This window comes from Rhinolophus ferrumequinum, chromosome 13 (assembly GCF_004115265.2).
Source record: "Rhinolophus ferrumequinum isolate MPI-CBG mRhiFer1 chromosome 13, mRhiFer1_v1.p, whole genome shotgun sequence".
In the NCBI taxonomy this organism is placed as follows: Eukaryota; Metazoa; Chordata; class Mammalia; order Chiroptera; family Rhinolophidae; genus Rhinolophus; species Rhinolophus ferrumequinum.
The window spans coordinates 46,406,087-46,982,802 of record NC_046296.1 but is presented as its reverse complement, the minus strand read 5'-3'; the positions used below and the strand labels follow the sequence as shown (position 1 = coordinate 46,982,802).

The following is a 576,716-nucleotide window of genomic DNA, read 5'->3' as shown; positions in this document are numbered from 1 at the left end:
TTTGAGGGAGTTTTTAGTCAGTAAACAAATAACTGTATTGGAACACTCTCTCTCCTCATCTGAACTGGCCCCCAATGTCTTCTTTCTTTACCCAAAGAGAAAGGAAATATTGAAAGGAAGACATTTTGATGACCTTCAGGACATCAAGGGTAATATGATGACAGCTCTGAAGGCCATTCCAGAGAAAGAGTTCTAAAATTGCTTTGAAGGAAGGACGAGGCACTGGCATTAGTGCATGGCTTCCCAAGGGGAGTACTTCGAAGGTGACTGTGGTGATATTCAGCAATGAGGTATGTAGCACTTTATCTAGGATGTGTTCGCAAATTTAATTGTCAGACCTCATATGCCAAAGTTCAAGACCAAAAATACTTTTTCACACAAGTAGGTCTTGTGGTTATTTCTTTGATGAATGACATCCATGTCAGAGATACTGCACTAGGTCAGTGTTCTAGAGAGATTCACTGCCTTTGTGCCACATATGTTTTAAGATTGGTTACATCTGTACTATAAGCATATTGAGGGAAATTTCTAAGGACCAGATGGTGTGGCCAGCTTCATGGGTGACCATCCTGTGCAGTTGCACAAGACCCTGTGCTTAGAAGCATTCCCCATATGATTCAATGCTCTACTGTCACCATCTTGAAATTCTGAATGCTTTTGGAACAAGAGGGCCAGCAGTTTCATTTTGCACTGGGCCCCACAAGTCATGTAGCCAGTGCTGCCTGTGGCATCTCCAAGACTGGCTTAAGTAGCTTGTGTTAGATCACCAAGTTTCCAAAACTAACAATAGTTAGATGTCTAAGGAATTCACCCCCACAGTCCTCTGCACATGCTCAAGTACTGACTATACCTTCAGATTTAACAAAAATTCACTAAATTGGGCCGGCCCGGTGGCTCAGGCGGTTAGAGCTCCATGCTCCTAACTCCGAAGGCTGCCGGTTCGATTCCCACATGGGCCAGTGGGCTCTCAACCACAAGGTTGCCAGTTCAACTCCTGGAGTCCCGCAAGGGATGGTGGGCTGCGCCCCCTGCAACTAAGATTGAACAAGGCACCTTGAGCTGAGCTGCCACTGAGCTCCCGGATGGCTCAGTTGGTTGGAATGCATACTCTCAGCCACAAGGTTGCTGGTTTCGACTCCCGCCAAGGGATGGTGGGCTGCGCCCCCTGCAACTAGCAACGACCACTGGACCTGGAGCTGAGCGGCACCCTCCACAACTAAGACTGAAAGGACAACAACTTGAAGCTGAACGGCACCCTCCACAACTAAGATTGAAAGGACAACAACTTGACTTGGAAAAAAGGCCTGGAAGTACACACTGTTCCCCAATAAAGTCCTGTTCCCCTTCCCCACTACAAAATCTTTAAAAAAAAAAATTTAAACTCATGATACAAGTCTCATTTGTCTCATTTGTATCACGAGTCACTAAATTATTTGGGGAGGGTGAGGGGGCAATAGTTCTGACCAACATCTCATGGTTGTTATGGCAACTACAAAAAAGCAGTACCTGAATACCACCTGACTCAAACCTTCAGAGCAGCTGAAGAGTCCTGAGTGGTAGACATGTTCTCATACAGTAAATGTCCAGCCCTCCCACTTTTTTGTAGATTTCAGTTTGGGAACGATAAACTTTGGTAGGTACAACCTTATAGCTTGTTTTAACCTGAAAGGATCTATAAATGCATACAAAAATCATGCCTATACATTTAGAAACACATTTTCCTGGGAATAAGATCGATAGCTTCACATTATTATCAAAGACCTCCAGACAAAGAAAAGGTTCTGTGAGAGAATTCAGTTTCTCCTACACACACACAGACACACACACACACATACACACACACCACAAAAGATTTTCTCACCAGAGAGGATATTGTCCCATCCTAAAAGTATAAACTATGAGTAATCACCAATTATCAACGAAGACTATTTGAGTTTAGCATACACTGCATATTGTGTTTTTTATGTCAATATGAAAAAGGATCTACAAACAAATTCTGTTCAAAATGGTCCAACGCTTGTTAACCACGTTTCCTTTCTACTTGCAAAAATCTAAATAATAAAATATTGTTTAAAAATTCGCCCAGTAGTGTGGGACAATGATTAAGGTGACAATTTATTGTGCCAGTTTCATTTATGCTAATTATATTCTGTTGGCGATGTCTATTAGCAAACATTTGGTTAAAGTAAGAAAAGGCTGCTCACTTTCAGTGTTGCTGAATCCACTGCCTCTGCCACTGCTTCTCCCTCTGAGTCACCCCTCCCCCCCCCACAGCCACCACACAGTTCCACCTTGGCACTGGTAAGTCCCTGCTGCTCCAGTTAATTGACCGCTTTCAACAAAGAGAACAATGCAATTCATGGCTCCTATTTTTCTAGTTCACCTTGATAATTACCAGAATTGAAAGTTAGAGATGTACAATGATTGGCGATCTGACACATTCCCTAGCATTAGAGCCAATACAGAGCTTACTAAAAGCTCATAGAAGAAAGAAGAAAGGAACAAATACACACTAGTAACAATAGCTGACATTTATAGTATGTTATTTTCCTGACGGTAAAAGTACTTTACAGATATTTCAAAACAACCCTCTGCCTAAAAAGCAATCGTTACCCCATTTGAGGAAACTGAGGCATAGAAAAATAAAATTTCTTGACCAGAGTCAAATAACTAGTCAGGAGAGGAGCCAGGACTTGACCCAAAAATTTGATGCTAGATGTCAGTGTTTATAACCATTACATGTTATATCTGCTGCTGAAATCAGAGCTACTGGTTGGCAGAAGAACACCAGAGTTGATAGAATTTCAACTAATAGCAAATAAATTAGATCATGTGGTTAGTTCATGCAGATTTATCAAGGGCGAACACGGAGTCTCCTGTAGTATTTTTGAAATAAAGAAAATATCCTTCGGAGCCCTAAGACACCTGCAAGGAGTTCAGGAAATGCCAAGCTGGAGAAGCACAGACCTACCCCTTTTCATATAAGCAATGCCTTCATCTCTATACTCCTGAACTCACAGCCATTGTCCAACTCATAACTGGGATTGAATAAACATTTGCTGAACTAAATTAAACTAAGTGTAACCTCGCACTCGTCACATTTCTAAACAGAGTTTCTTCATCTGTAAAATGAAGAGGTGGGCCCAGATCATTGGACCCATGGTTTTCAACCCAAAGAATCACCTGAGGGGCTTGCAAAAGGCACTGATGTCCCAGCTCTGCCCCAGAGATTTTAGTCTGAGACAGTTCCAGGCTTTCTTACTCTTAAAACAAACAAACAAACAACAAAAAAAAAATAGTGAAGCTGTAGTTGAAAACCATAGACCAATGTTTCTCAAAAGTTTGCCATGGGGACCAGCAGCATCAGCCTATAAACAACTCAGGGTCATACTGAAAATAGCTCTCTTCCATCTGACATAGAGATGCAGATAGATGAGAAATATTTCCCATAGAACAATAACTTGATTCATTAGCATATTTAATTTCTTACAAACCCTTAGACCCTTGTTACAATTGGTTCAAATGCTTCTGCCTAGTGGAAACCCCTGAACTAAATCCCCAACCCCCTTGCCAACTACTTCAACCAAATCTCCTGGGAAGAGAAGTCGATCAATATGCTTAAACTGATTAGTTATACTGCAGCTATTCTCTTTTCCCCTTCTTCATCTACTGGAGGTATTTCTAGCCGCGTTGTAACTGTCATCTTTAAAGACTCTTATGTAAGGAAAACTTAGAAAAGAGAGCTTCTAGTTGAAGTAAATGAAGAAAAGCTTCATTTTCTTCTCATCTGATTAGATACTCCGATTTAGAAATCTATAAATGTTTCCAGGTCTGCGTGCTTTCAAATACTTTTTAAAGGTCATTTACATATCCTGTCAAGAATGCCATATGGGTATTGGAACAAGGTGTTGTCATTACTCCTGGGACTTACATTCTGTCCTGAGATTAGCTTCCTTAACATGTTCTGTGAGCTAATGGACATTTTCCTTTAAACCTAACACATGCTGGTAACATTTTCCTCTGTGGATTTGGAATTTTAATTCGAAAATTATACAACTACACTTTTTAAAGAAGCAATTTATTTTGAGGGCAAACTGCTCTGTCTTAGGTTAAGCAGTTCCCTTTTCAACTATTTTGCTAGCAGAGAGAGATAAAGCTTTCTAAGACCAAAAGTGTGTGCATCTTCCACATCTCTATGCCGTGATGATTTTGACGCAGATTAGACCCTTGTTCTCATTTCTGAAATAGTCCCAAGGAAATTTTTTAAATGTCTCAGAGAACCAACAAGGCTGATGTAATATTCATATTTGTGACATGTTTGCACTTTGTGAGGAAAGAGATAAACAATGACCACAGTGGAGGGAAAGAAGTATTTTAAACCCATAAACATAAGTATAGATACGAACGTGTCTGTGTGTATATTATGTGTCAGGGAGGCAGTGTGGCCTCACCATTGAAATCAGAAAAACCTGGGCACAAGTTCAGGTTCTGTCATCTGTCAGTTGTGTGATCTCAGGTAGGTTATTTATCCTGTCACCATGTTTGCTTCCTTGTTTATAAAAATGATAGTAATAATAATAATTTCATAAGCTGTTGTCAGCGTTAAATAAGTCATATAGAATCCTTATTGTTGTGCTCAATAAGTAACTTCTCGATCAAGTTTGTTAAAAGGATGATACTGGTGGTTGTACATGTGGGTTTTCTATGTACCCCATGTACCATTATGAATCAAAGACATCCTTTGATTTATTTATCTAATAATGGTGACAACACCCATTCACATTTATCTGGTGATGTGCTAGTAAATATTTAACAACTGTCTCTTGGGCAGGGAGCAGGATAAGGGATAAAAGCCCTGATCTGTAGAATTTCCCTGGTGTAAATATTACATCCATGCCCAGTTTCAATCTACCAACACAGTGTGATATGACTGAACAATAAGTTGGAAAGAGGTACTCAGTACTGGCTATCCGTCATCAGCTCCGGCTTACTGCTGCCTTGGTACCAGCAGCATGGGTTTGCTCAGTGTGACACAGATTGCTCTTCCTCAGAAAAGGCTAAATGGTTCATAGGGATTAAATTTGTCCATGTATGCATTATATATGAAGTAACTGAATAGCATATCTGACAGCTATGGCTACGGCTCATTTTAGAGGCTTGTTTGACAAAAGAACTGTATGATATCAGAGCAGAAAGGAGCCAGAGATACCAATGAATATCATCCACCCTCTGGGAGCAATCCCGAATTCTGAAAAGGAAACTTGAGCACCAAGGATTATGATATTAGGTGATTCACCCCCATTCCTACTGCAGTTGTCTAGTAGTGCTAGGATTAGAAACCACATCTCCTCCACTACTGTCCTCTTTCTTACTACACCTACTAGCAAAACTTGTGTGGTCTCAGGCCATTCAGTGACCTGAGAGCACACAAGTTATTGAGGTATTGAGTTCTCAATAACAGAAAAAGAATTGGTATTTGTTTGCTGCGATTGATCTTTCTATTCACTTGAAAGGAACACAATGCAAAATTTTTTTTAAATCAATCAAGATTTTTTTCCCAATGTTCACATATGGACTTGGGTCCAAGACTGACCTTGAGACTGTCTTTATAGTTGGGGTTGGCTTTATGAGATGCTGTGGGTATAATCAGAAAGGAGTCCTCTTTAAAAGTAAGCACACAGGTAAGAGCCTTACAGGGAAGACTAAACTATGATAAGATTCCAATGTATTAATATTCCTTTTTGAAAACAAATTTGTTTTAATTTTACAAATAGTAAAGCACTTTTATGTGCCAGGCATCACTTTTATAGATGTTGCAGATACAGATGAACTACACAGATAAAGACCTTGCCTACTTGAACTTGCTTTCTGGATGGGCGGTGGGGGTGAAGAATGAGAACAGAATCTGATTAATAATATATCTTATAGTTGCAGCATCAAATAAGTGCCCTAAAGAAAAGAGAATCAAAGTACAGAGTAAGAGCAATGGCAGGACATGGGAGGGGCTGCTATTTAGATATAGAGGTCAGAAAAAAAGCCTGTCTGAAAAGATGACCTTTTGGCAAAGACCTGAAAGAAATGAGGATCTGGGGGGAAAGTGTCCCTGTGAGAGGGGAAAAAAGAATGAAGGCCCAAACAAGCTCGTTGTATTTGAGGAACACCAGAGGGGCTGAGGGAGGGATAATAAAAATTGAGGATCGTGAAGGACTAGCATTGTCCTGGATATTTGTTTTGGATTTTAATCTAATTATGATGGGAAGCCTTAAATGGTTTTGAGAACAGGAAGAGACTTGATTAAATTTTTAAAGGATCATTCTAGCTGCTGTATGAATACCAGCCAAGAGCAGAAGCAGGAAAGCAATTTGGCCAGTAGCTGCAGTGGTCCACTGGAGAAATGATGGTATCCTGGACAGTTGTGGAAATGGTGAAAAGTGGTTGAATTCAGTACAGATTTTTGAAACATTGCTAGCAGGACCTTCTGGTAGACCAGATGTATGACATTAGGGAAAAAGAGGAATCAAGGATGACTCCTAGTTCTTTTGGACACTCTTAAGTTTAAGATGAATATTAAAAATTTAAAGATAGATATCAAGGTCAAACTAAGGCTAAAGAAAGAAATAAATGTCTAGAAATATAAATTGTAGTGTCATTAGCACTTAATTGACATTTAATGCTAAAGGATTAATGAGACAACCCAATATAGAATACAGAGAAGAGGTCTGAAGATTGGGGACTGAGTCCTGGGTCTCTCCACAATTTGGAGGTATAGAGAAGAGGAAGATCCCGCAGAGTAACCAGGGAGGGAGAAAAACAATCAGGATACTGCTCTGTGTAACCCAGAAGCCAAGTGAAGAAAGTGATTCCAGAATGGAATAATTACTGGTGTAAATGTCTGTTGGAATTTGAGCAAGTAAAAAACTTAAAACTGACCAATGAATTTTAACAGATATAGGTCACTGGTAATATTGCCAAGAACAGTTTTGGTGTAGGAGTGGGAAAGAAAGCCTGAGAGAATAAGAGGTTAAGAAGTGAAAACAGCAAGTATGGGTTATTTTAGTAAGGAAATGGACATTTCTTTCCTAAAGGTGGGAGATATTTCAACATGTTTGTATGCTGACATAAGCAATCTGGTAAAGGGGGAAATTTCTATGGTGGGGAAAAGTATAACCACAGGAGCAACATCCTTGAGCAGATGAGAGAACATGGATCCAGTGTACCAGGTGGAACAACAATGGCAGTCAGGGTCCTTCATTGTGGCAGGAGGAAGACAGCATACAGGAGCAAAACTGTGGGTGGGTTGGAAAATGAGGTGAGGAAATACGTTGAAGCTCTCCACCAATAGTTTCTATTCTACAAGTGAAATAAGATGCAAGATCACCAGCTAAGAGTAAGAATGAGTCAAGGAGTAGGGAGATTTGATAAGAGGGAATAACTATGGCTATGGTAGTAACTGGGTACAAAGGATGGAAGCCAGAGCCTTGCAGGAGTGTCTGGGATAGAGGATAGTGTATGGAAGTCCATTGTCTATGTGAATATTATGTGATGTTATCAAAAATGATGAGAAAATTAGTGGAAAAATAAAGATAAACCAGGTACTTAAATCCTAAATGAATTAGGGAGAGTATCTGGGAGGGGAATAGTTGATTTCAACATGGAGAGATGGTAGCAGATGGTGCAGTCTAAAGCAGTTATGCCAAAGAGCCTGTATAAACTGAAGGTCAGGGTGAAGATTTGAATAAAGTAATAAAATGGCGCCTAGTACACACACACACACATAAACACACAAGTATGCACACACAAAAATATACAAGTGTACAAACACACATATATACACAACCACAAGTGCACACACTACCCTCCAACTTCCTACTTTCAATATAAAAATAGATTAAGAGCTCTGGCTTCTCTGATGACCTTAAAGGTATTTAATTGCCAATAACCTGACCGCGTATATACATATGAAGAAAGGTGGAGACAACATCAAAGTAAGTAAATTTTCCTTCATGCCTTCTAATCCACTTATCTTTTCCCTTTTCCCTTTTTTCCTTGCCTTTCTTTTTATCATGTATAAAATAAAACCACACTCTGCACATCCCAGATCCCTAAGAATCAGAAGACATCCTTAATTAAGTTCTGTTGATTCATCTCAGTTCAATTTCAAATAGATGGAGAATTCTGGGAGCAGCAAAAACAGGGCCGCTGCTGTTCCCAACACCAGCCTGCTCACAATCCACCCTTCCCTGTAGAGGGCAGGGCATGCCGCAGGGCAGAACACACGGAAGCTGGATCCACAGCCCTGTGGTAGTCAACTGCAGGTGCTGACTGATCTGCAGATTGTGAAATCTAGTAAACTGGTGTTGACCAGCACTTTTTAAAAACAAGAGTTTAAAAATACAATGGAAAATCATCAGAGTATATTAAATGTAATAAAGTTAAAATATGGGGGGAAATGTGCTTATATGAAGATTTTATATATATATATATATATATATATATATATATATATATATATATATATGCATATATATGAGCGCGTGCACACACACACAGCATGTATAAATATTCATACTTAGACATACACATGTAAAGAGTTATGATGTAAAATATATTATGGGTCACAGTCAACAACATTTGAAAACAACTGCCCTAGGGAATTTTATCCACTTTGACAGGTACTGAATACTAATTTCTGTTTATAAAAAAGGGATTCCAGAAACTGTACCTCCCTGTTCTCTCTCCATGTTTCAGCCTGTATGTCCACTTGTTACTGAATATCCCACCCACCCAAATTCAAGTTGCCCAAAAAACTACCACCTCCATTCCCATCCAGAGTCTCTCCCAGACTTGACTATGTCTCTAAAATGATGCATCTAGTTACGCAGATGCAAACTTTCTGAGTTAGCTGGTCAGTTGTCAGGATGTTTAGACGCTCCTCAACTGCTTCTGTTCCCCTTTTGTCCATCTATCTAAATGTCATCACCCTAATTTGCCCCCATATCACCTGATATGATATCCTCATATCAGGTGTCCCAGTCTATGACCCCGTAAGTTGTATGGCATATGCCACCATCAATTCAATTCTCTAAATCATCAGTTGATGGCCCTGATCAAAAACATTCATTAGTCCTCCAAAATTTATCAAATAATATTCAAACATACCTTTCCGGGCTGCTGAATTGCTGCTGCCTGGAGCTCAGAAACCTTCCCTTGTATATCTTAGACCCCTCTTTCCACTTAACAGGGTGATTATATAGTTGGTACATAATAAATGTTTAAAGAATGAGTAAAAACAAAAAACATTGTTATTAAACCATCAGTGTATGAAATGAAAGTAAATTTCTCCTTATGAATTAATAATTATGTTAATCAGAATTTCTTCATGTGATTCAATACCTCAGATTCATAAGAAGGTTAAGAAAAGATGAGATCAGCTGACACTATATTTTGAGCTACCTGGATAAATACCACCTAGTCAATGCAATATACATAGGAGCCTGGCATTAAAAATGAATGAATGGATTTATTTGTATAAACAAATAAAATGACTTTTTGTCCATGACACTAGCATATATAGATTTTCATTAAATTATTTAACATAAACCATGGTCAGGTCTAGCAAAGGGTACAAAATCAGAGTTTTTATATACATAAGTAAATTAGGCTGCTTGAAACAAATGGCTTAAAACTTTCCTTCTCTATTTCTCACATAGGTGTCCAAACTTTAAGGGAATGATTGACAGGATGACCCAAAATTACTTCTACTCCCATAAAAAAGCACATGTTAAACAATAATGGGAAAATAATCTCAATGTACCAACTCTACATGGAAGCTAAGCTGAAATCAAAACTGACAGCTCAGTCCCAAAATGCACATTCAATCTAATAGGAGAGAATGTCAGCAGAAAATAATTACCTATTACTCTCATCCTATTTTCAGTGAAATTAACATGAAAATGTTTCAAGTTGTTGTTGGAGGAAAATTCAATACACAGGTTAATCTTATCTTTAATTATAAAAAAGCAGTGCACACCTTTTTTTTAACATGCAAATTCAATTGTATATTATTAAGCGTAGGAAGGTTGGCCGTCATGGAGAAAATATCTTTCTTTCAGAACAATGGTACCAGGTGCTAACAAATGCATTTCTATTTTTGGTTGTAATTTAATTCTACTCACAAAGAAAAATGCAAGACAGAAACCAAGATAAGAGAAAATTACATTTTAGTTTTCTTTGGTTTTAGCATTAACAAACTATACAGACACTTAAAAAATTGTATGACAATAATGCCAATTTTAAAAATATGTTATAATAGGATGCTTAATATTTATATAGCAGTTTATAGTTTATAAAGCATTTTAAAGATTTGCCACACTCCCTTTCCTGAACTTGCAAAAGTTTTAGGGTCTATCACATTGATATGATGCCCTATGATGTCATCAAACATGATATAGAAAAGTATTTATGACAGAAATTGAAAATAATGTCACTTAAGTGGCAGTTTAGTATAACTAGAGTAGGAATGACACTTTGGAGGGGCAGAGAACTCTCCAGTTTACTCTTTCTTTCATTTCGCTGCTTCTTGCTCTGACATTCTCTCCTCCAAGCAGTCTGACTCAGTCACATAAGACAACTGTAGAAGGGTTTTGTTGTTGCTGTTGTTCCACAACTAATTTCCATAGAATAAGGTATGTGATTTCTCCCCAAACTCCCAATTTATGTAACTGTTCCTTGAGGAAACAGCACAGTACAAAGATCAAATATTCTTGTTGGAGTCAGGCTGCCTTTGTTGAAACTTAGTTCTGCTATTTACTGTGTGTCCTTGGGTGAATTACTTAACCTCTCTCTATGTAGATGTGAGAAATGGGGATGAGAATATTTCCTACCTCCAAAGCAAAGGATTGCTTTGAGGATTAAATGAGTTGATGCACATAAAACATCTAGTGACTGGCAAGTAGTAAATAGTCATTTGGGTTTGTTTTTGGTTTTTTTTTCCTTCAAAGGACCATGTCAACTCTATTGGTGGCATCATAAATCATGGATTATAAAAGAAGACAATGCTTTGTGTTAAAGCAACAGGAACCTCTCCTCATGCTTTTCTTGTTCTGTGGCTGTTAGACGGGCACAGTAATGAAGAGAGTAGAGAACATATGAAAGGTAATGAACATTAAAGCTTATGAAAGTTTCTCTCTTTCACAAGTGGAGTGAGGTTTGGACCAAACCAAGGCCAGGCAGAGCCTGCCTCCCACGATATGGTAGATGTCATTTGTCCAGTACAATCTAAGAATCTGCTGACCACTCACTATCTCTCTTTAAACAGCCAAAGGACCTCTAAGAACCACAATGACTAGAACAAGAGAGCTGTGTCTCTTGGCTCTATCAACGGGATAATGTCCTAATATGCTGACAAGTAAAAAAGCAAGTTGCCAAAATCACAGTTTAACTTCACTTTTATAAAATATGAATAACAATTTTGAGTGATATTATGTAAAAGATATTTTTGGGGAGAGGAGATAATTTCAGATTTACAGAAAAGTTGGAAAGGTAGTAAAGTGAACTACCATTCACCCTTCATCCAGTGTCCCTGAATGTCAACCTCTTATATAACTATGGTGCATTTGTTAAAACTGAGAGATTGATACTTCTTCCGTATGATTAGCTCCAGACTTTATTTAGAATTCACCAGTTTTTTCCAATGATGTCCTTTTTCTATTCAAGGATGTCATTTTGCCCTTCGGAGTCACATCTCCTTAATCTCTCTCCTCTATGACAGTTTCTTAGTCTTTCTTTGTTTATCACAGTCTTGACAGTTTTGAGGAGTGCAGCCCAGGTATTTTGTAAACTGTGCCGCAATTTGGATTTTTCTGACTTTTTTTTTTTTTAATGATTTGACTGAGGTTATAGGTTTTAAAGAACACCACAGAAGTAGTAGAGTGCCTTTCTCATATCAGATCAGGAGGTACATGACAACAATATGACTTATCACTGGTGAAGTGAACGTTGACCGCTGGTTATAGAAGGGTCTGCCAGGTATGTCTACTGTCAAGTTACTATTGTTCCCTTTTCTTACCAAAATCTGAGGGCAGGGATGCCGTTACTGTTGGTATGCCTTTGTCACTAGGCCCGCTCAGAAGACAGAACTAGAAAATAATATGAGGAAGTTTTATTTTCTTCTTTTTTCTTGTCCATATTTTCTAAATTTCCTGCTAATCATGTTGTTTTAGTTTTCTATTGCTGCTGTAACAATTTACCACAAACTGAGTGCCTTAAAACAACAGACATTGGTTATCAGACAGTTCCTTAGTTTACAAATACAAAATGGGTGCCACTGGCCAAATTCAAGGGGTCAAGAGGGCTATGTTCCTTTTCAGAGACTCTAGGAGAGATAGCAAATCCACTTTCTTGCCCTTTTCCAGCTTCTAAAAAATGCGCACATTCCATAGCCCCCTTCCTCCATCTTCAAAGCCAGCAACGGTGGATCAGATCCTCTCAAGTTGCGTCACTCTGACCTCTTGTTCTGCCTCCTTCTGTCACTTTCAAGAACTTTTACAATTACACTGGGCACAGTCGAATAATACAGGGCACTCTCACTGTTCTAAGGTCAGTTGATTAGTAACCTAATTCCATCCATCTGCAACCTTCATTCCCCTTTGCCATGGAAGGTAATTAATACATTCACAGTTTCTGAGGATATGCACGTCTTTGAGGGGTTGAGGGAGCATTAGTCTGCCACTACAAATGTAACTTATTTTGTAACAAGAAAAACACATAGGTAATGATAAACTAGTCATTCATAAAACTAACATATTTTTTAATCTAACCAGTACTTTTGTTTTGCTATGTAAATTTTAAAAAGTACCTTTTCTCTAGAAACTTTACCTCCAGCTGATGAAATGTTACAATATTTCAATTTATTTAAAACAAGAAAATAGTTCATAAAATCTGCAATGTCTATTATATTGCAATAAATATATAAATCCAAAATGACTATTATACAAATGGCATCCCTGAAATGTGGTGTCCTCATACTGTGCAAGACCTGCTCCAGCAACCACAGTAGAAACGGGAGAATTAAGTGTGTCATTGCAAACCAAGCCTCACATTAGGTGCTTTTCACACATTGACCTATTCAATGTTCTCAATACCCTGTTAGGTGAGGATTAATAGACGACTTAATTGAGATGAAACTTCAAGTAATTTACCCAATGCCATACAACTACTATGTGTCAAAATTAGAATTAAAACTCAGTAGGACTAGCACCAAAGTCTTTATTCCACAGCGGCTCTCTCTACAACTATCACCTCATGTCCTTCAAAGACAAAAGAAAGCAAAGACCACTGAGCCTCTGTAGATGCTGAAAATGCAAGTTCAAGAAATTCCCAGTCTTTCTGCTAAACCAGGGGGCACCTCTCTTTCAACATCACCCAACTCTGTTACCACCTCAATCCTGATCTTAGGTAGAAAAGACTAGTTTTTTGTTTTTTTGTTTTCTCTATCAACACCAACAGCACAACTGTTTTAAAAACTGTCCCAGTGCCAAATTTAAGTAAGAAATAGAAACTAAAACTATCGGTAATTGGTAAATAAGCCTTAATAAGGAAAATTTTAATAAACAAACATGAGGGAAAATGTTTACCCTTACTAGTTCAAATAAATATAAAGTAAAGCAACATTTATGAAGTACTTTAGAATAAGAAAAAAGTTGGCATTTTAAATAGTTCTTGGAAATTTCTGGTCAAAATGGCGGAGTAGGTAAACGCTGTGCTCACCTCCTCTCAGACCACATCAATTACAACTAAACCACAGAACAACCATTATTGAGAATTGCCTGAAGTCTAGCTGAACCGAAGCCCTTTAACTACAAACATGCAGAAAAAGCCACTTCAAGACTGGTAGAAGGAGCAGAGAAGCAGAACGGGCTGCTCCCACACCTGCATATGACCATTAAAAATTGGGAGTGATATCTCAGCTGTGAAGGTCCCGCCCAGGAGCGAAGAGTCCCAGCCCTTCCCCAGCCCAGGGGTTCAATGCTAGGAAGTGAAGTTCCCATAACTTCTGGCTGTGAAAACAAGTGGAGACTGTGGCTGAGTGAGACACAGGGTATCAGCACTCCCAGGTGCTCATCTTAAAGGAAACACGCATGGACTTACTCATTGATGGATCATTCACTTTAAGCTCCAGTGCTGGGGCAGCAGCTCAAAAGTCTCCAGGGAAATATGGGGAGGAACTAAATTGTCTAGCTGCAGGATGAGAGTTGGAAGAGCAGCTTTCTCCCGGATGAAGGAGCTGGCAGAAGCCATTGTTTCTTTGTTGAGACCTCCCCTTCCATGCGTGCAGACGCAGGCAGAAGCCAATTTAAGTCTCCATCATACTATCACCTTTCATCTGCCCCGCCCTAGTTATACCCTGAGATCATGCCCCACCCACCTTTCAGGCACGCCCAAGCCACTTCCAGTAGGTTTTGCATATAAACGGCCTGCTTTGGCTCATACTTTGGACTTTCCTAAAATCTCTCAAAGGTTCACAAAACCCAAACAAGCAGCATCTGGCTTCCATGTGTCCTGTATCTCTGGCTGAGCAGCCCAAACTAAGCCCAGCACCAGCAGCAGCTGGCCTTGGTTCACGGCTTGGACTCTCAAGGCTCCTGCAAGCATAGCACAGTGGGTGGCCATCTCTTAGTTGCTTGGTGGCTCATGCCAGGTGGCCCTAGACAGGGCACAGACTGCAGCAGAACTTGGCCTGCAGTGGGTCCCCTCCCAGGAAGCCCTAGCACTGGTACGCCCAGTGACCAACTTTGGACCGAACTGAAGTATCACCCAGCCAACTCCAAGAATGATACACCCAAAGGGCAGACTAGGCAGGCACCAGAGCCCTGCTACAGAAACCCTGCTCTTAGGGTCAGCCCCTGCACAACAGCTCCTCCACTGTAGTTATAGCCAGTCCTCACAACAAATCAGCCTGAGGGTGAATCCCTCCCATTGGTGTACAAATAGCAATCAAGTCACAACTACAACAGGAGGGCACACACAGCCCACACAAGGGACACACCAGGAGCACCTGGCTTGGCTTACCAGGGAGAATGTGCCACTGGGTCCCACAGGATACCTACTATATAAGTCCACTCTACTAAAACCTAGATGCATAGCAGCTCTACATGGAAACAAACACAGGGAGCAGCCAAAATAGGAAGACAAAGAAACATGCCCCCCCAAAAAAAGAAAGAAAGAAAGAAAGAAAGAAAGAAAGAAAGAAAGAAAGAAAGAAAGAAAGAAAGAAAGAAAGAAAGGAGAACTAAACAAAATTGGGACAAGCAATCTACCAGACACAGAGTTCCAAACACTGATTATAAGGATGTTCAAGGAACTTAGTGAGAACTTCAACATAGAGGAAACTTAAAGATGGAGATAGAAAACATTAAAAAGAACCAGTCAGAAATAAAGAATACAATGACTGAAATGAAGAATACATTATAGGGGATCAACAGTAGATTAAATGAAAAAGAGAATAGAATCATTGATTTAGAAGATAGCAGAATACACCCAAACAAAAGAGAAAAAGAAAAAATAATCCCCCAAAAAAGGATACTAAGGGGCCTCTGGGACAAAATCAAGCATACCAACATTTGTATCATAGGGATATCAGAAGTAGAAGAGAGACAGCAAGGAATTGAAAACCTATTTGAAGAAATAATGACTGAAAACTTCCCTAACCTGGTGAAGGAAATAGACACACAAGCCCAGGAAGCACAGAGAGTCCCAAACAAGATGAACCAAAAGAGGCCACACCAAGACATATCGTAATTAAAATGCCAAATTTTAAAGACAAAGAAAATCCTAAAAGCTGCAAGGGAAAGGCAACTAGTAACTTATAAGAGAGCTCCCATACGATTGTCAGCTGATTTCTCAACAGAAACTTTGTAGTTCAGAAGGGAATAGCACAAAATATTTAAAGTAATGAAAAGCAAGGACCTACAACCAAGATTACTCTACCCAGCAAAGCTATCATTTAGAATCAAGTCAGATAAAAAGCTTTCCAGACAAGAAAAAGCTAACAGAGTTCCTCACCACCAAACCAGTAGTACAAGGAATATCAGAGGGACTTTAAGAAAAGAAAAAGCCAAAAAATATGAATAATAAAATGGCAATAACTACATATCTATCAACAATTACTTTAAGTATAAATGGATTAAATGCTCCAATCAAAAGATAGGGTGACTGAATGGGTAAGAAAACAAGACCCTTACATATGCTGCCTACAAGAGACTCACGTTAGATCAAGACACACAGAGGCAGAGACTAAAGTAAAGTGATGGGAAAAAGATATTTCATGAAAATGAAAACAAACAAACAAACAAAATGTGGTAGCAATACTTATACCAGACAAAATAGACTTCAAAACAAATGCTATAACATGTGATAAAGAAGGACCCTGTATTCCGACTTCTGGGTAACTATCCCAAGAAACCCAAAACACTACTTTGAGGGGACGTGTGCATTCATATGTTCAATATGGCATTGTTTACAATGGTCAAGATGTGGAGGCAGCCTGGGTGTTTGTGGATGGATGAATGGATAACAAGGAGGTTGTACATATATACAAAGAAATATTGCTCGGCCATGGAAAGGAACGGGTTCTCACCATCAGTGGCAGCATGGATGGACCTGAAGGGTACTGTGGTAGGTGAAGTATGTCAGACAGCTAGAGACAAATGCAATGTGATTTTGCTTACATGTGGAATCTAAAGAACAAAATAAACAAACAAACAAAACAGAAACAAACTCATAGATACAGAGAACATTTTGTTGGTTGCCAGATGGGAAGGGGTTGGAGTGAATAAAAAGGGGAAGGGATTAAGAAGTACAGATTTATTGTTACAAAGTAGTCATGGGGATTAGGGTATAGCATAAGAAATATAGTCAATAATATTGTAATAACTATGTATGGTGTTAAATGGGTACTAGATTTATTGGGGTGATAGATGGGAGGTGGGTTAGGTGACAGGGTGAAAAAGGTGACAGCATTAAGAAGTGCAAATTGGTAGCTACAAAGTCATGAAGATGTAAAGCAAAGCACAGGGAATATAGTCAATAATATGATAATAACTATGTATAGTGCCAGGTGAGTACTAGACTAGTCAAGGGGATCACTTCTTGAATTATCTAACCTCTATGCTGTACACCTGAAATTAATTTAAAATAATATTGAATGTCAACTGTAACTGAAAATTTGAAAAAGGGGGTAAAATGTGAAGGGTAATAAGAGGTTCAAGTGTCCAGGTGAAAAACAAGTAAGTCGTGAGGATGTAATGTACAACATAGGGAATAGAGTCAATAATATTAGCATGGTACAGTGTCAGATGGTTGCTAGACTTAATGGTGATCACTTCTATAGATACATAAATGTTGAATAACTATGGTGTACACTTGAAACTAATAAAATATTGTATGTTAGCTATATTTTAATAAAAATCTTTTTTAAAAAATGAAGTTACAAATTGGAAAAAAATAAAATAAAGCATTGGCATTGGATGTGTCGCTCCCTTCCTGTTATATGGAAATTCAAGTGGGGAAGGAGGTCATTATAAGAGGAATCTACATTCAGATCTAGAACCAGAGAGCTTTTATTTTTTTAAAATCACCTAGCAAGAGTACTCCAATAAGAGCTTACCTTCTATGCAAAATAGAAAGATAACTATTCTATTGATCAAAACTAGTCAATACTGGGAAGTGTATGAGTAAGTTAATAAGAGCTATTGAGGCAATTAAGTTTTGGCCAAACCATGTCAGAACAATCATCATCAAAAATGCAATTTCACCTGTAAATAAATGTACTTATTAATCCTAGTTTTATACCCTTTGGCTGCACGCACTTAAAATATTTTTAAAGTAGTCATGTCATTTTTCATTTACAACTTTTATTCTAGGTTCTTATGTTAATTTCTAATTCTTTCTCTCTTTTGTTCTTTATTTTAACTCTGAAGACTTATATATGGTGTCAGACGTGGTTTTATACAATTAGTGGATATTTGGTCCTCTCCAAAATGTCCACTGAGACTTTCGGTCCATGCCAAAAGATCCTTGAAATTTGATGCTCTCAAAAACGTTCATGAGCAAATTTGGTCCCGTCAAAAATGTCCATACATAGAAAATGTCCCCAGGTTCAAATAGCCCATACACTTATTTATACTTTTGGTTTACAATGTTAATACATTTTTAAAAATACAATCATGTCTTATTGGTCCAATGACTGTGGACAGGACCAAATATATATAAAGTACCTTTTGGTTTGGGCCAAATGTCTCAGTGGACGTTTTGGACAGATCCAAATGCCCTGCAAGAGTTTCATACATTTATAAAGGAAAAAAAGAAGGAAGGAAATCAGAGAGGGAAAGGATAATAGAATAATTAGGATTCAATTAGGCTATGTGTAACAGAAAATCTAAAATAACAATGATTTAAACAAATATTTTTTCTTATGAAAAATAAGTCCAGAGCTGTCACTTCAAGGCTGTTAGGAAGGGTTATAACTTCATCGATTAATCAGGCTGTTTCTATCTTTCTTTTCTGCTCTCCCCAGCTCATTGTATCCAACCTCAAGGGCATAAAGTATTACTCCAAACATCACATACTCTTTCAAGATATCAAGAAGTATCAAGTGGGAAAAGGGAGGGTAGGGAAAGGGACATTCCTTCCATTTGAATGATTTCTTTTGGTGGAGCTTTCTGGAAAATCCCATGTAAGAGTTCCACTTGCATTACCCTGCCCATTACTTCCTTATATTTTTATTAAAATTCTTCCTTCTGGAGGTGGCCAGTTAGCTCAGTTGGTTAGAGCATGGTGCTGATAAAACCAAGGTTGCCGGTTTGATCCCCACATGGGCCACTGTGAGATGCACCCTCCTTAAAAATAAATAAATAAAATAAAATAAAATAAAATTCTTCCTTCTGGCCAGATAAGTTTCATATATCTGGTTTCATATAAGTTTCATCATCTTAAAATTTTTATAGTCTTAAAGAAAGATCTCTATGTGTAAAATAAAAGGGTATGAGTACTGGAAAAAAAATAGTTCTCAACATTTGGAGTAGTTCCTGTGGCATTGGGATGCTCATTTACTGCTGGTGGCAATGGAAATTGGTACAACATTTTTAAAATGCAATGGAAAAATTGCAGGAATCATATAAATGTACATGAACCTTTTGATCCAGACAATCAAAGAAGTGAAACAAATAAATTACTCAATGGTATAAAAAAAAACCTATATGCATAAGATATTTATTGTCAAAAACCTAGACACACCCTAAATGCAAAACAGTACCAAAATGATTTATAAATTATAGTACATCGACTTGATGGAAAACTATGTAGTTATTAAAATGGTAATTATAAAGTAAATGTAGAAATGTAGGAAATGTTTATGGTTTACAGTTTGAGTGGGAAAAAATAAAGAGAGCCCTGTATTCTATGACTGTAACTGTAAAAGAATGTATTGGTGTAAATCAATGCCAAATTTTCTCAATTCTAAAAGGCATATTTTAGTATGTCAACATCTGTGAAATCAAGATGCATTTTACGGTTAATACCATCTCGTGTTTTAATTATAAGAACTTTTTCTGTCTTAGTGGTATATGAAATAATGATACATCTTAGATGAAATGAAATGTGGTACCATTAGAACCTATGCAAATCTGAAACTGTTGTGTTAAGGTTGTGAGATTCTAGGTGTTTCATTTTGCCTATGTTCAAAATTAAACTTTTTTTAAATAATAACTTTAAAAGAATAACAAATAAATAAAGTCAAATGCCTTTGATGGGCAGTGAAAAATTCTAAAGGTAGATGCACCTATAAGAAATTGTCATGTGCAAAGGATAAAACCTATTTTAAGAAGAGGAATAGTATGAAAGGAATTCTGAAGGAAAGAATCTATTTTTAGCAAGAAAGAATGAAGGGGAAAGGAGTTTCAGAATGTTTTCTATTTTACCTTGTGATCTGTAGGACGCAGTTTTCTTTTATGCCTAACTTCAAATGGGTCAGGAAACTTACCCCACGGAGTAAAATTTAGAAACTAAAAATAACCAAGTATCTGTCTTTCTCAACATCTTTCATTAAAAGTGGTTCTGCATTAAGACATAATTAAATTTGGCATGAAGGAGGTAAGTAGTTTTAATCTTACACAAAAATTCTTGCAAAAAAAAACAAACAGAAAACAATGATACAAATTCATATGGTGTTGGAAAAGGTTCTCAGTTTTCAAAATACAAGTAAATTGGTGAAGATTGTAAATGAAAAAAAAGGGAAGCAATATTAAGAAAGAAATATCAAGATATTTAAAAGTAAAATTTATTATAAGAATTTTGAGAGTTTTTAATCAACTATTGTTAGAGTGAACAAAAGAAAGAGGGTATCAATCAGTACTTTTTCTTTTTTTTTTTCCCACAGGTACATGAGTTTTAAATCTAACTGAGGTTAAAAGTAGATGCAATACAGAAAGAGTAACTTAAGTGAGAAAATTATTTACGTTGGGAAAAAAGTCTTAAATCTGTAATTATCAGAAACTAGAAACCCTAACTATAATAATTTATTCACACCATCTGTGTCATCCCACCTTTCTCTCTCAGTAGCAGAGCCCCTATATTTAGTATAGTACAATGCCTCTAGGAACAGTCTTGATTTACTAGCTCTTCTGCAGCCTGTGGCTAAGCTCTAAGCAATGTGATGTAAATCAAAGCCTTATATGGCCCAAGTGGATCCTTCTTTAAGACCAGTGTTTAAAAAGAGAGGTGCGTAGTCTTCACCCTCCCCAATTTCCCTCTGCTGCTAACCTTCATTGGATCTAATGACTCGAGTTCCCAGAGTCAACTCAGTTCATGGGTTCATAGAGTGACTAGCACCCAGTGCTAAGACTGGTGAAGCAGAAAGAAACCTAGAACCTGATGACACCATATATCTACTCTCCAACTTGGACTTCTTAAGGTTAGAAATGTTCTGCCTACTGAGTCTTCTCCCAAACACTGCTCTTTGTCCAGAATACACTTTTTTGATCATCCCTTCATCTTCATTTTAAAACTTTCTGAAGGCCCACTTCATGGATACAATTCTTAGGACCATTTTCCTGATGGCTTGAAAATTAGGTATTTCATGCTGATGCATTTGATTATAGAAAATTCTGTTTACCTCTGATATATCTTTAGTGCTTATTTAACAGTCAATTTCCAAAGAGATATAAACTTGGCGTCTCTCTCAACTGGCTCCTAGCACAGTTAATTCAACCCATGCTCATTAATCACCAACTATGTGCATATCATGACGGGATTAAGTAGATACTTTCTGATGATGGTGAATTTGGTAGAGGTGGTGATAATAAGAATAATTCAGATATAACATGATGAGGGACAATCAATAATTAATAATGCACCCTCAATTAATAATGAAGAATTATTCATGGGCTCATAAAAATGAAATCATAAGTTCTATGCTTTTCACCTCATATCCAAAGCCTGCTTGAAGGAGATATTTATGGAGGACTTTCTGACTGTCTTTCTATTCTTCCTAGCATTTCAGGTTGTGCCCACAATTCAAGCTAATCCCCGGAGAGGTATACTGTTGCCCTGAATTATATTGGCGCTGGAAATGGGTCCTGTATAGCATTATGCCTTTGCCATTTACTGAGGAGCCATAATAAGCTCAGACAGTTTCATGTGGTGGTGCTGAGCATATCATCCACTGCCCTCAGGGGGCATTCCATGTGAGCAATTGAGCTTAGATTTTAATCTTCTGACGTATTTGTTTCTCACCCAAATTGATATGATTATTATCCTTAGACATTAAAACTATGTCCCAGACTAATTTTTGTTTTTACATCAGTTATCAACATGAGATTTAACAACTATGAGTACACCTATAGTGTAGTTTTCTCCTTCTCATTTCCCATCCCCAGTCTTAACTTTTCTCTGATTCAAACTTATAGTTGCCCTAGTCTTAACATTATTTTCCATCCTGCTTATATTTCACTGTTTTGATATATGTGTTGGTCACAAGCTCCTTAAAGTGAGTTACAGAAGACAAAAAATAAATAAGTAAATTAATAAATAAAATAAGGGTCCATATCATATATAATTCAGGCAAAGAGTGGATGTCCTGAAGTATCCTAAGGATCTGAATCTAAAGGTCATTTTACCCTACACCATACCTGCCTATCTAGACACACCAGTCCTGATGCTCTGTGGTCTTTCCAAGTCACAACACATCAGATCCAGTACAAGAAATACTCTACAAAACATCTCTAACTCCGTGACTTTGAAAACATTGGCAGAAAACAAAATCCTTTTTCTCCTAAAGAAATTGGCAGAATCGCATATCGTCAGAGCTCTTGGAAGTCACTGAACTCTGGCTTCACTGTGTCATTGAAGCTATCTCCACATATGGCAGCAAGAAAATAAGTACAGTTTTGTACCTGAGCCTCTTCCAGGAAAGTTGCCGTATAGAAAGTAGGTCCCAGATTACAAAGTCACTTGCTTAGCTTTTAATTTGCTAAGCCAATTGAAAAGTTGACAATTGAATTCAACTCAGTTAATGACTAACAAGGACAAACTTTTCCATGAACTGTGTAGTCAGTAAAGTAATAATTAATTAAACATTAACTAAGCACCTACTATTTGTAAGGCACAGTGCTAGCTGCTGTAAAGGGCATAAATATAAATAAGTCGTGAGTCCAATGCTTGAGAAGCTTTGAATAAAGTGAGGAAGGCTCAATTAATACTCAAAAGTCCACAAATATTATGCAGATAGCCCATTCTTCAAATGCTATACAAGAAGTACAGAATTAAAAAAGCGCTCATGGAAGCCGTGAATTTTAAGAAAATCATTGTAACTTCTAGAGCATATTGGCAGGAAAAATGAATAGAAATATGACAGGTCAGGAGAAAAGAATGAGCAAAAGGTAAGAAATGTTCAGGAAAGATCCCAAAGCTAAACCACTCGGACTGCCTCAATATAGTTGAAAAACAAACAAACAAACAAAAAAAGCAATCACCAGGACTGACAGACTGTACAATGGTGGGGGAATGACACTAAGAAAGAACATTAGCACAGGTTGGTAAGTTTATTCTTAACTGAGTGGAAAGTGAGGTGTCCTTCACCCTTTTCAGGAAAGCGAGTCATGGCACCAGAAATACCTTGAGAGGTTTAATCTGGAACCAAAATGAGGGATGAATTAGAGCTGGAAGAAGGAGGTCATTGAAAAACAAGAAATTTATCTAGTTTTATATTTGTTTACCACCTCCACACTGAACAGTAAGTGTTGATTCTAAACTGATTATTTACACAGATATAGAATCACACACAGAATTACTGCTAATAACCCTTGGAATAAGATACTAATGAAACTTAGCTTTAATGATGTGTAACAATAACAGGTTTTTGAGATACAGAAATCATTATCACATTATAATTTAACTCTCTCAATCAATTCAGTTTAAAAGAAATCAAAGAGGATTTCTAGCAGTGTCTTTGAATTTTTTTCACTCTGGCAAGCCAAGCAGCAAGGGGTCTGATTTTCTGAACATTATTGAATAGAAATGTTTACTTCTGCAAATCCTACTTTTGCTTTCAAAATTATAAGTGTATCGGTTCCCCTCGAACTAACTAAGTGGTTTTGCTCCACGGCCACTCATCTGAATAGCAGAGAAACCTTCAACATGGCAATTTCCTTCACAATCGGAACCAATCTGAAATTCAGACTTAGTATAAAAAATAATTTCTTTCCTATTTTTCAACTTTTCTTTTCCTAGACGCCAAAGAATAATTCCATTAAAAATTCAATTAGCTGCAATCATCATGCGTACCCAATTCAATAACTGTTTACTTAAAACCTTTTTTGAGCACATTGTTTTTTAAAAAGTTTCCCAGTGCCAAATTTGCAATGTGTTTGCAAAGGGATAATTTCTGGTCTTTGTTATCCATATATAACTTCATGTTATATATACTTGCATGCCATTATCCCAAATTCTGCTGAATCTAACCCTCTGAAACTCTTTTCAACTCAGGCTACCCCTATCACACACAGGAGGGTAGATTCACATTGTTTCAAATTTCTCCAGTTACTCAGAAATGGTGCTCTTCTGCATTAATGATATTTTTTGAGAACTTTTAAAAAAAATGTCAAAGAATAAAATAAAAAACTTGGTCCTACCTTCACACACACACACACACACACACACACACACACACACATTGATCATATGTTGACATTTTTAAAATTTTGTGTTTTTTAAAAAAGAAATAATACATTTAATCAAGTGAAAGAATTCTTAGTCTCCTACCTTTGTCTCAGTTTCTTCCTTCCTTCTCAGAAGCAACATTTACCAGTATTTTGCTATTCAACTTCCCAATCCATTGTGAGAGTTGGATATATATAAAAGTATCCATAAATAATACAGTTATTTTTTTGCTGTTTTTCACATATAAATAAATTATATCATAAAATCATATTGTCCTGCAATATTTCCACTTAATATTATACTATGTTTTGAGATCCATCCATGTTTATGCCCAGTGGTCGTATTCATTCTTTTCTACTACTGGATTATGTTCCATCGTAAGAACAAACCGTATTATATTTATTCTGTTAGGATATTTCATTATATTTTCTTCATTTCGATTGTTTCAAGTATTTTACTTTCACAAATAAAGAATGAGAGGCAGATTTGTGCAGGCTTGCTTGTACAGTTAGACGAGTCACCTCTTTGGAGTATAGTTTTAAAAGTCAAAATGCATGCACTTTTAGTTTTTTTGGAAATTGTTAAATTGTTCTACAAAGTGGCAGTGTCATTTATACACCACGGGCTACTTTAATCTTTTTCATTTTTGCTAATCTGATGGGTGAAAATTGTGACAAGTTGCTGTTTCCATTTGCATCCTCAAGATTACAAGCAAAGAAGACTGAGGGAAATTCTCCCCTCTGTGACATGCTAGGGAACTGGCCTCAAAGTGGTGGTGACAGCATGGTCAGTAGCCCTGTCTTGCCCGGGACTCGTGTTATGTAAGGGTTGCATACCACCACTCACAAGGCTAAGAGAGGTGCCAGAATAAGATCATCAGCCCCCCAAAGAGGCCTGCACGTTCTGGAAAAGCTACTGGGGATGAGGAGGTGCTAAAGTTGACAGAGCTGATGGATATGAGCCCCCAGTCCAAGAATCTGTTTAAAATTCAGATGTTTTTCATGGTGATAAATAAAACCTGTTGGTGATGTTTAAAAAAAACAAAAAGGCCTGCACAATATACCAGGCCCAGCAAGTTTTCCGGTATTGCATAATAATAATGCAAAACAAAAAATCTTGCCTCCTGTGTGAAGCGGCAGAGTGAAGAGCAGCCTATGCATGACTAAGAATGTCTAGCTAAAAGTCACCTTTTTTAAAAATAGAAATTTCTGTTCAAAGCAGCAAGGCACCATCATACCCCACTGAAGAAAAGATTGAAACAGGACTAGTTTATAATTAGGGGTCTTGTAATTCTCCTTTGATTATCGTTCCACATTCCCTTGTGTTCTACCCTCCTCAAAGCATCCTGAAACTTCCCTCCTTAGCTTAGCGATTCATGGTGAAGTGATAAAGCACAAACCAAAAATCATAAGAGGTCAACCCTGGGCTCAGCACTGGTGGTAAACTAACAAGGTAAGGCAATACCTTGGGCAAATCACTTTTCTGCTGAGTTTTGTCTTCCCTATAGGATGATAAAGTGATGCCAAAGGCCATAATCTAAGATTTGAAGGCTCTTCTGTTCTAGCATTTCCTTCCTCACCGTCTAGCTAAGTTTAGGATTTGATCCCCTCTGACCTCCACAACTTTCTCTCTCTCTCTCTCTCTCTCTCTCTCTCTCTCAATCTCTCTCTCTCTCACACACACACACACACACACACACACACAACCTTTGTAGAGACTGAGAGATCACCTGTTCCAAGTTGCTTGTTTCATTTTATTAGCACATCCCAGGTGGGAGCTGACCCTGCTCAGGTAGCAGATCCAGAACTCCATTCCATGCAGTCAGTGCCCTTTCCTGCCCCAAACATGCCTTTTTCTGCATTTATAGCCTGGCTCCTGTTCAGTTTATCCCCACTGTCAGTTTATGCACCTAATCACTTATTCTCTTCTAAGAGAAGCAGGGTAAACTAGAGGAAATCCCCAAGACCCCCCCAGGTCCCCATCACCCACAGCACTTGGTGTTCTGTCATTCATTCCATAAGGAACTAGGCTAGGGGATTTTCCACCGGGGGCATTTTCACTTGCTATTGGGCTTTCATCTTCTTTTCAGGTGACAACCAAACCATGTCCAGGGATCTCTCTGACTCGGTGAGTCAGAGAGAGCACAAAACTCCCCCAGGCTTTACACAGACAGCCCCTGTGTGTGTGCGTGTGAAGTTGGGTCATGACTAGTGCAGCAAAAAGACTTGTTGCATATCTCTGCCTCTCAGTGTTCACGCCCTTGTGTAATCCCTTCTCTTAGACTATGGGTGGCACTTGTGACTTAATTCTAACCAATAGAATATGGCAAAGGTGATGGGATATCATTCCTGTGATTACATTAAGTTATGTAAGACTCCATCTTGGCTAGCCAACTTGCTATAGGGTTTTGTTTTCCTTGCTGGCTTCGATGAGGCAGCAGCTATAATCCTTACAATCACAGGAAAATGAATTCTGCCAACAACCTGACTGAACTTGGAAGTGGTTCTTGACCCAGACAAGCCTCAAGATGAGAATGAAGTCCTGGTGAACACTCTAATTAAAGAGTGTTCAGAGGTAGAAGACCCAACTAATCCACGTGTGGACTCCTGACCCAGAGAATCTGTAAAATAATAAAGGTGTGTCATTTAAGCCGCTATGTGTATGGTTATTTGGTACACAGCATATAAAATTAACACAAACAGGTGCACTTCATATGTAGTACCTTACACATCCAGTGTGTGGGAGAAATGCTTTGAATCCTATACATAGAAAGGAAAAGGTCTACCCTAAGCCTATTCATTCTTCCCACCCCATGACGACAGTCCTCTGTGTGGCTTCCCTCCTCTGCAGAGAGGAAATCAGAACCCTGGACACCTGGGCCTGCAGCCTATGAAACCAGACTCGCCAATGACAAACAAGACCTCAGAGCTTTCCTGACATTCTCAGCATTGGGACTCCAAAGCAGAAATGTGGAGAAAAATCAGAGTGAGTGTTTAATAAAGCAAAGGACCAAAGTAAGGTTCTGCCCTTCAAGCTAAAGAGACTCCCACCACCCGGCCCCAGCGATACCTTCTGATTCTGATACAACCCCATCAAGCGAGGCTAATGCCGGTGAGTCCTGTCTGTAACTCAAATAGAGACAGCATTTTTCATTGTGGGCTACACAAGTCCGACATAATCAGGCCCCTGATCCATTGGTCCTATGTTTCTACTCTTATCACACTTTTTTAGTACTAGTACTTAATTTGTTTCCTCTTGCCAAGGGGCATTTGCACATGCTGGCCCCTGACACACTGTTTGCTCTGACTTTCAAATAGCTAATTCCTTCTTCAGATCTCAGCTCAGGTGACACTGCTCCAAAGAAGCCTGTCCTTACCTCTGTAATTAGATTTAATGCCCGATGACAGGCTTTCAGGGTATAACTCTCACCTATTCAACACTTGTCACAGCCTAACTGTCCATTGGCCTGTGCGATTATTCGCTTAATGCAAGTCTCCCCCACCCGCCTCTTTCTGAGCCATAGGGCAAGAACCACGACATATTTTGGCTTCTTGGCTTGCCATTAACTTGCCAGCACTGAACCTAGAACGGGCACATACGTAGTACAGGTTCAGTAAACATGCATTCAACAAAGAACTGAATAAAACATATTTGTGTAAGATAAGTAAGGAAAAGATGAGCCCTGGCCTGAGAGTCAGGAGGTCTGGGTGTGAACCAGCTTTGCACTCAATTGTAGTGTGACATAGAGGGAGCCAGTTTACCCAGTGCTTGTGAGTCTTTAGATCCCTGATTCACTGATGTCACTGGCATGATTTGCTGCTTGTTACTGACATTGTCACCACTGTTTTTTCCTTCACTTTGCCTCTTCAAGGAAGCATTGTTGGGAAGAGCTTTGAAATCCTGCTCTATTTCCTCCGAGCTCCCCAAATTCTCCAGAAAAACTTCTCAAAGGGACCACAGGCTGCATGTAAACCACAGAGTCCATTGGGGCCGAAAGTTGAAAGGTCATATTATATGTACAATGGTCCTCATAGTCATCTGGGAACAATAACTAAAATATATAAATTACCAAAGCGAGATGGCCGACTGCTGTATCCATGGAAACAGATGTTGGCTTGGCCAAAGTGCTTTATAATGATTATGATTAATCATCCTTGAAATCACTGTTATTTATTGGTGTAGAACTGATGGAACCATGTTGGAAGGGCTATATTATACAGTTTTACAAATTTCCAGTTGCTAGAGCTAGGACCCTGGCCATAAAATAGCGAAACGTTCTTTAAATCGTACTCATTAAATATCAGTCAAAGAGAACAAGAAAATATAAAAGCTATAGCCTGGAATAAGAGTCAATAAAAACAGTTTGCCAACACAAGGCACTAAGGGTCAAAATACATTTTCTTCCATGCTTCATACAAACGGAGTGCTAAAAAAATACTTAAAGAAGTGGGAACCCTTCTTTGTGAGTTTTTTCTAAATCTTATTCACAACGCTGCTTTAACTGTGTTTAAGTCAGAATCGTGTCTGGGGAAAAGTTATGGCTTCATTTACTGTTAGCTCTTCCTTTAGCCAATCTTCCTTGTCACTAATATTTTTCCACCTTTTCTGTTTTATGGATATTCTGAAGTTAGATCACTTTGTACCTTACCGCTTCAGGGTGATTTATTTTAATTTGATCATATGTTTAATTGAAGGATGACAGAGTTTGGGAAAAGTCTTTATTTAAACTTGTTTTGGATGGAACTCAAGGGCACTTTGTGGAGATAGGGGACATCTGGTTCTTTTAGAAACAACTTAGCCTCCTCACTCCCTTTCCCCACATTGACCAATAAGCTCAGTAGGCACTTAACAAAGCATGCACATTACTTTCCCTCGCATGTGTAGTGACTATACCTGAGACAGAAGACCACAAAGGGATGTGCCAGCAGATCCAGAGGCCATTGTAAGCTCATGTGCATTCCTAATGCAAGTTTTCCCAGAACACATCCAACTCCATAGATACATGCAGCATTGTTTTCAGTGACAATAGAAGGCTGAGAGAAGGGGCCAGAGCCTCAGGTGCTGCTGATGGAAGTCTTTCCTAAGCACATCCATAAAGCTACTGCCATTTCATTCTTGATCTAATGCCACAAATGAACAGCAACCACTGGGCCCTGGGCTATGCTCTTCAAACAGCTCTGGGATTGTTCTGCACAATGCTCGGATTGTCTGTGGGGTGGGGCAGATGGAGAGAGTTGGAGTGGGTGCTGGGAGTTTGCTATAGCAGCCATGTAGGATATGTTCCAAGTACCAGGTGTATTAGCCACTGTTGATGTGGAGAGAGGCTCTGAGGTGTGTGTATAGCCATAATGACCGCTAACTTCCGGTCTTCCTATACTCAATAGACCTGAGAAATGACCCAGCATGCTTTGTGCAACTGGAAAGGACACAGCAATAATGGAACCTGATAAACAAATAAAGCAAAAATGTTTCAAAGGAAGCAAGATTTGTGACTATTCTCCAGTCATTTTGACTAGGGAGTTCTTACATTACAGCATAAAAGGGCAAACATGAAGAGCTTACGTTAAGTATTTAAATATGCAGGAGGCAGGGGGTTGACCCAAGGAGGCATGTGGGACTTCTGCATCTTCAATTCAGAGAATTGAGACCTACCTCTAATGGTCAATTACCAAACCTTCTGAACCAATCAGAGCTGAGAATTATCATTCTCTGTTTTTAAATTGCCTCAGAAAGAAGACTCCGTGATATAATTTCAAAGCATATTCCAGAAATTGATTATAAAATGTAATAAAGAAAAGTGACAATTTGATGTAGTCTCTCCTGGTGGTCCTCCACTGGGGATGACTTTGCCCCCTGGGACATGTGTGGGAACATCTGGAGATGTCTTTTTTGTCACAACTGGTGGGGAAGGTGGGTGCTACTGATGTCTAGTGGGTAGCAGCTAGGAATGTTGCTAAACCTCCTACAATGCACAGGGGAGCCCCACACAACAAATAATTATCCATCCCAAAACGGCAATAGTACCAAGGTTGAAACACCCTTATCTAGACAAATAACCCATGTGACTAAATTATTCCTCTATGATATAGCTGAGTAAGGGCAAAAGACTCATAGTTTGAATAATTGGACTAATCATTAAAGGCAGCTATGTGGACAATGCCTTGGTCTCAGAGCACTGTATTAATTTCATTGCAGGATAATATTGATAATTACTTAAGTAAAATTAACAGAAATTGCCCAACATGCAGGCAGACCCTGCCTTTACAAGGGTCACTATTTGAGAGGCGACAAGTGACAGACAGGTAGAATACCATATAGGTGTTTTCGAGAAGAAAACAATCCATTTTACTTGGGCATCAGGAAAAATTCAATTTGGAAAGATGAATTTGAACTCAAGCTAATTATGCTTTACTTTCTAATAATGCAATTTGGCCACACTCTGGAGCTCTTAATTTAAATAATACCAAGCACTCTTCTAAATACTTTACATTCATTATTTCATCATATACCCCAACAATCCTATGAAGTAGGAACTATTCTCATCTTAGAGATGAGACAGCATTCTAGTGGGGACCTGATTTTTTCCAGAGTGTGTGTAATTGCTATGCCACACAACCTCTTCAGTAGGAATGGGGTCAACTGATTTGGGCAAGAGGCATCACCTTCCAACCATTAACCCTTTACTCCACAGGGAGGAGACTTTACGATCCTTACAGCACCAGCATTCATTATTATAACACCAAGAAAAAAACAATTATTGAAAAAAACAATTATTTCACAAGATAATCATCTTGGGGTAAGCTCCACACTGTGGAGGAAAACAGGTCTTCAAATAATCATAGAAATGGTAACATTTAAATAGCTATTTGGGATATTAACTCTAAGCTATTTGGTATATTAACTCTAAAAGGAATCTTAGCCTATAGTCTGCAAATGGGGCAAAAATAAAATCCCCATCACTGCCTCCCCTAGGTCAACTCAATTTTATCCTGATTGTACAGATACAGTCTAAACCTCACATTCATTTCATTCATGCATTCACTCACTCACTCATTCATTCATTCAACAAATATGTACTGATTATCTACTGTGTTCTGGGCAATGGGCTGAATACTTGGAGTATAGCAGTTATCAACTAGACACAAAGCCCTTACTCTCATGGAACTAATCAATGAAAATGGAGCCTGGAGAATAAAAGAGTTCCTTGTAAATAAAGTAGGCATAATGTTTCTTATCTTTGAATTATTGGAATTATTGCCATCACCATTCATCTGAACTTCCAATTTATACCTAATCTTGCTAGAAAATGCTCAGTGTTTTCCCATATTTGTTTTTCAAATAGATATAGACATGGCATCTGGAAGGCATGAATAAAATTGAAAGAATAACATTACCTAACTCTTTCCGAAGTATTTAAATAACATATGAAAATGTATTAAGCTAAAAGATACTAATATGATATTCTTATCTCAATGCCCTTATTTTTCAGAGAACTTCTAGATTTCATTCCAATGTATAGTACCTAAAATATTTTCATAAATGTATTCCTGAAAATATATATCAGGCTGAGCGATTTTAAAAGCAATTTCATTTTATATCATGCATCTTTTTCCATGTTCCAATTTAGAGATCTCAGGTGAATAGCTTTGCTACATCACTTTAGCTGTAATAAGGAAGTTTTTTTTTTATCATATCCCTTGACAAAACCATTTACTCTACCTTTATTTGTTTGTTTATGTTGCTCCCTGCATCTAGAAGACGCTATTTTTTTTCTTCACCAACCAATCTGCAACCCTCCCTTTAAAACCTTAGTTGACATAATTTCATTTATGTATATGTGCTTATTTTCACATTTTGCTCTACTCCTAAAAAGACTTGATGCAGCCTATAGTAAGACACATAGAAGTTGAGCCACTAGCATCAGTTAAAAGTGAGGAAAGAGAAGAAAGTAAAACAAGAGTGGAGGTGAAGTAGAGCCAGGAATGGGTCTAAAATGCATAGTGTAAGAACCTACAAATATGTAGTAGGTGGGCTGTAAATCTGGTCCTACATTTTCTGGCAGCCAACATGAAAAGAAAAATCTTAGTTACACAGTTCACATTGTCCATGAGATAGTAACAATCCATAATTCCCAGGGAAGTCTAATCATTCTCGGTACTCAGACCAGATAGGAACTATCCCTAAGATCCTCATAAATAGGTGATATAACGAACCACCACCACAGCTTCTTTGCAATTCATCCAACGAGAGTCATGGGGGATGCTTATTAAAAAGACTCTGATTTAGGCTAATGCCAAAAGACAGAGAAAAGGTGTTCTTCTGGAGAAGGGGAGAGAGTAGGCGGGTATGGCCAACTCCACAAAAGCAGTGTTTCTGACTCTGCAGATCAGCTTTGACCCAGGAATTTCGTTTAGAGTCTCAGGAGGTGAATGAACTTAGCAATTCTCTCTAAACAGTGTTTCTCCTAGTTTTCAATCGATACTGTATGGTGACAACAAATGCAGTGACTATTCTCTGGGCCATTGAGTTCATCATCCAGTGCCCAAGCAGAGCCCAGAGCAGAGGCTAGGGTTCATCTCCTTTTGCAGAAGCTGGGGATCCATGAAGGTACAAGTCCAGTGGACATCTAGGCCACCTCTACAAGGTGAGCAGAGGAAGCGCTGGCAAGAAAGGCCAGAGTTATTCTTGGAAAATTGTTTGAACTCCAGCGCAGATCCACATGAATAAGGAGTTGAGGCCCCAAAGTTCTACTCCCTTGGTATGAGCCTGAATCAGCCAAAGATAACCAGACACCCATCTCAAACAAAATGAAACATCAACATCGCACTGAAAACATCTTTCGCTTTGAGCAGAATACTCCCCATTGTATATTCCAAGATAAACGATTGTGAAGTACATATCGAGGAAATAGTAACAAGTTGTATGGGATTTTTATGTATTTATAAACCAGCTAAAAGATGAGAATATCTAGCAAAGACAATATCTTGCTTGGAAAAAGAAAAAAGGCAAACAAAAAGACGAAAAAGTTTATCAGTGGCCTTTCTTTTAGACAATAATTGGCCAGCAGGGTCAGAGGCCTGTTCAGACCACTCCATGCATACCATAATATTCATGTAAGAAAGAATGTTTGTGCTACCTTTGTCTATAGCCAGGAGAGGGTCGGGCTGAAGTCAGCTAAACTAGATCATTGAGAGCCTAGTTTTACAGAAAGGAAACCTAAACACAATCCTTTGTCACCCCAAGGCAATGGTCAGCCGTGCCAAAAGATGGTTCCCATTGGCTCTAATCTGAGCAGAGCCATAATAGGCCAGTTTTATGAAAGTATCTATACCAGGGGTTCAGTCTAGAGTGTGCTCATGCTCTTCAAGCAGCCAAATGTACACAAGGACAAAGATGAAGAAATCGTCAATAAATGCAGCAGCAATTGATATCTCTAACATATTTTGCTCAGAGAGAATAAAGCCTAGAGCAGTGGTCTGTAAAGAAATAAGCTTTGCTTGACGTTTTCTGTTCCACATATAAAACATTAACCTATGAAAACTAAACTTGTAATTTGACAATCAAATACCTAACATATAGTTTCGTGCTATTGTCCAATAAAAGAAGGCTATAATTTGGGACATGGAGCATTGTCCTTTTAGAATATGGAATAAATTATGCCATTCATCCAATCAAGGGGGACTGTACCTGTTATATAAATAATGGTGGGAAGGGGTCCTTGAATGGCTTGAGAAAGAAAAAAAGAAAAACCCTCCTTAGAATGTAACTATATTGTCTAACACATTAGCCTAACTCAGATTCTGACAAGAATTCTGTTTTTAGATTAAGTTTTTTGAGGTAGTGATCAATTTGAAATAAGTTTCTAATTATATGAGGTTCTGAGTGGTCATGTGAGATTTTTTGTTTCATGTGATACCTCATTAACCTCACTATGGAGGTTATCAGTTGTTCCACTCTCTAATATGTGGAAATTAGATCCCCTCTTGAGAGTTTAAATAGTTCTCAGCTAATAGGAGTCCACCTCACACACTTGAAAACCACTTTCAACCTGTGTTAGTTTGCTAACGCTGCCATAAGAAAGTAATTTCATTACCTCTCTAAAGACCCTATTTATAAAAAAGGTCATATTCTGAGTTATGAGTTCAGCATATCTTTTGGGGAGAACACAATTCAACCCATAACCTAAACCTAACTGAACTTCTTCTGAAGAGTTGAGGAAGGCTCTTTAGAACTGGCTGCTTTCTTTACCTTGCCCATACAACTGTAAGTGATCCTGAAACTGAAAAACAGTGACTTTTCTGTTCTCCACCATGAGAAAGGGACAGTTGTATCATTCCTTGAGGACCCAAGACATAAACCATGGCACATGTCCCTCTGTTCTTTTCCACAGATGAGAGACCACATGAGGTAGTGATTGATTGTCCAGAACCTAGAGTCACACTGCCCCGGTTCAAATTCCAGCACCACCACGCACCAGCTATGGGAACTCAGACAAGTATTTTACTGTCTCTGATCTGTAGTTAACTAGTTTTTAAAATGGAGATGATAATAATAGAACTTCCTCTCAGGGATGTTTTGAGATTTCAATGAGTCAATAAGTATAAAGCACTTAGAACAGGGCCCGGCACATAGGAGCCCTATGTTAATGTTACATATTTTAAATTATTTTAAAGTTAGATATTTTAAATAAAGGTATTAGTTTTACGTATGAGGAGTAAAATGCTCACCATCTCAAGAGAAAATTGATTAACAAGGAAGCTAGATTTTCTACATGAACCCCCTTAATAACGCTCATTCTATATCCCCTCTAGCTAGTTGTGATTCCTTTTATTTTTAATGCCCTTCTTTAATTAATAATTATAAGAAGCCTCTCAGTCACGTTTCCACTCACTCTGCTCATCACACCATGTTGCTCAATTTCACCAACATAACTCTATTAGAAAGGAATCGTTTCTTGGACTAGTGTCTTCATGTCTAAACAACTTGCTTCCAAGTTGCTATAGGCAGGTATCTCAAAACATAAGCCATGTTTTCCATTTCTTCTACATCCTATAAAACTTAAAACAATATAATGCACATAAGCAGGTGCTGGCTAAATCCCAAATGATTGGAAGGTAAATACAAAGTTAACCTAGGCACTAAGAAGAGAACCCTTTATTACAGACAAGGTTGCATCCGAGGATCATTTTTGTGAATCATTATTGTTCACAAATGTTCAGAAAATTCCAGAAAGGGCATAAAATACAAAACCTATGGAAAGATTGTGGCTGGAAAGACTTGGCTTCAGGCCTAACATTGCTTTATCATGGTTCTGGCAGGTAATCAATAGGAAACTCTGTTGCATAGACACAAATCATAATTGGGTTTGCATCAGTCCTGTGCCAAATCTGTGCCTGCATGAAACCCAGCATCCCAGAGCCAAGATGCCTTATCAGTCCATATGCAAATATGCCTTTTGATGAAATCAAAGAACAGCGGAATTCAGACGAGATTGCAGACTGGCACAGCCAAAGCTAGGTAGATATTTAACTCTTTATATTAGACAATTACTAAAGAATGACTGCAAAAGGATGCATTTCTCATGCAATTCTTCTCCTTCGATACTCAAAGGGATTCAGAAATGGGAATTCAACTTACAAAGGTCATTCGCTCTAAGAGCCCATTCAAAGAATCTTTTCTAAAATCCATGAAAACTTTATCTGAAATGTATTGGAAGACCATTAGCTAATACTAAATAGAAGCTTTATATACATAGTTTCCTCAAGGCAAAAGGGAAAAAATGCTATTAAGTCTATCACCTCTCAATGTTTAAAAACAGGACAAATTATTCAACTTCCGTCTTTCCACAAATATAACACACCTGAAACTCAAGATAGTTTCAATTGAATAAATTTAATTCTATGCTCATTTATTTTGAGGACTGATGATTAGAATAAAATGCATAAGTCAATTTATAGATTTACAAGGATCTATACTTGTGAAATTCTTCTGAACATTGCTTAAAATATTCTTTTTTTTACATCAATCATCAGAACTTTTTTTAAGCCTCTAGAGACTGAATTGCCTGAGAGAAAATGTTATCTAGATATTTGCTCAACAACCCAGACAGCCTCTTCCCCAACCTACAACATACTCACAATACTCACAAAGAAAACATTCTCTATCAGCAATGTCCAACATGGTAGTCCATATCTACACGTATATGTGGCTATTTCAATTTAAATCAATCAATATAACTAAAATAAAAAATTCAGTTCCATACTCATTTTAGCTACATTTTAAGAGCTTGATACCTCATGTGGCTAGAGTACAGTATAATACAGCACAGGTATAGAACATTTCTATTATTACAGAATGTTCCATTGGACAGCTCTATAAGTCTACACAATTCCTTTCGTATCCAGAAAGATTTGAGCTTTTTGTCATCACAGAGAAAGGGGGTCCCTTTTCTTTCTGGTTCTCCCGAGAATCCCATTCTCACTACAGCCAAATCTCTTCCAAATAGTAAAGAATAAACTTTTTTAAAAATGGCACTGAAACAACTGCATAATTACACGCAAAAGAAAGAAATTGGACCACCTTCTTATACGAAACACAAAAATTAACTCATAGTAATTATGAGTTACTAAATGTAAGCCACAGACCTAAATGTAAGGCTAAAACTTCAAAAATCTTAGAAGAACACATAAGGGTAAATCTTCATAACCTTGAGTTAGACAATGGTTTCTTTTTTAAATTACAGTTCAATATTATACTTGTTTCAGGTGCACAACATAGTGATTTGACATTTATATATATACCTTACAATGTGATTGCCACAATAAGTTTTAGACAATGGTTTCTTGGCATGACACCTAAAACACAGGCAACAACAACAACAAAAAGATAAATTTGACTTCATCAAAATTAAAACCTTTTGTGCTTCGAAAGACACCATCAAGAAAATGAAAATACAATCCACAATATGGGGGAAAATATTTGTCAAATCACATATATGAAAAGGGTTATATCTCTAGAATCTATAAAAAACACTCTTATGACTCAGTGGTAAGAAGACCTATAACCTAAATGATAAATGAGCAGCGTTTGAACAGAGGTTTCTCCATAAAAGAGACACAAATAACCAATAACACATGAAGACATGCTTAACATCATTAGCTATAATGAAATCCAAATGAAAAACCACAATGAGATACCACTTCATACTCACTAGGATGTCTATAATCAAAAAGACAAATAATTGTAAGTGTTGACAAGGACATCAGAAATTGGAACTTTTTTACATGGCTGGTGGAATGTAAAATGGTATAGCTGCTTTGGAAAACAGTTTGGCAGTTCCTCAAATTGTCAAACATAGAGTTACTATATGACCCAGCAATTCTTATCCTAGATATACACCTAAGGGGAATGAAAACATATCTACTCAAAAGCTTGTACACAAATGTTTATAGCAATATTATTCATAATATTCCCAAATTGGAAACAACGCAAATGTCCATCAACTTATGGAGATATAAATAAAATGTGGCATATCCATACAATGGAGTATTATTCATTAAAATATAATTAAGTATTGATACAGGCTACAACATGGCTGAATCTTGAAACCATTAAGCTAAATGAAAGAAGCCAGTTAGAAAAGACTACATATTATATGATTCCATTTATATGAAATTTTAGATCATGCATTCTTTATAGAGATATAGAAATAGAATAGATTAGTGGATGGAATCGGGGAAATGAGGAGTGACTGGTGATACATATAGGGTCTCCTTTGGAGATAATGAAAATGTTCTAAAATTGATTGTGGTGATGTTTAAAAAACTGTGAATATACTAAAAACCACTGAATTGTATACTTTGGTGAATTTTATGGTATGTGAATTATATAAAAATAAAGCTGTTCTTTAAGAAAAACAGATTCTAAGATTATTAAAAAAAATTTTTTTCAGAACAACCTGGGGAAGTAAATATTTTTTATACAACTTAAAAATACTTGCTCACAAAAATGGTCAAAATTTTCAGTAATTTTGCAAGAAACCAGAGAAAGGGATATATATTTGGCTCAATCTTTTGCAAACTGACTACAAAAAATAAAACTTTAGTTTTTATTTCTTATATATTTAAGTATATTTCATGCAGTGCATGAAAGAAATTATGTAATTCAAAGAAAACTGTTCCACAATGACACCAGCAAATAGCAGATTTAGAACAGTGTTTGGTTTATGTCAACTTTCTTATAGCTTCCTTAAGCAATCCATCTTGAAAAATGAATCAGTTGGCACCAGGTAATATAAAGAGCTTTCGGCTCATGACTAATATCCTTAGAGGGCCTCAAAATTAGAATTTTGATGTTACTTCCAAATGAATCTATAATATAGTCACAGAGGTACCAAAGCATACTATTAGGATTTAAAAAAAATGTTCATTGTGCATCCTGTGAGGGTTAATTTTATGTGTCAACTTGACTAGGCCATAAGGTGCCCAGACATTTGGCCGAACATTATTCTGGGTGAGTCTGTGGGAGCGTTTCTAGATAAGATTAACATTTGAATGGGTAGACTGGGTAAAGCAGAATGCCTTCCCTAACATTGGTGGGCCTCATCTAATCAATTGAAGATCTGAAAAGAACAAAAAGGCTGAGTAAAAAGGAACTGCTCCTGCCTATTTATGCTGGGACATTGGTCCTTTCCAGACTTCGTGTTCAGACTAAAACATTGGCTCTTCTTGGGACTTGAACCTACTGGCTTTTGAACTAGAACATACGTCATCATCAGCTCTCCTCATTCTCAAGCGTTTGGACTTAGAATGGAACTGTACCATTGGCTCTCCTGGGTCTCCACTTTGCCAGCAGCAGGTCTTGGGACTTCTCAGCCTCTATAGTCATGTGAGCCAATTCCTTAAAATAGGAATGATAGATGATAGATAGATAGATATCCCTAATAAATATCATTAATTTTGTGCTATTCTATCAGACCACAATAGTTACAATAATCTATGAATAAATATTGTCAATAGTTTAGTTATATTGTTGATAGTATAGTTATATCACATTACATAGTGTTGTATGTGCATTAAAAATATTTTTTCATGGGCCGACCCGGTGGCTCAAGCGGTTGGAGCTCCATGCTCCTAACTCCGAAGGCTGCCGGTTCGATTCCCACACGGGCCAGTGGACTCTCAACCACAAGGTTGCTGGTTTGACTCCCACAAGGGATGGTGGGCTGTGCCCCCTGCAACTAGCAACGGCAACTGGACCTGGAGCTGAGCTGCACCTTCCACAACTAAGACTGAAAGGACAACAACTTGAACGGCACCCTCCACAACTAAGATTGAAAGGACAACAACTTGACTTGGAAAAAAAGTCCTGGAAGTACACACTGTTCCCCAATAAAGTCCTGTTCCCCTTCCCCAATAAAAATAAGTAAATAAATGTTTTTCATTAAAATAGCATATATACTAAAATTTTTGTAACCTTATTTTGGCTTTCCTAGAAGTTCTAACCTATAAGAGTCTTATATAATAGTAATGATCCAATTTTTTTCTCAAGCTTTGAGAAACTCTGGTGAAAAAAAAAAAAAAAACCCTGTATAAGTCAGAACACTTATCTAACCACTAATTTGTATGATCTTGGTTGAACCCTGACTCTGTTTGTGCTTCTGAGACACCAGTGGACAATGATGGTGATAATTCCTGCCTTTCTTTATTAATATGGTCCTTATGAAGATCATGTAAGAGATATGAAAAATGCTTTCAAAGATAAAGCAGTATACAGTAGTGATATAATTTTACTGTTTAAGTAGTTTTAATATTATTAATATTTTAGTATTAACTGAAATCTCTCTAATGACAATACAAGGAAAATCTTAATGGTCAAATGAACTAGAATAAAATCTATAAGTTAGAATAAAATTTAAGCATATTAAAATTGTATAATGCAAAAAAAATCACTAGATCATTTTCTGCGTCTTTAGTTTACAGTGGAATGTGGAATGTGGAGTATACTTGTTACATTCATGGAGCAAATGAGCTATTAAATTAATTTCATGTAAACAAACCAGATAAGAGGCAGCATGTTTATTGACATGGAAAGCCGCTCTACTCTTATATAAATAACTACCAAACAGATGCTTATAAATGTAATGTTTTTCATGTAATGCCACCAAGGAAAGCCTGACTCACAGAGAGGAATCACATCATTTGAAATTGCCAAAAACTTTGAAGCTAGTGCCAGGTGGAGCATAAATGCCTAGTTAATATTTGTAGACTGATTAGGCGAAAAAGCGTTAATGTATAAATAAGAATATTGACTATAGGAACATGCAGATAATTCTTTCGCTCAGTATTTCAATACCATGTCCAGTTTGGAGCCTGAAACATAAGTGAATGGAGAACTTGGAGTGGCTCCAGAGAAAAGCAATGAAAATGATTAAAGAATTGGAAATGAGGTCTATAAATCATAGGGCTTATTTAACCTGAAAGAAAAAGCTACATGACTCCTCCAGATTCTGACATCTGAAACTTAGGGATGGTGAGATTTGCCATGACCCATCCATAGAGCTTTGAGAGCAGAAAGAAATCCAGAAGCAACAATAAGATATTTTTAAGTATTACTATTATGTCTTGTGATTTTCAAAACAACCAATAGCAACCCTGGGACAAGGAGGGTATGCACCAATTCAACCCACAAACATGTATCAAGGGCCACTGAGGGTCGGGGACGTTGCTGGGCATTGCAGAGAGAAAGAAGTAGGGTAAGGCATAATCCCTAACCTCCAGCAGTCTCAAGTAGACTAACATGTAAAGAGAGAAGCAGGATGTCCGGAAATATTCTATATCAAAGAATATGCAAAGTCCCTTAGTGACTCTGAGGAAGGCACAATCAAGTTTGCTTAGGAAGATTAGGTGGAGAGGCAGCTGCTTCCTGGGAGTCAATGCTGCAAATGAGTCTGTTGCACAGAAAAAGGCAAGAGGGACTTAAGGCCATTCTATGTGAACACAAGAGCAAGAAAATCGAGGCGAGATCCAGAGAGAACCTGAACCAGTTAAGAAGGCAAGAACAGATATGAGAACTGTTACCACTTCATTTTGCCGATGAAGAAACTGAGGCTCAAAGGTCTCAGTGACTTGTGCAAAGTTAGCATAGCAGAGTTGGGACTTGATTCACTGTTCCTGATTTCGAGTCTGTTAGCGCTCTCTACAAATCCTTGTTATTCATTTAGCAATCTTAACATGACGTGGTTTGTCGGATAAATACGTCTTTCCATTGGAAATGAAGCTGTTAGCAATAGAAATATTCATCTTGTTGGAGAATTTGGTGTGGGGAGGAGGAGATGATGTCATCATAGTCTCATAGTCACATGGTGCAAAGTCACTGAGTTCTATAAATACATACAACAAACACACAGGAGTTACTTATAAATATAGAGTTTAATTCAGCCAGTCATTTAATAAAGAATAAAGCATCTCATCTTTATTTGTTCTGTTAAACCCTACATAGCAACGTCAAGAGATACAAATGAGAATTCAATCATTATCAATTTTTTATTTTAAACCAAAACAAAATGCATCACCGTACTTGCTGTCAGTACAAGTGCTTTCTGTTATTGCTCTTGCTGTAGCCTCAAGGCTTTTTTCTCTCTCGTGTTTTAAATGGAAATGTTTCACATGTCTTCGGTCTAACAATTATAAATATATATATATATATATATATATATATATATATATATTCTGTATCAACATACACAAAATTTGGGTAGACAGGCAGCTTGTTGGATTCCAGGCAAATCACAATATAAAACAGGAGTTAGTGTCTTGGATGGTTGGCAATTTATTTTATTATTATATTCGGTCTCTCTATGCTCCAAGGCTAGCAAAATTACCTCGAGTTTCTGGATTTTAAGAATCTAGAATTGCTTAAACCTGAAGTTTTCTGTCTTACTAATTGACTGAAAATGAAGAAAAATGTATTTCCCATTCCTTTTAGTTTTGTTCTGAAGTTTCAGTGGAATAAATTTCACAGAAAACAAGTATTAGGGAAAATATAACAATTCCACAAGGCATCCTCGTGTTTCTTAGAAGGTTCTCAGGTAACCTCCCAGTTAAATAGGTTGCTCTAGAAAACCTCACACCAATATTCCTACCTGACCACATTTTCAAAATGATCTTCTTTTATCCTGCCATATAACTGAAAATCACCTTTTAATTAGAGAAGGACATTCCTGGTTCAATTTCCCAAGTGTCCTAATTACAATTATATCCAATTTCTAGGTAGCAGCTCAAGGACACGAACGCTGCCCCTTCTATTCTGCTTGTCTTCCTTTCCTTGCAAGGAAGCTCTATAATAAATGAGGAACCCAAAATTGTGCTGGTGTTCACATCTGCTTATGATCACTTCTCCACACTTGCCTGCAGGAAGACACTGGAAAGTCACTGAAAAGCAGGGCAATTTCTTAGCCATTAGTTTGTAAGAATCCCAGGTGCCACAGTATAATTTAAAACATGAACATCATAACCTAGATGTTGTCAGAAGGTATTAGTCTCCCCAGCCCCCTTTCAGTCATTTTCCTTAGAAAGAGTGGATGCATCTAAAAGCGAATAGTTTCGAGTATAAGTTTGAGTACATGTTTGAACTCTTGTCTTCATATCAAGCTAACTTAAATCTAACTTAAAGAATTGAAAAGTTCAATCTCATCCTACTAGTGAACACTGCTCAGGTCTGACACCACTGAGGAGAGTATGTAAGTTGAGAGACTGGCACTGGCTGGTCTCCAAGCACTGGCAGGAATGGGTTTCCCAAGGATGAGGGTTGGAGACAGAAGCCCCTCTCTACTAAAGCTGCAGGTGTTGGAGCCGGAAGAGTAGTATGAGCCTCTGTCCTAAAGAAAATGGCTCGTTTTAAAGGTGGATGTGTCTGAACAACTCATCAAGGTAAGAACATCCTCAGGTAGGAAACAGGACCTGGAGAGAAGAGAGAATAAGACAAGCAGGAGGGTGATTAGGAAACTTGCATAGAAGGGTTTTATAGTGTATTGTGGGGACGGGCTGGACTTATTTAAAGGTCCATGGATGGAGCTGACCTTGCCTCCTGAGAACCCCTCCCTTAGCAGGCTGGATCTGAGTTTGCCCAGATTGGTGCTCGCCCAGGTCAAGGATGCATTCTCATGACTTCTCTGCAAGCTCTATCATTTCCTGCTGCTGGGTGAATGGGAGCTCTTTCAAGCAAATTCAGGCTGTTTCGGGAAAATCAACTCTCTTTCTCGGGCTCTAGTACAGCTGGTATAAGCTGCTATCTGGGATTCTTACAGCTGGGATTCTTCAGCAGAGACACCAGGGCTACTGAAGGACGGTGGGAATGCACGTGAGGAGGACCGATGGAGTTAGCCAGCGCAGGGACATCCCACCCAGTCTCGGCCCCTGGGTCGGAAGAAAGGGCTCACAGAGGTCTTCAAGGTGACCTGCAATTCTCCCAACTGCCAGAATAATGGTGGTGCTAGGAGGTGCAGAAGGTAGTGGAAGGGGCATTCCAGGTAGAGGAAACAGTGGTGTTTTATGTGTAAATTCCACAGGGGCGGCTGAGTAGACCAGACGTGTGGCCTTTACAAGATACAATTATGAAAGTATTTCTCTCAAGATAGGCTCACTCTGGCTATTAATCGGTAAATTTGGGGAAGCCGAATGGGACCATAAGTGAATACCATCTTCCAAACTGTGATTTAAGTGGCCAGGCTGTCTTAGGATCACGAAGATTGCCTACGTAAACAGGGAACGGTGCTTTGGTGGGAAGGATCAGCACAGGGAGTAAACCCTGATCTGGTTTGTTAAGGAGGATGCCAGCGTCAGTCAGGGCTGGTTAGGTTATGCTGCAGGAAAAAGTATCCCGAAATCTGAGTAGCTTAAAAGAACAAAGGTTCATTTCTCACTTGGGCTATCTGTCCATTAGGGTCTGGCCTCTATTGATTCTTACTCAGGAACCCAGACCAAGGGAAATTTCATCTGTGTGCTGCCATGCTTGGTCTGGCAGGGAAATAAGAACATGGAAAATCATCCACCAGCCCTTAAAATTCAGCCTGCGAGAGACATTTGTCAATTCTGTCTTCATTTCACTGGTAGCAAGTCATGTGACCATATCTAAACCTAAGGGAGGCAGGGAAATACAATCCTTCTCCCAAAAGGAGAACTAAAAATGTTTCACCAGTAACACTAATGACTACCAAATGCTCACTTGATACTAGGATGGTATCATGGCCATGGGTGGGGGAGGGGTCTGAAATGATGGTGTATCTGAACAGTTTACAGTTCAGTGGACATGCAGTAATATCTCAACAATGCCATCACCACCACCACCACCACTTCAGTCCTCTCCTTGACCTGGGTATACATTTTAGGTGTCAATTTCAGTGGTAGGCAGGTTAATGGTCCCCCAAAGATTCTAAGCCCTAGAATAAGCATGTTACCTTATATGGCAAAAGCAACTTTGAAGATACGATTAAGTTAAGAATCTTGGGATGGGGACCTACCATGGATTATCCAGGTGGGTCCAATGTAATCATGACAGCCCTTACAAGAGGGAGACAGAAGTGTGAGTCAGAGAAAGAGATTTGAAGATGCTGGCTGTTAAGGGGCCACAAGCCAAGGAACAAAGGTAGTCTCTAGGAACTGGAAAGAGGGAGGAAATAGTCTCTACTAGAGTCTCCAGAAAGAACACAACCCTGTTTATACCTTGAATTTAGTACAGTTAGAGTATTTTAGACCTCTGAACTCCAGAGTGCTGAGATAATAAAATTGTGCTGTTTTAAGCCACTAAGTTTGTGGTGATTTGTTCCAGTAGCAATAGCAAACTAATACAAGTTCCCAGAAAATGGGATGTAATAGGAAAATCCTCAGATGACCGATTTCGAAATGGTAAGGGCTAGATGACAAGAAGCATTGTTGCAAAACTGCAGGGTTCATACATGATGAGTGTAAAATCCATTGCCAACACTCAAACCCATTGACCCATGAGGGCAGGTGGCCCACGTCCAAAGGTATCTTTAGTAGAAGAACTTGGTCATGTCATTTAATTATGTTTGAAATAAATAAAACACAACTCCAAATGTGCAATAAAACAAGAATTCCTTCTTGCTTTTCTTCCTCCTAACTTTCCCCTCTGCAATTCCCTTCTCTCTCTCAGCCTCAACTCCTTTTCATTTCAATGTAACCCCGTAATAAAAGCCAAAACCAATCAAGGTGTGACCATAATTTAAACACTATCATTTGCAGAGCATTGCATAGTTTCAGCATGGGAAGGGATCTTAAAAAGATACTACAAAATAAAGAGGCAACCAACTGAATGGGAGAAGATTTTTGCAAATAGCGCCTCCGATAAGGGGCTAATATCCAAAACATACAAGGAACTCATACAACTCAACAACAGAAAAACAAACAACCCAATTGAAAAATGGGCAGAGGACCTGAAGAGACATTTCTCCAAAGAGGACATACAAATGACAAATAGACATATGAAAAAATGCTCAACATCACTAATCATCAGAGAAATGCAAATAAAAACCACAATGAGATATCACCTCACCCCAGTTAGAATGGCTATCATCAACAAGACAAACAGTAACAAGTGTTAGAGAGGCTGTGGCGAAAAAGGAACCCTCATACACTTTTGGTGGGAATGCAGACTGGTGCAGCCACTATGGAAGGCAGTGTGGAGGTTCCTCAAAAAATTACAAATAGAATTACCATATGACCCAGCAATCCCTCTCCTGGGTATCTACCAAAAAAATCTGAAAACATTTATCCATAAAGACATGTGTGCTCCAATGTTCATTGCAGCTTTATTTACAGTGGCCAAGACATGGAAACAACCAAAATGTCCTTCAATAGATGAATGGATAAAGAAGTTGTGGTATATATACACAATGGAGTACTATTCAGCGGTAAGAAAAGATGAAATAGTACCATTTGTGACAACATGGCTGGATCTTGAGAGTATAATGCTAAGCAAATAAGTCAGACAGAAAAAGTAGAGAACCATATGATTGCACTGATACGTGGTATATAAAATTGAAAACAACAAAAGAACAAGATAAACAAATGAAGGAACAAAACTCATAGACATGGACAATATTTAGGGGTTACCAGAGGGTAAGGGGGAGGGAGGCTCTAGAAGGGGGTACATGGGGTCTAATATATGGTGATGGGAAGAAAACTGACTAGGTGGGGAGAGATATAGATAATGTATTACAGAATTATACACCTGAAATCTATGTAACGTTACTAATAATTGTCACCCCAGTAAACTTTAAATAAAAAAATAAAAAATAATAGGGTCAAAAGCACACCCAAAACTTAACTCTCTTCTACAACTTCCATCCAAGATTAATTGCCAAACACCTCTGGTGAGTGGGGACTCACTGCCTCTCTAGCTAGCTGTCATGCAGGGTGTCATGCAGGGTCTAAGCTCCCACTCCCCACATAAGAATGCAGGACATGGTGAGGCCAAACAGGAACACCCTTGGAGCTATAGATAGGGGAGTCATACCACTGTAGTCTCGCTGGCGGCAGAGACTAGGAGAAACAGGAAACAGGAGCCACACGATCCGCAACCCTCACTCCGCAGCTTGCTGGCTCAGCCACCATCTTCTTGCCAGCCCCCATTTTTCTGCTAGCGTAGCCACAGCAGTTATATCAGTGACCAATGGCTCACTGGTTACAGCTGATGGCCATCCAATCACAGTTGATGGCCATTTACTACCTGAGTGAGTACCTTTGTACATGAGGGCGAGAGCCTAGAAACTGCACTCCTGGCCCTGTCCCCACATTCCACCCCTACAGGGTCTCACCTCACAATCTACACGATAAGCATCTTCCGCAAGGGGCCCTGTGCGAGGAGCCTGGAGAAGAATGCAATATCCTGGACACAGCCAGACTCTCTGGGAACAGCCAGGGTTTCTCAGGGTACCACCAGTCCTTCTGGGCACAGCCAGACTTCCTGGGCTTCTTAGGGTACCACCAGTCTGCCCGGGCACAGCCAGGGCCTCTCAGGGCACTGCCACTCTCTCTGGGCCTCTCAGGGTACCGTGCTGGAACAACAGTGGCTCACAGTCAAGGTGCTTACATATTCTCCATGGCGGCCGGTCAAGACATAGGAAGCAAACATCCACCAGTTCCACTATATGGTGGTACGTTCCCAAGCAAACGGTCAGGCAGTCCATCAAATCAGGGATAGAAGGCAATTCCCCATAGTCCATAGTCATTCGCCAGGGCTGTCCTGGGGGTGAGGAACGACCTTGACCTCACCCTCATCTCCCACAGAGGACTCAGCACGCGCTTCCTCCTGGAACTATAAGTCCTGCATCCGGGCTGCCTCAGCAAGCACTTCCCAGCACACAGGGCCTCAACGACCTTCACTTTCTCCAGCCTCTGCTGGTTGGGGAACCGTCCACGTCTTCCCACCCCTCCATGGGGGTCCAGCTCTCTGGTAGCTGCTCCTCCTGGTCTTCCTGAGACTGAGTGTTCATACGCACAAACTGCTCCACTGCCCTTCGGGGAGCTTTGGCCGGCACCATACCCTGCTCGCTGCGCCATTTGTCATGCAGGGTGTCATGCGGGGTCTCTGGTCCCGCTTCCCACATAAGAACGCAGGACACGGTGAGGCCAAAAAGGAACACCCACGGAGCCATAGGTAGGGGAGTCATACCGCTATACTCTCACTGGCGGCTGGTTTGGAGACACAGGAAGCAGGAGCCACACAATCTGCAACCCTCACTCCGTCGCTTGCAGGCTCAGCCACCACCTTCTTGCCAGCCCCCATTTTTCTGCTAGCCTAGCCCCAGCAGTTATATCAGTGACCAGTGGCTTACTGGTTACAGCTGACGGCCAACTAGCCACAGCTGATGGCCATCCAATCACAGTTGATGGCCATTTACTACCTGAGTGAGCACCTGTGTACATGAGGGTGAGAGCCTGAAAACTGCACTCCTGGATCTGTCCCCACACTAGTCCTTTCCCATCTTTGCACAACTGGAAGGCTTCAGATCAGTATAAGCAAAGATTAGTTTATTCTCTTCATGGTTACTACTCATTGGTCCTTTTCCACCCCTGCAGAAGCCCAGGAATATACGAGGTCTGACAGTTAAGTTTGTGCATTTGCCACCATGCGCTTACATTGATAGCACTGTACAAACAGCTCGGTAAGGTTTCATAACCTTGGTATATCAGTGTCTCACAGCTGTGTTCCTGTCGACGTGTGGTGGTGTCTTGCTGAGTGGCATTCATTATTGTTGTTGAGTGTTTTGCGAAATTGTCTGAGCTTGAATTAGAGCAATGAACAAACATTAAATTTCTTGTTAAACTTGGCAAGAGTGGAAGTAAAATCAGGAACATGTTAGTCCAAGTTTGTGGGGATAATGCCATGAAGAAAAGGGCATAGTACAAATGGATTAAACGTTTTTCTGAAGGGAGAGAACACGTCACGGATGAAGAGAGGTCAGGGTGGCCAGTAAGGAGCAGAACTGATGAAAACATTGCAAAAATTTGTCAAATTGTGTGTCAAAATCATTGGCTGACTGTGACAAGCATAGCAGACCAAGTAAACATCAATAGAGAAACAGTTAGTTAAATCTTAACTGAAAATCTTGGCATGAGAAAGGTGTGTGCAAAAATTGAAAACAACAAAAGAACAAGACAAACAAATGAAGAAACAAAAACTCCTAGACACAGACAATAGTTTAGTGGTTACCAGAGGGTAAGGGGTAGGGGGGCGGTAGATGAGGGTAAAGGGGATCAAATACATGATGATGGAAAGAGAACCAACTCTGGGTGGTGAACACATAATGTGATATATAGATGTTGTTTTACAGAATTATACAACTGAAATCTATGTAACTTTACTTACAATTGTCACCCCAATAAACTTTAATTAAAAATAAAAAATAAATTAAATAAAATGGTCCCAAAGAAGCTCACCAATGAACAAAAAGCAAAGGAGAGTCAAAGTTTGCCAAGACCTTTTGGAGAGGCAAGATGATGTTTTGGGCCGTGTTATCACTGGTGATGAAACATGAGTGTACCAACACAACTCTGAAATAAAGTGTCAGAGTGCACAATGGAAGTCAGCCAAATCTCCACGACCAAAAAAGTCCAAATCAAGAGTCAAAACAATGTTGCTAACCTTTTTTTGATATTAGAGGGATTGCTCATTATGAATATGTACCAACTGGACAAACAGTTAACCAAATTTACTATTTGGAAGTGCTGAAAAGGCTGCGTGAACTTTTCACCAACAATTCGTGGCTGTTGCATCACGACAATGTACCAGCTCACAGGCACTGTCTGTGAAGGAGTTTTTAGCCAGTAAACAAATAACTGTCCCTACTCACCTGATCTGGCCCCCAATGACTTCTTTCTTTACCCGAAGATAAAGGAAACATTGAAAGGAAGGCATTTTGATGACATTCAGGACATCAAGGGTAATACCATGACAGCTCTGATGGCCATTCTAGGAAAAGAGTTCCAAAATTGCTTTGAAGGGTGGACTAGGTGCTGGCATCGGTGCATAGCTTCCCAAGGGGAGTACTTTGAAGGCTACAATGGTGATATTCAGCAATGAGACATGTAGCACTTTTTCTAGAATGAGTTCACAAACTTAACTGTCCGACCTCGAATATACGGTGGGTGGAACATAAAGTGGAAGAGGTGGTGAGTAAGGATGACAAAGTCACCATCTTTATTTTATTCTGTGGAGAAAATCTTAGGTCAGGGAGGAAGATGATGAGAAATAGAGACAGGGAAGACTTTTGTTTTACACTTCATAGCACCATTTCTTCCACCTCAGTTGCATTAGCGTTCCAGTCTATCACGTTTTCAGGACAAATGTGCTTTGAAATCCAATCATTTCCATTTAAGGATCTGTTCCAAAAAAGATTTGATTTCTAGGAGAACAACCTGGATGGCTTCCCAGCTTCTTCTCAATTTCAGCCTTCAATCTCAGTGTGATTTCCTCATTCTCTTTAATATGAATTTTCAGACCACCATTGGGTGTAACTGGCACTCAAACACAAATTCATTCATTCCATCCAAAACCAATTCAAATGTTTCAACAATATTCCTCACTGTAGACTGGCCACGTCTTGATCCGATCCACTCACCAGACTTGAGAGTCCTCTCCTTTTGGCCATCAGAGTTACCACAGTAAAGTTTATAGGCTGGCCCTAAACAAGAGAGCCCAACTAACGGCACAAGTAGGAGCGGAAGTCCATGACCAGCTCTGCTCTTGAAGTTGGGGAGCCCCATAGGAGGTGGCACCCACCCCAAAAGTAAAACATGTGTTTTTTCCATACAAAGGAATTTATTTAAGCCTTTTGGCCTAAGAGAAAAAAACAGGTCTACATGACACATTACTATTTTAGTCAAAAGGAGAGAGAATTTTGTCTAGAAGAAAATGAGTTGAACTCTAGGACAATAACAAAGCATGATTACATACAGAATAATACAATACATGCAAACAAGTGCCTGTAGTGTAGTACGCAGAACAATGATGGCTACTTGTCATTATTGTTAGTAACAATATTTTTACCATTATGTTCAGGGTATTAGTATTTATGTAACTTACTTCAACAGACTTACTAATAAAACCATGGCTATTGTGCTATTATTTCAGTGTAAATCGAATGTAATGATTTTGATCTATAAAAGAAAACAAACTCTATCATGATATCTTTCTTTAAATATGACGCAAATATGGCAATATTTTCAGTTTTGACAGAACTGGGTGGGAAGGTACTCCAGAGGACCTTATTCTTGTTCATTTTCAGGAGGCTCAAAATATTTCATAGTTTTATATAAAAAGTAAATATTCTCATCTCCCCAAATAGGACAGACTGCCTTGATACTGGGAGTAGGAACAAGGGTCTCTTGCACTAAGTCAGGTGCCTGAGATCTGGTCCCATTTGCTTCCTATGTGACTGGTCAATTTACTACCTCTCTGACCAAGCATTTTCTCACCTGTAAAATACAAGAATTGAACTAGATGATCTCACAGGTTCTTTATGCTCAAATTTTATGACCAAGTTTACTTTTTGGCAGCTAAAAAAGATGGGGCTAATTTTAATGCATATTGTCTGTCCCCATATCTGGCATGTAACTGATTGCCAATGCCTAGAAGCTAAAATAAAGGGTCAAGATATGCCATCTGCTTCTATTACCAATTACATTGTGAAGCTGCCTCAAGTTTAAAAAAAAAAAATTCCGTGAAAAACAGCTTGGCAGGAACTATGTTGTAAACAATATTGCCCCCCCACACATTTATTGAATAATTCATAACCAGTATGTGGTAGAAACATAACTTTTTAAACAACATTTTGCCCAAATACCTGGGTGTTCTGACATCAGTAACAAATGATTTAGTTGGCATTCCTTTGAAAATTACAGTGTTTAAAGATTAATGTCTCAGATTTAAATTTATTTTATTCTTATCAATTTTTCTTTGAATCAATTTTGCTTTGTTATAATTGGAATAAAACATTTACCATAGTTGACTATCCCCCCCCCCATTACTTTTCACATATCCTTTTTACATATTCTTTATCCGGTGTTTTTCCTTTGAAACACTTCATTTTTCCTCACTGATAAGACCCTTCACTTTTATTCAAACTGCATAAAATAAAGTCATCTTGCAATTTGATGAATTAATAGAAGGATATTTTACTTTATAGGAGAAATATTACTTTAGTGATTTTCAATCTGATATCATGAAAAGCATACATTTGTTTCATTTAATTTTTTTATTCACCATTATCTTTTATCCTTTCTACTATTTTATGTTGGCCTCCTCAAACCACAGTTTGCTCCAATTTTTAACAAAATTGTGTTGTCCAAAATTCTATCTTAAGTAGAATGAGATGTATTTATCTCTTCTACTGCCCACCACCAAGTTACATCACAAAACATTAATATAAAATAAATTGTATGTGAAATTTTTCGTAGCAGTCCTCCTACACCAGTGACAACTTAGAAGGGGTATTAGTAACAGCTTTGTCTCAGAACTTTCACTCCACATCGTCGGAGTCGTAGCCCTTCCCTTGATTAACTGTAATCCCTTAACTGCCCCCACTTGAGAATTCAAGGTGCTTCCTTGAAAGTTCTCCAATCTGCCAGCACAATCTCCAATCCACTGAGGTCATATACATTTTGTAGAAGAATGCAGTGGCATCTCCAGATATTCTACATAAGAAGGGCTTCTGGACAGCTATCTGATTTTAAGAGGCAGTTGAATTTGAGGCCACTATACATAGAAATTGTGCTAATTTTCTTAGATTGTATGAACATTCAGATTGTGTTGGGGTGTCCATCCTCATAAACCATCCCTTGGTTCCTCGGCTGCAAAAGTGACCAGAAAGCTCTATTACAGTGCAAATCCCAGAGGATAGAAATTGAGTCCACTTCTTCACAGGGGCTTCCAGATGTCAGCTACGCTGTGGGATACTACCTGGCTAGTATAAACCAACAGGTTTGTGTACAAAATGAATGAGTCCTGTTACTCAGCCGGAAACATTTCTGTCTGTTAACAACTGTCATGATTAGCCATCCTAGAAATCTCTTTTTACTGGCTCAAAAGTATAATGTGTTGAATATTTTTATCTTTTATTCATTCTTTCATTGATTCAGCAAATATTTATTGAGAACTTGCTACTATGTGTCAGGTATTATTCTAAGCATTCTGTGAGAACTTGAAAATTGACTTTATCATGATAATAAAGTAACCAAAATTAGTATTTTTTGCTTATTTAAGCCTATGAGTTACAATATTCTTCAATGCTATACCTTAAGAGTAAGTTTAAAAAAAAAACAGACAGACTTATGGATAAACAGACTAAACTAGACTTCTACCTAAAAGTTTTCATTTGAGCCCACCACCCACCCTCATGTCCTTATTGCTTATCTCTCTCTCTCTCTCTCTCCCTCTCCCTCTCTCTCTCCCTCTCCCTCTCCCTCTCCCTCTCCCTCTCCCTCTCCCTCTCCCTCTCTCTCTCCCTCTCTCTCTCTATCTCTCTCTCTCCCCCTCCCCTTTCCCTCTCTCTCTCCCTCGCTCTCGCTCTCGCTCTCCTTCTCTCTCTCACTCCCCCCAGCCCCGTCATATTCCTAGAGCTTCCATTCATATTGCCCACTTCGCGCTTAATGAGCACAAGCCTCCTGGCAATGATAAATGTGTTACCAAAGATGAGTACAACACCAGCCCCCTTAAACTCAGCATCTGCCCTGGATAAAGTACTCATTTAGTTGTAGTACCAGTTGGGTCCTCTGGGGTTAGGAGTGCAAGAAGTTTATTGGGCAGTAATTTGGGGGGTGATGGTAGTGCTTGTGAAAGATCAAAAGGGACAGGAAGCAGGATAGCAGGATGGGCCAGGAAGATCAGACGACCACACTGATCTGACAACATCTCTGCCAACCCAATGGGGAGCTATGGAACAATACTGGGTGGAAATGGTCAGGTCCTAGTATCTCTGTGCTCAGCCTCTGGCTAATCATTGCCCGGGAAGAACATGGTTTCAGCTGGAAAACCGATGTGGACCCTGAACATATTTGCATCTGGAGGCTGTCAGCCAACTGCACTCCCCGTAGATAAACAGCAAGTTCTTTCTTGAAGGGAAACACAAGCCAACTGCAGCTGTATTCTCAAGAACAAAGCCCTGAGGAAATAGAATAAGACACTCCTAAATATTAGTGTATGAATGGGGTCAGAGAAAGAGCTGCCTGAAAGGGATTTAGGAGGATGGAGAAGAGTGACAAAAGGAGAGACCCTTGGATATCTTGGATATCTAAGTCACAGAGGACCCCAAACTCCTGGTGAGGACTACAGGGGGTGGAAGCAGAGGGAGGGTGTGAATCTAGTGTTGCAACCATTTGACCCCAGACCAGGAATCACTCCTGGCCCCACCACTTAAGAGCCTGGTGATGTTATTCATTACCCAGTCTCTCCACGTCGCAGCCTCCTTATCTGTACAATGGATAAACATTGCAAGAGTTTTGAAAATTAGAGCTAAAATAAAGCCCCTACAATATATTAAGTCCTCAATATTTACTAGTCATTATTGTTGTTATTATTGCTGTTGCCAGTTGTTCTTTTATTGAAGATCGGGTGACCTCTTTCAGAGTTGCCCCAGGTCCCCAGGGCAGGGCTGCCGGGGTAGACACCATCTAGCTGAGCAGATAAGGAAGTCTGTGGACAGGAACGGCCTGACTTCAGACCCCAACTCTACTACTTACAAGTTGTGATATCTTGAGTCAATTATTGAACCTCTAAGTTTTCTAATCTGCAAAAGACTGGTAACAACAGTACGTACCTGACTGGGTTTAAAGGAGGAGATGTATTCAGTGCGGGGCTGGTCCACTTAGTAAGTGCTCAATAAATGGTAGCTAGCTATAAGCAGTTAAAATTATTTTTCTTTACTATAAAAGTAATACAAGTTTATTTTAAAACATTTCAAAACTAGGGTTTTTTTAACTAGACGAATACAAAAAATTCAACGTGTTTTACATAAAACAATTAAATGCTTCTCAGTTTGCACAATCCCAAATAAGTAGTCTATACTAGTCAGCCGAAATGCTATGTAGCTTTCTGCTAGCACCTAGTATGTTCCCAGCATACTATTTCAATATTCCTTATGAATTTTTAATGATTATCTTACAGGATATTGTAAGGAGAAAACCTCCGTCATCTCCACAAATTCTGAAGTTACTTTCTGCTTGCTCCAACTCAGGAAGCACAAGTACGTGTGGTAGGCTCCGAGGCAACACTGTGGGAGTGTTTTATTCCTTAGTCTGTGTTTGTAGTTTTGATTCTAGATACATCCACAGGCTGTATAACATCTGGTTAGAAACACTCCCAGTGATCTAGGCCTTTGATAACATGTTGACAAAACTGGATGATTGATTGTTGCTGACATCTTTTTTTTAATACAGATGTTTGGATTTCCTGGAGGCCTGGCCCAAGTGTTGGTTTGTTCTTGGAAAGCTATCATAGTGCAAGCATCTTGAAATACAGAACTTTGTTTGATAAACCTACTCAGCAAAGTGTCCTATACACTTAAGGTGATCAATGCTACTTGATTTTTTTATTCAACTGAATTGTTAATTGAAAAGGCATTAAAGGGGTTCTAGAGATGCTATACTCAGGAAATAGAGCACAAAAAAACAATTATTAAATAACACTTACGCATTTTAGATACAGACTGCAGACTTCCATAGACTCACCTCAAGGCCTGAAAAAGACATGGTAAGTTATTCCACCTTATGGGTGAATTGTGTTCTGAATGCCCTATTGGGAGTTAGAATGAATTTGTGTGTGTATGTGTGTGTGTGTGTGTGTGTGTGTGTGTGTGTGTTACATGTCACTGAGTCAGCTCCAATTCCTGGTGACCCTATGGATGTCCACAGCATCCCGTCCTCAACAGCTCTGCTCAGCTCACAGAAACTCATGCCTGTGGCTGCTTTTATGGACTCAATCCATCTCATATTTGGTCTTCCTCTTTTCCTGCTGCCTTCTATTTTTTCCAGCATTTCTTTTCTAAAGAACCCTGCCTTCTCATCAGGTCCCGAAGTAGGACAGCTTCAGTTTCTTCATATTTGCCTCCAGTGATATTTCAGGCTTACTTTGCTCTAGACCCACTTGTCCATCTTTCTGGTGGTCTACAGTATCTGTAGAGCTCTCCTCCAACACTAGATTTCAAATGAGTCTTTTTTTTTTTTCCTATTAGCCTTTTTCACTGACCAATTTTCCCATCTGCATATAGTAACTGGAAATACAAGAGTGGGGATGATCTTAGTTTCGGTCTCCAATGACACATGTTTGCACTTGGGGATCTTTCCTAATTCTTCCATTGTTGCCCTTCCAAATCTCAGCATTGTCTTGGTTTCTTGGCTGCAGTCTTCCCTTTAAATTGATGACTGAACCAAGATAAGCTAAATATTTAACAATTTACATGTCTTCATCGTCTATGCTAAAGTTGGGTGTTTCTTCTGCAGTCATGATTTTTGTCTTCTTGATGTTCAAATACAGTCCTGCTTTGGCACTTTCTTCTTTCACTTTCATCTGAAGTCGTTTCAAATCATTGCTACTTTCCACCAGTAAGATGGTATCATCTGTATATCTTAAGTTATTGATATTTCTTCCACCAATTTTCACTCCTTCTTCCTCTGAGTCTAGTGCAGTTTTTCATAGTGTTTATACTGTATACAGATTAAACAAATTGGGAAATAAAATGTACCCTTGTCTGACACCTTCGCACATGGGAAACCATTCTGTCCCTCCCTGTTCTGTCCTGACAGTAGCTTCCTGTCCACAATACAGGTTGCACATGAGGATAATCAAGCACTGAGTGACACCCATTTCTTTCAGAGCAACCAGAGCTTTTCATGATCGTCACAGCCAAAGGCTTTACTGTCGTCTCTAAAACACAGACTAACCTCCTTCTGACATTCTTTGGAGCACACTCCAGGATGCAGCAAATTCTCGCAATTAGATCTCGAGTGCCTCTTCCTCTTCGGAGTCCAGCCTGAACATCCGGCATTTCTTGCTCCATGTAGAGTAGAAGTTTTTGTTGCAGCACCTTGAGCATCACTTTACTCGTGTGGGAAATCAGAGCAGTGGTTCTGTAGTGACTGCCTCCTTGGCATCGCCTTTCTTGAAGACTGGAGTGTGTATTAAACTTTTCCAGGCCATCGTTTGGTTTTCCGTATTTGTTGACATGTTAGGATTTTGACAGATCCAATCTCTATGGCTTGAAATAATTCTATCAGTAGTCCCCCACCCCCACCCCCACCCCACTCCCTGCCATCTACTTCTAGTGATTTATTTCTTCCCGGTACTTTCAGGACAGCTTTCACTTTCCTTTTTAAAATTGTATGTTCTTCTTCATAGAAATCTTCCTTAAAGGTACCTGCCATCCTTTTGTCTCTCTGTATAGATTTTCAGTATGTTGTTTCTACCTTCCCTTTCTTTTCTCCTGGTCTGATAATGTGGTTCCTGGTTGGTTGTTTAGCATCCCTAATCCAGGTTTGAATTTCTCTTTTACTTCTTGATTCTTCTGGAAGAGATTTCTTATTTTTCCTTTTTAGTTGTTCTCTTCTCTCTGTTTACATTGACTATCATAATAGTTCTCTTTATCTGAATGTGATAGTCATGAAAAAACTGCATTCAGGATTCTAACCCTGCTTTTGTCACCTTTTGTTTTTGCCTCTCTCCTGTCTCTAATGCTTTTGAGAGACAACTGTCATCCATCTCAATTTTTTCTTTACTTTTGACTTCCGATATTGTCTTTCGCATTCTTCCCTAATAATATTTCTAGTTTCAATAGAACCAGCTCTTCTGGTTCTCAGTCCATTAAGTTTAACAGGACAAATCTGTTTTGGTTTTGTGTGTGTGTGTGTGTGTGTGTGTGGTCTTTTAATTCATCAGGAATATTATTTATATTATATTTTGACACTAGTATTCCTTCAGCGCTCCTCTTCAGCTTTACTCTAACGTTTGATATTAAGAGTTTGTGGTCAGTACCACAGTCTGCTCCTGGTCTTGTTTTGGCAGAGAATACAGCTTCTCCATCTCCTGCCTCCAATTATAGTTTATTTGATTTCCATATTAGCCATCTGGTGACATTCATGTATACAGTTGTCTGTTTGGTTGTTTGAAGCATTTGTTTGTGATGAACAAATTGTTGGCTTCTCATAAATCCATGAAATGATCTTCATTTCTGACCCCTAGTCCAAATTTTCTGATGACATTTCTTTCTGCTTTATTTCCGACTTTTACATTACAATCACCTATAATTATCTGCATGTCTTATTTTGGTGTGTGATCAATTTCTTCTTGACTACTTTTGTAAATGTTTTCAATTTCAACTTCTTCAGCCTCTACAGTTGGAACAGAAATTTGAATGATGGTTTTGTTAACAGGTTTTCCTAAAAGACTAATATATATATATGGAGAGAAAGAGAGAGAGAGCCATAAAAATGTATACACATTTTAAGAAAGGAAAAAACTGTATTAAAATTGTGATACTCAATATATACCCACAACAAAAGATGAATACAAGTCACGTTTGACTTCTGCAGTTACAAGAGGTGCTCAAAGCGGTTACCATCAGCATCCAGACATTTCTGATTACAGTGAACTACTGCTTGAGCAACGTTAACCAAAGTGTCCACTTGTATACATTTTTGGCACCCCCAGTATATATAAAATTGAGTCAGACCTTGTATTGTGGCCCCTAACTGACTATGCTACATCTTGCCTCAGCTTTAAAGCCACTTAGCTTCTGAGCTTGTCATTTCCGGAGTAGAACACTTTGTAGTTGCCTCACTGGTAATGTCCCATTCCAGTCCATTTTAGCTTGCTAACACCAAGCACTGGCATGTTTAGACATTCCATTTCTTGCTTTACAATTTCCAGCTTACCTTAGTCCACGTTTCTGTGTTCCATGTTCAGGTTGTATGTGTGGTGCAGCATCGTCCTTTCCTTTCTCCTTTGCATGCATCAGGGGGCTACACGTCCTTCTGGCTTTGGTCTAGTTGGGTCATTAGCAACCATATTAATACATGTTCTCTGTTCCTCCCCCAGTAACTGTTTGAGTGTTTTCCAACCTGGAAATCTCATCTTTCAGCACTATCTCATGTTTCATTTTGGGTATCATCATAGGGTATTCAAGGTAAAATGAAAACAATAAATAAAAAGAAAATGCAGCAGTGGTCTACCATTGCCTTCTGCTGTACAATAAGCGGGTCCAAACCACATGTGCACAGATCCATGGTGTCACAATCACTAAACACATATGAAATGTAAGTGCCCCTGAAGGGTGAATGAATTTACCCATTAGCAAAAGTTAAAGAAGGGTAAAGTTCCAGGGCCCATCCACGAAAGTCTATTTAACTGGCAACTAACCTGCATGTTATTAACTGACTCCCAGAGCTCTGCTTTGAGTCTTCTGGGTCCTGGATGTCCCAGGACTTTCAGAGATTTAGTATCCTGATCCCTAAACTGTTCTAAGCTGGAACCTTCCTAAGCTAAAATTCCCGATCTCACCAACTGCAGGCCCTAAAAGGCTGAGCAGCTGCAGGGAGTGAGGCCTAATAGAGGCTTCGTTGCTAGTCAGCTTCCACTTCTGCAAAACAAGACTTAAAATATGTGGACACATCAGTAATATTCACTAATTTTCCCTCCAGTATATACTTCTCAGAGTCTAATTTTATAACACCTGATATTTCCCACTTTTAATGTCTTCTAGTCTTATATTTTTCTTCTTCGGCATTTAGTGACCAGTCTTTTAGAGACCATTCTGAGCAATTTTAAAATGCAATTATAAACCCACAGTGGTCCATACATTTGGTTCCTCCTTCCCTATCACCAACATACTAAGTCCTGGAACTACCAATAATTGACCAAATATATGAAAAACATTGGTGATTCAATGTGAATTAAAGAAAAGAAAACTCATATATTTCGTATGTCATATTATCTTGAAAATTTCCACATCATATAACTGTATTCATTGTTTTCTAGCTCCTTCTCAGTTCAGGGCATCTATTCCCATAGCCTTCCTTGATCCCACCTCCATCTCTAGCCTTGTCATGTGTCTCTCCTCTTGCTTCTATACTTCCTTATGCCTCTTCTGTAATTACCCTTACCACATTGCATTAAAAACACTATTTATATACCTGTCTCTTCGATTAGACTAACTTTTTTGAAGGCAAGAACTTTGTCTTATCTGTTCTCTTATCCCGGGCACTAAGCCCACTGCCTGTATATAGCAGAAGCTCAAGAAATTTTTGGAAATAAATTAGCCTCTATGAGGCACCGAACATTATGCTGGATGTTCTATAAATATTTGGATTTATAATGTAATGTTATAAACATAAATATTTTTAAATTATTGGTATTATTACATTTAATTCCAGCAAAAATTTTATGAGTTAGGTATGATTTTGGCCAGTGTAAGGGGGTTAAGTCATACAATCATAAAGGATCAGAACTGGAACTGAAGGCCAGGTGAAATGATCTCCAAAGCCTAGTGTCTACCATTATTTCCTGTTGCTTGTGTGAGGTGTCAGCATTGCAGGATGATGCATTATTCACTTTTTTTGCAAAATAAGCCATCTATTTGTTTTCTTCCATTAATAGGTAATCAAGAATCAGTAAGATTTTCTTGCAATTATCTTGTTTTAGACATTACACTTAAGAAACTAGTCAAGTGCACATTTTTCTATCGATGTCCAAGTGATAGCATTAACCATGTAGCTTCAACAAAATAATTTAGAACTCCATCAGAAATCTCGCAACCTCTTGGGAATGACCTGCATGGGCTTTGTATGGAAAGCTCAACTGTTACTTGTAAAATCTGGATTTTGAACCCTGGAAAGATGTCACAGTAGATAAACACTGTGAAGTGCATCCTTTTGTGAACACATTAAATTTTCAACTAAATTATACAACAGTCAACCTGGAGAACCATCTGAAGTGTAGCTGAACAGAAGTCCTACAACTGAAAATATAAAGAAGACAGATCGAGACTTGTAGGAGGGTAGAAGACACAGAACGGGCCCCAAACCTCCATGTGACATTTGAGAATGAAGAGAGTATCTCAGCCACTGAGTTCCCCCTGGAGGAGAGAGGGACCCCAGCCCCCCACACCAGACTCCCCAGCACAGAGTACTGGTGCTGGGAAACAGATCCCCCGCAACATCTGGCTGTGAAAAACAGTGGGGATTCCGACCATCTGGGTGTGGTGGAAGGCTGCAGGAAACCCAAACATACTCTTAAATGGCCCCTGCACAGACTCGTTCGCTCACAGACACTCTCCTTGGGCTCTGGTGGAGTACAGTTACTCAGGGGGCCTCAGAGACATAAAGGAGGAGGGGCACACTGAGGTGTGTGGCCTCAGAGGGAGGACTGAAGGAAAGTTGACATTTTCCCAGTGAGGGGTCCTCCTCTGTGCAGCCAGCAAGTGAGTGCCATCTTGCCTGTGTTGAGCCCACCCCCACAGGCCAAATCTGAATCTGATTGGCCTGGTAAGCTCCACTGCTCCACCTGACTGACTCAGCTGGGGACTCCCCCGACACCCAACTCAAGCAATGCAGGAGGTACTTTCTGGTGAGCAGTCAGCCCCACCTGCATTGCACTCTTTCTTGGAAAACTTTCTTGGAAAACTGGAAGTCTAGCAGGCCCCAGGTGAGAAGCAACTAGCCTCGGTGTGCTTTAAGACTTTTGCTGAATTGCTCCAGGCTAGGCACTGGCACCAAACCAGAATTTACATTAACCTCGAGACCATAATTCTTCCTACTCTAGTGACTCCCAGAGACCCTGCCTCACCCAACTTGTATACCACATGAGGCTTTATCAATGGCTGAACCTTAAGGGAGATAGCAGGTGGCAGCAGGCTTCCAGGTGTCCTGACTTTTTGCTGAGTTACCCCAGATCTGGTAATGGTGGCAGCTGACCTCAGTTCACAGTGAGGCCTCTCCCACATGCCTCCAGATTTAACTCAGGCAGCGAATAACCATGATTTGCTTTATAGCTCCTACCAGGTAGTCCCTGGCCAGTCACAGGCAGTGGGTGACCTGGGCCTACACTGGAGCCCCTCCCAAGAGGCCCAAGAACCAACATACTTGGAGGTTGGCTTCAGACCACAGCAGGTCATTGCCCAATTACCTCCACAAGCAGCACACACAAAGGGTAGTCTCAACAGGCACCAGAGCCTGCTGGGGCAAATCCCATTCCATGTGGTAAGCCCCTTGCACAATAGCTCATAAGCTGTGGATGTGACCAGACCCCACAGCCAATCAGCCTGAGGGTCAATCCCACCCATTGACATGCCAATAGCAATCAAGGCTCAACTATAACGAGAGGGTACACACAACCCACACAAGGGCACTCCTAGAGCACTCAGAGCAGGTAACCATGGAGACTGGGTCCCACAGGACACCTACTACATAAGGCCACCTGCCAAGACTGGGAGACATAGCAGATCTACCTAATACATAGAAACAAACACAGAAAGGCAGCCAAAAGGAGGAAACAAAGAAAAGCATCTCAAGTAAAAGAACAGGAGAAAAATACAGAAAAAGTACAAACAAAATGGAGACAAGCTACCTACCAGATACAGAGTTCAAAACCATGGTTATAAGGATGCTCACTAAGGATGCTTAGTGAGAACTTCAACAAAGAGATAACAAGTATAAAAAATGGCATAGAAACCATAAAAAAGAATGCATCAGAAGTGAATACTATAGTAACTGAAATGAAGAATGCCCTAGGAGAAACCACCAGAAGAGTAGGTGAAGCAGAGGATCAAAACATGCCATTGGAACAGCAAAAGAAAAAAGGGATCCAAAAAAATGGGGATAGTTTAAGAGATCTCTGGGACAACATCAAGTGTAACAACATTTGTATCATAGTAGGGGTACCAGAAGGACAAGAGAGAAAGCAAGAGATGGAGAACCTATTTGAAGAAATAATTACTGAAAACTTTAAAATGGCAATAGCTACATATGTAGTCCACAATTACCTTCAATGTAAATGGATTAAATGCTCCAATCAAAAGACATAGGAGGGATGAATGGGTAAGAAAACAAAACCCTTACCTATGCTGCCTACAAGAAACTCACTTCTGATTGAAAGATACACAGACAGAAAGTAAAGGGATGGGAAAAAATAATTCATGAAAATGGAAATTTAAAAAAAAATCTGGAATAGCAATACTTATACCAGACAAAACAGACTTTAAAACAAAGCTGTAAGAAGAGACAAAGAAGGACCCAATAATCCCACTTCAAGGTATTTTCTGAAGAAACCTAAAATGCTACTTCGAGGGGATGTGTGCATCCATACGTTCATTGCAGCATTATTTAAAATGTCCAAGATGTGGAGGCAGCCTGGGAGTCCATCAATGAATGGATAAAAGGAAAATGGTACATATATACACTGGAATATTGCTCAGCCATGGAAAAGAATGGTTCTTGCCATCTACAGCGGCATGGATGGACCTGTTGTGTGTTGTGCTGAGTGGAGTATATCAGACAAAGAAAGATGGATGTAATGTGATTTCGCTTATATGTGGAATATAAGAACAAAATTAACAAACAAAACAAAGTCATAGATACAGAAAACATTTTGATTGTTGCCAGATGTGAGGAGTTTTGGGGGTGTGAGTGAAAAAAGAAAAGAGATTAAGAAGTACAAATTGGTTGTTACAAAGCAGTTATGGGGATGTAGGGTATAGCATAAGGAACATAGTCAATAATATGGTAATAACTATGCATGGTGTCATATGCGTACTAGATTTATCAGGGTGATAGATAAGAAGGGGGTGGGGGCAGGATGAAAAAGGGGAAGGGATTAAAAAGTACAAACTGGTAGTTACAAAATAGCCATGGGGATGTAAAGGAAAGCATAGGGAATGTAGTCAATAATATGGTAATAACTATGTATAGTGCCGGTGGGTACTCGACTAGTCAGGGGGATCACTTCTTAAATTATATAAATGTCTAACCACTATGCTGTGTACCTGAAATTAATATAAAATAATATTGAATGTCAACTGTAATTGAAAAATTAAAAAGAGGGGGAAGGTGAGGGGAAAAAGAAGTCCAAACTTCTAGGTAAAAAACAAATAAGTCATGGGGATGTAATGTACAGCATAGGGAATATAGTCAATGATATTGTGATAGCATGGTACAGTGTCAAATGGTTGCTGGGCTTATCATGGTGATCACTTCTTTCGATGTATAAATGTTGAGTAACTATGGTGCCTACCTAAAACTAGTATAATATTATATGTTAGCTGTATATTTAATAAAAATCTTTACAAACAAATTTTTTTAAAATATGTTTTTTTTCAGGTGTTAAAAGGGCCTGGAGATGGTGTGAAGGTCCCTTTGACCTTTGTGGGCACCATCATCCTGAGTTAACAGATGAAATACAGGCTGCACAAACACACTTGGAAAACACCACCAGCTTGTATTCTCCACAGTGTATGTTCCACTCACAGCCCCCAGGATCAGAGAGGAAGTCTGGAATCATTAAAAATGACAGCTGAAAAAAGCAGAAAAGCAGAGCTCACTCATTTCCAAATGGCAGTAAAATGATCAGGAGAACAACTTTCAGGCCCCAAGGACCCTGCTGCAGAGAGTAGCAAGATTAAAAAGCATTTAAGACATGGCTGCCAAGGAGAGGAACCATCTCATAGAACTTGGGAGGTGACGCTAAGAACATATGGTCAGAGCGCGGACTTCCAGTCAATTGCCTAGTCCAGATGCAAGATGAGGCCTGCCCTTGGGGATCAACATGAAGGCTCCAGATTGGCATAAGAGTATGAGACACCTGGAAAAAGTAAGGCAAAAATCAAAGCACATCTCTTAGTGAAGAGGAAATCAACCATGATATTGGCTAGGGAAGGAAGGATATTCTGGATCGCTGCCTAGGACAGAAGTTGCTCTCATGGTGTCTGAGGTGAACTAAGCACTTTCATCCTCAGAGGTTCAAATTTATTCAGTATATTTGGGCTATTAGATAGATCATTGTTAGAAGAGACTTGTCCATGTCTATCTGTTTTAATCCCTATGAATATTTGCCTCCAGGAGTTCCCATGGGATATTATGGTCCATTTTGGGACAACATGGAGAAACCCATGTTCCCAGGTGATCCAGGGACCTCATCCTAATAAAAGATCCTCACCCTCCTTCTCAGCTAATTCAAACTCCAGTGACAATATCTCTGCTGGTCTATGTCCAGATTTAGAGCTCAATCAAGGATGCTGTTTCTGTCTAGTCCCACCAGAGAATAACTGATAATTGGGCTCTTCAGATAAATAAAAACTTTATCTAAAATCTGATTCTTTAGTGAACAGGAAACATTTTCATTTAGTCCAATAGTAATATTTCTCTCTCTCCCTTCTCTTTCTCTCTCTCCCTGCCATTATTTTTTCTAAGTAATATTTCATAAGTAACAACAGGTTGCAGAAGACTACGCTTAGCATTATCAGATATCTACAGCTTAAGACTGTACAAATTCAAACAAGAAAAGAAGCTTTGGGACCACTGAGAAGAAACAGTAAAAAGATTCACCTAAACAACATACCTCTAAAATGCAGATTTTACTAAAATTTTCTGAATGCCTACTATGTTATGCCTACTATGTGCTGTGATAGTGGAAACCTTCTCAGTTGCAAATAATGGCAAGCCAATTTATAGTGATATATGCAAAGTCAAGGGAATTCATTGGAAGACTTCTAAAGGGTTACCTCAAATTCAGAGTGAAGATTTAGCCTACACTCAGGAATGGAGCAGGGACTGGGCTGTCCTCCTGACCCAAAATGGACCAAATAGTCCATTAGACCTTTCATAGGGAAACTGAACAGGTTCTCTCTATATCAGTCTGGGTTTTATTTTTCCATCTGCTTCATTCTTTATTCAAACGGCAGATTTTCCTCTGCTCCTAAGTTCATAGCACAGGCCATGGCCACCAATAGTCACTTAGTTTTATATTCTACCATATCAGTCCTCAGGAGACATTTCCCTGTCTTGTCTGTCTGTCTGTCTGCCTATCTCTATCCCTCTCCCCTAGTTTCTATCTAGGCCTTAAATGATTCACAAAATTAAGTAGTCTGAAATTAGATTTGAAGACAGTATACTGCCTATAATACCATGTTTCCCCAAAACTAAGACCTAACCAAAAAATAAGCACTAGCATGATTTTTCAGGATGCTTATACTATAAAATAAGCCCTAATGCGTCTTTTTTGAGCAAAAACTAATATAAGACCCGGTCTTATTTTCGAGGGAATACGGTAAGGCTTATTTTATATTACGAGCATCCTGAAAAATCATGCTAGGGCTTATTTTCCAGTTAGGTCTTATTTTCGGGAAAACACGGTATAATTTAACTGATATCAATAAAATACCCATGATGTCATTAAGAATAAAACGGTGAAAAAGGAAATGAAGGATATTACATGAAATCCACAAGGTCTACATTATTGAAAAGCACAGTGGTTTGCAAATCTATGACTGGAATAACAAACAGCTACAAAAACACTTACAACCGCAAGAAAAAAATATTATTAAATATATGTAAGGTGTGTGTGTTTGAGAGAGAGAGAGAGAGAGAGAGAGAGTTTGGCACTGGAATGCAGACACAGATGAAGTTAGGAGTACCAGAAGCACTGGGGAGAGTAACACCTGTGAAAGATGAAACAGATCAGGACTGGGCAGGGCTAAGCTCAGATCACGATGTCCATTTGACCAAGACTCAGACAAACTGAAAGGCAGCTCCCCAGCAAAGACTGCCTATTAGAGAAGGCCAGTGTTGGACAGAAATGGCAAGACCCTCTTCTCCCTGCCATGCTTAGCTATGGGCTGGGGGCTGCATAGCCTTGGCTTGAAAGCTGAGGTCAACCCTGGAGGCAATAACAGCAGGAAATGGTTTACTAACTGCCCTCCTTGCAGCTGAATAGCAAATTCTTTCTTGAACAGAGATTTAAGTGGCACAACTCCACTTTCTCCTAGTATGTAAAAGCAGAATGCTATAGGTAGGAAAGTAGATAAAAGCCTGCATTCCCACCAGCAGAGAGAGCATTTTCATTTTCTGAACATTTACCAACATTGAATATTATGATATGTGGTGGGGTTTCTTTAGAATTTCAAGTTTCTGTACACAGTATTTTCTTGTAATTAATTGTTTTTAACTTCCATAAGTATGGTTACTATATATATATATATATATATATATATATATATATATATATATATATATATATATAGTAACCATACTATATATATATATACTAGAATGACATTTCTCATTGTTTAGCTGCCCAGAATCCATTCCTCCTTGTTAGAAAACCCCAGTTTCTATTCTGGGAGAGTCTCTCCTGCACATTGTAAATGGAAGAGAAATGCCAGTGTTACAGGATGAATTGTGTCCCCCCAAAAAAAATTCATATGTTGAAGTTCTAATCCCTAATGTAACCATATTTGGAGATAAGTTCTTTAAAAATGTAATTAAATTAAAATGAGGTAATTAGCATGGGCCCTAATGCCGTATGATTGGTATCTATGTAAAAAGAGGAAATTTGGACACAGATACAAGCAGAGGGAAGACTCTGTGAAGACACAGGGAGAAAATGGCTATCCAAAAGCCAAGGAGAGAGACCTGGAACAGATCCTTCCCTCACAGCTTCAGAAGGAACCAACCCTGCTGACACCTTGATTTCAGACTTCTAGCCTCTAGATCTATAAGAAAATACATTTCTGTTGTTTAAGCCACCTAGTCTGTGGTACGTTGTTACTGCAGGTCTAGAAAATAATGATAGCCAGGCTTTCGCTTCCAACTACAAAGGAAGAGAGGAACAGATCCTTCTCCCAGATATAGTTGGGAGAAAGCTCATGATACAAGTCCAGGAATCAGAAGCCAGCTCTCAAGACACTGAATCCTGAGGAGGGTCAAAAACTGGAGGCACAGTTCAGGTCATTCACAGCTGCTGCAGTGGTAGTAGCAGCGTTCACTCAGGTCATTCTACGTATGGACAGCATGCTATGTACACCCTGTGATTCTTCAGACACCACTCTACGTACCTCCTTCTCATGAGTACTCTCCTCCCCACCGATGTCCTTCCAGTAAATTCCCCAGTCATGGTCTGATTCTGTTGCTTTCAACCAGGAACCTCAACTGATAACGAAAATGTATCCATTACAAAATAAATCAGTTTGGCAGCAAAAGTTAGGGTAGAGAAATTGTTCATTGTTGGGGTAGTGCACATATAAAAATATCATTCACCTTCCTTCAAAAAAAAAATTAACTCCAGAAGATAGGTATAAAATTGCTTTCTTCAGTGGTTCAAGAAACAAATTCTGAGACGTTGCTTCTAAGAGAGATTTTCCTGTGAAAATTGTGTTATAGAGAGCATGCTTGCTTTCTCAAATTTTAACCATTCCTTATAAACAAGAAGTTCAATATATTTGCCCTTTCCTTCTCTTTTATTTGCTGTTAGCAAGTCACAGTTAAAGATTTGTGAAGCTGATTCGACTTTTCACAATTTGTTGTGGCATTTAAGTGACTGGATTTTTGATCTACGTTTTCTATTCTTATTTTAAGAAGGAAGAATACAAATACACTTCTTTCTGCTCTACAGAGCCCAGAGACCAGAAACATAAAATCACATTATCTCAAAAATCTCACTTGATGCAAGTAACTGCATGGTATTTGGATTTGCTGGTCTCTAAATAATTACACATTAATAATGTTAATTAATGCTGGAGTGCTATCTAAAGTAAATCTCTGATAGGGTAACTATCCTTGGTCTAATTCTGCTCAATATTATTTTCAGTGACCCAAACAAAGATGTAGGAAGTGTGCTTCTCAAATTTAACAGGCACAGAACTGAAAGAGATAACCAATGTGTTAGATATCCATGTTAAAATTTAAAATGGTGTTGATTAACACAAAGTAAAAACACAAAAAGAAAACATTTTTAAATTTCTTGAATTCAGTATTAAAATCTTGAATTTAGTACCAAACTCCAATGGCAGTAGATGTGATTCAATATGCTCAAGGCAAACCACCTAACTGAGCAAAGAAACACATAAAGAAATACCTTATTTTTACAAGACTATATGTGTGTGTATGTGTATGTGGGGATATATATATATTTTTTATATTTTGATATATATTTATATAAATTTATATATATATATATATGTATTTATATACATATATATATATTAAACATATAGAATAAGGGCCAGAGAGATAAATATAAAATTACTGAATGCTTATCTCTAGGGATAAGTGTTTCAGGGAAAGGGGTAAGAAGAAAGGGTCTCTCTCGTTTTATTCTCTCTATATTTCCATGGTGTGAAATTTTTACAGAAATCATTGATTCATGTATTAATTGTATAATAAAAAGATCAATTAACTAAGTATAGAAGGTACAGACTGAAATCTTTAAATTTTACCTCAGACTTCAAGATAAAAAATTTTTGCCCAAATTACAAGAAGAATCAGTCCCATGCTTCACTAGTCTAATCAAACTTCATCTAAAAATGTATTTGATCAGAACAATGCCAAAATAATGTGTACACAGGGGAGGAAAACCATGATGGTTAAGAATGCAGAACCCAGTTCATATGTTGGAAAAAAGTGAACTGATTAACACAGAGAAGAACAAATTGAGAGGCGACTGAAGACTACAGATATTCCAAATGACATCCAGAAAGAGGTCAAAAGTTGTACCTAGAGGACACGACTAGAATCATTGGAAGTTCGGGGAGGTAGGCTTTCTGTGACAAACAGAAATTCTCACAATTAGAGCTCCCAACACTGCCGTGCCCTTCACTATGGGGTATTTATCTCCCCATCTCTGGATGGGGCGAGATGACCATTTGACAAAGGTGCTGTGCAAAGAGTGCTTGTACTTTGATATAATACTGACTATATGACGTCTAGGCTCATTACTTTAATAAATTTTATCTGGAGTATACTTTCTTCATAGATTCAAATTATCATGTTCAGTATTAGTTCTAGGTCTCCCATAAGGAATTACTACAAATTGTACAAATTGACTGGCTTATGACAGAAACTTATTGGCTCACAGTTCTAGAGGCTAGAAGCGTGAAATCAAGGCATCCGCAGGACCATGTTCCCTCAGAAGGCTCTAGGGAAGAATGCTTCCTTGAGTCTTCTAACTTCTGGTGGTAGCTGTCAACCCTTAGTATTCCTTGGCTTATAGATACATTGTTCTAATACCTACCTTCGTCTCCAAAGGGCCTCTCCTGTGTGTCTGTGTTTCTATTTACCCATCCTACTAGGACCCCAGTCATTGGATATGAACTCACCCTAATCCAGGATGACTATATCGTAATTTCAGTAATTACATATGCAAAGGCTTTATTTCCAAATAAGGTTACAACCTTGAGGTTCCAGTTGGACATGGGTTTTTTTGGAGGTGGGGAGGGGACATTACTCAATCAAGGACATGTTCAAATTATCATGAATTCTGAAACACTGTACACTGAGTGGGTTTGTTCTATGCTTGAATCCCAAACCTATGTCCATAATTCTGAGGGTAAATGGAAGAACCACACAGATTGGAAATAGAAGGGAAACTGGAAGCACTGCATACAGGCAACGCAGAAGAGTTTGCAGTCTAGAGCAAGACTAAATATAAAAGGAGCTTAGATTTTTCTGAAGCAAAGTACAAAACAAGAGACCTTCTATAAAATTGTCATGACTTTTTTTATATTTGTAGTTTTTATGTTTCTTAGATTTGCACGATATATCTCTGCAAATATGTATATTAACATTAGTTCACTTTCTTTGTAATCAAAGCTAATGTTACCAAGAAAGCAACCTATTTGTGTTTATAGATGTGGACTTTTGGCCATCTTTCTATGAACAGCCACTTCCTGGCATCCCACTGAAGCAGATTATTGAGAGCTGGAATGGTTCCCAGGAAAGTATATTGGAATTTACTTTATTTTCTCATTAAAGTCAGGCAATTGCAGTGTATAGTATAAATTATGCCTCCACTTAAATTACATGTTTTCCTTTAACCAAGGGAGAATTCTTCTCTATTGTTATCTTCTCAAGTCTGTCTATAAATCCATAAGTGAAAGGGAGAATTTTTTTAATATTCTCAAATAAATATCAGCATGAGATTTTGCAATATGCTAGCATTACATTTAATCTTGCCGCACTGAGAAATGATTACTCCACGTAAGTGTTTTTTTCTAGCTAATTGTCAGCAACTCCTGATAGAGTTCTTTTCTCTGAAATGTTGACTATATTGATGAGACTACCTCTTAAATGTAGTACACTTGCCTGCATTGTTGAATAGAGCATAGTAGATTATATTTGACTTTTGTTTTTCTTGATTTCAATTGAATGCTACACATTTGTATTGGGATGAAAGGTGGCCCCAAAAAACATACATTCATATCTGGTATGGATTGTCCCCCCCCCCCGACAAAATTCATATATTGAAGCCCTAACACCCAGTATGTCAGAATGTAAGTGTATGTGGAGATAAGCTCTTTCAGGGGGAAATTAAGTTAAAATGAGGCCTCTAGGGTGGACCAGTCTGATGAGTGTCCTTCCAAAAAGAGGACATTTGGACACACAAAGAAACACCAGGGGCACAGGTGCAGAGAGGAAAGAACATGTGAAGACCCAGCAAGGTAGTGGCCACCTCCAAGACAAAGAGAGAGGAGAAACCAAACCTGCCAACATCTTGACCTTGGGCTTCTAGCCTCCGAGACTGTGAGACAATAAATGTCTGTTGTTTAGGCCTCTGGTATTTTGGTATGACAACTCTGGCAAATTAATACAACATCTTAACCCCTGTAACCTGTGAACATTACCTTACATGGCAAAAGAGTGAATAGTACTTTAGATGGCAAATGATGGGATTATGTTAAGGATCATGGAAAACGGGAGTTTATCCTGGATTATCTGCGTAAGCACCAAATGCCAACACGCATGTCCTTAAAAGAGATAAGCAGATAGGATTTAGAGACAGACACACAGAGATGATGATGTGAAAACATGCAGCCACAAGCCAAGGAATGTCGACCACCAGAAGAGGCAAAAAACAGAATGTCTCCTACAGGCTCTCGAAGGAGTGTGGCCTTGCCAACTTCTGGCATCCAAAACTGTGAGAAAATAAATTTCTGTTCTTTTACACCACCAAGTTTGTGTTTATTTGTTACAGCAGTTCCCAAAAAACTAATACAATAGTATACTTGATTTTTAACACAATAATGCCTCATGACTCTTAGCACGTGGAGTTTCTAATTGACTCCAGACTACTCTGTATTTGGGATTCTACTGGAAGTACTTGCTCTTTTTCTGATAGCATCACTGATAAACATGTTCTTTTCATTGATTCATTCATCTAACACAAACTCATGCAACCACAAATTACTTTTGAGAGTTAAAGTGTATTATGAGCTTTCCTATTCCCCCAGATCTTCCTTTCCTCAATTCTTTCATTTTTTCTAAAATGTATTAAATAACGGTCCATATACTTACAGGTAAGAACTAAATTTGCTTTAAATCAGTATTAGACCATTAGGGGCAACTCCATCTGCAAAGTTCATGGCTTCACAAGTATTATTTTCTTTTTCTGACATCCTCTCCTTTAACTTTCAAATAAGTTTTAAGTTGTTTACCATATTTTGAGGTTTCCAGAAGTCTAATCACCAGCTATGAACACGCTAGTATAAGTTTATCAAAATGACTCTTAAAAAAATTATTTTGTTTTTCCACGAAGGAAATTTTATCCTGTAAGTGTGCTATTTAGTATCTTTGTTGATTCTTGTAGACTCTGTTTAAAATCGTGAAAATCCAACACAATTATTTTAAATCATTTAAAGCCAAAGAATGAAGTTTGGATTGTCAATGTAAAAGAAATTTATTCTCATAAAAATAAATTTGCTTTGATATAATTTTAGCTAAACACAGAAATAAAGTGCTTAACCAAGAAAAACCTCATTTGGAAATATGTTATGATAGCTTAAAATTTTTACTATGATAAATTAGTAACGAAGGTCATAACATAGTCAATAAACTTCAGTATTATAAATATTTAATATGTGGCTACTTGATGACATGTTCTCGGTTAAGAGTTACGTGCTAGAGACTCATATATATCTACATACATAATTCATATAATATATATGATCTCATATACATAACTTTATTTTTTAAATTATATATAGACTCTTTCTGAAAGTAAAGAATTTGTCCATTTTCTGTTTTTTTTCTTTTTGCCTTTCTAAATTTAAAAAATAAAAATAAAATGCATTATCATCATAAACTTCTAAGAATACAGATATTTCCTGCATTTTAGCATCTACAATATAGCTTATCAAATGACAATTCAAATATGCCTTTCCTGATTTTTCATTCTTTTCCTCAATATTATCCATATGTTGATATTCTATTAATTAAAGTGCAAACTGGATCTTTTAAAGCCTACTGCCAAGTCTAATATCAGTTCCATTAAACCAATCATCTTCCAATCTCTTGAAATCTTTTCCAATTTTATGTCTTAAAAAGAGGTCATTACCCAAATTCTGGGTGGTACCTGGAGACAGAAGCATCTGCCAAAATGAAATGAGCCTACCGCAGTAAAAGCCCTTCTTCTCCCTCATGAAAATTTCAAGTTATATATAACACTATTTGAAAAGCATAAATCAAATGGTAAAATTGGACTAAGAGGTTACTATCATAGAAATTTTAATTTTGCCCTCAGTTCTGCTGTTTTGAATTCTATTCTCTCATTAGTAGTCTTAATGACTTAAAAGCTCATCTAAAAGATTTCAATCCCAATTTTCCTGACTTTAACATGCCCCAGAGTGTGAAGTTCTTTCTTTCTTATTCTTACTAGGGTAGTTTAACAATTATATTATTCCTAGTGCGTTTTTCCAATATTAGCATTCAATCTGAGTCAATGCAGATAACAAATCTTTGTGCTACGTCTGCACTCAAACTTGACACTTAATTTTCAGGATACTATATTTTAATCAATCACCAGGGACCTCTTATCTGTCTCCAGTCTGGCTGTTTCAGAGGTGATTGGTATTAACAGAACATTGATGTTATTCCTGCTCTAATCTCAATGTTAGCAAATTACTGTATCTGAAATTGCAGATATAAAATGACCCTGAGTGTCTATCCTGAGAGGTGGTGGGGCCAAGACCCAACTTACAGACACTTATGAAGGGAACACTTTATATGGATGGAAAGCAACACAATGCTTCCACTTTTCATAGGAAAAATAAGAAAAGAGCCAACCATCATCTCTAGATAATCACTGATCTCAAAAATCCACCCTGAATCATTGTCAGGATAACCAATCAAAAAACAGCACCAGACTGGTATTTCTCCGCTTCTTAAAGGTAAGTGTATCTTTATCAGGAGCTGAATCTCTGGGAGGAAATAGAAGAAGGCTCTTCCCTTGCACATCTATAGGACATTTTGCCAACACTCCAAATCCGGAGAGAAAACTCACTAACTTGAGTTGGCTTTGCATTCCATAGGAAAGTGGAGGCAAACCTTACTCTAAAATGTGGTACTGGTTAAATAAGGAAAGCTTCAAACCACCTAATTAATCAAGTTATTAGGAAATGGAAAATATCTTTTGAAAGCAGGATGACAAACACCCAGCACCGACGTTTACATTTATGAAGTGCTCAGTTAACATTTGTTGAATTAAACTGATAGATTAAATTAACCCAATACCAATGAGCTGGTAACAGTTTAACAAGTGGTTTGAAGGAGAGGGAGCAAAAGGAGTCCTGGTTTGTAGTATTGGCCAATTTCTATGATTAAAAAATATTTCCATTATGGTCGATTTCAAGCTTCCACCATGATGTCACTGAACAAGGAGTTGGGCAGAGATGCTAACAGCTGTTATGGCCCATATAAGCTGGTTCCACTACTCCACAGTTATCAAGACACAAAAGAAGATAGTCAAAAATATGTGAGCGCCTGTTAGGTGACAGGCTACATACCCTGACCATACCGGGTAATATAGGGACAAGAGACATGTTTCATTTACTTCTGTTTTCTGCCAGAATATCAACTACAACGTGGATTAAGTAGTAGTTGCTCAAAACACATCTGTGGACAGAACTAGTAAATTCTCTCTTCACTTATAGTGTACGTGCTCGGTGTCTATTCTGTATGGTTCCTTCAAGTTCACCTCAGAGTTCACCCAAATCTCAGCCTACAGGTTTTCATTCCCTTTAATTACTATCATTGATGCCCAATCAACATTTGTGTCCTCCCATTGATCCTGCCAGCCTGTTACTTAATCCAGCTCCTCTCAGCTTCTAATGTGGCTTCCTCTCCTGGCTACATTTACACTTCTGTCCTAATTTCCTAGCCCGCTGTGGCTTCCAGGTTCTTCTCTTCCATATGCTACCCTAGATAGTTCCCACCCCATTATCAATGTAAGCAGAACCCAGATCCTCAGAATACTCTTAATACATCTTTTTCTGATTCTTCTTGACTTTTTTATTAAAAATAGTTAACATACATTATTATATTAGTTTCAGGTTCATATACCTTACATCGGGATCACCGTGGTAAATCTAGTAACCATCTGTCACCATATAAAATTATTATTTTATTATTGACTATATTCCCTGTGGTGTACATTACATCCCCATGACTTATTTATTTTATTAATATAGCTGGAAGTTTCTACCTCTCATTCCCCTTCACCTTTCCACTCATTCTCCCACATCTTTTCCCTCGGGCAACCATCAGTTTGTTGGTTCTTCTTGATTTTTGACCCTGTCTTCCTTGAGCATTGCCCTTTGGGATTAGTAAAATTCATCAACTTTCCTTGATTCTCATTTCTGACTTTGAGCCTCATTCCCCGAGGCTCTTGCTGGTGCTAACCACAGCTTCTTCCTGAAAAATCACTAAGCTTCCCTCATTGCTTGTAGCTCCTCGGGTGCATTTGCTCTTCTTTCATTTGGCATTATGCCTAGTTACTCATGGAAAGTCCTTTTAATTATTCATGTTTGAATCTGATTTTATGTGAATATTCCCTGAGGTGTGATACTGGTTGACTCTCTTTTCAGTTTTCGGAGAAAATGAAGAGGACAAAATGAATAAACCACCTGAACAAGACAAATTATAATTTCCATGACTATCCCTGGACCAAAGAGGAGAATCTGGCACAATAAGTTAGGGACATAACATATTTAATAATGAGATATTGTGTTCATTTTTAAATACTGTATCCACCTCTTTTCCCACAGCCTCTTTTTTGTGAGCCAAATTAATAGAATGCCGACTGATACGATTTGTCTCTGGTACTTAGTGAGTCATCCTTTTTCAAACCAGGCTCCAATCAAGGCCATGTAGCTTTATATCATTAGCTTACATCACAGTGATTTTTCTTTTTCCTAATTTAATTCTATTCCATTCTTTCCCAAAAATGTGAAGAGCAAGAATGTCATTCCATTCCGTGAATTAAAGCCTAGAAGAAAATTAGGAAAGAATCTGAAACTCAGAGTAAATCCAGTAGGAAATATTTAAACGAAAGACTAAGAAAAGATGTAGGTGTTATGAATTATACCAAAATTTTCATTTTAGGATTCCTTGGGAACCTCCCTCCTCTGCTTTCCACAGCTCCTTTCTGAAAGTGCTAGACTGCTCCCATAACGGGGTCAGGCCCAGCTCTCACAGACACCTGACCGGAGCCAAACTCCGAGTTCAGTCAAGTTGAGCAGCAGGGAAAAAAAAATAAATAAATATTACCTGCTGACTCGGTAAACCTGGCCTTCAGGCTCTGAGGGGGTAGCCAATGCAGCAGCTCAAAAACCAGTACAGGAACCCAAAAAGTCTGATTCAGGTCACCACACTTAAGCCAGAAGTTCAGGAACGAAGTCAAGCAGTGAAGGGAAAACCCCAGGTTCAGTATCAGAAAGCGAAGGTCAAATTGAAGAATCAAACCAACGACAGAGGTGTGTGCCTGAGGGTCTGTCTCCAAGACCTGCTGTGGGGGGCAGGGGGGGCGGTGTTCAGCTGTATACTTGCGACTGGCTAACACCTATTACCCTTGCAGAAACATGAAATTTCCTGAGGCCACATGTATTAATAGCATTGAGCTTTAGAAATAAAGGTTTATTTTTATATTTTCATGTATGAATTTACTGTTTAACATTTACGAATCAGTCCGTTGTTTCTGTGTGGTGGAGACTTACATAAAACGGTGAAGATCTGATGGAATCTGGCATTCAAAATAAATTTTATAAACAAGAAAAAGTAGAAAATAATATTAGTAAAACAAACAGTATGATAAGGGATCTGGGATCTCCAACACAGGATGTTTAGGTTGGCTTTTTTGTTAAACAGTTTAATTTTTAGAAAAATCTATCGTGTGAGGAAAAACATTTTATATTTAATGGTGCTTAAATGGTAAATTTTTTAAAGCATTAGCTTTTTTAGTGACTGATACTTTATAGTCAAAATTTGGAACTTATAATCAGGCTCTAAAGTCAGGAGCACGTAATTTTTTAAAAACGTACATTGAAATAACATGTAAGCTAGAGAGCCAAGTTTTGCCAAATACTTAAAATGTAACACAGACATGTACCAGCAAACTAAAGGAACCCCAATAAAAGGGCCTGAGTTTATAAGGTTTCTAAACTATCATTTATAAAATCACAAAGTTCTTGGTTACCTCAATACCTTATTTCTTCATAAGGTTACTATAAATATTGGGTTCTTTAAAACCCTAGTTAGAAAATTATGAATTTGGTTTGTAGCTATCTGTAGGCATCAAAGTATGCTTCTCAGAGGGTTAACATTTTACAAGCAGGTGTAGAACACCAATAAATTAAAACTTAGAGTAAAAACCATTGAGTCCTTTGAGTTATGGAAATTACAAAATAAAATTTTCCCACTCTAGGGATGGCATTGCCAGCATGTAGTTTTAGTCATAAACATGTCACATTTCAGCTTTTCACACAAATCTTCGTAACCACCCTCTTTTTTCATACAAGGGCAGAATTTGTCTGCCTTGCCTTTCATGGGAATTTACTATGAGGTTTACTGCAGTTAGGTGGTGGGAAACTGCATCAGGAAAACAAGTACCACAAGCTCCAGCCATGAACAAAGCAGCAGGAGAGATGGAACCAGGGATCATATGTCAGTGATAATGCCGTCTTCCAACCAAGCCCACTGAAACAGGCGGCAAATCAACCGGTGCCTTGTCCATGCCATGCCGCAAACAACTGCCTCAAGCACAGTCTATCAGGTGATCAGGCTTAGGCCAGACCACCCCCAGAGAAACTAAAGGAGGACAAAATGAATAAACCACCTGGACAAGAGAAATTACAATTTCTATAACCATCCCTGGATCAAAGAGGAGAATCTGGCACAATAAGTTAGGGACATAACATATTTAGTTGTAGGATATTGTGTTCATTTTTAAATACTTGGTCTACCTCTTTTCCTACAGTCCCTTGCTTATCAGCACCCTTTAGCCATAAGTGATAACATTAACAGGGGTAGGTCTGCGGCAAATAGTCTCAAATCTCAGTATCAAAGTATGTTTCCTGGGCAGATATATGGGTGACTGACTGTTCTACTTGTCTCTGACCCTAGCTCTGGTGAGGAAGGTTTCCCTTTTTAAAACAACTTCCAACTGGCCCCATGCTGCCATGCAACAGATGTCAGCTCTGTCTCAGGAATTTTTCTTGTTTTCAGTTTAACTTCTATGAGACATTATTTTTACAGCAATTTACATATTTTGGAGCAGTTTTCATCTTTTGTGAAAATTTTTTCCGTGTTGTGAAAAAGTTAATGGACTTCTATTGCTAAAAATAATTTGGAGTCATTAGGTATCAAAAAAGGACATGATCCAATTACCCCAACTTGAATCTGTGTGTGTCTCATTGACCCTTCCTCTTGTAAGCATTTGCCGTACTAGCCACAGAGCAAACATAATGAACAAGTTTCGATGAGCTGACTTCATTGCAACCTGATCTTAGGTAGGCGGGGAAATGCAGAAAGTATGTCCCAATTCCATTCAGCAGGAATCCACTGAGTACTCAGATTTTCCCTACACTATGCTAAGTAAGCATTTCGATGCAAAAAAAAAAAAAAATTTTAAGATTCTTTGACTTCAAGTTGCTTATAATCTTATTGCAGTAATTTATATGTCAATTGGCAAACAACAAAGGAGGTAGAATATGATTGATATAACCAAGAAATCCCCCTACGCATACACATGCTCCAACTTCTGGAACGTGAAAGAATGCCAAGACTGTGAATTCCATCTGCTGTCTCTTCTTCCAAAAATGGCCCTATACTTTCACAGTATACTGGACCTTCAAACTCTTAAGGAAAAATGCTTAACATTCCAAAGAATTATTCTCACTTTTCCCTCATATCACTGGGTAGTTGGCATTTTTCTTCATATATGGAGGCAAGAAGGTGAAAACTAGAAATGGGGTCAGTATCATGGGGTTCAACTGAAAGGACTTTGAGAAGTCCAAATTGTTCTTCAATTTTGTTGAAGAATTAAGTTCTTCAATGTAACTATAATGCATGATCTTAGTATACATGAAAAAATTATCAAGTTAAATTATTGCATACCTAAGTGTACCAAAGAACATGATATTGAAAGGCATGACATTTGTTAATAGAGAAAGGTATCCAATAGGACCCTCTGCATGAGCTACATAAATACAATAACTGCAACTACTATTAATCCTAGTCAAGGGGAATCAGTCAAAAGACCAATATCTTATAAATCACTCAGAAGCAGAATTTAGTTAATTCAGATCTTATATTCAGCCTAACATACCCAGATAATGTATGTTATGAATCTATTATGACATACTACATATACATGTATCTACCTACCCAGATAACTTTGTATCTATGTGCTAAGTTAATAAGTATTCCATACCAGCTCTGTAACATGATTCAATGGCATAAGGAATACAGATGAGGCAGTGGAAGAGAGGACTGCTAATATGAAGTCAGTGGTTTCCAAAACTTAACTTATTTGTACTCATCCAGGGCCCTCAATCCATCCACACATCACAAGAAATGTGACACACACACACACACACACACACACACACACACACGTATCATTAGATTCACTCTCCAAATATCAAAAATTACCAGGAACTGAACATTCACTGTAAGCCAGCTTAGTTTCTAAACACTAAGCTTAATCTTGCAACAACAACATAACATAGGATTATATAGTTGTACCCACTTTACAGACAAGGAAGTTGAGACTCGGAAAAGTTAAATGAAGTTGCCTGATCACACAGCGAGTAAATGACCAAGACAGGACTGGAAGATAGGTCTGAATATAAAGGCTGTGTACTCCATTCACTATCGCAAGCTGTATGCCAAGTAACAGAAAAGAAAAGGATACGGAAACAATGTTTGTTTCTATCTGGACATTTGTCTTGGATTACAAGTTCCTAGAGGGTAAGACAGCATCTGTTCCTATGTGGTTCTCTTTGTACAACACTGAGCTGTGTAAGCAGATGATATGGGATGTCATTTGGTAATGAGAACAATGAAGAAGCAGGAATGCAGATGATAGTAGGATCTTAACTTCCTGTTTTGCCCCTGAATTTTTTAAAGGTCTTATGAATGATGTACAGGAAACAGAAATCATATAGTCTCTGAGTCTTGTTGACCAGATACAGCTCCTGTTGCATACTGTCAACCCAGCTATATTAATGTAGACAGACATCCAAACAAAGAGAGGCATTCAATCATCACAAGAGAACACTCAGCCCAAATTTCCTAGCATCGTACCAGGATAAAGGAAAGATTTCTGAGAGTCCCACCTTTCTAAAACCCAGTGCACGCTCCTCTATTTCTCCCCCGCAGCTCAGACCTCATCAGTCCTGGAATTTTCTGTGCAGCAAAAACTAAAGGTAAAATAAATGCCGAATAGCTATTGCTGTTATTGCCTTCCCCACAGTCGTTTCGCTATTAGATGTTGGCGGAGCAGACCGCGTAGGTTGACGCGATTTGAGCAAGGATGAAGGATGAGATGTCAAGTCATGGAACGCCGCTGCCTGTGCCAGGCGGCTGTGACATGCGCTGCAGACAGGGCTGATTAGCTCGCTGGGTGGGAGACAAGCAAACCCAACTGCAGCCACGGAGACCGAGCAAAAGAGGACCGCGCGAAAAGATCAGCGTATGCAGCCTGCCAATTACCTCCCTCCCTCTCCACCACCCCCAGCCCCGAACACAAGCTCCTTAGTACTAACAGTGCTGGATATTGCAGCAATCAGTGTGTTGTCAGTCAGGTGGAACACCAGTCTCCAGGTGTAAGCCTGGGTGTGAAAGCAGACCCCTCCCCCCACCCCGCCCCCGCACTCACTCCCCTCGCTGTGTCCTAGGTCAGAAGATTCTGAGGCCAGCAGCCCTGCAGCAGTATCTTACCCTTAAGAAAGGGGATTGGCATTTCTGGCTTCCCAGTAAAGCAACAGGGCTTCCTGAGACTTTTCAAAGTATGGACATGGACACACACACACACACACACACACACACACACACACACGAAACAGAAAACAAGGCCTGGTCTATGGCTTAAATGGCATTCTTATTCCTCCTGAATCCCTAAACCTATTACCTACTTTATGCACTGTGCCCCTCCACGCAAATCCCACAGTTAATCCCACCATCATATCCTTGATATGATTAGGAATGACGTATATCATAGTTAAAGTTTGATGTCAGAGAAATATGTGCCTAAGACCAGCGTCATATATCTTGAAAGAGCCCTGGGGGATTGGAACTCCCCTCTCTGACTGCAGATTGGAGCAAGGCACTGGAGGCAGGGAGATTGACAGAGACCGAGGGCTGGAAAACATTCACAGCAATGTACTGTACAGGAAGAAAAGATTTGCTAGGATGTTCTAGAGAAAGTTTCCTCAGAAATGAGGGCAGCCAAGGCAGACGGAAGCATCCTGTGTGGATGAACACAGAGAATGGAGGCTGAGTCTCAAGAGGTGGGACCCTCACTGCGATCATGATTTTACTCCAGAAGGGCTAGCCTTAAACATAGAAACGGTCTCTTCTATTCCCTACTCTGCTAACAATAAGAGGAGAATCGTGTTTCCGCCACAAAGGACTTTGATAACATTAAAAAAACATGTTTTCTTAGATATTTTGGCTAGAAGTAGCCTTACATATTTTCTATTCCAGGGACTGTCAACTTTAATTTGCATTAGAATCACCTTGTTAAAACACAGCTTGCTTGGCTCTTAAAAGGTCTAGAGTGGGGCTCAACACCTGCATTTCTAACAAATTCCCAAGTGATACTGACGATGCTGAGGTAAGGATTGCAGTCTAAGAGCCACTGATCTAATCCAACCCTAAAATTTTAAAAGGAAACAATCAAATTTAACAAATATTTATTAAGTATCTACTCTAAGTAAGATTTGGGGCCAAATATTAAAGACAAAAAGAATTTTACACTAAATTAAATTCCAGACTGATTTTTTTTTAATGTTATAAACCTACTAGAATGTAATTCCAGAGTGAGGAAGGACTTTTTGGAAATGACACCAAAGGTAGAAACAATAAAAGAGAACAATGAAAGAAAACCACAAGGGAATTTTCTATATAAAATTAGTGAATGTCTAAGCAGCAGAAAAGAAAAAATATGACAAAGTACAAAATTCCAAAAAAGCATTGGCAATCCACGTGACAGATAAAATGTTATGTCCTTAAATGCAAAGAACCCATAAGGAAAAATACCTTCAGAGGAGCATTAACAATGAAATAATTGGGCAATTTACAAAAAGATGTAAATACAAGTGGCCAATTAATATATAGAAACATTGACTTACAGTAATAGAATAAGGAAAATTAAATTAACATTGTTTTTCGAAAATGAATTTGGCAAATAAAAATATTGAATGTTGGCCCACTGACTTTCATGAGCTGATGGAGCTTTCAGAATTGCTGTGAATCATTGTTAGTTTAGGTAACACGAGCTGCTATTACAACAAACCTGAAAGTGAACAATGGCTTAAACATAAATGCATGTCTTTCCTTCCCATATTAAGTCCACGGAAGTGCTCCTGAGTGGCAGTAGGCTCCTCTCCAAGCCGTGATTCAGAAACTCAGGCTCTTTTCCTTTTTTTCTCCCATCCAGTGCCTCCACCGTCTTCAACATGGTGGCTTATAGGTTCACAATCAAACCAAAAATGGACATAGCATGAAAAATAGCACTGCAAGTGTCTACAGAGGAGGAGTCTTGGAATGGCATGCATAACTCTCACTCACATTCTACCGGCTAAAAATCATTCATATGGTATGTGAATTATATCTCAATAAAGCTGTTTGTTTGTTTTTTTTCAAATGTAGCAGGAGAATTTAGAGAGTGTGGTATTATGAAAGCAAAGAGAACTCACTATGAAGAGAGAAGAGATTAACTGTACCATGTATTTCAAGGAAGATGAAGAAAATGAATCCTAAGAAGAACGTGTAGGGCCAATTAAGAGATTGTTGTTAATCCTGAAAAAAATGGTTTGAGTAGAATGATAAGCATCTAAGCCTAATGAATTTCATTAAGGAAAAGTTAGGTTAAAGTTGTAAGGAATAGCAAGCAGTATTCAAAAGCTATTCTACTGAGTTTCGCAATGAAAGGGAAGATATATAAAACTATCAAGGAGGAGAACAAAAGATTATTTTTATAAGAGACCTGATGATACATGCAATGATATAGCACCTGACTCTGTAACAGTATCTTATTGGAGGCTGGGGGAAGAGATTCTGTGCAAAGTAGACAATTAGTCTTGCCAAGGAGAGATATTTCTTCCTCCAGAATCTTACAGAAATAGAAATATTTAGTAAAAATGTGGAGAAATATTGAATAGACATAGTTTATCAGATGGTTGCAATTTAAGTAATATAACATTTAATGGTATCTGCTAAGGGAAAGGGAAGTAAAATAAATTTGAGATCGTGAAGGAAATGGGGCAAGTTTGAGATAACTATCACTGGAAACACAGTCAGAAAAGAAAACAAATTATTAGGAGTTGGTTGCTTTTTTGCTTTTGTTTTTGGTAGCGACCAAATCCCTGGGGTGAGTATCACATAGATGAATGGGCAGCGATAAGAGAATTTGCATGAAATAAACGTTAATTTGATCAAATTTGTATTACCTCTCTTACCTTTAAAGAGAAGAAGTTATCAACAAGTGACCAGAAACTCCTCAAGGAGGGTGAATACATCTTTTTACAAGTTACTCAAATTGCTCAAACATTATAATGTCCTTCTCAGATAAAAAAATTGGCTTTCATTTTTTTGAAATATTTCCCACAGTAGATGTTTGCATTCTATCACAAGTTATCAACCATGTTTCTCAGACGAGTCGAGAGATTTAATAGCTTATACAAAGCCCAATTTTTTTTTCATTTGTTCTTGTTTTGGTGTATTGAACTCCACATAGTTCAATAATTTCTGGGAATGCATTTATTGATTCTAGAGCTGTTTCAATACAATACATGAGATGTACACAATTTGCAGCTTGTATTAAATGTTTACTGCCCAATTTCCCTGACCAATCCAAGCAGTACAGACCATGGTCCTGAGGGGATGAAATAGAGGCTGGTGACTAGTCCAGGGGAGATAATCTAGCCAGTAGGGCACTAACATGTGTGTATATTAGAAGCTCCTTGGCCTCCTGAGAGCAGCATGGGCTGCAAGTTCTTGTTAGAAAGGAAGGGTGGCTGAAAGGAGAACAAAGGGGTGCAAAAGGCTACCCTAGCCCAGGAGGACCCTAGCTTGGAGCAGCTTCAGTGTTATCTCATCTGCCTTTTTGCTTGTGGACCAAAGGAGGAAACAGGGACAAATTATTTTGGAGCCACAGGACTAATTCAAATTAAAAACTAGTCTCCTATGAGCTGAAATTAGTCCCAGCAGTAAATTCCAGTATCCAAAGCAGCAGGAAAGATGGAACTCATTTTTGACTGATAACCATAGTCAAACGTTCTGAGCTGGTTGAGACGGCAGTCGCAAGGATGGGAGCAGGAGCCTCCCTCAGACAATGGTCACACAGAAGGTTTCGCAATGGTTCCCACAAGGCGCACTCAGTGTGAAATGGTTCTGCAACTGAGGACTAGTGGTGAGAATCTATGCTGGCTAGGGGGCTGGCAACCTCTGGAAAGTTACCAGTGCCCCAGCAAACAGGATGCATTTCAGGAGGAAATCCTAATCCCTATTATGAACTCAGCCATCAATCAGAAACTGAGTAATCATATCAGAGGTTAAGGAGGAACCAGCAAGTTCAGGATCACTTGGGTAAATAACTGGGCTCTCACTCCAGGTAAATGAAATACCAGGGTTAAGTTGTAAGACGGGTATGCGGGCTCCTAATAATTATCTATTCATGCATTAAGCCATTATTGTGTGGTTACTATATTCTAGGCTCTGGGAAACGTAGTTGCTGGGAAGGCAAAGATAAATAACGTGTAGTCTTTACAATTTCAGTAGGGAATGCTTCTGAAACGGAGTGAGGGTCTTCCTGAATTTTGGAGGGCCTGGTATCTACAAGAAGCAGAAATTGCTAACTCCTTCTTTCCAAATTTTTCTAAAATCTACTCTATTCCGAATTCTCCGTTTGGAAAAAAAAAAAGTGAGAAAACATTAAAGCAAACGTAAACTAGAGATTGTATTACAAAAGTCAATCCCACAAATAGCCACGTGAAACAAAAACATTTCATAAACACACAAGCCCCTCTGTATTTATTTTGTTTCACTCAATAGCACATCACAACTCTGTTTCCATGACTCCAAAACAGCAAGTTGATTTGGTCAAGTCAGTCAAATAAAAGTCAAATGAATTAAAAAAAAAAAAAAGACACAAACTGAAAAGGCTGATATCTTCCTCCTATATAGGCATAGCCTAAAACTCAATATTTATTTCTATTCATTGGCTATTTGGTTTAATACAGATTCCCAAATCCCTTTTCTCTACTATTTTATAAAATGCACCACTTTGCCTGAGTTAAGTTGAATACAATATCTTAATACATCATCTTTCAATCATTAATTTTCATCAGAGAATGTCTGCAGGGAATTATGTCAGATTACTTGGACCTGATTTTGTCTCATAAATCCATTCTAACCTCTGCATAGCCTTTCATTCTATCAGACATTTTCCATTTCTCTTGGAAGCTTCTTAAATTTTTTTCTTGAAAAGTTGAACTGCTCCAAACTGTTCCTGCCTTTATTTTTAACAAACGTTTATTGAGTTCCAATTATTTGAAAAGCGCTGAATAAAGCGTTGAGAGTCGGGGACAAATATAGTCTCTGATTTATAGGTAAAGTGGGATTTTCTGTGCTGTTCTGAACACAAGGCAAAAGTGACCCCCTATTGACAAGGAGCTGTCCTCAGTGGGAGCTGGAGCCAACATCTCCTTACAGGACTTGTTGAAAGGCACAGTACAGAATTTCCACCAACTGCTCAGTTCCCCACCAATCCCTACATCCTAAAATGAGCAGGAAACTGGATGCGATGAGTACTGCAGTGTTTGGGAAGAAAAGATAATGGAATCAGAGATGATTCCCCTCCCAGGGGCCATAATAATAATTTGTGAAGAATGGAGGTTCCAAAAAGACAGAGTTAATGACATCTAGGTCTCTGGCTGGAGGTGTGCTAAGCTACAGAGCCCTCCGGCCCTTGCTGGCAATGTGCCCTGGGGAAGAGTATGCTAAAGAGATTCTTGAGGGAGAGTTCTGCAGCTTCAAAGGTATATCATGTCATCATTTTTTGATCTGTTTTCCCCACTGTGGAGAGGAGACAGTGGGTGCTTCACAGGTTTCCTTTAAAGTTTAGAGGTCATTCTTGAACATAAAAAATGATGCCTGTTCCTGGATTAGAGATTTATGAAAGAAGGAGATCTCTCATGCCAATGGAGCCTAAAGGGTTTGGTGTTCCTAGGCACCTTATTCCAGCTCTCCACAGCCCTCAGCATGAATAAAAGCATCTCAGCACCACAGAAAAGAGTACAAAAATAAACTGAGAATGCCCAGGCAGTTGCTGGACCAATAGATGGGATGCCCAATCCAAACAAGGATTTGAAGTAGGTCCTGCCGGAGACATGACTACTTCTCTAGAGGATGCCTCTGTGCCAGAGAAAACTGGGGTAAATGTAAATGTCACCCCAACTGGGTGGAAACCTTCATGCCAGCAGATATCACCATCAGACTGAGCCTAAGGGACAACAAGAACCACCCCTGACACATGGGAAGTCACGTAAGAAGACATCTGCCTCTCCATATGCTTCCATGTTGTCCACAGCACCAGAGAACTCAATGCCTAGGAAAGGACTCAGGGGAGGGAAGACTCAGAGCCGAGTATCAGCCTAAATCTCCTCCACATCCAGCTGCCACGGCCACAGCTGAGGAGAAAATGAGACTCAGTCAAGGGTAAGTACAAAGCTTTAAAGTATACACATTTTTAAGTCTCTAATTGGGAGCCATTATTCAATAAAATAAAACAATTTCTTATATAGGTCAATGAGTTGATAAACTATGTCAATGAGTTGACATAGAAACAAAAGTTGCATCAAATGTCTAGTTACTTCTACATATTTAGATAATTGGCATTTTTGTCCTGTTATCAAATTGCTCATCATCCCTCTTTTAACCATTGAATATGACTTATTATAACTCAGAAAAAAGCACATAGCATATATTGGAATTACTAAAAATAAAAATTGATTTTGGTAAATCTGTTTAGATTAAAATACTCAAATGTATTTCATTTTCAGTTTTCCAAAAGTTTATGTTACGAATATAGTTTTAAATTATTCACATTAATAATAAACATTGTATTTTAAAGGAAAAATGTACTTGTTGTAGAAGTAAAATGAAGCAATGAAATAAAGAATGTGAAAAATATTGCTTCTTGAACACATCCTGCAATAATTATTTGTGTGTAGTTTGGCTAGTTTGGCTGCAAAGAGAATAAGCAAAACGGCAAATAAAGTGAAATGCTTTTTAATAATACAATAAGTATCTTGAATTTCAAGATTGGTTGCATACTTGCAAAAGGTTTCAAGAAATAAGACACATAGAAACCTTAAAATCTCTCCCTTTGGGCACCTCAATTTTTCTCTTGATGCTTGTTTCATTCTCAGCTTTACACTAAAGAGAATCTTAGGTCTCCATGGTTTGTTTTGGGTCATAAGCTTGCTACAAGTCTCAGTATCCTGACTTTCTGACTTCAAGTTCTATCACTAGCTGGTAATTTCCCTTCATGTTTCTTAGTTCAAATAAACAAATGAGAGAATTTTATTCGTTCATGTTTTTGTCCTAAGCCTTGCAATGACGGCCAAAGAAGATATGGACTCTGCTTGAGTCTTCATTTACTCGGTATTTTCCAGCAAGGAGGGGACACATAGTACTTGAAGAAATTGAGTTCCCAGCAAACTCCGTTCCTCAGTTCTGCCACAGAGAATCATGTGATATTTACCATGTTTCCCCGAAAATAAGACTTAGCCGGACAATCAGCTCTAATACGTCTTTTGGAGCAAAAATTAATATAAGGCCCGGTCTTATTTTACTATAAGACCAGGTCTTATAATATGATATGATATAATATGATATGATATATGATATATGATATGATATGATATAATATAATGTAATATAATATAATATATACCGGTCTTATATTAATTTTGCTCCAAAATACACATTAGAGCTGATTGTCCGGCTAGGTCTTATTTTGGGGGAAATATGGTAAGAAGAAGGATTCTGAATAACCTTTATGTATATTATTCATAGTTTTATTGTTCACTGAATTTTCTTACCAATAAGTTAGCCTTTTAATGGCTGTTATAATTTCATTTTTAGGCAGAAATGGAAGCCTTTCAAGAAAATATTTTTCAGCCCATTTTGGACCATGTCACCATTTTCCTCAAAGACCTTACAGGTCATCGATCCATCTATTCTCACATGCTATTCCACAGACTTTTACCAGGGTTTTATAATTGAAAGATTGCAAGTGAATTATTTACAGACAGTAGAACCCAAAATACAGACGTTTTCATCTTGTAGATAAAACAGTATTTAGGTTGCCAGAAGAAAGACTGTAGTTGCCTCTATACTGAAAGCCACTTCCCTCATGAGAAAGAAAGCTCCTAACCACAAAAGAAATCCTAGCCAGAAGGCAGCTCTTTCTGGCAGCTTACCTAACCATATCTCTTGGTTCTTTACTTGATGGAGATGAAAAATAATCTCTCTTGAACAAGAAAAAATAAAGCAACATGCCCTTTTATACATAGGTATCACTTATTGAGTAGATAGAGTGAAAACTTCTTTTGTTACAAATTACCAAATTTCACTCAAAATTTGGAGGTCCTCATGAGCTCAGTTCTCCCCCATCTTAAAAAATGTTCAAGACCAACTACTAGAATCCTATCAGTCATATCCCAGTGGTCTTTGCCTTTTGGGTACAAAACCTTGTCTCCTATGGCATTGTTGACTTAACCTCATGAAACAACCGAATAATACGAAGGCAAGAATAGTGGTTTCTACAAATTAAATATAAGTACTTGGTTTCCATGTGATTAGCCTGACTGTAATACACCAAACAAAATACAAGAATGTCTTATTATTCCTTCTGACTTTTGAGGGGAGAATGATCAAATTACCAATTAGATTTCATCAACAATGTCATGTTTATCGCATAACGGTATTTACCAACTGACACAAAATCAGTATGTTTCAGGAGAATATTAAAGACAATCTACTTGCAATTGGTTCCCAATAATGAGACTCCGTAGCAAAGGACTGTGGGAATGAACAATAACAAATATTCTAGAAATTCTCTACAGATAAATAATGGTCTCCAAGGGAAAAGAGATGGATGGGAGAAGGCCATATCAAAGAGCTAAGAGTGAAGTTCTAGGGAAGGACTGAAAACCAATAACTTAAGTGGAGGATCAGTTTTGGTCAATTTGTATGAAATATACTTAGAGGGCAGACCAATCCCAGGAAGAAGTTGATTTAAAAAAAAAAAAAAAAAAGATTCTATCTTTTTTACCTTTATAAGAAAGAGAGATACATTACTTTCAATGACTAAAATAAATATTTTTAAAGAAAATTATCTGAAATCCTTGTTTTCCCTGGAGATACTATATAATTCTAAAAGAATATTCAGACTATGCACCAAAAAGTACTTCTAATACGTTTCCTTCCAAGTTTAAACATCTGTGATTTTTGTGGCCTTTTCACCTGGAGAAATAGTACAGTTGATTCAGCTTTTCCACTTTCTGTGACACTTGGTCATGTCTCAGACTTAAGTCACACTTGGGCTTTAGCTCTTCTCTCTGAGTGATTTCTGGTCTTATATTAAAGTCATTCTGTATTCGGGGATTCTGAAGTTAAAGGTAAAATTCTATAAATATGAGAATCAGGCCAAATTCCAGAAAGTCAAAGTCAAAAAGATACAGGTGAGCACAATATGGAAACATTCTGTCCAGGGGTCAACCAGCTCTGCTCTCCTGCTAATTCCCAGCCATCACCTTCAATTACTTTTATATCTCCTCTTTTGACTAGTACACCCTTTCAATCTTGTTCGGATTACATTGTCACTTATAAAAATAAAAATATGCTCTCTTTTCTGGATAAGAAGAAAATATCATTATTGAGACCTACCTAGTTTTCATTCAGAAACAATTATATCTAGGAAAATATGGGGATCGGGAACTTAGAATGTTACGCGGTTGTCAAATATTATATTGTAACCTAAGGATAAAATGTATTCATGCACTGAGGCAGACTTCTCCGGAGCAGTCGAAACCTAGAAAATCAGGTTACCCAAAGAAGCAGAGTCTGAGGTAGTCCTGAGAAATGATCATATAAATCCAAGAGATAAAACAGCTACGGAAATGAAAAGAGATTGCAAGTCGGGTGGGCAATCTGAAGGCAGTCTGCATGACTGAAAAACACTGGGAAGCTTCTCCAATACTGGGTTTTTACCTGCTCTCAAGGGCGAGATGCCTAGATTATCCAACTGCATTTGGAGGACCAGAAGTGGCTTTAACAGTGCTTCCATTCTCCCCAGGGAGGACAAAGCTGACCTGGTAAAAAAGGTATGTATGGTGATGGAAGGGGAGCTGACTCTGGGTGGTGAACACACAGTGTGATTTATGGATGATGTGATACAGAATTGCACACCTGAAATCTATGTAATTTTACTAACAATTGTCACCCCAATAAATTAAAAATAAATTAAAAAAAAAAAAAAGATAGATACCAAAATGTTATGGTGTGTTCCTGAGGTCTAATGTCTAAGGCAGCCTTCCCAGCCACCTCTCTAGCCTGTTCTCTTCCCAGTGAAGGGTCCTGACCTCAGTCTTTTTCCAGGAAGAGCTGCCTTATCAATAGTTCCCATACATGGCTGGGCACCAAAACCACCAGGAGCAGTTAAAAACACAGAATCCTAGGACCCATCCCAGACTTTTAGAATCACAAACTTGAAGATAGATATTTGCCATGTGGTGTATAAATCAAAAACAGCAAAAGAACAAGACAAGCAAACAAGAAACAAAACTTCATAGACACAGACAATAGTTTAGTGGTTACCAGAGGGTAAGGGGGGAGATGGGTGGGAGATGAGGGTAAAGGGGATCCAATATATGGTGATGGAAGGAGAACTGACTCTGGGTGGTGAACACACAATGTGATTTATAGAGGATGTAATACAGAAATGTATACCTGAAATCTATGTAACTTGACTAACAATTGTCACCCCAATAAACTTTAATTAAAAAAAAAAAAGATAGATATTTATCACCTAGTTCATTCTTAAACAACTAGTCTGGTACCAAACCCAAGACAAGCATTTGGGAGTTGCTATTTGCACATAATACTTTGGTTTCCTTTTTTTAAGTCTGTGTGGCCTTTTGAAAGAGAGTAAGGAATATAGCAGGGTTTCAGAAAGACAATAGAAAAATCGGCAAAAGACATGAACTGACAATTCAGAAAAAGACATACAAATGGCTGTTTAACATATGAAAAGATGTTCCTCATCACATAGTAAGAGAAATAGGTATGAAAACCACACTGAGATACCGTTTCTTACCTGTCAGATTGACAAAAATTGTAAAGTATCACAAAACACTCTGTTCATGAGGCAGTGGAGGCAGATACTCTCATACATTGCTAATTTGGATGCAGACTGCAATAGACTGAATGTTTGTGCCCCCCCCCAAAAAAAAAAATCCATGTATTGAAATCCTAACCCACAATGGGATGAGATTAGGAGGTGAGGCCTTTGGGAGGTGACTCAATCATGAGGGTGGAGCCCTCATAAATGGGATTATAAAGGACACAAGAGAGCTCTCCAGCCCTCTTTCCCTGCGTGAGAATACAGTGAGCACTTGGCAGTCTGCGACCCAGAAGAGGACCCTAACCACACACCAAGTCTGCCAGTGCCTTGATCTTGGACTTCCCAGCCTCAAGAACTGTGAGAAATAAATGTTTGTTGCTTAAGCCACCCAACCTATGGTAATCTGTGATAGCAGCCCAAATGGACTGAGGCACAAACTGTTGCAGTCTTCATGGAGGGGAATTTGGCAATGTCTACCAAAATTCCATATATGTTTATATATTGACACAGCAATCTCTCTTCCAGGAATTTACACTGAAGAAACACTTCCAACGAGATCAAAATACATATGCAAAATTCGTTCCCGAAAATTTCAAAATATTGGAAATAACTTAAATGCCTACAGGTAGAAAGAAGATTGTATGAACAACCTATGACACACAATGAAGTACTAGGCAGCCATGAAAAAGGATGAGGACTATCTCTATGAACTGAGTACTTATTGCCAAGAAATAGTAAATGGAAGAAAAGAAAAAGTTTGAAGAGTATATAGTAGGCTACCTTTTGTGCAAGAAAGAAGAGGACATAATAAAATAAACATGTGTCTTATGATTGTGAAATACAAATACAGAAGTACAGAAATCCAATTGTGTACTTCCAGCTTCATTCTACCTGTTTGAGGTTTAGCATTATTTTTTTAAATAAACACAATGCTTTCTGAAAACAAACAACACGTGACACTACAGGTCAAAATTCCATATTGCTAAAGAGCCAACATTCTGTTTCTGATTTAAAAATGAGCGGAATGGGTAGGAGCTAAGAACTATAAGCAGATAAACAAACAAACAAACAAAGCCTATATTTTTAATTCTATTCACAAATCTAATGCAAACACACACCAAAATTCTCCTTATTTAAAGATATTAATTTAAAGAAACATTGACACCCTTATGAAGAAAATTGCCTCAGACCTTATCCACTGACTATGGCTAACGCAGAGATTATCTGAATAATCTCACTATTAATTTAGACATTGGTACTATAATTGGTCTAATTCTCAAGTAGTAAGAATACATCTACTCCTGCATTTATCCATAAGCTTTTGTGTGACACTGGTAGTTGTCCACCCAATATACTCTCTACCATCTAACTAAACAAACATCCATTTTGTTTAAGGGTGACAATGTGCCCGGATAAAAAGACTCACATCCCTCTGCTCTCCTGCAGCTGTAGGTGGCCATGTGACATAGTTAGGGTTATTGATGTACGAACTTACAGGAAAGGGAAGACTTCCCACCTCCATTCATGTCACATAACACTGTTCCCTTTTCTCATTTCCTGGAACTCTAAAATGATCCCATCAATTTTCTTCACTAAGTGAAGTGAGAGCCACTTAGAGACCATCGACATCCATAAGCATGTTAATAAAGCCTGTACACTAAAGGTGGGTAGGAGAAGAGAAAGAACCAGGATCCCAAAAGCGTCCCTGGGGACCATCTCCAAACTGTCCACCTCTGGACTTCTTGGTATCAGAGACAAATAAATCTCTGTGTGTTTAAGTCAGTGTTTGGAGGATCTCTGTTGCATACAATGGAACACATTCTTAACTCACTGCTTTCCTATAGTGATTACAATATCACTAAGTTTCAGTCATGGCTAAGGACTTTGAAGTTCCAGAAAGTTCCACACTCATTCTCTACCATTCTACCTATACCCGTTAATGGCTAAGAAAACACATTTCATTCAAGAAGAGCTCATGTTCAGATATGACCCTAGTGATACCTAGATTCTTATTACGAGAAAAAAAGCTAGACATTATACTTATGAATAAATATGGCCCCCAAAACCTTCACTAGACAGAGACTGCACCTGTGCTCTCAAGAAACGGATTAGTCACTTGTAGAATTTTCTTTGTCCAATATCAAGTGTCATTATGTCCTGCAAGAATAAAATATGTCTTTTTTTGGGATGGGGAAGAAATCAGTTTAATCAATAGTTAGATTTGCTCTACTGAGTTCCCAGATAGCCTTTTAATCCTTCAGGACAAATCATGACACACAAATTTTTAAACAATCTTCTTTACTGTGGAATCTCTTTTCGAAAGAAGAACACTGTGTAAAAACACTCTGTACTGGTCTTGAAGTAGACTTCAAATGTTCACTTTGGTGCCAATTAATACAGAGGGTTCTATTCATAACCTCCAGAATCTACATGACATCTGTTTTCCTTTACAATTACCCTTAAATGAACAGAAGTAAGAGCTTTCCTTTTTTTCTCTCACACTCTTTATTTTTTATTTTATTATTTGTTATTATTATTTTATTTTTACAAGTATGTTTCTTAATCATAATACCAAAGGGGAAAAGAAGAGAACAGTGCAAAATCAAGAGCAGAATTCAAAAAACTATAGCAAACTGTTCTTGCCTGGCTGAATTCATCCAGGACTCTGGCCCATCTCCCCTGATCTCGTTTCTGTTCTGATGTCTCTGCCAAATCTCATTCCTATTTTAGTTATCTTTGCTCCTGGAAATCCTTGCTACGTCTACATTTCTATCTCTTGCTCTTGACCCTGCTTTTCTTACTGAGGCCTCAACTTTGGAATCTTCTTTCTCTTCACATTCAGTTTTCTAGTTCTTAGCTCGTAACAGTTTCTCTGCCCTCACTCTCTTAAGTCACCTCAGATTCTGCATTGATTTCTTGGCCTTCTAGATTTTGGCTTTACCTCAGGGTTCTGTTTCAGATCCTGCCTCCTCACAGAGCTCTTCAGCCTTGGAGTCTCCCAATTCTGTTTACACACAATCCCATCAAGGGAATTAAAATCCCCCTGTAAACTCCTAATCCGGTTTTTCTTCACATACCTACCCCACTGGTCAAGCAGTAGGCTTTGAATTTACTTTTTGCTAATTAAAAAACAAATGCATTACAAAATTAAGGCAGAGGTTACTGTGTAATTACAACTATGGGAAGTAGAATATAGGGGGCAAGTGACAACCTCTATCCCCATTGCTCGGAATTAAGGTTTTATTTTTTATTGTATTTCAAAAGGCAGATTTAGAGTCCCACAGAAGCTCTCACATAACCGAGTGTTTCATCTCCAAGCAATTTCTTTGAAAATTGTATAGAATTTTATGGCAACTTAGAGGCCTCTGTCTATTTATTCACTGATGAATTAATCAAAGGGGCAAGTGGTCAAAAATTTGGTATCTCCCAATTAGTTTCTTGCATCCCTCCAAAAGTGAGGGTCTAAAACCTTGCAGTAACTTCTGGAGTGGTAGCAATATTTATACTAGATTGTGCTTCCTTGCAAAAGTGATTTTTTTAAAAAGCACCAAGTAGAAAGACTCTGCATCATTTAAGGGTCCCCTGTGTGGAGATTCTGTCCTAGTTTATGCTTGTTGACTTGAAAGGGTATTTGAGAAAAAGTGGGAAAGGAGCCCTGGAGATCAATATTTTGAACAATTAACCTATAAACAAATAAATAACACAGTATATGGGCTACTTAATGTCACATCTCTATAGAGAGACAACAATAAGTTTGTAGGCGAGGTTGACATGATGGATATAACTAGATTAGTGGCACACTTCGTCAGATTCAAAAACAAAAGCACATGTACACTCTTTCATTGTTCCCCATTGTAAAGGAAGCTTTCTGCTTTTCCCACTCTTTAATCCCCTCATCTTGATTTTCATCAATACTTTGGACATTTACATTTATTCTCAAAGCAATGGCCAATAATAGCGATGCAAAACAAAAGACAGGTGAAAACCTAACCGTTGTGGGGCCAGAGTCATCTTTTAGGACTCCAAGGGATATACCCGAAAAAGGACACAAGGTGAGAAGCCATCGTTTACCTAGTGTCATAAATCTGCTCTTGGGCCTGTATGCACACCCATAGCTTATTAATCTGATGATGAATAAGTGGCTCACAATTTCAACTGAACATTAGAATCATCTGAGAGATTTTTTAAAATACTCACTTCTTGCCCCCCTTCCAAGTTGACTGAAATCAAATTTCTGGGAGTTAAGCTCTGGCACCTACTGGTTTGTGTTTTTTTTTGGTGGGATGGGTGGTAACTCTCCAGGTTATTCTGAGGCACAAGGATAGTTGAGATCAACTACAGTAAATAAAGAAATCTCCTTTTACTTCCAGTCTACAAACTATATCAACAAGGCCAAAATCTTACAAGCCACTAATATCACACTTTCCTGCCTGCTAGAACAGTCTCAACAAAATTTCACTGACCAAATTTTGGGGGGAAATTTCACTGACCAAAATTTGCAGGTAACACATTAAAAACATATCTCCTAGACATAACCCTATTTCAGTATATCTATATGTATATATACGTATATATATATATATATATATATATATATATATATATTAGATTTTAGGAGATATAATCTGGTATTATTACTTACTTGTTTAAGTGTTTTGAGTTTCATAAAGTCTAGGAGTCATATTAATCTAGAATTAAGGCATTTATATAAAATTTGAAATATTGCACAGTTGTCCTAAAGGAAAGGAAGAAACACAATAGGCAAATAGGCATTTTTGATCCTTCTCCACTCCTTAAATATTTTGCTTTTCTATGAATAATGAGAATTCACAAGATTCCAACATAGAACAAATCTTTAGAGGAGGATGATACTGCTTTTTTAAATAACAAAGACTAGATTAATTATTAAAGGGAAATACAAAGAAATTTACAAGGGAGACATTTCACGCAAAATAGCTATCTGTGTTTTGAAAGAAAGAAAAGGTGTAGCAGTAGCATATTCTTTATCTAATAGTTTCTCTTCTGGGGTAAAACAGAGGTGAGAGCTTTGACAATATTTATGTGAGCAGGATGAAATAATGGAGACAATGCCAGCTGCCAAAGAGATCAAATCCATGGAAAAGAAAAATAAAAGTAGTAGGTGTGGGATAAAAAAGAAAGGCATTAAATATTAAAAGACAGACAAATTCGGGAGAGAATTTTACATCTGAAAAGACTTTTGAACTACAAGTAGTGCTAACATTGGAAGAGGAAGCTAGGGAAAGTAGGTAAGAAAAAGAGCAATCTAAAAGTGAAATTAAGAGTGGGGGGGGAAGAGCAGAATAAAAATTACCTCATTCAGTTTTATCATTTTAATGAACATAAGCCATCGAGTACGATCACAATAAAAAAAAAGGTTTTTTTATCTCTCCTTCCATCAGTTCCCAAGTCAACAAATATTTGGGCAGAGAATTAAAAAAAAGTTTTAAAGCAAGAAATAGAAGTGGAAAGAAAGCTAAATGCATATGTCGTTGTCAACATTTTTAACCTTTGCTTTCAGATTTATTTTTAAATATTTGCTTCTGGAACTTGGTATCCCAAGCTGTATTTTGATTCAGTAGGTCAGTGAACCAAATTTTTGCCCAGTCTGACCCTCAGCTTCTTCAGTTCCACAGGACAAATGTTGTTGCATTATTGGTTGCCTTGGGATTGGGGATGGGGAATGTCGATGAAAAGAGAGAAGAGACTTCAGTGGGGACATTATTCTGCAAACCTGTACCAAAGCACAGTGCCGCTTTAGATGACATAAAATTGGGTATTGTGGTGGATGCTCATTTCACCACTCTGTGGGTTATTCCCTTCTCTTCATCCCCCTCCATCCTCAATTTTGTACAAAAGGTTTCAGGTTTGTTTTCGTTTTCATTCATTTGATTTTACTTTTGGGAGGTGTGGCTGTTGGTGGCAATTTAGAAAACTGGTGTTGTCTACTTGAATTATCTACATGTTTTGCCATTGATTATTTCTAGTTGGAGAACTGTATTCCTAGATAACACCCCATGGAGCAAAGGGAATAGTTTTAACAGTTGGCATCAAAGAGTACTATTTCACACGTATCTACGCAACTTCACTTTAATGCAATAGTAAAATTGATTATTATTATTATCTGAAATCTTTGCTAAGGTTGTGGTTTTTTTCTTTTTGAGAGTACAGACAAGCCCAATACACTAATGAGAAAGAATGTATTTCGATATTTCTATACATAAAATATTAATGTAAAACTATATTCAATACGTTAAAAAACAAAAATCAACCAAGTAAATTTGAAGATCCAATTGGCTTTATTAAATGACTCATGAATCAGGCAACATCCCATGTAGTAGCGACTAGAAGGACACTCCTAAGTGTTGTTCAACACGGAATGGTTTTATAGGAAGAAGGATAGGTCAAGGGATCTATAACAACAGAAAACAAAGGATCAGTTGGGGTCAGGACATCTTTTCTTTAGGGAAAGAAAAGAGGATGGGTTTTAATCGTGCAGATTGCCCCTTCTTTTTATGGGGGATAGAGACGGCCATATGATAAATTACCTTAATGGTGCTTGACCAGAAAATTCCCTACTGGTTAAGATTATATTTCTCAGAGAGGTTGAAATGGCAATTAGATCAGGTATGAAATCTAGGTTTAGTGTCATGGGCTTCTAGCACTAGTGACGTCATTTTGGGCCTGTGCTTTTTTACTTTAACAGATATTACTCAGTGATTAATAAAGTACATACTCCAAAATTTCCTGCCAAAGTGCTTCAGATTTCACATTAAAGTTATCGATAACCTTTGACATTTCAGTTTCCCCCCAAAATAGCTGGTGGCTCCCAGGGGAAAAATAAGTAGCTCACAAATACAAAAACTGTGAAAACTTATGTACTCACAATAGTACTATTGAATAAATCTCTTTAGGAATTTAATCAACAGATATTTATAAAGCATCTACTGTATGATAGGTATTTTCTAGATTCTAGAAATTGAATTTGATCTGCTTTTAATAAACTCATATACAAGTAGAGGAACAAAAAGTTTAACTATAGCGATACATCCATGGTCCTCAAAGTGTGGTCCTGAACCAGCAGTGCTAACATCATATGGGAACTTGTCAGAAATGGAAATTCTTGGACCCCATCCCAGACCTACTCAGTCAGCAATCTGATGGAAGAACCCATTAATCTGTGGTTGAACAATCCCTCCAGATGATCCTAATGAATGCCAAATTTGAGAATCACTGTAATTATCCACGTGCTATGAGGCAATCCCCACACAATGGATAACTACTCTGTGTTCTTAACTCCCTGGGAACTAGCTCAGAAAGAATGCACTTAGAGAGGGAATTAACTGAGACTTGAAAATTAAGGCCGGTGAGATGGGGAGGAGGTTCCAGGCACAAGCAATGGCATAAATAAAGACCTATAGAAAATTATTTCGTACATCAGTTTTAAATATTTGTTGTATACTGTTTAAATGAGGTTTGGGATTTTTTTTTTAAAATTATGTCTGTGAATAAGTTGGTTTTATATCTCCAAGGCCAAAAACAGTTTATCCGAGGTATGTAGTGGTTGCTAAAGAATTACGGGATGAACCTATATGGCAGAAGGCCAAAGTCCAGGTAAGCTGCCTCCACGTAAGTTTTGCTCACTGGACAGTTTATCTGGGGCTGAGAAAACGTCAAACTAATTAAAAGATTGGCATGAGTCTAACATGCCACTGACATGCGGGCACTATACCTCTGCTATTCCCATCTGTTGGCTCTTGTTTTTGGAGAAAAACAATTGATGGTAAAGGACCTCAGAATATATATTAATATTATGTCATACTAAGTGGTCAAGTGCTAAAAGCACTGTTCAGCCAAAGCCAAGGCCGTTGCCAAATATCCCATCAAGCTCCTTGGATTCAAGAATATATCTTGAATTGTAACCAAAAAAAGGTATTACTACAATTTTATTGTTAACAGTTTAGAAGTCAAATTTTTAAAACTTGATATAATGCAGGAATGATCATTTCTTATCCTTGTCAACTGCTGAAATGCCCCCACGGTCGCTGTACTGCAACTTTATGATACTAAATAGATACTTAATTGAAACTGAGATAAGTGGAAGAACAAGATATCTCTTGGGTATCTCCTTTTTCTCTAGCACTTTCTTCTTTTCTTCAACACTTTTTATATTCTTTACTATTCTGGATCAAAGTGGATTTATTATAGATGTTATTGCACAAGATTTTGAAAATTTTTTTCTTCATAAAATATTGAGATGGCCAAGTTGACATTCTGCTTTAATTCAATCTCAGATGATGTGAAGAATAATCAAATAGAACTTTTGAAAGACTCAGGATTGATGTATGTGGCTACAAAGCTGCAGAGAGCATCAATTTGTTTTGTTCACTGATGCTTCCAAGTCTGTAATAAGTGCTAAGCACATAATAGGAGCTCAAGCAATATGGATGGAATAAATGGATGATTGAATTAAATTAGTTTAAATGGATTTAAATAACTATAAACTAAAAACAATTCCTAAAACTTAGTTTGTTTAATGTCATAAATACAAGTACACCAAGTGATTTCACAAGTATTCAGACTGTGGTATATAGCTACGAAATCTCTGAAAGAGAAGGGAGTGAGAATGGTCCTCATTGTATTAAACGTATTCTAGAGTCACAATCATTAAAGCTGTGGGATAGTAGAACATAATGTAGACTGACCAATAAAGCAGAATAGAAAGTCTAAGCATAGACCCAAATGCATGTGGAAATTTGATGTAGGACAGAAGTAGAATCTCAAATCAGTGAAAGTAAAAATGGACTTTTTAAAAAGTAGAGTTGGGACTTTGGGTTAGCCATCTAGAAAAAGATCAGATTTGGTTCACACCACTCACCAGGCCAAATTCTAATGGGTTAAAAATGTACTACAAGAAAATACGTAAAATCCCTTTATGATCTTGGAATGGGGAAGACATTTGTAACTGACTTAAAATCTACACGCTCTAAAATAAATAAATAAATATATATATATATATATATATATATATATATATATATATATATTCAAATGCATAGTTGTATTTAAAAAAGAAAACTTCTACATGGCAAAAAAATAAATGCAAGCTAGAAGATAAATAACAAAAAATATAGAGAGAGGGTACCAAAAAAATGTATACACATTTTAAGAAAGGAAAAACCTGTTTCAAAATTGTAATACTCAATATATACCAATAACAAAAGACTTGTACACACAAGTCATGTATATACATTTCTTTGGCATCCCCGGTATTTACAACTCATTTCACAGATAAGAGTTCATCTCCCTAATATATGAAAGGCTCCTAAAAACCTAGAAGAAAGCATTAAAAATATAGAAAAGTGAGTGAAAGATATAGTCAGAAGGCTCACAGGGAAAAAAATAACAAAAAATAACAACTAGTCTTTAAACATATACAAATGTGCTCAGCCTCAAGCATAAGAGACACTGTTTTTCACCTATCATACTGGCAAAACTCCAAAATTTGACAACACATTGTGTTGATAAGGCTTCAGGATAACAGGCACTCACATATCTTGGCCAGCAGGAGTGCAAAATAATACAATCCCTAGGGAGATAGATTTGACATTGCATATAAAATTTACAAGAAAAATTTGACCAGGCAATCACACTTCTCGGAATTTATCCTATAGACATACTTGAACTCATGTGAAATGTATAAAGATCATAATATTATCTAATTTTGAAAGACAGGAAAAAATCCAAGTGTCCATCAAAAAATAAAATGTTTACATATACTCCGATGTAACACTGTCCAACCATAAATAATGAGGATATTCTCTTTATGCATGTTGATGTAGAAAAACCTCTAAGTTATATTGTTTAGTAAAGAAAGAAAGTATGACAAAGTCTTTACCATATTTTATCCTTTGAGTAAGAAATTAGGGAAGATAAGTATATATTTGCATTTGTTAATATCCGTGATAAAAGATACTGAAAGTGTGTGCAAAAAGATATAGGGGTAGGGAGATGGGCTCAACAGGGACAGAAGTAAAGTAGCTGAACAAAGCATACCTTAAAATACAGTTTTTAAAATTTGAATCATGGAATTATTCTTTTTATGTAAAGAATTGAAAACAATGGAAAGGAATTGTGACACAATCTAATCTATATTACTTTTCTCTGTATTATTATTTAAATGTTTCTAAAGATCTTTTAGCTCAAAATGGCTGTAGTTTTTTCCAAAAATGATCCTGCTTACACACTCTCTTTAATATTTGTCTTAATCATGAATTTGTCAACTTTAAAATAAAAGTTCTTTCATAATCATTAAGATTGTAGTGTTTACTCTTCTAAAGGTTATGAATTACTGCTCTAATCAGCCACTCAGCCCTTAGCTTACTTGACTTAACAGCATTTGGCAGAGTTGATCTCTCCCTCCTCCTTAAAGCACTTTCTTCACTTGGTTTCCAGGAGGACACACTCCCTTTTTCTTCTTACTTTTCATTCATCATGTTCTTTGCTACCGTGTTTCCCCGAAAATAAGACCTAGCTGGACAATCAGCTCTCATGCGTCTTTTGGAGCAAAAGTTAATGTAAGACCCGGTCTTATTTTACTATAAGACTGGGTATGATATGATATGATATAATACGATACGATACGATACGATATAATACTGGGTCTTACATTAATTTTTGCTCCAAAAGACGCATTAGAGCTGACTGTCCAGCTAAGTCTTATTTTCAGGAAAACAAGGTAGTTCCACCTCTCCTTCCCAACCTCGTAATGTTGGGTCACCTATACTCACTCCTTTTGTGATCTCATCTGGTCTCATGGTTTTAAATACCCACCATATGCCAATGATTCCCAAGTGTAAAATTGCAGTGCAGACCTCCCTTCTAAACTCCAGGTTTATACTCCTAATTGCCTGGCTGAAGTCTCCATTTGACATCTGACATCTCAAATTTAAAATATCTTCCTTCCCAAACTGACCTACCCACAGCCTTCTTTATTTTAATTGATGGGGAACTATGTAAATCCCACATTTACTTTAAGAAAGTTGGGCAGCTCCACTCTCAACCTTATTTACTCGTCACCACCTTCATTAGGACCCTCATTCAGGCCACCACCACCTCTGACCTGCATGACTGCAGTTGTCTTCTAACAAGATTTCCTCCTACAATCTTTTCAACACAGCTCTATTTAACACATAAACCAAACTGGGTCACTCCTCTGCTCAAAGTCTCCAATAGTTCCCCATCTCACTCAGAAGGAAAACAATCCTTCGAATGTTTTACAAAGCTCCATATGATCTGGCTTTCTATTACTCATCTAACTTCATCTCCTGTTATGCCTCTCTCATTCCTCAGTCCAACTACACTGACCTTACACTCTCCAGATATCTGCTTAGCTAACGCCCTCTTCTCTTTTAAATCTTTGCACAAATGTCACCTTCTCAATGAAATTAATTCTAATGATCCTACTTAAAATTGCAGCATGACCCTCATCTCCAGGCTTCCAAACACCTTTGGCCATGTTCATTTTTTTCCAAACCACTTATTGTTGTCCATATAATTTGCTTGTTTAGTATATGTATTGTAAATTTTCTATCTTCCTTCTCTGTAATGTAAACTCTTTGAGAGAAGGAATTTTGTCTGCAAGCATCTCAAGAACAGCTTTCCACATGATAAGTGCTCAATACAATATTTGTTAAGTGAATATATGAATTCATGTTAAGAATAGAGCAGAAAGGTATTCTGTTTGGAAAGAGGAGAGTGAATTAGGTGAAGCCATTATATGTTTTAAAACTTAATTAACCCTCAAAACTAATATTGAAGGGGTAAGATTGAGAAAAATTTAAATTGAGTTTGAAAATAGCCTTTTAAAAGAAAATAGATAGAGATTTTTAGCAGACTTCTATTAGTAGATATTAAGGTTATCTGTAGTTCAACAGTTTCTATTTTCATCTTCATCTATATGTCTTTGCCTATATGTACAACCATGTCTCTAGAAAGAATTACTGGTAATGGAGTCACGGGGTCAAAAAGTAGATACATTGTAAATTTTGAAAGATATCGCCAAATTGCCTTTGATGAGTGTGTATCAACTTATACATACAACATCAGAGTATCTACATGCCTATATAGTATGAATTTTTTATATCATACTTATAATTGCAGTAAAAGAAATACATGCACAGGGAAAACATGTCATTTTAATTATTGGTACTTTTATAAAATATTTCAATAAAGTATAAATAAAATGACCGAGAAGGAAGTGAACATTGAATGATGACTGATAACTGACGTAATTACTTAATAAATGGATGACTGGCTAGAAGGAATAATGGAGAGATGGATGGATGGATAGTGATTGAGTAGTTTTAAATATACCTGGCAAGAGATAGTAAATATATAAGAGCAACAAATAGAAAAACAAGAGTTACCTGGTTATATGGAATGATCAGGCAAAACAGAAAAGTAATTCAGCTTTGACAGGAAAAAAAAACTCATCATGGGAAACAATTGGAAATTTTCTCTCCTAATTGATTTCAAGAGAATAAAATGAATTAGAATATAGGCAGCATCAACAAAGTTTCCCTTCTCACAAAACAAAACACTCATGACTGTTGAATCAAACAAGTGTCTGTGTGAAGCTGACCGGGAATAAGATGGTGAAGTTTCTGAAATTAAATTGTAAACTATGTTCTAACGTCCCACCTCCCAGCAAAGTCATCGCTTCAGAGGTACAGAGTCACTTGGAGGATTTAGATGTGAAAAGCAATGTCTAATCCTGAGCATAGTGAACTCTAAGAGAAGAAAGGTTTCCATAGGTATCAGTGATGTTCATTAATTAATCAGTGATGTTCAAGTACATAAGTTCTTCTAGAACACAAAAGAACCCTATAACGCTACCTGGGCACCTCACCAGCACATCTCAGATTCTTTCTTCTTCATAGAAAATCTAACCCAAGGCCTAGTGTGTTCTGACTGGTAACTACCTTCCTAAGGCTATATGATGATCTAAAATCCTCTTTGCTTCTATTGTCTCTGGAAGAGCCCCAGTTGTTTCTCTTTTATTCAATGTCAATGTTCTAAGGTTATTAAGGAGACTTTCTTGAGTACCTTGAATAACATGTCTCTTTAGAAAATTATGAAAGACTATTTCTTGTGCCTTCACTAGATATTTTTCATGAAACTATGCCTGGCTGGTAAAGCAGGTAGGGATGAAAAGAACATGTGTTTTGAAGTGAGAGACACCTGAGTTTGTATAATGACTCTGCTATTTCTAGCTGAATGAACTTAGCATCCTGAAGTCTCTGATTCTTTATCTTTAAGTGGAGAGAATCATACTTACATTGATGAGTTGTTGACTAAGCGAGTCTATAGCAGCACCAACTATCACACATTATAGCCATTGTTTCTGAACATTGGTCTTCAAGACAAGACATAAAGGGAAAGGCAGATGGGCCTGTGTAATCTGCCATTATATATTGATTATTGATTTGGGGAATTGAACAACTTGTCATTTTTTTATTCCAAGAAATTTAATGGTCAAGAATGCAAGTATTTATATCAAATTTTGTATATTCAGAGAGCATTTACCATGTATCCCCGAAAATATGACCTAGCCCGGACCATCAGCTCTAATGCGTTTTTTAAAGCAAAAATTAATATAAGACTCGGTCTTATATTTTAATATAAGACCCGGTCTAATATAATATTATGTGAGATATGATATGATATGATATGATATGATATGATATGATATGATATGATACCAGGTCTTATATAACATAACATAATATAAGACTGGGTCTTATATTAATGTTTGCTCCAAAAGACACATTAGAGCTGATGGTCTGGCTAGGTCATATTTTCAGGGAAACACGGTAGGTGTTCTTAACTTAATGAAGAAGGGAAGGTCATCTTCTAAATTTATGAAACATCTGTTAAAGCAGTTGATTATTGATTAAATAAAAATAAAAATGTACCACTTTTGTTGGCAGTGCTGATGAGTGAAAACAGGTGATGGTCCCTGATGAGATTATAAATATAAATAAACCTATTGAAATTCATTGGTATTTTTATAGAGGCACCAAAATTGGTATTTTATAGGAGAAGTGAAAAAACAGAGGTCACAGAGCCCCTGAAATACTCTGGGGACCACAGGAGAATGGCTTCCTATCATGCCCCATGCAACTTAGATTCCACAGTCTGAAAGGGAATTCAATAAGATCAAATTGATACTCTTTCTGCAGGACTCCCTAAATCTACTACCTGAAAATGTCCCAGTTATTAGCAACAGAGAAATTTCTAAGACTTAAATTCCAATCATAACTATATATAAAAAAAGGCAACATTCCCTGAAAAAGAGGTCGAACATTCTGCTTTTAACATGTGGGGACCAAGCAATAATTTAGGACATTTTTATCCTCACACATCTCTGAGGTAGGAAAATAGGATCATGCTCGTTCGACAGGTGAGGAAACAGAGATTAATTGACTTTTAACTATACTACGCATGTTGGCACTGACGCTCATATTTGGTTAAAAACCTCCAGCTTTAACTTCCAGCTTTCCATCAGTCAATAGCTTTGTATTAGAAAGGTGCATTCGAAACAAGAAAACAAATCAGGTCACCTGAATTTGGCAATGAAATAACTGGGAGATGACTTCCTGCTTTCCTCCTATTCCTCACCTTACCCAAGTGACCAATGCACACCACTTTTCCAAAGCACACCCCTCTCTCTGAGCTGATTCGCACCATAATCATGGAACTCAAACATCCCAAACCCCCAGAGGGTAAGGCAAGGTCAAGAGAAGTGACAACACTCTCATTGTGGGCCTGACTCAACAGAGTTGCTTTTAGAATTTAGGAGTGAGACAGCCTCAACTCTTATGAGCCGCAGTGATGATGCATAATTAGACGGTGATTTAGCACAGAGCTGAAAAAGAAATGACAGTCATCATGGGGGGGAGGAATAAAATGCCAACGAAAGCAGTGAAATGAGCCGAAGTGCCTGGCATTTTTGTGATGTGTATCTGTTAGTAATTTGTCAGGCTGTAACAATAGAGGTAATTTCACAAATAACAGGGGTTCATGAATTCACAGTAGCACTCGCTGATATTTAAGACTGAGCGAAAGGAATTGTATTTGGCTTATCAACATACCGAAATGGTTATGAAAGCTAGGCCTAGCCTACACATTACAAAGTGAAATGGAGAACTGACTGTTAATCAGGGAAATTCAAAGCTGTACTAATCTGACTTCTGATGAACTTCAAGGTAGACCTTTGCTTTGCGAAAGATTTCACAAAATTAAGAAAAAATTAATAATGGTGTTTCATGGGTAGGCAAGGAAGCCTGTTCCCTATCGCCTTGGAAACAGTCCCTGGCTGTTGCATTTCTCTCCAGTTTCACCTGCCACCCCCCACACGCATCCAAAGTTTTAGCCATGGAAAGCCACACACAATACCCCAGGGAGCTTACCTCGTCCACACCTCTGCACATGTGACACCTTATTGCTGAAATGTCCTTTCTCTTTATTTCACAGAGATCGCAATTTATCTCTTAATGTTAAATTCAAATGACATTTCCCCCAAGATATTCCCCTGACTCACCTCCCCAGTCCCTAAATACGTATACATGGCTGCCCTGTATACTCATTCCATCCGCAGACATTCATCACTCCATATTGTCATAACTGGTTTCCACATCTTTCTTTCACACTAACTGGGAGTTCCACAAGAGCAATGATTGTGATGAGTGAACAAATGTGATGAGTGAACAAGTGAATGAATCGTTGAATTAAAGCATGAGCAGTGAGAAAAATATGAGTTGACTATCTTCTCCTCTCACCACTATCATTCTCTTCTCGGTACCTATGAAAGGCACAAAGTAAGAGAGTCAATAAGTTTCTCCTTATTGTAAACATTGTTTCTAACTCCAGGGATAATTTTTTAAAAAAATGATTTAGGAGAATATTGACTCAAAATGTCCCTACAACTACAGTGAATGAAAAATAGGAAAGAGGGAAACATATGGAATATGGCTTATCTTATTTGAGTCTAGCATTTGAAAAGATTTAGATTATGTTTCACAATGAAATAAGTTTATCAAAGTAATTCTAGCTGGCGGTTTTCCTTTATTTGTTATTCAGCTGTTATTACAATATATCATACATGTCTAATTAGGAGTTGCTACAATTTAGGGAAAAATCTCAAAGGATTTAAAACACATAAAAATGTGAGCCTTCTACTGCTGTAATTTTCTAAACCACAAGACTTTGTTTTTGTTTTGTTTTTTAAAATCTCTCTGTTGTTTCCCAAACCTCAGAAAACTCCTGGGTGAAATCTAAAACTGGTCCCCATACACAGAGGGTCAGAAGAGACCAAGGAAGAGGCAGGCCACCCTAGATTGGTTGGTGGCAGGTTTAATAAGCAAGGGAACTTACATACAAGGCCTGTCTTGGGTGACTGCAAGACAAAGATCTCTGCAACTGCCTGCCAGAATCTTAAAAAAGTTTTTATAGAGGCCTTCACTGGGTTCAGTCACACAGACTGTCTGTGGTCTCAACAGTACGTTGCTCCCCCAAGGCTGCATCTTTGAAAATGACTCTCACGGTGGGAACAGTGGGCAGAACAAACATTCCAAGGACAAGAGAGAACTTGAGGAACCTTCGATTGCCTAGATCCTGCTCACTGGTAAAGCAGCAGTCATGACCTCCAACACTCATTAATTTCAATATTCCTGTATATCAAAACCACCCTGATTTTCTAAAAGAAAACATAATGCAATGGAAACATGAGCAACATATGTAATTAAAAATCAAAGCAAAAATGGTATAAGTAAACTTCTTAACCTTTTAAATAGTCGTAGAGTGTTTACGTGTAAAGAGAAGGACATGTTATTGTGTCACTATTGCAGGAAGTCCGATTTGTAATTTATCAATATGAGCATGGAAAGAGAGGGAAACAATCCTACACTGATGCAAAATGATTATGAGTATAGAAAAGCTTTCATAATTATTGTCTGTACCCTTTCAACGTAGGATAATTGGCTTTTCCTCTTTGCCTAAATCATCTATACTCGGGCAACTGTGTTTCATTTTCTTCCATCTTAGTCATAACCAATTTTATCTTTTCATTTTCTTAAGTATCATCATAATCTTCAACCCCAGTGGAGTGACTGAAAGATTACCCAAGTCAATCAGTCTGGGATACAAAAAAAAAATCACTCAACATTTTCTGAAGTAAAATGAGTAATATTTTAGAGGATGGAGTGAGGGAGGGCACAGAATATTGGAACAAGAAGCTGGAGCACTAGGGGTTGCGATACCCACAGTACGAAGTCCATAAAATCCATACTCTTATAGAACAAATTGATAATTTTTTGGTATGGCATGATGACATTATCACACATTTACTATATCTAAGTTTCATTTCTTTTCTTTTCTTTTTTATACAGTTGGAGAACTACAAGATGTTAATCATAATGTTAGACAATAAAAAGTTTAATCCAGGAAGTACACTTTATAATGCTCAGTTCAAGTACTACGGCAAGTACTTCATAGTACAATATAGGACTAAGGAAAGTACTATGGGTGCTTATGTTCTACCCAAAACAAGATCAAGCAAACATTGCCAAACCAATGTTGGCCTGTGGAGAGTGAATTGTTTATTCTACTTTTCCCAGCAAGAATCCTGTGGAAATCTACTGTAGAATATACCCACAATCTCCTAATTCCATCCTGTTCTGTTCAGATGGTTCCCATAGAAACTGCTATGCTCTTACATAGCCCCACCCATTGGGTCACTATTGAATAGCTCAAGAATAGGCACCTGAGCAAGTTGGACCAATGAGTGCATTCCCTGGATGTTTGGATTTTGAACCAGAGAGAGAGAGCCAAGGCACTCTCTTTTCAGATAGAAACTGTCAGGACCATGTTTTCATCCATGTGTGAATAACTGTCAATGGCAAGAGAGATTAATACACATGAATTATACTTTTCTTAGTTGTCCATTCACTAAAAGAGAAAAACCACAAGACAGGACTTGTCTATGTAGGCCTCTATCTTTCAGATCTAAAGACCCCACTCCTTATATGCTCAAAGTCCCAAAAGTGGCCTCTTTTAGCATTATTCCATTCCTCAGTCAATAGTACCTCTAGTCATCCTTTAGCACTAGTCAGGAATTTGGAAGTTTCTGAAACCTCTTTTTTCCTCATTTCGTGTACCCAATCCAGTTACAAGACCAGTTGATCATAAATCATAATGATCTCTGGAGTCAAATTCCATCTCAATTGCTACCACTCTGATTCAAGATACAGTCTATCTCTCCTTGATTTCAACAATAACCTCCTAACTAGTCAACCTCAACCAAATGAACAATTAAACCCCACACTCATGTCATTCACCACACACAGCAAGAGTGAGCTTTTCAAAGTACACATCTGAAATTATGGGACCTTCTGCTTCCTCCTTATCACTATATCTAAAACTCTCCGGTGGCGAGATCCAAGATGGCAGAGTAGATAAACACCGTGCACGTTTCCTTCCACAAACACACTAAAATCAAAACTAAATTATAGAACAATAAGAACCATCTGGAGAACCATCTGAAGTCTGGATGGACAGAAGTTTTATAACTAATGATATAAAGAAGACATGTCGAGACTGGTAGGAGGGGCAGAGATGTGAAATGGGCTAGCCCCAAACTCCATGTGGTGGCTGAGAATCAGGAGGGATATCTCTGCCTTGGAGGTTTCCACTGGATGAGTGAGGGACACCAGCTCCACACCAGGCTCCCCAGCTCGGAGTACTGGTGCCAGGAAGAGGAGCCCCCACAACTGGCTGTGAAAAACAGTGGTGATTCTGACAATCTGGGTGGGATGGAAGGCTGTGGGAAACACAGACATCCTCTAAAACGGCCCACACACAGATTTTGTCACTCGCAGGTATTTACCCTGGGCTCTGGTAGAGAGACAGTAACTTGGGGTTGTCGGAGGCATATGGAGGGCAGACTGAAGTTTGTGACTTTGAGGTGACAGCTAGAGGACAATTGCCATTTTCCCTGTGTGGGGTTCTTCTCCCGTGCAACCGGCAGGCAGGTGCCATCTATCCTGTGTTGAGCCCTCCTCCACAGGCCAAATCTGAATCTGATTGGTCTGGTAAGCTCAGCTGTTCCACCCTGCGAACTCCCTGAGACCCCACCCAACTCCTCCAATGCCAGAGGCATTTTCTCCACAAGCAGCGAGCTTTGCCCACACTGCACTCATTCTTGGAAAACTATCAGTGTCCACGGGCACCAGGTGGGTGGCGAACGGTCTCAGTGTGCTCTGAGACTTTTGCTGAGTAGCTGCAGGCTCAGGACTAGCACCAAACCAGAGTTTACATTAATGTGGTGACCATGACTCTTCCCACTGTAGTGACTCCCTGAAACCCTTCTTCATCCAACTTGCACACCATATGAGGCTTTCTCAGAGGCCAAACCTTAAGGGAGCTGGCAGGTGGCAGCAAGCCCTAGGGTGTCCTGGCTTTTTGCAGAGCTACCCCAGGCCTGGTACTGGTGGCAGCCATCCTTGGTTCACAGCGTGGCCTCTCCCACATTCATCCAACTATAACACAGACCATGAAAAACCACAGATTGCTTTGTAGCTCCTACCAGGTAGTCTCTGGCCAGTCATAGGCAGTAGGTGACCTGGGCCTGCACTGAAGCCCCTCCCAAGAGGCCTCAGAGCCAACACTCTTGGAGGTTGGCTTCAGACCACCACCTTATTAGCAGAGCAACACCCTATTAGCCCCAGAAGTGGCACACACAAAGAGCTGCTTTGTGAAACAAAGAAATGCGTCCCAAATAAAAGAACAGGAAAAAAACTCCAGAAAAATCACTAAACAAAATACCAGTTACAGAGTTGAAAACAATGGTTATAAAGATGCTCAAGAAACTTAGTGAGAACTTCAACAGAGAGATGGCAAGCATAAAAAAGGACCAAAAACCATTAAAAAGAACCAATCAGAAGTGAAGACTACAATAACTGAAATGAAAAATACACGAGAAGGAATCACCAGCAGACTAAATGAAGCAAAGACTGAATCAGCGATTTGGAAGGCAAGGTAATATAAAACACACAATCAGAACAGGAAAAAAAATGAGGATAGTTTAAGAGACCTCCCGGACAACATCAAGCATAACAACATTCGCAACACAGGGGTACAAGAAGAAGAGAGAAAGCAAGGGATTGAAAACCTATTTGAAGAAATAGTGACTGAAAACTTTCCTAACCTGGTGAAGAATAGACGTACAAGCCCAGGAAGTGCAGAGTCCCAAAGAGGATGAACCCAAAGAGGCCCACACCAAGACACATTATAATTAAAATGACAAAGGTTAAAGACACAGAGAGAATCCTAAAAGCAGTAAGAGAAAGGCAACTAGTAACTTACAAGGGAGCCCCCATTAAGTTGTTAGCTGGTTTCTCAATAGAAACGTTGCAGGCCAAAAGGGATTGGCATGAAATATTCAATGTGATAATAAGCAAGAATCTACAACCAAGGGTATTCTACCCAGGAAGGCTACTATTTAAAATCAAAGGACAGATAACGAGTTTCCCAGACAAGAAAAAGCTAACGGAATTCATTACCACCAAACTAGTATTACAAGGAATATTGGAGAGACTTCATAAATACGGAAAAAAAAAAAAAAAAAAAGATCAAATTACAAATAATAAAATGGCAATGGCTACATAGTTATCAATAAAAACTTTCTATGTAAATGGGTTAAATGCTCCAATCGAAAGACATAGGAGGGCTGAATGGATAGGAAAATAAAACCCTTACATATGCTGCCTACAAAGACTCACTTGAGATTAAAAGAATCACACTGACAGAAAGTGAAGGGATTGAAAAAGTTATTTCATGAAAATGAAGAGGAAAAAAAAGCTGGGTAGCAACATTTATACCAGACAAAATACACTTTCAAACAAAGACTATATATAACAAGAGAAAAAAAGGACCCAGTAATCCCATTTCTGGGTATTTATCTGAAGAAACTCAAAACGCTACTTGAGGGGACCTGTGCATCCATATGTTCATTGCAGCATTGTTTACAATGGCCAAGATGTGGAGGCAGCCTGGGTGTTCATTGATGGGAAAATGGATAAAAAGGAGATGGTACATATACACAAATGAATATTTCTCAGCCATCTGTGGTGGCATGGATGGACCCGGAGGGTATTGTGCGGAGTGGAGTGTCAGACAGGGAAAGACAGATGTAATGTGATTTCGCATGTGGAATCTAAAGAGCAAAATTAACAAACAAAACAGAAACAAGCTATAAATACAGAAAACATTTTGATGGTTGCCAGATGGGAGGGTGTGGGGAGTGTGGGTGAAAAAAGGGAAAGAGCTTAAGAAGTACAAATTGGTTGTAACGAAGTCGTTATTGGGATGTAGGGTATAGCAGAAGGAATATAGTCAATAATATTGTAATAACTGTGTGGTGTCAGATGGGTACTAACTAGATTTGTTGGGATGATAGATGGAAGAGGGTTGGGGGACAAGGTGAAAAATATGAAGGGATTAAGAAATAGAAGTTGGTATTTACAAAGTAGTCATGGGGATGTAAAGTAAAGCATAGAGAATATAGTCAATGATATGATAGTAGACTAGTCAGGGGGATCACTTCTTAAATTATATAAATATCTACACTATGTTGTACACCTGAAAATAATGTAAAATAATATTGAATGTCAAGAAAATAAAAAAATAAAAATAAAAATAATCTGCTGTATCTGAAAAACTAAACAAATAAAACTCTCCAATGGCATCTTAATCCAATCTAGATAAAGACAAAAATCCTAAATCTGACCTACAAAGAATGCTAATTTACTTACCACTGCCTACCTGTTAGGATCACCTTGCATATCAATACCACACTGCCCAAATCTATAGATACAGAGAAAGCATTTATATCAACTTGTCCCTATGAGGTAACTAAGGTTTCAGCTTTTCTAGGTCCCTTTGCTTCAAGGAACTGTTTAGCCTGCCCAGCCTCAGTGACTGTAAAAGATATTCCATCAGTCCTGGTAACCAATGGAGCTGTCACACAGCTAGCTCTTCTGTTGGCACCATCGCCAAAGCACAGAAAATATTATATAACCCTGCTTGACAGCTGCTCTGCTCGGTTTAAATGCAATTTTAAATGCAGGGTTTTTTAAAGTGATATTAGTGCAAGTGATTTCTTTTTTAAAAAAAAAAATAACGTTTATAAAACCTCTAGAAAGCATCACGAATTGAGCAAAGCAAAATCTTTTTGCAGGGGAAGAGACAGTAGAATAAATTCTGAGAAATACCTAATTCCACTCAGAGATGGGTGCTTGTCAAAAATGCAAATTCTTTTGTCTTATTCTTTACCTATTCATCAGAATTTCTTTGGGAACCCACAAAATCTGCATTTTAATAAGTACCACAGGTAATACTTTCCCACGTGAAAAGAGAGAGAGTCCAGTGAGGGAAGAGTTCCCAAGGTCGGCATAAGGAATATCATTTAGGGGCCATGTAAAGAAGATGGAAAGACAAAGGACATTATGAAGAAGGGATCAGAGATTCAGGAGATAAACCACAATAAAAATGTCATGGAAACCAAGAAAGCAAGATTTTCAAGGTGGTAGAAGCCAACTCAACTGAATGACAATGTGTGGCTTCCACGACGAGGACTGAAAAGTGTCCATTCAATTTATCCTCATAAAAATAATAAATGACTTATTGTCACCAGTTTCAGTCCAGACTGGGGATGGAAGTCAAAGTAAAGCGAGCAAAACACTGAATAAAAAAAAAATGGGAGTAACTCAGTATCCATCAAAAGGAGAAAGGATTTATAAATAAATTTACACTGTGGAATGTTACATAGAAGCAAAACTGAATAAATTACAGCTATATGCTGCAATATGGAGAAATCTTAATAACATAACATGAAAATTCAGTGAAAAACTGAGTCCCAGACAGACGGTTATATTTAGGCAACAGTCTTTGTATCATTTCAAAAATAATTAATATTAAATATTACATATTATATATTTTAGGCCTGCATAATTACCTGGTAAAATTATTTTTAAGGTAAAGGAAACAATAAAAATTTCAAAACTGGGTCATTTTGAGGGGTGAGGAAAGCAAGGGAATGGTAAAAATAAAGAGCACAGAGAAAGATTTGAATGAGTATCAGTGATCTAGTTCACATGTGTGTATATTATTTCTATCACATGTGTTTATAATATCATTTAAAAATAAGTACATGGGTTCCATTTCTGGCAGGACAGCATGAGGAGCCCCATGGACTCACCTCCCCCGCCACTCCCAGAGAAAATGGTGAAAAATTATGTAAAAGGAAAAACCATTTAAAGTCTCTGGAAATGGTGTTGGGAGCATACAGCAAATAAAGAAACATTTATCCCATATATCTGATAAGGGTTTAATATCCAAAATATATAAGGAATTCATACAACTCAATATCAAAAAATGAAAATAATAACCCGGTTGAAAAATGAACAGAAGACTTGAGTAGACATCTCTCCAAAGAAGATCCGAGGTCTAACAATTAAGTTCATGAACTTGTTGCAACAATGTTGCTAACCTTTTTTGATATCAGAGAGATTTATTCATTATGAATTTGTACCAACTGAACAAACAGTTCAGTTTACTATTTGGAAGTGTTGAAAAGGCTGTGTGAAAAAGTTAGGTGACCTGAACTTTTCACCAACAATTCATGCCTCTTGCATCACGACAATGTACCAGCTCACACGGCACTTTATGTAAGGAAGTTTCTAGGCAATAAACAAATAACTGTATTAGAATACCCTCCCTACCCACCTGATCTGGTCTCCAATGACTTCTTTCTTTACCCAAAGATAAAGGAAATATTGAAAGGAAGACATTTTGATGACCTTCGGGACATCCAGGGCACTACGACGACAGCTCTGATGGCTATTCCAGGAAAAGAATTCCAAAATTGCTTTGAAGGGTGGACTAGCGCTGGCATTGGTGCATAGCTTCCCAAGGGGAGTACTTCCAACGTGACCGTAGTGATATTCAGCAGTGAGGTAGGTAGCACTTTTTCTAGGATGAGTTCATGAACTTAATTGTCTGACCTCGTATACAAGTAGTTAGCAAAAATGTATTGCAAATTTAAAAAATTGTTGACAGGACAGATCTCATGTTAAGTGTTCTTACCCCAATTTAAAAAGAAAGAAAAGAAAGAAATTTAAGAAAGTGTAAGAATTAGAAAGTGAAAAAACTAAAATAATTAAATTAAATTAAAAGTGAATTGAAGCACCAAGGATATTTGCTGAATTCAGGGGCACTGAGCTTTGATTTTTTTCAAGGCCTTCCAGAGCTAAGGAGCAAGAAGTCCACCAAAAGGAGAGGGAGCCTCTGTATAAAAATTCTGTATAAAGAACTATATCCTCCTACCTCAGAAAAAGAGTGAAGTAGAAATAAGTCTGTCTCCACTCCCAGCTCCAAACAACAGCAAGTTAAACCACCTGTCTTCAATCTTGGCACTGAATGACGAAGAAAAACAATTTTTTTTTCAACCGAAAATCAGCCATTGTATGGATTCCCCACTGAAATCCATTCTTCCTAGATGATCCCAAATCCCTCAAACCAAGAATTAAATTCAAGTGGTCTCAGACGTAAAGTTTTTGTGGACATAGAATACAAAATAATTGTGTTTAATATATCTAAGGAAATTTTTGTTTTGAAAATGTAGGCAACAAAACACAAAAGAAATGAACAATGAGATTTCAAAATAAATAAAATTTCAATAAATATAAACATTCAATCATTGAAACCTGAAACTTAATGAATGAGTTTAATAACGTATCGGACATAGCTGGAGAGAGTCCTTGAGTTAGGAGATGAATAATAATACACAAACACTTAGATAATACTTAAATACTTGCTTACTGTTCTAAACACTTTAAAAACATTAACTTATTTAAAACAATCCTACGGGGTTGGTACTACCAATTTTCTCATTTCCAGATGAGAAAGAATGAGGCATAGATAGATTAAATAAATCGCCTGACTTCAGAAAACTAATATGTGAAGGAGCCACCTCTCAAACAAGCAAAATATTCCAGATAATTTCACATACTCTACAAATTATCACCTTAAATCTTCACAGTAATTGAAAATCATTAGTTTGTTTTTATATTTCAAACCGTATTCTAAAAGAATAGTTTGGGTACAATTGCTCATTGTTTTTATACTTACAACAGTTAATGAGGTTATTTTTCCAGATAAGGGAAAACCTGACTGGCAAGTTCTGAGAGATCTCTGATCATTTAGACCATACACCAGCATCTTCAGATGATTGATATGCACGTATTATATATGCTAAAATGTATTCATACAAAGTGTGAAATGGCTTCCAGGAAATAAAATAAAATAAAAACATCAAGACCCAGAGACTCTAAATTACAGTAATGTAATATCAAGCCTCTGGATAGAAGTAGAAGTTTCTACACTTCTTGGAGCTGTTACTGTGAGCAGAGCCATGGAGGATACATAGACCATCAGTAAGTACATTATCAGAATAAATAAGGGTGCACAATACAAAACCTCACCTTAATCATATATGCCAGTTTGATTTGGGGGTTTGTTTCTAGGAGTTTTATTTGGAGATTTTTTGGAAACTTTTTGAGGCAATTTTTCAGTTGCTTCTTGTTGACTGATAGCTGGATTCACCATTTTAAGCTGCATACTATTTGTATCAAGTTTACTTTTCCGAGATTCTTTTAACGGAACCGGTTATGACAATATTATTTCTCTAATTTAATGTGCTTCTCAGAATATATCTTTTCCTGTATTTTTAGTACACTTTCCCTTTGTTTATTATCATACAGAAACAACTCTGAAGGTCATTTTATACAAAATTGTCAGGTTTCTGGAAGTCAGTACATTTTATAGTGCTTGAAACATTTCATTGTCTGTGCTGGTCATTTTGCTTTCCTCAAAAATAAATTTATATCGATTCATGATGTACCACATTCCTTTTCCATTATTCCAGCTAGGCACATTTTCAGATTATTCCTCCAAAGTTGACTCTTTCCAAAAGCATTAAAAATAGCATGAGATGGAGTTTTGTGATTTCATCTAAAGAGTAACAGTTTTCAGCTAAAGATGTCATTTCAATTTTTATTATAGTACACATTCTGAATATTGTATTTGTAGATTTGTTGTTCAATTTCCCCCATGAATATTTTTTAGAAATGTGTTATGCACAAATGTCAGCAACTTACAAGTCTAAAATTATTTTTTTTAATTTTTTTTCCGACAAAAAGAGGTATATAGTACCTCATGCCATCCTTAAATGGGGACATGATAGAAATATACCAACTAGTGAGTTAAACTTAAAGCTGGAGAACAAGGTGATAGGAATAAGAAAGAAACTACTTTTACCAGGAAATTAAATAACCTGACTTTAGATCAGCCTTTTGGATTGAGTCAGGCAAACCAAAATAAGAAATGAGATGCAACTGGCAGGAAGACAAAAAAAGACAGTAAAAAAGTGGCTCAGTGACTCCAGAATAAACAGAGGATAAAGGAACACATTGCCCCTTCATTACATGGAGAGAAAAGCAATAATAGTGGATACCAAAAAGCCATAGGTTTAAAGTTATTTTGTTGAAGATATTATTTTTCTCCAAACTGAGTCAAACTTCACAGCTGAGAAAAGAGGATTAGAAAAAGGGCTAGCACACCGAAGAAACTATTCAAAATGCTCTTAATATCATGAATTTTATCTAATTGCTTAATATACACATACATAAATTCATCCACTTATCTATTAGTATATCCTAATTAGATTGTAAAATACTTAAACTGCTTTATACGTACTTCACTTACACTAGTTTCTAGCTCAGAACAAAATGCATGGCAGATGCTCTAAAACATATGTATTTGTTAAATTGATTAGGGTTAGTAAAATATTTGATGAAATTTATCACAAGGGCCTTTGAAGTGATTCGATTTTCAAAAAAGTAAAATACAATAATACATTGCAGCAGCTTGGACTTCATCTTGATTATTCAGATTATGCGTTAGATATGTATTTTCATTATGAAGTATGTTTTGGGGCTTTCAGCTTTAACTTTTTATCAATGTGAGGGAACATGCAGAAATATTTAGTAACCAAGACACTTTTAATTGAAAAATTATAGACAACCCAGTTTGGATGGTATACACTTTTTAAAAATCCACGTTCATTGTGTAGCTCACACAATTAGTGGACTCATGATTGAAGCATAGAACCAAGAGGTGCTATGTTCATACAAGGATTTTAGCTGCATTCTACGGAAAGTATGATGGCAACCATTCATTTTCAGCTCTGGTCCAACCTACATAAGAGTGCCTTTCCCTTCAAAACATCATCCCCAGTCCCCCATGCAAAATGCTGACCACTAGGAACCCAGAGAGAGCAAGCGGTATGCTCAGAAACAGAGAGACCTTGAAACCCAAAGAGAAGTTATTCCCAGGGTGTTAAGTACTGGAGGCCAGGAGATGACAGAGTGAAAACATAAGAGAGTTGTATCTTTTCAACAAGTTAGTGAGCAGTATATTTACAATCTGAATTTCAAGCTGTTGTGGACCAACAGACGGATTATTTTTTGCAGTTAGTATTAAGGCCCCTGATTATAGGGAAGGGAGGAGACCTATGAAATACAGCACAGGACAAGAATGGTTGAAGACACACTATAGACCATTCTAGACCAAAGTCAGCTAAACTAAAGACATACATCTCAACCCAACAAGAAAAGAGATGAAAATATGATTGCAAGAATAACTTTGTACATCATCTCTAAGTATTCTGAAGTGGGGGATACTATATACAATAATAGTAGTATAGTAGACTAAGCAGACAGACTCGGCTCAGAACCTGGCTCTGGTATTTTCTGTTTGATCCTGGGAACAGGAAACTAACCATCTGGAGTCTCAGTAGCGCTTACTTCACACGTTGTGAAAATGAAGTGCGGTTGTTTGCAAGTCCCTGCCCTGGCACCTGACAGGTTGTAAGTGAACAGTACATAGTACCTATCTTTATTACGTTCTTGCTTTTCATGCTGTAGCTATTCTTCTTTTAAGAAAAATGAATAGGACACTGTTCCTGGGTCTCATTCTGTAGTGTGACTTCAATTACTTTCCAATAATGGTATGTTTTCCTCATATACCCAGAGTTAAAGAAACTCCTTTAGTCAAGGACATGAAGCAAACTGGGTAAGCAATGCTACTCCAGAAAGGTGACCTAACAAACCAGTGTCTATTTTGGGGTATTATAGAAAATAACAACAGGGGTTTTCACTATTTTTTTCATCTTGTATCTTGATATTTATGAGGTCAGGGGGCAAGAAATGACTGGTTGGAGGGGTAGCAAAGTTACTACTCTTTTACTACAAATTTTCAATTCAGCAACCCTGGGTATCAGAATCTTTAAAATGTCCCTTATATGGAGGGCTCAAGAAAAAATACTTGTACATAGTCAGTACATGCTATTTTTGTCTTTAAAAGGGATGGAAGAAAATGATATAAGTTAATCAAGTTCACCTAGCCACATGTTAATTATAAATGGAACCACACATTTGTTTCTCTTCAGATGATACTAAATGAAGCTAAATTCCAGACTCTACAGCAAACAGTATAGTATAAATTACAGCAAAACATTTATGATTAGGATTTGACACTTCAGGTCTCTCACGTGATACACAAAGTTGCTGAATTCCTGTTAACATTCCTTAACCTGGTTAGAAATGAATACATAATTATCCAGAAACATAATTTAGAAACATAATTATCCAGAACTTTTGATTGTCTCCATCGCTGTCTGAATTATCCACTTTTGAGGAGGAGAGTCTGAGGATTTGGAGCAGAGAGGACAGACAGTCAGCACTGGGGAACCCCTCTGCTGCCTACACTCTGCTGTCACCTGCTTCCATTTCTTAGCATCTCCTTCCAAAAAAGAGTGCTGCTGCTGCAGTGAACCAGTTGGGCTCAGGGCAGCATAACCCTAAGTCCGGGAAGAAAGACGCTTTTCTCTTCTTGAATTGTTTGGCCTAATATGTCCCTCAAGAACAAAACAAAACAAAACAAAAATGGCAGAAAGTCCCAGAATCAATAATAGACCACAGCTATCATACAGAAGAGTTCTGTGTGTGTGTTTGCATGTGTGTGTGTCTTTTTAGTGACATAAGAGCTCTATATTTAAGTATTATTCATTCAGTTATATTAGCACAGAGTGTTCTACTCTAGATTCACATTTATTTACACATAAAAACACAAGTGTTCAGATTTAATTTGTGATTTTTTTTATTAAAGTTTATTGGGGTGACAATTGTTAGTGAAGTTACATAGATTTCAGGTGTACAATTCTGTATTACATCATCTTAAATCCCATTGTGTGTTCACCACCCAGAGTCAGTTCTCCTTCCATCGCCATATATTTGATCCCCTTTACTATCTATCCCCTTTACTATCTATCAACCCCTTCCCCCCTTACCCTCTGGTAACCACTAAGCTATTGTCTGTGTCTATGAGTTTTAGTTCCTTCATTTGTTTGTCTTGTTTTTTTGTTATTTTTGGTTTATACCATATATCAGTGAAATTATACGGTTCTCTACTTTTTCTGTCTGACTTATTTCGCTTAGCATTATAATCTCAAGATCCAGCCACGTTGTCACAAATGGTCCTGTTTCATCTTTTCTTACTGCCGAATAGTATTCCTTTGTGTATATATACCACAACTTCTTTATCCATTCATCTATCGAAGGATATTTTGGTTGTTTCCATGTCTTGACCACCGTAAATAAAGCTGCAATGAACATTGGAGCACACGCGTCTTCTTGGATAAATGTTTTCAGATTTTTGGGGTAGATACCCAGGAGAGGGATTGCTGGGTCATACGGTAATTCTATTTGTAATTTTTTCAGGAACCTCTACCCTGCCTTCCATAGCGGCTGCACCAGTCTGCATTCCCACCAACAGTGTATGAGGTTTTTTTTTCTCCACAGCCTCTCCAACACTTTGTTACTATTTGTCTTGTTGATGATAGCCATTCTGACTTGGGTGAGGTGATATCTCATTGTGGTTTTTATTTGCATTTCTCTGATGATTAGTGATGTTGAGCATTTTTTCATATGTCTATTTGCCATTTGTATGTCCTCTTTGGAGAAATGTCTCTTCAGGTCCTCTGCCCATTTTTCAATTGGGTTGTTTGTTTTTTTGTTGTTGAGTTGCATGAGTTCCTTGTATATTTTGGATAGTAGCTCCTTATCAGAGGCACTGTTTGCGAAAATCTTCTCCCATTCAGTTGGTCGCCTCTTTATTATGTCAATGGTTTAGTTTGCTGCGCAGAAGCTTTTAAGTTTGATAAAGTCCCATTTATTTATTTTAGCTTTTACTTCCCTTGCCTTTTGAGTCAAATTCATAAAATGCTCTTTGAACCCAAGGTCCATAAGTTTAGTACCTATGTTTTCTTCTATGCAGTTTATTGTTTCAGGTCTTATGCTTAAGTCTTTGATCCATTTTGAGTTATTTTGGTACATGGTGACAGATAGCAGTCCAGTTTCATTCTTTTGCATGTGGCTTTCCAATAGCCAAAGCAATCTTAAGAAAAAAGAACAATGCTGGAGGTATCACACTCCCTGACTTTAGTTTGTATTACAGGGCTACAATAATCACAACAGCATGATATTGGCAGAAAAACATACTGTTTTTCTGCCAATATAGACACATAGACCAATGGAATAGAATTGTGATGTATTTTAATAAGCATTATCAAAATGAGCACCCGGTTAAATGCCAGTGAAGTGATCACTGACTGCTCATACTTTCAGATATCCAAGGCAGGACAACCCTTTATGTTCCTCAAAATAGAGCTGGCTACATGATTTTTTTTTTTTTAAATATGCCTATTTACAAAAAAAAAAACAACAACAACAACAAAGTGCATTTTTTTGTTTGACTGTACTAAGATTTGAGAAAATAATACTTAGTTTCAGATTTCCCCAAACCCAGCAGAGATAGCCATAAGACACTCTTGATTGGTTTAAGAACTAAATTTCTACAGTGAGGTAAAAAAATGACTAACTTATTTACACATTGTCCATGGGTTTCTTGCAGAAGTTTGAACTACAAAGCTTTTCCCTAAAAATCGTTAACTTGAGAAAGTTTGAACAATTAGGTGGAAATGATTGACAGAATATTTTTTTCAAAATGAGTGTAGCTCAGTATCATTCATATGCGAAGACCTTAACAAATTCATGTTGATGGATGTACATGTTTTAAGCACATACTTTATTAGAGTCATTGATCCATGTCCTTTGTATCACAATGCTTCAAATAAACATGAAGTGCCAGTGTTTTACAATTGTGGTTTAGGTTTCAGTCAGTCAGCCAGTCAACAAACATTTATTAAGTTCCTACGGTTCATTTATTTATTCTTTCATTCAACAAATATTTATTCAATGCCTACAATATGCCCAATACTGGTTTGAGCTCGGGAAATTCAGCAGTGAATTCAACTGACAATTTTCATTTCCTCCAGAAACTTGTGGACCAGTGAGAAGAGAGAAAATAAACAAGGAAGCAAATAAATATATAACATACTATTCAAGTAGTAGCAAATGTTTAAAACAAGGTAATGGGATAGAGCTTGACTTGAATGAGAGGGAAAACCTATGTTCAACACTAAAGACATGGCTTCTGAAATAAATGTAGTTAGCCCTTCAAATACCCAGAGAAAGAAATTTCCAGGCAAACAGAAGAGTTACGGTACAGGCACAGAAACAAGAATGAGTTTAGTTATTTAGAGGAATAAAGACCACTATGGCTGAAGAATGAGAAGTACTTTGGTTTTATGCTAAGTGCAATGAGAAGACATATGAGCATTCTTTTAAAATCAGATGTATTAAAGAACAATTAGTTTAAATAATTTGTACAAAAATATTCACCCATCCTAAGTGTGTAGGTCAATGAGTTTTGTCAAATGTATACAATCACGTAACCATCACCTTACCACCATAATTAAGATATAGACCATTCACATCACTCCAAAACTTTACCTTATGCCATTTTGCAGTCAATCCTGTCCCCCAACCACAAGCCAATGGGAATCACTACAGTTTTATCATATAAATGGAATCATACAATGTACAGTATGCAGTCTTTTGTTTCTGGCTTCTTCCACTTGGCATAATGCTTTTGAGATTCATTTGTGATATTTCATGTTGATTTGAAATCCCATTTGGTGACATCTAACAAGCAATGCTGACTCAGCAATTACATATACATATCTGGAGCTCCAGGGAAAAAAACAGATCTAGAGACAAAATTCTGGAGTCTCAACATCTAGATGATATTGAAAACCATGGGACTAGATGATATCACCAAAGGGGAGGATGAGGGACTAAGCCTCCCGGCAAATGTTGTAAAGAGGTAAAGGAGACAGTAGATAGAGAAGTGGGTGAAAATAAGAGATACCACAGAGTCCAAACGGAGAAGGCATTCCAAAAAGGAGAGAATGGTCACCTGTATCAAATATCTAGTAGGATAAGGTCTTACTTCTAGGAGGATAAATCTTACCATGTAGCATTTATCAAACAGGAAATCCCGATTACCTTGATGATGGCTATTTTAATGGCTCTATGCCAGACATCACAGTGAACAAAGCGGAAGTGATAGTAATACCCCCACTCTTGGAACATATTGTCTGATGTGTGTGCCTTCCGTTTGGTTATTTTTAACTGAGAATTTAAAGCGTAACTTAATTTTAGAACTTTGGAGAAAACTGGAATTCTTTGCTTCTTCCTCTGTCCCCTCAACAAAATCTTGATATAATTACACTAAAGAAGAATGAAACATTATAATTTTAATGCTAACCATGAAAGGAGGATACCATTTCCTTACCTTATATTTAAGGAAAGAGATTTACTCTTTTATAAATTAATAATTCAGAATATGTTTGAAGACACAACCAATTAGCTGCAGGAATTTGCATTTTTATGTTTTTTTCATTAGTTTCCTAAGTCCTTTTCTGCTGTTTCTGTAATGAAAATGCTATCTTTCATAGGTGAATAGCTTTTTTGTATTTGCTTGGTAATGAGCTTTCTTTAATTATCAATTGGCTAATTTCATAGATTTCACATAAAATGTAGCTGTTGGTGTTAAAAGACTAGCAAACCTATGTGATATTAAGTTTTATTCTTTAACTTAGTGTCAAAATTCTTTTTCAACTAAAATTGTGTTGGGTAGATTTTTTTTTGTTGTTTCTCTATTTTGGTGTAGTTATTATTTACTTTATTGCTTTTGCTAACTTTTTATTTGGACTGGACTCAAACCAATATGCACCAAGCATTAAGTACAATCTCCACAAAATGTTGCATATTTGACTTATTTAATGCAAACCTCAGTGGTATATCCCCCCGCCCATACAATATTAGAGAAAGACAAATGACAAGTGAGCATAAGACACCACACAAGTAAAAACCATGCATCACAAATTATTCCTTCCTCCAAATGCATACAGATTTTTATTCTCAGGCCTGACCCACCAAGGGTGAAGAGGACTGAAAAAGAGATGTATATATTTTAAGTCTAACTGACAAGCTTTAAATACATAAATCCTTTATCATGAATAAATGTGAAGTACACTGGAAACTCCATTAACCATCTGTGATTTAAGTGTTTAATTGTTCAGTAGGCAAACTTCCACTGTGAGTGGTATCTTTAAGCAACTTAGGGGTCTCCTCTAATTACCCGGCTGATTAAAATTGGTGAAGTTTAGTTGTAAATATTTGTAGATTTATTGTCACCAAAATAAATCTCGTGGTACTCTATAGCAGCATAAAAGAAAAGGAAAAAGAGAGAAATTATGGAAAAACTATTTATAACCAAAATAAAAATGGAAAACAATAACACATTTATGGGAGAGAAGATATCTTTGTTCTTTAGATCCCTGAGGAAAATTGTGACATGAGTGAAGTTTGGTTTCTCAGACTCTTCTTATCACATTCCCTACTCCAAAGACCAGATCCTTATTTTGATGAACTCCCAGCATAGGTCTACCAGCAGGAGACTGTATCAGTTAGCATAGATTATGTGATGATGCAGTATCAATCAACACTAAAATCTCAGCAGTTTTAAACACACAAATGTCTGCTGCACAGTTGGGCAAGCTCCAGGACTACAAGTCCTCAGTGACAGCTCAGTGATCTGACTACTTCCAGCGCATGGCATCTCCCTCTCCACATGGTTCCGTGATTACTACAGTAGAGAAAGAGAGCATTGGAGGGTCCTGTACCACCAATTAAATGCTTCAGCACAGAAGGGACAGCCATCTCACCATCCATAGGCCATCACTAGTCATATAAGCCTTCCTTACTACAAGGGACCAGCAAAGTGTAATTCTCCCAGGTGCCCAGAAAAAGAGTATCGGTGAGCACTAGAAGTTCCTAAATACTGGCTCTACCTAAAGAATGTCTAAGTCCTCAGTCTTTCCTACTCTACAAAACTTTCCCAGAATCTGAATTACAAAGTGGACAAAAACCTTACCATACCGTCTTTCCACACTCCCATCCCCTCGTTATACACATGAGCAACGCAAGTTAAGGGGAAAGGCTTTGTCCTGGATTCCCCAACCCAGGAGACAGAACCTGTTGATCATTTCTATGGTTTTTTTCTGTCACTATGTCATGACTTTTCTACTCTACGTTGAACTCATCTCTCCTCAACTTCAGACTCATGTATTAAACAGCTACTAGAATCTCCACTTTTGTGTCTAATAGATATCTCAAACCAACAAGTCCCAAACTTAACTCCTAATCTTTATGCAAAAATTTGCTCCACCCAATCTCAATTAATTGCAATTTTTACAATTGCTCACACCAAATTCTTGGAGGCACCCTTGACTCTTCTCTGTCTATCATATCCCACATCCAATCCATCAGAAAATTCTTTTGCATCTAACTTCAAAATATGTCCATGTCTCAGCTCACCTGGCTGAGTCATCCTATTGGTTGTTTAATGCCCCTTCCATAACACAAACCTTCCGGTATATGTTAATACATGATGCAAATATCTTAACATTCTGCTCATTGTTTCATCCACATGCCTCTTGCCCACACCTCTTTGTCCCCAATCTACTAATCTGGTTCCTTCCAGAACACGATCAATCCACTAAACTATTTTGCTACTGCCCATCAGTCCACATGTATCCTTACCTCATGTAATTTCTCTCTCCACACAAAGTGGACTATCACATACAATGCCCAACAATGTCTCCACTGGAAGAATTTCCCCTCTCCACTGTCTTTCAGGGCCACCCAAAATGGGGTTGTAGTGCAGCAGCAGTTCAATGTCAACATTTACAAACATGCCAAGCCAATCCACTTATGAACTGAGGTTGGGTTTTCCCCTCCTCTGTCAGCCGGGCATAAGGAACCCCTCATGAGAGATAAAGGATCTGGTGCAACTGCGGTGGGTAACATGGGAATTTGGGCTTCTGTTTATGCAATTTACCTGTACCCCCCTGGACCTGCTCCAGCCCAATCCCAGATGTACTACTTCCAGACTCACCAAGCTGTATTATTGATTGACCCAGCTTGCTGGGTCTGGCAGTACCTAGTTTACGATGGGCAGGTAGGGTCATCATTTAATGTCCTCTGCTAGTGTTGTAGCATGACAGGATCTGTTTTTCAAGTGGTACATAGTTCTCTGCTGCAGATGACATGCACTTGCTCTAGGAACTTAGGAGTTACTCTAAGACTCTCCTACTGAGGTTTGACACAGGCTCCATTGCAACGTCCTTTTCTTCCACTGATATCTAGTACTGTGGAGATTATCTGGTCCAAGCAACAGGACTGCTAGTACCACAGTTTAGATGTGCTACAGAGTACTTCCTTGCTCTGGGATGCTACTCAAAATTAGCAGTCTTCCACCACATCACCCAGTAAATTCGCTAAAGAAATGTTTCCAAGTGCAGAATATGTTGCCTCCAAAACCTGGGGAGTTTTACCAAATTTTATTACTTCTACCTTAAACATGCGGCAGGCCCCCGTACCTATAGGTTCATCTTTCACCTTCTGGAGCACACGTGTCTTAATAAGGCTGCCAGAGTACCTACCACTTATAGCGTCTTACATGCAATTTATAGAATGTTATCAACATAAAAGAACAATGTTATATTCTGTGCAATGTCAAAATGGTCCAGGTCCCTTTGATCCACATTATGACAGAGAGAAGAAGAATTCACTAGCCCAAGGGCAAGATGCTGATAGTATAATGTCATTGTGAATAGGAACTGTCCCTGATATTTCTTCCTGATGAGTATGGAAAACATATTTGCTCCATCAATAACCACATACCACATATCTAAGGTTATGTTAATCTTCTCTAACAAAGATAATTGAAACAATTACAATTGGGGTTTACTACTTGGTTACATTTGTAGTAGACCACTCTCATCTACCATAATCCATTGGTTTTCAGAGGGGCCAGATTATTGATTGAAATGGGGAAATGAGGGGCCCACAGCCCCTGCAACTACTGTCAACTGCTAAATATGTCTACTCCAATGCCATGTTTTGGACCTGGGGAATGACTCCTTGGTGGGTCCATGAACCCAGTGGACCCAATGAGGAATGACCCTGGCTAGAATTCCATATATTACCCCACCTATCCTCAAAATGTAATTGTACTGGAATTTGGGGCTCCCCAATAGAAGCATCAATTTGTTCTCTGGATCTAACAACTCTTGAAAGATCTGTGTATTTCTTTATCCCCAGTACACTTATTACCAAAATGAATGACAATAAATCCCTTTCAGGAAGGATTAAGGGAATCAATAGAGCATTCAACTTCTGTGTTTATGCATGGTCCTTCATTATAGGAACTCAACCTCTATTTGTGTTGGTAAATTCTGGATCTGAGGGAAACAGAACAAGGAATTGTGACTTTTTCATTGAGGGGGCTGACCCTAGTCTTCTGCTTATTCTTTCTTGATCTCTCTGATTATATATTAAGCAGTATTTTTCTTTTGTTGTTGTTGTCTGCCCATATATCTTGTTCTATAAATACCAAGATACCAAGTTCTATCAGCCATCTCAATAAATCTCTGTGGGCCAAGTCTCTTGGCTACCATTCCAACTTTGCTACCCAATGTGGTAATTAAGCCCACCTTACAATATGGAGCCTTGGCTCATATGTGGTTCCAAGTCCCCAGTGCTGTCCCCACCTTTGGACAGTTTCTTAACTATGAATTTCTCTGTCCCCATTTAGTGACCAGTGCCACCTTCCACTTCCAGTAGGGGCCTTAGCAGGATGGTTAGGATCAAGCACGTGCACTGCACAAGTATAAGGGTCTACTCTTACCCTGCAAGTATCTTCTGCTCAAGGAATCATACTTTAAATAGCAAAAGAACAAAACAGAAAAATGACAGCTCAAGAAAGAGACCATAGAAGAAAGGAAAAAGCACTTTTTCCTCATTTTTTTCTAGATTGATTGAGACATAATTGACATAATATTGTATAACTTTAGAGTGCATAATGTGATGATTTGATACACTTAAAAATTGCAAAATGATTACCACAATAGGTGTAGTTAACACATCCATCACCTCACATAATTACAATTTTTTTGCTGTTGTGTGGGTGGTGGTGAGTGAGAGCGTTTAAGGTCTACTCTCCTAGCAACTTTCAAGTATACAACACAGTATTTTAACTATAGTTACCATGTTGTAATGAGATCTCCAGTACCCTTTAACCAACATCTCTTCACTTCTGCCACCTCCCAGCCTCTGGCAACCATCATTTTACTGTCTGTTTCTATGAGTTTGGCTTTCTTAGATTCCACATATAAGTTAGATCATACAATATCATTTAGCATCAGGCCCTCAAGGTCTGTCCATGTTGTCACAAATGACAGGGTTTTTCCTTGTTATGACTAAATTATACCTATATCTATATCTATATCTGTATCGGTGTCTATATCTATATCTAATCTATATATCTATCTATATATCTATATCATCTTTTTTATCCATTCATCTGTCAATGGACATTTAAGTTGTTTCCATATCTTGGCTATTGTGAATACGCATATATCTCTTCAAGATTGTGGTGCATATATCTCTTCAAGATTGTGATTTCATTTCCTCTGGATATATACCCAGAGGTAGAATTGCTGGATCATATGGTAGTTCTAGTTTTCATCTTTCCAGGAACCTCCACACTGTTTTCCATAGTGGCTGCATGAATTCACATCCCCACCAACAGTGCAGGAGGGTTCCCTTTTCTCCACATGCTCACCAGCACTTGTCTGTTATCTTTTTGATAATAAGCATTCTAACAGGTATGAGGTGGTATCTCATTGTGGTTCTGATTGGCATTGCTCTGGTGATTAGAGATCCTGAGCACCTTTTCATGTTGTTGAAACCTGTTGGTTCTCTCACGCATCTACATAGGTACCTATCTCAAATCTCGGGGTACATTCTTTCCTTATCAGGCCCTGCCTTTGGTTTAGGGTTAAAAGGTTAAACCATGCAGAATGCAGTCAAATATCTACTTATTATCAGACTGCTTGTCAGAGGATTATCCAACAGAAATTCTAGATGCATAACTATGTACAAAATTAACTTCATTTTCTACTCAAACTTGACTGCCTCTGGATTCCAGAGCTGTGTGGATAACACTCCCACCCTTGCAATAACCCAATCTCAAAACTCAAATATTTCTTTTGACTCCTCTCTTTCTAAGGAAGTAAAACTTATCTCACAAATTTGCACTTCCTTGCCTGCCATTCTTAATTTCTCTCTTCCAAATTTGCAGTTCCACGTTGTCATCCTCATTTCAATCCCTCTACCACTCTAAGCCGCATTCCCTGTTATTGATTATAAACTCCTAACTGGTCCCCCTGCCTCTAGACAGTCTTTGCATCCATCCTCTCTATATGACACCTGCAGCCCACTTACAACACATGATGAGGCTTTGAAAAAGCTGTCAATCATAAGAAGTAAAGCACAACCCCTTTAGATAACTACTTGGTGCTCTCCATAGCCTGACTCTAACCTAACATTATATAACCTTCCCTTTATTTACAAGACGTTATTTACATTACTTTTCTTCATGTGCCCGCCTCCCCATGCTCTCCTTCACTTTTCCTGCTGCTCTCTCTTTACCTGTTCTTTGAGATCTGTGTGAGTAGCCATTCGCTTCCATCCTTCATGGTGCAGACTGGTAAATAGAGCTGCTTGGTTAAATGACCATACTCTAAAGCCAAACTGTTGGTCATTTGCTAGCACTTATTTAAACTCGCTATGCCTTGGTTTTTCTTCCTGGAAAAAATGGGAGGAAATAATTGCATCTACCCCATAGGGTTTTTGTAAGCATTAAATAAGTTAGTATATGTGTAAGGCCCGCTACCTGGTTTGTAATTAAGAGGTTAGTTATTAATATTTATTATCACCTTGTTCATGTAAAAATAACCTGTTCCTCCTCTCAAATATAGTAATTTTTCTGTCCTTCTCTAATGATTTTTATCATTTCTTACCATGGGATATCTTATAAACATCTTATTTTCTCTATAAAATGTAAGCTCCAGTTCATCATTATACATCCCAACTCCATACATTGCACATATTTATCATTAAATTGACTTAATGAACTATTGTTTGTCAGATTGAATATAATTGTGATGAGAAACTGTAGGCTTTCTGTTTTTCACTCTTTCTTAGAGCCTATCATCACTGTCATAACCTGGAGAAAATATCAGTAAAATACAGGAGTGTCTGCATATCCTACCCCTACCTACATCCTCGTTTGCATTGCTTTTTATTTCTCACCAAAAATGAGCTGTTTGTACAAAATGGCGGTGACAACGAACCACTGAAGTGTGACTGACAAACTTTCTCTCTGGTTCCCCCCACCCCACCTCCATAAACACCATAGCAAAAAAGCCAAACCTCAGCCAAGATCCGAAGAGGATCCTGTGGCTGCCTTCTCCTTTTTGTAAACTCCTATCATGGATTATATCTCAATAATGGTACTTTTATTCTGCCTCATATTATATACATTCGTATGCAGGTCTTATCATGCTCATCCTTTACCATTAAAATGGAAGTCCCTAAGGATATAGGCCACGGCTCATTTATTTTTATATCCCCTACAGTGCATTGCACTGTACTACAAATAGTATGGTCAATACTATATATTTGAAATTTAGAAAAAGAAATTTTGATTTGTGCAGAGTGCATGCGGTCTTGTTTTGTACAGAGGTTGAACAATGGTGAAGTAGACTGAGAGCGTAGGAAGGATAACATCGTCTGGCAGGACAGCCAGATAATACGAAAACAGTGTTGGGCTCTATCTGAAATAATCTAGGACTCAAAAGACAAACTTCTTAGTCACGACAGCCTGGTGAAGTGGTGTGGAGTTTAGAGTTGAACTAATGAGTTTTGAATGTGTGCCTACAGCTCAGTAGATATTTAACCTTGAGCACAGTATTTAAACTTTCTGAGTTCCAGAATCTCTGATTGTGAATGAAAGGAATATCTATCTTGCAGCCTTGACACGGGACTTAAATGAGGCCACATGTGTAAGGTACTCTGAATAGGACTCAGCTTACAGAGCTTATATTGTAAGTGCTTGATAATGGTAGTTCTGTGTAATATGACTTGTTCTGTGCCAGTATACAAAAAAGTAACCAAAGCAAGCCTAGCTACCCTTCCAGGAATAGCCAAAAGAGATGACATCAGCAGTTAATGGAACAAAAGGAAACAAGATGAATCATTATAAGGCACAATAAGCATGTGCCTTTGTGAATATGGGGGGAAAACCCAGAATAGTGTTTGGGATGAGATACAATGCTTTTCAGCCTTTCTTCTAGGTTGTGGAAAACATTTAAGATATAAAATGGGAGTCGATTTTATCAAATCAATTCACAGAATAAGTGATCCAGCAAATAATACATTTCACTTTTCCAGAGATGATTTTTGAGACTGTTCCTAGCTTATATAGAGGGAAGCGAGAACCACCAAAGCAAAGGTCTTCATCTATAACCACAGAGGGAGAGATTGGAGTAGGAGTGTGTCCCCGTTTCAATTAGTAATATCAAAGCTGTTTTACGAACTCTAAGTTCTCCTAGCATAGTGGGAGAGCAACAGGGCACAGCGAAGACTCCCTGTTCTACATGTTCCCTTAGCTTAACCCCTTCCTTCCTTACACCCCTACCTGTTGGTTCTTGGACCTCTCTGGTCACGGAAACCGGAGACTACATCAAAGGAAATAGTTGCGGCCAGGAAATCATCAACACTACATTTTCACAGTTTGAGTGGTCCAAGCACCTCTATTTCCACTGACACCACCTCACTTACCTTGCCCGACTTCCTTCCATGCCCACTGTCCCTCCCCACCAAGCTATGACTGCTGCAGCAGAAAGAGCCAGATCACACAAACCACATCCTGGAAGACAGCACTGTTTCCATTTACTGGTTTTCCAATGGCTTATTGGTGCTACTGCCCAAGTCCAAAAATCATAGACTTAGAGGGTTTTTTTAAACAATGAAAGCCTATTAATAAATGTAAAAATAATAAGATTAGGAACACCATTTTTAATGAAGCCACATGAAACTATATTTATTTTTTACTGTTCTCTTTAATGCTTTAGACAATAAGCAAAAATTTATTCTACAATGATGATTTAAAATATAAGAGATCTTTAATTTTATTAAATGTGCCCTTAATGAATTTATTATTGGTATCCAATGACTCCCTAATAAGTGTATGAGATATTATTATTCCAAAATTCAAATATTCATTGGTTAAATTCCATTAGGCAGGCAACATAATCTCTACTTCATTAAATAATTGCAAAATATAATAAAATATAATCAGAGATCCATCCAGGTATAGCTGAGAACAGAGTCTAAATTTTACTTGATTTTGTTCTATTTTCAGCTAATGTTTATTGAGCGTTCACTCTGTGCTGAGCATTTCAAATGCATTACCTCAATGCTGGAGAAATCTCTAAGATACCGGTAATAAAATTGCCTCCATTTGATTAATGAGGAAACTGAGGCACAGAGAACTTGGGTAGCTTGCCCAAGGTCATGATCTAGTAATACTGGTAAATAGAAGATTCAGGACCTGAAGAGAGGCAGTCTGAGTCCAGAGACTTGAATAGATTGGCTTTCCTGGTAAGAAAATGTCGGATACCTTTCAACTGTGATGCTTATTAAACCCTCCAAATTTCTGCTACTCCTGTCTATCACCATAGAGCCAGCATGTGTGGAGAGATGCAAAAGCACAATGCTGGTGGAGCACAAATGCTTAGGAGATGAAATCCTTCCCTTTTCCTTTACCACAGAAAACACCAGAAAATCTTGGCTATCTTTTTTGCAGATGCCTGCTCCTGATTACCAGTATGACGAGGCAAGAGCCTGTGAGTGACATTGACCAAATACATCAGGACTAATGGAAAAACACTCAAAATGCATGCCTATTTAATGGTGGGTGAGTAATAACATTTTTGCACACAAGAAATATACACATTTATTATTTGCCTTTTCATTCATTGATGACTTATTACAGGAAGCCACTGCCTACATAGCCATAACTTGTGAAAGTAAATATTTGTTCTCAGCTAAAGATATTTCTTCTCACTTTTGATTGCATTCTCTTCTAACATCTGTTTCTCAAGCAAGAGTAAGTTTCAGAAATATAATGCAAATACTTAACAGGACTCCATTCCTCAGAGAAAAACAAAAATAAAGCCTGAGGCTTCCGATTAGCTTCATTAGAGTGTCTGGAAATAGGACTGCATTACTGGAAAAACAGTTCAAGTTACTGCTCTTTGAATCAGAAACATTAATATTGAAAGAAGAGAACGACATTGTCCTTCTAAATACTCTCTCCAGAAATTTGTAGAAAGCTGTCAGACCCAGACTCGGCCGTTTTCACAATGATGCTGGGCTCTGAGCATGAATACAGTGCTTCTTCTGGAAATGACCAGACGAAGTGGACAAACTCGTGGATGTTAAACTCTAGCTAAACCTAAGGCTCATGAGATTAATCTTCATTCAATAATTTCATTATCTAGCTCTTTGTTATCACCACTATTGTAGTGAATGATGTCTAAGAACCTCCCGCTCCTTTCAGGAACAATATTCTGAAGCTGACGTATCTTAGGCAGTAAGCTTGCCAAACTTCAGATAGCCCTCTATAGGAGCAATAATGGGATTTTAGAATGAAACACAAATTGTGGTCGTTAACTTGTGCCTGGGAACAGCACTGACACACTGTGTTGTTTACATTTTTCCACATAGCAAAGTCACCAGACCTGCTTGCTGGATGAATTGACACACTGCCTCTCTCTAGGCTTGCTAATGAGTCGTGTCAGGTGCACAAGTTTGGCCAATCTTGGCATTAGCCAAGCAGGATGCTGACGGTGTGTTTTGTGGCCTCCACCTTTTCCCCTTTCTTGACCTGAAATTGTCACTGTTAAAGCATATTAAGAGACTCAGATATGAAAGATGAATGTTCCACTAGGGACACATGGCAATACTAAGCTCCAACAGACTGTAATGTAGTCAACTCTGGGATATGTTAAGGAAACTGGAAGGTCCCAGAGGGGTGTCCCAGTGGAAGGTTCGGACAGGAAGGACCCATCTCAGAGTTGGGAAATCCATTTCAGGAGCCTGAGAGCTAGGCAGTGGAAGGAAGGTATCTTAGGAGACAGCTGAGTCCCCAAGATAGCTACTATGTCATTAGGAAACACAAATATTATACCCTTGAAGTAGAGTTGCTAGACTTAGCAAATAAAAATGCAGGATACACCAACACTAAGATAAATTTGAATTTTAGATTAGCAACAACTGATCATTTAGTATAAGCCTGTCCCATGCAATATTTGGGACATATGTACATGAAAGAATCATTTGTTTATCTAAGATTTACATTGAACTGAATATTCTGTATTTAATCTGGGGACCCCTGCTCCCTTTAAATGACTAATATTTCTGCCTGAACTACATCTTCAGGCCTGGGCTACCAGAGCAGCTGTTCTGGAAGTGTGATCTCTGCACCAGCAGTCTCAAACGCACCTGTGATGTTAAAAATGCAAATTCTCATTCCCACTGCAGACCTACTCCAGGCCTGGGGCCTAGATATTATACTGAGACGTCTGGGAGGTTATACTGCACACTCAAGGCTGAGGGGTTGGTGAGATAATGAATAAAAGAGAATTTGATCTGGGAAGTCTATGAAAAAAGGGACTCGGGGATACATCAACTGGGTTGAAAACCCTGAGATTCTTGTCCCCTTTGCAATGTGACTATCTCCATTCGTTTTACTTTCTACCATTTCCCAGTTCCTTCTAGAGATGATTAATATAAACAGTTATAATGAAGTTTGTGTGCTTATCTTCAGGGACACCGAAAGTGGAAATACCCACCCTTTTTGAAAGGGGAGAGTCACATAATAGACAAAAATGAAGACTTGAGCCCGGGGGCTTCCGAGAAATGGCCTCCAAGACCCGAGAAATGAGGGGGAGGGAGACTCCAAGAAGAACTAACCTTGTGTTTTCTGACAGGAAAGAGTGTGGTGCTAAGCCTGGACACTATGAGTAGTTCCTCTCAGCTCACAGTGATGCATATGGACTAAAGAGAGCACAGATCCAGGGCTTTCTCTGTGATTCCCACAATACTCAGTGATAGGTGTTATACTCACCTACACTTTACTGAGAGAAAACTTAGGCACCACTGTTGAATGCAGAGCAGATCTGGCAGCCTGTGCTCTTAATCACTAAGCTACCTTGCATTTCTCTGGTTATTCAAAGAGAAGATAAATTTGAGAGTGGGTTCCTTCACTCTGCATATCTGAAATAAGAAGGCTTTACCTCTTCAGTTTAAATGAGGCTGGAAAGAGCCTTTTGCTAGTTGGGATGAGGGCGGGAACAGGTCTGGAGCCAGGCCAGCCTTTGGGAAGATGAGTGTGGGGAAGAAAAGGTCTGATTTGGCAAGTGGAGCAGAGCCCCAGAATCTGTATGTATAACAAGCACTTCGGGAGTTTCTGAGTTTTAGGAACCACTGTTCTGGGAGACACCACGCCTCACATCAGAGCTGCCCACAGCTTCAAGGAAGACCTATCCCAAGTGACTTGTTCTTCCATTTGATCAACTGCTTCCTTCTACTTCAAGTAACTCCTTAAAAAATCAGTTGATGGAAAATGTTAAATGATTTATTATGAAACTCTCATAGTAGCTACTATATGTTAAATGTTTACGATATACGATATACCAGGTATTGTGCTAGGCGGTTCTTATATATAACACCTATCCTTTCCAGGAAAATGGTATGATTTTAATTTTACAGATGAGGAAACTGGAACAGAAAGAAGTTAAATATTTGCCCAAGGTCATACTAATACAAATGACAGAGTCAAGATTCAAGTCTGTCAGACACTAAAGCTTAGGCCTTTTTCTCTATTCCAGTAGCTCTAAAACCTTAGTATGTATGGGGAAAAGAAAACAAAAACAAAAACAAAAATCACCTGGAAGTTTTTCTAAAAATTCAGATTCCTGGGCCTCCCCCCAAAAAAATCAAAGATTCTGGTTCAAAAGGCCTGGTTAGGGCCTAAAACCCTGCATTAAGCTCCATACAAGTGGTCTTAACTCACATTTGGGGAAGCACTACTCAGTAGAATTTGTCTAACCTTGATTTTTTTCTTTTCCTTTTTTAAAAATGTTATTTTTTAGAGCAATTTTAGGTTCCCAGCAAAATTGAGAGGAAGGTACAGAGCTTTCCCATCTACCCCTGCCCCTTCCACACACACACACACACCCTCTCCCATTGTCAACATCCTTCACAAGAGCGGTGCACTTGTTGCAACTAACGAACCTATATTGACACATTATAATCACCCAAAGTCCATCATTTCCCTAGGGTTCACTCTTGCTGTTGTGTATTCTCTGGGCTTGGACAAATGTATAATGACATGTATCCATCATTATACTATCACGCAAAGTATTTTCACTGCCCTGAAAGTCCTCAGTACTCCATCACTTTGATTTTAAATCTCTTCAACACCAGTGAATATAAATAGGTTTAAATAGGGCCCAAATATTTTCTAAAATGATAGTTTTGTTTTGAGTTTTAAATGTTTGAATAAAGTTGTGTGATTATCCCTTGCTCCAAGGAAATCTTAACTCTAGTTATTGCCTCAAACGGCAGATAATAAATAACCGAGGTTCTTTGGGGATTACGTCTTCAGTAGAGACACTACTCTGAAGAAGATTAATTGTTTAAAAGGGCTGCTGTTGTTGCCTTTTGTTTTCTAGCCATGCTGCTTGATGAAATATATTTCCTTTCACATTATCTTGAAAGCAGAAATTATATTCAGGTTCATGAATGGAAGACACAGACTTTCCTATTTTTCTTTATCTAAAATACCTACAAAATCCTTTAAATATCTGCAGTCCGGACATAGAAAATTATTAACATTTATGACATAGCATACAATAATATCAATAAAGAAATGTATGCATGGAACCAGAAAAACAATGACTTTATTTAAACTCAAAATTCAAATCTGATCTTGATATGATTCCCCAGTATATGGTACTATTGGACATTTGTTCCAGGGCATCGAACATGAACTCTCTTTCCAGAGAGCTCAGGCCATCTGTGTGGCCCATCACCCCAGGAAGGTAGAAGAGATCCTGGCCACAAATCAGATGAGTGAGAAAAGAACTTGAAGTATGACAGTCAAAATTGCAAGAATGTCAAAATATCCCCATCCTGACATCAGCACCAAGGGAGCCCCTCCTGCAGGTTGCCCCTGCATGGCTTCAAAAATGGGCACTCAGGCCACATAGACGGGAAGAGGCAAGACCTTAGTCAAATCTCTTCATCTTTCTAAGCTCATATAATTTGGGGGGAGAAATTTCCATCCACTAGAATTATTATAAGCATTAAATGAGGTAATTTTTATGGAGCCCTTAACACATTGCCTGGCACAATGGCATGGAGAAAATAGTTTTTTTTTTTAAAAAAATGCCCTTATTATCCCTCCAATAATAAATAAATGACAAAAACACTGAAAAGGCTACAGGGCATAGTAAAACGGAAAGGGGAGCTGTTAAATAGCGTTTTCTGGAAGCCTTTTAACGGTCACTACCTTGCCTACATTATCAAAGTGCCTGGCTTTAAAGTAAATGGATGTACAGTCTGATCACAGAAGTACTCGGATCATTTATGAAATAGGCAACCTGGTGAGTATACCTTGTATTAATGTTTCAGGCAACACATTTTACCTAAATACAAACGAGCTCACATCAGGTTCTTCTCAGGTGGCAACGTACTCTGCCGCAGGAAAGCTAAGGAAATCTGTTTATTCTTTTTGTAACAAACACCCGCTAATCGAAAATAAAAGGCTCTCTCTGGCCCTGCTTCCCAGGTACAAAGCACTATTTCTCTGATTAATGATCCAGGTATCTGCAATACTGCAAAGCCAACATTCTCTGGTTCTAACAGAGTCAGCTACCTCTGCCCAGGTGTTACACTGATGCCCTCATCCTGGGGGGTGTTTGGTAATTAGCAGTGCCAGCAGGTGTTTGTACTCACTGCAGTTTCTGGTAGTTGAGCATATGTGTCAGGTCCCTGTTGTGGGGGAAGGAAGAGGGTGAAATAAATGAGTCACCCCAGCTCCAGCAAGGTCAGCTCCTTAATGAAATGAAAAGCAAACTTCCTGCCTCCACCTTAAGCACCATCCTGTCCATCTGCTACAACCCCCAGCTAATTGTGAAAATGGCTTTGGCACTTTTCTCCAGCTCCCATTCAGCAATACCTCCTGATGGTGGCACTTTCCAAGTACCTGTCTTGGGATTTGCTGTGTTCTCGGCCTTTATGACCTGATTTTCTGCAGCTGCAACCTCCCTATCTTGAGTCTTACCACATTTTCTCAGACCCTACTCCCGGACTTTCAAAGGAATGCTTAGCTAGGTTGATAAAGTAACTGTTGAGCTATAGTGAGTGGCCGAATGGTACCGGAAAAGGGTTTCATCCCACACTGACTCCCTTCCCACAGAATATATTCAGAGATCTGGTAAACTAGCTCACCAGTTTGGGGGGTGGGGAGAGAGAGAACCCAAATTTGGGGCATTTGCCAGTTCCATGGTGCAAAAATTCCCACCGTAGCCAGTTTCAAGTCACCAATGTGGCAGAGCTGTGAAGAGACGCCCAGAATCAGCTGACAGCCAGTGGACTCCTGAATACTCCACGATTCACATGGTTTCTAAAGAAAATGTCATTACTCCCAGGGAATGAGCACGACGGGATTGGGTTGGTTTAAGAAGTATTATGGGGCAAATTCCATCTCATGAAATTCTACAAATTGCATTGAGGACTTTGGCAAAATGAACTTGCACGGTTAAGTCTCCCTCCTCTAAAGAAGCTCTTTAAAAAACACTATAAGACGAAAACAAAAACAAACAAACAAAAAAAACAATGCCGTGACTGCTAGCACAGAGCAGAGGGAGCTGCTCTAGGAATCCCTGCAGAAGGGACTAGGATGGAAACCTGATCTGGCCAGCCCAGCAGACCCCTCCAAAGGTTCAGCATTCTAGAAAGACTAGAACTCTTGGAGGGAGTGAGGAAAAGGGCTGAATGTTCTAAGAAAGAGTGGGAAAGTCAAATAGTTCAGTTATTATAACTACTTGGCCTGCGCTGGCTGACGAATAACTGAGTGAAGATATTATAGAGGGAATCCAGAGAAGTTTGGACTAGGTGACCCTTGAAGAACTCTCTAACTCCAACCAAATCAAAGTCCTCAGAGATCCTCCCCTGGGGATTCAGATCAATCGCAGTGTCAAGGTATCTAGTTATATCCATTCTTGGAGCCCTCCCAGATATCTCTCTGTCAGTGAACAATTCTGTCAGCAGGCCCTTAAGCAAGAGCAGCCTAAGTAAACACTGTGTACTAAGCAAACACAACTCAAACTCCAACGAAAGAGAGTACTGGAGCAGAAGACTGAGACACTTAGGAGCCTACTGAGTATTCTGGGGAAGCACACACTTCAGGTGGCAGGTAATTCTGCCTTCATGTAAAAGGCTGTGGCTCTGAAGAACTTGCTGATTCAACAAATGCTCTCATCTCAGAGTCTATAGAAACACCTGTGCACCCATTAAACAAATATACATACACCTATTAAGGGCCAGTTGTCTGCTACATATTGTGGAGAAAGAGATGAATCAGGTAAGGTTTGACTTGAATGTTCTCAGAGGAGAAGAGATGTGATAAAATCCGTCTCCATGTAAGTGTGATGCCACAGGGAACACTGGTGCCATAAGAGAAGAGAATGGCATGGCAGTTTATAAGAGAGAAGGAATATTTCCGGCTTGGGGGAAGCATTGGGGTGCCAAGGTTGCCAGATAAAAAAAAACAGGACACCCAGTATCATTCCAATTTCAAATAAACAACAAATCCTTTTTATAATCTAAAGTACAATTATAAATCAGACCACTGTTGGGCTGTGTTCTGTAGGGCATATAGGATATGAATTGTCATGGAGATCGGGGGCAATGCAGTCCAGGCAGAATGGGAACTACAGTTGGTTATTCAATTTTTGAGCTTAAATAGCAAGTTCCCAGAAAAGTCTTCCTGACCACCTTTTTTAAAATTGCAATGTTCCATTTCTGCAGGATTTTTCTCCGTCGCACTTATCATTACATGACATAACGTGTGCTTATTTGTTTATTGTGCATCTCCCGCTTCTAGAGCAGCACAGCAGGAAATGTACATTTTGTTCACTGCTATATCCTCATGACTGCAACAATGGATGGCAGAAAGAAGGTATTCAATGTGTATTTGTTGACTGAAAGAATGACGAACAACTAAATAAATGAAGAAAATAGGCAGGACCTGATTCATTTTCTTCCTCTTGTGATTGACATTTGGTAATATGTTTAGTTTGTATTTGTTGAAATGTGAAAACACGAAAACAGTCCCAACCCTGAGTAGCATTCAAACTACATGGGGACAGAAAGACAGTGATAAAAGAAACAGGTGATCATAAAGAAATACAAACTTAACCAAAAATCATAAATAGTGTGTGCAAAACCTACATCACTTCTGCCAAACCAGGGGCTGTGGCAGTGGTTGAAGGGCTCAAGTCAGCAGTGACCACAGCACAGACGGGGCAGATCTGGTCATGGTCTTGCAGGCAGAGGAGGAAGCAGAGACTTTGGGTCTCCAGAGCAGTCGGATTCCTTGCCTTCAGACTACTTTCCTCTGCAGGCCACATTTTCCCAGGTGGTAAACACACAGCCTAGTCTCCTGCTGCTCATCTTCCTCCAAAGCAATCGCCGGCTTTGAGGTCATAAAGGGACCGAGTGACACAAGAGCTTGCATTCTAAGTAGAAATAGATGGCGCATTGGAACTAGAGATCAGGAACCCGCACCCACCGCTGGTAGGCAGGGATTTCTTGGTGGTTTCTCAGAATCAGTCGATGCTGCAAATTGTGGCAATGTCCCTTCCCCCAATCTCAGGAGAGGCCTATGCAAAATCAACATCTCCTATAATTACAGTCAGACCTGCTCCCTGTCAATCCATCTCCACATATAACATGCTCTCTGTCAAGAAAGATGCATGCGACTATATGTTAATTGACAGGTAGATTGAAAGATAGGAGACTCTCAGGAAGGAAGAATCAGATGGCCCTGCCACTTAACAGCTACTGAATCACTGAGACCATTTATCACTTAGCTAATATAGTAAGTGTATCCCTAATGCTTTCTGAATGTACAGGTCACCAAACTGCTAAAAAAAAAAAAAAAAAAAAAAAAAAAAAAAAAAATTAAGAAGTGCAGACAGAACTCTATTTTTCAGATGGTTGTGCATTTATGCCTCTAACTTCCTATTTTTCCACTTCCTAGTGACATCTCAAGGGCTTAATTCTCTTATTAAATTATCAATTACTGCCTTTTATATGATTGTAACACTTAGACTAAGATTGCCACAAAGAAAGAAAAAGAAAGAATGAGGAACAGAAGGATGGAAGAAGGAAGGAGAAAAGCAAAAGAAAGAAAAGGAAAGCAAGGGAAGGGAAAAACCTAAGATATAATTGACTCAGTGTTTCTAGAACACTAACCAATAAGAAAACCAAGCCAAAAACTCCATTACCACATTAAGCCCTGCTATCTTAGAGCCTACACACCTTTAAAGCAACGGAAACTTAACTTCACTGGAATAAACCTGAATTAAAGAACTCTCAACTATTTAGAGATTTTATTGTTGGCGTATTCCCAGGGTCTAGAAGAGGATCTGGCACATAGTAGGCCCTCAGTAAATACGTCTTGACTGGATAAATGAATTAATTGGATTATTTGCTATATCTTGGTCCAGGACAATATTATAAGACAGTATTCTTACTTGAATGCTTTATATAAATAGAACTAAAAATGGAACAAGGAACTTTCCATTTAATTAAACCAAAACACTGTAACACTGAGTATAAGAAAAAAGTCAGTCTTTGTCCAAGCCTTGGCTCAGCACAAAGCGTGACCACCCATAACTTGGGTTGGTACCACGAGCTGAATACTAACATCGCTGGGAAGAAAGTCAAACCAGCTCTCAGTCAATCACTGGTCCTAGTCCACATCTCATGTGGTGTGTTCCTTCTGGAAGGACTGCCCACGTGTGCTCCGTGACCATAGGCTTACAACCCAGATGGTCCTTCCCACGGACCCACCACGTTGGCAGCATGACACCATTACAGTTTTGAAAGCAGGCAGACACATTTCTTATTCTGATACTGTAAGTTGAACTAGGCCAATGAAGCCGCAGGAATTTTGCCTTGTTATGTCAGTCTTTACTCTTTCCAGCAATTATTATCTTAATTATAGAAAACGGTGAAGCATCCATTGGAATCAGACAGTCAGTGATGTCCCAATACTTGCTATTTCTCAGAAAAGCATCACGTTAGCAGGAAATGTAGGCTGGGATGATGTAACGAAGGTAGATGACATTGAGCGAGGGTGGACAGGGTGCAGTTGGTTAGGTGTCATTCCTGCCTCCGAGCCAGGGATTTCTGTCTAAAAATCTCAGTGAGCTTCTCTTACACAATTCAACTTCTTACTACAAGGAACGAAACTTAGAAGAAAAGACACCAAACACGTCTCAGAATGTTCCCTGCCTGGGCTGCATTCCCTGTCGATGCAAACCCAGCTGATAGGTAGCATAGTGTCTTCAAGTCCACAGGTGGTTGCAGACAGAGCAGCAGCTGTTACAGTGGAGAGCAGAGATGTGGGAAAGGAATTAGGGGGAAAAAAGGATTCAGAAACTTTGCATTGTGGAATCTGTTGAGACCCTCACTTGCTCTTCCTTTTTCTTTTTCCATGAAAATAATTATTTCGTTTGAACAGTCAACGTATATGTACTGTGTCCTGTCAGGGTTATGAAGTTACACAAAATATTGTTTAACAAATATTTCCTGAGCATCTCCTCTGTGCCAGATATGGGACTGGGCTCTGGGGACCCAGAAATTAATAAGACCCAAACGCTGCCCTCCTGGGGCATCCCAGTGAGAACAGGAACGCACACCCAGAATCTACAGTCTCCTCGAATATGAATCCAAGGTATTCATGCTCCTTTTAGAACATCCACATGGGGGCGGCTGGTTAGCTCAGTTGGTTAGAGCGCAGTGCTCTTAACAACAAGGTTGCTGGTTCGATCCCCATATGGGCCTCTGTGAGCTGTGCCCTCCACAACTAGATTGAAACAACTACTTGACTTGGAGCTGACGGGTCCTGGAAAAACACACTTAAACACATTAAAAAGTTAAAGAAAAAACAGAACATTCACATGATGAATTAGGAATGGGTTTGCTGTGATTTATGGATTCTCCAACCCAGAACTCTTTTGGACCTGAAGACAATGGAAACAGTTAAACATGTCAGTTGACCACATTCACTAAAGGTTGCCAAGCAATGACCTAGAGAAGTATAAAAAATTTCCTGATGGGAATGTAACCTAAGCTTCCCAAGGCCTCTTGAACCTGTGGAGACAGATGGCAGCACTGAAGGAGAAACAATGCACATCTCCTAGGTTCTTACTCCATTTACTTAAAAAGGGTCCAATCCTCTCCTACTTGTATCTGCCCAAAGTTATCTCTTGGGATCAGGAACCAGTCTGTGAAGAACACATTCTGCCAGGTTCTTCTTTTCCTCTGTCCTCTATCGAAGTCCACTTCACTGAAAGTGTCTCTTCTATCACTGGTCCCACTTCCCTCATGAGAATATTCATGTCTGTGACATCTGTACCCTCCCAAAGATGCCAATCCTTGAGATGCCACAATGGCCCTGGGAGCAATGGGGCGACTGACTCTTACCCACTCATGTCACACACCTTGTGTGTCACATGTCTCACAGAGCCTTCATGGAAACAAATCCTTCGGTTCATGTCCCCTCTTTCATTATAGCGCTCCACACAGAAAGCTTTGCAGCCATATTTTCATTCCTTTTCCTCCTATTTACTTAATTCAATGAAATAGAAGCAGTTTCCTGTGTGCCTCCAACTTGCCAAGAGGACAAGTCCAGATGCATCTGAACCCAGGGGCTAGCATAGCTCAGGTCCAAACTGGAGCCTTTGATGAAAATGAATTCTGGGCTTCTGTGGACATCAGGAAATATAAATGTGCTTCACTTATTCTTCAAAAAATACAGAATACATATTAGGTGTTAGATGCTGGAAATTACTGGTAATTTTTTAAAAGACATAGTCCCTGTACTTATAGAACCAGTCAATTCAACAAACAACTTTCTAATTACTAATTAAGAAACAAGCAAATTTATCATTGTTAATTAAGACAAAATTATAATTACTAATTATGAAGAAAATGAATAGTGATGGAGAGATTTCCATAGGCCTGCTAACACATAGCCAACATCCTGCAGCCAGCTTGAGAGTTTCTGACAATGCTTTATTGTCCATCATGTGTTAGCTAGTGCAAAGCTGTTGAGTTGGAACAAAATGTCATCCAGGTAATTCTTACAATTCAGTGAGTTCTACTGAAGGTAGCACCCTGTACTTTCTCATTTTAACGATAAGCCACAGACTCCTGTCAGGTCATTGAACAGGATTTGGAACGGCTCTCAAGCTTCTTGACTCAAAAGATTACCCTGTGTTCTTTCTGTGTGAGCTTCGGGGTGTTAAGTCCTTCCACCTTGCTGATGTCTGCAGACTTGATAATGCTCATAATTGCATTAACCAGGTTACTCATAAAGTAAAATACTAATCCAGCGTCATCCATTGACAATGTCAACCAGGGAAGACAGATATTAAGTCAGTACTAGTATAAAAAGCACTTCTGGTTGATGTTAATGCCGCGAGGAATGAAATAAAACCCATAAGATCCAAATACGATGTTTGTATTGCTTTCTCTCTCTTGGCACACTGCCCGAAGGAGACTCAAGCTTTCTGATATAATCAGTAATTCACAGAATGACTTGGGTGACCATAAAATATCCTCAGGTCATAACGGTATTTACCAATTAAGTGTTGATTCATTTATGATCTCACATCACAGGCAGATAGTCTTACTGATGACTTTTCTTTTTTTTTTGGTCAAACTCTATATGAATTGAGTTACTAGAGGCTGTTCACATTTAATATCATGTGGCTTTGGTTTTGCATTAGGCATTCAATATTTTCCTGAGACTATGTAAGTCAATTGCTTTAAAAACTAATACCATATCCCAAAGACTTCAATTATAATTTCAGAGAATGGTTCCCGCTGGGATGATGTTGACCACAATGCTTATAACCCTGCCTTTGTCAACACGTGATCTATATGTGCTTAGTAGCCTACTCCACAGCGTGGTAGGCAAATGAACTAAGCAATCACATGCTCGTTAGTCACCACTTGTTAATGCATTTCTTCAAATAGGTGGTTGTTCAATCAGTATTGCATTGGATGTCCTCTCTGATCTGGAAAACCGGAGTGTTTAAGAATTCACAAAGTTCACGCTATTGTTCTAGATTTTTAAACCACCCAATGCTTTTTTTGAGTAAGTGTGCTTTTAAGTAATGTTCAGAGTATGCAACAAGATATTCCTGAGCATTTTAGTGTAATTATTTTTAAGTTGTTAAATATTAATTGACCATTTATTTACTGAGTAGTGAACCCCACAACCAAATTAAAATTTCTAATAAAGTATGTTGATGGTATATATTTCCATTTGGAAACAACCGTTTAACAGTTGAGCAAAAAAATAAATAAACAATGCATTTTCAAGGAGCACACAGCAGATATGTAAGTGAAATATATAAACAAAAATATATAATATCACACACATAGTGTTTTATACTAAGGAAATACTGATTAATTGTGGTAAGAAAATAAGAAATATCCTCAGAAATGTAATTGGAGCTTTAGCAGATTACATATTGTCACAGTGGCTGCTGTCCTCCGTCCTTCAATAGCAGATGAAAAAAAAAGCCCAAAAGGATGACTACACACACACACACACACACACACACACACACATATGTGACTGAGAGAGAGCTACAAGTTCAGGACAGGAAATTCTATAGTAGCCAAGGAAGAAAACTAAGCACCTTCCAATTCCCTCTCCTAGTTCATGTTCATTCCAAGAAAAAATGTATTTCGTGTGCTGGTGGGGAAACTGGCTCTGAAAATTTCAAACTCTTCTCCTTCACATTGATTCTTGAAGCAAATAGAATAGGCAGTGATCTTTTTCATGGTAACAGTCTCTCCTTGATACCACCTAACAAATTCTTACTCATCTTTCACATCCCAGCCTATTCACTACCTCTTCTGTGTTACCTTCAGTGTCCCTGAACCTCCCTTCAGCAAAAAGCAACATTTTATACACTCTTCACTTAAATACTTGGTGCATCCGTTTAAATATCCTACCTCCCTCAATGTCCTTAAGAGACAGCACTGTGATTGTTTATCAATCTGTCTCCACACAGGTTCAAGAGCTCATTAGGACTGTGAATTGTATCCATATATTTTTAACTGTTTCCTCCAGTGTCTAGGTAGCACAATACCTGGCACTGAGCAGACACACCTTCCATGGGTATTTGTTGAATGCATTAAATAACTAAGTTATATTAAAATTGATAAGAGTCTCATTTCTCACCTCTACCGGAGAGAATTGAATGGAATGGATCTGATATTTTCACTCTTGACTTCATTGAGTCGTTCTGTACTTTTATTTCAGTTCTCGATTCTTTTTGAATACTTCCCTTGCCATTACTTTGACCTAATCATGCATAGTTTTATGAAAGTGTGTTCTCTCATTTGTATGGATGAATGGAGTGAAATTAAGGAGGAAAGTATCATTATGCAGCAAAAAGAATGCAAACTGCAGCCTAAAAGCATGGTTCAAACCCTGGCGCCTGAATATTTATGGGTGAGTCGTCTAAGTTCTGTGAACCTCAATTTCCTGATTTGTAAATTGAAGATGAGAATGCCTGCCTCTGGGGGAGGTTGTGGGAATCAGAGCTCTTATCTACAAAGCCCTGACAGAGCACCTGCTACAGAGTAGGTGCTCCATAAATTACAGCGCTATAATGTAGGTGAAAGCACTTTGTAAACTGCAGCGCTCTATACAGATGTTAGTTACAGTGTTACCCCTGATCCCCGTACTTCATTATTATGTTGACTCATCATGATTGTAACATATAGAAGTGTCCAGGAAGAAGCCACAGTAGAACCTGGTCCCACTGCCATAGTCACCAAAGGAGGGAAAACAGAAAAGGAGTACAATACACGCCTGATTGCTTTTTGTTAAATTCATGTGCTTTGTGGATGCTCAAAAGCCTCTCCCCACTTTACCACCTAAATCAGTCTTGGATGATTTAACAAGTCTTTATATCCCTAGCAGTGCCAAGTAAGTGCTTCATTCTACTTATACAATGGCCAGCTCTCCAAGGCAGGGACTTCGCTTTGGGCAGGTTGTCACACCTCCCCACAGCTCCTCTGGGCACACGATGGCCTTGGTGTTGGCCCACTCTCTCCCTTCCTCAGCCCTCCTCAAAGTCAGAAACGGAGCTCCACACAGGACACTTTGAGATGCAAATAACCAAAGCTAATGCCAGCTAGCTCATCAGGAAAGCAGTCAGGGCTCCAGACTGAAGTGGAAATAGAAACTGGGACTACTTTAGGAATTCAGAAGAGGTGTCATCTTTGTTTCGCATCTTTGCTTCCCTCTTCTTGCCTGATTCATTCATTCTTCACTGTCCATGATCTGCTCTCTCTGTTTCTCAATTCACAGTCAACAAACTCACCTCTCCCCTTTCACCTATCCATGTCCATCAGTGCTCAGTTTTCACACGTCCCTAAGTTCTGGCCACACATAGAAATTAACTGGCTTCTCTGAGTCAGCAGTGCACCCTATTATCATCAACATGCTTGGGAAGGGAATGGAGAGCTTCACACGCTGTAAACCTGTAAACGTGGGAGTCAGGCCAGCACCATGCATAGGTGGGCAGTTCTTAGGCATCATGATGACTACAGGGGTAATCAGGTACACCTGGCCAGACTGTTGTTTGCACAGGGTAACGTATCTGAGGGTCCAGAGTATAGGCAATTAAGTAATATCAAAATCACTCAAGTCAAATTAGGTAGATTATAATACTTTAACTACCATCTCCCGTACCAATAACAGCTCGGGTTTTAAACCATCAATAAGTTGTAGCACAGGCACCATTTGTCTTTATTCTTTTTAGACCATCATCTGTGTGCTGCTAAGTCACCTTATTAAATCTATTTCTGATCTTTGGAGGAAGACTGTACACTAGCAAGACCAGGCCGGCTCTGAGTTCTGATTCCATGACCTGGGACAAGTCTCACTACTGCTCAAAGCTTCAGGGTGCACACTTACAGATGGGGATGGTAGCTTCTGCCCTGCCTACTCTTAGGGTTCTTGCACTGTGGCTAAACGTCTGACTCCGGGGTCCCTCTGATTTGCACTTAAATCCTGGCTCTCCTACTTATTAGTGGGTCACTTTGGCCAAGTTATCATACTCCTTTGAGCCTCAGTTTCTTTATCTGTATAATTGGCATAAAATCTGCCTTATAGGTTTGTTATGAGGATTAAATGTAATAATGTAAATAAGGTACTTTGCACAGTGTTTGACATTCAGAAATTCTTCATTATTATAAAACATTGTTAGTGCCTTTTGGGACTACAGATTGAATTTTTGGCTTCTATCCAAAACAAACTTAAATTTTCAGTCATCTCTTTTACTAGAAAATGAGTGAGGCCTTTGCTCTCACCCCAAATTAGCCTATTTTCCTATCTCCACTTGCTTCTTAGGTAGACTTTTTTCCTTAATCTATTAGAGACTTGGTGTTTTTGCTTTTTTTATCTGTCTTATTTTCTCTGGGCTATCGGGCTCTGTCTTTGGCTACTAGGTCCTACTTTCCAGGCTCTTCATCTCGAAATAAGTCATGTTGGTTCTTGCCTGCTGTTTTATTTATCTTCTCTTTAAATTATTCACTTATTCAACAAATACTTAATAGGCACCTTATATACACTGGATACAAGAGAAGATGCTGGTGATACAATGTTGGATGAGAACAGACGTCATCTCTGTTTCCACAAACTGATGTAAAGAGACGCGTATTTGGGTAATAATTTTGTATAATAGCCCGTGTGCTTAGCACCTATTCTGTCCTTTTTCTCCATGACCCTCCTTCATTTGGGCATCTACTACCTCAGGGAAGTGTTATCAAGGAAAAACTGGAGCTCAAAATAGCCAAATTCTCACTCCCATTTGAAAAGTTAAAGCACAGGTGTAGGATTTTTATTATTATTATTAGCCAAATTGATGTCAAGAAAGAAGTACTTTACTCAGCCTTCCGTCCCCTAGCAATCCCATCCCACAAGACAAAATGATAGCAGTTATGATGAGGGAATATCAGGACCCTAGGACCAGGAATCAAACCAAAAGGGAACTTGCAGACAAGAGAGAGGGGTTACCCCCCAAATTCTGCTCATCTCCCTTCTGAGCAAAGCACCATCTGTTATCAGCACCAGAGAGCAAAGTGAGATATGAGTCATTGCCTTGCACTGTCAGCACAGAGCCTGTGACCATCTATAAAAACAAACTTTGATCAGTCTCCTTGCGAACACACTGTGAGGCTAACCCCTTTCTTGTTCACCCCCACCTCCCCCACACACACACACACACACACATACCCACACACATATCAGATACAAGGTGAGATCCTGGAAATACAGAGGGTAGCTGCGGTGTGTAGAGGGGAAAGAATGCCCATGGCTGTTGTCGGTGAGATTTTCCCTCTAGCTGGGACAGTGATGAAACACAAGTCTGTTACACAGATATTAAGACGCACGCCAATATACAATTACAAACTGAGACGAGCACTCTGAAGGAAAGAAATTTTGAGAACACTGAAGAAACAGACCTAACCTAAAATGGACGGTCAGGAATTGTTCCCTGGAGGCAGTGACATTGAAGCTTAATTTTCAATGATAAGTGGCTGTTAATTAGATGAAAAAAAGGGGAGAAGAAACAGCATGACCCCATATTGGGGTGGGGGAAGACCATGATATATTCTACTAACCGGACAAAGGTCAGTTGGCTGCAGAGGTCAAGAGAAAGCAATGCAGGGTGAAGCTGGAAGGATGACCCAGACCATGCGGGAACTCATAAGAACATTGGCCATTGACCCAAGAAAAATGGGAAGCCATTGAAGGAATTAAGTAAAGAGAGAAGATCACTCCAGTTATAGTGTAGAAAATGGAGGAAGGGGAACCAGGGTAAATGCAAGGAGGCTGCTGCAGGGATCCAATCCAGAGAGAATAAGCAGAGATTAAAGGGTTTCTTCTATACTTCCTAACTTTCTTCCGGTCAGTCCTTCAAATGACCTTAGATTTCAAAAGTTCCTCGACCTTGTAAATGACTTCATTCCTACTTTGTACAGATAGTTTCATTATTGTCGTATTGTTTATTAGTGTCTTAGGACCTTAACATTTTAATTCTGCCGTATATCATTTTCCCTTAAAAAAAAAAAAAATCTCTGAATGTCCCGGTTGGTGAACATGTGGAGGTTCTGAGAGGGTGGTGAGCCTGGAGAAAGCAAGGAGCTCCCTGCCTGCTCCCCCACACCTTGCCCTGTGCATCTCTTCCCTTTGGCTGTTCCTGAGTGGTGTCCTTTTATAATAAACTAGTAATCTAGTTTCTTGCTATGAGATTTAATGAAATTTTCAGAAACATAAAGTTTGAAGTTGAATTGTGGATTTCCTCAGTGAGCACCCTGAGCGCTTCTGCCATTCCCGATGCAGCGGGCACTGAATTGAGAAGAGCCGGCACTAACACAGGGAATCATGGAGGGGTGGTTTAATTAATCGTCCTTCCTAAATTTGCCATAGTTATAAAGCAACCCATCCTGAAACAGCTGCCAGTCAGTGGCCCACACCAGCCTGGTGGCACCCAGGTGCCCCACCTGCCTGCCGTGGGAATCTAGTCCTTCCCCAACAGCCAGTCACTCAGGGACCACAAACCTATTCAGCATCGTGATGCCCTCTGCACCCACCTTTCTTACTATTAATGTCAAGTGCCCATCATACAGTTAAACAAGGTTATTGATATTTTAAAAATCTTGTTCTATCTGTATATTTAGAACAAAGATCTCAGATTTTAAAATACACGCTGAAAGGATTTCACACCAAAGGCTTATGCATATATTTACCCACGTGCCCGACCCCATTTTATTCTAGATTTCCCCTTCTTCTCAGTGTCTTAACTTTGAGTATTATGCTTGGTTCTGAGTGCTAAGCTTTGAGGATCATTGCAAAACAAGGTGTCCAGGGAGTAGTGATGAAGATAGGGAGTAAACTTCAAATTATGAAACACAGATTCATAAAAACTAGAAATGTTTTGCTTGTGGGTTTTTTTTTCCTTATAAGGGGAAACCTTTGGGATTAAAGTGACAGATACCTACCAAATATCACCACTGGAAATAACCAGTAACTTTTTCCCCAGTGTCAGCCAAAAGGTCAGAAATAGGACTCATAGGAGAATGACAAGTGGGTGTAGATATCTGCTTGAATAGAGCAAAAGTTAGATCTTTATTGCCTACATGCAGAACAGGCTATTTTGAGATGAAGTGAACTTTTAATCCTTGGGCATATTTAAACAGAATTTGGACAGCCACCATGACACAAACTTGAGGAAAATCAAGCACCAGATGGAGGCCGGAACTGGATAATATTTGAAGTCCTTCTTGAACCTTCCCCTACCTACTGTTCCATCAGCAACACTAACACAGGGGAGGGTGGAGTTGGGCCTTATTTTCAGGTTCCGGAAGACAGGGGAAACCACTCCCCGGAGAGAGTCCCGCTGGTGTTTGCAAAGTGTGAGTATATGTTTAGATGACTTCATTTCAAAAATATGTCCACTTTTTTTTTTAACCATTGGTTTCAGTTATCTAAATCTCAGCCCCTTCTATTAACATGGATTATCACTTAACTATAGCATATGTTCCCTGCTGCTGGTTTGTATAAGACAGTTAGTTACATGTAAATCAGTCATCAAATCGGTAAAAGAGAAATTGCTATATTTCAATACATTTTCAAACAAAATTTGTCAGGAAAAACCTATGTAGGCCTTCATTTTTTTTCAGAAGCCTGCGTTTTATGTGCTTTCAACAAGCAGATTTAGTGATATGTATTTAAACCTGGCACACCTAGCAATTAAAGCATAATATTTGGTGATGAGGAGATTCTGGTTACAAGTTTCTTTTCCAACACCTGGACAATTTAGCTCTACAGGAAAAAATCAAAGAAGAAATTGGTCATGCTGACATGACCCTAATGCTTCTACCTAATGTATTCTACCTTTTCCTCATCTCCCCAAACACACAACAGCACTAATTATTGCTCTTTGGATGCATTAAATCTCCAGTGCTCAGTTCTATATATGGAGATGGTTTAAGCAACCGGATGAAGCAGAAGTTGGTCAGTGATTTCCTTCCTCTCTCATTCCACACATACGTAAATGTTCATATTGAAAATCTCCTTTGTTGTCTCCTGCCCTTATCGCCTTCACTCCCCATCACCGTTAAAGAGAAAACACCTTCCTTTATTATTACACGTCACACTTGTTTCCCTTTTACTTTCATCTCTTAGCCTGTCTTCCTTTCCCCCATTGTGTATACACACAGACACACACCTTCTCCCCTGATACCTCAATACAGTATTGCAAATTCCCCTCTTTCCACATCCCTATTTTTCTTTCATAATCAGGTAAGAAGAGATTGATGGAGAGAACAAACAGTAATGAACCAAAAAAATATTCATATAATGACCTGTTTTATAATTTTGGATACGTTAATGTCTGGAACTTTTGAGTATTTGTATTTTTCATCTTTAAAAACATGTCTTTGAGAGATCCAAGATGGCACAGTAGATAAACACTGTGCCTGCATCTTTCCATGAACACATTAAAATTACAACTAAATTGTAGAACAATCAACCTAGAGAACCATCTGAAGTCTAGCTGAACAGAAGCCTTATAACTAAAAATATAAAGAAGCCATGTCAAGACTGGTAGGAGGGGTGGTGACTCAGAACAGGCCCCAAACCTCTGTGTGGCAATTGAGAATTAGGAGGGATATCTCAGCCAGGAGTGAGGGACCGCAGCCCCACACCAGGCTCCCCACCCCAGATTACTGATGCCGGGAAAAGGAGCTTCTACAACATCTAGTGTGGGGATAGAGCCCCAAAAAGCAGTTTCCAGGCTCTCGGCCTCACATAGAAAGGTGCTGGCTCAGGTAGTAAATGGCCGTCGACTGTGATCAAATGGCCAGCAGCTGTGGCTAGTTGGCCGTCAGCTGTAACCAGTGAGCCATTGGGCACTAATATAACTGCCGTGGCTAGGCTAGCAGAAAAAGGGGGAGCTAGCAAGAAGATGGTGGCTGAGTCTGCAAGCGGCACAGTGAGGGTTGAGAATTGTGTGGCTCCTGTTTCCTGTGTCTCCAACCCAGCCGCCAGCGAGAGTATAGTGGTGTGACTCCCCTACCTATGGCTCCGTGGGTGGTCCTTTTTGGCCTCACCATGTCCTGCGTTCTTATGTGGGGAGCGGGAGCAGAGACGCTGCATGACATCCCGCACGACATCTAGCTATGAAAAACAGTGGGAATTCCGACCATCCGGGTGTGACGAAAGGCTGCGGGAAACCCAAATGTCCTCTTAAACGGCCCAAGCACAGACTCTCTCATTCGCAGGTACTCACCCTGGGCTCCGTTGGGAGGGAAGGTAACTCAGGGGGTGTTGCAGGCATACAGGGGACAGACTGAAGTGTGTGGCTGCAGGATAAGGGCTGGAGGACAGTCATAATTTTCCCTGTGAGAGGTTCCTCTTCCATGAAGCTGGCAGGCAGGCACCATCTTTCTTGTGGTGAGCCCGCCCCTAAACGGCCACATCTGAATCTGATTGGCCTGGTGAGCTCTACTGGGACCCCACCCTACCCAATTCCCCCGAGGCCAGAGGCATTTTTCTCTGTGAACAGCCAGCCCTGCCTGCATTGCACTTTTTCTTGGAAAACTACTAGAGCCTGGCAGGCCCCAGGCAGGCAGTGACTGTCCTTGGTGTGCTCTGAGACTTTTGTTGAGTAGCTCCAGGCTCCGCACTGGCACCAAACCAGAATTTACATTAATCTGGTAACCACAACTTTCCCACTGTGATTCCCTGAAATCTTGCATCTTCCAACTCACATACCACACAAGTCTTTATCAGTGGCTGAACCTTAAGAAAGCCAGCAAATGGCAGCAGGGTGGCCTCTCCCACATGCCTCCAGGTTTGGCATAGGCAACAAACTAGCGCATACCAGGTAGGCCCAGGCTGGTCACAGGCAGTGGGTGACCTGGGCCTGCACCAGAGCTCCTCCCAAGAGTTCGCAAAACCAACATACTTGGAAATTGGCTTCAGACCACAGCACAGCATTGCCCAATTAACCCTACAAGTAGCATATACCAGAGCCTGCTGGGGCAAATCCCATTTAGAGGGCTAAACCCCACACAGCAACCTGTAAGCTGTGGATGTGGCCAAACCCCTCAGCAAATCAGCCTGAGGGCCAATCTCAACTACTGATGCACCAATAGCAATCAAGTCTCAACTATAATAGGAGGGCACACACAAACCTCACAAGGGATACTCCTGGAGCAACCAGAGCAGGTGACCATGGAGACTGTGCCAGAACCCCATGGGGGCACCTACTACATAAGGCCACCTTGCCAAGACTAGGAGACATAACAGATTTATGTAATACATAGAAACAAGCACAGAGAGGCAGCCAAAATGAGAAAACAAAGGAATGCATCCAGAATGAAAGAACAGGAGAAAACTCCAGAAAAGAAACTAAATTAAATGGAGGCAAGCAATCTACCAGAGTTCAAAACGATGTTTATAAGAATGCTCAAGGAACTTAGTGAGAACTTCAACAAAGAGACAGCAAGCATAAAACAAGACATAGAAATCATAAAACAACCAGTCAGAAATGAAGCATATAATAACTGAAATGAAGAATGCACTAGAAGGAATCACCAGCATATTAAATGAAACAGAGGACTGAATCAGCAATTTGGAAGACAAGGTAGTATAAAACACCCAATCAGAACAGAGAAAAAAAAAATTCAAAAAAAATGAGGAAAGTTTAAGAGACCTCCAGGATAACATCAAGTGTAACAACATTTGCATCGCATGGGGTACCAGAAGGAGAAGAGAGAAAGCAAAGGATTGAGAACCTATTTGAAGAAATAATGACTGAAAACTTTCCGAACCTGGTGAAGAATAGACATACAAGCCCAGAAAGTGCAGAGTCCCAAACGGGGTGAACCCAAACAGGCCCACACCAAGACACGTTGTAATTAGAATGACGAAGGTTAAAGACAAAAAGAGAATCTTAAAAGCATCAAGAGAAAGGCAACTAGTAACTTATAAGGGAGTCGCCATAAGATTGTCAGCTGATTTCTCAACAGAAACTTTGCAGGCCAGAAGAGACTGGCACAAAATATTCGATGTGATGAAAAGCAAGGACCTACAACCAAGATTACTCTACCCAGCAAGACTATCATTTAAAATTGAAGAACAGATAAGAGTTTCCCAGAAAAAAAAAACTAAAGAAGTTTACCATCACCAAACCAGTATTACAAGAAATGTTAAAGGGACTTCTTTAAGACAGAAAAAAATAAAAATAAAAATTATGAACAATAAAATGGCAATAGCTACATATCTATTAACAATTACTTTCAGTGTAAATGGATTAAATGTTCCAATCAAAAGACATAGGAGGGCTGAAGGGATAAGAAGACAAAACCATTACATATGCTGCCTACAAGAGACTCACTTCAGATTGAAAGACACACAGAAAGTAAAAAGATGGAAAAAGATATTTCATGAAAATAAAAACAAAATACTGGAGTAGCAATACTTATACCAGACTAAATAGACTTTAATACAAGAGACACTTCTGGGTATTTATCCGAAGAAACCCAAAACACAACTTCAAGGGGACATGTGCATTTATATGTTCATTGCAGCATTGTTTACAATGATCAAGATGTGGAGGCAGCCTGGGAGTCCATCAACGGAAGAATGGATAAAGAGTAGGTGGTACATATATATGATTGAATATTTCTCGGCCATGGAAGCGAATGGGTTCTTGCCATCTGTAGTGGCATGGATGGACCTGGAGGGTGTTGCGCTGAGTGGAGTGTCAGACCAAGAAAGACAGATGCAATATGATTTCGTTTATATGTAGAATCTAAAGAACAAAATTAACAAACAAAACAGGAACAAACTCAGATACAGAAAACATTTTGATGGTTGCCAGATGGGAGGGGGGGTGAGGGGGTAAAAAGCAGTGAAGGGATTAAGGACAAATTGGTTGTAACAAAGCAGTTATGGGGATGTAGGGTACAGCACAAGGAATATAGTCAATAATATTATAATAACTATGTATGATGTCAGATGGGTACTAGATTTGTTCAAGTGATAAATTGAAGCAGATTGGGGGCAGGGTGAAAAAGGTGAAGGGATTAAGAAGTACAAATTGGCAGTTACAAATTAGTCATGGGGATATAAAGTAAAGAATAGGGAATTTAGTCAAAGATATGGTAATAGCTATGTATAGTACCAGATAGGTACTAGACTAGTAGCGGAATCACTTCTTAAATTATATACATGTCTAACCACTATGCTGTACACCCAAAATTAATATAAAATAATATTGAATAAAAAAATGCATCCATAATAAAATTTTTAATCAATTAATTAATTAATTAAAGTATGTTGGGGTGACAATTGTTCGTAAAGTTACATAGATTTCAGGTGTTCAATTCTGTAATGCATCATCTATATATCACATTGTGTGGTGAAAACACAAAAAATTTCTTTACAGAGGAATTTTTATTAATAAAACAAATGGTATTATGAAAAAAACCATCCTTGAACGTCTTCAAAACTTGGAAGACTAGGATATCGTTCATACACAATAAGAACATGAACTTTGGAGAATAAAAAACTTGTATTTTATAGTAATATGATAATTATATAGTCAGATTTTTTTTTTTTAAGTATTGGGGAGGATATGAGAAAACAAAAACCATCCTGCACTGCTGTATGCATGCTATGTGGGACAGCTACTCTAGAAACAAGCTGGCAGTACCTAGTGAAATAGTAACATATTATATGTGGTCCAGCAATCCCACTCCCAGACATATACCCCATGTGCCCACATTCCATAGTGTAACGTATGCAAAGATATTAGCCAAGACGTTGTGTGTGATAGCAAGGAATCAGAGGCAACTTGGGTGTCCATCACCTGTGAAAGGTTATGGAAGGATAGTGGACTCGTATCATAGAAGGGAACTGCACTCATATACGACAATATGAATACATATTATAAACCATATCACATGGGTCTTCTTAACATGGCCATCTACTTCATCAAGCCTGCAAAGAGAATCTCTAGCTCCAGCCTGCTAACAGAGCCTCACATAATGTAACCTAAACAAATCTAATCATATGCATACCATCCAATCATCTTTGCTATAGTCTATTGATTAGAAGGAAGTCCCAGCTCCCAACCAAACTCAAGAGGAAGAGATTACACAAAGATGTGAGTGCCAGAAGGGAGGAATAATCAGGGGGTCACCTTAGGGTCTGTCACACACCAGACAATGTTCTGACAATGAGATTACATCAGTGAGCAAAAGAGAAAAAGAAAAAAAGCCTGCCTTCCTAGAGAGCACAATCTAATATATACACATATTATATTAAATATATTAAATATTTACATACTTTATATACATATTAATATTTATATATTTAAAATATATTTAAATACATACATATTAGATTAAATATATATTTTCCTCTTTTTAAAACCAATAGGATAATACTGTACAAAATCTTTTGCATCGTGTCATTTCATCTTATAACATAGCTTGGAAATTTTTCCTTTAAAGGACTTACAGAATTAGGTTATTCTTTATAACAAGTGCATAAAGTATTCCACCACTACCCTATTCATGAACTCTGAGGTTGTTTCCAGTTTTGCCATTTGACAATGCTGTAACAATGCTCTCGTATATGTATCATTACATTCTTGGGCAGGCTTATCCAAGCAGTTTATCCCCGTAAGTTCATTTATAAAGAGGCTCTAATCTGTTCTAGCCTTGGCTCTGCTTCATATCAGCTATGAGAACTTGGGACTTTGTTTTTGTTTTCCTACTCTGCTACAAAAGGATCACTTGAGTGGATTCATGTTCAAAATGCACAGAATCTAGTGCCTGGAACATGATAGACACTTCACATATTACCCCTCCTTTCTTGTGTCCTTTATCAACTACTTCATTTGGGAAACACATCCCAAACGTTTCTGCATCTTCCAGATTCGCTGAGAGAAAAAGGGTGTCCATAGAAGGGTGATAAAGAGAGATTGAGATAGGTAACTTTGAAACAAGGATAGATAATGTCCCTCTTTGCTCCCTGATCAATGTGGCTTCTCTATTATATTTCCTGCGTCCTAATCCTATCCCATTTAATTGTCTTGATTAAGACTCGTTCTTCCTTTTTTTTCATTATTTGAAACATGTACCCTCAAATCTATCCTCTGTCTTTTTAAGAGGACATATCGATAATATACCTTTAGCTTGATATACTTATATAACTTAATTTAGTGTTAATGTGCTCATGAGGGCACTACGTGACATACACATCTCATTAACAATACTCTTATTTGCATACCATGCCTAACCCAGGGGTTATCCCTTGATGCAAGCTTCACTCCAGGTAGGAAGGACCACTAATGAAGTGAATATTTGAGGTAGAGGAAATGCTACAGATCACACCGTAAAGGAGGCCCCCCTCTTAAAGCTTGCTCTGCCCCAAAAGGTTCAAGAGTCTGAGGAGATGCTAGACTTGCTTATGTGGCCTCCCAAGGAGGAGCTCCACGACGCTCATCAAACACGTGATTCTTTAGCCTTCAACATGTGTTTCTTCATGAAAAAACAGCTTTTCCTTAGCTTTAAACTCAAAACAAAGGACGATTGACATGAGAGAGGGAACTCAAGAAATTTTCTTTCAGATCTAAATAAAAGGCAAGTTGAAAAATTTCCCTGATGAGAAAAGGAAAATTAAGCTCATTGTGTGCAGAATCTTTTCTCTGTCTCCCAAAGAAAAGGAGAACAGCTTTACCGAGGAATCAAGTTCTTTCTTGCCTTTGCATCTCCAAGTGTCGTGATCTGTGCAGAGTGACACCTAGTGGTCTCCAGAACGCCTTAATAGCAAGAGCAATGAGCATTTGTCAAGAAGCCTTTTTTCTTCCTCCGTATTCCTGAACTGTGCCCAAACCGAGTTGTTCATTGGTTTTGATTCCAACACCAAAACTTCTGGGCTACATATCCACTGATTGTCAAATCACAGAGAAAATCAATATTTAATATTTGAGCAGTGGATAGAAGTTGCCAAGTGGAAAGGAACAGTGATTCTGATGTGTGAGAAAAATGATTTGTCCAAATCTGGAATCTGAAAGGCAGAAACAAAGCACAGTATCCGACCCAATAGACTTCAAAAGACCAGTCACTTCTGCAGTTGGATTCTTTTAGGTTCATGACAAAGTTCATTTCCGTGTGATTCCCACTCTGCCTTTAACACCTGGGCGGACCTGTCCGGTTGCCCATCTACATTCCTAATTGAACTGGGGAATTCGGAGTGCTGAGAAGTTTATAATGGAAATTTCAGCATATCTTGGTAATCTGTTGCTATCCAGGAACTATTTAAAACTCCATAGTGCCATAAGAAAGGGATTTCTAGTTCTTCCTTTAATCAATAGATTATCTCTGAAGTAGGCTCTAGAAAATTTTGGATTTGGCCTCCTATGGCTTGAGTTGACAAAGGACTTCTTTTTAGGTAACATGCAAAATGAAAATTGTGGGAAGCCATCTAGACTTTATCGATTTAATTCTTTTTCCCCCTCTTTTTTTTTAAATTAGTTTCAGGTGTACAAAACTGTAATAGTTAGACATTTACACCCCTCACAAAGTGACAAGCCCCCTCCCCCAATATACTACCCCTCTGACATCGCATATAGCTGTTACAATTCCATTGACTCTACTCCCTATGCTGTACCCCACACTCTGTGACTATATATATATATATATATATATATATATATATATATATATATAAATTAAATTATCATTGACTCAAATTTAATTCTTATAAACTATTTTGAGGACTAAAAAAGACAGACATAATAAATATGACTGAATTTGGCCACCAAAACAGATACTGAAAGAAGATCCTGGAAAATAATAACTGGAAGAATTTGATGGGATAATTTATAGTAGCTCAGATTCTAGTGGACACCTGAGATAATTGGTTTTCTCAACTTTATAAACTAAAGGTTAACTGGCCCCAAACATCACAGGTCCCAGCCCATTTGTTTCCTGGGACCTGATAGCATTTCCTTACATTTTACAGTTGATTTTTAAATGCTCATGCCAAAGAGCAGCCAGAGAATATTTCCTATCACAAAATTGAATGGTGGGCCCTGATGACTTGCAAATGTCTTTCTCTTTGTCACCTTCACAGGCATGACTTACCTTACTTAGAATATGTCTCTCCTAATCCATTACTTTATTAATTGTTCAACCCCAAATAGATTAGTTTTCTTCTGGATGAATTTTAAACCCATTCAACTCAACAAGCAAACAAACTTTAGGTACAATTCTTTTCTCTACCGTCTACAGTTGTTATGTTCTTAGTCACCTTAAAATAAAATCTGTTAAAAAACAACATATAATTTTGTTCTCTAGAATACTTTTCACTCTGACCAGTCAATGATAGCCTACACTACATTAGTTCAATAGAGATTTCCCATTTTCTAAAACTAATACAGAACCTGCATTTTATCATATGGTTAGAGATATGGTTGTTAGCAAATTCTTTTTGAAGAAATAACACTTTCAAATAGGGTAAAATAAGGACATGCCCGACTTGCCTTGTTTTTCAATCAATGTCTTAGCAAGCTTTTTTTTTTTTTTAATGACCTGCGTTCATGCAAGCCTTTCCTCCCCATCCTCAAAAAAATAAATAAATAGAAGCATTTTCACACATGTAGATGGCTTCATATTATTGTCATGCATTTAGAGGTCTTAATAAACAGTTAGCCCTACTTTCTATACCAAACAGTGACAGTCAAACAGTTAGAAGACCAGGCATCCTTTTGGAAAGAAGTCCACAAACACCAACGTTCACTGGCTTAAGGTTAAAATCTGACAGAACAACATAATTCATTCCAGTGCTTAGGTGTACATTTTGAAGGTCATTCTTAGATTGCCCAAGGTAATACATTCTATTAGTATTCTACTGAATTATTTTATCTTCCATATGGGCATTTGCTTACACCTTTTATAAAATATTTCTTGACTGATAGTATCGTGGCCGTGATTAGAGATCAAGATTTTAGGATCTGAGCATCCTTCCTCAGTGAACTGGAGTAAACCCAAAACAACGTTTTCAGGAGAGTTTTCGCCCAGACCAGAGGTACTGCCTCTCCTTATCTTTATGTGCAGGATGTCTTTCTCTTTGTCACCTTCACAGGCATGACTTACCTTACTTAGAATATGCCTCTCCTAATCCATTACTTTAGTAATTGTTCAACCCCAAATATATTGAACCTACAGGGAAGATACCAGTGGTCTTTTATTCTGGGCATGTATAGTTCTCTGGTTCTTCAACCTTCCTCAGAGGCTATAAACCCGATGTCAGCTCTGCTGAGGGGAAGAGTTCACAGCTCCAGTATATACAAAAGTTTCCACCTGGTGATTTTCACATCAGAGATGAGTACTTTGAACTCAAAGTCACTCAATATTTATTAAAAATTGAATTGAGGATAAAAATATTTATAGAAAAATCTTTGGTAAACGTATGGGCCACTTTTCAAATCCAAAGATAATTAGGAAAATGAAACAAACTAAATTTAGAAAATAAAACTTTCCAAGAAGAGATATGAATTAAAAATATAAATCAATACAAGAAAATTTTAGATATATTTCTGAAATTTTTTACCAGAAAGATCTGGGATACATTTCTAATCTTTGAGGTAAAATCATGAAATATAAATATATGTATAAGTAGATATCCATGAATATGTTGAATATGTATCTCACATATTCATCTGCCATTGACAGGTAAAGAATCCTTGTGTGCCTGGAAGATGTCAAACACTAGAAGACAAGCGCTTTAACGTCCTCTGTTGACATGCACTAGTCTCTTTAGGAATTCTACACTCAAGGTCCCAACGTAACTGAAAACACACAAGTTCAAACAACCTTTTAGCTTTCTGGACCATTGAGGTAATGTTTCCCTCTTTTATCCATGGATGCTGAAACACAGTTGTCCATGTTAACAGAAAGAGGGATAATTCCATTTTCCACTCCACCTACATCTCTGACCTTTACTCCAACCTGTCTAATTGAAACAGAGAATTGCTTGGTGCTTAGCGGGCAACTTGTTTAACTGTTGCAAACAGTTTCCTAAGTGTTTCTTGAGGACACACAGAAAGCAGTTTCAAGGAAAACATGGCTGTATGCGTGAGTGAGTACACACATACATAGTCTGTGTGAGTGTGTGTGTCTGGGGGAATATACATTTCCTGATGTTCTTTCCCCCTTAAAAAATCCCAAATCATAGGGCCCTAAAACACATGAAATAAAAATCTGACAATTAAAGAGAAAATAGACAATTTAACAAGAATAGTTGAAGATAGCAATACCTTACTTCCAATAACAGAAAGAATAACATAAAAGATCAACAATAGAAGACTTGAATAATATTAAAAACCATTCAGACCTTGCAAACATCTATAGAACACTCCATTCAACAACAGCAAAATACACATTCTTCTCAAGTGGACATGGAACATTCTCCAGGATAGACCATGTATTAGGCCTCGATAATATAACATGAACCTCAATAAATTCAAAAGGAGAGGAATACTACAAAGCACATTCTTCAACTATGATGGAATGAAATTAAAAATCAATAACAGAAGAAAATTTGGGGAATTCACAAATATGTGGAAATTAAACAACACACTTCTAAATAACCGATGGGCCAAAGAAATAAAATCAGAAGAAAAATTAGAAAATATATTGAGATGAATAAGAATGCAAACACAACATACTAAAATTATGGGAAGCAGTAAAAGAAATGCTTACAGGGATATTTATAGCTGTAAGTGTCTATATTTAAAAAGAAGAAAGATCTCAAATCAATAACAATCATCCATATTAAGAAACTAGAAAAAGAAGAACAAAGTAAAGCAAGCAAAAGGAAAGAAGTAAAGACTGAATTGGAAATAATTTAAATAACAAAAAAGCAATAAAGAAAATCAATAAAATTAAAATTTGGTTCCTTGAAAAGATCAACACAACTGACAAGCATTTAGCTAGACTAGGCCAAGAAAAAAGCAAAAAAGACTCAAATTACTAAAATCACAAATGAAAGGGAAAATTACCACCAAACTACAGAAATAAAAAGGATTATAAGGTAATACAAAGAACAATAGTATGCCAATAAATTAGGCAACTTAGATAAAATAGACAAATGTCTAGAAAGACAGAAAATATTAAAACTGATTTAAGAAGTGAATATCTGAATAGACCTATAACGAGTAAAGAAAGTGAATCAGTAATTTTAAAAAAACCTTCCCACAAAGAAATCCCACGATGAGATGGCTTTACTGGAGAATTCTACTAAATGTTTAAACAAGGATGAACACTGATCCTTAAACTCTTCCACAAAAAGGAAGAAGAGGGAATATGCATTTCCTAACATTCTATGAGGCCAGTATTACTGATTCCAAAATAGACCAAGACATCACAAAAAAGGAAAGCTATAGGCCAATATCACTTATGAATATAAAATTTAAAAATCCTCAATAAAATACTAGCGAATTGAACCCAACAACATATGCAAAGTACAGCATGATCAAGAGATTTATCCCAGGAACGTAAGGTTGGTTCAACACATAATAATCAACCATGTAATATAGTATATTAATAGAATATAAGATTAAACCCACATGATAACCTCAATAGAAAGAAAAAGCATTTGACAAAATCCATCACCCTTTCATGAATAGAATTACTCAATAAATTAAGAATAAAAGGAACTTCCTCAACCTGATAAAGAATACCTATGAAAAACCCACAGGTAACATAATGGATAAAAGATTGAAACTTTTCACTTAAATCAAGAATAAGACAAAGATATCCATTCTCTATACTTCTATTCAACATTCTACTTGAGGTTCTAGCCAGGGCAAACAGGCAAGAAAAGAAAATAATAGGCATCAACTTGGAAAGGACGAAGTAAAATTATCTCTATTTTCAGATGTCATGATTTTGTACATAGAAAAATCCTGAAATGTCCACATAAAAACTATTATAACTAATAAACCAGTTGAGCAAGTTTGCAGGATATAAGAGCAACATACAAAAGTGAACTGTATTTTTATACAGTAGCAATGAAATTAAGAAAAAAAATTCCATTTACAATAATATCAAAAAGAATAAAATACCTAGGAATAAATTTAGTAAAATAAATGCAAAACTTGTACTCTAAAAACTACAAAATAGGACATTAAAGAATAAAAAAATTAAAGAATATCTAAATAAATGGAAAGAAAATGATCATGGATTAGAAAGCTTAATATTGCTAAAATGGCAGTACTGACCTACAGATTAAATGGAATCCCTATCAAAATACCAGGTGACTTTTTTATAGAAATTAGCAAGCTGATCCTAAAATTTATACGGAAATACAACAGACCCAGAACAGCCAAAACAATCTGAAACAAACAAAAAACATAACTGAAGGACTCAGATCAAATTTCCTGACTTTAAAATTTGTTATAAAGCTACAGTAATCGAGACAGTGTGGTCTTGATTACTGTAGCTTTATGGTACTGGCAGAAGGGTAGACATAAACATCATTGGAATAGATATCAGAGTCCAGAAATCTTACATTTATGGTCACTTTATTTTGGGGAATCATTGAGAATAGGAAAATCCATAGAGAAAGAAAATAGATTAGCGGTTGTCAGGGGCTAGAAGAAGGGGGAAATGAAGAGTGACTACTAGTGGTTAGTGGGTTTTGTTTTGGGTAATGAAAATATTCTGGAATTACATCATGGTGATGAGTGTACAATTTTATAAATATACTAAATTCCACTGGTTTACACATGAATGAAGAAATGAATTAATATTCTAAATCATTCTCATACTTCTAGGCATTTATCTATGTTTGTTCTATTATATAATTATTTCTGAATTTTCTCTCTCTCTCCCCATATGGACTGTATGATGCTTGAGGGTAGGAATTGCATACTATTCACTTTTGTACCATGCAAAATATTTCTCCAGAGTAAGAAATCAATAAACAATTTTTGAAAATGTTGATATCCCCAACATTTCAAGCTTTCCAACATTTATGTTTCTTTATGGGCCTTCAAGATGGCTTGAGTAGACTCCAAAACCACCAATCCAGCAAATCCAGCCTCTCCCACCTTGGAGATTTACAGCAGTTGTTTGCCAAGTAATTAGGACCAAGAGCTTGTTTCTATCAATGCTGATTCTATTCTATTTCTTCTCAGAAAAGTTACTTTGTTAGAGTGTTTTTCATCAGCAGTTCAGTCATTCAAGTCTCCATTGTGCGAATTTTCCAGGCACCTCCTGACCAGTGAGTAATTCAGGTTTTACTGTTCTCCTGCTCTCTCTACTACCTCTCTCTCCTGTCCTTCTGCATCTCCTACTTCATAAGTTTGGAGCTCTATAGTTGAACAATGAACACTTTCTCCATTTTTTGTAGCCCCCATCTAGTGCCAGGCTGCCAATTATCTCCACCTTCTTCTTTGGCATTCATTCACTCATTCATTCACTCTTTTGTTCAATAGATACTGAGTGCCTAGTATATACCCTTGCACTGTTCTAGTTTCCATTGCTCTGATTACTTTTCATGTTTATTCGTTGATGTGGAAATGGAGTGTTTGCTTATGCAACTAAAGAAATTTATATGGCATAGGTAAGAATGGTTTGTGCTAACGCCTAGTGAAGAACTAGCTGACTCACTGATTAATAATTTCCATATTTGAAGGATCTTGGAAAATGAGTCAACTTTTCATCTACTATAGGCACCAGTATTTTAATCATTTTTAATTTCAAATCCATCTTGCAATTTAAGCAAATTGCCATCTGTTGCTTGAGTTGTGCTGGTTATGGCTTCAGTGCCAGTGTTACCCTCACAGCTTAAGTCAGAAAAGAAAAAAATTTGTTGAGCATTAAATCTTGCTTGTATATGTACTCATGTCATATGATTTCTGGCAGCTCTTCAGAAAATTTGGCCTAATTTCTGGAAGCCTCTTCAGTCTATCATATTAAAAGATGCACCATAATTTAATCAATTCAAGAATTTGATTATCTTCACCTAGTTTTTTGTTTTAATAGTGCAACAAAATCCTTTATTCTCATTTTCGGAGGGCCCCAGAAAAGCTGGTGGCTTCATAATGAGGCTGAGTTCAATCTGCTCAGAGAAGCCCAGATGTTCCCTTTGTGAGTCTGCTGGAGCTGTGAAGGATTGGTTGGGCAGAATCCCCAGCTCCCAGCCTGACAGATCCAGTTTCCGAAGAGACAGTGTCTGCACAGTACTTGCTCGGGCCTGCCTCTTTCTCTCACTTTTCCTCCAACAACCATTAGTCCCGTCCTGTAGCAGCTGCCTGCAGAGAAGAGGAATCAATTTTTTGTTTTTTAATCAAGTCTCCTCTGGTCTCCATGTACAGCTGTCTCTTTTGCTGTAGTGCCTCTAGGATAATATGTTTGATCTTTCAGGAACTGGCCTTTCTCCACCCACCCAGACCTCTCTGCAGTCTGGTAACTACATGTCTACACCTGAAAGTTCAGATGTTTCAAAATCCTGAAACCAATTCGTAATATCAGAGCTGTAAGTTCTCGGAGAGCCTTGCTGCTCAAAATGTAGGCCATGGACCAGTAGTATCAGCATCATGTAGGGACTTGTAGGAATACAGATTATTAGACCCTATTTTTGACCTTTAAGGAATCAGAACCTCTGGAGATGGGGCCTGGGAATCTGTATTGTAACAAGGCGTCCCGGAGATTCTGATGCTCACTACATTTTCAGAAGCACCGGCATGTTTGTTATCCTGTGTCATTCTTATATTCAGACCTCTTGCCTAAAGCTTGTTCACATCTTTCCCAGACCCTCTGGCCTGGATTCTTGTTCCATTGTTTCTTGCCTCCGTCCTTTTTTTGTCTCCAAAATTACGTTTCAGATTCCAGCCTCCACTGACTTCTCTGGACCGGACTCCCTACCTGCATATTGCTTCCTGCATTTACTCACTCAATCTCTGAACTGTTTATTTATGACAGCCACCTGCAGGCTTCCTATCCAACTTACCTACCTGCCTCTGACCTGCCTACAGAGGGTGACACCTACACATGAAAGCCTCCAGGTATGGTGTCCATTAACACAGGTCTCCACACTGTCCTTTCTGCCATCTGTCTTGCACCTTTCTTGCCCATCTTCCTCACAGCCGCCAGTTATTTTCCTAAGGAACAAGATTGATATTACCCTCTGCTTTAAAACTCCTATAGACTTCCAGTTTTCTGCAGAATAAAGTCCAAACTCCTTGGCATGACGTCCAAAACCGTGGGCCCTCCCCATATATCTGACTCTCCCCTCTTTTCCCCTAATCCCTCTTCTCACCCACCACCACCCCCGCACACACACACACAATATCCTCATGGCTCCAAGCTTGTCTCAGCCTGGGGACTGGCACTAGCTCTCCCCGCTGCCAGGAATACTCTTCTGCTTCATACTTGAATGACTCACTTATAATCATTCATATTTTAGTTTATAGATTACTTATTCAAAAAAATCTTCTCTAACTATTCCATCTAAAGCAGCCACTTGGTCCATCTGAGATGACCATCACGTCATCTGTCTTAAGTCTCTGTAAGCATTTATTACCAATAAGGGTTTTTTCTTACTTATTGGTGGTCTGTCTCCATTCATTTCAATATCACACCATAAAAGCAGAGACCTCGTCTGCCTTGTTCATTGAGAAACTGTGCCTGACAACAAAGTTGGTACTGAACAGATATTTGAAAAAGATAGAATACAAAGAAGGAAGGAGGAAAGAAGGAAGGAAGGAAGGAAGGAAGGAAGGAAAGAAGAAAGGAAGAAGGAAGGAAACGAAAAAAGGGAGGAAGGAAGGAAGAAGGAAGGAAAGAAACGAAAGAAGGGAGGGAAGGAAATAGGAAACACATAAAATAAATGTTAATAAAAATGAATTCCCCATATTTTTAAAGGGAATACAGGAGGAATATATGAAAAAAATAAAAGTAATGATGACGGTGTGACAAGCTTTGACTTCCCAGATCCTCCTTAGCAAAAGCTAATCTTTTCACCTTTGCCATGACAGTGATTTTCGAAAGTCCATATAATGGCACTTCTCATCTTGTGTTGTAATTATTTATTGATATAATTGTCTCTCCCCATAACCTGTGATCTTCTTGTGGACAGGAAATGTGTATTTATAGCCTTAGTGCCTGGCGCAGAGCCTGGAACATACTAGAAGCTTACTAAATACTGAAAGAACAAATGGGTAAAAGAGAAATAATGATGATAATATTAGAGATGGAAGTTGTAATAAAATTCCTCTTTTTTTGATGCTGTTTCTTGTCCAAGCCATCGAAAATGAATGCAGTAAATCATACCCTTGTAAGATTCGCACTTATAAGATAGTATAGCATGGAGGTTAAGGACATCATTCTAGAGCCAGTCTATCTGGGTTCACATCCTGGTGCAGCCACTTCCTAGCTAAGTGACTGTGGACAAATTACTTAACCTTCCTGTCCCTCAGTTTCCTCACCTGTAAAATGGAGATGACAAAAATCTACCTCATAGTGTGGAATGAGAAATCAAGGAGTTAACATATGTGTGTCAGTTAGCTTCTGGTGCATAAAAATTTAGTAGTTTAAAACAATTACTAGCTCATGATTCTTTGGGTTGACATTGTGCACTAGGCTCAGCTAAGTTGTTCTTCTGCTGGTCTCGCCTGGGCTCAGTCTTGTGCTGGCAGTCCAGTCCGTGGCAGGTCAGCTGGGGCTGCTTGGGCCCAGGTGGCCTCACTTGCATATCTTGTACTTGGCTTGGGTGACTGAGCGGTGAATCTCCAATATGTAATAGTGTAACCGGAACTTCATGTGATGACTGGGTTCTAATGGCTGGAAACAGGAGATCACACACGAGGACCCAAGCTCTTTTCGAGCCTTTTCTTGTAACACATCTGCTGATACATCACTGGCCAAAGCAAGTCATATGGCCAGGTCCAGAGTCAAGACATGAAGAAACAGACTTTATTTCTTAATGAGAGATACTTCAAAATATTGTGGTCATTTTTGAAAAATATACAAAAACACACAAAAAACAACACTGGGATAGTGGCTAGCACCGTTGTAAGCAGCGTGTAAGTCCTAGCTAATCGTATAGATGGCAATTCTTGTACATATGCTTTATAACCCAGCCTCAATTGCACTTACTCTTAGTAAAAATTAAAGTGAATTATAAAATTAGAAGTAGAGACAGGAAACAGAACATGAGTAAAATGTTCTCACACAGTTTTATTTGATGGAAAAAATGGTAATGCTACAAAATTCCAAAGGCTAACTGCACTATAAGAGGCTGTTCTCATTTCTATGTCTCAGTATGGCTTCGGAGGCAGAATCCTGGGTTCTGGGATCAAACGGACTAGTTTAGAATTCTAGCTCACAACTTACTTGCTGGGTAACCTCAGACAAATTGCCTAAGCAGTTTAAGCCTTAATTTCTGCCTCTGTAGTATTGGAGAAATGATAAATTTTAACTCCTGAGGTCCTTCTAAGTAATAAATGAGGCTTAATACATAAAGTGCTGCTGGCATATAGTAAGCATCCAATAAAAGTTAGTTATTATTTTTCTTAATTTTTAAGAATCAAAAATCATCCAGTACAGTTCAGAGATTCCAGACTTGGAGGCCCGTTGGAATTATCTTGGGAGCATTAAAATACTGACTCCTGTCTGATTCCAGAGATTCTGATGTGAATGGTCTGGAGGGAGACCTTTGCATGCTGGGTTTTGAAAGCTTCCAAAGTAGTTCTAATGTGCAACCAAGATTTAGAACCATGGGTCTATTAAAGAGGATATTAGAGATGATCCAGGGTAAAATCTTCATTTCATAAGTGAGAAAACTGAGATCCAAAGAGGTGATAGGAATTGTTTAATGACAGCCAGGTAGTTGGTGAGAAACCTGGAAACTGGTATCCATAGACTCCCATCCATTGTTCTCTCCATTTTAACCGGCCGCCACTGTGAGGACAGGTTAACCCAGGCCAGCTTGTGTGATCCTCCTCACCAAGAATGGTGACCCAGGAAAGGGGTCTCCTACCTGATGCCAAATTCAATGGACCCTAGATTAATTCCAAGAATGATTTTGCTCTCCCTTGATTTTACAAACTTCTCTCTACACTTTCAGGTTTGATTCATAATAAGATTTATTAGATTCTGCCTATGTTTGTTTGAATTAGGCTTTTATTTCATTTATTCAGTTTTCCTTAGTAATGGAATTCCATCTTGTATACACATTCATGCAAGCTCAGAGTTATATTTCACGGAGGGATAAAAAGCAGACTTTTCTTCATTTCTTCCTTTCATCCCTCCCCTGACTCCACCCCATAAAGGACATTTGTCCGAGATTACCAGTATAATAACTTACTTGTGAATGATCTTTAGTGTAGGGAATTTCCTTCTCCTTTTAAAGTGTTTGTGGAAATAGGAGTGTCCCTCATAATAGTGATTGCAGTGAACTGCCAATAATTCTTAGGATCAGAGGGCCAGCCTCCCCACATGGTCAGGAAGGATAGAGGGAACTGTGAGTGTTCCCTTGGTGAAAAGCTGACCCATGAGGGCTCAGAGAAATGGATGGATAGCTGGTGATGTCAGGAATTTCTGAGGAGCAGGCAGAGTATTCAAAGAAAATTCCTTTTCTCTCTTTTTCTTTTCTCTACAGCTCTAGCCTTTACAAACATTAGCCCTTTGTCATTTTCTCAGGGCTTCTAATTACTAAGATTGAAGGGAACAAATTTAATGAGCAAAAGGAAGGTGCTACAGAGCAAGGTTCTCAGGAACCTGGCCTTTTAAAAAAAGAAGTATTCTTACATGAATAAAGTTGGATACCAAGATGAACATACAATATAATCTCATTTTCTCATTTTTGTATATATATATATATGGTATATATGTGTATGTGTGTGTATATATTATATATATATATATATATATATATATATATATATATATATATATTTGATAATATATCCCACTGAATGATAGGATTATGGAGAATATTTTTTATTGTTGCTGATATATAGCTTGATTCTTTTATAATGAATATGTATTATTTATGTATCCAAAAAGCAAGAAATTCATTATTTTAAAATCAAAAGAAATGTTAAACTATTGATCTTAGAATAAAACTCTGCAGTCATTCTTTCTTAAATATTCATTATTCCTAAACTGTTTTCATATATTTGAGATCTTAAAAAAGTTACGAAATTAACTAATTTCTTTAATCATTTGATTTGTGTATATACGTGTGTACACGCATGCTCAGGTTTGTTGTATTTTTGGCTTTTATTCTAACCTTTACTTATCACTTTAAGCCAATTTGTATCATTTCCCTGGACTTCTCAGCATTTGTGACATTTCCAATTCCATCTGCAGATTTAATTAACGGGCTGCTTATTCGCTCTTCCACATCACTGATAACAAGAGACATAAAACTGGACCCAGTGGCAATTGCCACACCACTTCAATACCTCCCACAACAGGACACATCCTTCTGCTTTACCCGGTTTTTAAGCCAAGCTGATTGAAACTGATTTTGCAAGTAAAATTCACTCAGACATTGCATCAAATGATTTATGAAGTCCACGCAGCCGTGTGGTGTCCCATTAATCACAGACACTACAATAATCTATTTGTGTGCAGCAGTCCTCATAAATCGGAATAAAATAAATTCCACAGACGCATCCTCAGCTTTTGAGACAGGGCACATGGTTTTGTTCAGGGCCCCATCCACACAATGCAATGTTAGCAGACTTGCAGATTCCTGACTTGGTCAAGCAAGTACAGATATGCATTCATTTATAGATGCATGCCAAAGCTAAAGAAATTATAGCTTGTTCATCCACTGGGTGAGAAAATTTCTTCAGGGCTCAGCCTCTCTCGTATTTTTTATGCAAACTGATGTAAATAAACAGAGTATATGAGGCACAACAATGAAAGTGTCGGGATGATTCTGATTATATCTTCAAATAAATGTTGAGCACTTAAATGTCATTACCTTTGGAGACTCTTATTTCAATGATATTATGAAATAATTTTATAAATTCTCTTTTGAGGTTGAGCTCTGTTTCACATAACAAAGCATGTCTTTAGCTATGACAAGCTCACTGCATTTGTGAGTGTGTTTCTTACCTTGAAAACAGTACAAAGTTATTGCAAACCATGTCTGGTAAAGATTGTAATGATCCAGCTAGATAATAGTCACTTTATTCAAAACATAAATATATTAATATTTTCCTAATTATAAAGAGAATATTATAAACATTAAAATTTAACAATATGAGAATACATTTCATGAAATAATAATGGCATGAAAAAATAAATTATAAGAGAATTGCATGAAATCCTAACACAGAAAAATAATCACTCTTAATATATTAGTGAATAGCTTTCCCAAAATACTATCTATAGGTGTGTGTAGAGAGTAAATATGGAGATACAGATAAATAAAATGAGACGAGATTCTACCATAGTTCTTATATATTAGTTACTTTTAAAAATTCAACACTATATTGTGAATATCTCTCCAATACAATACAGAACCACATCATCATTTTAATAACTACAATTTTCCATTACATAGGTTTATTTAATCAGAACTCTATTCATGGGCATTTAGTTTATTTTCAATTTTTCAACTATGAACAAGACTATGATGGACATCCTGGTTGCTAAATATCTGTATACTTGACCTTATCCTCTTCTTCTTAAAAAAAGAATTCGTGGAGTAAGAAATTTTCTTGGAATAAGAATTCTTTTCTTAGAATAAATGTTTTAAATTGTAGTATCTGAATCAGGGATATGTCCAAGAAATCTTTTGATGGGTATTGCTAAACTGTCTTCCAGAAAAATTATACCAAGTTATACTATCACCAATAATTCATGAAAGTGTTTATTGCCCCATCCTTACTAATCCTGGATCTTGCTAATCTTTAAAAATGTTGGTCAATCTGATAGATGAAAAGTGTTTTCTCATTATTTTAATTTGCATGTCTTTGGCTATATTTAATGAACACTTTTTCATATGTTTATTGGTCATTTATATTTCTTCTTTCGGGAGTTACTGGTCCATATATATTTCTATTTGGGGGAGGCAATGTTCATCATTTGTATTGATTTATAGAAATATTTTTATACTATGTTAATGCTGCTTTTAATCAAAACCAAGGTATGAGTCTAACGAGTCTAATTTCCTTGTAGATTTGTAATTAAATCATAGGTCAGTTTCAAAAATATTTTGAGTATTGGCAACATTCTTAAAAAATGATTTTCTCCAGGTGACAATGTTAGCACTTTGAAAACAATACTTATCTGTATATCTGATTCTTATAGATTTGTTTAAATAAAACACAATCCTTACGCTTGAATAAGAGCCTGTGCTCTGGAATCAGATTGCCTATCTTGAAATCCTGATTCTTTCATGTAAACATGGGTGATGACCTGAGACAAGCTACTTAACTATTCTGTAACTTGGTTTTCTCATCTATAAGATAAAGATGATAATAGCACCTACTGCATGGAGTTGTTGGGCATTCAATGAGAAGCTCTACATAAAGTGTCTAGACTAGAACTGAGAATTTTTTAAGTGCTCAATAAATGTTAGCTATTTAAGTACAACGTTATATGGTTTCATGACCTGCTCAAACCTAAACCATCGGGTTTACTTTAAGGAATTTTTTAAGTGTATATTTTATTGCTCTATTTGCAGGTAAGCTGCCGTGAGGTACTTAAAAATAAAAAAAGAGAATTCTAGAGTGAGATACAAATCAGAAACCAAAGGACACTCTCTCCTTAGGCCTCTGGTGACTTTTTGAATATAACAAGAGAATAAAGAAAGATGTTCAAATTCTTGTTCAGGTCTGACAGTGACATATACAGTTTATGCATCACCTAAGTGGGATTTACATAGTTAAGAATCTGGACAAGAATAAGTTGCATGCTGAGGGGTGGGAAAGACCTGGAAGCTCAGTTGGTCAGTAAGGATAAATTCATGGTTCTGAGTAAGTAAACGGCTACTGCCCTAATCTGCAAGTAAGGACATGGAAGCACCAAGCAGCCTAGCCAAGATGCTCTAATTCTGGAATAAGATAAGCAGTCCAGGTTCAATGTATGATGAGTTAGTACTAGATAGAGGGTACTTAGAGTGTCATATTTGAGGCATGAAGTCACCAAATCTGGATCTGGATCCTAACTCAGGCACTTGACCTATGATCTTGGGATATTTATGTGATTTCTCTAAGCCTCAGCTCCTCTTCTATAAAAATATGTCTCATCATATCTCGTGATGAGATTGCTATGAAGATTAAAGGAGGTAAGATATGCAAAGCATTTAGCATATACTCAGTTCTTTGTGCTCAATTAATGGTAGCTAGTAAGCAGAGGAGACATAACAAATATGCAAGAACTAAACTGCATGGATACTGAGTGTGGGGACAGAGCCCCAGAGAGCAGTTTCCAGGCTCTCGGCCTCACGTGGAAAGGTGCTGGCTCAGGTAGTAGATGGCCGTCAGCTGTGGCTAGTTGGCCGTCAACTGTAACCATTGAGCCATTGGCCACTAATATAACTGCCGCAGCTACGTTAGGGAGTGGAGTCGAGGGGAGTCGAGGAGAGTCGGTCGGTTGGCAGAAAAGCAGACAGCAGGTCGCACGTCGTGTGAATCCAGCCTCCAGTGAGACTACAGTGGTATGACTCTACCACCTATGGCTCCGTGGGTGTTCCTTTTTGGCCTAGCCACATCCTGTGTTCTTATGTGGGGAGCGGGAGCAGAGACCCGGCAAGCCGCCCTGTATGACACTGAGTAATTAGAAAAAATGCCTGACTGATGAGGACAATTAGAAGGGATCCCCAAAGAATAGAAAAGTTGGCCTACCCAATAGGAAGGGATACATCCCTACACAGCCTACTGGTGTGTTCTGTTTCTTAGAGGTTAAAAAGTGTTTTCATATTGAATTAATGTTCCAGAATTTAACGAGTGGAGAAAGAAGCAAATGTTCAACACAACTCCATCCGGCAGGCCATATAAACAGTCTGGAATCAAACAGAGGGAACACACAATAATGTATGGAGTTCTGGTTTCTAGAGACTGCTACTCTTGGACCAGGTGAAGTGCCTCAGGGTTGTAGGGTAGTAGCTGGTGCACAGAAGGACAGGTGGTGCCCATCAGAAACTCAGGCAGCAAATGCCCAGACAACAGAGCATAATCCCATGCACCATCACTAGTCAGTCAAGGTCAGAATGCAGACAAGCAGGTTGCTTGGCGAAAGGAGTAAGATTCCAGCTATACAATGAGTCAGAAAAAAAGAGAGGGGAAATAATAACAAATGTATTAACCGTAAATTGTGGCAATTGAAGGCAAAGATCCTTTTGTACTATCTGCTCGGGAGAAGAACTAGAGTCAGAGCTCATCCAGGCCTAGATAAACCTCTAGGAACCTGCTAATACAGAGGAGCACGGAGGAGGGTAGCTTGCTATCCCCTCCAGGTATGAGGCTGCTAAGTGGCAGCCAATTTATGGTAACCAGCACCCCAGGTCCTCGATTTTCTCATCTATAAAATGGAGTTGAACCTGAAGATATCTGAAGCCTCTTCCAATACTTTAAACTTTATTTTTGTAAGCAATTTCAAGGCAAAGAACAGATACCCTTGGGTAGAATACTGAAGGGCATATCAGTCTCCATGGCCTTGTACTTTCCTCACAAAATGTTGATGCCTCCTAGATGCTAAGTAATACTATTTATAATTCTGTTATTCATCTGAGAAAATATGGTTTTAATGAAAAGCTGGATTTTTTTTTAGGTTCTAACAACCACGCAGCAAAGAACAAAATGGAAAACCAAAAGATAAGTTGAACCTGTTAAACTCAGGAGCTCCTAATCTATTTTAGAATTTCAAAAATCTGTTGTGGCATGTTTGGTTTTGTGTCACAACTCACAATCTCACAGACAAGCTATTTTGTACGTCTCCCAAGCAGTTTTCTTGCTTCCATTCCGTGTCCCTCTGATACTCTGCTGCCATAATTTCAACTTTTTATTAAATACAAGATACCATCACATATAAGCAGCAACATTATTTCATATACCACTGGAAAGAAAATAAACTGCCAATTAAACTATGACATGCCAACAAATGTGGGATGCGTATCACTTTCAATGTTAAAATTTATAAAGGTGTCTTAAAATAAATAAAATGTGGTATCTTTATAAAATAGGAATCTGATGAGATCACTTGTCTCCAAAAGCTTCAAACATTTCCCTACAGAATGAAGTCTAAACTCTTTGCTACAGATTTTGGGCCTTCACCATCTAGCCCAACCTTACTGGCTTTGTCTACTAACAGTTGCCACCAGGCATCCAGTTGCCCCAAACTTCATTTTTTCCCCCATTGCAGAAGCACATGTTCTCCTTTCTTTCAACAACACTTATTAAACACCTGCTATTTACCAAGCCCTATTCTAGGTACATCACTGTTTGGGTTTGTTTGTTTGTTGTTTGTTTGCTTGCAATCTCTTCTGCCTCCCTTAATCCCTAAAACTGGTATCTATTCTTCCTTTAAGATCCAATCCAACTGTCTTTTCCTTCATGAAAAGATTTTGTGAAACTTTCTCCAATTTCCTCATGTAAACTTCTATGATACTCTATTGAAACTGTTGATTTACCAGATGCTCCTACTAGACAGTGGACCCCTCCAGCACAAGGAAAGTGACCTTTATTTTTGTAATCAGAGTAGTGATTATTAGGAATGTAGGATCTGGTGTCCTGGCTTCAGAGTTCCTACCCTACCTAATAGGAAGTCATGCACTCCAAGTGGAGAGACGGACCTGAAAAGTGACACTATAGAAGTATACACTGCTAGGGAGTATAAGCACCATGAGGTGATGTTCTTGGATTTGAGCCTCACACAGGCCAGAGGTCCTACTATGTTCCAGAACCAAGACCAGCTAGACCCCATCTCACATGCTTTGAAAGTACCAAACATTTAGTGAATATCTGGACCTATTACAGGTTTAAAATAAAAATCCCATCATTAAAATGTTAGAAGACTTCTTAAGGATCTATTATATGCTCAGAATCCTGCAAGTGCTAACTTCCTGAACGACTGATGAGAAAAGCGAAACTCTTATAACTTATTCAAAGTCACACAGACAGCCATGAACACAGTCAGAATCTGAGCCAGGGTCAATCTGATTCCCTACACCATGTTCTTTCCATTGGAGCACCTTACAGTACCATGCCTCACCATCGCTGAGGACGTTCCCCATTTAGGCAATAATTTGTCAAGGAAAAAAATAGAATAGACATCTTCTTCAAACACCTGCGATTGGCATTGCTGGTTCGCTCTGCTCCCTGGCAAATCTAAATAGGAAACATGACATGATCTTTGGCAATAGTCAACTGCTGATGGAGATACTCTTAGCATATCTTTCCTATATTCCCTTTCTGCATGGTTTCATGCCACATGAGATCAATCTTCCAGTTTTCTTGCTAATCTCAGGCTAGTAGTCATTTACACTGTCAGTCTACTGGCAACTAGAATTTGGTTAATGAACCTGATTTGCTGCATGAGCTTTAGTTTGAGCTTGAGAAAGCTGATGAAGAACCACCAAACTAGCCAATAAGATCATCAGGACACATCAAGCTAGCAAAGAAAATTAAGGATAAAATGATGGATATGATGACCTTAGAATCTAATATCAGAATATTAAAATATTCTTTAAGTTCAAATGACAAATAGAAGGAGGTACTGATTTAAAATCCGTAATAAACCTATGGATGTTGATGAAATGAGGGTGATACCGGTGAGGAAGGCCTCAAAGCAGGGCACACGTGGGCAGTATTACAGAAGAGGCTTGGAGAGGAAGTAATATATTCTGAAAGACTAGGAAAAAAGGGGGAAAAATGAGGGTTTGAAGAGCCTCATTCTCCTGTGAGTGCACCTTGGTAACCCACTACAAGTCACAGACACAGACGGTCTGAGAGAGAGGAGGTTCAGGGAATAAACCTCACTGGATACTATAATGTAGATGGCTAAGCTCTCATTTGAGTAAGCGGAAAGTTTTGATATTTCTTGTTTTAACTGTCACTAATCATTGTTAGCAAAATGCTAAGGTCTTCTTGGAATGTTATAAAATTGAAAATATTTTAAATGCCAGGATTGGTAACCTAATCATCACACACTCGTGACATACTCAACAAACAAATGCAGTTTAGTTATCAGTGCATGGCAAAACTGCATTCTGTCTGAGAACATATAATAATAGCTAGGGCCTGACTACAGAGTTAATGTGATTTCTGTTTAAGCTAAAATAGTTTGTTAGAATAGGCTAACTGCTATAACAAACAAGCTCCAAAGCTCAGTGATTTATCCCAGTAAAGATTCATTCTTCACTCAAATCTCACTGAGATTCAGTGAGGCGTATGTGAATGTGTTGTGCAGTTATTCAGGAACCTAGGGTCTATCTATTTCGTGATTCAAAATTCTTCTAGGGCCTCAGAGTCCTCTGTGGTATGCTCTGCAGCTGGCCAGTAGAGAGACAATAAAAAAATGTGCAGGATTTTGCACAGGTTTTAGAAGACAGCCTATACAAGGTCTCCATCACTTTCATCCACATTCCATGGCACCATCCAACTGCAAGGAAGCTGGTAAGTGTCATCTAGTTGTGTGTCCAGAATGAACAGAAGGAACATAGATATTGGTGATCACTACCATTTCCTCCCAGAAAGTAGGTAATGAATTCTCACTTCAGTGACAAAAGAGCTGTGTGAAATACAGGATAAGAATATAAAAACATCAGAATTCTAATGAACATTACCCTATCTCTGTCCTTTGAGGATCAATTTGAAAGAGATTATAAAAAGTAAGTTAGAGTCAAGTCTGGTGAATGAAGAATATAATCTATTTGAGTTAATACATTCAGTCAGATATGGTGATTAAATAATGAGGCTATTTTCTCATGCGACTACACAAGGCAATTCCAAAATAAACATTATAAGAATGTTTTGAATAATACCATCATTTTTAAAATAAATGTAATTGCATTTCTTAACATAGATGCCATGGAAATTAGGGCGAAAGTGTCTGCAATTTAGATCTATGAATCTTCAGACTATTAAAACCATGCAGTAGAACAGAAAGCTGGGTAGACAGAGAAGATAGAGGGGTGGGTAGCACTGCAGTAAGTGGACATTCCTCCTCCTTGCTTATTGCAGGATTGGGTCCTCTCTTCTCAATTTTTTACACTTGCTTTTCCCAGCAGTCCAGAAGAGTGCCTGCAAGCACAGAATAGCAACTAAAATAGCTTCACCTTTTGAGCAGACTCAATCACTTATTCCCTTTTATTAGTTACAGTTTTATAAAAGCACTACTTCCTCGGGGGATATTTTTAATTGAGGACATAACACTTTTCCTTAAAATCATACTGCATACAATTTGCCAGGTTACATGATTTGGTAATTTGTAAGGTTAAAATGTTTGAGGAGTCATAGCTAAAACCTCCAAATGTTGAACATTTTTAAGAATCTAATGAAATAATGAATACGAACATAATTTCTGAAAGTTACAAAAAAAAAGAAAGCTTTACAATGTAAGGTGCTTTTCAAGCAACAGGAGCATGATTCTCTATCGGAAGGGCGTTCTCACTAGGGAGAAGTGTTTGAGGGAATGTGTGCAGATAAATCCTTCTGGAAGGCAATCTGGCAATGCATGTAAAAAAAAAAAATAGGCAGACTTTTTCACCAACAGCTAACAATTCCACTTTAGAAATTTACAAAAAAAAAATCATTGAACAAGTGTTTAAAACTCTGGCTAAATGGTAATGCATTGCAGCTTTGTTTATAATAGTGAAAATATAAAACAAACAAAAACATGGTAAAGGTGTATTAATATAGCATTAATAAATACAATATGGTATACTCCGTCAACAGAAGAGTATTCAGTGGTATAAAGGATGCAATTATTGATCCTAAAGATAAATATGCCATTTATATAGATAAGTTGAAAAGCAATTATAAACTAGGATGCACATCCCATTTTATATTTTATACTATCCAGGGGACAATAAGCTTTAAAGAATGTACAACAAAAGTCATTAGTGGTTAACATCTCAATGGTGGGATTTTGGGTGATCATTTTTATTTTTCTTTCTTTCTTTAAACTTGTTTGTATTTTTCTCATTTCCCCCCTAATGAGCATGAATTTGCAAAGGATATACAACGTATTAGGAGTAGCATCACATAATGTGGATTCTGGAGCCATACTGCCTGGGTTTGAATCCTTTCTCCTTCCAAAGAACAGTGACATTGGGCACACGACTTACTCTTTCTGTGTCTTTGGTTCTCCCCCTCTAAAATGCAGGTAATTATGTACCTACCTCATCATGTCATAGTAAGGATTAGATGTGGTAATATACCCAGGTAATTAGTATATGCACATAGTAAACTCTACATAAATATTTGTTATTCAGTAATTAAGAAAACATTGGCGCTATTTCCATTTTGAGAAAGTGCTAATCACTATTTTAACTTTTCATATGAAAGTTAGTAAAGAAGGCACGATATTGTCACAGATGTTAACAATTTTAAATTAGGTCCACAAAAAGCAACAAGATTGAGAAGAAAAGCAACTCACCATTACCAAACTTAGTGCATGAGGCTGTGAAATATACAGGTTCTCAAGGCAGAATAGGACTGGTTTTTAAACCTGATCGTCATCCTCATCGCTCTGAGTCCTTGCAAATCACCCAACCTTCTGTGCCTCAGATTTCTCAACTACAAAATGGACATAATACAAGGCATTGGAGATAACATAAGACATTGGCCTTCTAGGGCTATTCTGCAGATTAAAATAACCCATGTGAAGTGTTTATTGGTAAGAAACTCTATAAAGCTTAGCTGCTATTATTATTATTATTATTTTAACAAATACCTTTTAAAATAAGTCTTAGACTGGAATGTTCACAAAGACTACAACCTGAAGACTAGACAGATTGCCAAAGTGAGATCAACAGGAAGATCGTAAAAAGGAAAAAAAAAAAAAAACCAAAAATCCCAAACCCAAATACCTGGCCAGGCAGATCTTTCATAGTAATAGGTGTTGAGATATCACATAGCAGGAATTCCAGCTCAGGCATAAAACTTGAAGAGACACTCAATTAAAAGAACTCTAAAAGTAACAATAGAAAAGGAGAACAACCATTTTAACCACACAATACCCCGCGTGGTTAGTATTCTTGTCTCCATTTTACACATTTTACAAAGGGGGAAACACATTCAGAAAGGATAAACACCTTTTTCAAACTTGTGAGGGGAGGGAAGGAGAAGGGGAAGAGAGGGAGAGAGGAGATGGTGGGGGAGGTAAAGAGAATATCTAGGTCAAACCTTAATAAATGGAAAGAAAATGATCATGGATTGGAAAGCTTAATATTGTTAAAATGGCAGTACTACCCAAACTCACCTACAGATTAAATGGAATCCCTATCAAAATACCAGCTGACTATTCATAGAAATTGACAAGCTGATCCTAAAATGTATACGGGAATGCAAGAGACCCAAAACAGCCAAAACAATCTGACTTACTACTCTTCTAGTAGTTCTGGAGCAGCTGCCATACACAGGCAAGGTAGATAAAACAGGAACTTCCTTAGTAAAATGAGGCAGTAGGTGCTGATAACACAGCCCACGTACCAGATCCACAGCTCAAGACGAGATGGCCGAGCCCCCAAATTAGGTGTCCCCTTACATCACTGAAATGGTCCAAGCCTAGACTAAGTGAGAACCCATGTTTAAGTGATTAGAGCTGAGGAGACCAGAGACATGGGGGGATGAGAACGAAAGGAGCTAGACAAGTTCCCTGCTCTCTTCCTAGATCTTTCTAGTATGCATGCAACATCATTATAAAATAATGAGACTTTTACTCTAGTGCAACTCCACTAAGAGTGTGTACATCAGATGCAAAAGGCAACTTCTAGATTTTTTCTTTTCAGGAAGAGAAAACAAAGAGCATACACATCCCGGAGTGTGACTAGAGTAGTAGAGAGGCTGACTAGACACTGCATCCGGGAGGAGGGCTCTAACACTAGAGTTCTGAATACTGCCCACTCATTTCCACTGTCTGCTAGGCCCCAGCTGGGCACTTTGCTGTTCAGACATTTTCAACAATGTAGCAAAACCCCTCCCATCCAACCCCCCCCAACGGCCAATAGAGGGCAGACTGTCTCTTCTTCCAGACCTCCATCAGAAGCATATTCTAATTCTCTTTCCTTTCCCACCTGTGGGATTCTTTTTTGTTTTGTTTTTGCTTTGTTTTCCAGTTTGGAAGACTCCTTCCTGCCCCAACCATACTGTCAAGTGCTTATTTTAGAGGTATTTACTAAAACCAAAATAGAAGGGCCACAAACAAGGATGTTCAAAATACCTTATGGTCTGTAATTCTTCCCTCTCTCCTTTTACAACTCACTCATGCATGCATGGATTCTTATAGATCATGACTCCTCCAACGAGCTGTCCATGTAATCGAGTTCAGAGCTATTTAGAGAAAGATTTATAACACAACATGATAAATCCTACAAAGGCACTTACAAAATGCTGTGGAATAGATAAGGGAATAAGCTCAAGATCTTTCCTAGAGGAAGAGGCAGTAAACCATGTTCCATGTGTGACAGTCTTACATTTGTACATGCCTTTCAGGGTCTGTGTAATCTCTCCCAGCCCACTTTCTCCTTGACCCCCAATTGTCACCATGTTGGGCCCACCCAATTTCTCTTCTGTAGCCTTAGTCTGGTCTCTAAAGATGAGGGAATCCTTCTGTGTTTGAACATCAATCCCATCCCCTTGGCTTCTGGCCACCTTGTAGTACTATCCCAGGAAGACACCGCTATCTTGTAACTGAGCTCCTGGTTCATACTCTGGTTTCTGAGAAGCTCCCGGACCCTTGCAGATTTCTTATTTGCCACTGGTTACAGGCTTCAACTAACTATTCTTGTTCTCTCCTTTGCCTCTCTGACTATTCTATGACAAAGGACCACTTGTAACTTTTAATTTTCTGAGCTGATACATCCATCTTAAATCTTAAGACTCTGTAGTCCTTTCTAAGTATGGCTTCAATTCCAACAAGAAGTCACCTGTTATCTACCCTCCAGGTGGTTCTACCTCTGGAATCTCAGGAAGGATGGATAGTGATCTCCATATTGCCTCTGGCCTGTGTTCAATCTCTAGCTTTCCCCAACCCTTAATATGTTGCCTTAAAAAATAAACTAAATAAACAAAAAAGCAAGACCTTGACAATGATTATTCCTTTTTTTCAAATGAAAGTAGCTTTCTCACTTCTGCATTTTCTTCCATCACCTCATCTTGGTTTTCCCTGTTTGTCCTACATTTTAATGTCTTTATACTTGCATTTGAACAGAAATATAGATAGCCTCTTCTGCAAGAGTGCAAAGGGCCTTTTATCACACCACAATGATGACAGTTTGTTGGCAAATCCCAGTGAAGTGCTGCTGCCTAGTTGGGGTTGGAGAAACAATCATCTTTAACAATGTTGTGTGTCTTATTTTTCTTGAATTTTCCTAATAGAAAAATCTAACATATTTTAAATGATTTTACCACTTAATACTTAACTTTAGAACCTTAGGGTATGGGGTCCTTTGGAGATCATCTAACTTGACCTACACAATTGCAGGAATTGTCTGTACAACATCTCTAGAAACGAGTCATCCTAACAGCTCTAGAAGGGCTTACCTTCTAGAAAACAGGATGCTCACTCTCCCTTTTCCACTCTTGAACATCTCTATTACCCTGTGATAATCAGTGACCATTAATAAACTCCTCTCCCTCCTCAGGACAAAGAAATGTGATTGGAGAAATGTTTAGATTTCTGCCGCCAGTGACTGGGGAATATTCCACTGGTTAACTTTGGCTTTTCCGTTCAGGATTAGAGTAGTTAAACCAAAATATTTATAATACGTATAAATTTGTTCTGCAAACAGAGGATTTCAAAGGCATCTTTGTTTCCTTTCTCCTTACACTGCCATGTTATTAATTTTTGGTTCATTAGTCATGATTTTCAGGATCCACTTGGCTGCCACCTTTCTGCAGTCGGACCATTTTGGATCAGAAGGTCGGCTGGCCATTCCCACCTCACACCTGCCACAGGACCTGATTGTTTTTTTCCCACACTGATCCAAGTCACTTTTTGTTAATTCACTAATTTTATTGACTCTGGTACACATCCTGTGAATGGTGGGCCACTACAGAGCGGATAGATCATTGCGAGTACCTACAACCACAGAAGAGAAACAATCGCCATATGATGCATTTTGCATCACTTCTTTTGCTTTTTCATTTTTTTAAAACACCTGGTTTATCACAGAGTATTAACCATACATCTTCTTTATTAAGACATTCACAATAAATGGAAAAATTAAAACCCACCACTTTTGTCCATGAGCTTGGGGAAAAAAAGGGCAATGTCAGACGGCATTAAAATGATGCATGAGATATACGGGTCTAGTCATGTCAAGACTTGTGATAATCCAGTATTCAGACTTACTCATGGGAGAAAAATTCAGCTCTGTTACTTTCCCTTCCCCCCTTTTCCCCCTCCCATAATATAGCACCTCAGCACAGACAGCACAGCGACAAAACATTCAGGATGTGGACAGTTAAAATTCAACTCAAGCTACAGCAGCCCCAACAGTGCTCCCCACCCCCCGCGGAATATTTACCTACACCGTTTAAAACACTTAATTAATTCACCAGCAGCTTCGCTGGAGGCGTCTCGAGCTTCCCGAGACTCCATTACATAATATCTTCTACAAAGTCTATTCCCAGCTCGAGTGGAAGATGGATTCTCATCCAGTTTGCGGAGGTTCCATGCATGCTTCCCTTTCCCGGGGTTCGATCCGGCGGATGCCCCAGCCCAGCCTGCAGCAATCCCCTCGGCCCCGAGTTTCGGGGTTCCCCGCCAGTCTCTGAACTTAAAACTGACCCGAGAGGTCTCGCCTTCGGGGCTCCCAGGCCGGCCACGGTGGCCACGGTACTAGCGGGCGCTCGGGACGCTGCGCTCTAGCGGCTCCCCGGGTGCGCCCCAAACCCCGGACCGCAGCACGCCCGCGGAGAGAGGCGCGCAAAGGCTCCGCCGCAAGGCCGGCTCGGTGCGCGGGGCTCCCGGAGGAGGCGGAGGAAGGGGAGGAGGAGGAGGCACGCGAGAGAGGGAGGAAGGGCCCGGCCGCCCGGGAGGGAGGCGGGAGGAGGGGGAGGGGGCCGGCCGGACCGGGAGGGGTGGGGGGGCAGCCAATGAGCGGCGCGCGGTGCGGGGGGGGTGAGGGTTGGGGGGGATGAGGTAGGATGGGGGAGGGCGCAGCCCAAGCGGCGGAGGCTCCAGCCATAAACAAGCGCCCGGAGGAGCCGCGCAGGAGTGAGGCGAGCGGGGCGCGCGGAGCGGACACCGCGGACCTTCTGCTGCGCCACCGCGCCCACTCGACTGCTCCGGAGGCGGGGACCGGCCCGGAGGCTGCGCCGCCGCCGCCAGCGCCGCGGAGGAGGAGAGGAAGGAGGCGCCGCCAGCCAGGGCTGGAGCCGAGCGCCGCCGCCGCCAGAAGTTTGGGTTAAACCGGAGCTGCCGGGAGGAAACTTTTTTTCTTTTTTTCCCTCCCTCCCGGGAGGAGGAGGAGGAAGGGAAGCCACCGCTGGCGCCAACGCTAGTGGGCTCGGGGTCGACGCGGCCCGCACGGGGGGCGGGGGCCTCGCCCCGCGAGGGGAGGCGCGCCCCGGGGGCCCCGAGGGGGGCGGCGAGGACCGCGGGCTGCGGGTGCGGCGGCGGCGGTGCGTGTGCCCCGCACAGGGGAGGGCGCCCGCTCCGCTCCCAGCCCGGCTGCGAGGAGGAGGCGGCGGCGCAGGAGGATGTACTTGGTGGCGGGGGGCAGGGGGCTGGCCGGCTGCGGGCACCTCCTGGTCTCGCTGCTGGGGCTGCTGCTGCTGCTGGCGCGCTCCGGCACCCGGGCGCTGGTCTGCCTGCCCTGCGACGAGTCCAAGTGCGAAGAGCCCAGGAGCTGCCCCGGGAGCATCGTGCAGGGCGTCTGCAGCTGCTGCTACATGTGCGCCCGCCAGAGGAACGAGAGCTGCGGCGGCGCCTACGGGCTCCACGGAGCTTGCGACCGGGGGCTGCGCTGTGTCATCCGCCCCCCGCTCAATGGCGACTCCATCACCGAATATGAAGTGGGCGTCTGCGAAGGTACGGCCGCCCGCCGCGGGCCCCCTCCCACCTGGCCCGCGCCACCCCCTCCGCGCTAGCTGCGCCGAACAAAGTTTGGCGGAGACTATCCCAAGAAGAGAGGGCTCCCCGGGAGAAGGGGCGGTCGTCGCCCCCGGAAGGGAGCCCCGCGTCCCTTCATTGCCGCTTACGGCCTGGGCCCCCCACTCCCCAAGCTTGGCCGGCCCGGGCGAGGTTGGATTTTGTGGGTGGGGGCTGGCGAGTGGGGAGATCACTCCCTGGCCGCGTACAGACTGGCACACGTGTGCCCATTCGGGCTTGGGGTGGGTGGGGTGGGGTGGCCCGGCCCTGCTCCCCGAGGTGCGGGCGCCGCGGGCAGGGCACTGCGAGGGCTGTCGCGAGCCCCTTGGGGAGTCCGACCCCTGCCACCTACCCCACACTAGCGCAGTGTGGAACCAAGTGCCGCACACCGTCCGCGAAATTCTCTGTTGGCGGAGGAGACGTGTCTGCAGCTCCCACTCCCTGTGACTCTTTTATTATTTTTTCCTTGCGCTCTTCACCCCCTTCCTCCTCCTTCGCATATAAATCAGTTTCAGCTCCGGAATATGTCAGCCCAGGGGAAGTTACATACGGTGGTTACTCATTTATTTGCCTATTGAAAACGGTCAAAGGCTTTCTCTCCTGAATGGAGGGGGGAGGGGGCTTGCACCTGGGAGTGAAAAGTTGTTTCTATTATTAGTGGCTGCTTTTTAAGATCAGGTATCCGCCTGTTTCCAATCGCGTTGCCGGTTCCTTCTTTTTTGTTTGTTTGACAGCGAGGATTGTTCTGCTGGTTTCTCCACTAAGCATTGTGCACCGCGGTGTCGAGACTGATGGAGGGAGAGAGAGATTAGATTAGTGGAGCCTCCCCTCGTTGGGAGAACCACTGGGGGAGGGTGTTGGCCTTAAAGCCGGCCCGCCTGCCTCAGCCTCCGATTGCCGCATCTGCTTTGGGGTCTAGACAGAGGCAGTGAGTTCTTTTCATCTGGCTAATAGACAGGACTCGTGAACACCAGTGAAAAAGTGGGATCCCTGTTTGGGCTGACGTTGGGGCGATGATGCGTTCCGGGGCTTCCTGGTATACGTATGTAGTGAGCAGAGGAGCAACAGCCTTACCTCTGGAGTAGAGGCGAGAAGAGGGACAGGCGCCCTCTGCCCTCTTCCCTTCCTTACTGCTCACAGCCAGCGTCTCTAACAGGGAAGGAAGGGTTTATTCTGAAGCATCCTTAAGTATGTATGTGTTTATTGTGCTGGGATGCTGCAGAGAGAGTAGCAGCTTTAAGAGTAAAATGGGTCTATTTTAAAAGGCTTCCATTCTGCGATTTTCTTTAGATACACCTAAGTACATACGTATTTATACCTGTAGTTTCTAGAGTTTGGACAGTCCTGGAAAATCAGGGAGACCTTTCTGGTTTGGAAGCTAGTGGGCAGTAATGAGTGAAGGGAACTCTTCTCAGAGAGAAGAGACCTGTACTGCTGCACCTTAGGACACCGGGTTAGAAGAGCTCATTGGCCGGACATACAAAGCCCATTTTATAACGCTTATTTTTCACGGCAGGAAAAATACCCAGGAGATAAATTCTGCTACAGTTTCATGTGTTTGACTTCAGTAATTCTGAGTGACTTGGACTAAAAGATGCAGCTTTGAACCGTGCCGCTTGGAGTATACAATTTACTTAAACCAGCCTCCCATAAATCTAAAAAGAACAAGCAACCTGAAACAAGGTTAAATGCAGTGGAAAGTGCTGTGCTCTGAGAAGGACTTTTGGAGGTTCTAAAGACTTTAACCCTTGTTCTCTTTCTTCGTGATATATTTCTGGTGAAGGTAATGTGGACCCAGGAAACAGTCACAGTAATCAAGTGTTTTGGCAACAATAGCCCCGTGTCACAGTATAGAGATGTTTTGGCAGTTGGTTGGTGAGCTTTTCATTCCTCTGAAATGATGCGATCCCTCATAGCTTCCTTTCTTCTGATAACACCCCATGCACTTGGTATTAGCCTTAAAAATGCTTGGAAGTATTTGTTGCCACGATTATATCTGAATCAATGTTTCCAGCAACACTTTTCACTTAGCAGGCCTGTTTTCAGCTACCAAAATTGTGTGCTCAGAGCATTTTATTTTATTTTATTTTAGAATTCTAAAAGCAGCAGTCAAGTTGCATTCTGATTCCATGAAACCAAAGTAAGAAGGACAGTGTCACCTGGCATAATATAATGGTTGGATTTAGACAGATATTCTCAATAGTGTGTCTAAATTTTCCAGTATTTTCACTTCACTACAAGATTTATGAAAAACAGCTTAAGTGAGCAACCTTTTTTCTTCCTTTTTAAGAATTAGAGGACTCTTTTCATGTCAGTCATTACCTAGAAGGTGCTGACTTTTCTCTTTTGTTTTTCTGTTGCAAGAAATTTCTCGATGGCCAGTGTTTACCTCAGTTTCCATTTTCATTCAGAGCTTCACGCTGTGAAGCATGATTATCATAACTAACGTGAATAGGAATTAATGTATTTCATACAAGTTGAAGTCTCTTTTGCTGCAATTTTTGCACTAAAATGACCCCTACTGGTTGTATCTGTTAATGAAAACTCTTTAGAAAAACTTATTTAATTGGCTCCACTGAGAAAACATATTGCATAGTATAGAAATATTATCATGACTAATTTACCTGCTTTCGGTGACATAATTTAAATACAAATTACATTGCTCTATTTGCCAACTTGAAGTAATTTTTATTTGTGTTAATTCCGTTACTGACTTTGTGGTGGTGGTGGTGGAGGAAATCATGGTTTTAACTGAAGTTCACAAAGTGAGTTAGAGAAATCAGGGCAGAAATAGACCCCTTCCAACTTGTGGCTCAGATTTGTAAGGCACGCCAGCCCATAGTAGGCTCTCAATAAACGTACGTTGGATAAATGGATGAACAATCCTCTCCATAGAAAGAATACTGAAGAAAAAATATTTTCTGAAAAGTTAAATAATGTGAAGTGCTGGGTCTTGTGAATCATGTGACACATACATTTGAACTTTTTTTCACCATCATTCAGATTGTTATTAAATCCTGACTTTCTTATTTTTAAAAAAATTTTTGGCTAAGTGCTTTTTAAAAAATCACATATAGCCAGAGATACCTAAGGTTTTCTCTGCTTTCTCCCAGTCTTACGTGCTTTCTGTTCCCTGAGAGGTCACAAGTCCCTTTCCTGTTTCCATTCATTTGGTGAGTCTTCCTGTGCCTTTGCAACATCTTAAATGGCCTTTTTCTTGGTTTGGCTGCCTGCCTCCAGGTAAATCACCTAGAAGCCAGAGAAACAAGTTTGGATTCTGAACGCCTGAGAAATAAGACTGGATAGGAGACCTCTTTGGGAGATCAAAGATAGAGTGTTGAAAAACGACTGAAGTGGGATTTTCTAGGAAGAATGTTTTGATTGGGCAGTGAGGGTTATATTTTGAGGTAAGGGGGTGATGACCATTTTTCCTCCTAATGTGGAATCGTAGTACATTGTGCTTCTATAAGGGGTGGGCAAGGTGTGGAGAGTATGATTAGCTTTCTCTAATAAAAGCGTAGATGGTAGCTTGAGTTTGACAGTTTGTGAGGACAGAGTGATTTGGACCGTGGTGGACACTATTGAGTGGCTTTGCTCTGAGAGTTTCCTTGTATTAGCTCCTGATGATCGTTATGGCAGATAAGCACCAATTTTCTTTCCAGTGACTGTTTACTCAGTGGCTTCATCTTCATGGAACTTAACTTGCGTGTTTTCACCACTACCTTCTAAAAACTGCCTCTTTCAAGACACAATCCTTTTATTTCCCCCAGGTATTTTAAACTTTCACTCACTTTCCATGGGACAGTGAGTAGAAGAACCAAGGCTATGTGCTGGGTACTTAACAGCCCAGAACACACTGGTTTTCTAATACCGTTGTCATCAGAAGGTTACAGTTTCTCTTCTAATCACTGTAAGATGGTGGTTCAATAATGTGTTTCATTTTTTACCTAAAAGTCTTTAGGTAGAGTGAGCTTGTTCATGCCAGAGAGAGAAAGGGGGACAAGCAGAGAGCCTATAAAGTTACATTTATAGAGTATGGGAAGAGAAGCTAATGCAAGTAAAGAAGGAAGTAATTAGTTCCTCCCAAAAGTAAGTATTGACAAAACACGGAGAGACCATTCACTGCACATATATAAATGACAGGACTTTGTGACCTTCACTTTGACTGTGAATCTTATAGAATCCTCACTGTTACTGAGGAGTCCAGTCACATGAAACACTTGGCTAAGGGCAAATGAATTGCGTAGGACCAGCAAGGCAAAAATAGCAAGTCTGGAGATATTTGCTACCATTCACACATATTTAACAGTGACAAGGAGAGTCTTACAAGCAGAATGTTGGCAGTGCAGTTGTGAACAGACAGGTTAATTTATGAAGGAAACTGTCTGAATAATTCTTAAACTATGGGCATTCTATCCAACTGTAGGAGCTATTTAATGATTTGGTGCGGGTTTCTGTGTTCCTGTGGGGCTTGATTAAGATGCAGTGATTTAGACAAACACGGGAACAGCTTGGGCATGCAGGGGGCAGGCATTATGGAGTTGGGGGAAATAGATAAAACAGATGACCCTAAAAAGATAGTGGAGTGGGAGGACTAAAGAATGACACATGGGAGAAGGGAAAAATATTGAATTCATCTTAGGGCAACTATGTCATCCTTTGAAGAATAATCCAAAACACATTCCAGACATTAATTGTGAAATTCCTGAAAAATGTGGGTGTGTTTAACATCTTTCAGGCTATGGCACTGACATGAGAGATGGCAGTGCCGCCTTAGCATGTAAATAACATCAGAGAGGTGATAAAGTGAGGGGAAGGTAACTATGTTTGGTGAATCAGGTTCCTGTAACACTGTGTTCCATATGGCACATGCAGTATCAGGATTTCGGAGACGCCCTAGTAAAGCTCAATTAATTATTTGAAGAAGAAACAGTGGACTAGCCAAGTATGCATGAATAACAAACTAAAAACCTTCCTTCTCAGAGGTCGAATTCTCCAAAGCTGTATTTTCAAAGATCTGACTAGACTTTGCATAGAAATCAATTACTCATTCATTGATCTTCTACTCTGTACAAGTTCTTTTTTTCGGGCTGGGGAGCAGCTGGAGAGCCTGGGGACCTCTCAGATCACCAGTTCCCCACTCTTTACACTCTTTTAGTCAAGATCAAGAATAAGGCAGCCAGGGGCTGGCCCGGTAGCTCAGGCGGTTAGAGCTCCAGGCTCCTAACTCCGAAGACTGCCGGTTCGATTCCCAAATGGGCCAGTGGGCTCCCAACCACAAGGTTGCCTGTTCAACTGGAGTCCCGCAAGGGATGGTGGGCTCCGCCCCCTGCAACTAAGATTGAACAAGGCACCTTGAGCTGAGCTGCCGCTGAGCTGCGGGATGGCTCAGTTGGTTGGAGCCTGTCTTCTCAACCACAAGTGTTGCCGGTTCAATTCCTGCAAGGGATGGTGCGCTGCAGCGCCCCCTGCAACTAGAAAACAGCAACTGGACCTGGAGCTGAGCTGCGCTCTCCACAACTAAGATTCAAAGGACAACAACTTGACTTGAAAAAAAGTCCTGGAAGTACACACTGTTCCCCAATAAAGTCCTGTTCCCCTTCCCCAATAAAATCTTTAAAAAAAAGAAAAAGAAAAGAATAAAGCAGCAACGCCTTAAAAAGTCTACATCATAATGTACAGTCAAGCCAAATAGAAGTGATTTCGTGAGTCTAGATGATTAGTTGGTGAGTGAACTATGTGGGGAAAATTTGTCCTAGGAATCACAGGATCTGAAACTATCTTTCCAGGCTCTGGTGGCAAAGCTGAAAAGGAGAATTTGAACTAGATTTAAAAGGATGAATAGGAGCTCTTTTTGGTGGGGGTGAGGACCCTACCTATTCTTCTTAGAGCCTGTGCCACACACACTAGAGCGTTTCCCCACATCTAAGAATGAGGCTGCATTCTTAACACTTTACTAGCTGTGGTTCAAAAATGGCAAGTTGCCTTTTGAGAGTGATTTTCTCTTTGTTCTAGCATGTTCCCCCAGGCAGATGAGCGTGGGCAGTGAACTGAAAGGTGTCCTTTTATCAGCATCTCCCAACTTCACCCACTCTCTGCTGCTCGTCCTGGCCAATTAGCCTGGTCAAATCATGGAAAACCTTCTCCGTCTTATGGACAGAGGAGGTTTGAATATACTTAACTTTAAGAATGCCTTCAAGGTAAACACTGGTAAGTGTTCATTTTGGGCCCACATGAAAAAATAAATAAATAAGAAAAGATCCCGTTTTCTTCTGTTACAAAATGAACAGATCTCAATTCCTCCCTCTACCCTGATGAATTCCCCATGAGAAATATTTTATCCCTTGATAGAAGAGTGTAATGGTTAGAAACTTGGTTTCTGGGGTCTAATCTGGACGCTGCATCTCCGTTTTCTCATCTGTGCAGTGGGTTTAATAATAGGGTGCTCTAAGGACACAGTGAATGAATCCCTTTGAAACCCTTAGAAAAACGACTGGCACGTGTCAACACTTAATGAGGACAAAGCTATTAATCAGTATAAGGAAAACAACTCAATCTGGGCTCATTCGCTTGCTCTGCTTAGTCCTCATCTCCCTGAGTACTTGATGATCAGTAGTTACGGAGTTTGCGCTCTTAGCAAGGGAGTGAGCTATTGCTGAGTTCAGGTTCTCTCTCCTTGTACCCCCAGCAACATACATGCATTGAAATAAACTTATTTAAAGCCTTCTGAAGTCATTTGCTCCCTTTCCTCTTGAGATGCCCGTTTGTTATACTGTGTCTAAATGATTTCTACCACTTTCGTATATTTTGGGTAAAAAAAATGGAGGGATCTGAAATTTTCTGTATCAGGTCATAGGAATCGCAAATTGAACCATTTATCTGTGGGCCAGTAGTTCATTTGGGGAAGGAAGGGAGGCACCTAAACTCGCTATATTCAATGATGTATGTTTTCCTTCACATTGTATTCTGTAAGAAGATTTTGCTCCCAGTTCCTGGGATCACCACCGCATTTGGCCTGGCGTGGGCTAAGGTCACAGCTAGTCTTGCTGCAGCTCACCTGTGTGGGGCCGCAGTCCCATCTGTTGCTATAGTTGGTACAAACTGGGCGAAACAGGAGGTCAGACATTTAACCAGTCCATTCTTCTGTTTTCTTTCTAGCCCTGCCTGCTTCCCTGCCATCCATCCGCCCACAGGTATTTGCAGAGCAGGTGCTATGGATCTGGTTTTTGTGCTGTATGGTAGTGAGACTGCTTCTCTAAGCCTCAGTTTTCTTATTTGTTAATAGTAATAGGTATCACCTATGTTTGTGGCGAGTATGAAATGAGGGGAAAAAAACCTGCTTCTGAAATTTTAAATGTGCACACAAATCACCTAGAGATCTTTTAAAACATGCAGGTTCTGATTCAGTAGGTCTGGTGTGGGCCTGAGATTCTGCATTTTTAATAAACTCCTAGGTGATATCAATGCCGGAATCACACTTTTAAGTAACAAAACTAGTGCCTGTAAAGCATGTGTCACGGAGTGTGACAGGTAATCAGACCTGCTAATGTTACCTGCTATTATAATTATTTTTCAATCAAAATAATGAAGATAGGGGCCCTGCTTTCACAGAGGCCATGGTCTAATGGTAGTTAGCTAAGACAGTTAATCAGTCCAAGACAGTTACAGCTGCTAAGCCCTGAGATAAGGAAGTGCTGAGTGGTTCAGGAGCTCAGAGGCCCTAACTCTGACTCGGACTGTTGAAGAAGGATTTAGTGGAGGATGTAGCACCAAGCAAGCCTCAGGGTATCCTTTCCTCCCTTCTTTCACTCCTCAGTGCAGGATGTTTTAGGAAATCGACAATAGGCCTTGGGGCTAGACAAACCTGTGTTCAAATCTCAGCTCAAGTTGTTATTATGTAACTGTGAACGACCAGCTTGCTTCCTTGTTTGGGGCTGCAGTTGCCTCTCTTGTGAAAATGGAATAGTGATAGCTTTCTATCAAGTAAATATAGTGAGGATTGGAGAGAATTAATACATATGTTAATATACATGGTTATATAGATATGAATGTGTGTATATAATGTCTGGTATTCCTGGTACCAAAGAGGTTTTAAAAAGATAATTAACCTTAATTCTAATTTCCATTCGATTTTCCATCCTCTCTCATTTTGCTAGCTTTCTGTTTACATAACAGTTTTTTTAAAATCTAGTTTGTGGACATACACGTCCTCCACACGTAGCTCTTTGACAGGGGACTCCGCAGAAGGAATTTTGGTCTCAGATGTTTGTTAGAGGGACTGGGTCTGTGAAGTACTTAGAACAAGGGCGGTTAGTCTGGGGTTTCTGGATCAAGAAAGCATTTGTTTATCTGATCCAGGGATGGCTGTAATTCCCAGCCCCGTTGGTGTTTCAGCAGAATATGGACATTTGCTTGATTTTGTGATCTGACTCCTTACTTCCAGAGAGCTATTTCAAATTAATTTCAAATTAATAGTTTTAAAAAGGTGACATATCTTAGTATTCATGGCATATGGTTTCATGAAAGTGAATTAAATTTCCTTTTATGGTTAGGAGTAGTCTGTGTGCTTTCAGACATCACTGGAGATGTTGGAGACCCCAGGAGCATTGCCAGGTTGGGATCACGGGTCACAGAAGGAAGCAGCAGCAGGCCCAGCCAGTTCAAAGACAAGGGCAGGCTTGGGACTGAATAGGGGATGGTATGTGGCCCCGAGTCCATCTGCGTTGCTTTCCTTGATCCCATGCGGACCATCCATCGTTCACGTGGACGAATACTGCAACTTTACTGTGGATTTGCATTGCAGTTTCTCTGGAGAGTCCTTGTGCTACAGTGGAAAGCTAGAAAAGAACTCCTAGAATTAAAATACCTGATGTTCTTTCCTCTTTAGTTCCTAATGTAGGTGTGGTCTCACTTTAAGAAGATAACTGTAACTCTTCCTTGATGTCTGGAAGTATCACTTTTATCCAGTAAATAGGGACTGAAAACTCACAAGGTAGACGCTTTATATTGGCTGTTATAGAACGAGGAGAAAGAACTTGATGAAATACAATTCTTGGAGTCAATAGTTGACATTTTCTTCTTAACAACCAAACCTTAGTATCACACAGGGGAGAGTGATTCCCTCACCTCTTTGAAACTCTTTTAGTGTCTGTCATTATAGTGCCTCTTTCATCAAGGGTGCTGGAATTCCAACGTGAAACCCACAAGCAAGATGAGATAAACTTCCAAATTTTAGGGTTTTATTTAAGTATATGTTCGTCAAATCGAAAAGTAACACCCTAATTCGAAATATCCTGAGCACATTTGTCTTAGGAACATTTAAGAATGGAAAGTAAGTGTTAATTTTAAGGTGTCTTCATTTTACATTTCAGGTTCCTGAGAAGATAATTTGAAGAGTCTACTCTTTAGAAATTTTAGCTCAATCCTTAGCAACCAGCCATTCTGGCTATAGCAAGGTTAAAAAAAAAAAAAGGAAAAAAAAGATATACTGTAGGCTGTAACTAGAGACTGTGCCTGTCTTATTTAGCATTTCAAAACAAAAACCATAAACAAACATCTCAGATTCAAAACAGAAAGGAATTTCTGGCAGGGCAGAATGAAATCTGAGCCTGCAAAGCCCTGGTCTACAAGAGGTAACTTATTTAGCTTCTTATCCAAAGGCCACAGCAAAACGCTTCACAGCTGTGATAAAACAAAAGGCAGCTCAATATGGGAGAGTTGTGATACTTCTTTTTTAAGACTTCAGAAGACCTGCCAAAATAAGGCAAAGCTACCTTGAGGAAGTTTGACCTGAACTAGACTTGTAGTATTTATTAAGAATGTGATGGGACCACTTCAGCCCTGTAATGTGTGAGAAACCATCCATACAGGATGTGTGGGCTTGGTCCCCTTAGAGAGTGTGTTTATAATTCTGCAGGGGAAGAAGTAGATCTTGTCAAAAGTAGATCTTGAAAACCTTCATATTGTTTTGCACTTTCCATAGTTTGGAGCTTTGCTTTTTTAAAGGCATCGGCATTTACATTCTGAGAGAGGAAAAAGGGGTAGATTGTAGACAGGTTTATCTCTGAAAGCCGAAGTAGAGGGATTAAGTGGTTAGAGAAAGATTGGGTATGCTGTGTCTTTTTCAGAACCACTGAAGTTCTCACATTGCAGACAAATTTAAGGAAAATTTATTACCACTATGACAAAAATGAAAGGCCAAATAAATTTCCATATTTTAATCAAAATAATGAATAGGCTTGTGTGTATCCTAGCATGTTGCAGGGAAGATTGAAGGTTTCTCAGAAAGGTACAATATCACAAAATTCTTGCACATGAGAATGGCTTGATAAAGGAGGGAATATAGCCATGGCTTCCCGACCTCCCTTCGTCCTTTAGTAGCTAGCTCAGGAACTTAAATGAAACCTTCTCAACTTCCCTTGACTTGACTTTGCTTTAATTTGTCAAAAGGGAATTAAATAGTTAGCCACCTGAAGGCAGGGGAACGGAACCAGGTATCGTAAGGCCCTTGTGTGGGTCATAAGGTCTATGTTTTTATTACAGAGGAGTGCTGAGCAGGAGTCAAATATTCCTTTGTGTTTGCAGAGCTAGGGGAGGAAAAAGTGGTAGTGTCTACATGATTCTTTGCCAAGCGTTGTAGACAGAAGGACTTGGGAGGAGAGGATCTCGAGTTCTCCTCCCATGGTTCTGTTTAGTGTGGTGGTGGAGACAGCAAAACATTGTTATCAGGAAGTTAGTGACATCTTTTAAGTGCTGGCAACGTTGAAGCCTTATTAACTGTGGCCTAATCTGGATTCAAGGTAGAATTTATGCTTCTCTTTTAGGTCTGTGCTGGCCTGCTGCTTTCACTCTTTCTCCATTTTCTCATTTACTTCATTAATTATTACGACTGTGAGGTACGTAGGTGACAGATAGGCTAAGGGAGAAGCTTGAGCAGACAGGCCCAAACTTGTTGAAATTCACATGCTCATTTCTGCCTCTGACACTAGGAGAGTTGAGTAATTGCTGTTCTTCCTAATACTGCAGGCAGCAGCCAAATTCTCAACATTCTTTTACCTTTGCTGCTGTTTTCACTTGCCAGGGAGTCTCCTGAAGGAGCAGACTGAATTTAAAGAAACATAACAGTCATAGCGCATGGAAGGAGAGGCACTGGCAGAATGTGGCATCTGGTCGCCTCGTTCGGAGGATGAAATGATTAGTCTCTACAGAGGGACGTGCTGCCCTCCACACCAGTTCCCTTACCCTCCGTGTGTGGCCGAGCCACGGGACCAGGAAGCTGTTTTGCGTGCACGTGAGACAGCAAATCTTCACTAAATATGTATCAAGTACAAGCCAACTGTGAAGTTTGGGAAGTTGTCTCTTGGGGTTGAGAAACTTAACCCTTCCTTTTGCATGTTGTCCAATGGCAGGGCATTGAGTGAAGTTAGGTGGTGTGGACCTCTGGCTCTGAAATTTGATGTAATAAGTGTGATTCTAAAGAATGTGACACTCAGCACAGCCCACAGTGTACACCAGCAATCAAATTGCTTTGCCTTGTGGATATTACATTTTTGCCAAGAGCAGCCTTCCAAAATGAGGTGCTAGTTAATTCCAGTTGGGCACTTATTTCGCTAAACAGTCTGCTGAATTCTAAATACTCCATTTGGGAGTATGCTGCATGAGAAAACTCAGCGGCTAATTATTATGGAGATCTCTTCCATGATTCTCACTTTCAATTCAATTACCTCAGCTGCCAATCCCTGGCAATATGAACTTCTCTAACTTTTTAGTTTTCTGTAATATTTTCCTTTGTGCTCCCAAAGATTTTTATTGTTTTTGCTCCAATCTGTAAAACCTCTGTAAGTTTACTAATAACTGGGTAGACAGTTTCATCTTGTTTCACAGAGAACACTTCTAGTGGAGTGGCTTGATCTGTCTTTCTTTTCTTTTTTAAAGATAATATCAAGTTAAATCCTGTTCCGGATCTTATCCTCTCTCTTCCAGGGTAGATTTCTGGATAGCTCACGGTGGTGGCGACTGAACCAACCCTTGAAGAGTGGGTGTTCATTTACTAACCGGAGCTTTTGCCTAAATAGGTTTGCTTTACTCTCCTTTGGTATATCAATAGGTCTTTCTTTGGTCCTCTTCCTGCTCGGCTGGTGCATATTAGCTGAAGAACTTTTAAACTGTGGGACTAATAATGACAGCCTGAATGCCTAGGGCCGAACCTTTCTCTGTTGGAAGCTACTAGAGGGTTCAGGGATGTTCGCTGCTGTCAGAATCAGTGCTACAGGGTCCATTTGGTACCGCCCATGCCCATGCCTTTGGCTGTGGTTTGGCCCACCTTCCTGGTGAATGCCTGCCACGACCCAGTGTGGGCTGGCTCTCCAGTGCCCTGAAAACCATTGGAAAGGCTTGCTTTCCTGCAGTCTTTCCGTTTGCCTCCACATTCTTCCCAGGACGGTTGCACACAGCTCTCCAGCTATCGGTAATCCAAATACTAAGAGACGTTGGTGCCAAGCATCAAATCCTCACGAGGACTCCTTACAATAATGGTGTCTGCCCTAACAGGCTGGCAGAAGAGGAGTCCTGTAGAAATGTTTTGGGGTGGGGGTGGAGGGGGGAGCATTTGCCAGCTCATGAAATTTATTTGACACGGGGTGGGGGGTATGAGACTATGGATCAGAAAGTGATAATACTTCATAAAACAAGGGTCTTGACAAGGTTGTAGTAGATTTGCTGGCCTGCAGAGATGAGCCCAGGAGGGTCCAATATATCTGTACCATCAGCAGGAGGGCCCCTAGTGCAGTTGCAGATGTGACTTTGAGAGACAGGAAGCTATGATAATTCCTCCTTTCAAGATGTAGTTCACTTCGTGCCTTTGGATGTAGAGTGTGTGCGTGTGTGTACGTGCATGTGTTCAGTTGCTGAGGGCTCAACACAGAATGCTTTGCATTGTTTTACGGATGTGCTGAAAACAACCTGCCTGCTTGAAGCAAATTCTGTGTAGATCCCTCTGAAAATGACTTCTTGATAACTAAAGATTGTGCATAGTTTTATCTCATTGGAAAAAAAAAAACAATTCTAATTAAAGTGCTTTGGATTTTAAACTGCCTAGTTAATTGGGATATCTGTATGTCGGCAAATGGAGTTTAGGAAAATTACTGACTTACTTTTTGGTGATTGGGACAAAAGTTTTATTATCTTGAAGGCATTGTGGGATGATTTCATAGTAGGTTATCACTAAACATAATTTTTGGCTTTGTATAGGAATTTTAGATGTGGTAGCAGAAATTTGGGGTAAGAAATGGAATACCTCTCTAGGGCAAAAAGCAAAATAAAAGAAGCCAGAGGTGTTTTTTGTTTGTTTGTTTGGAAGGAGATTAAATTATTTTCAAAGACTATGTTGGGAAAAGGTGAGCTCTCAGAACCACGTTTATTAACTATCAATTCAGGAAATTGTAGTCGATGCTTTGGAGACAGAAAGGAAAAAGACTCTGCCAATAGAGTTCTGGAAAACTGGAGGGAGATAAAGTATTTACATGCTTTAATAACATAAAACATGTCCAAAAGAAATACATAATTACATCTATGTTTGGCACTGAAAATAGTCCATGTATTATATTTTTTAAATTGTGTGTGAATATGTAAGCATATGCCCTTGAGTCAGAATGCTTCGGCAATACTATTTCTTGAGAGAATGGAAAAGTAGAAGGTATTAGATACTACAAAGAGGGAGAAAACATAGGGGATGACTACTACCATGTTTCCCCGAAAATAAAACCCAGCTGGATCATCAGCTCTAATGCATCATTTGGAGCAAAAACTAATATAAGACCCAGTCTCACTTTAAAATAATGTTAAGACCGGGTCTTTATAATATATGATATATAATAACAATATATAATGTAATATAATACCGGGTCTTATATTAATTTTTGCTCCAAAAGACGCATTAGAGCTGATGGTCCGGCTAGGTCTTATTTTCAGGGAAACATGGTAGTAAAGAAGGGACAGTGAACTTTTTTTTCTCTTTAGAAGGGATGTATTTCATATGCATAATGATTCCAACTTAAAAAAAAATAATCTTAGTGTAATAAACATTTTATTTCCCTTGAGTGCCTCAGTAATTTGCATGTTATTACTAAAAGCCCACAGGTAAGGGGAAATTAGACTCCTAAATTCAGTACCTGCTTATTCTCCTCGAGGTTTAGGTTTTCCAACTTTATTTCAAGTTTGTCTTAGCGACTCGTTCAGCACTCAGAAAATTAGGAGGTATTTTCAACACATGCTTCCTAGTATCTATTGCAACCAAAGGTGTGGGGACAAAGCCAGCAACTGGAAAATGGGTGTAGTGTCGGCTTTCAGAGTCCCAAAGTTATCTTAACATCCTTCAAAACGTGTTCTCATCCTTCAAACCTTACCATTTTATGCAGCTTCCTTTGTAAAGCCTTCCTGCCCTGCCCAGGAAAAAATAATGCCACCCCCTACCCCGCTGTGCCCATAAATAGCACTTTCTCCTTCCCTTGTTAAAGCACTTTTCACACTGTGTTAGAGTTCACATTTCTGTCTCCTGCCTCATTGTGATCCACTTGAGTGCCAGGATTGTGTGTTATTCTAGCGCTTGGCACACAGGAAGAACTCAATGAGCATTTGTTGACTAAATCTAGACTCAAGGTTATCCAAGATACTATACAAAAACTTTTTCATCTGAACTGTTTGGTTTGCATTGGGGAAACCAAAACAAATGACAACACCTGTTGAGAGAATCCCAGTGAAAAGTCATATTATTGAAGAAGGAAGCTCAAAACTAGTTAACCAGATCCCATGTTCTCTCTCTCCCCCTACCCTGAATAATTCTTAGAATTTATTTTTTTCAATTTTGCTATGATGGGTTAGCTTCAGCTATATTTATTTTGGCAACTATTTAAAGGCATTTTTTATTTGTGAGGACTTTTCTCCTTTGCTGGTTTGTCATAAAGGTGTCATCTTTCATTCACCAACCCTTCATCAGCTTGTAAGAATTTTCCTCGTGGGTGGCTGCTTATAACATTCTTACCACCCTGGATCTAGTTCACTGAGCAGTTGAGATACTATGGTGATCAGCTGCTTGTAAACAAGTAGTAAACAATTATAAATTGCAGACGCACTTCAGATGATGATACGAATAATTGGTTATAATAAAACAGACTTCTGTATTCTTAGGAAATCCAGAGTTGGGTCTTCACCATGTATGTAGACTAGTCAGGAAGGAGTTTAATTTAACAAACGTGTTGAATTTTCAGTCTGCGAGTGCTATGCCGGTGAATGATACAACCTATTTACTGCTCCAGGTGATCTCCAAATGTCCTCAGGAATTCTGTGGGGAAGGAAATCCTAAGCCCTCAAAGTAAGGGTGGAAATGTGTAACTGAATAAGAAAAGTGCCTCACAATGGTTTGAACAGGAAGTCTGTAGGAATGCAATATGAAGAATTTAGAAAAGCAAAAATCTCATTTGGATTTACTCCAAACCCTATGACTTAAGGGACTGAGGAATTCTTGATGACTAGTAGGTGGAGTCCCAACTTGTTATTGAACTAACGGTGTGGAGTTGTTTTTCCGTCAGCACCAATCATGAACTCTTTGTTTGCTTGTTTACTTTTCTAAAGGTCTTAAGGTGGTTTACAAATTAAGACAGTAAGACATTAGACACTTGAGGATACAACAACAAATTACAACCTTTGGGTGATACATTTGGCTCTAAGCTTTCCAACTGCTAAAGAAGAGAGGTTTGGCCAAGATAAAACATACAGGGTCGCACACACACACACACACACACACACACACGATTATCCTGGTGTGAGCTCAGGCACCCATACCCTCATATCACTCTAGTGACCGTACTCAGAGAGCCCCATTTTCTTAGGGCCCGCTTAATTGTGATGTCTCTCTGCTGCAGCAACTTCATCTTTTCCACGTCAGAGATGCTCACTTGATAATTATTTATAATGTTCTTGTCATGGTTGGTGGCTTTGCAGTAACCTCCTTTAGAGTCTTTCATTAATCGCCACTGTTACAAAAGTTATGGGACGGCAGCAGAGGACAAGCTGGAAATGATGTCCAAGTAAACTTATAGCTGTGGAGTTTATAATGTGAAGCTGTATTCTCCATAAGGCAATGGAAAGTGAAGATTCTAAGCAAGGTCCGTTATAGGAACCGTTGATGTTCCTATAACTCTTTAAAAATATTTTTTAAAACTTTTATGTGGCTTCATTACTACCATGTTTCCCCGAAAATAAGACCAGGTTTTATATTATTTTTTGCTCCAAAAGATGCATTAGGGCTTCTGTTCAGGGGATGTCATCCTTACCAATCATGCTAGGGCTTATTTTCCAGTTAGGTCTTATTTTGGGGGGGAAACACGGTACTGAAAGTTTAAAAGTCAGCTCCCAGACCTGGGGCCAACTATGTTCTCCTTGAAGTGTTGCCCTCTCTAAGGTTCCGTCAGCTGAGGGAGTATTTAACTCGATGGTGGCTACTGCCCAAATCAGAGATATGTGTATCTCAGAACCTGTGATTCCTCAATTGACTTTGAGATAGTAGGTGAAGGACCCAGAGCTGTTCCTGCTGCTGGAATAGCACATTTACCCTCCGTCTCTGAAATGAATGAATGGAGGCAGAGGACTAGGAAACACACTTGGAGGAGGGAGTGCCCCTCAGGTTGTAAGCCAAGGTAAACAGTCCTTGTAACTGAAAAGTAGACTTCCTGGCAGGCGAGAACCAGAGGAGTGGGTGTGAAGTGCAGCCACCAAGTACCATTTTCAGCTATAGAGATAGATAGTTGAGTTGCCCTGACTCTCAAAAAGAACCTCCCAGAGCTATTTGGGGGAAATGGGTTTCTCGAACCGGCCATTGACTGGCCTGTCGTGTCTACAGCTGGACCTAGAGACATTGCTTGGGGAGAAAAGGTCACATTTGTGCTAGAGAAAGCAAGCAGATGGGCTCTCTGAGGGGTAGAAATGAAGTCGTCCGTGGCCTAGGGAAAGCCTTGCAGGGGAGCCAGTGGACTGGCAGAATGCAGTGGGAAGGCGTCCCTGAGTCTGTGTGTGATTTAGAGTTAATGGAAACATAGATGTTTTCTTTCTGTCTTTCATTACAGTGGAAACTGTGTCATTACAGTGGACAGCTGTGCACATTTTGCAAATCATGTGATGTGTGCATATGCACACATCCGTATAAGCAACATGCACACACGTAAAAAGAATTCCCCATAGGGTCACTGTTCATAGTCTCTTTATGTCCATTTTTCTGCAATGATAGCATTTTCTTTTAATTGGAGCTGTTAGGTTCTGTTAATTCCAACAGAAAAAAATTCTGTCTCTGACCATCATTAATTCGTTTATATAAATAAATACGTGTAGACTGTCTCCTAAACGGCTTGTATAAAGTTGTGGGCATCTCGCCCCTGTGTCTTCCCTTCTGCAATTAATAAAGTATTTCCTCGGGTTTATAGTTGCTGATTCCCTGCCCATGCCTTGTGTTGAGAAATGTAGACCATCAGAAAGAACTGATACAGAAATTTCTTAGAACTTTTCATACTCAAAGATTCTTTTTTCCCTTTGGATTTTCTTTTCTTTTTTTTTTTAATTAGTTTCAGGTGTACAAAACAACATAATGATTCCGTCTCAAAGATTCTTGAAGTTTGGTTGTATCTGGGAAAGGTCCCTGCCACGTAAAGAAACCCAAATCCCTTTAATGGTCACTCCAAAAAGGGTTATTATCTAAATTCCCTCTCTGTACTTTTATTTCTTAAACATCTTGTTTCCCATAACTAGCCATGTATACGGGTGCCAAATATTAGGTCCACTGCCTTCCTTTTGAGAAAACTATTATAAAGGCAACATAACTTTACCACAAAGAGAGTTTGGAAAATATAGAGAAGAGAAACAATTATCCAACATGCTCTTGTTCCAAATACAAGAACTAGTTTTGTATTTTTGTATGTATATACTCTGTCTAGTCTTTCTCTGTAGACATGTTTTATACATCGTGCATCTTGCTTCTTTCCACTTAAAACTATATTAAATGCATTTTCCTCTGTTGCTATGTAATCTTCATTGTTATAATTTAAGTTGATTAATGGAGCTATACTGACTGCAGATTTCGACTTTATTTCCTTTCCTCTTTTCATTTCAGGACTATATAAAAAGCAAGAAGTGGGGGAAATGGTCATTCCAGGTGAACTTAAGAGAACATTCTATGTAGCTTGCTTTGTTTTCTTGAGTGCCTAGGCTCTCCAAGCAGGTGACCAGGATTGGCTCCTCCCCCCTTACTAAGGATCTAACCACTCTACCTGTACACCTGGTCCTTTGTGTGTAGGCCTGCGGCATGAGGACTGTGGCGCTTAATTGTTTTGTCTTAAATCCTTGCTACAGCCAGGACTGTGTTGACTCTATGGACATTGGAGGTTTTTTAAAGCTTTTCCTCTATTAAGTAACAATTTGTAGGCTTTGTGCAAATAGCCAGCCCACTGGGTAGGGACGTTTTAATTCTGTTGCCTTTTTTTTTTTTTTTTTTTGAGTGCATTATTGGATTGCAAATACTTATTTAGTATGAAAAATGGATACAATTAACTGGGTCCTAAATAGGGGCTAGCCATTAACTTCAAGATTAATTTGCAACCTTTGTGCTTGTGACATGTGCTCTTGTTACCAAGGATTTTATCGGAGGATTTAAAATAGTTTTCCACTTCTACCATTCTATAAATGAAAACCAGAGGCCTAGAAGTTATCCAGCAGCACATATATAAAATTTGGAAAAACTTGGATCATTTTTGGGATTAAGTTTGTTGAACTTCTTTGAGGAAAACAGACTTTTCCCCCTTGTATTACTGTTGCCTGATATCATACTAATAAATAGCTTTTACAACTCAGATACTGGCTTCACATTCAAAAGGTATAGATCGCTTCTGTTGTAATATTTCATATTCATTTCTGTAATCTTTATTTAAACATACAAGTCACACTCTAAACCAGTTGCATAAACAGTATGCAAAAATCAAATCACCAGACTTCAGATATATTTTAAATAAATTTTAAATGCTTTTTGGTTTATCAAAAAAGACAAAATTTTGATTACCTCTTTAATATTAATTTGTTTCTGAATTATAAATCTTTGAAAATTTGTAAATCATGAGTGATATATACCAATCAAAATATTCAATCCGGAAAACACTGTACCTTTACCTGTTAGCTGGTAGTTGGAGAGAGTGCCCATTTAGACACCTTTAAGCCACAGCATACAGCAAAGGGATTGTGTGTGCACAACTGGAATTTAAAAGATACTTTTTGGATCAGCATACTGATTTAAAATAAAGAAGCATACTTTGTACTGAAAAATTTAAAGGTGAAATCACATGAAATTTAGTAGTTTAACCATGGATGTTTGTGGAACTTTGGTTATACCATGGGACAATAATATTAACTAAGGTCAATAAGTGTATACAATTTTTTAAATAATTAGAGCACAAAGTTTGATTATAATTTATACTTAACAATAATAAGCAAATATTTGACACCCACCACTGCCACCAAAATACGTATGCTGAAATTGTTTCTCTAGGATGAATAAAACGGCCTGGGAAAGCTGACCCCTTTTGACAGAAAGGTTTGTAGAGTGGGAGGGAGCCTGGGACTGTCCTAAACTTTGCCCCAAGATGTGGCCTGTAGCTCTTGTTGTAAGCAGTTGATAAGACTTAGAGGTGGGGAATTAATACATTGTCTCCAATACTACACAGTTCATTGTTAATCTCTTGATCTTTATCATCAACCAAAATGCTGCTTGTGTTTTCATTTCAAAAGCTTGACAGTGTGCTTACTAGATGTTTCAGTCAATGGACAGTGAAGTTGATGTGTATGTTCCTTCTCAAGTGGTAGAGTGAAGCCTCAGGGTTCCGGAGAATGTTCCCGCAGGAGGTGAGGGCTGGTCCAGTGTCCCTGGGCTGCATTTCCTTGCTTACAGAGCCCTGGAGCTTGGCCAACTCCAATGAGAGGGAAGGGGGAAAAGTTCGGGTTTGAGAGCCCTGAGTTTATTTCTGGCTGTTGAGATGTGAGACTGTGGGAGAAGGCATAAATAGAGTTTGAGGGAGGTCGCAGACTCCGAGGTTCTCACCGGGTAAACGCTGGATGGATTTGTTTATGGATGGGTTTGTTTATGGTAGCTTCACACTTTCACCTCACCGAGTGGAGGCTTCCAAGGGGCACCTCTGAGAGCCTGGGTCTCGTTTGGTGGCTGTCTGAAGTCTCCCCCAGTGCACCGACCATGGCCACTTTGGTCCCTTTCTTTCTGAATTTGTAGTCAAATAACTAACTTTCTGATCTGCCAGGAGAGTTGATATTTAAAAAGAAAAAAGAAAACAAAGAAAGAACTGCGAGCATCTTGGGAAAGAAAAAGACAGTTACGTAAATACTAGAACATACAGCACTTGGGGCTGGAGCAGTGGAATGTGGAGGTTTGGGGCTGTGTGGGTACCTCCCCATCTCCCGTGTACTGAGAGGGCAAGGGCAGCTGCTCCCTAACCCCCAGACCCCTCAAATCTTTTGTCTTTCTATGGGTTGCTCACCGACTTCTCCTGGGCAGGTTCCAAATCCTTTTGCCTGAATCCACCACCCCTGTGGGTTCAGGAGGGCCCCCTTCCAGCCGCTGCCCTGGTCAATCCCAGCCCTGCACGCAGGTGCTGTCTGCTCTTAGCCACTCAGGGACACTGGCCAGCCAGCCCAAGCCCAGCCCTCCTCATCCCTTCACTGGTGGTGGCGTTGGCCTCGCTCCCTGTGCTGGCTCTGCCTCCTCGCCCCGCTGCTTGTTCACCAGACCATGAAATCACTCTAGCCTTGGGACATCTCATCCGCCTGTATGGCTAGCACATGTTGCTTCCATTTGCCAGGGAGCTTTAGTGATGCAGCCTCAAGGAAAGCTTCCCAGAGGATGTGACTTCCTCAGGAGGAATTTAGATGATAAGTTCCTTAAGGAGAAATGAAATTTTATTCATGGGAGGCAGTATTGTGTACGAGTGAGAGTTCTGGTTCACAGTCCAGCCTAGCCACTTGCCTGGTGCATTATCCTGGCCAAGCTACTTGACCTCTGTGTGCAGTTTCCATCTGTAAAAATGGGAATAATAATAGTATCTACCTCATTAGGGTTGTTACAAGGAGTAACTAAGTTGACTCATGTAAAGCACTTGAACAGAGGCTTGTATGATACTAAATAAGCACATGGTAAATGTTGTTACTGTATCTTTGTACCTCAGCCTCAAACACTGTGGTTTATACATAATAGGTGCGCACTAAATGTTTCATTGAATAAGTGTAATTTAAAAGGTGAAAAAATGATTTCCTCATCTCTTACCACAAAGGTAATATTTGGTTGCAGTAAAGTGTTACAGGCACGAAGACTTTTATCCCCAGGTTGGGGCAAGATCGTAGGAGGTCCCAAATTCAATATCAATAACTGTGTGCCTAGGATTTCTTCACTGACTAACCAGTGTGTGAGAAGTTTGATTAATGTTCACTGGCTCCCAAGGTAATTTTGAAAGGGCAACACAGCTTAGTCAGGTGATTTATTTCCAGTAAGCATTGTTGTTGGAACATTTCAAACTCCAGCCTATTTGATGGCTCTCTTCACCAGGCTCTGCCCTTTCTGGGTGGGCTCACTCTGCATCCTCACTTATGTTTGCGGCTAAGGTGGGAGATGGATAGAACGGCGCTCTTCAGCTGAGTAGACTCCACCTTCTTTATAGCCCCCTCAGTGCCAAACATGTAAGAAGTTGCTCAGTAAATACTGTCCTAAGACTTAGAGCAATATAAGGGCTGTCCAAACTGTGGCCCGCGATCCATTTTTTTTTTGTTGGCCCGCAGCAAATTCCAAAAATATATTTAGTTTACTTAAACCAGGTGAGGCAATACGTACTTCACCTCGAGTGAGTGGCCCGGCTGTTCGTGTATTTTACCGCATATGGCCCTTGGTGAACAACGTTGAAAAAAGTTTGGATACCCTGGTCTAAGTTAATGAGCTAATCCTGGGACATTTTTCTTAACATTATATCACACTGGTGGCTGGAAGGTGCTTATGAGGAAGTTTTCGTGATTTTCCCCCACCCCCCACGCAGATGCCGCCTGATAAGATCATTTCTCGTTTGCTGTGGGGTATTGAATGTAAGGGCGGCACTCAGAGTCACTGCTCACCTACTATAAGGAGGAACAGATGGTCCCAAGTGGTCCGGAGGCGCTATGGGGATGGGGTGCCGCCAGCTCATTTTGGAGGAGGTGCCTGGGTCCTGCTCTGGATGAAGATCCCGGCTCTCACCGGAGGTAAGCCCTTGTTTTTTAAGTTAAGAAAGTTAGTTTAAAAAGTTTATGCTGATAATATTTTGTTGTGGCAAGGACTGAAGAAGACATATCCTTCTGTTTGCTTGATAGGGATTGTGATCCTAAGGACAAGAGTTTTTGACCCAGTTCGTAGAGATTACAATTTGGAAAAGAAAGTTTTACAGAGGTGATAAGAACATGCACCTGAAGTCCTTTGTAAGGGCTGCTTTTCAGTCTAAAAATACTCACTGATTCAAAAAACAAGGTTGCAATCGTAGTGAGAACCCTTTTTCTATATGGAGAAATTGGAAGAGCTTTACACACGCGCACACACATACTCAAACACAACAGTTTACCCTTTTTTTTAAAATTCCATTTCTGTTGTCTGTTGTCATTTTAATAATATTTTCTTTCTTTTTGTTTTTTTTGGGTTTTTTTTAGGTCTCAATGTATTCCAGAATTCATTTCAACCATTAAATTCTACACTGGTGCCCAACTTGAAAAAAAAATCATCATAATAAATTGATTTCAGTACAAATGCGTGCAGTATGGTTCTTGTGCAGCGAGAGTCACAGGTGGTTTGAAGGACTCATCGTTTTATATATAAAAGAACAGAGGGGTATACAGTTGCCATCTGTCTTGCTCAAGTATCTCTCACCCAAATTGAAGTGGTCCATTGAAAACCTGATCTTCATCAAAGGGAAAGCTGTCGTTGGGCACACTTTAGGGACCATCTCGCCGCTTCTGCTGTAGTTCCCCGCTCTGCTCGTGGGCAGGAGGCAGGGCTGAGCGCGGAGCAGACTGGCGGCCTGGGCACAGCCGCCCGTGGTGCTGATGTGCAGATTCCGCTCAACAGAACGCCGACCCATTTTCTTAGGAAAGGTAGTAGGTACTTGGGGGGAAAAAGTCCAAATCCTAGTTAGTTCCACATGATTCACCCCACAGAAACCGTGTTCTCTCACTAGTGTTTGTGTCTTAGTAAATAAACGGAGTGTTCTGTGTTGATTCCTGGCTTGACAAGAAGGGGGTGAAAATTGATCAGAGATTCTGGGGTTTTGGTTTTTTTTCTCCCTCAGTGAAAGCAATTGTTTTGAATACGATGACTCTCCATCAGGATACCTTTCCGTAGGATCATTTTTGTTTTACCCACAGACCGTCTTTGCTGTCAGACTTGACTCACGGGGATTTACTAAAAGCAATGGTTGGCTTTAAAAAAGGAAAAGATTTAGTGGAAGTACAGTTGGTGGGCTTTGACCACTCAGTGTTTTCTCTATGGAATATCTTATAGGGGCAGAACCTGCCTAACTTTTATGACTTCGTATGACACATGAATGGCAGCCCTAAGTGGGTTCCTCCTCATTTATTTCCCCTCTTTGTCTCCCCAGCACGATTTCTTTTCCTACCTTTCCAGATTCTGTTCCCATCAATCAGGGACCTGATGAGCGGGCTGACTCCTGTCCCAGTTGAGTTGAATGCCTGTCCAGCCATGTTATCCCATTCTCCCATCCCCCAGGAAAGGACAGTCACCTTGACTATGTTGGGAAGGAGCAGGACGTGCCAAGCCCAGACTGAAGTCTGCTTATTCACCTGTTCACATAGTGACTAGTTTGGGCTCCAAACTCCGCATCCCTCCCTAGTTTCTGGCTCCAGTGGAGTGAAACTTCTGTGTTTGAGGGATTTGCCGCCGGGGGCAATGTCACGATTCTCCCAGCACTTCCCTTGGGTCCAGGTGGGGCCTGAGTTGTCAAGTCCCATCATGCTGTGGCCCTTAGATCCAGAGGGTAACCTTGATGGAATGCACTTCCTGGAGCCTGATTTTGTGAGCCTTGGGGCCTTGCAAGCAGGGAGAGTTGGGAGGCTCATGAGAAGCCAGGGCTTGAGGGTTTGAGCCCAGACTCTAGAGTTAAAACCCAAAGGACACAGAGATCACAAGACAGACACCAAGATAGTCTGGGAGACACTGAGTTAGAGGCAGAGGAATCCAGTATTGCAAGAGGAGAAGTTGGCTTTGGAAGGTTAAGGAAGTTTGGTTGCCTTCTGAGTGAAAGTGGCATTCTGTTTCGGCCAAAAATACATCAGACCTTGAAAATGCCTGAGTTCAGAGAACTGTTGCTGCACCAGAAATCAGAGAATTACGGAGTTGCAAAGGCCCTCAGAGAAGTGTCTCTAGGCCAGACCCCTACTTTTACAGGTAAAGGAACTGAGGCCTCCTACAATTTGTTGTGTTCTCTTAGGCTTTTTACAGTTTCTCCTGTGCCTGCAGTGATGGCTTCTTCCTTTGAACCCAAAAAGAGTGAGGGGATTTCTCTTGCCTGCCCCAGAGGGAGCTCTTGGGACCACTGCTGTCCTCCCCATCCTGTGACTTTGGTCCCAGAGTACAGGGCACAGTGGGCCAAATGGACTTGTGCTGAACTTTTCCCTCCCTACCTCCCTGCCTGCCTCCTTGCTCCACCTCACCCCCCATGAAGGAATCCAGAGCCCTCCCCCAGGGCGTGTTAAGCCACTGGAATGTGGCATTCTGACCCCTGGCAGTTGAGTGTCCTGGACAGAGACCTGGCCTGGGAAACAGGAAGGACTCAAAGGAGGGGGGAAAGAGTGGCCCATGGCCTCAGGGTGGGATGGAGGGAAAGGAAGTGCTGGGAAGTGTGACATCCCCAAGTAGGCCCAGCTAACTTCCACAACATGGGTGAGCAGGCAGGCAGGGGCATTGGAGCAGCAAACAGAACAGACAGTTTCTTGGATGGAGGCCTCTGGCAGAGCCAAGCCTCAGGGGGTGAGCTGCCAGAGCAGTTGGGGTGAGGAGGAAAAGGTTTGAGGGAAAGGAGGGAGGAGCGTATCAGAATGCAGAGGAAACTGTTATAGGAGGTAATGAAGGTGAAGGTGGTGGATGGAAGAAGGAATGTCCAGCCACTGTGCAGGCGACCCATCTTGTCACTTTAGAAACCGAATATGTTAGAAGGTAGGAAAGACAGTCCTAAAGAAACTTCCACCCCAATGTGAGACCCCATTGCTTTTGAACATGCTCCTCCTTGGTAAGACAAGAGTTGTGGCGAGACAGGGTTAGTTTAGTAAAAGGAGTGGCTGCACATTCAGGTGCGAGGCTGATTGACACTTGTCTTTTTTGTTTCTGTCAGTGATGGACTTCCCTGGATCGTACTCAGGTTAGGTACCTCCCTCAAAGAAATTTTCAAAAACTGTAAGGCTGAGCTTCAGGGGGATAATGTCCCCATCAGCTTCTTGCCCCTCTCCAGGAAAAGGGAACCATGTGTTTTCACCTTTTTCCCAATTAAAGCCTGTTGTAGAACCAGGATGCAGAGCAAGGGCTTGGATCCGCCTCATGCTGTTGCCAAACTGCACATGGGGTTTGCCAGGAAGGCAAGCCAGCTTGTTGTGGGGGATGTTTAAAATTAAGTTCCGTGCTCATGGGAAAGGAATCGAAACTATAGGTGGCAGGCAGAATGTTTCTGAAACACCTGTTGAAGAGAAATCCTAACTGCCGCCATACCTGTCATACCCGAGGGATTGGGTTTCTTTTGCAGTTAGAATCTCTCCCTGAGTTAGTTGACTCTTCCCATGCCCAGGGTTGTCTTGAAGGATAATTAAATATCATGCCATATCCTCTCTGAAGTGAGGGTGCTAATCTCCTTTCCTCTTTTCTCATATGACATTGTACAAAGCCCTAGGAGTAGTGGCCTTGGTACTAAGCAGAAATGTCTTGATTATCAGACTCATTCACTGGACCTGCAAAGCAGGGTATATGGTACCCCCTCCTCTACCTAACTGATACCAAAAGCCACCAGGTGAGACCCAGTGGGATACTGCAGGCAGTGCAGCAGGTAAGCAGGCCAGTGTCTCACTACTCAAGGTGTATGTCTCAAGGTGTATGGTCCGCCCTGAGAACCTACCGATCTATAAATTTGGATGTTTAAAACAACTGAAATGTTAAAGCACATGTTAAGTGCTTACATGTAAGTTTAAAGCTACATATCTCTGTGTATTCCAATCCTTTAAAAAATTGGTGACCCTTATTGTTAGTTAAATAAGATACGGATTTGATCAGAGCATCCTTTGGGAATTGTCTGCATTTGCTATTTCATTTTATATCATAAAAAACCATTAGTTCTTGAAACATATATTGAACCTAATAAAAGAGACCATTTTTAACCTTTCGGGTAGGAGTTAAGGTAGCTGTAGTTCCACAAATTGTGAGTTTTATCATTCGAATAGTTTGCTGATGATTTCTTTTACACTGTAAAGATGAACTTTAAATAGAATAAAGAATCCTGATCTTAAAAAATCCACCTACCTAACTGCATATGGGAATACATATTGCTGTAGCATGTGGAAAAAGGGACTGGGTGATCACATGGTTTTTATTTATGTTTACTTTTGGACGCAAGTAGTTAATTCTCTATACGTGTATGTGTATGCATGCATGTAGTCTAATGTAAAATGTAGAAATACATCAACTTTCTTATTTAACTTTGATATAGTGGTGTTTTAAAATACCCAAATGTCCCTGTTTCCTGAGTCCCTGCAGGCACGTATTACTATACAGTTTATTTTTCTGCATTTCAAATATTCCAGAAAGATATTAAATATAAATACATAAGTATTGAAGCACGTAAGCAAACCTGAATCTTGGATACCCGCAGAATGTTTTTAAAGATGCTGCCTTTTTCCCCCACACGATGTTATTAATAGAGAATGTCACCTCATAGAGTGGTCGCTTCTTCAGTTTACCATTGATTTTTTCCATTCAGCTAGTGGGGAGGGGGACCCGCCATGCACCGTAACCTCAGCTCGTCCTGCAGTGGCTCTAGAAAGGAGGAAGGCACAGTTTCTGCCCCCAAGATGCTCAGAATTCTGCTGCAAACAAACAACGCAGTGCCTTGGGATAAGGGAAGTGTTGTGGGTGGCAGAAAATCAAGTAAACATCTTTGAGAAGACATTTAAGCTGGGCACAGTACAGTGGTAGCAGATTTCCAGTAAACAGGGAAGAAAGAGCCGTCCTCCCAAGAGGAAATGGAATTGGCAAAAGCCTATTGAAGTGAAAATGCACCGTTTAGTCAGGGACTTGATGGGGTCATTCGGTATTTACGGAGGACCTACTGTGTGTGAGGCCCTGTTCTGTGTGCAGAAGAATGTAGCATGAACAACGCAGACGAAAATCCCTACCAACCTGGAGGGACAGCGGTGTTTGGCTTGCAGTTTAAATACAGTGGTCCCAGGAAGTCTCGCTGAGTTGAGTTTGATCAGACACCTGAAGGAGTACGGGCGTGAACCGTGCCCATACCTGGCAGAGGGCATTCCAGGTGGAGGGGACAGTGCGACCACGGCCCTGAGGCTTCATGGCCTAGAAGGGAAGAGGTGCTGGCTGTGCAGTGGGACATGCCTGCAAAGTGATCTGGGGCTTCCTCATTCTGAGTGGAGGGTCGGATTTGATCCTACAGGCAAGCGGGATCCATTAAGAATGTTTAGATAGAGTTGACGTTGTTAGTGTCGTCACTGAGACACCCAAACCGAGTCCCCAGTGACTCAGGCCTGCGTGTCTATTGGCCATAGAGGTTCCATTACTACACAGAGGAAACTCCAGTTTTGTGAGAAGTGTGCACATGTATTTTTCAAACATGTTCTTAAGATTTCTTAATCTTTCTATGATCTTGTTATATTTACTTGTGTGGTCTATTTCAAAGAAATCTTACAGATTAAATCATTGCTGTGTAAATCAGTCCTCCCAAGATACTAATATTCATTTCTTGACATACCCTGAGGCAAGAGTCCTGCTTTTCATTGTCCCCTGATGTATATTTACTTCTAGGTGGAGAGTTCTAAGATGAATTTCGAGGACTCGATGCCTTTAAAATGAATAACAAGCCCTGTGTGGCATGCGGTTTCTTAATAGACCACGGTTGTCTCTCTAATTTTCATTTCTAATTTATAGCACTACTTCCCACATAAATGTATAGTAGCAATGAGAATTTTAATGATGCTTTAGGAAAAAAAATATCTGGACGTATACATCAAACTTGCACTTACGATGAAATTGTAAACTGTGGGCATGGTAAACTGCGCACATCAAAAAGTATTCGTTGAATATTGCCGGCAAATTGTGCTTTATTGCCGGGACCAGACAGCAGGAGATTGGTGGAGTGTGTAGGAATAAATAAGATCAAAGAGAGAAACACATACTTCACAGAAGAATTTAAAGGCTTGGGTTTTTAGGCATGATGTTTAAGGATGATATTTCTTTATAGAACCGTACTGGAGTTAGTGTTAAGGATAAGCCAGGAATATAATTGTTGGAGTTTAAACTTGAGCACTCTTTGGCTTCTTATCTTCCACTTGGTTTACTTTGAAGAATTCAGATAAATTATTAAGGTAAAGTTCATAGCAGTGGTCAAGTTGATTTGTGAAAACATTCCTTACAAAACAACTGCTAACTGATTTCACCAAATTATCATCCTGAAAAAGATTCCATAATGCTACTTACAGAGAGTTATGCCTTCTAAAATATCATTATTGAGGAATATTGAGGTGAAGGCATTGTTGCCTTAACAAAGAACCTTTGTTTCCTGGATGGTAGTATACTTGAGATTATATTTCAATTGTTGGATTTTTCTGTTCTTCTGATGTTTCCAAATGTGCCCTTGCGACTACATTTGTCTTCGCTCAGGTGTCATAGAGAGGCCTCTACCTGCCCCTGTGGTAATAACCATTGGTAGTGGGTCTCCAGGCCATATTCACTTGAGATGGGCTTCACCACAGTGAGATGGGAAAAAGAGCAGTGTTCCTTCCTTTTCCCTATGCTCAAGTCTTTTGGACTCACTCGAACTTGAAATTTTGCCCAACCCTTTGACCACCTCACTTCCCTGTTCAGTTCCTCCTCCTGCCTGTTTGATGAGAGCCTCTGTGGAATTCAGAGGTAGGTTGCTTAGCTGCTCTCCTCAACCAAATATGTTAATCTGTGGAAAGCACCTAGTATAATTTCTGGCACATAACAATGTGGCTCATTAAATGTGCGTTATCAGAAGGTTCGTCTTGGGGAGTGAAATGTGCTTCATTATCTGCGTTAACTGTTCAGTTATTATAATGAAATATTTCTATCCTTCGAAGTGTTTATTTTCAGAACATCATGTTCATTTTATTGTTCTTGTTTGAAATTTGGGTCACATTCTTTTCACTGTAGTGGTTCATACTTTGTGATGAGTACAACCTAGAAAAAAATGATTCTCATATCTGGTCTTCTGTTTTGCTCCTGGCCATTTAACTAGCAGATTTCAGGTTAGAGCATACTTTAGTATTTATAAAATGGCACTGAGCATTCATTATATTTACAAGTATCTTTATGGCAAGAAGCGTTACCTTGTGTTACATTATCTACTTATGCTCATGACCGACGAAGGTGTCAGAAAAGGATAGAATAGAGTTTATTATTTAAGTTATTTATCTAACATGGTTGAGGAATATGATATTTACGTGGAAGTGTTGGTTAACACAATGTTGAGGTTGAAAGAAAACTGGAGTTAGTGTTAATTTTCACAAGTAGGAAGACTGAGATCCAAAGATTTTTCTGTTATTTCTGAATAATTGGCTTTATTCCTCTTCCACCAAACTCACTTTCCAGGAAAAAATTGGCACTTAACGATTCTGATTGCTTTGTATAAATTCAAGTCCTCTGTCCTCCAACCCCATGTTCCTGTTCATTCCTTCTGCAGGCATTTATTTTGCTAAGCTACTATTTGCTAAGCCCAGTGACACAAAGAAGAGTCAAACTAGATCTCTGGCTTTGAAGGACCTACTTTGTGGTGGAGGAGATTAGATGAGTCATTTCATTATACTGCCAGAAGTGAACTAATTTTAATAGATATATGATAGAAGTCCTACAGAGGAGATAATACTTAATTCAGTCCCTGTAGAGTGGATGAAACCTGGATAAAGAGTATTAAAGACTGAATAGGAATTTTCAAAGCAGCTAAAGAGATGACGCTTTCTAGGCAGAGAGAATAGCTTGTGCAGAGAGCCCCAGAGTTATGAAACAGCTTTTAGGGTGCATAGTCATTAAGTATGACTGGAATAAAGGGAAGGAATGGAAGAGATGAGGTTGAAGAAGTGGTTTGGGATCAAATCTAAATAGGCTTTGTTTTCCATGTCAAAGACTTGAATGGCCAGATGTTGGACTTTATTTTATAGACTTGGTTCCCAGCTCCATATCCTTAAGAAGTTTGACAGGGCTCTTCTTCCATGGGTATTATTTACAATAAGCACCTCGATAGGAGAGTAAAACACTATGATTGAGGTGTAATCACCTGGCTGAATTCAAGGATGGCTTTTAGACTATCTAGATGAAGAGAGAAGATGTGTAACAATTGGACACTTCTCCAAGATAACTTTTCCCTCAACTAAGATAATTTTTAAGCAGCAGTACATTCGATAACTAAAAAGCAATAATCTTGGAAGCTGGTTAAACATGGAGAGTTACATGTTTTAATGGATATTCAAGCTCAGAGAAGACTGTTGCTCAATAATGACATGTGCCTGAATAGAAGGCCAGTTCAGCACTGTACAAACATGGGCCAGGGGAGGAGTCCTGAGATTTTCCTTCAAAAATGTTGCATCTACTCTCAAAGCAGAGGAAATGTAACCATAGGGTACAGAGTAATTGTAGCTCGGGAAAAATGTTCATGAGCAATCTAGTAGCTGTCAATCAAATACCATAAGCATGTGATTCTATCACACTGTGCTCAATAAATTGTTAGCATTGTACAATTTCAACAGATGCCAGAATTGAGGAAACAGGAGGATAAAGTCTAAAGGGACTTCATGGATTATCCATTCCTCCTCCGTTTTAGTTCTGATTTAGAAAAATTGGAACCTAGAGAGCCAAATGCCTTGTTCAAGGTCACTCTGTGAACTAATGACAGAGCTTTGGTTGTGGTCTCCTGGGCCGGAGCCCTCTCCGTCACCTGCCTACTTCTCCTAATGTACTAGGTAGAATTGTGAAGTAGAAGAGTGAGTGGGGTTCTGTAGTCCCAGCCTCTCCTCATCTTCTTGTTGCATAAATTCATTGCTTTTAGAGACACTGCTTGTCTTCTCAAGCTCCTCTCTGTTCCCACGAGGTTCCTATCAAATAGGAAATTATCCTTCTCTTACGTAACCTTTTCCTCTGTTTCAGGATTCCTAGAAACATTTCATCCACATACTTGGTATGATTTTGATTCAAATGGGGGAAAATTGTATTGTAAACTCCTTTTTCCTAGCACCTTGAATCCTTAGCACCTTGCTCAGTTCTTGCTGTTCTTGTGTGCATATTTTAGTATTTCCATTGTTTTAGATTCAGGGTTTGACCATTCTGGTGTATCATTGCATGTGCCTAACAGTTTCACTTTGTGGCAATGCCTGTACAACAGATTTTGGTGACACGAATCATTTCTGATAACCATAATTCTGCCCTTCTTGCTTTGCGCGGATTATTGCACTGGGAAGAAAGGGAGAGGGAAGTGCCGGCTTTCAGAACATCCGCCCTTAAGCTTGGAGTAGAGAGAATGAAAGCTCAGTGTTTTCGATTCCTCCTTGAGCAGAACTGAACGCCTGACAACAGCCAGCCAGGAACTGGGGGAGTTACGAGCAACACTTTTACATTACACTGGAGTGTCTAGGCTGGCAGGGAAGAGATGCCGCTCTTAGCTATTTGCATTTTACTCTAGCCACATGGATATGTGAACAGCTGGAGAATTAATTTCATCTGTATTCCCAGAAGCCTCTCCTCTGCCAACAGAATTCCATTACTGTGAGGTTCTGCGTGTATACCATGAATTTGTTTCTTGCTTTTTAATATCTGCTATAGCATATTTCTGGTAAAGTGGATTACCACATAAAAAGGGTCTTGGTTTGGTGTAAACTCTGTTAACCTAGGCAGTTACCAGGTAGGAAAGGTGAGGCTCTGAGTATACAAATGCATTCTGCCTTCAGGAAGTTGTATTTCAGATGAACACAGTACTTTGTCCAGTAAGTACAGTCATACCTGAAACATTTTATCCCATGTTAGTGGAATTTTAGATACCAGCAAGCAGATGGAAAGATACTGTAAAGGGCAGAGAGGTGGAATCTAGGGCCAGTCAGGCAAGGTTGCTGTAGCTGTTTCCTAGAGCTCCTGGGCACGGGGCGGGGCGGGGGGGGGTGTCCCTTGGAGCTGCTGTTTCCCTGATCAGGGTGTGTGTGTTTGTACATCTTCTAAGATTCCTCTTCCTGCACGTCCTTTTTCTCAGTGCCCCTTTTCCTACCCTCAGGGTTGAAACTCCTTTCTAACTAGACTTTGCATTTAAAATCTTTCGTATCACATAGGGAAGGAAAAAATTTCTGACATTATCAAGAATGCGGGAGAATGCTTTTTGGAGGAGGAAGACCGAGTCCAGGGTAGCACTGAATATGGCTGTTGGAAGGACAGGTGTTTTTGCTTCGGTACCACATGGTGTGCTTTTAAACCAAAACCCAAAATAATTCACCACACTGAAAATACAAGAGCTGTTAAGAAAAATAGGGTTAGGGGCAAGTCACTCAACACCTATGGAACTGAGTGCACAGGGGATAAATATAAATTGTAAGGACCCAAATAAAAATACTGACACAGGTAAGCTACATGTGGCATCTGCACTTGGAGCCTGGGTAACGCTTCATCTGCGGCCTTCCACACTCCTGAGCTCATGCTGCTTCCCTCAGGGCACAGGGCCTGAAGACATTCACTTTCAATGAAGACCAATTTTATCGGAATTACACATAAGATCCAGGGGGATTTTTAAATGCAGGGGAACTGTCTCTAGCTTTTTCATTTGCACTCAGAAATTCCCAGCATAGTTTAATTGTAGTAGAAACTTCAGCCACTAGAGCAGCCATTTCTTTCACTAAAGGAAGCAATTTAAACATGATGATCAGCCTTTGCTTAAGGTGTTCGTTGATTGCTAAGACTTTTTCTTCAGTTGTGAAATCTTGCTCCTTATCTTTTCATAATACTAATGTGCTGGGAAAAATCATGAATGAACCAGCTTCTGCAGTATACTGACTTGATTTTCCTATTTACCAGTTATGTATTAGCTAAATCACATTAGAGAAACATGCGTTTTTATGGTTTAGTGATAGCTGTTCGGGGAAGAGGTACCCGGTGCCCTTCGTTATTTCTCAGCCCTGGATCCTGTGCTGCATTGGCCCAGGTACACCAGCAAGGCGTGCTCTTTGGAATAGCAGTTCTCAAAGTGTGGGCTGCAGACCCTTGGGAGACCCCAAGTACATGAGGTCAAAACTATTTCCTACTCCTGTTAAATGTTACTTGTTTTATTCTGTGGGTTAATTTTTGGGGGGGTACCAATGCAGTGGTGGTAAAACTGCTGGCCTCTTAGTAAGAATAGAAGCTGTGGCACCAAACTGTGCTACTTAGTCCTGGCATTCGTCTCCACCAGTAGAGTAAATACTAATAACAAAATAATGAACAACAGAAAAAGTGCATTTCCCTTAAGCAGGCCCTGGATTGAAGCAGTACAAGTTACTAATTTTATTAACTTTCAGCCATTGATTACACTTCTTATTAATGCTCTATGGGATGAAATGGGAAGGACTCGCAGAGTATTTCTGCTGCTGTAGGCTGAAGCACAGTGGTTGTCTCAAGGAAAAGCATCATATTTCGAGATGTCTTTTAAACCTCCAAGGGGAGATTTCAGGTTAGCAATGAGATATAACTGACGCCTCACTGCAGTACTCACATATTTGGACATAGTGGAGCATGCATGGATTTTAATTTGTACATGAAATGATCAGATTTCTCTCATTTTATGTTTAGAGAAAAGAACATCACATTCTGATCTGGTATCTTGCGGAAGTTACACACTTAAAAATATATCTGCAGAGGTTTCTCAACTGTGTTGACCTTTCAGGCCAGGAGACTTGACCTTTCAGTACCAGGAAAAAAACTGGATATAAATAGTTAAAGGGCAGTACTCCTGCTTTTAACTTTTTCGAGCCCTCCACCCGGACCAGTCCAAGGAGAAACCAGGAACTATGTTAGAGAATCAGAGCCTTGACCCTTGCACTGTATTTATGGATTTACTTAGGGAAAAGGAGATTTTAAAACATCAGATTTCCCAATCACTGTCGGCGGCACAATTGGGCTCAGATTTGATTTCTCTAATCAAACCTCACTGTTTGCTTTCAATCCCTGTTGTTTGGCTGTTAAGTGATTTTAAAATATAATGTTCTGTAATAGAAAACAAAATCATTTGTCTCAGAAGCATGTTATACTTCATCCTAATAACACAGTGACTATAACAATAGTTCCAAGGGAACTATTTTCCAAGAAAAAAGCAAAAATATTGATTATGATAGGGACATAGAGTGGAAAGGATTCTTCTCAAAAAAGAAAATAAAAGCATACAAGACATTTTTGGCTTCAAGGTCAGATGCTTCCTGATTGGTCGCAGTGGCCGTGATGTTTCCTAAGGGGACGGTCAGGCTTACCTATGCATCCCCAAGTGCAGCCTGTCACTGCTGCCAAGAAGCTGCTTCTGAGAAGGACACAGAAAACTGTAAGGAGTCAGCAAGAGCATTAAGGGCTGTTGCCTTTTAATTCTGATTCCACATTCAGGAAAAAACGGTCTTCCTGTGGGGAGGCAGAGAAAGCATCTGGCAGTGAAAACAAATTGGCTCAGAGATGGACTCCTTGGAAGGGCTTTTGATGTCAGCCAGGTGATAAGAACTTTGGGAGTCTTAGAGCCGAACTGGGAAAGAGACTAATGATAGATGATTCCTTGTGAGAAAAGTGCCAAACTATGTCCGAGCATTTCTTTAAAATGTGTGCCTCATTAATGCTTTACTAATTAGTTTTTAAAATAGCATTTTTATTGTGTAAAGATATTCTTTATTATTGAAAAAGTTTTCCTTGTGATATTTTGTGTATGTGTGTGTGTGTGTGTGTGTATACATATTTGGACCTATTGGAAAATATTGGGCATTTGGAAAATATATATATATATACACACACACACACATACTTTTTAGACAAGACACTTTCTGTTAAAAAAAAGAGCATAGACTATAGCATCGACCATACTAGTGACATGAAACTCCAGATAGATAAGTGGACAGATATTGAATACTGTCCTGAGTCCTGGGGTATGGGCTTCAAAGTTGGATAAGACCTGGCTCTGCTCGTGAGAACTCTTTGTCTAATGGGGAAGTTTGATTTAACGTCAGAATCATTACCACGGGGACAAGAGGTCTCTGAAGGTGTTTGCCAGAGCATGGAGGATGGAGCAACTCATAGTTGGAAAAGATTTCTCAAAAGAGCTAACATTTGCACTAGGTCTTGAAGGATGAAAGGGAGTTATCGGAAGGAGAAGAGAAGGAAGTTCTCTGGGTAGATAATAGTCCATGAGCAAAGGCGTGAAAGCAGTTCTTCAGGGTTTGTAGTGAGAATCTCTGTGTGGTTCGAGCATGAGCATGTGTGAAGGAGCCGTCAAAGATGAGTCTGGAGAAGTAGGTCGAAGCTGTATCATGAAGAACCTTATATTTTTATTCTTATATTCAGTAAGAAGTTTGGACTTTTTCTTGTTGGCAAGAGAGAACCACTGAGCAGGTTTGTTTTTTGAGGAAGAATGTTCTGATGACAGTGAGGGGAGTGGTGGGGGAGTGGAAAGATGAGAATAGTGTCCAGGACTCTGGATAGAGGCTATTGTACTTGTTCAGGAGCGTAATGTTTTCAGGGAGTTCCAGTTACAATGAAGGGAAGGGGTGTTCATTGTGGGGAAAAGTCTGCATCACAATCCACTCAGTTTACTGGTACATTAACTGTACATATTTATAAAAATAGTAAAAACATTTCTTCTCGGAATATGATGGGAAAGAGGAGAAATACAGTTTTTCAGTGGTTCACATGTCACTTGAATTTCTTACAGGTTTGTAAGTTCCTAGGGTTGAGCTATATTTGAGTTACAGATTTAAAGATACAGTCACAAAAATTCCTTTATGGCAGATTGCACTGAACTGGATGAGGCCAGTGGTATTAATAGCGTGCCCACAATGAAATACAGAGATAAGAGATCATTTACATGTACCGTTTTGTCATATATTATAACTGACGACTCAGTTACCACCTACTTTTCCATGTTGAATTGGTTCAGTACATTCTTACCTGGTGTTCCTTTCGGAGTGATTTAGTAATCTCACTGTTGTCTTGATGATAGGAGTGCACCTTTGTGTGTGAGTATCATCGTAATTATAGGCTAAATAGGACAACAAATTTTACAGCAGATAAATTGTGTTTTTCTTTAAACTTATAAAGTCATTTTACTAAGATCCGAGACTTGATCAAGTAAGTGAGCTTGAGCTCCTGAAATTAAAACGAGGTTTTCTGTTCTCCCTTTTCAAAGAATCACACTAAAGCTCTTTATATTGTAAATGATATCCTCCCAAAGATCCCTTGACAAGAAAATTATTTATTTCATTGAGGGAAAGCAGTCTTTTGCCAAACTAACTCAGTAAGTCAGTGATGTCACCAGAAGTAAAAGTTAGCCCCATAAAAATCGTAGCCATTCATTTATACCGTCTTCTAGAAAACACATTCTTAAGATGGCTTTATACCTGCCTTTGTTTGAGCAGCAGGTTTAAGGTTTCTTAAATTCAAGCACTTTTAAAAATTCTCTCTAGATACGGTATCAGAAACATGTTTACTATGTAGTAGTCAGTACTCAGTAAAGGTGTGGTAGAGTATCTATTAAAGATAATGTTAAGAGGTGGGGGAAAAACCCACATAACGTCCTGGAGATTCATAGCGAAATAATCCGGGTTTCTGTTTAAGAGGTGTTTCAACTCTGAGGAATATCATTAAGGATTGAGTCTGCCTGTTGTTGTGTCATGTTTGTTTAATGTGACCTGGGTGCCATGAAATATGTTTTTAATAATCTACTTCTTACAGTTTACTCCATTCTGTGACCAGGACACTGATTTGGTCCCAGGCTCAGAATGTGACTGCCTCAGCCTCTCACCAGGTTGTAGACCTTATTTTCGTTGTCGTCTCAGGCTTTGGTTGTGATTATTAACGGATGTCAGCATCTGCGTTGAAATGCACTGGAGAGGATCTCCACCATTGTATTCCATTCTTGACTCTTGCTGGTGTCTGAATTTTTTATGTTTATTAACTGCTTTCATATATTAAATTGCAGAGCCGTTTTAAACCTGAAGCTGGTCTCTGCCATGTGGAATAAACTATTGTGGGTTTTTGGGGAATAATTTTGTAGATTGACAAACATGACCCCTGTAATTTGATTGCACATCAGAAAATCCAGGAATCTTTGTTTAAAATTAAAAAATATAAAGGAATCCCAATTATTGTTTTAATAACACCTAAGAGATTGAGTGGTTTTTGATGACAGACGTTTGTCTACATGTGTGGCTGTATTTCAGTCTTCTCAGTTATTAGGAGGTCGGGTTTCATTCATTTGTAAAATTTGCAGCCAAACTGCCTTTTGTAAATTGAGGTGTCAGAATTGGATGTTAATCTTGACATCCTTGCACATTTTTGCTTTCCAGCAGGCTTTTGAATGAAGCTAACAAGTAAACATTATGTGGTTCTTAATTGTTTTACAGATGAGAACTGGGATGATGACCAACTGCTTGGTGTTGAACCATGTAATGAAAACCTTGTCTCTGGCTGCAATATAATCAATGGGAAATGTGAATGTGGCACCATTCGGACCTGTAACAACCCCTTTGAGTTTCCAAGGAAGGATATGTGCCTTTCAGCTTTGAAGAGGATTGAAGGTAAGTATTATTTTTCACATTTGTAAGCTTTGCATTGTGTGACCCTGCGCAGTGATAGTATTTGAGTTTGAAAAGGCAAAGACAAGCTTAAACAGAGATTGGTAGCTTTTGTAATCCTAAACGAGGTGCGTACAGTTGACGAGGTGGCCATGTGATGGGGTGTGTGCGCACTCGTGGGTGTCTGTACCCTGAAAGTCGTGGAATGGTGGTCATACGGTGGTGGTATGAGCAGGGTACGTTGTGCCAGCTTGCCTCGGTCGCCTCTGCATAATGGATGATGTCCCAAGTGGTGTGCTTGGGATCAGTATCTGTCGTCACCGTGACTATTCCGTGTGATTTCCCATAGGAAGATGCTCCATGAGGAGAGGGCTGATTAGAAAATGCAGCTCATCTGGCTAGAAAGTGTCTCTCTTTAAAAGAGGCAGGAGAATTGTGCATTGATGACTGAAGGCTTAGGTTGGTTTTGCCATGGGGCAAAATCCCAGAGGTGAGGATGGGTCCTTGGGCACTTCCCCTCCAGAATGAAGTCAGAAATCACATTAAAATAACAATTATACTAATATAGCTCAAAACTTTCATACATTCGTGCATGAAATCTAGAGAAAAGATTTGAGGACTTGAAAATCTGATTCATGACTACGGTAATAACGAGTGGTCTTCCCCGAGCTTGGGGCCGTGGCTCGCCCCCAGAATGACCACAAAGGGGAAGGCCCGGGCTTGCATCCCAGCTCTGGTCCTGACCTGCACTGAACTCTCTCGTAGCCCCAGGTTCCCCTTGGGAAAAAAGAGGACTGAAGGGGACATTCTTAAATACAACTTTTATCTCTGCAACAATGCATTCTCAGATAGAAAGGTAGGTAATATAGTTTGGAATTTCAAGGATTTGCGAGATCTAAAATCAAACTCATAAGGCAGTGGAGCAGGGCTGAAGTTTTGGAATCGCCGTTTCCAAGTCATGTTAAATGGTAATAAAGAATAAGAAATTTATTGCAGCCTCTAAAATAACATTTCTCTTTGTACTTACCATTGCTGTGGCATCATTAAAAGAGAATATAGTAGAAAACAATAGATATAATACTTTAGAACCACGAAGTCTTGGATAATACTAAATCTAGTCCTTGAATTTGAAAATTGGAAAGCTGAGATCCACACAGTAGACAACTAACAAGCCTAGGACTAACCATGTGGAGTCTTTTTTTCAAGCAAATCTTGCCGTTAGACAACAGTCAATTACCTTACTCGTTTTTACTGTTTCTTGGCTCTGTGCTCACCCCTGTTCTCAGCCCCATTGCCTGCCAAAAAGGTATTTTGTCAGCTTCATTCAGTATATAACTTTCAGGTATATAGTTATGCAGTGGTCAAATATCATTTAAATAATTAATTTAGTTACTCACACACATTCAAAATCACATTATGCAAAATAATGCAGCAGTTTCCATAATTGCTTTTTGCTGGTCTTATGTTTCATGGAAGTGTGGTGCTCAAATGTTTCAGACGGATCACCGTGGCTCTCATTGTCTCTGCTCATACTCCCTTCCTAGTCATTTATCACCCTGTCTCTGAACATACCCTCCTCCCTACCATAGAACTTGTTTGAAATGCAGCACATTTTGAGTCTGCGTTCACAACTTTTGTTGTAAAACACAGCATCTTTTCACGTAAGACAGGAGACTGTTGCATTTTCAATTAGTTAGGTGTACGTTTATGATCTTTACAACGTGAAGATTAACTGCATTGATTTTAAAAGTGATTCTAAGAAGGCTGTTTATGAAACACTGCATTTCCAATTTTAAGAGCATTCTCTCAGGAATAATTACTGTAGCGGATTAAATTTCTTTCCTTTTTTTTTTTTCTTTTGAACAGGTTCTGTCTGATGGCCTCTATCTAATCCACAAGTAGGATTGGTTGAGGTCACTGAAGGTTAATGTACCTTGTACAAATAGTACTTTGCTTTTCAACATAAAGCACCCTGCAATGTTCAAGGTCTTGTAAGAAGTCAGTATTAGGGGATTTCCCTTTTCTAAGAAACAATTTTGAAGAAAAAGCCCTACTTAACATTGAAGTATATATTGCATATGAAAGAATTAGTGAAGATATAGTACAATGTATAATTAAGTCATTAATAGTGATGAAAACTTCGAATGCTGTAGGAATTTAGGGCCAAAATATGTGACCTGGAATTATATGATAAGGTATCATGGAGGAGGTGGAGTCTGAACAACATGGAATTTGCATGGTGATGGAGTCTAGGAAGGAGAAGGATGTGGACAGAAGAATAAAATGTAGGAGTGAGATTTGCGTGACTTTTGTGTAAGACACTTGGGAAGCTAGTCTGAAAGAGCAAGATTTTATGCTGCTAGGTTATAGGAAATAAAAATGGGAGGCAATGGGTCCAGATTATACAATGTCTTCAACATTGTGCAGGGAGCTCACGCCTGGTCATTGGAGCTAGCAGAAATCATTGTAGGTTTAGGAGCAGAGAGGAGTAGAGCATGGGGAAATCAGTGTTAGGCTGACGGGGGTTGTGGGCGGATGTGGAGTGGATTAGCAAGTGAGAGACTGCAGTCAAGAGGCTCACTGTAGAGCTGTTTCGGTTATTTTGATGCGCTGCCACAAGAGACCAGGCTAGGAGATAGCAGGGAAATAGTGAGGAAGAGGGGGATGCATACCACTCGGATGGAAGAACCTACGGTACCTGCTGACAGATACGGGAAGTATGAAAATGCACAAAGATGATTCTAGGGTCCCTACACTGAAATGATAGAAGAAGAATAGTGCAAGTAACAGAAATGGGGGAACTCTTTTGAGATGTTTGTGGTAAAGTAGAACTGAAAAATGGAGTGGTGGTTTTAGGGGGATATATGGTCAAGAGGAACTTTGAAAATATGGGTGATGTGATAGCATGTTTGAATGATGACAAGAATGATCTAGTAGAAAGGGAGAGACCAGTAAGGGAATGATTGCAGGAACAAAGTCTTTGTTGAGGGAGAGGAGCAAAATTGTTTCTACTTCTCAGAGATGTACAGAACAAGGTCTTGTGCTGACATTGAGGTGGGGAAGAGCTGTGAAAGATTGAGCAAGGAGGTAAATGAAAAACAGACATCCCAGAGAGAGAATGAGTGAATTGACCAGGGCAGTGTATTAGGATGGCCTAATACTGACAGCTGACGTCAGGTTAGTGGTTATAAATTGGAAGCGAAATCAGCCAGCAGAGTTGTCTGCTTTTCTCCACCTCTGGTGCAGGTGCATTATAGGTGGAGACGCGGCTTTAACCAGGATTTGGATTCTTCCAGCAAAACCTGGCTGCCACAGAGTTTTCTGGAGGGGCCACTCTGGGCTTCATAGTTGTAGTTAAAGTTGATGAATAAAGTTGGACTTTTAAGTATGCATGTGACTCCAGGTAGGGGTGAGTAGCTGTTATTTTCTTTAAAAATGACTGTAATTCAGAGCAGTTGTAATAAATTTAGGAAGTAATCAGAAATATGAAACAAAGCCAAGTCCAGGTAAGGACGTAAAACACCCTGGAAAACATTCATCTGTTCAGCCACCCAACAAATGTTTATTGAGTGCCATATGTGTACTACATATCGGTTCTAATTGCTGAGGATGCAGCTCTCATACAGCTTACATCCAGAAGGGGAGGGATGACAATAAACACAAAAATGAACAAGAAAATACAGCATGATAAGAGCTATGAAAAACAACAATCAGGATGATATTAGAGAGAATTACTGGGATTATTGGGGAAATTGCTCTAGATATGGATATCAGGGATGCTTTCCGTGAAGGGAAAGCATTTGAACTGAAATATGAATGTAAGAAGCAGTCAAAAATATGATGACCAGAGGGGAGAGAATTCCATGCAGAGGGAACTGCAAGTGTGAAAGCTGTAAGGCGAAAATGAGCTTGGTGTGTTGAAGGAATAGCAAGAAATAGCAAGGTCCCTGTGACTGGAATGGAGTGAGGGCGGGAGAGGGGTAAGGGCCTTGTAGGTTAAGGTGAGGTGTGTGGATTTGGTGATGAACTTAGGAAAGCTGTTGAAAGGATTGTGATCAAGCGTTTTACACAATTTGATTTGTGTTCTAAACATGAATATGATGAAAGAAGCTTGAGGGGGGGCTGGGGCCACAGGTAGGGGAATCTTAGTAGTTCAGGTAAGAGGTAATGGTGACCCACACCTAAGAACTGGAGATGGGGAGATGGTTTGATTTGAGATACGATTTGGAACTAGAATTAACAGAACTTGTTGATAGACTACATGTAGGGGTAGGTGTGAGGGAAAAAGGAACCAAGAAGTTCTCTTAGATTTGGGGTTTAAGCAAATTGTAGTGCCCTCTACTAGGGAGAGGAGCAGACTTAGGGAAGACTAAGAGTTTTGGACAAATTAAATGAGACACCCAAGTAGAGCTACTTGTCACTGAGGTAATTTTTGATGTGGTTAACTCATTTAGAAGTGTTCATACATGCATAGCTTCATGCTAGGTCTACTGAGGACTACAAAGATACATTCCCAAGCCCTTTCCACAAAGAGGTTGGGAGATTGTAGAGAAATATAAAAATAATCCAATTCATACTGATTTATCACCAGAGACCCACCAAAGGGATATCTGTGTAGGCATCCATAAAATGTGTTCTTTTCTTAAATACACTTGTTAGCCATCATGCATCACACAGCACTTGGGTCACTAGGATAGCATAGCTTATGGGAACTCACTCCTATTTGGAGCTGCACAGTGAACATTTTGAAAAACAAGGGGGGACACTTGGGACTTAAGAAACTCCTCCTCTGTTTTAGCTAAAAGCACTTAGAAGTAGTGTTAAATGGTTTATAATTTGGGGCTGTATTTAATTAGTTTTTCTCTACAAGGTATTTTAGAGAAAAGATAGCTCATCAGAAATTGGCATGTGATTCTTTATATCTGTCTTATGTTGAGTGAACAAAGAAGAGCTGCTATACATTCATAAGATGGGTAAATCACGGAAGGCTTTGTGGAGGCGTTGGGAACTGTGTCCAATTCTGAGAAATGTGGCTCAGCAGATTGGAGAGGAGAATTTAAGAGCAGCCTTAGAGATACAAAAGAGAGGGTGGATGAAGGGGTCGAGATAGGACGGAATTAAGGTGGTCAAGTTGGTGGGCTTTAGTGGCTGATTGACTCTGGACAGTGAGGACCGGAAGACTCCCAGGTTTGGGATGGAGGGGGTGATTGTCAAGATAGATACTTGGTTGGGGGCACAATGGTCAGGATTTATAGTGGTATCATTTACTAGCAGGTGGAACACAGGGAGAGCAGCTTTATAGGAGGTAGGATGAGATGGGTGTTGAGTTTGTTTTATGTTTGAGGTATCAATGGAGAATCAAGAGCAAAGATGAGAGTTAGGGATCTGGAGCTCAGAGGGAGATCTGGGCTGGAGATAAGGATTTGTGAGTCATCCTCCCAGGGAGAACGTGGTCTGTGGTTAATGATTTTGGAGGGTGGGCCTGTTCATGTCACAGTACTGGGCATAATGGAGGGGGAAAGTGGCTGGCAGTGTTAACACACCAGCTGACATGAGAGGACCTGTGTAGTGACGGTGGTGCAGGAAACATTGAGTGCTCTGTCAGCTCAGCGGAAGGAAGCCTAAGGATCTTACTGTCAGCGAACCCAAAGTTAGCCTAAAGCACAATGGTTGGCATCCATGATACTGGGATGTATAAAGCAGAATGTATCATTTTAATTAATCATTAATTGAATGATTGGTTAATTTGTACTCCCTGTGTCAAAAAAGATTTCAGAAGGGTTGGAGCAGATGCGAGCTGGTCACACCCATACCTGAGATGAGAGCCGTTCAGAGTAGCAGCACGACGGTGATTAAATAATTGGATGGGAAGGTGAAGAAACAGCATTATAGCCATATTCTCTTTCAGTCTGGGAGAATCCTCTCCTCAGCATTCGCTTCTACAAGTACCTTCTGAGGCTGCTCCCTTTATTGTACAGCTGCTCTAACTTTTTATCCATTTAGTCATTCGAAAAGTATGTATTGAGCACACGCTATATGCTACCCCACCTCAAATTTCTTGACTTTGACTTTGTTTTGCCTTTCACTGAGGAAACATTTTCCAAATAGCCTTCAAGGTGCAGGTGCATAAATTGAAACACGTTTTAGATACACTCTGGCACCTTGCTTTTGACTTTTTAGAAAGATAATTTTATAAATATCTTAAATTATATTTTTAAGTATTTATGTATCTTGGAAATGTACATTGTATAACATACATGTACACTCAGGCAGAAATGAAAAATTAGAAATAAAATGAGAAAGATTTGTTTCTATGAAATTTTATCTCTGTATGTTTCTGTTGCTTAAAACAAAAAGAAGTTGGATTTTTATGTTGTATGGCAATAGCCTTTGACGCTAAACTAATTTTGACACAGAGGCAAATGGCTCCTGTTTTGTAAACTTTCTTCTTTTAGTTTTTAAAAACCTAAATAACAGTTGCTTCAGAGCCTTAACTATTATTAAGTATTCTGTGCTCTAAATTTACTATTTCAGTCCTACCTGAGGAAATGTTAATATTCTGTGAGGTGTTATTCCATTTTTCGTTCTTTACCTTTAACTTACTTCTTTCACACAAGTAAAGCGTAACTGCTAGATTTTATTCTCGGTTCTTCTCCTTTTCTTGGCCTAAAGCCTACAGTACAACCCGTGCTATGAGTGGCCTGATCAGATATACTAACTCTTGATGCCATCTATAATGTTTTCCAGTAGACAAACATTTAGTTAGTATTTAGAAAGATACATGATACTGTTTGCTTTTATTCATAGAACGTTTTTCCTCAATATTTCTTGGGGTTTTTTTGTGGGAGGTTGAGGACAGTGGGAGGGATGCTCACAAAAAAAAAAAAAAAAACAACCAAGAAAATGTGATTAAATAGAGCTGGCATATTATTTAACATTCCTTCCATCTCTGAGACAGTCTCACAGTATTCCCTCTTGACCCTCTTGCCACTGAAACTGTACAGGATGGAGACACTTTGAGCTGTAGGAAGAGATTTGCTGACATCCCCAAATAAAAGTCCATTGACGACAGAAGCAGCAGCTCCGCCCTGACCTATCATGTTCCCACATGGGGCTCAAGGTCCCTGGTGAGACCAGGGCGTCGTGCATGGAGGGAATCTCCTAGCTTTCTTAAACGTGAGAGAACTTAATGGTCACATAGAGATTTTGATTTACCAGGACTGGGGAACCTGCATTTCCAGCAAGCCCCCAGGAGAAGCTCCTACTGCCGCCTTTTCACCTCATTCGAGTAGCACAGTCAGAGAGAGTTGATGTGAATCTGCCTCGTGGCACAGAGATGGACTTGATGTGCTTCTGCAGGAGAACATCTTGTCTTCAAGTAATCATTGGACTTCCTTTTGATTTTGACTCCTTTCATTTTTCATTGTTTTCAAAAGCAAAGCACTTGTAATACAAATTGCTCTACTTCAAACATTAATACCGAGTAATAGTTTCATTATGCAATTTTTAGAACTTCTCTTCCCAAGTACTTATTAAAAGAAATGAAAACCCAGTGTCAGAGTACAGGGACACGTGGTGAGGAACAAAGCAAATCCTAAGATTGGATGCTGGGGAAATTGTTAGTGAACATGATCCTTTATATAAGCTCACCTATTTGATCTTTGCTAAGCTTTAGAAATATATCCAAGACCTTATGTCTGTGGACTTTTTTTTAAATCAATTATATTGATCTGCATGGTATTAAATGTCATTATCCCTAAATCTTTCCTAATATAGTATCTATCGATTATGGTAAAAATGATCCAGTGTAATCTTTAAGTCACAAGATCAGATATACTGAGAGTCAAATTATATGTTCTCCCCACGTATAACTGCTGTACACTGTAAGACTATGATGCAACAGAGTTAAATGTATAAGATCCTTACAACTCGGCAGTGCTGTACCTATTCTGTTGCAGAGAGGGTAGACAGGGGTGAATATTGTCCATTTTATGAGGTTTATGAAGTTTAGGAGGAAAACAATCTTTGGGAAGCACTTGGCGTTTCAAAACTGCTGTTATGTAATCCTTGATAATAGACTATCTGCACGTAAGTACAAAAAAAAAAAAAAGGGAAGATAAAACCTTTCAAACTCTGATTCTTACTTATTGTGAAGCTGAGCATTCTTTGTTGTGAGGGCTGTGCCTTCTTCTCTGTTTCAGGACTGTCATGTGCACAGATTCATGATTTTTAAGTTAGTCCTTTGCTTCCTTAAGATTACTCATCACAGACTCTTTTCCTTAGGCTCATTACATCTGAAGCCAGTTGTCATGCTTGTGAATGGGTTACTTTAGCTCATATAAATGGTTCAAGAAATAATTGTTGCGGCATTCAGTTAACATTGCTTATCAAGTTGGGAAACATTAACCCTTCCCTTGACCAAATTAAAACCAAACACATTTAACCTTACCTTCCAGATGAGGAAGGGACCTCATTACCATCAAGGTCTCAGTTGATTTTGATTTTTTCTTTAGTTGTCCAAGTGCCGTTTAAGATACTTGCTTAAGGCAGCATGGCTTTCATAAAGCAACTTTAAATCGGTATTGCTGTGCCCCTCTCTTTGTAAAAACAGTTACGCATTGATAATATAGCTTTCCTTTTTCGGAAGATACGTATAAAGTGACTTTGAAATCTAAATATATGTGTTTCATTTTAATTTCCAACAATTTCATGGGGAAAGAAAGTGTAGACAGCGTTATTTATTTTCATAAGTAGTAGATTGTTATTTACATTGACAACTAAATCAGTCTTTTAGAATTGTTATAGTTGCAAATTGTTGTTTTGCTGTCTTGATAACTGGTACGGGGGGAATAAAGGGCTACTAAAAGGCGGAAAGAGTTTCAAATATCTGGGAAATCAAAACAGGAAACTTAAGGAACTTGGCATAAGACCAGTTGGAGAGGAGCTAGAATAATTATATCTGCATTTTAACTGTTGGAAGTCATACAGTGACCTTCTGGTTGTTGTGATTTCTTGTGCCCAGCAAAATAAATAAATTAAATAAATACATAGATAAATAAATAAATAAATAAATAAATCACAGTTAAATATCTTATATCCTAGTGCTAAGAAGGGAGTGTGTGTGTGTGTGTGTGTGTGTGTGTGTGTGCGTGCGTGCGTGTGTGTAGAGGAGCATTTTATTCAGCCACTTTGGGGTTAAATGGTGTAACAAATTTTCAATCTGACCCTTAAAATGATACTTTCTATATAGTTACATGTGAACAGCCCATAACATTCTGTACCATTTGTTGATTCCCCACCCTTTCTTTGCTTCAACTCTTTGTGCTTTCAAGCCATCTCTTCTGTCCCCAGTTGTGTATAGCCCAAATGTCTGCCTGTACCTACTCCCAGCTTAGTATAGGAATACCAGAAGTTGTAGGTGAACAGCTTTTGCTAAAAGTATATGCTTGTTTGAAGATTAAATACCATGTACTTAGTATATGTTTTTTAAAACACACATACTGATATTGTTACCAGGACAAAAAAAACAACCTGGCATCTTCAGCCAGAGAAATGGTGTTCTTTGGGGACCATGCTTAACGCTTTCTGTTTCCACCTACCAGGGATGCTTAAGTGATGCTCGTCTCAGGACTGCCTTTAGAAAGTTCACGTTTTAGCTTCTGGGTAGCCCTGAGCAGCCCCTTGCGTGTTTGTGGTTTCTGACTTGGCTGTAGGCGACCTCTCAGTTATTCCCAGGGCTTGGCGTGTGCTCTCTCACACAGAGCTGCTGAGTTGCTGTTTTGCCCAGCTGTGTCCGGCTAAACCCTTGCCCCCACAAAGGTTCTTCCTGCCATGAGCAAGGAGTCTGGAATCCCAGCCCAGGAGGCCATCGGAGCTGCTGCAGAGAGAGCTAAGTGGGGACCACTCCCCAGAGAAGGGCCCCCTTCCTCTGAGAGGAGTTGGCCTGTTCGGTCTGTGCCCTGCCCCAGGCCAGCTGTCTCCATCCACCATCCAGAGGGTGCAGACCACCAGGAGTTGTCATTCCCAAACTTAGGCCATTAAAACCTCATTAATTCGTGTAATTAGTATTTGAAAAACATAATCTGGGATTTTGGACAACTCAGGGACACTTGTTGGTTTATATTTGTTCTGCTTCTAGAACAAAAACCGTCTGTTAAAAGGGAAGTTCAAGAAACAGTTTGGGAGTATAATCACTTTACCAGGAGTTTACATTCCATCGGAAAGTGATCATTTAAAATGTTTTTCTAAACTCATCAATATAGGTAAGGATTCTCCGGTAGATACTGTGTTTCTTCCATTTCCCAGCCTTGCCAGTATTGTATGTTTACTAGTACCTTGATTAAGACATCCTTCAAGGAACAAAGAAAACTTTTTTGAATAAAGTGGATTTTCATTTTTTAAAAAGCAAGAATAACTTGATTGATAGGAGATGAGGTGAACGCCTACAATTACACATGAAGATGCACCTAGAGACAAAGCTACAACTTCTTCCACTTCTTATTGAAAGTTAATAGAGCAGACCTCAGGTCAAATGGTGAAGATTGACAAATTGGTCTTTTTTTCTCTGGCCACCCCATTCTATTTATTCATTTCCTCCCCACCTCCAACCTCAAACGCTCAACTTACTCTTTTTTTTTTTTTTTAAACCAGCAGCACCTGTAACCAAAGGAAAAAAATGTAAATTGTCTACTCTTGATTACACTCCAGAATGCTCCTTCAGCCAGAATTTGCATTGTAATGCTTTCTGATTGTGAAATTCCTAATGAAGGAATTCAGCTCAGAAGTAGGAGAGCTCTTTTGGATGGAGCAGGGTCCCCTAAAGTTAATCCTGCCCTTTCCTGAGTGTGCCCTGTACCCCTGGGGAGCATGGTCCTGGGGCCGGCCCAGCTGCACAGGGGTTGGACCTCACCCTAAGAAGTCTAGTGGGAGAGGTGAGTTGGGCACACAGGCAATTGTAAAAAGGGCAGAGTAGCCATTCACAGGCTCAATAGTGCTGTGCATGGTAGGCTTTCTAGAAGATACTGATAAAAGTAAATCAAAACTTAAATCAGTTGAAAAGCTCTTTTATGATTTATAGACATACTATGTTTACTTCTAGAACTGGTGCCTTACAATCTTCATTGTAAATGGATAATTTTCTCAAGAAAGGTACTTAAGAGCACTAAAATTCAGTATGTGGGTTTTTGGGTTTTTTTTTTTTTTAAGAAATGTTCTAGTAAAAGTAAAATGTGACTTATTCCCTAGTTCATGTTGACCTGCACTAAGAATGCTGTTCTGTGCATTGGAACAATTTATCTTGAAATCTACGAGAGGATTCTTAGGTAGTCTCTAAGATACAATGTATTCACGTAGTAGGTTGTTGATACATTTAAAGCTGGGAATATACTCTTTGATAGGGTCCCTTCCTGCTTTTGATTTTGTTGCTAAGTGTTTTTTGCATCAGGAGGAAGTAACAGCTGTAAGTAATGCCTATAAACTTGGAAGAGGGAAGGGATTAACACGTGATAAATTAATATTTGTGTGAGTTTTTAAGAAAGTGGAATGTTCCTTTTAAATTGTGGATGTGTTTTTTGTTTCTGGCTGACAACTTCCTAGTTTCACTTCATTATTCTTTTCTCTGTCACTGGGATTTTTTTTTTTACTTTTTTTTGAATTTCCCGAAAAGTAAGTAAAGCGCTTCCTCCTTATCAGTAGCCTTTCTTTTCCCGTTCCAATAACAAAAGAACAATACAGGAATTTAATAATGTTTAAAAAATGGATACTTTTTTTTTCTTAATATATCCATTATTTGTCCATAGATAAAAATCCAAGTTTTATAGACATAGAGGAAAGCTGCATGTGAATAAAATGAGCTCCTATTTTATTGTGTACTTCTTAGGGTTTTTTCCCTTTCACCCAGTTTGAAAAATGACATAAATAATTTTTTTTTTCTCTTCAAAATCTGTTCCCATGTTCTGCTAAAAGTCCTAAAAATTAAAAAGCTAGGTAAGACTCCTGGTTGTTGACTTAACAGAAGGATATTTTAAAGGTGTCTCAAATACATTCCGATCGTGTTTATATATTTATATTACATAAAAGATTGTTGTTTACTGTTCTTGCAGCTTTTGCCAAAAAAAAAAAAAGCCCAGTCTGCCTCACAGAGCTTTTATAAATATCAGGGGTGTGTTTTTGCAACAGTGGACATGAAAGGACACTTGTTTCAGTGTTTTGATGCAGTTGGAGTTCATGGCAGAGGTGCATTTAAAGTGGCTTCTGAAGTATCCTTGAAACCACATGGAGCAAGGACCCTGGGGACCTGTCCTGTGGTGGTCCCGCCATGGCCTCAGAGGCCCTTGCTTGTTTCCTTTGCTTCCTTTCTAAGACGTGAAACAAAACCAAATAGTCTCAGTTGTGTCTGACGCAGATCTTGGCAATGAGTGAAGTTTTTAAACTTCCGAAGTAGCTTACCTATAACATTTTAAAGTTATGATTTATCTCTGTGGTAGTAAAAAAAAATACATATAACATTCTTCCATTTATTTGTTCTCAGTGCCCTTTGGCATTCTGATTGCTAATCATAGTGGAACCTTATGAGTGCTCTCTGATGGAGAGCCAACTTGTTTCTGCTCTGTGAGGAATTTTTCAAATGAAATTAGGCTGTAGTGTCACACTTCAGTGCGACTTGGAATTCCCAAAAATGTTACCTTTGTGTCCTTTCATGCCTCCTGTCCTGGCTTTGTGTTTGCCTACATTCAAGTCTTGTTATGTTTTCCTTGGGGGTCCTTTGGATATGTCAATAACTAAGCAAATATCTTTAATCCTAAGAGTGTATCTATCCCATGTGATCTATAATAGTGTGTATTCAAGTGCATAGGAAACATGTTTTTGTTTCCTGTAAAAAAATCATACACGTCATGTGTATTTGTATATTTTCTATGCCAAGAAATACATTGTATACACAGATTTTCCATGTGCATGTATGAATCTACATAGCTAGATGTGTGGAAGTATATATATATATATATACATATACATACATGGTGACATACAGTATATACATGGAACTAAATGCAACCATGTGATTATTTTTATGTAAATGTCTGCAATGACTTATATGTTATTAAATATGACAGCGCTGATAGTGGAGGTCCTTTCTCTGAGTTAAGAGTTTTCTGAAAGTTTTGCTCTTCTTTGGTGGTAGAAATTAGTCACAGAATCTGACCACTGGCTGTACATTCCAACAATTCTTTTCAAGGATCAGTATAATATTATGCCCTTTGTGAATAGCTTGTGGGGGACAAAGCAAGACTCTTCAAATAAATATTATTCCAACTCCTTCCACTTTCATTTCCCTTATCACTATAACAACCACACCCAACTTTGCTATTAAGCTCTGCGTTGTCTGTCTCTCTGTTTCCCACACGCCCGTGAAGCTGACCCTATTGAGTAGCAAAGGAAATCTGAGAGATAAAGTGGAAAACTGCCTTCCTTGTGTTGACATTTCTATAACAACAAGTCAGAAAGCTTGTCTCCCTCTGGGTGGACAAGAGCTGCTCCGGGTCATGACTAGATGGTATGTCCCTTAGTAACCATGCTGACTCCTGGTAGAATTATTTAAAACATTCCAGTGAATAACCCTGAATTCTGGTAAACAAAAGGGGAGTGGTTGTTAACTTACAAACTGTTTCAATTCTATATATGGAAAAGAGAATACTAAGGAAGAAGGTAAAGATCAACATAGGATGAAAGTCTCCAAATTTCTGAGATTAAGCCACCCTAAGTGAGATAGTATTTTTCAGGAGTCTCCATATTTGGCCCTTCAGGGCTCTGCAGTGGGAATTCTTTGGATTTTACTGCTCTCTTGATTGTGAGATCTTTATTACATCTTTGTCGTGTTTTATAGGTGTATTACTGTTCAGTTCAGAGGGATTTTTAATTAAATCACACACTAACTTGATGCTTCATGGTTTTGTGTCTATTCCTCAGTCATATTAACATTTCCATCAAGATTTTTGCCATCTCTTAAGAGTTCTTTGTTTACATGAGTTTTAAAACCTTTGACTGATATGAGTCGTATCACCAAATGTGGTGGCCCATTAGATACGTGTTTTCTTAGCATAATGTTACATCATTGATTTTGTTGTATCTCCCCCGGGCTAAGGTACTGTTTTCCGTTACCAGAAAACACATTTGAGTTCTTGGTAAATCTTATATCAAGTACCTCCTAAGAAGTGACGTAAAATGATTATATCTCACATTATTTACTATTATCTGTAGCATCAAAAAGAAATGAAATGTCCCCAGGAAAAGAGGTTATAAAACTACAACACATAGGTATGTTGAGGAATTAGGAGGTACAGTAAAGGTGAAATGGGCTTAAGAATGACTTCATTCACTTACTGGCAGTTTGGCAGGACTCAGGCTGTCAGGGAAATGGACCCGTTTGGATTAATATAAAACCCTAGACATTGAAATAAATCATGTTTCAAAGCAATACCAGGATTTTTCTTGAATGCTGCTGAATAAATTCTGCTTTTCAAATGTTAGCTAGATGTATGTCTCTGACATGCATAAGCTGAGCGGACCACAAAAATATCCATTTCAGGTTTTAAAATATTTCAGCTCTTCAATGTTCTTTTGACCTTCAGTTAGAGGACATAGTCACATAGCAGAGGAAATACCTCAAATTCTGGGTTTGTTTTCTTACACTTTTTTGGCACAGTTACAATAGGAGGACTTTCCTTTAATTTTTTTCACAGTACAGTCAACACAGGCTTTTCACACAAGCGGGAAAAGACCGTCATGAGGCCAAAAGCAATATGTTTCTCTCTGCTCGGTGGCAGGACCGAATTGAATGGCTTGTTGTTTCACAGGGAGCCTAGGACGAAAAAGCAAACAAACAGAATCCCTCGTGAACACAAATTTTGTGTAAAATGAGCTACCAACTTATGTATGTATAATATGTGTATATATGCTCAAAACGTAATGCAGTCAATGCCCCGTTATTGTGAACGTGTTGACTATCACTCTCTGCAAGTCATCTCATCTGTATATGTAGTTTTGGGAGTGGCACCTGGATTTTCAGCTGTGTGAAGATGTTTCTTCGGTAGCTAAAGAACAGACCCTCGTTTAATTACTTATAAAGTGTATATATTTTGACATGCGTGCTTATTTCCACTCTGTTAGTGTTTCAGCCATTTTGTCATTTGTCACTAGTGAAAGGTGACTTAAAGCTTGAGGGAATTAAGCAATGGCATCTGATTTCCCATTAATTTAAATGCCCAGATCAAAACAATAAATTGAGGACATCTTCCCATTTTCATATTTTCTCAGCTTTATATACAATAAAGTTTCCGTTATTTGTAAGCTTTTCTTGAGGTGTTGAATAATATCAAACAGCATCCCTTAGATGCTCTTTTTTTTTTTTTTTTGTAGGAGTTGAGTTTGGAAGCATATGCCTTTCTTTACATTGGTCACCTTAGCTACTCACTGCTGGAGACTCTCAGACTTTTGCATGACCAGTTCTTGTGGGCCATTTGTGTAGTTCTAATATGTAAAAGTTAGGACACAATACTGTTATGCACAGATGTTAACAGATTTAAAAGTAGCCTTAAAAGTAGTTTTCAAAAGCCATCTGCTTGTTTTGTCTGAAGTTTGTACATTGAAAATATCGGAGAAAGTCATATTGAAAGGGATACTTATCTGCCCTTAGCAAATGCCTATATAGTTTTCCCAAATTCATTCACTCACTCACTCATTCATTCATTCATTCATGTCACAAATACTTATTGAGCACCTGCTCTGTGTCAGGCACTGCCAGGTACAGGGTGAACAAGACAGACAAGGTCCCAGTCCCCCTGAGCTTCCAGTCTTATGGGGAAAAGAAATAAAAGCCATAAATAAAATAAGTCCAGTTGGATAACAGAATGCTGAGACCAAGAGAGGATGGCTTGAGAAAGTCTCTCTCTGAAGAGATGAGGTTTAAGTTGGACTGAAAGTTAAGAAGGAACTAGCTGTGTAAGGAGCCTGGAGAAGAACTTTCTAGGCACACTGAACCACATATTCAGCAAACCCCAGTGTGAGAAAGAGTTTTGTGTGATGGGGGACTAAAATGTTTAGTGTGGCTGTAGTGTCATGAGTGAGGGGTAGGGAGAACAGCAGGAGAGGAAGTCGGAAAGATAGGGAGGGACTCATACAGATTATAAGGTAAGGAGTTTGGGTTTCATTCTAAGTGTAATTGGATTCCGTTAAAAGGTTTTAAGCTTCAGATGGAGTTGATAGGATGCCCTTTTTAAGATCAACTTTGGCTGCTCTGTGGAAAATGTAGCAAGAAGCTAGAGTCGACCCTGTGGGGGAATTTGATAGAGGAGTCTGAAGGGCAATGAGCAGGATAAGTGGCCAGACAAGGGTGTTGACATAGGGGTTGGAGAACAGGGAGTGGGTTCTTTGTCTCATTGGAGGTTCAGTTCAGAAAGTCCTAAACTAATTGGATTTGGGAGTCAGGTTAGAAAATGGACTCCAGGCTGACCCCAGGCTTCTGGCTTCAGCAGGTGGTACCATTTTCTGAGGTGGGGAAAACTGGGCAAAAACTGGGCAGAGCCTGAATTACCCTTTGACATGCATTAAAAGTGCATCAAGGAAGAGGTTATTTTGAATCCTCCTATAGTGATGATATTTTGAAATTAAGTTATTACAATGTTTTATTGTCTGGAACACGTGAGCCAAGTCCTAGAGCTTCCAGTATGGCGGCTCTTGGTTGCAGTTCCTCAGCTTGGTGTTCTGCTGTCTGATCTCCTCTTCTACAGGCAGTGTTTCTCTCTGACCTTTGGCAAATGCTTCTGCTTCTTCCCCAGGCATGTCAACAAACTCCCTACCCCAATTTGCTTAGCCTCCCTTTAAAATTGTTCGCAGTTCCTTTCTGTTAAGTTTTTGACAACATGCATCCACGGTCTGGGGCGTGACAGTTCTCCCACTAGAATCCCAGGGGGATCCAAGGCCACCTGAGGGAAATGCACAAACATGTGTGTCGTTTCTCAGGTGCACTCCTCAGCTCGCTGGGAATCCCCGTTACTGTTTGAATCATTCTCCCCATCCCCTGTGCTTGAATGTGGTAGGACTTGGGTATACTTTCTGTGGCTGGGAGCTTATACCATATTTTACTCTCCTGTGTGTACCTGCCTGTATTCCCTAAGGCAGAGACAGTACTTGGCACCTAGGGGGAAATGAATGCCTGATGACTGAACAGATGACGGGTTAAAATTTAATTATAAAACATCACTCATGATATACTAAAAAAATTGGACTTTATCTTGTCGTCATTATAGGCTTGTAAATAGAGGCATTACGATAGAATGTTCTGGTTCCTTGATTGCAAGCAGTTAATAAAGAGATACTATAAACAGATGGTTGTCGGGAAGTATCCTTAAGTATAAAACGCATTCAGAATTTGGAATTGCTTCGGGGTCATGATCATGAATATTAATTATCATTGGCCTAATAAGGAGAGACATATGTAATTATTGGAGATTTCCAGCTGATCGATAACAAGACGTTAACTCATACTACAGTACTCGGTAGTCCTCTGGAAGGAATAGACATAGTAGGTTTAGTAGTTTTTGACCTGTCATTTGATTTTGCTTATGCCTCATTTCCTTTCAGTTTACCCTTTTGGCCCTGATCACATTTCTTTTCGCTATCATTGCTGCCAATTTTTCAAATACAAAGACAAAATCATACTTGCTGTATGCACTTGGAAGAAACCTTGGCACAGATCCTCCAGAAACCAGAGAGAAATTATTAGCAATATCCAGACCAGTAGTTGACTGGCTTAGATTCTTCCTCCCATGGCCATTCCTGATTAATGGGAGAATCTGTTCTGTAGTTGAAAAGCCTCTTTCCTGAGCCCAGTCTCTCCTGGCTTCAGAGCGTGACCAGCTGCACGGCTGAAGCCATTGCCAGGTCTCTGCTTCTGATTCTATCCTCAGCGTGTCAAATGTGGTGGACAGGGAACGAGGAGGTAGTAAGAGCATCCCAATCAATGATGACATTTGAACTGATAACAAAGACACAGTACCCTCTAATCAGAAGCCCTTCCCTCACCTGGGACACTGTATCCCCTTCAGAAGTAGGCTGTTCTCCTCTATGTAGATGTTGCAGTTCTTCCTTTGCTCTTTTGTTCTTGACTTCTCTCCAGCCCACTTAGCTCCTATGTCTATGGTGATTAATTTGCTCTGTATCTTTTCCTGACATCCTTTTCTTCACCCAGCTTCTCTTTTCCCTACCTCTTCTCATTTGTTTGCTTTCCATCTCCCTCTGGCTTTGCATTGTCCCCCTTCACACTGACATAGCCTGTATGTTGGCCTATTTCCAGCAACATTAATGCACCTTGACTTTTTACCAACCTAAAGTATATACCGATTTTAACAAAGCTAATACAGTTTGTGGCAGCATTGGTAACCTGAAATAGTAAAATACTCTTTTAGCAGATCATATATTTAACTCTCTCTGTTATCTTGTTTCCTTATTCTGGACTCCATCTATTTTATTTCACAGATCTATTATCTGGGTGTTTGGAGTTTAGGATCCTTATACGGTCTTCCAAAGTAAAGAACTATCTCTACTGTATTTATGATATCTTAAAAAACAGTAATATGAAGATCCAGAATAAATCCATGACAGATCTTGCGCCAGCTTAAGATGCTTCCAATTTTCTTGGAGAGACAGGCATGAAAACAGTTCACTAGGATAAAAAGTATGATGAAATAAGTAATTTCATATTTTAGAGGTTGTTTCAAGAGTTTTCAAGAGTGATGAGAAATAAGCGACATTCTGGCTGGGAATCGGGTAATTTTCCTTCCCAGGGAAGGTGGCATTTTATTTAAACCTTAAAGGATGGACAGACAGGATTTGAGTAGATAGCGGAGCACAAAGAGCCCTCCAAACCAAGGAGACCATGGCGGGGTGAAGTGTCCCATGTGTGCGGGGTTGGAGGCGTGCAGAGCTGGAGGCTCGGAGTGGTGGGCCACGTTGCACGGAGATAGGTACTGAGTCCACGTTGTAAACGGTTGTGGCGAAAAGAACAAGAGTAGGTAAGAGCTGTAGCCTGAGGGTAATATAAGATTTAAAGAAGAGTGTTTTTCACTGTTTAGAATGTGAGCGTGTTTATAAACAGAAGGGAACAAGCCAGCTGAGAAGGAGAAATTCAAAGCACACAGCAAGACGACAAGGCCCCAGATGGAACAACAGACTCTCTTTTGAGTCCTAATTTCTAGGCTTTTCATGCCATATCCTTGTTCTGCCATATCCTGAGGTCTCCATGGATTTGTGACCTCCGGCAAGTCATTTAACCTCTTGAAGTCTTCCTTGCCTTATTTATCTGTTAAAACACGATCCTGGACTTGTGTCAGAGGCCACTCACGGTGTGACCACTCTTTAAAGCTCGATTCAAAGTCAGGCTCTGTCCTTTCTCTCTCCTCTCCTCCCTGCACTTCCCTTCCGCTCTCCTGCTGTAATTATTAACCTGATTTATCCTGACACCATCCCTGTGGTAAAGATAAGTGGATGTTGCTAATTCAACACTATCATATTTAAAGGAATTGTCTAACGATTCAGTAAAGAAGCTGAGTGGTTTATAATCTTCATGTCCAACAGGAGGGTACCCTGAAGTTTAAAACTCCAGTTCTGGTCACACATACGGTTCTTTACTATTAGAACAGCGTGGTGATTTTGTTGAGATAGGACGTAGTGTCTCTTTGCAACATTAAAACGTGGTGATTTTGTTGAGATAGGACGTAGTGTCCCTTTGCAACATTAAAACGTGGTGATTTTGTTGAGATAGGACGTAGTGTCTCTTTGCAACATTAAAACGTACCTATGTTGTAGTCAGTGTCATTCATAGCTTTGTCCTTTTGATTTACACCTTTCGTCGCTTTGGAAAATTGCGGTTGAAGTCAGGATGAGCACATGGTTTAGGAAAAACTGCAGCTCCTTGAAGTACTCGTGTTAATATTTATGGTCTCTTATTTGCATTATTAACAAGTGTACATTTTCGTGCCACTTGACATTGGTGCACTCGCATCGCAGAATAGGTAGCTTTGATGGAGGCAACTTGTTAAGGCTGCACCCAGGCCATTCATATTCCATGTTCTTGGTACACATACCTTATTTATCATGATGAAGAAACCGAATGCACTGATTTTAAGGAGGTCTCGTGACAGGGAGCTATCTCTCTTAATATTACTCTTTTTATTCCTGAAGCTTATGTTAGAATATGAGCATGAAGTTTCATTTTATTTTTCACTGGAGCCAATTATTATTTAAAGATGAGATACGCATGAGTAAATAAATCAGAGAAAGACTTTTGGAAATACTCTGACACGGGTGCTCTGTGCAGCACATCTAAAATACGTGGGATGTAGTCGTATACAGTGGTCCTACTCTGTGGTGAGATTAAGAAATGATGGCAGCTGAGAACATATTTTTAATTTATACCAAATTGATGGCATTGAAGCCCAGTGAGGTGATTGATCTGTTTGTCCTACCGACCCTGCAACTTTAAAATCCCATTCAGTTCTCTGCTTATGTTAACATTCACTTCCGACTTTTATTTCCTCTTGGTCTTATTGTTTTCCCCATCTTGTGTTTGTTTGAAGCCCTTAACTCACATATTTATTCTCTCTCCAACTTCCTGCCCTCTTTCTTCAGTCCGTATCTTGTTTCTCAGGGCCTTCCATGGCTAAACGTTTCTCTCTTGCCCACCAGAAAACCGTCCTTAGTTTGATTTATTTGTTTAAAACAAGTCTCTTATTTCTGTGAATAGGACTATCATGTAATACTAGCTAGACATTTCTAGCACGCTTACCATGTACCAGATGTCACCAGGCATTTTTATAAAGATGATTTGATTTAATAATCACAAGAACCCCATGAAGTAAGTTAAAGGGGTAAAGTATAAACCCTCGTCCAGGGTTACACAGCCAGGTAGAGGTGGAGCCAAGATTGGAACCATGGTGGTCCCATTCCGGACCCTATGTTCTTAATCAGTTATTACTTTTTGTCTCAGCTAGCTATTCAGTCCATCAAAATTAAGTAATTACCAGTGATCATGGCGCCATGCTAGACGCATAGATACTAGAACTGTAGCAAAGAGCCCTTTCCCTGCGTACTGGATGCTAAGTGTCATTTGAGAGGCATGTGCAGGTACTTCCAGATACCTCTGCATGCCGGTGACTGTTCAGAAGTCCGGGAAAGTCGTCACCTTCATGGCGCTGAGATTGAGGGATACTTAAAAGTTTACCAGCTAGGAAAGAAAGAAGGCATAAGACATGAGATGTGCGAGATCATGGGTGCGTCGTTGTACCTGGAGCATGCACGAGTCCCTACAATAGTGGAGAAAAAGGAGGCAGGTGGTGACATTGTGTCATGGGATTGGTAGAGCCCAGATAGCAAGGACTTCAGAGTGCCGTGGTTCAGATTTGGGCTTTATTCTTCAGTCATTAGGAAGCGCTTGCGACCATCCATGTTTCCCTTCTCGAATCCCTTCCGCCCTGCCAGTGTTGCCTCATTCCACGGAAGGCACTGGAGATCCTGGGAGCTCCATGGTGTCTCACATCAGTAGCTGAGAGCTCTGCGTGATCAGCTTAGAGGACGTTTTATTTGACCTAGCCTTGTAAAAACTTGTGTTCTCATAGAATGTTTTGATCCTAGGTCTCTGCATAACTACTATTAATCCAGAGCTGTAAACAGAAATTTAATTTCAGTGCTTATATTCTATTAGTCATTTTTTCTGATCTTACACGATGGAGATAGGGGACACAGTTGCTGTTTTTTTGTTTGTTTTTTCCCCACTCTACCCCCATTCTTTCTTTTCCACTTCCGTCAAAAAATAATCGGAAGGTATTAACAGTTCAATCAGATTGTGAGTATATTTCCCTGTTACTCTGGAAAAGGGAATTACCAACTGGCAAAAAAAAAAGGAGAATCAAATGTAGTAAGTTATACCTCACATTGAGTGTTCTTAGGTGGGGACCATTTCAAACAAATTTAAAATTTATAAGATGGTCTTTTATTACGGTTGTTACATTGGAAGCCCATGTACTTGTCCTAGTGAGGCTACCCTTGCACGAAGGATGAACGTTTTTAATTTCCTCCTTTCCTTCCCTTCATTTCCTTTCCCTCCTCCCTCCCTTTCTCCCTCCTTTTCATTTTTATTTTAGTTGCCTGGAGTGTTTGTAGCACTTTTCTTTTGAATGCCTTTGGTAATGGCAAATTTTCATTTTGAAGTTGGATTTTATTTTGGGAAATAGCCAAAAGGCACATGGAGTCACGTCTGATTAATAAAATAGGTGAGCACTTTAGGGAGTTCTATTTTTGCTGAAACATAACCTAGAACTATTAGGCACTGAGACTGATTTTATTGTATATCTCATGAACTGTCTTTAAAGAAAATGTCAAAAAGAGCATTGAAGTATTGAGAAGTGGAAGAATTGGAGTAACTATAAACTTCCTAAGGTGACTTTGGAGAACAACATAACTTAAATGTATGTGCAAGTCCAATTATTTTGTTTCTTAGACTTTGTCCTTTTATTTACTGCCATATCTTATACTTAAGATATAGTTAATATTTTTTAATTTAATATTTTTTAATTCTAAACTTAAGGATACTTTAATAACTCTGTTTATAATTTGAACTGTAGTTGGTGTGTGACTATCTGTGTGGTGATATGCCTGTACTAGTTACTAGAGGTTCCAGTAAATAGAAGGTGGCTGGGTAAACCTTTTTCCCAGGCATAATTGAACGGTTGTAAGTGCCATTTCAAATTCTGAATAGCCAAAGGATTGTTGGATTCTGGTAACTCAACAGTTTGAGAAGCTTTGCTCACAGTAACTACCAGAGTTTATGCTGTACAAATTATTGCACTATTTTCCTCTCCTCCAGTTCACCCTTAGTGTAAGTAGTAGTTTACTCATGTGGAAAGGGGTAAGCTCTGCTCCAGAGGCTATTATGATACTAAAGATTTGGTTTGTCAGTGGCATTACATACGATGTGATACCTGAGGTAAAAAAATTTTGAATAATGGGGTATAAGTCAGCTTCACGAATTAAATTATCTCCTGCCCCTTCCCTACTTCTTCCCTCCAAATTTAATGATGCCAGTTTTATTCTGCGGTTTTCTCACTGCAACCCCCTAAGTGCTCCATTTAGTGCTTTGGAAGTGGTTGTTCTCGCCAGGATCTGTCCTGTTGCTGCTGAATTAAAGATGGGTCTGGGGCCAACATTTGTTCTCTGGATTCTCGCCTGTTGTCTTTCCTTGTCACATTTTCTCAGCTGCCTCAGACTCAAGGACTAGTTACAGAAATACTGCAATGCATTACCCAATCGAAGCCCTTTTTACTTCCTTTCAGAGGAGCTTTTCAGCATATCAATAGTATATGTAATGGAAACAATCTTTAGAGTGGTGGGTCAGAAAGGACTTAACTTCCATGTAGGAGTGTTCCACAACTTTGACTGTGGGATCTCTTAGTTGTGTAAATCAGAGATACTTGCATACTTCAGAATTCATTTCAGTGCACTACAGCCCTTTAAAAATTACAAACAAATGGAGGTGGTTTGTTTCCAGAACTGATTTGGAGAAATTCCTTGTACTTTTTAAGGTAACTAGTGTCATACGGGGAGGGGGCGCCTTACGCCAGGGGCAGCCAGGACTCACAGAATCACATGCCCACTTAAGGCTTCTGATAGAGCATGTTTTTAACTCTTCAAAATAATTATCATGCTGGATCTGGAGACCTTTGAAAAGTCCATAAAGTTAATTATACCTTGAGACACACCCTCTGCTCAACTGCTTCAGCACTGTATCAATTTTGCAGGGTTTCTTTGTTAAAATCAATGTGGTCGAAGTGCAGCATTATAGCACTAATACGCAGCTCACTGTGCACAGACATTTCTAAAGCAAGATAAAAATTACACACTTATTAGAGTGTCCAGGCCTTTTGCTGTTGTTGTATAGCTAAGACAGGGAGGCTTTGTGAACTTGGTACATTTTTGCTTACATTGGGTTGGTGCTACCTGACTACCTTGCTAAGTTTTCTTTCTTCTTTCTTTCTTTTTCTTTTTTTTTTTTTTTTAAAGTCCTTTGCCCTTGTAGCATTTGATTCTTTGACTTTGACTTTGCGTTGTTGATTTGGTTCCATGATTTATAAAAAGATCCTGGAACAATTTGTAACTATTTTAAGGTCAGCAACTAATGATAATCAAAGTTAACAAGAGCTGCTTACTTGTCTGCCAGGTATTAGTGTAAGCTCTTAACATGTGTTACTTAAATCTCTTAACAAGCCAATGAGGTGGAGACGTTTATTATCCTAATTTTACAGATGAGGAAGCTGAGGCCAGGAGAATTTGCACAGATTCATATGCTAGTAGTAAAGAGTAGAACTAGATAGGTGGTAGGTAGGTAGGTAAGTAGATAGAGACAGGCAAATAGGCAGGAAGAGTTAGAGACACCAAGAGTAATAAGGGGATATTAGTGAGAGATGTAATAGTTAATTGGCTGCATGCTATCATCTCAGCATTATGTTGGGCAGTAGGGAAACGAAGTACAAGACCCAAATCTTGAAATGCCAACATGTAAATATAAGTAAGTAATGATGCAATGTGAACATTTAATAAAATTGATATATGTGCAAAGTCGGTAAAAATGGATTAGAGGAAGGAATCCAACTTGTGGGGGAGACAGAGGTAAAGGCCCATGTCACAGAGAAGATGACTTTTGCTTGAAAATGATCAGAATGCTCTTTGAGATCAGGGATTATGTATTTTCAACTTTGTGTCTCCAAATCCCTGGCAAAGTGCCCAGGATGTAATAAATGCTCAATGAATGTTGGATGGGTCGATGGTGACTGGCTGGCCGGCTGGGCGAGTGTGGGCAAAGAGCATTGGAAGGGATGACCACCCCAGACTGAAAGCACAGAGGCAGGGAATGGCGTGGTGGGCTCTTCAGCAGTAGGACTGTGGGTGTGTCATGGGGAAGTGGGGTGTATGGGAATGTGACTGGTGTACTCCATCACATATCACTCTTACGTGGACCACATCCTCTGCTAGCATCCTCTGCTCCAAACTTCCTCACCACACCTGCTTTACATCCTATGTTAAGGCCTTGATAAAAATGACACTTCCTCCATGAAGCTTTCTCAACAGCTGCCATGCACAGTACTCTCTGTTCTCTAAAGGCACCATCCTTTTTGTCCCTACCACTCAGTTGCCACTAAATAACGTCCTGCCTTGGGGCACGTCTTTGATGACTGTCAATGTGTTGTGTTGCTATATTCCATTTTCTGTATTGTTCTCTGCTTCTTGGAGGGGAAAGAGCCTTAGGAATCAATCACCTTCTAACCTTCCCATTGACAGAGGAGGAAATAGAAGTCCAAAAGATGAAAAGAATTGTACAGGATCACATAGAAGTTAGTGACAGGCTCAGGAGCGAGTCCCTGACAGAGCCTGATTATGCTGGCTGGTGCTCTGCTCTTTCTTCCAAATTCAGTAGTGAGCTTGTAGAACTGGGAAACCATGTGTCACACTTCCTGTGGGCTGCGGAGTTGTGCAGAAACATTTGTAGAAGAAAAGAATGACTACCACTTGGTTCTCTGACTAATGCAGAGATGATGTGGTTTCCACTTTACAAAATGGCATTGAAGGGATGAAACACACAGACAGTAAGATCTCAGCCATCAGGTAGGCTTGTTCAGAAAGTGTCAGAAGAGCAATTGCTGGGCAGTTTTCCTGTTTAAAACTAGGAATAGTGTTAAAGGTGGCTGTTTGATTCATTACTTAAAACTCACTTGAACAACTCAATCAGCTTTATATATTTCTGGCAGTCTAAGCTTAAGTTGCTTCTTTTTAAATTGTGATTGGAAGTCAGTCTAAGTAATTTTCCAACGTAAAAAAAAAAATCATTTTCTTAATAATTTTTACTTCACGGTGACATAACGAAGGGTGGAAATTAGATCCCACAGTGTCCTTGGAATTGCTAAGTGAGAAATCCTTCTCTGACTCAAAAGGGGGCTTTCTGGAGACCCAGTCTTTTATTTCCCCAACATTCTCATCAGAGGCTCAGATGAGGTGGAGCCTTCGGAATGCATTGTTACGTGGGCAGTGGGTGAAAGAGGTAGGTATGTGGTTATTACTAAATACGAGCAACCACGACTGATGCAAAATTCGTTTCACAGAAATCCACACAGTAGACCCGTGCGACTCATTGATTTAACATTCATGAATTCAATTATTCATGAAACAGTGACCCAGAAGATCTGTGACTTGTAGTAATTTGTAATATGAATCAGGTGTGCTGCGAAGTACCAGTGCAGGAGCAAATCACTTAGCTGGTGACAAGCCAACTGCCCAGTTGTTCTTAGCTCATTATCACATATGTAGGAAGTCATGAACTGGTGAAAACTTTTTTCTCTATAAAAGAAATCCAGCTCCTAGGGCTGGTGATAAGAGTGAAGAGGAGTAAAGAGGTCCTGGAAGTAATGGTTCTTGAACAGAAAACAGAAATCTGGGACAAATTAAAAAGCCGGTGTGCTGTATTTGGCAGTAGATTGAATCTCTGAAATACATGACACAAAAATGAGGAAGAGGGATTCCTAGAAATACCTCTATGATTGTACTGGCCAACATGTAAAGTTGCACTTTCTGGGCAACTGTAATATATGGCATGATACACCAATTAGAGAGTTTGCAAAGACTTGGGAAATTCTCTTGTGGAAATCCTTAGTCTACTATATTTCCAGCTTTTTTTTTTTTTAATAGGATGTGCACTAATGATACGGTGACTGAATAGCCCTCTTAAATTATACCATTAATCTTGCAGATCAGTTGAGATGTCTCAGACCTCTTGTTTAAAGCTTTAAGATCAGGTAAAATTCCTAGCATATATCAGCCGCCGCTTACATCAAACACTGTCTATGCTTTTTAAAAGAGTTTCTGGCTCATCAGATCACTTACCTTCCTAGGAAGACATCGTCTTGAATAGGGAGGGCAATGAAACGGTGGTGTCTCCAAGTAGAACAAGAAATTGAGACAATAGTCACCCTAGATTGTGAAGTTTTGAGACAGCACAGTAAGTCAAGAAGTAAGGATGGTTTCTTGATCTGTTGTTAAAAAATACTTAGCATAGAAATTCACATACAGCCAGCCTATAAGCTCCCAGTATCACTAAAGAACAGCTGTGGGATTACCTTTCCCCCTTGTGCGTATCCAGCCCTCTCCCCTATTAGGCTCCCTTACCCCTTCCAACACAAGTTTTTATACTTGCTTTCCTAACATGGACAAAGCCTAGTACTGACGTGAACCCTGAATTTTAAAAAGCGGCTTTCCAATGGGTGAGGATAGCTGTGCCTTCACAACAGGAGAACATGAAGAAGGAAGAAGAAGGCTGGCTCTCTCCTCATTTGCTAGACAAGGGATCCACAGTGCTCTGACAAGACTGCACAGGCAGGAGCGTCGTCTCAGTTCAGGACAGGGTCTAAATTTCAGAGGTTACGCATATCAATAAAATTTCAGCCATCACTAGGTGCAGATGTCCAGATAAATCAAATCCACCATAAAAATCAAGGAGAAGAGCAAAGAAGCTTAAACTGTGAGGAAGCATTGGCAGTATGAAGGGATTGTTCAGAGGTACAGGCTACACCAAGCCAAGGCCCTGGAAGCAGACACTTGGCTTCCACGTGAGGCTTTCCATCATCTTTAATGCTGAAAGACCCTGTTTGGTATGACCAGCTCCTCTCGTCTTGGAGTTTCCACTTTTCTATGGCTGGGTTTCCTCTTCTGAATGGACTAGGAGCAATGCCATCTTCTACTTCCTGGGGATTAAGTTGTTAACAGAGAAACTCTGTGGTGTGAGGCCCGAGGGTGTTCCGCATGGAGCTGTCTCCTTCGGGGTCCCCAGGCCCACGGTCCTTGGTGTGCGCACACAGGGTCCCTGTAGTCGATCGTGGCAGGCCTGCCGTCCTGCCCATTCCCCGTATGTGTGTTCTCCAAGTCTCAGAGGGCAAGGCTTTGCCTGGGTGAGTGTGTAGCCTATCAGCACCTGGGTGGTGGACAGCACCACAGCCACCCTAAGACCAGAGATTGCTCTTCTGACCTTTCTTAGTCACTCCACTTAGAGTGGGTTACTTTGGGTTGGGTTTGGTGTCTCTGTTCAGCTGATTTCATGAGAAAGGAGCTTTGTGATCAAATTTTTAAGCTGAAATCTAAGCAATTTTAACTATTATGAGAGAGGTGAATAACTCTCAGGAAAAGATGCAGACCGCAGACCAAAGGATGAGGACATTGGGATGCTAACTGCGTGGCTTGGTGGAACCAGTGTAGGATTCTGTTCCGTAGGAGACCTGGCTTCTGGCCCTGCCTCCACGTTCATTAGGTGAGTGACCCTTGGGCAAGACATTTGGCTTCTCTAGGCCACCGTTTTCTCTAGTTGTATCTCAGAGAATTTCTGACGAAGAAAACTGTTCTTTTTTGACAAGTCAGTCCTATAAATACACCCATTCTCACACTTAGGCAAGAGCAAGTATATCAATTCCTCTACTCGCTTGTAATTTTCAAATCTCCAATCCATTTTTTTCACACCTTAATTGTCGGAAGGATTAGACTAATTTGTTGAAAATTTTGAGTTATAGAACATTTCAAAAGAAGTCCAGGCTGTCTGCTTAAAGTTCATAAGTATGGAAAAATCTAGGCTCACTGATGGCTAAGGGTTTTATATATACACATGTTCAATTAAAGTGTACAACTTATCACAGTGTCTCATACTTGGTCTTGGATTATTAAATATTTGTGAAGTTTCTAAATGAATAAGAATTTTCCTGGTACTTTTAACATATTGATGTAGGGTGTTTGGTAAGAAGCACATATAGTGCTTATTTAAGTGTTTCTGAAATGATTCTTCATACTGCTTTTTTAATTTTCATTTTTCAAAGGGCAGTATACTTCTATTGTTTATATAGTTTATTTACTTAGGAAATTTATTTAAAGATTTTTTTTGTTGTCCATATGTCTATGCGTCCATTCCCTTCTTCTACCATAGATACAAAATTTTAATTGGTGATACAGTCACCCAGCATAAAAACTACATTTCCTAGAACCCTTTGCAGGTAAACGTGGCCATGTGACTAAGTCCTACCCATAAGAAGGGAGCAGAAACAATAGTGTAACTTTTCACATTATGCCCTTTAGATTTGTGCCCTTCTCTTCCCACTGGTTGGAATACTATATGGACAAGAGCTACACAGTACATATTAAGTCGCAAAAAAAAAATAAAAGGAACTTAAATCTAGCAACTTTGTGCAGCCTGGTCCCCATAATACCTGTCAAGTTGAATTTCATGACGCTCTTTTTCCAAATTACCACAAATTCCCAATTATTGCAGTACAAATTTGTGATAATTTGTTCCTCAGAAACTATTGTGTCCCCTTTAATTCATCTGGTTAGACTTATTTATGGAATGACTATGTCCTTCGTTGTATTTGAAACTATTTGGAAATAAACACCATCCCTGAAATACGGGAGCAGCCCCAACACTAAGCAGTGTTCATTTTTGGCAGCAACCCTACTTCTCCTTGCCACCCAGCATATGGGTCTGAACAATCTGCCTGTTCTCTTCATGAGCTGCACTTAAATTTTATCTCACGCCTGAGATGGTGGCTCCATATGGGTTGCTGTTTGATGTAGAAGAGGGTGAGATTGGCTGGGATCACTGTTGTTCAGGTCCATCAGGTGTATCCAGCATGGCACTGTCCTCTTATGCCCGGAGTCAGCTCTGGTGCCTCTCTAAAGAGACGTACAGAGACAGGGAGAAGCAGCTTTGCCTGGGGAGCAGAGATGGTAGTAGAGCTTACAGGAGACTAAAATATTCAAACAGCTATGGTTTAAAGCAGCGGTTCTCTAGCATGGTGCATGGACAGTAGCATCAGTCAGTAACTGTGAAGTTGTTAGAAATGCACATCTGGAAGCCCCAGCCCAGCTCAACTAAATCAGCAACCCTGGAGGAGAGGTTCAGCAGTCTTAAAAAGTCCTCCAGCACGCTCAAGTGAGAGCCAGTGTTCTAAAGAGTATTGGAAAGCCTGGGAGTGGAATGGAGTTACAGTATTCCTGATGGGAATACTGGCTGGGTCCTGAAAAACTTTGGTTGGAGGGAAAGGACCAGCTGGAGAATGAGGTGAGGAAGTCTTCTGTTGAGAGAGAGGAGTGAAAATGAGCCGGGATTAACATGATACCCTGAGAGGGGTCTAAATATTGTATGTCCTGTGTTTGTTTGGTACCAGGAGCCGCTCTGGCCTCCTGCTTCTGCTTCAGGCATAGCATCAGCCGGATGTGCCGAAGCACCTTTCTGTCACCCCCCACACAAACTGTGATTCTTAAATCACTGGTATTTTTGAAGTGGGACAGAAGCTAAAACCCATGTAGGCTGTGAGGACTAGGCAGGGCTCTTTCGCCACCTACCTCTCAGCTCGGCAGGCTGAACCCCACCTTGTCCTGGAGGAAAGTTTTGAGCCAGGAGCCAAGCCCTTTGATGGCTAGGAAGGCAAAAAAAAAAATTTCCATGTAAGGGCTACCAAGAATGTAAGTGCCTATTTAATTAATTATTTTTTGAAATGCCTTTTCCATTTTGGTAGTTGAAGTTTGAAAAATGTTTGGAGTACTATAATTATCATTTCTGGGGAAAAAATACACATTGCAGTATTTTTGTTTTTGCTGCAGGTCAAGTTGTAGTTCAGGATGGAAAGTAAACACATCCCTTTGCTCAGCTGCAGCTCACATATTTGTAGTCTCCGGGTGCCCTCTTGGCGGTGGTGGTTGACGAGAGTTTGCGCCGTGGGTACACAAAGAGTACAAAGAAGGCATAGAAACCTGGGGCCCTTTCAGGGGCTTGGCCCAGGGCAAGGCTGATTAGGAAGTTAGTGCTGGAGCTGAAGAAACGGTCAGAAGGGTGGAGAGGCCTCAGAGAAAGAGTCCTGAGAAGGGAATGAGGCTGTTCTGAGAGGGGCTGCCCACCAGAAGTGGTGGGCAATGAAGAAGCACTTTTTCACCAGGGAAGGCCTTAACCGGATAGGTAGGAAAGCCAGGAGGCCTTTGTTTGTTTGGGGAGGCACTCCTTACCATTATATGCCATCTTGTTAATGTGATAACTTTGTAAGCAGGGCCCATCAACACATCTTGAATGCAAAAAGAGCTGGGGAAGAATCTCCAGGGAAAACTCCCTGCATAAGGCAGCTTCCTTCCTTCTCTCTGGAAAGAGCAAAGACTGTTCTCTCAAAAAGTAGTGTTCGTTTTTTTAAGGAATTAATCAAGAAAGCAGTAGAAGCTGACAGAGAAACAGTACTTGTAAACTTTTGGCATGCTAAGATGACTATTTTGTATGGGGATATATATCGTGTGTGTGTGTGTGTTTCCCAGTCAACTTCACCTTTATCAACAATAGCAAACATTTAATTATCACATCTGGGTTCTAGGTATTATATTGGGCAGTAGGTTTAAAACAAAATTGGAGGGAGAGTCTAAGACTGCCCTGTATGTGTGTACGTTTGTATGTATGTATATGTGTGTGTGTGTGTGTGTGTATGCATATTATATGTGCATGCATATAAAATATATGAAATATTCTTTTATTTTTATAATGTAATATTTCATATATAAATATCAAATATTTATGTAATATCAAAGAATGTATATACTTTTAATCTCCAAAACAGTCTTGTAGAGTAAATATTTTTATGCCCTGTGTAAAATGAGTGTATGAGTATTCTTAGGTCTGACTCAAAGCCTCAACTTCTAGTAACTAATGCTAGTGATGATCATGAATCTGTTGGACACTTAGATGCATGTGTATCAGCCATAGGGCACCTGCAATATATATTATTTCACTTAACTCTTATAACAACCCTGAGGAAACTGACACAGAGAGGTCAAGAAACTTGCCAAAGATCACACAGCTAGTTGTAAAAAACCCAAGATTTTATCATAGTTCTTTCTGGCTCCTAAACTTTTATAGTAAACCAGTAGCTATACTGAATCCCATTGGAAAAAAAAAAAAAAGATGAAAAACTAGCCAAAAAGTAACCTCTGTTAAATGGCTAGTAAGTGGTACAAATGACTAGTTTATCTCCACTAAAACAGAAATAAAAAAGAAGGAAGAGAAAGAAACAAATAAATGGACAAGCTGTTTTTTAAAAAAATCTGCTTCTATATTTTTATCCATATGGATTTTCTTCAGCACATACAAACCCTCCTGAGAACTACTAGTTGAACAGTTCAGTAGGGGCTCTTCTTTTTTGGGGACCGCTATCCTCAGCAGAGACCCAGCAGTGCAGTGTTTTATCATCTCTCTCCCTGTCCTTTATTCATGCTGTTCCACAACCTCTCCTTATTCTTGATGTTTCGTGTCAGTCACTTAAGTATAGTCACTTTCAGGAACCTCAGAAGACCTCAGATCAACACATAATATTCTTTGGTGTCCTTCTAAAGACTTTTGACTTAAAGACCACCTCTGGGACTGAAGAATCTATTTGACAATATTACCGACAGTACCTTTGGTTTACTGTTCTTTGTTGTTTAAAATCAGATTAAGATCCTACTGAAACTCGACAGCACTAACAAACACTGGAGTTTTAGGAGAAAAGAATTGACTTCTCCTTTAATTCAGAAACCACTGGTTGGTCTTCCTCAGGGGCCTAGGAGTCCCTGGAACCCGATTGCTTAGGAAGGGCTTGAACTTCTGGCTGGAGCATATGCATAGAACACATCCCCAAGTGCCAGCCCCTCATTCTGCAGATGAGGAACACCAGACCCTTCATTCTCACCTCTTTAAAATCTGACATATGTTTTCAAATCACTGTTGTCATTACACAAAGGAAGAACCAAGTTGCAGCACCCCTTCCTCCGGGAGGAAAACTTGAAGTGTGGAAAGTGACCCACCCAGAGGAACAGAGCCACTCAGCAAAAGAGAGGCTTTGTTTGTGTTGTACAATGGATGTTGCCTTCCGTTTAAACACCACCCTGGGGAGTTCTTCATTTCTAGTGTTTATGCCTTTATGACATTTTCAAGCCGTTGTGAAGATTTCCCTTAAGCTGTTGCTGCACTGGCTATACAAATTTCGTTCAAGTTTTCCTCATTAGTCATTTGTCCCATTCTCTAATAATTTTCCTTTTTTGCGAGCTTGTGTTTATGGCAAAAAAAAAAGCAGGGGCAGGTATTCAGAGAAGGCTTATTGGGTGAAAATCATATTTTTGAAATTAATATTCAGTTCTTTGTACATTTATCCAGACTATCCTTCGGCCTTATTTTATTGCCAGATTTTAAAACAGTGTTCCATTTTGAAAATTTGTTACTGTGTATGAATATATAAATGTAATTATTTGAATGGCAAATCCCTCTGGGAGTAAATTGAGCACATGTTCTGGGTGGGAATTAACAGATAATAAAATAAAATGTCTCTGGCTCAAAATTCTAATAAATTTTTGTAAACTGTGATTTGAAATTCAGTAGGATGCATACACACATCTTCGGAATCTGGTTTTCCCACTCCCTCTTTCCTCTACCCCAGCACGTACCACCAGAGGTGGATCCCATAAGCCTCTCTCAGCACTTTCCACTCCTCCCAGGAAGCTCTGACCTTGTCCAAGAAGGTTCCAGAGAACCTGTTGATTCAGGTTTCCTAAGAATTAAAGCAGCTTCCACTCCTCTGGGAGTATGGAGTATTGGGGGTGGGAGGGCAGCTAGAACAGTGAATCAACCTTGGCTGCACGTTGGAGTCATCTGAGGGACTTTTAAAAATACTGATGCTGGGGTCCCACTTCCAGTAATTCTGATTTAATGAGTTTTGGGGTGAACTCTGGATTTTTAAAGCTCTCCAGGGGACTCCAATGTGCTGCCAGGGTTGGGAATCATTATTCTAGCACTGTGGTTCGCAAATCGTCACGTGCATGAGAATCTCTTGGGGCGGGGGGACTTGTTCAAACAGATTATTGGGCATCACCCCAGAGTTTCTGCAGAGGTCTGACTGATGTGGAGCCTTAGAATTTGCGTTTCTAGCAAGTGCCCAGGATATGCTCATGTGCTGGTCCGTGGCCCACTGTTTGAGAACCACCACTCTGGATCAATTTGTCTCAAACAAAGTGTGACACCCACCTGAGAGTCTTGCTAAAATGCAGGTTCTGATGCGGTAGGTCTGGCACCTGGGTCCAAGCCTCTGCAGCTGTAACAAGCTCCCAGGTGATGCCGATGCTGGGGGCACAGGGGCCACCCTTTGGTAGCAGAGCTCTAATCTAAAGCACCATTTTCAACCCAATTCAATACCATCCTGCGTAGAAAAGATGTATGGTCTGGGAGATCCCTAGCGGTGTGATGGGGCTCAGCATACAGCGTGGACCACTTGCTGGTAGGCAGAAAGCCGGAGGCTCAGTGCTGCTTTGGCATTTGGCCAGCTGCCGTTCGAACGTCCTCTTGGCGAAGCTCAGTTGTCAATAGAGAATTTCACTGTACAGATTCCCACTTTGCTTGGAGGAGTAACGCAGTGATTCACAGCCCTATTCACGCAGTAAAATCACCCAGGGAGCGACTGAGCCAAATGTTAATTCCCCGGCTCCTCCCCCAGAAATTCTGATTTAATTGATTTAAGGTGGGATCCAGACAGTGGTATTCTTAAAATCTTTGTAAATGATTCTAATGCACAGCCAGTGTTGAAAACCACTAAACTGTCACGTTGTAGTCTTACAGATCATTTAATTTTTTTTCTTTATATTTGGCTAATTTGTATTCTAGTATGATGCAAACTAACTTTATTAGGTAATTGAAAACAATTTAATATAGTATCTTTAACAAACCACCAAAAAAGGCTCTGTGTAGATTCCATCACTGTTAAATCCTAAAATCTGAGTAGAAGAAAGTGCTGGGAAAGTACAGCTGCTGTTTCTGAACGAGCTGAAATATGAAATATTTCTGGGACTGTATCAACAAGCCTAATTTTTCCCCTCGGGGTTATGATTGTGTGGAACAAGTCCTCACTGCGAAGCTTGCCAAAAAAGGTTATGATAAAATCGTGGAATGTGAATGAAAAGAATTCACAGTGTAATTTTAAAGGAGTCAGTCTCTAAATTTAAAAACAGAGGGATGACATATGCCTTGCATGTGTAATAGAAGTTTTTCAGAACAAAGTAATCCTGGGGACAAGAAGGCTCCTCCCCTTATCATGTGATGTCTTCAAGCCCAGGGAGCAAATGAGATGGGGAGGGTGGCCGACCCAAGAGAGAGGAGGACACACCCAAGACCCTGAACCTCTTTATCTTTGCAAATGAATGTTTCATTCTACATGTGAACAAAAGTGCAGCCATGCAAACACCTGGAAAGCCGACTAGAAAAGTTGATGTTTCTTTTGCTTTCAGCATTGGGAATTAGTGGGAAGATTATGGGCTTTGGAGTCTCTGCCACTTACTTTGTGACCTTAGCCAAGTTTCATAGCCTCTCTATGCCTCCTCTGCCAAGTAGAGATGTCATCTCTTCTTCACATGGGAGTGCAAAGGGGTGTGGCAACGAGTACAGGCATGATGCCTCACACATAGAAGGTACCCAATTAGGAGAGATTGTTTTCATGTCTGTAGCATGGTCATGGGAATTGAACCCTTAAAAAGAAATGCTGTCCATCAAAATATTGTCTTATGTCTGTTGGTATTTTCTACTGGTGAATTATACTAGTTTAGGTATAGTTTAGGTTTCTCTAGTTTAGGTTTCTTCTCAGTAGTCATGAGGCATATTTTTGTACTTGGAGCGTATGCTCATTTTTGCCTTAGCGCCTTTATGCTTGCTGTTCCCCGTGTCTGTGACACTCCTGCCCCCTTATTTGCATGCCTTCTCCTTTCTTTCATTCAGGTCTCTGTGTAGGTGCCATATCCTCAGAGAGACCTACCCTCCCCCACCTGGCTAATGCAACACGCCCACATTGCTGATTCTACTTCAAAGCATTAATCACCACCTGGCATTATGCTGTGCGGCTGTTTGCTCCTCTAGCTCCTCTGGAATTATAAATCCAGGAAGGCAAGGACTTTGTTTTCATTTCCCCCTCTTAAGCCCTGTGCCTGGAACCCCTGACACATGGAAGTCATTCAGTAAATATTTGTTGAGTGAATGAGTGAGAAAAGGATTGGAGAGGACTTCATAGATTGCACCTCAGCTGGTACCATATTTGTCTCCCAGGACCACCAAGTGACCCCTGTGATACCTTCCCTAGGTTGATGCCATAGCTACTCTAGGACTTCAGATTATAAAGGAGGGAGATTACCCAGAATGAGGTAGGGACAGCAGTGACAGCAGACTCTTCCCCTCTTTAGTCTGTGCTTTGCCTACTAAACTCTGTGATATCAGGTCTGATCAAATTTGGGGTCCCTGGAAATATCTATACTTGGAACTCCCAAGAATTAGAATGATCCCCTGCTCCTTGCGTGCATGTGTGAAAATTGGGATGGATTTCAGGAGAGGACTCAGTACTCAGCAGCATTGACTTCTTTGTAGTTAGTTGCCTATAAATTTTACTAGTCCATTCTTTGTTACCTGTTTTCCATTAATAAGTGTGCAGCATATCTTTTTCTTTTTTTTTTTTGAAGTGACCATTTTAAGTGCTGTTGAAAGAGGAGGAAGATTTCAGTGGCAGATGTGTGGGACTACAAAAATTAAGTTAATATAATAAGAATTTGGCAATCTAATTTTTCTCTTCTCTTTTTTTCTCTTCCTATCTAATAGTTTTTCATTTGGCTTTGGTTTTATCTAAATCCATGTTTAAGCAGAAAACTCTTGAATGCATTTGCTACCTGTAGATCATGATGGTACGTTCCCTGTTGACATACAGACCTGGAAAAGGTCTTCAACTGGCCAACATGCAGTTACACAGGCTAAAGTGATACGATTGACACAAACTTTCCATTATTATTGTAGAATCGCTTTAATACTGGGTGACCCTGTCAATATTTTAAGGGCTAACCTCTTATAGGAAGATTATTAAAATGGTGAAACCAACCTATTTTCCCTTAATTACACCTGTTTCGAGTGATAGTGTCACTTTAGTCTTGCTATATATGGGGCAGTTGTTGTTGTTGTTGTTGTTTGTAAGATTCCAGATGCAAAATAGTTGCCAGGGCAAACAGACTGAAAAACTTGTTAATTAAATTAAGTATTATATATAGATTTGTTAGACACCATAGGGAAAGAGTCAGGAAAGGCTTCTTTTCAAATGGATAAAATTAAAAATTCAGAGGTAATGTCAGAAAAGCCTTCTAAATGATGGAAAATGCATGGTGTAGCTGTAGTTTTCCCCTCGTTTTCTCCATGGAAGAGAGATGAAATAGAGACATAGATGGCTGAATGAAATTTACTGGAATACTTATTTAGGAACAGGCTGAGAAAGAAGGTATCAGAAAACAATTCCTGATGCTATGGTAATCATGGTTGGGTTTAAGTGACAGGCTGCTGACTGACAGGGGGAAGGGCAGGACGCTGAGAGAGTGAGGGTTCTGCATAAGCTATTGAAAGGTGAATAGGGGTTGGAAGGAGAGAAGAAGAACGCTAAGGAAGTTAGCAATTACAAAATAAAAAGAAAGATAGAGATCTTAGAAATCTAAAATTCTTTGAAAGCATTATTTTACAATTTGTTAAGTCAGTATAACAGGCTGGAATCTTATGCCTTCTAGTCATGAAGTGAACAACACAGCCTTGCAAGTTTAAAGTAAAAAACAGTTAGAAATACAAAGAGAAGTTACTGGTTCAGAGTGGAAGATTTTTTACAGACCCTTCTTAGAAAGTAGATAAAAAAATATATAAGTGATCTGACTGTCATAATTAAGAAGCTTGATTTAATAGATTTGTAAGTGTGTATCCAATAAACAAAGAACACGTGTTCTTTTCAAATATCAGTATATTTTAAAGTTGGCCGTAGGCCACATTTATACATACACACATGCCAAAAAAACAAAAACGCAAAAATTTAACAGAAGTAGAAATTTGTATAGCCTATATTCTCTGGCAGCAAGACAGTGAAACTATAAATTAAAAATCAAAAGGAAGCCAAAAAAAAAAAAAAACCCACAGAAATTTACTGGCATTCTTCTAAGTCGTTAAAGAGGAAATCAAAGTTGAATTATAGATTATTCAGAAATGAGTTACACTGAGAGAAATGCATATCAAAAATTAGAATGTAACCAAAGCAACATTTGGCTAAAGTATTAAAATCATAATTAAAATTATTAGCCTTTCTAAGAAAATAAAATAGAAGCAAGCTAAGTAAGCATTAATCCTAAAACACTAGAGAAAAACAAAAACAAAATAATTAGAAAGACAAACAAGGAAGAAATTAAAAAGCTTAGAATTGATGAACGTATAAACTACAAAAAAAGAAAGCTTGATCAATTCAGCCTAAAATGAATTTGAAACTCTAAATGAATTAAATAGTATTCTTACTAAAATATGTTAGTACAGATGATTCTAAAATGGTAGAACACCTGAATAATCTAACAACCAAAGAAGAAATCCATCTGTTCCCCCTTTAAAAAAAATACCAAGTTCAGATAATTTAACAGGTAAGTTTCATGAAAGCATCAAAGAATAGATAATTCCTGTGTTATTTGAAAAAGTTCATGTAACTCTGAAACTAATACTGGATGAGGCTACCACATATACACAAAGGACAGAGCAAAAGATTAATATTACTCAAGTTTATATGTTTAACAATCTTAAAATGTTACAAAGTCAAATCCGGCTGGATCTTTTGAAACAGGGTTTATTCTAAGAAAACAAGGATGGTTTAAAAATCTACTAATTGATTATATTAGTAAATTAAAGGGAAAGCCAATAATGATCATTCTGAGAAAAGTAAGAAAAGCATTTAATAAGATTCAACCCTCATTTTTAACATTCTTAAGTCCTTTCTGACAGTGGTTCAGTGTCTGTGGCAGCCTACCTTATCTCACTTTTATTACAAAGGTAGTTCTTAAGAAGTAAATAAATCTCTTAAGGCTCGAACTGCAAAACATACATGCATAGGTGACCATGTTGGGACTGTTGAAAGAAATATAAAGAGAAGAATAACTTGGAAGATCTAATATGCTGGGTTTTAATGAAAACATGTTTTATTATTGAAGCATAGGTTTGAAAAGTCTCATTATACACACCAAGTATTTTGCACAACAAGAAAGAATAGAGTAAGTTAATTACAGACCATTAGCAAGAGTAGAAATTAAGTCCTATTTGCAATTCAAGTCACAGAGCTTGTATTAATTATGAGACCATGTGTTTGTGTTAGCCAGATAAGCCAACTGAGTACACTTTACAAACTCTCTATCTCAATCAGTCCTCATATAGTCAAGAGTCAGCGTCTTCTCCTCAGCTCTTTGCTTTGTTCTCCCAACACTGATAGGGATCCAAGAGTAGAATTCTTCTTTCCTTAATTGTGTTCTCTTCTCAAAGCAGTTGCTTGGGGCTATATATGAAAATAGGATATGTGCATCTTCCATCTGCCCTGCTGGAGCCACACTGGCCCCCTTGCTCGTCCTGGGATATGCCGGGGTACATTAGCTGTGCCCTTTGCTGGATGCCCTTCTCCCAGACATATCCACAGCCCACCCCGTCACTCCTTCAAGTCTTTGTTCAAATGTCAGGTTCTCAGTGATGCTTATTCTGACCAAATTGAAGCTGCCCCTCCACTTTTTCCATGCACTCTTAATTACCCCTTGCTGTTTTTTCCCCATAGCACTTACCACCCTGTACTACCTATATAGTTTGCTGATTCATAAGGCTTATTATTTTCTGTCACCCTCCGCTGCATTATAAGCTTTTTGAGAACAGGGATCTGTGTTTCTTTTTATGTTGTATCTCAAGCCACTGGAGCAGCAGGTGTTCAATAAGTATTTTTTTAAAGAATTGACTAGAACTATGAGTATGAAGTTTCTTCTATACTATGGGTTGATTAGATAAGAAGTAGTTAGACAAGGAAGGTGGACATTGAAATGAAAGATACAGCAATTAAGGCAGAAAACAACCCAAGGAACACTTGGTTTGGGAAATGGATCTACTTTTGTAATACAAAGAGCTAAGTGAACCACAAGTAGGAGACCTGGATCCTTGCTTTAGTTTTCCTACTGACCTTAGGCAGCTCACTTGAACTCTTGGGCTTCAGGTTCTTTGTCTACAAAAGTGACTAAAATTTTTAGTTGAGAAGACTAAACTAGGTGACCTCTTGGGTCTAACCCTGCTATGTGATTCTGTGTGGGTTTTACTTCAGGGAAGACGGAGCTCATGATACTGTACCCCAATACTACACGATGCCATTTTCACCCAACATTTTTTGAACTCCCTTACTTCCCAAAGGTCATGGGGCTCTGAGGATGTGCTTTTGGTTTATATAGTCTCTTCCTCAAGGACCTATTGTTGGTGTAGGTTTCTTAAAAGCTTACGAGACTGAGGGCTCCAGAAACTAGGACTTTGCTTGATTTATTTTTAAAGTTGAGATGCAGCAATAGATCAATACATAATACTAGAGAAAGGAGAATGAGGTACGGTTGATGGATCTCTGCTAGAGATAGAAACACCAGCTGTCATTTAGGGAAATTACATGGGAATTTGGCTCATTATGCATCTTGCTAAGATTCTACCTCATAGAATCATAGAATCTCACTAAGTTCATCTCCTCAAAATTCAGAGCTTGGAGTTTGATTAGTATGTGTGTTGTCTCCAGTCCCTGGAGTGGCCGTAATTTATTTGTGGGTCTATTTTGGTGTTTAAGCATGCACTGTTTTCAAAGACCAGCCCTTGAAACTCCTTGTAAAGTCAAAGATCTCTCACGTAGCCAGTGATTGAGTCCAGTTTTCAGCTTCTCCAGGTCATGGAGGCATCTTCCCTTTGCCTTTCTTCATTTTGGTCCATGCAATGAACAGTGTTGATTGTTCAACACAAGTGAGTGGGAAGATAGAGACAGAGGCAACCTCAGCCTCACATTCTGGTGTCATGAGCAGATCTCAGGAGAGGTCTCCATGGCTGGCTAAGCTGAGCTGGAGGGGTTCCACCAGATCTCTCTTGCCCCTCTCCTCCTTGCATAGTAAACAGATCTTCGGGAGTCCTGCACTTCTGATGACAGTGCCTCACACTGCCCTTGGGCATGTGCTAAATTCTTTCTCTCTCATTTAGAAGAGAAGCCAGATTGCTCCAAGGCCCGATGTGAAGTCCAGTTCTCTCCGCGTTGTCCTGAAGATTCTGTTCTGATCGAGGGCTATGCTCCTCCTGGGGAGTGCTGCCCCTTACCCAGCCGCTGCGTGTGCGACCCTGCGGGCTGTCTGCGCAAAGTCTGCCAGCCTGGATACCTGAACATACTAGTGTCAAAAGCCTCAGGGAAGCCGGGAGAGTGCTGTGACCTGTATGAGTGCAAACCAGGTACGCACGAGCTTTGTCTGAGCATCCTTGCTCCTTTGCATTCGAGGGGAGCACGTCCTCTACAGCTACCCTGGCCTCTCCGAACATTCAAAGATGGGGTGTTCTTGTCCGTACACTGCACGCCTGCCACTTTGGCCTAATGGCAGCCTGACTATTTCTGGCCTCATCAGAGAACCAGGGTGATAATCCACTGGTACAGAAGTGCCTCCAGAGAGGGACCATGTCTTTTTCTCATTTCTTTTTTTTTTCCTTCCTTCCAAGTATGATTAATGGGGGAGGTGGGGTTAAAATTTATGGTACTGTGGCTACCTGCTTCATTCCCCTAGAGAAGGTCATAGCCCTCATTTGCAGATATATCTGTCACTTTAAAGTATTACACTTAAAAACAATCATAAAACAAAGTTATTTTTAGATACATGTATGCATCAAAATGCCAGATGGTTTATACAGAAACAATCAGCCCTAATCTTTCCACGTCTACCCCACACCATCCATCCGTTGGCTTGATAGTATGTGCTAAGTCATCTTTAACTATTTGCCACCTTTGCCACATTGGATTCCTTGTCGTGTCCCAGCTGTTTCTTTAAATGATTTCTAACATCCTCTTCTTGTGGCAGAATTTCTCGTGTGGTCTGTAGTGATTTCCTCTTTACAGGTTTCTAACCATGGGTCAGATATTCTTTTACCTGCCAGATAAATGCTTCAGGCAGAACAATCCCTTGTTCCTCTCTTGAACTGTTTTGTCAGAAATGACTCTGGCTGACTACTACCCTCCACCCACATAACCACCATTGGTTAAACTGTCTGTCTCTCTGAGTTTTCATCTTAATGCTTCAATATCTTGTCCCCTGCTTTCCTTGCACAAAAGACCTGGGATATATCACAGCTCTCTAACGTTGAGTGAAATAAAAATACCAGTGCTAGGACAAGGTTTCTGGGAGCAAGGGCAATACAGAAATTTGTCCAGAGCCAGTGTTTCATTTTGGGACTCCAAATGCCAGTACATGTCACAGTAAATGGTGCCTCTGTCTGCCCCTTCCAGTGTTCAGCGTGGACTGCAGCACTGTGGAGTGCCCGTCCGTTCAGCAGGCCGTGTGCCCCCTGGATAGCTACGAAACTCAAGTCAGACTCACAGCGGATGGCTGCTGCACTCTGCCAACAAGGTCGGTTTGTCATCAGTTTATCAAGTTTCCTCCTCTGTCTTGAGTGTTAGCATCATGGGAGTCACAGTTTCCAGCATGCGGTTTGTTTTCCCCAAGTATTAGGGAAAGCTCATAGTCTCCTGTTTCTGTGGAGAAGTCACTGAACTGTTATTAGGACGTGGTATTTACATGTATGGTTCCTCAGATCCAAACCAGGAGTCGTCAGGTTAAGTCACTACAAGGTCTTCCTGTTAGGGAGCCTCGCACTTTTGCAGGCTGAGGACGATCCAGGCAAATACGGCCCTCGGTATGTAGCCAGGGAGGCAGTGGGGTGTCCATCCATAGTGGGCGTGTCATTGGAGCCTCTGCAGTGAATCTTACAGGTGCTGTACCATTGGGTCCAATGGGATGAAACCCTGCATGTGTCCTAGAAGTACTCCCCAGGGATCCTGGACGTTTGCCATCACACATTTATCCAGACTTATTACTTGGTGAGGCAAAGAAGAGTCTAAGTTTTTATAATGCTCTTTGGTGTAACAAACACATCTCTCTTTGGTTTGATGGGGGGAGAAGTTGCTTTCATTTTAGTCGTAGGAGCAGAACATCCACCTAGCCCTGTAGGACCAGGCTCAGTCCGGAACATGAGAGGTTCCAGGGCCTGTCCCTGACAGTCTTCATAGCACCGCCTTACAGCTGACCCTTCACACTTGGCCTTTGGGAAGACCGTGCTTAGAAACATGGCGTTGACATTCTGTTTCTCCTGCTGAGGTCCTCTTCCTTGCCATGACTTCTCCTCCATCTTTCCTAGGCCACCAAGACATCATTTTGACTAAGTCATCTCATTTCTTTCAACTTTTGCTCTACATTTAATATCCAAAGTTAAAACAGTGCTTTATTTCACGCTATCTCTTTAGTCCCGGTGCCGGGCACTTAGTATATATGTTTGTTGCATGAGTAGTTGTCATTATACAAATGTTAAGACAGGAAAATACATGGTCCTTAGTTAAAGTAAGTATCATTTATTTGTCCCTCATTGGAGTTTGTTCTGATAATTACTTTTTTCTTCTTTCTGTTCTTAAAATACATCAGTTCTTTGACATCTCTTGCCCTTTGTTTTGTCAGAAACCCTAGGGTTCTCGCAGACATGTTTTATAGGACTCGCCCTATTTTTTATAGTGTATCATAAAATAAATTCAAAGGTTTTTGTGAAGATAACGACATAATAGCAGCGGTCGGCACTTTCTTAGACATTACCCACACGGTAATTTATGTGAAGATGCTTGCTTGGAAAAGGGTGAATTATTGTGCAAACATAAGATATCACTAATCAGTAAAGGAAGAAAATGGAGCATTCCTAACAGTAACAGATGTCCCTTCAAGGTCTTCATTGAAAGGGAATGTGGCACATTATATTAGAGAACCTAATTAATCAAAGCTCAGCCAGTTGTTAATTAACAAGTCCTTCAGTGAGGAAAAGGGACAGCCCGCAATTCACTGTTATAAATGTAATATAGTACCATCTGCATGTGGGAGGCACAATAGGTTATTTTTTTCAGTCACTCTAGGGGGTCAAAATGGGTGGAAGCTGCGGGAAGACATATTTATTCTCAGTTGAAGAAAAAAATTTCTCACAACTAATGATGTACAGTAATGAATTGGGCTGCTTCCTGAGATGGACTGAGCTCCCTGGAGCTGGAGAGATTTCTTTCCGTCTGGATGGCCACCTGCCAGGAATGCTGAGCAGAAATGTTACATTGGAAGGGAGGTTCAACGAGATGCCTTCCGTTTTATCTCCAAGCGTCTGTGAGTCCTGTAAACATAAACCTCAGGATGGTCAGTATTGTATGGACGTGATTTTGACTTTGGCGTTCAGAACTAAGAGTGGTCAGTTAAATGAAGACATTGAAAACGTGGAGAAGGAAGTCATTCAAAATCCCACTGTAAATTATTGGCAGGGAAGGGATATGTTCTCACAGCTCTTTAGCTTCCTGTATTTTAGATAGTCGGTGACCCCTGCTCACCCCCTGCCCCTTCTCCACATTTCATCCTGGTTCCCACCTGAATCAGGCCCCCTCCCTTTTCATGCTCTGTGCCTTTGCATTTGCAGTGGACTCTTCCCCATTCTGCAACTTTTAATCCTCTTTCAAGACTACATTTCCTTCTCTTTGAAGTGTTTTCAGCCTTCAGCCCCCCAGGATGACGTAGGCATCCCTCCTGTGATCCCTTGTAATTTAATTCCCATGTATCTCTTTATCATAACACAATGTATTTAGTAATACATTGAAATCATTGCTTTTTTTGGTCAGTGTCTCCTACTCTGTGTGATTCTCAAGGAAAGAGAGTATGTTATAGCCTCCTGTACCTAGATTAGGATTTGATGTAATATGCCAACCTGTATTTATTGGTAGGTGGGTGGATAGATGGATGAATAAATGAACGAATGAACAGACCCACTCTTAGTCATGATGGCTTACATTTTGAAGAGGAGAAAAATTATCTTCCTGCCATTGGGCGGTAATACTACTCCTTGTCTCACTTTAAAACCCTGGTAGTTTCTCCCCAAGCCCCTTTTTTATGGTCCAGTTTTCAATGTTTCAGAAACCCTTCATTCCAAGCACCACGCCTCACCTCTCATCACTTCTCAAAGCACACAATGCCCTTATCTCTCCCTTCCACCTTTTCTAATATTGGTCATCCTGCAGGACTCCAGTTAAATTCCACTTTGTTCACAAGGTCTTCGTGCTTTAACCAACACCCGTCCCCTCCCTAGGAACTCCCCAAATGTCTCTTTCCATGTTACCAGTTAATCATGTACTTCCTTGCATTGTTCTTTGACTGTTACATGCATCAAGTCTTGTCTTACCGACTAAAGGGTGTTTCTTGAAACCAGGAATTATGTTTTCCTTCTTTTTCTCTGTGTATGCATTAATACTGACTGGACTGGTTAAGGACAGAATATGTTCACACTATGGTTTAACCTAGTTTAGCATATTAAGTAGGTTCCCACTTACTAAGGACGTTGATAGACAAGACATACTTTGACAAGAGAATAAAAACCCAAACAACCATGTGAAAATGTAAATAAAAAGAAGGAGCCTAATACATAGTAGTAACAGTGGTAGTATTTTATGAGAAGACAGCGGCATAAAAAAAAAGACACTTTATTCTTGTGTGTGATCCATGTCAAAGGTTTGCTCTTTAAGAGCATAATATTTAGGTGTAAAAAAGAGCATTTTAGAGCATGCAGAATCCTGTTACGATTATTTGACCTTTACTAGCATATTTAGAAAGAGCATTGTTAGGAGGTTAGAGCCATCTGAGAGCAAAACTGATGATGTGGAGAATTCAGGGGGGAAGCCCTTACTGTAGCCAGGACAAAGTAAGGAGAAATATCTTAAACGTTAGCAGTAGAGATTTACCTTAGGTAAAAGCAACTGTCCCTTTTTTGTGAGGATTTATTGTACGGATTAGAAAAGAAGCCTGTGGACCTTCCCCCTTCATCTTAAAGAATAAATTGCTTCCTCCTTCATGCCCATCCAGATGGAATTGCCGTTCCCAGTGAGACTGTTTCACCCATTCAGGCCTGTAACTGCCCTATTGCTGGCTGAGTCCTTGCTCAGTGTGTGAATTTTCTTTTGAGTTGTCTGTTTTCAGTTCATTCATTCAGTTATTCATTCATCAAACATAAATTGAGCTCTCACAGGAGACAGACACTACCCTCTAGATGTTCTTTTCACGCACGGATGTCTCTTTCCATTTCTATCCCTGACAAGTACTAGTTTTCTGACCTCCCTCTGCCCTTTCTCAGTCTAAGTTATTCCTCTCTCTTTGCTGCCTCTCTGCTTTTCCCTAATGTCCCATCCTTCATTTTCCCCCTTTTGCTGTCTGTCCTCCTGATCTACATCCTGTTTAGACATCATTCTTATGTGTGATATAATTAGCTTTTAACCATTTTTAATTCTTCCTTCCCTCAGCTTAGTTTAGGTTTCCAGGCACCCTGCCACTTCTTTTCATCCTTTTCTCTTGGCACTGGAATATGATGGGAGCTGTCCGGCAGCTCCCATCAGGAGATGGTGAAACGGAGCGAGAGTGGCGCTAGGCCTTACACTGGACCTAAGTACTGCATGATGACAGAATAAAACTGGGACTGGGCACGGGCTCATGACACCTTCTGGTCTTTGGCAGTCCCTTTGTGCTCTATGCATGTGTGTATACAAACACCTTCATGAGAAAGGAAACTTACAGCACAGAAAGTTAGGATAGATACCTTGATCCAAACAATGTCTTTGCAGAGAAGGAAAAATAAAAAGCTCTTGGTAAGTAACATGTAGGTAGCAGTCACAATGACAGCTTAACTATGTAATGTGCCTTGCTGTTTACAGAGCATTCATTCACTTTTGTTATTCTAATCTTATCATCATCTAAGGCCATGAGGATTTTATAGATATGAAAACAGAGGTTGAGCGAATAAGTGACTTGTGCAAAATCACAAATGTTCTCTAGTACATGGCAGAGCAAATCCAAGTCGTCAACCCGGTTCTTTGATTCAAAACCCTGTGCTCTCCACTGCTGTTTTTTTTTTGTTGTTTTGTTTTTTTAAATAACAATGTTTTGGTGTTTTTAAGTCCAGAAAATTATCAATGAATATGAATTTAGATCTCACCAACATATTTATTTATATCAGCATTGTACATATTAATAAAATATACATGTTTCAGTTACTCATTGTTATGTAACAAGCCACCCCCAAGTATAGTAGCTTAAAACACAGAGATGTATTATTTCTCATAATCCTGTGTTAAGCTGGTAGGTCATCTGGGGCTGGATGTTCTAAGGTGATGTCACTCACATTTCTGGGAACTTACCTAGGGTGGCTGGAAGGGCCTCTCACCCCTTGTTGGGTCTTTCATCCTGGGTTTCCCTACATGATGTCAGAGGTGAGAGAGGAAGTAGCAAAGCCTTAAGAGACCAAGACATGGAAGTCACACAACATCATTTCTCCCACATCCTATTGGTCAAAGCAAATCAGCGGGTTAGCCCTGATTCAAAGATTAGGGTGAGAGATTCCGTCTCTTGATGGGAGAAGCTGCCAAGAGTTTGTGGCCACTTTTTGATCCACCATAACATCGATCCAAATAGGTGTCCCGTAGATACCATTTTCTGATGGTAGAAAGTTTGTGGAGTACCGCAGCTGTGTGACCTTTATCCAGAGGCTAATGTTCTTCTGGCCGTGAGGCTCTGGTCCTCAGGTGTAATTTAGGCAACCTGGTCATTAAGCTCCTTTCACTTCAGCAGCTACGTTTCTACTTCTCTCTCCACTTACCAGTCAGTCGACACGTGATTTAGGAGCCTCAGAGGCACCATCTCATTAGTTTTAACTCCTCTGCTTAAGGAATGTTGAGACTCCCTAGTGAAACGAGGTGTTCTCTCATCACACAACAGGGACTGCCATTTGGGGATGCCATACGATCTGCCTAATGAAACCAGGTCAATTTTAAAAACAAACACACAAAAAAACCTTTCACAGATGTTGCATAGAAATGCTCCTCTATAAGGGTTGAGTAGATAATGGTTGTCTGAGAAAAGTGGACCCAGCAGGTATGGTTGGACATCTGTGTATCCCACATTCCTGTGTCAGCCAGCCCAGACCTCAGCCCATCTTGGTATTTCTCAAGAAGAGAGCTCCTAGGTCACAATATTTTTTTTCTCTACACTCCTCATTTTTCACTGTCTCCAGTGTGTATGCCAATTTTACAGTCTTCCCTTTGCCTCTGTAATTTTTCACTGGCGTTTTTAGATACAGAATTATAGGGTAGATAGACAGTAACTAGTGAAAAATTTCGACATTAATACCTTTATTCACCTTCACAGTAAGTCACATGAGTTTTTCAATACCCTAGGTCTTTTGATTTGTTATATAACGATTTTTATATTTTTGTTAAGAAGATGGAATGAATGTAATATGTTACTGACAGTCACCCATTCTGAATTTTATTTTAATGAGATTTGGCCCAAACTTTTTGTTCTGAAATGTTCTGTGAAACATGCATTTCTTAAAAGTTATTGTAAAAAATCCAATCTGATTATTTTGTAGTGGAAATAAGTCATTGTTTATAATGTTCAAAAACTTAAAATAGAGTGCCTCCTGGGTTGTGCACAGTGCAGCCAGCCTGGTTCCCAAGCTCCCTCCTGGCTGCAGCCTCTCTCTGACCAAAGGGTCTGATTCTCTTTGAGAACCTATATCCGGAACATTTATGTCTCCTGCTTTCTGAGACACTATACGAAAATACTATTTTATTTTTAAATCAAGATTCAGAAACATTTTAAACTTTTTTCTTCGTCCAAAACAGTTAAGCATTTTAGATTATCTGTTAGCTGAAATGTTGACTAATACGTGACTTTGGTTTTCGTCCAACAGTTTATAGACTGTCTTGAGCACATTAGATTGTAAGTGCAGTTTCACTGGGAATGCAGATGAGCCTGAACCATAGTGCTGCCCCTGGCCCCACCCCCAACCCCCACCCCAAGGAGGCAGGTGTTACGGGTCTCCCGCTTCAGACATGGAGCATCATGAGCCTGAAGGGTCCTTCCCGGTGAGTGTCAGAGCCAGGCTGTGCTGTGTAAGAACAAACCACACCAGGCAGCCCTGTCCCCTGAGCTTGCTCCCGGCCCCATCACTCAGGAGACCTAACATTCCACACCCTACCGTTTCCTTTGTTCTTGTCGTCTGTGAGCAAAGCACGTGTGTGGAAACTGTTCAGCAGCCATAGACTACCCCTCCACACTTCAGCCAGTGCCATGCGGAGAGAACATGCACCCCGAGGGTGTAGAGTGCTAAAAGCCAGGCCCATTTCTGCATGAATTTGGACAAACCTCTCACTTCACCTGGATCTCTTTCCTTATTTGAGAGAGGGGAAGAGAGGAGGAACAATTTGATGATCTCAAAAGTAATTTCTACCTTTACATTTTTGACTTTCCCAAAATCCTTTAGTGGGGAAGGAACCCAAGCTGCTGCTGACAGGACTCCTGGGAAAGAAAGAAGGAAAATTTTAGAAAATTCCAGGACTCAGAAGATAATGGGGGAAATATATTGTTTGCATAGTGGTAGGAAGGGGAGAAAGTCCAAAGGAAGTCATAAAAGAACTACGGTAATTGTTTTGTTTTGTTTTGTTTTTTTCCAAAGAAAACAAAAAACTTAGGAAAAGTAAAATAAACAAACTAGTAGGCTAATGATTTAAACCATGGTAGTCATCATTGGTTGAATTGTGAAAGCTGGGTGATAATTTAATAAAATAGATTGCCTGTTGGTCAGTGTTCAGTTGAATCTTGCAGATACATTTTTTTTTTTTTACATCTATAAATAGGTAGTCCCTTTTATAGCAGGAGCAGCGACTATCTGGCCAAAGGCTGAATGCATAAGATAAGGCTTTTAGAAACTGCTTCCTAATAGAACGTGGCTACCCCCTGCCTATTAGCCCACCTTGTTGGGTGTGTTCTGGGGAGTATGATATGTGCTGTGTCCTTGTATCTCCTCACATTCATTGGCATGAACTACATGCTGTGTGCTATGCTTGCTGGCTCTGGACCCACATTTGTACTTGTTTCTCCCAGCTATTGCCACTTTACTTTCCCTGAGGTTCTGTCTTTGTCTTCTCTGTGACTCCTCTTTATGTAGCTCCTCCATATACTTAACTGCATTTTTCTGGATTTCATGCTAACTTACACACACACACACACACACACACACACACACACACAATTCATGGAATAATTTTAAATTCTTAACTTTGGGCCATCTGTTTCTATGCCTCTTAAAATGAAAAGCAATGCACTGAATTAAGTTTCATTTTGTTGTTGTTGTTTGAGTCTCGATTTCATTTCTCTCTTATAAGACATTGACCTTAGAGGACAATTTCTAACTCATACCCTGTCATATCATGACAGCTCCAAACTCTGTAATTCCAGGAAGGGAAGTAAGATCAAAGGAAGGATGCCAACGCCACTGTATCGGAGATATGTCAGATATACAGGCCATGACCAGAATGAAGGTTATGAGTTCCTTCACTTTCACTATAACCTCTAGATATTCATACTCCGCTGTTTCAAGTTGAAAATCTAGGGTGATTAGTTCCCATTCCTCAATCCTGGCTTCTTTCTGCTCTCAAGAAAATTTGTCTTGTTGGTGCTATATTATGATAACATAATCTTAGCAGATTGCTAGCACACTGTTTTGTGTGAATAGGTGGAAAGGTTTAGGAAAGGAGCTTTCCGGGGTTCCAGAATTCACAGCCTGAAATTGACTCATACTGGATGAGGCCAGCAGAATGGAATCTTTGGCAGGTTGTCCCTTCCCTTCAGAAGTGCTTGAGTTAAATGAAAATGAATCTAACCACAAAGCTACAGTAAGTGAAAACAAGGTGCAGATTTGAAAATTCTCAGTTAACTGGCAAAGACTCATGGGGGACCTCATGGAAGACAGAGAACACTGGCCTTGGGATGGGGCATGGTGGTGAATAAGATATGGCCCAGGCTTGAAGAAACTCAGCACCTTGCCAATGTCACCACTGCCAGTTTCAGAAAAGTTCCAGACTTTTGGAAGGTGACAAGGAGGGCACATACACAAACAGAGTAATCTGCCTTCAAGCAAAGAATCAATGAATAGACTGACTTTCTACCAAATAATGAAAACTGAATTGAAGAAAAAGCTGTAAAGTGATGTGCCAATTCTAAGTCCAAACTAAGAAATGAAGGACTTCAAAAAAGCACGCACCCAGAATAACTGATGATAATTTTTCTTATCACCCCCTATTTATACCTCTAGTTTCAAATCTTGGAATCCTATAGTTTCCATCTTACAGAGAACCCAGCAGATTTTCTTGTTTCTCTGCTCCATTAACGTCTGAGTAATCCATTTGCCTCTGAGTAATAGTCTTGGCCTGACAGTGTCAGGAGTCCTTTTACTTTCTGTTTGGTAATGTACTTATGTTTGAGTGGTTGAGCTTTCCAGAGCTCCTTAGTGGACTCTTATCTCCAGAGTCTCAGCCCATCATTCTGCTGGTTCAAGCCTTTAGGAGGGTGTTGGGGTGGGAGTGTTAGGTGGGAGGATTACACAGGGGTCAGGCACACAGGCACATCCACCCAACAAGACACATACGTCAAAGCCTGAAACTTCCTGAGAGTGGCTTGGGAACCGACAGGTTCCTTCTCATAGCTCAGGGAGCACTCCTCAGGTCTTTGAGACGGTGTTACATTCTTGAAATCATCAAATAATACTTATTGTAGACCCTTATGCTTTTAACATTGTGCTGGGTAATTAAGTTGCTTGTATAATGCCTACTTAAATAGCCAGTGGAAATTGTCCCTGAATATGCATTTTCAAAAGGACATCATCACATAAGAGCCTTGTAAGTAATTATCACGTTCATCTGTTCCCGAGACACTGTCTCGTGGACGACGGCACTTAATAACAGATTTAGCTTTTATTTTTAAAGATTAATCTGTTAGTAGACACATGTCTCTAATTCAGTTCACTTTTTGATTGTCTCCTTTAATTTGGATAATTTATCCAGCTGCTTTTGGGGAATGAATAAAATTAAATTACACAATATGTAAAATATGCATTAGCATAGCACGGATATAAAACATTTCTGAGTCTTGACAGGCTATCATGGTAGCATTCTCTTTGTTTTTAAACACATGCAGAAAAAAATTTGGAAAAGTATTTGAAGCCCTTCTTTCTCAACTAAGAAAAGAACATCTTTCTATTGCCCTCTGTCACAGTGATTTTTGGCCCCAAAGAGCAAGTCAACTCATAACTGAGAAAGCCAGCGTCTATATTAAACTCTGATGTTTTTTTAAAACAAAATAATTGTAGGAATTCCATGTTGTTTTTGGACATATCCCCAGATTGAAGAAAATATGCTTTCCTAGAAGTAAAGCTTTGCCTACTAGACATGAACTATCTCCCCAGTAGAGACTTTAATTTGTCAGTAGCTCACCTCATATGTGGAAGCCCTGCACTTCCTGTACTTGGGCCCTGTGTCTGTCTTTTATGTTTCACCATGAACTTGACCAGTATCTATTCTTATTTGATATTTGTTTGAGTCCTGAAACAAAGCTCAAGGCTCTCACTCAGTGGCTTTCAGTGGCTTAGAATTTGGTCTGAGTGGGCCTGGCCATCATTACCGGACTCTAAATGCATGGCTCTTTGACTGTCACTGAAAGACAGGAACGCAAATGAATTCCTTTAAATGTTCAATAAAGTTCACAAGCAGAGCCGCCCACCACGTGGGTAATATTGAACCTCGGGAGAGGAGGTGCTTTTCCCACCCACCCTCATTGATATTATCATCCTCATGACACTGGCAAACAGAACAGCAGCTCCAGACAGTTCAGCAAAATTGTTTTGTGAAGTTATTTACACCACTAATAAGCAAATCTGAAATGTTAACATCCTGCCTCTTCTGGAAATGCCAAAAGCATCCCCCAATTTCAGGGAATATGGTTTACTCTTCATTTGCACCTTTACATTGTATGTAAGTGACAGGGCTTCTCATTGTTTTGTAGATAACAGTTTGCAGAGGGTTTGGGGTTATATTTGCCCAGTATACATTTAGCTGCTTAACTGACACCCTGGAGGTAGAGACAGCTAGTTTCTCTTAGACTTAATGCTTCGTTAGTCAAAAACACAGACAAATACATTTTAAATGATCCTTTTCTGACTTTGCCTTTGTTTGAAAAGGACATAAGTTGTATGTCATAGGTCTTGTGATGAGATGATCGAGTGCTTTGACTTCCATAGAGACATCTTAGATTCTTGAACGTTGTTATAACACTTCCTAAGACGATAGATTTTGTACTTTTGGGGGACACGGATGCACCTTATATCTCTCTATCTCTCATCAGTGCCTAGGGCAGGTAAGTATTCAATAAATGCTTTTAATAAAATTTATAGTTAATCTGTGGCAAGTCCTAGCATGAGAACCCTGTAGTGTTTTTGGTCTGTTCAGGGAACAAAATATTTGAGTGTTTATCATGTGCCAGGCGTTGTGCTACCCTGGTGAGAATAAAACGTAGTTACTGATGTCAGGGAACTTACATGCTCGAGGGAAGGCAAATGTGTAAATCATTGCCATTGAAAGTGCTACGTACTTGAGTGGAAGTGTGCAAAAAAAAAAAGTAAAGTCACAGAGCAAAGAGATACTAAATTTTGATTTGGGAAATTGCTGGATTTGACTTTTGAACTGAGTTGTTAAGAATGAGTCAGAGTTCACCAGATGGAGAAAGAGGAAAGAGCGTTCTAAGCTATTGTGGTCATTGATTTAAATTTCTAATGTGTCTTGCAACTTAAAACATTAGCAGGAATCCCATCTGTCTTTATTATTCAAGAAAAATAGGATTCATGATAGTAGTGGTTTTCTCCTCAGATAAACACCTCTTTTGCAAGACTATGTTGCTTGTTTAAGATTTTTTTTTATTGTTTTCAATGAAAGATGCTTCTTAGTGTGATACGCATGTAAGATCCCTTTTTACCTGTCCTTAGCCTGCCTCACTTAGCTTCGTCTCCTAAGTCCCCCCACAATGTCTCCTGTCCCCATCCCAACACATAATATGCTCCTGGTGGACTGAACCATTTGCTCCAACCTAAACACGCTGTATTCTTATCTTGCCTCTGTAAATTCCAGTAGGTTCTTCCCATTTCCTGGAATGTCCTTCCCTCCACCTCTACTCCCTCACACTGTGAAGTGGGCACTTCACAATCTGTGTCCACTCACACCGCCCTACACACGTGCATACACACACATCAACTGTTTACCTTTGTGCCTCTAGTCAGAAAAAGCATCATGGAAGAAAAGATCCTTGGAGGTGAATGGAGGTCTCTGTTCATCACATGAGGGACTTCAGTGCTGAGGATGTAGAACAGCTACTGCCAGGAGTGTGCTGTTCCCCAGCAGCCCTCAGCAGCATGGGTATCAGCACAGAGGAAGTGATCTGTTCACATCACAGTTTGCAATTGGCAGCCTTGGGGCTGAATTTGACCCCAAGACAGGTTTTCTTTGATTTGACTTTTTTGTGCGTGTAGGCCATCTTTCAGTTAGTTATCAAGATTTAAAAACTGAGAGGCTTCACCTAAAAATCTGGCTTCTCTGGAGCATTTGGAAGGTACAACAACATTGACGGTTCGTTTCTACACAGAAGGAATAGCGAAACCGCCTCAAAGGGCCGAGACCCTCTTGAGTTGTCTGTAGTATCTCTGTACTCTTCCAGGATTCCTGCCTGACTCCTGAAGACATTCAGGTTTGCCACCTCTGGGTTTGACTAACTTTAGGTTGGGGTCAAGGGACCAGATATGAATGGAGGTTAAAAGGGTAGGAAGTTTAAAGACATCATCAAGGTGTTGCTTCAAACAAAACACCATGGATGGAGGCTGAGTTATTAAGGAGGTGTAATTCAGCCAAGGCCCAGACTGAGGAGAAAAGGGAGAGATCTGGGGAGCAGATGTCTCGGTGAGGTTGAATGAAGGGTCAGTGAGGTAAGAGCATGGGCATGAGAGTACTGGAAGGATGAACGAACCATTGTGATCAGCGAGTCGGATGTTTGACCTGAGACATTTTAGAGAGTTGTGGCCATAGGATTGAGGGCTGAAGTAGAGGGGTCACTGGATTCCAAAAGCTCACGTGAGGTCAGGATGGTGCTTAGTCTGCATAGACACGGAGGCCTTCCCAATTATAATTACATAAAATAGCTAATAGGTGTTGAGTGCTTCTGTGTTCCCGGCACTGTTCTAGGTGCTTTTTATAGATCAGCTAATTTCATCCACATGGCAGTCCTATTAGATACGGATACTTTAACCATCCTCAATTTACGTATGGTACAGTTGACGTTTAGAGAGATGATGTAAGTTGCCCAAGGTCACATCGCTCCTAAGTGGCCAGATGGCAAGCCTGAAAATGATGTTAGAGTGCCTTCTCTGAAACTCTACCCTCTTAGGAAATGGGTGGAAAGCAAAGCCACAGAGGAGGGCTTCCATGAGAGAGGAAAGCAACAGCGTGCAGCTAGCCAAAGGTCACCTTGGAGAATGTTGACACCTCCCTTCCAGCCCAGGCAAATGAGTGAGTGTGGGGCCGTTTGCAGTCTTACTGGAGGTGTTTGCAAGGAAAGAGTGTTTTCAGGGTGAGCCCGTGAAGCATGAGGACAGATGTGAGTGGTGCACGCTGTGATGATGGTCAGGTGGTGTTCCATTTGTCCGCAGAGGAAAGGTTGGGAGAGCAGCGAGGGTGGCGTGGAAGGATGAGTCCCTGGGCAGCAGAGCCAGGCCCTGTGGGGACACGCATTCCCTTGGGGAGAGGAGACCAGAGGAGCTTGCGCTTTGCCCTGATGACAAGGATGAGAGGCCAGGGAATTGACAGCCCCCATGGATCCAAGTGGACACCTGCTTCAAGTCATCTGTTTCAGCGCCCGCGCAGGCCCAGATGGGTCTGGAGGAGGGTTAGCAGCCCAGGCAGCCCAGTGCGCCACTCAAATCTGTTGCTCAGCTTTTCAAATAGAAGGTCCGTCCTGATGGTACTTGTTATTTGCTTTCCGCCAGCCCCAGGGAGCGGATAGAATAACCCACACCCCATTGTGCTCTCATTTGTGATTATATATCAGACACCTTCCTCAACTAAACACCCTAAACTGAGGGCCAGGCTCCTGTGTATTCCCAGCCCCCACTCAGCACTCACTTAGTGCTCTTCTGCATGTACACGCTCAGCAAATAGGTATGAAATAATTGCATGTTCATGCATAAGCTGAAGAGGTTCCAAAGCATGCATTTCTAATGCAGCTGACAATTCTGGCTCTGCAATGGGAATACCTTATGTTGCTATATTAAAACTTACTCTCCGCCTCCGAACCCACTCCTTCTCCTTCCCAGAGTGCAAAGTGCCAGTTTTCTCTTTTGCTCACTTTTCCTAACTGGTTCTCCATGCATCTCTCACTCCTGTCCCCTCTTTACTCTCGAAGGCCATCCTGCCCACCACGAAAGCCAATGCCAGTGGCTTTGATGGAGAGCCTTCCTTTCCTGGGACTTGGTTGTTATTGGAGTGTTGGGCTGAGCTGAGTGAGGTTTGGGAAGCCTGCCAGATCCCAGTTGTGAGATTTTCAGCAGGGCCCTGGGCCCTGGTGTTTCTGTGTCTCCGGTTCTCCTGCTGCCAGGATTGTGTCCCTTCGGAACTTCCCCCGTTCTCTTCACTAGCCCATCGTATCGAGGTGGTGATGTGTGTGCAGTGCCCCTGCTTTCTCCGCACCACACCTACTTCCTGTGGGGGCGTGGTTCTAGAAGATTTTATAAATCATATAGGAACCACGTGGCCTTACAACTTCCATTTCCCTACAATTTATACCACTTTTTATTTTAACTTAACACCTTAAGTTTCCTGAGCCACATGCCAGCCCTGAGGAGGGAGCCGTCATCATCTGCCTCTAGAGAAAGCTAGGAAGAGGAAAGCTGTAATGACCACTTTATTAAGGGCTTACAATGCACTTTATTATTATTACTAATGTTAGGAAATACAAAGGAATATTTTACCTAATAGCCCTTACCATTCTTGTATTGGAGTATATTCTTCAATTGCTCCCCCCGAGGAGGAAAACACAAACAAACACAACAACAGCAACAAAAAAATGCAGAGTGATTTTGCTATTGTCAGGGAAAGTGAAGAATGTGCTGTTTGTGGTTGTACAGGTCACAGCTCACTGTGAAAAGGGGAGCGATGGCTGCTGGAAGGAAGTGTGCAATCCTCAGAGTGGGCTGTGTACTTGCTGTGCTAACACACACGTTTCCCTGCCTGGGGGCGGGGGTGTGGAATGCAAGGAGATCACACAGGAATCAGCCTGAGGAAGGGTGAAAGAAGGTTTGTGACTTAGAGAGTAGTAAATCTCTCATGGTGAGACATGAGAAAAATTAGGACCCTAAGAAACTTCCATAAGGAGGAGTACAGTTTTCTGTAAGGATAGTCAGACCCTTGGGTGGGAAACCCATGTCTTTCTGGATGTTTTATTTCCAGCCTGTTTTTTTAAACTTATACACATCCCTAGAAAGAGTTAAGAAATTTAATTAGTAGAAAGATAGTGCATCAGATTTAATTAAAGTTGAAGGCTGTTTTTTATAGAATAGGAATGTTTTATGTGTCATTGTCATTTCTGTTTCTGTTCCTGACAGTTATTTCATTAATACACTGTGTGGAATCCGAGTAGTACAAGTACTTGGCCCTTTTAATTCCTCATTTATCCTTGTTTCCTGACAAAAGGGAAACCTCCCTCCCACCTATAAAGAGTAGCTTTTGATTTATAGACAGTGACTGTCCCCTTTTGAAGGGCTCAAACACTCAGTTCAAATGTGGAATATATCCACTGTTGGGAGCTATCCTTTGCAGAGGGTCTCACTGAGTTGTTTTCCCACCAGGATATGGGTCTGCTTGGGGAGGATGAGGAGTGTGACAGTGTGCTGCTTCCAGATTTCCTCTTCTGCAGGAGTCTGTTGTCGGGGAATGTTAGGATAACATTTACCCTCAGCTCTGTGTGGCGCCCACCACAGGGGCACATTCTAGGGGTACTGTCTGTGCTTTGCTAAATGGCAAGGGAGTGACAAAGGACTCCTCTCCCCACAGCGTCTTCTAGCAACCTGTGCAGTCCATCCTTTACAGTTTCTCCAGTCATTCTGGCCAAACAATTGACTCTTCCACTTAGTTATGAAGCCATAACTTAATTACGAAGACAAGCCTAGTGATACGGAAACACTGGTATCAGGCATAGTGTTTCTTTTCCTGCATTGCTCAGTCTTCTTTAGTAGGAAAAAAAAATGAGTTGCAGATGTATAAGTATACTCCCCACTTGCAAAAAAACTATCACCCAGAAATCTTCAGAGAGAAAGCCCATCTCGAGCTGGGTCTGAAGTGTAGGTGCTTGGTGAGGAGGAGGAAGGAGGAGGCAGTGGCAAACACCGGGTATGAGACTGTGATATGCCCCAGGGCCAGAGTGCAGGCCACTGAGAAGCAACAGGAAGGGATGAGCCGGGATCAGATCGTGCAGAGACGGGAATGGGAACGGCAGTCATAGCATCATGGGATTTTGATAGTTAGAAGGAAGCTGCTTACGGGCGGGCCCACCATCTCGTTTTCTGGATGGGAAAGTTGACGGTCCCAGAGTTTAAGTGGCTTGCGAGTGTCACACATGTTCTGGTGGATGATTGTATTGGATAGTAAATAAAGTGGTTCATTTCCTTCGTTCCACGTGTCTGTCACTCCTGAGCAGCCATATTCAGGCAGGAAGGAGTCTTTGTAATTGATTGAGGCAAGTGCTAATCATCATTCTCATTAAAATGTTGAAACTAGTTGTACTTGGCTTTTTCTAATGGAAAGTGGAGATTAAACTGGCCACTGAGACCCTGAGCCTCCAGGGGCAAGTTTCTCCGAAAGTGGGTCCCACATTTCCTCTATTGGAATTTCCTGGGAAGCTTATTATACAGGCAGATTCTGGAGCCCTGCCCCAGACATTCAGAAAAACAAGCTTGTAGTTAGCACCCTGGACTCTACATTCTAGACGGCTTCCATAGTCTGTCCCTCCATCCACACACTGATTTTCTAAAGCACCGCGTTTGTTAGCTCTCAGTCGACAATTTATAAAAATAAAAATTTTAAAAACAATGCATGGTCTCGCCTCTGATTTACTAGCCGTGAAAAAAGTTTATTCCGTATTGCAGTTTGGTGCCTTTATCATTCATTGTTTCACTTACAAGACAAATAAGACATGCCCCCTGCACTAGAGGAATTCACAGGAGAAACAGTAGGATTTTGATTTTGTAGGATGAGCAAATACACTCCAAGAGTTTGGTACCCCTGTGTACTATTCAAGGTTAGAGGAGGGAAAATTAATCCTGGTTGCTTTTTGATCAGAGAAGGCCTTGTAGGGTGGGTGGTCTTAAGGCTGTGTGGAATTCACCGAGGGCGAAAGAGAAGCAGGGATTTGAGGTGGAGTGGACATCTGAGCTGTGGCACCGAGTGATAAGGGGTCGGGGTGGGTGGATTTAGTGAACGGCAGAGTGCCATTGGAGCTCATCTGCGGGGCGTATGGAGGAACCAGTAGAATCTGGAAGCTAAAAGATAAGGCGAGGCCAGATTTGAAGCACCTTCTGAGCTGTGCCAGGACTCTCGCCTCTGGCTCGCCTGGGACTGTCTGTGTAGTCCAGGAAGCAATGACATGAAGGGAAAGCTAAGTATGCTCTGCCTTTCCACCAGCAGAGCCAGCCGGCATGGGCCTCCTCAGGAGCCGAGTGCCCTCTAGGGGCTTAGATGATTTCCTTGTGTCTTCGTCATTGTGCTGGGCCACTCAGAGACCCATGAAGCTGAATCCATTACCTACTCGGGAGAAAAAAGTTTAACCAACCCACCGGCTGCAGCTGTGGTTACATTATGCAAACATTTATTAATATGCTGCCTTGATTGATCATTATCTTAATACTGAGGCTATAACATTAGAGGTTTGATTTTTCTGGCAGATTGCAAACACAGGTTGCTTCTTATTTAAAGTTAAAAAGACCTTAGCCCATGTATTGTACGATTCTATTTATGTGAACTGTCCAGAATAGGCAAATCCACAGAGATAGAACATAGATTAGTGGGTGCCAGGGACTGGGGAAGGGGGGCACGGAGAGAGAACAGGATTTCTTTTTGAGGTGATGAAAATGTTCTAAGGTAGTGGTGATGGTTGCACAACCCTGTGAGCATAAAAGCACTGAATTGGATACTTAAAAAGGGTGAATTTTATGGTATGTGAGTTACATCTCAATGAAGCTGTTTTTTTATTATTATTATTTAAAAGAAATTTTAAAAGCCCTCAGCACTACTGTTTCAGGGTATCATGCTAATAGCTCTGCCTTAAGTACTTTTTTCTTTTTTGAGTTAACAATCTAGAAATCTTAGTGCTTCCTTTCTCACCTTTTGTTTCTGTTTTATCTCGTTCAGTTAATAGTATCCCTTTTTTATTCATCTCCAGTCCTGTTTCATTTAAGAAGTATTTATTTAATAACTAACTATACATGATAGATACAAAGAGAGCCTGTGGAAGGATGGGTGAGTATATACGTCCCCACAAAACAATGAGAGAAGGGCCTAAAGAAAATTACGGTATCTGAAGTTTCAGAAAGGGTCTATTATTTGAGGTTGGCCTAGAAAAAACAGATGGTATCTAGACAGACAGCTGGAGATGAGGGCTGGAGAAGGAAGGTCAGGAGGAAATACGGTGAGCAGTGCAAAGACAGCCACATGAGGGCTAGAAGTGTGACTGTAGCATAACGAAAAGGAAGAGAAATACTGCGAGAGAATTGGAAAAATGGTATATGGGCCGGAGAGTGTTGAATGCTAGGCTGAGAAAATGATGAGTTCAGTGAGAAGTAATTGAATATTTCTGATTATGGAAGTACAGGAACTAACCCATAGGATGGATGTGGCATGGGTTGGGAGAAGGAGAGACTTGGGTGAGCGGGGACCATGTTAGAGCCTACAAATGGAGGGACAGAGGGTTTCGGAAGTGAGGGATAAGTGGTGACATCAATTTAATAAGCATCTCTGTCTTCCTCATGTTAGTCTTCTTCCCCTGCCACTAATCCATGTTTTCTCCATTCTTTTACCTGCTCTTTATCCAGGCATTAGGTAAATAGTAGGAGGAAGGTTGGCGGTGGGGAGGGGCAGATAGCAAAAAAATAGAAATGAAGAGAAAAAGGTGGTGAGAACAAGGTATAGTTTGCATGCTTCAGTTCTGTAATTCAGCATTTCCTCTTAGTGACTTCATAGAAGAAAATCCAGTCTCTTCTAGTGAAAAATACAGGACAGAAAATCTTACTTCAGGTCAGTTGATGAAACCATGTGCCTCACTGCTCTCATCTGTAAAAGGGAAGAATACTTACTTCCAGAGAATCTAGAATTATTTTATTAAAGACTTTAAAAAGTATATTGAACTCACCAAATTTGTAGACGTAATGAATTAACTTGGCATATAAAGGTCATGTTGGGGAGAGTTCCCTCATTTGTTGCGTGACAGAGTGAGTGTAGACATATCTGTCAAAAGTTGTATTGTGTTGAACTATATGAAACTGCTATTTGACTATTTTCGACCTGCAAAACAATGGCAGTTTCATAAAGTTTCAACCCAGTAGCTAGTTGCTTGATAAGATATCTGACGTGAGCCCAGATTTACACCTTTTCTGGCGCCTTCAGACGTTCCTTCTTTATTATGTGCTAACAGTCTTTAAAATCTGCTAATCTCAGGTTCAGAGGAAGCAGTGAGAAGTCAAAAGATGGCAACAGGTCATGAGGGCTTGCCAAAGGAGATACAGAGAAGAGGGAAGATGCTGGGAGGAGGACAGCCTGCAAAAACCAGGGCATCCGAATTTTTGGATCTGTAATATACAGTCATTTTGCTTTGAAAGTAAAACTTAAGCATAACACGTTTTTCTTCTCTCCATGGTTGCATAGGCAGTTGTATACAGTTTCAGGTCTTTTGCAACATGCTGGGGCAACCTTTGTGGGCCTCTAGGAAAACAAAATATTTGAATGTTGAGAAATAGGTCAAATGTAAAAGGGGGAAAGAAGGCTTAGGGCGACTTAGTTATGGTTTTCAGGTTGGCATGATCTCTAGCAGAGAGCCTGGCACATAAGGGGGCACGTATGTGTTCAGTTGCTGAAGGGTGGAAGGACAACATCTGAAGAGGTGTTTTTTGGTTGGTTGTGTGTTCTTTGGTGTTTAAATTAGAATGACTCGCTGGAACACATCAGTAGGCAAGAATGTGAATCCCAGAAGCTGTGGAAGAAAAGGTTAGTCAGCTGTTGTTGGAGGATGCGTTCATTGTAATCACATCCAGATATTGGGATCAGCGTGTGGCCTCTGAATACTTAAGAGTGTCAGTTGCAATAAATGAGAACAGTATATTGCCACTGTAATATCACCGTGTTATGATTATTTGCTTCATGCTGCGGTAGCTGGGCACATAGAAAGGAGAGACTATAGGACCACCTTACGAAGGACTAAAAGCCTAGTTCATATTTACTCAGCTCTAGAAGGTGATTGTCCTAGAGGAATACAGATTATGAATTGAGAGCTCCCAGCTCTGCTCATAGAACACAAGCAAACATTTATTTTAAACCACGGGCAGACATAGCACTGCAGCAAAACCTTAATTATCTAACACCCTCTTCTAGGAATCCGATATAACCATCACCCCACACGGAAGAAGCCTGAGAGGGCAGCCTCCGCCTCAGGGGAGGTCATTCACACCTTTTCAGTGGCTTCAGTGATCTTTGGTGCAAATTGTAACTTAAATTGTTTCCTTTTTAGTTCTACAGTTAACAATAAATGTAATTAAACCTCTGGACCTGACTATTGTGGTTCTTGTGGACCACAAGCATATTTTAATTTATGATCTAAAGAACAATACACCAACAAAACAATCGGCTAAATAGGAAGAGGGGATAAAACAGAATTCGTGAATGAGGGACTAGTTCTTCCCTTCTGGGAATGTTACCTTCCCCTGCTTGGGAGCCCCACTGTGCATAACTACCCACATAACTCCTGCAAGGATGTCTCCTTTGAAGACGCCTTCCTTTCACTCCTGTCCACGTGGGGACTCGCTTAGTCATCTTCTCCATCAGTCTCCCTCTAAGGACACTGAGGGACACTTCCATCCCCAGGGGAGTCCCAGAGCAGGAGTCTAGCTGTTCCTTCCTAATACTACGTTTCCATCTTGACACCCTGCTGCCCTGAGCTTCTCATTGCCTGCCTCCTATGTCATTGTAACAGACCAGCCCGGGAGTTAACAGCATTTTTTCCTCCTCTTCTTCTCACCTGCCTCTTATTTTTCTATGTTTAGGCAGGTTTCACAGCAGAATGGAAGTTAAGGGTCAGAGCCAGCAGAGTGAGCTTCCAGTTCCTGGAATACCTCATCCATGCATGGAGAGAGAAATGCACATAGGTAGCTTAGAAGGTCCCCAAATTAAGACTTTCATCTTCCAGAGGCCACTTACTGAAGCTCATGCCCTTTCTTTATAAAGAGCTCCTCAGCCTTCAGTCAGAATCTGTTTCTTCCATATACACAATTATAAATTAATGTGGATCAAGATGAGGGTGCTAGACACAACTTCACACACACACACACACACACACACACACACACACACACACACACACACACACACAGAGAGAGAGAGAGACCAAAAAGCTAGTAACTTAATAGTTGAAAGAAGAGTCGGAAAAAAATCTCTGAAAAACACCTCGAGTTCAGCAACAAAGCAGCAGCCTGGGCCCACGGAACTCAGGAGCAGTCATTCTGTGGCAGCCCACGCAAGCGTCACTGAATTATGGAATAACGTAGTAATGTATGCATACAGAAACAGCCCTGAGTCATCAAGAAAATGTTATGCTCAATACTGGTTTATGAAGTAAGAAATAAAGTAATGCATGTTAGGAATATTTCTGTCAAATGGTTAAAGTTAAAAATCTGGGTGTATATTAAGGAAATGAGCCTTAGTTATGTGGAATATACATTATATTGGGGAACACCCCTACCCCTCCCCCGCCCCATTCCCCAGTGACACCAGAAAAACAGGACAGTGTCATATAGTGGAGTTAGTTTGCCACAGCCACTTTGTGGTCTCCCGACTTCTATGTTGTTGTTTATTCATGGGGTTTTCCTTCCCTTTTCTTTGGTTTCAGATGCGAGTGTCTCTCTGGCTTATGTGGTTTCCCCGTGTGTGAGGTGGGATCCACTCCCCGCATAGTCTCTCGTGGAGATGGGACACCTGGAAAGTGCTGTGATGTCTTTGAATGTGTTAATGGTACGTGGGGTTTCTCTTGTTCTCAGAGAGTGTACATTTGTGCAGGAGGAGGAGGGAGGGTTCAGTCTAGCTGCTTCTGCCTTTTATAAGGCAGGGAATATACTCAGGGACTTGATGAAACTCACTCACAAAGGTTTGCTTATGATCCCACAGTGCAGTAAAGAAAGTTAGGGAATCATCATTCATCCATCAGAAAGAGAATTTTAGAAACATACTAGCAGATTGCATGAAGCCATCATAGTCGGCTGTGTTTCAGTAGTCCAGCAATTTAGGAAGTCAAGTAAAGGGTCGTGGAACCTATAATCATATTCCACCTGTCTTCCACTCCTCATCCCATTGCTGTCACAAGGTAACCTATGGAATTTACACCGCATTGGAGCTGCCGCAATTTGAAATGGAAAAGACACTGTTCCTCTAAGTTTAGCATTTTCCTACTTAGAACACCTTTGGCTAGTGCTTGGGCCTTATTACCATTGGCCTGCCTTCAGCTTGAACCTTGTGGCCTAGCTGGAAAAAGGATTCTCCAGTCACAAGATTCCTTCAAATAGAATCCACCTCTCCCTTTCACCTGTCATAAGAGGTCTTGATGTTTGGTGACAGGGTGTTTATTGAGTTTTGCTGCTAGAAGGGCGGAGAACCTAATACATGCCCGTCTATCAGAATTTTCAGAAGAATAGCACAGAATAAAACTCAAGTGAGGTGCCAGTAATTTTAGAGAGCATTATTTAGTCAGTACCTGGGCTCACTAGGAAAGCAAAGATGGATTTGGACAAATACTACAAAATTATAGATACAGAAACATCCATAGTAACTACTGCCTATAAGAAATTAGAGTTTGGAAGATTTTCTGCCCTCCTGTCAAGCTGCCCCTCCCCCGCAACAGTTGAGTCCTGTTTCATTGTGCCCAGTCCAGGGACCACATGTTGTTCTGTTTTGTTTTGCTTTGAAGTAATACTTGCAGTATGACTTTGTGGTTAAGAGAGAGCATAGACTGGAACCTGGTGACCTCAGTTTGAAAATTGGTTCCTCCCCTTACTAGCTGTGTAATTTGGGCATCTCTTGGTCTCCTTGGGCCTCAGTTTCCACATCTGTAAAATGGAGTGAATAACAGTAAATTAAATGAGGTTTTATATGTGAAGCACTTGGAAGTGTACCTCAAGCGCAAATAGTCTTATTATTTTGTATTCCCACCTCGTGTTCACATCCAAACACACTGTTCTGGATATTCCAGGGGGATCGAGAAAAAGAAGTGCGCTTCCTGACTTAAAGTCCTTATGAATACAAGCACAAGTACCGAAAGGGTTCCATGTGCATAAATAAATGTTTTTTCAATGCTTTTCCCCACCCACATTATCATCCAGCCAGTAGTAATGTCTGTTAAACATCAGCAAATGGCCAAGCAGACCTTTTCTTCCTCTGGTACCACTGCTGTTTAATTAATTGTAGGTGATATTCTGTGAATATTGAACTTGCACCATTTGAGACAGAAAGAGTCTTACCCTGCGCTCCCAGCATCTCAGATGTGCTTCCTTCTAATCCTCATTGCTTGGCAAGTGCTCTCGTGTCTCTCTCATCCTAGAGTCTGAACTGCCAGAGGACTCGAAGTCTATCCTTGTGTCTGTGGATATTAGCATATTGTCTGCCTCCCAGAAGGCACCCAGGTTTTGTGGATTGAGCAATTGAGTGATCCGATTCATACCGTCTTCGTTCCCTCTAGAGGTGGCTATTTAACACTAGTCCCTAGCGGGGTTACTCTGGGAATCCTCCACCTTTTCCTGCCCTACACTTGAAGCTTACGTCATTTGTCCCCTGGAAATACCACCTCTAGTAATACAGTTTGTTGTTGTGTCCTCTGGGTGACAAAAAGGAAAGCCTTCCTTCTTTCCTTACTTCCTGGTTTTAGAAATCCAAGTGCCATGCCTTTCTTATCAGGATGTTGACTCTGCATCTCACTCCAATATGGTGTGACTCAGACAGCTAATGACAGCAACCCGCCCCTCGGTGGCCTTGGAGTAATCTTCAGAGCCTGCCCCTGTTTACAGTCTCACTTTTTGCAGAGATCTGACTGTAGGAACAGGACTTGCCATCTACCGTGGAACATGTTGGGACAACAAACCACAGTCCATGTTTTTGGTGGTGCCTCTTTCTGGCTACCGTAAACTTGGGTGATCTTTGCTTTATCTCTTGTCCTGTTCTGGTGTCTCCATTACTATATTAGTCGGTCAGTTGTAGATGAGACTAGAAACTGTAATACTATAAAGATTTCATAATCCTACAGAATAATATTTAAAGACATCTGTCTCAAAGTCTGTATTTTACTTCTTTTGACATATGCCTACATACATACATGTTTACACACCCGCCTTATACACACACACACGCACACACACTCATATATCATCATCACCTAGAAAAGCAGAGCTTTATTTTGTGTGTGTGTGTGTGTGTGTGTGTGTGTGTGTGTGTGTGTAAAGCCTTGCTTATTCAGAAAGGATTTGATTCAATTTTACAGTAAGAACAGATACAATAATATAGTGGTAAAACATCAGTGATAAAAGAGAATCAGAATCATATAGAGTTGTACATAAAAGTTGAAAGTGAAAAGCAAAAAGAAAGTGCCTGTATGCAGGCCGTAAGTGTCTTATCTGTCTAACTGTGGGAGTTAAACATCAAAGCAGATTCCCAGCTTCCTGGCCATCACAGTGAAAAGAGAGGTTGAGTCAGGTCCACGATTCTTATTTTTAGAGAAAAGAAGCCCACTGGACAGGGCAGCACTTTTCTCATATGGAAACTTCAGAGCCATGAATGATGCAGCAGATAATGCCCTCAGTATCTTTAATACCACAAATGCAGAAACCGGTTTCCTGTGGCTGCTCTCCTCAATAAAAAGCAAACACAAAATATTAAAATGCAACTCAGTGCAAACAGTGTTCAGAGGTCAGCGTGGCACACAGCTAGAACCTAGATGCCTAGAGCATTGTCTCTTGATTTTGATAACTCCTCAACACGTAGGAAGAGCTCTAGAATGCCCAGTTCAGAGGACAGTGGAATGAATGTTAATATAACTAACCCCATATGCAGAAATGGAGACAGCACTCGGTTTCTAAGCTGCCAGGCAGATGATCTGTGTGCTTATGTTATTTTTTTAAAGATTAAAACGTGCACAGAGAATTTAAGAACCCCTGAGTTTTGAAAAACATTCACCTGGATGAACAGATGGAGAGAACATTCTCCATAAATACTATTTTTCTTTGCAGTTTATTTTGTTTTGGTTAGTGTTGGTAGAGCTTCGGGAGAGTTGCAAACCAGGTTGTGACGGTTCATGACTGCATTCTCTGGTGAGGGCTGAAGGCAGGTCTTGTGAGGTGTTGGTTGAACGAGAACCCGGTTGTTTAGAAACTAAAGGAGCAGATGGAATTTTTGAGCTCCATTTATATAAACTTAGAAGTCATCAAAATCACCACCTTAGAAGTATGATCGTCACAGCAATCCCCGACCTCCTTCAAAAAACACTTCTATGTCTGTTCCAGCCCACAAAATTTTTATCATCAATCAGCTGGAGCTGAGTGACTGACGGCCTTTACTTCCTGACGGGCATGTGTCCTCCATTTTGTCCCAATACACCCTGTTGTCCTCCACTGGAGGCATTAGGGTTTGCAGTCTCAGGCACAGAGTCTGCAAATGATCATTTCGTTTCTTAGATATGTCCAATGTATATGCACAAAAATCTAAATAAAATAGACATTTTGATTTAAGTGTCATAGGCAATAACGGACTCTTCTAACAGCAGACACTAACAGGTAAAATGGATCAATCCCAGGAGAGCCGTACCCAAAATGAGCTTGACGCCTGTGTAAAATTTTGGCCCAGAAAACTCACACCTGAAGTCTGCTAACGAGAAAATATGAAGCACAGAAACGTCTATCGTGAACCCATTGTCTTCAGAGCGATAATGTTCAGGAATGTTTCTGGGCACATACTTTCTATTTCTCCAGTAATGGAGAAAATCTGGCACTTTGAAGTACGGCATTTTGAAAGAACTATTCCACTTAATATGCATTTTATTCAGCACCTGTCCTGTTTCTAGGGGTCTTACAAAGCTCATTTTGCTTAAAGGTGACACAGTCCTTTGCAATCCTTTATAAATGTCATTCCCCTTCTCTTATCCTGGGTAGCATTGGTGTACTGCAGTCACACTCCCTTCCCCATCACAGAAAAGGTTTCTATCCATGTACCCTGTCTTTGTGATTATATCGATGGGCTATTGACTTACGGAGAAATTTTCCGACATTTTTCCATCTGCCATACAGTTGTCTCTCTTTTGGTTTATGATGTCTACCCGCTTGGCTTCCTATGCAGCTCACCCCTTAGTGAAATGAGACCAGAGGCAAGATTTTAGCCATTTTTCTACTGGGAGATTGAAGAGAAAAAGCAACAGAATTCTATTTACTTACCTTCACATCTGATGTGAATGAAGTTCTTCATTTCATTATTTTCCTTCATTAAAATTATATACCTATCACTATCTGCCAATCAGTGTAATTGGGCAGCCAGTAGAGGTTATTAACAGTCTATACTATCCAGCTCTTTTTCAGGCGTTGTGGAATATATTAAAGACGGAAGAGAAGATTCCAGAACTTAGAAACATAGAATTTAAATGGGCAGGCACAAAACACATACCAAAAAAAAACACTAAAAGGATACTTTTATGCATCTTTGCACTGTAAAGTGCAAGTTATATAATAAATTATTTCTTCGTAATATTTTTCTTTTCCACATCCATTTAAATTGTCCTCTTGGGGAAGTAGTGATAATCTCCACGCTGTTTGGAGATTCACATCCATTCCCGACAGGTGAAGGAGTAATTGGTTTTTGCTCCTCAGAGACCACTGCCAGCCTTGGTATCATGCACTTTTCTGAAGCCCCTCTATAAATTTCGCTGAGCATCAACAGGAATTTCATTATGTTGTGTGATTTTTTTTTTTCTTTTTTAATCCTAAAGAATTCATGGTGTTTTCTAGGCCGTACTTTTTGGGACTCTCCATCTCTCTGAACTCTACTCCGTTGTGCTCTGTGCCTTAGCTAGTGAAACCTAACTGCCCGGGTCTTCCCATCCGTCCCATCCACTTCATCCTAAGCTTCTGCACACCCCACCATAAAAACAAGTTCATCTGGAGCAGCTTTATCACAACCAGGATCTTCCCTCCTGACTTCTTCAAATCTTGCACCAACATTTGTGTCTTCACCCAGATGGTAGATGTGGTTGATTAATGCAGCTAAATAATTCATGTTGATTGGCTTATAAAATTTTTTTTGTTCAGTTCGAATGGATGCTCAGTGTTTTGTTACAGTACAATATTTCGCCTCACTCCACAGCGTGCACGTTTGATTTGTAAAAGCACCATTTCCTATATTTTGGAACTTGTCATCTAACAGCGCCCAGATTCTTCCAATCTCAGCTCAGATTCGTACAGCTAAATGTATATAAGTAGATTCTGAGCTACAATACAGTGATTTTTTTTTTAACATAACATTAATTTTCCAAAAAAGTATTACATCCAGCGAGCACTGGGGAAGAGGTTCAAACATGCATATTTAACACCTGTGGAAACACATACATGCACAGCTCATCTCATACTAGTTTTGTGACTTTAGGCAAGTCACCTAATCTTAAATTTTATTTTCCTCATTGAAGAAATGGATATTAGTACTTGTTCTGTCTTCTCTACAGGATTTTTACAAAATCAAGTGAGCAGGTCATTGTCCTTAAGTACAATACAAATGTAAACGTTCTCAAATTAAAATGCAGCAAGAGTCTATTTCGAACATGCAAGGTGACATATTAAGAAATGATGTTGGGCAGAGGAGCCCATTCGAGATGTGTGTGTCATAATCCAGTTTTTCCCATTTTATTAAACAGGGTTCATTAGCTCAGGACAATTTTCAGCTTGGGAATATTTTGATCTTACCAGATTTATTGAAATAGATGCCATGTAATTCACTGAGTGAGGCTGTACAATTCAGTGTTTTTAATGTATTCACAGAGTAGTATGATCGTCATCATAATCAATTTTAGAACACCTTCATCAACCCCTCCCTCCCAAAACTCTTAAACTCATTAGCAGCCACTCCCCATTTCCTCCCAAAGCCCCCAGCCCTAGGCAACCAGTGATCTGTTTTTCTGTCTCTGCAGATGTGCCTGTTGTGGGCATTTCAAATAAATAGAATCATACAGTAGGTCTTTTGTGACTCGGTTCTTAACCATTTAGCATAATAGTGAACTTAGGTTCATTCCCGTAGTAGCATGTATCAGAATGTCATTATTTCCTATGGCCGAGAAATATTTGATTGTATGGATGGATGTACCATATTGTGTTTATCCATGCATCAGATGATGGACATTTAGGTTGTTTCCTCTTTGTTTTGCTCTTGCGAATAATGCTTGTATACAAGTTTTTATGTGGGTGTATAATTTTATTTCTATTAGGTATATACCTAGGAGTGGAATTGCTGGATCATACAGTAACTCTGTATTTAATATTTTTAGGAAGTGCTAAACTGTTTTCCAAAGCAGCTGTACTTTTACATCCTCACCAGCAATGTATCAGAGTTGCAATGTCTCCAGTCTTCATCAACACTTGTTATTATTTATATCTTTTTGATTATAGTTATCTAAGCATATGACGTGGTGTCTCATTGTGGCTTTGATTGGTATTCCCTAATAATTAATGATGTTAAGCTTCTTTTCATGTGCTTCTTGGCCATTTCTGTATTATTTGGAAAAAATGTCTATTCAAATGTTTGCTCCTTTTTCAATGGAGCAGTGGGTTATTGTTTACTGTTGAGTTATAAAAGTTCTTTATATATTCTGGACACAACTCCTTTATAGGTTTGAAGTATTTTCTCCCATTCTGTGGGCTACCTTTGTACTTTCTTGATGGTGTTCTCTGAAGCACAAACGTTGATGAAGTCTAGTATGACTGTCTTTTCTTTTGTTGTTTGTGTTTTTGGTGTCAGATCTAAGAAACCGTTGCCTAATCCAAAATCACAAAGATTTACTCCTGTTTTCTTCTGAGAGCTCTACAGTTGTAGCTATTACATTTAAATCATAGCTCTATGATTCATTTTGAGTTAATTTTTGTGTACAATTTGATTACATAGCAGTTCATTCTCATTTTTTTGCATGTGGATATCCGTTGCCCCAGCAGCACTTGTTGATAAGACTATTCTTTCCCTCAATGAATTGTCTTGGCACCTTTGTGAAAAGTCAGTAAATGTGAGAGTGTATTTCTAAACTCAGAACTAATTCCTTTGAACTATATATCTGTTCTTATGCCAGTACTACACTATCTTGATTGCTGTAGCATTGTAGTAGGTCTTGAAATCAGGAAGTGTGAATCCCCCAACTTTATTATTCTTTTCAAGATTGTTTTGGTAATTCTGGGTCCCTTGCATTTCTGTATTAGTTTTAGGTTTGGCTTATCAGTTTCTATAAAGAACCAGCTAGAATTTCAATAGGGATTATATTGAGTATGTAGATCAATTTGGGGAATATTTTCATCTTAACAATGTTATCTTCCAATCCAAGAGCGTGGGATGGCTTTCCATTTATTTAGGCCTTCTTTAATTTTTTTAAACAATATTTTATAGTTTTCAGAGTATATGTTTTGCACTTCATTTAGTAAATATATGACTAAATATTTTTTTTTGATGCTATTGTAAATGGTATTGTTTTCTTAACATCGTTTTTCAGATTGTTTATTGCTAGTGTGTAGGTGTACAATTTATTTGAATTGCAATTGTGCCCTGAAAAATTTGTTGAACTTGTTTATTAGTATTGATAATTTTTTAGTAGATCCTTTAGAATTTTTTTTTATATACAAGATCATGTCATCTGCAACTAGAGATAGTTTTACTGCTTCCTTTCCAATCTGAATATTTTTTCCTTTTTCTTGCCCAATTGCCTTGGCTAGAACCTCCAATACAATGCTAAATTGAAGTGGTGCGCGTGGACGTCATTGTCTTCTTCCTGATCTTAGGAAGGAAGCATTCAGTCTTTTACTACTAAGTGTGATGTTAGCTGTGAGTTTTTCATAAATGCCATTTATCAAGTTGAGGATGTTCCCTTATAGTCCTAGTTAATTGAATTTTTATCCTTAAAGGGTATTGGATTCTGTCAAATGATCTTTCTGTGTCTGTTGAGATGATCATATGGTTTTTTGGTCTTTATTCTGTTGACATGCCATATTACATGAATTGATTTTTGGATATCAAACCAGCTTTGCATTCTTGAAGTAAATCCCACTTGGTCATAGCATATATATATAATCTTTTTTATGTGTTACTGGATTCAGTCTGCTGATATTGTTTTTGAGGATTTATATATTCATAAGAGATATTGATCTGTAGTTTTCTTTTTCTTGTGATATCTTTCTCTGATGGGAGTTCTTTTAAGTCAACCAAAATTAAGGAATGACTTTGGGGAGAGTGTTTCAGGGCAGAGAAAAAATTTTAAATCATTACTCTCATGATGAGAATTCTAAATGCAGGGCTTTTGAATTCTTAGCAGAATATAACCTTCAAACACAATGGAAAGATCACAAGGTTTCAGTTGAAGAGCTACTTTTTTCCCCTCTGTCATTTGCTAAGTGTGTGACTTTGAGCAAATTACCTAGGATCTTCTCACTTCCAAACTCAAAATAATAATACCTACATCAGACCTTTGTTATTGGGATTACATGAACTAATGCATGTAGAAAGAGTTTTGTTAAAGGCCAAATACCTTTATAATTACAAATTTTTAAAGCACTTAGAAAGAAAGAATTTAGGACAGAACACTAGAGGAATAGAAGGATGTCACCTCCAAAAAGCCTTAGATAAATTTTTTGAGGCAGAACAAAATCGAATGTGAAGACAGGATCATTTATTTGAGGTGGAGAATAGCTTAACAAAACAAATGTAATCTCTTTAAAGCACGTATCAGATATGTGAGTTTCATGGTCAAATAGTTCCCTTTATTTGAAGTAGGGGTAAGTCAGTGTAGATTTTGCTAAGGGGATTTCGAATCCTTGGGGCGAAAAGGGTAACATTTTAGTTATGTTTTATTTTGCTTTACATTGTTATATTTCTTTGGTCACAAAAAATTATATCAAGCTTAGTAAATTTCCATCAAATTATATATATAACCCACTGCTATCAGGCAGAATTTTGTGTTTGAAAAGTATAAAAGGACATCACTCAAAAATGACTTTGAATATGCGTTGTTTATTTGAACTCCTTTCAGAAACAAAGCCAGCCTGTGTATTCAACAATGTGGAATATAATGATGGAGATATGTTTCGAATGGACAACTGTCGGTTCTGTCGATGTCAAGCGGGTGTTTCCATTTGCTTCACTGCCCAGTGTGGTGAGCTGAACTGCGAGAGATACTATGTGCCAGAAGGGGAGTGCTGCCCAGTGTGTGAAGGTAAGGAAAGTGCTCATTAAAGATTTTTTTTAATTAAAATTTATTGGGGTGACAATGGTCAACAAAACTACATAGACTTCCGATAATATATCATCTGTATATTGTATTATGTGTTCACCACCCAGAGTCAGTTCTCCTTCCATCACCATATATTTGACCCCTTTTAATGAAAGATTAATAAGAATATTCATGGCTCAGAGTTTTGGAATCAAAACTGACCTAATTCAGTCTCACCTCAAAATAGAGGAATATTGAAGGAGTTTTGGTTTGTTTGTTTCTATGATTATGATTTTATGATTTATGATTTTATGATTATGATCACAGCTAGAAGACCAAAATAGCGGTCTGTCTTTTAGGACTTGGATAATGCCAGGCACACTGTAAAAATACTTTCCAAGGGAAGTTATGCCCTGGTGTCGACAACAGGTCACCTGTTTCCACATGCAATTTCACAGAAGTGCTTTCTGTTCCTCCCCTGAAACTCTAGCAGTTCCTTAGCAAGTCCTGGGGACCTTCTGTTCATCCTGACATTAGAAATTAGAATTCACCTCCTACTCTCCATGGATTGCTTGGCTAGGACAGGCCAGCCCTAGTCACTGACAGTCTCAACCAGTCAGCTTAGAGAAGAACTCACCCTGCCTCCTTTGCAGTCCCCATGGCCCTGTAGGTGAGGGCAGGACCCTGCTGCTCCCCCTGTGAAGATGTGTGGTGTGAGAATGCGGTCGTGTTGTGGCATGGTGGTGACCCTGGCTCAAGGCCAGCCACGTGTCAGGTGTGGCCCTGGGTAGAAGGCTCTCAGGCAACTGCTTTCTCTATTCCCCTCTTCTAAGAAGTAAAAGTTCCATGTTCTTCCAGCAGGCTCTACCCTTCCATGTCTGGTATTCAGAAAGAGTAAACATTTCAGAATGCTACTCTGAATTACATTCACTATAACCCACAGCTTTTAGAGATTAGGATACTAACGTTCAGAAAAATAGTCTGAGTTTACAGTGAAGCCAGGAACAATACTCCCTGCCTGACTGTGTCTCTCATCTGTACACACTACACTGTTTTCCCCCTTGGAAGTCATTGAACCTTCTTCTTGTGACGGGGCCGCGGACCTTCAGTCTGGAGTCAGACATGTCAGTCTCGTGCCTGAAATTCACTGTGCCCTCATCTTCGCACCTGAAAATGCCATGCCATGTGCCATATTTTTTTCTGTTTTTCTAAAATCTTTGTCAATGTGTGAGCTACATTTACCACATCATATTGAAGATCTGAAAAATGTTTCAAGTATACAAACTACATTCTTAACGTTCAACAGTTGTGCATAATAGTGAAGTCCTTTCCTCTGGTAGAAATTATTTTAGCCAACGTAGGAGAAAGTTGGTTCACTTTTTAGGTGTCATTGGAATATTTAAAAACCACATGAAACTTTTCACCTTTCCCATTGATTTGTTCCCTAGCTGCCCCCGGTTTGTAATAATCTCTGAAACTATGTAGCAATGGGTGGTGTAAAAACACAGATATGAACCTCTGCGTAATGATCATATTATGAGTTGTCTGGGCACGGATCCGGTTATGTCTCACTTCCAGGAATTCAGATCCAGGCTCAAAGTAGAAATGAAGTATGCAGTGTAATATTTTTTATAAAGAAATTTATAAAGTCGTATCTAACTCTGGTCTCTTGGCCCCATGCATCTCTGGCACGTTGCCTTTCTAAAGCGGTGACTGCATGATTTTAAATTTTGGCCTCTAATTTTCTTATAACGCCCTATAATTACCTCTTTAGAATAAAGAGGGCCGAACTCAAAACTGCATGGACTTCCTCTCAGCACATCAGCAGTTGATTGTTGAGACCAGATTTTTACTTGTTTCTGAAAAAGAAAAGGGAGCAATTTATCTCGTTGCTCTCATAATGATATTTGGGGACTTTGTATGCAGTATTTATGTCCTGGGCAATATCCGCAGAAAACATTTTATTTTACAGTGGCCTTGGCAATACTTTTGTCCCCCAACCTCAGTTGCCACTTGGCTGCCCAACTCATGGGGAGAAATATAACGTAGGTTTACAGTCTACCCTCCAGGGCACAAGCAGTGACCCATCGCATGTCTAAACCAGCCATGTCCTGACCAAGTGAGAGCGTGCTGTACTTCTTACTGTTGTCCTTTTGGACCTCCAAGCAGCAAGAAAGAGAGTTCTGTTAGTCTTAGAAATGAGAAATAACAGTATCACTCTAAGGTAGATGGCAGCATTATTCTTTCCACTTTACAGGTGGTGAAATTGCGATGTGATTAACATGTAAATCAACAACTCTGAAGACATTGTCAGAGCCTAAAATGGATCTGAGTTTTCTAATTGCCAACCCACAGTTCTGTGCCCAAACTTGTGCAGCTTTATGAAGTGATAACACCTGTATGTTGGTTTTTATGCCACAGATTCCCTGTCCTGTGTGCAGTCTCAGGATGGGTGGACGTAAATTCAGTATGACAGCTGCTTTTGCATGTCCCCCTAGAGACACCTCGTGTAATCCTGAGCTTCTGCTGATCACAGCTAGAAAAGAAGTGCTGATAGCTAGAACCTGGGAAAAAAATGTCTCTAGGTGCAGGCAAAGAGAAGATTTAGAATGCCCTTGATCTTACTGTGAACTCACATTTTAATTTAGATCCAGTGTATCCTTTTAATAATCCTGCTGGCTGCTATGCCAATGGTCAGATCCGTGCCCATGGAGACCGGTGGCGGGAAGATGACTGCACGTTCTGCCAGTGCATCAACGGAGAGCCCCACTGTGTTGCAACAGCCTGCGGACAAAGCTGCATGAATCCGGTCAAAGTGCCTGGGGAGTGTTGCCCTGTGTGTGAAGGTAAAACTTGTAGGTTCTAATGCATCCCTGGCGAATGCCTCGTGTTGAATAAGCTTCTACCAGTATGTTCTTGTTTGTTTTTTTTTATTTCCTCGGGCATAATGTCTGCTTCATGCTGTTACCAGTTGCAGGTAAATTTATCGTGCAGCCGCAACTAATCATTTGGGGGAAATGTTGCAAATTGACAATGAGAATTGTGTGGTCTCTATTTCACCACTGCAGATATGCTTAGCTGAACACTTTATGGTATACGAATATATACATCTTACTTCAGTACACTTCAAATCTAATTAATATCCAAAGATCAATGCGGTAAAATAAAATTGGAAATAAGACCCAAGACTCCAGCATAGCATGTTTGACTTGTAGTACTTCCATAAGCCCAGGAGTCCTGACAGCTGGAAGAAAAACCTGCAACCATCAGAGGCAGTTTTCACTGCTGAGTGCCCTCACTCTGAACATCCATTCTCCTTCTTCTCTCACAATGGCCGTGGCTTTGCAATTCCTCTCAGGCTTTTACTTATGTCTTGGTTACCTACAATCACTGTGTCTCATCCTGTTTAATGGAGAGGAGCCTGAGGCATCCTGAACTAGTCTTTATGTCCCAACCTCTATTTCAGTCCATTTCTCCCATCTTGGGAGGATTCTCAGTACACTTAACTCATGTCAGTCTTAGTCCTCTGTCCATGTCTGTTAGTGCAGAAAAGAGATGGATTATTTATACTGACAGGTCCAATAGAGAGTATTCGTCATTAAGAAGCACATTTGCATAGTAAAGTGAACTAAAGTGGGTCAAAAATTAATCTCTGTTGAACATGGATCCTTCCAGAATATTTAAAAACAACTGTTAAGGAACTGACAGCTCTTTTCAGAATTTCAGTTAAGTAGATTGTCCTATATCAAGAAGTCTTTTGCTTCTATTAAAACCTCAATTTTCATAAACTCAGACTTCGTCGTTTGTCTGATTAACCTCTGAGGGGTTAGCATTATTAAAGACCTTAAAAATCATATAAAAATTGAAGTTGAAGCACTTTCGTTCTGTTGACATCACTGATTCCCTCGCCGTTACTCTACACAGAGCACAGCTGCCACACTGCAAAACTTTATAGCTTCCAGATGACCAGTTTTGTGGAAATCACCCACCCCCTCGCATGTACTCCTCCCACTCCCTAAAGGCAGCGTTTCAGCTGTGGAAAAAGGAGTGTATGGAATTAAGTGTGATGGTGTACGGTTGGCTTTACGAGAAAGGGTGCCTTGCTGAAGCAGATAAAGGTGGGACTAGCCCTACGAACTAGGGACAATCTGTGGTCAACTTGAAATATTTAAGTACTTTTATGTGCATGATAATGTAAGAAAAGTTAAAAGCAGAAATATGTAATCCAGTGAGCACTAACCCTTTAACTTCACAAGTCTTGAATCATAAATGGAAAGACTAAAAAAACTTGCAAAAAAAAAATAGGTCCTTTCCTCTGAAAATAAACGGAGGGAAGGCAAATCCCGTTGCACTCATTTTTTACATCCATTAGCATATTTATCATGGTGAGTAGAGAAGGGAAACTATTGGTAAATAGAATGTGTGTGTGTGTGTGTGTGTGTGTGTGTGTGTGTGTAACTAACTGATTTATTCTTATGTCATATAGATGTTTGGGTAGAAAATGAATGCTAGTTTGGTCACTTAGAGTTTGGTGTCACAACATATGCATAGAGATGTAATCTCATCTTCCACTGTTTGAGACAATGATAGTTTTAGTTAGCCATTAATTCAAAAAAAATTATTAAGAACCATAATCCAAATATAGCATTGGACGGGAAGATAAATAAGGGAGAGCTAGTTAATTTCACAGAAAATATTTAGGCTGTTTTAAACTAAAGCAGAAGACAGGGAATGTCGTCATTCAGGTACTGTGTTTTAAGTGCTTTATATTTGTACCTGATTTCATTTAATCTTCTCAACAACCCTGTGGTGAAGGCCTGATCAGTTCATTTTAGAGATGAAGAAATTAAAGTTTAGAGAGATTTAGATCATTTCCTCCCAGTTCAGTTGCCATTATGTGGCTGAGCTGGGGTAAACTGAAGTCTGTCAGGTTCAGCTACACTTTGTCTGCTAACCCTGCTCCTCAATGTCATGTCCGTTCACTCATGCCCCTACTGCTGTTTCCCTTATTAATCTTCCTTCATCTCTGGCTTTTGGACTTGTGTTGGGAGAGATTGGAGTGGGGTGACCGGGGACGAAATCATTTGCAGTTTGACAGTTACTCCAGGTGTTTTTGATGTGATGTCCCACTTGCCCTCTTGTCCCACTTTGGGGACCTCAGGGAAAGGAAGCCTTTGGAACATATCCTGGGTTTGCTTTTCGAGCCTCGTGTCCCGGCCGAGCCCTCTACCTCGCCAGAAACCAGCATCTTGATTTCATGCTCTGAGGTTCTGCTGGTCCCAGTTCCTTTCTATCACGTTCATGCTCTAGTACTTCTCTCTTCATCAAGCCTTTCAGAAGATTCCATTGTCTAGTTCTCAGAGAACTAATTTATTTTGTGTTTCTTGTTTTTGTTTTTAGCTTAGTTAAGTAATGAGTTTCATAAAAAATTATGTTTGCCCTCCAGTAACCCTCTCATTTTGAGATGTAATAGGAAGACAGACAGATTGCTTTGGTGTGGAATCAAAAAAGTGCACAGCTAAGATAATGATACTAAAAAGTAATGTATTATTAACAAGAAGAAAAAACTTACAAAATAATAAAAGGTGAATGAATCGTATTGCTTAGTTTATAGGCTCCAAGAAAGTCTATGGAACTATTTGAAAATATTTCTCTCAGCTGTTATTCCATAGCACATTTTAAGTGATTTCAGAATAACAGAAAGATCAGATGAAATAAGAAAACAGCAAGGTGTCAATGTGTAATAAGTAAGCAATCAGCCAGAATTGTTTTGAGAAAAACAGAAACACTGGTATTTATGCGGTTTGTACACAAATTCCTCTGTGCACAATTGCGTAACACATTTTGGCCCTCACCCTATTAGTTACAGTCCCAAGGTACATAGTCAGAGCCTGAAATTATATGAAAGGACCCCACACAAGGATTGTGGTTTTAGAGTCTTTTTCTAAATAAATTACTGCATCACCAAATATGGGGTGTTAGGACCTGCAGGGAGGAAGAACCTTGCTGTGGCTGTTGTTGTTATTAAAGATACATACCTTCCAAGTGACAACATAATGTGCTCAGTTACTCCTGCAGAACTGGGGACGTGAGCCTGGGGGCCCTTACAGACCAGGCTGTTACTTGACAGCTAACTTGATTCACAAGTACCTAAGTGCTTTTTAAATTGGCACTTAAGTACTCTCATGATTAAGTTTTACCAAGTTATTGTCAACACCCAATTCAGGTATACAGATAAGCCATCCCGGTCTGTACGTCTGTAACTATAGTCTTAGGTTTTGCTCTACTGGCTTTTCTCTACTTGTTCATCAATCACACATTATCTTTATTTTCTGGCTGTTTTAAAGAGCTAAGACGGAAATGCATGGAATTGCATATGAAGTTTACAGTTTAAGATAGGAAGCTGTGTTCTATCTCCTTTAAGAACTACCAACAAAAAGGGGGGCAGCATCTAGTTCTTAAAAAGTGATGCTCTTGGTGCTTGGCTCTGAAATCCCCAAGGTCATCCAAACCATCATCTCCCCCCAGAGAAGACTCTGCACATAGTAGATGTCTTCCTCAGCATCTAGCACCATTTGCATCATCTTACTTATTGCCTTTAAGGACGGAAGCTAACATTTTTTGCCCACTGACTATGAGCCAGGCCTAAGTGCTACAAGAGCATCAGCTCATTTGAACCTTACAATTTCCCTTTTATGCAGATACTGTATCTTAATTTACCATCACAGAACCCAAAGTTCAGAGGTCATGTAACTTGCCCAAAGTCATGCAGCTCGAAAGGGGCAGAGCAGTGTGTCCCCAGAGCCCAGGCTCTGGACCCTGCAGGTATACTGCCTCTGAGACAAACAGCGTACTGCACCCCCTGTCGGCCAGTACCCTGAAAGAGGCTACACATCTCCCCTGAGCTAGGAATTGACCATATTCTTTTGGATCCCTAAAACAGCACCTGACATGTACATAGGTGCTCAAAAATTGTTAATGAATAAAAGATGAGTGAGTGAGTTAGGTAAAGACTGGAGTAGGAAATCACAACCAGACTCCTCGTACAAATCTCCTTCGCTGAGTCGGGCAGCAGACCCTGACAGGGTTTCTTCACCAGAACCTTAAATGCAGATGGCCGTTTGGACCTCTGATCAGCTGCAAAAAGGAATGATAGATTACTTGTATTTGAAAACACACACTTTGAGAACAGAAAACAGAGTGTCATATGAAGTGTGTTTGGCATACGATGGGTCCAAATGTCTAGAGGCAAATGGCCCAATTAGCTTCAGATTGACTGCTCACTGTCCCGATAAACCGTTCGCTTTCGACTCCCTACCAGGGGTAGCCACGGGGCTTCCAAGACTGATTTGTAAAGTGTGGTTTATTCTCTCTCAGTTTATCCCCTAAAACCGAGAGTCACAGTTTAAGTGGGGCTTCCCCAGACCCTCCAAGGCCAATGCTCACTGGCGCATTTAATGTACAGCTTTGAATACATGCCTTGCAAGTGTGTAGGCGCCACTCATTGTTATTTCACCTACTTGTACAGGCAAGAATTTTTCTTTTAACATCACAATTAGGTATTGAGAATAATCTGCTATTTTTTTTCCCCCAATAACATCAGGTATAAATGCTGCCTAAGCTGATTCTTAATGTCAGAGGGACCCTAAGGACAGAGTGCCATTTTCCATTTAAAAAAATCTGTTTGTTTTATAATTAAAAGTAAGATAAGGTGTTGGCGAGGGAAATTTTGATTGCAAGATGTATGAGACATGCCCATGATGAGTCAATAAGAAAAATGCAAGAGACATGAACAGGTGTGAGGCCAGCTTGGCTGCGCACGACACCTGATGACACAAGAGATAAGAATTTCATCATCACTGAGAAGTTTTGATGTCAGGGTTGATATGCCGTCTCATCTTGGGTTGTGGCTGGATCCCACCCAGGAGGCCACTGTGACCTGAGTGTTCTCCAGGCCTACTATGTGCAGAGTCTCCTGCTGGGGGGAGTTGACGGTTTTGATGACCTGGGGGATTTCAGAGCCGAGCACCAAGAGCATCACTTTTTAAGAACTAGGAAAATAGAGGTAATATTTGACAAGGTAACATTCAGTATTATGATTTGGGTTGCCAGTAAATAAACTCCATACTTGTGGCTGGGTGAATGGGTAATTTCCTGTCTACTGTTTCTATTTCTCTGACACAAAAGCAAAATCCATTTCCCATCTCAGACAGGGAATCAAGAGTTATTTATTTGTAGGTTGTCAATGGTGGGTAATGGGTCCATCATATCTATATGCTTCAGTATTTTTAAAAATTTTTCTATAATAAAAACTGAAAATGAGTGTTTTTTGCAGAGTTGCTGTCTGAAACTGAGCTGAATTTCAGGCAGGCCTAATAATTCTGCTAGACTTAATCAACTCTTGAAGTGTAGGACTAAGAGATTTCCTGTGCCTGGCTTATTTCTAAGTCTCTGGATTAGGATGGAATGTGATTGAACCAGACAATCAACTGTTTTTCTTCCTGCCACCTTGCTTTCTTGGATCCCTTGCCTGAGGAATTCTGGTCCTACTTGGGACAGTGTTCGAGAGAGGGTGTTAGGCATTTCTTGACCTACGTGGATTTAGTAAGCCACTTCAACATCAAGTCACCCAATAGATGGCATGCTGTGTTCCTCTAAAGGGCTGGAAGTCTGTGAGCTGTCAAATACACTGTCCTCCTCCTCCTCGATCCTAATTGTGGAGGAGCTTTATAGTCTTTCCCACAAATACTGATGATACAGTTTGAATCTAGCCTCCCTTCAAATGACGTTTCTACCGGGCTGCCAGAAAAGTCTGTACCAGGCACATATCTGGGTGGGAATTCCTTGAAACAAGAAAAAAATGTTTTCCAGCCCTGCCCATAATACTTCCTCACTGAACAGTATCTCAGATGATTAAGCTACTGCTTCTGTGGCAAGGAGTCAAGCATAGTTTGGCTGACCCTAGAGGCAGTGAAGTCAAAGATGCCACAGGGTCACATGGTATTAACATTCTGGTACATAACAGGGATCAAAACTCAGTTTATGGGTGGTATTGCTTCAGTGCCATATACTATGCTATTATTAGTAGTGCAAAAGTAATAAAAGATTCGTAATATCTCAAAGACTCTTAGGCATGTTGTTCCATCCTTTAACTCTAAGTGTCCTGGAAAGGAGTTCCATAAATGGAAGTTAAAATATAGCACAGTCTGTTTTTTCACTTGTCCAAATAAGGTCATATGTTGGGTAACAGATGCATAGCAGATGACCATGTGTTAACCTAGGTCTTTATCCTAAGCATCAGAGATTTTTCAGGGATGAATTTTGATTTTCTCGGGTAATTGAAAATGTCTTTAGGTATTTCAAATAACATTGGAATGTCATTGTTCAGAGCTGATTCTGAAACACAGGATCAGAGCTGATTCTGAAACACACTTTGCCTCTGATTTTTAACAGCAGTCAGTAGTCCTGGCTGCTACGTATTTCCCGGTGGAAGTGGCCTGCAAGGGAGCAGATTGCTCTTTATGTCCTCTCCTCTCCACTTACCATATCCAAAAGGGCATTATTGCTGGGATTCTCATAATTTCCCTACTAAGATAATAATTGCAGCTAATAGTTCAGACGCGGGCCTGCTAATTTTCATCTAATCAACAGAGGCAGGAAAACATAGTCTGGAATGCCAACTATGTGAATGAAAAATATTTAGTCATTCTTGAAATGATAGGAATGTTTCTCCAACAAACTTAAATAAACACAGTCTCTACTGAGACTGTGTTAAACTTTTTTTGGATAAGAGACAACTCTTAGGCAACCAAACAGAAGTTAATGAAGGTTATTAAGAGACATGCCCTTCAGAAAAGGCTTGTGGGCTTTACAAAGAAAGATCCCATCTTTTTCTGGTACAATCATTGACCAGAAATAGCAGAATTGGTTTCCTATTAGCTTTTGTCAACCTCATAGAATTTAACATTTTAAGCAGTAATCACATTTATCTAGCTTTCAAGACCTGTTCTGCTTTACCTAACCAGGGCTGTATCAGACCATCTTATTTTAAAATCCTCCTCTTTACCTCTTTCCTCCATTTGCCTCAGTTCTAAGGAATGGATCAGTCTCACAACACCTGAATTTAAAGCACCTGACAGCACTTTTCATATGAAGCTCGTTTTATTTCCACCACAAAACGTCGAACTATAAAGTAATGAAATTATTTTTAAACATACCAAGATTTCCATATCCACGTGAAGTGGTCTTCCTTTCAAAATAATTACGTGGGAAAACTACAGTTATTGTAGAAACATAATCATTCAGAATATTTTTGGTAGCACTCTGTTGAATCTGATGTTAGAGCTCACCACACATCCTTGTGAACGTTTTTAGCTTTGTAAACCTCTGTCTTTAAAGGTTTGTCAGAGTCTAGGAACTAGTCAAAGTCATTCTCCTTGTAAGTCTGGTGAAAAAAAGTGAGTGACCGGGGGGGGGGGGGGGGGGGGGGGGGGGGGGGAACGGTTAGCTCAGTTGGTTAGAGCACGAGCTCTAACAGCAAGGTTGCCAGTTCAATCCCCACCTGGGCCACTGTGAGCTGCGCCCTCCACAACTAGATTGAAACAACTACTTGACTTGGAGCTGATGGGTCCTGGAAAAACACACTTAAATAAATAAAGAGTTTAAAAAACAAAACAAAACGAAAAAACGGGAGTGACCTGGCTGGGTGAAATTGTTCAGAGGAAGCAAAAAGTGACAGTAAAATAAAGGCACTTTGTCTTCTGAGACATAGTAATTTGCTCTGAGAGCAACTCTGAAGAGAAGTTTCAAGCAGAATTTTAACATGAACCGCATTTTAGCCCAAGCATATAGCTTCTCAAAGTGAGTGCTTTTAGCAATAACACTTATTTATAATTTCTGGTGTGCTTATTATTTTAAAAATCAGTTTATTACATCATATTTTTTATGATTTTAGGGGCTAGAGGCATGTATTTAAATGGTCATATGTTATATTACAAGTTTTTTGTGAAATTGCAGATGCTCCATTCAAACATATTTTCAAATAAAAGTAATTTCTCTATGGAAATAACTCTTAAAAGAAGTGGTGATTCCAGTATAATAAATTCCTCATATTTTAGTTAATCTAACCCCACTTGTGATTATACCATTTTAAACTGTTTCACTGAATAGCCTTAAATTTCTCTTAGAAGAGCAAAATGATTTCACAGTGATTAATACCCGAGGGTTGGCATTAGCGGTACTAACCCAGTGAATTGTTTTTAAAGGCCCTCTTAGAAGTGTTATTTGTGCTGTGTCCATCTGATTGTTGAAAATCAACTGTCATGCAGGTATATGAAGTGTCTGCCACTATATTATCACTAAATAACAGGACATACAGAAGGAAGGAAAGTGTCCCTTCCTACTAAAGACTGTCCCTTGCCCATTTATGGATCTCCCATCACAGGTGGCTGCTGAGATGGCAGGGACCTGGATCGTACCCACATGTCAGCCTCTCAGTTTGAGATTCCCAAATGCTCACTGTATCTGTCAGCATGCAGATTGGGAAATCTGTTACCAGGAGACTCATCAGTGCCAGATCTGTGTCCAGGAATCGTACCATCATCGATGAGCGATAATCAACATTTAGCACTTTTTGTAATTCGTCAGAAACACAGGACGGCGATGCATTCTGTTTTATACAGTTTTGCGTTTGAGTTGAATTAGCAGTTTGACCAAATTTACTTACCATTTCTATCTACAGGATACCTAGTTACATATCAAGTGAATTTTATGCTCATGTCTGAGAGCTTGGTTTGCCGCGTCTGTTTGAAACACAGAGTCCAATTCAAGTACCCTGACCATTGGAGACCGCAGAGATTCATGGTAGCCGCGAATTGAAAGTAAGATTCACTTCAAGGCTCCAGCTCTTGTTTTGCAGCACCATTGTGAATCAGGACTGAGAATCCCCAGGAAAATTCTAAGGCCAACCAGTGCTTGGTCCTTGGGGATCCTGAGAGTCATATAGTGCTCTGGGTCCCTTGACCTTTGGAACAAACTGATAGTTGGGTCTGTAAACCACCTTCCCGACCAGGCAGAATCTTAAGGCATGCACCCTGGGTACTGACCTCTTCCCTAGCAGCAGTGTATGCTTTTCTACTTAAAATTTACCTTGGTTGCCATTTCATCACTTTAAACAGGTGTACGTACATGGTGCAATTTGAGGCTGCCTTGGATCTGCTTTGGAATCAAACAAGGTAGACTTAATGCCTGTGTATGTGTTTGGTGCCTACCATTTGCCTATGTCTGCGCCTTGCCCTGTGGTCAGGCCACCCTGTAGGTTGGGCATCAGCAGGAAGGCACGAACGAAATGGTGTTCTTTTCCACCTTAATTGGAAAGCTATGGCCCTACATATCAGCTCCCTTTTTGAAATAATTCAAGGACTCTCTATTTTATTAGTGAAGTTAAAAAATAAATGTTCAAAGATAATAAGCTGTCAGTTGGGGATGGCCTCAGGCCGTGGATATTGAGAGGGATAAGCAAGCTCAGCTCTTTTGAGTACCATGGCTGACTCGCTGATGCTTTCTTGGAACCAAGTGTAGAAAAGGTTCCATGGAGATTTTAGGCCAGATGAATTCAGTCTGGGGCGCGTCACAGTCCTGTGACAGACACACTGAGAACGTTATTATCTTAGTGAAATTCTCCCCGTGTTATTGTTAAGAAAGTCCTGCTTGAACTCTCTCTTCTTGTTGACGTAAGTTTTAGATCACTGACGTTCTGAAACTAAGATGTGCTGACCAAAGACAGCTTTCAGAGGTGGGTCTTCCGGATCCTCTTTCACCTTAAGAATGGCAGAACTATTGGTCAATCTACCAAAATAGTATCAATGATACTGTGATGAGTTTGCCCTCAGCCCCAAAGATCCAGCAAGGCCCCCGCCTTGAGAGGAAGAACGGGGTCAGCCAGGCACGCAGAATCATTGTTTCAGCTCACACTGGATAAGCCGATTACGCAGAGATTTCTGTTCTCTGTGAGACACCATGGACGCAGTCGAAATGCGAAACAATGGCATCAGACTGTCACTCAGCAAATGTGAAAGGCGCCAGTGGCTGGTCACTAACACGCTCCAAAGCTTACCAGACCATATGACAGGACGTCACGGACCCACCTACATCCCAGATGGCTTTTCATGTTATCAGTGGAGATAGAAAATGATGCTTCAGTTACAATGGACAGGGGTCAGAATGCTAAAGCAGTTGTCAAGCATTTATCAGCTGAGCATTTGAGGCCTGCAAAAGGACACATAATTCATTTACTCAGCCATCATCTGAGACCAGTTGTAGCTCCAAGAAGGCAGCATCATTGTTACAATAATTACAGCAACAGGTAATATTCCTATAACCCTTATAATTTATAGACTAGTCCCCTGTTTACAATCTTAGTTGAGCCTTACAGTGATACTACAAGGTAGGAATAATGAGTATTGCCATTTCATAGACACCCAGAAAGCTTCAGCATCACATGTAAGATCATGAGAAAAATTGGACTCAAGCTAAATCTTAACGACTCCAAGTCCGTGTCCTTGGCATTGCTTCTGTTTAGATCCCCATCGTGAGAACGGAGAGGGTGAGGAAAATAAAGCCATGAATGTGAATGTACTTGATCACTGTGGGTCAGGTTCAAAAGCCATTTTTGCTCCTGGCTCCATTCTCATTGCTGAGATCCCGTTACTGTTATTCTGACCTTTTGGGGCCTAGCCTTTGATCCAGGTTCTTTTCCTGAGCCTCTGCCTGGAATTCTGACCATACTGTTTGACCTCTGGGAAAGCCTGCTTCCCCTTGTCCATTCTTGTTTCCCCCACGTAAGGAAACTCTCCACCCAGAGCACTGAGCTCCTGTCCCAGCTGCCTCTGCCCTCACACTTGCCTCCTGCCCAGTCTCATTCCCTTCTAGGCCCTGTGCCCTGACCAGTGCCACTCACACCCCCCCTGAGTAAAATGCGTGGGCTCCTCAGTGCCAGGCACTGAGACACTGTCGCCAGCACATGCGCTTTCTGCTCCCGACTCCTCTCTTCTCCCTCTGATTCTTGCCAGTCTTTGCTTCATCCTGAGGTAAATTTGCTGAGCAGTCAGCAAAAGTGCCCATCCTTCATCCAGTACTAGATGAGTTGCTGAATTGAGTGAGTGCCCAGGTATTTTCAGGACCGTTTTAATAAAGCTTTATTCACTTGGCACCATCAAGGTATGAGGTAGTCACAGAAGTGAATTCTCCAGGTAATTGAAATTTGGAGGGTCAGATTTTATGTTAAGAATTTTGGAAGACTCACAGTGCTTTGTGTACTTTTCGTGCCTTCTTCATGCTGAGATACAGATCGTAATTTAACCCATTGTAGGTACCTGACTATCTCATTTTGGATTGCTTGGGTGTGGGGATCTTCACTCCGTTTTCATGAGGAGTATGTCAGGTTCACAATAGCCGGCTGATCTATAATAGCTTGCTGCTTCGATACCTACTATATGCAAGGGACTGGCTCAGTGAGGAGAAGCTTAGGAAGTTACTGTTCTGTCCTCCCAGTTAGGAAATAGAGACTCAGCCTGTTACAGGACAATACTAAGTGGGGGGCCCTTCGTCAAAAACGTGCCCCGACTTTAGCTGCTCAGATGTCTTTTTTTCCCCTTTGTTCATTCATTAAACCTTACTATGGGCTAAGTACTGTGCTAGGTGTTGATGTTATAAACCATGAATAAACTGTTGTCCCTAATGCGAGAACCCTTCCCGCCCTGGTCTTCAGCTGTTTCTCAGAGTGCTGGGTTAAGATACCAGATTCTGACTACCTGACACCCCCAAGTTGATCATAGCTTTTAAAATATACGTATGCACGTATATTTATAAATATGGCACATTATTTCCAGATAAAGGTTACCAAGATACGTTCTGTATGAAAATTAACCAAAAAAAAAAGGAATAAAACATAAGACAAGTATAGAAGTTCCAGATTATTCTTGGAATCCAATCATTTTGTGAGCTCTTCTCAAGCTGAGTTCCTGGAAAAAGATATCCTACTCTATATAAAAAAGTTTTTTTAATTTGTCTTTTGTGGTCTTTTAATAATAATCTCAGAATCATACTACTGTCTCTTCCTATTAAATATGAGATTGGTAAAGGAAGAAAAATATGTCCAACTGCCAAGATTCCTTGGAAAAAACATATAAAGTTAATAAATAGGTCTAAAGTAAATATATGATTGCTTCTCTATCTGACCATAAAATAATACAAATCTTGGGAACATTTTCACACCATTCATTTTAAAATAAAGAAACTGCTCTGAGATAAGTACTTTAGAAGTTACAAGGATGTAGGTGTTGTTATGAGAAATATATACAAAGGAAAAAAGGATAACTAAATGTGTAGTGCCTGAAAGAATTTGAAAACTCCAACTGTAGGAGATATTTTTCCATGACTTAATGAGACCTTCTCAAATACACATTCATATCCCATGGAAATTCCCACTTCCAGATTAGGGAATTTTTGTATCCTCAATTTTTTTTTCTTATTGTCTACATTAATAGAGTTTTTCCTCTAGCTTCATTTGGGAAAATTTCATCTTTACAGTACTTCTCCTCCCAGGCTGCAATTATGTTGACAATATGGTGATTTATTTGAATAGTTTTTGACTAGTTTTGGTCACATTTGAAAACAACTGTGGTAACAGAATGACATATGAAGACATGATAAAAAAGATTAGCTATCTTCCTTGATTCTGTCTTGGCCAACTTTATCTTCAGTTTTATGGCCGTGGACAACCTACCAGGAACTGGTGGGCTGTAGGAGTCCTGATGTATTTAGCCATATAAAGTGAGTGAAGCTTTGGAATTTTCCCTCTCCTTAGATATTTACATGTCTTAACCAAGTCCAGCCTTGACCCCACCCCCACAAACAAGCAAACAAACAAACAAATGTTAAGTAAGGTCCTGAGTTAGGTCTGAAAAGAGAAGATAATTGTTCATCTTTGTCTCTCACAATTGAATGAGCAGGCTTGTGAATTTATAAAGAACAGCTACATAAAGTAGCAAACCATTGTCATGTCCAAAAGGAGAGGTAATAAGAGAAATAAGAGACAGATAGGAATAAGCTTTCATGTATCTTCTACTTGAAATTTTTTTTCACTTATGAAAGAAATGCAAGAATGTATCTGCTTTAAAAAAACTACTTTTTTTTTTAGACATTTGCCTATAGTGACGTTTTTCCCGAAAGACTTTTCTTAGTGAACATGTGTGTGTGTGTGCGTGCATGTGTGTGCGCACGCACAGGTACTGGTATGGGTTTGTAGGAATCAAGGCTGCTGATAGACAGCTGCTAGCCACAGCCAGGCCCTCCAGACCTGCCACTCACCCAGACCCCAGCATTGTGACAGGCACTCCCAGAGGAAATGGAAATCTGGACCCAGACCACCTGACCCTCCTGACAGTGGTAGTTCTGCAGACAGACCCAGGAGGGATGGCTCTGTATGCTTCCACAAGTGTACTTTTCCAGAATTACCGGCTCGGTACTCAAGAGCTACTAATTGGCTATCAGCCTTTCCAGGGTTGCTAATCAGAAAGAGAGCTTCACATATTTCTCAATGGACGTAATAAGTGTTATTTGCAAAAGATAAACAGTTCATAGTAATCAAGGTAGTGAGAAGAACCTTGTATGCATTTACTCAAAACCCGAGAAGTTCAGTGGCGTAATGGAGATGAGTCACCAAGTTAAAAGCATCTACTAACATTTTATTTAAGCTGCATCTACCTGAAATTTAACAAACAGTGATTATATAAATAGTTTCAGAAGCAAGTTAACATTATTACTACACATTTTAAAATAACCGAAGGTCAAAATATATTCTTTTTTGTTCTGTTGTTGTCCCAAACATGTTAAGCTATCCAGTATGATGATAGCACTGATATTAAAACTTGACATTGACATCTTAAAATGTTGCATTTGAGTTTCAACTTCTTATTTCCCTTTCTCCTTTTTGAACACTTTTCCATAAAACAAAATAATAAGCAAGAAAGTAGAGAGCTTAGATTTGCTTAACACATTTATATTTTCTAAATAATCAAATATATGTTATTTTATGGTCAAGAGCTATGGCCTTGATGTTAGAATAATGATTTTTGCTTTCATTTTATACTCTTGACCAAATTAATTGTGATCGCAGTGCCTTAATATCCCCATTGAATAGATAAAATTGCTCCTAGGAAATACTTGTGCGTCATTGTTAAATATCGGTGTGGTTCTAGAAACTTAGTGTCTAACGCTCTCTAAATCCTGAAACAGTATGTTTTCCTGGAAATGTTTTACTGATAAGGGAAATGTTTTTCCTAGGATATGGAAGAAATAGTCTTCCCAAAATGTTAAATAAATGTAAAATAAAGAGCCGATATGTGTATACATATTGCATGTTATAATAGGTTTCCTTCCGGAATTTTGTTCTCTAACACATGGGATAAGAATTGGTGGCTGAACATGTGCACTCCTGACACAATCCTAAGTGTTCTTGTAAAAACAGCTCTTCTGGACAGTGTAAGGTGCTGAGAGAGTCATTAAAAATCATTGCGGAAAACAACAGGTTGAGGAGAGTCATGATTCCCGCTCAGATGCAGAGTAGGAAACAGCATACTGGATGTAGACATAACAAACACCCATTTTTGTTCTTTATTGCTTCTAGGCTCAGAAAATATTTCTAGAATTCTTCTCCACAAAGAAGCTGTTCCAGGGTTCCCTTTAGAAATAGTTGTAGCCAAAGACAATGAATTCCTGCAGTTTCAAGCCTTCTTCCTTTGGAGGACATTAAGGTATTTCTTTAATTCCTCAGCTGATTCAATACAAGATGAGAATTTCAGGGTGATCCTGTAAGCAGTTTGATTTTCCCTTCACCAAATCCCCACCTTTGTGCAAGCATTTTCCTCATTCTCCTGAATGAGGCCATGCAAGACCATATCTCTCCTTTGAAAGCAGCCCACTAACACATCTCTGCCCAACCATTTTAAAGGGGGACAATTTTCTGTGTTCCAAGCAACAGGCATCACAAACAGTGATGCATTGATGTTTCCAAAAGTCTTAGCAGGATCTCTGTTCAAGTGCTAATCACCAAACCTGTCAAGGACACAGCATCATCTTCATCATTCTAGAAAGGCATGCATTCTCTGGCGTATCATTTCAGTACCGTACCCTATGTAATATAAGAGCACGGAATGTAGGATTTAAATGAGAAACTTCTGGCCTTTGGACCAAGACATAGCAGGATATTTTCCATATTCAAAGCACTGTTTCATAGACTAGAGAAAGTGTAGGATAATAACAATTCTGGATCCACAAATTTCAGGATGTTCTTACAAGCAGCATACACATTTCCCATATTTTACTGACACTTCCTCAAGATTATTTATTTGGTTTAGAAACAAGCATATTGTGGTACCATGATTCTGGATTCTTTAAAATGATCTCTTCCCCCACTGAGAACTTCTTCCTTGGATAAAAACTATGTGAAAAATCTAGCTAGCTCTTGGTCATTGTTCTTGAAGGACTGTAAATGTCATGTTGATTTTAAATGTTCTAGTTCAGGATGGTATCAAATATGTCTCACTTTGGAGTTCACTATTTGGCATAGGAAATTGAATTTTAGTATTCTCACAGCACTTCTTTCTCAAAAAAAGTTGCCTTGATGTTAATAATAATAGGACCAGGTCTGAGATAACATATTAATGTATTGAACTGAAAGCAAACTCAGATCTGTTTATAGTAATGTCAAACTTTTTTGCCAGATAATTTATAGTTGCCTATTTCTGTGATAATATTGTTCTTACAGAAATCTAATATAGATATGGCCTAACATGGTAGGAAACCGAGCACTAAAATGTTAAGAGGATGATGAAGGGAATAGAATATAATGTATGACTTAAGATAAAATGTTAGGAGACATCTAATAGCCTGCATATTGTCTGTTACAAATCAACAGTTAACTCCAGTGACATAGGACAACAGCAGTGAGTACCCCCAAAACATGCATCACCCTCAACAGGCTTTTAAAATTTGTTCCAGTCTGTGTTTGAAAAGGAAAACAACATTTGTTTACTAAATATAATAAAATGAGATGACTAGTGTTAAAATGTTTTTGTTTCTTTTTAATTTAGACTTCTATTTATATTTAATAGCTCACAATGAGCGTTGTTGTGTTTAGCCTAAGCTGTTGATGGGGAATTGAATAGTTCCAGAGTAAATTGGTAATTTTCATGAATGAATGTTTGTTGAGTTTTGAGGTTTTCCGTGAGTTCTGTTGAGTTTTTCTGTGTTTTGGTATTAAATAGAGAGGGAGTCAGATTTCAAAATGTATATACTTCCCAATTTCTTCCATCTAATGTACATGCATAAATGAATGGGGAGATAGAATTTTAGAAGCGCCAAGTAATTGTTGGATTCTTGCTTCCTACACATCATCGGAGACCTGGTAGATACCCAGTAGGACTTGTTTTACCTAAAATACTTACAGTGCAGCATTGTAGGACCAGCACCTACTAAACAGCCCTTCTGTGTACTTTGTTTTCATGGTTAAACTGAGCAAAAGCTGTTATCCTGAATGTTATAGGGGAACATAGTGAATGTATATTCTGGAGAAGCATGTGCTGTGTACGTGTGTGACTGTACCTAGCTGTTGCAGCGGTTTGGATGAAGCGTGGGGCTGTTCACATCCTCAAAAGACCCAATTATTTATTGTTCTTTCCAGCCAAAGGTCATAATCCTAATCCCAACCAATAATCATAATATTTACCCAATATAGCATCTACATCACTAATTCTCTTTAAGTCTCTAGAATTCACTGAAAGTAAAATTCCATACTACCCTATGATTATTATGCTTTTTCAGTGTCAGTGTAGTCTGCCTAAATATTTATTTTTCCATAATATGTCTTCTGAAGGCAAAAGTTTCTCTTACACTTAAATATCAGTAAAGAGCACAAGGTTTTGGTCTACGTAGATAAGCTCAGGACATTTCTATACCTGTAAGCCATTCACTAAAGCACCGGACGTTCAGAATCCATTCCTGGTCCTCGCTCTAATAACTCTCTAGGACGTAGTCCTAATTCCTTCCGCGATGGGATAATGTGTAGTGTGGTTCACTTAAACATGTTACAGGCCCTCTGCTCTGTCTTAAGTTTGTGCTTAGAATAATTTTGACAACACATTGGCAGTCTTGTGGCCGAAGATTGAAATAGAATCATTATTTTGGGTGGCTAATAAGTAGTGATAAAAGAAGAATTATACAGGTTTCAAAACAAAAGATGCTTATGGTAAATTTTAAGAGAATGTAGGAAAGCAGCTCTACTGTATTCGATCCACTATGTCTTACTACTTGCCTGAACTTAAGCTGCTTTTTGATGTTTGATCTGTCAGAAAGGGTACTTTAGTCATTGAAGGAAATTAGAAATTTTATAGCGATGAAAATGTATATATAAATTTTAGGGAGATAGTCTCCAGACTGTGTTGTAATAAAAATAGAGAATGTGCTATTATACCCTCTTCATATGTATGTTTACTGGGAGAATGCTGAGCAAAGCATCTCTTTAAAAGTTGTATTGCCTAGTACCTGTGAAGAGTTGAATCACTGGCCCCTTTTAGCAGATGGATAGAAATGTAGAACTCTTGATCTTAGCAGTGGCAGCTAAAACACTTATTTTGGTCTCTCTTCCATGGTAACGGGAGATGAAACTTGAGAAGACAGTGCGGACTAATGGATAGAGTGTTGGACACAGGAACCCTTGTTCTGTTCTATTCCCAGCCTGCTACTGGGTTGCTATGTAAACTTAGATAAGCCAGTTACCCTGTCTGCACCTCATATTTTCCATTTATGAAAACATAGGTAGAGACATTCTGTACTTAGCTCTTCGAAAGATGTTGTCCCCACCAGCTCACTCGGAAGAAGTTCATGGTATCCTTTGGTTGAAAAGAGACTGCAGAAATACTGTGGTGTCTCTGTTCCCTTTGACAGTACCCTAACCACAATCAGACACTATCTACACCATCCCTTACCAGTGCCCTGCAAAACAGGTACCATTGCAATGGGCTTTGTATTGGCATGGAAGCTAAGAGTGTGACCGTGGAGTCAGAATGCCTGGGTTGAAATCTTGGGTCTGCCACTTCCTAACTCAGTGAACTTGGGCAAGGCAATATAGTAGATTCCTCATCTGTAAAATGGAGATAATGATGGCACCTATCTCATTGGAGTGTAACAAAGTTTGAAGGCATAATGAAGAGCACTGAGAACATTATGTATAGACGTGTAAGTGTGTAATTACTCTTACTGCCTAGAACAATTCTTCGTTATGAACCTGGCAGGGAAGGTAAAGCATCACCCCTACCTTGCTTTCTTCTATGTACTTTTTCCCACAATGGCTGTTTGCTCTTCCTCCCAAATGCTTGTATCTCACTCTGCCCCTTTCTTAAGTGCTGGGCCCTGAGTATACGCTACTTGTCAATGTTACCCGTTGTAGATTATCATCTATAATAATTGAAGGACTGTCACGTAAAAGATGAAAGAAATCCAGATGTTTCAAACTAGTCTCCTAAACATCTCTGATTGATTGACTTCATAAAATATGCTTACAGATTTCAGAAGTATGGCAAGATAATTGACAATTGAAAGCGGTGTCTTGATTATTATAAAAAATAAACAGAAAACATGAAGAAGAAATAGAAGAACAGTTAACAATTTAAACGGAGTTCATTTTAACCTCTCTAGTCTGCTTCTGTAGTGGTGACCCTCAGAGAAGTGGTATGTGAGGGTACCAAAAAATGTGTAAGTTGCTCAAACATAAACAAAGAGAGATTTAGGACTGTCAAAAATCTAAATAAAAATATTTCTTTTTCATAAGGTTAAAAACGTTATGAAAGTATAGAGTTTTAGGATTTGTACTTTGAAATTTATTGTTATGAAAATTATTGATTAGTTTTTATAACTTACTGTAGTGTGGGATTTAAAAGATTGAATAGCATCTAAGAGATAATCATGCTTCATTGATTTTTTTTCTCTTTTTATTATTAGAACCAACCTACATCACAATTGATCCACCTGCATGTGGGGAGTTATCAAACTGCACCCTGGTGGAGAAGGACTGCATTTATGGTTTCAAACTTGATCATAATGGTTGTCGAACTTGTCAGTGCAAAAACAGTAAGTATACAGTAGAAGACTTTTGTTTTCCTGAGCTTAATACGATATTATCAAAGCATATTATGTGATTGAATATCTTTTTCATTCCTGTTCATGACATTCGCTTAGCAACCTGAAAGAAGAACAAAAAATTATACTGAACACAAACAAATACATAGTCATTTGGGGAAAAAGACCTGCTTCTTCATTCTGGTTTTCATCTTCGTTTCTTTGATTTCAGATGCTCCTTGATATCCAGCTGCATTGTGGGTACAAGCCCTCGGGGCTTTAAATATATCTTTCCAACCACCCAGTTGGGTCTCTCTAACAGCTGTGACCGGGTCCCATCCAGTGACAAGGAGGGCACCCACCCAGAGGATGTCACATTCCATGTATGGCAGCCATAATCCTTAGAATGTCCTTCCCTTTGTTGATCCTAACTCTCCTCCTTGTACATTGAAATCATGTCCCCAGGCCATGACCTCTGAAACTTGATAGAGTATATTGTATTTCTTACACACACAAACCCCAAATTTGTTCAAAATGGTTTTGAATTCCCCTAGTTCTTTTACCAAAGTAAACATCTTCAGTCCCCTCAGCCATTTCCCAGGTGACATAGTTTCTGGAAGTTTCTTGGTCCTTTCCCTTTTAACACACAGTATATCATTGTCCTTATTTAAAAAAAAAAAAAATGTGGCCTAGAAACAAACAAACTACTCCAGAATTTCATCTGATCAGTGCAGTACTATCGTGTGGCCTAAGTTGAATTAGCTCTTTGAATTACACTCTGTTGGTTCTTACTGCGTTTATAAGCAGCTAGATCCACTAGATGTGGTGTTTTTGTTTTTTATTTTGTTTTTAAATATTAGCTACTGTTAAATGGTTCTCATCCATTCTGTATTTGAACATCTGATTTTTTTTTTCAATGTTAGAAACGCAGGGCCATATTTAATAGAAATTATCCTGAGAGTTTCATGCCATTTTCCAACTAGTTGGGATGTTTTTGAATCTTGATAATGTGATCTCATACTTTATCTATTCCTCCCGCTTATATTAAATAAGCATAACTTACATGTCCCCATCTAAAACACTGAACTAAAATTAAGTTGTGTCGAATGGAGAGCAGATCCCTGTAACTCTAAAGACCCTTCCTGCTAAATAACATTGGACTCTAATCCTCACTCCTTTGGTAGAATTATTTAGCTAACAACATGTCAGCTCCATCTCCACAAGGAAGTCTTGAAACATTGGGCTCGTATCTTATCTGAAATCAAAATATATGATAGTTGCAGCATTCCTTTGCTGGAAACCCCATTTCAAACTTCATATGAAGTTAATGGGGCATGGCTGGTTCTTCATGAATCTGTGCTGGCTCCTGGTGGTTGTTGCTTTCTTTTCTCCGTGTCACAAACCACATGTTTAACCATTCTTTCTCCAGAATTTCCAGTGGTGAATGTCAAGCTTTGTTTCTGTAGTTTTAGAATCTTTTGTCCCTTTAGAATTGACATTTGGCCTCCTTTAGTTTTCTGAACTCTTTTTGCATTCTCTCTGATCTCTCCAAACATAGACAATGCGTCTGTAATAAGCAGGTTCTCTGTGAGCCTCTGGGTATAATTATCCTGGGCTCCGAGACTTGGAATTACTTAATGGAGATAGAGGCTTACTTTGTGATTTATCAGTTATCTTGGGCTTTGTATTCCTCTTAACCTTAATTGGTCAACACTTTCTGTTGTAAGAATGTTTTCACGAAGCAGACAGATACAAAAGAGGAGTCGAGTAAGTCAGTTTTCTCAATTACGTGTTATCATGCTACCTGCCTGATGGAGTTAGTGCTGAAACAGTTTATAAAACTGTTGCTGTGCCTGTGGGTAATTGCCATCTTTCAATTTTTCATTGGCTTCCATCTATCGGGGGCTGTCCTGCCTTCCTGCACTGACTTCTCTGCAGAGGTGGGCCAGTCATTGTCACCCATCTATCTGTCTCTTGTAGCTCCCTTTGGAAACCCCATTTCATTAGGGAGCTGCTTTGGCAGCCACATGTGTTTATTTAAATGGCCAACTTTGGTTTCTTGACAAGATAGTTAGTGAATTGTATCGCGAAGAGTTCATATTTTTAACACTTCTCATCTCTCTTGAGCTTTACATCCTTTCCAAGCAGTGCACCTACATTTTTTTTTCCTGAACTTTTTGAAGTCTAGAAATATAGACTTCACTGTGCTTAATCACTCCACCAGCCACCTTTCACCTGGGCTTTGCTGTTACTAATATTTTGGCCACATGATCATGCTTTCATAAGACCCCCTGAGCTCTTTGTAGTTAAAGTCAAAGAAGCCATTTCCGTCAGTTGTCATCAAAGCATGTCAAAAACATATCACTCGCTTTTGGCAAATTGAGACTGTTAGGAAAAGTCTGCTCTGCCTGCCTTTGTGTTAGAATTGCATCCTATGGCTTTGTAAAAGGTACATTCCCACATTCTACCTGCTTTGCTCCTCCATTGCATTAACATGAAATATGTACAGGAGACTGTTGCATTTTGTGTCAGCAATTTTTTTTTTACATATAAATATTAGCCATTCATTATTTGCAAATTTTAGGGATATCTAGTCTTTCTTTCTTCCCTCCTCCCTCTTTTCTTCCTTTGCCTGCTATATATAAGCACCTGTCAAGTTCAAGGTACTATAGTAGGTGTTAATGCCATAAAGACAAATAAAACACAAGACCTGCCCTAAGAAATAAAAATCTCCTGTACCCAACATGCTAATAAAATATCATTTTAAGCCAAATTCTATAATGTACGCAGGTACATTCTATTAAGAGAACACTTTGGTCCTGTGGGAGAACCCAGGTACTCGTATACACCAGAGTACGGAAGTTACTGATCCATCTCACAGGACTGTGCTCGGTACTCAGCAGATGTTGACTGAGTGAATGAGCAGCCAACTATCAGAATCGGGGATGCCATTGGACATATTCCTTGCCTGAGATCTCCTCCTGACGTCTTGGCATTCTGACCTTGTAACCATTTCATCATACTAAGATTCTTGACCTAGCTTTGTCTCTTGCCATCTCACTCACTGCCACCATATACCTAAAAACGTAATTAAATACTAAATGGAATTTGTTAGTTTCTCCCTATCATCAGACATCTAGTCATAGAGCATTCTACTCTCACCCCCTCCCAGTAGCAATTCGGATTATTTCCCCCGTTTGGAAGCCACACCTTTGGGAGGTGAGTCAGATTAAACCAAACTGCCAGATCTTTGGTTGTCAGATTCTTGTGGCTGTACGTACCTAACTCTCCTCCCAGGCTCTGGCATCAGACTGACCTATGTTTGGGTGATCGCAGATTACTTCTCCAGGTCCCTATGTACTCATCTGTAAAGCACAGATAATAATACCTAATTAATGGGTTATTTTGAAGACTAAATGAACAAATGAATGCAAAACTAGTGTTACCCCTGACATATGGTAATTTTTTACATGATAGCTGTTTTATAACAGATCCATTTCTGAGTCAGCCCAAGCTAGTTGACGTGGAAAGCCCCCAGTTTCCCCTCGTTTATTCCAACACTAACCTGCCTTTGGTTATTCATGTCCTCTGAGGATAGTCACACAGAAACTTTCCATTTACCTTTAATTTTGACTCTTAAATATTCTGGTTCTCTTTTACCCAGTTTTATGAAAAAAGAAAGCTCTTTGTAGCGAAAGATGGCATAAATGTGTTCTTTTTCCCATTGCAGCTACTTGATAAATATTGATTTTTGTCTAAATTTCTCCCTTACATTATTTTTCTGTATTCCACCAAAAGCCTGTTTCACATGCAGTGATCCTAACCATTTATACCTAAGTTTTTTGTTAAACATTAGACCTTGTTTATCTAGACCACTGGCGATTTCTTAAAATAAGACCAGCACCAAGTAAATATTTCTCTTCTGTTCATTGGTTTGTTGCTTGCTCATTCATTTTTTCTCTTTCATTTATCTAGCATTTGAGTACCTACTATGTGTTAAACACTAGGGATACGAAAAAGATAAAAATGGACCTTATCCTTGACTAATGTTGGTGATATTGGTAATATGCTAATATCATTATATTGCAACATAATTAAGCACATTACAGATTGAAAAAATTAAGCACATTTAAGATTGAAAAAAAAAACCTAGTAGAAATAACACCCTTCAAAAGTACATGGAAGGTACATGACAAAAGATTATTTTGTTTAAATATATTGTATTGTTGCTATTTTAACCTATAATAAATACCGTTCTTACAACACTGCTAAGCAAAGTAATGCATCACGGGCTTACAGAGAAATTTAAATTATTTTAAATTTTCTCAGGGACATATTTAAAATTTTAAAAATGTGGTGGAAAATGTTTAAGTAAAATAGCAACAAAAATTAAAACAAGCTACTAGTAACCTAACACTATTGGTACAAACTAATAATAACATTGCTCTTTAACCAAAAATGTTTGTTTCTGTCAAATAGACATAGTACACATTAGCTTACTTTATGAACTATATGTAGTTAATGATATCTATATAAATTAATCTTTTGGCATCTTATTTTTCTACATCTTTAAATCAAGTGGATTTGACTGGATTATTTGTAGCTTCTTTTTCAGTTTTAACATTCTGTAATTCTGGGAATTAATAATGCTTTATCTAGAAACTGATGAAGACATAGAAAATTAATGGTAGCAGGGAGAAGAAGCGTTCGTATTTTTCATGAAATATATATCTGAATCAAGCACCAAAAGAAGGTTGCAGCATCAAATATAGGGAGGCGGGCTCCTCTTTTTCATTTCACTGTAACTCTAACACTTAATCAGGATCACGTTTAAGACCACCATTTGCAGTGTTGCATTTCTTTATTTAATAGTCTCAGGAACTTCATGGTGTTCTTAACTGGTAGCAGATTGGTGGGAATTGCCAGTACCCAAGTGGGAACTATGCGGCAAGGAAGTGTAGCAGGACTCTAGGGGCACCTGTGCGTTGTGTTCTCTACGTAAGTTACATGGTATTCATTTATAATAAAGCGTGAGTGATGCTCCATACAGTTGTGCCACATCTTGGCCCTAGGAGCAAACAATTTTTTTCTCCAGAGTATACAGAGAGTTTATTCATAGCAGTTATTGACCAGCCATAATGTATAGTTCCTTACTTTGCCATTATTTATCACTTTCTCTTCAATGGAAATTTTCCCCCATGGATTAGAAAGCATTTTTAGATCACAGTCAAGTCATAAAGCTGAAAAATTATGAACACAAAGCCACCATTCTTTCTGTGGTTGCCTCAAGTAAGGTACTGAAGCTTTTCAAACAAACTTATAACCCCCCACCCATGTATGAATGAGATTTTTCTAATCTGTCTATTCTGTTCTTTATGTAAATGTTTGCCTTGATGATATATTTATCCTAAAAAAAGTCCATAATTATTACGTGGATCTAGGACTGCCTTACAGTTGGTCTTTAATGTTCTCAATTTCTGAGCCAGGAAGTGGTATGTTTAGATGCTTAGTAAGTACCAGTATTTTTGGAAATTTTCAATACTAGCAGAGTAAGCTTTTTCATCCTATTATTTTTCTGTTAATAGAGCAGCCTTGATTAGAGTGGAGGAATAAATAACAAGAACATTGATTGATTCATTTATTCAGCAAATCTTTATTGAACACTCACTCCATGCTAAACACCAGGATAGCTTCTGGACTGTATAAAGAAAATAGGTCCCCGTCCCCACCAGAGAGCTCCCTTCTTTTGGGGTACACAATGGGGATAGGCCCAGACCACAGCATGCGGATGAGCAATTCCAAGTCAGAGCAGCATGGGAGCACCCCACCCTGGGTGGCATAGCAGGTCTGCTGTCTGTGAATGGCCTTATTTTTGTTTAAATGTAGCAGCCTTTGCTTGAAATTCCCTTCCATTGCAAAGCAGAGGTGGTTAAAGACAAATTTAGTTTTTATCACATTTTTTAAACTTAGTGATGTAACAATTCTTCTTTAAGGTTGAAAACCATGCTAGGTTAAGGTCTATGGAAATGCTCCTTCTTTTTTACAAGACTAGAAAAATTAAGGCACAGAGTTGCTCAGACTCCATAAGTTTCAAGGATGCTGACTCTGGGAAGTTCTTAGAGTGATTTTAATTCATCTATTTCCCAACCTAATATACTCGGTGTTGTGACTTAAAAATTCTTGTAATAGAAAAATGAGCTCACAACTTAGATCTCAGTATCAGAGAAAGAAAGGTGACTATGAAAATCTTTTCCCTTTTTCATCATTCCCTCAAAAATGGTAGAGAGAGAAAAAATAATGACCTTGCAAGTCACATAATTACAAATTTTTAAATGAGCCATTTAGAATTTTGCTTTTAAGGATGCAAATTAGTAATTAGTTGCTTCACAGTGTAATATATAACCTGTGAGGTTATATTAGCTACATGTACTCAAAGGTTTTTGATAATGACAAAATAGAAAATTGTACCATAAATCACATTGTTTTTGAAAATAGTAAATTAAATGTTTGAGTATTACCAGAGAAGAGTCATGAAAGATGCTGTCTTAAAATATTTGCGTAAAACATGAGCCCATTTCACCTGTTAGTGGTAGTTAAGGTTTTATTTCAGATTATAAAATCTGTGTGTGGAAGGGACAAATGTGTTCCTAGTAACTTATGCATCATTTATAATATCTGTGCTTACAGGATGTCCAAATACAATAAAGATTTATTTAGTATTCCAACAAAAATAGTCTCTGCTTCCCATTTTACCAATCCATGCAGAATAGTACTCAAACATTGTCACTCTTTTGCCATCAGAATCTGTCTGTCAAATTCGGCAGTTAATTTAGACAAGTCTCAAATTGCTTTGGTTATGTTACCAAGCGCGCTTTTTTCCCCTTAACATTTTATTCCCTATATTATGCTATTAACCCCTATATCACACCTTTAAAATCTTTTTAGAAGACTTCTATTAAGCTAATATGTCTAGTAGATTCTTTTGCCACTCATCATTGCTTCTTTTCTTTTTTTCCCTTACGAAATAAGAAGTTAAAACTGACCAACGGGACAGTTTAAATATCTCAAACAGTGGATAGTTAAACATTAATGTAGATATTCTTTTGACACATGTGTTAGTCATTTAACTAAGTGTATCCAAATACCTATATATTTGTCAGCAATAGGAAAAAAAAGTCACTAAATGAAACACTGAATATTCCACTTTTTATCATGTTATAAGAAATGTACTTTTTAAAGAAAGGGTAAGACATCTTTTATGCTGTATATAATATGCCGTATTGTATGATAACATCTAAAACTGGTAAGAGTAAACATTTTATGACCATTTAAGAACATGCATTATTATGGGCATGCACTAGAAACAAAATAGATAATGACATTTTAGGTGTAATTTTCTAATTCTCTCATTTTATCAATAAGTGGTTAATCAGTAGTTTGAGGTGACTAATAATAAGAACAAATTTCATGGAAAACTTCACTCAGTCTCATCAGCCTGCTTGCTCTTCAGCACCCAAGTAGAGTACACTTCAGAACTCTGTTTTCCAGAGTTGGTCTTTATTTTGTGTATTAGTATCAAAACATGGAGTTAGTTTGTGATATCCATGAAATAGCATGAACGATGATTTTTAACCATTCCTAAAGCTATAGTAGAGCAGAGAAATTGATATCTGTGGAAGGTTGGAAGACGAGGGGAAGGTATTGAAGCTTCGATGTGTTCTGCTCTGTTCATCTTTGGAAGAAACATGCTGTCCGTGTGTCTTCACAGGGGAGGAACTGTGTACAGGTCTCAAACGAGCCTGCAGCTTGGACTGCCCCTTCGGTTTCCTAACTGATGCCCACAACTGCGAGATCTGTCAGTGCCGTCCACGGCCCAAGAAGTGCAGACCCATAATCTGTGACAAGTATTGTCCATTTGGATACCTGTACGTATTTCTGAATTCAGCAGATCTGTTCTTCGTTGTCTGTAACTTGGTGAAATGGCTGCACCTGCTAGCCGTTTTCTGTGTGTTTGTGAATGAATCAGTGGTGTGCTGAGTCCAGAAGCTCTGTGCATGTTTTGTTGGGTAAATCAGAAAGCAGGGAAAGGGTGGTGTCTCCACAGGTAAGAATCGAGTTTTACTCTTCTCTTTTATGAAGGTGGGTCCTTGTTATGACACTACCCTTGAGGCTTGTTACGTGCAGCTTCCCCATAGCAGGGGCCTTGGGACACTGAGGGGGGAATGGAATCATCGTGAGGCCCCAGTCTTGTGTTACACTTTTCACAACTGCCCCATTGACTATTTTGTGATAACTTATTTAATCCATAGTGAAGATGAGTTGACAGGAACTCACTTGCAATACTGAGCATCCTTACCTGCCGTGCCTTGGTAACTTACCTTAGTGCTAATCTACAGTTCATATTTTTTCTTTATGTAACAGTAGATTTTATGGATTTTCTTGGAGATAAGGACCATAACTTGTATTTTCAAATGTTCTTGATTGAACCAAAACCCATGAAATCATGTTATTCCAGCGGGATAGGGGGAATAGACACTTCACATTTGTTTGTGTCTGTATTACCATCTGTTTCTGCCTTCATATCAAGCTGATCCCTTAAAATAAATTACCTTTCAGAATCTTGCTTTATCATTCTTCCCTTGGTTCCCTTACATTTTAGTCTTTCTGCCTTTTCAATTTGATACTTTTATATAACACTACCAATAACAAGGGACTTAGATCCATCATCTCTTGCCCATCGTGCTAAAGTCATCGTTATTTTTCCACTTGGAAATTCTAGTTTAGCAGGGAGGGGGTAATCTTAATTCTAATTTTCATTGCGTGAGTTGGGAACATTATTCTTAAAAATGTTGCAAGTAAGTTAATAAAGCATCATTGTTCCTAATCCTAAACTATGACTACGATACCAATAATTGTATAGTTATTTCTTAGCTTAACTGCTAAATGTAGAATAAAGCATCATCAGGATAGTATTAAGAGCTACCACCACTTGCTGCAGTATTAAGACAGTTCAGAATCAAAGCAGCATTCAAGTCCAACCTTCGTCTCAGAGAGAAACCTCTTTGAGGAATGTAGGTTTCACTTTGTATGCCTGTCAGTAAGCATATCCGCGGAGGACCGAGTTGACCACAGTAGACAAATGAGTGCTGCATCAGCCAGAACAGTAGCTGTGTTTCAAGGACAGCCTCTGAAGGAGAATTCTTGGCCAGATACCATATGGGAGTGTTAGGATGAAGGCAGCCGTTGGTGCCTCTTGTATATACATGCTGAGTGGATGATTACTGTATGTAAATGCTTGAAGAAGGGAGGAAGGGAGAGGAGGATAGATGGATGAACGAATAAATGGGCGAACAAACAAATCAGTTAAAGCCTTTGTAGGTATTGAAAATGACACAGTGTATGACATGGGTATGAATAAGTCATTTAATTCCTTGCTCTCGTTGTGTTGACATAAACAAGTAGACCATTACACCTAGCAAATTGTAGTTTAATTGTCACGTGGGCAGTGGTATACCAAGGGTTTCCCATAGGGCTATCTTCTTTTAATTTGTCCAAGATGAGAAAGAACAGGGATTTTTTTTTTTTATTATTTTTTTTTTTTTTAGTTGAACAGCCACTTAGGGCTATTTGGGATAAAACCTGAGGGTATAGTAACTGCTCCTATAGATGTTGAGCCTGAAAGAGGACTCAGTCCTGTGGCCAGTGGACAGAAAGCAAAGGAGAGTTTGAGCTCCTTTTATAACAGGCAGTATCATTCTTGTAGAGAAAAAAATGAATTGTTTAATTTTATCTTTATGATCAGCACAACATTTAGGCACTGTAGCTTATTAAAGGAGAAAAAAAAAGTTTATCCAGCCTTTTTCGTTTACCCCATATGCTTTGGTCATACCCCATGGATGGAGCGTTGTTCAATTGATATTCCTTTCTAAGTAGTGAAGTAACTACTGGACGTTGATTCCAGGACCTCTCAAGGCTTTTATTCTTTATCAACATTTGTGTTGCATTCCCAGGTCTATGGGTCCTTAACTTCTATCTTCTGTAAGTTTCTGTAGCCATCTCATTAAAATTTTTACTAGTATCTGAAATTTCTGAGAGATCATGGTCGTGGGAGGAAGCCTATAGCCCTGACGAAAGAAGGACCTTTGCCCCTAAGGCTAGTCTCCAACAATGACCAACAGTATATCCTTCCCCATTCTATTCATGGAATTGCAAATTCATCCTTTTGTATTGTAGTACCACTTCTCCTAATTAAATCAACAGTTACGTTATTGGGATTCTGACATTTACATCCCAGAAGCACAGAAGTACTTGAGCAATTCTAAACCTTGGCCATGGTGGGGGGGGGCAGTGACGGGGGAGTGGGGTGGTCATGACCACAGGGAGCTAATTACACATCACTCCAGGAGTTTTTTAGAGCAGAAGTCAAGTCATTCTGCTTAATAATAATGTCACTTCAGTGACCCTAGGTCTGGTTTTTGTCAACAACAGCCACAAAAATCAGCCAGACACTGTAAATGATTAGCCAGAGACGAGAAAAAATTCTAAAGCTCTAAAACTACTCTCCTTATTTTTGAATGGTTTACTCAATTATATTGACCTTTGCACATGTGTGTAAAGGGTTGTGGGCTTATATACTTAAACCGCAGCTCGCCATCACTTCAGTGGCCTTGGGTCTGATCCTTTGGGTATCATTTGAGACTTGGATTTTCTGACCTCTGACAAAATTTTAATTATCCAGGAAGAATAAGCACGGCTGTGACATCTGTCGCTGTAAGAGATGCCCAGAGCTCCCATGCAGTAAAATCTGTCCCTTGGGTTTCCAGCAAGATAGTCATGGCTGTCTTATCTGCAAATGCAGAGGTAAGTGTGAAGGCATGACCCTCCCCCCTCAGAGCAACCGGGGACACAGAAACAGAACAGAAGGACATCATGTAAATGAAACAGTTTCCGTGATTGCTCTGTACTGTGACACAGTTGTCCCTTTCTATGGGACTATCTGTTTTCCTAGCATCTCAGTAGAACAAAAGCTTCACCATAGAATTTAAAGTAAGCATATAATGGGTAAGCACCTTGACCAAATGAATCACTTCTTAGCTCTTCAGTTTTGCTTGTCTCAGAAACTTGAGCCTAAAGCATCTTTATCTTGACCTCCATAGAGTCTCCCTCTGTCCCACAGTGGATGGATACAGTTAATGCAGCAAAGATCCCTTTTCAAAGCCCCTGAGGATAGGGGTGGATGAACAGTTGGCTCATGTACTTTCTGGTAACACAGTTTTGCGTGAGAATGTAGACAACTAATAATTAAGCACATGCCAGCCTAGAGCTGTGTATAGGGGCGAATCCCAGGCATACCTTTTGCCTGGGACCTCCCACTCCAAGGACGTTCCTGAAGCCGTGTGAGCATGCTCTCTGACCACCACCTCTGCGCTTACCCGCTCTGGCCTAGCTGCCCACACTAGTATGTTTTAGTTGTCAGCGTGATCCACAGATTAAGAAATAAAACATCCCTCAAGTTTGTTCTGTTTTTTTTCAAAGTTGGACAGTTACCACCTTAATGGTGTTTTCAAGAGGTCAGAGTAAACAAAGATCTAATCACTGCTTCAGATGGTCTGCTGGACAAAAATCCATTAGTTGCCAGGGGCCCAGAATGTCCCCATTGGGTGACTTCTGGAGTGATTATTCTGCATATATTAAACGTGTAACGCTTGATACGAAATCAATGCTTGTTTATTATATATAATGAGAAAGGAGAGTGAAATGAGTAAAAATACAGTAGACCCCCACCAATAGGAGAGAATCGTATTTGCAGGGTTTTTTCCCAGTTCTCCTTTTTTTTTCAAAATTGAGAGCCTATTAACTTAAATTCTTTCATGAGCCTTTTCCATGTCATTAACTGTCCCTTTGGAGACATGATTTTTGGAGGCTGGGTAGCATTACCTGTAAGGACATAATGGGCTGTTTCTCATGTGCCGTAGCTACGTTTTTACCAAGGCTGCCTTCTGTCTGTCCAGAGGTCCCTGCTTCAGCTGGGCCACCCGTCCTGTCAGGCACATGTCTGTCCATGGATGGCCATCATCACAAAAATGAGGAAAGCTGGCATGATGGGTGCCGGGAATGCTACTGTTACAATGGACGGGAAATGTGTGCTCTGATCACCTGCCCGGTGCCTGCCTGTGGCAACCCCACCATTCATCCGGGACAGTGCTGCCCCTCATGTTCAGGTAAAAGCTGGCTGCCATCCTGTGCGCTCCCTCAGCAAATGATTTCTGCCTCGCAGGGCCGCATCCCATCTGGGACTCAGGGGGAAATGCAGGGGACGACCCCGGAACACATTTCAGCTCTGCGTGGTTTTTGTCAACACCAGTCGCAAAATCAGCTGGGTGCTAGAAGTGATTAGCCTTCAAAGACCAGAGAACATTCTAAAGCTCTAAAACCACCCTCCTTCTTTTTGAATGGTTTACTCAGTTATATCGGTCTTTGAACTACAGTTGTTTGAAGGTTTGTGGGTTTATGGACTTCAATTCCAGCTTGCCATTTTACAGATAGTGTATTAAGACTGAATAGCTTAGTTAACTGAAGGGGAGTGGTGGTAATTTTATTCCATAAAAGCTCATTATTTATAAAGTAATATTGGAGAGGGAGAATTATTGAAGTCTGTGGCTATTACTCTTTTTTAAATTAATGGATATTTGGCATTCTTGCCAAATAGGGAAATTTAGAGTGATCACATCATCCAAAACATTCAAAATCATAGTGATGGTAATCAAGATAAGTTGCCAGAAGAGCAGAAGAGATTATAACTCCTGGGGATCTGAATTATAGTTGTCAATAACTGTAATTATTATCGTACTACCTCATCAAGTGCTTTTTATCCAAATAGCTCAACACAATTTTATACTTAGTATTTCTTCCTCTGTGCAAGCTGTTTTGAGTCAAGGAAAACTTGAGTTCGGGAAAACTTAGGCTGTTTTTCATTTGAAAAACAGACACAGAAAGATGAACTCTCTTACCCAAAGTAAACTAGTATGTCAGCTGGAAGGCCAGGGAGAAGGGAAGTCGCCCATTCTTACATCACACGTCTTTAAAAACTGAAATGTTCTGTCAGATTTTCGAGTCATGGTTATTTTCTCTCTGGTCAGTCCTGGTCCTGTATCTCCCTGTGGATGAGTCCATTTATGCAGTGGGTGCAGTGAAGAACCTGAGGCCTGGTCCTTTTGCAGCAAAGCAGCCCAGGTGGGAGGGAAGCATGGCTGGCCAGGACCTGCCTTCAAGGACACTTGAAGTCCTTTCAGCTCGAGAGTCTACAACCTCAATAACTACTAAGGGATCAAAACGACAGGCAGTTCTCATATCCCTATAGAAGACCAGATTACAGTGTTTGTTTTGTTTTCTTCCCCATAGGTTAGTCAGATGTGCTCTGTATCGAAACTATTTCCTTTTTACATGTTTTGCTAGTTAAATATGAAAAACCACTAGCATCCACTGAAACAGAAGATAAATGAGCAGTTTGATGAGACAGAACTCTGTCATGACTCTTTGGGGAAGGAAAAAGTGTGTTCCAATGAAGACCCCTTGCTTTAATTAGAAACATAAGTGTGTAGAGTGAGGGCTACATCTGAGTCTTCACTAAACATGAATTCAGTGAAGACTGAGGCAGACTGGTGGAAATACAAAGATACTGCTAAGAACAAATTTGACTTAAGCACTGAAAGTTAGTGGAACCAGAACTGGTTTTGTCTGTTATAGAGATGTGGAAAGTGCTAATGCAAACACACACCAAAATTACTGACATGTTTTTATGGGTGTATGGATATCTAAATACACATGTATAAAAACACATATACATTGATATATGTGGGTGTGTAAGTAGATTTTTTCCAAATATCTTTAGTAGATTACCACGTATGGCTTGTTCTGACTAGAGACCCCAGTATGGTTGCATCCATGGACTTGAAAGAATATTTTTTCCTCTCTTCCATTGAAGGATCAGCTGTTTTTGGTGTTTATTTTTTTTCCTGGGCTAAGGGAGCAGCTCCTAAACTTTTCTGATAGAATGATACTGTTCCTTAGATTTCTTTTTTCCTTTTTCATCCTCTGCCTTTCAGTTTTTCTTTTATCTCCACCTCTCCGGCCACTCTCATAAATATTTCCCTAAGGCACATAGTACATATATGAAGCAAAGGGAATCGTTAGCAAGATGAGACCTGCAAGCACACATTGTTTTTCTCCTGGTCACTTCTCTACATGTCAGCGTTTAAAAGGACAGTAATTGTCAATCCTCTCTAAGTCCTTTTGGAAAGCAGTAAGGGAGTCTTTTTCCAACATTTAGTTTATTGACGGTCTTTGGAATCGTTTTTTGTTTATAAACCACAAAAAAGGCACTTTGGTCATCTTGCCCCAGATCAGTTTCCATTCTGATCATCTTCCTCTCTACTTTCCTCATATACTGGAAAGTTTGGTCCAGTTGCTTACTAATACAAGCATTGGCCAAGGTCAGCTTTCTGTTATATGCCCTCTCAGTCAAAGTTCCGGTCTTTACAAGTTCCCTTAAGATACAGCTATTTTAAAAGTTACCTCCTTCACTGGAAATCAGCCTATACCACTGTATGTCAGCAGTGTTGACTCTTGTGCTCAACACCCCTTTCAAAGTAACAGCCTGCGAGCTCTTAGATTTCAGCTCTGAGTCTCTGCAGAGACAGGGTAGTTCTTCTGGGACCCAGTTCTCCTCTGAACCCCAAGCATGAGCTAGTCCTGATGTCTCCAGACTGCTTCTCGGCAGGGTTCAACACTGTCAACACCTTCTAGAAATGCTTGTTGAATTTGGATTACACAAATATGCGTAATGTCTTCATACTTCTCATTTCCCCAGCACAACTCAGGGCAACTCCCAGTACCTCTAGACATTTTCAACATCGAATTCCCTCTCTATCATTATCATCTCACCAAGAGGCCAAAGTTGCCTCTCCTGGAGGGAAAGAAATCATAGTTACCATCAGCCTCTGAGCATTCACTTCTCTTGATGATGCTATCGCCAAATAAATGTTTAATCTCAGGTGAGGGTTTTCAGACTGTTGATTCTGCAAGAGCATTCCTGCTCAGTTTGCTGGCAGCTGGTCTCGATTGGGGTGTGGCCTGCTCAACAGCAAGATGGATTTTCAAGCATAAAAGGATTCAGGGTCCCAGAGATAATGAAGACGGGGGAGCACAGAGCATTTAGAAGTTGTGTTTAATCTGGAGGTATATCCATGACCCAAACAAGCATAGACTTGGGTTCAAATTCCCTCTCTGCCCTTAATACTCTGAGTCCTCAATTCCCTCATATGTAAAATAGGATAATAGTACCTACCTTGCAAGGTTGATATAAGGAATAAATGAAATAACAAATGTGGAGCACTTAGCATAGAAATTGGACCTTAACAAGCTTTCCGTAAACGAAAAAAGTCGTCATTCTAGACAATTTCTACACAGTTGCAGAAATCCCCTACGAGGCCCCATTTCTCATCTCTACAGTAGGAGTCTTCTCCATGTAATTTAATTCTCTTACTGGATTCTCTCATTATTATCGATAAACTTGAACCACTTGAACCTCACTCACTTCCTAACACTATTCTGGTCTGGCCTCGTATTTCGACGCATGAAATCTTCTCTTCACTATTCTGTTGATAAGAACAGAGTGAGGTACTCCATGTCAGTTCATCTTTTCTGTCCTTCAAAGCACCCGGTTCTTCAAGAGTCGGTATGACTGCCGAGGAATAACTCGGAGTGTTTTGATTTTGTGTCCTCCCCTAGATGACTTTGTGGTGCAGAAGCCGGAGCTCAGCACCCCTTCCATTTGCCACGCCCCTGGAGGAGAGTATTTTGTGGAAGGAGAGACGTGGAACATAGACTCCTGCACTCAGTGCACTTGCCACAGCGGGCGGGTGCTGTGTGAGACAGAGGTGTGCCCGCCGCTGCTCTGCCAGAACCCTTCGCGTACGCAGGACTCCTGCTGCCCACAGTGTACAGGTAACGAGCACTGTGCCCCGGGACACATGGAAGGGAAGGCTGCAGCTCAGGTGTTGTCATTCTGCAGGCTAGCAGCTGGAGCCCCAGGTCGGGGTGTCCCAAACCCAGTCAAGAATGGAACATCTGGCAACCTGCTCCCTAAATTCATTTCATTCTATAGACCACATATTTAGGCAATCAGTATGCCTTGCCCCTGAGGTGACTTCACGGAAAAAAGGGGCCGTTGTTTCTTTCTGCCATTTTTGTTCAACTCTACATCTCAGACTCAGGAAGACAATCATGCTGCACCAGTTTATTCTAGACGATTTTGCTAAGGTGAAAAGTCATCTTTGTCTTTAACAAATGGGAAGAGCAGTTATTGATAAATAATGTTAATAAAATTCTTTGAAGTACGTAAGGATGGTAAAGATGCTTGGAGAATGTGAAGCACGGGGATTGCTAAAATATGCATAGGGCTCACCCCCTCAAACCTGTGATGATTCGTAAGTTAAGATCCAACACTATTAAGTGACTAGCACTGCACATGTACAGAGTATTACTGTTTGTTTCTTGTTTGTTCTCAGATAATCTGGCTTTAGCAGGTCAATTTATGGTCATGAAACAAATATGATCAGATTTTGTTGTATTTTAAACCAAGTTACTGGTTTTGTAACTAAAGTAGCACTTCAAATTAACACTAGAATATATGACTTTTTCTCAAAAGATATGTAATTTGTATATATAAAATTAACAAGTTGATAGCACACTACTTTTATTTTGTTGTTGCTCAGTCTTTTTTTCAACTTAAATCAGTAATCATTTACCTTCCAAGTGTATATTCTTAGGGCACTTCTACTCAGTAAAACGTAAGCCCTTGTATTTTATTACTGTTTTTTACATGGGATTATCTAGTCAGCTGGCCAGAATCTGTTGTTCTGTCTTTCCATCCAGCATAGTCAATGCCCACTCTCTTCATGGCTTCACATTGATAATATTTTTTGAACCACGTCCGATGAACCTGTAGGGATAGCCACATTATTTGCTGCTGTCATCCTGCACTGCTGCCGAGGTATTGTCATCTTCATACCAAATCTTTGGTGTATTTAACTAGCAGCCATGTTGATCTGAGAAGCTTAATTAGTGGTACATCTTTTCTAGTATAAGATAGTTCGTAGGTAGTTAGGATATGCATAACCTAGTCCCTACAGTATGTTTATCATTATTATTATCACTCTATATTTATCATTATCACTGTTTTATTCAGATGCAAACCCTGCAATGGGTCTGTGTTAATATATAACCCTGACTATTCCCATCCTCCTGGTAGAAACAACTTTGAGTGATCTCTTCAGTGGAGATCATGAATTTATATCCATTTAGATGCTCATTTTACAAATACTTACAGAATTCCTGTATTGAGCCAAGGGGATCCCCAGATTAATGAAAATAAATAGAGCAATAATCCAAAAGAACAGCCAAACAATCCAATATGCCACATTTAAGTAAATAATGACAAAGTGAGAGAAGTGCTTGGAAAGGTAGTAATTAAGAGCACATATAACCCAGGAAGTTTTAACTAAAGTGGGAAGTAGCCTTAGGTGTCACTTGTACTAGCATCTGAGGACAAATGACAAGAGTTGGTTAGAGGAGGGAGAGTGGGGGAAATGGACTTCTCCACAACCACTAGCAGGACACCTGAAAGGACTCAGAAGTTCAGCCCAGAAAAAGAGGAAGCGCTCCCTGGAAATGGGTCTCCTGAGTATGTTAAAGCCTGGTTTCTTAGAGCCGGGTCTCAAGGCGAGTGTGCAGGTGCAGAGGTCCCTCAGATCCCAGATCCTGGCCAAGCAGTGCAGAGGCAGTCTTTCCTTCCCCATGGTTCCTAAGTGGACCCAGCACCCCTGCGTGCCTGGCTTTGTCTTCTCCTTTATAACCGTAAACCTGGGCGATTCTTCCTTTGCTTACATAGAGCTTGAGGGATACTTCAACGATAGCCCTCATCTTAAATGTTAGGACTTTCTCTGTTACATATCAATATTACAAAGGTGAAGAAGAGCATTGTCGGATATCTAAATTTTAAAATCAGTCACCCCCCGATAATTGATCTTTCTGAACTTTCCGTTTATAGTTGTGTTGCAGCGATAACAAGGTAAGTCTTAAAATTCTAAACATTAATTTCTTCACATCACAATTTCCATAGTAGCTCTGACAAATGGTTTATTATACATCTAGAAGAAATACCATCTCTAATCTTCGGATACTTATGCTCTAAGGTAGTCCAAAAATGATGTCTACGTACAAGGGAAGAGCAGCTTCTGAGAGCTGCGTCCCTCGTGGTAATTGTATCCCCTAGAACGCTTATCGTCCCCCCTGTGCTGCTACGCCCCCTCTCACATCAGCCAATTGTGAGATTTCTAATCTAGGAACCTCACCAACATATTTTCTTTGTTATATCCGAATCTTTTTTCTCCTTGAGGTTGCACTTTTCATGTAATTTCAGTGGAAGACTAGACCCAAAGGGATATGTGGGTTTTCTAGTGACATTTCTTTTCTGTGTCAAATGGTAACTAGATCTGGGAAACCTCTGGTCAAAGTCTTTAAATAGCGAAGGCACAAATGTCTTGCAGATTTCTCTGTGGGCGCGTCCTTATGGGTGATTTAGATTTCCCCTCATCTTGCAGCCATGAATGTGAATGCATGAACATTGGAATATTACATGTAGGTGTTTTTTAGTTGGTTGGTGCAGTGAAACTCTGTTTGAGTATTGATTAGGTAAGACTACGTGTAGCTGCAAGTAAGAGAAAACCCAGCCGTAGTTTTTAAACAGGTAGAGGTTTCTTTTATATACATTACAAGGAGTTTGGAGGCAGATGTTTGTTAGCATTAATTTCGTGTCGTAGTGATGTCAAGGTCTTTCTCTTACAGGGAGGATAAGGATATTACAGCTACAGGCAACTCACTCAGAGTCAAGGCAGGAAGAAGGCGGAAGGATGGCAGTCACATCACATCTGCCCCTCTTTGAAGAAAGGGAAAGCTTTCCCAGAAATCCCCTCATTAGCCAAGAGGTCCCATTAGCCACAGCCAGGTGACGTGGCTACCCCTAGTTGCAAGGGAGACTGGAAAAGTGGGGAGCAGGATTGTCCTGTTTGACTCACACCCATTGTGACCCAAGTCCTCGACCATCTGCACAAAAAAATCAGGATTTTGTGACGCTAAGGAGGAAGAGTAGAGTGGGTATTATGCAAGCAACTAACAGAATCACTGCAACAGATCTTTTATGGTCCGTGCTGTTTTGTTTGAAAACTCAAGACCCTACTTGAATCAGCATGACTGTTTCATTACTGAGCCGTTGTTAAAGGAATATGGCACACCAAGCCATAGTGACTGAGAGAGCTTTCCGTGAGACAGAGACACTCACGACGTTGCATATTTGGTGGCCTGCAGCATCTTCTTTTCCCTGATGACCTCTTGTTTATTTTTCCAGATGAACCTCTCCAGCCTTCCTCATCTCATAATGACAGCGTGCCTAGTTACTGCAAAAACGATGAAGGGGATATATTCCTGGCAGCTGAGTCATGGAAGCCTGACGTGTGTACCAGCTGCGTGTGCATGGATAGCGTAATTAGCTGTTACTCGGAGTCTTGCCCTGCAGTATCCTGTGAGAGACCTGTGTTGAGAAAAGGCCAGTGTTGTCCCTACTGCATAGGTAAGACCAAGAAAAAAAAATCCTTTGTCTCTGCCAGGGGCTACTAAATCTATATTGACAGCCATTTGCCTAGATCAGTTAATATTTTTGAAATCTGTTTTTCTGGTTGATGTGCCACATAGAGCCAAAGTAGTAATAGCCCGCAGGGGAAGGCTGCAGAAGATGTGTTCCCAAGATAAAGCTTTAAGAATAAAATGCTCTCAGAATGTCCTGATGTTACAGCACTGTCATGTTCTATTGGGCTGCTTCGCCCTTTCAGGATTTTCAACATCAGAACTCTCTCTACCCTGTTATTTACAGTGAGTGGTCTTTTGTTCCACATAGAAACATCGTGTCCCATGTTAGAGTATACTTAATGCACAAAGCTTGCTGCTGCCTTGAGATCAACTAAATTCGAAATACTAACTTAATCTCCCCATTATTCCTCTGTCTGCTGACAGTTGATTCCATTTCACCCACGCAGTTGTCTCTCTCCTAAGCCCAAGAACACAAAGTGAGGCCTGAGTCACTGACAGAGCCCTGTCCTTGGGATCCATGGAGATATATCCGTGAGCAGAGGACCTAAGTATGTCAGCCCGACACCTGTAACAGAATCGTTCCTATTGACATAAGCCAGCTACTGTTCTGGAGTCCAGAAGGCTCAGACAGCTGGCAACTCTAATAGCGACTCAGTCCCTGCTCCCAAGGTTCTCCCTCTCCTGTGTTGCTTTTGTATCCAGTCACGTGAAAGACAGTGACGTATCTCAATCTGATAGTGAACTTCAAATCAGAGTAGCAGGTAAACGATCAGGCAAGCTGTATTAATTGCAGGTAGTGTCCATTTATTGTTAGAGACTTTTGCGTGCTTTTGCGATACAAGTCATTGTGTATGTTTAGGGAGATACCTGAGGAAAAGGAGAGCTCTTCTGGCCACAGAACTTTGTAGCAATTCCCATAGATGAGCCAATGAGTGGCCCACAGGTGCCTAATGGCTATGACTCAGGCTTTTCAGGACGGCCCCCTCTCCGTAGTTGTGATCTCTGGCCACTAGACAGAAGGCCACTTCCTCTGAGTATGATGCATGTTGGTGTACAAGAGATGGAAAGATATTGTAGAAACACAATATCTGCTCTCAGGAATTTCACAGAGCTCGGTTTTCTTAGTGTAATGGCCAGGGAGTATTTAAATTTATGTTTGAAAGTTGGATTCTCTTTTAGTAGGTTGACCATTTATGTAATTTATTCTTCAAACCATGATGCTTTTGAGAGTAAAATGAGGGCTATTAATACTTTATGATGGGACAACAACTCAAACCAGGAGTGTCCCAAGCAAATTGGGACATGTGGTTGCCCTGCCTTTTAGTGACAGGGACAGTGGGTTCTGCTACAATACCTACGAGCTTTGTAGCTTCTAACTTTGTAGCTTCTAAGTGGAGCCAGAAACGTATCAAGGTGTGCATCCAACTTAGTGCTACTTATCTTTTCAAAGTGCTGACCAAAATTCCTACAAAAAATGGTACTGACTTTGGTAAGATCTAAATGAAAGGTATACCTGGGCCCCTGTTTCACGCTGGGGGTAAGGGGTAGGGAATGCACAGCCAGTATCACCATATTTAAATATCAAAAACGTCAGTACTGAAAGAAACAGCTCATGAATCAACCAGGGATGCTTGGCTTACACTTGGGAAACTAGGGCCCAGCCCAGGAGGCCTAAGAATTCCGTCTTACCTTCAGAGGGAAAAATCCAGCAGTGAATCTCTTGTGTTCAAAACTCTCAGATTAATTTGTTTAGATAAAAGTTCCTGTTGTGTTTTGCTACTTAATTGATAAATTTGTAATCAGTAAATTGTTCAACTAGTAAATCTGTTTCCAAATGAGAATAGTAAATTATTTCTCTTTCTCACAAAACAAATTTAACAAATTCAAACTAATGCAAAGAAATCTGCAAATCATAGTATTCTGTGTCCTTTTTCTTTTTCCTTTCTGTCTTTTTTTTTTTTTTTTTTTGCCTTCGTATTTCCTGTTAAAATTGCTGCATCATTTAGACTATACATTTTTTAGTGTGGGGAAGGAAATACTAATTTGGTCCACATTTGTGATTTTGATTTTCAGTTAAATTGCAAGCACTTTTACTAAATTGTTCATATAAGCTCATAATTGTATAGTGGAAATTTTGTTTCTGTTCCATCTCCCTCCACAGCCAACCCTCCCCCAATTGACGTAGGTATAATTGTATGACATAAACCTCTGACTTACCTTCAGGGGAACATACTGGGGAGACTTAACATTTGATGAGCAAAACTGCGTGCTGCTCTTCACTCATTCAACTAAATGCTTCAGACATGTTGTTTTATTATTGAAATAGCCGTGAAGCCCCTTTTGTATACATCACACTTATTTTGCAAGTAGCCTTGCTAGATTCGCCTTCATCCTTTCTCCCCTTTTATGTCCATGCATGTGCAGTCAAGTTCAGTTCATGACTGTGATATGGGGATGTTCTGACTCCAGTTTGCTCCCTCCGCCTCTCCAGGCATGTTTCTTTCTTCTCAGCATCCCGTCCCCTTGGCCCTTCTATAAGGCAGGAAGCCTGGGCAGCGCTAGCACCCCAGCAGGTGGTCACCCCTGTGTCTTAGTGGCAAAGCCTCCATCACCCTTCAAAGATCACCTAGCAAAGGAAAAGATGGAAAGGCCATCATTCTGCATGTCCTAAAGCACCTGATGGTTTCTCTAGTGGGCACTGAGGGTCAGGGCTTGCACTGTCTCCTGTCTCAGGTTTTCTGTTTGAACCCAGCTTCTTTTAACCTGGACGATCAGTTCCCAGGATCACATGTGCTTCACCGCAGCCTGCAGAGCAGACCTCACCATGGCCACAGGACTCCTCCCTGCAGGAATATCCTCCCTAATTAGTCAAATACAGAGCTCTAACCACCTCAAACCTGCCTTTAATATGACTTCTTTGAGTGATAAAACCTCTAAACAAAAGCATGCTTGCTTGCACCTTGTGTAGTATCCTTATCTGTTACCATAATGGAATTGAAAAGTGGTGGTCCTTCTAAAAGCAGCATAATTATGAATATTCCGTGTTCCTTTCAGCTGAATTATCAAGTCACTAATGTGCCATGATAATGCTTCTCTTTGATGTATGAAGGCCTCATATTATGTGTGCTAATTTAATAGACTGTGTAACACAGACATAATTAATAGGATTGGTGATTAATTATGAAAAGTGAACAGCTTTGTCTAATTACTTTTAATACCCATCATTAGGGAATTCATCCTTGTACTAGAAAGACACTAAGTAGTAATTACCCAATCAGTTTAATGGAACATCTGATTCCCTAAGTTTTTATATACCAACTTCCTATACAAATACATATGAACTTAGGTTTTATTTTCATAGCCTTTTTGACTGTAATGATGGATTAAAGAATGGGAATAAGAATCGAAAGGTAACTTCGGTATAAATCAGGTGGAGATAAAAGGTCTGGTGGGAATTCTGATGTGCTATTACAGATTCGATATGGGGTTCCTTGTTAACGATACCTCACAATGACACTCTACCATGCAAGAGAGCACCCAAGGTCTAATCACTGACTTCATGCCACATGCCTTTCTAGGACCTTCCAGTACTTCCGTGAAATCTTCATTCCATCAACCCTGAAGGACAGCAAATAATTAAGCCAGCAACTCTTACACCACAGGCACTTAGTGTGCCTGTGGGATGCTGCCCTGATCACATCACCCTTCTCTGATATTTGTGCTGGTGATGCTTCTGCTGAGGGCCAGACTCTAGCAGCTTCTGTCAGGGAGAGCATCAGCATTCCAGCGGAAGCTCACCATGTCCAGGGGTTCCATCATTCCTGGTCAAATATTATAAAGAAAGAGCCCTACTTTGATCATAAAGATCTTCCTTAATTTAATTTATGGGGGCTTCAAGCCCATATTGCTGCTGTGTCGTACCTGTTAAAGTAGGAAATTAATTTGCTCAGGTATGTCCCCTGATCAAGCCACTCTATTCGAGCAGGACTATTCTTAAGGAAGCAACTCTTGTGTTGGCCAAGTCGGAAATATTACTCAGTGCATAAGAATATTGTTTTGAAACTTAGGATTTGGCAAGTATTTATTTATTTGGAACCATGTGTTATTGTAGAAAATATTTGAGGTCAGATATTTGTTGGCTGGAAATCCCGGAGTCATTGCATCTTTCTCACTGAAGAAGTGTTTGTCAAAGGTTAGTTATTTTTAGATGATAGTCAGTTTTTTGTGTGATGTACGTGTTTTTATTTCATAACTTGATGTGAACAAAGTTAAGATACTTTGATTACATGTCTGCAAATCATCTACCGTATTTCCCCCAAAATAAGACCGGGTCTTATATTAATTTTTGCTCCAAAAGACGCATTAGGGCTTATGTTCAGGGGCTGTCATCCTGAAAAATTATGCTAGGGCTTATTTTCCGGTTAGGTCTTATTTTCGGGGAAAGACGGTAGTATCTTTTAAGTGTTTTTCAGTATTTCATATCTTTAAGGAGCTGTGAAAATGAGTTCTGTTATAGATCATATATGAAAAAATTATTTTCTTACAGGTTGCATATCTGCCTAATCAGAGCTTAGCTATTTTTATGCGATACATATTTTATATATATATGTATATATATACATACACACCCACATATGTGTATATATGTATATATATACACACACATACATACACATATGAGTGTGTGTATATATAAAATATACATATATATGTATGTATATACACACATATACATATATGTGTGTGTATATATATATAAAGTATATATCTCATATTAATATTTGAGGTGGAACTTTCACTTGGAATCAAGCTGGCTTGACACTCAATTGTGGTGGTGTAATTATATTTCTTCTCTATAGTGATCTTCAACTAGCAAATGATTAATAATATTTCTCCTTATTAGGGGCAATGTCTACACTTTATATCAAATCAGACTATTACACAGCATTCATTTTTGCTTAGATTTATATTTATTTGTTTAGGTATCTTTTCCTAGAGATAAATATAAATAGTGTCTCTTTGGAACATCTGTTGATCATTGTGTATTTAACTCAGTCCAGGAGTCAAACATAGTAAATATTTAATTTAGCATCTCTAAGATATACAACCCATGGAATGACATGTTGTACATTTTTAAGACATAATGTTATGATACTGGCATCTTCATTGGAAGATTTTTCACAGCTGTTTCTCCAGTGTGTTTTCTTAAAATTAAAAACTCGTGTGTGTATTGGAAGGAGAACTTACTTTGGAGCCAAAGGGTTATGAGCCCACCTCTGCCACATTCTTGCCATGTCTTGGTGATATATATATATATATATATATATATATATATATATATATATATATATATATTATTCCTGTACTTCACTAAAGTACTGTGAAAGTTAATAACACACAGATGAAAGTACTCTATGAACTGTACACGCAGTGTAAATGCCTGTTGGTTCAGTACAGTTACATCTCTTCTGACGTGCAGTGCAGCTGATGGGAGTAACATGCATCAAATGGACTCTGGTAATTCTCTTTAAATAGATAAGAGCACCTGTCTTTCTGCAGGAGGAAGTCCTGGATACAGCATCCAGTGACGGGCTGTGGAAGGACGAGGGTGTTCCAGGTAGCGCTCTGGTGGTGTACCGTGTCCTGCACGTTCTTAGCTGAAATGGCGCATGACTACTTCATTCTCCTCAGTGTGATCCAGGTGGAACAGCATGCTTCCTGAGGGTTTGTCGTGCGGCCGTGGTACGGCAGTGCCTTGCCCACAAACCTCAGAGATTCGCTGTCCATTCATGCCTGTGGATGTCACCACGGGAGAGAGAATGGAGCGCTTTTATTTTTTGTTTGGGAGGCTAGTCCCACTTGGGGAGTCTGTGAGCGTACTGTACATGCTCCGCCGTGATTCCTGGAAACAGAGTACTTGGCATTAGTAATCAGGGCAGATTCTCGTGGGTAAGAGACCTGGCATGCTTCCTGCATGTTCTTCAGATTTCTCGGTTCCTGTGGCCCCTCCACTGGAGCCCCGGTGGTCACAGTTACTGCTGAGGTGATTTAAACAAAAGGGAAGGGAAGCTTTCCCTCCAGAAGGGTGCTTTTCTGTGTATTGTTTAGAGTGTAAGACTGAAAGCATCCTGGTTGTCATTCACTGTACTAACTTTGGAATGGGTCTAAACTTATCACTGCAAAAATAAACGGTGTTTGATTTCAGTTTGTTTAGGTCTTGCCCTACACCCCAGGAAACATCTCATCGTGCTTCGTCCGTAAGCAGCTTTCTCTTCTCACTTCAGTATCCTTTTCAGGCCCCCTGGCTGTGTAAGCAGAAATTCAAGTTGTTCTAGTTCACTTGGGGGGACCTCTGAGTGGCATCATCTTTATCTGGGCTCCCAGCCCCACATTCTCATTGTAAAGAGGTCTGTTGCACAGAAGGCAGGCTGGCGCTGATGTTTCCAGAGAGAGATCTAGTTGTGTGCCTGTCACTTCTTATTTCTGTCCAGGAGGCCAACCCTGATTTTGAACCTCTAATGGTTCGGGAGAGACCCCCTCTACGAGGATTACGTTTCTCATGAGGAAATGCAATCAGATCTGAAGTCAGTCCAGAGACCATCTGGTGGGGCTGGCCGAGTATACCTGACAGCACTTGGGCTGTGACAGGATGAACCGTCTCCTATAGGTGCAGAAACTGTCCACTCTGGCAAGTCCAGTGGCTTCCACCTCAAGGTCTTAACAAGGTTCTGTCCTCTGACTTTTACATCGATAGCGTCCTTTAAATCCCAAAGGACATGTTATGTTTTCCTTTTTTGTTTGGGTCACCTTGATCTTTCATTGTTCCTGCCTGCCTTTTAGATTACATTATATTTTCAAAAGGATTTCCGTGTATAATCTCCATGTACCAATACGTACACCTTGGATTGCAGGCCTTGTAAGAAATGAGACCTCATTTAAAGCAGAAAATGGAATGTTTCCTTGAACTATCCATGCAGTGCATAAAATGATCCCATAATAGACGCTTAATTGAAGGATTAAATTCTATTGCTGAGAAATTCTGACCTCTTTGCATGCAGCAGAAATCAGCCACACGTCACTGTGTTTACCAGTTTGGTGAGATTTCTGTTCATGGAACTCAGGAAAGTTTATAATTCCTCTGTTAACTGGGAACCCCGTGTTCCCACCTGTTCCTTCCAGTATGTTGAAGAAACCTGAAAGGCTCTTTTGGCCTTTCTAAGGAGACCTAGACTCCCATCCTAAGAAATAGAATAAAATAAAGTAAAAATGGACTTTCAAGGAAGGTCTTAAAATTGTGGTCAGATCTGCTGTCACAGCAGTTAAGACATTATATAGAGATAGGAGTTGGCCTTCATGGCAACATTTGTCTCCATTTTTTTCTTTTTATAAAAATGAGTTAAGAGCAGATGTTTTATTTCTTAAAAGCTAAAGATTATAAGATAAAGTACTTAAGTTTTCAGTTAAATCAATAAACATTTTTTGCATTTTTAGTCAAAAACCTTTAATTATTTGCTGATAGAATTACTAGGTATTAGATCTCTTTGCCTCATTAAAATTGTCTAGACTGCCTGCATCATTTTTAGCAAGACTTCAATTCAGTTACAGTTTCACATTCTTTTACAGTCTATGACGGTCTGGTGAGCCAGCATATTCAAAATCAGTCGTCATCTCCCATGCTTACAAGTCTCTGTGCCCCTCTTAGTGACCTGCAAATTATTTGCCACGATTTCTGTTTGTCTCCTCTTTGTGTAAAAACATTAAAGCGGGTTTCTCGAACAGGAGGCACACACCTTCTGTTTATTGTCCAAATGTGGAGTTTGTACTGAGCCTGCACCCAACTTGAGATGCAGAAATGAAGGTATCACAGGCCAGAGATTTCGGTGTCTGTCAGTTAAAAGGAAGTAAAATAGAACATACGAGTAACATTTTATTCCTTTGCGGGAGTTAAAGGAGCACCGTGATGCAGTGTTACATTTATAAGCTAAAATTTTAAAAAGTACTTCCCCTATACTCACCCAAGTCAGCTGTGTCACTGGGGAGATTTGGCTGCCTTTCCCACTTCCTTTTCTAAATCTCATGTTACCCATCATGTTGTACCTGGTACCTTTTCACGCCTGCCTAAGGGATTTCACTGAAGTTTTTCTTTAAATCCCTCAAACCTAAGAAACCAAACTGAAGTATAATGTTATTAGCAAGGCCAGCAGTTTGCACATCTTTTCAAAATATTTGGCATATCTGTTTGGACCTGGCATCACACAAGACTGTTGAGACTGTCTGGATCTAGGAGCATCTCCCCGAGGGCATCTACCTTGGGTACGATTGCATCCTGTGTTTAGAATGATGATCTCCATAGTGATGGGTCAAATGAACAAGCACCCCACTACACCCCTGTGCTGGATTACTTTGCGGTGGGACTTATTCTGAGAGCAAGAGCCGCATTTAGTTTCTTGGCCACTGGGAGCCCAGAGTAAATTACTTTTCAGGACTCTAAATAGTACACTGGAGATTTGAAAGAACTGATGCAATTTCTAAAGCTGCCTAACCTCCTCCCAGGAAGTTACTCCCACGCCAAGACTCTGCATTCATGACCACCACAACCAGATTTAGAACCTAAAGTATCTATACAAGAAAGTTGTCTCCTGGCAGAAATTGAAAACGTAAGTTCAAGTGGATTTTAGTTTTATATCCTTCTACGGAGGAAAGGCAAGGTTGATGGGGTTAGTGGGACCTGAAGGTGCTTTCTTTTCAGGGCCTAATGTATGTCTCTCCTCATGGTCAGATTCAGAGCAAGACCTGAGCTACTCCATCAGTGATTCCTGAAACCCTGAATTGGATCTTTATAAAGGAAGAAAACAACAAAATTCTAGACCGTAGATTTTCACCAGCTATTAATTAGCTTTATAATATAGCTGGTAAAACAGCTCAGAAGTAAAAGCATAGTCCGATTTTAAATAGCCTGTTAAGGCTTCTTTTCTACTTTTGAAAAGAAGTAAAATGGAAGTTTAAACAGTTGAAAAGGTCAGCTCGAAAGGAGTTAACATTTCAAGCCCTGGCCATTTTTTCCTCCCCTCTTCTATTAACCAGAGTCGAGGAAAATGAACGAAAAAAAGACACACAAAAAACACTGAAAGACATTGCATATTTTCATTGTAGTCATATGTGATACAAGTATGCTACCCCAGCTTTTGTTTCATTTCCATTTGCATGAAATATCTTTTTCTATCGCTTTACTTTCAGTTGTTTATATTTGAATCCAAAAAAGATAAGACGTGTCTGAACATCCATGAGTTAAATGTCCTGCTGAAGGAGCCTCACAGCACAAGTGCTCCTGACACATACTTGGGGTGTGTTTGCAGAAGCAAATCCCCATTCCTTAGCAGGATCTTTGTTTCTAAAAGAGAACAAAAGGCACTTCAAGCCGAATCTGATGGATAAGATAGAGACCAGAGCTAAGGAAACAAAATACCAAAGCTGATCTAAACCAAGGAGTGCCCATAAAATAGTAACCATCTTCTTTGCATGTTTCAAAACTTGAGTCTGGATGCCATGGTGAAAGGAACATTCCAAAGCTGTTGAAGCAAGGGCAGTGTCGTTGGAATATGTTTATAGCCCTCTACAGTGACTGCTTAGAACACCTATGGATAATCAATGGATAGATGTTCCAGACAGAAAATTAATACAGAAACAGCGGTCTTAAATGACACATTCGACCTGATGGATTTAATTGATATTTTTAGAGCATTTCACCCCAACGCAGCAGAATATACATTCTTTTCAAGTGCGCATGGGACATTTACCAAGATAGACCACATGTTAGGCCACAAAACAAGTCTCAGTAAATTTAAGATTGAAATCATATCAAGCCTCTTCTCTGACCACAATGGTATGAAACTAGAAATCAATTATAAGGGGGAAAAAAACCCAAAAACTGAAAAAAACACAAACACATGGAGGTTAAATAACATGCTGCTAAACAAGGAATGGGTCAATAGTGAGATCAAGGAAGAAATCAAAAACTACCTTGAGACAAATGAAAACACAATGACCCCACATCTGTGGGACACAGCAAAAGGCAATCCTACGAGGGAAATTCATAGCAGTATAGGACTACCTCAAGAAATAAGAACACTCTCGACACACACGTTCCCTTTCCACTGGAGACTGAAGACTGAGTTTCCCCAGCTGGAGCTGGAGCACCAAAGCTGTCTCTCAGGACCAGAGCAGAGCAGAACTGAACAGAGCAGGGCCATCTTACCCCAGGGCCGCCTCACAGCTGTGCTGTCTCCTAATTGATCTGTAACACTGTTGAGCTGTTGCATAGCTCTACTGCAGCACAACTGAGCTATTTGCAAGAAATCAAATTTCCTTCTTCCAAGCACCCCAAATTGGGGATTCCTGTTGGCATTGAATTGGCGTCCAGGACCATCAGTTGACACCTGAATGGGGTTACAGTTGACAAAGGAGATTATTTAATTCAGGGAAAATATTCAAGTAAAACTAAATAGTGGACCAAAATTTGGGTGGCTACAGAGGCTGTGGTTGAAGCTGGGATGAAGTGGTGGAAGGCACGTTAGCAGAACTTGAACCTGTGTCCTTTATGATCAAAGGAACTAAACGTCAGAAACCTGGTGTTGATTTTCAGGTAGGTTAAAATCATCAACAGAGGCTGGGACAGGGACTCTGTAAGGCTTTATTTCAGTTTTGAGACTGCCACTCACTAACTGGGCTTGGGCAACAGTGTTATCTTCATCAGAATCCGACCTCAAGGAAAAATTGGAGCCTGACTGTGAAAAATAGGGAGTGGTTGAGACATTAATTTTTGCTACCCTGTCTGTCGAAGATTCTGGATTTGATGCTATAATAAATTGATTAGCCTCTTTGCCTCTATCAGTGGAGGGATATCACCAGACAGGTGTTTAGCAGTTGCAGTGGAAACAGGATATAAAAAAAAAGAAAAAGAAAAATCTCAAACAATCTAACCTTACACCAAAAGGAACTAGAAAAAGAACACACACAAAAAAAGTCCAAAGTGCGTAGAAGGAAGGAAATAATAAAGGTCAGAGTGGAAATAAACAAAAGAGTCTAAAAACAGCAATTCAAAAGATCAGTGAAACCAAGAGCTGGTTCTTTGAAAAAATAAACAAAATCGATAAGCCTTTAACCAGACTCATCAAGAACAAAAGAGAAGACCCACGTAGATAAAATCAGAAATGAACAAGAAGTAACAACTGATGCTACAGAAATATAAAGGATTATAAGAAAATATTACAAATAATTATACACCGACAAATCGGACAACCTGGAAGAAATAGGCAAATTCCTAGAAACATACAATCTTTCCAAGATGGAATCAAGAAGAAACATAAAATCTGAGCAGACCTATTATTACTAACGAAACCGAATCAATAATCACAGAACTCTAACAAACAAAAGTCCCAGACCAGATGGCTTCCCAGGTGAATTTTACCAAACATTCAAAGAATTAACACCTATCCTTCTCAAACTATTCCAAAAAATTCAAGAGTAGGGAAGACTCCTAAGCTTATTTTACTAGGCCACCATTACCCTGATTCCAAAACCAAACAGACACTATAAAAAAAAAGAAAATTATAGGCCAGTATCTCTGATGAACATGGATGTAAAAATCCTCAATGAAATACTAGCAAACCGAATTCAGCGATACATTAAAAAGATTGAGTGGGTTTTATTCCTGGGATGCAAGGTTGATTCAATATCAGGAAATCAATTAACGTGAAGCACCACATAAAATGATGGATAAAATCATATGCTCATATCAATAGATTCAGAAAAAGCGTGTGACAAAATCCAGTTTTAAGGTAAAAACTCAGCATTGTGGAAATAGAGGGAACGTATCTCAACATAATAAAGGCTGTATACGACAAACCCCCAGCTCCTGCTCAACAGTGAAAAGCTGAAAGCATTTTCCTTAAGATGGGGAACAAGACAAGTATGTCTCCTTTCACCACTTTTATTCAACATAATATTGGAAGTCCTAGCCACAGCAGTCAGACAAGAAACAGAAATAAAAGGCATCCAAAGTGGAAAGGAAGAAGTAAAACTGTCATTATTTGCAAGTGACATGATACTGTATAGAAAACCCTAAAGATTCTACCAAACAACTATTAGAACTGATAAATGAATTCAGTAAAGTAGCAGGACACAAAGGTAATATTCAGAAATCAGTTGTATTTTTATACACCAGTAATGAACTATCGGAGAAATTAAGAAAACAATCCCATTTACAATTGTATCCAAAAAAAAAAAAAAACCTGAGAATAAATTTAACCACGGAGGTAAAAGACCTGTGTGCAGATAGGCTTAAGAGTTTGAGGGTCAACCACTGCAGCTCTGATCCACTGGGATCTCTGCAATGGATTGATATGGCCTGACCAGGTCCATGACAAGCTCACCAACTGTTTATTTCTTAAAGCAGGAAAATGACTCATATATTGAAATTATCTCTGCCTAGCCTCCCATTGCAAGAAACAGGGTCTTCCTTCATGCCTTCCTTTTCCTCACTATCCATACCCTGATGGCCGTTTCTCAGAAGTATCTCTCAAATGTAGCCTTGCCTTTCTTTCTTCGTCACCGCTGCCATAGTCTAGGCCCGCATCACATCCCCTTGCACAGTATCCCCCTCTTCCTTACCTCTTGTAGTCTTCCATATTGTCATAGTCTAGGGTTCACTTCTTAAAAACAAAGCTGATATAGCCCCTTCCTTCCACTACAGGAAGGACTCTAAATCTGTCACCTGTTATTCAAAGCCACCACTCCATTCCTAAGGAATTTGGCTGCCAGATTTCCTTATAGTTTTCCATTTTCTGGTGACCCGTGAGTGGAGCTGCCTTTAGAATCTGAGCATAAAATGTCCCCGGATTAGGAATCATCCAGTTATTGGCCTGTCCAGTGACAAGGAAGTGCTGTGCCCCCCACATTTCTGCATCAATTTGCCCCATCTCTGCTTTGCTGGTCACTTGGGCCTCACTCTGAGCCATCGTTCATGAGTTTGAGAGAAAATAGGACCACTGGTAAGTTAGTTTAGGTAAACAAGGAGAAGGCACTAAGAGAAAGGAACAATCAAGTGAAGGAGGAAATGAGAATAGCAAGGGAAAATGGAGAAAAAAGAAGAGCTGACTATTTGTAAGCTGTGATTTCGTGTGCATAAAGCTCTTAAAATACATTGTTCTCAAAACCATAGTTTACTGATACAAATGGATTGAAATGAAATGAAGTGGTTTTTAAAGCAGAAATGTCTTTGTTGATGAGAGGAAAATCTATCCACCATCACTGGAAAATGAAGGAAAAGGTTATCTCAATGCTAATTCCCCCTCTAGGATAGCCCAGGACCCCTACTTGTTCCCCATGACATGCCATTATCATTCCTTACTATTTCTCTGAATCATTTACAAAAACAAGATTGAAGAACTTCTTTTTTTTTTTTTTAAAGATTTTACTGGGGAAGGGGAACAGGACTTTATTGGGGAACAGTGTGTACTTCCAGGCCTTTTTTCCAAGTCAAGTTGTCCTTTCAGTCTAGTTGTGGAGGGCGCAGCTCAGCTCCAGGTCCAGTTGCCATTGCTGATTGCAGGGGGCGCAGCCCACCATCCCTTGCGGGAGTTGAAACCAGCAACCTTGTGGTTGAGAGCCCGTGCTCCAACCAACTGAGCCATCCAGGAGCTCAGCGGCAGCTCAGCTCAAGGTGCCGTGTTCAATCTTAGTTGCAGGGGGCGGAGCCCACCATCCCTTCAGGGAGTCGAGGAATCGAACTGGCAACCTTGTAGTTGAGAGCCCACTGGCCCATGTGGGAATCGAACTGGCAGCCTTCAGAGTTAGGAGCATGGAGCTCTAACCGCCTGAGCCACTGGGCCAGCCCCCTGAAAGGAATTTCTTGAACTGTCTCTGTAAACATACTGAGCTGGACATTTTTTTTTATTATTATTTTTTAAATCTATTTCCACGTAGAACCAAACTTGAACATGTCTCTACCAATTTGTATTTTAGTTTTAGTTTTTCCACGTGGTATGTTCAACAGCCATAACAATGATTGAACTTGGGTGTTTTGTGATGACAGTCTAATGACACTTACCCAGTGGGTATCATGCCCAGCTGGTTGCAATAGTTACTGCCCTGTATAGCCTCAGTGGCCCTTGAACAGGTTCAGGCCACAAGATGAGAGTTCTGAAGCTTCTCCGGAACAGAGGAAAATGGTAATAAGGGACTGGGGAAACAAAAGTTTCACCAAATTCTGGAAATCTAAAGCATAGTGTGATTGTACGAAGCGGTTTCCCTTTATGTCACGTCACGCAACTCCACTGTGTGCTGTTCTTTTCCCTAGAAGACACAATTCCAAAGAAGGTGGTATGCCACTTTAGTGGGAAAGCCTATGCCGACGAGGAGCGCTGGGACATCGACAGCTGCACACACTGCTACTGCCTACAGGGCCAGACCCTCTGCTCGACTGTCAGCTGCCCCCCTCTGCCCTGCGTCGAGCCCATCAATGTGGAAGGAAGTTGCTGCCCAATGTGTCCAGGTATGTCAGCCACCGTCCTGCCATTTCGCGAGCTGTAATGCTGAGTTAAGATGAAACTAGAGCAGACTCAGAGCCTTAGTTCATGTGGCCCAAGCAGTGCGTTGGGCGCCCCCTGAAGTCTCCGTGTACAAAGACATGGGAGGTACCTGGAGAGACTCGCCCCCCAGGTGAGGGCCTGATTTGGGTTCAATGCTCTGGTTCCTCTGACTTGCATCCTCTAAACTTGAGTGGTCATACACCTGATGGTTATAACCGACCTGTCAATGACACCTGCCCTATCTGAATATTACAGTTTTAGTGCAGTGTTGGACTAGCCTAGTGGAAAAGGTCCAAGATCAGACATAGTAGTAAATGCATCTAATAGCCATTGCAAAGTGAATACATATATCAGAACCAAAATCTAATTCTAAAGCATACAGTCTGGTTCGGTCTTTTTTCAGTTCATCAATTCCGGCAATATCCACACCATCCGATGCAGCCTTTTGTCAGGCCCTTTGCTGAACTTTTCATCTCTTCCATGGAGAGCATAACCGCAGAGCACAACTCCAGTTTGCTGCTGTGGAAACCCACGCCTGTGTCTTTCCCCACATCCCTCCCACCCTTCATGTCCACTCAGTAATCCACCTCCTAGTTTCAAACCTGCGTCCCCTGCAGCTTCCCAAATTCTTCCCAGGCCTTCTAGGTTCCATGTCGGTGTCTCCTGCCAAAGCAGCTCCTTCATCCTCTGCCCTGGTCCCAGTGATGCAGGACCTGACCCTCGGCAGGACAGCCTCTGGGCAGGTTCCCAGATCTACAGCCCTGCAGACCTCACAGGCAGTGCAGACCACATAGACTGAGGAGAGCAGAGGGCTCACTCAAAGAGCCAGTTGAGGTCCTGAGTGAGTCGGGAGCTTCTCCATCTCCAGCTCGATTCTTGTGTTTTCCTGCCGCGTATTAGAGAATCTTGCCCGTCGTCTAGTGAGCTATGAATCACGCTGACTGAGAAGTGCACCTATACTGCGCATTGTCAAACGGGACCGCCATTAAACCCAGAGTGTCACTGAGCTCTGCACACGTCCGCCTTTTGTTTAGGTGCTGCACAGACTGGCCCTAACTGCGTACTTCTAAAGAATATCTCCTAAAACGGATGGGATATTCTGCCAGGTCCAGAGGCTAGCCCCCCTTTTCAGAGCCTTCAGTTGGATTTCCTCATTTAGTTCTCATTGACCTTCTTTGAGGTGTTGATTGAGTGTGAGAGGTTCACTTATGTGGTATTTGTCACTCAGGGGGCACATGGGGCAAAATGAAATCCTGAAGTGTTTTCAATGAGAAGAATGAGGGAAAATAGGTGATTTCTCATTGGAGCTGTTGAATCTAGTGCATGTCACCTATGTGTCAACAAGTTTCATACCAAATTTCATAGTAATATGGTTTTAGTGGTATAAATGGTGAGATTTGACCTTATTTATTCAACCAAGATTCATTTAGTGCCTACGATGCACAAGCACTGTTCTAGGCACTAGGGAGACGGCAGTGAGTCCAAGTCCCCAGTCCCCATCCACACGGAGCTTAGCAGAGAGAGGGGGGCAGCAAATAAGTAAGCAGTAAGTAGCACACAAGACAAGGAGAAGGGCTGCGGAGAAAACACAGTGAGGCCGGGGTTAGGGAGCTGGGGACCGGTGGTTTTGTTTTCTACACGATGATAAGGGAACGCCTCACTGCTAAGATGACATTTATAAAGAGACCCAGAAGAATCCCAGGAATCGTGGGGAAGAGGCAGAAGCTCCTGGCAGAGGCAGGGCAAAAGCCCTGGGCGGGAACATGCTGTTGCACGTTCAAGAAAAAGCAGGGAGCCTGTGTGGATGGGACCAGAGAGCAGGGAGGGTAACGGGAGGAAAGCAGAGAGGTAGCCGTGGGCCAAAACACGCAGTCGCGTGGGTGATTGTAGGGTTTGATAGAGTGAGGTGGACACTTTGGAGGCTTTAGAGCAGAGGAGTGACGCGATGTGACTTCCCTTTTACCGGGATTTCTCGGTGCTGGGTGAGTGCAGCTGGGTGTGGAAGGCAAGAGTGGAAGCCGAGTGACCAATTTGGAGGCTTCCTAATCATCCAGGTGAAAGAGGATGATGGCTTGGACCAGAGTAGGAGCTGTGAGGTGGGGAAGAAGTGGTCGGATTCTGATTATGTTGTAAGAGTAGAAACAATGGGATTTGAATTAGATGTGGGGCGTGAGAGAAGAGAGAAGCCAAGGAAAACTAGAATGTTTTTAGACTAAACCATGGAGTTGCAGCTCAGGGGTAAAAAATCACGTGGTTTGGGACATTTTTAGTTTGCAATCACCACTAGACATCTAAGTGGAGATCATGAATAGACAGTAAATGTCCAGTCGGAAGTTCAGAAGAGAGATTGGAAATCAATCTATAAATTTGCAAGTTGTCAGCTATAGGTGGTTTTTTTAACCTTGAGCCTGGATGAGACCACCCAAGGAGTGAGTGTTGAAAGAGAAGAAAAGAGAGCCCAGCACTGAGCCCAGAGACCCTCCAAGCTTTGGGGGACTGGACACGTGAGGAGGGACTAGAAAGGAAATGGAGAGGGAGCCCCTGCGACACAGGAGGAAACTGACCTGGAAACCAAATGGAAGAGGGTGGGAGGAGTACCGTTAGGTCCGGTCAGGTGAGAAGTGGGAACTGACTAGGGGTGGTTCGCATTTTTCTGATCATCTTGACAAGAGCCCCTTCCCTACAGTGGTGGAGGCAGAGTGGAATTAGAGTGGTTCCGAGAGAGAAACAGACCCGTGAATTAGAGACAGGGGTTGTACAGCCCTGCTACAGACCGTGAGTGCTCAGTTCACAATTATGATTTTCCCGTGACGTAGCATGGCCTTTGGAGGCTTTTACAGAAGGACCTGAGCTAGACCCTGAAGGACAAGTGGGCTCTCCTTATTGGAGTTAAGAGGGTAATCTGACCAAAGACCCTGAGGTGGAAAGGTCAAGGCCAAATGCCCCTGGAAACGAGCATTCTAGTAGCAGGAACTCAGGAGCTAAGACAAAACAGATAGCTTTGGCCAAGATTTTTAGGGCCTTAACTGTCAAATGAAGAGTGTAAACTGAGCCCTTCTTTTGGGAGTGAGGAGGCTCATTTTTGAGCAGATGAATGACATGATCACAAAGGTGCTTTGGGAAGACCAACAGGGTCTACCCAAAGACCCTGGAGAGACCAGAGGCCAGGCCACTGGAAGTCGCATTGCAGACATCCCAGGTGTGTGACAATAAGGAACCTAATCCAGGTGATGGTGGTGGTGGTGGTGGTAGGAATAGAGGTAAAGATTCTCTCTCCTTGCTTTGTGAATTTGATAGAGTGTGCGGACATCCTTGTTCATTATTGGAGATTTCTCCAGGCACTGCTCCGTTAGGATTTACTGTTAGATTGAAATTTAATTTCTGTCACTCTTCTTTCTGCGTCTGATATTATTAATGAATCATTTCTCCACCTTGTCTCTCAGCATATCGTGCCATCAGTCGTGCTGCTGCCACTTTATGTTTAAGGGTCGCCAGCCAGGAAGGCTGGATTCCTGTCCTGTTCTCTCATTGGTGCACTGTGATCTCAGTCAAGGCTCCTTACTGAAGTTGCCGGGTTCCATTTCTCATCTGGATAGCTCATGCTAGCTCGCTTTGTCCTCTGGACATATCAACTACCATTCTGAAGAGCCTCACCCTTTACAAAGCACTTTCCCCCCTGCCGTCTTCAGATATGAGTACACAACCTGTGACTAGCTAGTGCTTGTCCCATTTTACAGAAGAAACCGAGGCTCAGAAAAGTTGCGTGCATTATGCAGCTAGTTAGCAGAAGAACTTCGAGTCCTGGCCCTAAGTAGATTTCAGGTTCTGTCTCCAAAAAAAGGGGTGCCCACAGCTTGTGAGCCTCAGCATTCCTGAAAAGGACATTTTGAGGAAGGTGGCTCTTACAGCTGACCAGGTGCCTCTGAATGTAAAGGAAGTTGTCTTGGGTTTCTCAGAAGTTCAGATCAAATCTGACCACAGGAGTAATTCTTAACTGTGAGCATGTACCTGTGATCCGTGTGGCCTGGCCGGATGTAGTTTTGTCACTTCTCTGGCCCCGCCATCTAATACCACCAGCTCTTGTACAGTAAATCGCAGAAGGGGTCTAGGTTCCAGTTGGGGTTGAATACAGCCTTTGGCCATGGAAGGCCTGGGTCCCGTCATGGAAACACAGTAGCACCCACACTTCTTTCTGTTTCTCCAAGCAGTTTTTCTTGGACAAGGAGATCCTTTTTTGGCTAAACCGCTCCGAAGCAGCCTCCTCCTTAAATTCAAATTAAGGGGAGAGGGTCATTTCCCTTTCGATTTGAGGACATGGAACTAGAACTTTAAGTATTTTGTGATTTGAAAAAAAAGGAGGTGTGGGTGTGTTTTAATCAGAGCTGAACTAAGTTTAGTGGAGCAGACTGATGCACAGGACAGGCCAGAAGCTGCTGAATGATGAGACGTCACTGTCAGGAAGAGAGGCTAGTGAGGGCGGGATTGGTCTTGATCATGGCTATGTCCCCAAAACTTAGACCAGTGTCTGCCACATAGGAAGAACTCAGGAAATACTTGTTGAACAATGGTGAGGTAATTCACCACTCAAGAAGACATCTCCTTCCATCCTAGGCAGCTCTTTCTAACTTTCTCTGCTGTTGCCAAGCAGAGCCTTTCTAAGCACCTGTGGGAAGAGAACTCACACAGTTGAGTCTCTGTTGTTTGCGGGCGTTCACTTGAAACCTACTCACATGCAGGAAGGAGGCAGAAGAATTTCAAAGCTGTTCTCCACTGTTCTCACCCAGGAAAAACCCTGAAGAGAAACTGAATTGATCCAAGCTCTGAGAGCCTCTGCAGAGGTTTTTGCGCGTTAGCTGTTGATGTCACCGGTTTGGTGGAATAGATCTTATGTTAGCCTTTGCTACTGAGGCCTCAGAAGCCAGTGGCAGGTTTGCCCTGATACAATAGGAAGGTTCAGCGCTGCTCATTGGACCAGGCAGGGGAAGGGCTCAGGGGTGCTGTGGTATTTAAAGATCTCACTGAAGTGTCAAGATAGTTTTCTTCCCAAATTCCTCCAGGAAACCACATCTAAGGGTTTTACAGTAGGTGAGCTAAACACCATCTCCCGAAACACCCACCCGAGAACCACCCAGTCCAGACCTACCAAATGAGGACCTGTGAGAATCAGCACATTTTATAAGCTCTCTGGGTGAATCAGGTTCACACCTGAGAAAAGTCTGCGACTCACTGCTTTGTACGCAGGGCCTTGCTTCTGTAAATGATAACATTTTTCAGTAAATTCTCACTGTAACTCTATATGTAGTTTTCAGGGACTCATCGGAATTATAAGACCATCTAGTTCCTGCCATGTCTGAGGCCTTATATTTTTAGTAAGGAAGCAGAAAACTGAGGTACTAAGGCCCATGTGACTTTATTTTTGGGGACAGTGGGAAGACCTGGGCCTGGAATCCCAGCTCTGCAGTTCCTGGATGCATAACCTTGGGCGGTTATTTAACCTCTCTGACTCTATGGCCCTGACAGGTACTTAGTTAACTCACAGTGGAAGCTCAGCAGATACTCTCTTCTCTACCTCGTTTCCCTTCTCTCAAATTCACCTTAACAGTATCTGGCCAAAATAGAGGTTTTTAAGAAAATAGAGGTTTTTAAGAATTATTTCTTTAAAAAGTTGGGCTAGTTGTTAGCCAGATAAAGTAAGGATATACAAATATATTTGTAGGAGCCAAGGTAAGCTTTAAACATTTGCATTGGTTACTTTTAGAACTTGACTTAAAAAAAACAAACAAACAAACAAACAAAAAAAACCTGATATGTGGGGTAGAGAATATTATTCTTCTCAGAAGACAGCTTTGTTTCATGTTGTAGTGTCTTGTTGATCAAAGTGTCTATATGATTGAAAATATATTTACTGAAGATCAATTTCCAATCCACATGGTTCCAATGGTAACATAGCAGACACTTAAGACTTGCATCAGGCAGCACCTCATGAGGTCTGTACATACCCCATTCCTATTTAGGGGAAGAGACTGAAGGGGAAATGGCTAAGAAATGCATAGTGGAAGACGCTTTAACCTTTTCACTTCCTGCGACATGTAAATGATTCAACACTCATAGATTAAAGAGCAATAGTTATTCAAGTCTAATATTTAGCTGATAGAAAGTAAAAGAAATCCTTCCATTTCAGTCAGTCTCATGCTTGCACAAAATTATAGAGCCATCACCATTTGACATGAAAAAGCAGAGTACCTGACCCCAGTGGACAAGAAAGTCTTTTTTCCCCCTTTTAAGTGGTAATAAGATACGTGTTCCACTCCTGCAAAGCTAGTGATGCTCTCACATTAGTGATATAAATGCAAAAGCTGGATCTTGCACGTCCCAGGACGTATTGTGTTGAACTAAATGTACCCTCCATTTGGATTGTGGAAACCAAGCCAGCAATAGGTAGACTCTCCCTCATCTCGCATGAAAAATATTCCCTTTTTTCAGAAATGTATGTCCCGGAACCAACCAATATACCCATTGAGAAGACAAATCATCGTGGAGAGATTGACCCAGAAGTTCCCATGTGGCCCACACCTAGTGAAAATGACATTATCCATCTCCCCAGAGGTAAGTGCCAAAGTCAACTGAAATCTGTCTAGTCTTATGGAGGGTCTACTTTTTCTTTTTTTAATTTTTAAAACTTCCTTTGGATAACTTTTAAATGGCATATCCAACTAAGTTCAAATAAGTATTCTAGAGAAGACGGGCTTGGCTGTAACATATTTCACAACCCAGAATGATAAAGTAAGTCTGCAGACAACTGGGTAAAACGCCTCCTCTGGCCCCACACACACGTTCAGAGACTTAGTGATAATAGAACGAAATGTTCTTTGTCCTTAGTAGACTTTCTAAGCCATCACGGATATTTATGTGTGTGAATAAACTTTATAAGCAGAGTAGTAATAAATTATTCACTGTTCCTCTGGATTCTGTACTAAGCATTTATGCATTAGGTTACCCTCTACGTCTGGGTAGATTTTACTCCACAAGACTTCGATTTATTACATGTTGATTTTTCCCCTCTCCAGGCTTATTCCATGCTTTATTTTTCTTGCTCTGTCCTTTCAGTTGCATATAATAGAGATGTTATTCCATCTCTTGGTAGTTAGGTGGTAAAGCAAGGGAGTTCCTGTCCATATTGCCTTCTCTACAAAAGTAGACTTCTTGATCAGAATGTTAGGTTGGTGTAAAAGTAATTGTGGTTTAAAAGGTAAAATTGCAAAAACCACAGTTACTTTTGCACCAGCCTAATAGTGTAATCTTGCTCTTCGCCATGACTCAGTACTGCCTCCTCGCTACTCCAAGGACACTTTCAACATCACTGCTATGTAATTTTTGTAATATTTCCTTTGGAAGAAACAGTATCCATTGCTTGAGAGATTAATGGTCTGTTACTCTAGCGATTCATAGTGTTATGCTTAGATCAAGCCAAATGACCTGAGAGCCAAATTCCTGGCCCAGTGTTTTGGCTCCTTGTATAATTCCTCTGACTGAATGGTGCTTTAGCATTATGTTTACATTCATTCAATCCATAAATATTTGTGATTACTCTATGCCACACACTGTTCTAGATGGTGGGCTTTGGTCATAAGAACCACCTTATTTATTGTGATTTGTTGAAGACTTATGCATTACATAGTATCTGTGTTATAATGACCCTGAAGGGAAATTGCCTCATCAGTAGCAAGAAAATGTATGCTTCTCCTAAGCAACAGATTGGCTTTAATCTTAAAGACATTATGAATCTTATTGATACTTTACTTCTCTTTTTCCTTTGGCTGCTAGGACACTCAAAGCTAAATTATTATGCCCCACTTTTAGCATTAAAACAGAACTTAATGACTGAATTTTTGTCAATAGACCTCAGTTGAACAGACCTTAGTTGAAGCTTCATTTTCCTTTCACCAAGATTTTCCTTTTCAGCAAACTTCTTGTATGGCATACGTTCCCTAAAACCATTTCCAATATCATTTGTAATGTGGTAAGGCAAAAATTCATTCCTTTACTCATTGTGTACGTAAAGCCTGAATTCCTCGATAAAATGTTATTTTTACCTTTGGCATTTTTCTTGATGCTGATAAATATGTTCCTCTTTTTTCACCCTTCCTATAAATATTACCATCTACATTGGCTAAAATGACTAGGAAGGTTCTCTTCTTCCCATTGCCCCACATACACAAAGCAGCACATTCATAAAAATCTGATTCTCTTAAACGGTAGACAGTCTGAATATCACAAAGCTGTGCAACTGGGAGAGCTGAGTTTCCAAAACAATTTAGGAGCAACTCTTTTTGATTGTATGTGTCCCGCATCTTTCACTAACCTGCTCTTTGATGCATTTAGACAACCTGACTGCAGTGGTTTATTTGAAACAAAATAAAGGGAAACTTCCAGGGAGCGTTCCTGCTTGGTATATATTTAACCTTGTTAACTCTAGCTGCAGTCTTCATTCAAGAATGATGATTACAAGGAGCAGAAAGACCTTCATTCATAAGAGCAAAGTTAAATGTTGTCCCCTGTGCAGAATATTAATAACTAAGGCAGGAAAAGGATCGAATAGGCCTAGTGAATTTTCAGCAAGTTTATGAAAAGTTTAGAGCTCAGTAAATCAGAATATCAACCAAAAGACCAAGCTTTTCATTCATTCTGGCTTAGTTTTTATTATTACACTGGTAATCAGTCTTAGCTATTAGTCTCCTATTTGCTGCTAAGCCGGGAGCTAAGCTAATGTTTCTGCTTTAAAATATTAAAAGCCAGTAGAGGTTAATATTAATCAAACATTTTTTTCTAGTCTAATTTTAGTCACTTTTTAAAGTCTTCCTAAGAATTTCTTATTTTCTTGACGAGCGCAAACCAGCATCATCCTACCCAATTATTAACCCTCATCTTTCCTTTTTCACATCCGTCCCTAAGAGCTCTGTCCTCTTTTTGGATCCACATTAGACTTAAATCGTATTTTAGCCTTAAAGTACTGTAAAGCAATAAAACCAAATTGTTGATCTCTATTTGCAGTGTAATTCTGGTGTTAGGTAATAAATGCTTGTAATGTTTCTTTTCCTAGATGTGGGTCACCTCCAGGTAGATTATGGAGATACTAACAGACGGCACCCAGGTGAAGATTCTTCATTGGACTCCATTGCCTCTGTTGTGGTTCCCATCATAATAGTCCTCTCCATTATAATAGCATTCCTGTTCATCAATCAGAAGAAACAGTGGATACCTCTGCTTTGCTGGTATCGAACACCAACTAAGGTATTGTCCTGAAAAAATGTCAGTCTCTTGACCGATCAAACTAGGAAAGCTTGCATGCTTATTATTTCCTTAAATTGTTTGATATATTTTATATTAGCCAGTACAATTTTTACTTTGCTCTTCAGAGCCTCAAGTACACACCAAGCTGTAGCAATCGGTCAGATGTCTAGTATTTGCGCAGGGCTGGATCAATCGCTGGATGAATTACCTGTCATCCGCTGGTTCATGAATCCTAACTTTTCAGACCCCGTTTCCTGGATTTACTTTAAAGTTTTCAAACAAACAAGTATCTCTGGATTGATTCCTAAATCGTCACTTATATGAGAAATGAAAAGTTGGTCACCTGGTGTTTCTCAGTGATCTGTCAACTTAGAATTGGGAGAGAAAAGAAATTCTAAGGGCAGGGTGGTGATACCCAGGAGAGGCATGAAGACAGCTGGACAATTATGAGCATGTACAAAAGTCCAAAGGACGGGGAGACGTGTCCGAGGCAAAAAGAGGGGAAAGGTGGAAAAAGATGAAGAGATTGTGTAAAGTAATAGTAGACGAGGTACAAAGAGAGGCAGATTTCATACTGAGGGAGAGAGTATGTATTTGTAGTCGAATCTGCCTATTTTTCAAAGGCAAGAAAATTCATTTTCATTAAGGGAAATCAATCGTGATTCTTTCCAACCCAAATTTCTATCTTTTGCATTTAGTTTTTTTTCTTTTTTTTTTTTTTTTTTGGTAAGAAAATCAATCATACAACCTTAAGAATTGAAAACAGCCTACATAATTGTTTTCATCCAATTTACCATCTAGATAACCCTTGCCTATAACATTCTGGCAGATGGTTGTCTTGCCTCTGATTTCCTTTCGACAAGTATGCACTGGGCACGGCCTAGGGGCAGGGCCCACGCTGGCGCAGGATACAGGCAAGGACCGAGCAAGACACAGCCCCCACTGCAAAGCTGAGAAAGGGACCCACTCATAGTGTGTGGAAGGACTAGATACAGGCGGGCTGGCCCCAACTTGTAATGCTGTTACACAGCCTGAGTGATTCAAAATTGTCTGCTTATCTTAAAATCTGCGTATCTGGTAACTTCTACTCATTCTTCAGGCCTTTTTAAGCACTAGTCTGCACTTCAAGGATTTGAAAATAATTATGTCACTCACTTTACCAGTCTTTTTTTTTACCCCCCTCAGTTCCTTCATCCACTCCTTTGACATAATCTATTGACAGTTCATCTTTAAACAGTTTGTCAGCATCCCTCATAAAACTGTAGTTGGTACTAGAACAGAATGTAAACTCCACCTGGTCTGCCCATCCGTGTACTGGGAAGCTCTTCTCCCACCTGACTTAGGCACTAAATTTCTGTTAATTTGGGATATATAAAGCAGCTAATTCTTTGTGGTTTCTCCTCTTCTCACTAAACAGCCTTCTTCCTTAAATAATCAGCTGGTATCTGTGGACTGCAAGAAAGGAACGCGAGTCCAAGGGGACAGTGCCCAGAGAATGCTGAGAATTGCTGAACCAGATGCAAGATTCAGTGGCTTCTACAGCATGCAAAAACAGAACCACCTACAGGCAGACAATTTCTACCAAACGGTGTGAAGAAAGGCAAGTCAGACGAGGTTTTAGAAGACAGACAGCGACTAAATCTGCTCTTAAGTCAAGTAGAATGTGTGCACTTGCTTAGTGGATTGTATTGGATTGTGACTTGATGTACAGCGCTTAGAACTGACTGGGACGGGCTCTCCTCTACGGCAGTGTGCAGAACCAAGCATTCCCACTTTTCCTCAAGATAACTGACCAAGTGTTTTCTTAGAACCAAAGTGTGTAAAGTTGCTAAGACATGTTTGCTTGTAATATAGCTGTAGAGATATTTGGGGGTGGGGACAGTGAGTTTGGTTGGGGGAAATGGGTTGGGAGGGTGGTGTTGGGAAGACAAATTGGTCAGCTTGGCTCGGGGAGAAATCCAGTAAAATAAAAGCAGTTCAGTGGCGCAGAGGGTATTTTTTCCTGTTGTTCTGAAGACTGCACTGGTTGCGGCAAAGCTCAGGCCTGAACGAGCAGGAAACAAACAAACAAAAAGGCCTTGCGATCCAGCTGCCACAACCACCTTAGAACTACCAGATGAGCGCATCCGAACCTTTCGATAGCCATCCCAGGTCTAAAGCCACAAGTTTCTTTGCTATACAGTCACAGCTGCAGTAGGCGGTGAGGAGGCAAGAGAAATGTGAGCGCAACGTTTCTCTAAAGCGGGTTATTAAGGATATATACAGTTATATACTTTTTGCTGCTTTCGTTTTTTTCCAAGCCAATCAGCCAGTTCCTAGCAGAGTCAGCCAATGAACAGGAAGGACCTAGTCATTTCTTGATGTGAGCACTGGAGCTTTTCTGACTACAGCGTGGCAGGAAGGAGGGAGAGGGTGAAGGATACCAGGTATTTCCAGGGGCGATGCTTCATTGTTTGTTGTTGCTTTGTTCTGTTATATCGTTGGTTGTTCATAGTTTTTGTTGAAGCTCTAGCTTAAGATGAAACCTTTTTTAAAAAAGACTGTTTGGGGATCTTTTTTTTCCTTATTATATACTGATTCTACAAAATAGAAACTACTTCATTTTAATTGTATATTATTCAAGCACCTTTGTTGAAGCTCAAAAAAAAATATGCCTCTTTAAACTTTAGCAATTATAGGAATATTTATGTAACTATCTTATGCTTCAAAAAAAAAAGTATTTGTGTGCGTGTGTATATAATATATATATACATATATATTTATACACATACAATTTATGTTTTCCTGTTGAATGTATTTTTATGAGATTTTAACCAGAACAAAGAAACAGGCATTTCATATCAGTGCTTTTGACCACTTACAAATTTTTGAGTAACCCAAAATCTCATTTTATCTACAGTTTCATTGGAAAGAAAGATGTGTGTGAGAGAGTATACATGTACTCACATACCTTGAGCAGTCAGCACCAGCCCTGCTATGGAGAAGGTATTCCTTTGTTAAATCTTCTTCCTCATTTGGGTTTGCTTTCAGTTGGTTTTCAATTCGCTCACTGGCCAGAGACACTGATGACAATTTATCTGTATCACTAATCAGCTCCTGGGTTTTTTTTGTTTTGTTTTGGTTTTTTTTTTTTTTCAAACAACTGTTTGAAACAACTACTGGAATATTGTCCATAATAAGCTGGAAGTTTGTTGTAGTTTGCCTCAAATATAACTGACTGTATACTATAGTGTTAACTTTTCAAACAGCTCTTAGCACTTTTATACTAATTACCCATTTGTGCATTGATTTTTTTTTTTTCTTTTAAAAATGCTTGTTGTGAAAGACACAGATACCCAGTATGCTTAATGTGAAAAGAAAATGTGTTCTGTTTTGTAAAGGAACTTTCAAGTATTGTTGTAAATACTTGGACAGAGGTTGCTGAACTTTAAAAAAAATTAATTTATTATAATAATGACCTAATTTATTAATCTGAAGATTAACCATTTTCTTTGTCTTAGAATGTCAAAAAAAAAAAAAAAGAAAAAGGTGTTCTAGCTGTTTGCATCAAAGAAAAAAAAAAGATTTATTATCAAGGGGCAATATTTTTATCTATTTCCAAAATAAATTTGTTAATGATATGATGTTACCAAAATAGATTTACATCAGCCTGATTATTATAAAATTTTGTTGACAATTAATCCATTCCTGGCATAAAAAAGTCTTTAGCAAAAAAAAAAATTGTAAATGCTTGCTTTTTGTTTTTTTCAATCATGGCCATATTATGAAAATACTAACAGGATATAGGACAAGGTGTAAATTTTTTTATTATTATTTTAAAGATATGATTTATCCTGAGTGCTGTATCTATTACTCTTTTACTTTGGTTCCTGTTGTGCTCTTGTAAAAGAAAAACAAATATAATTTCCTGAAGAATAAAATAGATCTATGGCACTTGCAGTGCACTGTAGTTCTACAGTTTGTTTTGTTTTCAAAAAACAAAGCTGTAGGGGTTTGCTTGCAATTTAGTTTTTGGCAGCAAATAAACACTTTGACTCTTAAATCCCACAATGTAATTTTCAAAAAGATTCCACATCTGGAATTAGAAAGACAAATTGTCCTTTTGTTTTCAGGTTGTCAGTCTATATAGCTTCTTGTGACCATACGAAAGGGTCACACGCAGCGATACAGACTCTTACTCCACTCATGTTATCTAAGGGAGGAAGCTACCATAGCTGTTGTGTGTGTCTCACAGACCTGGGAAAGAGCAGGATTTCTGTCCTTGCACAGTAGCTCAATGCGACCTGGAGAAGTCCCTCTCCCCTCCTTACCATCAGGAGGCTAATCGGGGTTTCACCAGCTCACACCCTCTAGTGATGGACAGTGTGTGGAATAGTAAGGGGAAGAATCTAGCACTGCAAGAGAAGAAAAGTCATTAAAAATAAAGGTCTCAAGCATACATCACCTTTTTTTCCCAACGTTTATTAAATGGCATTGATTTGATTAGAACTAGCAATGGGTTCATGACTAGTGATGTACCCATGAGTAGCTGTGTCTAGAATTAATACTTTAGGAAAACACACGGGCATGAATACAATATAACAGTGATGGGAAATGGGCGATGCTGCAGCATTGAGTTTCTTAAGCACCATAAAGGAAAGGACACTTCTTCACAGACACATGGAACAAAACACAAACGTCTAAAGTTAAACAGTACAAGGTTCTGAAAGTAAATGGCAACGTAATGGTTAAAATTTGAACAGTGGTAAAACACACAGCAACTTCTAAAACCAGGCATCGCCAACAGTTTCAATGTTCACAAGTATTAAGCTAAGATAACACATTCTGGTTTTGCTTCTTCTGAAAACAGCGAATCTGGTAAGTTTCAGTCTCTGGACAATACTGGTAGGTGATATTTATACTACAATTCTCTTATAAAAATCAGTGTTGGTTTTTGCCATCACTTAAGGATAGCTATATTAAAAATCTCTCAATGCATTAATTCCGTTCTTCAATGTAGTTTAGATCTAGGAAGCCATAACTCAAATGGGCATATAGTCAGTTAATGAAAACTATAACTGCACATGCATGATTAATATTACTCCCCCTTACTCTATAAAAGTTGGAGAAGAGTTCATAATTGTTAGTAGTTAACAAAAAACCATCTGTAGAATTCAAAATAGTGCCGTATTTTTCTTGGTTCATAATAAAAAGAATTAGTGAAGGCATGATCTGTTAATACTGAATCACAAACCCAAGTTCAAGTGTGCTGAGTTTCCAATAGCAGGAAGGTAATGGTAGCCAGCTTTCAAAATAATGCTACAGGAAATCTAGCTTGTAGTCCACGAAAGACAAAACTGCTCCTGAAGTGATGGTGCCCTATGTAGGACACAGAACTAGAACAAGAAAAATAAAACAAACAAATGTATACTTGTATACATTTACACAAGATGTATTTACATTTTACATACATCTCACATGTATATTTAAAACCACCATTAAGTAATGAGAACTAAGTAGTAATGCAAGGATTTATAGTAGCAATTTAAAAAAAGGGGGGGGGGTTAAAAGGCTATATCCAACAATGAAAAGCTCTCTTAAGACCTTTACTAGAATTGCCCAGAAATGAGATCCCAAAGGCCATGTCTCTTAGGGTACCCCTCAGAACAGAACCCCAGAACATTAGCCCTATACCATGAGGTCTGTGACACAGCGCACAGACTCCCTGGTGAACTCAAAGAAAGATGACCATTTTTATTCCTATCTAGGGTCAGCACAGTGGCATCCATAACTGCACTGCTTGTCTTTGGTAGAACTGTTCAGGGGAGAGGTGGCCGCAGGCTGAAGTGGGGTAATTACGCAGGTATAAGAAAGAGAAGCTTAAGTAGCCCACACAGCATCCATTCCATGCTCCCCAGACCAAGAGTGAGGGCACTTTTCTACCTTCACTTTAAAACTAAGGTGGGATATTCAGGCAGCCAAGCCATCGTCGCTGGCATTAAAACAGCAATCAGAAAGCCACCAAGAAAAGGGAGGACGAGTTCTCCCTTGAGCAACACCCCCTCCCAGGCAAATGTTCCAATACTGGTCCCAGAGGGAGAGGAATGGCCAACTGGCTGTGGATTTCCAGGATGGGTGGGAAGGAGCATCTGAAATCACGACACATCCGCACCTTCCCACGCACCTGAAGACGTATGACCATTCCACTCCCCGCTCTTCGTTTCCTCGGACGATAATGTCACCACTTTAGACTGAACCCTAGCTGCTTTTTCACCCACTCCTTAAAATTCAAAGCCAAGACAAAACCACAACACACATACACAAGCAGCTCATCAGAAGCAGGTACGGTACAGATAGACCCGGGCTCGCGGGCTGGAGCCAGCGGCCTGAGCATGGAGCAAAGGGAGACGGATGGGTGCTGCTTCCCTAAGGCCCGCGGTGTAGGTTCAGTTACGTCCTGGGTTTTAGAGGGAAAAATTAAAAATCACTTTCCCCCAGAGCACTCGGTTCTCTGGGTCATAAAATTCTTCCATGCAGTCAACTGACAAAAGCTAGAGAATGCTTCAGCAGTTCATTTTATCTCTGGCCCTCGTGGCAGTGCCCTCAGGACCCACTATTAAAAATTAAGACATCTCATTTCTGTTTCACATCTATAAGAACAATCCAGTTTTCATAGCAGTGTTAGCACAACACAAAAGCAAACAAAGATGTCCAGTATTAAAAAAAAATCAGCTTGTAATAAGAAAAAGTCTTCCATCAGAAAAACAAAGCTTAGGCAAAAACAATGTCACTTAGCCTTTTCTACTCTCTGTTAACTACTAATGGCTGGCTCCCCATTGAGTCTTTCATAGGTGACCCTTTGAGCTCCTGGTGTACCGTGTTTCCCAAAAAATAAGACCTAGCTGGACAATCAGCTCTAATGCGTCTTTTGGAGCAAAAATTAATAGAAGACCCGGTCTTATTTTACTATAACATTAAAGACCGGGTCTTATAGAACATAACATAAGATCGGGTTTAATATTAATGTTTGCTCCAAAAGACGCATTAAAGCTGATTGTCCAGCTAGGTCTTAGTTTTGGGGAAACGGTATACTACGATTCTCTCTTTATGAAGCTAAGGTTGAAAAATAGTCCCCATCCGAGTTAGCTGACATCTCAGAAATCCCAATCTTCCTATGTTCAGCTAACAACTGATGGAGATGAGAGAGAACCCAAAAAAGAAAAATGTTACCAGAAGAGGATTGTTCTCAAAATTGAATCAAACACTACAGGATGAATTTTGTGATGCTCTGAAAATCTGTCACATGAATAACTGCTACCTTTCAAAAAGTAATTTCACTGAAAAGTATTAGTTTTGCCTATAATTAAATTCCTCACTTCCCCTCTTTATCATCTGAATTTTCCTCTTTCCTGAGCCAAGTAGGCGAGCTCATTAAATTCTTGAACAATCCTCTTTCACCTCACACTATTCCCATCCTGTGTGATTTGATCTTGCTCCTAAGGTTATTGCTCATTTTTCACTGTCCTGGGTTCATGCAAGTCCATTCTTTTCATTTTTACCCCTCCCTGGATATCCCTGCACCAATGCCTTTTATATTGCTTTTGGGACTGTTAACTGACTTGGCCGTTCCTCCATCATCCATCCTCACTGATCTGTCCTCTCTCTCGACTGGCCCCAAGATGGCAGAGACCACCCTTCTCAAAACCTTCCTGGTGTCAACAACTGAGACTCATAATTATGGTAACATTTTCATAATATTTTCTCCACTGCCTGCCTCAAAGTTTATAATTCAGCTGTGGCAATGTTTTCTAGCCCAGGCCTCAGATAAAAGTTAAATTTTATATAACCCTGATTTATGGTGTTGGTAGCATAATGAAGCCACCCTACACAAATGAAATTAATAGAAGTTGTGCATTTGGAAATTATTTTTAATCTATTAGCAAGACAACACACTTACTAACTACCCAGAACTTCCCAACCATTGCACATAAGCCATTATAAAACTCACCTTTTAGTATATAATCAGTTAACAAGCTTGGAACTTTTTCACTGTCCTCTTTCATAGCACAAAGAACTATGAAATAAGGAAAAGACAATTTCAAATTCAAATAAAAAATATTTCAATCATTGTAGCCTTAATAACGTAGTATAACCAATTTAGGCAAATTATTATTTTCTACATAAGGGAATATAACTACAAATGCTCAAGAATTGGTTTTAGGTGAATAAGTCCTTACCGAGGTAAGGACAGTCCAGTTACTTGAGAGCGATTTCCCTGATTTAACAAATAGTGGCAGCAGGCAACAGAAACCCAGTGATTTGCACAGGTTCTCAGTTTTCTCATAAAGACTGGAGAGCAAGTTCCCATAAGGTGCACTTCTGTGAACTGTGGGGAACAGGAGGACCTCAGCGCTGCAGGCATGACAAGCTAGAGAAACTCAGGTAAATGACGAGTTCGCTGTACTCTCCAACAAGCATACCTGCCAGCCTTCTTGGAAAGTTTTAAAGGAAAGACCAGGCGTCCATAAAGCAGCACCAGCCAGGCCGCCTCCTGTCTACTACTGAGGAACCTGGGTGAATCAGCCTCATCCTAAAGGGAACCTGACGATTGTATCTCTAAGCAAAGACAAAAGCGATAAAAGCAGCCACTGAGTCGTTAAAAAAAAAAAAAAAAAAAAAAAACCCTAAACCACCCAGGTACAGATACATCTACAAATACTGCACTTTTGCAGTGACTGACAACTCAAATTTTCTCCAGGGGATCCTGGGGAAAATGCCTCATTATTTCGAGGAATTGAACTGGCAACCTTGTGGTTGAGAGCCCACTGGCCCATGTGGGCATCAATACAACACAGTGTAACTGTCAAGTCAGCCTTCCTGGGTTTAAATCCTTTCTCTGCTGCTTCCTAGTTGTGGGACTGTGAGCACGTCACTTAACCACACTGGGCACCGACTTCCTCATCCGTAATCTGAGACTGATAATTAAACGTGAATCAGAGGCTTGATGTGAGTATTCAGTTACTAATTCAGATGTGAAGGCCTTAGAATAGAGCCTGGTACAAAATGCGTGCTATGTAAGCATTAGCCATTATTATTAACACAACTAACAGCATTCGAAATTCTTAACTGCTGTTATTATTGCACCTCCACTAGCTTTTACCAGGATGGGTACATAACCATAAACACTGGGTCTGAGTCCACAGGGCTCACCCGGGGGCTAACATCTACAGGTGGTGATAGCAGAGGCTCAGGTTCTCCCCAGAGTTCTCAGGAGATACCCACTTGCCTTTCCAAGTGAAGATCATCCTTCCGTCTACGGCCTTCAACCAGTCCTGTCCTCACAACTGGATTCACTTAGACATTATTCACACGCCTTCCACACGTTCACTCACCTAGAGTCCAAGTTGTATCCATCTACAAAGACCCCATCTAAGAATCGGCGGAAGGACATTTTGATGTGGAATTAGGACTTTGATTTGGCTAAGTAAGTGTTTGTCCCTGATCTGAGGAGGCGAGTTTCTCAGTAATTCCTGGCTTGTAGGCAGTATTTATTTTCCTGTCTTACAGGGCTATTACGTTCAGTATTTCTGCTTCCAATCACATTTTAGATTTGCTTTCAATTCTATATAAAATCACATACCCAAAGCCAGCATCTTTAAAAGTACAGTAGACTGGGAATTAAGAGACAACCCTGTAATTAACCTTGTGTGATCTTGGACACTCCTAACTTCGTAAATTCTTCCAGAAAATTAGAGGGCAGGCCACAGTTAATCTCTTAATTCTTTATTTTAGACTGGCTGGCATCACTTGATTTATTCATATTTAAGTATGAAATGTTGTGAAAGTATTTTTTCACCAAAGGAAAGAATAAAAGCATCAGATTGGCAGGCAGGCAGCTAGTACATGAGACATTCGCTTTTTCCCTTGGCTTCCCCCAGCCATGCCTCCACGTCCTTCATTTCCAAAATAGATGTCATCATCAATATCTATTCATGTGATGCTCTCTCATTGAGTTCTCCCTTTAATTAGCAATTATGACAAATATTTATAATTAGAAAGAACTTAATAGATCAGCAGACCCAACCCCTTCAGGAAAAACAAGGTTGAGTGATGGACTTACCCCAAATCACACATACATTAACTTAATTACTATGAGGTAAATAGAGCAATTTTTTATCCTCATTTTCCACTGTGACCAGGAGAAGGTAAGTGACTTCCAAGAATATACCCATAAATAACAAGGATAGAACCCGAATTCAAGGCTCATTTATGGCTGTCATAAGAGACATTCAATATAATGGATATTGAAGTCTAACAAATTATTTTAAAATGCAAGCCCCTTGAAGATGGAGTATTTTTGTCTGCTTTGTTCACTAAAGTATCCCAAGTGCCCAGAACATGGCCTGACACACAGGCCTTCATCAAATATTTTCGGAATGAATATTCTTAAAATATTATTATCACTTTATGTTCTACCTGTAACTACTGTCTTGGGTTCTATATTCATACAAAAACAAACACACAAAAAACATATTTTAGGCCACACTTTTCCTAAATCTTTCCTATTCAGTTATTGACAGTCATATTACATAAGATCCATGAAGCACCTTATTTATTGATAAATGGGTATGTTCTTAAATATACAAAAGGTGATGGAGAATTAACTTTTTTCCCCAGAAGTTCAGCTTATAAATATTTTAAAAGGGAAGAAAATCAAAAAAATATAAATCAACTCTAGATTTAGTGTTTGATGCTATAACCATTTACAGTTTCATTATCAAAAGAATAAAGCATTTACTATCCGAAATCAACAAAACAATAACAGCAAGTCAGCCAACTAAAATTCACATTTAGAATCAGCAAAAGTAAATAAGGTAACAGTTTAATTTTGTCTTTACTCACTTTTTGTTAATATTTGAAGATCTTCAACAGATGGTGGTCCATTTTTTTTCTCATAAGGAATGACTGTTGTCAAGTACTGTCAAAATTTAAAAAAGCATCACTTAAATCCGAATTATCTGCAAAAATTAAATCCAGTTGCTAGAAATTCTATTTTATAACATGAAACATGAGTTACTTTAGTAATGAACATCTTACTGCTTCAGCTGGAGCTCATTATTTTACCCACTTCTATCTGTTTCATCCAAGTACAATGTCAACATAAATATCCATTTTTTTCACCTTTCTGTTATTGAAAATTTCAAAGGAGTAGAACTGAAGGTGATTTGTTCATTTTTAAAGTGAAGTCTTATCTATTCTCTTTACATATTTTTCAACATCTTAAAATAGTAGTTTTAACTAAAAACAATTGTAACAGTTCTGCATAAAATAATTTTCCACAGCCAAATAACTGTTTCAGAACATTTTTTTCTGATTGAACAAAATGGTTATATGAATAATTTGACCACTTTAAAAGCATATACCAGCCTCTTCCAGAAACCAAGACACACTTACCCAAATAATTTTAGAGCTGTATTATTATTATTATTATTATCATCATTACTTTAAATTATTACCTAAGTAGTTATAAATGTTTAAAGGTATTAAAAGAAAAAAGTGAAAGCGAGAATGGCCTAAAGGGAAATGAATAATGAAAATTCATGTCTGAAATCAAGACAAACTGCCTATGTAGTTGATCAGTGTAACAGCTCACAAGTATCAGTTATGTCCCAGAGCTATGTCCCATGAAAGCACAATCTGAAAAATTATTCAGATTCTATTCCAGCCACTCCACCAAAAAAAAGAAAAGAAAATGCATAGTTTAGTGTAGTCTGCATATGCATCTAGAGATCAACTGTTTTTTCCTTGGAATCTCTTCAGCCTCACCCATTACTTAGCCTCTGCCCTAAATCTCAGCTCTATTCCTAATCCTATGAGTGATTTTATCCCACTCATAATCAAAAAAACAAGAAAAAGTTACCTAACAATATCTGGATCCCTAGGTTCAGAAAAGTAGAAAAAGCGAATTGTTCAATCTTTAAGAAACTTAGTTTTCCATCATCTTTTTGATGTAGACCTCTCCAAGGTGATGCCCAATTGTATCACTGAATATGTTTCTTTGTAAAGAAGACACCAAAAGCCAGACATACGCCCCCTGGGGGCTTCACTAATAGCATGTGTGTCGGGCGTCTTGGAGAAGCATCAGGAAGTCATCCTTGGCAGTCAGGCTATCTGGCTACACTTTCAGGCTTTCCTGCCCCACTCCCATTATTGGGTCAGTTTGCAAGTTATTTTGCGATCATGTGAGTTTGAGAGAGGTGAGAAGCGCCAGAATAAAAGAAAAAAAAATTCAACCAGCCCTTCATGGAGCCCCTTTATGAAGGATTCTTTAATGTGGATGACTGCCTTTCTTGAGGAATACAGAACTCCCTTCAGTAAAAACCCTCAGCTAAATGCCTTTTTCTGATAAACTGCCTACAAGCTATATTCTACATTTCTCAATCTTCACTTAAGCACTAAATTGAAGAGTTCTTTTTGAAGTGAAAATTTCAAATTGTGAAAAGTAATTTTAAGCATACTCAATGTAGCTGTTTTTCCTATGTTCCTAATATTCCTAAAATCACTCACTACACAAAAATGTAATAAAAAGCAAACTGCTATACATTTGATTGTATATTCATATCCATGTGTGATTTTGTGTAAATAATATGTTATGCCTTATTTGGTAGACAAGTGAGTTTTCTGACTACATGATTGATGCATCTTAAAAACAGATGAACATCACTGAAAAGGAAGTAAGATATACTCTATAGAACTCTAGTCTAAAAAGATGCCAACAGCTGGGTTTTTTCCCCAAAAAATGAGATCGTTTCTTAAACTTTTAGAATTAGAGTAGCATGTTCTAGTTGAATTATTTTCTCAATTATATATTCTACACATGCAATTCATTATGTAAATATGTTAATACTTATTTGTTTAAAGGTAAGAGTGGAAAATGGAGTTCTGAAACATGTATTAAGAATGCATTTACTCGATTGTCCAATTTGAAAAATGCTTTTTCCTAAAGGGAAATTCTGTGCAATATCAAGATTATAAATATAATAAACTTTGATTTCTCTCTTTTAAGCAAGTCTTAGTAAATTAGTAAAACTGTCAGCTCTCAGACCCTTCACTTACACAAAAAATGAAAAAGCAGAGAATGAGGAAAATAAGAATAACCGAGCACCTGTTTCTCTCCACCTGAATTTCCAAAGGTGTGGCGGAGGCCATTCTGAATGACATTTGAGATCCCTTCCATGCTGAAGCGCTAAAGGCAGCAATATACGGCCCGGAAGAAATGGACAGAGAAAGAAGTTCAAAGACTATTAGTAAGAATATACCATGATGACTTATGTGCCCAAGAGACAAGCAGTTAGAAAATGCCACTACTCATTCAGATAAAGCAGACAAATTCATGCTGTTTTAAAAATGGTTTTGCTTCCATTTCTTTGCAAGTCAAATGCAAAAGCAACTGCTTTTATGCTGTTCATGAAGATTTTTCCTAATGCTAAATAAATTTGCTCCAATGTAAACACTATAAGTTGTACACATATCTGTTTTATGCAAAATTCACCACATAATTTTTAAGACATCTTTTGATACTATTTACCTACATTTTATTGAAAGTCTTAATAGTAGCAACACACATATTTTTCAGCCTAAGTTTGCATACTTCTACCGTAAGTTTTGAGAACATTAACATAACGTTTGGCAAATGAAATGCTATTACTTGGAAAGCTGATTATTGCTTCTCACTGGCTCTTCAGGCCACCTGCCCCTGCCTTGATGCAGAAAATGTGAACTGGAAGAACACACATGCTTTCTGAAGAGCTCAGTGGATCCCATGTGCCAGCCAGAGCCCCGAAAACTTCTGCAAAGACTTTCCACACCGTTTCTAGGAAACAATTCTAGCTTCTTTCTCCCAGCAACCTCCAAGACTTCCTAGAATTCACTGTACTGAAAAGGGAATATTTCTTTCCCAACGTCTTATCTTGGTTTGTAGCCAGTCTACAATGTCACCAGACACTGTGAAAAGAGTCGATGGCACCTCTATGGCTGCTGAGTCAAAGGACTTATGACTAATGAAGGGCATTATGACTATGACTAATGAAGAGCAAAAGCATCCTGGCAAAGGAAGTTCAGTCCTGTTTCACCGGATGGTTCCTTTCCCTGGAATTTTATAGGGGAAATCTGAATTAGTTAAATACATTTGAGGATTCAAGGCAAAGAATATTTCACCAGGTCCCAAGGAATAGGAGAAAGAAAACCAAGGCAATGGTCTCTGCCCTCAAGAAATGCACAGTTTAGCTCAGTGGTTCTCGAGTGTGGTCCAGGGATCCACCCCCACACCCAGGAGGTCCCAGAAACCCTTTCAGGAGTCCATAAATCAAAATTATTTTCTTAGAAGTACTAAGACATAATTTGCCTTCTTTTACGTGCACTCTCTAATGACTTAGAATGACATAATCCAAATGACAGATTGGATACAGAAGCAGATTTGAGAATCTGGCTGAATTCAGTTAAACCAGGTATTAGTGAAATTGATATAAATGCACAGCAATACCATTTTTCTCACTAAATTTTTTAAAAATAGTTATTTGTCATAAAAATACACTATGTAAACATTAATGAGTTTCTTACTGGTATTTTTAAATGACTTTATATGTTAAACTTTTGACAGTTTTAATTTCTAACACAGTAAATATCGATCAATAAACAACAGCTCTTTCAGGTCTTCAATGCATTTTAAGAGCATAAAGAAATCCTAACAGAAAGTTGAGAAACACCTAGAGGTTTAATCTTTGAAGGCGCGAAGTGCCTCTGTTCAGTCACACACGCAGTGGTATTTCTGAAAACCTGATACCACATTTTATCATCTTGTGGGAGCCAGGTCATCGATGTTTCTCGTGAATCATCTTTCTTCCCCATCCCACCCTTCCCAGATCTGCACACCCGTGTCTAAGCCAGAACCAAAGATGTGGTCCAGACACGTGAGTGATTTTTCTTCACTCTGCAGACAGCATCACAATTACCATGATGAAGTAGACGAGTTTTAAAATGAAAACCTACAGATAACTACTTTTTTAGATTTTACACGTACTATCATGTAATTTGTTCATTTTTTTTAAAACAAACTGCCAAAAGAGATGACTACTTAGGCTTTACAATCTACAATAAAAATTATGGGAACCTTTTTCAAATAAATAAGTCAGCTCACTTTTAAAATATTCTATTAAAATATGTATTTCCTTTCAAAAGCAATAAGGAAAAATACTAAAGTATATTTTATGTTTGAAGAACACGTTCTAAAACCACTATCTTTACTTTTTACTTTGCTAATTGGAAACCTAATTAATTCCTGTTCCTGGAAAAAAAAAAAGGGGGTTGATGCAAATTCTTAAAATCCTAAGGTAGACAGATATAGACATACATACATACACACGTAGGGTGCCAAAAAAAAATGTATATACATTTTAAGACAGGAAAAAACTGTATTGAAATTGTAATATATACCGATAACAAAAGATGAATATGAGTCGTGTATACATTTTTTTTGACAACCCTGGTATATGTAATTTAGGTTTCCTTACTAAATGTGCAGTTGTCAATATTGCTGAGCCATTTCAACTACTGGTAGCATGACTACTGAAAGATGACTTTCATGCAACCAGAACTTAGTGAAATAAATGAAAATGCAATTGTGTGAAGCCACAGTAATTTGGAAAACTACAAAACTATCGACTGATCCTAGTGAAAGAAGCGAGGAACCTCTGTCCTTGCAGCCGACTCAGTACCTGTGGCCAACCAGGCCCCACTGCGTCCTGAGCAGGCAAGTAACATGGCAATGGGTAAGGTTCTACTGCCACCTGTTCCACAGGGAAAATGAGAGAACGTGAAGATCAAAAGGCTCATGGGAAAAACAAAGAAACCAACTAAAAGATGTGTGTGAGAACGCTGAGAATGCTCGTCCACCAAAGCTCCAGTTGCCATCAACTCCCCACCCCCGTCCCCCCCAGGAATCATGCAGGAACAATTTTCTCCCTTCACTGCATTTTCAAACTCTCCCTCTCTACTAGCTCTTTCCCAGTGGAATCCATAAATTCTCAAACCCTGAACCTCACTCCTTTCCCCAGGGCTCCCTGAAACAGCTGCTCCCATTTCTTTGACACTGACATCCGTGGATACTTTTCAGATCTGAGACATCAGGAAGCTCTCCTTGCACCTGCTCCCTGGATTCCTAGACACTACACTGTCCCCAGGACCCCTGCCTCTCTAGTTGCTTCTGCGAGGTGCTTCTTTCCGTGCTCATCTCTCGTATACCAGTGTTGCCCAGGATTTTTGTCCGTATTTTTTTTTCTCATGCACACTCTGAATGTTCCACTCAACAGTTTCAACTTCTGCCTCCATAAATCTACAGCTCTATTTTGCTAAGATCAGTAAAATGCTGTAAGAACAGAGCCTGGCACGTCACAAGGGCTCAGTATGCATTCACTATCTTTACTGCAGATTCAGTACGTCCTGACCTTCAGACTTGTATGTTTAATGGCCTATTGGACATCGCTACCTAAATATTCCTAAAACTCATATACAAAACTGAATTCATCCTCCTCTCCCCAACCAAAAATCAAACAAGAGAAACAAATAAGAAACCTGTTACTCCTTCAGCATACTAGACCTCTCTCGTTCATTTGCTCATTCTTTCAAAAACGGTATGGGGCCAGATATTATTGTAGGTACTAAGGATTCAGAGGGAATGCATCACCCTCATGAGCTGACATTCCAGTGTAAGAGGGGCAGAAAAAGTAAAACAAGTAAATGAACGAGATAACTGCACATAATGAGTGCCCTGCCAATAGCTACGACATGGCAATTAAAAACTGGATGCCTACTTTCTACTGGGAGGTCAGAGCAAAGTTCTCTGAGGAGGTGACATCTGAGCTGAAACGTGAATTACACACCCTCCCAGATGAGCTACAAAGGACAACAGACAAAAGAGATGCTCTCAGACAACAAAAACCAAAAGCAGCCAAACTGGCCGACCAGAGTTCATCCCGCGGCCAGCTGTACAGGGGTCCTGTTATTCTCCAGCAGGCTGTGAAACAGTAGCTACCGAGTATTTCCATTCTATTCTCCTTCCAATCAGAAGTTTTTATTGCAGAGGCCTGTTTCTCTCTCCATTTTGTGTACTGGATGTGTTGGGAAGGGAGGCGTATCCTTGGCAGCATCGCGGCTGCCTCCAGAGCTGATGTAAGGACAGCTATCCCCCCGAGACGCTGCCGTGAGGCTGGGTGCCCTCTCTGCGGACGAGAGCCGCGCAGCTCCCTTCGGGGAAGGGGTACGTGAGTTCTAACTGTGCTTGCCCAAGTCCGAAATCAGTGACCCGACCCTAACTCCTCCCTTCCCTGGTGCCCGAACCAACAGACTCAACCTCCTCAGTATCTCGGGAATGGAACCATTTGCCCGTGCCCACTGTCACCTCCTTGGCTCATTTCTTACCTGCATGACTGGCACCGCCGCTGAATCAACTCCTTATCTCTAGCTGTCTCCTTCCAATTAGTTCTCTTTGAAACACTCAAGTGATCCTTCCACAATCTGAACATGTAACAACAACCCACTTAAAACCTCTTTTTGGTTTCCTGCAGCCTTTAAATAAACACCAAATGCTGCAGAATGGCATACAAAGCCATCCGTTTCTGGCTTCCACTCTGCGACCTCCACACCCTCCTCTGGACTTACTTCCTCTCTCTCCTCCTAGCATTCTCCCTACACTTCTAGTCACAACGAGCAACCTGCAGATCCACAGATGTCCTTGCCACCTCCAGGTGGTTGCCCAGACCATGCCCTCTGCTCAGTATGCCCCTCCTCCTTCTCTTCTTCCTGTCCTCAGGATTCAGCTCAAGCTCCCCAGCACCCCAAACCAAACAGGGGCAACAGTCACGTGCACACGCCTCTACCACGGACAGTGCCAGGCACATAAAGCACTAAAACCATGGTGGTCCCTGCTTTTAATAGAGCAATCACCACACTAGACCTAGGTTTCTCAGCCTTGACACTACTGACATTTTGGTTCAGATCATTCTCCATTGTGGGGGCAGTCCCACGCATAGCAGGATGTTGAGAGACATCTCTGGCCTCTACTGAGCAGGATGCCAGTGGCACTGTCCCCCACCCCACCCAGTTGCGACAAGGACAAATGTTTTCAGACACTGCCTCATGTCTCCTGGGGGGCAAACTTACCTGGCTGAGAATCACTGCATCGCGTACAGTGGATGTTCTGTCATCCAGATCCCCAGCCCACAGGCAGCACGCCGTGTAGGCAGGGGTTTACCGTATCCCTAACACCCAGGCTGGCACATAATTCAAGATCACTATATGTTTGTCTAATAGTAGAAAGAGAAAACCTACGATTTTTTAAGTGTTTCTAAGAAAACCAGCAGGAAAAAAATTTTAGTTAGGTAATTATTTTATAAATTCAACTCAGTTCTCAAAATCTTGAAGGACAGAAAGAATGTCAGCTACTTCTTTCGTATGCCCACAAAACACAGCCCATCCAGCAGATAAGAGGCGTATGATCGATAGTCATTGGCTTAAATTGCACATTTCTTCAGCAATTACTACCCATACCAGTGAAATACCAGGCATCACACCTGAGTTAAAAGTATTGGGAATCAGAAAATTGTTCAACAGTCACCTTGAATAGAAAAATGTCAAAGTAGAAATCAAGAGGTCTGGGTTCTCTCCTGCTTTGCCACTAACTATGTGACATGACACAGCAGTACCTAATCCTGCCGAGGCCTGTTCCCTCACCTGTAAAATAGATGATTAAAATGATATCATTTTTAAAGGTCTTATTTGTAGAGTCTATGAATCTATGAATTAATTCAACCAAGATACATTATTTTTTAAGGAGACAAATCAAAAGCATACACATATGCACATACATATGCGCACACACAACAGTACAGGACTATGAGATCACATACAGCTATAATATAAATGCTCTAGAATGACAGAACTGCACAGCCAGATGATATATTCAGAAACACCTACTCCAGTGGTTTCATTTCCTTGTGAGGAAATAAGCACATTTTGAGGAAGGAGAAAGACCAGATCTCACTCTGTCTCCCTCCCAGGGACTTGCGCAGTACCTGGGTCATAGCAGGCTCTGTAAGTCTGCTAAGCCAAAGGTGTAACACTGAAGATCAGAGCCCAGGAGTCTTAGAGTCTGTGATCACCATCTCATGAGGCCTCCTGATGTCTTTCAGGGCAGAATTTTTTTTTAAAACAGCTACAAGGCAAAAATCATCTGAGGGTGAACAGAACAAAGATGACATGACAAGATATAAAGTTATTTGCCAAAGGAGCACACAGTGGACTTCTGAGCAAGTCCACTGAGGAACCTGGTCTAGGAAGTCAGCATGAAATTTCTAAAGTAAGATAAAATAAACTGTGTTGACATGGCTTATAAAACAAGAGAGTGACTAAAACATATAAAACCCCTGGGATAATTAAAAGACTAGCAAGTAGAAGATGAATGAATCAGAAGGATCAAGGATGGGGCTGACCAGGCAATGAGACAAAGAAGAAATAGGGAAAGAGCTCGGAACAGCGTACCATAGACTCCGCTTTACAACTGCCCTATACATTCCAAAACACAATACACCCATTTGGAAGGCAAAATGAATTCTGAAAAGCTAAAACCTCAGAGACAGATCAAGTTTACTCTTCAGTAACCTTCACCTCATTTGGAAAGACTACTTTTACAACCTGGAGAGCAGATGGGTGTTATTAGGTGCTTATGGTACTTAAACTGGGCCAGAGGGAAGACTTTCTCTACTGGGAGAGCGGGAGAGAGAGAAAGAAAAGGGAGGGAGGGTAGAAGAAAGGGAGAAGTATGGCAGACATTTCAAAGCACTGACAGAGCTAAGTCTCAGGGTTATGAATGCTCAGTGAACTGAAGGACATTAAATAAAGATCTGTTGTAATTTACTTAAAATAAGCAATTGCAATATTAGGTATGTCAGAAAGCCCAATCCTGCCTCCACGTAATCTACCATTTCCAAATTTTAGGCATAAAATCCAAATGTTGAAATTCAAAGGGAAGAGCTGGTGAAGATTGTGTGAGCCTAAAATTATTTTGTCATCTATCCATCCTTTTCCCATCGGATCTTTATGAAGGAGTTAAGAGCTCTATAAAATGCCCTTCTCAGAATGGAATTTTTGATATGAGCCCATTTGCAAGCAGGAAAATGATTAAGCATTACAGTATTCACTTTATTGTTCCCCTCACTGCTGAAATAGTGCCAAAGTAACGGGCAGGGACGGGGCCAGGGGTTTACTGAATACAGGGCTTCGATCACATGATTAATACTGAGAACACTCACAACTGTCTCAGGACTGTTTTCTTCCCTGTATTAAAAGTCTCATAATCATTCTCTAGAAACTTTTCTCAAACAAATCAAGGAGCAACAAAGTGTAAACACGATACAGAAGATTTTTCAAAACTCTATAAAAATCTGCAAGAACACAAAGAAATGAGCCAAGACCTCCAAGCCCAGGCCTGCGTAACTCAGAACTGGAAAATGAGGGTGCTGAGGGTTCCTTGCACCCACCTCTGTATAACTCTGCACATCCTCGTTCCAACACATACCAGTTATATGATCTAACACTTCTAGTGAGCTTTCATTTACCCATCAATGAAATGGCAATAATAAAAATACCTACTTCGTAGGGTAGTTGTGAGGATTACATGAGACCATCCATGGGAAGCGCTTAGTAAAGTGTTCGGCAAATATTGCAAAAAAAATGCTTGGGCCGTATTCCTTTAAAAAAGGCTAGAATAACATTTGGGACGTAGCTCCCATACAGAAATAACCATACCTTTCTACTTTTCTCCAGAGTCTCCTCATAGAAATAAAACGGCAACTGAAAAATAATAAATTTCTGATCATGGTCTCTAGCTTAAGGGCTGAAGATAATGTGAAGAAAAAACACTGCTGCCTATAACTGAATAGAGAAATCAGCCAAAAAGCTTAAACAAAAAACAAGTAACACTTTTAGGTAATTCAAGGTCTTTCTGAACAATAAAAAGAATAGAGCTAGAATACACTACATAATTTAAAAAGAAACAAGAATCGGATATAGTGTTCTACTCTGTTAATTTTCTAGAGTTCTAAACACGTCAATTCATTCTATGTACAGTATATTCACCAGGTCAACCAATTTCACAGAAAGCAGGATCAAAGACAGGAAAAAGCAAAACTAACCAGGAGGCCAGGAAATTCAGGTTATTTCTGCTACCAAATTTTTAGCCTCATCTGGCAACTGGCACAGATCTCTAACTAACCAGGAAATCTTTTCAAAATCTCAAAAAAGCTCAATGTTAGAAAAAAGGTTAGGCAAAGCAATTAACAAATGTTTTTCATCTAGTTCTGTTAGTCTAACCTATGCTCTTACTCCATTAATATTCTTTATACTCAAGATTTCAAAAACAAAGTGAAATTCAAACATAATTATTCTTTATAAATCACATCATTTTTAGTAGTTTGAATGACATGATTTTCAAAATTAATTTATAAGACAGTAGTTTTCATTTTTTAATAAATTAAAATTCTTAAAATAATCAAGACAAAATATATGAGAAAAACAGAATTGAAAGCAATAAATATAAAACAATTACCAAGTGAAAATATTCAAATTAAGATATTATTTAATATGTAAAAACTGATTTTGCTTATTTTGACACTTCTTCAAATCAAATAATTTTAATGTGAACTATAAAGTAGTCATAAATGCAAATTCTACAAAAAATTTTTTTAAAAAATCAGACCTAAGTAAATCAGAAAATATAAATTATACCAAAGCAGATAAATTCCTGAAAATGTCTTGAATATTAAACTATTTTGTAAATTCAGTCTCAGAGCAGAAAGATGTGAAAATTTTCAAAGGTAGGAATTAAGTGAAATAGTATCAAATAATTTAATTTTTTGTATCTGAAGATCTTTTTAATTTTTTATATAATTTAACAATATGGCAATTAAATTAAGTATTGTTACACATTTTCAGAGCCACTAAAATCTGAGTAAAATAACTTGGAAATTTATAAATTCTTTCCTGACACTTATGGATACTCTAAGCTAAATATATAATAATAATACAATTTCCTGACATACTATGGCTTTTCCGTGAACTTGTGTTATATTAACAATTAACAAAACTCTCTAGAACATAAAGGAGTCAAGAACAGACTGCTTTTTACTACGGTAACTGCTGGGTCATGAAACACCAAAAAATCCTTGCAGAAAACAAACAGTAGATAATGATAAAATATAAAATACTGGCTTCATATGTCTCTAGGCAATTCTATCTTTCATAAAATAAATTTGTTCCACAACTAAAATACTTTATAATCCATAGATGTGAATTAATTAAAACAATAAACATGGCACATCTAAGTTTCTTTCCACCCTACAGTGACCTTCCATTTCACAGTCCTAACACTAACCTTTAAGAATGCTCTCTCAAACAAAGGAAAATGCACAGAACTACTATCACTAGCACCATCAAATTACTGTTGAAAATGTGTTAATACTTACATTTGAGTATGTATACAAGGCCGTTCAATCCTCTCAAGCACAACCACTTAGAAAAGGAGGAGGAATCAGCCCCTTTTTCTGCTTCCCCTCTACCTCCTTCACACTACCTCTTATCACTATGTATAATACTGTGCCCAAGGACTGCCAATATTTTCATTTGTCCCCAGATCTAGAGACAACTGGTCTACCTGCTGGTTCTCGTCACTTAGCTACTAGGGGTCTGACACACACAGAACAAAAGTCTATTGCTAGGCAGGGTGCCTGTGGCAAGTGGCGTGAAGATGGACTAGCCAAGGTACCACCATCTGAAGGCACCCCTCAGGCTGCTGGACAGGGCCCTGAGGACAGAAACAACTCAACACACTCTTAAGATAAAACAAGGCTACATTTTTTAATAATTAGTCACAATACAGTGATCTTTTTATCTACACAAATTCACTTAAATGGAGTTCACATCTTTTTATTTTTCATCTAATTTTTATTGTTTCTATAAAGGGCCAGATAGTCAATACTTTAGGTTTGCAAGCCACACAGTCTCTGTTGCAACCATTTGACTGTCCTTGAAACACCAAAGCAGCCATAGACCATATTTAAATAAGTGGACATGGCTGTGTTATAATAAACTTTATTTATAATACAGGCAGAGGGTCAATTTGGCTCCCAAGCAGTAATTTGCGTTGCCAACCCCTGATCTAAATCATTCTAGCAAATGTGAAATTTTTTAATTTCAAATTAAAAAGAAGGGGGAAATAAAGCCAGGTCCATGTTTTTTTAAACAAAAGCCTGAAATTCAACTTGTTGTGTCAGAGCAGTTCCTCTTCTAGACTTAGAGCTAGCATTAACTAACTTCAGAAAGAACTAATAGTAGCTGTCTAAATAAAAATAAATTTCTCTTACCTTAAAGTCTGCTTTGGTCAAGATTAAAGGAAAAACTATTACTAGCTCATTTTGGCATAAAAAAGAAACAAAACAGATTGACTATTAGTCATAATATGAGCTAAGTGAGTCATAAAGACAGATGGAGAAATATATCTGTGAAAGAAAAATATATACAAGAAAAGAGTATCTATCTTCCAAACCCAAACTCTCCCCCATATTTAAACAGTTATCTCCCCAACAAGGAATAAATGAGGGAATAAAATTCTCTATACAACTGAGTCACTGATTGTTATTATCCCAAAAGTTTTCAGAATAAACTTCAGATTAGATTGAAACAAGTATACATTTTTGGTGGTGGCTGAGTGTAACACATTAGAACTCTCTCTTGAAAGTTCAATGTGATTATGACAAACAGAAAAGATACTATAGATTCCTACGTTCTCAACCTTAGAGTTATAGAATAAGCAACCTTACATGTGACATGACATTTAATTTAAAAACATTACTGAATTCTAAAGGAGGAAGTATATCCATTTTCAGCCATTGAATTATGCTCGTATGCTTACTGAGGTAAACACCAATGTCTTTACAACTTCAGGTAACTTGAGATGACAACCACTACTCAATTAAAACAGAACTGGTATACTTCAACTTGTTCTTGAACTCATGTGAACTGCCACTGAAATTCAATGACCTCTGAAATCTGTTCAATATAAACAAGAGATCGCCAAAAGAAAAAAACAAAAACAAAAACCTGATAGAACAACAATTCATATACTACAAATCCAAAACCTCTGGGATTCCATCTCCTTTACAGTGAAGTTTCAATTCAACAAACATGTATTAAGTACCAAGAATTAGGTGAGGTGCTGGGGATACAATGCAAATCAGCCTTTGGGAAGCCTGCCCTCTTTCCAGGACAGACTTAAGCCAATGATTACAACACAGTATGGTACTGGGATACAGAAGCCAGTGCACCCGCACCAATAAATATGAAAAACATCTCAAACGTGACATAACGAAAGAGTACAAATGGTCAGTAGGTCAAACCATTGTTTACCTATCAGATCAGTATATATTAAAAGGTTGCTCGTTGGAGGTGTGGGGAAATGGCCACTCATATGTGCTGTTACTGGGTTATATTTCTGCAGAACAATTTGGAAAGCTAGTTGTTTAAAACTACATATGCTTTGACCTAGAAATTCCATGGGTTTCAGTGAATGTAGACTTACAGTTTCACTAACCAAAAGAAAAAATATAAGAAATGAATTCAACGTCAGGAAAATGGTAACTGGTTTGATAGCATAAATTTAGGATTCCTACAAGATAATTCAGAGAGAAAAGTCTAGTAGACAGTTGGGACATATAACTAGCATTTCCTCAGGATATATGCTAATCTTATATATGTTATTTCATTTAATCCCTCCAAAACTCAAAAGGGTATGTACCCAGGGGCAGGATTTAAATATAGCTCTTAAGCCAAAGCTCTTAATATTCTATTCAGCCTCCATGGGTTTGGCACCTGGCATGAAGATCTGATACAGATTTGAAGTTTATCTTTCTTTGAGGGATTCATTTAGCAGAAATGTATTAGTTACCTAATGTTGGACCTAACGATACCAAGAAAATAAAGTTACATTTCCTATGTTTATGGAACCATACCAGAGATAGACATGAAAACAAAAAAATTGCAATATGGTATGACTGTGCTAACAGAAATAGCTAAGAGGAGTAATACTAACCCCAAAAGAAGGAGAGAGCAGTCAATTCTGCATTGTTGGAAGAATCATCAAGGAGAGTTCTGGAAAAGGAAGACAATGCTTGACCATGATTCTGAAGGATGTGTTAAAAAAAAAAAAATCGTCCAAGTGGACAGGGGAAGCAAGAAAGGAGGGCCACTCCACAAAAAGGCGGTGGCATATATATACAGAAGCAGAATGCCCAAAACAGCAGTCAGTTCAAAGAAATGCATGTAAGTCACCACACTGATTAACAGACAGTGCCCTTCAACCATTCCAGTCTCTAACCCCACCACCCCACCCCTCCACCACCCCCACCCGCCCCCTGCTATTCCAGATGCTGAACAACAAGACTAAGGAGACAGAAAGCTTTCTGCTCTCTTCAGCCTCAGGTTTTCAAAGAGAATTCCTCCTCCAACCTCCCTTCCAAAGGGAGAGCTGGAAAAGGATGTGATAGCCCGCCTTGCCAATCAGGAAATAGCTCCCCAATTGCATCACTAATCAAACACCTTACCCAACCTTTTGTTTTCTTGGTAACATTTATTACTACCTGAAATTACACTGTCTAGTCATTCTTTTCCTTATTTATTGCCTGTCTCCGTCATTAGAATATAAGCTCCAGGAGGCCCTGGGCTTTGTCCTTATTCACCACGGTAGCTACATCCCTGGCACAAGGAAGACACTCTGCAAATATTTGCTGAATAAATGCATAGTTTTATCCTAGCCAACATGTAGCAGATTATTTTAAAAATTAAAACAAATCAAGATAACATTTTCCTTTTAATAAGACACTCAATATTTTCTTCCATATTTAATAGTATTTTCATGCCCCAAAGAAATTTTCTGCTCTAAATAGCAACCCTAAGGCCCCAATGTTTTTTTCACTGCAGAAAATGTTTGAAACAAAACATGTTTCCAAAATTAACACCTGAAGAGCAGAATCAAAAAAATAGTGTAGATATTTCTACACTACAAAAAATAGTGTAGATATTTCACTACAGGATTTTTAGACCAAAGAAAATAAGCTAGCAATTATGGATATAGTATACCAACTACAAATTAATGCTTTGTTTCAATGAAATATGCTTAAGGAAAAATGGAAGGACATTATTCCACATTTAAGAAAAAAGTCCAAGTCCTGCTAACAGAACAAAAAATGTCTCAGGTAGAAAGAAAAAAGTGACTAATGACATTAGAAACCAGATTAGCAGGATATCTGCAAAAAGGTCACCAATTTTTAGAAATTAGTATCACTGATGATAGCTAAGGCATAGAGATCAAGCCTTGCCAAAACTGCATGTTACATAAAATGTCTGGGAAGGTAATACTTTTTGGCACCTGTTTTTCTGAGCTACCTACCACCACTTGCAGAATCATAAGTTTCAGGTTCCTTGTGTCACAGATGAGACAGTCTTTCTCTAACATTTTAGGCTTGAGAAAGCGAGAGGGAACTAGTATCACAAGCCGACCAATGCCACTACTAGCCTGATTCAAGGTTTTAACACAAATAGATCATAACTGAAGAAGCAACTTCACAAGTCCAAATATTGTGAAAAAAAATTACTGTTACTATGAATCTATTTCAAGACTAAAAAAGGTTTAAGAAAGACCTAAATGCTACCTTGCCATTTCTCAATATAAATACCATGTAAAATTAATTACACAGTGAATTCCACTGTAACCCTTTGTATACAAGAGTTACAAAAAGAAGCCTTTAAATCCCAATACCGATAAATTTATTTTCTTAAGCCAAGTGTTAACACCAATAAATGGAGGATTTACATGTAATCCCTAAAAGCAGACAGGCTGAAATTACCAGTCATGCTATGACCTTTTAACTAAGCATTTTATTTAATCGCATTGGTATAATAGGGCAATTTAAAGAATATAATGTTTTAAAATACGAGATACAATATATTGTCCCTGATATTTTAAAGAAAACTTTCCAGGACTGTATAGCCAAACAAATGTTTTGGGTTTTTGGTGTTTTTGTTTTTTTTTCAAAGTAGTCACTGAAAGTGACTAAATAAACACCTATTCGATCAATACTGCCATTTCTCAAAAACGTTTTATACCACATATCTGAGAACTTATTCAAAGGCAGTTTATAAGCTATGTCCTTTCTATGTACAAATGGACATTACGCTAAGAAAACATCCATTTACAGACAGGCCAAAAACAGTACAATGAATAGGCTATAAATGGTAAGATTCCTTTTGTTTGTATTAAATGTTCACTGGTGGCCCAGCAACCCAGAACTGCATTCTGGTTCCTGGATTCCATCAGAGTCTGGTTAATGAGATCCCTTTCTCTGACAAGCATTCTTTAGAAAAAACAAATCAAGACTTAAAAGGCAGGATTTATATTATTGCAAATCATAACAGCTAGTTTGTGGTGATCTGTATTACCCCATTATCAATATCATAAATTAAAAAGGTATTCTAAAGGTATGCCCTTTAGAAAAATGGGTCCCTCTGTCCAAACCTTACACCCTAAAAATAAAACCAACGTTCCTTCACATACAAACAAGATGAAGGTGGCAATTTGTAAGGTCTCAAGTGATCCTATCAAGATGAAAGGCCACAGGGTCAGTAAGGAAATGCATCTCATGTAATTAACAGTTAATGTTTATGATAAACTGTAATCAACTGCCATTAACAGGACCACTTAAGAAAAATTAACAAGTGGAAAACAAAAAACTTTTTAAGAAGGGTGAAAGATTCAAATATACTAAACTTGTTTTCACCAGTCAGTGATATTCTAGTCTATCAAGTACGAAGCCAGATGGCTGATGTCACCTAACTGCCTCTGACATCTTCGTATTCCAACTTCGTTGATAAACCAGGAAGAAGCTATTTACAAATCAATCTGTGCTTTTAGGCTCAGCTACCTCTAAATGCACCACCATCTAATTTTGTATTATACAGCTCATAAGACATAAGCAAAAATAAGAAAAATAATACTATTCATAAGCCCACCAGCCAAACATAAAAAAAATCACTATTAACATTTTGGTGTATTAAAATGGTCACTTGCTATAAAGCTCCTTTTTCTTTAAGAAATCCTCCTCTTTTATTCCCCCTCTTCCCTCCTAAACATCTCAGTATTGAATTATCCTGATAACTGGTATATCAATAAAACACCCTTCTGAAGGAGCTGAGCACAGTGGCTGAACAAAACCCCTTTAGCGCCTGGTGAGAAGCACCTCACTCCTGCATATGTAGGCCTGGCCCGCCTGCTCCTGGCCTGGAGTGCTGGGATTACCATGGAAACTGTTCCAGTGTGCAATGCCTCCTGCAAAACATCACTTACTGTGCCGGGCATATGACTTCTCTCGCTCTTCCCATTTTGAGAGCTGCCATTCTTGAGTTTCTTTTTTTTTTGGCTGTTTCTTTGTGCTCTTTCTGTTTGTTCTGTACTTCAATGAGAACAGAAATAAAGCTGTTTTTCACTTCCTTTTCAAACTCCAGTTCATCTCGAAGAGCCAACTGCTGCACCAGCTCTTCAGAGTATTCCTTAATGGCGGTCTCAATTTCTTCCAGTAGTTCATTTAGTTCAGATACGGAGAGCCTTTTTACTCCTATAACCAAAAGCAAAGCACAGCAGACACTAAGACAAAATTGTTTCAAGCAAGCACCACAGGGTGTTTTATGCCAAAGAGCAAAATGATCTTCTAAGCAATTAAACTGTCGTGATCACAGAATCCTTAAAATTTCTGGTGAGTAGGGGTAGGTGGACAAAGTTATATCTCAAACGGCTGAGAAGTATAACAAAATGTTTTTACTTGTCTAAATCAATCAATCACCCCATGAATAATACTTCACTCAAGACTGAAAAAGAAAAGACTTGTACAAGGAAAAGAATAAACACAAAAGCAGGAGGCATACAGAAAGTACCTGCTGACAAGACATCACAGGCAATTTAGCAGGGTTCTGGCACACTTCTGAAGAGAGAAGTCCGTTTGAAAGAATTAAACTAAATACACATTTAATGACATATGCCCAATGTGTGAATTTTATTGAATACTGGGAAGATGAAAGGGAAGAATAATCTCTAAAGCCCCATTTCAGTTTCTTCTCAGCACTTCCCCTCATGTGAGAGAGACAGGACATTGTTGAAGTCCTAACCCCCAGTCTCTCAGAATGTGACTCTATTTGGAGAAGGCTCTTCAAAGAGATAATTAAGTTAAAAAGAGGTCATTACAGTGGGCCCTAATGCAATGTGACTGATGCCCTTATAAAACGAGAAGATTAGCACAGATACACACACACAGAGGAAAGTCCATGTGAGGACCGCGAGAAGACAGCCATCTGCAACCAAGGAGTGAGGCCTCGGAAGAAACCAAACCTACTGATACCTTGATCCCAGACTTCTACCCTCCAGAACTGAGGAAACACATTTCTATTGTTTAAGCCACCCAGCCTTCAGTACTTTGCTACGACAGCCCAAGCTGACTAATACAAGATTCAAAGTCAATATGACACGGCCCCTGAGCAACAATAAAAATATGCCCTGAGTATTACTGGAGGGCCAGGGAAGGGTATGCAACCCAGCCTGTGAGAATCAAAGATTTCTGGAGATAGTCACACTATATGTTTGAGATGTACAAAAAAGGACACAGAGCGCTGATTTAAGTAGGGTTTCTTACTTTCTTCATAACTGCTTGTGCTAGACCTCTTAAGAGTTTGAATTTCCTGGGAAAGCATCGAAAGCCGATCTGACTGTGTGGGTGTTTCATCATCTTCTGGGTCCGGTGATTCCTGCATCATTTCTTCAATTTCTTCAATAACCTTCCAAAATATACATAGCACTGTTAATCACATACAGAGGGGCAATGATCCGTCTGTAACACAGTGCTCACCAGAGCCAAGCAGAGTAGAAGTACACTGTGTTCTCCATTAACCAGCAGTGTGCAGAGGTGGGTGTTCTGAATAAGCAAATTTTGATGGTAAGAGTGAACATGGTTTATCCAAAAAATTTTACAATATACCAAACACAAAGTTCAACAGAATATGATTTAATATGTCCGTCATGATTCAGTAGGTCCTATCAGATCTTGCAATGTCTGAGAAATGGTGTTACACACACATGCACACATGTATGAGGTGTGATCACAAAATACGATGAATGTCTAAATTAAAAAACTTATTATAGTGAAAGACACATTGCCATTAATCCCCCTCAAAATACTCGCCCTCGCTTCAAACACACTTATCCCATCGTTCTTGTACTTTCTGAAGCAGTTCTGGAAGTCCTCTTTCGTGAGTGTCTTCATCCTCTATCATACCAACACTCTGTGTCACACATAGCTTCTGGAACGACAAGTTCTGTCAAATAAAAACATTACGGTGTGTCCTCATCTACCTTTCACTGGATCTGGCACCGTGCGACTTCTGGCTCTTCCCCAAAGTCAAAATGACCATGAAAGGAAAACATTTAGAATCGATTCATGACATCGAGGCAGCCATGACTACGCAACTAAAGACATTCATGAAAGAAGACTTCCAGAACTACTTCAGAAAGTGACAAGAACGATGGGATAAGTGTGCTCGAAGTGAGGGGGAGTATTTTAAGGGGAATTAATGGCAATGTGTCTTTTACTGTAATAAATTTTATTTAAACATTCACCGTATTTTTCAATCACACCTCATATAATTTACTTCAGACATGCCAGAACCAAATCATAGTTATGGTCAAATGAAAGCAAATGACAGAAAATTTACCACGTACCACAAGCAACCACTCAATATAAGCCATTTAATCGAACTGACATAAAATTTAGAAAATACGATAGTATAAAAAAACTTCTACATGAAGCAAGAAATTACCTCTCTGGCAGCAAAATCTTCCTTTAACAGCAAGGAAAAAATTTTCATATATTAATTCAATGAAAGATAAAGGGATATTCAAAAATTACTTAAAATGTAGAGTTTAAAGAGGGAAAAAAAGCTGCGCAAAGCAGGAAATTTTCAGAAATACATCGGCCTTTTACACGATAACCTACTGTCATATGCAGTGTTGCTCAAATTTTACAACAGCATCTTGTCCTGTTCCAGATTCCAAAAGTTGAGGATATAAAATTCAAAGAAAATTTAAGGAAAACCACAAAAATTACTCAATAGTTAGAAAAAACAGTCCTAAGAGTTTAAACAAATAAAAAACTAGTAGAAAAAGTACAATAGGTATCAGCAGGCTTAGCACGTAGCACTTGTACTAAGGAAAAACAAAAGTAAACCTGGAGTAGGTTGGGATTATGTTCATTAGTAAGATTTTCCAAAATAGACATTGCAAAACAGTAAAATGAGACACCGATGTAGGCTACGAAATCGGTTTCTCCAACTCTTAAAAGCAGGGATAACTTGTGTCATTCAGGCAGATTACTGGCGAGACAACGAATTCGCAGGGTCGCATGTTCCCCTGGAATATCATGCTCTACCCCACTTAGCCCTCTAACCTACTACCTTGCTTTTGAAGCACCTCCTTCTCTCAGGCCTAGATCAAGCCATCCACAAATATGACCAAGGAGCATCAAAATGACACATTTTTAATCTACTCCTCCCAACTTTATCATAATGTTATCTCTTTACTGACCTTGTTTTTCCAGCCTAAAATAAAAGTATAGTGTGGTAGAATTCACAGTCCACATAGCCGGGGGACATTTTATTTCAGGAAGAAGTTCTTGCATCACATTTTGACAATACAGCAGAAGTGGGAAGAGTATTCAGAAAATGAGAAAGCTGATTCAACCGGTTTTAGATGAATACAAGGTTGACATTATGACAGCATTCCACAGGAATAATGCTCACTTCTTTCCAGGATACACAATATGTACTTCTAGTGAGTGCTGATGATTTTTACATAGGTTTTAGAGAAACTAGATAATTTCTGCACAGATATACTGTAGTTTGCCCACATCTGGCTAAATCTAAAAAAAGAAAATTGACAGTATTTTTTTCTGATTTTGGCGTAAGCAATAAACCTCCATTAGTAACTCACTGTACTGCTTTCACAATGCTTATGTTGGAAAATCGCTTGTATTGGAGTATCTTCCCAGCTAATATCCTCTCATCGCCCTCAGATTACACAGACTTTCTTCTCGGTGGAGGAGCTAAGCAGTAAGCCAGAAAACAGAGGAAAAACAAGTAAACTCGAATAACCCATCACTTATTGCCACAATAAGAAATCGCTTTTCAGCCCGAGGTTCCCCTCTCCTTTCACTGATGAATTCCTCCTTTGTACCTGATCTGCAGTGAAGAGGGGCTCGTCATTAACGCAGGAAACGATGATCGAATGCATATCCAGCTGCTCTCTCAACTCCTCATCGTCTGACGTATCGAAGAGCAAACTGTCACTTATCTACAACCAAATTACCCACTGTTAAAAGCTGTACCTTCTGATCACAACACAGGGTGTCTGAGTAAAGAAGACTACAGAGGGAAGCATCTGCTGAGAACTTGCCCTCCAAAGGGAGAAATGATGACAGCTGCTCTGTACTAGGCAGTGTGTGGAGTGCTTTACATATTCACCTCAAATGAGGTGGAATACAGAAATGAGAGGAATACAGAATAAACATGAAATTGCTAAGGTGCTGCGTGATCTCCTGTTGCCCAGCATAGACACAGACTTACCTGTTTTTTCCATGAGGAAGAGTGCAATAAAAGCTGACTGGTAAGTACAAAAATACAGGGCACTGGTTAGGAAGTTGTAGGGAATGATAGCGAATGGGGCGGGGGGAAGAGTAATGGGCAGGGTAAACAGCAAATGTTATTTGGTTCATCTAATAATCAGATTGGTAGATATTAAAATTCCACAGAAAACAAAGTTAGTTGCTTGCAAACTAACTTCTACCATTCAGAGTGAAAGATAAGTAGTCAACTCCTTGGCAAACAAGAACTGAGGATCCACGAGGGTCGCTCTTAGCCCTTCCAGTTAAGCATCTCTTCTTTCAAACAAAAGAATACCTCTGCATTCCAAAACCATCTTTGAACCTAACTGTGCTGGAGATTTGCTGTTTGCCTCACCTCTGTCTTCCACTCTCTCTGTGCCCCAGGAAGCTGACCTTTATGGACTATCTCAGAGGATGCCCTTGCCTCCACTTCCAGATGGGCTAACCACCACTGGCGGACAGTAGCAGGAGACTGGAAGGTGGGAGCATGAGGGCTGGGCATGGATTCTGCTGTGTGTCTCCCAGCCAGATTGCCAAAGGCTGCAACTCCTGTCAAGCAGACCTCTCCCCCACGGCTACTCTCTCCAGGTTCTGCTAACTTCTTCCCCTCCTTACCTCTTCATTCCAAGGAATGCTACTATTGCTTGCTATTGCCCACCCCAGGGTATCACACCAGGCCTAGTTGGTGTCCCTTCATCCCGCCCATACCAATATCAACAGGCCCTTTAATGATGACTTAGAGTTTAGTACCTGTACTAATTGTAAAAACCTTACTAGAAAACTCAGATTAAAACGGTCAAGTGATCATCCATCCATTATCTATCTAACGTGACATGCCTATTCAGATGATGACTGGAACTGAAATCAGAACTCCGTTCCTCAGGAAAGAGGAGCACACACTGAGTTCACAATGAACAAATGGGCATCAAGGAACTATATAAATAGCAAGCATGTATGTCTCTTGGATAGTATATAATTTTAAAAGTAGTATTTTACCTGAGAAAATTATTTCACTTATCTATGCAAAGAGAGAGAGAGTGTGTGTGTGTGTGTGTGTGTGTGTGTGTGTGAGAGAGAGAGAGAGAGAGAGAGAGAGAGAGAGAGAGAGAGAGAGAGAGAGATTGAGGATTCAATTGAGTATTGTAGGTGTCTATTTCTACCTTAGTTCCTCATACGGGAGCACCCAGAGTTTAATGGTGAACACAACCCACAGTGAGAAACCTGCAGGTGAGATGTGCAAAGGAACACTGGTGTGCTGCCTTTCATAAAAGGAGGCTGGGAGAGGAGCCGCCTAAGCACTCAAGGGTCTACCTACTCCCACATAGTGTAATTCCATGCTGTACCACAGTGATGACATACCTCCTTGTCTATTGCTCACTGCACCATCAGCCTTGGAAAGGCCTAGCCATGACCTTCTGTATTATCATGAAATTTCAGAACACTGTGCGAGAAAAAGAACCCAAACATTCCCAGAGAGAAAAAACCATCACCTTAAAAGGATCAGGAATCAAAATGTCACTTGAATTCTCAATAGCAACAACAGAAGCTAGCAAACAATCAATGTAATTCCCTTGTTTCCATTAATTCCGCTCTAGAATCCTATATCCAGCTAAATTAACAATTAGAGGGGGGCTTAGAATAAAGAAATTTTTAGACATTCAACTTCTCAGAGATTTACCTCTTATGCACCCTCTCTCAGAAAGCTACTGCAGAATATGCTCCATTAAAACCAAGAGGAAACCAAAAAGAAAGCAGACATGGGATCTAACACAAGAAAGAGGTGAACAGAATTCTTGTAATAATAGTGAAGATTCCAGAATGGTGGCTGCAAAACTAAGCTAGACAGTAACCAGTTTAGATTAGAGCTGTTAACTACAGAGGGCATCAAGAAAAGCATGAAAGAAAGATAAAGAGGAGAGAGACTACCTAGTGTATTTCAATGACTAAAATGAGTTTTATAGCTGTGCTGAGGCTGAATAAGTGAGCTAAACTAAATAAACCACAAAGAGGCAATTACTATTACCCTAAGGAAAAAAATTACAAGAGAAAATTTAATCATAATGTACTAAAATGGGCCAAGTGTCAATATTTAAATAGTAAATAAAAGTGATGATTAATCACTTAACTAAATATTGTGATATAATTATATTGGGAAGATAGGGGGAGGGTATGTTTTTGTGAGGGTTATGTTGTTGTGGTTGGAGGGAGGACGATTAGAGAGCTAAGCCCTCATCCTCTGGGTAGAAAGTAAACGGATAAAGTCTAAAACTGAAAAATAAAATCAAGTAAAATGATATGAGTATGCTATCTGTTAGAAGAAAAGTTGAAGTAGTTGAAAGTGGTTGTCTCTAGTCGGTGGAAATCAAACATGGAGTAAGAAGGGCAGAGGCTGCATTTTCATGTCAAGTCCGATAGTTCTAGTTTACTTTTTAATCTACGACAGTTATCCTCTTAATAAGAAAGAAGAAAGGTCAAGAGATAGGCTCTTGATGAGAGAATGTTTGATTTCAAGATTGGACAAGTAGAGATGAAAAATCCCACAATATGATCAGAAGGGTGTATGAATGAGGTGGAGTAAGACCTAACAATTATCTTTGCTGATCCTCAGATTTCAACACACACCCACAAATCACTCTTCTATGTTGTAACTTGAGGACCATCGTTTTATTTTTCCCCTTAGACAAATAAAAGTTTTTATTTGAAAATTAATCCCAAGGAGGATGTTATTATCTTCTTTCTGTTTCTACTCTTGAAGATAAAAAGGTACATAAAGTCCAAGTCCTTGAAAAAATGCTCATGGTAGGAGGAAGAAAATGGCATATGAGATATTTGCTCCTAAGGCACAATGATTGAGAAGCATTCCATTATATAAGCACGGTCAAGAAAGGCACTGGATTTAGAATAGGTTTGCAGCTATTGCCAAAACACATGACTGATACCAGCAAGCCATGAGAATAAATTTCCATGACAACAGAAATAATGATCCCAGATCATCTTTCCACAGAGGGAGCCAAGCCCATTCCCCACAGAGAAGGCATATGCTAAGAGCTGGAATCCCTTTCGAGCTTTGAAAACTAACCTTGGCTGTTGTAAGTATCATTATTCACTCTCCCATTCGGCATCAATGTGCCTTGTCTTTTCCAAGCATTCCCATCACTCCTTCCTGTGCCAGGGCTAGATACAGAGCTGCTGTTTCCCTCTGTGAAACTGAAGCTGCCTCAAATGGAAAAAATGTGCCCATGAAGAATTTGGACTGTACTAAATGGCTTACTCTAGAAAAGGCCCATCAAATAACTGTGTGCCAGGTTAAAGGCCAATGAAAGGAAACTTTAAAGCTGAAATATAGCAAACTATGGTTTTCTTGAATGTCTTTCTCATCCTAATGTCAAAAAAATTTCTTCTCCCTTTGCCAAATTAATTTCCTATTTAGACCCTGTTTTACAACTGGAATAATCTAAAGAGAAGGTAGATTTTGCATAGTTCCATTATGGAAAGAATAGAGCACACAGTTGGCAATAATAAATACAATACCTTGCGCAGGTTAAAAAAAAAATCAATTATATGCTATCTAATAGAATAATATGCTTGCTTCTTACATAGTTCCTTGTTGCCCGTTTGTTCTTCAGGAATTTAATGTGTGCTACTCATTCCCAAGGAACAGAATTCTAATTTCAGTTCTGGTCATCACCTGGGTAGTTGTGTCAAGATAGACAGATGATACACAGATGACCACTGGTCTGTTTTAATCTGCTGAGTTTTCCAGGTAAGGCTTTCACAGTGAGCACTCGTACTAAACTCCAAGTCATGACTAATCACGACCCTAACTGTACCATTGCACTGGCATTGAAAACATAGTCAAAAGACAGGAAAAGGGAGTGACTTTCCAAGAGGCAATCTAACAAGACACACATTTTATTCAGTGAAACTGCACTAGTGTTTCATTCATGCTGCTAATATACTTCCCTTTCAAACTACAAGAAGACCTTTTCTCTGCTGTTTTTTCATATGTCAAACAAAAACGTACTCATTGACTGGCTGTTGTCAATGCAGCACTATGTTAAATAATATAGAAAACATATATATATTTTAAAGATTTCCCATCATGGTCTCTGACCTTACAGTCGCACTGACAAGATTACTCATTCTCTCCTCAAACACTTGTCTTAGTGCCCACTATGTGCCAGGCGCAGTGGTAGTTACTAAAAAGACAACTACAAAGACACTGATCAGGAAGTCACAATCTAATGACAGACCCAAAAACATATGCTTAATAAGAGAAATAGGCCGTGACCTGAGACATGGACAAAGTGCTGTGGGGACGAGCACCCAGGAGACAATGGGGCTGAATTCTTTGGGACTAGTAAGTCCCGTAAGGTTTTCATACCCCCACAGAGTCACTGATTCCCACAGAGAGAAGTGCATTTTCCTTCCGTGGAGGGATTTAGGCCATGGCTAAGTGACCATCTGTCAGACATGCAGTAGGTGGGGATCCCCCCCGCAAGTGAGAGGTTGGATTAAGTGTCCTTTAAAGTCCCTTCCAACTCTAAAATTATGCAATTCCATGAGATCAGCAAAGGCTAAAACAGTAATAGGAAGCTTCAGAGCGTAAGGGAAACTTGAACTAAGTTTCAAAATGATAGCTAAGGTCTAAATAAACAGAAGACAGAGCATAAGGTTATTTTGTGGTATTCCTTTCCATTACAGGTATGTCAGGTCAGTCTGTAAGACAGCGGAAGAGGGTCAACAATTGGAACGAAAAGTAAGAATTCTGTATCTACTAGTATGTTAGGAAGCACAGTCAGAATTCTGTATTTTACTAGAAAATAATAGTCAGCAAGCTTTTCCGAATCACGTATTTTAAAAAATCATTCTCACAAAACATTGACAATACCATTTCAAATACTGACAGCCCTACTACATTAAACTCCTAGCATTTACACAAATATACTAATGAAATACAGAGCATGCCAAAATATCTGGCATGAGTTTACACTGTTATTTGATGAGAAACTTAAAATTATCAGGCCCTAAAACTTAACATAATTTAGCCACGTTTCTCATCAGCTTTAAAAACTGTGCTTCTCCACGTAAAGCCCTTCTCTTCCCTTTGCTGACTCCTTGCTATCCTATGGCCTGTGCTCCCACTTCTTACTCAAGGCATCTTCCCTTTACAATACCAAGACAAACACAACAGCCTCAGGTAGCTGAGAACACGTGAAAGAGCCAAGAACTGAAATGTCTTCTAAAGGTTCCCCAATATTCACAGGAATACATAGTCTTTGGGCACCATGCCATGTCCAGCAAGTCACTGAATTCATCAGAAAGCTAACGCTGTTGATATTCCAGTGCCCTCCACACAGGCATGTGCCCATCACAACACCTGAGCCAACGGCTGACTGCATACACCACGGTGGTGCCGTAAGATTATGATGGAGCTGAAACATTCCCACCGTCTAGTCACGTCACAGCGGAATGCATTACTCAGGTGTTGGTGGCGATGCTGGTGTAAACCAACCTACTGTGCTGCCAGGCATAAAAAAGGACAGCACATACAATTACGTGCAGTACATAATACCTGATAATGATAATACATGACTACCATACTGGTTTATGTACTTACTATGCTATACTTTTCATCGTTATTTTGCAGTGTACTCTTCCTGCTTATTTAAAAAACAAAACAAAAAGCATTTGCTGTAAAAAGTGTACCATGTTATGCCGGCAGAGGCCTCATACGTCTCATGCTTACTGTGTCTCTTGATTACAACATTTTCTCTTGTGTTTGATTTAATCTCGTGTTTTGTACAATAACAGGCCATAGAGGCTTGTAGCCTAGCAGCAATAGGCTCTATACCATACACCCTAGGTGTGCAGTAGGCTCACATACACCCTAGGTGTGCCGTAGGCTCTGCCAGCTAGGTCTATGTAAGTGCACTCTGTGACGTTTGCACAACGACAAAATCGCCTAATAACGCATTTCTCAGAAAATACCCCGGTTGCTAAGTGGCACATGACTGTATATTTATTTTAACCAAAGCCTAGAATTCTCACTGAACACATCAAAATGGTATTATTTAAGCTGGAAAAAAGGCTGGTCATTCACATTTAAATACAGGTGATAGCAACTTAGCTAGACATAAAAAAAGGGAGTATGTGCCGGGGAAGAATTAGAGGAATGTGCTAGCAAGCTGACTGTGGCAATAGAGGGCCACTAATTGCTGCAAGCTTGGAAATGCAACTTTTTAGTTTCATTATCAGAATCAGTTATTGACAAATGATTGGTTCATTTCCTAACTTACCCCTTTTTCTGACAGGTTGAGAGTAAGCAAGTGCAAGGTCCTGGTATGGGACGACTTCCAGTCCACAGGCATTACATTCCCGTAATTATCTGTCAGGGCATTCCAAATCCTTAAAAAGAAGAAGACTACAGTCCATGAAAGTTAACATCTTATATGTCTTTTACTAAACAAATATCCAGTACTATAGTGAAAGAAGAAAATATATCAAAGCAAATAAACAAATAAAAGGTCTATTGTTTCTCAGAAAAACATCAACAAGGCTAAATGAAAATCATACAATTGGGCTGACAAGAGGTCCTGAGGGAAGGTGAAGTGAAATGGAAAACTCTCTCCCAAAGTTGACAGCTGACACTTCCACTGTACTATGTGCCAGGCACTATTCTAAACAATTTACATATATTAACTCATTTCATTCTCAAAAACACTATGAAGAACCATTATTATTCCCATTTTACAGATGAGAAAACTGAAGCACAGGGAGGTTAAGTAATGTTTTCCAAGCCACACCGGTAGTAAATACACTGAGCTTTACACTTTTCCTTCTATAACTTTGAAACATGTAGACCATTTTATAGAATGAATAATCTCTCTCTAACTAAAGGTTTGTTATCCTTTCTGGAGAAAGGATTCAGTTGCAATGTGAGATCAGGGTTTAATATCTAATTTGTAATATAATAGGCTAAGAACTAAGACTGATAAAATGAAAGGGGAAAGGAAGGAGGTTATATCTAATGCATACAGGTTATATCTAATGCAGTTATCCCATCTTAACACCAAACAGCATTAGGGGGGCGGGCAATAGGGGGGCGGGCAATAGAGCATGTGACTAAAAGTCAGGAAACACGGACTCTCATCTCCACTCTTCCTTAAACAATGAGTCTTTGGTGGCATCCTTTAACTTCTCTATGTATTTGCCACCTTCTATAAAATGAGAGGCTTGGACAAGAGAAACAGACATTCCTCCTAGCTCTATTACTCTAAGCATTCATTTAAATGAGTTGTATTGAAGAAAGTCCTAAATCACACCAGATAAGGACAGATAAAACTCCAATTTCATGACCAAAATTCAAGTTTCAGTACCAAAGTAATAATCAGTATAACAAAACATGACATTGTATGAAAAAATGAGTTCAGAGATATAAATGAGATGAAATTTAACTGGGGTAAGTAAAAGTAAATATTACACAGAGTTACACATATCCATGTCATTAAAAAAAAACAAACCTAAAATTTATAACAGGTACCTAATTGTGAATAAACCCTAAATAATTGGGTGGGGTATTTTTTCCCCCAAGTTTGTAAGCCACTAGGACAGAAAAGCAAGACCACTAGAGGCATAAAAATAGGAATGCAAGCTTCAAAATAAAGTAGCAACATACTTGATTTAATAAACTGGGATTTGGTGTTACAGAGATGAAGCAACGGGACCACAACTGCCAAAAACAAAATCCCAAAATGATGTCTGGCTTTGGAACACACAGTAGCCTCGATGAAAATGTGAACCCAAAGGCTCTAGAACACTGTTTACCTGCAAATCCCCTGTATGCATGGCTCGTTCCTATTGCCCTCTCTGTTGGAATCATAATCTCCTCTAATGCCAACGTGCTTGAATTAGAGACCACACTTCTGGACTGCTAACCTTGCTGGGTTTCTGGCCTACAGCTCCCTGGGTAAAAGATTTTCAAATCCTGAAAAGCTGACCCTGGTCAGGAACTCGAGTAGGATATTCTAGTAGGTGAAGACAATCCAGAGTTTGGGGGAATTACTTGTTTGCCCCTTCTTAAATGAGGCTGTAATAATAGGGCAAATGGAGTAGAATACTACTTCACCTAGAAAAGTGACCGTGCCTGAATTTGATATTCCAAGAAAGGGAAGGACAATCAGCCGTCCTCTACCTCCACCAAGGTCAGAACAAGTGTAGTTGGAAGGGGGCAGGGCCAACTAAAGTAGAAAGATTGCTAGAATTCTCCAGTCAAAACATGAATTGCCTTTATCCTTATCATAATGTGTTACAAACAGTCATAAACAACTGGCAAGATAGCTCTGTTCCAAGGAGGTCAAAGTCCGGCTGACACTGAATCCTACAAGAGACGCGTATAAAGTAAAACCTTGGCCAATAAGTACCGTCGCTGTATTTAACCAAAACTAAAACCGGGACTCAGAGAAGTTAAGTAACGTGCCCTATGGAAAGGCAGTATCTGAGTGAAAGAACTTCAACTCTTTCTGAAGGAGCAGAAATGGACTCTATATAGTAATGGAGTGCAGATTTATGCAACAGAACGGGGATGAGAAGGCCCTGGAAAAGAGAGATTTCTTATGCAGTCCCAAATCAAGCGACACACATTACCAACATATCATCAACTAAAAGCCATTGTCAAGGGTAACAAAATTCTTTAAGTTTCACACCAACCTACGATTTACACTCCTTTCCAGACAGTACAAGCAAAGCAAAACTTAAGAACTTTATCTGTGTACAATCTGTTTTGAGAAGTTACTCCTGACAAACCCAAATACATAATAAATATAATTTTTAAATCCAGAATATGTCCTGAGTCTAGTGATTCAGAGTATATAAATCTACATATTCAGAGGATATCAAGTATATAAAACATTACCTTCTCTTTCAGAAATAGACTTTCAGAAATGTCGTATTTTGCCACTGACTGCATGCCTATCTGTGTGTATAAAATCCAATCATAAAATCTTCCCTCTATGCCTCAACACAGAACAGAGGCACCAGTGAAAAGATGATCTCCAGGCATAAATGGGCCGGAACTACTGCTAAGCCATGTTTACAGGCACTCATCGCCAAGCGCCTTTTCTCAAGCTTACTATCTTATTCCTGATAAATCTGCTGCACAGAGGAAAGGAGACCATCCCGCGAGAAGCCCCTTTCTAAGCCCGTGGATCCTTCCCTCTCAAGAATTCTTCCCTAACCTCTAAAATCTCCATGCCAGCAATGCTCCGAAAACCCAGCCCTTCCCAGGTCCTCAATGTTTACTCCATTAATTTATTTCACTCTCAGCCTCTGCAAGGGCTTCTCTCCCCCTACATTACATTATGCTAGTTTCTTTCACTCTCACCATTCCTTCATCCGCTTTCTGACCTAATACTTTGGTACAAAATTACAACCTTTATTTAACCAAATTATAATTGGGGTTCAAAGTGCTTAAATAAAGTGCCTCCAGAAACTCTATCCCTCCCTTCCCCCAGTTCTCATACACACCTGTGAACTTCCTATCATTGCACTTTGATGATTTTTTAATAATTACCTGCGTATGCACTGGTCCCCCACCAAACTAGGAGATCCTCGCTATTAATAACCAGATCTCTTCCTTTTTGCCTCTGTGGGGGCCTGCGCTCTACCTGGGCTCTCAGGTCGACCTAATAAATTCCTGCAGCATAAATGCTGCTTCAACCTTACCTTTGCACGTGCTACATCCTCGAACTAGAATGCTAAATCTTTCTTCACCTGCCAGGAAAACTCCCACTCATTCGTCAGGTTCCAGTTTTCACATTTCTTTCTCTAGGAAGTCTTTCCCCACCCTCCCTCCCCCCACACACACCCTTTTAAATCTTCTGAATTTTACATATATCCATTAAAGCATTTGTCAAACCCAGACAAACATCCGTTTACAAATCTAGCTCCTATCCTAGGTTGTGCCCTACTTGAGAGGGGCTGTCATCTTGGTATTCCCAGCGCAAAGCAGCCTCTGGCACGTAACGGGCGCTTAATAAACATGCTGGTCGAATGAATGAATCGCTAAACCTGTGCCCGAGAAGGTGCTGCCTCTTACTACGGGCTCTGTACAAGGAGGTCCCCCTCTAAACCTGACAAGGGTCGGTTTCCAGAAAGGAGGAGGAGGAGAGCACTGGAGGAGGTTTAAGGGAGTGAGGGGAGCAGAGGAGCTGGGGATTTAAATCGCAGAGCGCTCCGCGGCCCAAAGCCCGGGGGAGGGAGCTGGAAGAGCTGGGAGGGGCGGAGAATCCAGAGCCGACAGAGGCGGAAGGAGGGCGAGGGGAGGAGCCTGCGGCCAGAGTCCCGCCGAGGCTGCGGACCGAGGGCCAGCGGACAGGGCGACGGGCTGGGGAGGCTCCCGCCCGCTCCCCGCCGGGGCCCGCACTCACTCGTCCCCCTGCAGGAGGCTGCACTCGGTGATGGGCCGCACGGCCGTCCTCGGGGGCTCGGCGCCCGGACCCGAGGGGCGGAAACACAGGCTCAGCTTCTCCTCCAAGCTGCAGGCCAGCGCCGGAAAACCGTCGCCTTCCCCGCCCGGCCCTGCCCCGGCCTCGGAGCTCGCGTTACAGTTCTCCTGGTCCTGGAGGCTCCGGGCCGGCTCCTGGAACTCATAGAAATCCTGCCAGTCCCCGTCCGCCGCCATCGCCGCCCGGTGCCGTCGCGCGCCCCGCCCCGCTCCGCCGTCGGGCCCCGCCCTCGGAGCCCCGCCCCCGCCGAGGCCCCGCCCCCGCGCGGCCGCCCTGGCGTGGACCTGTCCTGGGCTGCTCAGCCTAGGGTCTTCCCTTTTCCCGAATATTTTCCGAGTTGACCCGGGGTCCCTGTAGAAAGGAAAACCTTAACTGAGTTCAGTCACTTCTTATAGTCTCTATCACTCAGGAGTAGCTTCCTCTTAGTTTTCCTTAGTTGGAACCTGGCCTAAATGTGGCTAAAATACAAGGCTTCTCTAAAATTGTGACCTTGTGTCAAATTATGCGCGAAGTCATTTCCCCAGGGTAACCTGCTCCTTTTGTACCTTCCCAACCAGAATCAGTTGGAAATGCTTAAGTGATACCGAAATTCACTGCACAAATACTTTAGGTCTCCCACATGCAAAGTTCTTGTTAGACTCTCTGGAACATACAAACATGAATAATTATGTGAGTTAATACTTGCAAATAATTATGAGTTAATACTTGCAAAGTACTTAGAACAGTGCCTAACAGTACCATATGTGTATTTTATATAGGTAATACATGGCTGCTCCCTACAAGGGGCTTAGAATGTAGTTGTACAGATAAGATTCAGAGGAAACCCTTTATACGAAATAAAAAGTGGGTATGATTGGGAGGGTCACTGTTTAATGGGTATAAAGTTTCAGTTTTGCAAGATGAAAAGAGTTCTAGAGAGGGATGGTAGTGATGATTGCCCAAAAATATGAATGTATTTAATACCATTGAGATGTACATTTAAAATGATGAAGAAGGTAATTTTTATGTTATGTGTATTTTCCAATAAAAAATGGGGGGCAAAAGTATGATTATAAGGGAGTGTGAACATGAAAAGGCAATAAATACCTAGGAATGATACCAGACAAGGGTCTGCTGCACCACGTACACAGAAGCCAATACTATGGCACTGACTTTTGAGAAAAGAAAGGAGCTTTATTTCTGAATGGATTTGCAAGAAGACAGGAGGAAAGGCTCAAATCTTGTCCTCCTCCTGACCCAGCATTCAGGGTGGAGTTTTAAGGGATAACAAATGTTGCTCGTGAGTGGTGTATCCAAGGTTTAAACTTTGGTTCTGGGTCTTGTTAAACAGGATAGGACCAGTCTGAGCTGGTCGATGGTTACAGGAGTTGATAGGAGTTATCTCTTTGGACTGTAGTAATCAAATACTTTATTAGGTACACAACTCATCTTTCGAAAAATAAATCTGAAGTTATAATAGAAAATAAGAGTTCTCCCAGTATGCTTGATCCATATCTTGACAGCATGGAAACCTATCCTCAAGAATACATGTTAATACAAAAATTTCCTATTTACTATGCCAATGAATGTTGTCTCATATTTCAATGATTTGTCCCATATTAAACAAAATGTTCTATGATTTAGCCTATGAAACTATTGATACTTTAAAGGCAACATTGTTCCCTCTGTTTCCAATGAAACCATGAAGGGAGCAGATGTTGAGCTCTACTTGGCCAATAGCTAGAAGTAATATACTCAGTGATTAATAGCTTTGGGATTGATAAAAAAGCATTCTAGCTCAGCTGATATTCAGCTATGTGAACATTAACGTGATGCTCTAAAAGTATCCAAGATCTATTTTTCTCTAGGTATTTAACTACATATGCAAAGTTATGAGAAACCATCGAATTGATTCATTATCTCTTAATTAGGTACACAGCTAAGGCTACATTGTGAGGTTTTTTTCCTTATTTCAGATCTCCATTTATCTGGGTGCTGCGTGTATATGTGTTAGTGGAAATGAGGATTACTTACTTTTAGGACCCAAATGTAACTGCCATGAGGGGTCTCTGGTCCTGCTCCCTGCACAGGAACGCAGGACATGGTGAGGCCAACCCAGCCTCCAGCGAGAATATAGTGGCATGACTCCCTTATCTATGGCTCCGTTGGTGTTCCTTTTTAGCCTCACCATATCCTGCGTTCTTATGCAGGGAGCGGGACCAGAGACCCCACATGACACCCGCATGACAAATGATAAGCAAAATGTGGCATATACATGCAATGCAATATTATTCAGCTTTTAAAAAGCTGACACATGCTACAACATGGTTGAAACTTGAAGACATTATGCTAAGTGAAACCAGACACAAAAGGACAAATACTGTATGATTCTACTTACTTGAGGTACCTAGAGTAGTTAAAATCATAGAGATGAAAATAGAATGGTGGTTGCCGGGGGCTGGGCGGAACGGAAAGGGGAGTTAATGTTTCATGGATATAGAGTTTCTGTTTGGGATGATGAAAGAATTCTGGAGATAGATCGTGGTGCTGGTTGCACATAATATAAATGTACTTAATGCCATGTTACACTTAAAAATTGTTAAAATAGTAATTTTCATATGATGTATATTTAACCACATTTTTTTCTAACAGGTGTGGCTTTATTGAATCACTTGTTAGAATTGCCCTGTACAGATATGTCCTGCTTATTTCACATCTGATTTCATTTAAAGTGGCTTGAAATCAGACATTTAAAATTAGTTCACATACTGTATGTAGTAATGGTTGATGAATTGTAAACTTGTTAATGATCTCCTATTTTACCTTCTGATTGAAACTGTATTTTGTACTACAATTATACAAATTAACTTCATTATAAAGTAATACAAGATTTTAAAAAATCGGTACAATTAGACAAGTTTGAGAGTCTAATTCTGAGAAGAAATTCAGTGGAGATGGGAAATCTCTCTGGCACACTCAGGAAAAAAAGATGAACAAAAGAGAAAAAAGGGCTAACTTTCAAGAAAACAGTAAGTCCACTTCAGAGTGGATTGAGGAGGGGGTTAATGAGTAAAAAATTAGAATAAGAAAACTATTGAGCGTGACAAGCTGTCAGAAGGTGACACTTTGGAAGACTGACAGGGTGCATTCATGAGACCAGGTGGCATCAGTAGAGGCTCTGCCAGGTTTACAAAAAGAAAAACAGATGCAGGCAATTCAGAGGAGTTTGTAATTGAAGAGAAACTAGAGGCCTTGGCTCGCATTTGGATGAGGTAAATGGATTGTACTTTTTGTCTGATGCAGCTTGCACATTTAATATTGGTCATATGTATTACATTCTGTTTTCTGACATGCTTATCAATACAAATTTCTTATAAGGATGTTTGTCCCAAATTTTCCATAGTCTCAAGAGTATTCAGACAAGAGAACCATAGCATCCATCAATATTCCATGGAATCAGCTGGACTCCCCCAAAACTTGCACTGATGAGGGTGTTACAAGAATGAACGTTGAAACTGTGTCCTACTCCTTTGGAACTTATTTTTTCAGGTCTTTGTTTTTCATTTGTTTTCTTCCCGCAAAGTTTTGTTTCCAGAGATGTTCAAATTTCTTTTGTTATCTTTAGAGAAGAAACATTTCATTGCGAGTGGGGTTAAGATGGGGTGAGGCTCAGGGGTGAGGATGTCTGTTCTACACATATTATAATTTTTTAAAGCTGTAAGTTTTACAGGGTTTTCTTCCTTTATTTTGTGGGGGTTTTTTTTAAGAGTGGTCAAAATGTCTTGACATCAAAAGAGCCACACCAATATTGCTGCATCAAAATAGCCTCATCAAATGTTATGGATCTAAATAAATAAACCACAAGTCAGATACGAGTTGGGTCTACTAAAGCAGAACTATGTGGTCCTTTAAGATCATTGTTTACATAACTTAAGCAAATGCAGACATAATTGCTCAATTTTCTGATTGATGTGACTAGGGTAGACACAAAAGTAAACTAATAGTTTCTAATCTGATATTAGCGGGTTAAGAGTAGGTGTCTTGGAAATTTCTTGGTTGTCTTTTTTTTTGTTTTAAAGAAAGATCATTTTTACCCCATGTTATAGAAAGAGAGTAACTTTGTAACTCAAGGACTGGTTTGCCCTTTGAAAGACTGGATTAGTATATACCCTGAATGTCCCTGAGTGTCACCAGACTGAGAGTTCCAATGGACTAGTTCGGTCATTCCCATCCCCTGTGACTTAGGACTCCAGGCATTGCTGCTGCCTAAACTGAGGAAGTGAGTGGTACTGGAGAGGGCAGGCGTGCTGTATCTACCCAGAGGCGCCAGCTAATCCCAGCCTCAGCCTTTCCTTCCTGTCATGAACTGAATTGTTTCCCTCAAAATTCATATGTTGAAGTCCCAACCCCTAGAACCTCTGAATATGACTATATTTAGAGAGGAGGTCTTTAAAGATATAATTAAATTAAACCGGAGCAGTTGGAGGTAGGTCCCTAATCCAATCTGACTGGTGTCCTAATACGAAGATGAAGAGACACCAGGGGCACGCCCACATAGAGAAAAGACTTTGTGAGGATACAGAGATGGCAGCCACCTGCAAACCATGGAGAAAGGCCTCAGAAGAAACCGACCCTGCTGACAGCCTCCACAGCTGTGAGGATGTAAATGTCTGTTGTTGTGGTGGCCCTGGCAAACTAATATGCCCCCAAAGTCATACTAATGGTTTCTGGGAGTCTCCATTGGGTATCCCACTTGAGCTCAGGACAACTATGATTCTGTTCCTTCTTCTGGTTTCCTTGTCGTATTGGTCTCTCCTAGAAACAATGGTAACAGGATGTTAAATGGGTGCCTTACTAATGAAGAGCAGAACCAGACTTTTCCCTGTACCCCACGACTCATCTATAGGAAAGAAAACTAGAAATTATAAAGAAGGATTAGAGTTATTGAGCTGCAGAGCTGCCAGCCATATTGAGAGGGGTCAGGGTGCACTGAACTCATGCCAAGTGAGAGGGCTTCTCAAGAATCAAAGAACAGGTAGAGTTTGTGTGAAGGAAAACATTGTCTTTCCCTCTAGCAGGATGGTTACTGAGATGCGGGACCCAGACCCAAGTGCCCCCATGGGCCCAGAGTGTGACACTGGGAGAGAATTCTTGGGAGAGCCTGATGTACATCCACTGGCGTTTGGGGGGCATGTATGAACTTACAAACTAGTGATTCCTCTTGCCTAGAGAATTCTGAAGGCAGGAGGCTGAAGGAGCTGCCCATGATGACAGGACCAAGAGAGAGTTGCAAAAGAGGGAGTAGCCCACACTTACACTGTTGGGTGGGCAAGCGTTATGATTTCTTTTCCTGGGTACCAAATGGGGACCAAGGTGACCATAGAAGGTCACCATGACTCAAGTTATCTTGAAAGGGTCTCACAAAAAATGTTAGCAGGATTGACAAGGAGACCTCCACCTAGAAGGAGGGGAGGATGCAGAGCGAGAGGGGATGTGATGGAGACAGAGTAAAAAAAACAGTGCCACACCCCTTCCCCCTGCTGGTTCTCAGGTCAGCCCTGAGCAGGGGAGGAGACACATTTTGACATGATTAAAAAATGGAACTTATTTACATTGAGTCAGACTTCTTTACCTGAAAATAAACTGTTCTGATTTCTCAAAGTGGCTGAAAAGCCATGGAATCTGACCAAGATGCCAGCCAGAGGTGGGGATGAGAAAGTGGATGGAGCATGTTTAAAAGTTAAGATGGGAGGGAAAAGGAAGCCTGTTCCTTCTTGTACTCTACCAAATTCAACTCCGTCCGTATTTCAGCTCCACGGTACTCAACAACTGCAGCTCTAACCACCTTGGACAGACCCCGTGCCAGCCCTTCTGTTCTCATCTCTCCTAGCTGGTTCCTCCTCCCTTCTGCCCAGTCACAATGCTCTTCCATTGTCTTTCAACAGCAGCAAACAATGTCCTGATAAATGTCAACTCATGCAAGTATAAGTGCTTAAGGACTTTGCTATTCCAATACAATCAAATTCATCTCGACTGAGTTCAGTTGGTACCACCATAGTGGTGATTAGTCTACATTTAAACCACTATTTCAAATCCAGACAATACCAAGTAGAAATAAGTGTTAGAGAGTGGAAGTACAGATGAAGACCATCTAAATGAAAAGTCCTCCAAAATTCCAGGCTGCAATCAGGATGCAATGCAGTCGTCAAATAGGTCACAGATCAAGGAGAAAACCCACCAAATCTCTGGTTTCATCATAGAAGAGTGATGGGTGGAGGGTATTAACCATGGAAATCACAGGAGACCAAAGACACCAGCCCTGCGGGATAAAGGACGTTTGAGAGAAAGTGCAGTTCAGGTGAAGGTGAAGACATTGCTTTTAATACTCCCTGAAGCAGGTATCGATTTTCCATGTTTAATAATAAATGTTAAATGACCCTGGAAGCAGAGACTCATTTCCAGTATCTACATAAAATAAATAATATTTAGTTTTTTGAAGTTAAATTCTTTAATTAAAGATCTACTATAAGGAAATATGGCATGTACCTCTTCCAAACATGACAGAAGAGTAAAGAAGGATTGCCAAATTACTAACTTCTTGGACATATTTATTTTATTTGCAAATAAGGATGGTTAAACGTGAATCAAATTATTTTTTAAAAGTAAAACTTACTTGTAACTGGTTTCATAGAATAGTAACATTTTCATTTATACCCCTGGAATTTTTCATTAGGCTTTGAAGTTCTTTGAATCGTACGTAGCAAGTTCTTTCTTATGATTGGTAATTGTATTATCATATTGCTTGTTTTGACAATTTGCAAATACCTGGTTTTAAGATAAATGATGGGTAAGACATACCACTAGATGCTGTTGTACAATTTAAATCCATGCACTCACTCATTCAGCTCAGCTGCAACATTCAAATATTCCTTTCCCAAACAGCCTACGTACAAACTTTATTTTATCCCCTTTCCTTCAATTTTTTCTGTTATTTGTCTCCTTCCTTATCTACAACTATTTTAACCTCTTTCTATTTTCTCATCTATTTCTGCATTCTTTCATTCCCCTCATTTGCTCCTTATGACTTTCTCAACTATACAAAATCATGAGACTTGGACTCAAGCCATCCCTATGTTTAGCACAGCCTTTTCCCAATTATTCAATATTTTCACTGTCATTCAGAAAGACTCTTGAAACTCTCCTATCTAAGTAGTCTTTTCTGGCTAACCCAAGCCAGGTCCTAAAGGATGAACAAGCCACCTCTGATCCCCTCACCTTCATCTTACGGTCATATGCAATAAGCAGGCTAAACAGGGCCTAGCCAACCAATTCTAATAGGATGGGCACACTGGTAAAGTGAAGGGCCAGCAACTAGAACTGTTATTGGAATTGGATCAGTCTGAGGGGGGTGGTTAGGGGACATGTCTGCCTGCAGATGTTGAGGCTGCATCCAAGTTATTAGCAGAAGAAAGTACTCACAAAACAGTGATAGATTCTGTATCGACCTACATCAGATTCACTGGGCTCTCCATCCACACAGTTTTGCAAAGCATGGTGAGGAGGGATCCACGATCAGGTGGTATTGATCAGTCAGGCAGAAAAAGGGTTAAGTTTAGAGTAATCTCTGGCAAGTAGACAACCTCTCCAGGCTACTACTGGTCTTCAAAAATGAGGAAATACTGAGCCAGCCTGCCTGCCTGTAGGATCTGGTACAGAGGTGGAATAACTAAGAAGCTAAGGAAGCTTAAGCTCCAGGGACCATCACTTGCACCAGGCACTTACCAGATCCTGGGAAAGGCCCTAGCAAAGCAATCAAAGAGTGCTGTCAGTTCATGGAATAGTAAACAATAGTCACTGCACAAAACATTTGTGTTGCTCTAAAATCTTAGAGCTCATGTGAAAAACTTGAGATATTTTTCCAAATTTGATGATTTTACCTGACAGTATTACTTACAAGTCATGAACCTGAAACTTTTCTAAACTATCAATAATAAAGGAAAATACTTCTATAAACTATGTTAGAGGAAAAGTTAAATTTTCTTTCTATTGTCTATAGAAAACGATGTTACAAAATTGCAGTCTGTTGAAGAGGTAATTTAAGAGTAATAGCGCAAATGTAAGGGAAAAGTATTTTAAATAAATGTTAGAAAGTTAACTATTTTACAATATTGTGTGTTTTTCTAGATTTTATAATGTTTGTGATATTTGTCACATTTTTAGAAAATATATTTGTTATAATTTTTTTTCTCACTCTAATTAAATATTTACTTTGATAGCTAATTTTGTATTTTTATTTTAAACAGATCCCAACATTATGCAAGCTTCAGGATTCACAATGTCTGGATCTGCCCCATAATCAAGTGGTCTCTACTAAAAAGGTAGGTGGAATCAGACAGGTATGGCCTGACATTTACCATTATTTGCAAGTAGTTAAATATGCACGAATATACAATTTTTAAAGGTTTAGTTAAAATTGAGAAAGACTGGAATATCCATCAGTATGGACAACATGTGTCATGGGGGATGATTTTATTCAAGTCAAATGGGGGTGGGGTGGGTATCTGTGGCATTCACTGCCACCTACATCCTACCTAATTCCTCTTCTTCTTGGGCACACATATGGACTACATTTCCCAGGTTCCCTTGCTTGGTATGGTCATGTGAATGAGTTTTAGCCAGTGAAGTGTAGATAAAAAAGATGCACACTCCTTCCAGACTTAGCCCATGAAAACTTCCTGTACATGAGCCTCCATTTCTTCCCTTTCCACTGGTTGAATGCATATAAGCAAAGTGACCTTTCAAACCACTGTCTAAGATGACAGAGCCATGAAATGGAAGGAAGCTGGGTCTCTGATTCATTTATTTGAAAAAAAAAATTAACCTCAATTTTGATCTTCAAGTTAGTGAGAAATAAACTTTTTATTGTGTAGCCACTGGTATTCAGGGTTTTATCTGTTACAATAGCTAGTAATATCTTAATTAATACTGGTCTTATTAATGGAAGAATAACACTTTTAAAATTATGTTATACATAAGTTTAATAAGATCCTCCTATTTGTTTGTATACAAAATATGTATATTAATATATACATTTTAATGCATATAATCATGTATATAAATATGTCTACAGTCATAATTTCTCTCTTAAGTGTCTCATTTTATATTACCAATTAATCATAGGCTATAGCATATGCTTAGCATTTCTGAGATTTGGATATTTCTATAGATGTCAAAATTTCTAAAAACATAAACCTATCCTTCAGTGTAATAGATCTTTAAAGATTGTGATTTCCCTCTGTTAGCATATTTAAGCTGAGACGATCTCCCAAGGATGCTAGCGAAAGAAATCCTGCATTGGGATGCAGGTTGTACTAGAGGTCATCTATGTTCCGTTCAACTCTGTTTTTTTCTGGGTTCCACATTCTAAGTATAAATTAATAATAATAACCCATGTTTCATTGCACTTACTATTACTGGGTCATGAAAGTCTTAGCCTACACCATGTCTGCCTTTACCTTCAGCCAGGTGATGCCTCATATGTGCTTAGGATCAAATCCTTTTAGTTTCTGCTTCTCCTGGCTACCAAGGTTCCTTCTGAGGCCTCTAGTGTCTGCTGGCACCAGTACCACATCTGTAGGACACAAGCTATGGCTAAGTACCAGGACAGGGGTGGAATATTGCACGTGATTCTGGGCCTGACATGTGCTTCTCCTGGGGCCCCATCATGCCCACCAAGTGCCACTGTGGCATCTCTGAGCTGCTTTTGAATTGTAGATCTTTCATGGCTCTCAGAAACATGCCTTCCCTATCACTCTGGGGAAGTGAAATCACTTCAGCACATTTGTCCTGGCTCCATCTGTGTTTAGGATGGATTCTCTTCAAAGAGTCACCTCAGAACATCCTGCAGAAAGTCTCCTGTTGGACCCCGTTGACCAGACTTGCTGGAATCCCAGCTTAGGCTCAGGCATGGTGAGGTTAAACCAGGTGTCCAGCTGATGAAATTACTCTATATACACCTAACTCTCCAAGAGGATAGACTCTTCGGTATTATTTATTTTCTGAATTTTCCTGATGACAAATCCGAGCAAATGAAAGACCCTAACACAGTGGACATAAGAAAGATTTAAAAGCGTGAAATAATCTCAGAAATGAGAATAAAGCTAATATTTATTTTACCCTATTACAACTGAGGGCCATTTCTTAAAATTGAGTTTTTGGAAAAGAAAAAAAAAGGAAGGAAAGGAGGAAGGAAGAGTGCAAGTGTCAATAGACGTACAGAGTCTGTTCACTGATTTACTCTCTGAATCACTTAGGGGGATGAAGTTCTTTAAAAGGATTGTAGAGATCAGAGATCAGATACTTTAAAAAAGGGAGGGTTGATTTTCTTGATTCTTTATTTTTCTAGCATTTCTCACGCTAATTTGACCCAATCCTCATCCTCAAAAATTATTAAGCAGCTATTATAACTTATAACTATGAGATAAGATTTTAGCTTAATTCATTTGATATAGATTCTGAGTCCAATTCTGATACTTGAAAATTATTGTTTTTAAACTTGACATTTCTTCTATCATATGTATTCCTCTTCCCAAGTATATGTGTATTAAAAGTGTTAACAATGAAGGTAATCTAAACTATGGAAGAATGCAGACTCCTATAATGTGCTTTGAACAATATAAACAAAGGCAATATTGAGCAGTTTATCTCTTTTGTGAAAAATGAAATGATAGGTGTACACTATTGAGGCACAGTACTTCAAAGATGGCAGGGAGCTGGCTACTGTGGCTTGTCAGAAAATAGCTGGCGCTTTCCCAATGTACAGGGACATCAGGGAGAGGAGACATCTATGACTAATGGAAGTCTGACAGCTTCCACCTGTGATAATAAACAGATTGTCGTGGTCTGAAGTAATCAGCGACTTCTTAGGCAAGGCCTTTGACCTGCCTCATGATCACTCTTCACTTTACCTCGAAGACAAAATGGTACCACAGAGAACGCACCGCCACAGAAACACGCAGACTGAAAGACAGTGAAATTGACTGCCGGTAAGGAAGAGGGAGGAGGCATGAATGACACCGGTCATAGCCGCCTCACATAACAGCAATAACTGACATCAAAACTGAACAAACGTGTGAGATTCAAGGTGGTCGGCATCCCTAACTTACACAAAAGTGAGTACACAGAATTAAAGTGTTCATTAATCACATTCCCCAGGTTGCCTCCTTCTGCGGTGCTGAGACTAGAACAAGAGTCAACAGCGTTTGCAGTTTTTTATTGGGACACACTCATTAGTTACACATTGCCTTGGCCGCTTCACACTACAACTGCAGAACTGGATAGTTTCAACAGAGACTGTATGGCTCACAAAGTCTAAAGATTTACTATCTGGCCTTTTCCAGAAGAAGTTTGCCAACCCCTGGATTAAAGGGATAGAGCTGTGAGGCTCTTATTGTACTGAGGAAGTGACTGTGTGTGATACTGAGAAATGTAGCAGCACGGACACCCTCTCCAGCAGCCCCTTTGTTTCTTGACCCATAGAACAGTCTCTAGGGGAAAAATTAAGTGAAACAGATTATTGGAAAATATGCTTTTCCTAATAAAAAAAGACTTCAGGAAAAGAATACGAGGTTATTTTTTTGCATACCAGCTACTGCTGTTTACTACAAAATTTTTCTAGGGCCCAACCACTATTCACTCAGAGAAAAAGCTACTAACTCCAAACTAACAAAAGATAGCTCAATGGCTGTCTGATCTTGGGATGGAAAAGTAATTTCTAGCATGAAAGCAAAAAAAGAACCCGATAGAGTAGAAAAAATTACTCATCCTCCAGTGAAATATTGAGTAGAATATATATATATATGTTATATATATATACACATATATATAACATATATATAATATATATATAACATATATACATATATATTTTATATGTCTATGTATATTTATAAATTATAGATACATATCCATTCAACATACAATTTTATCTCCTTAAACCATGGGAATAAACAGCAGAGAAGGGTATTAGCTAAAACTGTTGAGCATGATTTAGCCCCAGAAAAGAGGTCTCCATATACTAACTAAAAACCACTTTTCAAGATAGGAGACCCATAATATAGAGATGAGGGAAGGGGCTGCACTAACAAAGGAGAAAGATCAGATTTGGAATCATGGGTGGGGCCCACTGGCCAGTAAGAGTTGGGCTGCTGTGATTCTGTGGGAAGCATCTCACCTCACTGTGAAGTGGCTCTGTACCATCCTCTTTGCCCTTTGTTATCCAGATAAGAAGAGATATAAAAAAAGAAAAAAAGAAGAAACCATTTAAGAAGCCATGAATCTCTAATTTTTCCCTAACAGAAAATAAGTTAGAACAATATTTTACAAAGGAAATATGTGAACCTTCATTAGGTCTTTAAAATCCAATCCCAAGGTAGTAATCATATTGGAAGTAAGTAGTAGAACTAATTTAATTTTTTAAATTAATTTCTTTATGTTATAAAATACCATATACAGAATTAAGACACAAATTACAAGTTGGGATTATATTTGAAACATAAATAAGAGACAAAAGATGAAAGTCCTTAACATATAAAGATTTTTGTTTTTATAAATCAGTGAAAAATAGATAGCCCTAAAATCAGTGAAGCTCATGATCAATTTGTGAAAGAACAAATGGCTGGTAAACAAAAGTTCAGTCTCAATAATAAAAAAGTAAATACAAATTAAAATGAGATATTCAGTGTTTATAAAACTGGAAGATAATTTTCAAATTATAATATTAAACATACTTTTTATGGTGAAGGTTAAAGGGAATACTTTGGGACTAACGGTAATTTGGTACAAACTTTCTAGAGGGTAACCGGTGATGTATGCTGTATCAGTAAATGTCCAGTCAAGCATTTTAGACAGAGGAAATTTAATAGTAGAGGGATTAATTAGGAAATTGGTAGGAGGGCTGGTGGAGCCAATGGGGAAGATGATGCTACCTAAAGGTCATTAACTGCAGGAAGCTAACTGTGCCCCTTGGGCTGGAGAAGCAAAAGGAAGAAGGTAGTATTACCAGACGTTCACAAGCACCACCACACGCTCTGAGCAGAAAGCCAGGAGGCCATGCTCCTGTTGACGTTTCTGGGCTTGGCTGCTACTAGAGCCTGTAATCACCTACAGTTGGCTCCCATATTTGCTGATGAAGCCAGAAAAGGGGAAGAAATGGCTTCTTTACCCAGCCGGTAAAGGAGTCGGGGAAATGCAGTTTGCAGTTCCTAGCCCCCTGTACAGAGGAGAGTATAAACGGGCAAGTATGGGTTTAAGAGCCAAAATATAAAACTCCAGTGCATGTATCAATAATATAAAAATATTCACACTGTCTATTATAACAATTTTCCTATAAAAGTTTAAGGAAATAGTAGCAAAATACAAAAAAGATTTATGTACAGGATGTTTGTAATCATGTTGTACGGAGTAATGTTTGCTATGTCTGGTTCTTTTTCCTTCCTGGCTCCTTTGTGGTTGAGTGAGACCTTGCAACTAGATTTGACCAATGAGTTCAGAGGTGGCATGTGTCACTTCCACCATGCATTTAATTGCCAACATGAATCTCTCCAGAATTATCTTTTCCCTCTGTCACAGTGACCAATGACATTTGAGATACTGCTGCTCTGTTAGGTTTGGTCCCTACGTGACTATGATGTACAGAGGTCCCTCACTAATCCCTTACGTGAGTGAAAAATAAATCTGTTATTTTAAGCCACCGAGATTTAAGGGTTGTTTGTCATAATAACACAGACTAGACAACTCTGACTTGCACACACTGAATGACTTACGAGAGCAGAGAGTTACACACAACGAATGTGTTCAATTACGTGCGCAAGTGAAATAAATTACTATACATCTATATTACGGAATGTATTGTTGCCAGTGAAAAGAACTTTTGAATAATATTGAATGAGATGGAGAAATCTTCACCATAGAAAATTAAGTGGGGGAAAAAATAGAATATGAAACAATATATATCACATACATGAAATTATATATAAAATACTTTGTGTAGTAAGTGTTCAGCGTTGTTCGTTATTTTGTGTAATGAGAAACGTAAATATCTTAGTACTGGACTCAATTTGAGCCACTCCAGATTTGGACACATGCTTTACATTCTGGCTGAGGTGACCTTAAGCAGTGGCTCACGTTGTTCCTGTGGTTGGGACATCAACCAATGCTGCAATCCCTCATGACACTTGTGGACATGATCAACCAATGTCTCACTTGGATTTCCCTCTTGCTACGGGGGCTTGAGATGCTGGGGGCTTTGAGCTAAGTGATACTGTGGAACCCACTGGGCACCCACCCAAGTGGCGCCTGTGAGGCTGCATGTTGCAGGCAGGGATGTGGGAAGTGCCACTGACTCAAACCTACACTCTGGCTTGCCCTGCAGTTGTGGCTTATGCTGTAGATGCCATGGTTGCTGTCTTGGATGTAGCCTCCCCAACAGCTGATGGAGGGACCAGGTGGTGCCACCTGGAGGTGTGGGAGAATAACATTCTGTGGAGCACACTTTGATCAATTGGAAACAGAAGTTGGAGGAAAGTTCTCATCCATTACATCCCTGGAATGGTGATATAATAGCTTCGTACCACCTCTCTAAAGACATCCTGCAAGAACGAGCAATCAACGGTGTTTGTCATCAAGCTGTGGCCAGCTTCATAACCCACTCTCTTTCCTCCTTTGCCTCTTCCTGCTTCATGGGATTACACTACCCAATAAAATGTTTTAAGGTTTAGCCTCAGGCACTGCTTTCTAGAGAATGTGCCTAAGATAGTTATTTACATTTTCATAGATAGCTTATACCAAGAGAGATGCTTCAAAAATAGCTCACATGTTCTGTCCCCATCTACTTCACAGCAGCACACAGCAATGTCTCCCTCCAACATCACCAACCCCACCCCCACCCCCGCCATCAATCTCTTCCAAGAAGAAACACAGGTAAGGATGAGACACAATCAGAACATACAATGGAGGTTTTAGTGCCATCATTGCTTAAATCTTAGCAAAGCTGTATGAATTTTAGATACTTAATTATTTTAGAAATGCAAAGGAAAGAATACAGCAACATTCCATTTCCCAAAAGATGACAGCAGATGCAAGGCTTGCTAATACAAGCAGGGTAGCTTTTTTAATGCCTTGCTATAGGAGGGTTTCGTCACAGTGTGCTACAATATCACCTAAAGATTCTTTCTTCTTCCTTTATCTGATCTAACTTTCTGATGCCCCACACCTACTTGCATCTGGAGGACCTAGAGAAGCTCTTCTGTGATTGGCTTCTGATCCTCTGACCCATACAAGCCCGAAAGAACTCAGAAATAGCTATCAGCCAAGTCTCCTTGGCATGGAGATGTTCTTCGGTCCCCCTGGGCTCCTGGCTGGCTACTTTGAACTTCAGAACTTCAGATTTGTGCCCTGGTCTGAGCTGGCTATGGGCTTGAGTCTTTCCATGGTTGTGGAGCCAGGGCTCTGGCTTCTTATGACTCCTGAAATTTGGGTGTCCTGTTACCTGTGAATCATCTTGCTTGTTGACTCTGGCCTGCTTTCACTTCCTGACATTGGAGCATGTGCTGGCACTTCTCACTCTGCAAGCTCTGAACTTTGGTATATGGCAGATGCTCCTGACCCCAACATTTACCTTGAATAGTAACCTCTAGCTTCTCATATTTTGTAGCATAAAATTTGATTCCTCAATTTTAAAGACTTCGCAACATTTTCTTGTTCACGCTAAATAGCACTAAGTGCTTGATGAAAGCAGAAGCCAAAAGGAGTTATTTAAAACGTGACTGTGAAAGCTAAAAGAGGGCTCTCCTATGAGAACAAATTCTCTTTAGAGAAATAGCAGTAATAGTTTACTGAGTACCTACTATGTGCCAGGTTCTAGTCTAGGAGTTTTAACTGTTGTCTTGTCAAATCATCACGACAGCCCTCTGAGCTAAGTACTTTTATCCCTATTTTATAAAAAGGGGAGGAGTATCTCTTCCATTTCATTACCTCTGCATGTTGTACGATAGTTGATCAATACCTTGAATTCTCTCAAAAGGACTATTATCTCTTTCATAACAAAAATAAGGATTTAATGATACATTTTAATTTGAATGTGGCCTCAATATCTTACATTTTTAATTTTCTATTATTAGTCATCTTCCAAGCCAACCCAATTAGTCATCTTCCATCTTGGCTTGGAAGAGGCCTATAACAGCCCAAGAGTACAATTTAGCATCACACATCAAAATTGAAAATGGCCATTCCTTTCCAACTCAAAATTTCACTTCTAAAAATATACAATAAATTCTCCTAGTAGATAAATAGATGTACAAGAATGTTTATCACGGTGTGATTTATAATATGAAAACACTGGGAACAACATGACTATCCATCAGCAGGAGACTAATTAACTCAATCAAGGCACATTCATACAATGACATGATAAATAGTATAAATACCATTTAAAAGGAGAAGGTAGGTCTATATGAACTAACGTGGAGACACGCCCAAGATGTGATGTTGAATGAAAAAAATAAGATTGCAGATTTTATTCCTGCAAAAAAGAGTATATTTACAAATTACATAATTTTTAAATGTATAAGATAACTTATTGATATAAGGTCTGAAACACTAAGTTATTAATATTAGTGATTTGTCTGTGGCGTGAAATCAGTTATGGGGGCAGCAGTGGGGATGGTAGAGTGCTTTCGCTTTCTATTCCGCACAATTGTATTTTTTATATTTTAGAAGCATGTATAACTTTGATAAGAAGGAACATTAAACATATCGATTTCCATTTTTAAATTAAAATTTCCATTGAGCACAAAGATTCCATTTAATTAGGTTTTTACCAGAGTCAACAGAGATTGACTGTCTTCAGGAAAACCTTAGGCCTTTTCCTCATGTGAAAGGGTCAAAACTCCCCTGTTCTTACTCTTTGCTCATCAGCTGCCAACATGGTGTTATATGAATTCAATCTTTTATACACAAGTAAATATGTCAGAATTCCAGCATATTTTAAATTACATAATTTTTTAAATTCCCTCTATGTTATTGCAGAATTTGATTTTTGTATCAGGTGGAGTGCGTTTGGAAAGCATATTGTGATGTTCACATTACATACATAAAGAAGCAATTTAAATTCCATGCATTAGCTCACATTAACCCAGTTAGATCAGATGCTAGTCTCTATGCGTGACTCTTCTCGAGAGACGTTTTTAAATCTTCAACGCATTTTCAGATCATAGATTCCTCATTCCTCATATACATCTATATGGACTTGCTAAATAAGGAAGGACCAAATACGGAAAGATTTAATGGGGGAAAAAAATGCATATCCCATGAATTCAGCTTTGTTACCCAACTTATAATTACTCAAAGATTTCCTAAGAATCAGTAACTGAGGTTTCATTTGCCTCTAGGTCCCAAGTTTATATATGAAACAAAATTAGCTAAACTTCGGGTTATCAACTTAATAATTATTCATAGTATTTCTAGCCTTCAAATTCTAGCTTTTATGTAGGGAAACCGTGCCCCGTCCCTTCTTAGATAGAATCCTCTCACTATAAAAATAGTGAATAGTGTTACTATTATTATGGCATATATTTGTATAGTACCTTAAATTTATTATTGCTTTCACAGGTATACACAAATTCAAAACTCACAGAAATCCAATTATATAAATGAGTGGTCTGTACTGACCCTCAATACTGAAGAAATCCACAAGGCGGTCCTTTGCATGGACCTAAAGATAACGTTAAGGTGAAATTGTTGTGTGTATATCTTTAGAAAATAGCCTAAAATACATGGATTTCCCTGCCAGTGACTATATAATTGTAATGCCTTTGGAAAATAAACAATGAAACATAACTAATATTTAAAACATCACTCAAAGGAAGAAAGTATGAACCAAACATGGTTTATTACCATGTTTCTCTGAAAATAAGACCTAGCCAGACCATCCGCTCTAATGCGTCTTTTGGAGTAAAAATTAATATAAGACCTGGTATTATATTATATTATATTATATTATATTATATTATATTATATTATATTATATTATATTATATTATATTATATAAGACCCGGTCTTATGTTTTAGTGAAATAAGACCGGGTCTTATATTAATTTTTGCTCCAAAAGACGCATTACAGCTGATTGTCTGGCTAGGTCTTATTTTCGGGGAAATGCGGTAATCCCATCTGTCCCTCAAGTGTTGAGGCTAAGAATCAGAGAATATTATACCCATGCACCCTTCTCTAGAACCTATTAGAAGACAAGCTTCACCAACCATGAGATGACTGGGGAACTATTGGCCAAGGAACTGCTGGTGAACATAAACATATTTAGAAATAGGACTAAAATAAATTCAGAAATAAGGAAACATAATATGGAAATATAATAAGCAAATGTTATATGTTCTGATATTGTAGAACTAACACATCTAACAAAATATGGGCAAAAAAGGGGAGAGAAAATGGGATCGTAGACCAAAATGTAAAAGCTAAAACAATAAAGCATTTAGAAGATAGCATAAGAAAACGTTTTAGTAACTTAGGGGTAGGCAAAAGCTTCATAGACATATCACTGAGAGCAATAACTATATACTTTTTTTTAATAATCGGGTAAGTGTCAATAAACTAGAAATGTCTCCTTTTCAAAAGATAATATCATTATGAAAATAAATAAGTAAGCCACAGACTGGAAGAAAATATTCCCAAAATACATATCAGGCAAATAGCTGGTATCCAGTATATTAGATCAAATAACCAAACATACCTCTCAGTAGTAAAAAGACAAACAAATTAATTTTAAAATAAAGAAAAAATTTTAACACACACTTCATAAAATAAAATATACAAATGACCAGTAAGCAAATGAAAAGTGTTCAAGATCATTAGTCATCAGGGAAATGAAAATTGAAACCACAGTAAGACACCACATACACATGTACTATCATGGCTAAAATTTAAAAAGATTGACAACACCAAATGTTGGTGAGAATGTGGAGAACCCACACTCTTATACATTGTTGGTATGGATATAAAATGGTATAACCAGTAGGGAAATGGTTTCAAAGTTTCTTATAAACTAAACACATACCTATGTATAAACATACGCCTCCCTCTGTCATACCCTATGACCAAGTAATTTTTACTTCTAGGTATTGACCAAAGAGAAAATTTAAAAGCACTTGTACAAAACACTTGTACAAAAATCTTCACAGAAGCTTTACTCATAATACCCCCAAATTGGAACAAAGTATATATTAAGAAGAGAATATACAACAAACTGCCCTATGTTCTTACAATGAAATACTGAGCAACAATTAGGATTAAATCGCTGACACAAGCAACCATACAGACGAATCTCAAAGACATTATGCTAAGTGAAAGAAACCTCACCTAAAAGAGCCGATACTGCATGATTTTATTTCTGTGAAGTTCTAAAATATGTAAAACTAATTTATGGCAGGAAAAAAATCAGAAGTTTGCCTCTGGGAGATGAGTGAGGATTGACTCGGAAGGAGCATGATGGAACATTCTTGGGGTAATGGTAATATGCTATGCCTTGTTAGGGGTTTGCATTACATGGGTGTATGCCATTTTCAAAGCTAGCAAAGATATGTTCAAGATTTAGGTATGCTACAGCATGTAAATTTTACACCAAAAGAAAAATACTTTGAATAAATATGAAACTCTAGTTAGTGATATGTATGCTGAGGTATTTAGGGGAAATGTACTAATGTCTGCAATTTGCTTTGAAGTATATCAAAAAATGAGATGAATTGACAGATGGATAGGAGGATGGACACATAAAACAAATATGGTATAATAATCTGTTAATGATAGCATCTAGGTGATGGTATATGGATGTTCACCGTAAAAATTCTTTCAACTTTGCTGTAGGTTTGGAAATTTTAAAAAAGGGGAGAAAAAATGGGGTAAGTAGAATAACATTTATTGCATCATGAGTAGTTGGAGGGACTCACAGGCTACCATTTAATGTTGCCAGATGGAATTGTGGATGCCTAAAAAACAAAGATAAACACTGCAAAAGATAATATTATTGGCTAAAATTGGAAAGCAGACGAGAGTTGAGTAAAGAAAGAGGATGCAAGTTAATTTGACTTTGTTCAGAGCATGAAACCAATACGCACTAACTAAGGAGAGAGGGGATTACTAGTATCTATAATATGTATTCAAAAATGAAAGAAGTGAAATCAAACAAAAGGGCTATGTCAATAAATGTAACTGGCTTTAATTAACCTAAGATACAAGCAGAGTTCAACTCTATGCTCTATACAAGAGATTTGCCTTACAAAAGTGATGCAGAAAGGTGAAAAATAAAAGCTTAGGCAAGGTTGTGCCAATCAAAAGCTAACAAAAAGATAGCAGGGGTCAAGGGTTTGTTATCAGGTAGAATTCAAGCCAAAAAGTATTAAGCATGACAAGGAAAATGCTGTATAATTATGCTGCCCAATTCAAGTAGCCACTAGCAACTTATAGGTATCGAGCATTTAAAATGTGGGGTAATGTGACTGAGGAACTGAATCGTTAATTTTATTTAATTAATTTAAATAGCACAGAAACCATTTCCGTCATCACAGAAAGTTCCATTGGATAGAATCTCCAAATCACAACAAGTATGTGACAGTTATAAGTATCTATGTACCAAATTACATAGCATCTACTTTCATAAAGAAGAAATGATGGGAACATGCAAAATCCACTATAATAAAAGACTTTAAAATTTCTCCATTCAGGACAAGACAAGTGGAAATATTCAGGGCTTACATGTTGAAATTGAAAAATAGAAGCTGTAGGAAGACCTAGTGTGCTGATCATTCTTTAAATCCTCACAATATCTCTAAATACTTCCTTCTCCCAGCAAATACACATGGTTTGCATTTACAGCCCTTGAAAATACTTGGTGATGGTATTCAACAAATTTTGTTTTTCTAATGACTATGCGTTGCTATAAAAGGAGTTATGGACATACATGGAACTACCCTAGAAACATATTTGCATCATAATTTTACTAACCTCCAGAGTTATGGTGAGAATACAATCAATGGGAATTTTTGAAGTGCTCCAAATTTTTAGGAAGAAAGTCATTGCGTAAGCATTTCTATTTTGGCCTTTTCACAGAGTACATGGGTCCCCAAGGAAAAACCATCTTTGTCCTGCTTCAACTATGCACCCTAATTAAATCCTTCAACACCCAGGTCCATTTGAGGAACAATGCTCCTGACTCAGCTGACATTTCCTCTGATAATAAGCTATTTGCAAAACATTTCTTGAGACTTCCCGTCTTAAGTCAACAACCCGATGACCAGTAGAATAATCTAAACTTGTGACAACATCTGGGAGTCAGGAGATGCAGCAGTTCTGCATAAGGCAGTCTTTGTGGAGGGTTTTCTGTTCACATGTGTAGGTTGGTGACTGGAGGACTGCTTCTCACCAGAGAGACTGACGAAACAAAGCAAAAGCCTAAAGCTGTTTTGCTGTCCAACTCAGGGATAGCAGTGATTACGCAGTCTGTACATGCCGATGAAGTAAGCTTTGAATGAACATCAAGGGCAAACTTCAGGCTACAGGAAACCTCAACCACCCAGTCTGAAGGGTGAGTGAGCCTTGATAATGGTGTTTGGATGAGCCCACTGGTGAGGGGCCCGGTTTGGATTCACTGTGTTTATCTATGTGGGTGTTTGATTTTATTCCTTCTCTCAGAAAGTCAACTTCACTGACTTCACTAGTGAAGCATCAACAGAGTTCAGGGTTTTGATGATTATCTTTTACACCACTGAAATACAAATGTTCAGTCTTCTAGGGTGTACTCTTCTTTCTGGTCAGGCTTGGGTAGAGAAAGGAATGTGCTCCGAAGGTTGTGTCCTGGCATCCAGGGGGTAGTCCAAGGGCAGGCTCCTGCACCCCCAGGTTGCAGAGCATGGCACTGGCCAACATATAATAGAAGTCTCAAAATCAGAGTCTAGACACACGGCCCAAAATGCATCTCCAGAAGGCTAGAGAGAGAAACCCAGAGTATCAAATTTTGTTCATTCATTCAAGAAAAATTCACTGCTCATAGAATATATGCCAAACACTGTTCAAGAAGTTGGGGATCTGGCTAGGAGCAACAACAACAAAAAATACTCCCCCGTTGGGCATCTTGTGTTTGGTAGGGAGGGGACAATGATGAAGGAGCCCAGAAGTGTGGAATATACAGCGAACTGGAAGGGACCCCAGAATGAGGGCCAGGTACCTGCAGCAGGTTAATATACCAGTGTGCCTGGACATGAGGGGTGTATTTATGGAGCCTGAAGCTGGGCAACAAAGCCAGTCTTTGAGAGCCAATCTTTGTTCCTATTTTTCTATTTGTAAAACACTGCTCATGATCTATGTTTCTAGATGCTTTGAATTCCAGGTGTGAAAGTGATTTCTGATGTGAATGCAAAGTTGTTCTCACTCCAGCATGAAAGTTCACTGGGCTTTTTGATCTGATTACATTTCAAGAGCTGTGTGCTTCAGGGTGACGGCCCCCTGGGATCCAGTCAGGGACCCGTGTTCTGGTCAAGCTCTTCCATCAGGAGATGTGTAACCTCAGGCAAGAGGCTTACTCTCTCGGAACCCCAGTCTCTTCACCTGTGACGTGATTGAATTGAACCAGGTGAGCTTTAAGCTCAAAAATTTTCTGGTCTCTGACATACTTCAAAGAAATGTCATCTCCTCAAACAGTCTTACCAATATAAATGTTGCTCCTGGTCAAGAAAATTCCCTTGTTGTGGCTGATGGCCTGAACTAATTTTTCTTCATTTAATGCAACAGTCTTATTCTTGTCTCATTCACTAAAATTATATATTTTTCCTACTTCTCACTGTTTTTTTCCTGTGTACCTAGTTTACAAAGTTTCAAGATCTGTCTCAACAGTTTCGCCATCATCTAGTTTATTGGTTGTTCTTACAAACTTGTCCCTTTTTTTCTTACTCCAAATAATTGTTCTTGATGTTGCTTATACTATATGGCCCCCAAATATTAGTAATACATAGTAGCTTACATTTATCAAGTGCTTTCTATATAGGCCATGCACAAAAGGGGGATACAATCACCACCTTTATTCTGTAAGAGGAGAAATAGATGCATTGAGGGGATTTGAATTCCACAGCTAGTGACAGCCCAGTTGGGATTGTTGGATTCTAGAATTCAAACTCCAGACTTCTATTCCAAGCTGTCTCAGTTGATATCTAAAGAGAAGGGGGAAGACAGAAAGAAAGAGAAAGAGAGAGCGAGAGAAAAGAAAGAAAGAGGAAGGAAAGAAGAAAAAAGGAAAAAAAAGGAAAAGAAAAAAATTCAGGGAAAGCAATGAAAAATGTTTACAATATTTTTTCATTCTCAATAAAAATAATTGTACTTCAGCTATGGAAAATGTGTAGTATTACAATTTAGATTATCTGCTATATTAAAAACTAGAGTACCAATGAGAAAAATAATCCTTCTTTTAGCCATTACAATGTTGTTATCTGGGTCTATTTAAGAAGAAGCAAGATGGAGGCAGCTTTCCAGTCTTTTTCTCTGAAATTAGATCATGGGCCCTATGGCGAGGGTAAGACAGGCAGCATGTGGCCCAAGGTCAAAGATTGCCCAAGACTAACCTAAAGGCTCATGCCCTGATAGAGGTAAAAACTAATTCACAAATTGCATAACAATAAATGGTGACTCTTTCTGAGCATCTGAGTAACCCAGTCTATTTTCAAGTGAGGTCAAATCAGAAACCTGAGTTTAGGATAACTAAGGGCCAATAATAGCCTTGGCTGGAAAGTCTGCTGTTCATCAACAATTGCATGTGTACAATTCTCTCCGACTTACGTAAATTCATGACCATTGGGGAAAGGTATGACGTCTCACTAGAGCCTCAGCTTTGCTCATCACGTTCTGGTGCCCACATGGAGTTACAGGAAGGGGCTCCCCTGCACAGGTAGCATGTGTTCTGTAGGGGTGGGCCCCCAGCACAAGCACCGCTGTTGTCAAGAGGTCTTTATACTCCATTATGTCTATTGACAGCCTGCAACCCACTAGGTCATTGACTGAACGCTTCACTAAGGTTATTTCTGAGTCACTGTAACTTCAGGGTTTTTTATTTCATGCAAAGATCAGAAGTACAAAAATAGATTCATTTAATCAGAGAGAGCTAGAGATTAACTGTCTAGAAATTCTTAATTTCTATAGATCAGCAATCACTCCTCATTGCCTTTGAAAAAATCATTTATATAATTTTATTCAATTTCAAGGATTGTATTCCTCCCCAGACCCAAACCACTCAGGTGGTAACAAGGGAGCAGAGAAGCCTGTGTGAGAAATACATTTATGTTTTACAAAAGCTATGAAACATGTAAATCTAATAGACAACAGTCTGCATCTCATTTCCTTAAAACACATTTGCCTAAACCCAGACAGAATTATTTTCAATCAAAGCTATAAGACGTTTTCAATAACATTTGTCTTTTTTCTTTACTATCTCCACCACTTTTAAGTGCACAGTACATTACTGGTAACTATATGCATGTTGTTGTGCACTGGATATCTAGAACTATCTCGTATTGCAAAACTGAAACTCTCCATCCACTGAACAACAATTGTCTTTTCCCCCTTCCCCCAACCACTGGTAACCACCGTTCTACTTTCTGTCTCTGTGACTATTCTCAATTCCTTCATATCAGTGGAATCATGCTTTATTTGTCTTTTTGTGTTTGACTTCTTCCACTTAGTATAATATCCTCCAGGATCATACATGTCGTAGCATTGGACAGGATTTCCTTCATTTTTAAGGCTGAATAATATCCCATTGTATTTATGTATTACATTTTTTTTATCTATTCAGTGTCGATGGACATTTTCGTTGCTTCTACCACTTGGCCACTGCTTGGCTATTGTGAATAATGCTGCAATGAACATGGATGTGGAAATATCTCTTTGAGATTCTGTTTTCAATTCTTTGGGGCATATAACCACTGATAGGATTGCTGGATCACATGGATCTTATTTTTAAATTTTTGAGGAACCTCCATATTGTTTTCCATAGCAGCTGCACCATTTTACATTCTCGTCAACAGTGCACAAGGATTCTAATTTCTCTACATCCTTGCTAACACTTGTTATTTACTGTGTTTCTTTTGATAATTAGAAATAAACGATTGTCAGTTTAATCAGACATTCCAACTTCTGTCCTTTGTGTAGGAGGTCAAGTGAAAAGTTTCTTGGAGCAGCATTTATTGTTTTTTGGATAGTGACCATCCTAATGGGTATGAGGTGATGATATCATTGTGGTTCCTCAACGCCTTTCATAAAAAGAAAAATAATAACCAAGTAACCAATCCCAAGTAATGTAATAAAACAATCTACCCAATTCTTTGCTTATAGTCATCAAACACTATTGTCTCTCTGGCACTAAATTGTTGATAAGATAGCCCCTTTTTTGTTTTATTTAAAAGAAGCTACCATCCCAAGATCAACTAGTAACTGAGTTTCAGGAATGTGGAAAAGCAAAAAAAAAAAAAAAAAAAAAAAAAAAATCCAAGCTTTGTGTTGAAGTGAACTTCAAAAATGGCAGAGAAATGGAATTCAGAGATGAAACAATAAGTTTCACTCACTCTGCACCTAAGCCATTCCCTGGCAGCGAATTAGAAAAGTATATTGATTTGGAGGGGACTCATAGTCCTTTAATTTACTATGGTATCTTCAGGACTTGAACGTGTTAATTTTTAAATGCTAAAATTCCTCGCTCAGTTGTCATTCACAACAATTAACTGAGAATCCACTGTGAGCTTCGCTTTGTCTATATACAGTTGTTGCCTTGCATTGTTAGGCATCGAGTTACGTTTAATTGTGTTCATTCCTTATTGCAACAAAGCCATCCTATGATGTTGAGACCGAGGATTGAAAATCAAGCCATGGCTGAAAGAGTTGTGTTCTACATAACTCGGCTCTAAATAGAGTTCCCTCCACTCTTCAATATTAAAGAAAGCACTGCCTCATGAAGTCATCCTAATTTATAGCCAGGACTCTTGACTAGTAATAATAACATGACAATATCTAGATTTTGAGATATGAAAATAAACCAGATAATAAATCCTAGTCTAATTAGCCTGTATTTTCCATTGAAAGAGGCTTTGGCAAATTCAATAACAACATCTATTCTGGGATAGACAATTAGGTGGTACTGGATCCCGCTGGAATTACAAATATATACAATTAAAGACAAATCTACCTCTTGTGTGCTGAGCCACATGAAAACAGTTACATTTCCTGTCACCACACAATCTAACCACTGTCATCTGTTACCTGCACAATTGTAATAACATCCCATCCAGTGTCCCCGCTTCTACCCTTGCCCTTAGTCTATTGTCTACAGCAACTGGAGTACTCCTTTTAAAACCAAAGTCAGATCAAAACCCTTCTTTGTTCAAAACCCTCCACAGCCTATCCATCTCGCTCAAAATAAAATCCGAAGTCCGTACAATGAATTACAAGGCCCTGCGTTACTTGGCTTCATTAGCCCTCTGACCTTCTTATAACGTCCTCCCTTATAACTCCTCTCCAGATAGCTGGCCCCTTCCTGACCACTCCTGACCGAAAGCCTTTGCACTTGTTGCCTAGATACCTGCATAGCTCGGCCCCTGACTGCATTTTGACTTAGTTCATCTCTCACCTCATTATAAAGATTCCCGACTACTCTAAGATAGCCCCTTCAAACAATATCTATTTCCTTAACCCCTGCTTTATTTTTCTTCATAACACGTGTCAGCACCCAACGTGTTTTAAATGAATGTGCTCATTTATTTATTGTCCGTGTCACACCTCTACAATGTGAGCTCCGCCTACTGGAGAGTATGGATTTTGTTTGTTCATTGTTGCATTCCCAGGGTCTAGTACAGTGCCTGGTATATGTGATGGGTGTTCAATAAACACTTGATTCATCATATAGTGAATGATTTAATGCATATTCAGAGAGATTGCAATCTGTACGTATTTTTAAGTTAGGAGTTAGAAAATTATTTCTCAGCTGTATTGTCTGAGCTTATTAGGGTATCAGCAGCATTCTTCTAACAAAGGTATGTGTACATGGGTTGATGTTTAGAACATTTAAAAAGACACTGAGATATATGTGACACACTGCTATTTTCATTCTGGTGACATGATATAAATACAACATGATATAAATATTGACTATGTCATCATTTTTGGCCATCAAACTCAGTATCTAGCAGCAAACATATCTATCTCAGGGTTACAGATCTGTAGTCATTGCTCAGATATAGCAAGATGTCCCTGGTAGTTCTTTGATATACATCTGGTACAGGATACTTTAACTTCCACTCCCTCACTGTTCAAGACAAATATATACAGACACACATTACCATTTCTTAAACTATGGCATTTGCACTAAATGAACCCCAGGAGCCTGTTTTTGTACATTCTGAAAGATAATTATAATTTTTACATTTTAAAGAAAACAAACAAAAAAGTGTGCTACAGAGACCAATTGTGACCATATTTCCCTTTACAGGAGAAGTGTTCTAACCCCTTCCTCATCAAAATCAGGTTGATGGACGTGATTTTGGAAGAGGGGAAGGGGGCTTGAAAATGAATATCTGGAACATGGATGGTACTGAAATATCTGGCTTGACTTTCTTATTAGTCCATACGGTAAAGGCGATGAGTTTCCTAACACAAGATGGAGTGAATAAATTTTTGCAAAGATTGAGTGAAATGATACTCTCAAGGAAAGTATAACCCTCCCTGTGAACTTTGACTTTTGAGTTTCAGAAGGGACAAAATCCAGATAAAACTAAGTTTTAAAACTAATATAAGGTAAACGTAAATGAGAAGAACATTCCAAGATGCCCATCAATAATCATTCTCTTTGTTTTTTAATAATGGAACTACTGAATCTGAACTTGGAATAAAACTGTCCAACTAAAGACTATATTTCCCAGCATCCCTTGCAGCTTGGCATAGCCATGTTCCGGTAAGTGGAATAGGAACAAAAAAGATGCATGCCATGTCCACATGACTAATTTCTGGATTGATAGTAGAATGTAATAGCCTATGTTTCCCTTTACGCTTTCTTCTTCCCATTGGCTAGGAAATGGAAGATGCAAATTGAGTTTGCAGGGTCAACCTATCAACCTTGAGCTACTTAGCTCAGTAATGTTTTAAAGAGGAAAAGAAGCTCCTTCTTGTTTAAGCCATTGCCTTTGGGGTGGTCTCTGTTACAGCAACGTGCATTGAAAGACAAGGGACAATGATGTTGCTAATGGCATTAAGTTTTTATATAATCAATTCAAAAATATATTTTAACATAAGCTAGAGTGATTTGAAATTTTTAACATAAGATAAAAGCAATTGCTGGGAGGGGGTGGTAGATGAGGGAAGATGACAGTTTTACTAACCATTGTCACCCCAATAAATTTTAATTAAAACAATTTTAAAAATAAAAGCAATTTCTAAGGTATCACCAAGATCTTATAGAATCATACTAATGTATCAGCTTGCAAGATATATTAAAACACTCAGTTATGTTTTCTTTACAAAATGCTATGATTTTACCATTTAAATTTAAAAATTTGATCAAACCTTAAATTTATTTTTGTGTAAGAAGATAAGAAGTTAGTGTTATTTTGTTGTTGTTGTTGTTCCAAAGAGCTATTCTGTTGCCCAAACAATTCTTCAATAACCCAATGATTTGACAATTACCTTTATTATTCATTTATGTATGCATTCCTTGTTTCACTCAACAGGTATCAATTAAATGCCCACTGTGCCAGGCACTGTGCTAGATGCTGGAAGGAGAGTGATGGGCATAGCACAGTCTCTGCCATACAGTGGAGGACACAGTGAGGTGGAAGAGACAATAACGAGCAGGAAACAAGTAATTACAACTTGCAAAGTGCTACGAAGGAAACAAATACGTGCAGAGAGAGAATGATGGGATGGAGACGCAGGGCAGCTTTCTCTGATAGACTGCTTGGAGGAAGTCCTATCAAATTTAAGCTGCAGCGCACAGAATGAGATTGAGCCAGCCTCACCACGAGTCAGGTGACAAGCACACCACGTGGAAGGGGCAGCGTGTGCCAGGGCTCTCAGGGAAAAAGAACTTGGCTCTTTGGAGAAGGGGAAACTGGCCGGTGTAGCAGAGTCCTGATAGCATGGAGAGACGTGCTATGAGAGGAGGTTAGTGAGATGAGTGGGGCCAGATATTTAGGGTAGGAATATGGATTTAATTCCAGTTGCATGGAAAACCATTGAAAGCTTGGAAGCCAAAAGTTTGTATAACTCAATTATGGTTTTAGGTAATGACTCCAGATGTTTTGAAGAGAAAGGATAGAAGAAGGCTAGTAAACGAAGTAGGAGGAAACTTGGGGGAACAAAACTTCCACATACCTTGGAGTCTATTTCAGATCGCTATTCTGTTCCATTGATCTGTTTTTATTCCCACACCAGTAGTACACTCAATACATTTTATAATATCAATTATGTATTTTATATTATATTACCTATATTGTAATATATATTATATTATATTATATTATATTATATTATATTATATTATATCTTCATAATATATTTGTGGTAGAGTAAGTTGTCTTATCCCTCCCAACTCAGAATTTCCTAAATATTCCTGCATCTTTATTCTTCCATTTGGTCTTTGATATCATTTCGTCAAATTCTACAGATAATGCTGATGGGATTTTGATTGGGTTTGCATGAACTTTACAAATTAATTTAGGGAGAATTAACATCTTTGTAATATTAAGTCTTCCTATCATCCAGTAGTAAGGCATGTCTCTACATTTACTCCTATCTTCTTATCTGACCCTAAGTTATTTTTATAATAATTTTCTTTATGTTAGTCCTGTGCATTTCTTTTGAAGTTAATTTCTTGATAATTTTTGTTATTGTTACTGTTGTCTTTGGGATTTTTTCCTTTGTTTTATTTCCTAACAAAATTTTTGTCATATGTCCTTATATTTGTGTTGGAAAGAGGGAAAGATATTGGGCATAGTTGAGGCTATCACATATTTTCCCCGTTTCCTCAGTTCTCACACCTGGATTCGCATTTTTTAAACTAAAAACGAAGAATTCATAGATTTTGCTATCTAGTTCTACCATTATAACTTCCCATGAAGCAAAGAAGGCCTCCTGTCTCTTGAGCTATCTGGGGGAAATGTTACAGAAGTAAAAGAAGTACAGGAAGAGAAATAAATAAATCAATTAATGCTTCAAAATATCATCCATATATATTATATATATATATTATACATATTTATATGAAAACAGAATGTTGAATGGGCCTTTTTTATGTTGCCTCATATCCTGCTACACCCCAAAGACAAAGATCCATATTCTCAAGGAGATATACAAGGCATATTCTCAGCACTTACACACACACACATACACACACACACACACCCTACAATGTAAAATGGAATCCTCCAAGGGATACAAATACAAAGTGTTTTATTTTATTCTCAGTACTCTTCTGTATTCTGTAAATATTTGCCAATGAACCAAATTTACTTTTATGATTAGGAAAAAATAATAAGTTTGCAACCTAAGAGAATTATAAATAAATCAGAGAAAAGAGGAGGAAGACTTGATGTCTAGATATTCTCAGAGAGCATGTGGCCCCAAAGTAATACATGCATCTAAAAACTGAAATCTTACCATAAGGTCCTCTGTAATTCCAAAAGGACTGAAGGACAGAGGTGAGGAAAGAAAGGGAAGCAGATGAAAGGGAGAGAAACAAAAACAAGAAACTCAGAATGACTCCACGGGAATTCCCTGGTGACTGGGAAAAGCCCGGCCTATGAGGGTACTTTGTCATTCCTTGCTCTTCGGTAAGTGGAATCTTTTTCAAAATGGAAAACGTGCCCTCAACAGGTAGGAGGAGGTAATGCGCCAAATGAATTGCTCTCAGGCTTAAATGATGAGACTGCCAAAGAAATCCATCCAAGGTAGGTGTTACAAAGATCACAAGGGGAGGAGTTTCTCAGGCAGCCTGAACTTCACAGAGGAGAATAATCCCTTGTGCAGAAGCCACAGACAGATGAGCTTGATATTCATCCCAGAAAGAGTCTAGTTTGGATTTTTAAAATTTGGCCTTCGTCTTTTAAAAGTGCCAAATTTTAATAATCCAAACTAGTCTTTAAATCCCTGGGGCGGGGGGAACCTTTGGCTCTTTCTACCAGTAAAATCAGCTCTAGTTGGTATATGCATGTGATATTCTTTAAGGAACAGTTCCATTGTTCCTCAGGTGAGAATAGTAACAGAACGATGATGGAAAGGCTGGACTCACAAGCCATTCCAGTCCCCAGAAATATTAATGCAGCAAACAACATTTCCTCAATGGCTGTTATTTTCTAGGCATTGTGTTGGGGATATGATAATGACTGATGCACTGTCCTGTTTTCCAAGAGGTCTCATTCCATAGGGGAGATAGACGGGAGGGTTATTACAGCTATGATGGCACCCAGAGACCAGCATCTTGGAAACAACATAAAAATGGTATATAACCTTTCAAGCCCATAAGAACAAGGTCTTTAAGCACATGCCATTTGAACAGGTTGCTCTGGCACACAAAGCACTGTCTTTCCCTGAATGTAGGTAAGCAGAAGCCAAATGGCTTTCCTTCTAGGATACCTTAGATCCCACTGGATGCAAGTTTATATTAAGTGTCCTCTGCAATTCCTTGTGTCTCTAAGGGTCATACGCTTGTAAAATCAGTAAAGACTGGGAGACTTAGAAAAGGCTTATGGGAGGAAGTGAGACTTAGGAAATGTTTGCACTATCTCTCAGCATAGATTTACCCTTGTTCTCTCCTCCTACCTGAATGTACCATGTCTTTGTGCAATGTGTTCATCACTGGTTTGACGATATTACCAGTAGGCTAAGATGGATAAGTGCCACCAAAATATGTGTGTCCACTCTCTGAAGTAATACATAGAAATGAAAACACATTTTACATACCACATTTATTTTCCCCCTTTCTTTTCAAAATTGCTCTCTTATGTAAGAGATATTTCATCGAAGAGGAAACAAAAATATCAGTAAGAAAAATACATCCCTAAGTACATTCATTAATGATGACAAAAGAACAACTATAAAAGAATATAAAACCAATAAATTAGTCATTCCATCTCCATACACGATGTCCAGCAACCGGTCTTCTATCTTCACCGAATTACCTGAAATCACAGGTTATTTGCATATCACACCATCTCAACCTAATATTGGTACACAGCATTATATTTGAAAAGACTCAAAAGTTGATGGGATTTTAGGGCTTGGAACAATTAAAAATAACCTAATGACTGAAATTGTTCTTTCCATACTCACAAATGCAAAACCTAGAAGAGAATTTTTAATGTAGCACACCACTTGCATTATTTTTAAATGTCTCTGTGTTTGTTCACATCTCCAAAGAAGTCAGGCCCAATGGATACCATTCAACAGGAGAGATGGTGGCACTTTTGAAGTGAGATTATACACCTATATACTCAGCAATTTGGTGAGGATATTTTATCTTCACTTAAGAAAAATATATATTATGTAATTCATTTATAAGAAAACAAAGCCTTGCCTTTTAGGTGATCATTTGTATCAAAGTTCCCTTTCTGTCCATTGAAAGGGCAACTTCCAAAACTCAATAGTGCCCCCTTGTGGAACTGTGGGACAATTGACAGTTAATCAGGGTTTTGCTATTTTTCTTTCAGCTTTGTTTTCTTATAAGGATTTCTCTTTATAACAGATGTTTCTCTGCTTAGAAGCTATAATTAAATTTATTTAGGAGTTGACAAAAGCAAAGAACCTATCATGTCTATGAGTGCATTAATATGTATATTATAGATGAATTTATATTTCTTAGAAACAAATACCTTTCATATTTCCTAACTTGGATAGTTTAATGGCTAGTTCAAAGAGTAGAGAGAAAAGAAAAGCTACTTGTCCAAAGTGCTGTCTTATTTTTCCACTTGATGTCCCCAAGGTAAGGACATTTAAATCATAAAAAGAACATTAATGACATCACAGAATTCTCTTCCCCTAAAGGTAAGAGACAAAAATGGGCATAAAATATAATGGTACCCTATTTCCGAGCTCCATCTCATAATTAAATCAATTAAATTTTATGAGAACTGTGTATATAATTCACACACTTGTTTTTTCTTTCTATTATGGAATGTATATGGTGCAGGTCTAAAAGGGAGAGAAGCCTCAGGCTCTGGCCTTGCAGACTCTGCCTGATCCTTCAAACTCAACTGACAAAAAGTATTTATTTCATCTACAGTTTTGTCCATCTGGTTATTGAATGGCTGAGTAACATCCTTTTCTGCATATTAAAGCTAGAGCTTCTCCCTGTTGATTCTCCCTTTCCCCCATTATCCTAATATTTGGGGAGAGTCCTTATGGCTTTCCTGGGTATTCTGGTTTTTTAGATGCATTTTTCTCATGATCTTAAATACTCTCACAAGACATGTTTCCCTGCTTCTCACTCCCTCATTGCAATCTAAAGAACTCCTATTGTGGTGTACACTACCCCCACGTTTAAATTAAAACTTAGAAGTAAAATGATCTGAAAGAACAAAAACAAGAATATCCAGCCAGATGAGTATCTAAAGTAATGAACACATCTTCAAAAAATTCAGTTTTCATTAAAATATGTGACACTGTCATTGAAGACATACAAGTCAGCAGAAACCTAGAGCTGAAAAATCCCAAAAGTGGTGGTAGTCTGATCCCAACGATAGTAATAATACATTCTTTTTATAAGTCATGAATGCAATGGCACTAACCCTTTAAAAGAATAAATAATGAGAGTTAAAGCAGGATGTGCTAAGATACCGGAAGAATGTGCAACATTTATAAACACTAAGAAGAGACTGACAGCAGAGATGGAGCCAGTAAAAAGTTGAGAGGATGCTGCAAAGCAAGGAATTACAGATATACTGGTGGGCATTTGCCAAACCCAACTGCCATGCAATTAATTAAATAGATGACAACAGTTTGGAGACGCTGATAAAAAAATAGGAGTACCAGAGACTACAAATAATGGGATAATCACAAAATGTCAACAATGAAGAAAACATAAGCAGGGAAATTTTAAAAACGAAACAAAAAACTGTTTTCTAATCTGAAGGATAATTTCATCATGCTATTATTCAGCGAATAAAAAGAGCCCATTTAGTTTCACTCAGAAATCATCCTCCCTGACAGATACTTGTCACGATTTTACCCTTTAAGCATGGTAGGATTTCCAAGACTGCCAGAAAGAAATAAGTAGGAACATTTAAAGATCAAAGTGACAAGAATGAATTTGGGTCTTGTATTCAGACTTTTCAAAAATGAAGAATCCTGTAGGAAAGAAAATCTATGAAGTAAAAGAAACAGATCTGGAATTGTGGGTTCTGTGCTTGTCTTCCTTGAACTTGATCCGTTGGTGACCTGTGCAATCAGCATTGCAAGCACGTGTCCCCAGAGCTGACCACTTTTCTTCTGAACAGTGTCCTTGGGCCCTCTGGCTAGGAGAAAGGTTTTTTTCAATTTCCTCTTGAACTCAGGTAGTATAATTTGGGCCCCAATCCTACTAGATTTAGAGGTCCATCATTAGAAATTCTCAAAATAAATTTATTTCTTCTACCCAGAGGCTAACAAGACAGAGTTCCCTGTCACTTCCACTGCTGAGTGGGAGTTTCTCTAGTTCACCCCCTCCTGAGGTGGTAGTCCTTCGAGGAGTCTGGAGGTAGCTGGGCAGTCGGGTACTTTAGTAGACCCTAACTCTTGTCTCCTGTCCCCATGTTAATGTCAAAACCTAAATCCCTAGGTAACTGAAACTAACAGCCCCTCCCAACACCTTCTCCCCAGACCAGCTGCAGCATTAGTTCACCTGTTTACCTCTCTGGTTTTCATTTCTTTCTTTTTTCTGGCCCCTGAAGGTTTCCCATACTTTCTGCATGTTACACAATAAACATATTTGTAAGACATTTAAAATAAATGCATAATAATTTTATGGATGTGTCACAATTTATTTTTATGAATGTACCTATCTATTGAACTGTTTGAGTTTTCACAATTAGAAATAACACTTGGGTAGACATCCCTGTACCTGAACTTTTATGGAAATATGCAATTTTTTCCCTGGGATAGATTTCTAGTAGTGGATCGCTGAGCCAAAGGTAAGCACATTTTGAAGGTTTTCACTTCAACCATACATAGCACACTGCCGTACTTTTCTTATGATATTTACTTACTTCTTCCTTACTTTATACTTATCGATGGACTTAATTTATATTCTCTACTAGATTTCAAGCCTGATGGTCAGTAAATCCATAATATTTCACTAGTTTGAGGATAAATACCTCCAAAGCCCATAAGAAAAGTCTATTGGTTTGAATTAAAGCAAAATTAGTAATTTTAATGGTTCAGAATCAATAGTAATGAACTTGTCTTTGCGTTTCCTTGGGAGGCAGCTTCCGCACAGAAAATGGCCTCTCAATGCAGGCCCTGCCCATCCAGATTTTGTGCTCGGTCTCCAGAGAGAGGAGAAGATGGAAGATTGGGGAGTACTGAATGAATGTGTGGTAGCAAGAGAGACAGAAAAGGTGCAGGAAATAAGTGCATGAAAATATTTTCAATTTCATTAGTCATTAGAGAAATGCCGATGAAAATCACAGTGAAACACCAGCTCCTCCCCACTAGGATGGCTACAATCAAAAGACAGGCACTAACAAACGTTGACAAGGATGTGGAGAAATTGGAATGCTCACTCATTGCTGATAGAAACGTAAAACAGTGCAGTCCCTTTAGAAAGTAATTTGGTAGCTCCTCAAAGTGTGAAACAGAGGGTTACCCTATAATCCAGCAATTCCATTTCTGGGTGCCTGAACAGGAGAAATGAAAATATGCCTCCACACAAAAACTTGTACGTGAACATCCACAGCAGCATTATTCACAATAACGAAAAAGAGGAAACAGCCCAAATGTCTATCCACTGATGACAGGATAAACAAGATATGGCACATCTATACAGTGGAATTTTATTTGTCCGTAAAAGGACAAATAAAGAAAAACTGATGCGTACTACGACACAAATGAACCCCGTAAAAATTATGTGTGGTGAAAGAAGCCAGTCACCAAAGAGCATACACTGGGGCGCCAAGAAAACATATACAAGTGGACAGTTTGGTCAATGCTGCTGAATCAGGAGTTCGCCGTAATCAGAAGTGTCTGGACACTGAGGGTAACCACTTTGAGCACCTCTTGTAATTGCAGAAGTCAAACGTGACTTGTATTCATCTTTTGTTATCAGTATATATTATTACAATTTTAATAGATTTTTCCATTCTTAAAATGTGTATACCTTTTTTTGGCACCCTCTGTATCATATGATTTCATTTATATGAAATGCCCAAAATAGGCAAATCCATGAAAACAGAAAGTAGATTAGTGGTTGTCAGGGGCTGCGGGGAGGAGACAATAGGAGTGACTACTTATAGGTATTAGGTTTTCTTTGGGGGGGGATGATAAAAATGTTCTAAATTTAGATTATGGTGACAGTTACACAAGTCTGTAGAAAACAATCCTTGAATTGTACAGTTTAAATGAGTGAACTTCATAGTACACAAATTATATCTCAATAAGGCTGTTTTTAAGAAAGAAAGGAAAAGAGAGCTGACTTACTTGCCTCACCCTTCTTATAAGACTCCACATTCCATTAACCACCATTCTTATAAATAGTTCAGTGTACCCTAACTTTCCCCTTCACCTCTTTCTTTATTGGTTTGTTTGTTTGTTTTTACCTCTGTTGACTTCAGCATTGATTTATCCATTCTCAGTCTTATTCATTACCCTATTTTCTGATCGTACACTATTGTTTCTGCAGAGGAATTTACTACATGTACTCCTTAGACTTCATTTGCTTTACAGCCCTTTCTTTACGCTGCCTGCCTCTGCAAAGGTCTTTGAGAGCAGGGAGAGGGAGGCTTTTACTCTTACATGATGTATTCATGTGCCTATAGCTCAAAGGTTGTAACCTCACAGATTGTGGCTTTGAAATATAAAATGGGAATGATAAATTGAATGATAATCTGATGTGACCGGTTGTTTCCAAGACAATGAAACTCATATGATCTTACTTAAGGAACACCCTCTCCTTCCCTTTTTCACCTCCAAACCCACCTCTGAAATTGGGAAGTAGGCATAATGGAGACATTTTCCAGAAGATGGCATATAAACCAGAGTTTTTCTTTAAAACGTGTATCAGCTCCTTCTCCCCAGTACTAACTCCCTCAGTACTGTCCTTCCTTCCTTCTCCTTCCCAAACCTTATACAACCCCACGGTGATTCATAATTATAGCTGCTCTAAAGTTTGTAGTTTCTATGTATGGACACTTCTGCAGGAATTTCCAGAGTATTAAATAGGCACTTGAGCAGATGTGGAGGTGTGGGGGAGAGGACAGAGATAGAGCAGGGTGGGGGGAGAGAGAGAGATTGAATATCTCCTTCTGCTTGGGAGGGCAGAACGGCAATTGTACTGTGGTGAGTAAAGGGAAACTTTGGTGACAGGAGGACTGAATTAGGGGATTGAACTAATTGTCCAAAGAGATGGAGAGTAAATAGCAACCTGAATTCTGTAGATACTGGGAAGCGTGATGGAGGAAGCCATTTATTCTTACCAACCTATTCTTAGAAATACTAAAAATTAAGTTGGCATAAGAACTAAATAGATCAGTTTACTTATTTTTTTCAGTAAGCTCTCACATAGTCCTTCTTCTATTTTTATGATTTTATGCATGTGCTTTGATACTTTTCTATTTCTTTTCCCCATTTTCTCTCAAGAGCTTACTCTTTTTAACCACGAAGTGTAATGATAGGAAACATACATTTATTCAAGATAGCATAAGGAGCGGTTTACATTTTTGCTTCACTTTGCCCAAAGGGGAGTTATTCTTCCTTTTAAGGTGTTTCCAACTACAAAATTAGGGAAAGAGGGAGGGCAGGCCACACACGGAGAATTTGCACTCTGGTTGACTTGAGTTCACTTTTAAATTTAGAGCCAGAAAGCTTGAAACTAAAACAAACAGCAATGCATTTGGCTGTGTGTGGCAGGGAATGAGCTTTCCTATGCTGAAATCATAAAATAATTTATCATAAGACATCTTCTTTAATGATAAGCAATAGCTTTTTCAAATCATAAATTTTGCTTTATTTTTTGGTTTCAGGACCGATGGCAATTTGCTAACTAGGCAGACTAGTCATTGTCGAGGTACAGGGGAAGAGACCACACTCCAAGTAAACCACCGGCCCTGACATTGGCATCAGACGTCTAATTCTTGGGGATAAGGACCCTCCCATGCAGAATAGAGGTGATTGCCATATAAAGAAGGGAAAACCATGAGAACCTAGGAGGAGAGTAAAATAGAGAAAAAGAGCCCAGCACTGAGCCCTGAGGACACCAACAAATCGAGGAGAAACAAAGGAGGAAATGCCAGCAAAGGAGATAGAGAAGGAGTGAGTGAGGTGGGGCAAAACCTCACGTGCTAAGAGAGGGTGCTTAGCACGTGAAAGATATGATCTGCCTTTGACTAGTACATATCTGTGAACCTGTCTGCCAAGTCAGTTAACTTTACAATTCCATCTTCCATTGAGAATTCCAAAAGGACTTCCTCATACTGCTGCTGTGAATTAAAGAGAGCAAGAGACCACAAAAACTGAAATCGTTCTTAAATCCTCGAAAATATCACACACAAACCGTGGGATTAACTTCAGTATCAGAACAACATGTAGACTGCTGATCAATTTGCTGAGAGTCCACCCCTCACTTCCTATATAAAAAGAAGGAATTGTGTCTTGGGTTCTTCGATTTAGTGTGTGGCAACAGAGCCCTTTGGCACCTACATTTATTGATCATGCCTTCAGTTACTACAAGAATTTCATGACCAAAATGCATGGCATCTGGGTAAAAGGCACATTGCACACTGAAAGTCAAAAGCAGATTCTTTCTACAAACCAGTTATTTACTGAGATCCGTGAGCCAGTAGTGTCAGAGTGAAATAGAGTGGTCAGCAATTGTCTAGTGAATTTTTGATAAATAAATTAAGCCATTCCCAGAAAATAAAACTTTTATTCTTTTTAATGGAAGCTTTGCTTTTTATTTTCCCAGAACAGTCTAATATTTAGTAACCCCAGTTGTGACACATGTGCTCAGACCAAAATATTCACATTGTTTATGATTTTGTAAGCTACTGACAGGAGTATGAAAAATATTACATTTGTTTCTATCGTCGAGCATTGATTTATTTAACAAACACTTATCAATTTCTGCCTGTATTCCAGGCTCTGTACCAGGCCCTGAGAATTGAGAGGGGAGCAGAACTTCATTCCTGGGTTCAAGTTCACAGACATTCACAAATAATTATAGCAAGTGACACATGCCTTGAATTGCCTTCAAGGTCCTATGGAAACTCAAAATGGAGATGATATATAAGTAGAGAAGGACCTGTAGGAGTATTCCTGGCAGAGGAGATGCACCTACGAAGACAGGAAAGGGTCACCGCACACAGAACAAACAGAGCAGATGGTCCCCTCTGGCTGTGCCCAGGGTACAGAAGGAGAGGGGTGGGGGTGGGGAAGAGTCTAGACAGGTCAGTGAGCATCTCAGAACTGGTATGTCGTGTTAGTTTAGACTTGCCCCTGCAAGAAATAGGGAGCCACCAAAAGATTTTAAGCAAGACATAATCAGATGTATGCTTACAGATTCCTCTGCGCATAGAATGTACTTACTGGAGGGGATAAGACTAGAAGCAAAGAAACAAGTTAAGAAGGTGTACAATTGTCCAGAGAAAAGTGATCAGCGCAATGGAGTATTATTTAGCCATAAGAAGAATTAAAATACTGGAAGATGTTACAACATAGATGAACCTCAAAGACAGTATGCTACGCGTGACAGAAGCCAGTCACAAAAGGCCACATATTATATGTTCCATTCACATAAAATGTCCAGAATTTGCAAATCTAGAGAGATAGAAAGTAGATTAGTGGATACCAGGGCCTGGGGGGAAGAGGGATTGGGAGAATGGCTAAGGGGTGCTCTTTGTGGGGTGATGAAAATGATTTGTGGTAATAAATGCACAACTCTGAATATACGAATAGCCATTAAATTGTACACGTTAAAAGGGTGAATTTTATATGTGAATTACATTTCAATAAAAAATAATGTTTTTTTCAAGTATATGGTGATGGAAGGAGAACTGACTCTGGGTGGTGAACACACAATGGGATGTATAGATGATGTAATACAGAATTGTACACCTGAAATCTATGTAACTTTACTAATAATTGTCACCCCAATAAACTTTAATTAAAAAAAAAAACAGTTTTTTTAGGGAAAAGCAATGAGGCTGAATTGAGAGTGGGGACAATTCTCTGATTCTGACCTGCAGAGCTGGGTGCATGGAGCCACCACAAATCAGGACGGGGAATATAGGACAATGAGAAACTCCTTTCTGGATTTTTCTGGATGTGGTTTGAGGTGCCTCTGGATGTGGTTTGAGGTGCATTGAAGTATCACAATGGTGATGAACAACAGCTAGGGGATCTTATGAGAGAGAGTCCAGAGACAAAGATTTGAAAGAATTCAGCATCTACTTTGTGCTTAAATCTATTGAAGTGAACACAACAAACTAAGAAGGGCACCTGGGAAAAGAGGCTGGGGCTAGACCACTAAGAAATGTCATGTTTAAGGAATAGACAGAACAAGAGGTGCTCTCAACAGATGGTGAGAAGAAATTGTCAGAAAGCAAAGAGGTAAAGCAATACCCTAACAACCGCTGAGTCCAGCCAGGTCACGCACGCAGTGTCTCGAAATACTTGGGAGCATCTCTAAACAGAATTTTGCGAAATCGGGGAATCTGATGGTGAAGTCCACCACCCTGGACTCTGTAAGATCGCCATTGCCCGTGGCTCAGCCCATTGGCTGGACACTGACCACCAGGTTTCTGCGCTTCCATGAAACAGAGCATACCTGCCTTTGCTCACGGGTCACGTGGTTGGGAACTTCATGCTCCCTTAACTGTGCCATTTTCATTTGTCCCTGTCCTGCAAATGAAGTGGCTACGTCCAGCTTTCATCATAATTAGCCGTCATTTAGTTCAAGTGCTTTGTCATTCATCTTTTATGCTAATTAATCTTTTTCTATGTTAACCCATCACAAAACATGTGAAAGCAAACCATTTTCCTTATTAGAAAATTACATTAAGCTCTTCAGCCTAAAAGAAGGGTGGAAAGAAATAAAGCTAAACAAATCTGGCCACAGAAAAACCTCCCTTTGCTGAAAACCTGACTCTCCAGTCTGCATTAAATTTTGCATTCCTAAAATTGGGCAAACAAGCTCACCCAAAGCATAGCTTTTCCCATTTTATCTCAGTTAGCAAGGCATTCCTTCCCAACTGGCTAATAGTTTAAAACAATAAAGATATTCAATACTCATTTTTATATCTAATCAGCATTTTTTAATTTGAATTTTAAATGCAGAATTGTCAGCAAATGCTGCTAGGGTAGGTACTCCAGATTATGTCCTTTTTATTACTACCTTCCAAGCAATGAAACAGCCTTACATGTAAGTCCTGCTTTGTTATTTTAAACAATCTCTTTCACATATTTTTCCTGTCCTGATCCTCCGTCAGGAGAGAGATCACTTGGATTTAAACCCTGATTTCATTTTCCTATGTGGCTCTGTGGCTATGTGGCTCTGGGGAATGTCACTCTATCTTTCGTTTTCTCATTTTTAGAATGATTGATACTCATTGGGGTGATTGCTGGAAGATTAAATGAATTCATATATGCAAAATGCTTAGAACTGTGCCTGGAATAGAGTAAATGCTCGATGAATATTATTAATACAGTAGCCCACCCCTTCTCCATGGGGATACATCCCCAGACCCCCAGTGGATGCCTGAAACGGCAAATAGTACTGAGGCGATTTATACTGTTTTCTCCTATACATACATACCTGTGATAAATTGATAAGTTAAACACAGTATGAGATTAACAATAATTAATAATAAAATAGAACAATTGTAACAATATACTGTATTAAAAGTTACATGCATGTGCTCTCTCAGCAAACTAGCACAAATTTCTTTTTCCATCTTCACAATTTTACACATAGAAGAGTCATTCTTACGGTAGCTCTTAGCACCCTCAGCATACGGTAGTTTCCTTTCATTATGAAGTCAAGAACTTGCACCTTTTCACTTAAAGGAAGCACTTTAAAAAGGCTCTCTTTGGCATATCCGAATTGCCAGCATCACTACTCTTGCTTGCACTTTGGAGACATTATTAAGCAGAATAAGAGTTACTGGAACACAAACACTGCAATACTGAGACAGTCGATCTGATACTAAGCCAGATGTCTGTAAGTGACTAACAGGTGAGTAGCTTATATAGCGTGGATATGTTGGACAGAGGGATCATTCATGTCCCAGGCGGGACCTCACAAGATTTCATCACGCTGATCAGAATGGTGCACAATGTAAAACTTACACACTGTTTACTTCTGGAATTTCCCATTTTCTGTATTCAGACTACAGTTGCAGTTACGTGGGTAACTGCAATCCCAGAAGGCAGAACCACGGATAAGGGGGAACTCTGGTATAGTAGATACCATTACTATCAGTGTTCCCCAAGACTAGAGTCAAAGAAAGACAAAGCTACTCAAATAACATAGCAGAACTTGGACTCCTTTCCCCATCTATTGGGAGTTCAGATGCTTTCCGCTTGGCCACTGAACCAATAACAACCCAGTACCTTAGTGAACGCCCAGGAGGGACACTGAGTGGTGCTGAATTCTGGAGAGGCTCTGAGACCAGAGTGCTGGAAAAGACCCGCCCACGAGCCTACCCCGGTGAGAGCCAAGCTCTGAGCTGGGTAACCTCCAGCTCAGGGATGCAGCATAAACGATCTGTTTATAGTCAGCCTCTGTATTTGCAAGTTCTACATCTGCAGATTCAACCAACTGCAGATGGAAAATATTAAAAAAAAAAAAAAAACACCACCTTATACTGTTGCTGCAGTGTACAGTGCTACATAGTTAAGCCTAGGATGGCTGTGTCTGTACTGAACATATACGGACTTTTTTTTTCTTATCATTATTCCCTAAACAATGCAGTATAACAACTATTTACATAGCATTTACATTGTAGTAGGTATTACAAGTAATCTAGAGATGATTTATAGTATACGGGAGGATGTGCATAGGTTATATACAAATACTACCCCATTTTATATAGGAGACTTGAGCATCTGTGGATTTCGGTACCCACAGAGATACTGGAACCAAACCCCGGTGGACACCTAGGGATGACTATACACCTGCTACAACTGAATATGTCTCTGCTTTCTCTTTAAGATAGATTCCTAGAAGGGGAATTATTAGGTCAAAGATTACAAACATTTTTTTTTTTTTGGTCTCATGGTACACCTTGCCAAATTGCTTTCCAAAATTATTATAACAAATTTGGTTGTACCATTTCTACTGCTTGCTATGAGTAGTACGTGAGAATACTGGTCTTCACCCTTATTAATGTTGGATATTTTCCTTAACAAACCTGTGTCAAATTGGCAGGCTGAAAATGGTGTTTCTCGGTCATTTTAATTTGCATTTATTGAAGGTCCAGATAGGTTAAATGGTTTTTCTCCCACATGTTTATTGCCCACTTATAGTGTGCATTCGTGTGTGTGTGTGTGTGTTGCTTATATCATTGGCCTGATTTTCCATGTGGTGGTTCTTTGGAGGTTTCCTCATTGATTTTAAGTATTTTTATATTTTATGAATACTAACCATTTGTCCTATTTATTTCAAATACGTTATCCCCTTTGGTCCTTTGTCTTTTAATCCTTTCATAGTGTATTGTGGACTTTTTTGAAGCCATAGTATTGTTTTATTGGTAATGCTGTTAAACCTATTGATCTTTTGTGATTTCTCCCATGACTTTATGCCATTTCAGTCCTGTCCCACCTCAGACTTCGCTCTTTCAATCAGAAGTTCTATTCATTGTGCTGTTGATGGAAACTCTTAGGACCACCTTCCCACAGCATAACTATGACCACGCTGGCCACCACCATGCAGATTTAGGTCATCTATACATGCTTTTCCAAATGGCATTCTGCCATCTTTTTCTACTTAAGACGCCAACATTATGAGAAACAGTCAATCTGTGTGACCTGGGCTTTGGGCAGGCATTCTTGGGGCCTTTCATAAAGAGACCCAGACCCCTTTTCTGAGTTGTTTAAAAGGCTCCCTGAGCATTTCCTTTGTGCACGTGACGAGAATTTGATTTATCTCCAGGTGCATCAACTTGCACTGCTCCCCATCAGGGCCTGGCTTCCATTTACTTCTCATTCACGTAGATTTTACAAGCCAGCACCGTTGGGTGCCATAGGAAACCTGTAAAATTTGCTATGTACTTCTTCTCCAGAGCAGCTATAAATATTAAGAAAAGGATTTGATTCCTGAATGCTCTGATCTTATCCAGAGCAAGGCCATATAATAATTATCATTAATAATAATTTCTGCAACAGTTTACAGATTACAGGATTATTTTTTTTTATCAACTTTACCTCATTTGATATTCAAAATGGTCAGGCAAATTACTTTCCTCTTTTACAAATGAAGAATCTGAGTGTTCACATGACTTGTTCGAGACGGAGGAGCCAAAAGATATGAAGATAAATTGCCTGACACAAATCTGATATTATTTCTGTTAAAATTTATCTATTTCTAATCCAATTTTCCATTCATTACATTATCTTTTTTCCTATTTATAAATTTATCTTTTTATATTGAAGTAATTTCAGATCTACAAAATGTAGTCAAAATAGTACAAAGAATTTGTGTGACCTTTTCACCCAGCTTCCCCAAACATTTTACATAATTACAATTCAATCTTTTGGCTTCATTTAAATTTCACCAGTTTTCCCATTAACATCCTTTCTCTGGTCCAAGACGGGATCCCAGATCATGTGTTGCATTGATCGTCTTATCTCCTTAGTCTCCTTTAATCTGTAACAGGTCCTCAGTCGTTGCCCTTCGTGCCCTTGCCACTTTCGAAAAGTACTAGCCTACTACCACTGTGCCTCTATTTGGATTTGTCTAGTGTGTCCTCATAATTACAGTCCGTTATGCATTTTTGGCAATAGTATCATAGAAGGGAGGTTGTGTTTTTCTCAGGACACTATGTTACGGGGCACACGAGGCCAGTTTGTCTAATTACTAATAATGGGAACTGCGATCACTAGGCCCAGTGGTCTGTTCCAGGTTTTTTCACTGTAAAAATATTATTTTCCCTTATTTAATGAATCAATCCCTTCAGAGTAGATCCTTTGAGACTACATAAATTCCCTGTTTCGCATCATGTTTTTGCTCACTGCTGTTATTTGCTGAACAGTAATTTTCTATGTCCATCATTCATTCTTTCTTTATTAGTTAAAATTATTGTGTAAAGAAAAGGTGTTCCTCTCCCCCATTTAGTTATTTATTCAATTATTTGTTTATATCAGCACGACCCCCCTCAATTATTATTTTATTGTATGTTTTAATTCATTAACATCATTATTTGGGTTGTTGTGCAAATTATCCCAGATTTGTCTATGGGGAGTTCCTTCAGGTTGGCTCCTGCCTCCTTTTGACATGTTACCGTCGTTTTTCTCACTGACTGGCTCCGAAATGTTCCAGGCACATCTTGTAGTTTCCCATCCCCAGCCCTAGAATTAGGCATCTTCTAAGGATATCTGATCCTGTTTCCTGAAGAATGATACTTAGAACCCAAGCTTTTGTTCTACATATGCTCATTGGTAGTGGGGTTTCATTGCTTCTAGGCATTCTCAGCAAGCTGAGCTAAGAGATATATGTTTGTACACAAACACACACACACGCACACACACACACACACCTATATCAATTTCTATATTGGTATAGAGAGATAGTGCTACTCTTTTTTTTCACTGTTGAATAGTACTAGAGATAGGAGGTATCCTTGCTCAGTTTCTGATCTTAGTAGAAATGCCTCTAGAGTTTCCCCATTTAAGTAAGATGATGGATTTTAGGATGAAGGCATATTGATTTTATTATGTTAAAGTATCTATCAATTCTTATTTTCTTGAATATTTTTATCAGTAAGAAGGAATCTGAATTCAGACAGAAGGCATGGGAAGAAAGACACTATGACAATCATGGGCCTTGGTAAAAGATACCAGTGTATGAACTCCAAAAATCTTCACCCCTCTCTTCATCCACACCCATGCCATAGCATAGCCTCTTTTTGGGTAGAGTCTCGTTCCCTGCCCCTGGAGGGCTTAGTCGTAAAACTTGCTTTGGCAAATGGAATGGGCCAGAAATGACAGTATGACAGTTCTAAGACTAAGCCTTCAGAGACCTTACATATTTCCTATTGCCCTCTTCTGACTCTGCCCCCAGGAGCTCTTTCCCTGTACAGCTGTTGACCTGCAGAATGGGCACCAAAATAAACACACAAAGAACAGAGGTTCACCAGCCAACCCACAGACCGACAGTGAGAAAGCAGAGTTGCTGGGCACAGCACAACACAGCTTCGATCAGCAGAACCCCAGCCAAACGATGTTCAGGGTACCAATCTTTTATTGCAGACTGCATTTGCTGTCATAGCCTAAAAGGGAGATATCAGGCCTGTAATCCCCTGCCAACTATTTTGAGCCCTTGTTTTAAATAAGGTGCTTTTCGTATTTTTCTAATCTGCCAGACCAGCAGCGTTTTTTAATGCTGGGATCTACATTATAACCTTCAGTTCCCAATATCATGCCTCTAACTCTTTGAATCTCTTGTATGCTATTGCAATCACAGTGATTTATCTGCATTTATTTCTTTGTCAATTTGGCCTAGAATATTGTGGGTGTTGTCCAATACACAGTGGTTCCAGCTCATTTCTTTCAGGGAAGCATTTGGGAGTAGTAATCTTCCTAATATTCTTTTTATTTATTTTTTAATAGCCTAAGGAAGAAAATGAATTCTACCGGTCCACTATATCCTTTGTACCACTCAATTTACCATTTGCAGCATAATCAATAACTCCTATCTAATCTCTAATCAATTGTTCCCTCTGACATATTGTTAGCAACTCTTCCGTCTCGTTTTAGAGGCTTTTTTACATTCCTTGGCACAATCTCTTTGGCTACCTGCAGTCTACCTATTTGTAAGTTATCCATGCCCCCAATCTGACTCCATCAATTTTTTTGAAAGGTACATTTTTATTCTAATAGCCTCTTTGCTTCTGACAGATAGTTATAACATAAATTTAACAAATGTCAATTATACTAGCAAATTTTCCATTCACATCGACACTACACAAAACATGTGTTTTTGGCAATGACACTCAGTAGTGTCCAGGAAACTGAAATAACACCTGATCACTGCAATGAGCTTCTACCAAAGTGCCCAGAGAAAAAGTTTCAAAACTGTTACAGAGGAGTTCAAGGCGGATCATATTTCTATGAAAAACTGATGTAGCATCAAACACAATATAGCATTACACATTACAGTGAGCTTGTGATATGAAAGGTGTAACTCTTGTGTTTTATGCTGCCCCACAGTAAAAGTACCAGGAGTGTCTGAAAAGGCTACCTCATTCATTAGACTCTCAAATTGCCATCTGACCTTTTTTAAAGTCACATAAAAGAATGGATTTGTGATAAGAGTGCATTGATTTCCTGGAGTTCTATCTCTGGAGTCAAAAATCAAAAACAATGAGGCAGTATTTTAAAGAGCCATCAAGTTCAATGTTTATGACAAGAATGAAAACCTTTAACAGAGAGTGTTCTAAAAGAGATTTGAGTTTTTGCCCTAAATACAGTACAAGACTGGAACACTAAATTTGTATAGTGACAAACAGTTATTTAGGAAAGAACTGATGCTTTCGAGCAACCTCAGGTGATTTATTTATAATCAAAACAGAAGCTCAAGCAGCAATGTAGGCGAAACTAAGCACAATTTCTGTTCTCAAGTAGAAACAATTTAGTTCAGTTTATGCCAAGTAGCAAGCTCAAGGCCCTGTACCCAGAAGCTGTGATCTTGTTTTAAAAGAAGTTGAAAGATTTCCCTGAGGCTACCAACTTTATGGTTTTGTAAGTGAGGCTGCTACCACCAGTCTTGAGTGTGGAGGGTTGAGTCAGTTCTCAGCATGATCATCACTCTTCCACACAAGACCCCAAGACTTTTGCTTTAATGTTTTTTATTCCATTTCATCCCAAGGCTCCACTCCCATTCTCTTTCACCATAGGCAAGCATTCAAATGTACTTGGAATCATTCATTTATTTATGCTTATTGTATGTATGCCTATTCTGTGCCAGTTTGAAGACTAGGAATACACCAGCGACCAAAACAGATAAAAAAACAGGAGCCTACATTCTAGTAGGGAACTCCTAATGAAAAATTAAGTAGTAAATATTATTAAAGGATAGTAAGTACACTGAGGAAAAATAAAACAGAGAAGAGAGAGAGGGCGTGTGGGGGGTGCCCTTTTAAACCAAGTGGCCAAGGAAGACCGTACTCAGGAGGTGACATTTGAGCAAGGACTTGCTGAAGGTGAGTGTGTGAGCCATGCAGGTATCTGAGAGAAGCCCGAGGGAACAGCAGATACAAAGCTCTGACACACCATGGGGCAGGTGAGTCCACATTCATTTATAAGTGTTCTTGCAAAACGCCTATTTTTTTATGCTCATATATTTTAACTTTCATAATTGCATTTACAATTGTCTGGGTTCTCCAGAGAAACAGAACCAATAGGAGATTAGATAGATAGATGGATGGATGGATGGATGGATGGATGGATGGATGGATGGATGGATAGATAGATAGATAGATAGATAGATAAATAGATAGATAGAAGATAGATAGATAGATCGATCTATTATAAGAAATGGCTAATGTGATGATGGAGGCTGAGAAGTCCAAGATCCACAGTCAGCAAGTTGGAGACCCGGGAGAGCGAGTGGCATAGTGCTAGTTCAAAAGCAGGGAAAGACTAATGTCCCAATTTTAAGAGAGGCAGAGAAAATACTTTCTTACTCAGGCTTTCATTCTATGTAGGCCTTCTACAGATTAAAAGAGGACCACCGACACTGGAGAGGGCGATCTGCCTTACTCTGTCTACAGATTCAAATGTCACTCTCATCCAGCAGCACCCTCACAGACACCACCAGAAATAAAGTTTCACCAAATATCTGGGGACCTGTGGCCCAGTCAAGTTGACACATGAAATTATCCATCCCAGAATTGTACTCGTAGTATGTTTGTCATTGCGTTTCTTACTTTCCTTCAGCAAAGTCTTTTTAAACCCACAGTTGTGGTAGACGGAATCCCAAGATGGAGCCCATGATCTTCACCCCTGGGGCAGGACGATGCTCTGTTGTGGCACGAAGCAATACTGCAGACGGAGTTATAGCTACTAATCAATGGACAATAGGATAAGATTATCCCATCGGCCTAACTTAATCACACAAGCCCCTTGAAAGCCGTTTTCTCCGGGTGATGGCAACCAAGGAAGCCAGAGAGAATCCAAGTGTGAATAGGATTCGACATGTCATCACTGGCTTTAAGATGGAGGGGGCCATGTGACAAGGAGTGGGGTGACCTCCAGGAGCTGAGAGAAGCCCTTGGCTGAGAGCCAGCGAGAACCTCAGTCCTACAACTGCAAGGAACTGAATTCTGCCAACAACCTGAATGAGCTTAAGGCGGATTCTTTCCCAGAGCTTCTAGATAAGAACCCAGTCCAGCCAACACTTTGATTTCAGCCTTGTGAGACCCTAAGCAGAGAACTCAGCCGTGTCATAACTGGGCTTCTGACCCACGGAACTGTGAGATCATAAATGGGTGTTGTTTTGATACAGTAAATGAGTGGGAATTTATTCCACAGCAGAAGAAAACGGACGCAGTAGTAGATTTTGTTTACTTAAAAAAACACTTATATAGTACTTGCTTCATATGAGGCACGATTCCAAGAACTTTACAAGTATTTATTCCTTTCATTGTCATAACCCTGTTATACAGGTTTTATTATTTTTCCCATTGTACAGATGAAGAAACTAAGAAGCAGAGAGATTAGGTTACTTGCCAAATATCAGGTGCTAAAACCAACAGTCAGACTTAGGTGATCTGGCCTGGAGATCAATGCTCAAACCCCACATCTAGTCTTTTGCTTTTAATTGCTTCATAATATTTCATACTGTGTATACTTAACTCATTCCTTTTCCAGGGATGGATTTCTCATGTCCATGGGCAAGAAGCTCATGGAAGACCATACCCCACAGGCGTTTCCTGGGTCCTAGGTACACATGCAGTGTGACGAGGTACTTTTGGGTAGCTCCCTAAATAGTCACATTTATCCACATGACCAAGAGCTCATTGGGGCCCCACATGTCTGACAGGAGCATTTTCCAGCTTTCTAATTTTTGCTAATCAGATGAAAATAAGGTGATGTTTCATTGCTTGTTTAAAAAGGAATTTATAGTGTTCCACTATTTTTTATTGTGGTAAATATAAAAAACAAAAAGCTTACCATTCTAACCATTTTACATTAATCAAATCATTAGCATTAATTGTACTCATAATGCGGTACAACCATCACTATTTCCAAAATTTTTCATCACTGCGAACATCTTTGCTTTTTAATTTTCATTTCTCTTTGAGCACCTCTTCATATGCTTTTCAATACATAGCAGAATTATTCAATACAAAAGCAGAATTCAGTACCTTTGATTCTGTTTTATTCTTCATAAGAAAAAAATTACACTCATAAAAGAAAAGCTCTGAGTCCTAATATAGCACCTTGCTGTTGCTTCCAAGTCAGACAGCCTTGAATTCGAATCCCAGTTCTTGCCTTTCCAACTGGATAACCTCAGTTCTCTTATCTGTAAAATGAAAGTAATATTACTGACCACTCCAAATTCTTCTAAGTATTAAATGAGATATGTAGAGGGCTTATCACCATACCTAGCAAAAGTAAGTATTTGATAAATGGCAATTGGCGTTATTATTATTATTATTATTATTAATGATATTATATTATTAATTCTGTTCAGACTGCCATTTCATTCAAACTTCCCCTGACTCAAATTGTGGAATAGGCCGCCCTCCATGTGGCACCACCGTTCTTACCACCAATAGACTTTTAAGCTCAGGATTTTGTTCAAGAAGGAATAGGATTGAGAAATAATTTAAATGCAGAACCAAATGGAGGGGTGTGGGAGATGAAATAACATTTAAACCATAATCTTAAATAAGGAGCATTCCCAGGGCCCATGCATGAGGATGGGAGCCTGTTGGGGGAGCAGATTCTCCTCCCTGGGCTGCGTGAGTGCACATTCCCCAGCAGGAGGAGAAATGGCTCTGTGCTACCTCCCGCTGAGCTGGTAGAAAGATGCTCTGCCATCCTGATACATATTTGAATCTCAAGGAGCACCAGATGTCCTTCTTTATGGTCTGTGGCATGCTGATGCATGTTTGGGGTCTGAATCCCTTCAATGTAATTGATGGCACTAATATGTAAATAACTAAAATCAGCAGATTTCCTTGATGTTGGGAGCCATCCATCATCAGTTTATTGAAACATGCATGAGTCAGGTTTTGCTTCCCACTGTTATTATCTGTGTCCTGTTACAAGCAGCATAGACTGCAGTCATTTCGTTAAGCTTGCCAAAATGCAGAAAGGACCGAAGTGAACTAAACCAAAAAAAAAAAAATAGCATTGGCACGTAGGAAAAGTAAGTATTTTCCCTCAGAAAGTGGGGAGCCAGTCGGATCAGCTTGCTGGTGTTTGCAGTTGTCTTTCTTTATGTAGTTCAATCCTGCTGTTCAGTGGCATTTGAAAAAGAAAGGAAAATGGAATTGCTCTGCTTAAGTCATTTTTAAATTGTGTATTTTCATTTCATCTAGGTGCTTCAATTTTACGTTTTAGAATTTCTAATTGTAGAAGTTGGTTACTGAAAATGTGTGCTTTGGGCTAGAAAAGAATATTTAGAAATCCTTATTCCCCCCCTCCAAAAAAAGCAAGTGGGAGTGGAAATTTGAAAGAGGACTGCCTAATTCAGCATTAAAACCAGTATGAGAAGCAATGTGTGTGAGTGAGAGTGTATGTGTGTGTGCGTGTGTGTGTGTGCGTGTGTGTGTGTGTGTGTGTGTGTGTGGTGTAAAATGTGCTTTTCAAAGTGCTGAGAGGTTGATGGGAATGTTTGATTAGCTCTTCTGAGAAGAAAAGGTGCTTGGACCTCTCCTTGTTTCTTCTTTAGAATAATTTGGATGGGATTGGTGATGCAGAAAAGCTTAAGGAAAAAAGGATATCCATTCTGTGTGGTGGAAAATTTTTGAAAAAAAAAATTGCTTTCTTCAAACAAGGTATGTCTGATGAATTATTAAGCTATGTAGCTAGTTTGCTTTCCATTCCTTATTATGAAAATATTAAATTGTATTTATCATTAAGAAATTATAATACTTACATACCTTGACCAAGTAATCAGTCTGTACAAATTTCAGTCTCAAGAGAATTGAGATGGGAGTGAGTGGTAGTTGACATCCTTGTAAACAACAAATATTATGTATGTCAACTATAAATCAATTGTACTAAGATTAGAGAAAGATTTTCACTGTATCTTTAAACAGACTCAATTATGATTAAAGTCACTTGAAAAGTATGACATTTCTGTAGAACTTTAAAGTACAGTTAAGTCTATTATCTTGCCTTTTTAATATTTTGTTTCCTGTGTGGAATATAATAACAATGTAACAAATTGCTTATAACAATGTATCAAAGGCAATATGAGAAATGGGCACAGTGATGCTAAATTAACACAGAAATTATTGAGTGTGGATCTATGCGTCTCTCTATTCAGACAGATCTCCCTGGAATGTGGCTAGATGTGCAATTCTGTATCTTGTTTACACTGTAAGTGTTTTCTTAGGCTGAATGCTTTTTTTACTGATAAGCCCAGGAAAAGGCTGGCATTGTTAGGTCTACTATTGTAGCTGAACTTTGCACAGGGAAACAGGATATGAAATCTCTTTTAAGCATGATTAGTGTCAAACCAGTATAAACATGAAATAAATGCCTTAAGCACAGGCTAAACAGAGAGGATAAGACTGAATTATTAGACTTGATGCTTTGCTCCGAACAACCCACGGCATCTTTGCCGTCTCCAAATCAGAGAGTGGAATTCGAGATTCTCTTTGAGTTTATTATAAAAACAAAACCAGCCATTCTTGGCCATGGTGGTTATTCAAATATGTGAATGCTAAGAAAATAGCATTTTGCCATTACGTTTTGTTGCAACAAATTTGGAAGTCTTGGTGGTAAAGTTCTGAGGTTGTTTTTCCCTCAGCCTCTTGAAAGTTGAAAACACCCTGCAGCAAGGCAAGATCAAACAATATTTGTGTATTTTCTCTGTTGTGTGTGTCAGCTGCAAGTGCAGCTATGCCGCTGGTAGAAAAGCTGGAAGTGTCTGTCTTTTACTTATTGAATTAAAATACCTTCTTTTGTAAAAGGGCTTTAGACAAAGAATTGCAAGACTATAAGGGCTGCATTCTTAATTGCAATATGCTGGTTTCCCAGACTAAGCTTCATTTAAATATATCTTATTATACCTCACCACTGAAAGGAAACACCTTAGGAACACTGGAAATGCTTAATATCTATCCTGAAATATGTTTACTCTGTATATCGTTTAGAAGATTGAATTATCTTTTTTGCCAAGTTACTGATCATATGAAGAATAGTTTCTTTCAGAGAAAATACACAGGGTTGGAAAATGGTTTACGAATAGCATCAGGAACAAAAATACTTGTGCTGTTCTCATCTGTAATTCCTGTAAGACATGTTGTATATAGGAAAGCAGTGTGGTTCAGTGCAATATCTCAAGCCAGGAACCCTAAATTACAGGAACACCTCTGCCACTACCTGGCTGTTACCTTGGGAAAGGTGTGTAACATTTCTTGACTTTGGTTTCCCCATCTGAAAAACAGAAATAGCAATCCTTGCACACACACCCTTCCAGGGTGGTCATGAGGCTCAATATTGATTCTCTGTTCCAAAAAGGTTTTGATATGTGAAAAAGTTCTACAGAAATGTAATCTTTTTTCTGAGCATATTCAAAAAAAGATTACATTGGACGGAGTCATTGGCCTTAAAATCAATGCTTCATGGTCTTCAGGATATTCCTGTTCCTTGTGCCCACCTGAGCAGCTTCTCTTCAGGCTTGTTTGGAGGCATAAACTAGGGTATCCACAGCATTGGGTACAGGACAGAGCACACTGGTCTGTCAGTAGCAGGGCACTCTAGCTGTGTGACCTTGGGGAGGTTACTCAACATTTCTGTGTCTCCATTTCCTGGTGTATGAAATAAAGAGTTAGACAAGATAGTCTCTAAGTTTCCTTCCGAATCCTTTAGTTCTATGCACTGAGACCTCTCAAATGTGAAGACCTGGCCAGGCTAATTTTAATTTTATTGTTGAGACTCTGTATGTTACAAAAGGAAGAAGTATCAAAATGGGGTTTCAGAATCTATGTTGTGTTTTCAATGTTTGTGTTTACCTAACTAAAGACTTCAATATATAAAAAAATGAAATGTAACATAATTTTATGTTACATAAATGTAACATAATTGTGTGTGTGTGTGTGTGTGTGTGTGTAACCATAGTATACTGAGGACAGTGTGGTCCAAGTTGTATAAAGGACTTCTTTCAGTTCTCTGTTGTACCTCTGTGACTGCCTGTAACATATTATGTGGAAATAATGTCAAATATTTCAATGTAAGGCCTTCCAGAATTAAGAAGTACAAACTGGCTGTTACAAAGTAGTCATGGGGATGTAGGGTATAGCATAAGGAATAATCAATAATATTGTAATAACTATGTATGGTGTCAGATGGGTACTAGATTTCTTGGGGTGATAGATGGGAGGGTTTAGGGGACAAAGTGAAAAAGGTAAAGGCATTAAGAAGTACAAATTGGTAGTTACAAAATAGTCATGCGGATATAAAGTAAAGGATAGGAAATATAGTCAGTCATATGATAATAACTATGTATAGTGCTGGGTGGGTACTAGACTAGTCAGGGGGAACACTTTTTAAATTATAAATGTCTAACCACTATGCTGTGCCCCTGAAATTAATATAAAATAATATTGAAGGTCAACTGTAATTGAAAAATTAAAAAGGGGGGGAGGTAAAGGGGAATAAGTATAAAACAAATTTCCACGTATAAAACAAATAAGTCATGGGGATGTAATATATAACATGGGGAATATAGTCAATAATATTGTGATAGCATGGTACGGTGCCATGGTTGCTGCACTTATCATGGTGATCACTTCTTTAGGTATATAAATGTTGAATAATTATGGTGTACCCCTGAAAATAATATAATATTGTATGTTAGTTATATTTTAATAAAAATCTGTTAAAAAATAAAAATAAATGTAAGGACTTCCAGGCAAAGCCAAGGTCAAGTGGCCCTCTTATACTATGGATTCTGGAAGTTTGTCAAGCTGGAGGCTCTGCTGCTTCTTAAATGTGTTAACTTTGGCAAGTTACTTAGACCTTCTGGGCCTCAGTTTTCTCACCTCTAAAAGGGGTCTATTATCGGTGCCTACCCCATTGGTTGTGGCTTGGCACACTGTCAGCACCCAAATGTTAGCAAATATTTTCTTTATTACATGTGACTAGAATGAAGGAATCAGATCAGCTGTGAAACAAAGTAGTTATAATCCTCTTCAAACTTTCAAACATTAACTCTTTGGATGAGATAAGCAAATAAATTTGTGGAATTATGAGATATTAATATAATTATTAGAAATGTATTACCATCTCTTTATCCAGAGTATCTGAGCTAATCAATCAATAAGCAATGATAAGCAAGAGAGGTAACTTCTATAATGTCTGTAATTTGAGAAACCCAAAGTTCTTCTCTCGCTGCCTAAAAATGTGTCTCTCTGTGGTTTGCAGAAGGTGGGGGATTTCCTGGCCCCCTGAACACACTTAGCATGAACGAGAGAAACTGCAAAGAGAATCTGCTACTTTTTACAGATACAAAAGGTATTTGTGCAAGTAGCAGAGAACAGCTTCTTTTAGTGCAGAGAATGGGACAAGAAAGGAACCACGGACTGGGGAAAATTTAGGCTGGTCATCAGAAATGGCTTTTTGGATAGTGCTGGTTGTTAAATTTTAATTAAGCCAGAGCCCTGCCTGCCAACTGCCAGGGCCTCCACAGCTGCTTGTCAGCCCAAATCCAGCCCTGCCGCCTGTCACTAGCTTGCAGCACTGGGCTCACCTGCAGCCAGCCACTCCAGCTGTGTACCTGCGCCCCGCTAGCCCAACTCTGTCACCAGCTTCCACTGCTGTGCACAGCCTGCGGTGAGAGAACCTGCAGCCACAGACGTGTCCCCTCACAGCTACTAGTGCACCTGCAGCTGCCCCGGGCCTCACCACTACTTGTGTGTCTGTAACTCGCTCCTGCCATGCTACAGGCTCCTACAGCTGGCTCCTGCAACCGAGTGCACACACATGACCAGCTCTGGCCATCACCACTGCCTACCCTGGTCCCTAGCCTCGAGACCCTGGGGCATCACTGAAGACCCCAACAGCTCTTCCAGCAGATCCCCCACAGTGCTCACCAAGGACTATGCAGTTGATGATGTGAACCCCAGCAGCCTGAGCTGTTGCAATGTCACGCCTTTCTGCCACCACAACCCTCCATGCTGGGTGCCTTGCACCACGAGACCCAAGATCACTGCACGCCCCAGTGTGCCCTCGCCTCCAGGTGAAGGTCTTTCCTGACCAAAGTCAGGACATAAAGTCTAGAAGAGGTGACTGTTTCTTCAAATGTGTGAAGCTACAGGGATCATGAAGAATCCGGGAAACGTGACACACTAAAGGAACGCAGTCAACCTCCAGTGACTGACCCTGAAGAAATGGAGATACACGAACTGCCTGACAGGGAATTCAAAACAATTTTGTTCTGAAGATGTGCAGAGAGCCACAAGAAAACACAGAACAATTTAATGAAATCTGGAAAATGATACAGGAACCAAAGGAGCTCCACTAAGAGATAGACAACATAAAAAAAGAACGAAATGGAAATGTTGGAGCTGAAGAATAAAATTCTAATTAAAAAAATACACACACACACACAAATGTGTCAGTCTGAGATAATCTAGGTAATTTCCTGTTTACAGATCAGGAGGTGAAGGGCCAAAACGATTCCCAAAGCCCCACGTTCACAATGCAACAATGACTGTTTCAGTTTTGTTGATTGCCTTTTTCTATGGTTACCTCATTCGTAAAACAAACAGTTGTGGATACTGGATTTAGAATTTGTTTTTAATCAAGTAGAAAACTTTTTCTCCTCGATAGATGGCAAACCTTAAAGAACTCCTTAGAGACTGGCTACCTGTAGGGCTCAGGGCTGCCAGAGGAGTGCAGCAAGCAGGCACCAGGTGATGCTCTCAGCTGTGACTCACAAAAGCTGCCCATCACGTGGCAACCTGCAAAAGGCCAACCCCCGCACCTGGCAGATGGGACTCGGCTGAAATCCAATCCCGCATTCCATGGCTTGTATCCTGAGGGAGAAAGGTGAACTGAGATCATGGGTGCCAAAATCCTTCCCTGAGTCAAATTCACAAGGCAGGGTCTTGGAACAGAAGAAACACACATTAGTTTGGTTTAGATTCAGTTTAGAGAATATTCTGGTGTTTGTATTTTATTCTGGTCTTATCCTTTAAAACTATGTTTAGGCCCATTCCCTAGATGTTTTTTATCAATTCTTTTTAAGAATGCTGGATGTCATTCCTCAGCCATCTGATCAGTCCAATTATCCTACAACCATCTAGAAGATGTTCATGGCAATAGGCTCAAGATCCTTACAAATCTCTAAGCAGAGGAAGAAGGAACAAAACCACAGAATTGCTCCCTTTCTGGGGTCCTAGAAAAATTTAGATCGATGGCAGTCAGAAACCCATGAGGTCCCTTCCCCAAGAAGTCCAAAAATCAAGGCATGGCTGACTGTGGACAGCATCTTATGTAGAGAGATCAATTGGTTGCTTTAACTCTAAATCCTAAACTAGAATCTAAATGGCCCTGTTTTGCAAAAGAGTGGTGATGAGAATGACCAGGATGATGACGGCAATCGTGATTAACCATCACCCCAACAACAATAACAATAATCGCTAACACTTCCAGAACTATTCTTATATGCCAAGCCGTGTCCTAAGCTCTTTTCACATATTAATTTACTTAATCCTAACAGCAACTGAATGGGGTAGGTTGTTGCTATCCCCATTACACAGATGAGAAAACTGAGGCACTGAGCAGTTAAGTAACTTGTCCGAGAACACACAGCTAGTAAGTGATGGAGCTCAACTTCAAACCCAAGTCGTCTGGTTCCAGAACTCACTCTCTTAACCTATCAGGCAAAAATTATACATAATCTTGATATTTCTATAATGGCACCAAATTAATCTTTGCCCTACCTGCAAATATCATTTTCAAGCCACGTCAAATTTCGAAACAAACGATTCTTCCTCACAAGTACAGACAGCACACTAATAATGATGAAGGGGAGCGGAGACAAGGGACTCATGGAAGGTTTTGAGAAGGAGGACAGGGTATTTCTGTCCTTGGATCTTCTCCTGAATTGAGAATCGCTTTTCAAGTATGTTGGGAACACATGCTCTCAGGGGATATGCCAAGGACCTGGTGTCATTATCTAGCCTTTTGAGTAGTCAGTCCCGAAAAGGTGTCCCTTATCTTCACTCTAGGGCCAAGTTTGTAGCCAGTCACAGAAAGAATCTTCCATTTGACTCAGATGACTGCAGAAAATCACTTTCCCTGATAAGGGTCTCTACATTGACAAGACTCTAATCTAAATATCTCAAATTTTTTCACTTAGTGAGAGAAAGGTGAAAGTTTTGTGTGGACATGTGGTAAAAATTCCTAAAAATTGCCCTTCAGGCTTTGTCTCTGCATTCCTTTTTCTCAGATTCAAAAATAAAAAAATAAAAATCTATTCCTTCGGGGGAACCCAATGTATAATTTCCCAGGGAAGAGGTCACTGGCATCTTGGTGCTGAGTGAATTCCCTCCTCTGTGTTCCAAACACAGAAAACATACTTTGGATGTAAAGGTACAAGTCAACTTGCCCAGACTGGCTTTCTTGTATAATACAGTGAGGAAATCGGTACTCCTAAGGGTAAAAGGAATTTAGGGAAGTTGAGACAACATTCAATGACAGCAGCGATAAATATGTATTGGGTCACTGCCATGTGCCATCTGTAATTCTATGTGCTTAGGAAGAGGAGTGAACAAAATAGTCTCCATTCTCCCAGAGCTGTCAATCTGTGGGCATACAATAAACAAATACATATAAGAGGTCTGGTGGTGATCTGGGCTGTGAAAAACATGACAGTAGGATCAGGGGTGTGGACAGAGCAGTGAGATGTACATGAGGAGCTGCATTGCATGGTCAGATAAATGTCTGACAAAGGGATATTGGAACAGAGAGAGAGGTGAAGGAAGCCACAGGGAAAGCCATGTGGATACTTGGGGAAGAGCATCCCAGAGAGAGGGAAGAGCAGATGCAAAGGCCCTGAGGTAGGACCATACTTGGGAGGCCAGCATTTCTGGGCGAGGCTGAGTGGGGAGGGAAGGAGGGGAAATCCAGGGTGTACTTGGACAAGCAGACACAGAGAGCCATCCTAATGCGCTTCTACTGCCCCCAGATGCCCCCAATTGCCCCCTTACACCCTATCTGTGGGCGGTTCTTGCCTCTGCCCAGGATGAAATCTGAGTAGGTCCCTTCATAGTTCAGATCACGCTCAGAGTTTTTAAAAAGACCTTGCTCATATTACATCCCCAAACAATCTCGGTTCAGTCATTAATGGGGACGTAATACTTAGGTAATATTTAAAAACTTTAAAATGGCCTTCACAGTTTCAAGCTTCATCCCTCACCTCCAGGCTTGCTTTCTGCAATGGGAATGGGGGGTGACTGCTCTCTTTCTTTCTCTGCCTTGCACTTTTACCCCTCTTCCCATTGGCTGCTAATGACAATCTCTTCATGTCCAGAGTTGCAGTGGGTGCAGACAGGAAAGGTAAAGGGGACAGAAAGGCCTTACTAGTTGGTGCTGTTGTGAGCTGGCATCCAGGTTCACTGGGCTTGGCAGGAATTTACAGCTGTTTCTTGTGCACATGGGACACTTCCCATTTTGTTGGGGACCCCCCACCTGCAGTCATCGGATGCTGTTACATAAGAATCTTTTCTGGCTGGGTGTTTGCTGTCCCTTCCTCAGTCCCTGAGCAATGGGTGATCTAACTCCAGCTGTTTTCTGCTGTGGTCTCCTCAGCCCTCCCTGCACCCAGCTTGGGCAGGACCTAAAGGGACACCAGACTGACTCTGAGACAAGGTCGTTTCATTTGCCACAAGCTACTCCCTGTCTGGTAGATATCTTACAGGAGAGTCAGGCACCAGCCCATTCTGCCCTAAACCCAAGGGACACCACTGCTCAGTAGTTTCAAATGGGGTTACTGGGCAAAAAAGCTGGACTTCCAAAGGAGGTAGCCAAGAACCAGGATCTTTAGCTGACTACCAGGCTACACCAGAGGTTCTAGAAGCTGAAGGGCAGTTGGAGACTGGAGAGCAGGAATTACTTTAGGAAAAGCTGTTGGTATTTTCCTTCCTCCTCCCCCTGCCCACATTCAGCAGATGGTCTCTCCATACCTACCCACTTCAGGCAACAGTGAGAGGAGCCTCCACGACCACTTCGGAACATGGACGTAGTTAACACATAGTCTCAGTTGAAGCTGACACAAAGGACTATCCCATTTTAACATCCCTACACAGTCAATTACAATACACTCAAATGTCTGTTTAGATGGGTGTGTTCCTCCTGCTGAAACTTAAAAATATGCCTGGTGCATCACTTTACCCTAAATAACATTTGCAAGACACAGAAAGCTGTGAATGCGTTCAGGCCCAAATATGACTTAAAAAAAAAAATCTCTTGACCTTATAACTAAGACTGCTTTATTACACAATGTATGTATTTTACAGTGTGTGTCTTAACTATTGTCAACAAGTATTGCAAAAAGACCAGGATATATGTGTCAAAGCGAAAAGGAAGGTGAAACCATCCTGTAGAGTGGTAAAATGGGGTAAAATGTTTGAGGCCAGGGATGGAATTCTGGTTCTTCTCCATATTCATTCTATAATCTCGGACAGTTTACTAAGGTTCTCTAAGCCTCAATTTCCTACTCTAAAAAATGGGCACAATAAGTAGATTGGGGAGGGGGATTATCACTGTGTGAGGGGTATAAATGATGAATGTCTAACTATTGCAGTGTTTTGTACACATGCAATTAATAAAAAGAGTGGGCATAATAGTACTTACTTGATAGGATCACCACGATAATTAAATAAGATCTCATATATGCCGTGTGCAGCATATGGCAAGCATTCAGTAAACGGTAGTGATTATTAATGAAGTGGCCTCTATACTTCTAAAACTTTCCATGAAGAAGAACAAAGGTACCAATCCCACCCTGTGTAACAGGCCACTAGACAGCTGGGAAGGGTCCAGAGAGAGGGCCTCTGGAGCATGAGGCCGTGTGGTACCCTTTGGAGATCTGGGTCTCCTGCTTTGAAATGCCCCTCTTTCTGCTGGTCCCCGCCAATTTCTGGGACTTAATCCTCCATAGCCCTCAGTTGCTCAGCCACAGTCACTGCCTTCCTCCAGACCCTCTATTTCCCTAAGCCTCTGGTTGCTAGGATTCAAGAATGTGCTTTGACCCACAGCCCCACGGCTGCCTCTTGGCAGCACGGGGAGAGCTGGAACCCTGTTGTCTTTACAAACCCACTCTTTACCAAGAGGCAGACAGGAAGGTGCTATGGATCTTACCGACACACCGTCATCTTCCTTCCTACCTCAGCTGGCAGGCTCTGCCAACGCCAAAAATAAACAAATAAATAAATAAAGTGTTTTTCTGTGCCTCAGAATTGAAGGCAGACTGAAAAGAACAGAATGTTCAGGCAGTGAAGGCTCTGGGATCACAGTTGGACTGAAGCAAATACTCAGCTCCAAACTCACAGTGGACAGCCCCTTGGCAACCACAAACCTCAATGCCCAAGGGAGAAAACTCACTGGGAGGAGACAGGGCTAATCCACAGTGTCAAATCCATTAGGTAAAGAAGCTTCAGATGAGAGAAATTCATCTTCCAAAGAGCTCCATGAGAATCTTTGAAATTTCACAAGGTTTCTAGAGTAACTAAGAGAAACAGTCATGGCTCACCCCATCTTTTACTGAGGCCCTCACCCCTTCCCCCAGATTTACTACCATTTGTGCCCCCCTTCCATTACGGAGGATAAATAACTCTTGGAAGGAGTTCTTTAGAGCCCATTTGGGGGCATGACTGAAAACTAGTATTTTTTTCCCCACTGGCAATATAAGATCTAAACTACCACTTCAGAAACGTAATTACTGTTTGCAGCCTCACTAGAAATCACTATTGGTTGAGCCCTTGGTGGATGTGGTAAACATTACCATATGTCGGGTTCTTAATAAGGTACAGAATGATGGTCTGAAACACATGCACCAAAAAAGGCTTTCCTTTTTTGGTTTCCTGACATGAAGAAACATGCCACATAGATCAATGCACCAAATGGCACAGGCACATATCTGTCATTGAACACAGGCCTGAGCTCTTTAATCCACCCAATGACCCAGGACTGTATACCTTTGCTTCAGGTTTTGCCCTGGATATATGTGGTGATCAAAAAGGATCCTGGAGAAAGAGATCCTGACTAGTTCACAACTTAGTCATCAAAAAAATTACCTATAATATTTATGGAAAATTCCTAGATTGAAATGTCAATATGCATAACGATCTCAAATATATTGGGAGCTAAACATTTTCGCAAATCAGAGGTTGTCAATTCTGACACTATCAACATGCTGTGCCTGATAATTCTTTCTTGTGAGGGCTATCCTGTACATTGTAGAATGTTTAGTGACATCCCTAGATGCCAATAGCATCCCCCACCCCACGTTGTGACAACTAAAAATGTCTTCAAACATTGCCAAATCACTGCTGGGAAGCAAAATCACCCATGTTGTGAACCATAACCACAAACATATCAGGAACTCCACATTCTTATAGCATAGTCTCAAGGTCACCCACTTTTATAGCATAGTGTCAAGGTCACCCACTTTTATAGCATAGTGTCAAGGTCATCCAACCCCATTCTTTTCCTCCCAGAGTGTCCCAGGTATGTAGGTTGCTTCTCCCTTTCAGTGGCTGCTACAGCTCATGAGATTCGTTGTCACACTTCTTCCCAGAGCCTGGCTCCAGAGCTAGATACAGCTCTCCAACCCCTGCCTTGATGCTACCAAAAGACAAGCACATGTGCCCTTTTCATTTTAAGTGTTTTCATTTCAGGGAAACAGGAGATAAGTAAAACAACAAAGATGAAAAGGGTTTTAATCAAAGCTTCAAGGATCAGAAACCAACTCAAATTGGCTGGAGTAAAAGGGCCCAGAAACATCTATGTCACGCACAAGAGACCTAGTCCAGCTGGACCTCCTTCAGACTGGAAATGGGACCTGGGAAGTAGCCAGAAAATAAGGCGTCTGCTCTCTCTGCTTCTCCCAGGGCCACACGCTTTCTCTTCTCCATCTCGTTCTGCCCTCGTCTTCTACATCTTATTCAGGGCCCATACGGCTGTCAGCTTGGCTCCTGTAGTTTTCAAGGCTTTCTGGGTCCCGATTCCAAAATCCTAAGGGAGATCTTGATTGACCTAACTTATCCTTTTTTTTTTTTTTTTTTGCTAGACCATAGGCTCATAACTAGCAGAGTCACTTAATTTCAGCAATTGTTATTTCTGCACCTGAGCATTATATTTGAGGCTCTTACTTCAGAAGTTGTGTGAGGTTAAAGATACAGGTGTAACCAGGCTTTTAAAAGTGAAAAGTACAAAAAAAAGAAAGAAAAAAAAAAGGGTGGTGAACACACAATGTAATTTATAGATGATGTGATACAGAATTGTACACCTGAAATCTATGTAATTTTACTAACAATTGTCACCCCAATAAATTAAATAAATAAATAATTTTTTTAAAAAAGTGAAAAGTACTATACAAATTTGTGGAATTTCTATTTTATAATGTTATATAATAAATCATGGAATCATTTGGAATTCACAGTAACAGTTACATGAGGAGTTTGATATCGTAAAAAGAACACAAAATTAAAATAGAGATCTGGGCTGTGTGACCTTAGGCAAGTCACTTCACTGCTCAGAATTATAGGAATAATAAGGTCCGTTCTACTTCCTCAAGAGTTTTGTAGGTGGTCCAGATAAGAAAGTTGTTGAGAAAACACACTGCAGACTGGTATAAACCTTTATCATTATTATTATTATCTTCTCTAATTTAAATCAATATATGGACAGGCACTATGAGTTAGAAAGTCAGGAATCGTCTTTTGGCTGCAAGCCCAACTGAAAGGGAAATTCATTACCCCACATAACAGTGGTCAAGAGGTGGGCCCAGCCTCCAGGCATAAGACAGTCAAAGCTCCAGCTCCATTTCTCTGTAATTCACTTAGCTGCCCTCCTCCGTTTTGTGTGGGCTTTTTCTTCAGACTGACTTGTCTCACGGTCACAAGATGGCTGCCAGCATACCTAGAGCAACCTGCCCCCTGTTCATTTCCAACAACAGAAAGACTTGACTGCTTGTTCATTTCCAACAAGAGAGGCAAGGCAACCTCTCCCTGAAAAACAAAGGAATAAAGTCTTTCTCTCTGATACAACTCACGACACAGCCCACCCTTGAACTAGTCACCATCCCTTGGAGAGGGCCCTGTGCTGATGGGCTCAAACACTCAAGCAACCACCAGCAAGGAAACACACACACACACATACACACACACACACACATATATTATATGAAAACATATATATATATATATATATATGTATGTATCGTGCGGGAGACCCTGCTCGCTGCGCCATTTGTCATGCAGGGCGGCCTGCGGGGTCTCAGCTCCCGCTCCCCACATAAGAACGCAGGACATGGTGAGGCCAAAAAGGAACACCCACGGAGCCATAGGTAGGGGAGTCACACCACTATACTCTCGCTGGCGGCTGGGTTGGAGACACAGGAAGCAGGAGCCACACTGTTCCCAACCCTCACTGCGCTGCTTGCAGGCTCAGCCACCACCTTCTTGCTAGCCCCCATTTTCTGCTAGCGTAGCCACAGCAGTTATATTAGTGGCCAATGGCTCACTGGTTACAGCTGACGGCCAACGAGCCACAGCTGATGGCCATTTGATCACAGTCGATGGCCATTTACTACCTGAGCCAGCACCTTTCTATGTGAGGCCGAGAGCCTGGAAACTGCTTTTTGGGGCTCTGTCCCCACAGTATATATATATATATATATATATTTATATATATTATATAATTATATAAATGTTATATAAATATTATATAAATTATATATTATATAAATATATGTGTGTGTATATATATATATATATATATATATATAGAGAGAGAGAGAGAGAGAGAGAGAGAGAGAGAGAGAGCCATCCTTGGCTTAGACTTGGAATCTATACCCATGCTAGGAGCTGGGAATGGGTCAGCTTCTTCTGCGTGCATTTATTCCCTTTACCAAATTAAGGTTGTATTCAGCAGGAGTAAGGGCAGAAGCAAATGCTCTGCTTAGGTAAGCAACAGTGTCCAGTCCATATAGCCTGGCTCAGAGGACATCTTCAAGTAGCCTGGTGCATTCTTAGGAGCCAACATTTTGGGAAAAGACAAAATTTCCCTTGCCTTCCCTGCTTATTTGGCTTGCACTTTGCTGTTGGAAGGAACCGGAAAGAGAAGAAAAATAAAGGATAAGAGAAAAACTACTTTCCTCTCTGGTTCCCTCTCTCTCTCTCTCTCTCTCTCTCTCTCTCTCTCTCTCTCTCTCTCCTTCATAGAAACCTGGGGAATTATAATAGTGACCACTGGTGTCATGGCAAAAGGAAATGCAATGTTTGAGACCCAACCCAAAGAAATATGATCTATGTAAAAGTTTCTATGCAGATCCAAGCCACGTCCATATTGTAAAAGCCCCTCCTAGTACTAGCCTTCCTTCTTCCATCTTTACCAGAAAATCCCACATCCACTAACAACCAGCTGAGGCTTTACAGAGATGGGGAAGCAAGGCTGCAGATGTGGCCTCTCCCCATTCAGAGATCCCTGTCCTCAAGGGATTCTTGGCATTTTGGAAATACAGCACAAGCCTCTCATAACTACTAAATGTTTCCAGATGGACACTGGCTCTTTCTGCCTCATGGACAAAGAGTATTGTTAGGTGCTTCCCCATGCAGCATCATAGATCAGACAAACACTAGCATTATATAAACCCTACACATCAACTAGGACATATATTTCTGCAACTGAGTGGCTCAAGTAAGCCTCTAGAGGGCTTATTAAAAATGATGAATGCAAAAATAATTTTTAAGCCTTCCATGTCTCCCTGTAGCCTAAAGGATCAATTTCACATTCTTTAGGCATGACATTCAAGGCCGACATAGCCCCTTCTTTCCTCTCTAACACTCTGATTCATCTCCCAGTCTGGCTGAGCAGCTCCCAATTTCTGAAGTTATTCTGTCCCCTGTGTCCTTTCCTTCCCGCACCACTCATTGTTTTCCAACCTGCCAGTTAAACTAATTCAAGCCTCTTCTAATCCCCATGCCCAAAACCTATTTCACCATCCACCCTTCTTGCCATCACTGTATCCTCTACAGCAGAGGTTCTTAATTCTGGCTGCACAATGGAGTCACCTGGGAGCTTTAAAACAGTACTGATACCAACTCAGACCAATTAAATCAGAATGTAGATGAGGGCAGTGTGCTTGCTTATCCGAAACAGCCAAGTCAAGTGGTAGAAGGCAAATTCAGGGCCTCTGGACTCCAATTCCACTTCTTTCCAGCTTTGTGACCTTGGACAAAGTACCTAATGTCTGCATGCCTCCAATTCCTTACCTCTAAAATTAAGGCAAGCAACAGCCTTAATTTTACCTCATCAGGTTGCTGTGAAGATTTAGTGAGTTAATGTATTACTGACACTCAATATGTGCTCAATCAATGTTAGTTACGATGCGTGCACATCAATCTCCCTCTAGAAGGGTCAGAGCAACTTGATAATAGGACCTGCATCTTGTTCCTCTCTGCTTAGCTCAGAACACACACGCAATTTTTTTTCCGAATGATTAAATGGATGTATGAATGAAGATGAAATTTTGACTTTAGGAGATCAGGGAGATTTACATAGAAGAGGTGGCCCATAAACTGAACCTTGAAAGATGGATAGGCTATGAGAGGCAGATATGGAGTTATAGTAAGGTATTCCAGCTAGAATAATAATAAGAGCTTGAGCCAAGACACTGATTTACAGGGTATAGAGAAAAGACCAAAAGCCTCGAGTGTGTGGAGGTCAGAGGAGAGGATTACAGAAGAGAATTGCAGTGAGATGGTTCAAAAGGTAAGTTGGGCCACTTCGTGAAGAGTTTTTAGTGCCTCACTGAGGAATTTGGGCTTTATTCTGTGGAGAATGAGTGGACTGTGAAAAACAATTCTGAGAGGGTGAATGCATAATCAGAGGTGTGCTTTAGGAAGCTGATCCTTTCCAACTGCAAGAAAGGGCGACTTGGAGCAAGAAAAGCTAGGAGAAAAGAGTGGGTTAGGAGATTACTATAGCTCCCCATTTCATATCAACATTGTCTGTATATGTTAAGTCTTCCCAAGAAATCATTTTATTAATTTCTGATTCATTAACATATGTGCACAGGGTAAGCATTTAAATAGAACAAAACTGTAGGACTCACTCCCATATTTGATCACCATTTACCCAGTTCTCTTTTCCCTGAAGCAACAACTGTAAGAATTATAGAAATTATAGAAACAGAAAGAATTATAAGAGAGTATTGATGAATTCTACCAAACATTTAAAGAACTGACGCCAATCTTTCTCAAAACTTTTCCAAAATATTGCAGATGAGGGAATACTTCTTAACTCACTCTATGAGGCCACTTTTTCCCAGCTACAAAATCAAAGATACTACGAGAAAACTACAGTTTTCCTTATCAATACAATATCCTTTATGAAAATTGATGGAAAAAGCCTCAACAAAATATTAGCAAATTTGAATTCAGCAGCATATTAAAATAACTAAACACCATGACCATGTGAGATTTATTCCTGGAATGCAGGGATAGTTGAACATACAAAATCAACTAATGTAATACACCATGATAATAGAATGAAAGAGAAAAAACACACAAGATTATCTCAATTGATGCAAAAAAAGCATTTGAAAAAATTCAACACATTTTTATGACTAAAACACTCACAAACTAGGAATAAAAGGAAACTACCTCAACATAATAAAAGCCATATATGAAAAACTCGCAGCAAACATCACATTCAATGGTGAAAGATTGAAAGCTTTTCCTCTAAGATCGGGAACAAGGCAAAAATGTATACCTGTTTTCATCATTTCTATTCAACAAAGTATTGGAAGTTCTAGCCAGAGGAATTAATCAAGAAAAAGAAATAAAAGGCACCCAAACTGGAAAAGAAGAAGTAAAATTATGCTGTTGGCAGATGATATGATTTAATATGCAGGAAATCCTAAAGACTACGCAATCAATTTTTGAAAACTAATAAATGAATTCAGCAAAGGAGCAGGATGCAAAGTAAACACACAAAAATCAGTTGCATTTCTATATACTAACAGTGAACAATCCAAAAGGATATTAAGAAAACAAGTCCATTTGCACGAAAAAGAATAAAATACTTAGGAATTAATTAACCAAGGAGGTGAAGACTTGTACAATGAAAACTACAAAACATTATTGAAAGAAACTAAAGAAGACATACATAGAAACCTATCCTACGTTATCAATTAAAAGACTTAATATTGTTAAGGTATTAATAGTACCCAAAGCAATCTACAAATTCAATGCAATACCTATCAAAATCCCAATGATGTTTTTTGTAGAAATAGAAAAATCCCCAAAATTTATATGGAATCTCAAGGGACCTGAATAGCCAAACAATCTTGGGGGTGAAAAAAGAGGAGAGCTAAAGGACTGTTCCTAATTTTTAACACTGACTACAAAACTACAGTAATCGAAACAGTGGCGTACAGGCATAGAGACACACATATAAACCAATGGAATAAAATAGAGAGTCCAGAAATTAACCCTCACATACATGGTCAAGTGATTTTTGACGAGGGTGCTGAGACCATTGAATGGAGAAAAGACAGTCTCTTCAACAAATGGTGCTGGCAAAAGTGGATATCCATATGCAAAAGAACAAAATTGGACCCTTACTTAACACCATATACAAAAATAAACTCAAATGAATCAAAGATCTAAATCTAAGGTCTAAAACTATAAAATTCATAGAATACAACATAGGACAAAAGCTTCAAAACATTGAATTTGGCCATGATTTCTTGGATATAACACCCAAAGTCTTAAACAACAAAAGAAAAAATAGACAAATTGGACTTCACGAAAATTTTTAAAATTTTGTGCATCGAATGACCCTACCAACAGAGTAAAAAAGGCAATCCATAGAATGGGATAAAATATTTGCAAATTATATATCTGTTAAAGGATTAATATCCAGAATGTATAGGTGACTCCTAAAATTCAACAACAACAAGAAAAACAACCTGATTAAAAACTGAGCAAAGTATTTGAATAAACATCTCTTCAAATAAGATATAGAAATGCCCAAAAATACATGAAAAGATGCTCAGCATCACTAATCACTAGGGAAATGCAAATCAAAACCACAAAGTGATGCTATCTCATACCATTAGGATGATTACTATCAAAAGAAAGAGAAAATAAGTGTTGGCAAGGATGTGGAGACATTGGAACGCTTGTGCACTGTTAGCGGGAATGTAAAATGGTACAGCCACTCTGGAAAACAGTACGGAGTTTCCTCAAAGAAATGAAAAATAGAATTACCATTTGACCTAGCAATACTATTTCCGGGTATGTACACAAAAGAAATGAAAGCAGGACCTCAATGAGATATTTGTACACTCAAGTCCACAGCAGCATTATTCACAATAACAAAAAGTGGAAGCAACCCAAGTGTCCATCAGCTGATGAATGGATAAGCAAAATGGGGTATCTACTTATAATGGAATATTATTAAGGCTTAAAAAGAAAAGAAATTCTGACATACACTATAACATGGATGAAACCTGAGAACATTATGCTACTTGAAATAGCATAATCACAAAAAGAAAAGTATTATATGACTCCATTTATATGAAGTACTACAGTAGTCAAAATCATAGAGACAGAAAGCAGAATGGTGGTTGCCAGGGACTGGGGGGAAGGGGAAAACGAAGAATTATTGTTTAGTGGGCATAGAGTTTCAATTTTACAAGATAAAAGGAGTTCTGGAGCTGAATGGTGGTCATGATGGCACATTATAAATATATTTAATACTGCTGAACTGTACACTTAGAAAAGGTTAATATTAAAAATTACTTGTTAAGATAGTAAATTTTATGTTTGTGTATTTTACCACAATAATAAAAAAAATGGAGGGAAAAACCATATAAATATAAGGTGATACTATTATTTATTACCACCTTACTCTTTTCTGACTCTGGGCAATAAAGGACCTAATTAAATTGGCTGGCTACTCTACTTGCATGAACGTGTATTTTTATTTCATAATCAGGCTTCATTTGTCTCACCAGAACTTCATATTCAGGACTCTATGTTACATCTCATGGCACAATCCATAAATTTATGAATCAGTAATACATCCTTTTGCAAACCCCCATTGTTCCATTTTTGTTAGAACCCTGGTGAGCACAAGAGGAATTAAGGCTCCAGCATTACGTACTGTGTACCCCACAATTTCGGGATATTGAACCACCTGCAGGAAGTGCTTAACAGTGCTGGTAGCTGTCCTCATCCCCAACTTCTTGAAAAGCTGAGAGAGGGTTTGATTTTTTTTCACATATATCAAAAGGCACATTTACATTTTTAGTGTGTGAGTAAATGGACTGAGCAAGGAAAGAAACTGAAGTGGTAAGAAAGAAGCCTCAAACATTGTGATTCCAAAAGACCAGAATGATTCTGGTCAGGTTCCATTACTGTTGAGTCAGCACTGGGGAGATATCTCCTCTGGGGATCATGAGTTTCCTGGAATCCTGGGTTTTTTTGTTTGTTTTTTTATTCATCCATCCCAGCATGTAAAGGTCAGGTCCACTGTGTCTTCTAAAGTTGTAGGACAGATCTGAGAGCACTTCTCTCTGCAATCCATCTTCCCTTTTGGTTTGTTTGTTGACTATCAGTAATACTTATGGGAATGTAATTCACATACATTAAATACACCTTTGAGAGTGTAAAATTCAGTAGTTTTTAGTGTGTTCATAAGATTGTCTTCCCTTTGTTTGTTTCCTTTAATATTATTATTGTTTCCTAGGGAAAGGAAAGAGTCTTAATTCCTCACTCATTGATTGAGCACATTAAAAAAATCACATAAAGAAAAATGAGCACATAAAAAAAAAATCATATAAAAATCCCTGCCATCATGGAGCTTGCATTCCAGTAGAGAACACCAACAATAATAAATAAAATAAGCAAATCATAGAGTATGTCAGAGGTCATAAGTGACATGGGAAAAAAAGATAGTAGAAAAAGGATAGGGGGTACCATTTGGTGGTGGGGAGGAGAGGGATTACAATTTTAAACTGGGTGGTTAGGGAAATTATCAAGAGAAGATAACGTTTAAGCAAAGACTTGAAAGAACAAAGGAGTAAATCATGGTTTTATCTGGGGAGAGGGCACCCAAGGAGAGTATAAATAGTAAGTGCAGAGACCCTGAGGTGAGAGGTACGTTCCAGAAACAGCCAGGAAGCTGGTGTGTTTGGAGCTTAGTAAGTGAGGAGATGAATAGTGGGAAATAAAGTCAGAAGGACCAATGGTGGTCAATCCATATAGAGTCTTATTCACTTGTATAGACTTGGCTTTCATTCTAAGTAAAGTGGGGAACCACTGTAGAGGTTTGACCGGAAGAATGCCATGAACTGATTTACTTCAAATAGGATTGTGCTGGCTGCTGTTTAGACGGTAGAATGCAGGGCAAGAAGGAGACAGCCTAGGTAGGAGGCTAATTGTAATAACAAAGGAGAGAGTAGGCATGGCCTGGACCAGGTGGCAATGGTAAAGATGGTGAGAAATGGTCAGATTCTGAATATATTAAGAAGAATATAGAGCCAATAGGCTGGACTAATAGAAAAGATGTGGGCTATGGGGGAAAGAGAAGTCAAGAATGGCTCATAGAAGAAAGTTGCAATGCTGAATGGTAACAGCCATTGGTGGGGCTGGTTAGGTGGGTCCAGAAGGGAAGCTGGACATCGCGCATTTATCCCATAGGAAAGTTAAATTGTCAGGCCTGAAAACGTGTTGGTTGTTCAGGAGCATCTCAAGTTAGTAAAAAAAAAAAAATTGTACTTGTTACCACACTATTTTCAAAAGATGACCCAGCAATTTAAGCATCAAATTGCCAAATAGATCGTATGTATTTTATTTCTATTTCTATTATTTGCCTATGACTTAACCAGTAGTCAACTACCTTAATTGGGAAACTTAACAATTGCATTTATTGCTGGAAATTAGCAAAGTGATCCATTCCATTAGGGGTTCCCATTGCTGCCTAATTTCATTGTAACAAAACCTTTCATATATTAAACAGTTTAAGTTAATTGCATCTGGTACTTGTATTACCACCTCAACTATCATCTAATAGTTGTTTTTTTTGTTAAGAAACTGTGCATAGGACTGTATCTAAATATTGGACATAAGCTTATACTGGACCTAGTTAATACCAGGTAGTGTTTATCTCTTTCAAATCTCTATCCAGTGACATCATTTTGGTGGCTTTAAAATCAGCCGTGGTGAGAGAATTTACACCACAGGAATCAACGAACACTACAGGTCAGGGCTTCTATTCAGAGAGCAAGTTTACTGGCATGCCACTCAGCACAGAGGAGAGTAGGGCTGAGAATCCCAGTGTTAGGCCACACAGCAGGGGCCCTGGGCGGAGGGCAGGTAATGGAAGCCATGTGCCCCGGGGGGGAGGAGTGTTTAGAATTGTTGGCTTATAAGGATCATGAAAAGCAGACTGACTTTAAGTCTATACTTCTTACGATGTTTTCCCTTATTGCTTGTGCCCAGGGCACAGCCTTTCCACCTAATCTCCTCTCCAAGCTAATCCTACTCACTTCCTGGTCGTCATGGGTACACAAGACATTTTACTGTTCTAAGCCTTAGTTTCCTCATCTGCCCACTGGGGATCATAAAATCTACCCTGCTGGCTTACTGTGAGGATTCGAGACAATATAGAGTCACAGTATATGTTCAATTAGTGGTGGTTTGCATAAACCTTGCCAGGTTTCGTCATAGCCTTCTGAGAAGGGGGGAAACCCCCTAGAAGTCACCAGCATCTTGGTATCCACTCTGCTTCCCAACCTCTGAGCCTCTGTCGATACTGTTCTGCCACTTGGGCCACTTCTCCCCTATGAAACTTGGTTCATCTTTCAAAAGTGACCCAATTGCTGCCACCTCTGTGAGACTTTCTCTCATTCCCATGGCTGACATAAGCTCTCCTTCCTCTAAACTTCCCTGGCCTCTTGGGGAATCTCTGGCACGACCCCAGACCTACCGGATTAGAATCTGTATTTTAAGAAGATTCCCAGGTGAGTCATAGGCACATTAAGATTTTGGAAGCTTTGCTCTACACTGCTGTTTCTCAAACTGGGGAGGTTTTTAAAAGCTTCACGCCTACACCCAACACCCAAGAGATTCTGATTCAGTTGGTTTGAGGTGCAGCCTGGGCATCAGGGTCCTTTAAAACTCCCAGATGATACTCATATGCAACCAAGTTTGAGAATCACTGCTCTATAAACTCCCTTTATACTCCTTATGGGGCTTGCACATTCTCTAACGGTGTGGTGATTTGTGTCCACGTATGTTTTCCCACTTCTGTTAAACTGTACACCTTTTAAGAGCAAGAATTCTTTTTTTAATTCCATTTTTTATCACCTTTTACCTAACATAACATTACCTCGCACTCTCATAGGAGTTTAATAAATATTTATTGGATGAATGATGAACGAATTATTTGAAATCTAAAAATGTTCTCTGGATACCGTAAGTGTGGCTTTTGTCATAATTTGAGACTGGTTGAACATATTCTCGAAACTGTCAAGTGATTTCCTCTTTATTTCTAAGTGAAGACCAAATTTCTAAAGAACAGAAGGCTGGTGACTAGGCTAGGTTTTCTAACCGAGAATGGACTCGGTACCAGCACTCCGGCCCCTGCCACCTCCATGAGCTCGCAGCTTAAATCCTGCCTCCAGAGGGCAAGGCAACATGAAGCAGCCCCACCCCACACGGCGAGCATCCAATTCAGAAAGAACCCTTGGCTGAAAGATGTTATTGTTTCTTCCTCCCCAGGGCGCCGTTTTGATATTTATGGGGATTGTTGTCCTCACTATGAAGGCACCTGTTATGGAAATGCTCCTTGGTAAGTACTTTTATATGTGCATCTGGATACACTGTTGACATTCTCCTGTGGTCCGAAGAATCCTGCCAAGAAAAGGTTTAAACAGAGCATATAAACAGTTCAGTGTATCTTTTTATGATTAACATGTAGGAGAGAAGTTTAAGTGAGAATGTTAAGTGTAGATCAAATTCAGGATGCATGTGTATATAAATTTTTATATACAGCAAGTATTCTATTATATTGGTGTGTCTCTCTATATGACATATTATACGCTCAGATATACACACATATCTGTATGTATTCTTCAGCAACTAACAAATATTTCAGATATAGCATATTTACAGAGTCTGAATTTAGGGATCTTCTTGTTTCTTAATCTCTCAAAAAAAAAAATAATCACTGACACAGCCTTCCTTGTACCAATGGCAACTCACACCTTAGAAATGAAACCTTTTAAATGTATCCGTTATCATTGGAGAATTTCAGGTAGGCCTTCAGGAAGCAGCAGGTCCACAAGAAGAGGGGAAAGTGCTGATGGATTTAGCACTAAGCCTGAGGGGAATCAGTTCACCGTCACCCCATTGTGCTGTGGCCTTGTCCTGTGGAGTGACCCCCTGGGTCACTGTGAAACTCTGACCAGGAAAGATGTGCAGACAATCCGTATCAGTGGGCCAGGGCTTCCATAACAACATACCACCAACTGGGTGGCTTAGACCTGCAGGATCTTATTCTGTCACAATTCCGTAGGCCAGAAGCACAAAATCGAGGCATCAGCTGGGTCGATGCCTTCAGAGGGCTGGGAGGCTGCAGTCTGTTTCATGCCTTTCTCCTAGCTTCTGGTGTTTGTTGGCAATCGTCAACATTCCTTGGCATCACCCCATCTCTGCCTTTGTCTTCACATGGCATTCTTCGTGTGTGTGTGTGTGTGTGTGTGTGTGTGTGTGTGCTGTGTTCAATTTTCTCCTTTTTATAATGACACCAGTCCATCGTATTGGATGAGGGGCCCAAACTTCTCCACAATGACTAGGTCCTAACTTAACTAACTACATCTGCAATGACCTTTTTTCCAAATAATGTCACATTCTAAGGTAGTCAGAGTAAGCATTTCAACAGATTAATTGGGGAGGGTACACAATTCAACTCATAATATAGTCAGAATGTTCAAGGTGTGTGCAGAGGGAGCCTACATGGTAGAGCTGGGCCTGGAAGAGAAAGAGGTGACACCACTCAGAAGGCAAGGCGGCTCTCAGCCTGGTGGAAGGAGCACGGGGCTGGGAGTTAGAGGGACAGCGTGGGTTCTGGTCTTGACTCCACTCACTACAAACTTGCTGAGGAATATTCACCTTGGAAGCACCGGGTCCTTCATTTCCACCTTGCCCTTCTCAGAGGCTGTCTCCCTGTCCCATAGGAACCTACAGGGTAGTAGGTTTCTAACACAGGGCAATATAGGGGAGTTAGGAAGAGGAAAGATTTCTACTGGAAAACACAGAAAACAAACCCTGGGGCCGTTTCACACTCTGCCAAGTCTCTGGCCTCACAGAACCACAAAGGGAGGTTTGACAGGACTGTCTTATCCCCCTTCCTCAGCCTGCCCTTCTGCAAAACGGTTTTCCCCTCAGGGTTGCTCATTCAGAAAGCAAGAAATCAAAGCAGGAAAAAGAGAGAGTCCTGTCACACATTTCTCTCTCAACGTCCTCACTCACATGTCTGCCTCCCTAGCATCTCCCCCATGTTTCTGCTTGTCTCCATCCCAAGGCCATTCCCGTAAGTCCCCCATCACCCTTCCTCAGTACGGTGACAACCTCCCTGCCCCAAATCCTGACCCCTCTAACTCACTCTGTACCACACCTGATTAATCTCCGGAAAGCCCGCTTCTCGTCACCACTCTCTTGATTTGAACTCCTCAGTGTTTTACCTTTGTCTTCATAATGGAACCACATCTTTTCCTGTTATGGCTCTTACTCCCCGCTGCTGCTCTCCGCTCTACCCCAGCAGCCACCTGGGGGGTACTGACCTCCCATTCCCCTGAGGGTCACATCACTTCTTACCTCCAAGGGATAGCATGGCCTTTGACTATGCTATTCTCTTTCCGCTAATGCTTTTCCTCTCACCCACAAACCCTACTGGTTTTCAAAGTCCAGAGTGCTAACCATTACACAATGGGACCCCTACTGGTTTTCAGGCAGTTTCCCTCTTCCCACCATTTGATCACACCATATTCCTAGGTGCTTCCTTGGCACCCCATATCGAATCCCATCATAGCTGCATGGCATTCACTTCGCCATTTGTCTGGATCCCCCCCAAAAGCTGTCTTGCTCATTTCCAGTGCTCAGCACGTCTCATAGGCACTCAAGAAATACTGCTAAATAAAATTTTATCCTTAGGGATGCTGGATTTTTAAGGTTACAGAGTCCAACTCTGCACCTGTTTTGTTTGGGGCAGCAATTTATGCTCCAAGACTGAATTTGTCTTGGCCAGCCATTTATTTAACATAGGTTCGCTGTGGGAAATTCACAAGCCAATAGCATACAGGACAATGTCTCTTAATAAGCCAATAAAGAAATAACATACTCCAAAGCAATGATAAATTAATTATACTATCACTCCAGGCAAGGAGAGATGGAAGGAATAAAGTCCAAATTTAGATGAGGTGTACCTTTTATACGAGTAGCGATCGGAAGAGCCAGCTTAACCAACCACCAGCTGACTGACAGCTGCCAGTGCAAAAATGAAAGTCACTGTTTCTGAACTAATCAGAAACAGTTTTGGAGACAAAGAGGAAAAACTGAGGGTTGCTAGATGGGCGGGGGGGTTGGGGGTGGGGGGGAGGGTGAGGGGATTGGAGGGCAGTCGGTGACCACAGGATGGCCACGGGGTTTGAAAATTAATCTGGGGAACGTAATTTAGTGGTTACCAGAGGGTAACAGGGGTGGGGGTGGGGGATGAGGGTGAGGGGGATCAAATGTATGGTGATGGAAGGAGAACTGACTCTGGGTGGTGAACACACAATGTAATTTATAGATGATGTGATACAGAATTGCACACCTGAAATCTATGTAATTTTACTAACAATTGTCACCCCAATAAATTTAAAAAATAATAAAAAAAAAAATGAAAGTCACTCGTTGCTAGAGCACGTTTCTAGGAGACGATGGTGCTGGTATTGGAGAGTAGGATGATCTTTGCAGGGCCACTGTGTGGCTTTTGCCACCGTCTCCGAGGAGTAGCCTCTCCAATACAGGAGCCACTGCTCCAAGGGTCTTCAAAAAGCTATTTAGGTCAGCAAAGGGATGCCTTTCCAGACCGAAAACTCTCTAATATTCCTCACAGACTCTCAGTATTTATAGTCGCCTTGCCATAGTTGTTTCTCCACCTGTTCTTACCCATAAGCCCCCAGTGGGGCCGCTCAGCACCTGGGCTGCTGTAATAACAGATGAGATGATGACATCCTAACACAATTTCCTTCATTTTTACATCAAAACAACTTTACTTCTACAAGTGATCTTTTTTTTGTCTTTGCTATTTTAAAAAAAAAAAAAGGATTAAACAACTTAAATCATAAATAAGTGGATTTGGAATTGTATCAAGCCAATACACAAGACGACCCAATTCCATTGTGTGGGTTTTTTTCCCCACACCAAGCAATTCCCAAATACCAGTTGGGTGTCCTACAATTCAACTCAATTCTGACACTACCCGGAAATAGAATCAGATTCTAGGTAGAGAGCTCAGTCGCACAAGACTGCCCCATATTCGGAAGCCAATCATAAGTCCAGGTTGTCCCCTGAGCTTCTGACTCACTAGCTATAAATCAGAGGTTCTCACAATCCCCTTTTTGGGTTCAAGTAATTTGCTAGAGTAGCTCACAGAACTCAGGAAACCTGTTTACTCACTAGGTAACTGACTTATTACAAAGAATATTAAAGGATATGAATGAACAGCCAGATGAAGAGATATAGGACTAGGTCCCAAACAAAGGAGCTTCTGTCCTCCTGAAGTTTAGGGCCCGGCAGCACGCAGAAGCATTCTGGTTCCCTAATCTGGAAGCTTGCTGAAGCCTGTCTTTTTCTGTTTCTTTACGGAGGCTTCATTACATAGGCATGATTGATTAACTCATTGGTCATTGCTGATTGAGTCAACCTCCAGCCCCTTTCTCCTCTTGGGAAATCAAGCAATGGGACTGAAATTTCCAACCCTCCATTCATGGTTGGTTCCCCTGGCAACCAGCTCCCTCATCTTTAGAGTATTCCCAAAAGTCATCTTATTAACATAAACTGAAATGTGGCTGAAAGGGGCCTGTTATGAATAACACAAGACACCCGTTTCACCTTTATGGCTCTGAAGTGATTTCAGGAACTGAGGACAAGAAACCAAGTATTATAACAAAAGATTCTCCTATTGCTCTTATCGCTCAGGAAACTCCAAGGGCTTTAGAAGCTGTGAGCCGTAGTTATGGCCAGAACTGTGGTCAGAAGACCAAAATATATATTTATATAAATCACAATATCACACAGAGCCACCCCATGATCCCCCAAAAACCCTCCCAAGTTAATGTTAAGTGTTTAATTAACATATATCAGAGCTAGCATGTTTGTTTAGATACGTTTAAATTTATGATATAGCAGAGTTTTAGGCTGCCCTCTATCACTGGAACACCATGTACAATCAATGGCTGTCCTCTCGGGGAGCAAGTGGAATGAAAGAGGCAAAGCTATGGCCAGCAAACCTGCATTCTAGTTCTCCCGAAGAACTGCATCTTTAGCCAACATGTAAACCTTGACCTTGGTTTCTTTTCTATAAAGTAAAGGGATGACCTCCAAAGGCTCCTCCCAGCTTTTATGTGTTATGATTTGAAGCATAATTTTTATGATTTATTTGGTTGTAGAGAATGTCTTGGCTAGGAAACTCCGATTGATTTGATGCTCGAGATTTCATTAAGTATGTAATCCCAAATTAAAGCACAGGGAAAATTTGAACTGCTTTAAAACAATCTGTTTTATAAATCGGTTTTCAGGAAGCCATGTGGACAACCAGAGCTGGACAATGGTTAAAGTGGTAAAAACAGATTTTCATCAGGAACTATTGCAATCGGGGAAAAGAGACCTCAGTATAGAAATGGGCTCAATTCCAAATACAACAAGAAAAGTGGGCATTTACAGCCAAGGAGGAGGTTGCCGGGGACAGGGGATGGAGATTGCTAAGAGGGTAGGGTGATTCTTGCTGAAGCAACTTGATAGGATTCTATCTTAACTGTACTAATGGCTACACTAGAAAGAAAGAGAGAGAAAAATGGTGGGAAGGTTTTTATTGGAAATGTCATTTCAAAAATTTAATTTGTTTTGAAATTTCAAGCACTACTAGTGAAAGGTGAGAACGTGCATGTTATTCAAAACTGGAACACTGAATTCCTAAAAATCGAGAAGTATTTCTGCAGAGTTGGCAAATCATAACTGCCTTGGAACTTTGGCCTCCAGACATAATTTCCTCAAGACATCAAAGGTGGGGGGATTCTTGCTGAAGCAACTTGACCGAGTCTTGCTAAAGGCACACCAGGATGATCAAATATCAAGGGTGGGGATTCTCTCCAAACAGGATCCTTGCTAAAAACTAAAACTGGGCAATGCAGATCCAACAAGGATGGACACTGAAACCCAAGGTCAAAGCCTCGTTGAAAAGAGGGCTTAGAGGAGCCTGACTAAAGTTTGGTCAGGGAGAGAGTACTTTGCAATACCACCTGAGTTAGTAAGGGGCTATAAAAGGAACTAACAAGAATGTTTAGGGGCTTAGAATGCAGCATTTCTATAAAAGTTCCAGACGCATAAGTATTCAGTCAGTATTTACTGATTTGATCATTGATTAGATGTCCTGGCACTTCATGTCTTTTCTTGAAAGTGAATGCTCTGATTATAACTCATTATTAACAGGAAAACTGGAACACAAATTCATATTAACCATGCCAATGATTTTAGAAAGCACTTTTCATTATTGTAAGTCTATATGATTTCAATATGATAATAACGTAAAAATAATTACGTTGGCTTTTTCTAATTGTAAAAGAAACATACTCTATATCAAATATAGAATATATATGAGAAATATACAATAGATGGGAAAGATACAGAAATATAAAATAGAAATTATAATTTCACCATTATTAACATTCGGTATATTCGTTCCAGTAATTTCTCTCTACATATATTCTAACTTTGTCAGAATCATTCTTAAAGTTAGAGCTGAGCACATCCCATGTCATTTAATCTCTTTCTACATATCATTTGTAATAAATGCTTAGGATTCCCTAGTGTTGGAACATTTCCAATATTTCATTATTTCTAAATTGCCTTTAGGACATTTTTTTGCATAAATCTTTGCCTACATATCTGATTATAATTTGGGACGTAATCCTAGAGGTATATATTCTAGGACAAAGACTAGAACTGTTTCGCAGGCCATTGAAATATATTACCAAAGGTTCCAGAAGGACTCCACCTGCTTAGACTACCCACAATGACTGGGATGCCCTAACCCCAGACGCACGTCAGGATTAGATCTAACCTTGTGTTCAACTCTTACTGACATGATGTGGGAAAATATCCCATGATTTTGCGTTAGCTTACATTTTTTATCATTCATGAGACTGAGCATGGTCTCAAGCTGATTCCCTGGTATGGTCTCTATCTATGAATCATCTGAGTGATCATTTATTTAAATTGAACTTGAAAACAATTACACCTCAACTATCTTGACTGTACTGATGGCTACACTAGAGGGGAAAGAGAGAAGTGAGGGCAAGTTTTTCTATTGTAAAAAGTAATTTTGACATTTAATTTGTTTTGAAATTTCGAGCACTACTAGTGAAAGGTGAGAACTTGGTATGCTATTCAAAACTGGAACACTGAATTGTTAAAAACTGAGAAGTATCGCTGCAGAGTTGGGAACCCATGCTTGCCTTGGAACTTTGGCCTCTAGACATAATTTCCTCACGACATCTAGACGTTAATGGCCTCAGCGGCCAGATAATTATTCACGCAGAAGGCACTGGCTTTCATACCTGTGTTCCACTTTGTACTTTGAAATGAGCCATCTCAGTGCTCTGTCTTCTTAAGGAAAGACACACAGGACTGATTCTTCTCTCACCTGAATTCAACATGCAAGTCACCATTTCAATACAGCAAGACAGGTCTTGCTGATGTGGAATGGAGACCTGCTTCAGGATAGAAGCACATTTTCAGCCTTATTGGCCAGCCCTCCCTTAGAGGAGTGATCTCTGGGAAGCTTTACTTAACAAGCATCTAAGCTGAGGGGAGGGTCTCTGTATACCATTGAAGAGAATGACTAGAAACCACTGCTGTAAAACTGAACCAGCTATGCCTGTTTTTCAGCCCAGAGGCCTTGGGTGAGCAAATGCGAGTGTGGAGTGGTCCTTACTGAGATATTTATAGTCCTAATGATACCGAGACGTATAAACCACTTGTCGCAAACATACAGGCCCAGGACAGGATTTGGTTTTCCACAAAAATGGATACCCAAATTTATTACTATTTCATTTACTCTGTCTACTTGTACCTTTTTTTTCTATATATTTATTTACTACTTGTTTAAAAAAATATTTTGGGGTTCTAGTTGTTTGTGCTTGTGTATAACATGAAAATGTGGTCTTCGCACAAAGTTAAATGACACAGAGACTACTATAAAAATTAGACCTCCAGGATGCTCACGCTCACCCAAACCCCAGAAGTAAATAACACCTAAAAAAGTCCGCCTTCATTCTCCTTGGCTAGACTTTTGGTTCTCACTCAGTTCTCTTTCATGTTTCTGTTCTTACAGGACATGCTATGTCACCTTTCCAGGCCTCAACTAATGCTAGTAGTCAAAATTGGGGATACTTCAGTAGCCATAGCTGCATCATTGGCACAGATTAGCTAGAGAATCATAAGACAAAAAGTTTTCATAACACACACTTGGTGACAACTGCCACTTTTTACTTTAAAGATAGTTTCTAATTCAAGGATTTTGAAGTCCATTTATGGCTAAATTGAGCATCTGTGTTCTGTTAAAAAACAAACGTATAAATTACGGAGTAAAATGCCTTTTTTGATGCTCTATTGCCACATGTCCACCTGCAGAGTCCCAACTCCATCCACCAAGTCGGTTTCTCAGAAAAGGGGCTAACATGGAGATAAGTTAAAGCAGTACCAGTTTTGGGTGGGTAAGGTGAAAGAATGTCTGGAGAGGAAAGAAGAAGAATAGAGAGCCTTTTGAAAGGAAAATCATTGCTTTTCTGTCTACTGGTAGAATTAGTATAAGTACAAAGAAGTGAGCATTTTCAGACATTGTTAACAACAAAAAATTGCTATGAGAAATTTTCACAATATATATCAAAATTTTAAGTGGGTAATAGCTTTCAGATAAGAAATCCCATTTGGAGGTTTATTTTAAAGAAATGATCATGGATCGTTGCAAAGATGGAGCTATTTATGTTAAATTAGAAATTGGCTAAATTATGATACATGCCTATAGTGCAACACTTTGCAGGCAATTAAAATTACTGTGAGACTAACATTTAATGACAAAAATAATGTAGCTATCCTTAAGTAGAAATAAGTTATAAAACATTGTAAACTGTATGAGCATGATCAAATGTTTGTTTAGAAGTACACATATGAATACATAACATCTATACATATATAGAAAAAGGCTGAAAATATACTTTTGTGTTCAACCATATTTTCTGTACTTTTCGTGTGTGTGTGTGTGTGGTTTTTTTTTTACATTTTTCTACAAGGAACATGTATTGTTTTGGTAATGGGAAAAAAATTGGTCAATGTTATTTTTTACAAACACAAGGCTCCAACTGGTAACGTGACTTTAAAAAGGATAAAGAGGCCCCCTTCTCCCCCTAATGTTGCACTTTCTGAAGGAAAGCAGTAGCCAAATGCTGCTTGAGGTTCTGCTCCTGTTTCTGAGGAGGAAACTTACCTATCTGCAGGTGGCCTCTGTGGGGCACAGAACCAGGTGCTGCTACACGGACCACCACGGGATACTCAGGTCACACCTCAGACAGACCTTATGACCAGTCTCTCTCTACCCTCCAGTCCCCTTTCTCCTCGTCTTCCTTTCCCAGACAGTCCTCCTCTGGTGCTTTTTACACAACCCTTCCATGAAGCCTTCCTTCTGTTGCACTCATATGCACACGCACGCACATATAAGCTCACACACACACATGCAGTTCTCTGGCCATTTGGAAACTCGGTGTGGTACAGAGGAAAGAACACAAGCAGGGTCTGGGTGCTCATCCTGCCTCTATCATTCCATTCACCCCTAGGAACAAGCAAATCACATTCCCTCCTTTGGAAAATAGAGGTGGTAGGATGGGTGTGTTGAAATTTAAAGACAGCAAAACAAAGGACAGTTATCCAAAAGGTATTTCTGAAAGACCCTTTCAATAGAGGCTAAGAAAAGTATACAAATGATACATCTTATTTTCTGATATAAGGGAAAATTAGTCTCACCAATGAGAATACATGAATGAGTGAAGCAAACACAAGGGTCAAAAAAGGGAAAGTGTTTAGATGAAATAATATTGATTGGTTTTTGTTGTTGTTGTTTTCATCTTTTCTTCTGTAGTTCTGCTGGTGACTGGAATACATTCAAATAAAGAAATGACAAAGAAGATTAAAAGGCCTAAATTCAGTAAGTAAAACTATAATTCCTTACTGACAGAAGGCTTGTATCTCTCATGTGGAGGATTGTTATACTTTAGATAATTTGGAAGGCTGTTTTGTTTTTGTTTCTTATTTCAATTACTTTGCACTCAGACTGATTAGTAATGATTCTTATTTATCATCTACCCCATTCTGAAAAGCATTTGAGATAGGAGTCCTGATTTTAGGGTGAAAGATACGTGCTTCCACTACACTAGAAAAATTCAAAAGACACATACAAAGACCAACTCTATGACTAAGCTGGAGTAGGTATTTTTCTGCCATTGAAATGATGTCTCAATTCCCCATACCAGAATATTCAGTCTGGCTAATGCCAAGGTCCAGCAAACCTGCCCACCTTCCAGCATGCCCTGGAATCAGAAGGTAAATCTCACAAGAAAGCCCAGGAGGTTTCACATCCAATCAGTGGAAAGAGGAAAATGAAATTTCATTTGGGGATGTAATATCAGTTAAGATCGGATAACAGAAAATCCGAAATAACAGTTGCTTTAAAAAGACAGAAGTATCCTTCTGTCTCCTGTAAACATAGTCAATTTGGGCTTTGGCAAAAGGTTCACGGTCTTCAAGACCCCATACCCCTCTGTCTTGTCATTCTGCTTTTATCAGTGTGGTCCCAATCCACTGTCTAAAATGGCTACCCCAGCTCCATCCATCATGTGCACATTTCGGTCAGTAGGCAGGGATAAAGAATGGCACATGCCCACTCCCTTTAAGGATAAATCCAGAAAGTCAAATATACCCCTTCTACAGAGCACCATTGGCCATCTTGAAGGGAGAATGGCAAATGTGATTTCAGGCATCCACATGCCTCGCTAAAAGAAAGGGGTTCTATTACTAGGAAAGCAGGCAGACTTGGTACTGGAAAATAACTAGCAGGACAGGACATAGATGGGAAACAATCACACTCAGATGTTGTGAGCACACACTGAGTATCTGGATCTAAATCTGTAGATGTGATGGAGGCTTGACGGAAGGTATATTTTAAAAAGGACCATAAATGAAAGGCTTTAGATATAGTCAGTGTTCTGTGCTCTCCACAACTGAAACTTCTTCGTAGATATTACATTTAGGTGCCTTGAAATCAGCAACGTTAATAACTTGAAATAAAAAAAAGAGATTTGCTTCACACACCATTCTTTTTCTCTTCTGCTCCTTTAAACCCTCCATGTGGGGTTTCCTGTTGAAATGAGACCAAAAGGGCCACCATTCACAGCCTTCTAGCCTGAAATACTAAAAAGGAATCAGTTGTTTATTTATTCCTGTCAGAACCAAGAGCCAAGAGAATCAGCCCAGGGGCAGATGTGTGTTCAAAACAATGATTGGGTTAATATGTAGACAAATGCACACCCAAGTATGAATTCCTCTGGGCTGTTTCCAGTACCTTCATTAACTCATATACAGAAATTATGAAAGGTTCCATGATTACCATGACAACAGTTTTCAGTAACTATGAAAGTCTGTGCTAAATGAACCCAAGGACAAACCTCTGAGAGATCTCAAATGGATTGAATTTCTGATATGCTAAATTCTAACCTTATTCTCAAAATCTCCCTGGTGATGCAGCACATTTAAATCAATAAGTCCATGAGGCCTTTCCTCTAATTAGAAACTCTGGCACAATCATTAAATAACGGGGGAAAGATACAATTAAGGTAATAGGATATTCCCAAACCATGGCGATAGCTGATTCTTTACCTCAGGAGGATTTCCAAATTATAGTCTATAGCTTGAGGCCAAAGTAATTTTCATTTTTTTTCAACTCATATTGTCAATCTGCCACTAGGGTAGATGACTGGGGGTAAGGGAGGCGCATCATTTATTTATTTGACAAGCATTTATTAGGCACCACCCAAGTACCAGATACTGCGTTAAACCCCAGATACAACAGTGATGAAGAATCAGTCTTTGCCCTCACAGAGCTCAAAATTGAGGGAGGAAGAAAGACAAGTCACCAGGCAATGATGATATCTTATGTAAGTGCTAGGACACAGGAGCTAAAGTAAAGGAACTCCCAGAATATGGAGAAGAAGCCATGTGTCTTGGAAGGCTTCCTGGAAGAAGTGAGACATCTACACTGACATCTGAAGTCCAAATAGGGATTGGCCAAGCAAAGATGAGAAAAGAGTGTTACAAGCAGAGAGAAAACAGCATGCCCAAGTCCTGAAATGTAGAAAGAGCTAAATAGTAGTTAAATACGACTGAGTAGGAGGTGAATGGGTTGAGATAAGAGATGGAGGGGTAGGCAGGTACCAGATAGTAAAGATCTTTGTTACCATGTCCAGGAATCTGGACTTCATCATGAAGGCAACAGGCAGTATCTCAGTGCAGGTTATTTTGGTTCCAATTAGCAGAAATCCAAGGCAAATTTGCTTAAGCAATAAAGGAGATTTGGGCAATAGCTTGCAGAATCCAAGGTAGGGACAGCAGCTGGACTGTACACCAGATGTAAAGTCCTCGGGAATCAGTGTCTCTGCCTTTTTCTGTGTGTCTGCCTCACTGTCTCCTTCTTTCTCTGTGTAGACCATGTCTCTCATTCTCCCAAATTCCTGGGAGAATCTATAATAATTGCGGCAGCGTAGGCTGGTGGGGTGGTTCTCAGAAAAGAGTATAGCGGGTAGGGTTGTATTAGGGAAATAAAACAATCCTGCCAATAAAACACCCCTTTGTACCAAAGTATGAAGAGAGAACACAATTTATTAGTGAGTAAACATTACAGTTTTACATGCATGTACAGGTAGGATGAAAATATCTACCAAGTCTGGACAGACTGTCACACAAATGTATACAGTAGAGTGGAAGACAGAACAATTGCAACTTCTTTTATCTCCTTGAGAGATAAATACACATACCTCACAATTGTCCCCTGTAAACCTAGAGACCCCTGAGCTCCTTCTGGAGATAAGTGTTTACAGATCCGAGGATCTGAAGGCCAGAGACCTTGCATTGGAGGGTCAAAAGCCTGGCTTTTTACTGGGCTTTTATATCTCAAGGAGACACCCTAAGTGGAGAAGGTGGGGAGACAATGGCCTCCCTCCTCTTCTCTGAACAGAGAAAGCTTGATCATTTTACTCTTACAGTTGATACCTCAAAATATATCTTACAAGGAGCTACTACTGAAGGGTTTTAAGCAGAAAAGTGAAATCATAAAAGCTGGGCTTTAAACAAATATCCTTGGCTTCAGTGTGAAACGGACTAGGTCAGTCGTTCTCAAAGTGTGTTCCTGGACCTGCAGCATCAGCATCGCCTGGAACCTTCAACCCCACCGACCCCAAATTTGAAACTCTAGGTAGGGGAAGGGAGCAGCAATCTGTGTTTTAACAAGCTCTCTAGGTGATCCTGACGCCCAGTAAGATTTGAGAACTGGTGGACTTGAGAGACAATCAAGATCAGAATGGCTTACAGAGAGGGACGGGCACCCACCGATTGTCGTCAGCGTCCTCTGACCTCTCTCCTAGCCAGCCCTCAATTTTCACTGGTGTTTGTTCGAGATTAAAAGTCCTTGCCACCCAGAGGACTGAAGGCAAAATATGGAGGAGGCAATCTGAGAGTTCTGGTCAGTGGACAATTTACTGACCCCTACTATACAAGATGTGGTGCCAAAAAGTTGGCAGAGCCCGATTTGAAACTCAACCCCAGACACTTTTCCCAATGCCTCCTCCTAAGCGAAAAGAACTAAGAAATGGAGTATCTGCTGCCTGGAGGCAGACGAGGGTGCTGGATGATCAAGGGCTAACCGAACAGGAAATAAAGTAGGAGAGAGGTAGGAAAAATAGGGAAAGGAAGAACCAGTATGAGTATCTTCCCTCGCCTTGGCCTGAGACCACATGCCACGCCAGTGCATCTATTCTGTCTACTGTTGTTTTAGGTAATTGTCTCTTTTTCTCCTCACTACTTCCTCTTCTTTTTCATTTCTTTTTCTTCTCTTCTCCTTTTCCTCCTTGCCATTTCTTGGTTTGCCCGTGACCCCCAGTGGCCCTCATGGGCATTGCTTATCGTCATTGGGGCCCTTTGGACCCAAAAGGTAGTATACGCATATGTTGAAAATAACCTGGCATGGGGGGAGGAGGGAATTACAAAGTGGAAAGCAAAGATAAGATGCATTATTACAACTCTACTCCTCCCACCTGTACATGACCATTCATTCCAAGCTGATATTTTGCTTTCATGTACACAGTTGTGTTGGGTACAATTTTACTCCACCACATTTGGCTTATCCCATCACCTTATTTTCTAAATCAAATCAAGTCTGATTCCAAACTGCCCATTGCCAGGGACTTCCATCATTGCAGGGACTTCCTCCTTCCCCAGTGCAGCCCATGGATGCCTTGTACAATCTAGAACATTCAGGGAGGTCCCCCTTCACTACTCAGTGTCCAAGCCTGTGTTATCTCTGGAAGTTGGGCAAGTCAATTTTTTCCTAAACGATGGGATCTCAGCAGAGGTGGGGAAGCCCCATGCCTGAAGTTTTCAGCCCAAGGGTTACCATACTAGTCACTGCTCCGAGGTGATGCTTCTCCAAGGCAGCTTCCAGGGAACGGGGACATTTCCCTCCCTGGGCCACCCACTCACTCCCACCTTCCCAGTCTCGCACAGTCATTTCCTCTTCATCACTCTTTGGACTGACCAAGCCCAATCTCCTCAAACAAGGGGGATTTGGGAAGGGTAATTGCCATGTCTTGAGGGAAAGTTGTCATGGGCAGCCCTGTCCTCTCTCCTGCAACCCTGAGCTCCCGAGGTAAGAGAACATGAAAACCTGACTATCTTCTTAAAAAAATAAAGGGAAAAATACAATAAGAATAAACATAAATTAATATTTTAATAGATTAACCTATTGTAGAGTTCATGGAAAAGTTTGTGTCACTGTACGTACGAAATGAGCTTTTTATAGTTTATTTTTAGAGGTGATTTTTCAAGGCTCTCATTTTCCTGGTATGTTTTGAAGCCATAGATCTGACCTTATCCGAGGTATCTCATTGGTAGATTCAGTCAGCACACACCTACTCAAGCAGTTTCTAACAAATGACCAAAATGTGACTGCATTTCTCTTGACGGTTGAAGGCTACAAACAATGATTGAAAGATTTAGCTGTGTTCATAACAGTCTGCTCTTAAGGCCGTCAGGAAACCTTCTGAATTTTAAGGATCAACTTCATTTATGTGTAGATTACACATTCAGAAAAAGGTCTGCTCCAACTCAGGAGCCTTTCAGCCCATACTGTAATAAACCCATCAGATGTCTCCACATAAATTATGTCCACCAATGACTCTAGAACAGTCCCTCCTTGGCAGAGTGTGTGCACTAGAGAAAAACTATCAAGGTGTAAAATCTCAATAACTTTTCTGCATATAAGGCAGCCCCAGAAGAGCCCCAGAAGCAATGGCCTTAGTCCAAAGTGGGTTCAGAGGAGCTAGCGTCACACAGGTGAGAGCCATGATAATTAATTCCATTCAACACATTACTGGCCGTCCATCCTGCAGAGTCTCTGACCTTAGTGAGCATCCAATCTCATGTAAGGTAAAATCAATGTGCAAAGGGAAGCCTTCCTGGACCAAATTCCTGTTGCCAACACACGCACAAAACTAGTTTCAATGGCGCCTTTGTGTGGTACACTTCCTCTACTATACATTTATCACGGATTATTATAAGGCACTTTTTTATACAGTCTGTCTTCCCAACTAGATAGAAAGCACCATGAAGATACACTTAGTGCTCATCAAGTATTTGTTGGATGGATGAACAGACAAATAACAACAAATATGCCACTATCAAGCAAAATGTGGTAAATTCCGCATAAGAATAACAAGGATTCACACAATCCTATTCTACAATAGGATTCACATGGAAAGAGCATCCAAGAAAGGACATGAAATTTTACAAGCAGTGGTAGGTGGGAGGGCTTTCTAGGTGGACTAAGCCCAGATGTCACAGGGAGCAAGTGGAAGATGGTCTCAGGGAACAGTGAGTGGCATGGTTTTGTTGAAGTGTCAAGGAATCATGGGTGATACAAAGGGAAGGTGGGTCAGGACCAGGCAATGCCAGCCCGTGAAGCTTTGCTGTTCTTCATTCTGTAGAGTGTGGGGACCCTGAGAGTTTTCTGAGCAGGAAATCTAGATGATGAAGACAACAATCAACAAGATAGACAACATCAAGACAGTCTCCACAGGCAGTGAAGCTACAATTTGGAAATATTTCCATTACATTGAAGTCTGTTGAAATAGTCTTAACCTGGGGTGAAATGTACAACCTTTAATCCACATAGTTCTCTCCAATAGTTAACCTTAATATCTTGTAAGGCATGGAAAGGTTTTTGCAATCAACGTTAAAAGGGTGGATAATTCCCAGAGGTACTACTACCTCAGCCATGTAGAGGTCATCGTTCTTGGAGTTGGTTATTTCGTGTATTGGACACCGATGAAGAGATACACAGCTCTGTGTAGGATGTTGATATAACATGCACATGGCTTCCTGAGCAGGTTCTCATGCTATTAGCTGTAGCAACTTGTAAATAATCCCCAACGTTTGCCTGCTTCTTAGACAACTGGTGCCAACACCAGTGTGTTCTCCATACAGATTGGTGTGCCCCCTCTCAGACCAGGAAAACAGAAGAGGATTAACTTTCTAGCCTTCTTTCTGATATATGGGTGAAAAGGGAGGCAGATTCTCTCAGTGTTGCAGATTTTTAATTGAGTAAACTCTACCCTAGCAATTCTCAGAAATAACAGGAAAACAATGGAAGGAAAATTACACTTGACACGTTGCCTTGCAGGTGTTTGAGATAAATGCACAGATGCATACAACCTTCCCACCCACACACACAAACACAAACACACTCATACACACAACCTATTTGCAAGACCTATCCTGCATTCACCCACTGGTGGTTGTCAGTGATCTTCAAGTTCAGAAAAGCCCTGTGAGGTCAGAGTAGGGAAGCAGACATTTAACTCCTTCTCTTAACTATGGAAGAGGCAGCCAGGTAGAGTTAGCAAAGCTTTGCGTTTCGAGTCAGAGGACCTGAGTTCAGATCCTGGCTCTGCCACTTCATTGGTAACTGAGCCTGAGCAAGTCAACTCATCTATCTGGAAAATGAGGACAATATGTCTCTCAGGGTTCCATGAGAGGCAGGTGAAAAAAACGTATGTTAGAGTCCTCTGTAAACTAAAACTAGGTTATTTTTAGAGACACAAACTTCTGTACATAGCCCAAAAGCTATGTTGCCATAGATAAGTTAACTGTTATCCAATTACTCCTTCATCAACATCCTTCCATGGAGTGTGGATAAAGGTATTTTCGCAGACCTGGCAAAAACATCGGCTAGAAAGACCAACCTTATAGATTTTTTGAAGTGCTTAAAGCTTGAGCTTGGAGTTATCTGCCGAGGCAAGTGCCCTTTACCAGGTTTGTCTTTATCAACTATTTCCATCACATGTCCTACATTTCGCCCCATTGTTGCTTATATATATTCTCCTTGAGAAATATTAATGACCGAGGGAAAATATTCTTTATCCTCCGATGCTGTACATCTTCTTGGCAAAGGCTTGGCTCAGGCGAGAATGCAATATAGTGTTAGAATCAGACATACCTGGGTTCAAATGCAGCTCCCTTATTGACCAAAGCTGTAGTTTCATCATCTAGAGTGGTTATCACTCCAGTGTAAGCTTGGCCACCATGGCTCCTCAGACGTCAGGTTAGAGCTGTGTAAATACCAAGTCTGGAGCTCTCCCTATGATTTCTGCAACGTACTCTTCATGATTTTCTCCACCTAGCCCCTTCTGTGTTCCCATGGCCTCCCGTCCTGCTGTGCCCTGTGACTTAGCTACTTTACTAGCTCCTCGAAGAAACTTCCCTGCATCTGCTATTTTATCATATTTTGGAGCCTTTATTGCAGCTATTTCAAGGATGAACAGAAGGAGTCATCTTGTGAAACACAAAATTTTCTTCCACCAGCACCTCATTCCACCCTTACCCTCTCTCCCTTCCTATCTCTGCCCCGCCCTCCCTCTCTCATACAACAAGCCCATTTTATAAGTAGATTCTTCTCCTTGCCTCTCTGAACAGTTCAGCCCACATGCAAGCCCTTGGAAGTTCAGCCTCTATCCCAAGTAGGCTTGTCAAGAAGTTTCTTCTGAAAAGAATATTGTGCAGTCCTGAAGAGTTCTAACAAAAATAATTGTTGACATCTTGGTCATATTTGTATTAATAATTTGTCTGGTCTCCATGTGATTTGAGCCCTGCTGACTTCCCAGACCCTGTCACGGATCTCTCTCTCACTCTCTCTCTGTCTCTCCCATTAACTGTGCTCCAGGCACACTGACCTCCTTTATCTTCTTCAAACCATCAAGCCCATTCCCATATCAGAGTTTTTGCCCTGGCTCTTACTTCTGCCTGAAAGCTCTTTCTTCCAGGCCTTTGCTGGCTGACACCTTTTCATCCAAGTAACAGTGTTAAGAGATTAAGTAGAGAGAAGTTCGGGGACCAAATCTTTTAGGGCCTTATAAATCATCTTAAGGAGCTTGGACATTATTCTGAGGGCAACAGAAAGCCAGTGAGGGATTTTAAGCAGGAGAATGATGAAATATAATTACATTTTTAAAAGCATCACACTGGCTATTCAATGCAGAAAGGACTGGGGCAACATGGAAGGAAGAAGACAAGATAGGAAGCTATTGTGTTGACAGTCCTGTTGGTTACTTGAACCAAAGTGGAGGTAGAGAGAAATAGCAGATTTGGAAATAAAACTAACAGGACTTGCTAATGGATTGGCTTCATTCATTCATTCATTCATTCGATCATTCAGCAGACATTCTGTTGAGCAGCAGTGAACAGAACAGACAAAAATCCCTGCCTTCGTGGATTATATATTCTAATAGATGAGTAAAGATATAAATGGAACTGGGACATTGAAAAAGTAGTAGCATTTAAACAGATAAGAGGAAAAGGGTTCCAGGTATGAGAAATGATACAAGCCAAGTCTACAAGACAACATTCGTTTGAAAATTACCATGGGCAGCAGTGGCAAGCCTTTTTTGCATAATTCTCTTAAAATAGGATTTTATTCTAGTGGAATATCACGGTCCAACAAAATCATTTAATATCAAAAGTGTTTATGCACAAGTGCTTGTATGTTATAATAATTCTTCCTCATTAACATCCAGGAGGCAAACTTATTATGGCCTCGAATAGATTAAGAAATTTGTTTTCCAGAAGCAATGTGGCTTGCCTGGGATCATTGCAAAGATGAATGGCAAAATAAGAACTAGAGTATACAGTTTGATTTAGCTTGCTACATCACTGGCTGATTGTACGTGACATCACCCAGTAATCACTCTGCTATTAGACCAGGCAGAAGACCCAACCCAGAGCAGAAACATTTGCAGTTCTGCCTCTGATTCCAATGTTGCATGAAAATAGTGGCTGAGACAGAGCCCATTTTGCCCAGGAACCCTCTGAGATGAGGTCTTTTGTTCAGAAACCCTTTGAGATCAATACAGCAGATACATTACTTCCGTGAGCAGCATCTAAAGGTTATCTTACAGTTCTAACCAGCTGGGTTCAAGTGGTTCTTCTCTTTTCCCTGTGGCTAGTGCCAAGGGCCTGTGGGAAGGAATCCTTGGCAGATTCTGAGATGCTCCAATGTGAGCTCTTTCACAAAAGTGATAGTGACCGCGGCAAGGAAGGCAAGGTGACCTTAAGGAATCACCTGAGGGAGAGGAGAGCAGATGGCCAAGGAACAGGTCTGTGTGCGAACGTTCCACCAAAGTAGTTCTGGGCACCCCTGGGATCTCTGTGACTTTAGCCCAGACTTCCGTATTGCCACCAGCAACTGTCCACTCAGGAGGGAATGGAGAGCCTCTCTCCTCAATTTCTCCAAATGTTCCTAGAGTAAACCATTTTATGGCTTCTAAAAAGGTCTCACCTGAGATTAATAGTGAGGGCACAGCAGCCCCTAGCCACCCCCAGCACCCAACTCTCTGTTTGGCATTTGTCAAATGTCTTCCTGTTCCGCTCAGACCTGAGACTGATACTTCTTGGGCTGCCTTAGCTTGGAATTGTTCTCTTAGGGAAGTCTTATTTCTGCACTTTTGAGATATAGCCCAGACAAGGGGGAGGGGAGATATGAAAATGAACCTAAGTACCAACAGAGAAAGGAAAAAGGAAAACCTAAGCTGTGAGATGGAATAGCTCAAAAGTAGTCAGAGGAAATGCAAAGATAAACCGTTTAATTTGGTCCTTAAGTCGATGGAGGATTTCTTGGAAGGTTACAGGACAACAGACTGTTTCACAAATAACTGTGAGGATACTGTAAAGAAATAAACCATGTCTTCCACAAACTCAAAGAAGAGCTGCCAAAAAGATGCAAATGGCTGCTTCTTCCCAGGTGGATTTAGACATTATAATGTCCCGTGATTTGGGCAATTACTCTGAAAATTTTAATTCGCTCCCTCTCTCTAACTTGATGTTCTATACAAATTTAACAAATGATTGCCCTTTAGCCACACTTTGCCATTGCACCCTGTTTTTCCAAAGTGCCTGAGCGCATGTGCTTAGGTTCATTTCATTCTCCTCCAACCGCCCCACCTCCCCCCACCCCCGCCCCGGCCCATGGGACAAGTTGATCCACCAATTTTGCTAATCTGGTTGGGCACAGATAAAGCTGATCTTATTTAAATTACTTCTTAGATCTATGAAAAAAACAAGACAAAACAAACCAAAACTCACATGCCCCTTAGAGGACGGGGTGGGGAATAGATTAGCAGGAAGTACAATATTCCCACGTGACATTCTTCCCCTTGTCTGTTTACACCAACTATTTCATGGAAAACCCTACTGCATGTTCTGTGTGCACCCGTAACTTTTTCAATAGGTTTAATCACTGTATAATACTCATGCAGGAAGCTTCTAGATATAGCCATTTACTCAACTCCAGAAGATTTGGGTTGGCCTGCCAGGGATCCAAAATCTTAGGGAGCCAAAGGTACATCCAAATTGAACCCCAGTTCACAGAAGTTTTCACCTCCTATTTCAAATAACTAAGAACCAAGAAAGACTGCTTTCTTTTATTCGTTTTTTTTTTTTTCCGTCTAAGGGAGGAGATGCATTTGGGAGTGGGGAAGCGATCTGCAGAAAGAAGCAGAGCTGAACGCATTCAGTTACACCCTGGGATCAAACAATTAACTAATTTAAGGAGAGCGTACAGTGGCATCTTCGGTCCCCAAATTGCCTTAAATAAACAAAAACAAAAACACAAATCTCTAAGACTCAAAATAGTAAATGCAGCCTTGAATGTCAGGATTTAAAAGAACGAAAGAAAAAAGAAAATAACTTTGGAGAGGAGGCAACCTGTGGTGGGGAGAAGGAAACCACAAAACTGTTTTAAGCACAGGGCTCCACTTCTTAATGTAGACCACAAATTGTTTTAGCCTGTGATCAAACTCAGCCCCCAGGCTCCAGGAGAAGCTGGCCCAGCCCGGAGTGGCAAAGATTGTCTGGGAGGGGTGTTTAAGAAAAGAGCAGGAGTTCTAACGTCAGTTCTCTCCAGTCTGAATGAAAGGCCAACTCTGTTCCATTCAGGTATCTAAGGGTTAAAAAAAAAATGCGCGTTTTGGATACAGCTGGAAGTCATTAACAACTCTGAGACCATCTTAGTAACTCAGTGAGAGGGTGGGTGGCCTGGCAGAGATCCTGAATCCATGTATGTAATCACAGACTCTTAGCGTGGGGCGGGGCTTTATTTCTTTCTCCCACCCAATGTGGAAAATCCCCTCTTGAACTGTTCAGTCCCTGCCGGCCCATTCCCTGCTCATGAGGCAGTCCACTGCTTCAAGGGCAACTTCAATTACTAGAAAGTTCTTCTTGGCCAAATTTGCCTCCATATAAAAATCTATCCTTGAGTTCTAACTCTGCCCTCTGGTGTCTTAACACACAACAGTCCTACTTGTGAAGACAACTATCACTTGCCTTCAAATTCGCTCCTTCTTACGGCCATAGGACCCATTTCTGCCAGCCATCCCTCATACCTGCTGGTTTCCAGACCCTTCCTGAGTCTGCTTACTCTTTGTACTGTGCTCATGTTTCAGAGTCCCTTCTGAAGAAGGGGGCCTAGAATGAAAGACATTCCCAACTTGAAGGACACCCGTATAGTGTCATCTGGGAGGCTTTCCTTCCGTTTTTGAGGGAAATCTTTTTGAGGGAAGATGCAGCCACACCTCCTTGTGGGTATTGCCACTAAGGCATCTGCCCATCTCATCCCTAGGAAAGCTTTCAGCTCCAGAAGACTCACCTACTGCACTGGACAATATTAGCCTGGCGATTACACTCACAAAGCTGAAAAGGAAGGAGGAAAGGATAAATGAGCTTCCCCTGGATGCTCAGCGGGGCGTTCCCAGCTTTCCACCAAGTGTTGAGGCAGATCACTCCCATCTTGACCCTGGATTTAGGATCCATCCTCTGGGACCAAGACAAAAGATCGCTTTTATTATCTGTCTCTCCAAAAATCTTCCATAGCGTCCCACATCCCCCTAGAATACAAGTACTCGAGCACCTGGTCCAGCCCTCCCCATGCCCATCCTTGCAGCAGGCTGCAGCGTGGGACCTCTGCTACAGCAGGCCAGTCTTGCCCTCAACGTCCACACTCCCTTGTTAGCCTTTCCCGGAATACCTTTCCATCCTCCTGTCAGGTCATCTGAGAGTTCTCTTTTCCTGGGCTAGCTCCAGAGCATCTGAAACGCCAGGGCTCTCCGGCCATTGACTCAAGATAGTATTTCTGGCCGCTGGAGGCAGGTCTTCTCCCAGAGTTCTCTTCTTCAATTAATTGATTGTCCATATAAGCACAGCAATAAGCCTTTTGTTTTTGCTCTCAGCGATTAAAGGCAATGGATGGTCAGTGCTGTTCTTTTGGTCTGAGGCATGTCCTAGTTACATCTTTGCGCTCATTATATGAAGTGGATCCAGGGTCAAGCCAGGCTCTGGCTCTTCGAGATTACATAAATGAACAGTTATGACCTAACCAAGTCACCCCATATAGAAGCTGATGCCACAAGGTGTAATGTTGACCTCATCTTGTATTCCCAGATGTGCCTCAGATAAACTGTGACGTCAAAGCTGGAAAGATCATCAATCCTGAGTTCGTTGTGAAATGTCCAGCAGGATGCCAGGACCCCAAATACCACGTTTATGGCACAGACGTCTACTCATCCTACTCCAGCGTGTGTGCCGCTGCAGTTCACAGGTGGGCAGCTCTGAACTTCTTAACAACTAGCAATCAGGGTGTGGGCAGGGAGCCCAGGTGCAGGCTTTCCTGCTTTAGCAACAAAAATGTACCAATTTAATTGAGCATCCTGTATTTCTTCTGGCAACCCTATCCCATGGAATTACGCAGAAGCAGTGCGTGGCCCGGGATCTCCTTTCCCAGTACTCTGTGGAAAGGACCAACTTCTCTTTACACCTTAATGAAGAAGGGAGAAGAATTCTCTTTCATGTTCATGACAAGGAAACCAAAAGCTCAGGATGATGTCAAGCATTTTTTGTGTTTCCCTGTATGTGCTGAGCAAGGAAATAACAGGGATGTGACTAAGAAAGGCCCATAAGATTGAAGAAGAAATGTCACAGCTATGGTGATGTCTGGAGACAAATGGACCAGGAAAAGTGAGAAGGGTGAAAGGTGGTACTGCTTGGTCAGCTGTTGGCTTGGGATCCAGGAAGGAGAACAGGAGGCACGCCATGCTTTGGCCTGAGTCACCTCCTAAACAGGGAGAGGCAAAGTGACCTTTGCAGAATTCTCATACCTCCTTTTCTTAGGCTTGGAGTCAAAACACTCCAATATCTTCGATAATAAGGCTAATGTGCATGTGTCAAGAAACTCACCTGTGTTACTTAGTCCTCACAATTCCCCTATGCGGTGTCTACTACTATTATCCACACCTTACACGTGGAGAGGCTGACTAGCCTTTCTAAAGCCACACTATTAAAATTTAGTATCAGAATAGGGACTGGAAGCTAAGTCCAGCGCTCGTGCTCCTAAACAGCACCCAGCACTGCTCTGAGATGGGCTCCTTAGGCAGTGCTCAGCTACCGGATACTGGATGAAATTTCTGAATTATTCAGGCTTCTGGTGTCATTTTCCTTTTCCTTACCTGCACATCAGTCAGTTGACTGTTCAATTGTATCTTTGCCAGAGAGAGGAGAGATGTAAAATTCATTCCCTTTCAAGGTGTCTAGCCGGTAACTTCTCTGAATTTTTGGGAGACAGTAAGAAAAAAATCTGCGTAAAATAAGATGTAACCATGACGAGTAGATTTGGCTGGCCATACTTTTCCTTTCCCTAGCACTGCAGCGGGATGAGGAGCTAACTGATTTTTCAATGGGAGCAGGATTCCAAGGCTCCAATAAGGATAAGGAGTGGAACATTCAAGAAAAACACTAAGTGCTATTTCTTCACTCCAGACTACGGAATACAAATATTTTGCTTGCACTCTGAAATCAAGGTCACGCAAAAAGGGAAGAGGTGTACAAATCTATACATGTGTGTCTGTGCACGCCTACCACAGTTGTGCATGCTCACATCATCCTTACACACATATGTGCTTGCCCACACAGCTCTACCGCTCAGTATTCTCCAGCCTGTGTCTACATAGACACTAGCATCCGCTGCAGAGGCTGAGCCTGTTTTGAGGTCGCCTGTATGTTTCCAACTGTGATCTGAGATTGTTGGCAGTTGCTTCCTCTGGCCCTTGCTGGCTCTCTCTCGTCTCTCCACGTTTCTTATGCAGGACAGAGCCACATGAGTTAATGTCACCTGATCAAAGATATCCTCATAATAATAACGAATCCCTTCCCCTCTGATTCTCTCCTTCTAGCATCATCTCAATCCTAGGAGACTATTGTTAGCATCTCCATCTGTTAGAAGAGGAACTGAGGCCTAGGGAAAGTAAGTCCCTTGCTAGTTAGTTGCACATTTAGGATTAGAACTCATGTCCACCACTGCCCAGAGCCCAGATGACACATTCCATAAGGACAGGGCTCCCAGTATTGTTTAAAGTACAAAGTGAGGACTTGAGGGGCATTTGGACTATGGAGCACTAGAGCTAGCAAAGGCGTTGTGATGGATAAACACAGAAGGGATTGACCAGGACCAGGAGTCAGCAATTCCAGCAGCTGGGTTGGAATCGAGGGGGTTGCTGGGAGGAATACAGATGAGGGTGGAAGGGCAGAGGAGAAGAGCTTGAAGGTTTTGTTTCAAAAAGCAAGATTTGCTACTCGAACAACTGTATGTCCTGGTAGCTTTGCAGACAGTGTCTGCTAGAGTGGGAAACTCCATTTGGAAAGAAGTACCACCCTCCGTGGGGAGGATGAAGAGTGGTCTTCAGGAAGAACGTAGGAATTTTGGATACTATTTGTTTTGTTTTTCACAACAGCAGAAGTCTGTTTTCAGAAGGCAGGATTTAAGACCGAGAACATAAATGGAAAGTGCGTGAGGCACCTCCTGTCATTGTCCTGCCAGAGTCCCCCCCAGACAGAAGTGGGAAACTGAAGAGAGCATGCTTTGGTTTAGAAATTCAGATTTCATATTCAGCTTAATGGATTTAATATTCATACAATATATCAAAATCAGATGTCTTATACGTGATTTCCTGGATCCTTTCAAACCAAAGGGATAATGAACATAACTGAAACATCACATTTTGGCCAGTCCTGTCCTGAACTAACCTCTGTGTTTCATGTGGGACCAGGTGCTGGGGAGTGGGGGCATTTCTCTGAGACGGGGCAAATCAGAGGCCATCTCCATGCAGAGGACTCTTCAGGCTAATTTCTCACCCGATGACCTCCTAAGAGTGACAGCCATTCAAAACCCGGCCTAGTGGTGGGAAGTCCCTTTCCTCTGAGCCTAGATGCTGTCTCAGTTTATCCCAGTCCCCTGGAACCTGGGTTAGGAAGAAGGCAAACCTCAAGGCCATGTTCAGCAAATTACCACGGCTCTGCCCCCATGTGCTTCATAAGTGGAACCACAGCCCCTTTCAGGAGCCCCTCTCTCCCTCCTCCAGTATCTCCTATGATGGTCAAGTATCCAGTGCATTGACCTCCTTGGACTGCTGTGGCCTCCTGTGGTTTACCGACCACTGACCTCCCCAGGATCTGCCCTTCTCTAGGAGTATGTCTGGGGACATCCAGGACCTCCATCGAGGCTTCACTCTCTTTTGCAACCAGCAAAATCTTACAAGAACACAGTAGGTGTACATCTGCACCTTTCCCAAAGTCTGAGTTTTTGGTCTTACAAAACCCTCACAAGGGATATCAGCAGCCCAGTCCAGCTTGAGAACCCCCTGGGCCCTCCCTATTCCCTTTAAATAGCCCGAGGGAAGCTCAGCACAGCTCCCTCTCCCCACTTTCCCTCTCTCTGAGTGGCAACTAAAGTGCTTCTGACTCTTCAACAACAGCAGGTGCCTGCTGCATATACATACACATTTCAATATGATAGAATATAAACCCGGGGGCAGGATGATTTCTCTGGGAGAAAATAAAAAGGTGAGAGTTATTTTTATTTTCCCCATTAATTATAAGGAAAGGGACCATGGGAGAACTTTTTTTAACAATGAGAATTTTCAGCCTACGCCAGTGGTGTGCTGGTAAATGTGTAACAACTGACTCTCCAAAAAAGGGTGGAGTTGCTGATTTACCAATTTTTGTGGTATAAACACTCCCGCCATGGCTGATTTCAAGCTACCAATGTGAAATGAACCAGCTTGCACAATCCTGAAAACCTTAGCAACTGACTTTCAAAAGCCAGTAGGAGCAGCGCTCACTCACCACTGACAGTCCTTCTAATACATTGTCCCTTCCATACAAAAATTTCCAATCTAGTTGGGAGATGAAATTAACTCAAGAAACTTTTAGGAAGTAGCACGAGATCAAATAAAACCAGAGTCTTCGTTGTGAGACAGGATTTTAAGGTGTCGTGAGGAAGGGGCCTGGCAAAGCCGGGTCTGAATCTCTGTGGAGAAGGCGGTGTTAGGACCCAGTGACACAGGCCTAGTCAGGCAGAAGTGGGAACCAGGTTCTCCAGAGCAAGAAGAGCAGAAAGAACAGACACATGCGTGACAATCACAGTGGTTTTCAGGGGCGCTGAGACCAGCCTGTCTGCAGCTGGGAGAAATGATGTAACCTGATTCTGAGAGCTTCTGATTGAAGAGAGACCCAGGTTGCAAAGACGCGAGGGAACGATGAGTTATTGTTGTCAGGAGGTACCTGTGCTTTTGAACCCTGAGAGGCAACTGTGACCAAGTGGGACAAACCCAGGACTCCTGGTCAGTTAGACCTAGGTTCAAATCCCTGCCTTGCTATTTACTAGTTACAAAATCTGGAGTGAGTCACTCAACCTGTCTAAGCCTGTTTCTATGCATTGGGAATAACAACATTCCCTCCACTGCATGACTCATGGGTTTGCTGAGAGGACCTAGGCAGATACCATATGTGGGAATGATTTTAAAGCAATTCACTGTTTTTCATGTCAAGCATTATTATCACTTTCTTTCCTTCTGGGTCATTGGGAAGTTGAATATTGAAAGTCGCTGACTCACCATAAAGGTGGGAGAGCAGGAAAGGGCAACTCTTATTCCTGGAGGGAAGGAAGGGTGTTGATAGGAACAAATCTAAGTATTTTTTTTAGCTACCCTGTGCCATAAATTACAGATACCCACAGGAGCCATTTTAGCCTCTGGGGCAAGGAAATGACAATGTGAAAGTGATATTTAGGAACCAGAATGGAGCTCCTGCCATAGAAGGAAAGGGGTAGATATTTCAGTTACTGTCACGTCAGGATCTAAAACCTTCAAAAGCCTGTCAAGAAACAATTCTGGTCTTTGGAGACTCTTTTCAATGCGTTTAATTTAGCTGCACACCTTCCTTTCCTGGCCCAAAATAAAGGGAATAATTTGCATTTTAAAATGCCGTATCACCCTTTGAAATAACTGGAGTCATTCTGTGATGTCACAAAACTAAATTGGAAATTGTCAGGTAAGAGGTTTTACTTAAAAGAACTAGTGGGAATAAGGAAACTAAGGAAAAGAAATTTGAGGCATGATAGCAAAGAGAAATTCCCAGCTGACTGAACAATCAGGTCCTGTAATAAGAAAAAGAAGGACATCTAACCTGGGAGGTCACACGCCGGGCCATGTGAAGGAGGCACCATTCTTTGGGGATGGGTTGCAGGTCAAAGTCAACTTTTTCTTAATCTTGCTGCTTTTATATCTCTAAACAAAGATGGCGGGTAGTCGTATGATAGGTTGATCGCGTCAAACAATATTTTTCTGTTTTATTCCTCAAAACAAAAATTTTCTTTCCCTCTTCATAGTGGTGTGCTTGATAATTCAGGCGGGAAAATACTTGTTCGGAAAGTAGCTGGACAATCTGGCTATAGAGGGAGTTATTCCAATGGTGTCCAGTCCTTATCCCTACCACGGTGGAGAGAATCCTTCATTGTCTCAGGTGAGTTGACACAGTAGGGAAATGCTGCTACACACAGGCACTTGGGTTAAGTGACCTCACGGGATGAAATGTGCTCTTTTCAATGTGCTGTTACTTTTAATTGATGGCCCACCTCATTTCATAAAAATCTGAAGCATTAGTTCTCCTGATAATTAGGATCATGAAACAATGAATTATAATCACAGTTATAAATCACTACAAAGTCTGGAAATATTAAAAGGCCCCAAGTACTCATTTTAAACACACTGCAGCTATTTGTAAGTCCAATCAAACTTTTTAATTAAGTGACTTACATTTAATAACTTTGGTTTTTGAACTACTTTTGTTAGGCCAAATGAATCTCACATCTAGAACCTTATTCCTCGAGATTTCTGGTAAATGAATAGATAAAGATAGGCTCTTAGAGAACTACGCTACAATTTTATTTGAGATTTCTTCTTATTTAATCATTGTTTCACTAGTCAACCAGTTGTCACTATCTAGCTCCACATGATTTTTGTAGACAATAATTTTTCACCTTTTTTCCCCTTTTCCAAAAATGCCAGTGAGCTAATGATGATTGTGATTTCACAGTGAAAAGGTAATCAAGTATCTTAGTATTAGCATGACTCTCCTCCCTTTTTTTAGTATTTGTGAATTTCCCCAATCTAAACATTTATTTTGCAAATTTTTTAATCTACAGAAAAATTTAAAGAATATACAATGAATACCTATAATCCCTTCACCTGGATTCACTAGTTGTTAATACGTTGCAACATTTGCTTTATTTATCTACTTATCATCTATCTATATTTTGTTCTGAACCATGTGAAAAAAAGCTGCAGGTAGCATGACACTTTATCCCTCAATACTTCAGCATACATCTTGTAAGAACAAGAACATTATCCTAAATAACCACAATACTAATGCCATGCCTAAAGAATCAACATTGATACAATAATATTGTCTAATAAATAGTTTGCATTCAATTGTATCTAATTACTCCAAAACAGTCTTAATAGTAATTTATTCTTCTTCTTTTGTTTTTGGAGTCACAATCCAATCAAAGCTCATCCACTGCATTTAGTGTCCTTTAATCTGGAACTATCTCACCACATTGCCTTTTTTGGTCATGAATGGCAATGACATTTTTGAAGTCCCAGCTAGTTGTCTAGCGGTATGTTCCACAGTCTGGACCACAAACATGTCCAGTTATTTCCTCATGATTGGATTCAGGTTAAATATTTTGGCAAGGATACCACACAGGTAGTATCATAGCCCATCCATTATGTATTATCACAAGGACCATATCAGGAGGCACATAACGTCAGTTTGTCCAGTTATTGGTGAGGCTAAATTTGATTATTTGTATACTTTGCAGTATCTCTCCCCGGTGAAGATACCTTGGAATTAATAAGCAATCTGCAGGGTGATACTTCAAAACAGCATGAATAGCTTGTTTCCAATAAATGTCACCAGTGGTTTTAACATCTATTGATGATCCTTGCTGTCATAAAAATTACATTAGTCATTGCAAAATTGTAGTTGTTCTAATTCTGTCATTCCTTTCCTGTTTATTAACTAATATTCTTATATAAAGAAGAGATTTCCCCCTCTCTGCATACTTAGGGTTCAAATTAGACTGGTTTCTAAGTCAGATAGTGGAAAGTCACCAATCCTAGTACTGTGTGTGAGGTTTGCCTTGTAACAAAGAATTCAGACTAGGGGCCATATGAAAATGCTAAGTCTAGAATACAAATTTGTTGAACATAGAGAGAAATATAATCTCCACATTAAGTGTTTACCAAGTAGCTCCTGGCTAAATATGAGTATTTTGATCTAAAGTCCTTAGTCTGCAATTCAAGAATCCCAACAGAGGTTTAAAAGAAAAATTAATTCCATGAGAGTAGAGATGTTTTGGAATTTTAAGTGAAAATCAATCTGCTGAGATTATTCCCTATAAATCTCAACTTCCATGTCCCCTCATTCCACCTAGTGACGTTTAACCGAAAACAGTGTTTGCCAGTGATAAACAATTGTGCTTCTGCAATGGCTAGGAGTATCTTTTGAATGGGCGAGTTACTTAGGAAAACGCACGTCCGTGTAAGAGTATCAACTGACGGGCGGCCCAGGTCTGCTCCCCAGAGGCTCAAGGCCAAAGAGTCGCTGAATAGTGTCAGAATCCTCCTCTGAAGGCTCAGATGCCTCCATGACCTTTCTCTAGGTCATTTCCAGTTTTTACATGTTGCTGTGCTCCTTTAATTAACTCGCTTTGGTCTGGGGTGGGGAAGCAGGAGAGGGGATGTACATTTTGGGTCAGCACAAGCTTTCAGAAGGAATGGAAAAGGTCAGAGAAGGACCTCCTCAAATAGTCCACTTGCTTTTCGATTCACGTTTCAGAAAACTAAGCTCATGCCCCTCTGCATAGAAACAGAAAGAACCATAGGATTTCAGATGTGAGAAGAATAGGAAATAGAGAGAAATGTTGTCTCTGCAGCACTCTGTTGATAAAGTGAGGTCACATCCAAGGGTCCTCCTTGGGTCTGAAATAACCTCAGTTGTTGTCTATTTGGAGCAGACCTATAAGGGCGGAAAACCTGGAAATGCCAAGCTCTGCTCCCAGGTGACTGTAATGAGATGAAGTAACTCAAGTAAGCCCAAACCTTTGCCTCATCCCCATTTTGAGTGACATTTATGGGTAATACTAGAATAACATCTTTGCATCGCTATGGCAATATATAGTTCCAAAACATTTTAACTTTTTTTTTCCATTCGGTCCTACAACTTTGTGTCATAGCGTTGTCCATATTTTCTGAATGAAAATAAATGACAGCCTCAGAGATTAAGGCAGTTAATGTTAAAATAGAAACAGAAACCTATGTTTTCTTACTTCCAATCCCAAGCCCTTCTTGAGACCCTGTTATTCTGTCTGCTTCAGGACCCCACAATCCTTTGTGCCAATAGCATGTTTGGCAAAATCATGCACTAGATTCTGTTCCACCCCGCTGGGCTCTCCAATTGACACTCCTCACCATCTCCTCCCAAGCCCTATCCTATAAAAATATTCCCTCAGGTTGAAAGTTAAAGTGTTTTTGTTATTAGATGGAAACATTGGATAACCTCCCAAGGGTGTTTGAATTGTAACAGAGATGTAAGCATTAAGACATTCCTTTGAATAAATATTTACTGAGCATCTACTACATATCAGACACTGCTCTGGGCACTGGGAATTCAAGTTGCCAGACGAGACAAATTACCTGCCTTTGGGGGAATTCTCCATTCCAGAGACACTTTCTCTTTCATTGCGGAACAAAGCTCCTGTGGTGGAATTTCAGGCCTGACCTGCTGGTGGAGGAAGCCTCTGGCAACAATCTCCTCTGGCCGTATTAGTCCTATCAGGCTTGGAAGTGCTTACCCAGCCCCATCATCTGAGTGTTTTTGTCTTTTTAGGCCTCCATTGTTTCCCTGATAGACTTTAGCATGCCTTCTCCTAGCTTGGCATCTAAACTCTCTCTCCCTGGGTGGGCAACAAATGCTTATCAAGACTGATGCATGTTTACCTACTTTCAGGTTTCTCTAATGCCATGGAATTCAAATGGTCCCCAACAGGATCCATGAAAGTGAGAGGTAGCTACTCCCACATGGCCAGGCCGTGACCAGAACTCTCCAGCATCTAAAGGAGAGCCTGGGGAATGTTTTCACTCCATCTACTGACCTAATTAAACATTCAGAGCCACATATGTGAAAACCTTCGCTTCCATGTCACATCTTCGTGGGTAAAATAAGGGTTGCTAATGTTAACTCTGAGTCATGGAGATTTTATTACTTCCTTTCTAATATTAATAAAACACAGGCAATACAGAAGACAAAATGCCACTTGACTTTCTTCTTGTAATCAACAATTCAGCATGGGGGAGACTGACTGATTTTATTGAACTCAAGAGAAATAAATTGGAAGGATGGAATCAGCTTATCAGAACAGAACCATCTAAAACCTCTAGCTCTACAAATAAATCTTTTCTCTCTCTCTCTCTCTCTCTCTTTTGCAGAAGGTAAACCCCAGAAGGGCGTAAACTACCCATCGGCTCTTACATATTCATCACCTAAAAGCCCCACTGCCAAAGCAGGCAAGTGTTCATGAGTGATTTTATCTAAATCTTCGGAGTTCATAAACACGCAATATTGTGTTTTAAGCGATAGTGTGGAAATTAACATCTTAACTGGTCAAGCTCCACTGACTCCAGTAATATTTTAACAGCTGCCAGGAACGTGGGCACAGAAATCAATGGGATCAGATGGCTAAAGCTGAAGAGTGAGGCTTCGTATTTTTGGGTTTTGTTGTTTGTTTGTTTTTACGATTCCAAGATTATCTCTGTGTTTGTGTCATTTTCATTCATAATGACTGTTACCTTGAATTTCATTGTATTGCTACCTTTAGAAGATGATGTGACGTTTTGCCCAGAAATATTCCCTGGCAGCTGAAAGGGAAAAGGTCAGGTATGAAATGAAGAGAAGCACAGAAAAGGATGTGGTTTATGGCGTAACAGCAAACAGCTAATCTGAATGGCAACCCAGGCCACAGATACAGTGTCTCTGAGGTTGTGCCTACCCAGCTTCATGTGAACTACAAAGGAGGCACAGGTGGACCTCAGGCCAAGAAAATACCTTTTTCTGGGTTTCTGTGTTAAAGTGGGAACTCTGCTATGCAGTATTGTGTCTTTGGGGCTACTTTGACTTCTCACACAAAGAGAAGCTGTGAGTTGCTTCATAACGGGATTTTGCATTGCTTCCAGAAAGCTGATGGGCTAGTTGATTTTTTTAACGTATTTAAGGTGAACATGGTTTAAGGATACCGATAGGAGCTAGCATTGATTGAGCATTTACTGTGTGCTAGGCCCTGTTCCAAGAGCTGATTATCACGTTCAGTCACCCTCACAACACCATGCGTACATACCATTCTTAGCCCTAATGTGCACCTTGAGGAAAATGCAGCACAGAGCAGTTTAGTAGCTTGCCCTTTGCCACACAGCTAGGAGCAGAGCTGAGAATGAAACCCAGACACTATGGCTCCAGAAACCTCATTCTATACCATTATCCTGTCGTTTTTCATGCTAATAACAGTGTACACAAAGAGTCCTGATTTGAGTCGCCTTGGCATACAAATAGGAAATGTTTTTCATTTTTTCCCCCAGTTACTGCTCCAACTATATCTTTAATGACATCTTAATTATTCCAGTAATCTAGACATGCTTGGGTTTAAAATGCAAGCTATAGCTATTTCCCCCCCACCCTACCCCCAGGCTGGCAGCAGATCGTGGTGGCTCATGGACTGTTTCTGAGATATCATCTTTCCTCTTTTGGTGTGGGCACGGAGAAGAGGAATAGGTGACAGACATCTCCTTAAGTGACTGGCCAGCTGATGGAAGGAGAGTGTCCCTCGCCTCTCTGTTGTCTCATCTAGGCCAGCAATTCTTAGTGATTTCTTTCTCTTTCTTTTCTTTTTTTCTTTTCTTTTCTTCTCTTTTCTTTCCCTTTCCTTCCTTCCTTTCTTTCTTTTTTTCTTTCTTTCTACCTTTCGTGTATCACATGACTTTATTATTTTTAATTATTAGATTTATTGGGGTGACACGGGTTAATAAAATTATATAGGTTTCAAGTGCACAATTCTATAATACATCATCTGTATATTGCATTGTGTGTTCACCACCCAAAGTCAAATCTCCTTCCATCACCATGTATTTGACCCCCTTTACCCTTTTCTACCTGCCCCCCTCAGTGATTTCTAAGTAGGTGATATGTGTGGATACCTGGGGCTAAGGGAGGCAGTATTCAGCTGTGTCCTGGCCCCCTCTTGTTGGGCCAGAGATCTATGCCCCATCTCTCTCTCTCTGAGTCGGGTGTCCCATCCCTTGGTGCAGTAGTCCCCTGGGCAGCTCCTTCACACAGAGCCATGGGAATGGCTGGGGTTCGCTTCCCCTCAGGGGTCTGAGGAGAACTAGGATGGGGTGAGGCCCCCTTTCTCCTCCCATCTCAATTCACCTTTGGCCTTCTGAGCCCTGCATGCCTAAGCTCCTCCAGCAGCACCCCTACCACTTCAGAAACATCCCTACCTTCAAATAAGCATCCCAACTTCAGGGACCACATGTCAAGCACCCCCTATTTTTACCCTGACAAGGAGAGTACAGCTAGACTCCAAGAATACTCCCCCAAACTTTCTCTGCAAGCTCTGCTCCTAAAGTGCACCCCGTGGGCCCATGGGTTCTGCTCAGAGAGGTCTGTCTGTAGGGAACAAGAGGCCTATCTCCCCTCCCTATCAGCCCCTGTAGTCTTGGTGGGTGAGTCTTTTGAAGCCCCTTCCTTTGGCCTGGGGAGGGCAACGCATGGAGGAAGGGAGGGAAGGGCCCTCACCCTGAACACTGCTGTCTGCCCAAGTGGCGGCTGACGCCTCCCCTTCTTCAGGTCCTTCCCTTCTGCTGACTGACCTGGGTGAGGGCGCATTGGTGATGGTGCAGGTTCTACCCGAATGGCCCCACCTGTGTGAAGTTCAGTGGCACCTCTCCTCCTTTACAATGGGGGTCGTGGGGCCTTCTGGCTTCAGCTTTGGGCCTTAACCGGAATCCGGACAAGAGGAAGAGTCCCGACAACCTTCTGTAACTGTCAGTGGCCACGCGTTTCCTCTGCGCCAGGCACCTGTGCTACACCGTGAGTGCCTGGGTAAAGTAAAGAAGCTGACCCTTGGGGAGGTTTAACACCGCATCCGAGGGCACCTTTCTAACTGGCCCCTGTTGCTCTCAAACACTGCTAATATCCCCTCCAACAAGGTACCCCTGGTGGCAGAGGGGTACAGAGGAGAGCCGCTACAGCCAAATGACAGCCTAGATTATAAAACCCATTGGGTTTGTACGTTCTCCACAGCAGAGAACATCTCAGAAACTTCTCTGTGGACCCCAAGCACCGCGGCCCAGCTTCCTGCAGTCCCCCCACATGCCGAGTCACTGACGTGCAGGAGTGCAGGGGAGCCGGGCAGCCTTTCTTACATACAAATGTAAAATGAGCAACAGCTGTCCTTAGGACATCAAGCGTTGCTGAGGTCACTTGTCCCCTCTACCAAACCACCTCAACCTTTAATGACACTATCACCGGGTATTACTAGCCTATTACAAGATCATTCCTGGTTATCAGGTGGGAAAAATTAAGTTCATATATTCATTCGGGAACCATGCATCGAGCGTCTTTTATTACCAGACTCTAAGCTAAACTTGAAGGATTCTAACATAAAAGGGATACTTGAGGTCTTGTTCAGCTTCAAGATAGAGGAACACCTCTTTAAAGTTCTAGTCCCACCATGGAGTAAATTTCACCAACGCAAATAAAAAAGTCCAGTGAGAACCGGAAAAGGGTGGCCCCCTTGGTTTCTACTCTTCCTTACATGATAAAGTTCCCATAGAAACTGGGGGAAGCAGAAGAGAGGGAGATGTGAGGGCCAGGAGCTGTTCAGGTCTCATCATGCCCCTATAAACTGCTTCCTAATCGCTCCATGAATGCGAGTTAACAGGCAAATCAGGTTAAGAGGACCACGCCCTTCCCCCCAACACACCCGCATCCCCACCCCCCACGCCCCTGCAAAGCATAAGAACCTTCTTCCACGGGAAATTCTCTCATTCAAAAAATAGAAAGCATCTTGATTTGCCCTGTGCAGCTCCTGCTGAGGATGAACATTCCTGAGATTCAAATGCTGTTCCCTCCCAGGCAGTAAGCAACCGTAGGCAGGCAGCTGTTATTGGGCTAGAGCCTCAAGCTACTCTGAGCTATAAAAACAGGTAAGTGTTGGTTTATGGAAGTTCGCTGGAAGCTGGGGAGGCACGCAGCTGGCACTGCTACAAGAGAAGGGCAAGCTTTTATTCAAGGCTGCTGAGCAAGAGTGTCAGGAAGAGCCCCCCACCCCACCCCCAAGGCTCCCCCTGGCCAGCTGCACAGTCCCCGCCCCAGAAGAAACTCAAGCCCAAGTTTATGGTAATAAGTTTCACTTCCCTGCCCTCAGTGCCTGTACCCACTAAGGCCACCCTATGCCATCTTGAGACTAAGACTGCTTGCACCACAACTCTAGAGAGACCATCCTCGGGTAGGAACAACATGTAGGAGTCTTGAGGCTACTCATGACTTGCCTTCCCCTTCGTTCCCCTTTTGAGGAAAAAATATGGAATTTGGAATCGAACAAGTGTGGGCCAAAATCCTGGCTCTGATGCCTCTTGTATGTGTGACCTCAGCCACGTTTCTTGACCTCTTGGAAAATCTGTTCCTTATCCGAAAAATGAGGATACTTGGGTGGTCCTCCAGGATGTGATTAATATCAAACATGAGTGCTTAGGCAAAGAGGTCTCCACAGTGTCTGGCGCATGGTGGATGCTCAGTGAATATTAGATTTTCTGCCCTCATATGTCACCCTGAGTTAGCACGGCAAGAGCCAAAGCCAACCCGATTACTCTGACCTCCAGACATTGCTGCTAAACTGGCTTAATTTCCTTCAGTCCTCTCATCTTTGACACCTCCTGAAAGCATTGTTTTCCACTGCGGGAGGGGAAGGTACCTCATGATGATAAATGTCAGCTACTGTCATTTATCAAATGCCTACCATGTGCAAAGCACTGTGTGGGCCCCTTACAGACATGGTGACTAATGATGACAACAGCCCTGCAAGTGGGTCTGACCCTCCCCATGTAACAGCAAAGGGAGCAGGTTCAGAATGCGTTCGTGGCAGGCTGGCGAGGGCTGGAGCCAGGAGTCCAGCCTGGCGCTGGCTGTGGTTGTCAAGTCAGATTTCCACAGGCCCACCCCAGATCCAATGAGTCAGAATCTCTGTGAATCGGGCCCTGGAATCTGCATTTTAACACCTCCACAGTGATCCTAAGGATGAACCAGATGTAGGCCGTTCTGAGGATCTTCTGCGGCCGTTGAGAAGCTGGTTATCTGGAGCTGTTCTTTACCTTCTCCAAAGGGTAATCTGTTAAGAGCCTAAGGGAAGTTTTGAAATGTTTTCCCAGGAAAATCTTTTAAAAGAGACCAAAGTTCCATGTAACTGAGGTTGTACAAAGAAACTATTTTACTGGTTTCATTTCAAATTTCTCAAAAGGAACCTGGTCCCATGAAGAATTCACTTTGGGTCACATCAGGCATTATGCTCAGTAAGAAATTGGAAGCAGTTAGGTTAGAGTATTTTCTGTCTCTGCTAAAGACAATTCTATTCCGTGAAGGAGAGCAGGCAAAAACACCAGCCCCTGGAAGACCTTGGGAGACCATGGAAGACCAGAAAGATGGTTCTGTTGGTCAGATTTAGGACATGTTTGAAAGTGTCTGTGTTCTAAGCAAGAACAAAAATGGCTGTCCCCAGGATATTTCATCTGCTCTCTAGAAAATCAATATTAGCAAAGGCACACTGAGCTGTTCAGAAACCTTGAAAATTAGACAATGGTTTGAAAAAAAGATAATTCAGATTTTCAATATCTAATTAAGTTTAAAGTGGCAAAAATGTTTACTATTTGCAAGTAGATATTTTATTTTTAATGTAATTGTAGTTTAATAATTTGCAAGTAAAATGTATTGTCAGTGTATTTATAGACTTCTCTCAAAATTAATAGTTATATCCCATTTCATAAAATATACAAGTGATTCTATTAAATGGCTTTTCCCTATACGAAGTAGGTTGAACTTGGGCCTGCATCTCCCTAAAGAGGCGTTAACGCCTGGTAGCATTTACCAGGGGGTAAGACAGAAGAGTACTTTAAAGAAATTAGAAACTTCCCTAGGACTTGTTATGAAAGCTCAATTCCTTTAAAGTTTTGGAAACGTCATAAATCACGCAGGTTCAGCTTTGCCCAAGGATGGCGTGAAGACTGGCTGAACCCCTGAGGGCACTGCCAGCTCTTTAGCAATTTGTCTGGCACAGTCTGCAGGCAGATTTAAAGGCAACCAACAGTTAGCAAGAAACAGGGTAAATGAGGGATCTGTTTCCTGCCTTGACAGGCTAATGCCGACAGGAGCAGACCAGATGGCCAAACTCCAACCCAATACCAGGCGGCTGTTTGCTAACTTGCTCTCCTAAGTCAGTGCCGTGATTGCTGCAGAAGGTGACAGAGTCAGGGTGGGAAACAAGCAGGTGCCAGTGCTGAGCAGTGGATCTGAACACGGCTGGTCTGGGGCGATGGTAGACACTATTTTCCCATCATGCTCTACAAACAGGAAGTTGGATGGTTCCCACGAAGAGTGCAGCACCTTATTATTACAGATCTATCCCCGAGGCCTGCTGTTCTGTGTACCAAAGATACAGCAACCCTAAGCTGAGTTAAGGCTAGAGCTGAGATGCTGTGGTAGGCGGAAAAATCTTCCCCCTCCCACAAAGACATCCACGTCCTCATCCCTGGAACCTGTGAATGTTACCTTACATGGCAAAAGGAGCTTCGCAGATGTGATTATCTTAAGGATTTTGAGATGGGAAGATTATCCTGAATTATCTGGGTAGGCCGTAACTGCAATCTCATGTATCCTAATAAGAGGGAGACTGACACACACACGCAGAAGAGAAGGTCAACTGAAGATGGGGCAGACAGAGAATTGAGGATGCCGGCATTAAAAATTGGAGGGGTGTGGCCACAAGCCAAGGAATGCCAGCAGCCAGCAGAAAATGGAAGAGGCAGGAAACAGATTCTACCCTGGAGCCTCCCGAGGGAGCTCAGTCCTGCCAACAGCTTGAGTTCAGCCCCGTGATACTGATTTCCAACTTTTAGCCTCCAGAACTGTAAGAGAATACATTTCTGTTCTTTTAAGCCACCAGGTTTGTGGTCATTTGTGACAGCAACCTAAGAGACATACAGACATACAGCTGGCCTATCTCCCATGGGAGGCAGCAGGCATTTGCGAGGGGGGCTGTTGTTCACTTGTGGGATTGTTTGGTATCTCTTTGTGGCGCAGACACACGGCTCTGCACGGTTCCCAATGCCCAGTAGGTACCACTTGCCCCCTTGCCCTAAACCTTCAGAGATACTCTCAGGGCACACAGAGTTGTAACAAATTGAGACTCATTTAAAATTGTGGAATCAATCCAAATCATCGCACATGGATGAAGAGCACAGTTTAGAAGTAGAATCAACATGATCCTTATAATTTGATTAGTTCCAGTACTTCATTGTACAGATGAGGAAACTGGAGCCCAGAGGAGTTAGTTGACTAGTCATGGACCACCCCAAACTAGAAATCTAGAACACATTCTCTAAAAGTAAGTCATAGTGAGTGCCCGAGAATACCTTCTATCCCTAGGCCAATGCTAATTGAAACAGCAAAAAAGTATGTGCATGACCCATGGTTTCTAGTGTCTGGAAAATTAATTTGGTGATTAATTTGATCTGTCGCTATGGTTTGAACTGTCATATAAGTTCTTTATTGTTATTTAATCTTTGGTTTGTGTATTGGCTTATTGCTCCATCCAGACTGCACATTCTTTTAGGACAGGTGGATTTCACTCTCCACGGTGGCCAGCGCGGTTCTGTGCTCATAACTCGTGTTCAACAAACATTTATTTCTCTTCTGAAGAGCCTACCGGTTATTTTATTTGTTTTATCAGTGTAATTTCATTTTCTTGCAGGTGAGACCACAAAAGCCTATCAGAAGCCATCAGTTCCAGGGACAACTGCACAGCCAGTCACCCTGATGCAGGTACCAGGGACCACCCCAGAGGGAGCCGCCCACGTTACGTTGCCAAGGCCATCCCTATCTGCAGCCTCTATCACCAGCAGCCCCAGACCACAGCCTGTGGGCCACAGGAGCCGGGAGCTGGGTCAGTAGGTAGATTGCATGTGTCCACATGCTAGTGAAGGGGAGACTGGGTTTTAGAGTAATAGCTCCGTCTGGATGCCTGTATCAGTGCCTAGCTCCCACATTTTCAACTGGGTTAGGGGAGATACCTGAGACCTGGGCCAGGGGTATGTGGTTGTATCCTCTAAGATTTAAGTAGTAAACTTGAGTCCAATAATAATAATTCAGGATTGAGCTAAGAGTGAAGCAAACCATGTAGAAGGGGCTTAAAATAGATTCAGTAATAGGACCGTTGTTATCATACTTTTGAAGATAGGATATTATGTGAAACTTTCCCATTACAAAATCCCCATTTCTACAAAAGCTCAGTTGAAGGGATAGTAGGTGTCTACGTAAACACTGTTGAATTTTGTTTTGTTTTAAGTGACAAATTATATACACCTGGAAGTCTTCAAAAATTAGAAACAAACAAAACCAAAACAATTCCTTTAGGAAAAACCGGATAGCTAAAATTTGTATTCCTTTTCTGATTGCTTTTTTTTTTTTTCTTTTTCTGATTGCTTTTTGTCTTACCACTTGTATCCATTTCTTAAGTCATGGTTTAGGTTTTACCAAAGTCCAGTTTATGGAATTAATCTCTGTACTACCTCAAACACAACCTTAAGAGCTCATTGACAATCCAACCTCCAGTCTCTAAACAGCTTATATGTAAGCCTTCCTGAGATAATACGCATCTACCTCATTTCTAAAGGTCGCCGGCGAGACGGTGGAAAATTCCACCATTGCAGTGTCACTACTGTCTCAGCAATTTTTTCCTAAATATTTCCCACCTGGTACAACTTTTTCTTTCAAGGAGAAAATGCCCAGGACTTGTTGTTTGCTCCATCTTGCAAACATCACTGCCACGTAGCATGCCTCCCACCCACCCCCAACCCCCCCCATCCCATATCAGGGTCCAGCTAGCTCTCTATCTATCTTTTTATTTAACAAATACAAATAAGCACTTTCAATGTGCTAGACACTCTCCTAAGCATACTACAAACATTAGCCTATTAAATCCTCATAACAACCCTATCAAGTAAATATATAACTTTTAATTTGACTAATCCATTGTATAGATGAGGAAACCAAAGAGTAGGGCAGTGAGGAAACTGGCCAAGTCACATAACTGGGCAGTAGCAGAACTGGGATTTGAACCCCAGCAGCCTGGCCCTCCTGTGACTCCCCTTGCAGGAAACATTCGTGCCATAAAACAACACTCCAGGCACTAATGAAGCATCACAGAAGCAGGGTCTGCCCCATCTTGACATGGATAGGTGGCAAGATTAGACGGAGTTAGACACAGCTCCCACTGTGACTATTAATAAATAATAATGGAATGCACACAGTCCATACATTCCCTGTGTCAGGCACCCTGCATGCACTATTTTATTTACTCTTCCCAACAATCCTATGAAATAGAGATTATTATTATTCCATTCAATGAACAACTCCTGGGAGAAGCTATGATATAAAATCCCCAAATAAAAATACCATAAAAATGATTTCTGAAATACATTAGACACTCCCCACCATCCTATTCTTGTTCCACTCAGGCTAATAGGAACACAGACACACTGTGTCTGACAGCAAAAGAGGAAATAGTTAGGAAGGATGCTGAGTGACAGGGATCCCCTAGGCAGAAGTTTTCTTTTTGCTTAATTTTAGGCTCTTGGCTTTTCGAGCCCTTGATTCTTTCAAAGATTTTTTGAGCAGTTGAGTATGTTGTTCGCTCCTGGTGTCTCCTTAGAGGACATCAATTTTTACATAACACATATAATTGAACATGTGGCATATTTACTTGGCTACACTGGGAGCTTGGAAATCCTGTTACAAGTTGGGCCTGTGCTTATGGAAAACCTCAAGCAACTTGCAGTTGTGGCTCCCAACCTGGCAAAGCTTCATTATTCCTGGCTTGGGGACAGGGGCCTTGGACGACAGCCTCCGGCCCATCAGTGTTCCTTCTTCATCCTGGTCCAGCACCCGCGCCCACGCTGCCCCACAGACTGCTAGACAAATACTGTCAGAGCAAGCGCTCCATGCATCGTACACTGTAATTGCTAAGAAAGGAGCCAAACTGGGAGGGAGGAAGGGAGAGGGACTTTTACAAACTCGCATTGCCTACTCAAAGGATTTTCTGTAGAAATGCAGAGAAGTGAAAATGGATGTGTGAATGCGTATGTCTTTTTTTTTTAATAACAGCTTTATTGAGATGCTTTTTGCGTACCATACAATTCATTCATTGAAAATGTAAATTCAGTGGTTTTTAGTATGTTCGCAGAGTTGTGCAACCATCCCCACAATCAATTCATCACCCCAAAAACAAACCCTATACCCACGAAGTCACTCACTACGTCCCCCTAGTCCCTCCCTCCCCCACCCTGGGTAACAACCAACCCCCTTTCATGAATGTCTATCTTGATAGGCATTAGCTGGCTATAGATATTTGCTGTGGCATTCTAGCCCAACTATATTAAATAATACTTAGTAAATAATATTTAGTATGTAGATAACTCCTTTTAGTCTTCAAATGAGCTGAACATATTTTGCCAATTATGAGAGTAGCTCTCCTAAAGCTGAGAGACGAGTGAGTTATTGTTACCGCATTTATCAGGAGAGCTTTTTTTCTCTTACTTATGTGACTATAGTCAAAAGATTTTACCAGTGGCTACAGATGGGGGTGTTCAAGTGAAACCTAATTTATTTATTCATTCGACTAATATTTATTGAGTGCTTACTCTGTGTCAGTCACCATTTTAGGATCTTGGGCTATGTTGGTGAACACATCCCACCAAGATCCCTGCAGCAGGTCCTGTCAGCTTAGAACGCCTGAAAAGTGTGTAGCTGGAACAGGAGCAACCTGCATTTGAGGTCTATGAGTCATCCACCCTCTATAATGAGGTAAAGAGCTGCCTCTCAGATAGGACATAGGAACTTGGATGGGAGTCCGGTAGAGAGTAGAATCATTGTAGCAGGAAAAGACAGGGGCTTTCCCAGCCCAAGAAGAGGAGCTGATGCAGGTGGAAGGATGCATGAAGGATGGGGCTGGACACCAAGGCCTCATCATGGCCCCTTAACTGACCCAGGAATGTGCAAAGCTAATAAGATAGAGAGGAACAAGTCAAGGCTGGGGGTGAAGGAGCCAAGATCCAGAGTGGCAGAGGCCTTTCATGGGGCTGGAGTGACACTGTCCTTCATAGGAGAGACCAAGGACTACACTGGTACCAGCGGGAACCAGGAGGCCGCAGAGCTGCATCCCAGGGCCAGAAGGGGCAGCCTGGAGAACCATAATCATAGATATGCTGAGGATAGAGTTCTGGAAAAAATGGACAATCCCACCAGGCACAGCTGCAGGGTCAGCTGAATCTACCACAGGCCTACAAGGTGCAGTGGCTTTGCAGGGCATTGTTCTCCAGGTCAGGTTCATTTGAGGAAGTGTTCTGGTTGCCTCAGCTGATCTAACAGATGAACCGTGTCCACAAGGCAGGATAGACCAGGATGGGGAGCACAGCAAGGCATGGTGGTCATTCACCTTTCTACACCACTCCACCCTCTGACCAAGGGCAGCTACCGAGGAGGAAGTGGTGAAACCTGGGACAGGAAAGAGACCAGCATCCATAACTGCCCGTCCCTTCCTCATGCAATTTCCCTTTTCACCAACATTTACCTCATCTCAGAAAGTTTAATTTCCTAACGGTGTCCAGAGAAGGTTTTGTTCTTAAAATCTAGTCTTACAAATAGTAAGACAAACATTCCAAAGGAAAAATGGGAGAAGGTCATGGCCAGGCAAGCCACGGTAGAAGAACTATAAATCGCCAATAGATATAACAAAAGATGTTCAACCTCACCTGGAATAAAATAAATGCCAAATTAAGCAACAAGATGTCAATTTTCACCAATTCACATTGGAAATGGATCATACAATTATCAATTTATTAATTAGCTTTGGCAAGAGTGTGGAGAAATGACCCAGAATTTGTACTTCCAAGAATATATCCTAAGGTAATTACTAAGCAAGGGTGAAAAGAAGTCTGACACGGATGTTCTTCATAATAGAAAACTAAATGGAGACAATTCAATTGTCCATCATCAGAACAGTTAAAGAGGTTACTACATAGCTATTAAAATTTTGCTGACTATGTGCACTTACTGACAGGAAAGGTTGGCCTGTGACAGATTGTGAGGTCACAAAGCAGGCTACAACACAGCATAGCTACCAATGTCATGTTTGTAATTGTGTGCTGTACGTGAGAACATTGCATAGAAAAAGGGATACAACACTGTATGCCAAAATTGTATAGATTACCTACCAGGATAGAGGGATTGCACTGCAGGTGATTTCTTACTATCCACTCGGTGTATATTTCTACAGTGAGTATGTGTTGTCTACAATTAGAGAGAAAATAAAGCTATTTTGAGTTTGTGTCCAAATAATGGGAATAAAGACAAAGGGAATAAAAAGTTGACAGCAGATAGATTTGGTTGCAAGACAAACGGAGGTTTTTCCATGACCTCTTACCTCTTTCCCTCTATGAAACTTGGTTCCTTCCCTCAGCTGGTTTTCACATGGCCCCCATTCCCCTCAAAGGCACTTTGCCTCTCTCTTTACAGAATCTCCCTCCTCCCTTTAAAACCTTGCTTCAGAGAAGTTGCCCAGCGTAATTAAGGATAACCCATTGTGTACCTTTAAAAATGACTGAAAGCTAATGCTATTTGCATCAATACCATCTTAGCACAGTTTAAGCAAATTGCGAAATGTTAAATGACATTTCTATTGAAGGATTACTTTAACCTCCTCAGGAGTGGCACAGTTGAGGAGAATTATTGTAAGAATAATGAAGTATAAAGAAATACAGCATTTTAGTAAAAGAAGGGAACTATAAGGGTTATTATTACCAGGAATTTTCACTCGGTGTTTTGAGTTAAATCCCCCCTTTTTAATAATAAAAAAAAAAAAAAAAAAAAAAAAAAAAAAACAATTTCAATGCATCCTCTGGCACAGGTTCAGACCACCCAAGGACAAAAATGTTACCTTGGTTCTGACCTTGGTGATGTCTTGTTAGGTTAGATCATGGAAAGGAACAGAACAGTTAGATTAAAATTCATGCTCTGACCAGTCAAATGTTATTACAGATCTCTGGGCCACCATCGCCTACACAAGCAGCCAAAACAGCCCCCACGTCAGCCCAGGTAAGACCCTAACCTCACCGTTCTAGCTTCTGATGAAAGTTAAGCTTGTTTATATGGGGTTTGTCTTTCCAAAGCCTTGCCATTTGATTTAGATTTGGACAGAGAGCATTAAACCAGTTATGCCAACAAGAGATACCGCTCAAGGGCCCAACTTGTAAGGAAAAGCAAGGAAGCCTTTAAATAAGCAAAGCTTTCACTCATTGCCATTCCCTAGAGGCAATTTTGTGGAGGTTGTGATAGAAATTCCCAAGTATTCAGTAACTAGGCTCTTATAAACCTGAAAAGGGATACTCTCTGGGGTTCATGCTTAAGGAACTAGGGTAAAAGAGAGAAATGTTTATCATTTCCCAGGAAAGGGCAAAGCTGATTTTGCTTGGGTACTTCCACGATATGGGGGATAGAAATACATTCTCCCTCCTCCGGGAATTCTCCTGTGTATTCTGACACTTCCTGGCTCCCCTTTCTTCACTTCTGTGTGCGCTCCTTAAAGGTTTGTCCCAAGCACTGGGAATGCAAAGGGATGCAGCAAGGTCTCTTCTCTATGGTGCTGTTGAGACCTGCCGTGATTCGCAAGGGAAAACACGGGAGCTTAGTTGCTTTCCAGAAATCTGGGCCCTGAGCTGGTAGACTCGATGGAAATACACAATTCCCTTTGCAGCTGCATGGCACTAAGATGGGGTCCCAGACCTCCATGGAGAAGAGTTCAGGTGTTTCTCTGGCTGGGGGATACCTGTCTGTTCTCCACATGTTAAAAGATTCCTAGAGATTGTAGGTCCTGTTTTGCTTTGATACCAGATCGGAATAGGGGCCCCATAGGGTGCCCTGGACAGGGCTAGCAGCTTCTAAGAGCTTCACGATTGCGCTTTTGCCAACGTGCATGCTGTTGTCTGGACAAAGGGCTTCAGAAACAGATCACTGGGCAGGACAAGGACTCCAGGCCATTTTAGGCCTTAGCAGGCCCAAGGGACTGTTCAGGCAGCCAAACATGGGGCAGTCCTTCCTCTCGTCCCCTTGGCCAGGATCTTTGCCTCCTCTGCAACCCCCAAAAGCAGGGCCAACCACAGAGAGCTCGGCTGACGTCCAAGGAAAATCTGAACTAGGGGTACTTTCATCAGGGGGCAAAATAAGGGAAGAAAGCAGACTGCTGGCCTCATGAAGATCAGCTGACCCTGTGGAAACCCCTCAGGTATCCAAAGGCAGGACGCTCCAGGAGCTGCTTTCCGGGAACCTGCCGGAGTGCATGTCAGCCTGGGCAGGCTGCCTGCTGCTCACATTCCCCCACACACACTGCCGGCCTCTGCAGCTCAACTCCAGGTCACCTGAGTTTGGGGGCAGGCACAGTTGTTTTAACCTCTAGAAAATGTCTCTTGGCTTTGTGTGTTCCCACTGTGTCAAAGAGAAAGTTTCTGCCAGTCCAGACACCCAAGGGGGCTCTGATGGGTTTGGGTCTGCTTGAGAGGCCTCTGACCTGGGCAGCCTATGTTTCTAGCTTGCCCATCCCAGGATAAAGCGCAGACACACTACTCGAATCAGACACGGCTCGAGGGCTGGTTGGCAACAAGGCACAGTACCTGATCTCCAGCTCCTATTATTTTAGGAGCCCAACAACCTAACACTGTTTTCAGCAGGTGACCGAATTTCCTTTTTCTAACCTTATCACTTCTGGTTCTCTAGCTCCAACGGAGTCCATTTCTTCATGACCTTTATGTTCCCAATAGTTACACTACCTCATTGACCCACGCAGATGCTCCCAGCTCTTTTTTGACCCTCCAGTCCTACCCATTTCTGCTGGTCCTCTCCCTCTGCCATCATCATTGCAACTTTGCTCTGAGAACCTCAGACCCTCTCCCAAAAGTCCCAGAGAGCCCTTGCGTTAGGGCCTCTCCCAGCCCCAGGCTGCTCAGACCCGACCCATCACAAAAGCCCTTCGCTCGTGCAGATGGAGGGAAGCCAATCACACATCTACATAAAGGCAGGCCCCCCACGGCCTGACCCCACCCCGCCTCCTACCAGGGCCCTGTGAGTGGGGCAGGGCTACCTGTGCGAGTATGGCTGCGCCTGCTGTAATCCTGGGGGGCGGGAGGAGTGGTGTATTCCTGATGATTTAAGTTAGCACTCTGTGACTTTTCCTCTGAACCTTCCTTTTGCTGTCTGGCTTCACGGTACCATGAGCTCTTTTTGATCAAATAAGCTTCACTGGCCTGGAAACCTAACCATGGAGTTAAATGTTGTTTCCATGAGAAAAGGCTGCAGATCCCAACCAAATACCCCACACCAGGATTTGGAGGGTGACCCATTTGTAAAGCTGGGCCTGTCAGTGCTTTGCCGGGGTGATGGCTCCTGCCCAGGACGTCAGACTGCCCTCAGCCTCCTCTGACACCCCTGTGTGATGGCTGCTGGCCTGGTGATCAGGCTTCAGCACAGCTGCAGCTGCTGTCTGAGGGCTTCCTGTTTCATCGCAGCAAGAGGAAGTTCTCCAAGGGAAATGTGCAGCCCTCGAGGCAGGAAGCCAGGCCAAAGGAAGGGACGTGGAGAGATTTCCCTAGTGGCCTCTCAGAGGGCCACTGTCGTGTGGGGGACCCTGCTCACTGCGCCATTTGTCATGCAGGGCAGCCTGCAGGGTCTCTGCTCCCGCTCCCCACATAAGAACGCAGGACATGGTGAGGCCAAAAAGGAACACCCATGGAGCCATAAGTAGGGGAATCATACATCTATACTCTCGCTGGCGGCTGGGTTGGAGACACAGGAAACAGGAGCCACACAATTCTCAACCCTCACTGTGTCACTTGCAGACTCAGCCACCATCTTCTTGCTAGCTCCCCCATTTTCTGCTAGCCTAGCCACGGCAGTTATATTATTGCCCAATGGCTCACTGGTTACAGCTGACGGCCAACTAGCCACAGCTGATGGCCATTTGATCACAGTCGACGGCCATTTACTACCTGAGCCAGCACCTTTCTATGTGAGGCCGAGAGCCTGGAAACTGCTTTCTGGGTCTCTGTCCCCACAGCCACCTCCTCCTAAAAACTGCACCCCAGTGGAGTCACTGGGGAGAAACCAGAAAGCTGAAGGGCCCGCTGGGCTTCTGTCCCATAAAACTTTAGAGTCCTAAGGGCCATGTGTTGCAGCTCCCACTTGGGATTTCCAGGTGTGCAGGGAACAGAAGGAGCTGTAACCAGTGCAAAGATCGTCACGGGGGTCTTAGAGCAGGGATGGTTCCAGGCCCTCACATTACAGGTACACGTAGTGTGCTTTGCAACAGCCTAACCAAGTACCCTGAGACGCTAAAGCACCAATGGCTTCCTGTGTGTGACAGGCAGTGGTGACGTGCAAGCCCTACAGTCTGCCTGCTGGGCTTCAGTGCAGCTCTGCCACTCCCTGGGCATCAGTCTCCTTCCTTGTAAAACGGGACCATAGTGGTACCTAACTCTCAGGGTTGTTGTGACTTAACTATGTAAAGAGCTTGGTCAGTGTGTGACACTTAATTGTTTCCACACTTTTACCATGGAAATCGTTCCAATCCAATACCTCTCTTAGCTACTGACTGTATCTGTGGATGACCAAGCAGGGATTGTCCCCAAAATAATTCCCTGTTTGTTAGGAATGCCTTATACGCTTCAGAGTGATTTCGTACTCATTTACCTCCATGTGAGGCAGGGCAGCCCAAGTCTTTATGACCTCAGCTTCACAGAGGACAAAACTTAAGATCAGAGAAGGCAGGCAAGTCTCCTGAACCCCCAGCTAGTGTTTGGTAGACACCAGACAGGTCTTCTAACTTCTTTTTCCTACACCACCCATTGCTCCTCAGCACCAGAATACAAATGTTCTCACAAATTTACTTCTTTCTCATCACTACCAAGTCCAAAAACACCAAGGCTCAGCTGTGGAAATATTTTTCAGCCTTCAGCTTTTGCGTAAAAGTGATTTGGTCCAAACTTGTGCCAAACAAATGAAAATGGCACTAATAGAAGGCTAGGCTTCCAGGACAGGATAAGAGGGAACTGTCAGTCTGCTGCTAAAGTAAGAGAACACCGAGCATTCTAATTCTTCGTGACATTCAAGGATGCTGAAAGTCTTAGGCAAAAACTGAGATGTCACCAGCCCCCTTTTTTTAGGGAAAGGGCAAAGTGCATATTTTTTTTACCAGTAGGTGGCAACAGAGTTATAAGGCTAAAGAAGCAGAATGTTTCAACATATAAATCATACATATTTTGAACTTGGCGATCATCTCACCCAATCTGCTAATGTTATTCACAAAGGAATTAAGGTTCACAGAGGGCATGAGACTTGTTCAAGGTCATACACCTGGTGAATGGCTGAGCTAAATTAAACTCAACCCTGAGCATTAAATCAGAAGAATGTGCAAGAGCACAGGGTGCCTTTCAGAAAAGCTTGGCATCTTAATCGTGGGAAGAAAAATATCACGTCTTTTGAGTGTGTTAATAATTCCAGCATGGAGCAAAGCCGACGGTCTTTTAAGAAATGGTAGCGTGGATGATGCCCTTGGCTTTCAGCTTTCTGATCTGGGGGTGTGGGGGGAGCGGGTAGTGGGGTGGGGAGGCAGGGAGGGAGGGAGGGAGAGAAACAGCCAGTCTGGGGTCCTTAGGAGGCTTCCTAGCATGTCTGTGCGGCCTCTGAGTCCCTCCCCAAAGAGGTGAGGGACTATTGGATAATAATCCCACTATCCTTTCTACTTTATCGATACCCGTTGGGGGGTGGGGGCATTAACCATTTTACTGCTCATAGAATGTCAGGTGCCACTTCGCTTTCTTCTGCTTGAGGCGCACCGTGAGAAACTGAGCCTCAGGACATGAGTGGACGACTTGCCCCCTGAAGGGGCCAAATTTCTTTTATGTAGTTCCAAGGAAGGAAACACAAACAGATGGGTGGGGGAGACAGATATACCTAGAGTGATGTTGTGCATATATGGGTGCTTGACGAGTGTACGGATGAAGATTTCAAATCAATATAATGAAAAATTTTCTCAAAGTCTTAGTCGTTCAAGAAGGAATGGAATGGACTACTTTGGTTGTGTATGTAATGAGTTCCCTGTCTCTGGAGGTATTCAAGCACTAGCCACCCACTCACTTTGGTAGGGAAGTTGTAGAAGCATGCTGGTAGGAGGGGTTGGTTTGGATTGAATGACCTTTTAGGTCCCCTCAAATCCCATGATTACTGTTATTCCATGATGCTTGATATACAGTGAAAGAAAGAAAAAGGCAAAAAAATTTTTTTATCTTTGGCTTCGAGACCTTTAAATGAGAAAACCCCATGCACTTTAGGTTGCTTCATCCATAAATCTGGTTGCGTGTCCCTTTACTGAACTCCCTGCTACAACTGGAAAACGTTCTTACCATCCTGGGGGGTTCACTTGATAGCCTCTGCTGGTTTCATCTAAATAACAAGTTTGTTTCTTTTCAATTTTGAAAATCAGGGGAAACGGACTTGTGGAAGCCTGGATCCGTCCTCTTAGATGCAGGTAATTAAACAGCCCATTCCATGACTAGATCAAGATTCATAGGATTACAAAACCAGGGGAGTCTAATCATCCAGCTGGGGGCGCAGAAGCCAAGCAGCCTTCCTAAGAGTTTTCATTTTCCATATTAGGATCTAATGATCACGCAAAGGGCACACATTGGAACCCCCACAGGGAGGCCAGGGCTAAGGGAACACAGTGGATAACAAAAGGGAAAAGCAAATACAGACCAGTAGGGAGAGTTCCCTGCCCCCAACACGGGTTTAGACCCTCACTTCATCTAGAGAGGCTTTGATTTCCTTCTATTTCCCCCTTCTTGTTTGCAAATGATATTCAGATTTTCCCTTCACCCAAATGAGTGTTGTTTGCTGTTTACTGCGTTAAGGGTTTGAAACCCCAATAAACACAGTCTTCTGGCTCTTGGTGCAAGGGCAGATTTTGCTGGCAGGTGAGAGACAGAGATAGAGGAGAGGACTGAGCCTCTGGATTCGCATTTCTTCCCCTCCCTCCAACATGGAGCCTAGGGCAAGTTCCCTCAGAGGCTCCAGGCTGACACATGCCTTTACACCCCCAAAGTGAATTTTTTCAATAATGTGAGTAAGTGGGATGAGCAAGCTGACCTTTAATGGGAAGATGAAATTATGTGCTTTGCAAATTGGAAAAGTTAACAAGCCAAGTGCAAGCTCAGTGCAACCAAGCCAAGCTGAGCCCCCAGCACCTTCCTCCACTTCCCGAGACTCTTGGAGGGTGCTTCTGGGCATCCCCAAAATGGGGACACTCTGCAAGTTTCCCTCTGCATGCAAAGCTCATTTCCCTTACCCAGCCTAAACGGATTCTTACTTACCATCTTTAATTCCTTAAATGATGTATTCGTGATCTTAGCTCTCGTGTAAATGGCCTCTAAAGAAAACCCCAGGCTGAAATTCAACTCACACACACAGCCTCTAAAAGCACAACACTCTTTTGCATCTTCACCTCTAATCTCAGAGGGGTTGCATTTTAGAGGTTGCCTCTTGTTTGTTTGAGTTACTTATATCTTCTGTCTTCCCCTCCGCTACATCCAACCCCTCCTTTTGTCCCACTCATCTTTGTTCACTGACTCAATCACCAAATATCAACTGAGGGCTTGTATGTCCTGGGCACAGGAAGGTCTATATGATGAGCGACGCACATGCCCTGACCTTGAGATTTTCAGAATTTTACAGAGGGATAAATGACACTGGCCAAGTGCTTAAGGTTTTCAAACAAGGAAACTAAGGCTCAACCAGAATAAGCTAACAGCAGTAGTGGACAGAACTCAAGTCTTCTGACTTCAGATCCCCCTGAGCACCAGCAAAGTAATGAATCTTTAGTAGGTTGTCAGTAAATATTTATTCTAATGTCTTAAGATGGGGGTGGTGTGGAGATGAGCATAGTTAGCGGTAAGCCGAGCCCCCTGAGCTGGGCGTGAATACCCTTTATGTCCCCATCCCCGGGGTAAGGCCAGATGCTTCCTGTTCTTGTAAGTCACCAAAAGTTTTACTGCTCTTTCCAGGATTTGTTCCAAAAGAAGAATTAAGCACACAGTCTCTGGAGCCAGTATCCCAGGGAGATCCAAGTAAGTTAATTGACAACTTATTTGGATCAGAATGGCTCTGACATCTGATCTGCTCACTCTCCTCTCTACCCACTCACTCCCACCCAAACCTGCCTCTCTCCTACCCTGGATCTATTTATCTCCTCTCTTCTGTTACTTTGTTCTAAGGAGGAAAGGAAGCTTTTGAAGGATTTAAATGCTCTGTGTGCATGAGGCGGAGAGGATCGGATTTTTAAACCATCACTATGGCAACAGGGTGGAATGGAATGGGGAGACAAGAGCCAACGAAGAGAGAAGCCTGGCTGGCCAGTAGGGACAGTGGTCCAGTGGAGACAATGGTAGATAGAGCTCAGGGTTGGAAGTGGACATGGAGAGAAATAGGCAGATCCAAGAGGTATAAAGAAGAAAGAATCTAGAAGGTTGGAGGTGGAAGTACAAGAGAGGGAGCAGTTAAAAATGATTTGAGTAACTGGGGTAGATGTCACTGCCATGAGGACCACGGTGAACAGACCAGGTTCGGAGAGGGAGATCATTTATGTCTCTCCTCCTCCGCAGGACGTTCGGTTTAATAGAGAGTTGACTAGCCAGATCTAACATTCAGAAAGAACAGCTCAGCTGGAAATTTAGAGTTAGAAGATGATGAGCTATGGTTCAAAACCACTGGGGACAGAAACTGTGACCTAAATAGACAGGATAGTGCAAGAAGAAACAGAAGCCTGAAACCTGAAAAGCTTGAACATTACACCGGTTGAGGAGAAGCCACCTGAGGATAGCAGAGAGGAGGGACCTGAGAAAAAGAGGAAAACCAGGGGGGAGGTGGGTGTGCAAACCAAGGAGAGTGCATGCAAATTGCCCCAGAAATTCACTGCCAGCCAGCCACCAAATGGGCTGTGAGTCTCAGCCCGGCTGTGTGTGAGAATCGCCCGAAAACATTTTTAAAAATTAAAGATGCCGAATCCCTGCCTCATACCTACTTAAATCAGACTCTCTCTAGATCTTGCTATTCCAAATGTGGTCTGGGAAGCGGAAGTATGGACATCACCTGGGAGCTTGTTAGAAACGCAGACTCTCAGGCTGCACCCCAGACCTAGTGAATGAAGTGGTCCCTTTGCATATTTACCCTTGAGAAGCACAGCCCAGAATGATTCCCATGAACCTTTATTTGTTGAAGCTGCATAAGTGACTCTGATACTTATCCGGGGTGAAGAAACACTGGCCTCATGAATGCATCGGCCAACGCAAAGCATTAATCTGTAAAATTGTACCTTGTTGGAGAAAACTAAAGCAATTAAGAAAATTGGTAAATTGATTCCTGTAGAGGATATATCTCACCTCTTCTTCCTTGTGCTCCAACCTCAGTCCTCTGTGACTATAATAAATCTCCCACGCGAAACATTTCATAACCTAATCCTACTCTGTGGTATTGATGTTGCCATCTTCAGATCAGCATGGTGTCATCTCAAGAGGAGAAAGCCACTGGGTCTCATTGAGCACATGCCCTCAGATGGAACCATTGTCATGAAAACACTGCGAAAGGGGGAGCAAAGGTGACCTCAATAATCAGTCATCAGGCTAGTGAGTGAGGAGAACTAAGTAAATAGAAAAACACCTCACTTTCTTAAAACCTCGCTATGAAATGAAGGTGCCTATCCTGAACACAGTTCAAGATGTAAGAAATAAGGAGAAAAAATGGTCAATGAAGAACCAAAACAGAGGCTACAAAATGCCATGCACTGTACTTTACTCATTTAAAAAGAAAATCCCCTTTGGCTCTTAATCTAATTAATAGTTATTCCCCCAAAAGTGTTCATTTTAAAAGGCACATTGAACTACTCTGCTGACATCTGGAAGGAAAACCCCTCTTCAGAAGTTCTCAAACTTTAATGTGCACATGAATCACCTGGAGATCTCATTAAGATGCAAGGCTGATTCTATAGGTCTGGGTGGAGCCTGGGAGTCGCATTTCCAGCAAACCCTAGGTGCCAGTGGGCAGCAAGCCCTAAAGACCACCACTGCCACCTGCTGGTAAAAATTCACATTGTAAGCCCAGACCAAGGAAAGAAGGAGTAGGCGGTTTGGGGTACAACCACCTGAGAAGCCATGAAGCAGTTTTGCTTCTCTTTTGCTTTATCCCAGGTTTAGTGGCAACTTTTAACTCCACTTCTTGATTTATTTGCTACTTTCAATCCTCATCTCAAGGGTCATGTTTGGGCACAGGTAGTTTGGGGGCAGCAAGGAGAAGCCAGCTGAACAGGAAGAGTCAGCAGGTACTGTCCGGGCAGACAGGAAGTAAAAGTTTGCAAGCTCCGCTAACGAGCTGATGAACTCACTCCGGATGGAGTGGGGTCAGCTGGGCCCACAGAGGTCCCTGTCATGGCCTACTTCTCTGGTTCGGATCGCCATGAGCCACGGCAAGATAATGTGGCACATTCGCAGATATAGCTTTTTTCCTTAATCTGCCAATTCTGTCATATCACTCTTTAATAAATAGTTCTCATCACAAAAATGCTTGCTGCCTACCCAGCTTCCCCTGCTGGGGAATGGGAAGACTCTAGGCATATGGAAGAAACGCATCGTGCAGTGCAGGGAACAGAAGCCGCAGAGCAGCCTCGCCGTGTTCATGTGGCACTTAGATCCACGGCGAATGTTAAACCCGTCGTGGTAAAGGAGTACTAGTCCACGTGTCCGGGACCTTCGTGCCTGCTGGGAATCCATTATGGATATACATAAACGAATATACCCTGCATCTTGCTACTTCTTTGTACTTTCTTTCCATTGGAATCTCAGGGGGACTCTGGTGGAGCAAGAGGGGAGCAAGAGAATGCACAGGGGAATGCAATGAGAGAGGACCAGAGTAACAGAGCCCTTTTCCTTTCCTCAGCCTGCAAAGTTGACTTGTCGTTTTTAATCGACGGGAGCACGAGCGTTGGCAAACGCCGATTCCGAATCCAGAAGCAGTTCCTGGCTGACATCGCCCAAGCTCTTGACATTGGCCCTGCAGGCCCACTGATGGGTGTTGTGCAGTATGGGTAAGTGCTATTCAGGATTCAGAAACCAAGTGATGTTGTCGCATGCTTAACTTTGTGCCACAAAGAATGCCAACATATCCGAGGGCCCAAATTCAGTATCTTCCCTAATACGAATGTAAATGAAAGACACTGAAGCAATCCAGACGCCATTTAAGAAATCTGAGGCTTCCAGACGCGTAGGACAGGCTAACAAGCACTTGTAAATGAATGGCGTTTGTACACCTGAGGTTGGTAGAGAACACATTTATTTGGGAATTAGGAACTCTGGGTTGAAGTCTTAGCTCAGCTGGGTGACCTTGAGCTAGGCCTTCCCCTCTCTCCTCGTCAGTTTTCTCTTCTTAGATCAAGGTGGCCCCCTGTCCACCTTGACTATTACAGCCTTTGTTTGAGGGGCTCCCCCTGCTCTCATCTATCCACCTTGAGGTAAGAGGCTGGACAACATGGCGCTTTAGGTTGAACTCTTGCTTTCTCCAGATAACCTAAGGCCCTTGCACCGAGACTGCAAAAGCTCGCCAGGTAATGGGAGGCAGGCTGGGGAGGGGAGCAGTTCCCGTCGCTCAGTTGGGCACCCAGCTCAGTGTCCCCAATCCATTTTCGTATTTCAGTGAGGGAAGAAAGTGAGGGTTCATATCACCATCCTCTCCACCTTTTCTCTTATTTGGCCTAATAAGTCAATCTTATTTCAGATATGAATAGGTTTCTCCCTAAAACCGATACACAAAGATTGACAAACAATGAAGAGATCGAGCAAACACAAATCGCAAATAATAGGTCGACTTTTGACCAAGAACCATTCAGGGCAGGAGAGTTGTCTCACTTGCCACACACGACAGTCGGGCACAACATCGACCTGCAGTTGAACCTTGCGAGTGGAAACTGGCCGAGACCTTGGTGCCTCTGCGCAAAAGCAACGGTCACAGCTTCTTTGCTCCTCCCGAAAAGTAAAAACATTCATGCCTGACAACATCCGGGGGGGCTCCAGACCCTCCCAACATCTCCTGAGGATTTCCCAGAGCAGTATGGTAACTGATATTGTTGTATCAAAGACAACTCGCATATTTATTTTTGAGCGGTCAAAGGAAGTCAACAGAAATGCTTTCCTTTTCATAAGAACCTCTAACATTTGTATTTTTAGAATGAAATTTCAATAACACATTTCATACTATCTTCTATTCCTGTGAAGAAAAATTAATAGATGAATCTACTGGCACAGAGCCTTTTCCTGTTCCTCAGACTGCAATGTTGACTTGTCTATAGTTAGAGTCAAATAGATGAAAATAACCAGTTGCGACAAATGCCAGCTCTCAATGTCAAATGATCTATCTTGAAGATTTTAACCTGAAATAGGAAAATAAGTTTTCTTCGTCATTGTTTTCTTTTTTCAAAATGTCAACCTACTTTCATTCCTGTGTCACTTTTTAAAGGTAGCAAATGAATAGCAGGCTTCTCCAAGGAGGAAATGTAAGCGTTTTAGTGCCAGATGTCCCCGGTCCATTTTATTGGGGGGTCCAAAGCTTGGTGTGTCATCGTGCATTAAAAATAGCTGCTTTAAAAGCTGTGTATACCAAGGTTTATAGCAGAATATGAAAATAGGGTGATAAATACGTCAAGGAAAAGAAAAATGGCAGCAGAATAGTGTGTGTGCTGATGAGAACGTGGATTAAAGAACAAATGTAGCAGGGAAGGAAAAACAATTCAAGAAAGACTCTTTCCCCTCAAAAAAAAAAACCTTTTCCCCACGGTTTCCTTATGTGATCACCGTTTGCAGGAAATAGTTTACCTCCAGGCTTTCTAATTCCACTTTCTAAAAATGCCTTTGCTATTAGTCTTTTTTTCCACCCAGGGTCCTTATTAATTTGGAGCACGTGAGGGAAATGTGTTTTCCCTCGTTTAATGCTCGTACAAACTAATCAATCACCTTCACCCTCCTTCAGCCACAGGGTGGAGTGGAAAGTACAGTGAGCTGGTGACAGGCTGTCTTGCAAACTGGCCTTAGCTCTCCATGTGACCTTAGGCGAGTCACTTAACCTCTCCATGTAAGTGCTGCCATCTGTAAAGTATGGGGGTGGGGGGTGCACAGTGGATGATTTATCAGGGCTCTGCCAGCCTCGGAGTCCTGTAATTCAGTGGCCCGCTCTGTACTCAGAAGACAATCCAATAAATGAATATTGGGCCATCAGACTGGATGAGCCTCCGCTCCCTTCCAGCCTCGGGTTCCAATTAGGTGGGATGATCAGTAATGAAATGACAACGCGTACTGAGAGTATGCATCCACCAGCAGAATGAAAGGACCAAAATAAATCTGAGCGAGGCGTGAAAAAGGGCCAGGAGGGACATCCATGTATCCAGCTGAAATTGCTTTTGATTTCTGCTGCCTGGCTTCCTCGTCTGGGTGGTTCCCTCCGATCGTTTCTTTACCAAATGGTCTTGGTGCATAGAGAGAGAGGCAGTGGGGCAGGAAAGGGTAAAGAGACAGAGGTAGATGGAGATATGAGGCCTGTGTTTCAGGAAAAGGAAAAGCAGGAGGCGCCAACGCTTGGCTGGCTGGGAAACTGATTCCTCATGGCATTTGGGGTTCTCACTGGATTCCAGTGTCCCCTCTACCACCCCTGGGCATCACAGCGCACTGGGGCCTTAGGCAGCTCCTGGTTGCACCTCCTCGTGTTGTAGCGAGGAAATGAGGCTCTAAAAGAAGTGGCCACCCCATCAAGAACAAGCAGTGGAAGGCAAGGCTGAGGTTGGGCAGGAGCTGGTCAAGGAGGGAGGACTCTGTACCTCGGAATGTCCCCTCCTTGCAGGCTTGTCACCTCATTATTGCTGCCGCGGGTCCACAAGGCTCCCCCGGAAGACTCCTTCCCTTGGTTTTCCTTAGGACAGCTGAGTCAGGATGTAGACTTTAAGGTCTAAATGTAGACTGTTAAAATTAGAATTCAAAAGACTCATAGTAACTGTTAACAGGGAACAAAAGGCAAATAAAAAATAAAAATACTAGAAGTATAAAAATGGTCTGATTTACACAATGCAATGTTCATTCTTCATCCTGATTCCTAAGTATCCTACACAAAGATCTTTTGGGTACAGGAAACAGAAAACCAGTCCTGTTAGCCCACATGAAGGGAAACTTATGTCACAGGACGGACATCAGTCACTCCCTCCCCCTTCTTTCCTGGCATCTGTGTGTCTCTCTACTTGTCCACTCGATTTTCCTCTCAGCAGACCAGCATCCTCCTCTGCCACGCTCTTGGTTTCTGCCCCTCTGTAACTTCACCTTGCCCTGCTGAGTTCTACTTCGGGTCCAGGCCCCGGGGAGAGCCTCAACCACTGTGACACTGGCACGCTCCCTCTCCCACGTTCCCCCACCTCTGCACATGCAGACTCTTGGAACCCGAAATTGTGCTAACCTTTCAGCAACCACAGCGTTCCTTCCATAATCCTCCCGTATCTCCAGTAAGAAAGAGAGGCAGAGTAGGAAACAGACTCAGACTCAAGTTGGGTGACTTCTCCAAGAATACACAGCTGAATGCCTGATCACTGGGGAGAGGGCAAGTATTAAATCTTGGTATATTCCCTAGAATGTCAAATAAAATCCACTTCAAAGCAGAGATTTTTCTCATCTGCCCAGAAAGCTTCTGATAATTGAAGGTTTCCACCAGACTGAAGCCTGAGACACTGCTTGAACAAAAGGCCAAAGATCAAGCCCTTGTCTGGCACACACATTCTACTTTAGAATTGCACAGCCAACAGGCTCACGATTGCACTTAATAGCAGCAGGAACACTTAAAAGCCTAAAAGGAAGAAGAGCCAGAGCAAGCAGCTCTTACGTGGACTCTAGCACACAGAATGAATGAACGAGGCCACGCAGCTTGCGTTTCAGCTGCAACCTGGTCCACAGGTGCTAAACACCCTCTAGACTTTCAATATGATCTTGTTTTCGTCCTTAATTTCAGTATGAGTGGAACAGAATTGCACATGTTCTTTTGAACTTGATGAGTATAATCAACCCTAGGACATCAACATTGGAAAACCGTTACAGCATAAAGCATAACGGTGGTGTTTTTCCGTGCAAAAATGAAATAGACTTTTATTTGTTCATGGGTCCATGACAGTTGCCCTGTGTTTTAGGGAGTGGCTCTGGGTTGGGATGCATGTCCCTCCTCTTCTTGATTCTCAGCCCCAGATTGAAGACTCTGAGTCACGCACTCAGCTGAGCCTCCCTTCCGGCCCCTAAAGAGCAGGAAGGATGCCCAGAGGCGGCCATGGACCAGCTAAGCCACCAAGTGCAGGACAGTCAGAGTAGAGGGAAGAAGTGAGGTGTCAGGTCTGGTATGGTAGGCAGAGGAATAGCCCCGTCCATGTCTAAATCCCTGGAACGTGTGAATCTGCTTCCTCGCTTGGCAGAAGGGATTTTGTAGGAGCGATTCAAGTTAGGGACTTGGAGATGGGGAGATTTTCCTGGTGTCCCAATCTAATCACGCGACTCCTTAAAAGCAGAGAACCTGTCCCGGCTATTGTCAGTTAGGTAATGTCACTATGACCAGAGGGATGTGACGGCTGGCTTTGAAGACGGAGGAAGGGGGCCATGAGCAAGAGATGCAGGCGGCTGCTAGAAACTGGAGAAACAAGGAAATTGGTTCTCCCCTAGAGCCTTCACAAAGGAACACAGCCCTGACGACACCTTAGTTTTAGCCCAGGGAGACCCACATTGGGCTTCTGACCTCCAAAGCTGGAAGCTAATAAGTGTGCATTGCTTAAGCCACCAAGTGTATGGTCATTTGCTACAGCAGAAATAGGAAATGAATACACCTGGCAAGAGGACCATTCGGTCGCACTCTCTTAGGTCTTAGGCGGGGCTGGGACTCGAAACACGGAGAGAGAGGGCCCAGGAGATGTAAATCTGACCACCACAGAGGGACTTCAGAGCAGGAAGGTACTGCCTGCGCCTGGACTTCACATCGGTATTTCCTGGGGAGCTTTTAAAAATGCTGAAGGCTGGGCCTTACCAAAGACCTAGTAAGCCACAATCTGACCAACAGCCAGAAGTCGATATTTTGGTCTGTAATTCCAATCTGTAGCCAAGGTTGAGAATCCCCAACTCCTCGAGAGGGGAAGGGACAGCTCAGCTTCCCGGGTACAGAGTGGCCGTGCCCCTGGGCAACACAGCTCTCTCCAGCTCCTGCCCACTGCTCTTTTCACCCCCTCAGTCTACTTTGCCTTTACGGGAACTAACAGGATCCCGTCTTGTGCCTGGAAGGGCTCTCCAGGGCCTAAGAGCCCTTGCAAAGACCCCACTGTGTCACTTCTCTCCTCCCTGAGACAGACAGGTGAACCCTGAGCCACACCCCTCAGGCACACAGTTTCAAGACTGAGAGAGCTGCGAACACAATTTGCACAAAAATCTTACGCTTCTTCTGTTCCCCACCATGCAGTTCTCCTAGAGGTATAATAAAACAAGACTGCACTTGACTTCCACCACTTACTCAAATGTTCCCTTTGAACTCCCGTCACATGTTCACAGGGCTTATCCCAACACCTCTCCCCTCCCATATGGTTCTCCCTAGATCTCTAGATCCACAGAAAAGCAGGTGACCACCCCAATGCACATTAGAACCACTTGGGGAGCTTTTGAAAATCCCAGTGCCCAGACTGAACCTCAGAGTGATTAAATGAACATTTTCCTGAGTGTGGGAGCAGGCATCATGAATTTTCAGAGCTCCCCAGGTGATTCTATTGTGCGAGCAGAGAGGGAAGATATAACTGTTCCCTCTGGCCTGTGCTGTTCTCGAATGAACCCGGTGTCCCCAGCCTCTTCCCTCTATCCCAGGTCACCAGCCTAAAGGGCCACTTTTCTCAGCCTCTGTCTTCCCTGCTCTAGACTTATTTATTCTCCTCCCTTCCTCTTGTCACTGGCAGCTCCACTGTTGATTTTCTTGATTCTTATAGCATCCTATAAGGCATTGCTTAAACTTAAAGTATAATCCCGAGTATCATCTGGGAGGTTGTTAGAAAGGCAGGCTCTCGGTTCTCACTCCAGACCTACAGAATCAGAATCTACATTTTAACAAGATCCCCAGGTAATTGGATGCATGTCTGAGTTGGGGAAGCTCTGTTGCCAAGACATTCCACATCCCGGCACTTAGCAAGCCCGTGATGTGGTTATAGACCCGTGAGCCTGAGAGCCTAGTGGTTCCTCCTAGGTCAGCACATTGCATGTCTTCATTTCCTCCAGCAGGAAGAGGTAGTATGCAAGTTAATTTTCAACTTTCTGGTGGATGGGTGGAATTATTGGTATTAATTATACAAAAAACTCTCATTTAAAAATAAAATTTGGTTGTAAGTCCCTCACTCCATCTCTAATCCTAAGAAATGTGAGAAAGGCCAGTGTCTTTTCAAAAGGGGTGGCTGGATTGGACATAGCTGCTCAGCCCTCTGAAGGGATTGGGGGCAGAATCATTGCCTTTTTGAGCCAGGTACGGCCCTCAAGGGGTAAGTCTGCACCCAACCTGCAGCCACCAGCACATCCTTGGGCAAACATCCTCCTGATTTCACAGGCATGGTTCGTTTCATTCACTAAGTCCATAAATCATCCCATTTTAGCCATTAAGAAAATTAAAAGGCTAAATGAAATATAATTAGGTCATTTTATTATAATCTTAAAATGATGCCTTCTTGAAGGAAACAGTTTTGAAAGGTTTTTGCCACAGGGAATATGATGCGTTGTTATGTGTCTACGGGCACAAAAATTCATTTGAGAGGCTCATTTCCTGTGACTGATAGTGTTATGAGGTGAACCAATAGACTCGCCTTGAACCAAATGGGAGCCTTAAGATTAAAAGGGCGGTAGAGGTCCTCTAGAATCCAGGGCTTCCCAAATGGTCCTGAGCATAAGGTTCACTGGGATCTTTTGTCTAAGAAAAACATTCCCAGACCCAACCCAGACCTACTGCTGAACTGAGTTTCTTCCAGAAGGAGGCCCGCTAACTTACAGAGCTTAACAAATGTCTCAGGTGAGTCTCACCATCAGCGATTCCCTACCCTCAGGCCCCCAGCCTTCCTAAGAATCACCTGTGCCCATGTCCCACAGGTGTTCTTTCTTCTTGAACACTTACACAGCCAAATTCTGGTTCTCCATAATGTCTCTTCCTTAGTCCTAACTCTTCTTTCAAACATAAAACAATTTTATATTTTCTCCTTGAGTTATAAACCTCTTTCTTTATTTTCTTCTATTATTTTCAAAGGAAAGCTTTGATATTGCAGAGGGGAAAAAATTGGTTTGCCTTTAATGAGATCTTGTAATAAAATTACAAATTAAAAGGTTGTTGACATAAACGTGTAGTGGTATACCTCCTTGAACTTTTTAAATAGTCTCTATCTCTGAAAAGTAGCCAGGCTAGGGTGTCAGGCCACGAACCCACATATCCTGAAAAAGGACACATACGAATATACCACGTACTCTGGTACCAAGAGCTGCCGCAGTCTGCAGGTGAAAGACATAGCATTCATTCTTATGATTTAACTACAGTACAACTTAACTAAGATTTATTGAGTGTTTCTCAAGTATTAAGCACTATGCCATTTGCAAGGGATCATGATGTAAAATTCATCTAAGTGGTTTGGTTACATTTGCTGATAAGTCCCTTGGTGGATGAGCTCTGCAATTTTGCCCCTAACCATAAATTTAGCAATTAGAGCTTCAAAAGTCCTCTGATCCAACCTTTCGACCCATTAGAAAATAAATCAATAAATGTGCTAGAGATTCTGTTCTACGGGACTTCACCATCTAGTTTGGGAGGCAATGCTTTTAGAAGAAATAACATTAAATAAAATGAAAAGCATCTCTTCGTCGGGTATATGAATAGCTCATCTGTCTGCCTCTGAAGATGGATTGGTCCACCTGTATGACATAACAGAGGGAGACTGTGATCAGCACAGATGGAGCACAGAGGCAGCGTGTTCCATTCCATCCAGGGTGATCCAAGACGGAGAGGACATCTGAGCTTGCTTGCTTCATTTCTTTATTCCGCACTTATCTCTTATTCCCTGTATGCTGAGCACTAGAGAGAGGAAAGACTAGGGCATAGGCTCTGTTCTCTAACAGGTTATAGTTGATCTTCATAATTTGCAGATTCCAGATTTGCAAATCCACCTACTTGCTAAAATTTATTTGCAACTCCAAAATCAATTACTCACGGCACATTTGCAGTCATTTGTCGACATGCACAGAGGGGGGAATTTTTGAGTCACTTAACACACACACACACATTCCCAGCTGAGGTCAAACAAAGCAGTGCCCTGCTTTCCTGTTGCAGCTCGCATACTGTAAACAAGTGTCCTTCTCACAGTCTGTTTAGTGCCACATGTTTCATATGTTTGTGATTTTTGTCGGTGATTTCACTATTTAAAATGGTCCCAAACAAAATGGGTGATGGGGGTCAAAAGGTAGAAACTTCCAGCTATAAAATAAATAAGTCCTGGGTTTGTAATGTATGGCACAGTGACTCTAGTTAATAATAATACTTGAAATTAATAATAATAATTGAAAGTTGCGAAGAGAGTGGACCTGAATGGGAACTATGGATGGGATGGACATTAATTAACTTATTCTGGTAATCATTTCACAATATATACAGGTATCAACTCACTATGTTATACACCTACACCTAATACAACGTTACATGTTAAATACGTCTCAATTTTTAAAAATAAACAAATAAAGGGCCCCACGACCCCCACCACATACCCCCCACCCCAATGTACAGTTGAAATGCAGTCTAGTGTTCTAAGGGCAAGAAGGTCGTGATATGCTGATGGAGAAAATACAAATGTTAGGTAAGTTTCCTTTAAGCATGAGTTACCGTGCTGTTGGTTGTGAGTTCAATGATAATGAATCAATAATTGGACACATTAAAAAAAAGACAAGCTATATGCTGAGCTGTATATGAGTCTGCTCTGGAAAATGCTAAAGTAATATCTATAGTACACATTAACAGTATGGAAAAGTTACTGAACTCATGAATTCATGAAATGACAGCTGATTTCTTAAAAAAAAAAAAAAAAAAAAAGCAGCATAGAGGATAGCATTGCGAGGCTGAAAGGCAAAGCAATTTATGGTAACATTACCCAGGGTCAGGAAAATGTTAAGCCCTTTTCAGCTAGTGTTTTATTATACAGAAATATTGTGTATAATTAATTATTTATAAGAAACATATTAAACTAGGTATCTTCACACAGAAATATACATAAATCAAGTTTATGTATTGATCTATTGATGTGTTGTGACCAGAGGCCCACAGGAACCTAACCCCGTGGTTCCCCTAGGAGCAATGGCTCAGTATTTGCTACTCTGATGTTTGCAGCGACTTTAAAGAGCTACCAAAAATAGCAGAGACTCCACTGTTTATGTAGTATGGGAAAGAGACAGGTAATCAACGATCGTTCTACAAAGCGATCAACCAGAAGACAGCCTCCTGCACAGGGTTCCGGGGGAACACCATGGAGGTGACAAGGTGACTCATTTCCACATTTAAATACCTTTTTTCTGTCAATATTTTCGAAACAAAATTTTATATTTTTTGTCTTTTAAATTATTTGTCCATGAGCAACATTTAATTTATGATTAGCTATGACTTCTTCACAATCGTCAGGAAATCTTGAAAAGTGAGAAAAATCTATCCCACAAATCATTTTCAAGTGTAATGAAAGTTTTATGACTTAAAAATTTCACAACTAACGAAGTATATGTGATGTTATGTTTGGTAGACAGTTCCATATTTACGATTGTCAGGGTCAGTTTTTTTGCTTTTTTTTTTTTGTAGCCAATGTTATTTTGTTTGTTTGTTTCAACTTTTTTTAGGCCCTGAAAAAGTTCATATTCCTTGGTCACCAAGGAAAGATCCAGACTTTAGGGACCATGAAACTTATGCAATTTAGGGGCTTTTTAAAGAAAAATAACATAAATTTACAAATACAGAATCAGGCCCTTTGGAAGAGGCATCATTGTTTTCCTGGCGAATCTGCCTCTGTTATGCACTTAGAGCCTGTTGGATAAAACAACCTCCGCAGAGCCCACTGTGGGTACAGGAAGACCAGGCAGGAAACTATAGCATTAGTTCAAGAAATAGAAGATGGAAGTCCAAAGTCCAGGATAGAAAGGATGGGAGAGATGCAAGACATATTTAAGAGGTTGGTCTGCCAGGATACAACATTTGATGAAGAGGGTGTCACAGGGTGTCAAGAATGCATACGGACAATGAGTGATGATTTAATGAGTCAGACAAGGAACTACAGAAGGGAATATGAGTGGTTGGGTGGAGCAGCTTTGGAAGATAAATGACTTTCATTTTAGAAATTTCCAACCTGAGGTGTCTGTGAACCACCCCCAGGTACCACAGGGTGCATTCCAGATGGAGATGTATGGAAGTCATTGTTTGTATATATCTGGGGTTCAAGAGAGAGGACCGACCAGTATCCCAGTATGCACAGGACAGCTGTTGGCATGTGATTGGTCGCTGAAGTTGATGCTCTCTCCTAGGGAAGTGCATCAATTAAGGAGGGATGCATGATGGAGATGCACCCTGGGGAACATCAGCTTTTAGAGGTAGAGATGGACAGAAAAAGAAAGAAGAAAGTACCTGCAGGTGCCACACACTGCGAAGTGTTGTGGGTTAGAGAAAGCTGAGTCAGGCACAAAGGCTGCCGGCTGGGGTCAGGGAGACAGGTAGCTGGAGCGTGGAGCTTGGGCACAATGTGGGATTTCCAGAGGAGGGAACTGATGAGCAAAAGCACTAAAGCTAGAAAACCAGTAAATGAGCAGCTCATTCTGAGTCTAGTTACTGAGAGAAAGAGAGAGAGTGAGAGAGAGAAACAGTATGAATATGACAGGCTGGAATTAAATTATGGATGGGCTTAAAGCCAAAATATGAAGTTTAACGATGGCAGCCTCTAATGATTTTCGAGCAGAGGAATTTAACAGTCAGGGCTGAATATGAGGATGGGTTCTCTAGCAAATTTACATACTACTGGCATCGCAGAGACCGACATCGAGACTCTTATAGAACTATCCATAAGAAGTAAGGGGTCCTGGACTCAGAGAAATACAGAGGAGGGAATAAAAGTGAGTGATGGTTTATAGAGGAACTTATGGGGCTTGACTGACAGGTACTGATAGTGGGTTCTATGAGTGAGTAAGTGAAGATGGAGTCCAGGTTTTGAGCCTCGTTGGCTAGGAGGCAAGTAAAGCATTTACTCAAATTGGTCTGTAAGCATATAAACCTGCAAGCCCTTGTGCCCAGAGGGAAAGAAGAATATGACCATGAAAGTGACAGAGCCATGTCACTGTGATTGCTCCTCCCTGTCACCTGCAGGTGGGTGGTGTTCCCACAGCCTCAGTTCATGAGGCTTCACACTGTAGGTTGGTTAGGAAGGTCAAGTCAGCTGAATGCCCACATTTCTCTACTATAGTTTGCTTTGTTTGTGTTTGCTTGTTTTTGTTTAATCCTAAACTAGAACTTGGTTTTCATCTGTTGGCATTTCACCTGGTTGGGTTTTGCCCCAATATCCACCTTGGTTGAGCTTGTTTTAAACTTTTCTTTGTCTCCCCTGAAGGTAGCTGCTCTGGTTTTGTCTAAGAACAGCCCATGCCTCTATATTCATTAATACGGTGGAAGACAGAGGGGCATCTTTCCAGTCTCTTTATGAGTACTCCTCTGATGTCGATCAACTTGAGATAGCTAAGAAGGTCAGAAAATAGGGACAGAGCAAAGGAGGGAGGGAATGGGCCAGATAATGTTTCCTCTCAGGTCCTGGGGACTGTTTCCTGGATGACATCACTGCCAGGTCCTCTAAGGAATTTGCTAGGACTCCACTGTAGCTGTCCTTGGAATTCCCACCTGAAATTGCCTGAAGCTGTTTCTTCCTGGAATCACTCCTGGTATTTGTGGGAAGGCTGCTCTCAGAAGTCTCCTTCTCTTTCTCCTTGGGGATGTATGAATAGTAACCTGCAGCCAGGACCGGCCACATAATTTGCAGGAACCCTTATTCAAAAATTATTAAGAATTTCAAGATGGCAGCATCAGAGCATTGAACCAACGGCAGGCTCTTCTGGAGTATGGGGGGCCCGTGTGACCAGAGAGGTCACACTCCCACGAAGCCCTGCCAATGGCTGAGTGTCAGCACTTCATGAGATGGGATTTTACTGCACATCCGCACATCCTGGCTGTGGGCTCACACATCCACCTGACAGCACCCTCATCCCACCCTGTGCACCTTCCACCTGCTCATGACAGGTTTTCCACACCCTCTGCTCAGCTGCTTCTGAGCCTGTTCGGATGGTTTCTCCAAGGAAACTCCTCTCTAGAGAAGGATTCTCATTCTGTTTCTCCACTCAATTCACTCCAGCTCTTCTCGCGCAAATCTTTTTCAGGCTTCAATAAAAAAGATGTTGGCCCTCTGGTGAGATTTAAATATCCTCACCCTATCACTGGAGCCACAAAATGAAAAAGATGAAGGGATGTCTTTTGCTTGACACCACTGTTGCAATTCCAGTGTGAAGGGTAACCCAGGGAGTGGCTAACAGTTGAGATTTTCTTCCTGCTGAGGAGAGTCTGGGGCAGCCTGGGGACATCCTTATATTTGTAAAATCCCACTTGAGAACAGTCCTGCTCTTTAGTACATGAATGCTATGATCTTTGTTTTTACCTAGATGAGGAAACTGAAGTCCAGAGAAGTTAAATGACTTCTCAAGGTCACACATCTAGGAAATGGCACAGTCAAAACTAGAACCCACTCCTTCCGAGGCCTGAACCAGCCCGGTTTCCTCTACACACATTGTGGAGTATCCCCAGCCTCCCATCTCACCACTACTTCCATCTACACTGGGGCATTTTATCAACCAAAGCTTAAGGTTTTGAACCAGCTTCTATCTTATGTGTATATAAAAGAATTGGCTATGACGTCTGCTTTCCTCCAAAGGTAATGACTTCCCACCTAATTTTTATTTCCTCTTCTAACTCTTCAGAGACAACCCTGCCACCCAGTTTAACCTTAAGACTCATATGAATTCCCGTGATCTGAAGGCAGCCATAGAGAAAATTACCCAGAGAGGAGGGCTGTCTAATGTAGGTATGTGATCAGTTGGATTCAGATCATTCTATCTTGCTACCGTGGTTCTCTTTCTAAGTGATTGTCTTCTAATGTTGTATACAGGAAGAGGAAAAAATAGTAATAATCCATCAAGAAATGACTCATACAGTATCTGTATCTTTTCTAAAGTATTGTCACGGATTCAGGAGGCAAGAATCATCACCACACATAGGCGGGAGAGTTCCAGCATGCATGGTTCTTCAGGGAAGCAGCTTTCTTCAGGACCAGCAGGACTACTATTGTTCCTGTTTCCTGATTGGTTTATAATCGTCAACTATTTAATATCAAATTTCACAACCAGTTCCATTCAGGAAGCTTCACAGTGCCCCTTGGGAATCTTGGTCTAACCAGCTCCTGTTATAGTGAAGACTGTACAAGGAGATACATGTTCTTTGCATAGAGCTGAGTCTCTAATGATGTCTGAGCTTTGGGGGAAGGTGGGGTACCAGAAGTCCAAGGTATAGTCCTCAGCGAGGCAGGTCCAGAAACTCCATTTATTAGTTCACTCAGAGGTGACTAGGCATTAGGAAAGAGTTTCAGGCTAAACAAGCTCAAAGGCTCTCCATGAGTTGTGCCACTGTATTAATTTATAAATGGTGTCTGGCTTTGGGCGCCTAGGGAGGGTTGACTGTCTACTTCCCAGGGAACCTGTTCCTACCACCAGAGTCCAAGGAAATGGAGAAGTGAGCCACAGTTACTTAGCACGGAGCAGATGCAGGAAAACAAACTCTAGCCTGAGTTTTCAAAGATGGCTTCTAAAGGCTTCCTGCAGACCCAGGACCTCCAAGTACCCACCTCTTCCAAGATCAGGATATCATGTTCTCAATTCTGCCACCACAATCTCTTCAGGAATCTGCTTCAGCCAGGACCAGGAAGCTTCTGATACAGCTGCCAGCTCTAAAATCACACCAAGCCTGTACCATTCACACCCACAAAACAAATGTTCTGCACCTTACCTCAACACCAACAAAACTAGTGACCAAACATGGGTACCTCCGCTAAGCCTGCCCCAGAGAAGTCAAACTCTACCTACTTGTCAGCAGAAACAGCAGAATCAAAAGTATAGTCTCTGCCTCACATTCATCTTCTAAATCTCATGTGTGTGCATCGCTTCATGAAGCTAAAACAAATCCACAATGGCGGCAATGAGGGTGTCTCAACAATGTAGTTTTCAGAATTCCAGCCTCTGCTTTCGACACATGCCGGAAGGCGGATGGAATGTGTGTTGAGCACTAACTGACCATGACCTCCAAATAAGATGGAGGGAGGTCAAGGTGATCGTCTATGGCTCCTTGTACTCACTCTGCAGGCATCTAACACTAAGCAAGAGGGGACTGCTGGGTACCTTGAACCTTGAGGGTAATTATGCCTTGGCTTTGAAAGCAGTTTTCTGCAGCCAAGGTTTTCCCTTAGCAACTCTGTTCTACACAGCCAGTTCATGTGGTGTCTCCAAGACATTTATCCAGCAACTGCATATGTAACCATTTGATCCTTTGACAGGTAAGATTATACTAGCCAGGGAGCCAGGATGCTGGCCCAAACCAGCAAAGCATTGAGTGTACTGACATTTATCCTAAAGTCTCAAGAAGGTTGTTCCTAACTTTTATTTAGATTGAGAACCTCCTGAAAGTTATGACCCTTCTACCCAATTAAATACTTATTATACACACAAAACATGGTGTAATTTCAGGGAATTTATGGACACATACACCCCCCACACCCCACAGGTCCGCAGTACCCAGGTTAAGAGCCCTGCCTTATGATGTGCAGTTATGCTGACTATAGGGTGACCAATCATCCCAGTTTGTCCAGGAGCATACGGGCCTTCCGGTGCTAAAACTGGGGAAGTCCTGGCAAACTGACACAGATGGTCACCCCAGGTGACTCGAAACATTTCCTGAGACCCTTAGGGACAGTGTGAAATATGTGCTTGGGAAAGGCATGCTGGAGGCTTCATTAAACCTCACAACCATGGCTCTCAGTTGTGGCATATTGTTGCCATGGAGATCTAGGCCCAGAGATGTGGAGTGATCTACCTGAGCAACACAGCCAGTAGGCGGCACCGCCGGGGCTGAAACAGTCTCTCAGCTCTCAGTGGGTGCAGTGCTTCCCTGGCCAGCCAAACCTGTGCCCCTGGTATGGAGCTGAACAAAAGATACCCCTGAACCCAGAATACAGCCCTCCATACCCAGTAGCTCCTGGAGCGCCGAGCTCCCCCCAAGCTGCAGGAGGCCAAGCTGAGGCTCCTGTCATTTACTCAAGGCTGACTGCTCCCACCCCCTGCTCTCAGAGACAGTAAGGGGTCAGCTTAGGGGCTTGGTGGGGTTCTGGCCGCAAGAAGGGAAGGGACCCTTTTGCTTCCATGGAAGTCATTCTCACCTGCTTGCTGGTCCCTAAAACTTGTTTTTAAAGATGAAAGAATGAGAAGTTAAGGGCTTAAAGTGAAACTGGCGAGGGAAATGGATAGTGGTGATGGTTGCACAACATTGTGAATGTATTTAATACCATTGAACTGTACACTTAAAAATAGTTAATGTGGTAAACAAACAAAGAAACAAGGGAGGGAATGAAATTGCGTTTCTGGACCTCTTCTTGCTTCTGTGATCTATTCCTATAATTATAATTGGCATAATCACTTCGAACATGAGTTTTCTTTTTCTCCCAGGCCGGGCCATCTCTTCTGTGACCAAGAACTTCTTTTCCAAAGCTAATGGAAACAGAGGCGGGGCTCCCAACGTGGCCGTGGTAATGGTAGACGGCTGGCCCACGGACAAGGTGGAGGAGGCTTCCAGGCTCGCAAGAGAGTCAGGAATCAACATTTTCTTCATCACCATTGAAGGTGCCATTGAAACCGAGAAGCAGTACGTGATAGAGCCCAACTTTGCAAACAAGGTATGGAACTGCACAGAGACCCACGCAACGTAAGCATCCCCTGCACTTTGCAAAGTTGTAACAGCCATCCAGGCAAATTTCTCATTCCTTCAAATGGGTGTGAAGCTCACTTCTAGGCAAGAGGACCTCCAGTGAGGGACTAGTAAGTACATCTGGAACCTGGAATTACCCTCTCAAAGCAAAACCCCATAGGCACCTGGTGAACTAAGGCCAGCACCAGCACCTGGGAGGAGCAGTGTCCCCAGGGTCTCACACAGAGGCTCTGCCGGGCTCCTCTCACAGCACAAGAGACCTCAACTAGGTCGCTCAGTGAGCCTTCACATGAGCCTGCACATGGGCACACATACACTCGCTCACACGTGTGCGTGTATGCACACACAGTGCCCATTAACCAATCTGACAAACGAGGAGAGGGTAGTATTGAACCAGGTCAAGGAGCTCATGTTCTCAAACACTGCTCCTAGCCATCTACTGTGGCCCCCCACGCAGGCCTATGCCCCAGCCACTGGTGTCCTGGCCACGCCCAGCACCACTGCTGTCTCCGTCATGACTTTACTAAGGCTGCCTCGTGGGAATCCCTCCACTCCACCCATCAGCTAGAATTCAGCTCAGCCTCAACACACATCTCAAATGTCACCTGTCCATGGAAAGTCCTTTATAAACCAATTCCAGAATATTTCCAAGGACATTTTAAAGTCACGTCTTGTTTTAAAATAATTTTTTAATTATACAAGTTCATCTGGAGTCATAGTTCTGCGATTCTCTCTGAGACCCCAGGAGAGGCAGCAGCAAGGAGGAAATGAGGAAATGTTCCACTTTTGGAACACTACTTGGTCCCTTCCAGAACACCAACCAGGTAGCTCGGTGTTTATTTGCAGCTGCCTTACATTTTTTTCTGGAACAAGCTTGGGCACAAGTAAATAAAGATTCCTATTTGTCCAAAGGCAGGGTTGTCTGGAGGACAGTGCTTGGGTTTTAAAGGCAGAGAGAGCTGTGTTCCAGTCTCAGGGACTCAGGGATGTCCCTTCCCAGCTGGCCCTCAGTTCATTGCTTCATGACAGGGGGTTATAATTCTAATTTGTAGGATGAGGGTGGGATTTTAAATGAGAGAATCTCTCTAAAAGATTACAGGGTACAGGGATGCTCTGGAAACATTTCTGTAGCTATTTCTTGTATGTGTCTTGTTTTCCCAATCAGAACAAAAGCTTTCTTTAATCCTCTCACACGCTGGTGCCCACCAATGCCAATCTAATAATGGTTGGCTGCCAGCCCAAATGAACGGAGGAATCTACAGAGGCATAAATATGAAGCTGTAACGGGGGCTTCACCTCTCCCTTTGGATTTGCTTCACGGATGGTTCTCCCCTAAACAGAGACTCAGCTGAGGGAGTGGGAGTGAGTCCAGAGATAACGTGAGGGGTGTCTGCCCCAGCGAGTGCCTAACTGGGTGAGCTGAGATGGAGAAAGTGCTTTAGGACAACTAACTAGTGCAGAAAACAAGAGCCGTTTGCTTCTTCAAACTGGTCAAGGGTAACGGTGACCGACTGGAGAATTGAACCCCTGACCCGGGCGCGTGTCTCTCCCTGTTTTCCAGGCCGTGTGCCGGACCAATGGCTTCTACTCGCTCAGCGTGCAGAGCTGGTTCAGCCTCCACAAGAGCGTGCAGCCCCTGGTAAAGCGGGTCTGTGACACGGAACGACTGGCCTGCAGCAAAACCTGCCTCAACTCCGCGGACATCGGCTTTGTGATTGACGGCTCCAGCAGCGTGGGAACCGGCAACTTCCGCACAGTGCTCCAGTTTGTGGCCAACCTCAGCAGAGAGTTTGAGATTTCAGACACGGACACGCGCATCGGGGCTGTGCAGTACACCTACGAGCAGCGGCTGGAGTTTGGGTTCGAGGAGTACAGCACCAAGCCAGATATCCTCAATGCCATCAAGAGAGTGGGCTACTGGAGTGGTGGGACCAGCACGGGGGCCGCCATCAACTACGCCCTGGAACAGCTCTTCAAGAAGTCCAAGCCCAACAAGAGGAAGTTAATGATCCTCATCACCGACGGGAGGTCCTATGATGACGTCCGAGTACCGGCCATGGCTGCCCATCACAAGGGTAAGCTGGTCTCACTGACCCCGTCTGGGGCTGAGACTCCTTCTGCGGCTTGGTGGGCCAGTGGGAGGAGGAAGGCACTGTCTTTTATAGGCATTGGTTTTGTCTACCCCTTAAAAGAATGTTCTAAACCACAAGGAGAGTATGAGGGGTGTAATTAAACACTGCAGGCCCCTCTGAGCAACAAAGAAGGAACAAGGCAGGGAGCACAAGGCCAGGTAGTTTCCAGGGTCGTGACGAACCCAAGGCCTGTGGACACAGGGGACATCAAACCTCCTTTACCTCCTACAGCCTGAGCCATTCATTGCTCAGGAAGGTGTGACACGTTAAAAAGGAATTGGACTCATTATTTTAATCTCCATTGAAGACCACCAACTTATGTTAGAAATTTGAAGAAAACTAATGGTTTAAAAGAAAAGTACTATTTTTGTAAGCAACTGCTAACCAGATGTTGGGGGCTTGGAGGAGACCTCAAAGAAATTTTCATTTAAAACATTTAAAGAGATATTTCCATGTATAAAAATTTGTAAGAGGGCAACAGAAGGTTTAAAACCACAAGAAAAGAACAATATATTTTTGTAAATGTTTAGAACATCAGCCACATTCAATGCCTCTTTCCTAGAATCTATGTATAATCATTGTTTTGAAAAGTGTCAGAAAATATCATGAAAGTACAAACAACCTGAAGAAAACCCCAAACGACACTAATAATAGTAATGAGGATAATAAAAGTGAACCGAGTGATCAATGAACACCAAAGACCCATAGATAAGCACTACTGAACAAGACTCACACAGGGCAAGGGTTGTTTCCTTCCGTTTTCTTTCTTCTTCTTAACTTGGGTCACTTTGCAGGATTTTCAGTAGTCTTTAAAGCTGCTTTTAATCCTTCTTGAAACAAGGAGGGGTAAAAACAAACAAACAAGCCTTAAAACAAACCAGCAGTTTTGGCTTCTGGAAACCAAAGTAACCAGATACCAGGTTCAGGAAGAGCTTTCACAGTGGTTTGCCCCCGTCGGGCGTACTCGGAATGGTGGGATGATAGATGGCCTGTGTGCCAGCAGTCACAATGTCCCTTTGGCTCATGTCAGTAGAACGAAGATAGTTTGAGGCTCAGAAAAAACCTGCCCAAAGTTCCAAAGTGAGTGGGCAAAGCCAAGGGGGCCAGCTCTTGACTTCAAGCCCAGCGCTCTCCTGCTTTCTCCAAACATTTGACCCCAGCTCATGTTCAGCTCCACTCTCTCTTAGTTTTGTAGATGTACATCCCTTGGGCCTCACCCAGAGGGTATCCTTGGCCTTCTCCTCATCAGGAGAAGTGCAGACTGGAGGAGATGTCCTGGGAGCTCTCAGGGTTATCAGGAGCAGCTCTAAAGAGAGAGGACCAACAGATGCAAATTACATGGAGGTGACGAGCACTGTGTCCCTGTCAGAACTGCCAATACAAGGTCCTCTCCCACAAGGGTGGAAGCAAGGATCTGAAAAACCAAATTTCTAACGCTGTTTGCGTTGTCTTTGTTGAGGTGGGAGGAGGGCACGCTTTCCATCTTCGAGCAGAAATGTGGGCTGAGTCAGTCTAAGCTCGTCCCAGTCTGTGGCAAAGCTGTTACTCTGCCACTGCCAGCATTTTAAAGACCAAAGCTGGATCTTCCAAATATAGGCAATATTCAAAGAAGACACCGGAGAGGTAAGAGAAGAGACTGGCAGCTTAAATGCAGTTAATGAGCCACAGTTAAAAAGCAGCGTAGACCATGTGAGGTGTGGATGGCTCTCCAAGCAGCAGGAAAGACGCTGGAGATGGTGACATGAGCCACTGTGGGTAGTTGGGGGAGAGATGCCTGGGCAGGAAGTCCATCCCCAGGCTCTGCCCTCTGCTCCACGGCCATCTTGCTCACCCCACTCTGGCCAACCTGAAGGTGGCATGGACACAGTAAGGTCATGTACCTGCTAACCAGCTGCCCCCAACCCAAATCAGGAACCATACACCAGGCCATCTCCCAGTTTTTCCACTGAGAATAGATGTCTCGTCTCTCAATCTGTCCTCTGCTCTTTGGGGCACCTTGCTCCCTGTTGTGGACCAACCCCTCTAATCCCACTGTACTCTTTCCCATTTGCATCTAGACATCCTCAAGTCTCTCTCTTCCTAAAAAATAAAAATTTCCTTTGGGGCCATGTTCTGCTCCAGTTACTACCTGCCTTCTCCCCTTTATAGGCACACTTCTGGAAAGGATTAGCTTTACATGCTGTCCCTACATCGTCATTCCTTTTTCACTCTCAACTCACAGCAATTCATTGGGTTTCTTGGGCATCTACTCCCATGAAACTGCTCTCTCCAAGCTGCCAAGGTGTTGTTTTTGCTTTTTCTAAATCCAATGAGCACTTTTTTGTTTTTCACATTTTATGACCTCCCTGCATCATTCAACACTGTTGGCCGCTTCCTCATCTTGAAACTTTTTCTTCATGGCGGTGATGGAGCAAATGCTGGGTGGCTCTCTCTCCAGACCCTTCTGGAAGGGTTCCTGTATTGGGAATGAGCTTGGAGTCTATGGCTTGTAAAGTCATCCTCAAACCTAAAATGATTCAATTCCACTATTTTAGTGAAAAAGACCTTGAACTGACTTCTGATGCATTTAAGACTGAGATTTTGTTTGGCTCGGCACACAAGTAGAGCAGGCTTGTGCCATGTGGTGGTCTGCATGGCACCAAAAGTTTCACGGTTTCCAAAATATCATCCCCTCTGCTGCTCCCCGACTTGAAATTCTTACCATGCATTTGTTCCATTGTGTCTGTTTTTTCCTCTCAAAAGTCTATACACTCTTCTGAGACGCCAACTATATCAATTCTGTTACATAGCGGATGTGCAAACAAGCCAGGATGGTTTAGGCACGTGTCTGATTTTGGAGTTTGCAATAGCCCACAGAGGAACAGGAATTCCATGATTCATTAGCAGCACCTTTACTTGGGCACATTAGCTTCATGTAAACTTTGTCCCCGCAGGAGTGATCACCTATGCGATAGGTGTTGCCTGGGCTGCACAGGACGAGCTGGAAGTCATCGCCACTCACCCGGCCAAGGACCACGCCTTCTTTGTGGACGAGTTTGACAACCTCTACAGATCTGTCCCCAAGGTCATCCAGAACATTTGTACAGAGTTCAACTCACAGCCTCGGAACTGAATTAAGAGCAGGCAAAAAAGCACCAGCAAATGCTGCTTTCCCGACTGGCTCTGGGACAACACCCAATGCATCCGGGCAGCAGGGCACGGAGGACTTGGGAAACGAAGTGTTGTTATTCTTCGCCAGTGTGGCTCATCCTTCAAAACTTGGAGTTAGAAAGATGCTCATAATTGTGTAGAATGAACCAAAGTGATACATCCTTTTGAGGGTGCTGGGGATTTTACCTTTTGACAATTGTTTTCAAAATAACTCTTCAGAATAGAGTACAGCACTTATAACAGGCTTAGCCAAAGCTTTTGTGAGGTGTTTTTTTTTTTTAATTTTTATTTCTCATTAGAACTCTGTAACCCTCAACAAGTTTCATTTTTGTCGTGACAATATAAGAGTTGCTTAATTAAATGTTTAAAAGGATTACCTGTGATCATTCTGACTTGTCATGGGTAGTGGTCACAGGATTTGTGACAGAGCTACCCTCTGCTCTTCTCATTTCCCAGAGGACTTGCTATGCACTCACTACTAGCCCAAGGTGACAACACATCCACGGGGGCAGCAGCATAGCGACTCCTGGTTTACCTCCTTCTCTCTTATCTGAATCACTCTTTACTGCAATCTCTAGCTTTAGAAGCAGCTGGGGAACGGCTTTGGAGAACCAAGTGGATCTGGCTTAAAAGTGGTGCATTAGGCTGGTACACATGCTCTCAGCCCAAGCTGCACATTAGAATCACATGGACACTAAAATGCTGGTTCCCAGGCGCCGTCCCAATACCAGTGAGACCTGAGTCTCTGGGAATGGAGCCTGCCATTAGCATGTTGGTAGAGCTCTCTGGTGATGTCAAAATGCTGCCAGGATTGGGAATTACTGAGCTACCTCTAAGCGGTCATTTTTACCGATGTTTCCTGGGAGAGTCCCTGTTTATGCCCGTTGTGGGTCCCATCCAGTCTAGCATTTGTCCTGGGTTTTTCATTCATTACCTAGATATTATTATTAATGGTTGCATTAAAACAAGCCAGGACGGGTTTGGTTGAACTCCGCTTTTTACTTCCAGCTTCTGGCAACGACTCATGGGTTAGGATGTGAAAGACTTGTGCAATTGAGAAACGTTTAAAAGAATCATAAACAGAGATGACTTATTTGACAAGTTAGTTTTTGTTAACATGTGTGTTGAGCCATGCTCCTCTGAATGAAGGCAGAAAGATGGCACCTGTGTCAAGACTTGGGACAAAATATTTACATGAAAAAAATTGAATTGAAGATATCCATTTAGCAGAATGTTCAAAGAGCTCATCAAATCTCTCAGGACTGGGGAGAGAATATATCATCAATTAAAAAAGTTGTGATCTACAGAAAAGTATCATTGAAAGATGTCAGCAATATCAAACTTATTAACCATAAATTTTACTTTGAAGGCAACTGCAAACAGGTATGTTCAAAAACTTCAAAATACAAAAACTATTTTCAAAAAGGAAATTCTTTCTGTTCCCAGAGATACCAGTGACACGCTATTAGTGACAGATTCAGCTAAGAACTTAAATAAGTACTAGGAACAATTATTTTGCCTATATTTTTGCATGTGTAGATAATTGATATAAAGGAGTTTTTTTCAGTGTCACTGCATGTACACACACATTATTTTAATTTTTTTAAGAAACATTTTCTTTTGGAAAGTAGTTGTGGAATATAATTACTTTATAGGGGCCTTAACAGAAAACCAATGTGTCATAAATAAGTAAATATTCCCCAAAATAATATAATTTTAATGATTTCGATATCCTCTTTCATTCATAAAATTGTCCCAGATGTGAAAATAAATTATATGGTCACCCTGGTTAATAGATATTATGATTTTGAAGATAAATGAAACCTCTTCAAATGGGCCCGTTGTCTATATGTTGTCAATAAATCTTTAAGTGTGGAGGAAAGCATCATCGGGAGGGGGGTGGTTAAAGTGCACAGAGGCCACGGCACCATCAGAATCGTCTGCGTGGATGTTCAAGTCACCAACGAGAGTGACAGGAGTCAGGATGGAGAGAGAAGTAGTGATCCCAGCTCTGGGATGTTCAGCGAATGAGAGCAGGTGACTGGGGGGCTGGGAGAAGAGAGCAGTGACAGGGATGGTGGGCTGAGGCTCCATCTTCAAGGTAGTGGGGTGCTTTGCGGGAGGAAGACAGGGAGATTGGAAGAGCAATGGGATGGAGAGCAGACTATCCCCACTCCAGGCCTGAAATCCATGGAGTGAGACAGCACAAGCCGCTTCCACTTGGGAAGTTGCAGAAGACGACCAAGTCTGAGGGAAGTGGATGCAGGCAGGGATGGAGGCTTTGGGGAGCTCGCTGACAACAGAGAGCAGCTCCCCAGGACACAGTGGGAAGGCTGGGGTAAGAGTGGGGCTGGGTCAGGTCAGGATTTGCCTGGAGCAGTTTGGCGATAAAGGTCTTGCTTGTGATGGGTGATGTGGGAGGCTCGGATACAAACACCACCTTGTGCCACCTAAACTGTGCCCCATACTGCTAGGGAATCACTAAAATCTTACACTAGAAACAGAACCTTAGAGACAATTCTGGTCAAACCCTCCAGTGGCAGAAAGGAAACCCAGGCCAGAAGGTTGTGCAGATATGAAGGGACAGAACTAGAATCCATATTTCCTGTCTTCCAATCTATGGATTTACTTGACTGTCATCTTGGGAGGTCAGAACCCCCACCCCTAACCCCAGCCCTATCTTACACACACACACACACACACACACGCACACACACACACACCTGGTTCTGCACACCTCTGGGCTCTGGTCCAGTCTTTGCAGAGCTCTCTGGGTCCTGCAGACTCAGAGCCAATCCCCTGAGATGATCTCAGCAGAAAAGCTCTTCCGTGCCCTTTTTCCTCCAAGTCAACCAAACCAATCAGACAAGAAGCATATTGGGCCAGCTTCTCTGGGTGCGTATGATGTCTCAACTCCACTCAATTGTTTCACCTCTTGGGAGTTAGGGCCCTTTGAAAGAGGTTTCTTCAGTAAAAGTTTTACAACAAGGCTCTGCTAAAAATTTTCAGCCATACTGACAGGGTTCAGATATTTCTTGTTTCTCTGGGCTCCTTAAACCCTTTTGAACAGGACAAAAGCTCCGTGAAGCAGGTTTCCTAGCAGCAGTTTTGGGGGATCAGCCTGGGTGTATAAAGAAAACCACTTCTGTGTCCAGGGATTTTTCAGCTTCAAAGAGGAGTTTCCAAATAACAATGTTGTTTCCCAGTCAGAATCCTAAGGAAAGTTCTCCCCTTAGATTACCAGCACATAAATGTAGTAAGTAGGAAAGATGCTTGAAAGCATAACTTCAATTACTTTGGAAAGGGACATTTATTCAACTAATGCCTTTGAGGAATTCACAGTTCAGTGAGAAAGCACACACAAATGAACAATTAAAATTGTATAATTAATATCATGGGAGTATGCATGAAGTGCATGACTGGCGATTGCAAACAACCTCATGAGAAATCAAATCGTAACAGTGCCTAATAGTTAGTGAGTGTTTGCCGCATGCTGGGCACTGTTCTACCGGCTTCACAGGTATGAAGTCACTTATTTTGTCCCTATAATTTGCTGAGGGAGATATCATTATTACTTATTCGCATTTTCCAAATCATGCACCTGAGGCATGGAGAAGTCAAGTAACTTGCCCAAGGCCACAGAGCTGGTGGAAGCAGATATGGGAATTAAACTCTGGGCAATCTGACTCTATGGTCTATGTACTTAACCACTTTGCTTCTTTACATGGTGGCACGTGAAATAACCAAAGTGGCTGCAGAGGGGGTTCTCTGTGAGCTTGACAACTTAAAATATATGTATAATTCTGAGAAGTGTATTCTCAGGATCCATTAAATACACAAAGTGAAAAGTCTATAAAACCTCCAATACAAACTGCACTTTCCCCCATCACTGCTCCCAACTGATCCCCTGGACAGACATCCTGCCCTCGCTTAGGATGAGCAATTTGAATCTATAGTTTATAATCCCTGTAGCTCCCTGGACACACTGGGCTCCTTATCCTTTTGTTAAACTCCTATTCATCCTTCAAGTTTCAGTCCAAATGTCACCTCTTCTTTGGAGCCCTCCCTAACTTGCTCAGAGAGACTTACACTATCTGGATACAGAATCCTTCCCCACCTATTTTCCAGCAATCTTTTTAGTCCGTTCTCATTAGGGGACACAATCGACACATATCATCAGGAAAACAGAATACAGAGAATGAGAATTAAGCCTAGTTCTGACTATGTCTAAGTCATCTGACCGTGCCAACCCCTAATACAATAGCACTGATAGAATGGGAGTCAGAGATATTTCAGGAAGAAAGAGGAAGAGAGGATCTAATTCCATCCAGACTACATCACTCTCTCGAACACCCTTCTAAGGTCATTACTAAAAGAGTGTTACAATCAAGGTTTTCTAGGACCAGAATCCTCTTCGAGTATCTACCCATAGGATAACTCTGATCCTCACTTTTCCTAAAGAAATGAAAATCCCGTTTTCTATTTACCTTCATCAGTTTCATTCAACAACCATGTCTTAAGGACTATTATGTGCCAGGCATTGTGATAAGAAGTGGGGTATCCCTGGTCCCTGCCCGAGGAACTTAGAGGCTAGTGTGAGAAAGACACGCATAAACAGATAACCTCTGACTGATGTGACAGGCAAGCTTGGGAAGGCTTCCTGGGCTGGCTTTTGTCTGTTTTAGCCAGATGAAGAAAGATGGACAAGGTGTTCCAGCAGAGGGAATGATGGGAGCAAAGGCAAGGAGGTATGAAGGTGTGACACACAGAGAATGACAGCGTGAAACTTGAGGCAGGGGTATTAGGATATTAAACTGGAAGGGGGGGCAGGGGCCAGGCCATGGAAGGTTGCGTTGGTTAAAGTTCTCTTGGTTGCAAATAACAGAAATTCAAGTCACAGTAGCTCAAGCAAAGGGGGAACTTTAGGGGGCAGACACTGGAGTAACTCATGAACTCCAAATTCAGGGCGACAGCAGAGCCTCAGAAAGGAAAGGAAGGACAGAAGAACCATGTAGGCCCCTCACACTACTCTTCCCCAGAATACTCTTCATCTGGAAGTTGTTGAAGAACCCTGCCGAGGGAACAGGGTGCAACTTCCCACCCACGAAGGATTGGCCCCAAGATGCAGTCTCATTCAGTAAGACCACCAGCAAACCACATCTTTCTAGCTAATCGCCTTGCAATTAATCACCTTTTGAAATCCCTTGAAGCATCAAGTTGTCTTGAATGCTGATGCATGCATGTCCACAAGTACCCAAGTTTGGAAAACCAAAGGCCGGCCGAATAATAGTCTTCCTCTGTTTTGCTTAGAAGCTTTACCCAAGAAAACCAATGACTGCCTCTCTAAGACTCCCTTTCACTTCTCTTGGCCTCAGTGGCTACAAGATGTCACTTGTTTATAGGCCATTAGCTGCTAAAAACTGTTCAGACTCTCAGGGAGGCAGAGATGCTGATTCTGGGATTCACTTCAGTTTTTAGTATGAAGGCCTGACTGAGGAGAAATGTACTATTTCAATAACCATCCACATGGAAAACACATAAGGTTGAAAGACCACAATTTCAATGCAGACTTTGCTGTTTTTCTTTTCTTTCTTTTTTAAAAAATGTTTTGTAATTGAAAAATACTGAGCTTAACTTTTTTCCTTCCATCTTTCTTACACAAACTGGGCCTGTAGCAAACAAGCTGCCCAAGTAAGCAAATGCTATACTTGGCTTGGCAGCTGGGACTCTCTTATAAAAAAACACAATTCCAACTGAATAGCTCCTTTCTACAACTCCTCTACTTTCACACTTCGTTGAGGTGAGCAGGGTGTATTCAGGTTAATGGCAAATTGGAATCGAGGTTCTCAACAAAGAGCCTTTACATGACTGCCCAGGGCACAGACTGAGAGGGTCTGGAAGCCATGGAAACTGTGTAAACACCAAAACAAGACCCCAAATCCTTTTAATTATTGTCGGTCTGACATCCCCAAGGCATCGGTAAACCTGCATCTTGATATTATGGTATTGATTTTTTTTTCAAATATCCTAATATTCTCCAAGTTCTCCTTGCAATCAGAGTGAAAGGGAGTTTCTTTCCAACCCTCAATAGGAAGGTTGTGTGGCATTTTAAAGCCAAAGAGGGAACAGGGACAAGTCGAAGGTTACAAACCACTGTGGTAATGACTGTCTAAGATACACACCAAGCAAAATAAATGAGCCGATGAAGTTTTCTGAAGGGCAAAGTAGCAGTGTAATTTGGTTTTCTACTAAGAGAATGCCCTCATTGAACTGGGGCACAACTGCCGTGTGGAAACTCAGGGGATCTTTCCAGCTCCTATGACCTAAATGCAAGGCCTGAAACACCCACATGCCTGTTTCTCTCTACAGAGAGGAGGCATTCTCCTGAAGTGGAAAATCAACTCTTTCATCCTGGAGTTGTTCTGATCCTGGGCAGTGAGCAAAGATCTCTGGAAACAAAATACCAGTGGAGCCATGGCAGCCTGGGGGGTTGGGTGACAGGGGTTGTCCACATGGGCAGCCAAGACTGTCCTGGCAGGACCACAGGCTTGCTTATGAGCAGATCCGGGACATCCCTTAGAGACCCACCCCCTCCACCCCATCACCCCGCCAAATACTTGCTCCCGCGCTATGCCAATGAGGGCAAGCCAATGACCTCGTTTGCATCTCCAGGCTGAGGAGGCCTAGGGAAATTCTGGTGACAAGAGTAAAACCAATCATAGACATCAGTTATGAAGTCCCAATGTGCCATGAACTGCTGCAGCTTTACGTTCGCTATGGTATTGAATACACACAGAATTCATGTTGTCAAATAAACGCGTATTTCAAAACCATTCTTCTCCCATACTTCATTTGAGAGAGATTGGTCTTGAACAACAATCATAATTAGGACTCGGCTATGGGATGAACAGGTTTTAATAGTTCATTCCATCCTCAACTAGTACTCCGTTGTCCAAATGAGGACAGTGAGAATCGGAAAGGTTAAGGAGTTGGTTAATGTCGCGCAGCAGGTGGGAAGGAGAGCTGGGCCACGAACCTGGGTCTCCTGACTCCAGCTTCAGGGCTCTCTTGATTACAAAACAGCCTCCTTGTCCGCCCTGTTTTCTCCTCTCTCTTCACCTGTGAGTCACCAGCTACTTTACCCTCAGTCCGATTTCCCTCTTCCTCCAGTCCCCATATTTTCAGCTCCACACCTTTAGCGCCTGTATATTTTTCTCTCCCTGTTTTCTACTCTGCAGCATGGAATCCAAGATCTTGGAAGTTACTTAGAAGCGTTCAGTTGCCTTTGGCACCTCTTTGGGCAGCCGACGGATTAAAAGGAAGGAGTCCCAATGCGGAACTTCTCCCAACCTTTATTATTTTAAAGAGAAGGTATTTGGTTAATGAATTGTTTCGGCTTTCAAGGGACTCTGAACATTAGAACAACTAAGCGTTTTAGAAACAAGTTGCTCTGGGAAATTTTCTTTGACCAAACTGGAATTATATCTTGGGATAATTACCTTGAGTGAAAGCCACTTCAGGTCTGTCAGGTGCACTCTTCAACTCCTGACTCCATGGTAAAAACCTTTCCCATATCTGCTTCCTTCCACGGAGCAAACTGGGGTGGCCACTTTAGTGAAATGGCTCGTCAACAAAAGTTCCCACTCTGAGGCACGGGAAGAGGAGAGACTTTATTCAGGTGAACAGTTTGCAAAACCAAGAAACACAACCCCTAGTGGAAATCAGAAGTGCCCACCGCTGAGACAAAGGGGAAACCACTGTTTATAAAATTCCCGCCCTGGTTCCTGATTGGCCCGTTTTTATGTAAATGAGGACTCCAAATCACACAATTCTGATTCGTCATAATCATACATTCTGATTGGTGGTTATGGAGCCGCTCTGATTGGCCAGATGCATATGAGACTATAGCTGTGCAATTCTGATTGGATGGGGCAGGTTTCGGCTTGTTGGTTGAAAGTCAATACCAGGAACTCCCTGATAAAGGTTGACTCTGAAGGCAGGAGCACAGTGCTGGCGGCTGATAGCTCAGTCTGTGGATTTTCCCTGAAATGCAGAGTGTGTGAGAGGCCTCTGTCAGCAATGGCTGTTAGACTCTGGTTATGAATTTGTGCTCAGTTAACCATGAGGAGTCTATCTTGGCAGATAATAGTCCTTCTTGAGGTTCACATGCTCTGCAGTGGCACTCTGGCAATCTTGCCACCGTCACATAGGCCATGTGAGCAAGGCTAAGCTACAGTATGACCAAAGTCTTGTTGGAATGCCCTGAGATCATCCAAAGAACAAGGCAAGGTAGGCAGTTTATGAGGAGCTGTCACAAGGCCACTTTCACTCACCTCTCCATCTCGTAGGAGGTGTCTAAACATTCTTTTCAGCCTCCATGGTTTCAGTGATGCCTAGAACTCTCCACCCGGCTCTTCCTTAAAGTTCAGTTGTAGCCTGTAAAGTAAATTTACTGCCCTTTAGAATTGTTGCTCTATCACTCATGTTGCTGTCGTCCGGCCCCTTATGCTTGGTAGTGCCCTGTGGGACAAGGGACCTGACTATGTAGTAAACCATCTTAATCCACTTGGGTGTGTTATGTCCTTACCTGCAAATCCAGTTACAGAATGACAAGCCCACGCAGCTGTGCCGATAATCCCTGTTGCATAGAGACTATCTGGTCACTTGGCAGCAGCTACCTTTTCCAGATGCCCTAGGAAGCCCTCCCTACCATAACAGTGTCCCCCAAAAGGTTTCTGAATGCCCTGGATCCTGCATATCCACAACAACATCAAGTCCTACCCTAGTTACTGCCCCAGCTGCAATTGGGGAACTTTTTCTTACTAAGGAGAAAAATGCAGAACCAAGAATTCTCTCTTCATACCTAGGAATGTTTGCAATTACATTGCCTTCACCAAAGTGTGGGTGGTGCCCCGAAAGACAGGGCTGGGATGGTGCACAGGTTTTGTCTGGGCAGATCAGCTAGTAGTGACTGCCTGAAGCACCATACGAAGAGAGATGCTGAGGCCAAGGCCCTTAAAGAAAGAGATGCGAAAATCAATTAGTGATGTCTGTCAAGGCAGAGAGAGGGGGCAGTGTCTGTTCTCACAGTTGGTATTTATTTACCCACCTTTATGGTTTAAGGAGCAAGGCTGCATCTTGAAAAGCAGACGTGGGGGATTTATAGGGAGCTTTCTTAGCTTTTCCTCATGAATATGGCATTGCCTATAAATTCTCTTAAATAAATCTCTTTATTTTCTGGAAAAAATTAGGACTGGAGAAAATTAGTTTTACTTTCATTTGACTTCTTTTTAAAGGAGGTTTCTAAATAAATCACCTGGAAAGATTCAAGTTATAAAGGTTTCTAAACCAAGAGGTCTTTGTAATGTGTTGCTTTTGGTTACCAGGTCCAGAGTTCTCCACAGTGAGGTTTCTCGCTATGGGCCAGGCACTGTTAGCAGCTGCCATGGGTTTGCAGGGTGGAAATGAGGAGCAAGGGAGTGGAGAAACTAGCCTTTCTGAGGGGCTTTCATGTGTTTGGAACTATCTTTAAGGAACTTAATTGAGATAAAAGAAGGCACCATTTTTAGAGGGAAAAGTAGAGACTCAGAGAGGCTAAGTAACTTGTCCCAGGGTCACATATCTGATAAATGGCAAGTTTAAACCCAAGTCTTGTGAGGAATAGCATTATTTAAATAAATACAATTTAAGTAAATGCAATAAAATTTTGCACCAATATTTTGGGAAAAACAACTGTTATTTTTGTTCCTCATAGAAGAAAACAGAAAAGCAATAAGCTAAAAAGCCATGGAACAAAATTAAGTGACACAGTGAAGAAGGTTCAAATTTATAAATTCTGAATAACAAGGAGTAGAAATGAAAGAAGGATGTCTGAAATGTGAAGTCAGAAATAAGGAATTATTTGAAGAAATATTGGTTTAGAACTTTCAAGTATATACAGAACTTCTCATATGACTAGGTGTGGGGACAGAGTCCCAGAGAGCAGTTTCCAGGCTCTCGGCCTCACGTGGAAAGGTGCTGACTCTGGTAGTAGATGGACGTCAGCTGTGGCTAATTGACCATCAGCTGTAACCAGTTAGCCAATTACCTACTGATATAACTGCCGTTGCTGCGTTGGTTGGGGAGTCGGTCGGTTGGCAGGCGGAAAAGCAGAAAGCAGGTTGCAGGTCGTGTGGCTCCAACCTCCAGTGAGACTAGAGTGGTATGACTCCCCTACCTATGGCTCCGTGGGTGTTCCTTTTTGGCCTAGCCACATCCTGCGTTCTTTTGTGGGGAGCGGGAGCTGAGACCCCGCAGGCTGCCCTGCACGACACTAAGTACAACTTTCCTGGGAGAACAAAGAAATCCTGTGCTTTTTTTCCTCATGGAAGAACACATAGGGTCTTAGTTGATTTGGGAATTAGATCAGCCACCAGCATGTAAGAAAGGAGTACTTCTCATTACCCAGAGACCTCTTTTGTCATTTTTCCTGGGTGTGAGGCAGCTTTGCAAGTCCCCTCCTTGACCTATTCAGGGCAGGATCTTGTCTGGAGAACCTGGCATAGTAGACTTCATTTTATTCTTCTTCATTTTCTTAAAAAACCAACAACAAAAAGCTTATGTTTTCATTGATTTTCTTTTTTCTGTTTTACAGTTTGATTTCTGCTCTTATCTTCATCATTCCCTTTGTTCTGCTTACTTGGGTTTTCCTTTATTCTTCTTTGTCTAGTTTCTTAACGTGGAAGCTGAGGTCATTGAATTGAGAGCTTTCTTATTTTCTCATATAGGAGTTCAGTGCTATAAATTTCCCTGAAAGCACTCTTTAGCTGCATTGTACAAATTTGGTATGTTGTGTTTTCATTTTCATTTAGTTCAAAATATATTTCCCCCCAATATTTTAAAATAGACCTTATTTTTTTTTTAGAGCAGTTTTAGGTTCACAATAAAACTGAGCAGAAGGAATAAGAGATTTCCCATATACTCCCTTCCCCTCTCCCCACTGGCCCTACCGTTTATTATAATTGATGAACTTACATTAACATATCATTATTACACAAAGACTATAATTTACATTAAGGTTCACCCTTGGTGTTGTACTTTCTATGGGTTTGGACAAATGTATAATGACACATATCCACCATTACAGTATCATACAAATAATTTCATTGCCCTAAAATTCTTCTGTGCTCTGCCTATTCATCCCTCCCTCCCTACTAGTCCCTGGAAACCACTAATCTTTTCACTGTCTTCATAGTTTCCAGAATGTCATATAGAATCATACAGTATGTAGTCTTTTCAGATTGGCTTCTTTCACTTAGTAATATACATTTAAGTTTCCACTGTGTCTTTTCATGGCTCATTTCTTTTTAGTGCTGAATAATATTCCATTGTCCAGATATACCACAGTTTATTTATCTGTTCACTTACTGAAGGACATCTTGGTAGCTTCCAAGTTTTGGCAATTATGAATAAAGCTTCTATAAGCATCCTTGTGCAGGTTTTTGTGTGATTAAAGCGTTCAACTCAGTTGTGTAAATACCAAGGAGCATGATTGCTGGATTGTATGCTAAGAGTATGTTTAGTTTTGTAGGAAATGGCCAGACTGCCTTCCAAAGTGGCTGCACCATTTGCATTCCCACCAGTAATGAATGAATGTTACTGTTGCTCTACTTCCTTGCCAGGCAAAATACTTTTTAGTTTTCCTTTTTAATTTCCTTTTGACCCTTTGGTTATTTAGAAGTGTGTTATTTAGTTTCCAAATACCTGGGAATTTTCCAGACATCTTTTATTGGTTTCTAATTTAATTTCACTGGTCAGTGAACATACTTTATATGATTCGAATCCTTTTAAATTTATTAAGACTTGTTTTATGGCCCAGAATGTAGTCTATCTTGGTAAATGTTCCTGGCACTTTAAAGAGTATATTCTGCTGTTCTTGGGTGGAATGATCTATAAATATAAATTAGGTCAAGTAGGTTGATAGTCTTACCTAAGTCTATAGTCTGATTTTTCTATTTGTCCTATCAATTATTGAGAGAGGAATGTTGAAATTCCCAACTACAATTGTAGATTTGCCTATTTCTCCCTTCATTCTCTCAGTTTTTACTCCATTTATTTGAAGCTCTGTTATTAGGTACATAAACTTTGAGGATTGTTACGTTCTCTTGATGAATTGGCCTCCATTATGAAATGAACCTTTTTATTGCTGAGAAATATTATTCAGAGAAAATCTTTTCTCTGAAATCTATTTTGCCTAATATTAATATAACCACTGAAGCTTACTTTTGGTATGGCATATCTTTTTCTATCCTTTAACTTTTAATGTATTTGAGCTTTTATATTTAAAGTGGGTTTCTTGTATGCAGCATTTCATGTATGTAAGGTCCATTATTTATACATAATCTTTCAATCCTGCCTTCCAGTTATGGTATTTAAACCATTAACATTTAATGTGGTTATTTATATGGTTGGGTTTTAATATACCATCTTGGTATTTGTTTACTACTTGCCATATATTATTTATTCCCCTTTCCCTTATTTTCTTTTGGATTAACTGGATATTTTATTATTATTATTGTATTTTGTATCTTTTGTTGGTTTATTAGCTATACTTTTTAAGTGGTTGCTTTAGGTTCAATAACATGTATCTACAACTGTACATCTATAATTACAGTTTATCTTCAATATACTACTTCACATATAGGATACACTTTACAACAGTATACTTCTATCTTCCCTCTTCCAGTCTTTGTGTTGTTCTCATATATTTTACTTATACATTTACTTATACAGCTTTGTAACCAACCTCTGTATATTATTTTTTGCTTTAAACAGTTATCACTTATGGTGACTTAAAAATAAGTTATTTTTTTTTCTGTTATCAGTTGATATCAATTCCATCTGGTATCAATTTCCTTATGCCTGGAGGACTTTCTTTAATATATCTGGTAGTCATGAATACTTTTGGCTCTTGTATTTCTTTGCCTTTGTTTCTGAAAGATATTTCAACTGGGTATAGAATTGCAAGTGCACAGAGATTTTTTTTTCTTTTTAGTACTTTAAAATGTTCCATTTTCTTCTGGGGTATCAATATAGTTATAATAACATTTAAATGTCATTGTTTACTAATTCTATCATATGTATTAATTCTGGGTCATTTTCAGTTTATTCAATTTTTTCATTTTGGGTTGTATTTTCTTGCTTTTTGAAATGGAAGGAAGAGTTTTTAAATTGGTTGGAAATTGTTCATTGACTATAATATCAGGAACCAAGCTACTTTGCAAATTTTCCAAATGACACTAAAAAAAGAGAAGTTTGGGTAAAGCAATGAGACTTGAGGAAAAAAAGAATTGGTGTCCTTACTTTCCAAAGGTAATAGAAATGCAGAAACTGAGTAACACACCTCCTCCTTTGCTGATGGAGGAATCTTCAGATAGGATTCTGTGCAGTCTTGATCCACCTTGATTTCCTCCTCCTCATCCTTTAACCTGCCATGGGGAATTGAGTGTGCAAACTGAGCACTTCTTTTTCTTGAAATGTTTACCATTTTTCACCATAGAGCATACATTAGAATTAGCACAGATTAGTTTTGCCTGTTTTACTTTATATAAATGAAAGCATATTCTTTTACATCTGGCTTTTTAGGCTCAACATGTTTTTGAGATTCATCCATATGTTGCATGTAGTTATAACTGTTCATTCTTATTGCTGTATGAATACCCAAAAATGTATTTATCCATTCAATAATTGATACATTTTCAGGTAGTTTCTGGTGTGAGGCCATTACTAATAGTGTTGATATAAACATTCTAGAACACATTTTTTGATGAACATATGTATGCATTTTATTGGGTGTATGCTGAGAACCAGAATTACTAGATTCCATGGTATGAATATTTCACTTTGGTAGATCTTTCCAAATTATTTTCCAATATGTTTGAATAAATTTACATTCTCACCAACAGTGGGTGAGACTTCTGATTACTTCCACATTTTGCTGGCCTGCACAATTTTTTAGACCTAATAAAATAGTCCACTAAAGAAATCTATAAAGTAATCTCACTTATGAATATGCATGCAAAAGTTCTAAATAAAAGATTAGCAACGGAAATACTGATTTATCAGAAAAGAGTAACACATTATGACCGAGCAGGCTTTATTCCAAGGACACAAAAGTGGCTTAACTTTAGCAACTCTGCACATAATCCAGCCCGTCAACAGATTAGAGAGCAACACACGACCATACCAGAAGATCATGACAATCATTTGATAAAATTCAGCAGCTATTCCTAATAAAATCTCTTGGTAAAACAGGAAAAAGGTTATTCAAATGAGAGAAGATTCTATACCAAGTAACAACACAAATATTCTAAATAACTAAATACTCAAACTATTTCAACTAAAATCTCTGCTATCACCATTATCACTCAACACTAGAGTTTTAGACAATAAAGATTCTAGAAAGAATCTGTCAAACATTGGAAAAAGCAAGTTATATTATTTTTGTGAGTGTCATTACATTTCTAAAAATTCTGAGACTCTAGAGAAAAGTGCTGGCATCAATGAGAAAGTTACTTAGTGTATATAATAATTTTGCTGTATATGAGATAAGTACACAGAAAAAAATGGGCTTTTTAAAATTTATAAGCTTTTAGAAATAAAAATGAATAAACAAGAATCCATTCACAACAGTGACCAAAACACTAAGAACAAGAAGACATTTAATAAAAAAGGACACAGGACTTAAATGAAGAAAATTCTCCAATCTTACTGAAGACAAAGACAAGATCTCAGCAAACAGAAAATGATACAATTTTCTTAGCTCTTACAATAGTGTCATATTTCAATTTCCCAAAATCAATCTGTAAATTTAATGCAATTTCAACTCCTAGTAGATAAAATGATCACAAACTTCAAATGCCTGAGCGTAGCCAAGGAAGGTGGTTAAAAAACAAAAACAGAACAGTAGGCAGAAATGTGAAGTGGGAAAAAGCTCTACCTGGCCATTTTATAAAGTCACTGTGTACAAAAACATTACAAGTACTGTAACTGAATTCATGCGATATTGCCACATGTAAAGAGAACTGTAAGTGAAATAGCATATTGAGAAATTTAATATATGACAGAGTTCGTATTTCAATTCATTGGGAAAAGACAGTTTATTTACTAAAGGGTACTGAAACAACTGGCAACCCACTTGGAAGAAAGTAAAGTTGGATCCATAGCTTGCATTCTATATAAAAACAAATTCCAAATGGAGTAAAGACAAATGTAAAAAGCACTGACGACAAAAAACAAAAATAAAATGCAGAAGCCATTCTAGGAGATTATACATGCCACCCAGGGGTGAAGAGCTTAATACAGAATACTTTTAAATTTTTATATATTCACAAATGTCCCTATTTTGTAAAATAATATACTTGAATACATACTAATATAAAATGTTGAATGGGAAAAGGTATTATAAATATGGTTAGCAGACACATTATACATTTGGAGAAAATTTGCAAATAAGATAGTTATATAATATACAAAGAGCACTTACAATTTTTTTAAAAAGAGTGTCAATATGGACAAATGTTAATAAAAATGAATAAAAAAATAAAAATGAACAAAAATTTAAAATGTGAAAAATATAAATGTTCAATTCACTTTAAGAGCAAAAACCAAATGGTTACATTTTCTGTGGAAAAAGTACTTATTAATGTGACCAACAGGCAACTTATGAGAGTTGGGAAAAAAATGTAGCCAAGAGTAGAAAGTCTTAATATATGTAATATACAAAAAGTTCCTACAAACTAGCTAAATAAAAAGTGAAACACAATATAAACATGGACAAAAATATGAAAAAAAATTAAAAGCTAAATGTAAAGATAGAAGTAAACATCTGAGTCTTTGTGGTACAGAATTCTCAGATGACCACCATGATGTTTGCCCCCATGTCGTTTACTCCCCCATGATGTTGGGGGTGTCGTTGCCCCCATGATGTTTACTCCCATGTCGATGCTTCACTTACAG

General features: G+C 40.2%; 3 protein-coding genes and 1 long non-coding RNA gene across 6 annotated transcripts; 2 read left to right on the top strand and 2 right to left on the bottom strand.

Moving 5' to 3' along the window:
* Positions 1 to 180,776: 180,776 nt before the first annotated feature.
* LOC117033135 (uncharacterized) lies at positions 180,777 to 187,136 on the bottom strand. The gene is made up of 4 exons (XR_004424843.1): positions 186,924 to 187,136; positions 183,001 to 183,101; positions 182,568 to 182,707; positions 180,777 to 181,210 (listed from the first exon to the last, which is right to left on the bottom strand). It is a non-coding gene; the product is annotated as an uncharacterized LOC117033135 (long non-coding RNA).
* A 357-nt stretch (positions 187,137 to 187,493) lies between these two features.
* On the top strand, positions 187,494 to 369,957 carry CRIM1 (cysteine rich transmembrane BMP regulator 1). 2 transcript variants are annotated; one of them, XM_033124311.1, is made up of 17 exons: positions 187,494 to 188,168; positions 226,179 to 226,352; positions 267,544 to 267,786; positions 268,829 to 268,949; positions 290,673 to 290,794; positions 300,078 to 300,260; positions 302,906 to 303,103; positions 322,314 to 322,442; positions 330,199 to 330,355; positions 333,169 to 333,290; positions 334,442 to 334,651; positions 338,220 to 338,435; positions 341,896 to 342,117; positions 356,491 to 356,685; positions 363,206 to 363,328; positions 365,823 to 366,013; positions 367,431 to 369,957. In XM_033124311.1, exons 1-17 carry the CDS (start codon positions 187,838 to 187,840, stop codon positions 367,605 to 367,607), a joined length of 3,114 nt encoding a protein of 1,037 aa, XP_032980202.1. In that variant the 5' UTR covers positions 187,494 to 187,837; the 3' UTR covers positions 367,608 to 369,957. The 2 variants fall into 2 exon arrangements, with proteins under 2 accessions (XP_032980202.1, XP_032980203.1); XM_033124312.1 differs by lacking the exon at positions 334,442 to 334,651 and having other exon boundaries at positions 187,733 to 188,168.
* Positions 369,125 to 409,553, bottom strand: FEZ2 (fasciculation and elongation protein zeta 2). The gene is given in 10 exon segments (XM_033124313.1): positions 369,125 to 371,388; positions 374,001 to 374,066; positions 376,895 to 376,970; positions 379,158 to 379,238; positions 394,497 to 394,567; positions 394,570 to 394,764; positions 395,833 to 395,974; positions 398,424 to 398,540; positions 405,150 to 405,258; positions 409,278 to 409,553. Coding segments are annotated over 10 exon segments (1,128 nt in total). The 5' UTR covers positions 409,532 to 409,553; the 3' UTR covers positions 369,125 to 371,371.
* A 52,027-nt stretch (positions 409,554 to 461,580) lies between these two features.
* Positions 461,581 to 562,263, top strand: VIT (vitrin). Of its 2 annotated transcripts, XM_033125644.1 has the most exons (15): positions 461,581 to 461,832; positions 484,030 to 484,099; positions 493,706 to 493,771; positions 506,875 to 507,031; positions 512,150 to 512,283; positions 516,312 to 516,389; positions 523,898 to 524,089; positions 529,240 to 529,296; positions 534,731 to 534,775; positions 536,307 to 536,369; positions 539,230 to 539,377; positions 552,390 to 552,493; positions 555,180 to 555,406; positions 557,000 to 557,513; positions 560,504 to 562,258. In XM_033125644.1, exons 2-15 carry the CDS (start codon positions 484,048 to 484,050, stop codon positions 560,680 to 560,682), a joined length of 2,016 nt encoding a protein of 671 aa, XP_032981535.1. In that variant the 5' UTR covers positions 461,581 to 461,832; positions 484,030 to 484,047; the 3' UTR covers positions 560,683 to 562,258. The 2 variants fall into 2 exon arrangements, with proteins under 2 accessions (XP_032981535.1, XP_032981536.1); XM_033125645.1 differs by lacking the exon at positions 516,312 to 516,389 and having other exon boundaries at positions 560,504 to 562,263.
* Positions 562,264 to 576,716: the final 14,453 nt, after the last annotated feature.

What these genes read in the sequence shown, in the direction of transcription:
- CRIM1 (XM_033124311.1), top strand. Translation starts at nt 187,838, where the DNA reads ATGTACTTGGTGGCGGGGGGCAGGGGGCTGGCCGGCTGCGGGCACCTC. An exon ending in TATTGTCCATTTGGATACCT is followed by an intron (nt 330,356 to 333,168) that starts GTACGTATTTCT and finishes TTAATTATCCAG; the next exon opens with GAAGAATAAGCACGGCTGTG. An exon ending in TCTTATCTGCAAATGCAGAG is followed by an intron (nt 333,291 to 334,441) that starts GTAAGTGTGAAG and finishes CTGTCTGTCCAG; the next exon opens with AGGTCCCTGCTTCAGCTGGG.
- VIT (XM_033125644.1), top strand. Translation starts at nt 484,048, where the DNA reads ATGGGGATTGTTGTCCTCACTATGAAGGCACCTGTTATGGAAATGCTC. An exon ending in TGTGCCGCTGCAGTTCACAG is followed by an intron (nt 507,032 to 512,149) that starts GTGGGCAGCTCT and finishes CCCTCTTCATAG; the next exon opens with TGGTGTGCTTGATAATTCAG. An exon ending in CATGGCTGCCCATCACAAGG is followed by an intron (nt 557,514 to 560,503) that starts GTAAGCTGGTCT and finishes TTGTCCCCGCAG; the next exon opens with GAGTGATCACCTATGCGATA.